We start from the raw sequence: 483373 nt of genomic DNA on the forward strand, positions 1-483373 counted from the left end.
TGGAAGAAAGTTGAGACATAAATTTGATTAGATAGATAGATAGATAGATAGATAGATAGATAGATAGATAGGTGGGGCTCGACAGAGGCAGTTGTTAATAATTTTATCTGTTTGAAGGTACTTGCAGGCAGAGGGCCAATTACTTCCCCCACCCATTGTTGAAATATAATCTTAATTAGCTTCCACACCTTTTCTCAGGTGGATGGTGTCAGATGCTTTTCCATAACTGTGTCTCTTGCACTTCTGTTAGACTCTTTTTCAGGATAAAGTGGCCAGAATTCCTCACCACTGCAAATATACCATACCATGCATGTCTCCCTGTTCCACTCCCCCCAGTAGCTCAAGAACAGTACAAAGGGTTGCAGTGTCAAAGGAGGACTGTCCTTTCTGCATGTGGTCTTTTTTGTTGTCATTTTTATGTTTCAATCAGAGCTTGGGAAAGTTACTTTTTTGGATTGTTACTCCCAGAATTCCCCAGGCTGGGATATTCTGAGAGTTTGGGTTCTGAAAAGCAATTTTCCCTGGTCTGAATAGACTGTCAAGAAGCAAACAAGACATTATAAATCATCCAGATCTTATGGAGGAATTCCATAGTTTAAGAGGTGTGCATGGGTGTGACCGATCACCACAAACATTCCACAAGGACCATGCTCAAGGTTCTTCTCTGCTGTTAAAGCTTTTGCGTTTTATATTCCTGGACCTTACTGAGGTCAACAAAATGACTAAGTGCAAATTTCCATCCTTGAAATGCATACAAACTGACCATTATAAATCTATTCAGGAGTCATCGTAGTTGACTTTTAAGACAATAGCTGCATCATGGACTAGGCAATTCAGGAAGATATAAATGGCAGCATTATAATAAGTGGACACCTATTCCTAGCATGATCTATGTTTTGTGAAAATTCATTATAATAAGTCTTGCAAAACCAAGCTTGTCAATGAATTTTTCATGTCCATGCACGCATGCATATATATATATATATATATATATATATATATATATATATATATATATCTCAAACATGATGGTAATCATACACCTTTAGGGCAACGCTGAGCACCAGCTGTTTCATAGATGATTTATAGGTTGCCATGCTCAAGGTTAATAATCAGGAGAAACAGGTTAGAGTATGCAATGTATTTATGTCAGGTTAGAAGTTCAATAGCAGGAACGGTACAATATTGGAAAGATGTATTTGGATTTAATTAATTGGATCAGTACTTTCTGGTCAACAAAATGCATTAAACATTTCAGAAAAGTAAAACTAAGGTAGAGTTAAGTATCCACTTTGGGTTTTGAGGTTTGACAGAGAGAAACTAGTCACACATTCCTCGTTTCTGTCCTCATGTTTGTTTCTTCATGCTGAATATAACAAAAACATTATTTCATTTTTTTTAAGGAAGTACAAAATCAGCATCCTCCTTCAGATAATTTTAGCTTTTTAGTGAATTTGTTTTCCTGGTCTCAAAGAAGATGTTCTCACAACTGATGCATTTTCAGGCACAAATAAATTTTGAAAAGCATGAAGACTTCTCAATATAAACAGTAATTTCATTCTATAGTACACATATGTAATAGAGACCTGTTGTTTTTTAATGTGGGGTATAACTATATGTGGTATAAGTGTAAATTATAGTATTTGGAATAATGGGATCATCTGGGGATGCACAGACTCCTTACAGTGAAGAGTGAAGCATCTGTAACTTGCCTTTTAAGGGAAATAATTGCCTCAAGAAAACTGCACTTATTGTTCAACTTGTGCTTTTTAAAGCTATTTTGTTTGAAGGAACATTAGTGATGACATATCTCATTTGTTTTGATTACTTTTATAACTCTACACCAAGGAACAGAAAAACAGGTAATATACATGTAGGAAATAATAAACTAAAGTAGCAAATATGCCATGTTGCATATTAAGTAACAATAATACCAATCCAGTTCTTTGAGTGAACTATTGAAGGGGCCAGGCTGGCTCCTTATATTTTGTAACTGAGGATGAAAGGCAAGATCATGTCCCTTTTCCCATTCCACTTACAGAAGCCAACTAGACTGGCAGGTAAACTTCACTATTTGTGATGTGACAGGATTCTTCCTCCCATGAGCAGCAGGCTAGTTTAAGGCAAGCAGAGCAGGTTTTCTGGAATACACTACTGTGCCTTCCAACAGAAGGGAACAGTCAGAAAACTGTCCTCACTACTAAGCCATCTTGAAGCAATCCACTCATTTTGCCTAATGGTAGCCAGCAGTATGGTGGTGAAAGAAACAGGCAGCCCCATGGTGATCTGACCAACTAGGCTGGTTCTGTATTCTCTAATAATGCCCCACATTTAAAAAATAAATAAAAACCCAACCCTTTCTTTTGGTTTTCACATTGCCAAAGGAATTCTCCTCTCCTCCAGGGGACTCATTGATGGCTCCTCCGGAGGAGATGGTGAGGGCTGCTGAAGATGGTATGGTAGCTGCTGCTCATTTATGGCAGCTGTGTGATTCTATTCCTTCTTGGGAGTGAACCAGGTGGATGGTAAGTAATAACTGATTTAATTTTAAAAAGAAGAAGTGAAGACCATGGTCTGAATTGTACTATCAGGCTAGGGGGAGAAACACCCTTCATAGTTTTCAACTATTTCCTCACAATGTGTAAATAGGTTGCTAGTGGAGACCAGTTTTCTAGAGCTGAAGTTGATTGTTTGGCTGGCTTTTATCTCAGTGAGCTGGAGCTTATGTCATTACTCATGTAGGCAGAATACAGAAAATGTTACTGTTATTGAAAGGAATGAAATATTGCCTCCCAACACAAATATCCTAATGCAGATGCGAAAATAGGGATTTCCTAGGATGTATGGAAGTGGCCTAAAGGCACCAGATCCCATTTGATTTTAGGAGCTAAGTAGGGAGTCCAGCAACAAATACCAGGTGCTGTGGGTTATATTTCAGAGGAAGAAACTGGCAAAAATACCCCTGAATATTTCTTGCCTATGAAACCCATGGGTTTGCCTTACGTCAACAGGTGACATGAAGGCACATACACACATGGAATTATACGTTTTAAAGTAAACATTTTAGGGCATGCTTGCAATTTCTATCAAAGTCTCTTATTTACTTGGTTTGCTTTCTGCCATGTTATGAACCTCACAAAGTCTTACTGTCTTCTGTTATAAATTGTTACAAAGCACAAAGTCAGAGGTTACTTTTAGAAGGAGTGTGTTTTATGTTTAATGTTTTAAATTATGCAGGCCCCTTTAGACCAGTGTTGGAAACCATCCAGCCCCCCCCCCCCATGAACTTTTTGGACTACAGCTCCCAGAAGCCTTTGCCATCATAGCTAGTGGTGAGAAATGATGAGTGCTATAGTCCAGCAACAGTTCCCACACCTACATTAGACACAAGAAAATTTGGAAGGTGACCCTACAAAAAGGATTCTCCTGTTCCCAGATTGCCAAGATTCATGCTTTTATAATTTCCACAACATTTCTGTATTACCTAGTTGCAAAAATATGTGTTCTAGAGTGGAAAGAAAATAAATTGGGGCACCCAATCACTTTCAAGAAATTAGTTCAGTCAGAGTAAGTGGAATTTGTTATTCCAACAGAAAGCTTCAACAGATGTGGTAGCAAGAAGCATCTGATTTCCAATATTGTTTGGACTTGAGGTATACTGGCCCACCCACACAACTAAGGTTAAGGACTTTGAGAATTGCGCACCATATTTTCCCTGATAGAGAAGTACACCAACACAATCTGTCACATAACATGGTCATGAGCTGTGTAGGGCTTTATAAGCCAAAAGCAACACAATGAACATGGATCAGTATCTAACTGGCAAACAGAACTGATTTTTCAACATAGGAATTATGGTAGATCTTAGTAAGCATCTTGACCGCCACATCCTGCACTAGCTACAACCTTCAAATCAATCCCTAGGGTGACCCCACAGAGAGCACATTATTCTATACCATCTTAGGTGACTACTACCATCACTACAATATTTGTATAATTTCAGTAGCTTGATAACAAAGTAATTGTTGTTAGCTGCCCTCGAGCTGGTTCCAACTCATGGAGGCCCCATAGATGAGATATCTCCAAGAATCCCTATTCTCCACTGCCCTGCCCAGATCCTGCAAGCCCTCCACAACCCCCCTGATTGAGCCTATCCATCTGATTTGTGGTCTTTCTCTCCTTCTTCTACCCTTTACCTTTCCTAGCATTCTTGTTTTTTCTACTGATCCATGCCTTCTCATTATGTGGCCAAAGTATGATAATCTCAACATGATCATCTTTGCTTCCAATGAGAGTCCTGGTCTGACCTGTTCAAGAACCCATTTGTTTGTCTTCTTGGCTGTCCATGGTATCCTATGTACTCTTCTCCAGCACCACATTTCAAATGAGTTGATTTTATAGTTTTTTGTGGGGTTTTTGGGCTATGTGGCCATGTTCTAGAAGTTGATTTTCTTTCTGTCTGCTTCCTTCACTATCCAACTCTCATATTCATATATAGTAATTGGGAATACAATGACCTGAATAATTCTGACTTTAGTGTTCAGTTATATGTCTTTGCTCTGCAGTATCTATTAAAGTTCTTTCATAGCTGCCCTTTCCTTTCCTAGTAATACAAAAGCAGTATTTTTTTTCTAGAGAGGCAATAATGGGGGGGTGGGTGGAAGAAGAACATGGGTGGATTTTTTCCTGTTAATGGTACAGGAATCTTGGTAAGGAAAAAATTGTTCAAAATTGTTCACCCATAAGTACTTGATAACCTCTTCAAGTCAAGCCAGTGAAAACCATGTGGAGTGGGGAGTGGGTGGGTTTAAGTGCCCCTGAGACTAGGTTGCAGGGGCTGAGATGCCAATGATTTAGCAAAATTGGAGCACCAAGACTCCAGTGTAGTTGAGTCTACTTAGGAATTATTAACCAGAAATGTACTAAATGATCAAGCACTAAGAAATATAAAAGCTAGTATCATTCAGTCCTCCCAGAAATAATAAAGACTGTCCGCATTCTCTCATCTATGCATTTAGGTGGGAGTAATTACACTAAGCACATGGCACATGTAAATGGACATTGTAATTGTAAGAGTCATCATATTTAAGGATTTCCATGATAATACACGATAAAAGTAATTTGCTGTCCCTCTTCAAGTACCGGCAAGTAGGCAAAATTAATAACAACCTACCTGCCTGCCAGAGTTGAGCCCTTCCCCTTAAAAACTGTACCAAGGTCCCTGTTGCAACTTTTACACATATCGCCCTAAAATCTTTATTTATTTTATTTATTTACCTAAAAATGTAAAATTACCATTTGGAGTCAGAACAGAGATAAACAGGAACAGGAGGAAAAAAAATAAAGGAATGGGTTACAGGATTGTATATTGTTCTCAAATATTGTTAAATGTTATTCTTCCACTATCACTCCTCCGTGTGCTAATGACATTTAGATAAAATTATAGGGAATGGGGAAAAAACTATGAATCAAATTCTTCTCCTAGGCCTTCTTGCCTTCGTGATGTGCCAGCTAAATCACCTGTTGAGCTCCCCTGGAGTAATGAATGTAGTCTGTCCTCTAAACAAATGGGAAGAGGAGATCCAACATAATAAAATCACTGGAGAGAGGGCATAGCCTAGGACATGAAGGAGATTTCATTCCCATAAATTGCCTCTCTATTACACTTTAAGTATATTCACAATGAGAATGTCCAAATAAGATGAGGAAAGGGGCTAATTCATTTTATAAGCAGGGCTTTAAATCTCAACATGTACCTGTGCTGCAAAATTAATTATGGTGGTGATAGATGAAAGGGGAAATTCACACCAATAATGAAAAGCCCCATATCCTGCTTTCTTAATCCCTCTAACAGATTTGGCAAGAAAGGAAAAGCAGTCATAAGTGTCAAATCAGATTTTTTTAAAAAACGATTTCTCCCTAGGGGTGGGTGCACTGGGTTCAAGGAGAAGCCAGATGTCAGGAAATGCAAAAAGCTTTCTGTAAACCAGGCAGATGGCCACTGGTTTCCACATGGAAACTGGCAAACCTTTAATGGTGTACTCATAGCCTGATGAGCACCTTCACTTTATCAGTTAAGGTAATTTCATACAGAGGTTTAGTCGCACACCAAAAACGAGAGCTTATTGGCCAGAGAATAAGTCCATTGAAATCATTGTTGTAGAATACCAGGAGGGAAAGTGGAGAAGAGGGAGCTGCTCAACAGGATGCCAGCCAAGGTCTTTAAACAGAAGTTGGATGGCCATCCCTGTGCAGTGCTTTAGTTGTGAATTCTAACAACTGGGGAGGAGCTCATGAAACAGTTTCATGACCTTGCAGCTGACTGGCTGTAAAGATGCTACTGGTGTGTTCTGGCTGTCCTTGAGCATTAAGTGAAGAAGGATCATTTTATCACCAGCTTGAAGCTGCTGCTCCTCCTTTTGATGTATGAGGGCAGCTAGAATGCACTTGGAAGCCTTCGCTGCTGTTATGCATCTGGGGCAAGGCATACACACAAGGAGGTACAGATACCTACTTTTACAATACTCCCCACCCCCCACTCCCAAATATGCTACTGCAACGGAGGGTTATGCCAGTGCATGCCATCAAGAGGATTCCAGCCAATAAATGTAAGAATTTATTTTACTGGTATAATGGTCAGCATTTTCTAGTAACTTTGAAAATTCTGACAGGAATTTTTCAAGTATAATACAATTGTTCTTTCTTTAAGAAGTAACATAAAGTAACTAAACCATAAAGCAAGAGGAACTAAAATGTTATTTTAGACATTGTTACAAGTAATGATAATTAATTACCCCTTAAATACTATCACAAGTAACTGACTGAAATTAATTACTTTAAAAAACTGTCCATGTTCTGAAATGGACACCAAATACATTGTAAAATATAAATGCAAGAAATGCTTTCCAGAAAATCTGTATGGGATGCACTCATCAGAGAACTGGATAAGTTGTAGCTTCCAATCAAGAATACACTTGGAGATGAACTGGTTGCTGTTATGTTATGGGCCCCTAAGAAATCAGTCACATGGAGGCAAGCATTGAATTCTATTTTGGGAGAAAGGTGAGAGATAAATCTAATAAATAAATAAACAAACAAATAAATATGATTTTCTGATGGGAATATGAGAAGGGCTTAATCCACTGTAATAGGGGCCCAGTGTGCTTTGAAATATTAATAGGGCTGCTGTCCATGCTGAATCTAGAACCCTTCAAAGGTGTCCTACAAAAGGAAACTACCTTTTCTTTAGCAATAAGCCGACATCATACTGATCTCTTCTGTCTTGCTCTTTGTGTATCTCATCAACCTTTTTCTACATTATTATCAATTTTATGTTATTTGTTTTTGTTACTACATGAAAATCCTATGTAGGAAGATGTGTGTGTGTGTGTGTGTGTGTGTGTGTGTATGTAAAAGTGTGTTCCATATGAGAAGAAATGTAACATAAATATTAAGAAAAATCTGACAAATCATTTAGGTAGCAGTTATCCAGTCCAAACACAGGCAATGAAGTAACCTTCTGTCTGATACATTCCTCCCTCTAAGAGAGAACTGAGGTTGTAGCTGTAATGGAAGAAATAAGAAACAAGAAGGTGGTTTATCAGCAAGCTTAGGTAAAAACCAATGTTTATTGAAGTACAAACATTTTTTAAAAGAAACCAAGGCTGCTTCCTGATGAATTTAAAAAACATCAACAACCAAGCCCTGGAAGCCCTGAATTTTGTACCTTTGCTTTCCAGTTTTATTTTTGAGATCCACATGACGTTCATTTCATCCCAAAGTATTTCCAGGGAGGTCCCAGAATTATCAAGGTCATTCCCACTCCCCAAATCAGTTTCAATCAACCCGCTATTTTTCAAAATAGAATGTATCTGTATTTGCTATGTTTGGACTATCTTGGAAGCAGTAAAGATGGTCACTGCCAGTAAACACAGTTGTTGTTTCTAGGACAGATTCTACACAGATCAAGCTAAAATGTGATCCTAATACTTAATTATTCTAATATTGCTAAAGCACTTTTGCACTTGGGCTATAATGCCTAAATAATAATAAAGGCTCAATAGAAATTGTTAAAAATAATTTTCAGAAATGTTGCATGAGACATATGGTCAGTGGGAGGGAGTAAAGGAAGGACATAAGGGGTGAGAGGTCCAGCCACCATCACAGGCTCACTTGGTGTGTGTGTGGGGGGGAGAGGCTGCATGCACACTGCATAAATAATCCAGTTTGATACCACTTTAACTTTTTACTGGGGTGTGCTATTTATTTCTATTTAAAACTTTTGTATGCTTTTAAAAATGATTTTATACTGTTTTAAATGCAATTATATTTGGTTTTTTAAATTATATTTGGTTGAAACAGACAACCCTTTACACTGCCTTCCAGGCAGCTTGGGAGCATGATGTTTACCTGTCACATGCTCCCAAGCCACCCAGAAGCTGCCTAGCCATTTTCACAGGGGCAGTGTCATGACGCTCAAGCAGTGTGGCATTTACACGCCACACACCACCAGAGCATCACGAAGCTGGCTTCCTGCTGCAGAGCAGGCAGAAAGCCAGCTTTTTGCTGCCCAAAAAATGAACAGCTCTTTGCCGCTCCTTTTTTGGGTAGCTTCAAGGCAGATTGGGGCCATGGCATGAGGTTGCCGTGGCCCCAATCCACCTTTGGAAGGGGTGGCTGTTTCACCTCATTGTTAGGTTTTAAGGAATTTTCTTCTGTGAACCACTTTGGGTCCAATTCCAGGAGAAAGATGACATATAAATGAAATAAATAAATAAATATGTGACTGGATGCAACTTGTGAATAAGCAGGCACAATCAGAACAAACATGAATGGGAAACTCTTGAAACTTCCAGATACATTTAAACCATCTGAGGGGCACCCTAATATGGTAATGCTACCTCCACAAAAAAACACTCCAATGAAAACTGCCAATGGGAGAAGAGAAATGCAGGGCAGTGTGAGCAAAAGGATGGAATTCAGAAGCTCAGTCAAGAAAAGCCTGACTAGTTGACATCCTAAAGAGGGGCACTCTTATTGTGGGGTGAAGGGATATGGCAATATTTTCTTGCCCACCCCACTTGTCTACTACTTCTTCTATGGTAAGGCCAGCATCTGGTCTAACATTCTGCAGGGTTTGAGTGCATTTACATATGGGTGGCTGAGACACTCACCCCTCTGCCTTTTCTGAGCTAGCCAGGGTGGTGTTGGAGTCTCCACAACTTGGGATGCTGAGAGACTACAACAACCACACTGAGGCTACACGGTCAGGAGCGTCTCAGGATCTCATGTCCACCATGACAACCATGGGTCTATCTCAGGTGGTATCTGGTTCCATGCATGCTCCTGAACATTCTCTAGACCTTGTTTTCTGTACAGGATGAGATGATGGTGATCTGAGAAAGGGGGAGCTTTCTACTGTTCTGTTGTCATGGTCTCATGGAGTGGAACTAAACAACCCCACTGGTTTTCTAAGGAGCTGGCAACAATGAAATGAGTGAAAGAGAGATCAGAGTGACTGTAGCAGAAAACACAGAGCAAGGCTGATAGAGAACAGGCTAAAATCTATCTCAAGGCCTATGGTGGGGCACTAAGGGTAGCAAAAAATGTTTTATGATCAAACTATATTGCATCTGCACAGAGCTCTTCAGTGGAGCTGTTTTGGATGTTTTCCAATCTGGCCCAAAGGAGAATTTAAACCATACCACAGCCCACTATGAAGAACTTTCCTACTGCTTGACAGATACACCCTGTCTTGGATGCCAGAGTAGATACAGGCCTGGTGGAGCTAACCTTGGCCCCTGCTTGTCCAATGTTGATGGATACTTTTCAGTTTGTGCAGCCTGAGGTTGTGGAAAGATCCTTAGAGAGGCAAGAGCCACCACGTGTATACCAATTTATTAAACAAACCAGAGGAGAACTGGTTAGGTGGTTAAGGGAGATTGTATCTTTACAACTAGGCAGGCTCCCAATATTCCTCTAAGGCCTCTTCTGAAAACAAATCTTCCCTGCATCCTACTATATGTAATGATGGGTCCAATTAGGGGAATTTTTAATTAGCTCAAATTGCAGAGAGGGAGGCCCCACGAAATCGCTTCCCAAATTTGTATACTAAGGGACGGAATTATCCTTAAGAAATGGTGCAGAGACAGGTTTCTTCAATTAAAGTCTAATTTTTATTAAAAGGGAAAAGTCACACAGCAACACACACACACACTCATTCAGGACTAGGAAATAAAGGTTTGGAACTGGGAATAGAACTGAGGCAAAACTAAGGGGTATACTTACTCCTGTAAGTCCAATTGGAATATGATGGGGATGGCATGAGCCACAGTCATAGAATGTACAGAGTACAGGAGGACAGAGTTTCCCACTGAAATACAGACTGGTCCAGTGAAGAGGCAATTCTGGGGGTTCTTACAGGCAAAATCTGGCCTCTGGCAAAGGTGCTTAATGGCGAGGACAAAATGTGTTTGGTTTTTGGGAACTGTTGGCACTGTCAATGCAGTTGGGTCTGACAACAGTCGGAAGAGGACAATAAGGGCAATGTGTGTCGTTAAGCTGATCACCGGCCATCAAGTGTGAGACTATTATCCAACATTTTGTATTGTATTAAGGTGATGGCTGTCCCATTTAGCAACTCCCAAACCTTCCTGTGGAGAATTTCAAAAGTGTTGTTTTTCAGGGGTCTTGTGAGGCTGACTCATCTGCCTAACTGACCCACTGCTTTGAGGATAATGGTGATTAGCCTGGCGGGTCAGTTTGGGGAACTCCACACACACACTCCAAAATTTATTAAAATCCAGTTATGCTAACATATACTAGATAATTATAGGGAGTCTCCAATATCTCCCCTCCCCCTTTTTTTTTTGTTTGAGCAAGGGACTGGACCATGTGGTGGCTTTGGAACTCCAGGGTTCCTGAATGTGATGGATTATATTTGATCTATTTCAGTCTGGTTTCAGGTTTGACTATGGGACAGAGAGAGCTTTGGTCACCTTGGTGGATGACTTAAGCTAGAAACAGAACAGGGAAAGTATGTCCCTGTTGGTTCTACTGGACCTCTCAATGGCTTTCAGCACCATGATATCCTTCTAGGTTACCTCACTGGGATGGGGCTTGGAAGTACTGTTCTGCATAGTCTCCATTCTTTCCTGAAAGGGGCACTCCGAGAGAGTAGTGATGGGGATTCCTGTTCAACTCCTTGGCCATTGGCTTGTGGAGTTCCTCAGGATTCTGTCATGTCCCATATACTATTAAACAACTACATGAAACCATTGGTAGAGGTTGTCCAGAGTTTTGGGATCAGATGTCACCAATATACTGATAATATCAAGCTCTCTTACTCATTTCCACTTAATTCCAACGAAGTTGTTCCTTTGGCAAACCAGTGCCTGACAGCTGTAATGGACTGAATAAAGGAGAAGAAATTGAAGCTTAATCCAGTCAAGACAGAGCTGCTCCTGGTTAGTGAAAAGACAGATCTGGGAATAGAGATTCAGCCTCAGTGTATGACAGATGAAACTCTCATCAAATTTGCAGATGACACCAAATTAGGAGGAGTAGCAAATATCCCAGAGGACAGGATCAAAATTCAAAATGATCTGAATAGACTAGAAAGCTGGGCCAAAGCTAACAAAATGAAATTCAACACAGAGAGGTGTAAGGTACTGCACTTAGGGCGGAAAAATGAAATGCACAGATATAGGATGGGGGACACCTGGCTGAATGAGACTACATGTGAAAGAGATCTAGGAGTCCAAGTAGAACACAAGTTGAACATGAGTCAACAGTGCGATGCGGCAGCTACAAAGGCCAATGCCATTCTAGGTTGCATCAATAGAGGTAAAGTGTCTAGATCAAAGGAAGTAATAGTGCCACTCTATTCTGCTTTGGTCTGGGCACCACAGTTCAAAAAGGATGTTGAGAGACTGGAGCGTGCCCAAAGGAGGGTGACTAAAATCTTGAAGGATCTGGAAACCATGTCCTATGAGGAATGTCTTAGGGAGCTGGGGATGTTTAGCCTGGAGAAGAGAAGTTTAAGAGGTGATATGATAGCCCTGTTTAAATATTTGAAGGGATGTCATATTGAGGAGGGAGCCAGCTTGTTTTCTGCTGCCCAGAGAACAGGACCCGGAACAATGGATGCAAGCTCCAGGAAAAGAGATTCCATTCCTTGGAGTGTGGTGGAGTCTCCTTCTTTGGAGGTCTTTAAGCAGAGGCTGGATGGCCATCTGTTGGGTTGACTTTGATTGATATTTCCTGCATGGCAGGGTGTTGGACTGGATGGCCCTTGTGGTCTCTTCCAACTCTACGATTCTATGATTCTTCAAGCAGTTAAGAAGCAAAACTAAAAGGTGACAAAGAAAGGGTGAGAACCCAGAATGCAACTGTTCACTAGCATGTGCTCAGGGACAAAAAAGAACTACTATAATAATCCATGCAGAAATATAGATGATGACAACAAAAAAGGAAACACAAGAGATCTCTTCCACAAGATCTGAGAAATTTAAACTCAGAGAATGGTATATGACCAACAGGAGCACACGTTGCATGACCAAGTAGAATTAAAAAGATGATGGATACAATATATGGAAGCATTATATAAAAGATGAAAGGATGAAAGATGCATACAAGAAAGAAAATTTGAAGATGAATCTACAATTTTAGAAAGTGAAGTGGAAGCAGCACTCAGGGTACTTATGAAAAATAAATCACCAGGAAGAGATGGTCTACCAACTTCAAGCTACAAAGTTGGAATCTACTCTAACTCTAGCTAAAATTTGATAACAAACAAAACACTAACCTACAGATTGGAAACATGCATCCCAATCTCTAAGAAAAAGGATGCCAGGGATTGCAGTAACCACAGGACCATTGTATTAATCTCCCATACAAGCAAGATGATGCTCAAAATTCTACAACAAAGACTGTTGCTATTTATGGAGTGAGAAATACCAGATCTCAGTCACTATGTTAGTCACTTTGAGTTCCATTTTTGGGAGAAAGGTAGGCTTCAGTTTTTGCAGCCTGAGCATGTGGAAAGATCCTTGGAGAGGCAAGAGCCATGACAGGCATAATAATAAGTTTAGCTTCATCTACTTGTTTCTGTGTGCATACACTTTTATATGCATGAATATAATATACATAGATATACATAACATTTGTACATCCACACATAAATTAACACAATTGCACTGAAGATAGTTACCAGTCTTGAAATTCACCTTGCGTGGTTCTTTTTTTTTAATCCACAATTTCAGGAAAAGAGCAACAGAGTGCTCTACCCAAGGGTGGCATAGCAACAAAAGGCACTCTTTTCTTCGATTCAGAACAGCAAAATTTACCAGGGTCACTGTGGGAAGGACAAGAAGCAATGAGTACATATTGTAACATGACAGATTTAAGACTTGATGTCAGGGGAAATTTACACTTTTAGCTATAAAAATGGCTAGAGATTAAAGCAAGTTACACTGAGCAACTAGGTGAATATTTTCATTGAAACATATCCTTGTAGATGATTGCAACAAAATACTGTACCTTCTGGTCCTTGATGAAAAACAACAGTGGCCAAGATCCAAATAGGTATTGACAGTGCAACCCTAAACAGATTACTCAAAAGTAATGTCCTTTGAGTTCATTTGGGCTTGCTCCCTAACAAGTGTTCAAAGGCTAGCAGAAGCTCTTTGAAATGAGACTATTTTCTTTAAACATCTGACTCTCCTGCCCTATGATTAGCTGCTTTTGACACTCCTCTCTGTTCACTTCCACATCAGAGCTCTTTAGAACAGCTAAAGTATTGCTTTTCTGTAATTACCTGGAAGTGAAATGAAACAGAGATCCATGAAGCACTTCTATCTTACCTTAAAATACTTTCCCCATGACCATGATCCTCTGTGTGTGCCTTCAAGTCGCCTGTAGATGGTGAGCTCATGAATTTCATTGGATTTTCTTAGGCAAGGAATATTGGTTTTGCTACTTCCTCCCTCTGAAACATAGTCTACACCATGTGATATTCATTCATCTCAACCAGGTACTAATCAGGACTGACCCTGCTTAGTTTCCAAGATCAGACAGGATTTGGTACCTTTATGATATTTACGCTTGCCGATAATATGTTGTTGTTGTTGTTGTTGTGTACCTTCAAGTCATTTCTAATTTATAGTGATCCTAAGGCAAACTGATCATGGGGTTTTCTTGGCAAGTCTCTTCAGAGGGGGTTTGCCATCCCCATCCTCTGAGGCTGAGAAAGTGTGACATGCCCAGAGTCAACCAGTGGGTTTCCATGGCAAAGCTGGGATTCATGCCCTGGTCTCCAGAATCATAGCCCAACTCTCAAACTACTAAACCATGCTGGCTCTCAATAGTAAATTTTACTCAACAGTAAAACTGATTCAGCAAAGGACTTCTCCAGTATTAATGAAAAGGTTTCTGGTCCTCTCTATATTAATACTTTCTGCAACTTGAAGTCATTTAATTGCCCCAATGTCAGTTTCTGTTTTTGTATGTGTGCAAAGAGATGTTAGTTGTTGTTACTGTATTGTTAACTGCCTTGAGTCAGCCCTGACCAATGGCGATCTTGTGGATGAGATATCTCCAAGACCCCTTAGCCTCTGTTGCTCTGCTTAGATCCTGCAGATTCAGGCACATTCTTTCTCTCTTTCTACTACCTTCTACCTTCTATCATTATTGTCTTTTCTAATGAGTCATGCCTTCTTGTGATGTGGCCAAAGTACGATAGCCTCAGTTTCATCATCTTGGCTTCCAGGGAGAATTCAAGCTCGATCTGCTCTAGAACCTATTTGTTTGTCTCTTTGGCTGTCCAGCACTTTTCTCCAGCACTACATCTCAAATGAGTTGATTTTCTTCCTGTCCACTTTCTTCACTGTTCAGTTCGCACATCTATAAATGGTGATGAAGAATATAATGGCTTGTACAGTTCTAACTTTAGCACTCAGTTGTATCTCTTTACACTTTTGGATCTTGTCTAGTTATTTCCCATTTCCATTTCCATTTCCATTCCTAGTCTTCTGATTCCTTGTCTGCAGTCTCTGTTCTGATCTATATTTGATCCAAGGTATAGGAAACCTTTGACTATTCCCATTCCCTCATTATATAGGTTAAATTAATATAGATCCTCTGTGATCATTATTTTTGTATGTTTAACAGTAAACCTGTCTTTGCACTTCCTTCTTTAACTTTCCTTAGTAATTGTTCCAAGTCTATAATGCATTCTGCTAGTAGTATGGTGTCATCTGCAAATCTTAGGCCCCATTCATACTGGCCTAAAAGACATGGAGGGAACTGGGATGATCCGGATGCCCCTCCCCCGAATCGCTCCGTTAGCAAGTGCCCACTACAAATTTGAAATCGAATGCATTTTGACAGAAATCGAATGCATTCTGTCTGCCGGCGAGGTGGCCTCTGTCAATCAAGCGATTGTCATGGTGACGTTTTGCAGGGCATCGGAAAGTGTCCTCCCCCTCCTCCCTTTTTTTAAAGAGCCAGGCACAGGGTTAATTTTTTTATAAACCTGTGGGCATTTGGGTCAGATCTGCCCCGTCCCAGGCAAAGGATGGAATTGTCATGCATTTTTTTATGCTTTTAAAAGCAACATTTGTAGCTTTCCCTTTGCTCCAAAAAATTGTTTAAAAATGTAACACTGATTGTAAGTGAGGTCTTTTGCAACATTGTAGCTTCCCCCTCTGCTGAACTGACCCCTTTCCTCCTGCTTACACTTTGCCATTGCCTTCCACTGAGGCTGAGAGAGAGTGACCTCATGGAATCAATTGCGAATAAATGGGAAATGCAGCGCAATAATAATAATAATAATAATAATAATAATAATAATAATAATCCAGGAGCAAGAGGAAATAGCAAGCACACAGACATGTCACCCCCCAAAAAATGCGCATAAATGGTCAAAAAATGCGCATAAATGCTTCTGCTGCATCCATTTCCCTACATCCCCCAGCCTTGGCAATCCTCCTCTTCCTCTTCCTCCTTCCTCCTCCTCCATCACTTTCTCCATCTCCCCCCCCACCCCCAGCCCTATGCAGCCCAGCCTCCCCTTTTGCCACCTGTCACCCTTAGCATCCACCCTTTGGGCTCTTTCCTCCTCTCTCTCCCCTCCGATGAGGGGCGGGAATGCTCTAACCCATGGAATCAATTGGGAATAAAGGGGAAATGCAGTGCAGGCATTCTGACTGTAGCATCCGCATATAACAGTAATAATAACAATAACAACAACAACAACAACAATAATAATAATAATAATAATAATAAATAATCCAGGAGCAAGAGGAAATAAAGCACAAGCAAGCACACAGACATGTCACCCCCCAAAAAATGCGCATAAATGGTCAAAAATGCACATAAATGGTTAAAAGAGGCTGCTTGAAAAGGGGGGGGTGTTGCTTTGATTGGGGGTTGGACTGGATGTCCCTTGGGGATCCCTTCCAGCCTTGGGATCATGAGGGAGAAGAGCAATGGGGAGGCTGCGGGAGCGGGAAGTAGACCACCCCCCCCTTTTCCCTCTGACACACACACACACACACACACAGAGAGAGAGAGAGAGAGAGGAATCTCTCTCCCTGCTTCAGCTGCTGGAGGTCTGCTGCTGCCTGGCCAGCGACCCTCCTCCTCCTCCTCCCGCCATCCCCTGGCTGCCAGGCTGGCTCTCAGGGGAGCCCCTCTCTGGGTGCCAGGCTCCAGGCTGGAAGCGGCTGCCTCCGTGGGCATACAATGTGCCCTCCTGGGGTTGGCCAAGTCCCCCAGCAAGAGAGGCGGCCTTGAATGGCCCCAGAGGGAGCAGGGGCCAGCAGGAGAGCAGGAGGAGGAAGAGGAGGAGGAGGAGGAGGAGGAGGAGGAGGAGGAGAGCATCCCCTTCCTCCCGGTGCCAGGAGCCCTGCCTGCTCCTTGCCCAGCAGCAGCCCTTCTTCTCAGGGCTCTTTCCTCCTCCCCCTCCCCTCCGATGAGGGGAGGAAATGCCTTGCCCTTTGCCCACCCTCTGACCTAAATCCCTCCCTCAATTTGCCTCGATCGTGATCGAGGCAAAGTTCTCATTCCCAGGACCCGGGGTTTTTAAAAAGAAACGGTATTTGCGCCGATTTCAAAAGACCCGCGCTAGGGGCCATTTAACACGGAACGGGTGTGCAAGCTCCGGATTCGCTTGTGTGAGATTCGGGGTGAGTAGGAACTTCACGTGATTGAATCGGTTTCAGAACCGATTTTTTTTGTAATGTGAATGGGCCCTTAGATTGCTGATGTTCCTTCCTCCTATCTTCACTTCTTCTTCTTCTTCTGAGTCTAAACCTGCTCTTTGTATGATACTTTCTGCATACAAGTTAAACAAATAGGGTGATAGAATGCAGCTTTATGTGACCCTTTTGCCAATTAGGAACCATTCTGTTTCTCCATATTCTGTTCTAACAATAGCCTTTTGTCTTAAGTACGGATTCCTCATTAGGAATAACAACTGTTCTGGCACTCCCATTTCTCTAAGAGCTTTCCATAGCTTTTTGTGATCTATACAGATATATAGGAAAAAGCTTTGCTATCATCTATAAAGCACATGCTGATTTTCTTCTGGAATTCTTTGATGAACTCCATGAGCAATTGTATGTTCACAGTGTGGTCCCTAGTGCCTTTTCCTTTCCTGAACGCCACTTGTGCCTTTGGAATTTCCCTCTCCATATATGATTGGAATCGATGCTGTAGAATTTTGAGCATAATTACTAGTTGTTGTTTTTTTACATTATCTCTTTATAGCACAAATTACCACACAAGATAAGAATACAAATTTAAATGGGAAAATATAAAAAATAAAAGATACAAAAATATTCAAAGTAAAATATGCAGAAATTTTTGTACATACAAAATATAATATAACATGGAAAAGATGAAATGAAATGAATAATGCAAACCCTCTGTCATCTGTGTGGGAACAGCAACTGGTGTTAAGTGGAAACTGAGAGCAAGTCAACTGAGGCAATTCAGAGGAAAGTGGGGAAACCATGATTTGAACTACCATCCCTGAAATTACCACCAATTAGGTCAGAAGGTCAATACAGAAAATATAAAATATAAAATACAAAGATTGCTCAACAATTTTTCCTCAGTTCTCCATGGCAGTTCCAGAAACTGATGGCAACCTGTGTTTCAAAAGAAGATGTTTTGTTATGCAAAGGGACTCACATCCAGACATGCATTTCCCCCTATATAATTCTTGGGAATCATAGAACTGACTTGGCATTTAGTATATTTGTATGGTATTCCCCACCCCCCACAAAATATCAGTCGAGGATGTTATCAGGAATAATATAATCAGGAACGTTTCAGGAAATATTATATCTGTCACTAGGGCTGCTTCTGATATCATAGGTGGCATCATAGCAAGCGGGGTATAAATAAATAAATATTATTCCCAGACCAAACTGGCCCCAAGGTTTGAAGGTGGCAAGGTGCTGGCAGTAGTGGGGGCAGTGGTGGTGGACCCAGGAAATGCCACAGGGTCAGTTGGGTAGTTTAGATAATATACCTGATGTCACTGCAGAGAAAAAGGTAGGTTGAGTTGTTCTGGGCCGGCTGTGGGGGCAGGAGGTGAGGAATGCATTCATACTTTTGCTCCTAGTGTAGATTAGCCCCCTGTCAATCCTAGGCATAAGGAGTTGGTATGTCAGAATTTTCATTAGGGAGGAACCCACACCAAAAAAATTAGTAATATTGAGGAACCACTTGTTAAGGAGAAACACTAGTCTGAACTTAAACTCTTTGTGGCTGGAACAAAGTTCAAAAGATGATAATGCTTGTCCACTCAACACATCCAAATAACAATCAGTCACCTTAAATGTCAAAATTGAATCTTGGCCTTATAAGAGACCTTTATTTTCTTTTTTGCCCTTTCTTTCAGAAAAACACATGATATACTATTAGCTGCATGCCACAAAGGTCAATGGATTAGGACTCGGCATCTCTGAAGAATTTGAGAAACCACTTAAATAGCTTATTGGTGTCCATAATTTCTACTTAGATAGGTTTCTGTTTAAAAAGTTTTCATTGGAACCAGACTAAGTCATAAAATTAAGTAGACAGTCATCAGTGTCACTTAAGTCACGACTAGACATAATTTCATTGTGTCTTTGCTAAGCAGGAGGCCTAAATACCCTAAAGGCACCAGATCCTGTCTGAGCTTGGAAGCTATGCAGGGTTACCTATGGTTAGTATTTGGATGGGAGACCACCAATGAATACCAGGTGTTATAGGCTATATTTCAGAGGAAGGAACTGGCAAAATCATGTCTGAATATTAGTCGAGTAACAAAATCTTATGAAATTCATAGGGTCACCATCAGCCAACAGCTGACTTACACACACACACAACCCTAAGCATGATTAAGTCTGGATCCAACCAAGTGGCAGAATTTAAAATGTTTCAGCAGTGCTCAGCTAATTTACTGAAACTACTCCCTTCTTCTACGTGACATTTCAATACAGATTACCATATTTTTGAGTGCTCAGAATCCATCCAGTCTTGAAATACATCCATGCTGTGTTTAGATAGAACAGAATCAGTGAGGGCTGTTTTTCTTCCTTAAGGGAAAGACGATTATTGTTTTATAAATCTTTGGGATAGTGAAATTATGAGGGAAATACTTTCGGTCTTCTCTTCCTCCCGAACAATGGAGTTTCCTGTTCAGCTGGACTGTTCCTTTCAAGCTTTCCATGATGACAGAATGACATCAAATGGATTGGGCTACCCATGATTTTTTTTCACTGATGGCAGGCGTCAAATTATACACATACGCTAGCAACATTTCTAGTAGATATGTTGACTTGAGCAGTGGTGAAGCCTGGGTACCAGAAGAGCTGAGTTATCATTGGTTCAGTTCATGGGGAGCATGACCTAGGAATAATTTTGTGGCCCCCAGGGTCAAAATTATTTTTGGGGAAAATTTGAGAAGGGGGTTGCTCATACATGCCTCCTACGGAGTGTGGGGGAAATTTTACTTGTGTTTATTCCTGTAACTTTACTTCTAGTGACTTCTGATTATTGTGTTTTAAAAAAGACCTCTCCTGGCCTAAAATTGCCCAAGGGGTCTACAAATGTTGGAAATATACTCCCAGGTGCCCAAGAAGGTTTTGGGGACATTTGTGGACAAAGAAAATTGTAGTGGGGGGTGCAGTGAAGGATTACAGTCCTCTAGGTTCTCCTAAGTGACTAATGTATCTCCCTTACTTAAGGGATAGCCTTAAGGAAGAGGCTCGTCCCTCCTTAACTGTCATCTTGGCCTGAGAGGGAGTGATCAGGCAGACCCAGCTCCACCAGGGATAGCCTGAAGGAAGAGGCTCCTCCCTCCTTAACTCTCATCTTCTGGCCTCCTATTCCCCTCCAGCTATGCTCTGACTGTGTGGGGGAGAGGCTTGCGTACCCTAATGAAGTTGTGAGCTATGCTGGCAGTGGTATAATAGCCACTGACAGGGCCTCCCATGCCAGACAGGTCACAACCAAAGGGTCTGACCAAGAGTGCCAAAGGGCAGGGTGGGCTCTCTAGCCTTATGGCAACCATTCTAGGAGAAGGAAAACTCTAATCCCAAACCTGGGCAGATGGTGCTCATCTGACCCTGTAAGGTGAACCATCTAAGAGAAGGAAACTCAAACCAAACCTACAACCTCGCTGCCACTGTCCATGCTTGTCAAGGCCTCAGCAGTCGAACCTTGGGTTTAAAGGGTGAGGCCAGTTCTGTGCACGCTGCGCTCCACCAGAAAAATCCATTGCACAGGCTGGAAGGATACATCCAACGTCATCAACGCGCTTGTAGAAAGCACGGATGGGTCCTTCCTGAATCTTCGTTTGTGAAGTAAAGCCACAACAACAACAAATTAAGGGAAAAGTTGTAGTCTTCTTTCTTCATCATTTTCTGAATCTTCCAGTGTTTTATTATACTCACTGTTTTGTTTGTACTTCAGTAACTGAGGAAAAATTGTATAGGATCAGAAAGTTGGTCACAGTGAAGTTGCAGGGCTGAAAAACATTTCATATTTGATGTTTCTGTGTTGCTGTCTATTGAACTTTGCAGTGTATTTATTTATTATTCCTTCCTTTAATGTCTATGTATGTTCAGCTTCAAACATGCACAAAAATGTCAGGAGGTTTAGTCCAAATTTTAAAGGTACAGTACCTATTTTGGGAACAAGCATTCAGCACCTTTGACAGCTCCTTTAAAGTTCAGGAGCAAAAGCTAAAGCCAGCAGCAGACAAAGCCTGAGCTGAAAGAAGGTGAGCCAACTCTTCTCCTTCTCTCGCTCCCACCCTTCCCTTCAACAAATGCTGTGAAGTACATGATACCTGATGAGCTTGCAAAGTGGATTGCAGTGCAGTGATGGTGTATAGTACTCTTATTTGGATGAGGAACTTGGACAAAGACGTGCTGCTGAAAAAAATGTATGCCCAAAGACATTGGTTAGCATTCAGCTTTTGTGTCTGTTTTGCTGCTCCTTAAAGACAGGAGAAGAATAGTGGTTCAGGAATATTCCACGTCTTTAGAAATCAACGTGTTTACAGTTACCAATGGTTCTGGTTTCCTCAAAAACACACATCCAGGGCAATTAATCAGAATAAATCAGTAAGTCAATTTTTTAAATAAATTCAGTAAAGTATGTAGAGCCGTAAGAGCAGAATTCAAAAACATAGCCATGTTAGCCTGGAAAAACAGTATGCAGTCTGGAAAAACAGTATATACAGTTAGTCTCAAAGGTTCTATGAGATTCCTTTCCATATTAGAGTCATAAGAGGACCTTTCCAGAAGAGGAGATTTTAGGATAGGCAAACTTATTATGCAGGACTGAAGACCTTATGCACATCAAGATTATTTATTCAATTGAGCTATTGAAGTTGTAACATCCTTGTCTGCATTTATGCTGAGCTGTCACACTCACAAGGAGACAGAACTTTGTGCTTTTAATCCTATAGAGTGAGGTCAGAATGATGTAGTGGTTTGAGTGCTGGACTATGATTAGAGACCAGGGATACAATCCACACTCAGCTAGTTACTCTCTCTCAGAGGAAGTCAAAGGCAAACCCCCTTTGAACAAATCTTACCAAGGAAGATTGCCTTTGGGTCACCATAAGATGCAAACGACTTGAAGGCATATAATATGAATGAATTCTATTACTTTTTGTAGGGTTCATGCACCAGTGGTAGTTTGATGGTAAAATCAGTTTGTTACAGATTGAACGTAATCCTGATAATTTCCAAAAGATCTAACATTAAAGGGACACTGTAGCTATACTACCTTTGAAGTTTGATATAACGAAGTTTGCAAAGTAGATTGCAATGCAGTCATGATGACTAATAATATTGCTGGGACAAGGAAGTTGGGACAATTTTTTGTTGTTTTAATCACATATGCCTAAATATACATGTTGGCATTCAGCTTTTGTGTCTGTTCTACCACTTATTAAAGACAGTCAGGACATACCCAACTTGACTATTATGCTAGTATACACAATCTCTCCTTCCCCTGGTCTCCTTCTCTGATCTTTCTAACCCGGAGCCCTCCAGATATGATGGACTAAAATCCCTATCATTGCTAGTCAGTTTGTTATAGGATTGAAAACAAATAATACAATCTAACAATGGGTTTGGGGCAGCTGCCCCAAACCCATTGTTCCATCATTTTTGACTTTCTAGGACTGCTGCTATGAATAAGGGAGAGGGGGACACTCTTCAATCCAGCCAAGAAATGGATTAAAAATATGCAAGGAGGATTGTAAGAGGCATTGTACTAACACAGAGATTCCCTGGCAGTGGGCATGGTGGGAAAAGATCCTAAAGGGTTGCCTAATACATATCTCCTTATTTCATGTTATCTTTGCTATTTTAACACGTGTAGAATGCATTTTAGTGCCTAAAGCTTCTTTGCCTAGATTTCCTGCTGACTGTCAGTAGGCAGGGAAAATGCAAGTACTTTGCTTGCATTGCATAGTGCATTGTGGTAGAGGGGTTGAGATGAATGACAGATAAATGACAGCTCTTCAGAAATCCTCAAGATGGCTTATAGCTGCTAAACGTCACAACAGTAAAAACACTCAAAAGAAACCATACTAAACAAAATAAAACAAATATGCAATATTATAATAAAATATGGATGCTAAACAACAGCCTACAACAGCTTCAGGCTTAACCTGGTGTCTTAATAGTATGGCTGTACACTTAGCATCCCAGTTTCCTTCAAAATATGAACCAACAATTCAGAGTTAGGCCGTTTGTACTGGATCAATCTGTACTCAAGCTATTTCAATTCAGACTCCACATATGAATTGAGATTTGGTATCCAGATCCAGATCGGCTTGAATGGGGAAACCCAAAATGTCTATAATTTTTTTTACACATTGGCATATCAATTTATCATGCCAATAGGTTGATCACACAAATTCATCACACAGACAAATTAACAAGAAAGACAAACTTTGTTATTCAGGATTTAGCCAAAATAGTTACACGTTCTTACTACTTACTGGTAATAAAGATGCCAGGTTAACTTTTCTAGGAAGAGAGTTCCAAAGAGGGAATGGCAACAGTAAGAAGGCTCTTTCTCCAGTATATAGATACTGAAGGCAAGGGTATCTAGAAAATTTCCTGCAAAGCTTTCACACAGGCTGTGCAGACTGCCCCTGCAGCTGCCTCCATCTTTGGCAGATTGGGGCTATGGCAACTGCATATTGCGGTCCCAATATAACCTTTCCAGGGCACGATAAGGAGCCACAAAAAGCGGCTCCTTTTTGTGTCCTGGAATGGGTGCTGTAGCTGCCGGCGCGTGGCTTTAAGGCTCTCCTTTGGCTGCATCATGTGGATGCAGTGTCACAGTGCTGTGACACTGTGCACCATATGGAGCAGTGTGCAGTGTCATGCCAACATGGGGGCAGAGTCAGGGCATGCATTGTATGGATGCCCAGCCCAACTGCACCCCCAAGCCGGCCTTAATGGCCAGTCTGCACAGCCCCTTAGTTATCAGGCAGATTCATATGGAATATGAAAGTCCTATAGAGGCTCCATAAAGGTAACCTCTTTGTTGCACAAGAAGATACAACCTGGTGAATTACACTCATCCCTCCACATTCTCTGGGGTTAGGGGCACAGGAAGGACCCCTGTGAATCTGGAAAAACAGCAAATAACAAAAACACTATGTTTTTACCTGAGTGAACACCTCTCTAGGAATCTCTAGGTCCTCAAGTGCAACCCTGTGGTCGACATCTGCCAAACATTGGCCATAGAGTTGTGCTGGAGGAGCTACAAATGGCTAGTGGAGTGTTTTCTCTAGGTTCTTCAGTGTTACTTTTGGTTACGCCATAGAGTTCCACTGGAGGACCTATATATTCCTAAAGAGAACATGTTTATAAAATCCGTGAATAATCAAATCCACAAAAGTCAAAGCAGCAAAAAAAAAAAAAAAAAAAGGGGGGGGGCTGTATTTCCAGGGAGGGGAAAAACAAAGGGGAAGAGAGATCCAAAGTTCCTTGCTTTCTCCTAGAGCTCTTCTACAACAGATTGTAGCTCCATGTAGCTATTGTCTAGGTAATAAGATGTGACTGGATGAGAATCTAGTGAGTAGGCAGGTGTAGACCATGGTAATAAGCTAAGTAAACCAGGTGATTGTATTAACTAATTAGAAAGGTATAATTGCCTTGTGGCTCCAGGTTTACTGGGTTGTGGGAGCTTTCATTGTATCCTGCTCTCGTGGTAAGATGATTTATGCATGCTGCTGAATCAAGATTTTGGACTGTGCTGAGCCATTCATATTGTTTTGTTTTGCTTCAGTTCTTTGAGACTTCTGTTAAGTAAAGTTTTTGTTAAATTCCTCAAACCTCTGCTGTAATTTTTGCTATAATACTCACACCCCAACAGCTATAGCTGCATTTTATGGGAGGAGGACAGTAGGGAGCCTGGAAAAAAACCTACATGTTTGATTAGTCAGACTACTAAAATCTTACTAACTGTATAAAAATGGATGACTCTACATATGAAGAAAATACTGCCCCCCCCCCAAAAAAAACCCTAGCTCTTAAAAGTTAACTGGAATGTGGAAAAGGTAGAAGAAATACCTTACTTCTTCTATGTCTTTTGGGGAAAGGAAACAGAGTAAGACTGCTGCCTTAGAGTTAAACTAGATGCTGTATTAAATGTGTATGTGTAACGAGCTGACTGCCGAACAGCCAATCGGAGGCCGGATGCCCTGAGCCAATCAGGTGCTCGATGAGGAGTTTGAACATTCTGCTTGGCTGTTGAGTTGTGAGTTAGGGTTTAGGATGCTGGTGGGAACAGTCAAGTCCAAGAGGGGACTGTGTTCTGGACGTTCCTGAGGGAATAGTTAGTTAGGGAACTGTTTGGTCCAGAGAGGGACCGTATTAGTTTTGGGGGAGTCTAGAAAAGAGAGACTCAGGGTAGCCAAACTCTAAAAGAGGGGTTTCAGTTATATTATATCGTGAGAGATATTGTTAGCCTTGGTGGCTGAGCTAGAAATACGAATTGCCCAAAAAGGGACAGGAAAGTCCTGATGTGGTTGAAGAGAATCTGGGGAAAGAGAAATAACAGTAGCCAAGTAAAGAATACGAATGTAACTAAGTAACACGTGCCTGAACTAACAGTTATATAATATCATTTAGTTCAAGGAATATATGTTCAAACCTTTTGTTCAATAAAGTTCATATTTTGGTTTACCTGAAGGCTTGTCAGGTGTATCTATTATATCCACGCTACTATATTAGATAATATGGTGAACCTGCCATCTAAGAAAGGGGGTTCGTTATATAAATTGGTTGGCAGCGGTGGGATAACAAAAGTCCCAGGAGCTTGCCATTATAGAAAAGGATTGTGGTTTGGGTATCCGTTACAGTATGCCTTCAGGTTTTGTTCTTGTTGTGTGCCTTCAAGTCATTTAGCAACTTATGGCAACCCTAAGGCAACCCTATCATGGTTTTTTTTTAAATAAGATTATGTTCAGAGGAGGTTTGCCATGCCTTCCTCTGAGGCTGAGAACATGTGACTTGCCCAAGGTCACCCAGTGGGTTTCCAGGACAGAGCAGGGATTTGAACCCTGGTCTTGAGAGTCATATTCCAATGCTCAAACCACTGCACCACACTGGCTTCAGGCTACTAGTGATCTCATGAATTTCATGACCCTGCTTAGCTTCCAAGATCAGATAGGATCTGGTGCCCTGAAAGTATTTAGCCCTCTCTAGCATGATTTATTTTCTTTTTTCTTGCAAACAAACACTCTAGAATGGGAGAATCATGCATTGATTGGGGGTTTTAAACCCTCCCTCAGAATTGGCCCCCTAAATCAAATATATATAATCATGGGAGTTAGAAAGAGGGAGTTTATTATTGCCTTGAGGTAGCTGAGTTTGGGGTTGTTATGGAAGGCAGACAGTTGTTAGATAATGGATTTGTGTTTTTGCATTTTTACTTTCATTCGTGAGATTTTGTCTCAGGTGTCAAAATAACACGGCCAACTTTGGATACCATGCACATTTGGGGTCGGGGGTGTTAGCAAGCTGGTCCTATTGACCAGAGTTGGGCTTCTGGGTATATTCTTCTTGTTTTAAGGATGATATGTGGTGCAATTCAAGACCATTTCCCACTCAGTCTTAGAATGTTTTAAGCTTGACAATAATATTTTAAGTCTTTGAAGATTCAGTGGCTTTTAGGAAGCCCTAAAGACTGCTGAATCTCAGAGGGAAGAACAAGAGACTGTGACTTCTGAGAATATAAGCAGGGAAGTGAGCAGAAAGCTCAGAACACAGGCTTCCTGAACTCGGTATTCCCAGCTCTACTGTTTATTTGGTTTTATGGTTACCCAGTGACAATGACACTGTCACTGCTAGTGACAGAGGAGTGCTCACATCTTCCCTGGAGTAAGCTGAAGTGCCACAGCTGGGGAGTCCCAAAGCTAGCATAGTACTCTGCTGCACTCTAAATGAGCAGCTCCTCACTTCCCAGGGGGAAGAATCAAACAATAAAAGGTTCAGCTTTCTGTGCAGTTCTGCACAAAGAGAGAGGACCTAAACAGTCAGAATGTCTCAAACAGCCTCTCCACGGAGCATGTTGGGAAGGCAGGACCTCGACTTTCAGATGTGGTTGTGGAACCTACTGATCTGATAGGATATACAATAGCAATACACAGTGCCACTGCTTCCCCATCCCCATTTCTTTGTCTGAATTCCTACCTTAAAATGTGTTCTCCTAGCAATACACAACAACAACAGATAGTTGATCTGTTTTTAATGTGCTTTCCTTAATGGGGAAATTTAATGATCAGTTAAAAGACTGGTTGATGACTCAAAGGTGACTCCTAAACTCACCACAGTTGTCCACTGCTAGGCTACATATATAAAAAAATTATTTTGGCACTTGGATCAGCCATGATTTCACCAGGTAGCCTTAGGCAAGCCAGTGCCTCTCAACTTCTGTTTGTCTGTTCATACAAAGATAAAAATAATGGTTTACCTTGCAGGGTTGCTGTAAGACTACTGAACTAAAATCAACTCTGGAACTACACAACATGGAACATTTCCAACATTTAGAAAGAGTAATATACCATTATCTGTTGTTGCTGATATAAAATCACTGTGGTTCTTGATGGGCTTCGTTTAAAGAGTGGTGGGCAACCTCTTGGCTGGATATCTGGCAAGAGTGCTCTGTTGCTGTCAGGCAGCCTATTGGCCAGCAAAGATGGTGGAGAAAGAAACGTGAGAGAGACCAGAACTTGGAAAAGTTATTTTTTGGAGTATAATTTTCAGAATCATAATATCTGACTGCTTCTGGGATCTGTAGTCCAACAAGTAACTTTTCAAAGCTCCACAAAGGATTAGGAAAGGGATGGCTCTACTGGTTTTGGTTTGAACTCTGCACTCCAGTGGCTTTATCCATCAGCATCCTTACTGCACCTCCCTCATACACACCAGAACAAGAAGGGAGAGGGTCTCTGTGTGTATGTATGTGTGTGTGAGTGAGTGTGGAGGAAATGGGGAAGGCATCAATATGCAGGGAGAAATTCTCTGTGAATAAGGGACCCTCTATTCTCATCCTCTCTTCAGGCGGCGGCTGCTGTTGCTGCGGTTGGCATGCAACAACAAAATGACTGTGGTTGTTGGGCCACGAAGCAGAGGAGGAGGAGGAGGCAGCCCTTTTCCTTCATAGTCCCCTAAGGCACCTATATGTGTGTGTTTGTGTGTTAGAGAAAAGTGTCGCCCTGCAAGACACTCAGAGTCCCTTACATTTTGTTGTTGCTGTTGTTCTTGTGTGCCTTCAAGTTGTTTCCAACGTCTGGCTGTCCCTGAGGCCACCCTATCCTGGGGTTTTCCTGGCAAGATTTATTCAGAGGAGGTTTACCTTTGCTTTACCCTGAGACTGAGAGAGTGTGACTTGCCCAAAGTCGCCTAGTGGGTTTACGTGGCTGAGCTGGGAATCAAACCCTGGTCTCCAGAGTCACAGTCCAACAACACTTAAACCGCTGCACCACCTTACACTCCTGAAGCCAAAGGGCTTGGAGGATAGAGAAAGGCAGGGTTATGGATCTCCTGCTGCCTCTTTGCTCCACTTTAAAAAGCAAAGTATCCTGTTCTCCTTTTGTGTCATGCCTTTTTAGACTATAAGCTTGAGGGCAGGGAACTGTCAAATTTACAATCTGTGAGATGTGAGCCTTTTTGGCTGAGGAGCGGGATATAAATACTCTGTTGCTGCTGCTGCTGACTGCCTTCAATTCATTTCTGACTGATGATGGCCCTACCATGGGGTTTTCTTCGCAAGTTTCTTCAGAGGAGGTTTGCCATTGCCATCCTCTGGGGCTGAGAATGTGTGACTTGCTCAAGGTCACCCACTCTAAATATGACTACTACTGTACTAATAATTAGAGTAACTTGCAGTGACATTTGCGAGGCAAACCCACACCCACCCACAAAGTTTTATCCCCCCCCCCCCAGAGCCTGTGATGTGCCATGACGCAGAGTGAGCAGGCGGCATTATTTTAGTCCACAGGTACCAACTGCTAAGTGAGGAACAGCTGACAGAACTAGGCTCTCTGGATACACACTCTTTCTGCCTTGTCCTCCTCTCCCTCCCTTCCCTCTCCTCTTTTTCTGAAGCACACACAAAACAAAGAAATCTCCCAGACCTTTCTGAGAGCACTCTTTCCTCCTCCTCTACCACCACCTCCTCCTCCCATACCCTCACAAATGGGATTTCGGGACTTGGTTTTCCAGTGTCTGGAAAACAAAACACAACAAAACCGCACTGTCTTCTACTTTCCAGCTCTCCCATTTTGCCTGGGAAGCTCTCTTGAATCTATTCTCTGCTTTAAAACAATCCAGGCCTCTGTCTCTCTCTTTTTCTCTGTTTGCAGGTCAACATTCTGCTTCTTTCATTCCATATAATGGCCATGTTTGTATCAGATAAGGTTTCTCTTATTCTCTTTCTGTGTGGGTGTCCCTCAACCACCCTCACTATCCCCACATTTATTTTTTTTCCCAACCCCAAGAAGATAATTAACCCTTCATAGGACACGGTTTCTTGCCACAAATCTCCACCCGGCAAAATGGGGGTTGCCGAGGGGAACAACGTGGCACAACAAACATTAGACAAAGCAGCTTGCTCCAGACACAACATCTGCAGAATGAGTCCATTTTTCTGTAACTCTAATCTCATAATTCATTGTTTGTGTGGTGTTGGTTACAGTAGCTGAAAGGGAGCGAACAGCAGGTCAATTTGGCAGCAATTCACATTTGAATCTGAAATGAGGTCCTTGCTCACCTTATGACAAGCAATTGAAATGTTGCCAAACAGGGAAGGGAAATGTGCCTTTAGAAAGTAAGGTAGTTGGGAGAAAACCATCTTCTGAATAGGAATGCTTAATTTATTCATGCTAGTATTAAACCTTAGCTTACTAAAGGGACATGTGCCCTTTGGAACAAAGCACAATCTGTCTTAAAATGATTAGGATTCTCACAAATTACTTGCTGTCACTGAAATGTGTGAATAGCGATTTTAGAGATGATTACGGTAATACATATTTTTCTTTCTGGGGGGGACTCTTTTTCCTTTTTTACATATGAACCTGCTTTTTTATATTAAAAAAATACTGTCTTTTGGAGAAGAAATTACTCCCATGGGGTGGGACATGCAGAATGAGCCTAGTTGTGCCCCTTGTTGCTTCTGGTGGCGTGTTTGTATATGGAATCCCTCAAGAGTAATGTGCCAGTGAATGAAATGGAGAGTGCCATTCCTTGGTTGCTTCCTCCACCTCTCATGCTTTGTCTGCTACTTCTGCATCAGTGTTTGACCTTGAGTTTGCTTTTGTTTGCTCTTCCAAGATCTTTCACTTCTGCATCTGCAATTAGAACACGACGACCAAGGAGGAGGAATATAGTAGTACAGTAGTTGTTGTTCAGGAAATAACCTCAGCATCTCTCTCATATAATAATAATGATGATAATAATAATAATAGTAATTATTATTATTTCACTGACTGCCAATTAGTTTCCAGGCAAAGTACAAAGTGTTGTTTATTACCTTTGGGTCCAGGTTACCTGCAGGATCACCTTCACCTGCTCTGTACACTCAGGTCCTCTCAGAAATGTTTGCTCCAACTGGCCAGGACTAGATTGGCAACAGTTTCCCACACTTTTTCATTGGCTACCCCCAGATTATGAAATGACCTGCCAGAGGAGATACGACAGCTGAAAATTCTGATGGTTTTAAAAATACTTAAGGACATATCTCTTCTGGCAGGCCTACCCAGTCATTTTTAAATCATGACTTTTATTAAGTGTATTTTAATGGTTTATTGTATTGTATTTTAACTGTTGGTTTTTTGTGTTTCCTTTTTAAATTGTGTTTTGTATTTTAACATGTTGCACCCTCAAGCCTTGAGGAGATACAGGAAAGAAATAAAATGTTATTATTATTCTCTTGTTGAGGCTCCAATTTTCCATTTTGACATCTAACTCTTAGGAGCCATTGTGTATAGTTCTAAAATAAATTGTGGAGCTTGGCTTGCCGGAAAATCACACCTTTCATCCTGTGGTGGTGGTGATGGTGGTGGTGGACCTGCATCTCTCATCAGCCTCAGCAGGACAGCTGATAATGGTCTAACAATATTTGGAGACCCACAAGCACCCTGTCTCTGTCCTATGCAACTGTGTAATGTGTTAAAACAGAAATCACTCCGTACATGCATAGGGTTGCCATATCCCGCCCCCCGCCGGGACAATCCCGGTTTGGGCGGTGCCGTCCCGGTCCGGTTTGGCGCCCAAACCGGGACGGCCCCGCCCACCGCGGCCACCTCCGCCGCCGCGGCGGCTCCAAGCCCTTTCTGAGGCCTGGGGCGAGGCCGGGGCGATCGCCGCCGGCCTCCTCCCCTCCTTCTTGGTCCCTGCGGGGGCCAAGAATGAGGCGAAGCCGCGGCGATCGCCGCCGGCCTCCTCCCCTCCTTCTTGGTCCCTGCGGGGGCCAAGAAGGAGGCGAAGCCGCGGCGATCGCCGCCGGCCTCCTCCCCTCCTTCCTGGTCCCTGCGGGGGCCAAGAAGGAGGCGAAGCCGCGGCGATCGTCGCCGGCCTCCTCCCCTCCTTCCTGGTCCCTGCGGGGGCCAAGAAGGAGGCGAAGCCGCGGCGATCGTCGCCGGCCTCCTACCCTCCTTCCTGGTCCCTGCGGGGGCCAAGAAGGAGGCGAAGCCGCGGCGATCGTCGCCGGCCTCCTCCCCTCCTTCCTGGTCCCTGCGGGGGCCAAGAAGGAGGCGAAGCCGCGGCGATCGTCGCCGGCCTCCTACCCTCCTTCCTGGTCCCTGCGGGGGCCAAGAAGGAGGCGAAGCCGCGGCGATCGTCGCCGGCCTCCTCCCCTCCTTCCTGGTCCCTGCGGGGGCCAAGAAGGAGGCGAAGCCGCGGCGATCGTCGCCGGCCTCCTCCCCTCCTTCCTGGTCCCTGCGGGGGCCAAGAAGGAGGCGAAGCCGCGGCGATCGTCGCCGGCCTCCTCCCCTCCTTCCTGGTCCCTGCGGGGGCCAAGAAGGAGGCGAAGCCGCGGCGATCGTCGCCGGCCTCCTCCCCTCCTTCCTGGTCCCTGCGGGGGCCAAGAAGGAGCCGAGGCCGGGGCGATCGCCACCGGCCTCCTCCCCTCCTTCCTGGTCCCTGCGGGGGCCAAGAAGGAGCCGAGGCCGCGGCGATCGCCGCCGGCCTCCTCCCCTCCTTCCTGGTCCCTGCGGGGGCCAAGAAGGAGCCGAGGCCGGGGCGATCGCCGCCGGCCTCCTCCCCTCCTTCTTGGTCCCTGCGGGGGCCAAGAAGGAGGCGAAGCCGCGGCGATCGTCGCCGGCCTCCTCCCCTCCTTCCTGGTCCCTGCGGGGGCCAAGAAGGAGGCGAGGCCGCGGCGATCGCCGCCGGCCTCCTCCCCTCCTTCCTGGTCCCTGCGGGGGCCAAGAAGGAGGCGAAGCCGCGGCGATCGTCGCCGGCCTCCTCCCCTCCTTCCTGGTCCCTGCGGGGGGCAAGAAGGAGCCGAGGCCGGGGCGATCGCCGCCGGCCTCCTCCCCTCCTTCCTGGTCCCTGCGGGGGCCAAGAAGGAGCCGAGGCCGGGGCGATCGCCGCCGGCCTCCTCCCCTCCTTCTTGGTCCCTGCGGGGGCCAAGAAGGAGGCGAAGCCGCGGCGATCGTCGCCGGCCTCCTCCCCTCCTTCCTGGTCCCTGAGGGTCCCAGGAACGAGGAGAGGCCCCGATCCTGGCCTCCGATCGTGGCGGGGCCCAGGCGGGGAGGGAAAGCCTCCTTAAGTGGAGGCTTTCCCTTGCCGCTTGGCCTCCGCTGCGATCGCGGTAAAATGTAGGACAGAATTTTCAAATGTAGGACACACTTTTTGTGTGTCCTACATTTGAAAATTTTGTCCTACATTTTCCCCGGTTTCGAGGTCCGGCACTATGGCAACCCTATACATGCACAAAGTTCCCATTGTTGTTGTTCAGGTTTAATACATGACTGAACTCTGTGATTTCAAAAGTGTCCAAAGCAAAACCTTAGGGTATCCTTGCTCAAATTTAGCCTTAGGAGAAGGCCCTTCCTTCTTGCCCTAGCTGAGTTGCACAGGAGGAACAGTGCATCTCCCCAGAGTGTTTCTCATTTTCATCGCCTCCTGGCATGGTAGAAACATAGGTTGCTGCTGTATCAAGAGCTCTGCTTTTGCAGTGCACAAGGCAGACATGCCATTGAAACAACCCCAGTCTCCTTTGCTCTCAAAAACTGTCTGGAACAATAGCCAGCCTTGTGCCTTTCTTGGAGACTCTGTGTCCCTGTCCTTGCAGCTGGTGCTTCTAGCTTGAGCGAACAAGGTCAGCTGAAAGCCTCTCTCCCCTTCATCCTCCCCCTTCAAGGGCTTCCCTATCCACTGGGGCCGCTATCAGTTACACGAAACATTTGGTTTCCAATGGACTGTTTGTGCTGGAAGGCACAGGTCCATTTGAGCAGCAGGCAGTGATCCTAGGCTGCTAAGGCTTGCCCTGTGCTAGCTGACAACAGTTTCGCCTACACAAAAAAGTACAATGGAGACAGATCATGCACAATGACAGGCTGCTGGCGGCTCCAGGGGATCCATAATTCATGATGTTTTTCTTACCAATCCGGTTTTGGATTTCACAGGCCGGCCAGTTTCCTACCCATTTGTTGCTTCCTTTCGTCCCTCTTTCAAGAGATTTAATTCTGTAACCCCAAACTCAGCAGTAGAAATGTCAGGTGGGCACAGACACAGACACACATAAAGACACATTAAATGACTGAAGTGGTGCAGCTTTGTAAGATGCAGGAGAGATTCCAAAAGTCAATCTTCTCTGTGCACTTATTATATAGAATAATCTGAGACATGCTCATTAGTTTGTTAGCTTCTTTACAAATGGGTGGTGGTGGCAGCAGCAGTAGCAAAAGCAAAGGAAGTAACTGGCTGTGCACCACCGCCTTGAACTGCAACTGAGTTCATCGGGTCATCTGGTAAAAGCAGGGATACTGGGCCTTTCAGCAATTGGCTGATTAAAGAGGTTAATCGGAGCTTTTATGGATTGTTCTTGCACAGATAAGAACCAAAACCTAATCCCTCATCCCCCCCCCCCCCCAACAATCATTTGCAATTGAAGGGTCACATCCTTGCCAGACAGAAAGTTGCCACAATTCAGATGCCACAATCTTGTTGTTTTTACTGTCGCCATTTTTTGTTTTTATACCTGTTAAATGACACAATTGCCTTTATTTTAGCAGTTCGGTGTTGAACAATTTTCTTTTTTTTGAACCGTTTGTGCCTCGGTGAGTTGATTTTTAAGGAGGAAGGCCAGCTCTAGTGTCACCATGTTGGGCTGGAAGAGACAGTTAAAGGGCCAAGCCTGGTATGTGTGTGTGTTGTGTGCCTTCAAGTTGTTTCTGACTTATGGCAACCTTAAAGTGAATCTATCATGGGGGCTTCTTGGCAAGATTTGTTCAGAGGGGGTTTGCCCTTGAGGCTGAGAGCATGTTACTTGCACAAGGTCACCATTGGGTTTTATGGCCAAGTGGAAATCAAACTCTGGTCTCCAGAGTTGTAGTCCATCACTGAAACCATCACTCATGCTGGCTCTCCTAGGATGCAAAATCATGAAGACAGTACTGATGTATGGGCTGATGGTTGGATTCAATATGCTCTCCTGTGCTCCTAGAATTAGATAGCCCTAAATCATATAAAAGTTTTGTTTTCTGGAACAATTTGGCTAAATCCTATGTACCTCTTAACCTTTTAGCAGTTCACAGCCCTGCCCCCATGTTCATCAAGGTTTGGAAAAGTTTGTTGTTTGGATTACACTTGGCTCCCCACATTTGCGGCTTTGACTTTTGCTGTTTTGATTATTTATGCTTTTAGTTAATATATTATTCTAGGAATCTCTAGGTCCTCCAGTGCAACTCTGCCAGAGGTTGCCATAGAGTTGTGCTGGAGAAGCTAGAAGGTCCTAGAGAAAATACTTCTCTATGCATTTTTAGGTCTGCCAGGATGATTCTATGCTCAACTTCTGGCAGATGTTGGCCACAGAGTTTCACTGGAGGACCTGGATATTCTTAAAGAGGTGTTCTCTTAGGTAAAAAGAATAGTGTTTTTTCTATTTGCAGTTTTTCCACATTCACAGGGGTATTTTACCCCTAACCCCAGCGAATGTGGAGAGACCACTGTATATGCAATGGCCATGCTGGTCAGGGAATCATAGTCCAAAAGGTAGATTTTCCAAGCTCTCATATTTGATAGGGGGGAAAAAAGGCTATGATGCCCTCTCCAGGGCCTCATGACCCTGGCAGTTGGCAAATGGGTATCTCACTAAAATATCTGGAAGGCAGCAAGCAAAAGACCTGTGCAGAAAAGGTTGATAAAGTGCCATCAGTTCCTATCATGTCACTGTCCCCTGCTGGAGGCTCTGCAGCAAATGAGACAGTTCCAGTTCCATTTTATAGTTTACAGAATGAGAGGAAGGCTGGGCTTCCTTTTCTACACAGTGGGGGATGGGCTATGGGCTCACCAACAGCTTTCCTCCCTGCAGATGGCTGGGTCATCTCTGTGGTTTAGAAATGCCCAAGTAAGGTTAAAATCACAGTCACTGTGGTTACAGATGACTGTGATTATTCACACAGTAAGTGATCCAATTATGGAAGTTCCCTCTCCCACCCATCCCACCTCCATTTCATCTGTTTAAAAGTACATCACAGGCCTACAGTAATTCAATTTCAAGAAGACAGAAATGGTTAAGGGAAAAAGGAAGGGATGAAGAAGGGAGGCTGAGGGGATGGAAGGGTTCCAAAGTGGTTTAAAGTCTTTGTGGTTTCATTTCCCAAATTCAGTATCTGAGCATATCTCTGAAGGTTTACACAAATGGAAACTGTCAAGTCATGTAAGGGGAGGCACTGTGGGCCTTAACAGACTGGTGTTATATGCCAGTCTTGGGCCAGAGTGGGGGCATGGTGTCCACATGACGCACACCCCAACACTGTGGTTTTTGTATAGTAGTCATCCAGCTTATACAGTGTCACAAAAGTGGTCCAAGAGAGGGAGATGGACTTAAGTACATATTTGGTAGCAGACATATGAGAGACACAATAAAGTCATAGCAAAGAAGGTAAGCATCATGATAGTAAGACAGAAATTTAAATAATCTATCTCCTGTCTGTTCTCAGGACTGGCAAGTGAGGACAGCATTTGAATCTAGTAATATGAAGATCAAAAATTGACACAACAGGATAGCAATATGTTTTAGGGGGATTATCACACAGTGTCTTACCGCTGCTGAATTTGGGATGCACAATGGTGTTATCGCATGGCCTTTCTCCTCAAAACTGCCATCTGGGTACAGCCCGGCTCCAATGCAGGACCCTGAACTCACTTCGGCAGTCATTTTTCATAGTTGGAAAGTTCCTGACTTTCAAAAATGGCCACCGAAGTGAGTTCAGGGACCCACATTGGAGCTGGGCTGTACCCAAATGGGAGTTTTGAAGAGAAAGGCTGTGCAATAACACCAGCATGCAGCCCGAATTTGGCAGCGGTAAGACACTTTATTTAGCTGTGTGATAATCCCCTTATTCTCATGTCTGTCCCATTTACACATGAAGGGATGGATGTGGAAGTGTGCCTGTTTTTTTATATTTGTATTTTTCAATTGTAAGGCACCTTGAAGTGCCATTTATGAGAAAATGGTAATAAACAGAATGAATGAATGAATGAATGAATGATACTATAAATCCCTGAGAAATTACAAATGATCTCAAAATGTGAGTTTTCCCCATCTCCTTCAATGACTGTCTGGTTCATGGTAGGGTGGATGGTAGAAGTTTGAATAGTACTACATCTGATACCACAGTCTGTCATCTCACACCAAAGTAAGTTTTGCACTATGTTCCCATGTAAGAACTGGTATATCTTCCACATTATATTCCATCCTACTGAGCTATCAGGTGGTTGCTACTGTTAGTTTTATGAGCTTCCTCCTGTAGTTTCTGCTTTTTCTTGTCCATGTAGTCCTCTTTGTTGCAGAAAGTTTGTGTTCCTCACATAGACAGGTATATTTAGCTATTACATGAAGAGTTCTGCTAAATTGTGTGGAAGCATTCTGCCCAGAATGGAAGAACTAGCTTATGAGTTATCTATCCAGAATGCTACACCCTGGACTACAAGGATCACACTCTGTTCTGTTTTGAATGTCACTCTTCCTTTCATTGTCTGCCTCTGGCAGTTTGCCTGACAAAAATGTGGATGTAAGCAGGCTGTTCCTGTGTCCATTGCCAGGGTATCCTAGCCTCAGGGTGGCTTTGAGCTTGTATTTGCAGGTGTCAGTTGCTACCATCCTCTCTATGGCTTGTGCAAGGAAGTCCATAACAATCTGGCTATGCAGAATGTGTGTAGAGGAATATTCACATGGGGATATTCTGCAGTCACTGTGGACTGGTACCTTATATGAATGATTAACATACCAGTGTTGTCAGTATGCAGTACTGTGAATGGCAGGGAGCAGCTAATATATTTTTATTCATTTATAGTTCATCTTTTCCCCAACTTGGAACTCAAGACAGCTGTGGATGCTGTGGGAATATCTGAGTTTCCACATATGCCTCTGCTTTGTACTAGTACAGTTTCACTTTCTGCTTTGGTGGTAGAAATCCATAGAATTGTAGCCATACCTGTCTTGGGTAACAATGGCGGCATCTGCACTGCAGAAATAATCCAGTTTGTCACTGCTTTAATGGTCATTGCTCAATGCTATGAAATTCTGGGATTTGTAGTTTTATGAGATATTTAGCCTTCTCTGTCAAAGAGCTCTGGTGTAACAACATACTACAAATCCCAGAATTTCATAACATTGAGCCATGACAGTTAAAGCAGGGTCAAATAGCATTATTTCTACAGTACAGATAAAACCATTGTGTTAGTAGCATCTGGACCATAAGGTCGGAATCTGGAAAAGTTGCTTTTGGGAACTACAGTTTTCCAGATCCCTAAGCCTGTATAACCACTGACCATGCCAGCTGGGGGATTTGAGAAGTGGTTGTAATTCAATAAATGTTTTTATTAATAAATTTATTTTTATTGCACAGGATGGCTGGGCCAATCTGTTTTCCATTAACCAACTTAACTGTAGTCAGGCAGTAGAATGGTTTTAATATACTTCAGAGTCTTCTGAGCCTCAGAAACAAAGAGGAATAACTTGGAGAATCCCTTGCATTCATCTAGGTTGGATATAGCCATTTGGAAAATGAGCAGCTGCAACACACCTGCTGCTCTCTCTTGGAACAGGTGAGTGGGGCAAGGCTGGAAGCTGGCTATGTCCCCACCCCCAACAAGAGAGTCTGGAGAGTAATGGCAGCTGATATAAGCCAAAGGAGGTACTGTTAGCCTTACTACTCACAGAGGAATAACAAGCTGCCACTTTTTTTTCTTCAGGAGAACCTTCAGACAGAATGATAAATCATCCTATTGCATACCACTAGTTCTCAATATTGGTTCATTTAATATTTTTGCATGTGTGCAAAAAAGGTCTTGTATTGCAGAATTTTGCTTTTAGGGCCACATTGCACCACACTATCATGAAGGCTAGAGGCCAGAGTATCAAAGCTGCTTGGCTTTTTCTTCTTGTTCCTTTGAAGAGCTGTGCAGTTGCAAGCTTAATGTCTTTAGGACAGAATGCCACGGGCTAAGACACTCTTCTTGACTTGCCATAAGGATTAAAATATCTGAATTAAATTTGAGGCCAAACAATGAAATCACAACTTTGCCCCCATGCCATGTTAGGCTGAGATTCACAACAGTGATCAGGTTTATGGCAGAGCTGTATATCTTTGGGAAACTCTCCAACAGAGACCCTCACAAATCAGGATGTGCAACTGTACAGTGATCAGCAATATCTCTGTGCTGTTGTTTCTAACAAAACTTGTTATTTCATGTTCCAACTCTCCCCCCTTTCATTTTCTCCTGTGCAGTCTTATTCAGCGGGGCTTGACAAAGTTCCTATAAAAACAGTTGGTTCTGTTTTGTGGGGGTGGGAGATCAGCTGAGGACAGCAAGAGATGGATGCTGAACTAGTGCCTGTGCCAGACCTGGAGAAGAGTAGAGCCACCTGTTAAAATTCCATTCCTGGGCTGAAGGCAGTGTTCAGGGTAATTCCCTTAATGCTTATGGCTTCTTTGCTCTGTAGATCTTACTAAATCATCCCTGCTAGTCAGGATTATGCCCTTGGGCACCTAAAAATCATTATAGAGTGCAATTTCAGTGCTATCAGGAAAGGATCCACATTGTCTGAAATGTGAAAATTCCTCAGGGAAGGCACCCCTGTACCCAATACATCAAGCCTGATCTTACAGTTTGTTAGCAAAACAATATTTTCTTCTTGGGAACAAATTGTATAAGCTATCTAGTGCCACGCTCTATTCCCCTCACCCCCATAGAGGAGAATTTCTTGTGGCTGTTTCAAAGCGAGAGAGGTGGAGGAGAACAATCTTTTGGAAACCTCTGTGAATACACAGTAGCACCACAGATGTATAGTTGGCTACTGGGAATATCTAACATATGCACACAAAGGGCTATATATTAAAATATTTTAAAATATTTTGCCAAATGTTATTATTATTATTATTATTATTATTATTGTTAAACTTTATTTCTAAAGCGCTGTAATTATACACAGCGCTGTACAAAATCGGTAAAATTAAAGAGTTGAATGTAAAATTAAAATGTTGAATATGTTAAATAGATTGTTTGTGTTAAATGTAAAAATATTGATGCTTCACTGCCCATGAGTGGGAGCCCAGGACTGCATTGTTGTTCCTGATCTCTTCAGGTGAAGTAAGAAGTGGGGAGCAAGCAGCGCAGGGCAACATGCTGGCCAGAACACTATTCTTTGCATGTGTCAGGTGGCACTGAGCAGCTGGCTGAGGCAGATACTGTTTCATGGGAACTTTTGGAATCCTTTCTGTGTTGGCCTAGCCCTCGCAAAACCCTCTCCCGCTCTCACTTTCTCCCCTGATGAGCTTGACTGCACGCTCTGGCAGAACAAGGCATATGGCAGGAAAGAATATTTGGGAACAATGAAAATGTTTTCTACTTGTATCATTAGCAGCATATCTGCTAACACTCAAGTCCCTAGCCACCCCTGGCTTTGAACCTTTCTTCCTTCGCAATTTCTGTCAAGATTATGTTCATGAGAACTCTGATTCCCTTCTTATTTTGTACCAGTTTTCTTCACTTTTACCAGGTTGACATTTTTGTTTTGTTTTGTTTTGTCTTGTTGCAATATTTGCTTAGACTCTGATGTGACTGAGACTCTGGTATTTCACTTCCAGTTTGTTCTCATCATGAGGTGGCTCCTAACCATCTAACAAATTGTATCATTTGTCCATAAAGTTGCCTGGAAAGAATGGATGGGACCAGGGATGTAGTGAGTCAATTTTCACAAGGGAGGAGAGCAGAGACTAAAAATTGGAGGTGCAGAAGAGTTTGAGCATCAGTCATGATAAAATCAGTTTCTGTGGGGGCAAAGTTTTCATAGGAAATGACAAAAATAACCCCCAATTAATGCATTTTGATTAGAAAGTATCTTGTGATGCTTCCAAAAAAGGAAATCATTTTACAATACAATATTTTCCACATACAAAATAGTTGTGTAAACAACAATGACAAGGAAGTAAATGCTCCTTATTTGGAACATCTAAAAGGGTGACCCCCAGCCTAAAAGAACTGAGAACTGGTTAATTTCGCTCTGAAAAAGGAGAAGCAATTTTGCCCTGTTTTCATTCCATCCTGTCAATTTGGGTCAATTTCCACTCCTTCATACATTCAACCCAGACGTGTTCTAAAGAGCATAATACTTTATCACAAAATTGCTTGTTTCATCTCATATGATCACATTCACTGAGGTCATCTGAAGAGGCTCTCTTTTGGGTTACTACTAGGTACAGATGCTGGGCTTGTATGATTAAAGACCAGTTCTTCTTCTTAAAGTTGACACAGATATGAAATATCATCAGCTATAAAATGCCCTTGCTCATGCTCATGTCATGCATCTAGCATGTATACATTTATGTTTTAAGTACTGGTTGTAGTACTTAAGAGTGTTGGTGTGGGACCTGGAAAATTCTGGCTTCTCTCCCACTTGAGCTGTGGTACTCATTGGGTGACCTTGTGCCAGTCACTCACTCTGAGCCTGATCTATCTCACAGGGTTGTTTGCTGGAAGTGTAGAAATGGGCAACCATGCTTGCTCCATAAGTCCCTATGAGTCCCTATGAGTCTACAGAGGGCAACATATGTAGAGGCAGGTGATTTGAGTTCCTGGTATACTCATTCTTTCTCATATTGCTCTATTTATCGAAAAGATAAGTAGTATGCTTTGGAGTAGTATCCAGTTGAAAAAACAGGTCTCTTCTGGCCAAATGCTCCACTACCTTGGTGCCATCATGGAAAAGTTATAGAAATGAAAGAGCTAGATAAATTAACGATGTTGATTAATGACAATAAAAATAAAGGAAAAAACCTCAAAGATTGGGAACCAATAGAAAAATATTGGTTTAAGAAATGTAACTTAAAGGAAAAATGGTTATAGAAATGGAGATTTGATATGAAGTTGAATAGTCTTGCTGGAAGGAATGGAGTTAAAACAAATGTCCTTTTTTTTGTTTGTTTTTTGTCTTCTTCTCTTTTTTCTTTTTTGATTACAAACTATGTTTGGATATTACAATTTAAAGAAGGGAAAGAGAAGGAAAAAAAGGGGAGAGGATAATGTGTGATTTCATATGTAGATATTTACTTGCTGTTTTAATAGAAAATGGTGGAAATTGTATAGAGGAAAACTCAATAAAGAAATTTAAAAAAAAGAAAAAAAAGAAAAGTTATAGTCCATCACAGCTATGGGGGAATATGGAGCTGGCTTTAGTAGACAGTCTCAAGAATGAGGCATCAATCTGCGTAGATACAGTTCCCATGCTTATTTGGTGCAAAACTATTTAGGAATTTAAGGGTAAAATATACTAATATGATCATTAAGATACAGGGAAGGAAACTGACCCTTTGTACTTCAAAAAAATATTCTGAAGCCCCAAACAACAACAAGATAGCAGTAAGCCAAGTGTGGGGAAACAGAGGTCCTGAAGCTTAATACAGCCCTCCTAGGGCTCCAGAAGAAACAAAGTTTTCTGGTCTTCAAAGAAGGCACATTTCTTATAATAAGGGCACCTGGTAAATGTATCCCCATCCCAAATGGCCTTCTCCATGACAGTGTTTGGTGATTCATGTCCCTGTAATGCCTCCTCCCCCATTCTAAAAGGTTTTGATGCCAAACATAAGGCTTAGATATCCTAGGTGCTTTACAGACCGCCCAAAAAGGGTGGTCTGCCGGCACCTCCGCTTCCACCACCGGGAATCCTCAGCCTCTAAACGGCGAGGCTTCCTGCCAGCCGAAAAAGAAGCCGCAAAAAGCCATGGAAATGACACTGTAAAGCACCAATGGCGCACTTGCGGTGTCATTTTTGCCGCACAATGTGGGGACGCTAAGCGTCCGCAATGTCAAGATGGCGCACATGGGCAGCCGCCATCTTGACGTTGCGGACGCTTAGTGTCCACACGTTGTGCGGTGAAAATGACGCTGCAAGTGTGCCATTGGTGCTTTACAGTGTCATTTCCATGGCTTTTTGCGGCTTCTTTTTCAGCCGGCAGGAAGCCTCGCCGTTTAGAGGCTGAGGGTTAGGGGGCGTCATAAGGCTAGAGGGTTAGGGGCATCTGGAAAGGATGCCCCTTTCTAACCCTAGTACGTGCCGAGCACGTACTTTCCGCCCGTGCGGAACGGGCCCTAGTTAGCTTAGTAAGAGCCATTGTGGTGTAGTAGTTTGAGTTCTGGATTAGGGCTTTAAGAAATCAGGATTTTAATCTATGTTCACTGACTGATCTTGGCCAAGTCCCAATTTCTCAGGTTTACAAGAAGGTAATAGCAATCCACCTCTGAATAAATCTAGCCAGTAAAACTCCTTAGGGTTTCCTTAAGTCCGAAACAACCTGAAAGCATACAACAACAAAATAAGAGTTTCATGCTAGTAGAGGGTCCTATCCTTTGTTCTTGGGTCAACCCATCACTAGAATACAGCCCCCAGGAACTCCACTAAGAGCCCCCCTTCCTGTAAAGATATTCTTTAACATATTATCACCAAATTAAGATAAGAACCATATGGGTCAGTTTCATCTTTTATAGAAGGATGGACAGTGAGTCCAGAACCAGCTAAAAGACCAATTGTCCACTCTTGCTTTAAATATCTGAGGCCATTCTTTTATTGATTCATGGGTAAAAAAAAATCTTGTCCTATACACACTGGCCTGCTATATTTCAGGTCAAGATGAAACAGATTGTGGATTTTACAGAAAGATCACTGAAAGCAGCTTTAATAACTGGGAAGTGGTATAGTTGGTATATGATATATGATGTATATTACCGTGTTTTCCGGCGTATAAGATGACTGGGCGTATAAGACGACCCCCAACTTTTCCAGTTAAAATATAGATTTTGGGATATACAGTCGGCCCTTCTTATAAATAATAAATAATAATAATAAAAACTTTATTTATATACCGCCCTTCGAAACATCAGGGCGGTTAACAACAATAACAATATACATCCAATATAGATTAAAAACAATGCAATTAAAACAATAAAAGAACTTGTGCCAAATCACAAACTACTAACAGAGGGGGGGGGAAGAGGGGGGCTCTCAGGGCAAAGAATCAGGGGTAAGCCTGCTTGAAGAAGAACATTTTCAGCCCCTTCTTAAATTGGACCAGGGAGGTTGCTGAACGGAGCTTAATGGGCAGCGATTTCCAGAGGGTAGGGGCCGAGGTGGAAAAGGCCCTTCTGGTGGTATTAACTAATCTAGCCTCCGGAACTCTTAACAAGTGCTGCCCGGTGGATCTGAGTGTGCAGGGCGGATTGTACGGAGAGAGGCGGTCCTTTAAGTACTCTGGGCCCAAGCCATTTAGGGCTTTATAGGTTATAACCAACACCTTGTATTGCACCCGGAAGCGAATAGGCAGCCAATGTAGGTCTTTTAAGACCGGTGTTATATGACTGGTCCTAGGTATGTTAGTGACCAGTCTTGCTGCCATATTTTGCACTAATTGCAGCTTCCGGGTATGGTACAAGGGTTGCCCCATGTAGAGCGAATTGCAGAAATCCAACCGAGAGGTTACCAGAGCGTGTACCACTGTTTCTAGGTCCCCCCGGCTCAGGTAGGGACGCAGCTGGCGTATCAGCCGAAGCTGATAGCAGGTGCTCCTGACCGTTGCATCCACCTGAGATGTAAGGTGGAGCGACGAGTCAAGGAGCACCCCCAGACTGCGTACAGAGTCCTTCACGGGAAGCGTGATCCCATTCAGGACAGGTGGAACCACCGCCATCCCTGGGCCAGGAGAACCTATCACGAGTACTTCCGTTTTCTCTGGATTCAAGCTGAGTCTGTTTTCCCTCATCCAGCCCATTACCGACTCCAGACAGGCCACGAAAGGAGAGATGCCATCCCCGGTCACTGCATCAGTCGGAGACATAGAGAAAATTATTTGGGTGTCATCAGCGTACTGATAACCCCGCGCCCCATGTCTCCGGATGATCTCTCCCAGCGGTTTCATGTAAATGTTAAAAAGCATGGGAGACAGAATGGCTCCTTGAGGGACCCCAGATGTTAGGGGTCTCTTGTCGGAGCACACGTCTCCCAGCTGCACCATCTGGAACCTCCCAGAGAGGTAGGACCGGAACCACTGGAGCGCAGTGCCCCCAACTCCCACCTCTGCCAGGCGCTCCAGAAGGATACCATGGTCTATGGTATCGAAAGCCGCTGAGATGTCTAAGAGCACCAACAGGGACACGCTTTCCCTGTCAATGCCCAGACGGAGGTCATCGACCAAGGCGACCATGGCAGTCTCAACCCTGTAGCCCGCCCGAAAGCTGGTTTGAAATGGGTCTAGATAATCCGTTTCATCCAGGATCGATTGTAGCTGGATCGCAACCGCCCTCTCGATCACCTTACCCAAAAATGGCAACAGCGATACAGGCCGATAATTATTATGCATCAGGGGGTCAAGGGAGGGCTTTTTTAATAAAGGTCTTACAGTGGCCAATTTTAGATTCGATGGAAATTGCCCCTCCCTGAGAGATGTATTGATGATCCGGTGTAACATTGAAGTTACCACCGGTCCCCCTGAGCCGCCAGCCATGAGGGACAGGGATCGAGAGAGCAGGTCGTCTTCCTAACACTCCCAAGGATTCTGTCCACATCCTCGGTACTTACAGACTCAAAGTGATCCAGTTTAACCAAGTCCACGGAAGCTCTGGACGCCTCTACTCTGGTTTCTGCTCTAATACTGGCATCCAGACCTTCGCTTATCTGAGAGATTTTATCCGCGAAGAAGTTGTTAAGTCGGTCACAGCAGGCCTTAGTAGGTTCAAGGATCTGGTTCGGGGCAGGAGGGAGCTGGGTTAGCTCCCTCACAACCCTGAACAACTCTGCCGGACGTGACTCCACGGACGCGACACGTGCACCATAGAACGAGTTCTTAGCTGCACGTATCGCCTCTCTGTAGTCCTTCAAGAGATGGTCTAGGAGAGTCTGGTTGGATAAGCGCTGGTGTTTCCGCCAGCGGTGCTCTAGTCGTCGCAGAACCCGCTTCCTTGCCCGGAGATCTTCCGTATACCAGGGCTTCCTTTTGGAAGCAGGTCTGAGAGGGCGCTTGGGAGCGATACTGTGTATAGCCCTGGAAAGATTGATATCCCAGATCTCAGTCAGGGCATCAACAGAGTCGCCGTCGGTTCCAACCGTATACCCCTCTAGGGCTTCTTGGAACCTTTTGGGTTCCATCAGCCTTCGAGGGTGGACCATTTTAATAGGTCCGCCACCCCCGGGGAGGATCTGGGTAGAAGCCTTGATTTTTGTCCTCCATACGTGGATTTGAGCATCCGCGGATGGCAAATCGGGAAATTGTCCCCAATGGCGGCGTGCGTGCACGTGCACTGCCATTGGGGACAACTTCCTTCTCCCTCCCCTCCTTCGCTTCCCTCCTCCCTTCTCTCCCTGCCTCCCTCCCTTTCCTTCCCCTTACTTACCTTTAAAGTTTCAGTGCACCTGCTTGGCCTCCGCCGTCGCCGCTGCGGGGCAAGCCGGGTGGCAGTGGCAGCGGCAGAAGCAAAGTCTTGGCTTCCTCGCTGCCGTGAAAGGGCGCAATGGCAGTGCTGGAGGCCTCTTGGCCCCCAACAGCACCACCACTGAGCCTTTCCTGCAGTGGCAGTGATGAGGCAGAGCCACCGTGGTGGAGGCCTTCAAGGCCTCTAGCGCCGGCATCCGGCCTCCTCCATGCCTCCACCGCCGCAGAAGGGCCAGATACCGGTGCTGGAGGCCAAGAGGGCCCCAGCACCGACACCAGCCCCTTCCGCGGCGGCAGTGGCTGCAAGGAGGCCGGATACCGGTACCGGAGGCCTTGAAGGCCTCTGGTGCTGTTGCCCTCCGTGCCTCCTCTTAAAAAAAAAAGACACGGAGGCGGTGAAGAGGAGGCGCGGAGGGCAACAGCGCCAGAGGCCTTCAAGGCCTCTGGCACCATCACCCGGCCTCCTCGCAGCCACTGTCGGCGCGGAAGGGGCTGGTGTCGGTGCTGGGGCCCTCTTGGCCTCCAGCACCGGTATCTGGCCCTTCCGCAGTGGCAGAGGCACGGAGGAGGCTGGATGCCGGCGCTAGAGGCCTTGAAGGCCTCCGCCGTGGTGGATCTGCCTCTTCACCGCCACCGTGGGAAAGGTCCGGTGGTGGTGCTGTTGGGGGCCAAGAGGCCTCCAGCACCGCCATCGCGCCCTTTCACGGCAGTGGCGAGGAAGCCAAGACTTGGCCTCCGCCGCCGCTGCTGCCACCCGGCTTGCCCTGCAGTGGCGGCGGCAGCGGCGGAGGCCATGCCGCCGTGCCAAGACTTCAAAGGTAAGTAAGGGGAAGGAAAGGGAGGGAGGCAGGGAGGGAACGGAGGAGGGAAGCGAGGGAGGGGAGGCGGGGGGCAGGAACTTTTGTCCCAATGCCAAATGGGACTTCAGCATACGCGGATTTTGGTATACCCGGGGGAGGGTCCGGAACGGATCCCCCGCGTATACCAAGGGCCCACTGTACTCGCCATATAAGACTACCCCTCTTCCAACACACACCAAATAAAATTTTTAAAAACATCAGATTTGATTTCAATATGGTAATTTTAATTCAAATGCTTATGACATGCAGATACTTAGCAGAAAAAATTGTTGTATACAAAGCCTGCTTGGATTGGTTAGCTCTCCCTGCCTGCCCAGCCCTCCCTATCTCTAAGACTATCAGAGTGGTATTGCAAACACGGCTTTTTTCCCCATACCCCGGGCGTCCCGGACGCCTGCAGCTTGCTCCGCCCTTCAGTTACATATGCGGTGACTGCAGATTCTCCAGGCCAGCTCAGATGTTTCAGCATCTGCCCTATAAGATGACACCCGGCGTATAAGATGACCCCCAAGTTTTGAGAAGATTTTCCTGGGTTAAAAAGTAGTCTTATACGCCAGAAAATACAGTATATTATTAACAAAGTACTTTCAATCAGAATCGTGCCTTGGGATTTGTGCCTCTTCCTTCCATTCTTTAGCAAAGTAAAGAGTGAGGCAAGCTATCATTTTTCAAATTGGGGATACATTATTTAAATATTTGCAGTTCCCCATATTTTGCACCACACCACACTTTCTGTGTATTAAACTCCTTTAACAAGAATAAAAATGAGTTATAGGTAGGTAGATGAGCTTATATTGCACATATGGATTTATACTAACAACCATAACAATGCACATGAATACAAATATTGACGATAGACTTGCATCCTTGCCTCTTTAATTAACTTCAGCATACCATTTTAAGTATAGAGACAGCAGCACCAAACTCTGTCCATGTTTTTATGGGAGCACACATGTTTTAGGATTTGTTACATCAGATATCTCTGCCTTTTGGAGCAAACTGGATTGCAGAAGAATCCCAACATGAAGCTTTAAATATTTTCCGTGTCAGCTCTGTTCGTGCCACCTTTTGTTTTCACTGCTCTTGTCTGCCTTCTCTTGAGCATCACTGTTCTATATTTCTATTGGTTGTGACTGAAGTAGCTTGAGGTCAATTATTTACACACACACACACACACACACACACACACACACACACACACACACGACAGTTGACAAAGAGTCTTGACTAAGAGGAAAGTGACATTGTCCCTTAAATGCCATACACAATTTCTTCCCCTCCACCCCACTCTCAATCCCACAGCTAAAGAAAGTCAATCCATTCTTCTCCATTTGCTTAAGGCCTTACATATCTGTGTCAGTGGATTCAGCATAATACACGTGTAACATATGGTAAGTGAGAAAAACATTACTGTTGCCAGAATGAAAGAGAACAAAATGAACTTGGCTGGAGCAGTTCACAGTAACAAGAAGTCTGGTTTAATAAGCAGGGATAACATTTGTTTCTTATACACTGTTACCTGGAAATTATCCACAAATTCTCCTCCCGTATTTCACAACCTTTTCATATTATATGGAGCCTGTTTCTTTGAGGAGAAGTGCAGCAGAATTTTGAACAGAAGAGCATTGAGGGCCCCCTCCCCCTCCAGCATCCTTTTCTTTGAGGCACACTGCTTAAAGCGACCACATCAAAAGCGACCGCATAGACTAGAGCCTACCATGCTCTGTGCTTCCCCTGAGACCAATGCAAGCTCTGATGGATCAAAATTGTTTCTCTGCCCCTCCCTTCCTCTTCAGACCCACAATTCAAAGCTGTAGGAGGTGATCCCTTGCTCCCAGCCTGTTGCCAGTCTCTTGACAAGGAGACTTGGCAGTGCATTGTACACACACACACACACACACACACACACACACACACACACACACACACTGCAATGCAGGACTACTTGCTAAGGGATAAGGTTTCAGGGATTGATCAGTGCTAGATTACTTTCCAATTATTCACATGAATTGCCCCAAATGTTGCTTTCATGTGCTTTGTGCCAGGATGGCCTGATGCATGACATTCACAAAAATCTTTCCCTTGTCCAAACGGAGGAAAACAAACACACAAAAATATGTGCTGCATAACCTAGAAACACTTCTTACATTAAAGTCTTCTGTTTCCTTTGTATGCATGGATTAGGAGAAGGCAGGTCATATTATTTCTGCATCATGTCCTTCTGCTAAGTGCTTTCTTTTGAGAAATCCATCACTGTAATATTTGGATTTCTTTTCTTTGTTTGTTTTCTTACTTCTCTGAGGTAGGGGTGTTTGTGTGCATGCACATGCTTCATGCATGTACATATACTTGTGTGAATGTGGTACATCAGTTGTATTGTAGATGTTAATCATACCCTCCTAAGCAAGGATCTTTTCTTTAGATCCCCGTAGAGGAGTTTAGATCCCCATAGTTTAGTTTAGATCCCTGTAGAGGAGGAAAAGAAAAAGAATAGAAAGAGGCAAGCTACAAAGTATTACGAGATTACTCTGTTGCATGCTTTAATCAGCCTATCAAACTCAAAAGTTTGTGAATAAAAGAAAAATGAAAACTCAACTAAAGGAGACATTTTTCCATACCCTGTCAGTGCATATTTCTAGGGCCAAAAGTCAAAAGTCTAGCTGATTTGGAATATCCTGAGGAGTGACTCTTTCATAGATAGCAAATAAGGAGGGAAAGGGTTGCTGTAATGTACAAGAAGGCTTTCTCTCTCACTAGAAGATCCATCCACACAAGTGCTGCATTTGAGTCCATTCCCCTATCAGTGCAGGAACCCACAGATATAGCATCTCTGACAGATGGTCATTCAGCCTCTATTTAAAAAGCTCTAGTGGCAGAGACAGAGTCTATAAGCTTTTCAGGCAGTCTGTTTCACTATTGAACACCTCTTGTTCATCAGGAAAGTCTTCCTAATGACTAGTTAGAATCTCTTATAATTTGATGTCATTGTTTTGGCTTTATTGGATACATTCCTTAGTATCCTCTGGTGCAACCAAAACATGTTTATTCTGTCTTTTAGTTAAAGCCATTCTAATATCTGAAAATAATGATTAAATTATATTTCATTCTTCTTCTCCAAGCTAATTTCTCTCTCCATATATGATTGCAATCTGTGTTGCAGAATTTTGAGCATAATTTTGCTTTCATGGCAAATCAATGCTATGATCCTATAGTTGTTGCAGTCTTTTGTGGTTTGGGATGTATATCAATCATTTCCAGTCCTTTGGCCACCATTTTGTTTTCCATAGTTTTTTGCATATTTTAGTTATCATTAGAGTTGATTCAGTGAGTGTGGATTTTAGCAGTTCAATTGGAATAACATATGTTCCTGATGGTAGAATTCAAAGATATTGCCATGATAGTCTAGAATCAGTATGTAGCACTTTTGAGACTAACTAAAAGAAAGAAAATGGCAGCATGAGCTTTTGTAGACTTCAGCCTACTTCCTCAAATGCATCTGAGGAAGTAGACTGAAGTCTACGAAAGCTCATGCTGACAATTTCTTTCTTTCAGTTAGTCTCAAAGGTGCTACAAGATATCTCTATATGTTCCTGGTGGTTTATTCTTTCCAGTATCTCTTATTGTGGCTTCCAACACACTCTCTAGGATTTGGTTCATCCTTGTATAATTCCACGTGTCGTTAATTTTTTCTTCTCTTTTATACAATTCTTCTGTGTGTTCCTTTCATCATCTTTTTATTTCTTCTTGATTTTGTATTTTGTTCCTCATCTGATCATAGAGCACCCCAGCCCTTGGTTTGAACTTTCCTTTGAGTGCCTGGATCCTGAGGAAGGGGCCTCTCATTCTTCCTTTTTTGTTATTGTCTTCTATTTCTCTATATTAGTTATTTTAATAATTTTCTTTATCCTTGCACACTAGTTGGACAGTTCATGATTCTGATTTTGTTCCTATCTCCCTTTTCTTTTGCTTCTCTTCTTTACTGCTTAAAGTGTTTCCTCTGTTGTCCAGTTTTCTTCTCTTTCTTTTTGGCTACTGTTGGTGTCTTTCTGCACTCTTCCTTGAATGTGTCCTTGACTTCTGACCATAGTACCACTGGTTCCTGGTTGATTATGCTTAAGAGCATAAATCTATTTGTTACACTGTTTGTAAATTCTGTGGGGATATTGTTCAGATAATATTTTGGTATTTGATTGTTTTTGTTTTCTTCTTCAGTTTTATTCTAATTTTTGATATGTGGTTTATGATCTGGTATAGTTTTGGCTGTGAGAATATTTTTTTAATTTCTGTCCCTCCTTTCTCCCAAAAAGGGACCCAAGGCAGCTCAGAATATAAAAACACACGGGCCCTTTCCAAATGGGCCTTTTAGTACGTACTGTGTACGTACTAGGGTTGCCCGGGGGCATCTCTTTCAGGCGCCCCCAATCCTAGTATGTACACAGTACGTACAAAATGGTGGTGCCCATTCTACATGGGTGCCACCATTAGGATGTCACAACCGCACTGCCTCCAAATGGAGCGGCGCAGATGTGATGTCCTGGTTCCCTTTCCGCGGTGCAGGAATGAGCTCAATTTTGGAGCTCCTTCCGAGTTTTGTGTTGGTGGTGCAGCCTTTACACGGCTGCGCCAGTGGCACAAAAGAGAAAGGGGCCAAGTGGCCCCTTTCTCTTTTTCCCCGCCACTGTTGGGGTGTCCTTGGGGCTTGAAGACCCAAGGACACCCCTTTCCAGGCTGCGGGAAGTGGCCTTTTGCTGCTGGAAAAACAGTGGATTGGGGCCTCAGGGTTGCCACTGTGGCAGCTGAGGCCCCGATCTGTCAGGGAAAGGGGCAGGTACAGGCCGCCCCAAAGGGATGGTCTGTAAACCGCCTTTAAAACAACATTTTAAAAAACATTCCTGGATTATTCCTTCATAGAATCTCTCAATTTCTTGTTCCTCTTCCTCTGTAGGTGGTGCATGTACTTGGATTATGGAGACCAGGCTCCAAATCCCCACCAAACCATGAAAATTCATTGGGTTACCTTTGGGAAGTCACACACTCTCAGCCTTAGAAGAAGAAAATTACAAACCTCCTCTGAATAAATCTGGCCAAGAAAATCCTAGGATAGGATCTCCACAAATCAAAGTGGACTTGAAGGTACATAACATCAAAGAAGCAATATGGAATCTTAGCCTATATTTATTTCGATTCCTGTCTCCCTGCTCAATTTTTTAAAAATCTTGTTCAGTTTGTGAAACTCCTGGTAAACCCATTTTTTTCTATTCACTGGGAGGTGCAACTCTTTTCTTTCCAGAAGTCCTTCTTCATGAAGTCTTCGACTATGGCTTAAGAAGTCCAAACTTTCCTGATCAAACCATGTCTGCATCCAGTAATTCACTTGCAGCTTTTCTCTCTCTCTTCCTGTGCCAAGACCTTCAACAGGAAAGAGTGATGAAACAAACACTTCTGCTCCAAGTTCCTTCCTCTTCCTATCCAAAGTGTCATAGTCCTGGTACATAGTACATTTGTATTGCAAATGTATAATTTGTTTCCAAATGAATCAAAAGGAAGTGATATTGGTCAGTGGGCTTGATGAGTCTTGCCAGGCTCTCTGTCATGTCTTGGAACCAGACAGAACCCCTCTTGGGACATCCTGGCTGGTCTACACTCTGCTGTCTTTGTCTTCCTCACCTACTACAATTACTACTACTACACATTTCCTCCTCTTCTGGAAAGTAATAATTTTTTTTGTAGAACTCTCAGTGACTATTTCTGGGCTCTCTGTTCTGTTGTGCAGAATCATTATCTCAGGGGAGAATCTGCAACTGATTGTGAAGCTCCAAAAACACAGCTTCATACCTGATAGTGCTGTGTACCCTATATTCTTTCAGCATTTGGTAATCTGCCTTTTCACAGAAACCATGAGAGCAGCTCTCTAGAGGTAGTGCCTGCTGCCAGTAGCTGTTTGCTTGCCACTTTGAGGACAAAGTTAGTCTTATTGGCTGTGATCTTGACCTGAATAATTCTGGTGAGGGGAGAGAGTCCAGATTGCTACCCAGGGACAAATTGTGGGATCTGTTTCCCCTTGATATCTCAGCTGCTTTCAACCATGGATTGTCTGTGTGAATTGAGTGCAGGAATCACTTGATAGAGTGGCTCCCTTCCTACCAACTAACATAGTTTTAGAAAATGTGTAGGTGGATTTCTGTTTGGCATCATGATAATGGTGCTGTTTTAGTATTGTGCTGATCTGTCTAGTAACTAGTGTAGATCATAACCACCAGCCACATCTACACACAGACATATATACAATGTGATACAACATATAACAGGAAACCTCTGGAGGTTATCAGGGTGATAAGAGGATTTGGAATAAGGTGTCAGCAATATGCTGATGACACTGATTTCTACTTCTTTAGGTCATCTGATTAAAATAAGATTGTGCAGGTGCTGAACCAGTGTCTGGATTTGATAACGGGTTGAATGAGGGACAATAAACTGGGGATGAAACCAGACAAGATGGAGCTCCTTTGGGTAGATTATTTTTGTTGTAATTGGGAACTGGTGGTCAACCTGTTCTAGACAGGGTTTCATTTTTATTGAAAGATGAACTCAATGATTCAGTCTTAATGTTATCTGAGGACCCATTGGCCTCAGTGGACAGATTACCTCTGATCAATGAAGTGTGACTTTCTGGCTATGACCTTTCTTGGATAAAGATAATCTGGTCACAGTTGTTCATGCTATCATGATATCCTGCTTGGGTTACTATAATGTGTTGCATGTGCGGCTGAAGTGGAAGATGACTTGGAAGCTTCAATGAGTGCAGAATACTGTGCTTAGAACTCAGTGGCATCACTAGGGTTGATGTCACCCCAGTGCGGTAACTCATGCTATCACCCTCAGGCTGTCTGGCAACCCCCAACCATGTCAATGGTCCTACAGGAGTAGATTGGGTTGCTGTGGAAGAGGAAGACTATAGTCTGTTAGCCACCAACTGCTGGTGGATCAGGACACCTGAAGGTACTGCCCATGTTACATGCTATTCCAGTCTGCTTGCCTTGCTCCCAGCTTCTGAAGGAGTCCAGACAATATTCAGCTAAAGGAATGACTTCCAGGTTTTTAACATGGCATTCTCACAGTGTCCCAGCTGTCTTCCTTGCTGCCTGTAGGTGGATGGACCTGGTCATCCCCAGGACCTTCACTTTTCAAGAGTCTTGGTCTACACATGGAGAGGCATTGCAGTCCCTTTCCACAAGTGTACCAGGTGGCCTGTAACATAGAAATGCCAGAATTATAACTGCTACAGATAGGAGGAAAAAAATCACATAAATTCTGAAAGAACTACACTGGCTGCCTGTTTGCTTCTGAGTGTAATTTAGGGTGGAAAAAGAGTATCCTTAATAGCTTAAGTGGCTTGGGAAGGAACTGATGTCCCTTTCTCAGCCTGTCCATGCCTTTCTCCAACTATCCTTGTTACAGTATATGGAAACAAAGCAAGGAGCCTTCTCTGGTGAAGCAACCTGACTGTAGAATACCCCCTCCCCCCAAAGAAGATACAATTAGTGCTGATATAATGACTTACATCCTAAACATACAAAAGTCAAAATAAATGTATAAAAATAAGTTTTTAAAAATAATTAAACAATTTATGAATTAAAACATTAAACCTTAAAAATATTAAAATGTGTTTAAAAATGTTATTTTGTTGTTGTTAACTGCCTTCAAGTTGATATTGACCCATGGTGACCCTGCTGATGAGACATCTCCAAGACTTTCTGTCTTCCACTGAAAACCTTTTAAAACTTTAAAAACTGTGTGGAACCACACTGAAAGTCCAACCCTTATCTCCCCATTCAAGAAATTGTGCACAGAGTCACAGTGAATGAGAGTTCAATTTGTTCTCTTTCATTTTTAAATTCAAATTCCTTTAGAGAAAAATCTTTAACTGAATCCAGTTGTTCAAAAAACAGTCACAAGCACAATCACTTTACTAGTAGAGGAGTGTATAACAGCAGGGAAAAAAATCTAGGTGCATTTACCCGAAAAACAACCCCACACTTACAATGCAATCCTATGTGCGTCTACTCAGACATAAGCCCCACTGGGTTCTCCAGGTCTTACTCTCAGGATTTTGGCCCTAAGAGTTTTAATAAAACTGGCCCCATGGATTTTTTTTTATAGTGAGAGGCTGGTTCTCTTATATGGCCTCTCAGCTGTGGGCAGTGGTCCTGCTGGATGAGATGGAGGGGAGGGAGCAGTGTGTGTGTGTGTGTGTGGGGGGGGACCAAACAAGTATCCAGGGAACAGGACCTGTGGAGTGAGAGGAATAGGCTGATGGGGGGCAGGGTGAGGGAGGAACTCTTAAATGGATTCCTTCAGATAAAAGAGCCCCAGCTACCTTTCTTTCTTATAATGGCCCCTGAGGCCAACGTCTTAAAGAGAGGAAACAAAAGAATTGTTTTACATCACACAAGTGGGGCAGAATGACAGTGGGTGGATGAGGCACTTGAGGAATACAGGCTGTGCCTGAGCGACTGAGCACAGAAGAGCGGGTGGCAGGCAGAGAGGCCATCGCCTCTGCTCCTGCAAAGAGGCTGTTGGGTGAAGGGGGAGGATGGGTGCCACTGGACCTCCAACTTCTACATTGCTGTGTGGCCTCTGCTATGAGACCTTTTAACACCTTCTTTGCCATTTGGGAGGGTGTGAGCCCCGACTGACTCCGTCATGTCCCTCTCTGCCCAATACAGTTATGTCCCCTTTCAAAACAGATGAATCTCTCTGCCACAGTAATGTTTTTGCCTACTCAGTGTTTCTTTAACATTGTTGCTGCTGCTTAATGACCATCACAAAATAACTAATTTGCCTCAAATCCTTCTGATGTATTAAAAAGTTCAGATTCTGAGGCATGCAAAAACACCTGGGTGTTCAATGATGTGTTATTTGTTTATTTTAAAGGACTTAGAAGGCAGCGGGTGTATTTGGCAGTGAAGCGAGGGATTCGCCCCATGCAGTGTGTTGTGTTGCTTCAAATGGCTTCATCTGTGCAGCTCAGCCTTTTGTCTCCACTGTCAGCTTTCAAGAGGTGGGTAGGGCAGGTGTGACAAGAGTGCAGAATAAGTGGAATCAGAGCAGCAAAGCAAGACTCTGAGAAGCCAATCTCTGACAACACGCACAAGGCAGAATCCTGCCGCTGCTGCTGCTGCTGCTGCTGCTGCTGCTGCTTCTTTTTCGAAATAAGCCTCACTCTGGTTCTCCTAAATTAAAGGCTTTTAAAACGGGGCTGGAGTTTGGCCTCCTTGGTTCTGTGCTTTCCATCTGTTTTTGATTAATGCAGGATTGAAATGTCAGTGACAGCTGTTCACACTGAATTGCATTTTTTTTTCCAAAGGAGGAAGTTCTAGCCCTTTAGAAAGCATAACATGAATGATCGTATTATATCAGCTCCAATAATCCACCCGGTACACTATTTCATTTAGAGCTGACATATTCTGATCCTGAAAGGAGCTTCTGTTTCTTTAAAAGTTTCATCCAAGGCAGACATTCACCAGGTGCAGTTTTTCTACCACAATGCCTGTATACAAACTTTATAATGTGGGTAGTGGATAGGGTCTGCAGCTGGCAAACCTGTGGCTAATGATATTTTATATTACCCTGTGCTCATACTGTTATGCATGTAGGTATTTCCTTTAAGATATCCCACTAAACCCCAAATCCTTTGGGTCACATACACAATCTGGCATTACACATGTGTAGATTCTTTCAAATTTGTGATTTTAAGTTCATTACTTTCAGCATCTCCTTGTACAACACCTCATCTCCCAGGCAGGGCAGGTTTTCATAGTGTCTGTTCCCACAAACATTTAGTAAGAGTTTAAGCATACTGGAGGTCTGGGAGGGTAGTGGCTACTCCTTTCTTTCTGGCTGTACCATAGCAGTTGCAAGCTGCCCAGCAGCTCCAACCTTCCTGACTCACTAAATGACACTAGATGGGTGTAATCTGGCACTGGGGAACTGCCTTCTGCAGAAGATGAAAACAATAACTCAGTGGAACTGCATGGGCTGAGCATTATGCTCTACCCACATGATGTAGGATTTTGGTCTGAGTCTGAAATGAGGCATGGTGATGTCAGGGGTGGGCTCAGAGGATTAAGTATCACATGCTCCCTACATACCTTTAGCCTAAGACCCAAATGGTGATCAAGATTTGGTTTCCTTTTCTGTGGCTCTCATACCATGGGTAGAATATTTCTTATTACCACTCAGTGTCACCTCCACAAACAGTTAGCAAGTGATGCATAAGTGATGCTCATCGATATGTAAATATGGGCTCTGGTTTTTTTAAATACGTCCCTCACTAACCCATGTTCCTTAGAAATTCACTTTCTGCATAAGCATCTGATGCATGTCTTTCTGTTAAGCCTCATTTTCAGTGCCAGCTCAGCAGTGGCAGACACATACATGTACACTACTATGCAAAGACACTCACATGGGTGTGACTGTGAAAATGACATATACCTGCATCCTAGGATGGTATCGTACAAGGTAGGGATGAGGAATGTGTATCCCTTCATATATGCTGACAAATACCAGAGGAGGGGTTTTGTTGTTGTTTTAAATAATTTCCTTGTCCTTTCACTGTTCTTGCTCCAAAACAAACAATTGCTAGTTGTTGTGTGCTCTGGTGCTTTTCCTTGAATGTATAGCCTTCCAGATTGTGTTGGACTGCAACATCCATCAGCCTGAGCCAGCACATTTACATTCCAGTAACAATTTCTTGGCCATGTGTTCCCAGCCTTGATATAGAAGCTACTGAAAACTTAAATCATTTTATGTGGCAAACAGGAATACAGGTCGGTGGGTTGAGGTTCTTCAATAACTAAAACACAGTTGTTCATTTGTTGCTCTACTTGACCAAAATAGAGCTCCACTTCTCTGTTGCCACTGGTGTAGTGTGATGTCAACTGGTATAGCCTCTGGCATAGAAACACAGGCATAGGGCAAGACGAGTGCCAAATTAACACACACACACACAATTTACAAGGAATCTGATATGAAATTGTGGAAGGGTTGATTTGCCACACGGGTGTTTTTTTCTGGTTTCCCTGGCATGATGGGTGAAGCACAACTCAAGCTGCTCTGATGATCATAACCCAGGGATAGCATTCTCTCAATCTATGGGACTCCCTTCTGTGTGTGTGTGTGTGTGTGTGTGTGTGTTTAAAGGACCCTACCATGCAAAGACAAAAACATTTTCTGAACTCTTTTAAGGTAAGGCAGCACACTGCTGTCATGTTCAACTGTTGCCTTCATCAGAGTGATAGGACTCATTGCAATGATGGGGAATTCACCTCAGCAAAGTGTGAATTTTATTCCTCCCCTTTGCAACTGTTTAAATGCTGATGAAGGCAGGGTACACACTGCCAGAAAGAGGTGCCTGGGAGCCGCCTCTCTTTTTTGCGTAGCCGCGCCGCCATAAACAGCTGGTGGCGGTGTGAGCACATCGCTGCCATGCAGCTCCATCTGGATGCGGCGCAGCAGTGATGTTGTAGCTGTGCGTGCCGTCTGGATGATGCTGCACAGCTATGACATCATGGCGATGTGATAGGGTTGCGGGGTGTGTGCACGCACCACCCCGAGGCATCCCTAGCACATCACCATGACGCCGCAAAGGGCCCGTCTGTACAGGGCCATAGAGTAAGTGTTTCTAAAAGGGAGGAGGTAGGAATGTAAACTGCAATCTTTTGCACATTTGCCTGAGAGTGAGCCCAACTAAAAAGGGTAGGAATTATTAGCATTCATACACTAGGTGGGCAGGGCTATTAAATGCCTAATACCTGTTGTTGAGGGTTAAACGGATAAAATCATGGAAGGCCCATGCAGGAAAACTGCATGTCAACATCTAACAGCACCCTTAACCCCCTTAAGCACTATGTGCTTTATAGTTTAAATTTTTAGCAGTTACAGTAGGTAATGTACACTATTAAATATACCATGAAACAGATTGTGGAAATATCAGTGGAACTTAACATGGTCAAAAGGCTTTGACATTTTATATTGCTTGGTTGTGAAAATGTTCTAAATGCAATGTTAAAGCTGCATCCAGCTTCCTCCCTCCCCCCTCTTCCAACCCCACTCCCAGTGTTAATAGTCATAATGGAGCTGAGATAGGGCTCTGCAGCAATGAGTACAAAGAAAGCTTCTCAGTTAGGCCACTGGACACAGACCAAAGAGGTAGTTTTTCCTAGCTGTCTAGTTTCCACACTGATTCTCACAGTGTGGTGCCTAAAGAGAGAAATGGAAGTCCTGGCGTGGATTCTAGGAATGGGATGGATGGAAAATGAACCAGAACAGTGGCTGATTTTTTAAACCATGCGTTGCTTATTTCAAACCAGTTTGGTAGGAAAAGCACTAAATAAACCATTAAAAAAAATAAGACCACCATGTCTGCAAACTGTTCTGACTAAGAAAGTCTGTTGTGTGTAAATGTCAGCTGTATCCATTGTACTTAATTTTAAAGATTATAGATTTGGGATTTGGGATGCCGAAAAAGCCTGCTTATGCAAGATGTTTCCTGTGTAAAAAAAATGTACACAGAGGGCAAAGGGGGCAAAGACCAGGGCACTGCTAAGAATACTTAAGTGCCTGATGGATTGTGTCCCTTTGTCAAGCTATAAATATTGTATGTAATACTAAAATCCAGGAAATACTGCATATGTGGTTTTTGTTCATCACTTCAATGAATATAATTTGAGCAGGAATCAAAGCAGAAATAAGACTGTACTCTGAGTAAATGACAGATAGCAGTAACTGGGCAAGATCCCACATCACAGTGTAAATATTCTCAGGCAGAGTTATGGTTTGCATTCCTTATACTGAATACCAACAAATGCACAACATTTGTGGATCAGTGGCTAGGGCACATGGCTGACAAATCCATAGAGGCATAGGCATAGAGGCCATGTGCATTCACATGTTACTCTGTGTGCTTTATGCACATATGCATTGGTCTCACATGCACAACTCTATGTATGCTGTCAGCTGGATACAACAGTTGTGCATAATCAGTCCACATGTGTAGCACAATCTACACCTGAATGTGCTGCTAACACAATATCAGCCATTGTACACAGGCCACTTTTTCCATCTGAAGCAGTTGCTTTAAAAGCCAATGTCTATGACATTGCCAATAGGATGGATAGTTTTCAATATCTTCAGCAGCTGTTCTGTATGGCATGTGTTCTGAAATGGCAACTTCTCTTACAAGGCCAAAGACCTTTTGTTGCTGTAAGGGAAAGACCAAATGGCATTTCCCCTTTTCATATTCAGGAATATTGCATTGAATCCTGCATCTTCTGATTGGGCAGCATCATCTACTAGCTCAACAGGCACAAGGCACATGTATGGTAGACCCACACCCCACCATACTACCAAACCACCTGAACTGTGATTTCAAAAGCTAAGCATGTTCGGGCTTCGTTCATGGAAGACCAACAGGGAATGACAGGTATCTTCATATAGGGCAAGGAAAGAATCCTGCCTGGAACCCTGGAGAGCTGCTGCATGTCAGAATTGACAATACTAATCTGAACTGCTAATCTGACTCAAAATAACTCAGCTTCCTATGATTTCTTAGGACTGTCCAAGAACAGAGGGCAGTGGTAGTAGGAGGATGCTGGGGATTATGCTGCTATCCCCCCTCCCCAAGATTCTGCTCCGTGGTTGATGCCTCAGTCTGCCTAATGGCAGGCTTGCCCTGTTTCACCACCTAATCATTCTCTTTTTGGCAGAAGAAATTTAACAACAGTTAAAAGTGTATGAGTCCACATAGTCTTTGGCAACAGTACCCAGCAGCGTCTGAAGGTTGGCTCCATTCCTAGCAACTACCTTACAGTGAGGCCTGCTGCATCTTCCACTGTAGCCAATGAAATATGACATGGCCTTCCCACCTTGCCATCTGCTCCCCTTGAATCATCCATTTTGTATGCCCTTCTTTTTGCCAAGGCTTCTGCTGGAAACTTTCATCTGGCTGCCACATCTTACATCAGTATCTGATATAGTTGCCCCTGGTGGTGACTTCTGGGTTTGTGCCACCCTGGCATCTCCTCTTTGTTCTTTCCCTTGGCTCTCTGTGCCTGTGATCACCTCATTATTATGTCATCTCTTTCCTTTCCTGACTCGGCAGGAATCGGCAACAACTTCCCCCTCCATCTGCTGCTGCAGAAGGTGCCTGGGTGGAACGCTGCCCTTCCCCCACTGTTTTTCTCCTCTTTCTCTCTCTCCGACATCTTCTACCCTCCACAACATTGTTAAAAGTCATCTGTCCTGTATTTTCCTCCTCTTTTCCGTCCTTTTCTTCACATCAGATTGGCTGATGGCATCTTTTTATGATGCAACCCCCCCCCCCTCAATACATAGCCCTTGTTTTGCTGGTATCTCAGCACATCAGCTTGGACATGTTTTGCCTCTCACTAGGGACCCCTAAGGCTGTTATTTTGCAGCCTCTTCATCTGCCCTTGACTTAGCCACAGCTGGCAGCCATAAGTCTAGTAAATCTTGGCCTGCTCAAAAGTCCTTTGTCCACAAAAATGTTAGTCTATTCTGCTGGGCCATGTTTCGTTTCCATGGACCTAACTACACCCAATGGCTTTCCCTTTTTGCCATTCCTTTGTAATCTCCTCCTTTGACTGAGCTTATCATATCAAGGAGGAAGGTAGCCTAATTGGATGAAGAAGGGAAATGCATCCTAAAACAATGTGCATTTGAGGGCTTGGGATGGTAGACAGAGGTTTCCTGTTTCAGGAGGAGGAAAGGAGTCTGCCATTTGTCACAGATGGAGAAGCATCCGGTTTCCCTCATGAATTTCACTACCACAGAAGCAGCTCCGGCTCAGTATGTGGCAGGTCATAAGAACACAAGCACAAGCAATAAGCTCCACGCTTGCAGTCTGGCTGCCTTATCTCACAAAGCCTGATCTCCCGTGACCCTCAGATTCCTGAAAGCACTGCAGTGAGATCTGCTAGCCAGGCCTCACTGGTGGACTGAGAGTGCCTTGGATCTCCTCAGATTTGCCAGTCCCCTAGGAAGGTATTTAAGGGGCATCACTCAAGGGAGAGCAATTTAATGAATTGGCCCTTTCCTGCTTCCACATTTTTATTTTATTGCCCTGGAGCCTGACTAATTCTCCTCCTGCTTTGAGTAAACGGGCTCATTCTGGAGCTTTTCCAAGCTTCTCAGGCAGCCCTTCCTGTCATTTTTAACCCTTTCAGTGCACTCTACTCACTGTGGTAGAAACAAATACCAGGACCAGGAAAGCTGGCTGTTATCATCTCCCATCAGCTAAAACCTGTTTTGTACTTGCACACAATGAATTCGAAAAGCAGTGGAGCGTGTTCCATTGCTTGTGCTACTGCACAGCTCTTAACCTGTAATTGGAAGCAGAATAACATATGGGAGGATGCTCTTCTTTTTTTTTTTCTTTTCCTTTTGCCTTTTATCTATTTTCATTTACTTTAAATTATTTTTATCCCAGTGTTAAGGCTAGAACTTTCTGGAGGTGAGGGAACATACTGAACAACATTAATTTTACTCAGGCATTAGAATCAGTGGGGTCGTTCCCACTCGCTTATACACCGGTTTACAAATCGAATCCAAGGTGTATCATTCCCACTCAATCCTGAATTAACTCTAGAACAGTTCTAGATTAACCCGCTATCGTTCTCACTGCGATTCGAATCTGATTCGAATCGTAACATTTAACCCGGATCAGAAGCCTATAAACCGGCGCAAAAAATAGTAGATTTTACCCCGGGTTATCCCTTGATCTGAGATAGGAATCGTGGTATTTAAATGGGAACGTTTCGGCGTCTGATTCGGGTTCCACAGGATGGGAGGAGCAGCACTCAAGGGGCTGGCCTGGGGGTGTAACCCTCTTTAGTTTCTTTCTGCATTGCCGGCGCCATTTTCTTCCATTCACATAATAGCCTTTCCTCCAGTGGATTGCAACCTCCCCTCTGCTCCTCATTCATAGACCGATGTGTGAGTAGAGCCATTGAACACCATTTTTAACTATTCTTTCTTTTTCACCTCTGCCTGAGCACCAGATGGGCTTTGGAGGACATCCCAGAGGTCAATGGGGCAGGCAAAGCAAATTTGGGGAACCGAGGCTCTTTCCAAAGGAACTATGGGATGGGTTTTGCAGGACATCCCCGTTTCATGGCTCCCAAGACAGCCCAGGGAGCAATTTTCCCCAAAGATTCTATCCCCATGGGGCGGCCAAAGTGAATTTGGGGAACCGAGGCTCTTTCCAGAGGAACTATGGGATGGTTGTGTTTGTGAGACATTTATCCTCCTCTGCCAGAGAGTGCTGGTGCCATAATAAACTACCATTCCCAGGATTCCCTAGCATTGAGTTATGGCAGTTAATATGGGGAGACACAGAAGAGGACGAATAAGCGCCTCCTGATTGGCTCTTAAAAAAAACACCACGAAATTTATAACAAATTAAAAACGGCCAGGTAGTGGGAACGCAGGTACAGGCTACATCGGTGTATGTTACTCCAAATTAATGTGATGTCATGATGACGTCGCTTTGATTGACAGCCAAAACAAGTGAATGTGAACGAAAAAGTAACAAACCCGGTTTAAATATACACCGATTCATCCTTGAATGGGAACAAAACAGGGTCAATTACAGCAAATTAAAATAAAACGTTACGTAAATGGGAATGATACAAATAAAGCGATTTGAAAAGCAGGATAACACTCGCTTTATTTTGAATCGCTTTAAAACGAACCGCTGTATTTAAATTAGTTTTAAATCGCAAGTGGGAACGCCCCCAGTGAAGGACAAGTGTGTCTAGATGTCAGTGGATGGCATCTTAGTTGATTCCTCACCACTAGTTATGTTGGCTAGGGCTGATGGGAGTTGCAGTCCAACAACCTCTGAAGACCCATATGTTTCTGTCCTAGTTTTAGATACTTTGTGATGCAGGGGGAAAGGAAGTACAAATCAGTAAGACTTCCTCCCCACCCTTGCCTATATTATCTAACATTACAAATTTGTCAAAGGTTGAGTTTGCATAACTGTTGCATAAATGTAGTTAACATAGACTCAAAGCATCTCAGTTAGAGTAGACTGATTAAATCAATTGTTGAATGGTGAATCAACACATAGGTAAATCACACTGAATCAATGGCTCTCCTCCTAGCCCTAGGATTTTAGTGTATAGTTTGGTATTTGTAAGCCTCCCATAGATACAACATTACATACAGCAGTTTATCCCACAGGCAAAAGTTACGGAAAAGTGACAGGAGAGAAGTGGGATGCTCCCATCACTATCACATGATCGGAGGAAGATTATCACACATGTTCTGCGACGTCGCGCTCAATCCATCCTTCTCCCGTTAGTGAAATGGAATGGTCCCATCACTTTTGTATTAATGGGAGTTTCCATTAATACAAAAGTAACAGGACCATTCCATTTCACTGACAGGAGAAGGATGGGATGAACGTGATGTCGCAAAACATCGTGTGATAATCTTCCTTCAATCACATGATAGCGACAGGAGCATTCCGCTTCTCTCCCATTACTTTTGTGATAATCTCCATGGTCCAAAGCAGAAATGTTTATCCCCATAATTGCAATGTTATACTAAGCAATGCACAATCTGGTTTCTCCATTGATACTGTGGTTTAGGTCCCCTGGCTTGTGTAGTGGCGTTCCTGTAATGGATGTTTGCTGGTGTGTGGGGAGGTGAGACTTGTGGGGGCAGAGCCAAAAGGGCATGCCCCATTCCCTCCCTGTATGCCATTTTACTCTTGAGTAAACCAACACATTGGATGGAGGGTGCCCAGAGCACACTCAGGTGTAAAATGGCTTGCAGGAGTGGGGGAGGGAAACTGCCCAGAGCACCCTCCCTCCCTCCCGCTTGTTGGTTTACTTGAGAGTAAACCAGCACACAGGAGGGAGGGGGTGTGCTTGGCTGGGTGTCACTCCCCTTCTGAGGTGTCACCCTGTGCAGTCTGAACCTCCCGCACCCCCCATGGAAGCCACTGTGCATGTGTCTCTTTTTCCATTTCTGTGAGTGCATGTTGGACTGATTTTAAGTCTGTAAAAGCTGCTCTGTTTTGGTACAAAAAGGTTATATTTCCAGGTGGGCAAAGAAGAAGGAATATTATCCAATGTGCATCCAGTTCCTGCAATCTCTGTTCCTTGAAGGGGAAATATTGTGTTAGTTGAGCATATGTACATGTGTACACATGTATGACATTACACATATGCATTATGCAGTGGCAGGGGTGTGGACAGTACCATCTCAAAGCCCAACTGCATATACATGTGTTCTGTTTGGCTGTTGTGCAGGCAGGCTGTCATGTGTACCATTTCTTTTGTGTTTGAAATGGTGCGGGTTGGACCCCATGCCCTGGGGGGCATCTGCCAATTTTTAAATACTTACTGCTAAAAATAATAAGCATTTCTCCTCTCTATCCACATTTCCTTTCTTTTACATTCACTTCTTTTGTGTGTGTGTCTCTTTGAAACAGGTCAATGGGCCTTTTGTGGCTAGAAGCTGAGAATTCTACAGCTGCTCTCCTGTGCAAAAAGAGGAAACATGCTTCCAGTTCAAATGGCAATGATTTTGGGAAGTGAAATTACCCCCCCCCCCCCAGTCTCCTTCAGGTGACTCATTCTGCACTTGCTGGATGGCTTGTGACTCACTGCATTGTTTGACATGTCAGAGTGATGGAAAATGATCTGCTTGAGCTCTGATCCCTGGAGACCACTTCCTGCCTTGCAGCTTCCCCACTGGGGAGGTTTGAGGGGCTGTGTATGTGTGTGTATGTGTGTGTGTGTGGATTATTCTTCTCTTTTCTCTTTTTCTCTTCAACGAAGTGGGTGGATGCAGATAGAGAAGATCTTATTGGAAGAAAGGAAGAGGGTCGAGGTCAATGGAATCCGTTCCCTCTAGCTGGCTGTGTCCTGTGCTGCTTCTGTGTGTGACTTTATCTGAATAGTAATTAGCTGGCAGGAAAAGGCGAGCAGCTGAAGAGACAGGATGTGGTTACTCTGCAAGATCTGGTGCTGATGGAAAGAAGAAGGACGAAGTGAAATGCAAGTCACACCTGCTCCAGAAAAGGCGGAGGGAGGAGGAGGAGAAGCTGAGAGCTTGAGAGAGGAAGAGGAATATACTAGGAGGGATTTGCCCAACTGCTCTGCTCCATCTCCCCTTGTTTTTATCATGACTCATCCCACCCTCCCCCAATAACTCTATGGTGTGATCCATGTGGAACTAGGTCATGTGAAGGGTTAGTGTGCATTCATTTCCCCAGCCACTCAGCATTCGGTAAAGCTCATGACTGATGGTGGCTGAATGTGCTTTGTACCCAGGAGGAGCTTTTGTCTTTTGGAAGAGAGGCACCTCGGAAGAGGCGTAAACTCTGAGGAATCTCTCTCTCATTCTCTCTCTAGACTGACCACAGCATGGCACAGTTATCAACTTGCTTATTAAAAGAAAAAGACAACCACACACATGTACATATACACTCAACAATACATGGTTGCTGCACTTTTAGTATCTGGTTGACAGGCAAATGCTTAGGGAGAGACACTTTCTCCATGACTGCATCTTCATTCTAGGAAACATTCACTTGGTAGATTTCAGCCTACCAGCCTGTTGTTAAGGTCCCAAGAGACTTATTAGAAAAAGAAAGATAAGGGACCAATCTTAAGTTCAGGAAGTGTGTGTGTGTGTGGGGGGGGGGGGGGGGGGATAGCAATTGCTTGGTCTTCCTGCAGTGTCATAACCTGAATAAATGAATGTGGTATCACAATAAAAGCATAGAGGACCAAGCACCTCAACAAATCCCAGTGTGATGTCAGAAAGCAACACCACAGTCTACTGGATGGTTTTCCAGATATGAGCTACAAATGGGAAATCTACAGATCTTGTTATAGATTTGGTCTTGGGAGCTCCAAGTATAACATTTTTGGAATCACTGGCAGTGCAATGTATTGTACACGACACTATCTTTGAAGAAGATCCAGAAGCATCCCTTGGTACAAAATGTGGAAGCTAGCCTGCTAACTGGTACACCAAGGCCATATTACTTTTACCACTAAAGACTACTGCTTTCCAGGTCCAATGCAAAATGTTGGCTTTGTCCTTTGAACAAGCCATTCACCCCTAAATGTCTTGAGGGCCTGGCTTTCTAAGGGAAACTCTGTGTTGTGAATCTGTTAGGTGTTAAAATCTTCAGGAGAGGCCCTCTTGAGAAGGCCTTCACCAGAAGAGGCCTCTAAAGAACAATAACTTATGCCATATGAATTCCATTATGATTATACCCATAGCAATGTGTAATCTGCAAACTGAAGAACAATGGTTATTCCAAGTATAGAAAACTGGTTGTGTTCTTGAATTAGCTGGCTTTCAGTATCTGCTTTGTTTCCAGCATTACTGTGGTTTTAATTGTATCTTAGGCATTTTACAGAGTGCCCAAAAAGGGCGCTTTGCTGGTGCCCGTGATTGCTGCGCCAGGGAACTGCAGCAGACAAACCGCGCGGTTCCCCGGTGCAGCAAAAAGAACCCGCAAAAAGCGGATTCTTTTTGTGGTGTGGTTATGACACCACAAAGTGCCAATGGCGCACTTGTGCCATCATTTCTGCACTGCGACTTGCAGACACTAAGCGTCTGCTACGTCAAAATGGAGGTGCCCATGTAGAATGGGCACCGCCATTTTGTACATGCTTGGCACGTACTAGGTTTAGGGGCGTCTGGAAAGGACGCCCCTTCCTAACCCTAGTATGTGCTGAGCATGTACTTTTGGGTGGTGTGTAACCCGCGTTAATTATATTGCAACAGGGAGCTCTGGTAGCACAGCGGTTAAATGTTGGTACTGCAGCCACAATATTGTGAGTTCAATCCCAGGGCTCCAGGTTGACTCAGGCCCGTTACAGACAGGCTCTTGAGGCGCCCCCATCACATGCTAGGGGTTGGCCGGGGACCTAGCATCTACACCGGCCTCACCCCTAGCACGTAACAGGGGCGTAATAATGGCAGCGCCCTATACACACAGGCGCCGCCATTATTACATACTGGACACATAGCGTCCGCACATCGCGCGGCACTTATGATGTCGCGAGTGCATCATTGGCGCCTCGCAGCATCATAACCGCGCCACGGGAAGAAGCACCATTTTGGGGCTTCTTTTTTGCTTCGTGCGGGAGCTGAGCAGTTTGGCTACTGCGGCTCCCTCGCGGAGCAGCCAGCAGCGCCGGCAGACCACCGCTTTTAAGCGGTCTGTAATGCGCCTCAGCCTTCCATCCTTTGTAGGTCGGTAAAATGAGAACCCAACTTGTTGAGGGCAATTGGCTTACAGATTGTAAACAGCTTAGAGAATTGCTGAGTTCACTATGAAGTGGTATAGAAATGTAAATACTATTGCTATGCTATCTGTTATAGTAGTAGTAGCAGTTGTTGTTATTGTGATTTATGGCGAGCATAATATGAGCCTATCATGGCATTTTCTTGACAAGATTTGTTCAGAGCAGGCAAGGTTGCCATTGCCTTTCTCTGAAACTGAGAGAGTGTGACTTGCCCATGTTGAGTTTCAATGGTTGAATATGGATTTGAAATCTGGTCTCCAGAGACCCAGTCCAGCACCCAAATATTGCACCACACTGGCTCTGTGTTTGTATCTGTAACACATCCTAATAGTCACTGGAAAAAGTGTGTGTATACATGATACCAGAGGGCTTCCTCTGATTTATTCAGTTATTAACTTGTAGATACAGTAAATGTCGATACCATAAATGAACTGACAAATAGCCTCTGGTGCCCAGCCATTTGACAAACTCCAACATTCAGAGGCTCCCACACAGTTTAATGGCCTCTATGGCAAAACTTCTCAAGTGAAGGCAAGCATATTCTTTGGTGCCAAAACATGAACTGGGCACTCAAGGCCCTCTCTCTGCAGTAAATAAAGTGTCATATATTAAGGTTAGTAACATTGCTCATGGTCACTTGTCTTGGAATACACACATGCTAGAATTTTGATGTGTAATATGTGTTTGCATATTTGCTCCCAGATTTAGTCCTCTTAATTTTTACCCCCAACCCATTAAATATTGCTAAGATGCCAGATCAACTACAGGAGGTAGTAGGCACAAATTCAGCTGTGGGAGACCACTTTTATCTTAGCTTCAGGCTGCACTGCCTGAATTTTAAGCTTGCATCCAGTTGTTGGCAACCTAGTGATAACTTACTGAGATCTAATAGTTTCTTACTTAGAAGTTTCTCTTTGAAATTAATTGGTTCTACCCACCTGCCCAAGTGCAAGTTCACTGTGATGACTGTTCAGATAGAAAGCCTTACTATATCTACAGCCATCTGGAAGTAAAAAAACAAAACAAAAAACCTCGCAAGGGTGACTTAATCTTGAGGGTGCCATTCCATTTATAAAATACAGAATTGTTTCTTGTTTTACTGGAATACTTCCTTCCACATGATTACCACAGCTGATTCACCTCTGCAACATCTCATGTTCATGTCTGCATTACTTTTACAAGATCATGTGAGTTTGGGGTTGTCATCTGCAAATCAATACTTTCCTTGCCCTTGTCTGTTAGACAGACAGGTGATCTCATGAATTTAGCTACAGACATCTAATGTCCTCTGATTTTATTTCACTTGCTTTTTGACCTGAGCATATATGTTTATAAGTATCACAACTATGAGTATTAGGAGCATCAGAAAGGAGCAAGCACCCTCCCTACATATTTATAGCGCTATGAATTCACTTTAACTGCCACGGTTCCATCTTAAGGAACCCTGGGATTTGCAGTTTAGGGAGGAGGAGTTAGAATTCTTAGCCAGAACATTTCAGTATCTCACCAAACTTCCAGCCCCAGAATTTCATAGGTTGTGTCCATGGCAATTAAAGTGGAATCATAGCACTATAGCTGTACAGTGTGAAATGCCCCTGTCCAAGTCAACTATGGACGTTATCAGCCAAGGGAAATTGGAAGTATAATCAAATGGCAATCTGAACGCAATCATAGGGTTTCACGTTATTGCGTAAGAGGTGATCACACACAATTTCGGGCAATGGCAAGCTATTTTCAGGCAATGGGAAGTCAGTTCGAATGCAATTCAAATTCATGTAAATTTGCTGAACTAGTGGATTCATGCGAATGCGTTCTGGCCCCACTTTCTTTTCATTCAAAATTAAGAGAAATTCCTCCTGTGTGATAAACTCCTACCTCATTCCTTTCCTCATTGCTGGGCCTTTGTATTTCCTTGGTGGAAAGACACATAAAAACTGGATCGTAAAGTAAAAGTTAACATACATTTTCAATGCTAAGCACATTTACTTAAATGTTAACTACATAAAAACAATAGGATTTACTCCAGAGGGGCTATATTTGGGACACACATGTCAATAAGTAATATATTATTAATTCCTTTGTCAGAAACTTAGTGCAGGTAATTGCCCTTCCATGCTGAAGTTTACTTTTCTTTTTCTTTGTTCACTCTCTCTTTCAATCATGCACACACACACACTGGAGGTGCATCTATAGAGTAGAAATAATGCAGTTTGACATCAGTTTAACTGCTATAGTTCCATCCTATGGAATCCTGGGATCTGTAGTTTTATAAGGTTTTTAGCTTCTCTACCAAAGAGTGCTGGTGCCTCACATAATCCCAGGAATCTGTAGGATGGAGACATGGCAGTCAAAGTTGTGTCAAACTATGGCGGGATACAGACTGCCCCTTTGGGGCGGCCTGCCCTTGCCCCTTTCCCTGATGGATCGGGGCCTCAGTTGCCACAGCGGCAGCCCCAGAGGCCCCGATCCACTGCTTTTCCATGCCATGGGGAAGTGGCAAAATGCCGCTTCCCTGCAGCCTGGAAAGGGGTGTCCTTGGGGCTTCATGCCCCATGGACACCCCGACAGTGACGGGGAAAGGGAGAAAGGGGCCGCTTGGGCCCTTTCTCTTTGTATCGCTGGTGCGGCTGTTTAAAGGCCGCACCAGTGATACACACGACCAAAGGAACTCCAAAATGTAGCTCCTTTTGGCGCCTCTGAAAGGGCGCCACAAGCGCCCTACAGCAGCGCCATGACGTAATGGCTGCGCCGTGCCGTTTGGACACGATGCGACTGTTACATCAAAATGGCAGCACCCATGTGAACAGGGCACCGCCATTTTGTATGTACTCCGTACGTACTAGGGTTGTGGGCGTCACCCTAGTATGTATGGAGTATGTATGAAATGGCCCATCTGTACAGGGCCTATATTATTTCTACAGTGTAGATTCCTTAATCGACACACCATTGATTACTTTGAGAACCAAACAAGTCCATGTGTCCCTTGGTGCTTCTGAAACTTGTGAAATCTTTATAAATGAAAAAAGAGGCTAATAATAGTTATGGCAAGTAATTTTTAAAAAAAACAGTGGAATACTGGGAGTGATTGTAATTGGAGCTATTCAGAATGAATAATGTCAGAGCTGTGGCTGTGCTCATGCAGGAAATAAGACAGTATGGAGTTTATCGCACCCAGACATGGGATGGGATTGGGCTGGAATGGGCGAAAACGGGTTTTATTGCACACAAAATTGCTGCTGTGCTGCCACTCGACCATTACCCATCTCTCAGCTGTGCTCTGCCAGCTGATTCTGGTGGTACAGAAACCTTCTCTGGTAGAAAAATAACTGGGAGAAGCATGGCTAGGAGATTGGTGATGGTCGAGTTTAAGCGCAGCAGCACATTTGTGTGCGTTAAGACAAGACAGTTGTATAAGGTTACAGCACAGGGGTGGAAATCATTAAGCTCACCAGATGCTGCTTGGTTGGAGCTCCCAGAATTTGACAGCATTGGCTATGCTGGATGACAGCTGCAGTCCAAGAAGATCTTGAGGACCTCATGTTCCCCACTCTTGTTATAACAGAATGAACAGGAGCTACTTGTTTGGTTGAAACCACTGCATCTGTTTTGTTAAGGTGACATAACAATTCCATTCTTTGTCATACAAGTGGCTTCCTTTTTGCTGAAAGTGTCTTTTCAGAGGACCAACTGAACTAAATTTTAGAGCAGGCATTACAGGGTATTATTGAAATCTGAGATTCTGGTGGATGTCACAATAGTATCCAGTTGCAAGAAGGCAACCATATTTTGGTAACGAGGCACATTGAACATTGTAAAATGGAAAACTCAGTCCAAGATCTAGAGCTAGATTCAAATCTGCACTCAGCCAAGAAAGCTCACTGAATGACCTTGGGCCAGTCACAATCTCTCAAACTAGCCTACCTCATAAGGTCACTGTGAAGATAAAATAGGGGCAAAGAAAGACTCATGTATGCTTTTGGAAACTCTGTGGAGAAAAGAATACACATTTAATGCACAGATAAACAAAATAGAATAAAAAACAGCAGAATAAATTATAAGCAAGATTCTTTAAAAATAAAAATCAGCAATGATTACTAGTCTGATAAAATTAAAAGAGAATGCTTAGTGCTAACACTGCTGCCTGTCAAGTGTCAGGTTAAAATATTTTTATCTGCCAGGACATTTGAAGTTGGATTAGTGTTCTGTGTTTCTGCAGTTACTGACAAATTGTTTCATTGTTGTTTTTTAAAAAAAATAATCGAGTCTTGCAGTTTGGTAATTGTGAGGATGAAGCAGGGGTTGAAAGACCATGCTTAAATGTGTAGAATTTGATCTTATGCAAAGACAGCAAACAGCAAGTGGGCTTTATTTATTTATTTATGGGATGTATATAATACTTGATCTAACAAAAGAATACTATATAAGTATGTAGAGAGATCTTATAGCACCTTTGAGACTAAATCATAGAATCATAGAGTTGGAAGAGACCAACATTCTGAACTTTCAGTCCAACCTCTGCCATGCAGGAACTCTCAATCAAAGCAGCCCCGACAGATGGCCATCAAGCCTCTGTTTAAAGACCTCCAAGGAAGGAGACTCCACCACTCTCTGAGGGAGTGTGTTCCACTGTTGAACAGCTCTTACTGTCAGGAAGTTGCTCCTAATATTGAGGTGGAATGTCTTATCCTGGAGCTTGCATCCATTGCTCCGGGTCCTGTTCTCTTGAGCAGCAGAAAACAAGCTTGCTCCCTCCTCGACATCCCTTCAAGTATTTAAACAGGGCTAACATATCACCTCTTAACCGTCTCTTCTCCAGGCTAAACATCCCCAGCTCCCTAAGTCATTCCTCATAGGGCATGGTTTCCAGAACTTTCACCATTTTATTCACCCTCCTTTGGACATGCTCTAATTTCTCAATGTCCTTTTTGAATTGCAGTGCCCAGAACTGGACACAGTATTCCAGGTGGGGTCTGACCAAAGCAGAATAGAGTGGCATTATTATTTCCCTTGATCTAGACACTATACCTTTATTGATGCAGCCTAAAATTGCATTGGCTTTTTTAACTACCGCTAAACTTGTGGTCTGCTTGGACTCCAAGATCCCTTTCACATGTAGTTTCATTCAGCCAGGTGTCCCCCATCCTGTATCTGTGCATTTCATTTTTCTGCCCTGAGTGCAGTACCTTACATTTCTCCCTGTTGAAATTCATTTTGTTAGCTTTGGCCCGGCTTTCAAGTCTATTCAGGTCATTTTGAATGTTGATCCTGTCCTCTGGGGTATTAGCTGTTCCTCCTAATTTGGTATCATCCACAAATTTGATAAGTATGCCCCCAATTCTGTCATCCAAGTCATTGATAAAGATGTTGAATAGCACTGGGCCCAGGACAGATCCCCGTGAGACCCCACTGGTCACTTCTCTCCAGGATGAAAAGGAGCCATTGTTGAGCACCCTTTGGGTTCGGCGAGTCAAGCAATTACAAATCCATGTAACAGTTACCTTTTCTAACCCTCCTCCAGTCTGCCAGGACTTCTCCTGTTCTCCAGGAGTTCTCAAAGATTATTGGAAATGGCTCCAATATTACATTTGCCAGTTCTTTTAATACCCTTGGATGTAGTTCATCTGGTCCTGGAGACTTATATTCATTTAGATTAACAAGGTATTCATGTACTATCTCTTTACTTATTCTGTGCTGAAATTCTCCTATTCTATCCTCTGCTCCATTATCATCAGGTTGAGCACACTTTTCCTTTTGTGAGAAGATTAAGCAAAGAAGGTGCTGAGTAATTCTGCCTTTTCTCTGTCCCCTGTTAGCATGATGTCATCTTCTCCACACAGTGGCCCTACCATTTCCATTGTCTTTGTTTCCTGATTCTACAGACTAACATGGCTATATCTTTGAATTCTATGGAATACTGTGTCCAGTTCTGGGCACCACAATTAAAAAAGGACATTGAGAAACTGGTGTGTGTCCAAAAGAGGGCGACTAAAATGGTGAAGGGTCTGGAAACCATGCCCTATGAGGAATGCCTTAGGGAGCTGGGTATGTTTAGCCTGGAGAAGAGATGGTTAAGAGGTGATATGATAGCCCAGTTTAAATATTTGAAGGGATGTCATATTGAGGAGGGAGCAAGCTTGTTTTCTGCTGCTCCAGAGACTAGGACCCGGAGCAATGGATGCAAGCTGCAGGAAAAGAGATTCCACCTCAACATTAGGAGGAACTTCCTGACAGTAAGGGCTGTTCGAAAGTGAAACACACTTCCTCGGAGTGTAGTGGAGTCTCCCTTCTTGGAGGTCTTCAAACGGAGGCTGGATGGCCATCTGTCAGGGATGCTTTGATTTGGATTTCCTGCATGGCAGGGGGTTGGACTGGATGGCCCTTGTGGTCTCTTCCAACTCTATGATTCTATGATTCTATGTGGCTTTCAGCTTATGCGTGACAAAGAGGAAATGGTGCATGTGTCTGTGGCATGCGCGCTGCACCGCACCATGTGCATGAGCCCCATTAGTTTCAATGGGGTTCAAGCACATGCGGAACTTGCCTTACGTGGCGGGGTTCAGAATGGATCCCCCACATAAGGCAAGGTGCACTGTATAATATTAGTATAGATTATATATTAGTATAGATATCTAAATATCTAAAATATAATCTAAAAAGTAAAGTACAGTCTAAAAGGCAATGCAAAATATTTTAAAGCATAGTTTTAAAATAATAAATAATTTGAAACACATAAATGGCCAATGCAAAAATGGAATGATAGGATGCAGTATGCTTATAAATTCAATGTACCTGTGTGAATGTGACTGCTACTACTCTTTTATCTATTTAACATTTATTTAATGTCAGCAGTAGGTCAGGGTCTGTTGAGAACATAGAAGTCTTTGCCTAGAGAACGTACACTTTGCTCCTGCTATTCCTACAATACAAGGATGACGTACATTTCCCCACACCAGCCTTGAAAATAATTACTAAGTACTCTGTCACCTGCTTTTCTTCTCTGACCTACTGTCATTCTCTTCCCCTAGTCCAGTGATTACCATGGCATTGAGTACTTCTCCCTCTTCTAGATTCAAAAACATTCTGTTTCCTGTCCAGGTGCAGTTTACTAATATGGTATGTATGCTGTGACAGTTGTTACCTGTCAATAGACAATAGGGAAGCCCGAGCCACATGCAAGTGTATTCACATGTTTTAGGAAAATAGATGTGACTAGACAGATGTTCGGACCATATTAAAAAGAGATATTTGCTTAGTGGGTTAGCGTATCCTGCTTACCCAGTGTTGTTAGGGTCTCCATATTTTCATATTTCATACCAGGAGCCAGCATGTTCCTAAGAGTGACAACCCAAGTGCATGATCCAGGCAATCAAAGCTAAATTGGTGTATTAATCACTCCTTCCTTCCCCCAAGCCCTCTGCATTTCCTCTTGCTTGATGAGACAAAAGGTCTGCTTGCACCTAAAGTAGTAAGCCAACTTCTCTGCCTGTCCCCTGGTGTGTTCCCAGCCACCTGTCCCATTCTTGCACCCTGGGGTTGTCCTGATCCAATGTTGTTTTTGTAATCCTAAAGTTAAAGCCATCAACCAGCTCAGAATCCCATTGTCAATTTCTGGGGAAGAACATCAAGTCTTTGTTTCCTTGCAAGATCACTTGAGGCTAGATTTCAGGTATAACTATTGGTCCCATAAACCTAGCCTCTGCATACACAGTATGCATACAGTTGTCTCAAGCTGCATTCCATGTATGTTCTGCGTCATCCTCAGACCTCAGTCTGAGCTGCTTCCACTTTCTGTGGTCTACTCTTTGGACAGTAAATATCGCTTTCCTTAAACTATCCTGTTTCTATATTTCCATTTTGGTCAGCTCTGACTGTTGTGCCTATTTGAATTGCTACCATGGGTGTGTGAGTCAAATGTGAAAAATATATTCACAGCATTTTTACCTCTGATTGTGGCCTTTTCTACTTGCAACTTGCTTTGCTTTTCTACTGGAAGTAGTATGTTTATTCTGCTGGACTGCCTGAGCTATCCCCATGTGCAATGAAAACAGCATTTAAACATTATGTAGAAAAAGCTCTTTTTGCCACGCGACACAAACCACAACTGTCTGGCAAGAACACACAAGCCAGAACCCGAAGGGAAACAAAGCATAGAGCCAGACTTGATCTTTGATCATATGTTGTGTAAAATTAACAGCACCAAACATGATGAGACTTAAATGCCAAATCTCTCATGAGGGTTTAGTAGTAAGACAACAATATGTCTTTAACCCTATTATTACTTAAATATAGTTACACCCCCCCCCCCCTTAAAAACACATTTTCCAAGGAACAGGTGGTTTCCTGTTAATACTGTTCATGAAAAGAGTTGAGAAAGAACTTTGTGGTATTTTGTTCCTCAAGAGGAGAAGCCACCAAAACCTCTGAGCTAATGAGTACAAGGCTGCAATTAACTCATTAGATACCAATTCTTCTTGGTCTTTGTGTACACTGCAAAGCACTTCAACAGGTAATAGCTACCATCCTGTTGGTTAGTTCCAACTTCAGTAGATGATAATACCACACTACACTGTTATAATGTGATTATTCCACTGTAACTGCTATGGCTGCCTCCTATGGAATCCTGAGATTTGCAGTTTAGGGAGAGGCATTTAGAATTCTCAGCCAGATAACTCTTCTTTATCACACTAGGGGGCAAACAGGATGTAAACAAAAGTTAAATGAGAGTTAAACAGGAAATGCCTGATGTTTATCACACAACATTTCCTGTTTAACTCTCGTTTAAATCCTGTTTGCCCCCTAACATGATAAAGCAGTTAGACCTCACTACAAACCTCATAATTCCACAGAAGGCAGCCATAGCAGTTAAAGTGGAATAATAGCACTATAACAGTGTAGTGTGATAGTGTCCTAGTTAATCAGTTGTTGACTGGTGATTCAATGCATAGGTAAATCCCATTGATTCAGGGGTGTCACTATCTGGTACAGGCTACACCAGGTGACACCCTAAGGAGGGGTGACACCACTGCTTTCCAAACATCTGCCTTTTGGCAAAAATGGGCTGTGGTGTTCACCTGCATCTCTTTAAAATGCTGATGAGATGGTGTGAGTGGGGCAAGTGTTAATAGAAAGAGAAAGGAAAGGCCCTATTTAAAAAAAAAAACACCATGAATTTTAAATTTATATTTTAAAGTCAAATTAAATTCTTTTACAATTTTCTTTCAAATATAACATCTTACCAAATTTTCACTTTAACCACATGAAACAATGTATATGTAAACATAGGCCCAATTTAAACGGGCGCTATGGGGCGCTATGAGGCGCTCCATCACGTGCGAGGGGCGGCGCTTTCAAACGCCCCTCGCCCCTTGCATGTGATGGGGGTGTAAAAATGGTGGTGCCCTATACACATGGGCACCACCATTTTGGCGTGACGGACGGCTAGCGTCTGCACGTCTCGATGCGGTTGTGACACCGCAAGTTGGCACCTTGCGGCATCACAACAGCGCCGCAAAAGAACCCGCTTTTTGTGGGTTCTTTTTGCTGCATGAGGGAGCCGCGCGGTTTGTCCGCTGTGGCTCCCTCACACAGCAAACTAGGGTGGCGGGAGCCCACCCTTTTTGGGTGGTCTATATCCCACCACAGTTAGGCTGTACATTTGATATTGTAGTTTAAAGGTATAATTTTAATTTTGCTAGTTGTTTATGTCACAATTATTTCCATTACATCTAGCGATATATGGGAATTACGATTTATGAGTAATATTAGTATAAAAAACATTTTTAAGGATTCTGTATGGTGTGGAATGCAGGGGGTAACACCATGAGTTACTGCAGTGGGTGATGCCATTGCATTGACTGAATGGGTCTATTCTAGTCAGACTAAGGAGCTTATCGTTCAACATTTTAAACTGGCTCCAGCCTCCTGAGCTGGAACTGGGACACAGGATGAAGGCGGGGATTATCGGAATCTAAATCACCACTGAACCGCTGGCCGCCATCATCCCGGATCCCAGCTGGATCCAAGTCGCTTTCCAACTTCTAAAAAGTGCTGGCGGAGTGCAGCTGGAACCTGGGCTGATGGTGGCCGGCGGTTTGGTGTTGATTTAGTGTGTGATAATCCCCCCTCCATCCTGCATCCCAGCTCCAGTCTGGGAGGCTGGAACCATTTTAAAATGCTGAGTGATAAGCTTCTAAGAATAGCATATAGACCAACATGGTCAATATGTGATACCTTTTTGTGTGTGCTTCTGATACATTGTAGTAGAGTGAAAAACAATGTTGAATTTTTGTGAGCCTCACTTTGTGCCCTCCTTCATAGTAGCACTGGAATGTGTAACATCTGGAGCAGAAGTATCCAGTAATTCATACCAATCTCCTTCTCTAGCACCTCAAGTTTATGCTTAAAAAGGCAACATTTTTTATACCAAAATTTGTTGTTGTCATGTACCTTTAAGTCAACTCCAACTTATGGTAACCCTATAATAAGGGTTTCTTGGCAAGATTTATTTAGAGGAAGTTTGCCATTGCCTTCCTCTTAGGCTGAGAAACCATGACTTTGCCAATGTCATCCAGTGGGTTTTCATGGTTGAGCTGGGATGTGAGCCCTGGGTTCTCCCAAAATCCTACTCCAGCATGCAAACTACTATTCCATGCTGGCTCTCCACTGTACGAAAATAGGGCCACTATTTATCATTAAATGAACAGAGCACTCCACATGCTTTCTTAGTACTTCTGTTCTCTTCCTGAGGGAGACAATTGTAAAAGTGTGTCTTTTGTTACATTGGAAAAATCCATTTGGCAAAAGGCATGCTTTTACAACTGTCTCTCTTTGGAAATAGAATGGAAGTGTTACAACAGCATGTGGAGAAGCAAGGAGTTAGCCAAGGAGCAAGACGCCTTAGGGTTGCCATTAGTAGGAAACAACTTGAATCTACACAATATGTATTAGGAAAGTGAGCAGTGGATAGAAAAGCTGGGACATTTTAAAGGTAGATAAAAAGTGGGACAACGGAGGATTAATCAGTACTGTCCCTGATAAATTGGACTGTTGAAAGTTATGGGTGTATATGCGTGTGCATGAGCATGTGTGTGAGAGAGATAGTCTTAGTGTTCTTTCAAGTAGTAGTTCTTAAAGTGCCCCAGTCAAATCCCCTTTCCAACTAATTTTGGCCATACTATTTAAAAGTTAGATTTGGTTTGTTTTGGTTTTCAGTTGCCCACAAAGAATGAAGACGTATTAGGAAATATATTAGCAAATTTTATATGAAAGGAAAATTTAAAGCTCAGTAGCATAACATTCTTCGCCTAAGCTTATTCCCCCTAGTGGGGGTTATAATTTCTACAAATTTCTTGCACTTATGTAAACATAGAGACACAAACAAACAACCAAAATCCTGTTTTTGAAAAAGCCTGGCTGGCATCTGGGCTGTATATGGGTTGCATTCGCCCAGCCATGGCTAAATGCGATAACACCCATTTTGAAAATTAAATGCGCCTTTATCCTGTTTGGGATAAGGCACTTTAAAGCCAAATCAATGCTCTAATCTCCTAGGTTTCCACATTTAATTTCTGCATGTGAAACAACAACAAGGTTATGGCCATTTTAGTTTCCCAGTGTAAATCAATGAAAGATCCAAAATGTATACATCTAGATTACACAGTTATAATACTTTGATACCACTTTAACTGCCATGGCTCCATCCTCTGGAATCCTGAAGTTGTAGTTTGTTGAGGTACTTAGAATTTTCCTCTAAAGATATTTACTGTTTCATTGAGCTACATCACTAGAGCTCTCTAGCAGAATCTTCTAAGTACCTCACCAAACTAAAAATTCTAAGATTTTATAGAATGGAGTGATGACAGTTACAGTGGTATCAAAATCCTATATTGCCATGATGTGGATACACATAATATTGAGATTTCTAAGGCTGGCTCATGCTCACCTGAAAAATGGTCAAAATTGTCCAACTAAGCCCAAAGGTTTGATGCATGTTGGTCAATTATTGGTTCCCATATTTTGTGTGTGTTTGGGGGGCGGGCAATGGAAGCAGAAGCCCTCTAAGCTCTGGGAGGGGAAGCTAGTGCAGCTCCTCCACAATCACTGGAAGTTGCCCATATCTGCAGTAATCCCTAGGGCCCACCTGGATATGTAGTCTTCCTGGTTTCCCATTTGGAAATGGCCCACCATTCTACCAAACCCCTCTTTGGCAGAGCAACTTAGTAGATCAGTATTTATTGATAGACTCAGATGAATCTACAAAGCCCCACTTGCCCCATTTACTTTCTTTGACAGATTGTCTATCAACTACTAAGTCATGAAAATAAGTCCCCAAACCAGGCAGGGATGGGTCTAAATGGATGAAATAATCCAGCATTACGTGGAATTGAGATGCCATCACCCACTAACATCTTTCCCAAGAATGGAAATGTCAATACTGAATGGAAGTTGTTCAAATTTTCCAGATTCAAGGTAAGTTTCTTTTAAAAGGGACATATGCTTACCCCCTTTGAAGCAGAATGACCACATGCAGCTGCCCTGCTACTCTGTGTTCTCCCCACTGCATTCTGTTGCTTATAATTCTGGCCCTCGATTTTCAGTTTCCCAGGCTACTGTGATACAGCCCTTCTATAACACGGGAACATATCCCATGTGCTTTGCAGGTTGCCTTGAAAGGGAAATGATGGAGGAGCCTTGAGGCAGGTTGAAACTGAAGACAGCTATGAAAAAGGAGATGAGTAGAGAGTCACTTGTGAGAGACGCTGAGTGGATGGAAAGAAAGGAAGAAGGCCAGGAATGAACTCTCCACAGATGAATATAATGTTACATTTAATAAGTACTGATAGTCACTTTGATTTCCTGACAACCTCAACTGCAGATTGGCTCCTTGAAATAGAGGGCAATACCCCATTGAAGAAGCACTTTAAAAAAACACTAGACAGAGCAGCCAGTGAAATGAAAAATGAACTGAAAACAAGCCTTGCATTTAAACAGTAATGCCCCTGGATATAGGGAAGCTTTTTGGAGTGTGCTGTCCTACCAAGTGGCTTCCACGTGCAGCAGACCTCTCTGGCTATAGTGCTGTTATTGCATTTGAAACTCTAGGCTACCCTGTTGCCTACTGTATGTGATAACTGCTCAGTTAGGGATCTGTCTCCTTTAAGAGAGCAGACAGGCTCCAAGGCTGCTGTGTTACTCCCACCGGTTTCCCTCCCCCCCTTCCTTCCTCTGAGTGCAGCACAACATCAGAACGCAGCTGTCAGTCAGTCTCCTCAGGGAGCAGTCTGTATGTTTACATGAATGATCATATGGTAACCTCTTCCAGCTCATGGGCAAGCCTTACGGTTACCTCATCTGCAGCCAAATTACCTCATCCATGTGAAATGTAGCAAGTGCAAGACAGGGAGCAAAGCGGACTGCTCTCCAGGGTATGGCTTCCTCATTAGGAGACAGTAGAGGAGCTGTCCTTTGCTGGACCACTCAGGAAACAAACTTGAGATCTGTTAGTCTTATAATTATCCCTACTCATGGGGCTCATCATAAATCAATGGGGTTTATTTCATGACAGGGAGAAGGGTGTGTTCTCTGTGCCTGTGAGGCTCTTGTCTCTGTGGATTTATATTTACCTTCTATGGAAGACTGCTGAGGCACATGATGGAGAACCCTTGCACCAGAGGCTCCTTTGAACCTCTTTAGAAAAGAAAGGGCAGGAGAGGAGGTTCAAGCAGGAGAGGAGGTTGTACAGTGGAGGTGTGGCTGGTCCACAGCCCCATTTATTTGGGTTGTGAAATTTCACATGTGGCAGTTTACCGTTTCACTTGCTGTCCCCCTCCTTCAAAAAGATTGCATGTGATGTCTAGGAATATAAAGTCAATTATCTTTGCCATAGGTGGCTGGGTTTATTAGCCCCTGTCAAGTTATTCACAATGTAAAGGACATGCTGACCTACAGTGGTCTCTTCCTTCCAATCAGCACTTATAAATGTAACAAGAGGATCTTCTGTATTGGTGCAGTTTTCACATTAACCCTTGGGTTGGCTTGCCAGATATTTACAATAGTGTTGCTTTTACAGGCCTTGTTCAGAAACACAACTCTGTTTATTGCTGCCATTTAAAAAACACACAGAGAGATGTAGTGGAGGGTGGTGGAAATGGAGGCATAAAAAAAAGGACTTCTAGAGTCTTCTGATCTTTGCAAATAAAAACTTGTATATATCAAATATTTGTTTCAGGTGATTTATCATTTCTGGTTTGAACACATTGGATGTTGACCTTATCTGCTATGGGGCAGCATAGTAAAAGGAAGATTAGAAATGCTTTTTCCTTTTCCCAACTCCTTATTTTTCTCAGATCATGATGATGTGTGTATCTCTTTCCGAATGGCAGAGAGTAAAGTGTCTCATGGCAGTAACTAATGCACATCTGGAGTGCTGCTGCATTCTAGAGCTGGTTATTGGGGTCCTAGGAGCAGCAGCCAGATTGGGAATGTGGTATCCATGGTGAACTTCCATATCTCACAATGCCAGGTGTGGCTGTGTGTTATTTCTTGGAAAGGCTTTCCTCAAGGGGAAAGAGAATCCAGGGGAGAGGTAATTAGGAGCTACCTTATACAACCAAGAGAGCTCCTGGAAGCCCAGAGACAGGAAATGGATGATGTGTGCAAAGGTTTTAGCCTTCTGGAAAGCAGCAATGTTTTCCCCCCTCTGCTGGAGCTGAAAGAAAGAAATACAAGGTTAGATTTTTGTTAAAAAAGAAAAGAAAAAGAAAAAAAGTGATAACACAAAACCCTAGGAAACACTAACATGTCTGTGTTGGAGAGCATCAGTGTAGGTCGCTCACTGTCTTGAAATAAGATCCATATATAGATCAATAGAGATGTGCGCCGAGGGGAAGTGTTTCTGATTGCTTCTTTACCATCTCAGTGTGGTACAGAGTAGCTGAAAGGGATACTTTCTCTGAGATGCTAAACTGGAGGCTAATTAATAAAGCAAGCCTTTTCCTGACAGCTTCTGGGGAGACATGTCCCCTTATCTATAATATTATATGCAATACTCCCAAGAAAGCAAGGTTAGTAGAGAGATATGAACCATCTGTTGAAGAAAAGCAATCACGCAGGCCTAGGGATTCTGGGTGTTTTAATCCAAAAAGTAACTTTCCCAAGCTGTGGTTTGAAGCATAGCATTTCTCTTGAGTGGTACCCAGACTGAATGCCTTTTTGTTATTACATGCACTTTTTAATCTTGTATGATGATAATCATAATTAAAAATAATATTGAATATGACAGGCAGTACCTCCCTGTATGAGACTATTTGGGCCCTGAGATCTTGAGAGGAGGCCTTTCTTTCAGTTCACACACTTTCGCAGGTACTATTGTCAGTAGATGAGACAGGAACTTTTCAGTGATTGCCCCTACATTCTAGAACTGCCTCCCTGGAGAGGCTAGAATGGCTCCTTCCTTCCAGCCCTTCTGTGGACATTTCCATTTGGACAGACTTTTAGAACTAAAGGTTGTTGAGGAAAGGGCTCTTAAGAGGGCACTGTATTTTTAAAAAATGTTTTTAACTGCTTTATAAATCATTGTAAGTGTATGTTTTAAATTGTTTTAATATTGATAACAGTTTAATTCTATTTTACTACTATCTTTTTGTATGTTTTTAACTATATTGTAATCATGTTAATTTGTAAACAGGCTTGAGTCCCAATCTGGAGAAAAGTGGGGCATAAATAAAAAGTTTTTTAAAAATAGAAAGGTGGATTATAAATAAAGGCCTGCATGCTGTTCAGTAGTTATGAGGTTTGAAGTATTGGACTATGACTTTGTAGACATGAGTTTGAATTCCTGCACAGCCATAGAAACCCACTGGATGACTTCAGCAGCCTCAGAAAAAGCCAACTCCCTGGGAGGGGGGGGGGCATGATAAGTTTGCTTTAGAGTCACCATAAGTCAGAAACTATTTGAAGACACACAGCAACAAGCTGGCTTTAGGATCTTGTAACCGCTGGAAATCCACTTTTATGATAATTAATGACTGAATGTGACCCCCAAATCCCATCTTTCCAGTCTGGCAGCACCTCAAATGAAGGGTTTCTAAAATGCTGCAGATCACAACATTGGGAAATGGTACCTGCTATATTCTCCTGATTGCAGAGCACACTGAGACAAACAGTTGCAGTAGGACCCCAACAGATCTCTCCAGCTGCCTGTTCTTGACACTCCCAAGAACCATGAGAGTGCTACAGACATAATTTCCCGCATCCTGATGTGGAGTTCATTGGAAACTCTTCAGTTGGTGTGTTGCCAGGCTGAAAAGGTGGGTTTGGGATGTGTGGATTTGGCAACATTCGATGTAGCTACAATGATGGAATTTTATCATCATATTTATTTCTGAAGATACAGGATCTCAGCCACTGATAATAATAATAATATTAACAATGACCACAATAATAATAATATGATCACTAATCAAAATACAAATAGATTCATTGAAAGGGAAATCGGAGCCTCATTCACCTTTTCAGGGCTACTGTGGCTAAGTGGAAAGAAATGTAAGTTGTGAATTATTAAGGGTGCATTCCCACTATGATTTAAAGCGAATCACTGATCGGGGTATATGACCGTCATTCCCATTTGAAACCAATTCCCATCCTACTTTGCTCAATTTCTGTGGCAATAAAGCTAGGCAAACGCAAAAATACTATTTTTTTCCAGACACTAGTTTTCTAGCAGTTCTTTTGAAAAGAATCAATCTTGAAGTGTGGTCAACAAGTGGGAATGATGGATCTGAATCACATCATTCTGGAGGGGAGGGACTAATGGCAGAGGGGTGTTTACCATCCCTCCTCAGGTTTTGGTAGATCCACCATCCCTCCCCCAGGCTGCCTTTGTGCTTGTGGTATGGCCTATGGGTGCATGATTTTTTAAAAAATATATAAAATTGATAGAAGATTCGATTCATTGGTTTTGCAACTACTTGCCTCACTGATTACAAGTAGCTGCAAAATCAATCAATTGAATATTCTATAAATTTATATATATATATATATATATATATATATATATATATAAAACCAAGCTGGGCTGCCCGGTTTGCTGCTTACATCACTGATGATGCACAGATGACTGACATGCATTTTGAAGCCGTGCAAAGTAGTGGGGATGACAATCATGCCAAAAAATAAGTGATTACAAGGGGATAATGAAAAGATCCACTTTCATAGTGGCTATGATGGGCCTTTTGGAATTAATTTACCAACATAGAGTGAAGGCAAATCGCACACCAGTTTAAATGTCAGTGGGAATGAGCAACTGTTCCAACCAACAAGACAAGCAGTACATAGAATTGGTTCTGTATGTTCACATTGCCTTAAAGGTACAGCCCCAAAAGCTAATCACATGCTCTGCCTATATAAGATGCTAGTTTGGTATCTTCCTGTTTGAAAGCAGCCTGGATGGCTTAAAAAAATTCTCTATGGTTTCTATTGGAAATGCAAGGGAATATTATTTAGGGTGTTGTTGGACATAAGACTTTAGACAAAACTTCAGCATGACTGAAAGTTTCATTTAAAACCAGCATCACAAAAGATTGCTCCTAAATTTGTGATGCTCTTAGTCCAGACAAGCAAGGCATAAAAACATGATCCTGGCATTTGTCAAGTTCTTTCAGATGAAACAAAGACTCAGGCACCCCACTCAGGATTATTGCTTTTCTACTGACATTGTCATAGGTCATAATCATATTCTTTGTACACAAATGCATACAGAAAGCCTTGAGATTACTTATATAAACATGCTTGTTAACAGTAGCTCTAACCAACATTAGCATAATCCCATAAATGGAAGATACGAATCGTCTTTGGTCAGTGAAAGACCAGTCCTAGAATCCTACCCTCCAACCCTGCCTGGCTTGGCAGAAAGAAGGGGTGCTTTTGTTTTTGTTCAGTATGAGATACTGGCTAGAAAGGTTTTAAAGAGATGTTTTCTTCAGTAATGGCCAATGGGTGCATCTGAATAACTTGCCAGGTTAACATCCTATGAATGTTACTAACTCAGAGGAAAAGTCCCTGGGGTTCAACATAACAAACCAGAAAATATATGCTAGTTTGCAGACTTCAAATGGCCATGTTTAAGGGCAAGAAAAATGCATTCGCAATTCCTATATGGAGATGCTACCTTTAGCCTTGTATCATGTCGTAGGCCCAGAGCTAACACCTCCAACAGCTATTTAGAAGCATGATAAAATAGCAATGCCTCCTGGTGTGGCAGAAATGGTCAATGGCTCCTATGGCAGTGGGACAGTAAATATATTCCATAGCCTCAGTTTTACAGGAGCTGTCCAAGATGCTGAACTAACTTTTGGTATAGTCATTTGAAGTTCAGGCTAAAACACAGAGGAGATTCATCTTGTTGACCTGGAGGCACCAGCCACTGCAGATACATGGTTAATATTTATCATGGAGCAAGACATGGATTCCCAATGTCAGTCATACCAGCTCACTGAGGGTGGTGGAAAGATCAAAGGAAGTGTTGAGGGAAACGGGGTTGGCAGGGGGGCAGTGAGCAATAAGGGGGCAGAAGGGAGGCTTTGGTCAAAGCATCAGCATTCAAGAAAGAGAAGGGGAACAAGCAGCCTTTAGAACCATTAGAAAACATGACGGTGATGGTGGGGAAAAGTGGCAGGAAAAAGGTACATTCACATTTGGGACCCTGCTACGCTTTGTGGTTTTGTTGGGACTTGGCCGTCAAGGAGATGCTGCACAGCTGGGCCTGCTTTTTTTCATCAGACAGGCCAGCAGAAAAAGTTGCAGAAGTAAAAATGTTTGTGTGTGGGAGACAATGACTCTGGGGAAGAAGGAGAAGGACTATCCAGGATTGATTTTTCAAGAGTCCTTTGCCTGTCTTGCCTGTCTTAGATTGAAAGTCTGGGGAGAAAAGTGGGAAGCTGGCTGCACTCCTGTGAAGAAGAATTAAAAGTCCTTCCTCATCAGGGAGAAGATTTTCCCTTTGTACTTGGTCAGCTTGGGAGCAGCAACTGAGCATCTGATTGAGCAGCGACCAAGATGCCACAAGGCTACCATGGGCAAGAGGCTTCTTAGTTGCTGCTCAGTCATTGCTCCCTTTGCATATGGTCACCCTTGGAGCAGCAACGAAGCAGTCATCCAAACGGTCTTCCTTGCCGATGCAGGGAGGGAGGAGCAGATCTGGATCACTGACACTGCTGCATTCACACATGAGAGGCTGAGGTGGTGGACATGGTGGTGAGCTGGCTGCTGCACAAACAGTAAACCTAATATCAAGAAATGGATGCGGGGGGGGGGGGGCACTAGGGTTATTGTCCAAATGAAAGGAAGGGGTAGCTCAAGAAATTTTTGGGAACTAGTGGAGTAAGAAAATCAACTGATTTGAGTTGAGATATTGGAGGAAGTTTCTATGGATACCATGGACTGCTAAAAAGATCAGTGAATGTGTTGAAGAGTAAATCACGCCTGAAACCAGGATGACTAAACTGAGACAGTTGTATGTAGGCACTATAATGAGAAGACCTGATTACAGATAGAATCATAGAATCATAGAGTTGGAAGAGACCACAAGGGCCATCCAGTCCAACCCCCTGCCATGCAGGAAATCCAAATCAAAGCATCCCCAACAGATGGCCATCTAGCCTCTGCTTAAAGACCTTCAAGGAAGGAGACTCCACAAGATGGATATGCTTATTCATTGAAGCTATAACCCTGAGTCTGCAAGACCTGAGCAGGCCTGTTGATGATAGAATGGCTTGGTGGTCTCATTCATAGGATCACCATATGCTGAAGTTGACTTGATGGCAGTTAACAACAACAATAAACCTTTAAAGTCATTAATACATAATTTCTGTTAATTTGCTTTGTCTATTGCTACTTCATTCTAGTCTCAGCCACTCCTCGGCTCTTTATTATTGATTATTTGGTGATCCCTTTAGCTGCTATTCCTTTACTTTGGTTATTCCTTTAGTTGCTAGCAGCCAATGTTTGACAAGTGGATTGCCCTGCCTCTTGATTCTAATGAGGGGAAATACACAGCATTTGTAGGGCTTTTTGATGAGTCCTCTACAAACCATTTTTCTTCCTTTTGCAAGGACACTAAAGGAAGCCTATCAAGGCCTCCTAATGAAGTCTTCTTACACACATCCTTCTCTATAATATCATTTGAATAATGCCATAGATTTTTTTTTCTGGTCATTGCTCCATGGTCAAGAGTGAATCCATGCCAGGAGATCAGTAGTGCAATTGTTTTGTTGCTTAGGGACCAGGAGTTTTCCTTAATTAAGGTTAAAGAAATAAATACATTTTCTTTTGTTTAAATAACTTTTTACTTGAAAACAAGTTCCTTCATTTTGCAGAAAAGAACATATGTAAAGTGCAGTAAATTTGCAGAAAAGTTTCACAGAAGTTTCTGCCTGTATTTGAAATTTCTGTAAATGGCATAGGACCTGAAAGCAACATTAGCTGCAAAATATGACAAATTAGCATCCAAGTTTATTAGCACTAGATTTCCAGACACTTACTTGGACATTATCAAAGTGGTGGATGATAGATGTAATTTGTGATTATCCTGGCTTGTGATAAAATGCAAGACTTAGATAAACCTCTGTTGGCACATTCTGAACAATGAATAGGAAGGCCATAAACTGTTGAAATACTAATCAAAAGCATGTAGTCAACTTCATTCCACAAACCACAGTGAAGATGTCACAATAACAATAAAATGCTCCATTACCGAGCAAAGCAATTAAATCAAACTAATTGAATTACAATTAACAATTATTTAATTTTTGAAGTACTAGTGGAGCATTATATTATCAGCAAGCTGTCTGTATGGTATTTTGACGGGATTATAAATGGTTATAATGATAGGGGGTGTCTCTGGCAGCCAAATCTCAAATATGTTTGCTTGGAAGAAAATCCCACTGAGTTCAGTGGGATTTCTTTGTACATACGTTTAGGACTGTAGTTTTAATCAGCCATGATGTTAAGACTCAGACTATAGGTTTAGCCCAGCCACCAAAGAGAGAAAGTAATGGATCGGTCCGATTTGCTGTTTGCTTGTCTTTTGTTGTTTGTTTGTTTTTATCTATTGTTTAAATTGTTATTTATCTTTTAACATGTTTTAAAGTATAAAATGTTTAATTCTATTTTAAGGGAGGGAGGGTTGGGAATATGATTTCTATAAAAAATTTAATGCTGTAAGCTGCCCCAATTGCCTGAGTGCAGATGGGGCGGGATATAAATATTATTATTATTATTATTATTATTATTATTATTATTATTTCTGGTTTCGTATTTGAAGGTCAGTGTGATGTACCAGTTAGAACATTATCCTTAGACAAGGACAAATGTTGGAACTAAGATGTTTTATATTTATTATGTCAAATTTATGGGGGTTTTTTGTTTAAAATTTAAAATGTAATTACTCTTTCCCATAGTGAAATTCAATGTATTTCCCTGACAACAATACAGTGCAAAGCATTTTATTTGCTACATTGTTTCTCCTCCTCACCACTGCTACTCACTGGAGTTTTTCACTCCATGGTGGGCAGTAGCAACTGTGGGTAAGGTGAAGTATAACAGGCTGTGAGGACTTTTTCACACGGGGAAAATTGCGAGGTTAAACTGGTGACAATGCAGGGTCATCCAGGGCATTAGGGACAATTTTGTAGTTGCTTTTCAGACAACACTGTGCACAAACTGGTCAGACTCCAGACGGAAAGTGAGGTGAATCAGGGAATAAGCATTTTCGCAAAACTATCGTATTTGTATTTCCATTTCATTTGCGAATTCGCTCTCTTCGCATAATCGCAGCAGTCTGCAAACCAAGCCCCCGATCCTCCCTGTTCCCAGATTTCCCAGGGTTCTTTGCTGTGCCAAGGAGAGGAAGAAAGCCTTGTTCTTAAAGGGATACACACACACAACACAGCCCTCTTTCCCTCGCGTGGCTGCTCTCCTCTTCTTGCAGCAGGGAACAGCTGGTGAGAGAAGGCAGAGGGAAAGGATGTTTTGGAATCCCTCCTGTACAGAAGGGAGATATGTAGGACATGTCCTGTAAAAGGAGGGCATCTGGGAGTTTCACCCTCGCTGGAATCAGGCAGCCAGCCACCTCCTCTTTCCCTCGTGTGTGTGTGTGAGTGTTTGTGGTTTTATGGGAGTTTGCAATCGGAAACCTCAGCCATCCTTCCTCTGAAACAGCTTCTGGGGAAAAGAGGATTTTCCTTCCCATTTCCCTTCTCTCTCAGGAGCATGTGTGTATATGCACTTGTGGAAATGACAGTTTGGAACATGTGCAAAAAAGTTATTTCCAAGCTAGTAACAGGGATTTGTCCTCATCCATCTGAAACCCAAATTGGTTGTCGACACACTTTCTTGCCTAAGTAACGTGCCTTGAAACCCCTTGTGTTCTGTGTGTGATAAGCATTAGCGAATTGGCTTGCTTTTCTGGGATGCCAACACTTTAACCAATTTCCAGGATGGAAGCGCATAGGTCCCCGTGTGATAACGTCCTAAGAAGAGAAAGGGGGCAAGATGGAGGGAGAAGAAGGAAGAGGAACCCTATGGTACCCTGCCTCATGATGTAAAGGTGCAGGTGGGCAAGAAAGACCTGCAGAATGAGAGAGGAGAACAACAATAGACAGAAGAGATGAAAGGTGAAAGTGGACTGGTTTTTTTTTTTTTCAACATCATCCTGCTCTCCCTCCCTTTTCTGCTCCCTTTTTTGGATAATATCAGCAGCTGAGGCATGAAGAGGGGCAGTTAATCCTCATTCTTTCTGCTTGCTACTCAGGTATTGCCTATTGTTTGTCCCCTCAGTTAAATATCAATATATTATTTTCCCATTCTGGTCTTCTGTAGATATTTTATTGGGAGTCAGGAGGTGGCTAGATAGTTGTTTTAGAAGCTGCTGGTTGTTCTTGAAGTGATCTATTAGTCCTTTTGGGGCATTTTACTTGGGTTGACATTTCTTTGTTATTGAATTTATATCAAATGTATGGTAGCTGGAGTGTTAGACTAGGTTTTGGCTCAGCTTCTATCTCAATGATGGTTTCTTCTTTCTCTTATACACTCACTCATTCCTTTTCATTGAGTGGGTGGGAAAGAATTGCCAACTGAGTAAAGAGTATTTGTGTGTTTTAAAAATATATGCATTTTTAACCATTCACATTTTTAAACTGTATGCATGTTTTATGTGCCTTTACAAATATGTACATTTCTGAAGTGACCTGTGGATTGTCCTTTAACAAGTCCTGGAAGATGCAAAATTGATTGTTTTAGCAAGAATCTCAGATCTACCACATTCCCCCCTCCCCAATATCTACAAGTAGATGATCCTGTTCCATCTTCTCATACCCTGAGGTAAGGCAGCCAGCTGCTGAAAGTTGTTGCTTTCTCTAGCCTCCGGAAAGCAATAACAGCTCTCTCTCCCCTGAGAAGCAAAAGATGCAGGATAACAGATTACACCAAGTACCAATTAGAGCAAATGTTTCTGCTAAAGTTGAGATGTTCTCTTACAGCAGTGCATCTCAAGTTATCTGCCATGATGGACTAGTATCTCCCATCCTCATTTGCCAGGGATTGATACCATAGTTCTGCCCACTGGATACAATTATTTCTTTCTTTCTGGAAAGTTTCCAAAGCTGATGGCTCATGGACCGGCACTAGTTTAAAGACCATGACTTACATTATAGGGACCTTTTAAAAAAAACCCACCTCTGAGAATTTCATGTTAACTCTAGAGTTCATGGATGTAGAGAAAAAGGCTTTTAAAAATACAGTTAGCAAGTCATGCGCTTTACTGATATTAGTGGCAACATAGGAAGCATTGGTACATCCAACTATGCAGTGTCACAAAAAGTGAATTTCTCAGATTAGTTATTGTTTGTCTTTTACCATATATGCATTGACCCAGTTTTTAAATAGCTTCTTATCTCTGGAGATAACAGAAGAAGCAGCAAGAAGCTTATGGGCCATATGGGAAGCCCCTATGGGATACATCTGGCCCAAAGGCCAAAGATTTTCCTTACATGGTCTATAGCAGATGACATCAGCTCTGCAGGAATTTAGACAGAGGACTTTCCTAGTCCACCTGGCAATCCTTCCATTCTAATTTTACTCCATATGAGAGCATTCTTTGCTTTTACTCTGATAGCATCCATTTTGAAACCACAACAGAAGAGAGGACCTAATTAAGAACATAAGAAGCCAAGTCATATGCCAAATAGCCGCCGCAGTAGTAGCTGTTGTGGTTTGGACTCAACATAGCTTACAAAGGTTAAATAGATGGGGTGTGTGTTTGTGTGTGTGTGTGTGTGCGCGCGCCTTCAAGTTGCCTAGGGAAACATCATTCAGTACTGTTGTTCTTTGCCTTCAAGTGATTTCTGATTTATGGCCACCGAAAGTGCACCTATCTGAACCAGAATTCCGAATGAAAGGATGACACCAGCAGAAGTAAAAGAGAGAGTCTGTTTAGTTTGAAGAGTTCTGTGCATGTCTTTCAAATATTGCCTCACTTATGCAAAGCTACGGGGCCAGAGAAAAATGATGGCATTATCCTAATGATAAGAATCATGCCCTCCTCCCATGAAAATTTCCTTCAAGCCTTAAATTCCTAGCATTACAGTAATATAAAACTTCTGTTGGGTATTTAGAAATACAGTTAGGCACCCAAAGAAAAGGGCCAGGTGAAGTTACCAAGACTACATCAGCACTGCAGAAATAATCCAGTTTGACACCAACTTCCATGGCTCAATGCTATGGAATCCCAGGATTTGTAGTTTGTTGTGGCATCAGAGCTCTCTGACAGAGAGGGGTAAATGTCTCACAAAACTACAGTTTACAGAATTCTATAGCACTTAGCTAAGGCGGTCTAAGTGGTTTTACTCAGAATTATTTCTGCAATGTGGATGCCTAAGACACTGTGAACACAGCAGAAATGTTTCCCTCTGCTTTCTTAGAAATTTGAGCAATGAATGAAAATCCCCTCCCCGCATTCTTATTTGGATAGACAGTTGCACCCTAGTACATCTAGGGGAGTGAGGAAATTTATGTATGAAGTGGCTGAGGTTTTAGTATGTCATCAAAGTGTTACATGCTTTAATTATCTGGATCCTTTCTGCTTGTTTTGCAATTCTGATCTGTGGGAAGAAATGTCTTCCCATATACAAAGCTGAACCAAAATGATTAGTTAATGTTAAAAAAACTGCATGTAAAAAAAGAAACAGACTGATGCTGCACAAAGCTGTTCAGCATACACATTTTTTGCTCTGTTGTGTGACTGAATAGTGTCCCCAAAAGAGACACACTGTAGCTTTATGAGAATTAATATTATTCAGGTTTCTTTGTACGAATGACTTCACAAACCAGAATACTGCACACTGATGGGGTGGCTCTGTTTGCTGAACTGAATCGTACACACAGTTGGAGACTCCAACTTTGCTGATGTCCAAGAATGCTATTTGCATGAAAAGAAGCAGAATCTTATGTGACAAGAAGAAACAGCATTTCCACATTTATCAGAGATTTCTTTCCCCTCTAGAGAACCAATTTTCTAAAACTCCCTTAGCCATAAAAGGGCAGAGCCCACACAGTTGTCAGGGTCATCTGCATGGCAAGAAATGACAAGGAGAATTCTAAGGATATCTCAGAAATGAGTTTGCCTATAAGAACATATAGCACATATGCTAAATTCCATTCTGAAGGACAGGTGATAGCATTCCAACTGCACAATAACTGTGTAGCCTTTGGCAGTGGTGGTTGGAAAGCAAAGTATAATGTCAGATTTAATAGGATGCAAACTGTAATGATGCATTGAGATTTTTCGTGAATTGAATTGGACAAGTATGCTATGGTGTTTGTGTTTTTTTTGTAAAAAATGTATTCAACTCTTTGGCTTATTGTTTTCAGATGCTCTTTCAGAGTGCGAATTTATAGAATAAATCAAATGGGTGGAATATTGGAAGAGAGCAGAATGGAGTAAAAATATGTCAAAATGGATCTTTAGCATTCAGGATGACAACATCTGTCAGTTTTGATTTTCCCCACATTTCAGTTTTTTAAACTTAAAGATCCTTAAGTACAAAAATGAACTGAAAAGAGTTTTTTCCCCAATTAGGCAAATGAGATAAGTACAGATGATCTCACTATGGAGAGGTATATGAAATATGTCCCATATACCTATTTAAAAATTAAGACTCTGTTAGAAAAAAGAGGCAGCAAACCTAATTAAGCCCCCATATGATTGGTTATGTATCTGTTTTGATTCTTGGACTCAAACCCAGACTTTTTACAGTTAACAACTCAACTGGCCCTTAATAGATGTTTGGTTCTTGTTTCTGCTATATTCATTTTTAAATGAATTTCATGTTCTTTCAGTCCTGGATATAAAGAAACATGCAAATTTGGGCAAATCCTTATCAGCTTACCACATCCTGGGGCTGTGAGCCACTGTGGCAAGCACAGAAACATGTCTTATGGTGGTACAATGCTAAGGTCCCTTAATATCAGAAAACAGGCCAAACTGGCAGTACTCCCAATTTCATATGGATCTTTCACACCAGCTCTATATATCCCCATTGGCTCCTGGCATTAGCATGAATCATAGAATAATAGCGCTGGAAGAGACCACAAGGGCCATCCAATCCAATCCTCTGTCATGCAGGAATACATAATCAAAGAACTCCCGACAAATGGTCATCCGGTCTCTGTTTAAAAACTTCCACAGAAGGAGACTCCACCACTCTCTGAGGCAACATATTCCAATGTTGAACAGTTGTTACCATCAAGAGGTATGCTTAGGTGAAATCGCTTCTCCTGTTGTTTGAATCCACTGCTCTTTATCTTAGGGGCTGGACAGACAAGGGGGAAAGGGGCAAACAGAGGCCGCCCCTTTATCCTCTGCATCGTTGCTGTGGCAACCACATGGCGCCGGCAACAATGCACTCCAAAAAGGAGCCACGAAATGTGGCTCTTTTCCATGCTGCTGTCAAGGTGCCATTAGTGCCCTGGAGTGGTGCGGTGATGTCTCTTGTGCACTGCGCTGTTTAGAGGCGACGTATGAGACACGTCATCGGCATGCATGTTATCTAAATGCATATGCACCCAAAATGACACTGGGAGAGCATGGAGTGTGTGGATGCTCTGTGCTCCCCAGCCCTAATTTTGGCTCCAGGCCACCCAAAGCTGTGGTCTGTACCAGGCCCTAGTGTCTGGAGCAGCAGAAAAAAGCTTGCTCCATCTTCAATATGACATCCCTTCACATATTTCAACATGGCTGTCTTGATACTCCATAACCTTCTCTTCTACAAGTTAAACATACCCAGTTCCCTAAGATGCTCCTCATAGGGCTTGGTTTTCTAACCCATGGATACCAAGGGAATAATGACAGAATTGGTGCACAGTACCTGTTAAAAAATTCCAGGATAGAGTGATTTTACTGTTTTCTGTATTTTGATACTATACTGCTGTGTTTTGATACTATACTTTGATTTTAATAGTTCAGTAATTTTATAGTAGTATAATGCATAGTTACTCATAATTTGCTCTCCAGTTATTTCTTTTCGTTTGTATATTTCTGCAGGAGAAAAAAAATGTAAGAGAATGAACAGAAATGCCAAAGTTGAACTAAAAGACATTTTCAAAGTCCTCTATTAACACTAAAATAAATGTATCTGGGAAGCTCATCTGTGGATGGTTCCAAATCCTGATTTTATAGGCGTCACTTCAGATAAATATGCAGGTCCATCATCAGTGAGATCTCCCACTCTGTGATTATTTTACTGTCACAATAGGATCCTTGTGTTTTGGACCATGCAAACCAATTGACACATTTGCAGATTATAAGCCTGAGGCTGTGGAAGAAACACCCAGGCCATTTGGATGAGAGTGCTGGTGGAATACACATGCCCACTGAAATGACTCATGTAATTTTTTCTTTATCCACTGTTTTTCCAGGGGGTGAATCTTCAAAGAGTATTGTTCAAACTGGATCCTAGATTGCATTTACAGGATTTCTCATGGGCTAGGATTGTGACTCCTGTCACCATTGCAAATGGAGGTAATAGTGGGGAACATTGTTGCAGTTAGCAACCTTTGCATATGTCCTTACTGACAGCTAGTTTGTATGTTTACAGATTTCTGGTTTGTTTCCTGTGCCTTGCATCGCTATAACCTGCAGCTTTCTTTTCTCCCCTCCTCTCTTTTCCATAAGACTCTGTTTTTGATTATGCACAAAAAGTTTCTTTAGTAATATCATCATCATCATCATCACCACCACCACCACCACCACCACCACCACCACCACCACCACCACCACCTGTTTACAAAGAAAACTGCTAAACCCTTGGGCGGGGGGGAGTGGCATTTGTGTGATCTTGATCCTTCTTGTTGTTCAGTATCTGCTTTGCCAATATTATTACAATGCCTATGAGATCCAGCACTCCCCCAAACCAAGATATGAACTCTCAGGATTGGATCTTTCATACTAGAAACAACTGCTATTGCCACACTGCAGAATTAATGCAGTTTGACACTGCTTTAACTGTCATGACTCCATCCTATGGAAACTTGGGATTTGTAATTTCTGGTGGCACCAGAGCTCTCTGACAGAGAAGGCTAAATATCTCACAAAACTACAAATCTCAGAATTCCTTAACATTGCATTATGGCAGTTAAAGTGGTGTCAAACTGCATTAATTCTGCAGCGTAGATGCAGCTGATGATTAGCTGTTTTTTCCATTGGCGTCAAAGCCAATGACAGAGAGAGGATGGAAGGAGTGTGAGAAAGGGCTGCAGTGAGGACTGGCTGACAACATCTCCATCATTTTTCTTCTACTGATGTCATGTTAGCTCCACAGCTGCCTGCCATGGTATGCCCTTCAATACTCAACAACAATTTAAAATGCTACAGTGGCTATATGAGAACTATCTAAAGAAGCTAGGGTTAGGTGTAGCTAAAGTAAATTAACTATTTGCATTTTTGAACACTGGGATCCTCCTGTTGCTATAGTTCTTGTGCTGTTGTTTTATTTAAATATAAATGACATTTCTGTTATCCAGGACTTTTTTTTGTCAATTCCTGGTACTAGTTGCGACATTTTATTTTCATTTCTGAGTAGGTTTCTTTCAAATTTCAAGAAAATGGAACAAAAGAAAACCTCTTTCATGCTTTTATCTTTTTTAATTTTTCTTAGAGTTGAAGTGTACCAGTGGATCAATGAAATGGCATTTCTGTTCTACAGCACTATAACTAATTTTAAAAATTCAAAACATAAGAACACTTCAGCACACTATGCTCCAGTTTGAAAAATCCTTTAGAAGTGCCCTCAAACAGATCTAAGATATCACTACAAACAGCCCCCCAAAAAGAGTGGAACGGGTGAGTGCAGTAGCAACAACTGGCAAACCTGAATATTGCAAGAACCCATGCTTCTTTAGATCAGTCTGGAAATGCTCACTAAATTAAACCTTTTAAAAAGTTGTTTGGAAATGACTGCAAATCCTCAAGACTAGGATATGGTGCTTGTAATTCTTCCTCTCCTATGCATGGCATACCTCCAAAGGAGCAAAGCTCTTGTGGATCCATCCCTTTGAATGTTAATTCAGTGCAGTAATAGCAGTCAGTTTTAAACCAGCCAGTGTGGATCTCTTTCTTGCTATCTGTCCCCTGTTCCATATTCTTTGCTAGCAGGGTGCATTTACCTCAATCAAACATTTGCCAAGCAGGACTTTCCTACCCACTATTGAAAAGGAGAATTCCTAAAGGCAGAAAGCATGGCAGCATGTGTATATCTTAGTATGGAAACAGGAAACATTAATACTTTTGAACTGAATCCATGTAATTGCAGTCTGGAAAGTGAAGAACTCTTTCATGGAGAGACTCCACTTTGTGCCAATCTGTTAGTAGGTAATCTATTGGGTTTAGCAGCATTGGACAACTGCTGTGAGGAAATAATGGTATGAACAGTCCTCTAGTGTTAGAAGAGCATTGTTGGACATAGCAGGTAGCTGCTAGATTTGTCTTTCTCTGCTGTGCAAGAAGAGCACTCACTGGATTTGCTGGGAAAAGCAGCAGCAAACCTGGGATTCCAGGATAACCACTTTTAAATATCTGTAGGGATGTCATAGAAATGGAGTGGTCAAGGGGACAGTAGTGTCGTTCACCCCAAATTAGTGAGTTCCATTGTGTTTCCATGAAAACCACAAAACACAGTGGAATTACGTCCCCTTAACATGTATAAAAAACAAAACAAAATGGGTATAAACACTACCCAGTGCAAAGGTCATCATTCAGAATCATGATGACACACTAAAGCATGGTTGCTGACTCTTACCTCATCCACACCTCCGGTTTTACTTCATGCCTTCATTTAGTCACACTCCCAATGAGTGCCCTCATCTGTTAGCATTTGAACACCACTGAGTCAATTCTCTCTCTTCCCAGCCTGATGCAATTTTTAGATGTCACCATCAGTTTGTGATGTGTGGGAAGAGAAGACAAATGTCAGTCAAAGTATCCCACCACCAACTACCATGAAAGGGAATGGCCTTTCAAAACCTGCAGACAATCTGTGAATGGTATCTTCCCACACCTCTAAGTATTTTTTAAAAATAAAATAAAAAAATCCTGTTCTCTTAAAGATTAATGAGAAACTTTGGCTAACAAACAACATTCCCACTCAGCCACCCATGCCCGTTCCTCTTGTTTTTCCATTTCCATGCCAGACTGTGGACAGTATAAAAGAAGCAGTGTTCTCTCATTCTCCTCTTTCTCCCCTCTCTGCCTAACCAAGCTTTAGGAGAAGCCCAGCTAATTATCGAAGGTTATGATGCCTGATAGATCATGCAACGGTTGTTTCAGGTGCACATGTCAAAAGATCAGGTGTGACTGGTGGGAGGAAGACCAGCCACAGCTGCAGTTCAGAGAGACCAGATGGCTTGCAAGGAATGGAGTTAGAAATCCAGGGAATTCTAATGATTAGAAGCTCTGAAACAGTCTTGGGATGCAGGCAAGCGAGGCATCCTGGGAAGTTTAGTAATTAGCATCTATGAGGCAATTGTAGGACATTCTTGCATGCAATACTTCATCCTGTACAATGAGACTAGAATGGACAAATGTGCTCTGTGTGCTGAAAACTGAAACCATCCTCCCAACAATTTCTGTTTCCAAAATGTGTTTGTTAAATCTGTGCTGATTAAAGTTAAATCAAAGGAGGATGCAGGGCACAGTCTTTCGTGTGCTCCATCTGTTCTAAGCAGTCCAAGTAACAATATGTTGCCTGCTGACAAGACAACTGGACTGAAAGAATGAAAATAAGATGGCTGACTCCCATGCACAATAGACACCTATTAAATTGGGGCACATGTGTGACAAAAATGTTAGACACAGCTTTTGGGTTGGACTCAGCATCAGGTGCCAGGTTTTGCAAGACAATGCAAAACATTAAGACCAACTGGCATTAGACCAAAGACTGAAAAAATACTTTTTGAACTATGATTCTCAGAACCTCCCATCCAGCTTCTTCCTACTGCTGACTGGAACATATTGGAGATTATAGCCCAAAGGGCGGGGGGAGAAAAACGAAAAGAAAAAAAGAAAAGAAAAAAATGGGGGGGGGGGGAGAGAAGCTATCCCAGTTATAATATAACTATGCTTCAGCTAAGAGATTCAGCCGAACTGGATTTTCCAGATGCTTTTGGGAAAGTACCTGACCATATGAGGCTGTGCTATTTCTGCTCTTTCTGTTGTTTGCAGGGCTAATAAGACTGCAGCACACAACGATGGAATGACCATATGACACCTTTCTTATTCCTGCAAATGCTTTTTTAAAAAAAGGCTTCACATGTGAAGTCCCGGTTTTGAATTCTGTTATTGCTTTGCCACACATCCCTGATTTTTTATTCTCTTAATCTGGTTCTGTCTACATAGTGCAGCAAATAGAACAATGAAGCCCAGTGTGCAGAGGGACTTACTACCCACTAGAGTACCATAGCACCTCACATTTACCGAGCCCACCATCAGAAACTGCTGATTTATGGAGAGGCACTTTGTATTCATCCAAATTGTACAAAGCCATCCAGATAACTACTGTAGTGGAATTGCCGGTTAAGTGTCCCTTAAATGTATTTTTCTGTTAACTCATATCCTAAGGGTGGTGGAATATTTTGCTGTTGTTGATTTAATGTCCTTTGTGGAACTGAAACAAAAGTTAACAAAAAGAAAAGAGATGGTGAGAACTTCTTTTTGGTTCATTTTTTAAATAAGAACTCTTGCATTCCCACTATGAAATAAAGTGACTTGCTGATCAGTTTAAATGACTGTTCCCATTTGAAACCAGTTCCTGCCGTACTTGATCGATTTCTGTTGTGATAAAGCAAGGCAAACACACACAAAAAAACAATTTTTTCAGACACTAGTTTCTTAGCAGTTCTTTTGAAAAGAATCAATCCTGAAGCATGTTCAACAAGTGGGAATGAAAGATCTGAATCACATCATTCTGGAGGGGAGGGACTAATGTTTACCATCCCTCCTCAGTTTTTGGGAGATCCAGCATTTCACACACACACCCATGCTACCCTTTGCTTGTGGTGTGACCTATGGGCGCAAGTTTTTAAAAAAAATAAAAAGAAGATTCAATTCATTGATTTTGCAACTACTTGCAATGACAAGTAGTTGCTAAACCAATGAATCGATTCTTTGACCAATTTATTTAAAAAACAACAATTGAACGCACTGTGCCTTGCCTTCCTCTTTCCGTTCTTCCTCCTCCTGCCTCGCCTTCCTCTTCCTCCCCTTCGTGCCGTACTGTCCCCAGAACGTTTAAAATTCTGAGTGCGATAAGGTCCTTCCTCTTTTCCTACTGCATTCTACCTTACCAAGCACTCTTGTTTTTGCTAGTGAGTCATGCCTTATCATGTTATGTCCAAAGTACAACAATCTCAGTTTAGTCATCTTGGTTTCTAGGGAGAGTTCAGGTTTGATTTATTCTAGGATCCATTTATTTGTTCTTTTGGCAGTCCAGAGTATCTACAAAGCTCTTCTTCAGCAACGCATTTCAAATGGACTGATTCTCTTCCTCTGAGCTTTTCTCTCTCTCCAGCTTTCACAGCCATATGTAAAAACTTGAAATACAATGGCATGCACAATCCTGACTTTTGAATTTAATTATATATCTATTAACTTGATAATCTTGTCTACTTCTTTTATAGCTGCTTTTCCACTAGTCTTCTGATTTCTTGATTGTAGTGCTCATTTTGATTAATAACTGAGCCAAATTATAGGATATTTTCACTATGTCAATGTCTTTGTTGTCTACTTTAAAGTTATGTACATCAGCTGTGGGCATTATTTGTTTTCTTAATGTTCATCTGTAAACTTGTCTTTGCACTTTCTTCCTTGACTTTCTTCTGTAGTCATTTCAAGTCTTTTCTATTTTCTGCTAGTACTGTAGTATGTTGTCACCTGCATATCTTAAATTGTTGATGTTTCTTCCTCCAATTTTCACACCTCCTCCCTCAGGGAATTATCCAGCTTTGCATATGATACTCTCAGCATACAAGTTAAACAGGTAAGATGATCACGTGCAGCCTTACCTGACCCCTTTGCCAATTGGAAACCATTCATTTTCTCCATAGTCTGTTTTAACAGTGACCTCTTATCTCAAGTACAGGCTATGCATTAGGATAATCAAATGTCATGGTACACCCATACCTTTAAGAGTGGTTTTTTTTTTTTGTGCACTCCATTATCCAATATATGTTTGCAAAATGACCCCTTGTGCCTCTTCCTCTTCTGAATCCAGCTTGGACATCTGGTATTTCCTGCTCCATATATGGCAAAAATCTTTGGTGTGGAGTTTTTAACATCACTTTGCTTGCAAAGAAGATTAATGTAGTAATCCTGTGGTTACTGCCCTTTCTTGGGGATTGGAATGTGTATCAACTGTTTCCAGTCTGTAGATAGTTCTTTTGTTTTCCATATTATGGAGGCTCCTCCCTCCATAACTGTCATCCTTCGGCCTGGGAGGGAGGCAATAGGCTGGCCCAGCTCCACCAGGGCTAGCCTGAATATAGAGGCTCCTCCCTCCATAACTGTCACCCTTCGGCTTGCAAGCGAGTGAATAGGCTGGCCCAGCTCCATCAGGGCTAGCCTGAAGAAGAATGAGCCCTCCCACTAGTCCATCTGCCTTGGTCCAGGCATCAGAGGGAGAGAAGAACCACTGGACTTCATCCCCTTCCCCACCACCATTCCCTTCTCCTTTTGTGTCATGTCTTTTAGATTGTAAGCCTGAGGGCAGGGAACCGTCTTATTAAAAATAATAATTGTATGCCGCTCTGAGAGCCATTAGGGCTGAAGGGCAGGGTATAAATAACATAAATAATAATAATATTTGTTGTCAGATTTTAGTTAGAATTTAATTGGAATTTATCCATATTGCTTGAAACAGCTCCACTGGTATGATATCTATTTCTGGTGACTTATTACTCCCAAATGCTTTGAGTGCAGCTTCCAATTCACTTTCTAAAAGTATGGGTTAATCTTCAAACGGTTTGTTCTTGAATTAATCTGCCATCTTTTCATTTCTTTTATATACTTCTACAATGTATTGTTTCCATTATCTTTTATTTCTTCTTGATCATACACTGCTAGTTGTACAGCTTTTCCACTCTTGGTTTAAGTTTCTTTTTGAATTCTTGGATCTTATGGAAGAGACCTCTTGTTCTCGTGGACGAGACTTCTTTTTTGCTGTCTTCTGATTCTTTGCATTAGTTGCTATAGTAGTCCTCTTTGTCCCTGCACACAAGTCACTGAACAATTGTGTTCAGGGTTATGAACCTATTTCTGTCACATTTAACTTTTACTGTTCATCTGTCCTTAACTTCTTGATGAGTTTCATATGTCATCCAGTAGAATTTTTTTTCTTTTTAGCTGCAGATATTGCCTTTTTCATTCTTCATTCACAATGTCCCTGACTTCAGTCCAAAGTTCTGCTGGCTCCTGGTCAATCAGGCTAATTTTTAACCTTATCTTTAGATTCTAAATAGAGGTACTTCAGGTTGTATTTTGATTTCCCCTTCTTTTGCTTTTCTTAATTGTTGATATCAGCAGTTCATGGTCTGTGCCACAATCTGCTCCTAGTCTTGTTTTTGAAAGGAAAATGGAGCTTCTCCATTTTCTGCTTTCAATGATATCAGTCTTCTGATTTCTATAATGGCCATCAGGTAATGTCCATGTATACCGTCGCCTGTTTAATTGTCTGAAGAATGTGTTTGTTATGAACAAATTGTTGGTTTCACAAACTTCAGCCAGTTCCTCTACAATTTCATTTCTTGATCCTAGGCCCAGTTCTCTTACAGTGTTTGGGTCTGCTCTTCATCCTACTTTTGCATTCCAATCACCTATGATTACCAACATGTCCTTGTTTGGAGTGCGATCGATTTCCTCAAGTACTCTAGCATAGAATCTTTCAGTTTATTCCTCTTCTGCTTCTGTAGTCGGAGTATAAACTTGAATTATGGTTATACTAATGGGTTTTCCCTGAATTGACAATGTTCAGTCAAACTTTGCATTATATCCTTCGATTGCTTTTACTACCTCTCTTCTGACTATTCCCCATTTCTTCTGAGATTTTCATTTCCTGAGTAAAGCACTGTGTTATTGAAAGTGTTCCATTCCTGTCCAATTTAGCTCACTCACCCTAAATACTACAATGTTTATACATGCCATTTCTTGTTTTGCATTGTCTAGTTTTCCCTGATTCATGATTCTCACATTCCATGTTCCTATAGCATGTATTGTTCAGCTTCAGACTTTTGTTTTACCTCTGAACATGTCAATAGCTGAACGTCCTTTTGGCTTGAGTCCAGTTACATCTTTAGATGCCGAACTACCCATACTTGTCTTCTGCTTTTCCCCAGTTACTCGCTGAATGCCTTCCTACCAGGAAATCTCATCTTCTGACACTATCTCTTGTTTGATTGTCTCATCATAGGGATTTCAAGGTAGAAGGCTTCAGGAGTGGTTTACCATTGTGCAGTACTGCCAAACATAACCTGTGGTGACAATGCTCTTGTTTCTGAGAGCTCCTCTGCCAGTGTCAACCTCCCTGCCCCCGCTGCTGCCTAGTAGATGTCTGGTATATTTAGTCTGGCTCCGTGGCAATTGCCTGTCTGACATGGGAGAACCTACTGGCAGAACTGCTGCCATCAGCATAGCCTCTTGCTTCACAAGAGCATGTAGTCCCATGACCAGGGAAAGGTAGTGTCATGGTGGGCATTTTTTATGCCACCTCTTTATTCCCTGACATGCTTCTCACCATTAACAGCTGTAATGTAATTTGTAATTTGGTCAATGCATGTAGATGAGAATTCAATTCAATTTAGTGTGCTTTTTTTAAATAAGATTTTTTTCTAAATTTTACATCAAGCAAGTTCTTATTTTAAAAAACCTGAAGTGGATGGAATTTAACTGTCCTAGTCTCTGGTAATACATGGTGAAATACAGTTTTCAGCCCTCACTCCAACATATACTCCCAGATCTTAGGACAGCTATTTTTTGGACCACGATTCCCAGATTTCCTCAGCCACCATGGCTAATACTTATGATGACTGCAGAATTAGGGAGATGTAGTTCAAAAAGGTGCTTTTTTCCCCACTCATACACTCCAGAATTTTAGTTATACCCAATTTACTGGTATGTGACAAGCCAATCCACAATGATCCATCTTGGCACAGTAGCATTCACATACATATACAGCATACATATATAAACACTCCCTTGCCTATATGGCTACAGCTGTAATTTAGCCTGCATTTAATCTGATGTTTGTTTGGGGTTGCTGGGCACTTCATCTGTTTCTTTGCACCAAGCATAAAGTCATGGAACAGAGCTCTTCAATTTGTTAGGTAGTATCAGCTGGAGGTTTTTTAATTATTGTTTTTGGTATAGCTTTTATTTATAGATCACAAGCCCCCCCCCCCCCCTCTCAAATATGCCTTAGCAATGTGTTTCTTCCAAATATATAGATGACTGGCTTGATTTCCTGAGGAGCAAAAACTTGCCAGAATCAGGCTCTGGAGAGGTTAATTGGATATCTTTAACCAGAAGAAATGCAAAAAATAAAATAAAATAAAAACCACACCATTTGGTTCTTTTATTTGGTGTAGGTGAAGTCGAGTTCACTGTTTATGGAATGCCAAGGTCAATGTAAAATTAGCATTCAACAGAATCCTAAAAAATTGCACAGGGGACCAGGTAGGTTGAAAACATCCCCCCCAAGACACTTGAAATGGAAGGGAATGCTTTGATCTTGAAAATCATCAGATTTACAACAGAAGAAAATTGATTCCTTTAATCCTCAGTAAGTGGGGGAGGAGGTAAGGTTAGCCCCGGTTACCCTTATTCAAAGGATACCTTTTATTTTAAATGGTAGATCCTTAGATTTGCATTGAAAATAAAGGACGTTCATTTTCTGAGAGTATTGATGTCAGTTTCCATGTACTCGGCATTGCAGTTCTGCAGCACCCTTTATTTTTGAACTTTGACCTAGGAACATCTCAGAGGAAAGTGAAGGAAGCAGGTCCATCAGAGCACCCAGCTGGGCTTTTCAAAGAGAGAAAGCCATGGAGCACAATGCTGTTTTTTCTTTGGAAGAACATCTTTCCTCCTCTACAAAATATCTTGGCAGCTGAAAGTCAGCACTGAGGAAAGTGTGGGAAAGAAAGAATGCAGTCTGTGACACACCTCCCTCTTTTCCTCCTCTCCCCTTTAACATTCCTCTTTGTTGCAGCCTATTTCAATAGGCACAACCAGTGTTTCCCATCCTAAACCAAATTCTGAGGCCACAGACCATTTGGGTAGCATGTTATTCAAATAACAGTCTTTCATGCAACAGCACTTCTAACGGAGCTGAGAAGTACAGCCCAGCTCTCTCTAGGATGTCGGTCCCACCACATTTATTTGAAGCCAGATTTAAGGTATTTACTTTTTTGTACTGTCAATTTTAGCACATCCTATTGCAGGGTGGGCAGAGTGTGGTCTCCAAGGAGGTTTTTGTGGCTCCTCCAGACTCCCAGATCATGATTTTTCTGCCACCTAGAATTTCCTCTCCAACAACACAATACATCTTTTAAAGAGGTTTCCAGTTCCCCTTCATTGTATAACATTTTATAACCCAGAGAACATGCAGGTGCAGCTGTGTTGGCCATTTAACAAACACAAACAAAAATCCATAAATGGTACCTTCATTGGCCAACTGAAATGCACAATAAACAGTCGGCCGTTCTTATACACGGATTTTTTAAACATGGATTCAAGCATCCATGGTTTGAAAATGTTCCAAAAAAGTATAAATTTCAAATATCAAATCTTGATTTTCCATTTTTTTTTATAAGGGACACCATTTTATTATGTCATTATATTTAATGTGACTTGAGCATACACGGATTTTGTTATACACGGGGGATCTGGGAACCAAACCCCAGCGTATAACAAGGGTACACTGTACTTGTTGCAAGCTTTCAAAGCTCCATGGGCTTCTTCATCAGACAAGATGTTACCAGTTTTTCAAAAACAGAAATAGACTTGTGACCACTTTTACTTTTGTAAAGAAAAAAAATGGGGGGCATTTTTGGTAGTCTGTGCTGTCCCAGAAGTCCTCAGGGGCAAAAGAATGGTCCTCAGACCCACCAGTGGTCCATCCATGCCCTAAGGTGTCTTACAGTATTTAATGATCTCCTGCTCTCCCTACAAGACTCCTCCAGGCAGGGCAAATATATCAGGAGATATTTATTTCTGTAGTTTTCTGTTATTTGTCGATGTGTCAGGAGTTTGCAATATTTGTTACTGTAGCTCTGTCCCTCTCTTTTGGTCAAATTCTGTTTGACCATTACTTATTTATGGTGCTACATAGTGGATTCTGGCCAGAACTACCCCCCCCCCCATAACCCCCTTACTGGTAAGTGGCTGCTGGAATCAATAGAGGCCAGGCCCCCTGTTGATTATAGCAATATAGCAATAGCAAGTACATTTCTGTGCCACTTATCAGTGCACTTAAACACTCCCTAATCAGTTTACGATGTGAAAGCTAATTGCCCCCAACAAGCTGGGTACTCGTTTTAGCAACCTTAGAAGGATGCCAGGCTAAGTCGACCTGAAGCCCCTGGCTGGTACTGAACTCACAATCTTGTGGTTTGTGAATGAGTGACTTCAGTACAGGCATTTAACAACTGCACCCCCAGGGCTCCTATTGATTGTGAAGAAGCCGCCTGACATTCTCACTTCTTCCTGTAAATGATCTCTAGCACAACAGGTAGAAAAAGAACCTCTTTCACAAACAACAGGATAACAATAGGGGAATGGACCTCCATTGATCCGAGTAGCTGCTTACTGGTAAGTGTATTTGGGGGACTTTCATTCTTCCTACATAGCCCCTAAACTAGGACTCCATAGGGCTCATGAAATACACAACAGTTATGAATACCTTGTCAGGGATGATGGGAGTTGTTGCTCTTCACCTCTGGCTCTAACTCACCACCTTGTTATGCAGCAGAGCTGACCAGCTTTGGTCAGTGGTTAATGCTTTTCTTCCAAGCAGCAGAGTTTCAGAGAATAGGCTGAAGACCCTGACAAACTCTCCAAGCCTTCTCACTCTTCTTCCTCAGATGTCTCTAAACTTCTCCAGGATTCTGCTGACACTTGTATCTTCACCCAAGACACCAGACAACTCAGTAGTCTTATATAAAAGATCTACTTTATTCTACTATATACAAATATTATAACAATCTCTACAAACTCCAAAATATCTCCAAACTACTCAACTATCCAAACTACCCACAAAATACATTGGCAAACATAGCAATTATTATAGCCATTGTCCAACACCACCCACTAGTCAGTTTCCACCCAGTGGGTGTGTACACTCATTTTGATTGGTTCACATAGTTCAACCCATACTTAAGAATTTCATCATTTCACCTTGTACACTTAATGAGTCTCAGGTGTTTTCAATTGTACATTCTATAATTCTGTCCTTGACATTACATTAGCTTTTTCACCTGTGTGGCTTCTTAATTGCTTTTGCTTAGTCATAGTGACTTTCACATACATGTTTTATTTCTTTCACTGTATGTCCCATGTTGCATTTTCCTTAACATACCTAACTATCGTATTTGTAACTACTCAACAGGATTCTGGCCTCTGTCCTCAAAATTTGAAAATCATGTTTCTGTTGTCTCAGACTATGTTCTAGCAATTTTCAGCTTCAGCTACATTTTATTCCCACCATCGTGGGTGTCTTCTTAATTCTGAGACATATTAGAACAACAACAACAACAACAACAACAACAAATCAGTGTACTTGCTCTATTTAATTTTGAAAAATTAGTTATAGACCAATTGTACACCAGTGAAACAGCACTTTTGCACTATGTTCTATAACTCTTAAGAATTTGAAAAACAAAACAAAAACAAATTCAGATTAAGAAAACTTACCCTTTATACTATAGGACCACCTTATCAAAACATCACAGTCTTTTTTAAACAAGTTTTGGAAGAGCCCTAGTGCAGACCGAAGAAATGGTCACCAACAGCCTCTTCCCCAAGAATGGAATGGATGGATGTGGAGGTGGCCATAACTGACAACACCAGTCAAAATCTGACAATATCCAGCATGAAAATTCATGCTTCTTTACAAGAATTTGGAAGAGCCCATGATCAAGGTACCCTAGTCTGTTACAATGCTAAAAGGACCTGAGCTGATACAGCCTCTCATTTGATTCCCATTGGTTGATGGTGACAGTAAACTATCTGCTATATCTGAGACCCTCCCCACAATTTGTATCTGAGATTGGATCTTGGTAACTGCACTTAGAACCTTAAGGGCATCTGGCTTTGGGATAGGAATCCCTGTTGTTGTTGCTGTTGTTGTTCAAGTCATTTTTGACCTAAGGTGAACCTATAATGAAGTTTTCTGGGGCTGAGAATGTGTGACTTTCCCAAGGTCACCAAGTGGATATCCATGACTGAGCTGGCAATCAAATCCTGACCTACAGTCATAGTACAACACTCAAGATGTGCTGGCTCCCATGAAATCCCTACCCCATTGTATTACCATGATAAAGGAAAATGGTCTTTGAAAAACCCCAGATGAGGATTAACTCCATTGCTGTTTCTCTAGAACAATATGAAGTTTCATAACCCAGTTTCTGCAGCCCCGTGTAGAGAAATGACCTTTCCAGCTGCCTTGATTTGGTTTATGTTTATGGTTCTATAGCAGCTTAAGCTGTACTATATGGATTAGTGTTTTGAGAGGAATAGCACCAAATAATAATCCAGTCTCTATCTGATCCTCTAGTAAAGACCTGGTACACTTTTATTTTAATTTATGAATGATTCTGCAATACCTGTTCTTCTTTATCAGAAGCAAGGTTATTTGTGATTATGAATAAAGGAGAATTGCATAAAGGGTTATGTTTTAGGCTGCAACAAAGAATTTTATTCATGTGTTCCCATGAATATGTGATGCATTTTTTCTAGCACACCTTTCCTTGTTTGAGTGTAACACTTTATTAACTACAGTCATATTCCATGGATGAAAGGGGACAGTGTTGATATCCCATAGACTGTGATTCAGCATGACCCAGCCCTTATAGTTTTGTTAACCACTGCATTGAACTTTTTTAGACAACATGATTACTGAGGATGCCAGATGGGTAGGTGAGCAGTAAGGGGATAATTTTTAGTAGCTTTTCCTGCCAAGAGAATTTTCAAAATATTTTTACCCAAAATTTAAAATAGCAAGAACTAATGACTAGAAGAACAACTTCATTAAAGCGCAAAGGTCAGTAGGTCTGTAGAAAAGAGGGTTTTGGCTTGCTATTCTGGTTAAGGAAAGTTGTTTATACCATAATTCTGACTTACCCAATTCTGGACCTCTGACCTTCTTTACATAAGATTCTCCTAGTGAATGGGCAGGAAAAAGAGAAGGCATAGGTAGCTCTCTTGAACATTTACAGTAGGTCATTTCCAAAATATTAAAGAGCTTATGCATTCAAAACACCACAGAAAATTTCCTCTACCAGCTACTGTGTTTGCTCTCCAGTGCTAGCCTGCTGTAGAGCCTATAAAGAAAGCTGCTAACAAAAAGGTTATTCAGAAGGTTGCTTGAATAAACCCAAAGGTAACAAGTATCCACTGAGCAGATGTCGTGAGACCAAGCTGCACTTTGGAAAACTGCCGAGATATTTTAAAGTAGCGCTTTCTCATTAACCTAAGCACAATGCTAAAAGTCCTTTAAAATAAAACTTTCCAGATGCCACCTGCATCTGAAATGCTAATAGGATGAATGCCAGTAAGCCCACTAATACTGGAAATGCTCTTAAGAAAACAGCTACAACTGATTGTACTGACACAAACAAATAAAAAACTAATTTATGTATTCCTGCAGCTGCATCTCCAGGCGAAGTAAAAGCAGGAGTCACGACCAACTCGCAGTTGACTAATGTTTCTTCCGTCTTTGCAGATTTGGACATTTAACTGTAATTAAGATTTATTGTCTGCAGACTTGCAGGTCAGACCAGGCATCACAGTGTGGATAACTTTTTGTTTACTAGTAAAAAGCCTATTAGGTGGAATCTTCAAATCTTCCAAGCATAACATGTCATTTCAGATCTTGACTGTACATTTCCAGCGGGAGTGCAAAGCACCCATCAAACATAGGAGAGGGTTAGGAAATGCATGTGTGTTGTTGCCTGAAGCAAAATATTCTGTTTTCCTCAAATACCTTGAATATCTGGATAAGTATTGCTAGAATCCAGGATCTGACCACAGTTAGTGAGATTCTGAGAAACTGAAGTAAACCATCAGAGGCCTCATTCCACTTACCATTTAAACCGGTTCTAATCCAACGCTCAAGGCACTACACCAACCTGGCTTTCTACTCAGATGTAACCTCACTCCCTCTATTGCAATGGTACATACTTGCTGGTAAGTGGCGATTAGGACTGGCATTTGAGAAGGAGAGATTGTTGTTGTTTCTTGTTGTGTACCTTCAAGTTGTTATCACAGGGCTTTCTAGTCATGTTTCTTGAAAGGGGGTTTGCCATGGCATCCCCTGAGGCTGAGAGAGTGTGACTAGCCCAAGGTCACCCATTGTGTTTATATGTCTGGTCTGGGATTCAAACACTAGTCTCCAGAGTTCCAGGCCAAAATTCAAGCTGCTGCACCATACTGCCTTGGAAGAAAGCCTTCCACTGTGGAAGGAAGGAAGGAAGGAAGGAAGGAAGGAAGGAAGGATGAATTGCTCCTTCTTTTCCCCCCCAGCAGCCTGGGCTCTACTTAAAAGTAAAGGCTGGGAAACTGAGGAGGAAGAGGAGGAGGAGGAAGGAGGGCAGGTGGAATTTCAGTGAAAAGAGAGGATCCTTTGTGGTGCTCCCCCCTCAAATATTTTCTCCTTGCTCTATTTGGAACTTCAACGGGACAATGAGAAATCACATTTCTGATTGATTAAATTATTTCAAAAACCACACACAGAAAAAAGATCCCCCTCCAACATGCAAGAGATCCCCCTCGAAAAGAAAAGCTAACAAAACCCTTTGCCTCTTACAGTGGAAACAGAAGGAATAGATCAGTTAAACATGGAAAATTAAAAAGCCACCATGCACGCAGGTAAACAAAGGGCAGTGCCCCCAAAATTGTGGATTTCAAGCAGCCGTTTAAAAATCTAAACCAGTGATCCTCAACCTCTGGCCCTCCAGATGTTTTTGACTTCATCTCTCAGATTCCCTCATCATTGGCCATGCTGGCAAAGGCTTCTGGATGCTGAAGTCCAAAACAGCTGGAGGATCAAATGCTAAGAACCTCTCATCTAAACCATATTCACTGTCCTGGCATTGAAATAAAGGTTCTTAGTATTAGAACAGCATTTTTTAAAAATATAATAAACTAAGTGGATGTCAAGAGGATCACCAATTTGGGTAGCTTTAAGAGGGGATCAGACAAATTCATGGAAGGTCTGGCTTCATCTAATTTTCACTAATTTGATATGTATATATCAGAGGTGCACATGTCCACACACATGCATGTATATTTTTCTTTTTGCGGTATGAAGTGACTCCGTTGCAAGTGTCAGATGTGTTTTTGAACACTTTGTTGTGTGGAGGAAACATTCTTTCTAACACTTCCTCCCACAATCTCACTTTAGCTTGAGGCATGCAAGGCTTTACTATACATATTTATTTACGGTGACTCATTTTTAAAACCAATTGCACAAGCCTACTAAGGTGGGGAGGTTCGAAGGTGACAACTGGGTTTATGATCCAGAAATGGAGATTTATTTCATTCACATCATATCAAATCACTTCAGGTTTTCTCATTTCTCTGTCTCTTAACTCAACATGCTGGACACCCCTTTCTTTTTCTTTTTTTACTTCTTTTTTTATTTACGGTAGCCTAATAAAACATAATGCTAATTAATAGCATCATATAAATGATAGTATTTCTCAGCTCTTTCTTTGTGAGCTAAAGAATTATGCTATTCAAAGTTAAGGAGATTATCGCATCCTTCTCCCGTGCTTAATTTGTGTTATTAGTGAGACCGGGGGAAAGATTATCACACTCCTTGCACTTATCTCGTTCTTCTACCATCTGTAAACAGTAATGGACCCATCATTGAGTATTAATGGGAATTTCCATTAATACCCAATGATGGTCCATTACTATTTACAGATGGTAGAAGAAAGGGATACGTCCATGGGAATGTGATAATCTTCTCTCTGATTGCACTAATAACATGAATTAAGCATGGAAGAAGGACACTTTCCTCCCATTTGATACTTGATTCTAATATGCTTCTTGAATGAGGAAAGGTGCATTCATGGAAGGAGTGGGTGTACAGTCTGAGTATTTCTTATCTAGAAACCTGAAGTCTGAAACACTTGAAAATCCAAAATTGTCCACATAGGTGGCTGAGACAGTGGTATCTTTGCTTTCTCATGGTTCAATGTACACAAATTTTTCTAATGCACACAGTTATTAAAAATATTGTGAATAAAATTTCTTTCCAGGCTATGTGCATGAGGTGTATATGAAACATCAAAGAAATTTGTGCTTAGACTTGAGTCCCATCTCCAAGATATCTCATTATGTATATGCAAATACCCCAAAACCTAGCTCCAGCCAACATCCAAAACACTTCTGGTCCCAAGCTCTCTGGATAAGGAAGACTCAGCTAGGTTGTGGAAGAGGGACTAACCCAGTTAACTGGGACTAACTAGGTTAAGTCTTTTCTCTCTCTTCAGAAAGTGGGCTTTTCATTCCTGTGAAACACAGATGAAAATATTGTTGGCTGAATTCATACTGAGTGTGGCTGACCAAAGTGATGATCATCATCTTGGATGATATAAAACCACATTAAAATAAATATGGGAGTCAAGATGTTCAATCATTACTGGTCATTACATCCTTTTTGGACTATTGTAATGCACTCTATCTGGGGCTGCCTTTGCAAACTGTTCAAAAACTTCAGCAGGTTCAAAATGCTGCAGCTAAAATGCTGACTGGGGCCAGTTACAGGGAGCATATAACTTCCTTGTTAAAACAGTTTAACTGGCTACTAGTATGTTTCCAGGCACAATTCAAAGTCCTGGCCATGACCTATAAAGGCCTATATGGCTTAGGTCCAGACTATTTGAGAGACCATATCTCTCCATAGGAACCTGCTAGAGCCCTAAAAACTTCTGGGGAAGGCTTTCTCTCAGTCCCCACACCACCACAGGTTCGCCTGGTGAGGACATAAGAGACAGCCTTCTCGGTGACTGCTTCCACTTTCTGGAAGTCACTTCTGTGGGAGGCTAGGTTGGCCTCCTCCCTCCTTACATTTTACCAGCAAGCAAAAACATTTCTATTTAAGCTGGCTTTTTAACATACAATCAAGACAGGATGGTTTTTATAAGGGGTGTATGTTTTTAGATATTTTTAAAACTTTTCTTTGTTTTTGAATTAATTTTATATGATTTTAATTATATGATTTTAATTGTTTTAAAATGTTTATTGTAATGTTTTTATAATGTTTTATCTTGTGAGCCATCTTGGGTCCCATTTTTTGGGAGAAAGGTGGCACAGAAGTGAAATAAATAAATAAATATTTTCTCCAGTAACATAAGCAGTAATTTTCTTCTTACTACTGTTGGAAAATGTGATATGGGAATTGCTGTTCACTCATGTCTTGCTTGTGGAGTTTCCATTGGCATCTGGCTGGATGCTATGGGAACAGAACCTGGACTGACAATTTTGATTGAACAGTGGAAGGAGTGTCTTGATAGTAAGAGCCATTTGGCAATGGAACCAGCTACCTAAAGAGGTAATGAAGTCTCTTTCTTTGGATGCCTTCACCTCTAGGATTCTGTGATTCTAGTTAGGGCTTTTGTCTGATCTAGCATCAGCCCTCTTGAATTCTTAAACTGAGAATAATATTTCAGGTGTTGCCTTCAGAGTACTGTGTACAAGGAGTCAATACACTTCTAATCTTTTATCAATGTCTTGTTTGATTTTACGGGAATGAATAAACCTTCTTTTTCATCCTGTGAGCATCAAGATCCTGAGGTGCATCTTTAATTTTCACATGATAAGCCCCTGTTGATAACACAAAATTGATTTTTTTTGCCAGCTATATGACCATGCTGTAGCTGAATATCATTTTTCTTTTTATCACTGTAGTTATGAAATAATCTGTGTCATCCTTCATAACTTCAAAACACACACAAATAACTTCCAATTCTTTTCTGAATTAACAATGCTTTTCAGCTAGGACTTTGTTTTTCAGGAACCTCAACCACACCAGGAGGTGCCTGTTTTAAATTTGGATTGAGCAACAACTTATAGCTTTTTGTGAGAAGGAAAAATCCCACACACAAATGATATGTTTGCTCCTCAAAGCAAACAGATCTTTGTGATGGGAAGCAAAGACCATCTGGATTTGCACTTGGCCTTACAGCTAAATTTAAATCAGCTGTCCTATTGCTGGCACTCCAATATATTGGGCCTCAGTGGTTTGGAAAAGTATTTTTTAAAACTACAATGCCCAGAATCCCTGAACTACAAGATGTGCAGTGGAAGCTGGGATGGGCCTTATCCTTGGAAAGCTACTTTTTAAAAAATTTTAAACTACTGCTCCCAGAATTTCTCACTTACATAGAGATTCTGGAAGATTTACTTCAAAAAAGTAACTTTCTGACCATTGGTTATCAGTGGGTCTGCAGATCCCATCCATATACACATGTGCTTCTCTTTCTTTCAGGACAGTCAGTGCTGTTTTGGAAAGTGTACCTAAATATTTAATTAACTGAAAAGGGAACCCCTGAGTTACCATAAGTCGATTTAACTCTGTACCTGAATTACTGTTTATATTTGAGTCCAGACCAAAGTGTGCTTTTAGTCCATTTCCCTTTCCTTGGTTCTTTGACCTTCCTCACTGGATAAGTATCTACTGACCTTTTGTTGTTGTATGCCTTCAAGTCATTTCAAACTTATGACAACCCTCAGGTGAACCTATCATGGGGTTTTCTTGGTACATTTCTTCAGAGGAGATTTGCATTGCCATCCTCTGAGACTGAGAGAGTGTGACTGGCCCAAGGTCACCAAGTGGGTTTATGTGTCTGAACCTGGATTGAAACCCTGGGCTCCAGAGTCCTAGTCCAATGCTCAAATCACTACAGCACACTGGCCTTCTGATACCTTGAATCTTGCAGCTTTATAGTGCCAGATATCATTTTCTTTTTGTTTTTTTCTCCTGCCACTGCCTTTCCCTAGAATGGAGCATTGGAATGTGACTCTTTAGTACCTGGACTATGACTTCTACCTGAAGTTTTCATTTTGCAGGCAGTGGCAAACCTATTTGGTTCTGAAATACTTTAGCTAGAAGGAGATCACATGCAGAAACAGGAAGAGTTTCCTTAATATTTAGTTGCATTCACTCTTGCTCCCTTTGGCTTTCAATCTGTTGAGTTCTGAGGTGGGGGGAGGGGGGTTGTCCTTTTCCAACAGTCTGAGCTGTGCAGACTGGCCATTAAGGCTGGCATGGGGGCAGAATCGGGACATGGCATCCACATAATGCACACACCGATTCCACCCCCGGGTCACCATGACTCTGCACACCATTCCACATGGTGTGTGGCATCACAGCACTCCTCTGCCACTGTGTCCACATGATGCAGCACCAGAGGAGTACCTTAAAGGTGCAGTGCCACTGCTATTGCACCCTTTCCAGGGCACAAAAAGGAGCTGCTTTTTGCAGCTCCTTTTTGCGTCCTGGAAAGGCCAGATGGGGGCCACAGCATGCGGTTGCCATGGCCCCGATCTGGCACAGGTGAAGGCAGTTGCAGGCCACCCCTTATGGGCAGTCTTCACAGCCCCTGAGTCTTCTTCCGATAGTGTGATTCAAACCAAATGCTAAGATTTCTAGAGTGCAAAAATATTCTCTAACGAAAGAGGCTAAAGTAGGCAGAGTGACAAGTTAGAACAGAAGGTGAATAAATGGCTGGAAGGAACAGTGATGCAGCTCCATGAGGAAAGAAGACTGTTGTCTAGTGCCTGTGGAAAACATTATTTCTGCAAAGAACTAAAGCTTGTTTTTGGTTTAGAGGCAGGGATTCCAGCCTGCTGCCAAACATAAGCCTTCCTGATGGCACAATAGTGGTGAAGTCAGTGAATAAGTACTAATAGCATAATGCAGGGAAAACTGCAACCACTTCTTTTGCATTAAGGCCTATCAGGCATCTGTTCTCCTCCCAGGAGGCAGTCCACAACTTCATATTGCATTAGGGAAGACTCCTGTTTCATATCACTGGATGGAGCAACTTGATGAAAATTTAATTGGGATGCAAAGAGGGAATCTAGAAGTATATATTGGATTCATTCTTTTTAGAAATTTGGCATTACCGAAGGGAATTGTCATAGTTGTTGTGCTCGCCTTTGATTTTTTTTTTTTTTTGGTGATAACACTAGTGATAACATCAGTTTTCTTTTTAGCAGAAAATTAACACCAGTGAGATTTCCATGTAATTCCACTATATATGGGCTTTCAAGTTTGCCTGCCTCATATGTGGAATTGTACTGCAAAAATGGTGCATACAGTTCCATTTGTGGGCTCCCTCTTTCCTTGACAATATTTTGAAATAATGCTCTGGCTGACTTCTAATAACATTACAAAACTTTACATGTGTGTATGTGTATATCTACGCAGAAGTAAGCTTCACTGAAGCTAATAGGGATTAGGGCAATGTGAAAAGAAATTCAGCTTTGAATAATGTGGTTTTGGAGTATGCATGTTACTAAGAGAAAGAAGCATTCCTCTTCTTCTAATTTTTTATTTCAGTGTATTTTAGGGAGTTCAGTGTTGTTAATTGTGATGCAATGGATGGTCTAGAGCCTGTGGTTTATATTACATTGGATGACAGCCAGTTAGGATGCCTCCAGATGTCACACTCATCATTGACGGTAGCATGCAGACAGGTACTTCCTCTTGTGTGAATTTTTATAGCTACCATCACTGACATGATAGAACAATAGCTTTTCCTCATGTGCTAGTCCTGCTGGTTGTCTGCTTTAGCAGACACTGGAAATTAGAATTTGTGGATTTGCTTCAGACCACTGTGATGAAACCCATCAAGTATGTAGCATGCACACTTGAGGTATGGCCAAGGTTCCCAATCACACAGAATGAACTCTGGCCAGGTACAGTTGGGCCAAAAGCAGCATAGCGTCACCGATACTAGGGTTCGGGAGTGCGCAGCAATCACACGCCCCTGAACCCTAGGACATATGGGTGCCGCCATGACCTTGCGGCCCTGCCCACACAGGACGCGTGTCCATGATGCAAGCACTGCACAGTGTCTGTATGTCACTGCGCTGCGTTTGTGTCACTGATGCGCCACAGTGTGGTAATGGCGCACTCGTGGCATTGGGCGTGTGCTCCTAAAAGAATCCTTTTTTGGATTCTTTTAGGTGCAGAGGGATGCCATGAGGTTTGGCTGCTGCAGTGTCCCTCGGGAGCAGAAAGGAGTGGCTGCAGACCACGGTCTTTCAGGGCGGTCTGTACCGCCCCTCTGTCTGCTCATACTGTATGCACATGCTAATATTCAAGTGAACCTACATATAGGTTGGGGATAAGAAATGCCACTGAAATCCCTACCCTTTGTACTGAATCACTTTACACAGTTTGCACTTCCTCATAGAATTTCTGTACCTCATATTTGTATCCTATATTACTATTCCATCTGAATTAAAGTTCAATTTCAAGACAAAATTAGATGGATGAACTCCTTTAGGAGAGAGATGAGAAAATGCAATTGTATCACTTCTCAGTCTCTGAACAGCTTTTGATATCATTGGCTACAGTATACACCTGGACAATCCCTATGAGTTGGGAGCACAGATTTAGAGGCAAGGTATCAATGTGCTAATGATTCCCAGCTCTGGCCTGGTACAAACGGGCACTTTGTGGCACCCTGGAGCCAAAATTAGGGCTTGAGAGTGTGGATTATCCGCACACTCCTGAGCCCTAGCGCACAACATCATGGTGGCCTCCCGTCCATATTTGTGGAGCTCTGTGAGGGTAACCAGGACCTCTGTGGTGACTATGTCCCTTCTGCCAGTGGAGGTTCTTGACCACCCTATTCTAGCTCTTGCCAGACATCAGGTGAGGAGAAAATTGTTTTTCCTAATATCCTCATCTGCTACAAATGCAGATCATTATACCATTACAATAAATGACTCGATTTTGGCATGAGAGAAGCATGGTTCCTTTGTAATAAGTAATAGAATGGGTTTTGTTTCATTTTGTTGAAAACAGCTTTATATTCCTCCTTCCCGCTCTGTGTACACTGGATGTATTGGTGTGACAGATATATCTTTTTTATGTTGGTCTAGTCTGGTGATGTCTAACCTCTTCTAGAATAAACCACCATGTCAATGTAAATATGCCAGTCACTAGATTCACACCAAACAGCTTTCACACCAAACACCAAACTCACTGCCAATCTGACAGTATTCTGACCTCTTCCCCATTCCTCCCCTGCCCCATTGCCCATCTTGGCTAGGTTAGTCATGTCTAGTTTCCTCTATTCACATTATGGCTACCCTTGTTGCTTTTGGGGTTGTATTTTGCTTCCTTCATGTTGTTGTTTTTCAGTCAAAGCTGTCATTTATCATGAGAACAAGAGCAGCCATGTGTGGATGGTTTTTTTCTTCCAAGAATTCCTTTTGGACAGTGGCCCAGTGCTAATGAAGGCCCTTCCCAAGTGCTAAAGAGCTGTTGCCAAAATCAGTTACAGTGAAAACAATAGGGGAGTGGTGCACAGACAGCAGATCCAGTGTGTGTGTGCGTGCAAGCATGTGTGTGAGAGACTTAGTGAGTGTGTGCCTCTGTGTGTAGAGAAGGAGGCCTAACAAAAAAAGAAAAAGAGGTTTGTTTGGTCTTTTTCTCTTAAGGAGTAGTGGGGTAGTGGAACAAAAAGGTTCAATTCCTCAATTTCTTCATGGTAGAATATTGGAAGGAAGTACCCAATGAAAGTGTGTTGAGTTTTTATACTGGATAAAGAAAAGTCCAGCTGCCATCTTTGATTGGGAGTGAGCTTTACTGGAAGAGTGGCACTTCCTTCTGAGAAAACATTCCTAGGATCTGGTTCCACATCCAATATATAATTGTTAAAAGGAGGAAGAGGAGGGCATTGAATCTATTTCTGATCTTTTGCTGGGTATGTTCCTTTGCCAACCTGTCTTAGTGGGATGCTATTCTCTTGTTGTTCTACACACTTCATTTTTATGTCAGCAATAATGAAGTAGATGATGAAGAGCTATATTAAGCCAAGAAAAATTTCACAGAGACAAATCGTTTAGATTCAGGACCCATTAAGTGTGATGCTCTATAGTTTTTGTCACAAATACTCATGTTTCTCTTCTGACACCTTAAATAATTATTTTTCTTTCTCTGAATATTTGGATTTTTTTAAAACAGTTGTACCTTGAATAAGTTGCCATTGTATTTCCTTGTATTCAGTTCCTTTTGTTGTTTGTCTGGTAATTGTTGTAGTTCCCTGCCCATGGGAAGAGGCAGTTAAGAAATTATTGTTGTTGTTGTTGTTGTTGTTGTTTTCTAGTTAACATATATGAGCGCATTTTTGTGGTGTATAACACAGGAAGATTTTTTTATGAAGATGGATTACATCAAGGGGAAGCCCTGGATGATATCATTATCTAAATAAGTATTCTTTACAAGAATATTGCGGAAAGGAAGGTTCTGCAAATTTGGACAGGGAACGGAGTGCCCATGCCAATTCTAGGGTTCCAGAGCATGCACCAACTGCATGCTCTGGAACCCTAGTCTGTATGGACTCCATAATCATGGCGGCCTCCTATCCACACGGCGGCCGCCATGATGATGTCGCCACCGCACAGCGTCCGGACATCACTTCCAAGAAGTGGCATCACGGCAGCACCCGTTCCCCTTTACGTTGTTGCAAAAAAGAAGCTGCTTAGAGTGGCTTCTTTTTGGCAGTGCTGCAACTTCAGTGAGGGGGAAAGACAGGCAGCATGGAGCCGCTCGTCTGTACCGAGCCTTTGATTCAGTAAGAGAACCAGTGTGGTGTAGTGGTTTGATTCTTGGACTGCTACTCTGCAGACCAGGGTTCAGTTCTCTACTCAGCAATTAAAACCACTGGGTAACTTCGAGCAAGTCACATGCTGCCAGTTTTAAGGGGAATGCAATGGCAAATCTCCTCTGAACAACTCTTGCAAAGAAAGTCCCATGATAGGGTCGCTTTAGGGTCACCATAAGTCAGAAACAACTTGAAGGCACACAACAACAACAAAAACCAAACTAAGTAGATATGCTCACTCCACTATTCTGAGTCCTGGTCCCTTTATACAATTTTCTCCTCTGAGTGCATGTATATGGGTGCGCGCGTGTGTGTGTGTGTGTGTGGGGAAACAGCAGTAACTTCATTTCCCTGTTATTATTCATCTGCAAAGAAGGCCTTTTTGTTTTTTATGAATCAAAATACCACGTTGTTATTGTGCTGCCGGCCGGATACATCTTCAGCTAGCTAGTTGAGTTTGTAGCTTTCAGTACCATCTACTGGTGACTTTTAGAATGGGCAATCACTCCTACTGTGGCTGCTGGAACATGTGCAGCTAAAGCGTAAATTTTATTTTCTTTCTCTGTACTGGATGGGTGTAGAACTGAATAAAGAATATCTTTAAACACATACAGGATAACACGATATTTCCACTGAGAAATGTTAGTTGTTGTGCCTTGTATAGACTGATTTTCCTATGGGGGGGGGGATCACATGGCTTCCAGATAAGTGGAACACCAGCATCTATCATGAAGACACTGAACCATGGCACAAAGGATATGCTGTTGAATTCTTGGATAAGTACATTTACATCCACACCTACTTTGTTGTTATTTGTGACCAAGATGACTTACACTTATGGTGACCTTATCAAGGGGAAACCTCCAAGAGCCTGCTCAGGTCTTGGAAACTCAGGGTCATAGCATCCTTGATTGAATCAATCTACCCATAAAACAGTCTCTCTCTTTTCTTACTGCCTTCCACTTTACCAATCATATTGCCTTTTCCAGTGAATCATACTGTCTAATTATATGTCCAAATTATGACAACTTCAGTTCAGTCATCTTTGGGATGGAACACACGAGCATAAAGAAGCAGCTCCCGGGCATGTTGGAGGCACATTGTTTATATGATGCACACCTTCAACTCAGTGGAAGCCACACCAAGGCCACACTCCATTTCTTTAGAGTGGAGCAAAAGGGAGCCAGGATAATCTGGCTCCTGGCAGTGTGGATTGGAGCCAGCAGTGGCAGCCCTATTTAGAGTTGGGCTGGGCCATCACCACGGTGCTAGCCCACTTGTGGCTGCTTGTCATTTCTAGGCCTTTGTTTCTAGTAAGAGTTCAGTTTCGATTTGCTCTTGGATGCATTCTTTTTTTTTTCTTTTTTTTTTTAGCAGTCCATGTTATCCATAGAATTCTTCTCTGGCACCAGATTTCAAATGATCACACACACTGCCAAAGTCCAAAACAATAAACCCAAAGCTCTTAATTTACATATTCTTACTAGAACCAATCCAGATCTCAAAAAACCCAAACTATTTCCAAACTATTTTTTACCAGAAACTGAAAGAACTATGGTTGCAATTACACATGATGGCCAGTTGTAGTTGTTGTGCCTTTGTCATTATGGTGACCCTAAGGATTTGTTCAGGGAGGGTTTGCCTTTGCCTTCCCCTGAAAGAGTATGACTTATTCAAGGTCACCCAGTTTATTTCCATAGCTGAACAGGTACTCCAGAGTTGTAGTGCAACATTCAAACTACTATATCTGATTTTAAAGACAAAATAAAATAAAATAAACAGATGTCAGAAAGTGCAGTGATGAGTGCAAGAATGGGTGGTGAGAAAAGGCAAGAGTACTGAAAACATTTTATTTGCTGTCACTTGTTTGTCTGCTTCCTCAGGTACTTTCCTATTAACAGAGGAGAAAGATTGGGTTATTGTCTTCTGATTATATATGGAATGCCTCTGACTCCGTCCTCAATAAGCACAACCAATTATCATTTTTATAAACAAATCAACAACCCTTTATCTGTTTTATACGGCTTCTAATTCCCGTTTAGTCATTATCTTTGCTTTTTTAAATAAAATTGTAACTTTGTAACCTATCCTGGATATTTTTGTTAAAGGGAGGGTTTTGAAAAAAAAAATCTATTAAATAAATGGATGTGAGATTAGAGAAGTGACTTTTAACCTTTTCTATGCCCCACACCCCTAGAAAATGTCTGATTAATGTTCGTACCCCCTACAAAAGTAATATCACATTTGAAGATGAAGAAGTCTAATTTCTAACTATTGAATCATAAATTGAGTCATATACAATACTGCGGGTGAACAAACTGAATTTTAAAAGAAGTGTTTAAGTCAGTGCATAAAATACAAATCTGAGCAATTAGATTCTAATTTGCTCAGAAACAATTGAGTGATGGCTTGTGACACAAGCCACTTGTTGTTGTGCCCCCTGTAATTCCATCTCCCACTCCTTTGGGGTGCAGGGATCCCAGGTTAGGAACCCCTGAATTAGAGGAAACCTCTTCCAACCCTGAGTGAATGTATTTGTGCAGGGAAACTTCTCTCATTTTTCATTTTATAAATCCAGTGACAGAAGAACATAGAAAGCTGCCTTACACTGAGTCAGGCTATGGGTCCATTTATTTCAGTGTTGCTTACATTGACAGGACTGGATGGCCCAACAGTCCAGACTTTCTCTTGTTTGAGGCAGGTTTCTCAACTTGTTCCCAATAGATGGTTGCATATACAACAGTCCCATCTCCCAGGAAATGAGGCAATACAAAACAAGTTACCAGTCCATTGGGAATCTACAAATGGGTGTCTTAGCCTTACTTCAAGCTTAATGGCATTAAACAGCAAAAACTGCCAACTTTTGCATATTTACTCAGATGTATTTCCGACTAACTGGGAGGATTTCAACCTATGTAGTTTTGCAATGTTGTCACCTATGAGACTCAGGGCAAAAATATGTTCCTCTATTGATATTTAAAGATCAAAGAGGAAGGAACTAAAATGGATTGACCTTGGCATCTTCCACCCCATTTGTGGAGGTTCGTTTGCTTGAGTATATAGCAAAGGACAGAAGAGCAAGATTCAACACTCACTTGGGCTGAGAAAAATCCTAATATGTAGTTCAAACACATGCAGTGGGCATTTTCTGCCCTGGACTGCCCATCTCACTTTCAAATGCGACATGAACCCTTCTATGCAATCAGCTCCTCTGTGCATGAACAGTCATCCCTCAGTCCTAAAGGCAACCATTTTGGGTGGTCCCAAATGGAACTTCTTAGTATGCAATTGCCAGAGGTGACTGGTGGCCTTCACATTAGCAGGGTGGCAAGTCCACTCTAGGTTTTAGTCCAGAATTTTTTACACCAAAGTGGTAAACCCATTTTGAGGCTATGTTCTTTAAATGTTAATGTTATAACATTAGATCCAGAGCAGGGTTAATCTCACTGGCATGGAAGCCACCATTTCCCATATAAGGTTCCATCCAGTATTACACAAGAGGACCTTGGCGTGTGAAAAAAAGACTTTCCCTCCTTCCCACCATCCCTAGTGTACCATTCAGGTGTTTTTTGGATGAGTTATTAACCCTCTGGAGAGGATTTGGGGGTGCACATGGTGCCTGCATGAGAGAGCAGGAATCTATTGCACCAGTGGAGTTCATTTCATTAGCAAACAAAAACTGGATAAAACCTAGGGAGTTTTACAGTCTGTCTCAGTATGTTAGAATGACAATAGATCAAGAAAGGATAGTTAAAAGTAGGGAAGAGTCATTACATGCCATTGAAGCCATCTTTTTAATATAAGTTAGATAATTCTGAGCAAAGTTTTTACAAGCCAGTTCTCGTGAGTCTTTAAAGGTGTTTTAGATTATGTTCATGGCAAAAGATTTCCCAAAGCTGATATTCAGAATTACACACACACACACACACACACGACCCACCAAGACAGCTGGTGAAAATTCACAAAAAGGAAGATCTACCGTGTCCCTGACATGGAGCCAGCCAATTTTGTTGTGTAGTGGAAGCTTCAATTCTTCTTTATTAAACCCTAAATGATTTAATCAAAATGATGTTTACTCAACACATCCAGGAAGCAATACTTTCATTACCAGGTGCCAATCTTTCCTGTGAGTTGAAGAAAGGCCATTTATTTTAGAGACAGGGGCTGCAAGTTTGAAAAGGTCTGACAGTGCCATTTCTGTAACCCTTAATATGTTGCTAGTGAGGATACTTTTTAAAAAATAATAATAAAAAGAATCTGAAAAGTAATTGTTGTCTTTTGGTAGCTAAAACAAATGTTCTGTTTAAAACAATTGACATTTGTTCATCAAAACAATGGAATGGTTGTTGAGCTGCCTATTTAATTCATATTCATTTTATTTATGCTGAGTAAATGAATACTTTCTTGCCCAGTTCTGTGCTGTATTTTGCTAAGGCAAGCTACTAGACATCTCATTCTCTTGGACCAGTGCTGCAGCCCTGACCTATACTGAAATAGCAATAGGAGTTGCCATCTGCACTGTTGTACCAGCACTCTAGCAAAGCACAATGGCATTAGCACAGCAGAGAATTGGCAGAAGTGGGGATAGTTTACACATGAGTGTATTATGCGCATTGCTGTGGATTTTCACACATTCACATCAACGGTTAATTGACTTCACTTTCCTGCACAAATTTGCATCAGGTAAAACCACAAAGCCTTTCCCTGCAGAGTTTAAGGAGTTTTTAGTCTTCACCCACAAAAAGCCTGGCTCACGTGCGGCTGGATTGCATTCTGTTCAAATGGAATGAGGAATATTTTAGCAAACATATATGATAACAAATATATTATCCCAATATTTTGCCACTGGCAACATTTTGCCATCCATTTCCTGGTCTCTCCCCCCTCCCCCAGGTAAGACAGTTTTTGTTTTGCAGTCTTTAAAGCATTAATATCTCCCTGGTGCATGTGTGGGTGAAGGCATCGGCCAAGGATCTGGAGGCCATTCTGCCCCATTTTCACCCCTCCCCTGAGCTTTCATTACCCATTGGTACAAATCTTGATTTGACCAGTTACGACCTCCTGGGATCACAAAAATATTATTTAGGACCTTAACAAGGTATGCTCCAATAATATTTAACAGAGAATTGTAACCCAAGGGGGCTTGGAAGGTACAATTGTCCATTTTTGGCCAAGAAGAGGCTTAATGAATTGCACAAAAATCCCTTTGGGGGCTGTTTGTTCCCACTCCTGTTGTAACATATGCAAGTTTCTTTGAACTGACATTATTAGCTTTAATTCATTTTTTACATACCTTGTTGCTTTATTCACCTCAGATTTTCTGTTTGTATTTTAATTTGTAATTGTTTTAATCATTCTTAGCAATAATGTAAGTAAATTTTGTATTAAAAATGGCTAAATGAGATATACCTGTCTGCCAGTGTTTAAAATCAGTTTTCAAAATTTTCATCACATCACCCTTGTAATCAATATGATAAAATGGTGGTTTGTCCAGTGCTATCCAGTGAAGTTTGTAGATTGGTTTAGTTTTGAGCCATGTCTCTTTGGGGATTTGAACTCCATAATTCCCAAGGGGGTTTCCCACATTCTATGAGGTGTGGACGTTTCCAAACTCCTCACTCATGTCAGAACAAACACCTGTTTTGCATCCCAGTTTCAGTTCTTGGCACCTCTAGATAGGACTGACAAAGCCCACTCACTGCCTGAAGCCATAAAAAGCTGCTGACATTCCAGGCAATACTGAACTAGAAAGACCAATGGTCCTGTTCAGAGCACCAAGCAATGTTTCTGCACAGAGGATTCCCACCAGTGTTTCTTTTTGAAATGTATAATGGTTATCAATATCTTCCAGGCCCAGGATCCCCTATTGTTTTGGAGATAGGGCAATCTATTGGCTGTTTCCTGCCACCCACTGTATGAAAAGAACCCCTTGTTCTCCTCTGTCACATGGAGCCATTTCAGATGTAATATTTATGCATATAAATGTTTCAGGAGAGCTCTGATTTATCAGCCATCCCCTCCTCTTTCTCTCTCTTATTCAAAGATTTCAACAGAGCAACAGATGGCCCTTGCAGGCTTTTTACTGTGACTGAAACGGTAGCAGCCCTGAGAAGTGGCTAAGGACATTGTGACTAAAAAATGAGTAACTCTTCCTCTGCAGCTTGTATGAATTGCCTTAAATAAATAAATAAGTGTGTGTGCATGTGTGTGCATGTTAAAAAGATAAACAAGTTTCTGAGTTTAAAACCCCATCTGCTTTATTTCCTATAATTTGCAAATCTTTTTTGGATATTCAGTCTTCAATGTATCCCTTTCTATTTCTAGTGAACAGAGGTTTTTTGGAGTTTTTTTTTTTAATTAAAAAACCTGTTTTTAAAGGACAGACTTCTTTATCTTAGGTGCTCCATTTTGAGAAAGATCTTCTCCCTGACCTTAAAATTTGACGAAAAACCTGCATGCTTGCTACTTTTTCAATGGGACTTAGATGGAGTAGCCGTCATAAACAGAGGACAGTTCTCTGTTTGAAAGTGCCCTCTAATTACAGAGCTGCCCCATCCAAAACCAGTCTATAGAACCCCAGGAAAGGAGAAAAGTATCCTTGAAGGTATCAATCACTATTTAGCATATGGACAGAACATGTATACAGGTCACTCAGCCACAACCCTCTTTGATGAGATTTGTTTCTATTTTAGATGATATCATTTATTTCTAAATTTGCCATTACATATAAAATTGCAAGTTCTGATTTTATGCTAACCCATGCCCTCTTTGGTCCTCTATTTTAGTGGTATAGTTTATTTTGGGAATCAGGAACATGTAAGCAGCAACTTTACTGTGCTGCAAATCTATTTCCCAGCTCTCAGTGGAACTTGGTAGTGGGAGATCCACTGACAGTATTTGGGGACTTCACAGTAGCAGTACTGCCTGGATTGCAAACACTGCTATGTCCCCCACTTCTACTGTTCTGGTTAGTGGCACCTGCCTAGAGCTGGTCTGGCAATTCAAACACTCTACTGATTTACTAAAATCAAGGGATATTGTGAGGTTTCAGTGGTTCCAGGATTCCATTGACTTGGAAGTGTAGTGCCCCTTGAGCAAGAGGAAGAATGTGCAGCACTGAGGCAGTCTACTCCTTCACTGGTCAGGTATCAAACTACCAAGCAGACAGGGATGTAGCCAAGGGGGGGAGTCTATGGGGTCTGGACCCCCTTCCGTTAGATACAATGAATGGTGTGTGCTGCTGTACCCAAGCCCCATTATAATGCTAGCACTTAGCCTGGAACCCCCCCCCCCCCCTTTCCCAAAATCCTGGCTATATCCCTGAGGCAGATGTTATCTGATGTATTTCTTTCTACTGTTCAAGTTGAGCAATGATTATGGACAGATGGAAGGGAGGAAGTTCACTCTCCTTTTTGCCTTCCTTATCTTCTGGCCAGGTTGAGACACTACTTTACCCACGCACAGAAATACAAATGAAATACTGTTCAGTTTACTGAAGTAATTTGGCCAAACCAACAGACATCAATTTTAGAATTTCATTGTCTCTTGCATGGAACTAGAATGCAAGGTAGAACTGGGAAAATGATGGCAGAAGGTGTAAATGAAATGGCTTAATTTAACTTTATTTCATTTTGATGCCCTTATGTAGGTGGCACGTTGGATCTTGGACTGCTCCAGATGTACTAGAATGACCTAATGAGGCCTGAATGGTACCAGGCAAGATTTCTCATCTTACAAAGAATGCTGATGGCAGTGTGTAGACTCCTTAGACATAATTTATAAAAGGCTCTTAGAAGAAATTGCCTTAGCTCTCTGCAGTGATGGGGTAGAGTTCAAAATAGCAGGTAATGGGACCAGTGTCTCTTTAAGAGTCCTTAAGGTTACTAATGGATATAGGTCATGGTGACAGTCTTAAATAAACCTTTTCTAATAAACAACTCATTTTGTGTTTTCATAAGATTACCATCAGTCCGAGGCTGCTTCTGTAGGACTAAAAATGCATGAAGGAAATGACTATGATAGGTCATATTTATCATACTGTCATGTACTAAGAAGGGGGGGGTGCTTTTTAAGGTGGCCCACATTGTTTTCCACATAAAAAGTACTGAGAATATACGTTAATAAGAATCCTGTGTTTTGCATTAAGTGCATCACTAGGTCAGGACAAGTCTCTATAAACTACTAGTTGTATCAAGAGAGACCCTGTCTTCCCTTCCAATTAATGCAGACATTCTTAATCAGAAGCCTGTTCCCAGGTTTCAGAAATTGAAAGAGGTACAAAAATGGCAGCAAGAATCCCATTCTGGTTTATGGGTAACACACATTCTATAGTACACAGAAATCTGGGGACAGCTATAACCCATTGAAATCAATTCATTGCTATCTCATTTAGTTTGTTGCTGTTAGTTGAACTGCCAAATAAATTCTGTCAATGAACCTCAATATTTAAATAATTTAAAGTATTGCCCAAGCACTTGCTATTTGCCAATGTTTTGGAATATCTCCAGCAGCAAGTTTTCATGGTAATTTTGTTGTTAAAATATATGTTTTTCAGTCATCAGAAGCTATTTTATTTTTATTTTTTTAAAAACACATCTCTAGTATTTTCATTTGATTCTGCACACTGCTATGGTGTTATCACTGTTTCTCTTCAGTAGGAGATGATTCTGCTCCCCACCCCCACATACACATTCCCCGTGTGAAATGAGGCATTGGAGGACACCAATAATGGGGAAAAATGACTTGTGCATGTGTCTATATGTGTATAAATGTGTGTGTGAGAGATCTAACACCAGGGAATACAACAGGGATATGAACCACAATAGTAGGTTACAGTCTAACTACTAAACAGATAGAGAGAGTTTTTAAAAAGTGATAAAAATGTTGTAAGGAATTAGGAGACAGGGGGACAGAAAGAGTGTGTGTGAAGTTTGCAGTGCATCTGGAAACACATCTGGAGGCAACATTGGAAGGGGTGAAAGGGGGCCAAAGACATCCACATCCAATATCAGAACCAACATCACAACCAAGATGCCCACAAATGCGATGTCACTTCTTTTTACTGAAACTTCTACAAAAAGACAGGAGAAACTGTAACATGAGAAAGTGAGATTAAATGATGCAGCACCACGAAACATACATCACCATTTGGGATTTAAGGCTATACCAATTGGAGTGAGTCCCATGTAATTGAATGAGACTTACCTCTGAGGATACCTGTGTAGGACTACGCTGTAAACATCATGTATATTCTCTATATTAGGGCTCATATCTTAATTTTGCCCATGCTAAATGATTCCCTTTCAAACAAGGTTATGTGGCTTCACCTTTTAACTTAATATTTCACATCTATTCTAAAATAGGGTATCAGCTGAATAATTTGTATCTTAACTTTTGCGAGTGAGGCTACTATGCTGCTGTAAGAACAAGAAAAAAAAAAACTTTGGAGATCCATTTTAGTCTTAGACTATGGTATTTAAATGATGGATTCATTAGCTGCTTTTGAACTTGGCCATTTTTATAATGTACCATGATCTTTGGTAACTTTCATCATTTGGTTCTTCATAGGTAAAAACAGCAGAGCTTGAAGCCCTTATTTCTGAAGTAATTACTGGAGATATACTGTAGAACTGTTGTGAAAGCAAACATTTCCCCTCATTGCTGGTCAAAATTTTTATCAATGAATCTGAGAGTGCTGTGTGTAGTCCCATTTTATTAGCCAAATAAATCCTATCAATGCACCTCAGTACTTAAATAAGTTAAAGTATTATCCAAGCACTTACTATTAGCCAAAGTTTTGGGATAGCTCATGGTAAATTTGCTGTTACAATATATGTTTTTCATTCATGAGAATAAAGACATGGCTCTATGATTTCTTTCTCCATATAATGATTTCCCAATGACTGTAAAATACAAGGTGACTTCTATAGCATTAAGGACGTTGGGTATTGATTAGACAAATGAGGTTGGCAAGGCCATGTGGATATATGGATATGTAGGCCAAGAGTACTGTCGAGAAGGAACAGGGAGAACAGATAACTGCAATGGTGTAATGTTCTCCTTCCCACAGTTCATAAATAATAATAATCATCATAATAAAAATGCTGCCAGGAGTTTAAGCATCCCGATAATGTGAATTGATTATTAACATTTCACTTCAAAGCTAGATTAATTAATGCTGAATTGTATGGCAGTTCTTATAGCAGTACTGTACATATAGTATCCCAATTAATACTAAATGAATTCATTACAAGAAGGATAATTACAACGAATGTTTAATGAATTAGTAATGACAGAGCATTTACTGTGTGTGTGTACATAAATATACATACATTCAATTTGGTGACTATTTACAATTGTCTCATTATGGTCTAGCACAACACAGGGGGTTCTTCTAGGCAGATCTGCTGAATTTCTCAAACTGGTTACTTTATCCCATTGGTTGCTCTTACCCATGTGGAGAACTTGGGCTTACAAAGTGCTCACAGTACCTGCTAAATGAAGCTGCATTTTTAACATTAGAGAAATGCAATTTTAAAAATTCTTGTAAAAATTCTTTTGATAATTGGATTCAACAGCACTTTGGCTTTGCTGTGAACTGCTATTGAGTTGGCTTCACCTCATGGTGACCCTGTGCATGAGACATCTTCAAGATTCCCTGTCCTCAACCTCTCTACTCATGTCCTGCAGACCTAGGCTTGTGTCTTCCCTGATCCTGTCTAGGCACCTGGCATGTGGGCTTTATCTCTTTCTACTGTCTTCCACCATTGCTAGCATCATTGCATTTTCTAATTATTCATTTTTCCTCATGATATGGCCAAAGTATGACAGTCTCAATTTAGCCAGTCTGGCTTCTAGGGAGAGTTTGAGCTTGATCTATTCCAGGATGCATTTGTTTAGCTGGCCATGGTATAATCAGAACTGTCCTTCATCACCACATCTCAAATGAGCTGATTTCAATTGGATTTTTTCACTGTCCAGCTCTCACATCTGTACATTGTGATGGAGAATAGAGTGGCTTGAACTATCCTCACTTTGTTGTTCAGTGTTATGTCCTTACACATTATGAATTTGTCCATTTCTTTCATAGTTGTCCTTCTCAGTCCTATTCTTCTTCTGATTTCTTGACTGCAGTCTCTGTTCTGATCAATATTTGACTGATGATATAGAAACTCTTTAATTATTTCAATTGTCTCATTGTCTATGGTGAATTCTTGTAGATCTTCTGTGGTCATTTTTTTTTAATGTTCAGCATTAATCCAGCCTTTCTTCCTTGACTTTCGTTCCAGGTCTTTCTTTGTTTCTGCAAGTAGTATTGTGTCATCTGCATATTTTAAGATCCAGAATCCAATTCCCTTTCCTCACTGAGCCTTCCATATGTCTCCAGTTCTGAAGGGTTGGGACATCCTCCATTCCCAGCTTTTGGCTGACACAGAAGGCTGCAGAGAAGAGGAGAAGAAAGTTTCACGGCAAGGTTAGACTTAGCCAACATAAGATATTAAAAAATTACACCAACATGTAAAAATGCAGATGTGTATTTCCACCTGCAAAGAACATAAAATTTCCATTAGAGAAATATTAAAGCATGCCATTGCACAACATGCTTAATATTTATCCGAGATAAAACAACAGATAAAGGGATCTTGTAACATCTTGAGACTAACTGAAAGGAAGAAGCTGGTAACATAAGCTATGTCTTTTTAATTCTACCAACAGATAGATGGTTTATCCTTAATTTCAATAAAACAAAACCATAGAAAATATCAGTCTTTTCCAAGTGAGAAGTGTAAAGCACAGTGTAGGATCCAGTAGCCATTCTTTCCATCAGTACTATGACCAAAGGCTCTTATTAGCAATCTTGGTTTTGTTCTCTATGAAATTAGACAGGAAGCACCATGTCATCAAGTAACATGTAACAACAGAGTAGAGCTAGTTTGGGCAATATACTTCTAAGGTGGTTTGCCACTGCTTGAGACAATCAAGAAACACCATCTAGAAGTAAACTGCAGAAACACTATATTTCTTTATTTGAGTTATTTATTGGCCTTTCTTTAAGTATGGCTTTTAGAATAGCTTATAAAAACAAAATAACAGTAAAATAATAAAATAAACCACAGCATGGCAGAACATTATGAATTTACACAATGGTGAAATGAAATAAAACTACAGAAACACATGAAGTCTTGTGCATTTTTCAAAACCTAGCACTGAAAAGAAGATACCAGGCACCAACCAAGCTGCCTTCATAAGTAAATTCAGTTTCAGAAGGTGAGATGCTGCAAGAGATAAAAAGCCACAGATTAGGAAGTTATTTCATAGAAGTATTTTATTATGCAACAAATTGCAAGCTCTATATATACTTTATGAAGATTTTCATACCTAACAGAATTGCTGGTAAAACGTTGCTGGATTGTTCAGGAAGCTTGCATCTGTAAGCCTGGCATGCTTCCTGAATGTCAGTGAATCGTGTTGGCTTCCTCTAGCGTCCCTCTAGCGTTACTGAATCCTTCAGGGAGAGTGGATTTCCTCTGAACGGAAACTTTGGATTCAGAGGAAATCCGCTGTCCCTGAACAATTCAGTAACACTAGAGGGGAGCCGATGATTCACTGATGTTCAGAAAACACGCCAAGCTTACAGACACGTGAGCTTCCTGAATGATCCAGCAATGTTTTATCAGTTATTCTGCCAGGCATGAAAATCTTCTACCTTAAACATTAGAGTCATAGAATCATAGAGTTGGAAGAGAAAACAAGGGCCATCCTGTTGAACTGCCTGCCATGCAGGAATACACAATAAAGTACTCCCATGGTCATCCAGCATCTGTTTAAAAAAACCTCCAAAGAAGGAGACTCCACCACTCTCCAAGGCAGTGTGTTCCACTATCAAACAGCTGCTACTATCAGGAAGGTCTTCCTAATGTTGAGGTGGAATGTCTTTTTCTGTAGTTTGAATCCATTGCTAGTCTCTGGAGCAGCAGAAAATAAGCTTGTTCTATTTTCAGTATAACATCCCTTCAAATATTTAAACATGGTTAGTATGTCACCCCTTAATGATCTCTTTTTCAGGTTAAACATACCTAACTCCCTAAGTCACTCCTCATACAGCATGGTTTCCAGACCATTCGCCTTTTTGCCCACCCTCCTATGAACACACTAGTATTAAAATAATTTGTTACATTACTTGTTATATTGCTTGTTACTTTGTATTATTTTTAAAAGAACCACTGTGAAATAGATAGGAAAATGGCTTAAAATTTGAAAAAAAATTACTCAGAATGCCCTTGAAGTGCATGGTCTCTGGCTAGCAAAGAAGCTTTGAAATATGCATGGCTCTTGTTGCAAGCCACAATCACAGCTTTAAATAAGTTTTTGATCAAAAATGTTGTGTTTGTCTTTTCTCTTGGAACAATAACACACACACACACACACACACACACACACACACAACATATTTATATATATATATTTAAAGGGCAGTCCACCTGCCTTGGTCCAGGCCTTGGAGGTAGAGAGGAACTGCAGGACCTCATCCCCTTCCCCACCACTACTCCCTTCTCCTTTTGTTTGATGTCTTTTTAGATTGTAAGCCTGAGGGCAGGGAACTGTCTAATTAAAAAGACTGTATGTACAGCGCTGTGTAAATTTTCAGTGCTTTATAAATAAAGGTTAATAATAATAATAATAATAATATAAACCTCATTGGTGTTTAGATAACCTGTGAACTATCCCTCCTCCTCCCCTCCCCTCCTGACAGGTTAGCATTGTACAGTACTTTTCTCTAATAGTCTACTATTTGGATCCCTTTGGTTATTGTATGCTGCAAAGTTTCCTGAAATAGAACAAGATTTATTAATTAATGTTGTTAGCCCCCCCCCCCCCCCGAGTGCTTTTTCCAGTGCAGCCTTCAGCTCTTTCTCTTGCATATCACTGGAACGAAACCACCCCACTCCCAATCGGGTTTGAAGTTTGTATGTATATATTTTCATATATCCATTCTCTGCAACATCGCAACAGTGCCAATATATGCACAATATCCCTGTCATCCCCCTCCTTGCTATTCTGTGCCATAATACTTAGAACGAAGAGGATTTACATCATGTGGACTGGTCCCTTGAAAGTCATATTTAGGCTGAAACTCAGTTTAAATGGTATAGTATTTTTCTAGATAAATTGGAAAAATATTTTAGAGAGACAGTTGGTGCTTCATGGTACATCACAGTACCCTCAGTAACCATATCTGTTAGAAAATCCTGGTTAAACTGGTTTGAATCTGGCTTTTATTTATAACGCAGATGCTTATTATGGTTGGAATCCTTCTTGGCCAATGTACTGTAATAGTTACACATACAGAATTATGCTACAACTGGCCATTCAACATCCCCAGACTTACTGTTAAACCACTACAACTCCTTACAGCTATTGTGTGACTAGTGAAGAGTGGACTGGAGATTGGAGAGGCACCTAATTATATTGTCAAATACAAAATGATTACATTTCCAAATGAGGTTTGCTGGGGTCATCAGGAGGTCTCAGCAGATGATATCACCATTTCACATCTGGCTACAGAGACATAGCCAGATAGATGCCTTTCTGATCTCCCTCTGATCCCCACCAACCACCAGCTCTGGGGGGCTATAGTCATTTAACAGTAAGTCTGGGGATATTGAATGGGCAGCTGTGAGGATACAGGCCCAGAGAGTTCAGGTATGCAACCAGTGGACACCAGCTGTGAAAGATTTGCCAGGTACTTCAAGGAAAATGTTCACATTCACTCAGAACATGACATCTATGGAGATATCCAGTGCACTGTGTGGTTAGTGTTCATGGTATTATTTCCAGTTACTGAGGCCTGATAATGTGGCCAAGATGCCTGAAGCAGTTTGGTTTAACACATGCAGTAAGTGTGATCTATGCACATCTTAGCTGATAACATCAATCAGTGTTGGATTGACCAGGAGGGTCGGGCGGGGGGGGGGGAATGCCTCGTTATGTGAAGGGTATGGACCCAGAGGTATTTTTGGACAAAATGCTTGAGAGTGTTGTGGCTGGACAACTTCAAGTGTTTTTGAAGGAATCAGACTATCTTGACTCATATCAGTCTGGTTTTAGGCCAGGATAAGGCACTGAAATGATCTTAGGGGCTCCCCAGACCGCCCTGAACCCTAGAATGGGCACTGGCATGCCACTTCCTGCAGGTATGTACCTCTAATTGAGGACTTACTTCAGGAGAAATAAGGAGAGTGCTACCCTGTTGAACTTCTTGGGCCTCTTGGTGGCTTTTGATAGTACTGGTCATGGTATCCTACTGTACCAGCTCTTTGGGATGGGAGTAAGAGGCACTGTTCTGTAGTGGCTCTGCTCCTATCTAGAGGCTAATAGTATTAGGGGAATCTAGTTCAGTCCCATGACTATCAAGCTATGGGTGCCACAATATTCCAGTTTATCCCCCATGTTGTTCAATATCTATATGAAGCCACTGGGGAAGGTTACAAGGAGGTTTGTAGTGGGTTGCCATCAGTATGCTGATGAGACTTCACTCTAGTTCTGCCTGTCATCAGAGTCACCTGGGGCTGTGCAGGTGCTGGACCAGTGCCTGGATGCTTAATGGGCTGGATGAAGGCCAATAAACTGAAACTGAATCCCAATAAAATGGATTCTTTTTTGATTGGTAGTTCTCAGCTCGGGGAAATGTGTAAACAGCCTGCCCTGGATGTGGCTGCACTCTCCATGAAGGAACAGGTACATAGCTTGGGAGTGTTCCTAGATCCACCCTTGTCACTGGAGGCCCAAGTGGACTCTATGGCATGGAGTGTTTGGCATCAGCTTAGACTGGTGCATGAGTTACAGCCTTTCTTGGACAGAGATAACCTACTCACAGTAGTCCATATATTGGTAACCTCCTTGTAAGACTGCTGTGATATGCTCCATATGAAGTAGACTCAGAAAATGCAGCAACTTAACTGCTGACAGGAGTACCATCTAGACAGCATATTATGCCAGTCTTTGGCTTTGGACTTAGTGAATGCCTAAGGCATACTTAGCAAATGCCTCTCCCCATATGTGCCTCCTTGAGATGAAGATCTGCTGGATGCCCTCTCCCATGTCACAACGATGAGATCAATACACTGTGCTGGACCATGGGAAAGCATCTTCTGAGCTGTGGTACTGCCAATTGTGGAATGCCTTCTTCTTGGAGACCTGACTGGCACAAACGTTCATGTCATTTAGATGCCAAGTTAAACTCGTGGGCCTCAATAACACATCCCTAATATGGCGCACATCCTTTTTTTAAAAACCAAACTTAGATCTGTATTTAACTTATTACTGCAGTTGAATTTCTTTTTACTTTATTTAATTACTTTATTGTTTTTAATTGTGTAACTTGTTTTAATGCTGTTTGTTAGTTTCCCTGGGATCATTGATATGGGGTGGGCAGATCGTTAATAAATATTTAAATAAATAAAATAAATACAGTAAGTCCATGTAGAGGGTCACCTTTGGTTATTGTAGAGATAGCAGGGGACTTCCAACCTCTCCAATGAGTAAAAAATGAGTAAAAAATGCCATATGAATGTGTATGGTGGACTGACATCTGCATGTGCCACTAACAGGATGCCAGCTTATCTTTACCCATGTAGTATAGTCCTATTTGATATTACTATCTTATTATGGGAAGAATGTAATAGTGGTCAATATTTTCTCCCCATATAAGCCCATATCACCTTCAAAATCTGCTCCAAAGGGCAGGTTTTCTGATAGTGTGGAGGTTGGGGATGGGGAAGCATTATACTAGCAGATATCCACCAGTGCTACACACACACACACACACACACACACACACACACACACACACGTGTATATCACTTATATTCAAATGTTTCTGGTTTGTGCTGAATTTGGCTCCACTGCTGGAGCATACTGTCAGCTGTGCCAACGTGTCTGGTAGGATCAGCCTTGCTTGAGTTCTGGATCCCAAACCTTACTGTATGTAGCAAATGTGAAACTTTTCAGTGCTTTACTATTTGAAGAGTGAAATGTTGAACAGCAGTAAAAATAAATAGATTTACGGTATCTAAATATGAAAATGGGCTTTCACTGTTGTCAGAAGACACAAACACATATATGTTGAATGTTCACAAATTCATGAGTGAGGCTTGTCACTAGACCCTTTGGAAGCAGCCTGTTCATTCCCATACTATGAACCCCTTGTGTAGAAACAAATGTGCCTATTTTTCTTTGTCCAGATTTCAAGGGCATGTAATACCACTCCATTCATTCTCCTTCTCCCTCCTCACAGAGTTTTCTTTGTGTTTTCTTATGTATCTGTATTTTTAGTGTTTAGCTTAACACTTCCTTATTCCCACTGATTGGAAATCAGTCTATGTAGCTGCCCTGTGTGGTGGGCCTGGGAAGCTCCGTCAACATATTCCAGGGAATTGAGAGAGGCCTATGGAGACAGCTTAGCCGTATAGTGGGAGGCTTCCTCCTTTTCACCAGCTGAAGTGAACAGAGGCCATTGAAAACTGAGGGGGCTATATGGAAAGATAAACACTGATCCCTCTATTTTCAGCTGTTAGCAAATAAATGGCATTGCTAATGATTATTTATAGAAAACTCATGCATATGGAAATGAATTTCAAGCCCACATTTCTGAAAGACCAATTTGCTTCCCAAATCAACATTAAAGTCAGTGTTTAAATTTCAGGGGGACATAAATAATGATTAGTAGTCGTATCCTAAGTGGATATAATTTCTGTTGTTCCAGTTTGCACCACTGTCAGAATCCAGCTGTGGGAGAAAGATAGGGTGCAGTTTTGGCACTCAGCTCTTTATTCTTTTCTCTCTTAGGTCAAAGTAAAGACGAAGTTATCCTGCCCCAAGTCTACTAAGCCACCCCAAATTTACAAGGGTGTGACAGAGAGCAGAATTTAGCCATCTGTCTCTTCTTTCTGTCAGGAAACCAACTTGCATCAATTGAAATCAAATCTTTTGTCTTCCAGTCTATTGCTGTGGCCGGCCGTTAATCTTGCTTCAGCCTCCCTATTGGGTGCTGCCCAAAGCATGCATTCCCCCTCCCCCTCTCATTCTTCCCCTTCCCCCATCACATCCTCCTGGTTGCAACCTCATCCACCCCCACCCCCCCACTTTCTCTCCTCTCCATTTCTCCAGGCCTGTAAAAGCATGTCTCACTCGGCCGATTGCTCCCTCATTTTATATTCATTAAAGCAGTTTTAAAAGTGCAGCCTTTTCAGTGAAACATTTTGCTGTGCATTTCTATCAGGACTTGATATCTCATTTGTTCAAAGTGCCACAGTTGCATTGTCTGGAACATTTAACCTTGTCTTAACAAAGGCTTTGCCTGCTATCCTGGACCTGGTTAGGCTTCTTCAGTCAGATTGAAGCAACCTAATTGCATGTGTAGGACTGCAGCCTTTTATTTCTGGACAGGGCAGTTTTCTAGTGCAACACTTGTGTATGGATTCATACTAGGGGTGGAAAGAATATTTGAAAATAGTCAAAAACAATGGTCAAATAATGATTTCCTCAAGTGTCAGGAAACCTTGATGAGATTAAACCTAGGCAAGTGAGAATCTCAGCAGTTCAAGCCTTATTCTGTATGAAAAATATACATGGTTGGGGGTAGAAAATAGATTTCTTGCATACAGCATTTTCTGCACAGGACAGCATTTCCTGCACAGAAAATAACATTTCTGCACACAAACAGAGACAGATAAAAGGGCACAAAAACCAAATGCACAGGTATATGATGGAGCAATATATAGTTTAGCAGTACTAGATAAGAAAAGGACCTTGGGATTATTACTGATCATAAGGTGAACATGACCCTACAGTGAGAGGATGTGACAAAGAAGGTGAATTCTATTTTACCCTGCATTAATAGAAAAAGTATAGTTTCCAAGTTGAGGGAAGTAATTGTCCCACTATATTTTGCACTGACACTCCTCATCAGGAGCTCTGTGTCCGATTTTGGGCACATCACTTTAAGAAGGACATACACAAATTGGAGAAGGTTCAGAGATGGACAACAAGAATGGTAAGAGGTATCGAGAATGAAACATGGGAAATGATTGAGGGAGCTGGGCATGTTCACCCTGGTGAAGGGAAGACTGAGGAGTAACACAATTGTCCTCTTTAAATGCGTCAAGGGCTGTGACAGAGAGAAGGTGGGGCAGGCCTGCTCTCTGCTGCCCCAGAGGGTAGGATCAGGTCTAATGGTCTGAAGGTACAAGAGAGTAGATTTTGATTCAACATTCGAAGGAACATCTTGACAGAAGGAGTGGTTTGACAATGGAACCAATTGCACAAAGAAGTGCTGGGGTCTCTTTCTATGGATGTCTTAAAAAGATGCTGGACAGCTACCTGGTGGGACTGCTTTAGCACTCAGCTGGGAGTTGAACTTGATGGCCCATGAGGGCCCTTCCAACTCTATGATTCTGATTCAAATAAGTTTCTTGTACAAAAACCCAGCTACACAGTTTGTTGTTGTTAGCTCGGTGTCATAAGAGCCCTGGTGGTGCAGTGGTTAAATGCTTGTACTGCAGCCATAATGTTGTGAGTTCAATCTCAGGACTCCAAAGTTTTTTCAGCCTTCCATCATTTTGTAGGTTGGTAAAATGATTACCCACCTTGTTGAGGGCAACTGGCTTACAGATTGTAAACTGCTAAGAGAGTTAGAAATGTAAATCCTATTCCTATTGCTATTGTTGTTATGTGCCTTCAAATCATTTCAGACTTATGGCAACCCTAAGGCAAATCTATTATGTTTTTTTATTTTTTTATTTTTGCAAGATTTGTTCAGAGGAGGTTTGCCATTGCCTTCCCCTGAGGCTGAGAGCATGTGACTTGCCCAAGGTCACCCAGTGAGTTTCATCGCTGAGCTGGGAGTTGTACCCTGGTCTCCAAAGTCAGAGTCCAACACTCAAACATTTCTACAACTATGAATCCTGCAGCCTAGATACTGTAGTCTATCAATACATCTGAGAAAGTGTATTAATCCACAAAAGATCATCCTAAAATATATTTGTCAGTCTTGAAGGCAACATTCCCCCCACCATTTTATTCTGAAGCAGACTACTATGGCTATTTCTTTAACAATTCTACAGTACTACTATTTAGGCTTGTTAAACTAGATGGTTAACAAAATTAGGGAGGCTGGAAAGTAACATAACGGTCCCAAAAACTGGGTAGTGGTTTTACGCCATGAGGTCTGTGGTTAATTCATTCCCAAGATGGAGAGTGAAGGTTTAATGAATCACTGATAGCAATGCAGGTGTTACAAGGTAACTAGTAATACCAGATAGCATGATGAGAAAATAGTGAGTTTCACCCTCTCTGAATATATAAAGCATTCAGACTATTTATTATAGTGCTTGAATCTTGATGCTGTTTAAGTCAAATTCTCTGAACATTTGACCTCCAGGCAGTGGCATCCCTGGGGTTGGTGTCACCCAGTGCGGAAACTTAAGGTGTCACCCCCCCCCCCCATTGACCTCCTCCAGTTTCACACCATACAGAATCCTTAGCAATGCTTTTTTGCACTAATGTTACTCATAAATCGGTATTCCCATATAGCATTGAGTGTATTGCTAATAGCTGTGACATAAACAACTAGCAAAATTAAAACTCTGCCTTCAAATTACAATATCATATACACAACCTAAATCTATTTACATACGCATAGTGAAGGTTTGATTAAAAGCATGCTAAAAGGCCCATGCTTTTTACAATTAATTTATTAGAGACTCCAATAAGTTTAAGACAGGTTGTATAGTTTTCTTTTAGCCTACAACAACCTTGTGTGGTATGTGAGGCTAAAAAAGAGTGATTGGCCCACTCCAGTGGGCTTTATGGTGCAATGGGACTTAAATCTTCAAAGTGAAGCCTTTATGGACAACACTATAATTAAAACAAGTTAACATGATGTAGTGCTTTGAGGAGTAGGACTTCTGGGGACTAGGGTTCAAATTCCCATTGAGCCATAGAAACCCATTTGGTGGATTTGGGCAAGTCACACACTGTTAGCCTAGGAGGAAGCTTAAACAAGCTTCATTTATATACCGCTTCATACCACCTAAGCAGTGTCTAAGTGGTTTACAACTGTAAGCTAATTTGCCCCCAACAATTTGGGTACTCATTTTAGTGACCTTGGAAGGATGCAAGCCTGAGTCAAGCTTGAGGCCTTTTGCTGGTCTTGAACTCGCAACCTTGTGGTTTTGAGTGAGTGGCTGCAGTACAGGCATTTAACCACTGCGCCACCAGGGTGGCAATGGCAAACCTCCTCTGAATAAATCTTGCCAAGAAAAATCATGTGATATGATCACTGTACACTGGAATTGACCTGAAGGCACACAACAAAACCATAATTAGGATACCGGTGAAGCTTCATCAAAAGCCTACTCAGTACTCTTACAATGTTGACATGCACCAAGGCTTTAATGAAAATGCAAAGAGGACTCTAGGCATATTATTCTTTGGACCCATTGCATTTTAATCTGGGCCTCAACCCTTCCCCTGGGCATGGCAGTGAGGGGAAGAATCACAGGTGAGAGCTCTGACTTGAAAAGGGTGTGTGTGTGTGTGTGTGTGTGTGTGTGTGTAGGTTCATAATAGCTTTGGGGGTGTCCTTTGAGAAATCCCTTCTAACATTCATGGGCTTTCAGCAGAGTTAAGTTAGTGGTATTGGATGGTGGCACCAATGTATTCATCAGCATTGGGCAGCTGCCATTTTAATTTTTATGAATGCTCTAGATGTAGAGAGCTTTGTGGGAAATTAAAAAAGCATCTATTCCATTCTACTCCCCTGAAGTACAGATTTTAAAGGAAGACCTGGAGATTGGCATTGAATGTGGTCCTTCTAGGAAGTTTGGACCTGTATGATAACCCAAAGCTGCTGGATGTTGGTGCTGTACCTATCACACTCCCAGGTCATATGTTTGTCTATTTAATATTTGGTGAACATAATTCAATATATGCTTTGCTCAGTCTTCTTGTTTGATCTACCTATCTTTAAGAAGAAGGTTGTATTCTAGAAAAGCTAACACTGAAATAAATTGCTTATTCTTAAAGGTCCTACAAGACTCCTTCCCCCCTTCCCCTTCATCCTCTTTTTTTAAATTGAGATAGATTAATACATCTATTGCTTTGAAAATCTCTTCAAAGAGTGGCCCTCTCACAGTATCATTATGAAACTTACCAGGAGAACTATCCAGCTTCACCTAGGTTAGAAGTTCCTTATCCACCATAGTGCTCTCTCCTTCCCACCACCTAGGTGTTTCCCTCTCCCTCCCACCTACTCAACCTGCTGCTATTTTTCTTTCCTTCCATAACCATGAACATGAATGTATGAAAAGGCTCAATGGGGTAATTTACTTGACATCAGCACAACATATAATGGAGGTTCTTTTTTCTTTGTCATTACATGGCCATATGTGCAAAAAACAGATACAGAGCCAGTTCTAATTAAGGATCAGAACCACTAATTCAAAGCCAAATTATAGAGGAATGCAAAGTGCTGTTTTTCCCTCTCAAGGATGGCTCCTGGCTTCACCCATTTCTATTATGTTTGTTTCCAGTCTTGCAAGTTTTTTTTCCTGGAGTCTCAGCTGCTCCAGATGTGGTCATTCATGCTATTTGCTTCCTGTCTTGCAAACTGCTGCTTTAGAGGCAGCCTTTCCCACTCTGACTGTTGCTGATCTGTGGTTTTTATTTGTTATTTCTGCAGCTCTCAGTAGTTGTGCTTGGGCAAGCTAGTTCCTTATAAATTACATCTTTTCAGAGAAGTAATTCTCCATAATGTGAATGAAGACTGCCACCTAGTGACTGGAGATGATACTGCAGTCTCCAGACACATTAAAATTAATTAATTCATTTGAAGAAACAAATGCATACCCCAATGATACCATTAGTATGCATGACAAGTTTCAGAACTCTGAGTTTCATGATCTTGGAGTGATGAAACACACACACATTTTTCTTTATTGGTATATATTTTCATCTAAATGCTGGATAGTAGTGTTGTTGTTGCTGTTGTGCTGTGTTGGTGGTAGTGTGCCTTCAAATCATTTCGGACTTATGGTAACCAAAAGGTGACCCTATCACAGTGTTTTCTGAAGCTGAGTGTGACTTGCCCAAGGTCACCCAGTGGGTTTTCATGGCCGAGCAGGGATTCAAACCCTGGTCTCCAAAATCATAGTCCAGCCACTATGACCTGCAGGTTCATATGCAGAATCAATTTTAAAAAATCTATTATAGCAAAAATAAGGACAGCTGTCAAGCCTTTTTGTTCTCTGCTACTTTCAAATAAAAAAAATATAACTGGATGTATAGAACATTTTTGTTTTTGTTTGTATCTTAAAATGTTTGAGAAAACTTTGCAATGTATACTGAAGAATCGGAGAGGAAATAACAAATTTCTGCCCCATAAATAACTTGCCACTGTCCATCTATAAACACCACCTGCTGACACTTTTCCATGGACAAACTTACTGATATTACTCTAGGGATAGAAAAGGAAACCAACAGTGGACAGGAATGGATTAAGCAAAATCTTCATTTAGGGAATTGTCAATTCCTTGGAGTAAGTGTGTGTGTAGATTGCTGTTCACTTCTGTGATAGTGAATACATACCAATTTTCATTTTGCACTTATTTCTGTTTGTATCTGTGTACATGCCTTTCTAAAAACTCCTAACAAGTAAGAGGTGCTGTACAAGAAGAACTTTCCACAACTGCTTTTAAATTGTGGTTTAATAAAACTGAATTAGGCCTAATTTGTTCTTTCAGTTCCTGCCTCCAGGTAGCTTTGTCAGGCAGAGGGTGTGTGTAGGCTGTAGGGTGGGATGATTCCTTGGGTGAGGCTTCAAAGATGCCTGGACTTGAAAAATTTACCTGTCCACAACGGAATCCAAGAGCAGTTTTTTAAAAAGTTGTTTAAAAGGTAAATAGTGCAGACTATTTCTAAAACAGGAAAAAGATATATGATAATTGTTTTTTAGAACTTGCCTTTACAGCAGGGATATGAGGCCCTTCAAATACTGGTGGATCATCCAGCTATAACCAACATAACCAATACTAAGGGATCATTAGAGAAGCAGTCCAATAATGCATAAATTAAATCAAAATAAAGCTTGGAAATTTTAATTTTTTTAAAAAATTACAACTCCCAGAATGCATTGGCTTGTATGGCTGTTCATGCTGGCTGGGGTTTTCTGGGTTATACAGTCTAAAAAAGGAAATTTTCCAAGTTCTGTCTTTTCTTCACATGAACGAAAGGAGGTTCCCACAGGACAATATTTGGGAAGGGCTTGCTATGCTTACAGACATCAAGACAACTCCCAAATGAGCCAGTCTAAAGATGAAAAATCTGTGAGAACTTGGGATATGGAAAGTCCCTGTCTCTGGTGTCCCTATATACACTTTTGTGGTTTCACACTCCTGGAGTGAGTAATAGGGAGGAGGCATCTTAGGTGTGACAGGAAGATTAATGCTTTATTTGTAAACCAGTAGCTACATGGAAACAAGCTGTTCCAGGTTTTTCTAACTTCCTGAAAAGCTTTAGGGCCAATGTTCATCCTAAGTACAATCACAGTGAAAAATACACAAAAAGATAAATATCTTACAGCTGATGGAGGGTAGCAAAAGGGCTTCAAGTCAATATTCACTTCTTCATTTAATATCAGGGGCAGAAATGAGAAAATAAATACACTTGATGTTACCAAGAGGCAAGTTCACAGAGCTTACATTCTGCTGCATCAGCATGTCAAAACTAGGGGCAAGCCTAGGGGATTGTGCAAGACGGAAGCACGTTGGACAAGTTTGACTTCAAAGGAAATTTTTATGAAAGCAATAAATAATTTCATTGGGACAATCTATAAATGGGAAAACAATGGAGTGGAAACATTTGCTCATATTTAGAGCCCAAAATGTCTGAATTAGGCAACCAGAGAAGCAGGAACCATGAACCATGGAGTGCCATTTGGGTCATAATGCACATGGCTTCAATACCTGAATGCCTGGGTAGATCCTACTGAGGTGGCAGAGATTTCAAAAAGTTCTTACTGTAGGTGGATGGGGGGAAAGACCTTCTTTCCTGTGGCACCCCAGTTAAGGAATACCTTCTTCTTTAAAGCCCATCTGGCACCAAAGCTTCTATCATTCTGATGTCCAGAAAAAATATGGCTGTTTACTAAAGCTTTTGGTAACTGCACATGTGAGTTGTTTTAACACCTTTTAATCTGTCCTGTTTACAGTGTTAAATGGTTTTAAATGGTTTTAGCTTAAAATTATTCTTACCGTTTTAAATTGTTTTACATTTATTTTATTGTACCCCACACAAACAATTTCTCTTAAGAGAAGTGTTTGTATGCAATAGAGTGTGGGTGTTTTTGATTCCATTTGGAGGTCTCATTCATTTTAATTGTTCCTTAAGGCTGGGCAAACTGAGCAGCAGGTATGTAGGAACCTTGAGCGAATTGTTCTCAGTGTCCTCCTTGCTTCAGCATCACAACCTCCCTTTCTCAGTGCACAACCCCTCTGCCCCAGCATGGTGGGCAGGCTATTGTACTGAGTGGTACTCCAGCTTGCACATGTGTTCTGTCTGTCATCACTGTATTAATGACACTGTTCTTCACCATTTTATTAATGACACTGTTCTTGAAACAAGAACTTGGGAGATGGAACTGGCATCATTAACTTGTTGGTGCTGAACCATAAACATGTGTGAACTAAAAATTCTGCTCATGGCACCACTGGTACACCAGACCCTAGACTAGGAAAATACATGCTGTAGGGGAAGAAAGCAATTTTGTGTTCTCAGGATCCACCATTACCTCACCTGCCTCTGTCTCCCACTAAAACGGTCAGTGTCTTAAAGTCCTGGTTTGCAAACTTTGAGTGGAAGAAGGTAAAGGGGCGCACTCAATATGGTTGAGAACACTACTCCATTAAATTAGTAATGTCAAGATTCAGCTGTGAGTCCAATTTGTAGCTATCCTTGGGATGGGGGAGAGGATACCATTTTATTCATTGCCCCAGAAAGCAGAAAGTTTTGGGCCTGGCTTATGATGGTGCTGCAGATCTATCTACATTCTTTTCTTCTTCTTCTTCTGTCATTAGATGTGGTAGAAGATATTGTCACTTTCTCAGTACTGAAGCATGGTTCACTTATCACATGCAGTCAGTTTCTGCATGTGAAATTGGAGAAGGTGACATTTTATCCTTCATCTTACAAAATATCTTGGGATATCCTTATCCTGAGTCACCTCTGCCTTCATTTTGGCATCACAAGATCACCAGTGAGTCAGCCAGAAAACAAGGTGGCATTGAAACAGGATGAAGAGGATGCTGAAAGCTGTAGGAGCTAATAAGATTTCCCAGGGACAGGGTATAAAACGAGAACAGTAAAGGACCCAAGACAGATCCCAGAGGGACTCCAACAGCTAATGAGACTGGGGTAGAAACCTGACCTCCTGTAACCACTGCAAAAGATCTTTTTGACAGGTAGGATATAAACCAATTTAAAACTGATCCTGCAAAACCCAGGTCTTAGAGTAAATCCACCAATAAATGGTGTCAAATACAGCAGAAAGATCCAAGAGGACTAGAATAGAATAAAGACCTATAGATTTAGCCATTAAAAGACTATCAGTGATCTTAATAAGAGCAGTCTCAGTCAAATGCAATGGGCGAAAGCCAGACTGAAAAGGATCCAGAATAGAATTAGCAGTAAGAAACTTCAAGCTGTAAAAATAAACATGTTCTAAAACCTTAGATAGAAAAGGAAGAAGTGAGATTGGCCGATAGCTCGAGAGAGAAAATTGATCAAGAGAAGGCTTTTCCAAGATTGGAGAAACTAGAGCATGCTTAAAGGCAGAAGGGAAGAAGCCATTAGAGATAGAAAGGTTGATAGTATAAAGAAGGGAAGGTAAAATAGAGGGGACAACAGAAATCAAAAGATGAGAAGGAAGTGGATTGAGAGAGCAGGTCATCAGTTTAGAAAAATTCAAGAGCTTAGATAATTCACCCAATGAAACAGAAGAAAAAACAGAGAATGTTCCAGTTATAGGTAACTGAGCTGCTGGAATAAAAGAAGAATGCAAGGAATCAAAGTTGGAATGGATTGTTTCAATCTTAGTAGCAAATTAATAGGCAAAACCAGTGGGTGAAAATAAGTGCAAAACCAATAGAGAAGAAAGTTTTAGTAGAGAATCGAATGTGGAGAAAAGACGCTGTGGCTGCTGGTCATTAGCCTCAGTCATAGACTTAGAATAATTCTGTTTTGCCAAGGAAATAGTGTGCAAAAAAGAAAAAGAAAAAAAGAACTAATTTAAAATGAATAAAATCAACCCATTCCATGCTCCTTTTCCACAACCATTTGACAGCTCGAGAATGAGAACAAAGAAACCAAATGATGGAAGTGAGCCAGGCTATGACTTATTAGAGGTCGTGCGGGGCAAAATTATCGAGGGTTGCTGATAAGGTAGAATTGAGTAAGGAGATTGGTGGATCCATGGATTCTCCAAGGTTTAAGGAAGATAAAGAAGAATCCAGAGCCTGGCCAAAAGTCACAGAATCAATGGAATGAAAATCACAAAAGCATCATTGGACAATTTGACAAGGAGGTGATTATGGGCGAGGGCAAAAGAGATGAAAGGATGATCAGACAACAGGAAATCCCTACCCATTTCACATTTTTTCATAAGAACGATATCAAGGCAATGACCAGAAGAATGAGTAGGTGCATTAATAATAACAATAATAATTTGTTTTATTTATATACCGCTATTCCAAAGATCATAGCGGTGAACAGCAAGTAAGCTAATTAGCAAGTAAGCTCAAAACAGCTAGACTCAATCAAGTCAATGTTAACCATCCAACATCAAAGAACAATATAATATAATCTCTACTGGTTTTGATCTTATTTGTCTGGCAGATCTTTTGCAGTGGTTGCAGGCGGTCAGACTTCTTCTCCTGTTCCCTTATCTGTTGGAGTTCCCCAGGGCTCTGTTCTGGGTCCCCTTCTGTTTTCTCTCTACACACTGTCCTTAGGAAAACTCATTAGCTCTTTTGGCTTTTCATACCATCTGTACGCCGATGACACCCAGTTGTACCTTTCCACCCCTGACCTTTCTCAAAGGCTTGAACAGCAAGTTTCATCATGTCTCACAGCTGTCTCACAGTGGATGCGCCATTGGCGTTTGAAGCTCAACATGTCCAAGACGGAGCTTCTTGTCTTTCCTCCTAAGCCCACCCTTCAACACTCCTTTTCTGTCTCTGTGGACAACATTTCTATTCAACCAGTCCAGCAAGCCCTCAGTCTTGGTTTTATCTTTGATTCTTCTCTGTCGTGTATTCCTCAGATCCAGACCACAGCCAAGGCTTGTAGATTATTTTTGTACAATATTGCTAAAATCCGACCTTATCTCTCCGCCTCTACTGCCAAGATCCTGGTCCATGTCCTAGTGATCTCACGACTGGATTACTGTAACGTCCTCCTGGCTGGGCTTCCTCTTCCTCACCTCCGTCCTTTAATCTCTGTCAAGCATTCAGCTGCACGCATTATCACATCCGCCCACCGCTGTGACCACATCTCTCCTGTGTTGGTATCCCTTCACTGGCTCCCCCTCCCTTTCCGCATTCAGTATAAGTTCCTGCTGTCAACGTTTAAAGCCCTCTATGGGCTGGCCCCTCCTTACTTATCAGACCTTCTTTCTCCTCACCTTCCCATTTGGGCCCTCCGTTCTGGTAGACAAGATCTGCTGTCCCAGCCGAAGATTTCCTCTGCCCCATCTTGGATTTGCCCCTTTTCACTCGCTGCCCCTCACTCCTGGAATCTTCTTTCCCCGCGAGCAAGAGCCACCACTTCTTTAACCAGCTTCAAAACAGAGTTGAAGACCATCCAGTTCAGAGAAGCATTCCCAGGCATTGCATAATTGTTGCTTGCTATTTGATGTTCTTTTGTTGCCTGTTTTATTGAACCATTTCCTGTATTGCTATGTATTTTTTATGTATTAGCCTACTAGCCTCACCACCTTTCCCTTCTCCTTTTATGTCATGTCTTTTTAGATTGTAAGCCTGAGGGCAGGGAACCGTCTAATTAAAAAGATTGTATGTACAGCGCTGTGTACATTTACAGCGCTTTATAAATAAAGGTTAATAATAATAATAATAATAATAATAAGCCACTAAATTAGGTCAATAGAAGGCCACCTCAAGAAACCAAGTTGCCTTCAAGTCTGTCATAATGGCTAATATGAATGATGTCAATAATCAATAAGATACAATATAATAACAGGTTACTTGGAAATTGTGAAATCAATCAATCAATCTGCTACAATCCCTCTTGTTGTTTGAAATAAGCTAGGGTTGTTGCAAAAGAGAAGAAAAGAAAGTCAGCTTTCTTCATCTACTATAAATGGTAAATCTAGCACCCAAGCTAATAGAAATCTGGGTGGGAGCAGTTTTAAAGCTTCTACCACCACCAGACACTCCCCCTGACTGCTGGGCTGATGGAAAGCCAGGTGGAAGCAATTTTAAAGCCAGACACTCCTCCTGACTGCTGGGCAGGCCTGCTCAGGTCTTGTAGACTCAGGGCCATGACTTCCTTGATTGACTTTATTCATCTGGAATAGGGTTTTCCTACTGCCTTCTACCTTATCAAACATTATATTATTTCCTAGTGAATCATGTCTTCTCATGGTATGTCCAAAGTATAAGAGTCTCTGTCTAGTCATTTTGGCTTCTAGTCCAGGCTTCATTTGCTCTTAAGATCTATTTATTTGTCAAATCCATGGTACGCAGAACTCTTCTCCAGCAACTTTTCAAATGAGTTGACATTCTTCCTATCAGCTTTATTCATTGTCCACTCTTCACAATATAAGTTAAAACAAAATACAGTTAAAACAATAGATGATACATTTAAAAAAACACAATAATAAATAAATAATAGAAAAGCATTAATTAATAACTTTGATTAGTGACTCCTATTAGTAGCTAGGCAGATCACTCTGTTTGTAACTTTTGTAAACTGGAGCTTTTAATAAACCATATACACAGGAATTTGTACTTTCTTAGTACACTAGTCCACATTCAGAGGGTTATATTTTATTTCAGAGTTGTCATTTCCTTTAATTCAGTTAATCTGGTAGAACATATAACCTATGACACTACAGCAATAAAATACAGGGATGTACCAAATCCTTCCCCCTCCCATTAGTTTTCATATCTCATTCTTCTAGCTGTTCAGGCTAAATTCTCCCTCCAGGTGCTGACAGCTGGTAATAGCCCTTAACTTCCTCTACTTCTGGTAAGTTATGGATGTTTTAATTGTAGACCTTGGCTTCTTTTAAACCACCAAAGGTCATGGGTCTCTCCTTCTTCCTCCTGGTTTATTAGAGTATTGAAGATAATGTTGTTTGTGGAGAATGAATCTAAATGGCTGTTCAGTGTCCTCTAAGACAAATGGACATTTATTGCATTCTTTATGACAACACTTCTGTCCAGCTCACTGGGAAGAAATGAAATGGAACTCTTATATTATATCCAAATGAGGCTCCAAATGGAAAAGTTACTCAGGGGAAGCTATTGTTCAAGTGATGTTGGTGGGAGAGGTCATTCTGAGCTCAGTATTTAATATCATGATTACTTATTTACTTATTTTAATAGATTTATATCCAGCCTCCCCCCTCCCAAAATGAAAGGAAAGGCAGATCACTGTAAGAATGAATAATATATGCTCTCCATGTTATTAATGTATTTGATTAAATTATTTTAGACTACCTTTTATAAGCAAGAGAACATCAATTTCACAACCAGGGACTGATGAAAGGTTATGGGCTCTGCTGGATCTGTCTTAAGACTGAATACATTGGCTTTGTCAAGGTATTCAACAAATGGAAAATCAACTGTTCCCATATTCAGTTCTTCCTGGGCATGGACCATCTTTACAGCTGTAAATAGCCTGGAGAGTTTTAGCAACCTACAGGTCACAGGGCAGGGGAGAGGAAAGGGAAGTGAAAAATGGGTAGGTAAATGTACTACTTCTATCAGCAACTCTGTACTTTAACATCTGATCTGGATCTGTTATATTTGGTCTTCCTGTCTACCCGCCTCATCCACTAGATATCTTGCTTCCATATTTGGAGCCCAAATGGAGTGGAAGACATCTTGGAACTGCTGGGTTATGAAGAGGAGCATAGAATAGCTTGTGCCATGTAGGAAGCTGGGGAATGGATTATGCTGCGTGCTTTATCTAGGAGCAGTTCTTGCCACTTAAGTTCAGGAACAGATGCCAACATTCTAAGTAATGTAAAATGCATTTTAGGATCAAATAATAAATCCAAAACTGGAGAGTACCAATACTGATCTTGTGACATGTGAAAACAATTGTAAGCATATTTTACACCACCCTTCATTCTTATTCCCAGGCTTATTCAGCCTTATTAAAAGAGGGGATGCAATTAAGATGTAAATACCTAGAAATAAATTAAAGAAAATCTATGAATCTATAAAAGCAGAATATAGTATGCATTTATTATGAGTATTTTTTAATATAATGAAACATATTTACTCTGAAAAATGGAGATATAGCTCATTTCTCCTATCCTTCCCTCTTGTTTGCATCTTGAGTTGATAATATATATATATTTTACATATCATGAAATTATTCCTGGAACACTTCATCTTGTGCCATCACCATGTCTGTTGTAAGAAGAAAATTTGACTACTAATTTTACAGTATCAAAGGTGTGTTACAGACTGCCCCTTTGGGGCGGCCTATAGGCACTCGTTTCCCTGGTGTATTGGGGCCTCAACTGCCAGAACGGCAGCCTCCAAGGCCCCGATTCACTGCTTTTCAGGCTGCGGGGAAGCGGCAAAAGTCCGCTTCCCCGTGGCCTGGAAAGGGGTGTCCTTGGGGCTTCAAGCCCCAAGGACACCTGGCGAGGGCGGGGAGGAGGAGAAAGGGGCAGCTTGGCCCCTTTCTCCTCTGCGTCGCTGGAGCAGCCATCTAAAGGCTGCACCCAGCAATGCAAAGCTGGAAGGAGCTCCAAAACGGAGCTCCTTCTGGGGCCGTGGAAAGGGCGCACTAGGCACCCTCGCGCGGCCCCACTACATCGAAACCGCGCGCCCCATTTGGAGGCGGTGCAGTCGTGATGTAGTCATGGCGGCGGCCGTGTGGAACGTCCGCCACCATTTTGTATGTGCTGAGCACGTACTAGGGTTGGGGGTGTGTGGAAGCGCCGCCACTTCCTAACCCTAGTACGTGCTCAGCACGTACTTAGAGGCCCGTCTGTAACGGGCCAAAGTGAAAATAGCTGTGTTGTATTTGCTCCTTAGTTATAACAGTATCAGATCAGATATAAAACTCCCAAGAAAGGGCCTTTTTGCATGGGATTGTATTTATGAACATTGATAGTGCCTGTTATAGTTTTTGATTGTGGACTGTCCATCCTGTTTATTCTAGAGGTGTTTGATAAAATAGGTTATGCTTGCATCTGTCAGTATCTAATGGCCAAAGTTATATTTACAACACAAGAATACTACCTGGAGCCTCATAACTTGCATTTTTATAACATGGTAGGAAAGCCTGAGGGTTAGCAAACAGGGAAATAGAATAAAGTAACCAAGAGACTACTTATGCTCAATAAAATGAAACAAGAGCATCACTTGAGTCTAGAGATCTTTCCCAAATGATATCTTTGCACTGACAAATAAAATAGGATGTGTCAGTTTTAAGCCATTCTAGTCTGACGTACAAACCTGCACTGATTTGTACTCAATAGACCAGAAACTAGATTCTGCAGGGAGTACTGCTAATGAGATGGTCAAGGATACAGTACTTGGAAAGCCCAGATTTTTCTAACTTTGAGTGACTTTCATCATCATGCTTCAGCAATGTCCTAAATTCTACACAAAACAACAAAACAATTTGACGGGGGGGGGGGGAATTCTCTAGTTTTTGTAGAAAGTACAAATGAAGGATTAAACAGATCTCAACCATTATATAGCTTTATATAGAGAGGCTACACAATTTTGACAGACCTTGAAAGTTATTTGCAACTAGGTCCTTTCCCCAATAACTGAATATGCAAATATCTTGGATACAGAAACAGAGGAAAATTTCCATCCCGGGTGGAACTCTCCTCTCCTCTCCTGCAGGACTCACTTGTTTCCCCACCTTCATGCCACAGCCAAGAATGGCCAGAGAGGGTAGGGGCAGCTAAAGCATCCAGCTATATCTCTATACACAGACACACAATAATGTCATCCTCTGGGACCTTCCGAGAAAGATTTGTTGTTTTGTGTCAACTAGGTGTAGAGCTGGATGCATCTCAGCATCACTGATTTCCCCCAGTCACTATATGGATGTGGGTATAATAGGAAGATGTGTCTTGAGCAGGCAGAGGCTGTTGTGCAATGGAAGTAGTGAACTCATCCCTTCGCGATGATCATAAAAAGACATTCACTAGCATTATGTTGGTGTACAGCACTAATAGAATGCCATTCATAATTAAATTACAGTATGCTTGTAATCTGAGGAGCCATAACAACACAAAACATATACTTTTGCAGTATAACAGTTTTATGGATGAATTTAAAAGCTTAAGAAAACAAGGAAACTTGGCAGAATGGGTCTCATGATTAGAATGTAGTAACAGAGGGATATTACCTATTTCAGAGAAATAGGCTAAACAGGAAAGGTGGACAAGTAATAATAATAATAAGAATACTGTTTATTTATAGCCCTCTTTTCCAAAAAATGATCAAAGCGGGGTACAGCATAAATGTAAGCAGTATACAATATAAAAACATACAATATAAAAACATCATAAAAACATCCCAGTAATAAAGCACAGTAAAATTCACAAAAATAAAACCAAAGAAACAAACTAGCTGGGTAAGCAACTGTATAACGGCGGAGAATAACAAATGTCAAGGCACATGGGGGAATGCTTGTTGAAAGAGATAGGTCTTAAGTTTCTTCCTGAACAGGTCAAGGGAGGTGACAGAGCAGAGCTCGTCAGGAAGGGAGTTCCAGGTCTGCGGGGCAGAAACAGAAAATGCCCTTTGGGAAGACGAGGTGTATCTCATCTTGGGAACCCTTAAGAATTGCTTCCCGACCGATCTGAGAGTGCATTATGTATCAAGGATGTATATACCTGCAATGATTTAAATCCATAATTTAAACCCTGGAAGCCAGGTAGAAAGCAACTGGGTAAAAATTAAGTGGGGGAGAAATAACAGTGACATCATTGTGGGGGTTTACAATAAACCCCAAGCCAGACTGAGTACTTGGATGATGCCTTCCTGGAATGGATGACCAAGCAATCAGAAAGGAGATATGTAGTTGTAATGGGAGATTCCAACTATTCTGATATTTGAACTCTGCCAAGAATATAAGGTCCAACAAATCCCTCATTTGCCTTGCAAGCAATTTTGTTGTCCAAAAGATGGAAGAGGCAACTAGGGGATCACCTGTTTTAGATCTGATCTGAATCCTAACCAACATTGATGACCTGGTTAATGGGGTGTAAGTGGTAGGATCCTTAGGTAGGAGTGACCCAGAGTTTGTTAAAAAGCAGAAGGAGGAAGTCAAGTGTAGTGAGACATGCAATCTAGATTAAGACAGCTGATTTCAGAAAATTTAAGGAAATGCTTGGAGTGATACCATGGTCAGGAATACTAAAAGACAAGGGAGTTTCTTAAATTGCGATATTGAGGGCCCAATTTCAAACAGTTTCATTGAGGAGGAAAAATGTGAAGCTAAGATGGATGTCTAAAGAACTTTAATCTGAGCTAAAATTTAAGAGGGGCGTGTACTAGAAATGGAACAAGGAGGAAATCACAAAAGAGAAATTCAGACAAATTGTTAACAAGTGTAGGGAGAAAATCAGAAAATCTAAAGTGAAGAACAAGCCCAGGCTTGCTAGAAAAGTTAAAACAATTTTAAAAAGCTTTTTTTGTTGTTATGTCCTAAAAATTACATCAGAAGGATGGAAAACCCACCCAAGGATGTTTTCAGTGCTGGAGTGGGCTTCAGAACTGAAAATCTCAATGGAACTGTAGGGAGCACATTAGATTTAGGCTACAGATATGTTTTTTTAAATTGCAACTATCAGGCTACATAATTACTTTTGGAAGCTTTGACTCTATAACAGTTATTACTTTAAAAAAGGAAACTCCCAAGCTGCCATATTTCAGGGGTGAGGGTGAGAACTTTCTTTAATATTTCTAGTGCAAATATCTTTTCTCCTTTCAATGAGAAGCAAAGTCATTACCAGTGCTCTGAAGAGCTTGGATGTTTGTCTCATATTTATGTTTCCACAGCAAGGCAGCCTTAGCTGCTGCAGTCTAAAGAAGTGTGAGCATCCTTTATTACTAACAGTGAACTATTTAACTTGCACACAACTATGCCTCTCGTGAGCATGCTAGAAGAAACAAGCTGGTCTTTGTCTTCTATCTGAAAGGAAGTTTGTATTGGCTAAATGCAAGTTAATCACACTGCTTCAGCCTTAGAATTCTTATTTTAATCTTAAAGTTAGCATTTAACTTGGATCCCAGTGAACTTTTAAGGAAAATAAAAATATAGAAGAGAATGGGGACCCCCCCACTTCCCAAGTAAAGCACTGGATTTGGACTGTTGTAACATCTGCTGCTGCTGTTTTTTCTGCAATGAGAATCAAAGCTTAATAATTGCACATCGCTTGATAACTCTTTAAAATCATACATAAAGGCTTCAGTCCTATTCAGAGATAAGATTGGGCTGATGGTCTTTCTATTTTTGTTTTTAGTAAAAACTAGACTTTACTATGTAAACCACACATCATTATGGGCCTATTTGTGTGCGCAGGACAAATAGCTATGGATGGAGAAGGCAAGAGGCACTTCTGCTTTAATTACATGAGGAATTCTACACTAATGTGTTTGGCACAGACTGGTGGGAAGAATTAGAAGATAAAAAGAACTTCAGTATTGGCCAGTGATGATGACAGTTATGTCGAAATGCATCTGGCCTTTGTTCTATTGTTGGCTTGTTTGGACCTATGGTCATTAATCTTTCACCAGTGAAAAGATTCATGACCAACAGACCATCACATCTATTGTGCCTTCAGTGCTTCATAACTGTATGGACTATGGATTTATTATATATGTATTATTGATTGTTTGTGTAGATCTACTGGAAATTAATCTTTTACATTTGTGTGCATGTGTGTGTGTGTGTGTGTGAGAGAGAGAGAGAGAGAGAGAGAGAGAGAGAGAGAGAGAGATATTTTACTGATTTATTTCTGGACTCTGTTTAGCTTCATAAGGCAATTTGGCTTTAGCTGCCCCACTCCAGGATGTCAGAGGACCACACAGGGCTCCTCAGCTGCCATCTTCATGCTTCTTCCTGCTTTGGGCCAGGAATCTGAGTTTCCAAATCCATTCTGTCATTCATTGGTTAGTCTTTATATCTGGATCTAAGTCTCATGCCATGCCAACTCAAAACAGCTGTAATAAAGTTTTGGCCAACTTTCTTCCAACAAGTGTTGGTTTCTTTTGTGTATGGCAGTTCCTCCCTGCTCATGAGACGTCAGGCACTAGTCCAAAATAGATCTTCTATGGTTTACAGTACCCCTTCTGTAAAATGTAATGAATGAAAAAGATGCCAATTTTTTCCCTTTAGGACAGCAAAGTGAGGGGTGGGGATCATGCTGAGAAAAAGTATACATTTTACAAACTTTACTTATGAACCATAGAAAACATCAAATGATACTACAAAAAAAGGAATAAAATTAACATCCTTATGAATCTATGACATCAAAGAGTTGTTTTATTTTATTTCTACAGTACTTTCAACAATATTTTCCTTTGAAAATATATCTTGGAGCTTAGAAGAGGGACCCCAGCCATCTCCTGTTCTTCATGGCTTTTGGTGTTTCTGTTTGTCATTGATTTTTAAAATGCAAGTTCAACACCAATAAGGAGAAAAATGATTGCTGTGAAGCAATGATAAAAGTAGGAATGGAAGGAGCTATAATAATATGTTATGCTGTTTCATAGGCATTGTGACTTACTGATGGGGGTAAGGCCTCCACAAAAGGCTTTGCAGATGACAATGCCACAATATGCATTGTGGGGAGGGATCTCACTCACTGTAAATAAATATGATAGAACTTTGCCTTTAGGGACTGCATGCTGTTTGCTAATGAGGACATGGTTAACAAGGGTAGATGTACATAGGTAGTCACAGATAAATAGACCAGGAAAGAATTTCTGGATGAATATACTGCTTGGACAAAGATATACTGAATTTTCTCTAAAATATTAGTATAGATTAGAAGGGAAGTTAAGGACTCAGCTCATAAAAATGGATGGTGATAATTCAAATGCAACACACGAAACAGAAATCTACAGGTAGGAGTTTACAGCCAGAGTCACTCAGGATACAAATATGAACATATGGAAACATGCAAGGCCTAGTTGACCTAGAAACACCCTACAACCAGGGCTTGTTTACTTGAATAGACTAATGGACATAGGGCTTATGGCCTCTCTTAGGACTAGCCCATTCAAAGTGCTTTTGTTTGGCATCTTAAACTTTTTATGATGGGCAATTAAGGAAGAAATGGGTGCAGGAGGATGTCATACCATTCAACTGTTCTAGTTTGACAGGAACAACCCCAGTTAATCCTCTGCTGCCACACTTTTTCATCTGCTTTTGCAATGTCCCTGTTTCTCTGTTCTCCTCCCACCTCTCCCATCATCACAAACTTATTTCAGTTGTTGTAAACTCAGTTCTAAGTTAGGGTTGCCATAATTGTCCACTATTACCAGGGACAAAATGTGGAACAAATTCTAGACCAAACTGTAGGACAACTGCAGGACAAAACTCAGCCCAAAATGTAGGACATTTAAGAAAAAATGGAGGACCTTAAATGTCCTACATTTTGTCCTTGGTAATAGTGGACAAGTACTTTGCACTCATGTAACTTATTAACGAAGCAAGACTTTTGACTGAATCTCTTGTGGCTTGACCACGTGTCTTTATTTTCATCTCTGCAATATTTGTGTTACAGTCACATAACATTTTCCTGTAGAAAGTTTTTATACGATAATTTATTCAAATGTCTCCACTGCTAACAGTTGCCTATCACTTAAGGCAAGCATCACAATATTTCTCTTTTCTTTATAAGAGAGTGCAAAAGAGAAACCCAGGAGGGTGGTGGGGGCAGCAGTTGAGAGCAGCATCTAGGCCAGATTAGGGAATGCAGCAATTGGAATCAATAGGTTGTTAACAACTGTGAGCAAGTACACATGCACAGAGACATTTCCTCCTTATCTTTAGGGTTGTTATGTCATTATTGTTTTCTGAGAAACAAAACTTGCTACATCAGGTGCAATCATCCCATGCAATTTAACAACTCTCCCTCTCTCTTTCTCAGCCTGACCTGTAAACACATACTACCACCTAGAGGGAATAAAAGGAATTGTCAGCAAAATATTCTATTCTCCCATGCTATTGTTATATTTGTTTTTCAGTTTTCCTGGGATTTTGCTTTGTCTCCACAGACAATAGACATATCATAAATATGATGAACTATGGCACTGGCTACAGCTAGTAAGATGGTATATTGTAAAAGTAATACTGACTAGTTCTCCACCCAGCCATGGTTCCCAGGTTGGCAAATGCCTAACACCAATATTTGAAAATGAAATTGGGTATCGTTCATGCCAGGAGAATGAAGAAGGGTATTTGTCTGTTGTCAGTTTGTACCAAAATATATAAAGTAAAATAAAAATTCCAGTCATGTATGAATATTTTCATATTTGTGTGTGACTTGTTCCGTTCATCAATATCAAGGAGGCTTAGGCTCTGAAACAACACCATTCCTGAGGCAAGCTACAGGACCCAATTAATCTTTAAGGGTGATAAACAATGCTAGGTCAACTTGTGGTACCTTAGTTTGAGTCACTGGCTGTGTCATTTGTTCTTTAGGCCTGGTTCTCATGTCTTATGAATCTTCTGCCTATGTTCCATCCAGATCTTGGAAAAGGTACTTTATGAACTGCTATCCCAAGATTCTGGTAGTTGTCATTCAAAGAAATTAATTTAGTGATCTTTGGTCCAATTCTGTCTTCTTTATCCCTTCTTGTAGCCCTCTTGCCTATGTCTTCTATAAAGTTTCTTCTTGCTTTAATCCTTGGACAAATTCTCCCATAAATTATTTCAACTCACCTTTAACTTCACTTCTTGCAGACTCAGCAAGGCTTTGTCTCTATTTTGTATCTGTTCTATAGTCTTAGTTCCTGCATTTCATTTCTCATAAGCAATTGACAGTGATCTTGACAGGCCTTTACTTGGGAAAAGGTGCAGTCATTTCAACAAATGTAGCTTGTCACATCACTGCATTGGGGAAAGACAAAGAATTATACTGAGGTGGAGGGCTTAATTCACCACCGGTGTGGACATAGTCCTACTCCTGACACTGTCAGGTGTTAGCATACCCTACATCCCCCATGCAGTATAGAGGCAGGCATGTTTTAAGAAGTCACAATGATTTTTGGAACACTAGGAAGTTTCCCATGGGAAAGGCATGTTGACTCAAAGAAACATGAAGAATCTAGGTAATACCAAAATAAAGGTTAACTGTTTTGCTGATAACTCTGTCTTCCCCCATCCAGGCTTTTTGCATATCCTCTAGCACTGGAGACAAAGTGAGCACATAACACTAGAGTACAGGCCAAAACAGATGGCTGTATAGGGGCAGCTTGACGCTGCCCCTTTGAGCGCTGGATCAAGGCTGTGGCATCAAGGCCCTGATCTAGCTTTTTTCCAGAGCAAAAAGAAGAGGCAAAATACTGCTCCTTTTTGTGCTGGAAAAAGGGTGCCTTTTCTGCCAGCATCACAGCTTTTTGGTGCTCCTGTAGCATGTGTCATCTAAATGCCATGCCTATGCAGCGTCGAAAAGCTTCCACCATGTAAACAGCTTTGTGGCTTCATTGTGGTTTACTGCTGACTGTGGGGCATGTGTTGTGCATACGCCATGCCCCCAAGCCATTAGGAAGCCAGATTTTTTTGCTGGTCTGTTAGACTGGATGGCCCTTGCGGTCTCTTCCAACTCTTTTATTCTATGATTCTATGAATTCAAATTTATCATCAATTCACCTGTAAGTAAGTAGAGCATAACTGATGAAAAGAAATTTAACATGTGTTATGGAAAAGTGACCTTTCAAAAATGGTCACACAAATCTCAAGGGAATTTTATCTGTGATTAATGTATCAAGCCACTGGGTGCCAATGTTGTCTCATATTTGATATGGTACACACTTTTCTCATGAACCTGAGACCTTCAAACTTAAACACATATTAAAATGTTTGGGAGAAGGCTCAAAGGAGATAATGACCAGTTTTTAAGGGTATTTATTTATTTTAAAAATCTGGAATTACAAAACCAGAAATATGATCAGCAAACCATTTTAAATATCAATTTTGTGCAGGCTTACATGAGAATAAGGTATTTAATGGAACACGCACACATCAGGGTTATGAGTCAGTAAAGCTATTTCTTGTTTGTGACTCATGGCAAACCACTATTTTAACTTTGGATCAAATAAGGGTCTGTTTCTGAAAAGGTTCATCAGTCATTTCCAGGAATTGGCTATTTCATTATTCCAGAGTAGGCACAATTCAGTGGATTTTAATATTGTTATACACTTTAGGCAATCACTAGTTTGAAATAATGCAAATATTGGTTTTCTGAGACTTACAGGCAAATAACAGTTGTCTATTTTAGGTGTTACTCATACTACTATGTTCTCTTCTCCAACTGTTGCCTCAAGCTAATTTTTTCAGAAGCTGTTGTCCCATTATACTATGTTTTTAAAAGGTACTCCAAATATGTAGCAAACAGGGAGAAGCAGGGAGCAAGACACTTAATGGGGAAAACACCACAGGGGAATATGTCAAGTGCTGACATCCCAACATGACCTTCTTTCACATTCACATTTTTAACATGCCTGAAATCCTAATTGTCCTCAGAGACAAAAAAGTAACTGTTGAATTAAGGAAAAAGGAAGGAGATTATGGTGAAGTCCAGAGAGGAAAGCACTCATTTGTAAGGGTGTAAGATTTGGGACTTTTTAGTTCTTTCTATGAAGAAGAAGATACCCTACAACCAGAATTTATACAACTCTGGTAGAAAAAATTCTCAGCAGTTGAGTGAATCTCCTGAAAAATGTTAATTCACCCATTAAAACACCCAGTTTGATATCCATCCATGAAGAAATCTACTTTTAGGTCAAATTTTCACTCTGTCCCTGGAATCGATGGTCTGAATCTGATCTACAGAGTTGTCCTTAACCTTAGACAAACTGAGGCAGCTGCTTCAAGTAACAGTTTGGGGGTGTCAGGAAAGCAAAAGAAATGCTTATTTTTCCAGTGTACTGTTGTATTTTCATTGTCAGAGCAGGGGAGAGGCACTTGAGAGATTTTCAAGCTCATGTGCCAGAACAATATGTCAGTCTCCAAGTACTTTATGCTTTGACTTGGGTGGGTGTAATTGCCATTTTCTGCTCATGTGCCAGAATAATATGACTGCCATTTCTTGCTCTATCTCAAGCCAAACAATGTGCTTGCCCACTGGAAAACAGAGGGAGAGGGATCTAGTTTTTACTTCTCTTCAGCATGCTAGCAACGAAATGCTAACATGGAGAAACATTTGAACACTGATAAACATTGCTGTTTTCACTTACTTTTTACTGTTTCCCTATTATCTTGTTTGCTTAGGCAGGGAAATAAACAAGCTGTAAAAGCTAATATGGTTTGCTATCCATGCTTCTTTAATGAGCTAATAATTTAGAAGCCAAACTTGCTATGGAACCACCAGATGTCACTATATTTCAGACAAAAATGTTACAGAGATTTGAATAAAACTTGTAAACCCAAATAATTAAGTACTATTTGTTCTTCTACAGTTTCATGTTATTTTATTAACTATGAATATATCAATAAATTGCATAGGATGTTCATATGTCTAACTTCAGTTTGTGCTTTATATCCATCAAAAAGTAATGTACATAATTATTTTTAAATAGATTCTAGGAGGCCACAAATCATTACATTTTACATCAGTGGATAGGTTTCTGGAGATAAAACAATATAAGAGCTGTGTTACCACATCTTTTGTGGAAGAAGCACATTCCCACCCGCTTTCTTTTCTGTTCATAATAATTTGCATTAATGTTTTCAAGCATATTATATGCAGCTTTGGCTGTCTGGTTCAATCAGCAGTATTTGCTGTTGTTAAGTGCCATCAAGTCAATTTCAACTTATACTGACCTTATGAATGAGAGACCTCCAAGTCACCCTGTTATCAACAGCCCTGTTCAGGTCTTACAGACTTAAAGTTGTGGCTTCCTTGATGGAAGATGCATCTACACTGTAGCAACAATGCAGTTTGACATCACTTTAAGTGCTGCAGCTTCAGCCTATGGAATTGTGGGATTTGTAGTTTTACAAGGTATTTAGCCTTCTCTGCCAAAAGTGGCTCACAAAACTACAAATCTGAGGATTATGTAGGATGGAGCTATGGCATTTAAAAAGGCAAAGGTAAAGGATGCATTTGACATGAATGACTACTCATAACTGACTGTAAGTAACCATCTCCATTACTAAGCTGAACAGTCAGCATTGTCTGAAGATGACTCCTGGGATCATGTGGCCAGCATGGCTGCATGGAATGTTATTACCTTCCCACCAAAGTGTTAACTATTTATCTACTTGCACTTTTATATACTTTTGAACTGCTGGGTTGGCAGAGGCTGGGGCTAGTGATGGAGCTCTTCCCATCACTTGGGCCTCAAACCGCCAAACTTCCAACCTTGTGATAGTCAGAACTGGCACCTTTGAAAAGAGTTGCTATAAATCAGAGTGGATTTGAAAGTATACGATAAATGCAGACACCATAGTGCCAACGGGCACCAGTTCATTAGTACAACACAATGGCTCCATTTGCTTGCCATATTGGGAAAGGGGACCGCATATGGGGAAGGAAGAGGTAGAGAGAATGAGTGGGAAGAATGGCATAGAGCAATGGTAGGTCCTAGGAAGGTCTGTGGAACAACTCAGTAGGGGAGAAATTGGGCATGTATTAATGAGAGAGAGATGGGAGAGGGAGTTTGATGATAGGATCCCAAAAGAGAAATTAGTAAGAATGGATCTTGTGTGCTGGGGGTCTTGTTTTTCCTTGACAATTTCATTAATATATTTTAATCTTTTAAAATTATTGTTATTATTTGTTATTATAAATTGATTTTATTGTAAGTTGCTCTGAGATCTTTTAATATTGGGAGGGATATTAATAGTTTAATAAATAAATAAAATGAATAAATTCATGTGTGTGTGTCTGTGCAAAAGAGAAAGAGAAAAAGAAAAAGAAAAAGAGAGCTTTGAGAAGTGATCCCAAATGGGAGAAAACTGAATTCAAAGAGTCAGGGGCTTTCCCAGCAGATAATGATCACCAATTAGCAGACACTAATTTCTTTTGCATTAGCCTCCCAGCCTGAGGCCTGCCATCAGCACAGAACAATACACATGCAAATCACTCCTGCATTCCCAGGCTCACACAGTATATATACACCCACTTTTCCAGGCAAGCATTCTCTGAAGATGCCAGCCACAGATGCTGGCGAAACGTCAGGAAGAAATTCTTCTAGAACATGGCCACATAGCCCAAATAACCCACTATGGCCACATAGCCCAAAAAACTATGGATGCCAGCCATGAAAGCCTTCGACTTCACACTCAAAGAAAAGAGTTTGTATATTGAGGCTCAATCTCCACTTCTGCTTAATATTTCAGTTTTGGAACTAGTTGCTTGCTCCGTCTCACCAGTTTGGTGTTCTGTGAAGTTGTTTTTTTGCATCTGGCTACACCTACCATAGCAGTTACACTGGTCCTGGAGGATTGGGGATTATTGCCTTCATCCTTTATTTTATCTTTTATCTGTGTCTTCAAGTTGTTTCTGGGTTTTGGTGGCCTTATGGTGAGCCTATCATGTCGTTTTCATAGCAAGGTTTGTTAAAAGCAGGTTTGCCATTACTTTCCTCTAAGGGTGAGAGAGTGTGACTTCCACAAGGTCATATTATACTGTTCTTGAATAAAGCTTATCTGCACAAATCCTCAGAGCTAATTTAAATGGCTTTGACAAAGGCAAGCAGAACAATTCTCACAGAACTATACCAGTTCAGAAAGCACTCAGAAATTTAGGGTGCCTGGTAGAAATATTCAACAGTGCTAGCGTGGTTTTGTTTAACTAACATTTTATATCATAATACAAATATTTTGCACTGTCATAGTCTTGAGTTTCTTATATTTAAAACTGATTTTATTCTAAGCTGCCCTGAGATCTTTGGATAAAAGGTGGGAAATAAATATTTTAATATAAATAAACAGCTTAAAATAACTGCTGATTCTCTGTAGTGACACACATTTACTCAAACAATGTGCAAATTGTGTAAGTTAGACTTATAAATTTGCAATTATTTCCTGTTTGCATTTGTGATTGTGATGTTGTTGCCACTATTGTAAATGCCCCTAAAATCCACTTTAAAATCCAGCCAACCTTACTGGCAGTTGTTAGTGGGAGATTGCCAGTGAGCTATGGTACAACAAGAAGTTGTAGTGGGACTCCACAGGGTCCTGATTCTGCTCCTCATGCCACAGCTTGTTAGTGGAAGCAGGTAGGGACATCATCTTTTAGTGCACCATTCACCAGAACCATAGAATTCCATCCCTTGGTGCAGTTGGCTGGATTTTAAGGTCAGTTTGAGGGGGCAGATTGGGAGATGGATTGTAGCCAAAACATTGAGTGTTATTTCATTACAAAAGGAACCCAAGATGCAGCAAAAGAGAAGCAGCTTACTGATGAGTAAACACTTCCATTCTATTCCTGAGTGAGATGGTCATAAAAGTGTCCCTTTTGTCATGCTGGAAAAATCTGTTTGGCAAAAGGCATTGTTTTACAACCGTCTTCCTCTGAAGAGAGAATGGAAGTGCCTCATCATGTGTGTGTGTGTTTATGGGGGTAAGTAGAAAATCACTTCTGTCTTGCTGCTTTTCCTCTTACTTTTGTAATGCAACAAGGCTCATTGTGGCTTCATGTCTGCTGCAGGATCTTGCTGCTGATTATATAAAAATATTGGAAGTTGCAGGAAGTAATGAAGGAAGAAGAGGAAGTTAAGTACACCTTTTTCTTTCAGCACTGTAGCTCCTAGCCTGTGAGGATACTGAAACAACTGCTCCAATGGAACCATTGATACGCTGACCCTGGCTCTCTACTCTCTGGAGATTATCGCATATTGTTCTCAGAACGTTCTGCATCATAACGTGATGGGAACGTTCCTGGAACGGATGTTACCGCATTGAGTAAACTGGAACGTGATGAGAACGTTATTGGAGTGCATTTTACCGCACAGCACTTCCTTTTTCTTGAAACCGTTCCCAGAACATTTTCCATCTGTTCTCTCATTCCTCCATCTCCTGATTGGCTGAAAGAATGACAGGCAGGGAGGCAGGCAGGTGAGCGACTGCAGTGAGGGAAGGTGTGTGTGTGTGTGTGTGTGTGAGAGAGAGAGGGGGGGGAAAGAAGGAGGGAGGGAAGGAAGGAAAAAGGGAGGAAAGGTGGGACAAGGGAGAGAAGAGGAAAGGAGGGAAAGAGAGAGAAAGAGAGAGGGAAAGAGGGGACCAGGGCAGAGAGCAAGGGGGAGAGGGTCTGGCTCTTTGCTGTGGAATTCTGGGAGTTGTTTGCTTGCTTTTGTGTGGTGCTCCAAACAGAGGAGCTTTTGTGGGTTCCCTCCTTGAGGGAAGGAGGAGCTCCACGGAGGTCACTTCAAGCCGAGGGAAGGCAAGTTGCTAGGGAGGGGACTGGGCCAAGGGCAGAGCCCCGGCAGCCATTGCAGCTCTTTAAACCGGTTAGAAAAGAAGAGTCCTCTGCTGTCATCCCAATTCCCCTTTTTGGCAGCTTGTCACCCTTTTGCCTCCTGTGTGTGTGTGCATGTAATGTGTGCCTTCAGGTTGTGAGCTTCCCTCCCCGCTTTAACTCTTGTCTGGCTCTTTGCTATGGAATTCTGGGAGTTGTTTGCTTGCTTTTGTGTGGTGCTCCAAACAGAGGAGCTTTTGTGGGTTCCCTCCTGGAGGGAAGGAGGAGAAGGTCCTGGGCATCCCTGCCATCCCTGCTTCCTGCATGACAGCACAGGAGCCCCGCTGGACATGACACCAGAGGCCCCCCCGCAGAAGCAGCCAGACCCTCTCCTTCTTGCTCTCTGCCCTGGTTTCCTCTTTCCCTCTCTCTTTCTCTCTCTTTCCCTCCTTTCCTCTTCTCTCTCTTGTCCCACCTTTCCTCCCTTTTTCCTTCCCTCCCTCCCTCCTTCTTTCCCCCCTCACACACACACACACACCTTCCCTCACTGCAGTCACTCGCCTGCCTGCCTCCCTGCCTGTCATTCTTTCAGCCAATCAGGAGATGGAGGAATGAGAGAACAGATTTGAGAACAGATAAGAATACCGCACAGACCTCTGTTGGAACATTCTCATCACGTTACAGCTCGCTGGGAACACATCTAATCTGTACCCTCCCTGGAACACATGTGGAACACATTTGGAACCCGATGGGAACCCGATGGGAACACATACGTGCGGTATACTCAAATGTGTTCCGTTCCCATCGGGTTCTCAGAACGTTCTGAGAACACAGTGCGGTATTCTTCTCTGTGTCATGAATCAGTTAAAGGTACAGTATACAGAACCAATTTGGTATAGGGTTTGAGCACTGGACTACAACTCAGGAGACCAGGTTTGGATTTGTAGCTTGACCATGGAAACCCTCTGAATGACCTTGGGTGTGTTACACACTTTCAGCCCCAGAAAACCTATGATAGATTAGCCTTAGCATTACCATAAGTCAGAAATGGCTTGAAGGTACACAATAACAACAACAAACACATTGTCCAAGATCATATTTTAATGACGTGAACCAAGAGCGAAAGTTTATTACCCCCTTCTGCATGACTTCTGGGCCTAATTGGCAAAAAAGAGAAACCTGGTTAAGCTACTTGATGGTGTTTTATCAAGAAAGTCTCTCCACTTGTACAAAAACTTTTTATGTAAGAGTAATTTTCTCTATTTATCAATACAAAAAATAAAAGTGAAAAAAAAAACAACCCTATTTACACAGGGGCAGCAGTGCTGCATGTATCACTAAATGTCAGAAGACCAGTGCCTCATGCATCATTGTAGATAGCAAAAACTAAGGGTACCATCCTATAGCCTTTACACTGGGGACACTTTGCTTCAGGCATCACTTTTCATTAAGGAAACTTGGCCTCATGCATCATTTTGCAGAAAGTATGCCTAGTATAATAAATCATTTAACCTTAGGGAACACAGGCATGCTTTACACAAAAGAAAAGCTGTCTTGTGCTTCTGCTGATATCTAGGAAAAAGAAACCATCCGTATTATTTCACACAGAAGAAAAAAGCACTCTAGGCATGATCCAGTTGGTTTTAAAAGTTGAATAAAGAGAACATCTAATTTCCATTTTCCTTTTGCAGAGAAATTTGGAACACTTGATTTTACAAATGAAGAGATCTTTATTTTATGTAAAATATTATTTTCCTTTTTCGCTTTCTGCTTTCAGAGGGGGAGTGGAAATGTTGGCACAACACACAAGAAGCTGTTCATTCATGAACAGCACAGGTGTCTTTGAGGTTTAATCCATCAATAACATAATCCTACCCACTGTATACTAAGAGTAAGCTAGAATTAAATTGGTCATTACAATGAAAAGTCATTGCTTTAATTTAAAATTTATATTAAAGGGAATTCATTTTTAAATTTTTCAAACGCAACTCAATATATATAGACTGGTTTGTAGACTATGTAAACAGATAGTCAAGTCCTGTTTTAGACACAGGTGTTAACATTATGATTTCAAATAAAGTCAAATATTCTGGACAATCTGCTTCATTTCTTTTTTGTGCCTGTAATTTTCACCATGGATCTGGTCAAAAATCCTTAGGAAAAATGGAAACGATTACCATAGGACAAAATGATAGATAGTTCATGAGAACATTCTAAATACCCATTTATTTTTGTTACTTTCCTGTGATTTTATGATGTAGTGGCTCTTGATTACGCTCATGTTGCTCAACTACAAGGCATTTTTTTGTTTTTTTAAAAATTAAAGCGAAGATTGTTTATTGTCATAATTCCTCTGTCATAAGATTATGGAGGCCCTTTTCTGCTCTGAAATAATTTACACACCACTAGGTCACATATATAAAATTATACATGTGATTACATAAGCTGATAGATATAATCATGTGTTCCAGCATTAGGTTTCTTGCTTGCAAAGGTCTCAAATGGAACTAGGTGCTATTTCTTTTGATAACATGTGATGCATAAAGTTGGTTCTCCTAATGCATTGATTTATAGGGATATTTTCCCACCACTGCTGGCTTTGGACCCATTCCCATTTTCATTTCCCTCATAAGTATATGAATATATTACATTTTATTGAGAAGAACATCCACAGCTCATCCACAGTAGAGCAGGGTAACTTTCTTTAGGGCTGGCCCTAACATTAAGCAGAGTGAGGCAACCATTTCAGATGGCAAATTGTGTGGGGTTGTAGCCTCCTAGGAGTATCTCTGGCTATTTCTCTGTGTTGGTGTACAGGGCTGCATATGCCACATCCCTTCCAGATCAGTCCCTTAAAGGCTTAGGAGCCCTGAACTCTACCTCACTACTAGTGTCAAAGTAGGATTCAACTACCTGTCCAGTCCACCTGTACTGGACAAAATTAGGAGAACCACCGTAACCTCAGACAGCACTGTTTCGTGGTTTGGTCTTGACATTTCTTCCATGCCTTCCAACTGTCCCATCTCAGCTCATGTCAGTTGCTGCAGACTGATTGCAAAGTGCAAAAGTAATCTGCACTCAAAGATCTCAGCAGTGATGAAATGAGAGGAGAGGGATCATGCAAAAGCAAACTGCTGCAGCCTCTCATGGCTTGCATGATCTACCTCAATAATTTGTGCAATTTTGACAACAACAACAACAACAACAACAACAAAATGTTCCTCCTAATGTTGAAGTGGAATCTCTTTCCCTGCAGTTTGTGTCTATTGCTCCGGGTCCTAGTCCCTGGAGCAGCAGAAAACAAGCTTACTCCCTCCTCAATATGACATCCCTTCAAGTATTTAAGCAGGACTATCATATCACCTCTTAACCTTCTCTTCTCCAGACTAAACATGCCCAGCTCCCTAAGGTGTTCCTCATAGGGCATGGTTTCAAGACCCTCCACCATTTTAGTTGCTCTCCTTTGGACACACTCCAGTTTCACAATGTCCTTTTTGAATTGTGGTGCCCAGAACTGGACACAGTATTCCAGGTGGGGCCTGACCAAAGCAGAATATAGTGGCACTATTACTTCCCTTGATCTAGAAACTATACTTCTATTGTTGCAGCCTAAAATCACATTGGCCTTTTTAGCTGCCGCATCACACTGTTGATTCATGTTCAACTTGTGGTCTACTTGGACTCCTAGATCCCTTTCACATGTAGTCTTGTTCAGCCAGGTGTCCCCCATCCTATATCTATGCATTTTGTTTTTCTGCCCTAAGTGCAATTTCTCTGTATTGAATTTCATTTTGTTAGCTTTGGCCCAGCTTTCTCGTCTATTCAGGTCATTTTGAATTTTGATCCCTCTTCTCCTGTGGCTCAGATAATGCATTCATCACACTTTGAGGTGAAGTGGCTTAGTGCTACTATGAAAGAAAAGGGAGGTCAATGAGCAACAGGCTGGAGTTAAAGCTCCCTCCTAGTGGAAAGAACATTTTAAAATATTTGAATATGGTCAAAAATGTGTTTCTTAAATGCGGTGAAACTCTGATGAGAGTCCTAGACTGATAAGAATCTTCACAGTTTTGGACTTATTCTATCCAAATTCACCCCCTTACTTCTTTTTTTCTTTTTCTTACAGGTCAAAGGACTGCTTGGAGAGAAACACAGCTTCTTACAAATGATTCCCTGTGCTTCTCAATAGATAAGTTAGACAAGCAAGAGAAACTCTCTTGTGTGGGCCTCTTGCTAATCCACCTAGAACCTGGGAGTTTGCAACTCATTCTACCACAGACAAATAGGAATCATATGTCTTTCTTTCCACATAGAATATTCTCAAGCTGATCTAAATGTTTTCCCCTACCATTGTGAAAACTGGAAGAAGAGCAGTAAACACCACTTCGCCCTACATTCTACCCTGCCAGCAGGAGCTCAACAGGATGAAAAAAGAATTCACTATTCTGGTTTAGATGAAGAAAGGAGTACTTTTCTATAATCACTTTCCCAATAAGTGACCATGGCTGTTCTTTCACCATACTACCTTCATTTTGTAAGTGAAAGAAGAAAGGCTGTGCTCTCTTGGGACTCATTTTAGGATAAAAACCCTCCTCTGAAGTGCTAGGTGCTGTGAAGATTCCTTCCCAACAGCCCCCTTAAAATCTCAGGATCCAGAAATTGCCAGGCTCTGCTCTGCTATTGTGATTCTTCTGGTGAGACTGCATTTGCCAGTTAGATCATTGTAAACAACACTTAGCTGTAAGTTACAGCTCTTGGCATTTTATGGCTGGAAGATGCTACAGATTACTGTTCTGTTGAGTTCAAACAACATTCAGCCAGGAATGGGCCCATGACTCCTGCTTATGGGCTGTTGAAATTGCTTTTCTGGGAGTAGAAAGTGAAACCAAGGCATTGTACAGTTGGAATAACCACAAAAGTTATCTAGTTCCACCCTCTGCCTGTGAGATGAGCTCAAAACTTGGGGAAGAGCTGCTTAGTTACTTGTGCAACTGGTGTCACACATGACATAAAAATGTGAGACTGTGGGAGCTCTGAGAACTTTAAAAGTCCCATTATCCCTACAGGAACATTTGTCTTCACCTAAGCTCTGGAATCTTCTTCCTAGAGAGACTGGCTTCCTCCTTACAGTCATTCCATCACCAGGTGAAAAACCTTTTATTCTTTTTTTGAAAAATATTTTTATTAATTTATAGATTCACATTATACCCAAAATATACCAACACATAAAAACAAAAATAATTAAACAAACATTTAGATATCCACAACACAGTACTTTACATTACCTTACACCATGTACATTGAACATTATACCATTAAAAAAAACCTTCCTAATCTCTACATTCTGAATGTTTCTTCATAATTTATTCACTTTTACTTCTATTTCATATTGTATTACTACTCTATCTTATCTTCCTGAAACTTTTCAAAAAAAGAAAAACTTTTAAATCTGACAAGTCTTCAGGAAATAGCTAAGGCTGCATCTGCACTGCAGATATAATGCAGTTTGACTCTGATTTAAATAACATGGCTCAGTGTTGTGCAATTCTAGGATTTGTAGTTTGTGACATCAGAGCTCTCTGACAAAGAAGGCCAAATATCTCACAAAACTACAAATCCAAGATTTCCATAGCATTGAGCTACAGCAGTAAAAGTGGTATTGAACTGCATTAATTCTGCAGTGTACATGCAGACTAAAAAGGCTTTGCTTGGAGTGTTGTACAATTATTTGTCCTTTGTTTTTAAACTGAAAAGTTTTTTTTATTTTTTATTAAATTTTATTAAAACACAACAATATAAATGCAAAGACAAACATTAACAACAAATGAATACAACAGACAAACCAATCATACAAATCACACAAAAAAGAGAATAAGAGGAAACCCCATTGAAGATACTCACCCTATCTTTAAACCTTCAACTAAACTTCCTTTCCTAATCTTTTCTTACTTCTTACTCCTTACTCTCCCCACCACCACTTCTTTAACTATCATAAAAACTAATACCAACCTACACTAACTTTCTACACTTTCTACTTTCTTCATCTAATCTTAATCTTCTTCTTCCTCGTTTCCTCTTCTTGATAATCTTCCAAGCTCGTTCTACCAATCCCAAACATAATTGCAAACATACAACATAAAAAGATGACTTCCTATCACCAGTATCTGTTCTGTTTTTGGCAGATATGCCTTTCTTAAATTGCAAAAATGTAACAAGGTGGACCCATCTACCCTAAATTAAATAAGACTATTAACTTATTCGTAAATCGTAATGCATTGTATAAACATTAGTTATAGACAGAGAAAGTGCTTAAATATACCTCTCAAACATAACATGTAGCGATATTACCCCATTTAGATTCCAAAAATTTATAAAATCCATCCCAGTCATCGTTCTTCTTGGTTTTAGGATTATCCTTCAAAATTTGAGTCAATTTATCCATTTCAGTGCCTTCATAGATCTTAAATAACCATTCCTCCAGTGTGGGGTTGGACTGACTTTTCCAGTACTGCGCGTAGCAAATTCTTGCTATTGTCACCAAATAGTACAACAATTTACCCTCCCTCCCCTTGATTTCTTCTTCGAAGATTACTAACAAAAAACATTCCGGATTGTGTTTAATTACCTTACCCATGATTAAATTAATTTGGTTATTAATCATACTCCAATATTCTTTAGCGAATTTACATGACCACCAACAGTGGTAAAAGGTTCCAACTTCGGTCTTACACTTCCAACATTTATTGTTAGAATTTTTGGACATTTTTGCCAATTTTACCGGGGTTAGGTACCATCTGAAAAACATTTTGTAAAAGTTTTCACGTAGATTCTGGGAGACCGTAAATTTGAAATTGTTTTTCCAAGTTTTTCCCCACTGATTTAGATTAATAGAGTGCCCAATGTTGTTAGCCCATGTGATCATCTGTTGCTTCACAACTTCTTCTTCCAGATCCCAGCTTAATAGCAGTTTGTAAATCTTCCCTATCACATTTTTGGTATTTTCTACCATACACTGAATTAGTTCCGATTTATCTCGAGATGGGGCAAATCCAAATTCTTTTTTATCAACTTTGAATTGTTCTTGTAATTGCTTATAGACAAACCAGTTTATGTTCCACCCTTCATTGTTTAATTGGTCTTTGGTTTTCAAACACAAGTCAGATTTACTACTATCAATAATATCTCTATACCTAATCCAATCTCCTTCCTTATTCATTTCCTTTCTGTGGAAGGCTTCTTGTGGGGAGGTCCAACCCGGTATATTCGGAATTGTTCTCATTTTATATCTATTCCAAACCTTAATTAGTGAACCTCTTATACAGTGAAGAGCAAAGGATCTATTTTGTTCCCCTTTCCCATATATCAGATAGGCATGCCACCCGAAGGGTATTCCGTCCGCTTCTACATCTAGCAAATTATTATTCTCTAACAGAATCCAATCCTTAGTCCATAAAAGGCAACACGCTTCATAATATAACTTTAAGTTTGGCAAATTTAAACCACCTCTTTCTTTAGCATCTTGTAGTAGTTTTAGTTTGATTCTTGGTTTTCCCCCCTTCCAAACAAATTTTGACAAATCTTTCTCCCATTCAAGAAAACATTTGTTGATGATTTTAATGGGCATAGTTTGAAATAAATATAGCATTTTTGGCAGAACCATCATTTTTATAGTCGCTATCCTTCCCATCATGGAAATCTGCAGTTTATTCCAATTAATTAAATCATTTTTTATTTCCTTCCATAATTTACCATAGTTATTAGCAAATAGATCCGATAGATTATTAGAGATTTTGAGCCCTAGATAGTTGATTGTTTTTACAATTGGAATTCCCGATAATTCCTCTATTTTCCTTTGTTCGTCCTTGTTTAGATTTTTTGTCAAGATTCCTGATTTACTTTTATTTAATTTGCAACCCGACAACTCCCCAAATATATCTAGTAATTCGACTATATTTTCAATACTTTCATCTGGATTTCCACTAAGTAGAATAATGTCATCCGCAAAGGCTCTTATCTTATAATTATTCTTTTTTATCTTTAGCCCCTCAATTTCTTTAGTTCCTAAAAATTTTTTAATCAAAATTTCAATCACCATTAAGAATAACAGTGGGGATAGTGGGCATCCTTGCCTTGTACCTCTTTGGATCTCGATAGGTTTTGTCTTATCACCATTAATTTTAATTTGGGCTTTTTGATCGCTGTAAATCTTTTTTATCCAATTCAAAAAATTATCTCCCACGTTAAATTTGATCAAGATTTTTAATAGGGTGTCCCAATTGACGGAATCAAAGGCTTTTTCCAGGTCAAGAGAAAGGAGTCCCATTTTTTTATCATAATGTTTGTCGTAAAACTCCAATATGTCTAATAACCACCTCGTATTATCCCTTATAAATCTTTGGGGTAAGAATCCTCTTTGTTCACTCCCAATCGTGTCCTTCAAACAATTTTTTAACCTTTTTGAAAGAATGGTTGCAAAAATTTTATAATCACAGTTCAGGAGGGAAATTGGTCTAAAATTTGAGGGATTTTCCAGATCTTTATTTTCTTTAGGAATTAATATTATTTCTGCTTCTTTCCATGATGGGGGTATATTCCCTGATGGTATCTCATTCATTATGTTGCGAAGGGTTTCAACTACTTCATCTTTAAATATCTTGTAAAATAAATTTGTTAGGCCATCGTTCCCCGGGGCTTTCCCTAATTTAGAAGATGAAATAGCTTCTTCAATCTCAGAACTCGTTATTGGTTGGTTCAAATTTTGTTTCATATCTTCAGAAAGCGGTTGAATACCACAATTATGAAGGTAGACTTCCAGTTTCCCATTGTCAATTGTTTTTCCTGTATATAAATTTTGGAAGAATTCCCTAAAAGCTTCTTTTATTTCTTCCTGTTTTGTCAATAAAGTACTACCTTTCCTAATCTTACAAATTGTCTTTTTCTTTCTTTCTTTTCTTAATCTATAAGATAACCATTTCCCTATTTTGTTTGCATGCTCGAAGTGATTTTGTTTGACTAATTTTAGTTTTTTCCCTATTTCTTCAGTCGTAATCGATTCTAGTTGTTTTCGTAAAACCTTAATTTCATTTACAATTTGTTTATTACCTGGGCATTTAGCTAATAATTCTTCCTTTTCTTTCAATACCTTGTTCAATAAGCTAGTCTTTTGGTTCTTTTCTTTCTGAAATCTAATGTTCTGTTGTGTGAAAAACCCTCTGAAAACAGCTTTGGCCGCATCCCAGACAATTGGTAGGTTAACCCCTTTGTTTATGTTTTCGTTAAAGTAGTTTCTCATCATTGTTTTAGCTTCTTTAACAATGCTCGCATCTTTTAACAGTTCCTCATTTAGGTATCAATTAGAGTTTCTATGTGTCTCTTTGATTTTTAGTACTATTGGATTATGATCTGACAGGTTTCTATTCAAAATTTCCATTTTCTTCACCTAATTTATTAAGGAATTGGATATGAAAAACATATCGATTCTTGATAGTGAATCGTGCCTTTCAGAATAAAAGGTGTAATTTCTCTGATTTTCATGTAAATGTCTCCAAATTTCTATTAGATTCCAGTCTTCCATGAAGTCAAAAAAGGATTGGGGTAATTTCCCTTGCTTTTCTTTTATTTTTTTCTTTGAGCATCTGTCCAACTGGGGATTCATCACTCCATTAAAATCCCCCATCATAATCACATTTGTATATGCTAAATCGTCTACTTTTCTTTTTAATTTTTTAAAGAATTTGCTCTTGCCTTCTTGTGGGCCATAGATTCCCAGCATCAAGGTTTTCACACCGTTCCAAATTACTTCGACCCCCAAGTAGTGCCCCTCCGGGTCGCACAAAATTAATTTTGATTCTAGGTAATTTTTAACATAAATGATTAATCAACGTTTAGCTTTGCTAATCGAACATAAGTATTCACTCCCTAGTTTCAAATTCTTAGCTAACCTGGAATCCTTTTTCCTTGTTTCAGAGAAACAAGTCATGCCAGACAAACCTAATCTCTTTCTTTGATAAAATTACCAGCTTGGTAGATGAAGGGAATGCTGTGGATATAGTATATCTTGATTTCAGTAAGGCCTTTGACAAGGTTTCCCATGACATTCTTGCAAACAAGCTTGTAAAATGTGGGCTAGACAAAGGAACTGTTAAATGGATCTGTAATTGGTTGACCGACTGAACCCAAAGGGTGCTCAACAATGGCTCCTTTTCATCCTGGAGAGAAGTGACCAGTGGGGTCCCACAGGGCTCTGTCCTGGGCCCAGTGCTATTCAACATCTTTATCAATGACCTGGATGACAGAATTGGGAGCATACTTATCAAATTTGCAGATGACACCAAATTAGGAGGAATAGCTAATACCCCAGAGGACAGGATCAAGATTCAAAATGACCTGAATAGACTAGAAAGCTGGGCCAAAGCTAACAAAATGAAATTCAACACAGAGAAATGTAAGGTATTGCACTTAGGGCGGAAAAATAAAATGCACAGATATAGGATGGGTGACACCTGGCTGAATGAAACTACGTGTGAAAGGGATCTAGGAGTCCAAGTAGACCACAAGTTGAACATGAGTGAACAGTGTGATGCGGCAGCTAAAAAGGCCAATGCTATTTTAGGCTGCATCAATAGAAGTATAGTGTCTAGATCAAGAGAAGTAATAGTGCCACTGTATTCTGCTCTGGTCAGGCCCCACCTAGAATATTGTGTCCAGTTCTGGGCACCACAATTCAGAAAGGACATTGAGAAACTGGAGCGTGTCCAAAGGAGGGCGACAAAAATGGTGAAGGGTCTGGAAACCATGCCCTATGAGGAACGACTTAGGGAGCTGGGGATGTTTAGCCTGGAGAAAAGAAGGTTAAGAGGTGATATGATAGCCCTGTTTAAATATTTGAAAGGATGTCATATTGAAGAGGGAGCAAGCTTGTTCTCTGCTGCTCCAGAGAACAGGACCCGGAACAATGGATGCAAGCTACAGGAAAAGAGATTCCACCTGAACATTAGGAGGAACTTCCTGACAGTAAGGGCTGTTCGACAGTGGAATGCACTCCCTCGGAGGGTGATAGAGTCTCCTTCCTTGGAGGTCTTTAAACAGAGGCTGGATGGCCATCTGTCAGGGATGCTTTGAATTGGATTTCCTGCATGGCAGGGGGTTGGACTGGATGGCCCTAGTGGTCTCTTCCAACTCTACGATTCTATAATTCTATAATTCTATAATTAAACGGGTTTCTTGGAGACATATAATGTCAGCTTTCTGTTTTTCTAAAAAATGTGAAACTCTTTTCCTTTTTGGGGGGGAATTTAGCCCCTTAATATTTAAAGATAAGATTTTCATAATTGGATAATTTCTTTATCTTGAGAGTAAGGTGAAAAAGGTATCAGAGAGTTCCCCAATGGTAAGGAAGAGATAGATGGTAAATGTATACTTCCTTTAAAAATAAAACAATAATTCACTATATGATAATATCAGAACTTTATTCAGTTTGTAGCTTAATAACAGAGAAATTTAGCAGTTTAAAATTTAGTTACAGTCCAATCAGATTTAATAAAAATCCCAAAGGCAAAATTATTATGGGTTATAAAACGAGATTCCAGAAAGATATGAAGGCTTTCACACATAAATGACTGGGCAATCGGTGATGCTTACATGAGAGATAAAGGTGATTAATGGGTTAACGAGATAGTAAGTCACTACAAATAGAAGTTGTAGAACTTAATGAGAGAAAACAACTTACGTTTTTAAACTGAAAAGTTTTAATCCTATAGACAATTCAATGCAATTTGAAATACCATTTTCCATGCATTTTTATCTACATATATTTTTACTTTTATTTGTTTTTATCGTGAAAGCTACCCAGCTTTTGGGGAAAGGTATGGTATAAGTAAAGTACTGCTCGATACAGCCCTGATCATTATTCAACTTTCACTTGGAGAAACTGACTGTCTCACTTAATTTGATGTCACTTCCATTGCATTTGATCAATCAATCAATCACTCAATCAAAATGAAATGTTATTAAAAAGAAAGCTCCCACTTTCAGAATTAGCTGTTTTTCATCAACCTGTCCTGCCCCTGAAGAGAGAAGGAAACTCAGAAGAAAAATATGCATAATATTAAAACAGACCTAAGCATTTTAACAACTTTAAAAATCCTAAAACCTCTGAGTATCAGTGTTGCAAGCATCTGTTTTTAAAAAGAAAACAGACAGTTTAATTTATGAGAGAACAGAAAATGTCCTCTGTTTCACCCTCATCCCTTGGGGCTCTTTTCAAGGACACAGCAGAAGGAAGACCATACTTATATCACTGACAAAAGGCTCTAGGGGCGTGAAAATGTCAGACCAGATTCCCTTTTCCTTTCCAGAACTGTAAATTATCCTGCACTGATTCTAGTTTTCTTCCTCCACTAATATCTTCTTTATCAGAATTAATTCAGCTCTACACTCCACTGAAAGAAAAGCAGCTTATATATTTATCGAAAGCTGCTATGCACTGACGTAATATTAAGTAAACTGCATTCACTGCCAACAAAACAGAACCCAGGGTTGTAATAATAGAAAAAAGAATACAAAGATTACAATAAAGCATCCCAGAGTACAAATAATTGCACAACCTCCAATCCCAGGAAGAAACTCTATCTCCAAATAGTTTAAATTAAGGCACAACAGACAATCAGTACACATGATATTTTGTAGCTATCTTCAGTTGCAACTACTTCTGATTTATTTGAGGAAGGATTCAAGCACACATATACTTTGTTTGGCATTGCTCTAACAGTTATGATTTGATCATAAGCATTGTTTTGTGAAGTGAATCTTTTGAAAAGACAAATCCAGCTTCCTTCACCACCCAAGGCTCCATTCCAGGTTACGTCAGTGGCTGCTGGTCATGAAATGTTTTTGACATTATTTGGCACCAGTTCCAGTTTCCTTTAGGCATCAAGGTCTTAATCCAGCATAGGACTAGAATGAAAACCTTTACTATCATATTTTTGCTGGATTACACCATTGCATGAACAGTTAAAGTGGTTCAGTTGCACAAGTGGTTGGCAGGTGGTGGCAAAAAAGTGACACAGTTTCTTGTCCAAACACTCACACAGCTGTTTCTTAATGCAAATATTACTAACCATCTGTATAACCATCTGTTGTGGAACTGTCTCTACAATTTCTTGCACGTGCACATTAAACATCCATTTGTGCTATAAAAAGTGTATTGGATACCACCCTTATACTAAATCTGAACATTCTTAACTGTTAGCACAACCATCCTTATGCTAGGGTATTTACATCACTGGACAGATTCCTCTGTTCTGACATTTTAGACAGACCATTGCACAGATTCCTCTGTTCTGACATTCTGTTTGATTTGTTGTTATTTGCCGTCAATTCATTTTTTACTTATGGTGACCCTATGAATGAGAGACTGCTGTGAGCACAACTCATTAACAGCCCTGCTAAGATCTTACAAATACAAAGATGTGGCTTCCCTGATCGAACCAATCCATCTGTATTGTGTTCTCCTTCCCCCTACTGCCTTCCACTTTACAAAACATCACCATATTTTCCAGTGAATCATGTTGTTACATGATATGTCCAAAGTACAATGGCTTCAGTTCAGTGATTTTGGCATCTGAGGAGAGCTCAAACTTAATTTATTCTAAGACCCACAGTTGCGTTTTGCTCGGTCTACCAGTGTTTTGATTGTGCTTCTTTTTTGTCCTGGGTGATGGTTGGAGTTCTTGTGGAGGTATCGGTTTGTATGGGTGGGTTTTTGGTATAATGTGTGACCCAAACGCTGGTTCGGTTTGCGGATGACTAGGACATCCAAGAATGGCAGTGTTCCTTCCTTTTCTTTTTCCACAGTGAATTGGATGTTGGGGTGGATTTGTTCAGATGGTTCAGGAATACAGCCAGGTCTTCTTCTCCATGGCTCCACATGTTGGAACCAAGTTGTGGACTATTTCGGTGCTGTTTCCAGGGCTTGCTTTTCAAAGTGTTCCATGTAAAAGTTTGCTGTCAACCAACTTTTGGGTCACACAGTATACCAAAAACCCACACATACAGACCGATACCTGCACAAGAACTCCAGCCATCACCCAGGACAAAAAAGAAGCGCAATCAAAACACTGGTAGACCGGGCAAAAGGCATCTGTGAACCCCACTTCTTGGAAGATGAACTGAAGCACTTGGACCGGGCTCTACAGGCCAATGGTTATTCCAACTCAGACATCAGGAGAGGTCCAAGGCCCAGGAAAACCCAGAGAAGTGAAGACAAGCAGCCACCAAAAGGAAAAGTATTTTTTACCATACATCAAAGGAGTCACTGACAGAATAGGCAAAGCAGTGAGGAAGCACAACCTTCAAATGGTTTACAAACCCATGAAGAAAATCCAACAAATGCTTTGCTCAGCCAAGGACCAGAGAGACCCTCTCACAGCCACAGGAGTTTACCGCATACCATGCAGCTGTAGACAAGTCTACATAGGGACCACCAAATGCAGTGTGCAAACAAGAATCAAGGAACACGAGAGGCACTGCAGACTGGGCCAGCCAGAAAAATCAGCAGTAGCAGAACATGCCACAAACCATCCTGGGCATAAAATACTGTTTGAAAACACCCATGTTCTGGACCATGCTAACCACTACCATGTCAGGATGCACAGGGAAGCCATTGAAATCCCCAAACATCTGGATAATTTCAACGAGAAAGAAGAAACTCTTAAAGTGAACAAAATTTGACTACCAGTCCTGAAGAATAGCAAAATGAGGACTCAGCAAATGCAGATGGGAAACCATTCAGAGTCAGGGGTTTTCCCAGCAGATAATGATCACCAATTAGCAGACACTAATCCTCTTTTGCATTAGCTTCCCAGGCTGAGGCCTGCCATCAGCAACAGAACAATACACATGCAAATCACTCCTGCATTCCCAGGCTCACATATACACCCAACTTTTTCCAGGCAAGCATTCTCTGAAGTTGCCAGCCACAGATGCTGATGAAACGTCAGGAAGAAACTCTTCTTGAACATGGCCACATAGCCCGAAAAACCCACAAAAAACTATGGACGCCAGCCATGAAAGCCTTCGACTTCACAAGCCAATGTTGGTTTTCAATAATATAGTTACTTTTATTATTTTTTGAAACAGAATGGGGCTGGGGGATGATGAATCATGGAAACTGAAAACTTTAAAACACTTAATCTAATGCATTTCACTGGAACAACTCTTGGGTTAGTGGTAATTCCACAACCCTGCGGGACTAGTAAGAAGCAAGAATTTATCCCCTCAGCAGCTAAAAGAACTAGGCCTTGAATAAAGAAAAGCAGCTGGGAAATGTAACATTTATTGGCTTTTTAGCATAATCTCTAATTTAATACATTAACAGCTTAATTAATATCATTTTTGGAATCAAGATCATTCTAAATTTCCAGTTAAATCAATTGCTTTGGTTAAAAAATAAGCTTAATTAAGTTGCTCATTTTTGTTACATAACACTCAAGTGAACTGATAATTTAATTGAGTTTAATTAGTTAATTTCTATCACTGGTTTGATGTCATGTATATTCTCTCTCTCTCTCTCTTTCTCTCTTTCTCCATCCATTCTCTGTATTGTTGCACCAGTTTCCTAGGTTTGCAATTTCCTGTTTCGGTTCAGGTACAAGCATGTTGGAAGTAACAGTTGCATGAGGGCATCTTTCTCCTCTATTATGTTTTGTACCTTTTGCATATTCAGCAAGTATTTGTAATTTGCTGAAATAGGATACTGGACAGGTGGTGAAGCAAAGATTGTGACTGGCTACAAACAAAAATTTACTGAAGTCACACCAAAAAAAAGGGGGGAAAAAGAAGAATGAAAGGCTTTGAAAGGCTCTTGAATCACTGTAGCAGCAGTTTCATCTTGGATTTATGTTTGTTGCATTGTTTATATTCAGATTTATTGGTCTCTTCTTGCTGCTATAAAAGAAAACGTTGCAAAGTAACATACTGAGTAATAATAATGCAATAAAATAAACTGATTAAATAAAAAGTGAGTCAAAGGAAATAAAAAAGATAACATGAAACTATAACAAAAAGGGAATTAAATAGCACAAAACAAGAGCAAAATTAACAGTACTCTAAGCAAAACCAAACTAATCAGTGGAGGCAATTTAAATAACACAAAGGTCATAAAATAATAATGCAAAAGACATATAGAAAAGAAACAGCCATTGAGCACTGAGGCATGAATGGAGAAAAAGTTATGCATGTGGGAAGCATGCATGCTTTAATTCTTACCCTATATCCCCATGTGTACTGGCCCTGCTTTCTCCAGCCCTGAGCCACCCATATTCAGTGGGAAAGTCTAAATGTGTCTTCTATGTACATGTGGCCTTTATGTCAGCAAGAACAGCTGCATGATCTGGTATCCTGAAAAGTGAAAGTTTCCTGATAGTGTTGGTAGTATTATTGTTGATGTTGGACATTTATATCACCCCCTTTTTACCAATGAACTCAAGGCAGGGTACATGGCTATCCTCCTCCACTTTATCAGTGTGATGTAGGTCAGTCAGAGAGGACAGTGAGTGTCCATGGTCCAGTATTCTGGTCTCATAGGACTCATTAAAGTCTTGAACCTGGATCTCCCACATCCCTGTCCAACAGTTGCACTACACAAAAATAACCCACAAAAAGCTTGAGCCTTTGAGGGCAATCAGTTGGAAAACTCAAGTCTCTTTTGTAAGGGCAAACAACCATCCTAATCAATCCCAGGTTTGCACTATAAGCAAGCATCTGTATGCCCTGAGTTGTCAATCATGGGCAGTCTTTTGCTGTTGTTATTGTTTGGTTTCATTTTTCTTTAGCAATTGTCATGATGATCCTTCCCTTTAATAGAATTTCTTGTTCAATCTCCATGGAATTTAATGGTTCACTACCATGGTTCAACATAGTTGGTGCCAAGTCAAGAGTAGGATAAATTGTGTCAATATGGAGAGCCCCTGGACTAGAGTGCAAGCCTTCCAGGGTGATGCCAATTGAAGAGTTATTTACTGTGGTCAAAGCCTGCAAGCATCTCTCCTTACCCACATGCATAGATATGAGAAGTGTGCAAGCAGGTTTGCAACAAAGGAAAAATCACTCCCCCATCTGTTGTCATCCTTCATGTCTTTTTCTAGCCTGAAACTGCCATGCTGAAATATCAAACAAGGTCACTAATACAAACTAACTCTTTCTTTATTCCAGTGGACAGATGTTAATATTTGGTCATGTTGCTAACAAGGATTCTAAAACTGATTTGTATGCTGGCAGAGGCCCAATGCACTATAAATATGTAACTCTTTAAGGTGTCATAAAATCCATTGTTGTCATGTAGTACTTGCTGTCATAACAGACATGCAAGCTAGAGGAAAATTCAAATTTCTTAGAAACAAAGAAGGGATCTGAATGGTATCCACACAATAGAAGTGTATCTTTAAGAAAGATGTATAGATCCTCTGCTGCAACTTTCCCCATCCTGATACATTTTAGCTGTTTTGGGTTACAATTATTATTCAAAGCTTGGATGTTACCTTTAAAGAAGGTATGATTTCATACACTGAAAAGTAGTTACCTCCTACTATAGTTAGATTTTAAAATGTAGCCATCTACTTTTCAAAAACTAAAATAGTAACTTTATAGTCTAGCATTCTGCTAGTGTTGTTGTTGTTGCTGCTGCTGCTGCAGAGGTCAGAATTCTCTACTGACCTTGTACAGCAACCAGACTCCCCCAACTCATATTTTACCCCTTAACACAACCATTTATTGGACAACTGGGTACACACCTATGATATCACCCTCCAGGATTGCTGGAGGATCCTCAGGAAGTCCTGGGGGATGCCTTGTCACTGTGCAACTATAGGATCGTGGCTGGTTGCTTCACAGATTCATCTTGCTCTCTACCTGTCACTAAATGGCTATGTTGAGGGTATAACATGGATTTTGGGATGGATTGATAGAAAGGAAACATGGCACAATTTCACCTCTGGGATCCCAGTCATAGTTCCTTTTTCTTTAAAATCTGACTGCTACAAGCACAAAACATCTCCTCTCAATTAGTGATCATCATCTTAGGGCCTGCAATAGTTTGCAGGGCAACAGCATGAGTAGTCTACTGGAACTATGTGATATACCTCTTGCACCTTATAGTGAGACTGCACACCCAGTAGTTATAGAAGTAACTTGAACATGACAAAAGATGTGACATTATCCCTTATTAAGTCACAGTTTTAATGTAATACAGTTATGCATTTGTTATTTGTGGAAGAAACTAATTATGGTAACTAGTTATTGTAACTAATCACTTCAAAGCTCTGTTCCTGACAACCCCAGCTAGCATGGCCATGGCAGCTAGTGATAATGGGTTCAGGATCAGGATCTTGATCTATTGGAGGAAATGAAGATGAAAATGAGCTGAAGTAGCCTTACAAATACAGTTGGCCCTCCGTATCCACAATTTCTTAATTCACTTTCAACAATCCACTACCTGAAAATATTCAAAAAATAATATAATTTCCAAAAGCAAACTTTGTTTTTGCTGTTTTATATAAAGGACACCATTCCACTATGCCACTGTATTTAATGGAACTTGAGCATCCACACATTTTGGTATCCACTGGGGTCCTGGCACCAAATACCAAGGGATATCAAGGACCCACTGTAGAGGAATCACTATAGGTTTGAAATCATGTGTCCTTCTGGGCAGAACTCACTCTTATGGGACAATCCTCTTGATCAGAAGGGCAGAAACCAAAAAGGATTCCAGATCTCCACCTGCTGGGTGGGACTTCTCATTTCAGCACAAAGCACTGCAACGTCTAAGGCCTTCTGTATATTCTGGTGCTCTCAGATCCTGCACCTAGATCTCCTTGTAACAGCTGGACTTGTTACAATGTTCCCAAACTACACTTCCCTTTCGGGAACCCCATATGAGGAAGGGTCCTACATTTTGGATGCAACTTAGAGCTATCTGGGAGTAAAAACAAAGCCTTCCCTTAGCACTTATGAATTTGAGGATAGGGTGGAAATCATTGAATTGACACCAGAACTATTGCAGATTCCCTCTGGTTTGTATTTTTGTTGGCTGTAAACTTAAATAAATACAATTGTTACTCAGACTTCCAAATTGGGTGCCACATGCTTCTTGGATAGTAGGAACTTAAGAAAGAAAGAAAGAAAGAAAGAAAGAAAGAAAGAAAGAAAGAAAGAAAGAAAGAAAGATCCCTAGCTACTAAGCCTGGCTCTGAGTGCAATCCAAGGGTTACAATAAGAAGGGGGTGAGAACAGTCAAAGAGATTGAGAAATAGAATGAAAATTATATGGGATGATGCAAATAGAGCAACATAAGGGCATCCAAATTGAAAACAGCAGTGAAAGTTCCTTCTCCCATATGGAGCAAAGACATGAAGCAAATATATTATCTTCTTGGAGTATTCAAACCATTCCTGTAAAGACCAAAGCAACATCTATGATTCAAGAGGCAGATGTCTATAAATGAGTGCAGCATGTCAAGCATACTTTGAGTAGTTCCAAAATGACTTTGAGTAGTTCCAAAAAGACTCTAAGTACTGTATTTCTCCACAGGAGTCTGCTAAGGGGATTTGAGATATTTCCATGGATGGATAAACAGATGCAGCTCAACCAGTCACAGAAGACAAAAACAAAAGCATTATGGGACATCATAGTTTGTGCAGTCCTTGAAAAAGTCAGTACAGTGAGTCATGTTTCAACAAAGACATAATAAGATCCAAATAAGATTTGGTAAGAGATTGATAATTTTTTACTTAAAATGAAGTTTTCAAAGTTTTTCATTAGATATACCCACCATCATGTTTTATCTCTTTCTAGAGGTTTGCATTTGTGACTTTGTTGTAATTTTTTTTCTTCCTATTTTTTTCTCTTGGAAATCTTATGCTGAAGAAATTTTGAAAATTTGTAAAGAGGAAAACTGAGGGCAGAGGAAATGGCAGAAGAGACATAAAAGGTTTAGCACAATGGGACTGATTTTGACATTAAAGAGAGATTAACGTGCATTTAAAGCATCCCACAAATGAAGCAGAAATAGTGAGTAATACACAAATGATTATCACATGCAATTGCGCAAATAAAATGATATCGGAAATGCATTGTCACTGAAATACCGAAATGTGCATGAATGCTTCTTTGTGACCACTTTAATGGTGGGTTTTGTGAGATGTTGTGTGAAATCATTACACATAATCATCTGATTTTCCCGGGATATTTATGGGATAAGCTCTCAGTCTCCTTCATGTGATAAACTCCATAGTTCCATCTCACTCAGCAGATGGGGTGAGCTTCAATGGGAGGAGAAAGGGGAGGTCCCAGTTCTTATTTTTTTTAAAAATATATATTTATTTTTATTACTATTTTAACATTTTCTTTAAAAATCACATCTCATCAAATATTCATTTTAACCACATGGAACTATGTATGTAAATACATCTAGGCTGTACATATGATATTATAATTTAACGGTATAATTTTAATTTTACTAGTTGTTTATGCCACAAGTATTACCATCACATTCAGTGATGTACAGGAATTACAATTTATGAGTAACATTAGTACAAAAAAACATTTCTAAGGATTCTGTATGGTGTAGTATGGGAGGTCAATATGGGGGGAGACACCATAAGTTACCAAACCGGGTGATGCCAACCCTAGTGATGGGGAGGAGTGGGAACATCAAGCACATGAGGAGGAGTGGGAACATCAAGAAGGTGCTTTGCAATTGAAAGGGGTATGAACCACTGTCAATCCCAGTGGCTGGTTAATGTTAAGTAGGGTTTAGGGTACTTTCAAAGTCCCTACATAGCCCTGAAATGTAGCAGTTGCAAATGTGTAACTAGATTACGCATTTACAATTGCCCAAAAGGATTCCAGCCATTACTACTACTACTACTACTACTACTACTATTACTACTGTTGTTGTTAGCTGCTCTTGAGTCAATTCCAACTCATGGCAACCTCGTAGATGAGACATCTCCAAGAATCCCTATCCTCCACTGCTCTGCCCAGATCCTGTGGTCTTCCTCTCTTTCTTCTACCTCTACCTTTCCTAGCATTATTTTTTTTCTAGTGATCTGTGCCTTCTCATGATATGGCCAAAGTACGATAGTCTCAACTTGATCATCTTTGCTTCCAAGGAAAGCTATGGTCTGATCTGTTTAAGAACCCATTTGTTTTTCTTCTTGGCTGTCCATGGTATCTAGCACCAATGAGTTGATTTTCTTTCTGTCTGCTTCCTTCGCTATCCAGCTCTCATATCCATACATCGTAATTGGGAATACAATGGCCTGAATGATTCAGACTTTAGTGCTGAGTTGTATGTGTCTTTGCTCTTCAATATCTTTTCCAGGTCTTTCATAGCTGCTCTTCTCATTCCTAGTCTTCTTATTTCTTGACTGCAGGTTTCCATTCTGGTCAATGTTTGATCCTAGATATGGGGATTCTTTAACTATTTCAATTTCCTCATTGTCTAGATTGAATTTGTGTATTTCTTCTGTGGTCATTATTTTTGTTTTCTTTATGTTCAGCATCAGACCTGCCTTTGCACTTTCATCTTTGACCTTCCTTATTAACTGTTCCAATTCTTGAATGTCTTCTGCTAATATTATGGTGTTGCCTGCATATCTTAGGTTGCTAATGTTGCTTCCTCCTATCTTCATTTCTCCTTTTTCTGATTCTAATTCTGCTTTTCTTATGATATTTTCAACATATAAGTTAAACATGTAAGGTGATAGGATGCAGCCTTGCCTGACCACTTTGCATATTGGGAACCACTCTGTCTCCCTAAATTCTGTTTGACGGTGGCCTCTTGTCCTTGTAACAGATTCCTCATCATGACTATCAGATGTAGTGGCACACCCTTGTCATTGAGTGCATTCCATAGCTCTTCATGATCTATACAATCAAATGCTTTGCTGTAATCTATAAAACACATGCTGATTCTTTTTTGGAATTCTTTGGTGTGCTCTTTAACCCTTGCATGTTTGCATTGTGGTCCCTAGTGCCCTTTCCTTTTCTGGATCCTGGTTGCAACTCTGGAATTTCTCTCTCCATGTATGGTTGGAGTCTATGCTGCAGAATTTTGAGCATTATTTTGCTTGCATATGAGATTAGTGCTATTGTCCTATAGTTGCTGCAGTCTTTTGTATCTCCTTTCTTGTGGATTGGTACGTATATCAAGCATTTCCAGTCCGCTGACCACTGCTTTGTTTTCCTTCTATGTTGGAATATTTCAGTTAGCACTAAAGTTGCATCTGTCTGTAGGGACTGTAGCAGTTCAATTACGATATCATCTGTCCCTGGTGATTTATTTTTTCCCATTTCCTTTATTGCAGATTCCATTTCACTTCTTAGAATTTGGCGTTCATCTTCATATTGCTCCTCATTCCAAATATCATTCATTCCCTCATCTCTTTTGTATAACTTCTGTATATTGCTTCCAGCATATTTTTATTTCTTCTTGTTCCTGTATAATGTTACTTTTTTTCTCCATAGAGCACCCCTGCCCTTGGTTTGAACTTGGCTTTAATTTCTTGGATCTTTTGATAGAGGTCTCTCATTTTTCCTTTTTGTTGTTTTCTACTATTTCTCTGCATTGATCAGAGAAATCCTTATCCCTGCGTATCAGACGTTGGACAGTTGTGTTCATATTTCTGGCTTTGTTCCCATCTTCCTTTGCTTTTGTTTTTCTTCTTTCTTTTATTGCATGAAGTGTTTCATTTGTCATCCATTGTTTCTTATCTTTCTTTTTCACCACTGTTAGAGTTTTTTGCATTCATCCTTAATTATGTCTTTGTCTACTGTCCACAGTTCTTCAGGTTCCTGGTTGATTATACTTAATAATTCAAATCTATTTCTTACATTGTCTTTGAATTCATCTGAAATGTTATTCAGGTCATATTTTGGTATAATGATGGTGTTCATTTTCTTCTTCAGTTTAATTCTGATTTTTGTTATGAGCAGTTCACGGTCTGTGCCACAGTCAGCTTCTGGTCTAGTTTTGGCCACAAAGATAGAGCTTCTCCATCTTCCACTTCCAATTATGTAGTCTATCTGGGGTTTTTGTTTACCATCTGGTAATGTCCAGGTGTATAGTCTCCTGTCTGGTTTTATGAAGCAGGTATTTGCAAAGAACAGATTGTTGGCCTCACAGAATTCTATCAGACACTCCCCTGCTTTGTTTCTTGTTCCTAATCCAAATCTTCCTAATGTTTTTGATTCTTCTTTGTTGCCAACTTTAGCATTCAAGACTCCAATGATTAGTTTGAAATCTTCTGATGGTATGTTCTCAATTTCTTCCTGGTCTGCATAATAGAATCTCTCAATTTTCTCTTCATCTACATCTCTGGTTGATGTATATACCTAGATTATTGTGATGTTTATAGGTTTACCCTGAAGTTTTATTGATAATATATGGTCTGACTTTGAGTTGTATCCTTTCAGCGCTCTAGCTATATCTTTCCTTACAATGAAAGCCAGTCCATATCTTCTTGCTTTTTCATTTCTTGAATAGATTACTGTATAGTTGTGTGAGTTCCTGTCCATTTTAACTCACTCACTCCTAATATTGCCATATTCATGTGTTCCATTTCTTTCCTTACCATCCCCCATACACACTGGCCTTAAAAGCCAGGTTGGGGGTGGAGTCAGGGTGTAGCATCTACAAGACACATGCCCCAGCTCCGCTCCCAGGGTGGCATGATGCTGTGTGCTGCACCACACAATGTATGGCATTATGGTGCTCCTCTAGCTCTGTGTCCACACGATGCAGTGCTGAAGCAGCACCATAAAGGTGCACTGCCATAGCTATCGCACCCTTTCTAGGGCGCAAAAAGGAGCCACTTTTTGCGACTCCTTTTTATGCCCTGGAAAGGCTGGATTGGGGCCGTGGTGTCTGGTTGCTGTGGTCCTGATCCAATGAAAATAAGGTGCCTGCAGGCCATCACTTAGGGGCGGTCTGCACAGCCCCTATGTCTAGTTTTACCTGACTCATGCTTCTCACGTTCCATGTTCCAATTATACGTATAGTGTTGCTTCTAACTGTGCTTGTTTTATTGGACATGTTTTCTGTCTGTCCTCCCCTTCTCTTAGCAGGCTCAGGAGACCAGGCACATAGCAGCCTACCCTCCCCCTGAGACCAGAAGGGTGCTGCAATACAAAGGAACAAAGAAGCAGGCTTGGGAGACCAGGTACATCAGAGCGTCCTCTCCCTCTGAGACCAGAAAGGCAAGGGACAAAGAGGGAGGCTTCAACACTACAGCCCAGGAACACCAGAGCCCTCCCCAACAAGAAGACCAGAAGGCCTCTGATGCTGCCAATGGGGACAAAGTGGGAGGTGGGGAGGAGATGGGGAGGGTGGGGGAAAGATCTAGGAATGTAAAAAAGAGGGAGGAATTGAAGGAGGGAAAACATCAAGGAACGTAAATAGCAAAGGGAACAGAGAATTGAGGGAGGGAAGAAGGGATTAACAGGCATAAAATATAGGAACAGCTACTGGACTGCAGCAGTTGTGTTGGATGACACTGAAATCAGCTCTCACAGAGAGAATGGTAGTGTCACCATAGCTGACATTTGTCAGCACTGCACGGAAGGAAGCAAAAGTGTCCTTCTTTAGAAGACCATTCAACTATTACTACTACCACCACCACTATATTTCTATCTACACTTTCACCACAATTTGGGACTCAAGTTGCCTTACATCACTTAAAATAAACACAGTTAAAATTTTATATTATACAAAAGGAAGTAACTACCAAAGGAAGTGAAACTGGCTCCACCTCTTCTGACCTACTGGTGGGCAGGTAGAACAATGCTGTTTCCCATGGCCTTTAATGTTTGAAATTGCTTCCTTTTAATAGCTTTAAAATTAGTATTGTTTTTGACTGTTTTTAAAAGCCGTATTTTAATGTCTTTTTACATTTAAACATTTATAGTGTTTTAATTTCTTTCATTTGTCCATTGCCTCAAGAGCCATCCTGGGCTGGAAGGCAATATAGAAATATTTTAAATAGGCAAATAAATAAACAAATAGCAATTAAATTGTCAGATAGCTCAGAATGAAGCACTGTGGATTTACTACCCCACTGACCTGGAAGCCACCAGCTGCTGCTGTGTTTAAGCTCTGCAGCCCATAAAGCTATAAGCCCATGTGCCTGGTATTTAATTTTTTTTTTTTTTTAAAAACTGCTATAATGTGATTGCTAATCATGCCATTATCATTATGTGTAACTTGGCCATCAGTCACTCTTACCAGCAGGAAATGGCGGATTAAAATATTTGGAACAAACATATTCAAAATATATCAGGGACACAAAGTCATTAGGGTCACACATTCACAATAGAAATTATGTTGCATCTTCATGTATCCCTTACATTCACGTCTAAAGGCAAGATCTTCTACTAAGGCATCATGCAGTGATAGGAAGGTCAGGTGTATGTGAGTCAGTGTTTATGTACGTTTATATAACAGTCATCTGTCAGGGATGTTGAAACTGCTGGTTACCTGCACTGAGCAGGATGGTGGCCTAGATGAGCTACAGTGTTCCTCCCAGTATTATAACTGAATGATATGTGTGTATCTTGGAAGAAGTAAACTGGCCTGAATTTCCATGCTAGGTTGGTATTTCACTTGCATGGTGAAGTGACTGAGCAATGCACTGTCATTAAGCCTGAAGTCCCTTCGGACTTCAAACATGCTCTCATTTCCCCAATTCTGAAAAAACCTTCTCTCGACCCCTCCTCTTTGTCTAGCTATCGTCCGATTTCTCTTCTTCCCTTTCTTTCTAAGGTTTTGGAACGGGTTGTTTATTCTCGCTGTCTTGAGTTTCTTGAAGCCAACTCCATGCTTGATCTCTTTCAGTCTGGTTTCCGCCCAAGGCATTCCACAGAGACAGCTCTCACTAAGATCTCAAATGACCTTTTACGGGCGAAGGCTAATGGCCTTTACTCTGTTCTCATCCTTCTCGATTTGTCTGCAGCCTTTGACACCGTTGATCACTGTCTCCTAGTTGACATACTCTCTGACCTTGGGTTCTCAGACTCTGTTCTCGACTGGTTTAGATCTTATTTGTCTGGCAGATCTTTTGCAGTGGTTGCAGGTGGTCAGACTTCGCCCTCTGTTCCCTTATCTGTTGGAGTTCCCCAGGGCTCTGTTCTGGGTTCCCTTCTGTTTTCTCTCTACACACTGTCCTTAGGTAAACTCATTAGTTCTTTTGGTTTTTCCTACCATCTGTACGCCGATGACACCCAGTTGTATCTTTCCACCCCCGACCTTTCTCCAAGGCTTGAACAGCAAGTTTCATCTTGTCTTGCAGCTGTCTCGCAGTGGATGTGCCATCGGCGTTTGAAGCTCAACATGTCCAAGACAGAGCTTCTTGTCTTTCCTCCTAAGCCCACCCTTCAACACTCCTTTTCTGTCTCTGTGGACAACATTTCTATTCAACCAGTCCAGCAAGCCCGCAGTCTTGTTTTTATCTTTGATTCTTCTCTGTCGTGTATCCCTCAGATCCAGACCACAGCCAAGGCTTGTAGATTCTTTTTATACAATATTGCCAAAATCCGACCATATCTCTCTGCCTCTACTGCCAAGATCCTGGTCCATGCCCTAGTGGTCTCACGACTCGATTACTGTAACGTCCTCCTGGCTGGGCTTCCTCTTTCTCACCTCCGTCCTTTAATTTCTGTCCAGCATTCAGCTGCACGCATTATCACATCCGCCCACCGCTCTGACCACATCTCTCCTGTGTTGGCATCCCTTCACTGGCTCCCCCTTCCTTTTCGTATTCAGTATAAGCTCCTGCTGTCCACGTTTAAAGCCCTCCATGGGCTGGCCCCTCCTTACTTATCAGACCTTCTTTCTCCTCATCTTCCCACCAGGGCCCTCCATTCTGGTAGTCAAGGTCTGCTGTCCCAGCCCAGGATTTCCTCTGCCCCATCTCGGATTCACCCCTTTTCACTCGCTGCCCCTCACTCCTGGAACCTTCTTCCCCCACAAACAAGAGCCATCTCTTCTTTAACCAGCTTCAAAATGGAGCTGAAGACCATCCTGTTCAGAGAAGCATTCCCAGGCATTGCATAATTGTCACTTGCTTTTTGTTGTTCTTTTGTTGTCTGTTTTATTGAATCATTTCCTGTATTGCTATGTATTTTATATGTATTATCCTACTAGAGAGGCCCCTTACCCACCTCCACTCCCTTTGTGTCGTGTCTTTTTAGATTGTAAGCCTGAGGGCAGGGAACCGTCCAATTAAAAAGATTGTATGTACAGCGCTGTGTAAATTTACAGCGCTTTATAAATAAAGGTTAATAATAATAATAATAATAATAATAAACTACAGAGGGCAAATCAGTAGTGCAACCTTTTGACTGTATAAAGTGTAGTAAGAAACGGTTTATATTAGACTTTTGTTTTAAGATTTGTTTCACTACAACTACAACAGAAAGAAGAAGGAAATGGTAGGGCCACTGCATGGAGAAGATGGCAAAATGCTAATAGGAGACAGAGAAAAAGCAGAATTACTCAATACCTTCTTTGCCTCGGTGTTCTCAGAAAAGGCAAAGCGTGCTCTGTTATAGAATATAGCCTGAAATAAAATGTCCAGATGTGGAGATAGTGACAAAGGTAACTATGGGTCACTGGAGCCTGATAACCAATGAATTGGTTGAATTGGTTGCAGCTGGTACAGGACATGTGATGTATCTGCAAAGTCATCATGTGCCGGAAATCACGGTGAAGTGTTGAAAAACTAATGTAAATATGCTTGGTCATCTTGGTTGGGGGACAACAATTAAGGTGACACAGCAGGAAGAAGCTGAGCTTAGTGGCCACATGACAAAAGTGTATATAAAGCCTAAGCCTCATTGTACAGTGTGGGTTTGTTAGTTGTCAATGGTGGATGTGTATCTTTGGAATTTGGCTTCTGTATATAGCAACTGGAAGATTGAAGAGCCTCTTTGAAGAGACACTTGTTTCAGTGTGCTTTCTCAGCATCTGGAGGAAAGGAGGAGATTCCAGATCAGTCACACAGCTCTGTGACAGTCTGCTTGGTGGTTCTTCTGGCAAGAAGCTTCTGCGTAAATCCACGCAGACTGTGCACTCAGCACATTCCAACATGCTCAACCTGAGGAAAATGGAGCAGAGAACAGAATAGGGGGAATTCAGCAGAGAATAAGTAAAGAGATAGTACAGGAATATCTGGTTAATCTAAATGAATATAAGTCTCCAAGACCTGATGAACAACATCCAAGAGTATTAAAAGAGCGGGCAAAAGAGCAGATAATTAAACAGAGAGTCTGTGAACATCTAGAAGGCAATTCCATAATCACAAAAAGTGAACACGGGTTTCAGAGAAACAAGTCATGCCAGACAAATCTGATCCCTTTTTTTTTGATAAAATTACCAGCTTGGTAGATGAAGGGAATGCTGTGGATATAGTATATCTTGATTTCAGTAAGAACTTTGACAAGGTTCCCCATGACATTCTTGCAAACAAGCTTGTAAAATGTGGGCTAGACAAGGTAACTGTTACATGGATTTGTACTTGGTTGACTGGCCGAACCCAAAGGGTGCTCAACAATGGTTCCTTTTCATCCTGGAGAGAAGTGACCAGTGGGGTCCCACAGGGTTCTGTCCTGGGCCCAGTGCTATTCAACATCTTTATCAATGACTTGGATGACAGAATTAGAGGCATACTTATCAAATTGGCAGATGACACCAAATTAGGAGGAGTAGCAAATACCCCAGAGGACAGGATCAAAATTCGAAATGACCAGAATAGACTAGAAAGCTGGGCCAAAGCTAACAAAATGAACTTCAACACGGAGCAATGTAAGGTACTGCACTTAGGGCCGAAAAATGAAATGCACAGATATAGGATGGGGGACACCTGACTGAATGAAACTACGTGTGAAAGGGATCTAGGAGTCCAAGTAGACCACAAGTTGAACATGAGACAACAGTACAATCCGGCAGCTAAAAAAGCCAATGCAATTTTAGGTTGCATCAATAAAAGTATAGTGTTTAGATCAAGGGAAGTAATAGTGCCACCCTATTCTGCTTTGGTCAGGCCTCACCTGGAATACTGTGTCTAGTTCTGGGCACCACAATTCAAAAAGGACATTGAGAAACTGGAGTGTGTCCAAAGGAGGGCGACTAAAATGGTGAAAGTCCTGGAAACCATGCCCTATGAGGAATGACTTAGGGAGCTAGGGATGTTTAGCCTCGAGAAGAGAGGGTTGAGAGGTGATATGACAGCCCTGTTTAAATATTTGAAGGGAGCAAGCTTGTTTTCTGCTGCTCCAGAGAACAGGACCCGGAACAATGGATGCAAGCTACAGGAAAAGAGATTCCATCTCAACATTAGGAAGAACTTCCTGACAGTAAGGGCTGTTTGACAGTGGAACAAACTCCCTCGAAGTGTAGTGGAGTCTCCTTCTCTGAAGGTCTTTAAACAGAGGCTGGATGGCCATCTGTTGGGTATGCTTTGACTGAGAGTTCCTGCATGGCAAGAGGTTGGAGTGGTTGGCCCTTGCAGTCTCATCCAACTCTATGATTCTAAAAAACAAACAAAAACAAAATCAAGGATAGCTATTTTTTTTAACTACAGCTCCCATGCTGTTGAAAAATTCAGGGAGTTGTAAACTTTTTCCAAGCTGTGACCTTTTACAGATACTATAGTTTGTGTGTATACAGTATGTGTGTTCATGGTAGGGTGTTTGTTTTTTTTTGTGGTATTTTTGCACAAACTGTTGCTTCATACATCCACTTTTTCAAGATCATCCCTAGGTCCTAGAGAAAGTGTTTGACTCAGCTGTTTGTTCTCCATCTCTCTGTTGTACAAGTTTCACTGGGAACTTTACGTCATGGTAAATTTTCAAGAACAACAGCACTTCTAAAACACTGCTTTTGACATTTTTGTTTCCCCTGCCTGCTCTTTCCTCTAGACAGAACAATTGTCATTTTCAGAACAAACTGTCTAAGCCTGAATTCAATGACTTTCCTTTCCTGAGGTAGTTGACACTGCTCAGGAGGTATTTATTTGTCAAAAATTCTCTCTCTGCACAGTCACCAAGCATCCTGGCTCTGCCTGACACAAAGTAAAGGATATTGGTTCTCCAGGAACATGGATAATGGGCAAAAATGATATTGCATATGAATAAAGGCATAGAATAACAATGCTTTCTATAGAAAAAAAGGGTTTTCAAGGAATTACCAATCCTTCAGAATCTCAGCCAACCACTAGCAGTTACACTAATATAGTTCCTGATTGGAAAGTAATACTGAGAAGAGATAACATCTGCCATATAATGTGGGTGGAAATACTATTTGAAAATAGTACAAGAAAAATATTTGAAAAATGTGCATTTAAAGTGTTGAGAAACCCTGATGGAAGAATCCTGAATTTATGAGAATATTCTCAGATCGATCATGTATAAGTCTAGAAACTTTAGTCAAAAATTGAACTCAGAAACCTGGAATGATTTATCCACAGGTCAATGTAAATTCCTATATATATATGACCCATCCCCCTTCAGAGAGTGGTGAAAGGCGAGAGCTTAGTCATTCCCAGGAGCACCTAAAAGAAACACCAATCCTCTCTACTCTTTCTACTACAGCACCGCTGCTCACCTTTTTGAATGTTTGGGAAAATGGAGGCGGTGGCAGTTCTTTGGACTTCCCCTCAAAGGAGTGCAGGGAAGAATCAGGCTGTCAGAGGGTGGATGATGGGGAGGAGTCGGGTTGGGGTTGTGCACAGGAAGATGGTGGACAAGAGGACCCTGGAGAAACCCCAACGGAAGGGAAGGTCACTAAAACAGGAGGCTCAGCTGTGACAGTTGTGGGCCTAGGGGAGGAGTCCGGAGCGCGTGCTAGAAAAGGGGAAGGGGAAGGCAAGAAGGGGGAGGAGGAGCCAAGGAAGACATCAGAGTAGGCGACTGGATATGAGAAGGAGATTGCATTAGGGTTTCGAGACGCTTGGACGGCCAACATAGCCCAATGACACCTGCGAGGGAGGCGGGGAGGTAGTGGCAGTGAAGGGCTATGAGAACACTGCACAGAGGGCTTCTTCACTCACCGTGTCCACCCCACTACTTTGTAAGCCAATGAAGGGCCCTATCAGGCACATCCGGTAATTGGACCCAGACCCCGTTTGTGCTGGGACATTTGAGGGCAGTGTTGCCCTGTGGGGCGTCACCCAGGGCCACAGGTGTGAATCAAGTCGGAGTTGGAAGAAGAACTGAAAACCCAGAAGAACCGAAAACCTAGAGTTAGACCCCGTGACACAGGCTTTGAAGTATTTGAATAAGATACTTGTTTCTATCTGTCAACTTTTCTGTGTTAAAATCTGACAAAGTTTTCACATTAAAATTAAAGTCTATAATCACTGTTAAAATAGTCACCATTTTCTTTGCTTTGCTTTTTCATCCTTTTTGACATGTGCACATTTTCTTAGCCCTGTCCACACATGGTTGCCTCCTCCACATATTGCACAACTTCTCTTTACTGTGGTTTCCTCCTCATCCACCCAATCTTTGAGATGAGCACAGTTATGCCAGGCTACTAGAATTTTGTAAATTCTTTGGCATAATTTTGTTTTGCTTTATCCTTTACACCCATTGTTACATGCCCCTAAGTGCATGCCCTCGACTTATACATGAGGTTGACTCATAGTTGAGTATATACGGTATTCTGTGCAAAATTTCCACATATTTTATGCATAATAAATCTTGTTTCCCACAAAACAAAACAAAACCTTGGGTTTTGTGCAACCCCACTTCCCATTCCCAACATGTTCCAATTTTGCACAGAATAAGTGTTCAACTACAACATTTTCTGCACAGGAAAGCAGCACTTTCTTTTCAAGGAATAAAATAATCATACTGCTCATTTTGCACAAGACAAATAGTCTTCAAAACTTGCACAGCTGTCAAAAGCTTTTCTCACAGCAGCATGACTATTGCTAAAAATACACATTGTTTCCTTCAAGAACACTTTGTTTATCTGTGTTTGCTTGTTTGTCTTTGTGATTTCTACACTTTTCTCCTAAACTTTGATCCAAAAACAGCAAAGATTTCCGCAAAAATTACATTCCTACTGTGAAGATGACTCTACTTGCCCATATCTCATTCTCAAATTATAAAAAAACCAAAACTGCAATTCCATTCCACAGTATGGGTGCATGTAAGCAAACACACACACACACACACACACACACACACACACACACAGAGAGAGAGAGAGAGTTCTCAGGGTTCTTCCCCACTTAAAATTAGGGTGGACTCAGTCCCATGTAGGCCATGATGATAGTTGGTGGTTACAAACATTTTGGGATAAAGTATCATCACTGAGGAGCATAAAACATCATGAAATGTGAACAAAAATATTAAATCCAAAGGCATGTCTATGCATTTTACTGTGGACGTCCCAACCTGGATGGCTTTTAAAAGAGATTAAACCAATGGGTTATTCATGAAGAATAATGCTGTCAATAGTGGCTATGCATTACTTCTAGTATCAGAGGAAGCAGGCCTCTCAGTTGCTAGGGAACACTAGCAGTAGGGGGTAGTTGAACTCATGTCTTGCTTGTGGTCTTCCCAGAGGCATCTGGTTGCTGAATTTGAGGACAAAATGCTGAACCAGACAAGCCTTCAATAAGAACATGACTCCTTCTTTGTCAGATGGATGTTTTCCCCTTTCGTTTTAATGAGGAATATTTTCACAGCCTTCTGATAAATCTTGATTTGGCAGTAGAGTTTTGGCTAAATAAATATTTGTCTTTGACCAGTTTCATAACTGAATCTGTCAGAACAATAATTTGTGTGCAAAATAAAACTGAGGGTTGATTTGTGTGTGGCCGCCCACCATAGCATTTACATTTTAAGATGAAGTTCCTCCCCTTGAATTAATCAAGGATGTAAGACTGGAATAATACAGCAATGAATCTAGTCTTTAGTGCACATTCCTTCCAGCTGCTTTAAATTGTAAATTACAACAGCTTCCACCCTACAAAAATAATTGATTAATGTTCTTGGACAACTGTTGCCTGCTAAGCAGTCTTGACATAATTATGAAAGGAAAATTGATCTTTTTCATGATAAGTGGATTAATGAATAGTGGAAATAATTGGCTTCCTACTTGAAAGGGCTGCACTCATTTTGAAATTTGATGCAACATGTACTCATTTAGTAGACATTTGAGTCCACTGCTGAAAAGTACTAAAAATGTCCAGCATACAATTGAAGGAGAAGCATTCAATTTTTTTAAAAAAATTAAGCCCCTCAAGTTGCACAATGTGAATTGCTTATTGGAAGTTCAGTCTTGATTGTTTACTACCTTGATTACTGCATCCTAAAAGAGAAGTAGCTATTCAAGACCTAAAAGGATGTGTATTACTAGCACCGGATCTGTTATTACAGCTAATGGATTCATAGTGGTAGAAGACACTCTGCTGGCCATCTAGACTAGGGGTGGGCAACTGTGGCAAATCCAGGGCCACGTTTATGCCTAGGATCCCTTGTGGGCTGCTTGTACTACTGAAAAATAAAACACCCCAACTCATGGCCAGAAGTTGATTTCTGGTTCTCTCATATATATATATATATATATATATATATATATATATATATATAATGTTTTAACAATACGGGGAGCCTAGTTACCTATTTAAAAGCTAAGTTGCTGACCTATATGCTGCTAACAACAGTTATTTGCTCCCATTTCCCCCCAGAAAATGATTGTCCTGGGTATTCTGAAGGTGCTGAGGGCCACAAAAATATTCACAGCTGTACTTTGCTCTTTCTTGAACTAGACAAATTCTCTGCCAGTAACAGATCTGCAGCAAAAGCTTGCTGATAGGTGGCCATCCCTTTCCTGCTTTACAACCTCCAGGGAAGGAGAGCCCACAATCTATTCAGATAGTCTGTTCCTCTTGCTATCAGAAAGTTCAGCTTTTGTTATAAGGAAGTTCCTTTCTTGTAATCTGAATCCATTTGTTCAGGACCTATCCTCTGCAGCAGCAGAAAACAAACTGGCTCCTTCTTCCATCTGACAGCCCTTCAGATATTTAAATATGGATGTCATATCATCTCTCTCTGTTCTCTTTTCCAGGCTAAACATGCTCAGCATTCTCAGTCATTCCTCATAGTTTCCAGATCCTTTACCACTTTGCTTAGATGTTTTACCTTTAAGCATCTGGTAAGCTACGATGGAAACAGAATGCTGACCAGAGAGGCCTTTAGGGCTGATATAGCATAGGTCTTCTTATGTTCTTAGAGTATCAGTTCATCTATCTCTGTTTCTGTTGTGTGAGAGTGGGGTGAACATAGACTTAGAAGAACTAACAGAGGAGACACAAGGCCTGGGTCCCATCCTTGATACAGCCATCTATCTGAGACCACTAAGCCAGCCAAATGTGACAGCCTCAGCTCCAGACCAGAACCAGTAATGCCCAACACTGGGAGCTATCTACACCTGACACTCTTGAACCTAAGGCCTCCATGCTGATGACAATCATAGCACTTCCTGAGGCTGGCTTCAGCACTGGTCCAGGCCAACCTCCTCCAGAAGCTCCATGATCCAAAAGCAAGTATGTGAATGCCAGCAGCATACTCAACAGGAGCTCCTAGAGAAGTGCCAAGATTCAGGCCAGAGAGCAGTCCTTTTAAGGCTTCTGCTTGGTGGGAATGTGGCAGAGTTTGGACAAAGTAATCTGTACTATAAGAGTGCCCAATTTAGCTTAAACCATCATTGGAAAAAGATGCATACATGTGCTGTTCTTCATGCTATACCCTCTTGCTTCCTGCCACATGGACTCCTACCATGAGCTCAAACATGAATGTCAGTCAGATATTTCCAACTTTTAGCCATTGTTCTTTATTGACATTAAAAGTATAGTAGTGGCAATTAGATGACATATGGAACAACAGCATCCTGGAAATCCTGAAATACATAAATAAACTATCTTTCTTATCAAACAATGCAAAGCACACATGTCTGTCATTTTTTAAAATAGCTAACACTAACTGAGTTTACCAACTTTACTAAAACATCTGTTAGTAAAGTTAGAAGCAATGGCCTGAATTCTATATTAGCTACCCTCCAAACCTGATGTAAACTTCATTCATGCTCTGATCACCAGTAGAATGTACTGTACCTCCTTCTCCCTATGCAGTTTATGCCTGGTAAAATAGGTTGGGTGGGGTTTACGATCTTGGCAATAGTGTCACAATCATAACTCAGTACCAATAATGAATGTAGAACAGTTACTTAGATTGTTGTAGTTGTAGTTGTGTGCCTTCAAGTTGTTTCTGACTTATGGCAACCCTAAGGCAAATCTATTATGCAGTTTTCTTGGCAAGATTTGTTAAGAAGAAGTTTGCCATTGCCTTCCCATGAGGCTGAGAAAGTGTGATTAGCCCAAGATCACCCAGTGGGTTTCATGGCCAAGCATGAAAGTCCAGAGTCATAGTCCAGTGTTCAAACCACTATGTTACACTAGCTCTTACTTAGATCTGTAACTATTCCATATTTATGGTCATTACTTAGTCATGACTGTGACACTACTCCCACAGTCATAACTCTCCCCCATCCTTCTTTATTGGGCATCAGCTGCAGAGGAGAAGGAGATCCATTCTGCCAGGAACTAGAGCATGGATGAATAACATTTCTGTCTTGTTTGGGAGGATTGGGTAAGGACAGGTTACTAAGGCCCAGAACACACTGCATAAATAATCCAGTTTGAGACTGCTTTAACTGCTCTAGTTTAATGCTGGGGAATCCTGGGAATTGAAGTTTATTGTGACATTAGAGCTCTCTGACATAGAAGGTTACACGTCTCACAAAACTACAGTTCCCAGCGTTCCCTAGCATTGAGCCAGGGCAGTTAAAATGGTCTCAAATTTGATTATTTCTGTCCCATGCTGTTTATGAATTAAAACATCTCTCTTTATATAAAATTGAATAAATATGGCATATGAATTAAAATCCACAGACACCTAATACCTTCCAGTGATCACAGCCTCTTGTGACAACTGCTAGGCAGGCAGGCAGACTGATAAAGTAATCCAGCAGGGGGGAAAATCACAACCTGCAAGAACAAGCCAACAATGAGGATAGTTGAAAAATAATGCAGTAGAGGCATATAAGCATAGAGACTGGTGTAATTAGAGGATTCCCAGAAATATGCTGTTATTGGGTTTTCTCATTTCTTTTGCTCTGCTTTATGTATTAAGGGAGCAACCTGAGCTGTAAAGCAAATTAGTCTATAAAATTCTTATTGAAGAGCTGGCATGTGAGCCAACAAAGTATATTTAACAAAGCCCCAGGCTGTGCTTGTATTTGTTTCTTGCTTTCAGTAGCCCATTGCAAGAGGAATTAGGAAGAATGGTTACATGACAGATTATGGCACCTGTACCAGGTGCAAGTTGGTAGCTCTGTTGGATGAAAAGGTCCAGGAGCTGGAGGTCCAGCTATGTATATTTTAGCATATTAGGGAGCAAGAGGCTTTCTTGGACAAAACAGAACAGACTGTCCTGGATGGGGAACACACATGGGATGTTTCTGGTGAGCAGGTTAGTTCTCAGACACAAGAGATAAACATTTGCAGGAATGTGACACATAGAAGTAGGAAAACTAGGAATCATTACGCGAGCTTGCAGCTACAAAATCAGTTTGAATCTCTTACTTATCAGAGATTATGAGAAAGAGCTGCAGGGCCAGTCCTCAGGGAATGTGCTTGAGACCTTGGTAGAATCAGCACAGGGAATGACCACCGTTAAGCCTCAGAGGAGGCATGTGGTAGTGATGTGGGACTCCTTGCTGAGGGGCACAGAAGAAGTGGCCTTGGGTAAAAAATCTGTGACCCAGAAATTTACTGGCCCTTACTCCATCCTTTTAGTCCACATGGGTACCAAAGACATTGCAAGGCACAGCCTTCAGAACATCATAAGGGATTATGAGGCTCTGGATAGGAATCTGAAAGACCTGGATGCACAGGTTGTCATTTCATCTCTTCTCCAAGCTGAAGGGCACAATCCAGGAAGGGAGAGGAAAACAGCAGATGTGAACAACTGGTTCCACAAATGGTGCCACCAAGAACAATTTGGATCCTTGGGCCATGGCCTGCAGTTTCAGAGGAGGGACGTCTAGTAAGGAATGGGTTGCACTGCACACCAGTTGACAGATTTCCCCCCCAAACATTCAAAATGACATTAATAGGTTAGGAAGCTTAATGGATTAGAAAGCTAGGCCAAAACTAACAAAATGCATTTCCACAGGGAGAAATGTAGGATACTACATTTAGATATAAAAAAGGAAATGCATATATATAGGATGGGGGACACCTGGCTTGACATGTGAAAGGGATCTAGGAGTCCAAGGAGACCACTAGTTGATTGTGTGAGGTGGCAACTAAAAAAGCCAATGTGATTTTAGGTTGCATCAATAGAAGTATAGTGTCTAGATCAAGGGAAGTAACAATACCACTCTATTCTGCTTTGGTAAGGCCTCACCTGGAATACTGCATCCAGTTTTGGATACCACAATTCAAAAAGGATGTTGAAAAGCTGGAGCATCTCCAGAGGAGGGTGATCAAAATGGTGAAAGATCTGGAAACTATGCCTGATGAGATATGGCTTAGGGAGCTGGGTATACAGTGCGGCCGCATCATACGTGGGTGCGCCATATGCGGCTTCCAGCATATACTGGAAGCCACACTGGAAAAAAGCCTCCCACACCCCGTGGCATGCTGTGGGCATGAGCCCCATTACTTCTTATGGAGCTTGAGTTTACACATTTTTTCTATTACGTTTGGGAGGGGGGGGGGTCCAGAAAGTAAGAGAAGGGCCCACTGTATTTAGCCTGAAGAAGAGAGGTTAAAATGAGATATGATAGTTCTGTTTAAATATTTGAAAGGACATCATACTGAAGATGGTGCAACTTTGTTTTCTGCTACTTCAAAGAATATTATCCAGAGCAATGGATTCACACTACAAGGAAAGAGATTCCACTTCAACATTAGGAAGAACTTGTAGACGGTAAGAGCTGTTTGACAGTGGAATATGCTTCTTCAGAGTGTGGTGGTCTCCTCCTTTGGAGGTTTTTAAAAAGAGGCTGGATGGCCATCTGTCAGGTGCTTTGATTGTGTATTCCTGCATTGCAGGGGGTTGGACTGGATGGCCTTTGAAGTCTCTTCCAACTCTAAATTTAGGTGGAATCTCTTTTCCTGTAGTTTGAATACATGGCTCCTTGTCCTAGTCTGTGGAGCTGTGGAAAACAAGTCTGTTCCCTTTTTGATATGACATCCCTTCAAATTCAACAACAACAACAACAACATTTATTTATACCCCGCCTCTCTGCGGAACCCAACTGGGGTAGCTTACAGGTTAAAACATTCACTCCCAAATCCCAATAACCCCCTCTCATGTCCTCTCTTAACCTTCTTTTCATCAGGCTAAACATTCCCACCTCCTTAAGCTGCTCCTCACAGGGCATGGATTCTAGACCTTTCATCATTTTTGTCACCCTCCTCTGGAAATGTTCCAGCTTGCCAACACCCTTCTTGAACTGAGGTACCCAGAACTGGACACAATATTCCAGGTGAGGCCTGACCAAAGCAGAATACAGCAGTACTATCACTTCCCTTGATCTAGGCACTGTATTCTTGTTGATGCAACTAAGAATCGTGTTGGCTTTCTTGGCTGCTGCACCACACTGCTGAATTATGTTCAGCTTGTTGTCTACTAAGATGCCTAGATCCATTACACATGAACTGTTTTCTAGCTGTGTGTGTCCCATCTGACTATTCCATGTTTTCTACCCAAGTCTAGTACCTTACTACAGAGTGGTAGTGAAACACCCCATCACTATGCCATGCTGGCTCTGACCCTACATGCCTCAGGTCATTTTTGCCTACATGAGTCTGTTTTGGTATCTTGACATCTTGAGGAGAGGCCCTTATCTCTATCCCACCACCATTGGGGCTGGGGTGGGAAATAGGATAGAGACTTGTTGGTGAATGCCCCCAGGCTCTGTGACTCCCTTATAAGATTGGTTAGATTGGCTCCTTTCTTGTTGTTCATCTAGCAGTAGGTGAAGACTTTTTGTTTGTTTGTTTGTTTGTTTGTTTCAACAGGCCTTTGAGAATTAACTGTTTTTTATGGGGAAGATAGTTTAATATTGTGCTGTACTGTCCTTATTGTTCCTCTTCAATGGATATGTTATAAAATTGCTTTTAATTCTACTAATATTTTAACCTTTATATGTTTTAAGTGATATGAGTTTTTATTTGAAACCATGTAAGGGTAACTGTGTTGGCCATTTAATAAATACAAACAAAATACATCAGTAAAGGTATCACTGACAGATCTGAGTTTTTATTTGTATCTGTTTTAATTTTTGTTGGCAGCCTTGAGCTGCTGAGGAAAATGTAGGCAATGAGTGAATAAATAAACAATGATAGTTCATTTAAAATTCAGATTGAACCACCATGTAGATTCACTTCTTCATTCATACGGAAGTCATCAGCTGCTATAGGGCTAACATTGGGTTAAGATTACAATAATTATAGGGACTTGAGGAAAGGTGAACCCAATGAAAACCTCAATTGTGGAAAGGCAGATCTTTCTGTTGCTGCCAGAAAGAGTGCCTTAAAAACTAGAGACCAGGGTTCAGAAGGCCAAAGAGCTATGTGTATGTGTATGTACCCTCAAGTTGCCTTTTCTTGGGGAGGGAATACTCAGAGATGGTTTGCTTCTTCCTTATTCTGTGATATAGCCTACAGCACCTGATATTAATTGGTAGTCTCACATCCAAGTACTAACCAGGGCTGACCCTGCTTAGCTTCCAAGGTTGGATGGGATCTGGTGCCTTCAGGGTATTTTCAACAGGTGGCAGCCAGAACCTCTATCATAAACTCCTACTGCTTTTAGGCCTCCTGTTACAATGGCTTCTTTAGTAGCTAGTTTGCTTGTTTATCTGTCTGTAATTAAAAAGCTGACTGATTTAGAAAGACATAAAGCTGCTTGTGCCACTGAACTGTCACTTTGGGAGCAAAGAGGCAGCAACACTTGTAAAATGACTAGTGAGAAAGAGGACTCAAGACAGTGGCGTCCCTACGCCTGGTATTACATGGGGGTGGGGTGGGGGAGGGCGCTGCAGTGATCAGAAAGGTGCACTCAGCCCTCTCCTTTGCCACAGTGGTGGAGATCTCCTTGTGAGAGGTCTGCACCACTGTGACAAGCCAAAAGGGGTGTGCAGCTCTCTTCTTTGCTGCGGTGGTGGCAGTCTCCTCATGGGGAGGCCTCTGCCGCTGCAGCCAGTCAGGGGAACCAAAACATGTGCCACTCCTAGTCTAAGGTCTCACTCAGTGCAGGCCACAGCCCTACACCTGTGTAGTGATGCCACCAATTCTAGAGAGAATGCCTGCCCTTTTTTTCCTGTTTCTTTTTTTGGTCTATGTATTTAGTTCTTTGTCTTTGTCTAGGAGAGGAGCATGCATGTATCTCCAGCCTCATAATGGCTTACATCCACACAGGAGAGCCATCTTTTAGAGGTTGTATTCTTGTACTGAAGTGTTGGTCATCTTCTTTTGACTATCTCTTTTCCTATCACAAGATGGATTTCCTGAAACAGTGTAAGTAAATTTGCAATGTAATATAAGTATTTCTACACATTTTACACATTCTGAGTTCTTTCTCCTGTTTCTACCACACATGCATATACTGCACTGGCTGTGCTGCAGTCTGCTTGATATAGACACCAAATATCCCTACAAGTCTCTAGCCTCCATTCCATATAGAGAGATATCTTCCACTGTGTGAATTAGTGGTACTGCCAATCAGAGCTCTAGATAATTTCAATCAGTTTCCTTTTGGCAATTTAGTTAAACCCAGTGTGTGGTATTATGTTAGGAGAAAAGGAAGATGAATGCACATCATAATGACTGAATCAATATGTTCTTGAAATGAAAATGGTGGTAGCCTGAGCACTAGAGGGACTTCATAGCTTCAGCTTGTAAAACATGGAAATTATGGAGCATAATGTGACCATTGCTGCTTTGTTGGCCACTCTAAGGCTGTGATCCTAAATGCATTTCTATGGCAGTTAATATAATCCACATAATTGGGCTTTGGTTTTGTTTTAGATGGATAAGCTTGCACATCTTTTGACATTTCATGATTAGAATGAATGGCTTTTTGAAAAGAATTCAGTTCCATTAATATGCTGCTGCTGCTGCATATTCACACAGGCAACACACAGTCTATGTCTTGCCGCTAATTTGTATTTGGGGCAATAACTAGAAAGTCATTCCAGTATCTTGCTGTCCCCTCTACTTTCTGTCCAATGCAATGTTAACATAAGCTGCTATTGTGGTGGTTTCATTTCTCCCTAGAGGTGGGTAAATAAAATAAATCATTCCTCAGAAGGGGTAAATCAGTGCAGCTCTATCGATTTTCTATGATTCACATGTTAAGAACTGGTGCCAGAGTGATTGTATTCAGCATACAGGCTGTTCAACCGCAATTATACAAACTGCAGGTTTTTCTGAATAGGGTCATGTCCTCCATCTGTTTATTTCAGTGGCACAATTCCCCATGTAATGCAGCTCTTCAAACAGAAGAAATTATTTAGTGTCCCCAGTGGCTTTCAGATAAATTGACATTATTTTGCATGTATGTTTATATACGCATGCACAAGATCTTTGTATAATGAGCCCCATGCATTTGTGATCTTCCTATCCAACTCATCACAGATTTCTTTTCACAAGACACAAACTATTTTAAGAGACATTACTTAAAAACCTCTCAATCATGCAGCACATTTAGAATGCTTTTTTAAAAAAAGTAACAGCAGATATATGGTCAGGGGAAACCTCTCAATCATAGAGCACATTTGGAATGCTTTTTTAAAAAGTAACAGCAGATATATACTGTCAGGCAAAAGTGTTACAGCTCTCTTGGGTTTATAGGAGGTCACATGTTGGTGATTGTGACTTGTCCTTGGAAAGCTGTCTATAGCTTTTCTCAGGTTTTAGCACTCTGTAGACTCTGTAGAAGAGGAGTCCACAGAGAGAATCATATGATTCTTTCCAGCCATAGCTAAAGTCACCTCTATCAGAGAAACCATAGTAGTATCACCACACCAAACTACAGATCGCAGGATTGCAAAAGATGGCACCATGGCAGGTAAAGTGAAGTATAAGTGTTATAATTGTACAGTGTGGAAACACCATAGTAGTCTTTACTAAACCCTTATTCATTTATAGATGGATTTTGTTTCAGTTTGGTTTTGGTAAGATTTTACCAACATACACATTTGTTTCATATACAGGACAGAAAGAATTTGGTTTTTAAAAAATGAATATGGAAAAAGCTGAAGCTATCAGATCTGCCTATCCAGTCCTATGGCTATGAGTGCTTAAGTCCAGGTTTAGATTCCTGTATTAGTGCTGAAGGAGGGTTGCTTCATCTTTTTTCACTGAGGGTTTCTTCTTAACTAACCCATTATTTGGGGAAGACAGTTACAATACCCTTCCCATAAATAGAAGAATCTGTGGAAAATAAAATGATAAAATGATAAACAGTGATGTAATGGATAATAAAGAAACAGATCAGAAAAGGAACAGGTGAATAAGTGAAATGATTAATCAGAAAAGTGACAAACATATATATGAGATAGGCCCTGAACTGGAAAGATCAGGAACTCAAGTCAAGATTAAGTTTATTTAGTGCTATGAGAGAAAAATGGGTGTGGATAAGGGAGGATGAAGGTGAAAGAAATAGGTGGGAAAGTATGCAGTAAGTGAGAAGGTGAGAGAAAACGATGTTGAAAAAGAAGTAGAAGAGAAGAAGAGAAGGATGTGAAAGGATGCAGGAATGGATGGAGAAGTGAGGAGGAGTAAAGAGGGTTAAGGAAGGAGCAAAACTGGGAAAGGAGGTATAAGGACTGATGGGGGAGAGTGTGAGATGAGAGATGTGATATGAGAATTGATATTAGAAGGTTATTATATTGTGATGTTTAGGATAGGATGTTTAAGATGACCATGGGGCTGTGCAGACTGTCCCTGAAGGGGCAGCCTGCAGCCACCTCCATGTTCCCCAGATCTGGCCTTTGCATGGTGCAAAAAGAAGCTACAATAAGTGGCTCCTTTTTGCGCCCTGCAAACGGTGCAAGAGCTGTCGTACCATGGCTTTACAGTGCTCTTTGGCGCTGCATCATGTGGAGTGCCATGACGCTGCATGCTGTGTGGTGCAGTGTGTGGCGTCACGCCAGCCTGGGGGTGGCATGCGTCATATGGGCACCACAACCTGACTCCGTCCCCAACCTGGCTTTTCCTGCCAGTCTGCACAGCACCTATGTAGATGTTTGTATTGAATTTGTATTCATGTTCATGTTTTAATGTGTGTGAATAATTCTTGAATAAAAATATGTTAAAAAATAAAGTCAGGATGAAAAAAAAAGGAACCCATCATTTATGGCAGGCAAGCATGTTCAACCTGATCCTCCTGACATTGGAAATTTTTGTTATCAACCTTACATGGTTATTGTGAGGATAAAGTGGGAAGAAGGAAAGCCATGGGCACTGCCTTGAGCTTGCAGGAAATATGAGGGATAAATAAATAAATAAGTAAGTGATTAAATAAATAAATAAATAATACCAAATTTAGTTGGTGCAAATGGGGAACTTTGTTTCAGAAAATCTGAATCCAGGAGAAAGTAAACAAGTGGATTTCCCCATCTTTATTTTAATTTAAGGATTAAATATAGGTCTTCTAGTCTTAATCCTTCTCATTGCTGCCACCCGAGGCTGAGAAGATATGTTGAGCTATTGGGAATCAGCTTCCATCAGAGTTTGTAAAAATTACTTTTTGGAGTACAGCTCCCAAAATCCCCTAGCTAACATACCTATTAAACTGTTCCAACCAGTTGCATACACTCCAACTGTCCCAGTTTGTCAGGGACAGTCCTGACTACCTTTGTTGTTCCACTTTTTCAAATGCATTTAAAATGTCCCAAGTTCTCTCTCATCTTCTCATTTCCTCACTTTGTCCACATCTTTCTTTAGCTTTTGCAAACTGAGTTCAAATCTTGCCAAGGATAGGATGTTTAAGATGACCATGGGTAGTTTGCACTCAGTGAATTCAGCTTGGGGGGGGGGGGGGGGAGAGAAGAAGGAAAAATATTGCCCTAAACTGTAGACTCAGGGGAATGGAAACTGTTGTCCACTCCCCTAGTTTATGTGTTTTTCCTTTTGTCATCTTGACTACAATCTGATGTTGCTTGACCACATGTGTTCTGGTTTTCATGTGTGAAATGTTGGAGGTATGCAGTTATCAAACTTCCAGGGGTTATTTACAGACTGTATAGATCAACAGAAGACAGTGACAAGGAACAAATGAAATACATAAAAACACTACCTTACAGTTTGGTCACACAGCTTTACCAGTTTGGAAAACTCAACATCCATTGCTACTTCTGACCTAGCTGTCTCTCTGATGTGATCAGCATATTGTCAGTGAGTGACATATATACACATAGATGCAGCTGGGTGCATTTAAGTCCCTTTTTGGAGGAGGCATAGAGGACTATTCTCTTGCCCTTCTTCTCTGTCTCAAAATTTCCCATGTCTGGCAGCTGTCAAGGCTTGTGATGGGCTAGTCTAGTTACCAGTGGGAAGGAGGAAGGTGATTTAGACACTTGCTGTTCCTGGGATGGGATTTTTAATCTGATAATACACTCTCATTTCTCTCCCTGACCCCAATCTTAATGATGCTGTATCCCCACAACTGAAATGATAACACTCCCACTGCTAAGGTATGCCTGACCACATATTTCCTACAATTACAAAATGTTAAATCTGTAGGGTGCTGTATTATTTCATTGCTGGGGGAGTCCCCCCCCCCCCCAGTGGTAAAAAATGACCAATCTATCATGGGTCCTGTAACCAGGGGCCCTTTCACACTACACAGTTATAGCGCTATGGTTCCATTTTACTTGCCATGACATGTTATGGATCCTGGGATTTGAATTTTTATAGAGATGTATGTAGAATTCTCAGCTAGAGAGCCATAATGCCTCACCAGACAGTTAAAATAAAACCATAGTGCACAACTCACAACAGTATACAGTATTAGAAAATCCTATCCATCTGCTGACTTCAGCTTCTGTGAGAATTGACACCAAACTGAAAGAGAACAGGGAAGAACGATGACAGCTGATGTCATTTCCCCTTCTTTCCAAAAAGTCCCAGAGCTTTTATTCTGCAATGCCTGACTCCACTACATCACTATTTGTACTTAGCAGGAAGCAGCAGCAGAGGCAAGGACTACCTCAGTCAGCTCTACACAAGCTGGCCATTGCTGGCTGACCTATTGCCTTGCCTTGTTATTGTTATGTTCCTTCATGTTTCTTCTGACTTGTGTGTGTATGTGCCTTCAAGTCAGCTGTCAACTTACAGCAAACCCATGAATTTCATAAGATGTTCTTAGGCAAGGAATTCACAGAGGTGGTTTTGCCAGTTCCTTCCTCTGAAATAAAGCCTACAGCACCTGGTATTCATTGGTGGTTTCCCATCCAAGTACTAACCAGAGCTGAACCTGCTTTGTTTTCAAGATGATCCAGGATCTGGTGCCTTTACAATGGCGAGCCTATCAGGCAGTTTTCTTGGCAAGATTTATTCCGAGAGGCTTGCCTCTGTTGTCCTGTTAAACTGACAGAGTGGGACTCGTCCAAGGTCACTCAGCTGGTTTCTGCAGCTGAGTGGGGAATCATATCCTATTCTCCTAGTCCAACCCTCAAGCCAGTTCACCATTCTGGCTTCCTGTTCCCTCAGCACAGACTGCAAATATCCTTACTCAGTAAGTCTGGATAAATTAGGCTATTTCTGATCAGTGCCACTTTTACATCTGGTTTTTTATCATTGGAAAATCCATTCCATTCTTTTTTCACATTCATCTGCATAAAATCTGTCTCTGGTTTTACTATACCGCTGCCTGTTAACACCATGAAAACTAGGAAATGTATTCTGGCATTCTGCTTTGGTGAAGCAGATTCCACTACATCAGATGTGTTGACAGGGATATATACATGGAGGCCTAGGAAGGAAAAAAGAAGTAAACACAGGGGTCAACTATCATTAAACATGAAAAGCACTTCCTCTAGCAGTTTGACTAAAGTTTAAAGGAATGCCAAACAAACAACCCCCACAGTGGCTATTCACATCACCATTACACAGCAGGATAAAGCTTTCTGCAATGATGACATTGATGCTAGTCCACAAAACCTGTACTATAATAAATGTGTTGATTTGCTGTAGCTTTTGCTTTTAACAGATTAACCTGGTTTTTTCTCCTCCTAGATAGGCTAGCGTATGGGATCAGGGTATCACAGAATAAATCTGAACCATATCGATTCTCCCTGTACAAAAGATTTGAAACGAGCATTTTGCTCTCCAGATAAAGCTTTGACTTCTGATCTCCTAAGACTAGTATCTTGATAATAGCAATGTCTTTCTCTCTGGACTTTTATTTTCCCACATCTATTCTAGGCTCTTCATGGGCAATTTGTGTTTTTGCTAGTGGTTGCCAGAGTGAAAACTCAACGAGGCTCCTGTACCTTTAATGATTGTTTAAAAGAGGGAATTTTAGCAGGTGTTGCTTGTTAGCACTGGTTATGCTGGGCAAGATTTAAAATTTAAGACGTGGTGTCTTGGTAGAATTTAGAGTAAGCACAGGATGGACAATGGTTTGGGGTGGGTATATTTAATCTCAGTGGAAGGCTCTGTTTGAGAACCCACAGGACACTGGAGGGCTGACACTTCCATTTTCATCCTTCCCAAATTCTGGCTGTCATTTTTTTGCTTTGTCCCCCCTAATGAACAATACTCACAACATGGAGTCAAAGGCTTTCATGGCCGGCATCCATAGGTCTTTTGTGGGGGTTTTGGGCTTTGTGGCCATGTTCTAGAAGAGTTTAATCCTGACATTTCGCCAGGATCTATGGCTGGCTTCTTCTCTGAAGATGCCAGCCACAGATGCTGGTGAAATGTCAGGAAGAAACTCTTCTAGAACATGGCCACATAGCCTGAAAGCCCTACAAAAAACAATAGTCACAACACTTCTGATTTGTAGGAGGGGAGCTATTGGTAATTTTGCTGTGTTTGCACTCTATGTGACCTATCCAAGGCCTAGAAAAGGTTTATTTCTAAACAGGAAGAGATTAAATGATCACCTAGTCTAGGCTTAATATGGTTTCAAAGGATCTCAGACATAGCAAAAGGGCCAAAAACATTCCCCCAGTGGTTTGGGTGGCCCTATTGGCCTTATAAAGGGCAAAACAAAATGTAGTGGGGCCAGAGACATTTATTTGGCCCAAAAACATCCTTGGGGGCTGTGTGAGGCCCATAGGCTGCACATTTCCCTCCATATTATAAATATTGTATGTACATTTAGTGAGAGGAAAATAAACAAGTTGAATTGTTTGGAAGAAATGGAAGAATCACCTGCTGTGTTTTTAAACCACATCACCAGGACATGCCATTACAAACCTTTTTCATGATATGTGACTATTTTCCCCTGCCACATATTAATGGAAAATAGATGGTTAGAATGTATTGTAAAACTGGGTAGAATGTGACAGTATGTTTAACTTTACTGAAGAGCAATCAATTCCAAAAACACTGGTAAATATCTTTTTAAATCTGAACCTTCAAGTGAGCTAATTGGAAAGGAAATACTGTAACTGCATATGACAACTGTAGATTAGGGAAGAAGAATTCTCTGGTTAATTCATAATTTTTGTTCCTTTAAGAGCCATCACTTCTTTAACCAGCTTCAAAATGGAGTTGAAGACCATTCTGTTCAGGGCAGCGTTCCCAGGCATTGCATAATTGTCACTTGCTATTTGATGTTCTTTTGTTGTCTGTTTTATTGAATCATTTCCTGTATTGCTATGTATTTTATATGTATTATCCTACTAGAGATGCCCCTTCCCCACCACCACTCCCTTTGTGTCTTGTCTTTCTAGATTGTAAGCCTGAGGGCAGGGAACCGTCCAATTAAAAAGATTGTATGTACAGTGCTGTGTACATTTACAGCGCTTTATAAATAAAGGTTAATAATAATAATAATAATAATAATAATAATAATAATAATAATAATATCATGTAGTTCATGAATGAGCAATGAAAGATCTTGTTGTTTGTTTGTTTGTTGTGTGCATTTCTGATTTGTGTTGACCCTAAGGTAAACTTATCACAGTGTTTTCTTGGCAGAATTTGTTCAGAGTATGTATGCTCTTGCCTTCTTCTGAGATTCAGAGAACGTGACTTGCACAGGGTCATCCAGTGGGCTTCCAGGGCCAAGTAGAGATTTCAGCCCTGGTCTCCCAGTGTCTTAATTCAACATTCAAATCACTACACTACTGTGATTCTACTAGGCTAGTAGATTTCTATTAACTGCTATATTTCTCCCACAAATTTTATCCCCATCTATCTTAAAATGATAGGCCTCATCTAATATGAATGCACTAAGAAGAGGGATTTCACTAAGTGGAGAGGCATTCTTTTACCTATACCTGTGCCTAGCAGAGTAAGTGCTATTTCTGCTCATACAAAGGCTCCTACATTGTAGAACTTCTATACATGCAGCTTGCCAAACTGCAAATGCTTCATGTTATCTATAAATGACACCAAAATAATTTGTTGCTGTTCTCTAACCTGTTGACCTCCAGTTGTTTTGCGCTACAGTTTCTATGACTTTCAGCCATCATGGCAATGATCAGAAATGATGGGATCTGCATTCTAAAAAATCTGGATAGCATCAAGTTGGGAAAGAAAGGCCTACATCCAAAAATACATGTTTATGCTCTTTGGCCACAGCTTTAGATGTTCTGTGGCACAGAACAGATATTATTATGCTTTATTTATATAGTGCTGTAGATTTGCACAGTGCTGTACATACAAACAATAAAATAGATACGAGTAAACCTGCCCATGGCGTACAATCTAAAAAATAGTAGCATAATACATATAAATAATACATAACAATACAGGAAAGGGTTCAATAAAACAGGCAATAAATTAAAAACATCAAATAGCAAATAATAGTCATGCAATGCCTGGGAACACTTCTCTGAACAGGATGGTCTTCAACTAGTTTTGAAACTAGTTAAAGAAGTGATGACCCTTGCTTGTGGGGGAAGGAGGTTCCAGGAGTGAGGGGCAGCAAGTGAAAAGGGGCGAATCTGGACGGGGCAGAGAAAATCCTGGGCTGAGACAGCAGAGATGAAAAAACTGTCAAAGCCCAGATATAGAAAACTTCATTGGCTGAGCTAGCAGAGTGAAGAAAATTCCTCATCACTGGCTATGCTAGATAGGAGTTGTGGGAGATATAATCCAACATTATCTGGATGGCTACATTTGCCAACTCTTGCTCTGTAGTCTTGACTTAAATCAACATTTAGGGTCCCCTCCCCCTCCCCCAATATCACAGGAGAAAACCCTATGGTCCTCCAGTTGTTGATTCTTATTTTCCTCAATTTAATTCTAATGATGGGCATTGCCATCCAGAAACAGTTGGAATGCCACACTTTTATCCATTCCTATTGTAGAGTTCTCAGTGGTGAATTCTAGTTGTACAAATTCTAAGTGGTCAGAAAGCTTCCCTTGTGGCAAAATCTGGTAGCTTCAAAATATCCAAATATGTTGCTTCGTTTCTGTTGTACTTTGCTGTACAGCCAACAAAGCTGCCCTTGAATATGTTTCCTGGATTTGAAGATAGCAAATGTTGACACAACAGAAGAAACTGTGGAAGCAATGGACTGGGACTTACTTCTATGAGATTTTTACCTCTGACAAAGGTAAAACTCTTTCATTGGACTACAATTAAGTTTTCCACATACAGCACCTAAACGTTTTTCCAGATGTAACAGTACATCGACTCCCTGAAAAATTCAATGAACTCTATGAAAAGAGCAGTTAGCTTCACACAGGACATGGATAGCTGGATATCAAGGGAAGCTACTTTTCTGTTGCTAATGGAGTTGAAATTATATTATCTGTCTTTTCTTACCCTTTTACCCTGGTCCTCATATGGTCAAGAAAGATGCTTGCATTGAATTCCCTCAGTGCTGCCTTAACTGACAACAAAGTAACATCTGAGGCAGGATATCTTTGACTCTAAAATCTTCACCTTTTTTCTCCTGTACGATTTTTAACATCTTTGCCTGATGAAGAAGCCAAGGGATCTTGCAGCACCTCTGAGACTAACTGAAAGAAAGAAAATGGTAGTGTGAGCTTTTGTAGACTTGAGCATACTTTGTCACATGCATGTGATAAAGAAGGCAGTGAAGCTTTGAAAGATTGCATGATGCTTTTTCTGCATTTTGGTTGGCCAATAAAGGCATATCTCTTTTGTGGATTGTGGGTTTTATGCATTTTGCTACCCAATGTGGCTACCCTTGAACTTGCACCCTTCAAGACCCATTGATGGCATCTTGTCCAGAATTTGTATAATTGTCTGCTTTCATATATGCATGCACAGGTGAGGAAATTGATAACTCATGCCCCCACCTCCCATTTTGCAACTGGAAGACCTGTAGGCTCCTGAGCAGAAAAAGAAAGGAACTCTATGAAGACTGTGGGTCTGGGCTTTTGGCTCCCCCTCCCCACAAGTAAATGTATAGGATCCTAAGCAGAAAAAGAAAGGAACTCTATGAAGACTGTGAGTCTGAGGTTTTTGGCTCCCCTCCCACACAAAGTAAAGGTATATAGGGGAATGGAGTTGGGTTTTCCTTTCCCATGTTTATATCTGCAAATTGTGCATTTCATGAGCTCAGCACAGGATGCAGCAGGCAATTCTTTCTCCCTATGCCGTTCCCTGTGTGTATATCTATCACACAGGAAGGATCTCCTTGCCATGGGTTCGAAAAGGGTGCATCCCAGTTCCAGGACCAGGCTGAAAGAGGGAAGGCATTTAGGACCCGGGGGAGAAGAGGGATGGTGTGGCCAAGGCGCGTGCACCCACCCCAAAATGCCCAGCCCTGTGGAGCCTAGGCTCACTCCTTGCCAGCTCTTCCCTAAGATCGGAGGCTGAGGCATACAGGCAGCATCCCTCCCACCACCCACCCATCTTGGAAGCAAGGATTCCTGCAGAGAGCCTCACCCAAGGATGCGCTGCCTAGGGCTCTGAAGGTATTTGGGATGGTGTCTTTTGTGTGTGTTTGCCAAGGCTTCCCTCCTGCTCTCTTCCTCCCCCCCCCGCCCCCGCTTTGATTTTTGTTGCAATGCCATGGCTGCGGCGTTTCAGCACCATCCACCCTGGACAGCTCCCCCTGCAAGCCAGCTCCACTCCCCATCCCTTCCTTCGCCTGGTTTCTCCCTTAGAATTTTGCTCCCCCCATATTTGCTCAGGCTGAGCCTCTTGCAATACTCAGGGGGAAAAGGAGGGGGAAATTTAAGAAAGCAATGGGAAGGGATCCCTACCAACCCTCAAGGGTCCCAGATAAGGCACAAGTTGGGGGGAAAGGGGGCTTCAGATGAAGGTTGTGATTTGGAGAAAGCAACGCCTGGCTGATGGCTTTGGAGGGGAAAAGGGAGGGAAGGCCAGTGCTGGTCCCCCCCCTCCATTAGAGAAATGGGGCAGTTGTAAAGATCAGGAGGTCAGTGCTACTACAAAAAAATTTGCTCTCAGCCTCCTCCAGGATGTGATGGAGAAAACAAATAGGGTCAATCGAATTTGCTTCTCAATGGGAGATCAGTGGGATAAGGGAGGAGGGAGGATGAAGGACTTCCACCCTTTTGCTTCCCTCCTGTTTGCTTTACTGCAGAAAGTAAGCCATTGTTTATGGTTTTCTCCCCCACCCCCACCTTGTGCGGTGCTTAGTAGAGTTAAGGGGCATGCATTTAGCACCCATCCAGGCATGTATGCCCCAAATTCATTGAAATAGTCTATTGTCATGGTTTTACAATACAGTCCCAGTAATGCAAATCCTTCCTAGTGGCCTGTGCCAAGGGACCACTATTCAACTGGGGTGAAATTGGGATGGGGTGGGGAAGAGAATAATATTAAAGTTACAGGACAGATGGCTGGTCTTTGTTCATAAGTAGTCAGTGATTGCTTTATATTGGAAAGAAAAGAACAGATGAGAAAGAGAGAGAGAGAGAGAGAGAGAGATTTCTTGGGCTTTCATCATATAATCAGAGGATAATACAGATTGTCCTGGTGCATTAAAAGTTAGTGCATTGCCAACAAGTAAAATGACGTTATATAATAGCATGATGTCATGCACCAAACAGCAAAGGTATGAGTTCACTCTTCCAGCTGGTAGCAGGTTTTGTTGTCACTTAAAACACAAGCTTAGCCAATTTCCCTGCAACCATCTAACTTGCACATTAGTGGATTTGTATCATTTCATGTTTTAAAGATAATTAATGATTTTTGTCATCTTTGCTGATAATCCTCCCATTCTTGTTGACTCATCTCCACTGTGTGATCCTCACAGAGGATTTTTAGAAACCAAAAAGAAAGAGCTTTCTGATCATCTTAAGCAAATGTTATGTATAATAATAACAGTCTGTTTCCATTTTTCACAGAGATTTTGCCCAGCAATCTTTGCTTATATGTGTTGTCTAATCAAGTATTGAGTTCAATAACTAGAAACTGCAGAATTGGGCCTGCAAGGCAATGTTTTACAGAGCAATATATATTTGCAGACAGGTTTGATACATAGTATTAAACCATCTGTTTAATTTAGCTCAGTAGATTGCCACAAAGCAAGGAAACCTTTGTTTCTTTTCAATACGTATCTGAGAGCTATACTAAAATCAGCAGTCATTATTTTTAAGAAAATAATTTCTAATAGTTTTTAAGTATATAATTTCTTATATGAAGCACAGAAGTGTCTTTATTTGTACATATGCAACTATAAAGCAGCATTCTGCCACAACAAGTACACATTCTTCAGGGAGAAGAAGGGATGGTGGAGGAAATGCAAGTGCAATTTGCCGAAAGCACATGGTAATTCTTAACATTTACAGGTAGATCCTAGAAATGGTTGTGTCATAAGTTTCATGTTTGACACATACAACTGTGCATGAGTAAATACTGTCCTCTATCAGTAAAAAACAGAGGTTGGGTTGTTGGCCTTGAGATTTACCGGTATCTGCTGAAATGTTTGTACCATGCCTCTTTCCAGACTTCTATTGCTGGCTATGATAAATGCCATAATTCATCAGCTGATCACTAAAATATGGGTGAAAACTGGCCATAAGCCACTTGTGTTGCTTTGAGTTTTATGGGCATCAGAATTTTCTGGCATTTCTTTTGGGTCTTCTTCAAGGATTTCTAATGCTTACCCTAGCATACAGTTACATATAAATACACATCTTCATGGTTGGGTAGCATGTAAATTCAAAGAAAATGAGATTGAAGTTGCACTCAGTATTACGGAATTCCTATTAATTAAAGTCCAATTTCTCTACAAACATTTTTTAAAAAATGTTGAGATCTAGAGCATGCCAGATCCAAAGTCACTCCTTTCCTGAAAGAATGACATAATTGGGATGGCACAGGACCTGTGGGTGCATGAGTGCAAAGTAATGGTTCCTCCCCAATTCATATTTCCTTTGGGAAGTAATTAAGGAGGGTATTTTGTCAACAGTTTCTGCCACACATGCCTAATAGACATGAAATGAATATAGTTTAAATGTTATTTATTACATTAATATTCTATCAGTATGAACATACACTGTAATACTGAGTCATTCTACAGTACTGTCTGGTTTCCTATGGTGCCCACACATTTCCCTTCTGGCATCACTGCAACATCCTGTTAAACAGCCACACATAGTTGGTGCTGCTTGCAGATGCAATTTCACTAACAGGACATTGTTACCAGGAGACACCTCCTATTACAGTAGTTGGGAATTATAATAGTAGTAACTGTAGTGAATCGTCATTGAAAACTATGCCATCCAACATATCTCAGTTTGCTGTTATTGTTGTGTGCCTTTAAGTCAACTCCAACGTATGGTGACCCTGTCATAGAGATTTCTTGGCAAATCCAGCACACAACCCATTATCCCACACGGGTTCAAAACATTTCTGTATTTGGGTACAATACCTAGGTATATCCTAATTGTTAAATTCATAGACATTCATAATTTTGTGATTTTAAACTTTAAAAGCTTTTAAACATATTTTGTTTGTACAGTCTCCAGAGTAAAAAACACAAAATAAATTAAGGGAGGCAGAGAGGGGGAGAGAGGGAGGGAGAATAGTTTTAAGTCATCAAATAATTCTGATATGTTCATTTTTTTTAATACAGCAAGTATACATGCATTTGGGAGTCAGGTATCAGAACTCATGACAAAAAATTTTCTAAGCAAACAAAACAGCATTTATGGCAAAGTGAAAATATTTATCACCTTCATTGCTTGTATTTTTAAATGATGTTAGTGGATGTCCACCTTGAAGATGTATAGACAGAAAGCTAAGCATAAGTTACACATGATTGTTCTAAAGTTATTTAGAAGAGCTCACCCTACTGATGGAATTACTTCTTTTGGGGGGGATCAGAAGAAAGATGATCATCTTTTCCCTGCAAGAGAAAGGAGAGGAGGAGAAAGGAAGTCCTATCATGCTAGCAGGCATTGATTAATGTGACAATGAGTTAAATCACTCTATTGTTGTAAGCTTGTGCTCCTCCTCTTCTAAACAGTCTCATTTCTCAGTGTTTATTAGCATCTGGCTGCACTCTTTTCTTTTGAAAATAAAATTTTAAAAGTGTGCATGGACGTGCATGTGTACACACACAATTATTACAATCAAGAGAGATTGTTAATACATTTAGAAATTAATTGTCCAAAACCTAGGTCAAACTACAGAGAAAATAGTATTCCTGATTCATAGTATTCACATTATTGATAGTATTCATAGCAGTCATAGTTCTGTGTGGGACACTGTGTGTGATACCATAACTAGTAGACCTGGTCCCAGTTATACAAACCCTTGTTACATCTATACTGAACTAATGTAATGCACTCTGTGTTGCATGGTCTTTGGATATCATTTTGGAATTTTTGCTGCTGCAGAATACAGAAAGTTAATCCTTGTTGTGATAGTCAGATATGTTACACTAATCTTGTACTAGCCAGGGCGCTGTATGAATACTGGATTAGGAGCCAGGAGAACAGGGTCCAAATCCCCACTTGACCATGGAAAGTGACTGGATGACCTTCTGCAAGTCAAACTCTCAGAGGAAAGCAATGGCAACCCCTCCTGAACAAATCTTGGCAAAGAAAGTCACCATAAACTAGAGACAACTTGAAGGCACTTAACAACATTGCCAATGTAATTTTGGGTCCGATTCAAAGTTCTAATGTTGACCTTTATCTAAATGGTTTGAATTCAGTTTATTTGAAGGATTTCCAGTACCCGTAGGCATCTTCAGATGTTTTATAATCAAACTCAGAGGCCCTGTTTATTGATCTGCCACCAAGACCAGTAAGCCTGACAGCCAATAGAGACGGGGCTTTTTCAGTGTTGACCCCTGTCCTATGGACTTGTCTCACATGAAATTTATTGCAGGTCCCATGTGTGGCTTCTTTCCATGAGAATGACAGTGGATCAGGGGAGTACTTGGTCTCAGAACCTCCGTCTCCACTTTCTTCACATGGAAAGTGATGTATCTGAAGAAGAGAGATGGATGTTTCTGTGGAGGCTTCCCGCATGAGGATCAAGGATCTTGCTTGTGTGGAATGACCTCCACACATACAGGATCCTCTTCCTGTCTAAATGTATCATTTTTGTGTAAGGAAAGCAACAACAGGGGGGGAATTCTTATGTGGGAAAAAAAAGTGAGGAAACACCTGAACACTACTGCTCAGATTGCCTCCCTGTGAGAAGTGTCAATACATAGACTGTCATTCTGGGAAGAGGCTGCATCTGTAGGACGTTTCAGTTCAAATTCAACAAATGCACAGTGAGTTCATAAACCAGCTGGTAATGCCTGCTGAGATGGAATGAGACTACTATTTCTCCAAATAGCTCCACCAAACTGACATTGTCCATATCTCAACACCTACATGCCATTTAGTTTCTAGAAACATTAGAATAATATATTATCCATGTGCTACAGCCCCTCTCTTAATCTGTGATGTTTCATTTGACTTATCTTGAAATGTCTCAATTTGTTCTTCTGTAGGGAAATGGGTATTAAAAAACAAAAAATAGACTCAACCTTAGTGTACTACCAAGATTTTCTTTTAAAAGTTTGCTATAAACTGCAATCAGCTTATAGTTTAATTTTGTAATATGTATTGTATTCAGAGGTAAGTTCCATTGAGTCAAGTGATGTTTTCCTCCAGATAAACTGGTAGAAGATAACATCCTTAATTGGTAGATTAATCAACAAAGCTCGAGTTGGTTAGCTGCTGAGGCCCAATTTTAATTGATATATATGAAAATTAAAGACAATTTTGTTTATTTGGGGTGACTATGTGGGTCCGGTCCACACACATGATTGGGGAGTTCGATTACACAAAGCCTACAAGCATACAGTTTTTGTGTGTGCTCAGCCATTCTCACTGTCCAGTTAACATGCAGAGATTAGGGGCAGGTCTGGTAGTGTGATCCAGTTCCTGCTCCACAGTCCATGTATGGAAAAGAGATGGAGATTATAGAACCATCATAGAAACCACCACTGTGCTATCTATAACCTGTAAATCTAGTCTTGTTTGGGAGGGGGAACTGGGAGTTTCCTCCAGAAAACTGATGATCCCACTCTCCTATTCCCAAGTGTGAACAAGGTCTATATAGCTCAGCTCTAGGTTAGGTGAAATACCATATTCTCCCATGTGAACCAACCTCAGATTTGAGATTTTCAGGGGAGGCCTCCTCTTGATACCACCACCCTCGCTGATACATCTAGAAATATAGAAGAGGAGCCTCTAGCAGGCTCTGATACGTTCTTCCTGAAGAAGGTAGACTGCCTCCCTCCATGGTGTTTTTTTCTGGCAGCAGGCAAAGATTTTCTTAAGTCAATAAGACTTTGGGAATCGACTTTTTATCGGGGCTAGGGCTGTTCTGGCTGTTTTTTATTCTTGCTTTATAATGCAAGTATTTTAGATTATCCATTAATTAAATATATTGTTTATCCATGGATTTTGTGATCCCAAGTTTAATTATATTCTAATTTTTGCACGTTAGTATTGACAAGAGCCTGAGTCTCAGGGTTACAGAAAGGTCAGAATACTACTATTACTACTACTAATGCTAATAACCTTAGGAGATTGTTGAGGACTATGTAGCTGGCAAAACTTTGAAGTTCATAATGTACTCTCTTTATCTCTATCTGGGCTCTCACCAAACAAAAGCGACTTCTACTTCATTCAGTATCCCAAAAAGTACATACACTGAAGTACTGGTAATATGCCATTACAAAACATGAATCGATTAATTGATTAGTCTGATAAAGGCAGATGCTTCATCAGCTTAATTAGTTAAATGGTTAACAGCCACACAAAAAGCCCGTTAAATGTTTACAATCAACATAGCAAAGTTTCTATTGCATACCAACACTAAAAAGTCAGAAGTAACACATTCACACAGATGAGTGAATGTGCAATACCAAGCTAGCTGTCCATCTATTCGCTCCTTGGATTGCAACATTAGACATTCATTGTTACTTCCGATTGCATGAGTATGTGTATGTGGTATGTGTCTTCAAGTCATTTCCAACTTATGTCAACCCTTAGGCAAACCTATCATGAAATTTTCTTGGCAAGATTTTTTCTGAGGAGGTTTGCCATTACCTTCCCTGAGGCTGAGAATGTATGACTTGGCCAAGGTCACCCAGTGGGTTTCACAGCTGAGCTAGGAATTGAATCACTATACCATGCTGGCTGTTTATATATTAGTCCAACAGCTGAAAGTCATGGCTTTGAAATATATGGGTTACTATTTTAAAATAGCTAAGAATCAATCCAGTCTACCAGTGGCACAGTGCCTATATACAGTGGGATCCTTGCTAAGCAGAAGAGAGCCCACTTTCCCTTCTCTTTCCTTCTCCAGCATGTGAGAATGGATAAGTAGGGTACCAGGCTGTTCCAGAGAATAGGAGACTTGTGGACATTTTCTCTGTTTATATACAGAACTTCATCCTCTGCTCCAGGGATGGGAGGTGTGTAGCTGTTCATGTGCTATTGGACTGCAGTTTCCATTATCCCTCACCATTGGTTAGCGATGAGTGATGACAGCTAAAAATGGTGAGAACTGGAGTCTAACAACATTTCCTTTTCTCCATAATTTGATGCCTCTTATGGTATCTACTCATAAATGCTTGTGCTATGGTGTCCATACCCTTTCTAACTCATAACCACAATAATGCTCTTGTCATGTTGTCTACTCATGGACTCTTATGTCTGTACAATTGGCAGAATGAGAGATATCAGTATCTATTTTGTCTTATGGGAATTATTCCATGCACGGCCCCTGGGAACTGAGTGGACCAGAATGAAACCATTGAAATACAATATGCATTCTCAGAAGGCATTTATATGAGCAACAACAAACTAAGCATGAGGGGCATGTTTACAAATGAAAGCACTATGGCAGGCAACTCTTCAGTGGCTAGGTAAGCATATCTCAATGGAGCAATAGTAGTTAACACCTAGTAATACTTTCAGGAAACAGCCCTGCTGTTCAAAGCAATATTGATTATTCTGGTTGCCTACATATTGCTTTAAAGCCAGATGTTAGTATGAAAGAAGGCTTGTAAAAATGAATTATGCACCAGCATGTACAATAGAACGAGCTGTTTCCCCCCTAATAGCATTATGGTGTAGTTACTAAATTTTATACATGTAAGGTGGGCTGTTTCAGAATAACTGTAAACCTGAACAGCCCTGTCTCGAAATATATTTCACAGAAGTCAATATCATTCAGTTGCTCAGACATTGTATCATTTAGTGATACACTGGTACATATCAATCTGGTATTTGGCAGTCTCAGAAAAGAAAATGATTTACACAACCTTAGATATACACAGTTATCACCTCTTCTACTGCATTGTAGAAACTCTCATCTTCCCCATTTCCAGCGCTGGACTATATATCTCCTGTCACTTGGCAGATGTGCATGTCAGAGATCTTCTAAATGACAAAAGCACTTTCATTACAGCAAGACAAAGCTGACTGATGAAATAATCCAATATGGGCATGATTTCATTAAACTGCAGCTAATGCAATATTTAAAATAAGGTCCCCAACATTTTTCTCCCTGTTGGGAAGGACAAGATACTGGCAACAAATTCATGAATCATAGAGTTGGAAAGGATTATAAAAGCCCCTGCAATGCATGAACACAGAACTGGAACACTCCCAAGGGATGTTTAAAGATCTCTAATTAACCGCAGATTTCCAATGAAGGAGAGACCACTACCATCCAAGACAGCTCAAACAGCTCATAAGAGTATTCATAAAGGACATGTATACTGGCAATGGAATAGCATCCCCCACCACTCCTGAATGTGACAGGCCAGTTTAGGACATGCCATGCAAAACACACAGCACAGGGAAATGGCCAGGGAACTCAGGAGGAACAGCCAAAGATCTGCTGTTCCTCAGCATTTGCCACCTGAGACACAGACTGCATCACTCTTCCTAATGATAAGGCTGGCTGGTTCTATAATCCAGTTTTAGAATTTATTTATTTATTTATTTCCCACTCTTTTCCCAGGACTGGGACTCAGAGCGGCTATTAGGACTCATCTTCCATTACTCATTTTACACACGGCTTAAAAAAGCCCACCATTATGTATCTGTTGTCATTGCTATTGTACAATAAAGGGAAAGGAAGTGTAAGGGTAAAGGAATCGTCCGAGTAAATAAAAGATATCAGCCAATAGTATTCCTGCAATAACATCACTCTCTCAACTGGCACTGTGAACTTCAATGACCCATCTGAGAGCTAGGATGCACTTTGAGACACGGGTTTCAGCATGGTTATGCCAGTGTTACTATTTGCTATAATAAATGCATATGATATGCTATGAAAGAGAAACCTGACATGCACCAGGGAGATGCATTCAAAAGCTATGACTGGACATAGTTCTATGTTTTTTTAAAAAAACTTTTTTAAAAAATGGTTTTTAAAGTAAATTTATTATTAAAACAGCCCCTACATCAGGAATTATATCATTCAGTAAAAAAGAGAAATGCATCACATATAGTCTTAAAATTAGTAATTTTTCTAAAAACTGACCATAACAAAGGTATAAACCATGATATGCCCTGCTTTTTTCATATAGGGACAGAGAATACACCACCCCACAAATTTGTGTGGGACCTCAGAAGACAAACAATATCAGAATGATTGTTGGCAAAGTCAAAATATGAAAACCAAATACCATTAAAATTATCTGATAATTTCCATTTTAAGAATTTTTACTTGTGTGGTTAATTTTTCCATAAGCAAAATGCTCCAGATACATGTACACCACTGATCTAATGACAACCCTTTCCATTTTGAGATTATTTCTAATCTTGCTGCTAGACATAGGAATGCAGTAAGATCTTTGTGTGACAATTGTTTATGCAATTTGAGATATAAAAGAGCAGGAACTTTTCAAGTATGATATTGAATAGTAACAGGTGGAGAATGAATATCTCCTGGACAAATTATAGCTTTCTGAGAGCTATACAGTGGACATACAGCTTTTTTTTAAATGTGTCAGATATGTTCATCTCTGCACAAACTTTAAATAAGTAAGTCCATTTGAATTTGTTCAATGCTTTTTCAATATAAAAGGATGTGATTACAAAATATCTGTTTTTAGAACCATAATGAATGACATTGAAAAGGTGTCTGACTGGATCTTTAATATAGGTCATCTTTAAGGAATTCAAATTGATCTGGAACAATATGATAATTAATTATTTTACTTAGTTGTTTGGCTAATATTGCTGTGAATATTTTATTATGCTGGTTTAACAGGGAAATAGGATGGGAAGATTCAACCATCTCCAGGTCTTGTCAGGTTTCAAGATCACTACAATTTTGGATATCTTCCAAGAATTCAGAAGAGGCAAGGCCTCCATAATAGAACTTAACAATGAGCACATAAAGGGCATTAATTCATTTTCAAAACTTGTATTTAAAAAAACTCCCAAGACCAACTTAAGGAGACTTCCAATTTTTTAGATTATAGATAATTTGCATTATTTCTTCAGTGGTTACAGTATTTCCTGAAACAAGAATTCCTTCAGATAGTTTTTTTTTATGTCAATATCATTTAGGAAAGAGTTAGTACTGAATTCATTAAGGAAGGAAAGTGAACATGCGAAAATGTAAGAAAATGATCTAAAAACTAGGGGGGATGACACTCTCAAAATGTTTGGCTCTACAAAGTAGAGAGAAAAGGTAAAACACTGATGCAAAAAGGACTGCTGCTACCAGTTGTCACTTCCCCGTTGTAATTTTCATGTAATCCTGTACTCTCATTATGCTGCAGAAGTAACACATTAAAGATAACATTGTTACCTACAATGTGATATTTCCTAGGTTTGGAGATGCTAGCCCTCTTCTACATTTTCTTGATATTTGCTGTTAATCTGGCTTCACCTTGAGGTGGCACCTCCCCCTTTGGCCATGCGGTCACTGGTAGATTTTCAAAGTCAAAGAAATTTAATGTCCATTTGCAATTCAAAGAAGATGTTTCCTTGGGATCCAGCATGTCTCCTTCCTTTGTGAAGCCACAGGCTCCTATGTAGGAAGAGAACACTGAATTTCTCAAGAAGTCTTCATATTTTGCATCAGAAAAATAAATGTATCCTAGTTCCATGTGAGCTGCACTGCACTCCCCCCCCCCTTCTATGTGCATGAATGCATGTATGGACCTGAACATTTGTTTCAGCATAGAGTACCAATCCCTTTTGCTCCCTGCCCTGAAATGATTTGAGAAATTCTTGTGAGTGATGGCATTCAGTGAGTGTAAAGGAGTCCCTGTGTATGCTGATTGCTGGATCAGCTTCCTGTGTGTCTGCAAAGGAAAGTCCCCTACTTCACTTAGGTTTAGATCCAGGCCTAATTCCCACTTACCTCTTGATTCGATTCCTGAACTGATTCCTGAAACTGGTTCAGCAAACAGAGTAGTTTCCACTATGTTTGCACCAGTTTCAAGAATCGGTGCAGGAAGCAACAGCCGTGGCTTCCCCGCTATGCCTTCCTTCGTCCTTCCTACCATACCGGGGGCAGAGGAGAGGCCAGGGAAGCTGCTGCCACTAGGAACCAAGGCAGATTTGAATCCAATTCAAACCCGCCTGGTTCCCACTTGGGCTGAATTGATTTCCAAATGAATCGATTCAACCCCAAAGCACCCCATTTTACCAGAGTCTTTTTGACGTGGCTTAAATGGGTAAAAATGGGTAAAAACCATGCCTCCCCCTTTCTGAATTGCTTCAATAATTCGAATTAAGTGGGAACCATGATGGTTTAAATTGGATCATTTGGAATCACGATCCGGTTTAAACCATAGTGGGAAAAAGGCCCCAGACTATCTGACAGACCGCTATGAGCCTGCTCAGAGGTGCCCAGGAGAGGCCCGTCTGTCAGTCCCACCACCTTCACTGGTACAGTTTGTGGAAATATGAGATGTTGGCAATCTCTCCCAAGGGAGGTTAGAATGGTTCTTTCTTTGTATCCTTTCATCAGCAGATAAAGGCATTATTATTATTATTATTATTATTCATACAGACTTTTAGAATTTAACACTTTTACCAGAAACAATATACTGTATTGTTTTTGAATTGTATTGTTTATTGATAGCCTTTAGGGCTGAAGGGCGGGGTATAATTACCATAAATAAAATAAAATAAAATAAAATAAAATAATAAACTTTTTCAAATCTTTTTAAAAGAGTGTATGTTTTTAATATGGTTAATGGTTAAGACAGCCAGCAGGTTTTAGTGGTTCAAGTGTTGGACTACAACTCTGGATATTTTGATTCCCTGCTCGAGCATAAAGCCCCACTGGGTGCCATGGGCAAGTCACATTCTCTAAACCTCATAAGACTGCAACAAAAACACCCTCTGAAGAAACTTGCCAAGAATACTCTATGATACGTTCACCTTAAGGTCACTGTAAGTTTAAAAAACAACAACTTGGAGGCACACAACAACAATAGTTTAATTCAGTTTTAATGTTGACCTTTTAATGATCTTTTTCTTGTGTATGATGCCTTCTTGGGAAAAGGTGGGATATAAAAGATGACGATGACAATGATCATCACTGTAATCTTTTCTCCTGTGAGCTATGTGATGGGCTCACAAAGAAGCTTGTTTCTTTGTGACAATCAGGATAGATGAATGAGTACAAATGATCACAGAAAATTACTCCTGTGTAGATGTGCCTTAATCTTCTCCAGTTAAACTATTAACTTTACAGTAGAGAAGACAATGCATTGTAAACAGTGGTTATGTACTGTGATCCCCTAGCATAAAGACCTTAAATAGTGCCAGTAGGTTGCTGATGGCATGGGGTTCTTTGCTCAGTTCTGAAATGAACAAGAGGATGAAATAATAATGGTAGCACTGAATGATACTCTGATTCATGCACGTACTGTGTCACCTTGAAGTGGATGAAGCCATTAAATGAAAGTTATATCCTCAGTGAAAAATACTTCTAGAGAGGGAATTATAGCTTTAAAAATAACTACAAATCCTCCTGATGTGAATGGCATTTTTGAAGGAGTGCTAAACTGATGAGAGAATGCTAAACTGATGACAGATAAAATGAAGACTTGCAAAACATGCCTTTGCTTAAAATAAATACTAATCAGATGGGAATGGTGACTTTGAATCTTTGGAATGTTGCAAAAACAGTTGTTGTTTAGCGTTACAAGAAGGTCATATACCAGATCAAGGAATGGAGCAGAAACTTGGAGTGGAGTGGAGTCGGGTGGAGGTCAAAAGGGATTTTCACCTAGGGGCCTTTCTCGCTCAACACAATGAACAGTTATAGCACTATGGTTCTATTTTAATTGTCAGGGCAACCTCCTGGGGTTTGTAGTTTGATAGGGCTCTGGAACTCTGTTGCTGAAAAGTCTAAGTACCTCTCCCTGAGATGACAATCCCAGAATTTCATAGGATGGAACCCGGAACGTAGCCAGGATTTTGGGAAGGTAGGGTCCAGACTAAGTGCCACCATATATTTTGTGATTAGATTAGGTTTGGTTGATATTATTTTTACATTAATTAACGGAAGGGCAGGGTCTGGACCCCACAGACCCCCCCTGGCTACATCACTGTAACCATGGCTGTTAGATAAGAAACATAGTGCTACAACTGTGTAGTGTGAACAGTCACCAATTTCAGATTTGGCAATATAGCCATTGTACCAGACTGAATCTTACCAGAGTTTCTTTTGTGATTATGGCTATTGACAAAGAAGTCCAACTGCTGGTTGTGCAATGACTTGTATTTTGGTCAGTGAAATTTGTACAGGTAACTGTGGTCTTGTCAGGAATGGAGTTTCATTTAAAGAGAAAGGGACAGCCATTATTATTACCCTTGGAGCTTATTGCATTTTTAAATAAGCCACCTTACCTCTTCCATTTTTAAAGTCAAATATGGGATGCAGCTGGGTATTATCACACAGAAAATGCCACTGATGCTGATGCTTCCCGACTTTGAAAATCAGCAATCTGAGCATGGCATCTAGCCAGGTTTTAGGCAGGATTCAGGTGGGCGGCAGCAGCAGCATCATTTTCTGTGTGATAATACCCAGCTGCATCCCACATTCGACTTTAAAATGGAAGAGGTAAGTTGGCTTATTTAAAAATGCAATAAACTATCTTGTCTCTTTAGGCTACCTAAAAGGGATCTTCCTTTCTTTGTCTAGAAATGTCTTGATCAAACTCTCAGTGTCTTCCATTATTTTTTCCATCCTAATTAAGTAAGGAATTGTAATATAATGGAATAGTAATATAATGTTAAATCTATGCAATAGCAGTGTTGCTAAATGCTCAGTTCAATTATAAATTCACCAAGCTGTTTTCACAATGCTTCTCTTCCACAATGAATATATATAGTGATGGCATTATACTAAGTACTGTACCATTCTAAAATTGTTGATTTTTTTTTGTCTTTAAATTTTAATCATATCTGCATTAGCAATAAAAAGACAAAATAAAATGCTTGGAAATGAGCTGATTACAGTCATACATTTAAAAAAACCCTGTGTTTGTTTTTCAGAGAACAATGCTAAAAGAAATGTATTTCCTTGGATGGAGATGAAGGTATATTAATCAAGTGTGAGAGCTCCATTTGTGAATATGCAGGGCAATGCAACAGTTAACTGCCCTTGAATGGATGTTAGCTGAATGGGATCAACATTTCATGTAATTAATTTTCTGAAATTAAGGATTTGGAAAAGACTTTTGTAAAGATGACCCATTTACATGCTGGACTCAGTCCAGAGACTATAGAGAAAGCCCGTCTGGAACTCAATGAAAACCCAGATGTTTTACACCAGGATATCCAACAAGTCAGGGACATGATCATCACAAGGCCTGACATTGGATTTTTACGTACAGATGATGCCTTCATCTTGAGATTTCTTCGAGCCAGAAAGTTTCACCAAACAGATGCCTTCAGGTTACTGGCTCAATACTTCCAGTACCGTCAATTGAATCTAGATATGTTCAAAAATTTCAAGGCTGATGATCCAGGCATCAAGCGAGCCCTGATTGATGGATTCCCAGGAGTGCTGGAAAATCGTGATCATTATGGCAGGAAGATACTTCTGCTCTTTGCAGCCAACTGGGATCAGAGTAGGTAAATGTAGATAGTGTATCTTCTTTTATCTTCTTTTGGTCCACCATTCATTAACTTATCATTAAGAGCAATATTTTTGGCAACACAGTTATTTTGTATTTTGAATCATATTTAAATCCTGAATTGATTTCTCCACTTGATTGATTTGAAAGGCAAAGTTGTATACAAATAATTGATTTTATCTTTTCTTCAAATGTTTGGTTCCTTTCCCCCTATACATACTACAGACTTTAACAAAATATTTGTAGGAAATTCCTCAGTGCCTATTATGTCACACAGCTGGTCATATCGTGTATGTGATATAATCACTGGAGATACAGTAACAATACTGTAGTTTTCAAACCGGTGAGGAAATAAAAACCATTCACAACTGTTCAGAGAATGCCATGTGACTATTTCTAAACTGAATAATATGAAGAGTCAGGGAAAATGCTTCTTTGCTCATGACCATTCTTTCCATACCAGCTGGTGCCCATAAATTTTTGCTTTATTAACCCAAGAGCTGTAAACGTCAGACACTTACCTGGTCTGCAGGAAAGTGTAAAGAGAGTTGGATTTAAAGGGCAAAGGATTATGGTTAAATGAGATTGCCAACCCCCTCCCCCACAAAACACCATAACAAAATCCTATAAAGATTTTTTTAAATGATATTGATCAAATTAAACTATGGTTCTAATTTTGGAAATGTGATCAAGAACACATTTTGTTAAAATGAGAGACTATTTTAAAATGTTGCCTATGTTCACACATTTTGGTGATAATCCCTGGCATTTAATACAAATAGTTGCTAAAAGGAGTTTACACAGAAAAATCTAGAGACACGTTTCAAGATGGTCAAAAGATGGTTATTTTATTAGAAATAAAACTGAGCACCTTGAAACTTGTTTCAGGTTTCTTCTACAGATTCCATTGGAGGCTCTCCAGGTTGTATTTTCTTTTTAATGATTTAGAGGTTGTTGCCAAGCAATAATTGACATTCTGTTTCAGAGTTCTGCATGCATATTCTTGTGGCTATTGCAAGGTATCAATAATGGTAACATTGTTTTGCAAAATGTACTTACTATCGTTTATTCCTTCATGTTACTATTAAATAAAGAACTGCCAAGATTGCTGCGGTTTGCAGCAAAAGCTTAGACTTTATACGTGATAGACTGAAGTCATTAGTTCAGAGCAATTGCACTTTGCTTAAAACAATTACATTTTTCAGTCCATGGTATTAATAACTTTCTTGTGAATAGGGAAAAAGTGAAAGCTCTAATGAACATAATACTTTGAAGCAATGACATGTGAAGTGTTGCAACTGGATATTGTGGGAAATGAATGCATTTGGTTCAGTCATGCTACACCAATCTCTCTGTTCAGTTGCATGATTTAAGAAGTCATAATTAAAAGGATGCAATAGGAAACAGAAGAATATGGAAAAGGTACAAGATGCAGAGCATGGAAAACATTGACTTTTGGACTACAAATCCCAAAAAGCCCCAAGCTAACATTACCAAATAATTTTTCCTGAGCTGTTCTTATATCCTTCTCTGTCTAGAAGGTCTAGACTGGTTATATGTTGGTAGACTCCTACAATAGATGTTCCAGTCCTGCTCTGTCTTTTTATGGGAGAGGTAGAATGGCAAGATAGAGGGCCCCTTCTGCTCCCTCCTGCCAGACAACAATGATGAAGCAAGTATCCTGAGAAGCCATGAGATAGAAGTAGCAAGGAGAGAAAAGATGAAGAGGTCTTTGAAGCCAAATCTTTCTATAACCTGATACTTCAAAGATTTCCCCACATGATGTAGTCCAGTGATGGCAAAACTTTTAGAGACCAAGTGCCCAAACTCAGTAGCATTCCTGCACCGGGTATCACCCGGTGCCAGGGGAGGACTCCCAGGGGCAGGATTTCCATGAAAGAAACCCAAGGCACACTGTCTCAGCCTCAGGCTAGCAATAGCAACCCTCCCCCTGACAAAACTTGCCAAGAAAACTTCATGATAGTTTCACCTTAGGGTCACCAGGATGATTTGAAGGCGGCACGCACGCACGCGCGCACACACATAAGACACAAACTCTCAGCCTCAGGCTAGCAATAGTGAATCCCCCCTCTGATGAAATGGCACACCACCACCACTTCTTTCTCCTCCTCTTCCTCTTGCCTCCTCCTCCTCCCCTGTCCCTCCCTCCCTCCCTCCCTCCCTCCCTCCCCACACCAGCAGCAGGTGAGTCGCTGGAGGCAAGGGGCACCTCTGCCGCCACTTTCTCTTCCTCCTGCTTTTTTCCCTCCCTCCCTCCCAGCTCTCACCGGCAGTGAGCAGGAGGGTGGGTGAGTGGCTTGCAGCATGGGACTACCACCATCACTGCCACTTCCTCTTCCTTCTACTCTTCTCTCTCTTCCTCTTCCTCTTCTTCCCTCCTGGCTATCACCAGCAGTGGGCAGGCGGGCGGCTGGAGGCATGGAGCCACTGCTTCCTCTTCCTCCTCCTCTTCCTCCCTCCCTCCTAGCTCTTACCAATGGGCAGGCAGCTGGTGGTATGGAACCACCAGCTCTGCCACCACTTTCTTCTCCCCCTCCTCTCCCTCCCTCTTTCACTGGTGGCCTCACATGCCAACAGAGGGTCTTTGTGTGCCACGCTTGCCATGAGTTTGACATGGTGGTCTAGTCCATCAGAATATAGAAGAAACCCTTAAGCACCCTCCTCCATGTTATTTTATTACAAACCTCATTGTTCTGTGAAATGAACAAAGTCACACACTATCCAATCTGTTCAATGTGGTCATTTTGCTTTTCTTCATTTCTTGCAATTGAAAATATCTCCAAGAAGAAGGCTTAGCTTCTATACCTGGAGTGTGCAGGAAGAGCTGCTTGAATCTGCATATTTGTGTTCTGTTTTACACTTTATAAATATTAGAAGATTTTTCTGTGAGTGACTACTCAGCTGGAGGAAAAAGTATGCTGCTGATCAATACTAAATAGACCTAACAAGCTATATGTGGGGGCATTCCTAAAGGCAGATGTTATAAAACTATTTCTTGTAACAATCCTATGGTGACTTCCAGCTCTTAAGACTCATTGAGGATTCTCCCCCCACACACACTTTTAATATAACTATTACTATAACCATTACATTTTGTAATATAATAACACCCTCCAGTTACACTTGTTGCAGTGCAAGTTTTAGCACTTATAGCCAGCATAAGAGATGGTGAGGAAAACATCTGGCAGGCCACATGATTTCCATACATGGTGGAACAAGGAGAACAAGGATTAAGGAGGACAGCCACTGGCACATGCCCTGTTTCTACTTGATAGAGATTAACATTCCACAAATTGTAGTTTATTGTGGCACCAGTGCTATCGCTGATAGGGAAGGCTAAATGTCTCCAGAACTACAGGTCCCAGAATTCTGTAGCACTGTGTCAGGGGAGTTAAAGCAGTCTCAAACTAGATTATTTTTGCAGTGTGTTTTGGACCTAAGTAAACTTGGTTCATTGCCGTTTAGAACAATCAGTTGTGTCCTTTGCTTGATGGTTCATCTATAAATAGCTTAGTTCACCTATAAATTACACTAGGTGTTACTCGTGTGGAGTGTAGCTGCAGATGAATAAATTATTAAAGATATTTGTGTTTGACAGAAGTTGTTTCAATTACATCCTAGGAGACCATTAATAACACAATAACATGCAATAAGATATCTCTAATGATAAAGCATTAATTTGATACTTCTGCTTCCTATTTAAGGCATCACAGCACTATATTTGTGTCCATTGGCTAAAATTATTTCTTTGGTTTTGGAAAACACCCAGGGTCTGGCAGCTGAGGTCTCATGGACCAGCAACAATCTGTGGGCCACTACTTTGAATAGCACTGGCTTACAATTTCCTTCCTCCTCCTCTCTCTTGTATGTTTCTTTCTTTCTTTATCAAAAACAATTTCCTTTGCTACAACCACCTTAAAGAAAAGAGGATTGATGTGTAATCTTCAACATTTAGGTGATCTCGCTTATACAAACACTCAAGGAAGATTTCTTACTATTTGCCAACCATTAGCTCCCATTAAGAAAACATCTACCAGTCAGTCTGGGCCATTAAGTAATTTGTTTGACATCATTTCACTGGCAGCCATAACACTATATTTGAAACTGGTCTGACAGGCTGGACAATTCACATCCATATACCCTTCTTGAAAAAGAGTATATATTAGGCTGGGAGAAATCCATATGATGCTTATATTCTTGCAATAATATTACATAAAATTGTTTTAGAGTTTTGTATTGTAATCTATCCAGGTGAATCTATCATGGGGTTTTCTGGGGCTGAGAGTGTGTGAACCCCACCCAGTGGGGTTCCATAGGCAAGCCAGGAATCACACCCAGACCTCCAGAGTTGTAGTCCAGTGCTCAAACCACTACACCATGCTAGCTCTTATTTGCAGTTTTTCTGCTAAAAACAATTAGGGAAATTCTCTGGTACACTCCCCTAATTATTTTTTAGAAGAAAAACTACAAATATCAAGATTTCTTAGGACGAAGTCATGGCAGTTGAAGTGGCTTCACAGTAAAATTATATAATAATAGAATCGTAGAATTGAAAGAGACTTCAAGGGCCATCAAGTCCAATCCATACCATGCAGGAATACACAATCAAAGCTCCCCCAACAGATGGCCATCCAGCCTCTGTATAAAAACTTCCAAAGAAGGAGACTATAGCACACTACAAGGCAGCATATTCCACTGTCAAACAGCTCATACTGTCAGGAGTAGAAAATTAGTAAAGGATTGTAATCTTAATTGGACACTCATTCTTCTGAGATCCTATTAAGAATATTTCAAACTTGCAGTTCTTGATGAGGTGAAAACATATCTTTGACAGCATAGTTGCTGTAACCTTTTAGCAACTCTTTTCAGGCATGCCATAATATAAAATAAACAGATACAAAAATCAGTAGCAATCAAATCTTCAAGTGCTATTATAAAAGGTTCAACACATTGTTGTGTTCAGGTCAAGAACAGGGGAAATGTAATCAGGTGTTACTAGATTTGCTCCATTTTACCAAGGTGCACCCCTTGATTCCAAATCACAGTCTTTTAAATTAAACCTTCTGACAGGCTCATTCCTTTCATTGCAATTGAAGGGTGTTCATCCTTTCTTTCAAGCTTCTTACCTGCAGTTTGGCCTGATTGTACAAAATATAGATTCCAAACAACAAATCCTCAGCAAGTCATAGAGCACTATAAGTGGCACCAAATCGAAGGGGAAAAAGTAACCAACAGCAATCATTTAATACCATTAAGACAAAACGATCCATGAGGGAATAATTTTCTCCCTTTGTCCAAACTGTATCCTATTTTATATTATTCTTACAGCATAACATGCATGCAAAATTATATTCACAGCACTACTTCTGATCGCTTATGTTTAAAACAAATCATTATACAATGACACAATAATACAACAGGTCTACTAGGTATACACTGTGGATTTGGCACAGCTTTGCAGGGCTGACGTACTTGACTTGTGGTACATCCTGACAGAATTCTCTAGCAATGTATCAGACTAGAAAACAGTAAGCGTACGGACCATATGTACTGAATGTTACTTCTACAAAAGTTGAAGTTCACACTACAAAAACTTATGATCACAGTCCTTACTGCCATAGAGGCAGAGATGTTGGACATGCTGAAACACTAAGAAAATCTTCTCTTTTGTGAAACTTCAAAGGACAGATTTGCTGATATTCAATGTGGGTCATATTTGAGGGTGAGACTGAACCATGGAGTGCTTTCTGTCTCCCCTTCCTTGGCTGAATTATCTGGTTGAACCTTACCTATATACCTTATGCTAAAGATAAACCTATTTAAAGGTGCATCTACACCAGGTGCTTAATCTGGGGCTTGTCCAGAGCATAACGTCCTGGACTACCCTTGGAAAGATAACATATCCTATGATGAATCTGGTGTGACACCATGTTTTTGTGCACATGGACCAGCTGGGCCAACACCACATCAGGCCTGCTGACCTGTAGCCACTGTAGCCTTGCTGGCCAAGCAGCTCCCTGTGAAAGCCTGACCATCATTGTCACTTTTGCTCCATCACCATCAGAATGGAGTGCCCCACCATGTGATCATCAAAAGGGGTTACTCTATCCCCTCTTTGTCAATTGCACAGGTACCTCTTTCTGACCTCAGCAGAAGCAAAGACACACTACATGGAGCTCCTGCCCACGAGGAAGTGCCAGTGGTGGCTGCTCTAAAAACAGGCCACCACCTTTCCCTGCATTACTTAGTGTGGGGAAGGAGGATGGCATGGCTCTTGGCATGTGGATGACTAGATCAGATTGAACTGGACCATATCTAGCTGTCAAAACACACAATGAATCCAAGATTACTCGGGGGTTTCTGGGAAACGCCAGCGTTTTTCCTGATTTTGCTTAGCATGGGGCAATGTTAGGATAAGGGCAAGAAAACACAGGCCCTGTACAGATGTGCCCTTTGCGGTGTGTCCATGATGTGCTAGGATTGCCTCCGGGCAGCACATGCACACGTCCTGCAATCCTAGCACGTTGTGCATGCGCCGCTGTTACGCAGCGCCATACAGACGGTGCACATAATGATGACATCACAGCTGCGCCACCTCCAAATGGCTCTGCACTGCCTCCAAATGGCACTGCGCAGCTGCAATGTAACCATGCCGTCTCTGGCGCTTTGTGGCGCTACAAAAAGTATCCGCTTTTTGGAGCTTTTTTCCTGCTGCGCAGCAGCACCGTACAATTTGTATGTTGCGGCGCTCCTGCGCAACAAAGAGAGGCACCTTCCTGGAGCCTTTTTCTGGTGGTCTGTACCCCACCACAGATCCTCCTTATAAGTCTCCGTATACTGTGTGCACCGCCAGGGTGAGTGCGGTGTTTTTCACCCATGTTGACAAGCCCTAAGAGTTATAATTTGATCAATCATGGGATTTTCTCATCACATAGGATTAACTGGTTATTTTTTCAGTCATGTTCTCCACAGAAAATATTAGTATAGATATCAGGACAGATACTGGAGTATTTTGCGTGTAATTCCTAAGCTTAACTCTTTTGTAGTTTTTTGTGGGTTTTTAGGGCCATGTGGCCATGTTCTAGAAGAGTTTCTTCCTGACGTTTCGCCAGCATCTGTGGCTGGCATCTTCAGAGAATGCTTGCCTGGAAAAAAGTGAGTGTGTATATACTGTGAGCCTGGGAATGCAGGAGTGATTTGCATGTGTATTGTTCTGTGCTGATGGCTGGCCTCAGGCTGGGAGGCTAATACAAAAGAGGATTAGTGTCTGCTAATGATAGATAATGATTGGTGATCATTATCTGCTGGGAAAGCCCCTGACTCCGAGTGGTTTCCCATTTGCATTTGCTGAGTCCTCATTTTGCTATTCTTCAGGACTGATAGCCAAATTTTGTTCACTTTAAGAGTTTCTTCTTTCCGGTTGAAATTATCCAGATGTTTGTGGGTTTCAATGGCTTTCCTGTGCATCCTGACATGGTAGTGGTTGGCATGGTCCAGAATTTTAGTGTTTTCAAACAGTATTTTATGCACAGGATGGTTTGTGGCATGTTCTGCTACTGCTGATTTTTCTGGCTGGCCCAGTCTGCAGTGTCTCTTGTGTTCCTTGATTCTTGTTTGTCAGGGGCTTTCCCAGCAGATAATGAAACTAGTTGAAACTAGAAGTGATACCTTCTAGTCTCTTCTGACTGTATGAGAGTAAGTCATAACAAGGAAAACATGAAAGCCCAAGTCTAAGTACATTTCCATAGCATGAATCCATAGTTTACCTTTGCCCATAGACAGTGCCAGATTGTGAGTATGTCAGAGAGACAAGAAATGTACTCCAGTTTTTAATCCAAACTTTAAAGGGAGGTGTTGAATTGTATCTGCAAAATAGATCAAGCACTTTCGGTCTTTCTTTAAAGTTCATACTGAAACCCAGAGGAGATTCACTGCCCTACTGAGGTTGGACTCACTGGCTGCCACTGCCCACACTGCTATAAACACAGGTAAGCACATTAGGTGTAATTTCAGAGCTTGAAAGTAACTGTGTACAAATAATTTTGAGTTCCTTTGTCCAATAACTAAGCTACAGTAAGACTGTCAGATAGAGAAGTATAATTTCCTTTTGTAGTTTAACTATTTTTGTTACTTTTGTAGTTATGCAAATGTAGCTTCCCACTTTTACTTAATATCATGGAAGAAATATCACACGATTTAATCACTAGTTTGTCTTATTCTGTTGTATGCAGATTTTCCAAAAGTAACTATGTTAGCTACTTTTAATGACAGGAAAGTACAGAGATACTTATAAAAATAATAGCCAAGATAACTAGTTTTCAGATATCGGTAAATAACTGTATTTAAAGGGACAAGAGTATTGTCAATCCGACAATGCAAAATTAGATATCAGCAGAAGTTGAACTGTCTTAGAAGATTTATTTCTCTTTCTCCCTCATTCAGTCTTCCTCAGAATTTTTAACAAATTAAAATATGCAGTTAACAGAGTAAGATTATTTCAAAAAAAAGTTCATATATTAATCAAATACAAGTATACAAAATACAAAGAAGACATTCAAATTATCAGTGATGGAAGCACAATCTTATATACAGGAACTATTGTTTCCTCATATTGTACAATTTGAGCATCACTGGGATCTGAATTACTTTTAACTTTTCAATAAACTTTAAACAAATCATTTTTCCCCAGCTAAGCAATTAAGAATTGTGTTCAGTGTACAAGCATGGTCAAAAAAGTTAATAAGATATGAGGCTGAATGAACAATAAAGAATACAATACATGAAAAAGATAAGATAGGAGCAAATATGCATGCTGATGTTTTATTATCTCTTTTAATTTCATTTTTTATTGTCTGATCTGGAGGGGAGGGAGATACAGAAATAGGCAGAAGAGGTCGCATGAACAAATTAGCTACAAATAGATGGAACTGAAAATATGTGGAAACAATATAGGAAGGTTAAAAGGAGGGGAGGAAGTGTTTAACTTAGAATATAGAGATAAGTTAAACATAGAATTAGAGAACTTCTGATCACTGTCTTCATTGTGAAAAAGATTAGCCAATAATACATTATTTATTAATTTATAACTTATTAACATGGTTATATCTGTTTCCAAGATCTCAGGCAGACTACAATAAAATCAGTTTAATGGTTTAAAATAGTTTTTAACAAACCTAAAAAAGAAGAAGATAGCATTGGCTTAAACATTAGAAACAATCATGTCACTGGGCAAGATTCTGTGGTGCAGCCCACACTGAGTGACACCCCAGAAGAGGGGTGACAATCAGTCATCCTCCCCTCATGCTGTCCTGTCCCATCTTTTCCGCATGAAGGGATGGCACCGAGGAAGGCCATGGGCACTCCCCTCCAAGAGATCATGTTTTAGTTAGATATATAATTGTGACAGTATTGGCCTTGTCCAGCTAACTTGATGAGATGGGTATTGTATGTTCCCCTTTACAGACATTCTGATCAATGTGTGGACATTAAGGATAGGCTTCTAAAACAGAGAATACTCTGGTCCAGGTGGCATGGTCAGCTTCCCATCATCATAAACAGAATGTACATATGGAGGCAACCCTCTGTGGAACTCCCTGTGTTCAGGCATGTGCAACTGGACACATTTTGTGCATTAGGAAAAGAAAATGTCACAATAAGAAATAATTTATTGCCATTTTTATGCACCTCTGGGCTATTTTAGACTCTCCCCCGACAAAAATGGGAACAGGATGTCACTTTCAGTCATTTCTTGTTAAAAAAAATCTCTCTCTTCTGCCTGAAATAGTTCAGGGCCTGCCTAAAAACATGGCAAAAATGCTTCCATGCTCCGTAAGGTGCTGGAGGGGTGGGGTTAGGCATTTAGAGGCTAAAATTATTTTTATGTAAGGTAAAAACTGGGACACCTGTGGCCAAGAAACTGGATTGTTGTCAAAATAACAACTGTAAAAGATGAAGAACACACAAAGTAGGAGAAGCTGTAACAGTTTGCTTTTGCCTGAGTTGACAGGGAAGGAGAAGTTTCCAGCCCCTTCACTTTGTCTCCCTACTAAGTTGAATGCCTGCTACTAGTGCCTGCCGCACCTTCATGGATTTCAGCCATTGGTCCCTTTGAAGATTTGGGTGGAAAATACTGCCCTTATGGCTGCTCCATGTATCAGCTGTGTCTCTTCTGCTCTCTTCCAGCTTGGATAAGGCTCCACACAAAGGGGAAAGAAGTCCTGAGATTTTACCTGCCCATTTTCTCCTGGAACTCCAACAGCCGCTTTCTGTTTTCCCTCAGGACTTTTTAGAAATAACTTCTTAACAATGGTTTTCTTAGTACTAGCAGAAGCTGTTGGCTCCCATATCAGTAGAGTGATGATTCTGCTCCAGACATTAGTTTGAACCTTAAAAGAGCTATCCAAGGTGCTGAATCTTATACCTAAAATAAGTTCAAACTAAAGTAAGGTAGTGCCTTTAAACTTTGGATTCAAAGCTTCAACAGATTGACTGCTCCCACTAACATGGGAACCATCAGTTGCCACTGTTTAATACCTTAATTCCTGCATGCACTGAAGATTGGGGTTTACTAGCTAGTTATACAATATTCAATAAAATGATGTTAGAGCTGACAACTTTTGCATATCGGTGCTCACTGCTGGCTAGTTTGCATACTTGCATACTTTTGTTTGTTTGCTTTTTCACACCCATTTTCTACCTTCATCACTCTAACCTGCAGCGATTTTCTCCATCTTCCTTCTCTCCCCTCCACAAGACCACACATTTCGTTATGGACAAGTAATTTGTAACTAAACTACTTTTACAAGTTTTACAAAGAAGACTAAGCTTGTTTCTTTTCACTGCTAGAACCTGTGGGAGAGTGTGGAACTGATGGTTGTTCAGTTTCTGCCTTGTCAACTGTGCTTGAAAGTTCCCTGGTAACTCACATATTTCCCAATAGTTATGCCCACCGCCTTTATTTTATCATGCATTGTTGAAAGTATGCTTCCATGAACATACACTTCTTATTTTAACTAGATGGCTAGTGGCTGCTTCGACCAATTGGACAGGGGTTAAGTTGCTGAATCTGACTTGTTTCTAGCCTAGTTCAAAGATTACTAGAAAGTACTATTTATTTTCTCTATTTCACATAATGCTGAACAGATCAATTTATTCTGTCCCTGTCAGAAAGTACTTTAAGATGTCTAAAAGTAACACTTTGAAATGGCTTCAGTATAACTAAAGAAACTGTGGCGCGTTACAGACCGCCGAAAAGTGGCAGCCTGCCAGATTGGGGCCTCAGCGGCTAGAGCAGCAGCCGCTGAGGCCCCGATCCGCCGCTTTCCAGGCCGCGAGGAAGGGGCAAAAGGCCCAGCGACACAAACCTGGAAGGAGCTCCGAAATGGAGCTCTTTTCAGGGCTGCAGAAAGGGCGCACTAAGCGCCCTCACGCGGCCCCACTCTGTAACAACTGCGCCGCCTCATTTGGAGATGGCGCGGTCGTGACGTAGTCACGGCGGCGGCCATGTTGAACGGCCGCCGCCATTTTGTACGTGCTGAGCACGTACTAGGGTTGGGGGGTGCGGAAGCGCCGCCGCTTCCTAACCCTAGTACGTGCTCAGCGCGTATTTAGAGGCCCGTCTGTAACGGGCCTCAGTATTAGAGAACAACAAATTGTGTCTGGGACCTATTAATTTAATGCCGGCATGCTTTGCAGATATATGAGCAGGTTCTACCCCAAAGCTGTGGAAAGCAGGGCTGGTCTAAATTTAAATAAAGATGTTTGAGGATGAATTATGCTCAGTTCTATGAAATTCAGAAAGTTCTTATTGTTCAATTGTTTTCTGACATAGTCACATGACTTGGGTGGCACTCTTCTTGAAACCATTTTTCTTCTTTTTCTTTGCCTTTGCAATATTGGGATTCTCACAGCCTCATTGGCCGTTAATCCTGATGGATATGACCAGTGCAATATTATCACTGATGTATTATCATTTCAAGTGCAATGATGCCATGGATGCTTGTAAACAAAATCACATGGCTCATTTCAGCCAAGTAGATTAAAAAGCATCTTGGATAAACGAGGCTCAGATTAGGCAAAAAACAAAAACAAAACAAAAACAAAAAAACAAAAAACAAAAAAAGAGAGAGAGAGAGAGAGAGGAAAAGGCTCTAAAAAGAGAAGCAAATGGGCATCAAGCAGCACTGGAATAATACAAAAATTAGAATTTAGTTTGCAGAGCATAGAACATTAGTGTCGATCAAAATGAGTACATCAAATGCCATCCATACCTCAGCAATGGTAGGATGATGTTCTGGGCTACCACTGTTCAGTTATGATTGGCTCTGCCACATGCCTATATTCATTCCACTTAAAAGTAACTTCTGAAGCTCTGCAAGCAATCTGGCCGTTGCACTAAATGTTTTGCTTTTTAAGTGAGTTTTGAACTTTGAGGATATCTGACAGAATTGGGAGCATACTTATCAAATTTGCAGATGACACCAAATTAGGAGGAGTAGCTAACACCCCAGAGGACAGGATCAAAATTCAAAATGATCTGAATATGCTAGAAAGTTGGGACACAGCTAACAAAATGAACTTCAACAGGGAGAAATGTAAGGTACTGCACTTAGGGCAGAAAAATAAAATGCACAGATATAGGATGGGGGACACCTGGCTTAAAGAGACAACATGTGAAAGGGATCTAGGAGTCCAAGTAGACCACAAGTTGAACATGAGTCAACAGTGCGATGCGGCAGCTAACAAGGCCAATGCGATTTTAGGCTGCTTCAGTAATAGTATCTAGATCAAGGAAGTAATAGTGCCACTCTATTCTGCTTTGGTCAGGTCCCACCTGGAATACTGTGTCTAGTTCTAAGCACCACAATTTAAAAAGGGCATTGAGAAACTGGAGCCATGTGTCCAAAGGAGGGCAGCCAAAATGGTGAAGGGTCTGGAAACCATGAAGCCCTATGAGGAGAGACTTAGGGAGCTGGGGATGTTGAGCCTGGAGAAGAGAAGGTTAAGAGGCTATATAGCCCTGTTTAAATACTTGAAGGGATGTCATACTGAGGAGGGAGTTAACTTGTTTTCAGCTGCTCCAGAGACTAGGACCCGGAGCAATGGATGCAAGCTCCAGGAAAAGAGATTCCACCTCAACATTAGGAAGAACTTCCTGACAGTAAGGGCTGTCTGACAGTGGAACACACTCCCTTGGAGGTCTTTAAGTAGAGGCTGGATGCCCATCTGTCAGGGATGCTTTGATTGAGAGTTCCTGCATGGCAGGGGGTTGGACTGGATGGCCTTTGCAGTCTCTTCCAACTCTATGATTCTATGATTCTATGGCCCACAGCCTTATAGAAGAAAAATCACAGGGATTAAGAAGCTAGCAGTTTCAGAAGAAAATCTGGGTCTATTGAGCCAGAATTGCAAAAACAGGGAATAATAGAGCACTTCTGGTGATTCCTTCTTTGTGTGGGAGGAGAAGTTTTATGACTTGAGAAGCATTTGATAGATTTAGTTTTGCTTTTTCTGACTATCTAGTGTGTGTGTGTTTCAAGTTGACTGTCAATTTATGGTAACCCCATGAATTTCATAGGTTTTTCTTAGGTGGCTTTGCCATGAATGTAACTCCTGTAAAATCATACATTTAACATGCTTCTCTCTCTCACACACACACACACACACACACGCACACACACACACACAACTGCAGTGTGACCAGGAGTCAAAGAACTAAATTAAATACACTGAAATAATATTTATTTTATTTTACCACCTTGCTGGAGTCTCCCCCCCCCCCCCGCCTTAGTTATTTTCATTTTTGATAATAAGAACTGTACAACTCTTCTTCCTTTGCAGCCAAGTATACATCTTAAATTGCATCAGTAGAAACTACCATCAAATCCAAGTACTGAGTTTTCAAAATCGCAGGGCTTAATTGGTTTGACTTAGGCCCTGTACTGACCAGTGAAAAGCGCCAGCCTGCGGGCAGCGCAAGGGCTGAGTGTCTGCACCCTCCAAGCCCTACCATCGCTGCCAGGGTGTCATTGTGGCATGCGCCAGTCCATGATGATGCACATCTGGTGCAGCACCCAAACAGTGCAGTGTGGAAGGAGAATCATCAATGGCATGTCGGTGCACCTATGACACCACTTCCAGGGAGCAAGAAGGAGCCACTTTCCATGGCTTCTTTTTGCTCCCTCCACAGCCCACAGCATGAAGTTGCTGTGGCCCCAATCCTGGGCAAAAAGGGGCAGCGTTGAGCTGGCCGTCTATACAGCCCCTTTAGCTTTGTAATTCATTTTCAGAATGGGGCTTCTACATATGCTTGAGTTGGGCACCTAATCCTCCTTTTCAATTCTGAAAATATTCCTGCTATTTGATATGGTTCAAATATTGCCATATTTTCACCATTTGTGTGTACATGCTTCAAACTATGTTTATTCTACCACAGTTTTTTACATATTTTTGTGGGGTTTTTTGTGTGTTTTGTGACCTTAGGCAACTCATACAATTTTGAATTACTGAGGACATTGACCACCATAAGAACTCTATCCCCACTGAATTTTTTCTTTAGTCCCTAGCACTGGAGTCACTTAAAAGTTTGGTTGATCATTTAGATATAATCACTGGAATCTTGTATGACCTGTTATGTTACATAACTTTGTGTACACCTATCTAAATACCAGCGGTGCTAAAAAACCCTTTACTAAATTGTGAAGATGCATAATGGGCAACCAGAAGAGCATCCAGGATGTATTGGTCCTGATGTGCACCAGAGACTTTGCCGTCTTTGCTATGTAACAATGGCCCGTTACAGACGGGCAAAAAGTACATGCTGCACATGTACTAGGGTTAGAAAGGAGTGTCCTTTCCGGATGCCAATAACCCTAGTACACGCTCAGCACGTACAAAATGGCGGCACCCATTCTACATGGGCACCGCCATTTTGATGTAGCAGATGCATAGTGTCCACATGTCTCGGCACCATTTTGATGGTGCAAGTGCACCATTGGTGCTTTGTGCTGCCATAATGGCATTGCAAAAAGAAGCCGCTTTTTGCGGCTTCTTTTTGCTGCGCTGAGGAGTCACGTGGTTTGGCCACTGGGGCTCCTCGGTGCAGCAAATGACGGCGCCGGCAGACCGCCCTTTTTGGTCTGTAAAGCGCCAATGTAATACCAGCTCTCTATGGGAATTACGCAACTGGACTATTCTAGTTTCCACATGTGTAAATTCACTTACCAAGATGTAAGTAATCAATAAAGAGAGCCAGTGTGATGAGGCATAATGGGTTACAAGTGTGATGTAATGGTTTGAGCATTGGACTAGGATTCTGGAGACCAGGGTTCAAATCTTATGGAAACCCCCTGGGTGACCTTAGGCAAGTCATACTCTTTCAGCCTCAGAGGAAGGCAAAGACAAACCCTGTCTGAGTAATCCTGTCAAGAAAACCCCATGAAGAAGAAGAAGAAAGTTTTTTGGTGTTTTTTGGGGGGGCTAGAAGACATTTCGAACAAGATTCTGGCCATAGTTTAGGCATTCAAAGAAAAGGGCCAGGCAAATTAACCAAGAGAATGAGAACATTACAAATATATAAGGTCTAGGTGTGAATGTTTCTCAGGGTCTCACACTTTCCAGGGCTAGAAGTAGGGTAACTGGAAGAAAATATCATGGGGGCCAGATGTCTTACGGGGAGCAATGCCCTCATTTCTCTCTGGCACACAAACATACACACTGTAGCTGTTTCACTATAGGCTGAATTTATCTAATTTCGTATAATTTCAAAAGCCAAGCAGGTTGGCCCTGGTTAGTGCTTGGAAAGGAGAATATCAGGGATCTGCAGGTAGGGCTAGGAAAGAATCCTTTCTGCAGCAAAGGCAGTCACTCCTCATCATACTTGACAATAGTGGACGTGATAAACAGCTGCCCTGACTCAGTTTATTTATTTATTTATTTATTTATTTATTTATTTATTTATTTATGGGATTTATACGCCACCCTTCAGCTCTAAAGGCTATCAGAGCGGTTTACAATTATTATTTTTAATTATAGGTTGGCTTCTTCTGTTTATACCAGTGATAGAAATTATGTGGCCCTCCAGATAGTGTTGGACTGTAACTCTCAATATTCCTCAGTATCAGCTATACCTGCACAGGGCGCCAGGACTTATAATCCAATAGCAACATCTGGAGGACTGTATGCTATATTCTGTATTCTGCCCCTGCTATATTATATTGCTTTTGTCATTGATATAGAACCAGTTCTTTCTCCTATCTGTTTTGTTTCCAGATTGTATGACGAATGTCCTTTTTTTTCTTGTTACAATTGATGGTTGTGGTTGTCGCCTCATGTTGAATGCATGTCAGGCCACTAAAGTTCTCTTTTAAGACTTTCTTCATTTGTGAATATTGTTCCCACTTTATCATATAGGTTTTGATTTCCTCTCATTCCAAATCTCTCTTCAACAGTAATCTGTAGATTTTTGCTATCTTTATTTTTACCCTGGGATCATATTATTGTATCCAACTCATTTTGTGTCACTTCAAGTCCTTCAGCTTTTAAATCTTCTGCAAATGTCCTCTTGATTTGTAAGTAGCTATACCACTGAATTTTGTAATCTTTTTGCTCAAACTCCTTGTGAGTAACCGTAGTAATGTTACTAGATTCATCTTTTAAAAGTATGTTATTCTATGTCATCCATTCTTGTTTCATTTTCCACCTTCCAAAGAAGGCTTCTTGTATTCTAATCCATAAAGATATTTTTTCATAAAATTTGGACTTGCACCAGATTTTTAAGAGGGCCTTCCTTTCAAAACTGAATATGATTTTAGGTTCAGATCCTTCTTTTTTGTCTCAGCAAGCTGCCACAGCACAGCAAAGCAATTTTCACTAATCCGTGTGAACACAGATTGCTCCTTAGTTTTCATATTTAGCCATATTTCTCAATTATTTCTCTGCTTTTAAAAAATAAATAAATAAGGGAGACCACAAGACTGCAGATTTGACCATACCTGAGGCTGAGTCAATGGCAATGAAAAACACAGCATCCATTATTGAAGACTGTTAATAAAGGAGTTGAAAATAAAATGGTTAGTGTAATAATGTCTCTATATAAACCAAAGGTGGGTATATTGCAGTACTCACTATCAGCCCCCAAGCCACCAGCCATTGAAATAAAACTGAAAAATATGCTTTGAACCCCCTAGGGGACATGAAGAACAATTGCACTATGTTATCTCCACCCCCCCCCCCCAAAAAAAAAAAAAATCTCTTTTAGGTCTAAATCACATCAGGAGGACTCCCAGAACAATGCAATTGCTTCTTATAGTACCTTCAGGGCACATTGAGCCTTTTCCAAATTATTTTTTTAAATTTGTGGGCAGCTTAAAGGGAGGTGCATATTCCAAGTTCCAGACCCTGAGAAGCTGATCTCTCTAAATACAGTCAGCCCTCATATCCACAGATTTTTTTAACCACAGATTGAAGCATCCATAGCCTGAAAATATTTTAAATATATATCAGGGATGTAGCGGGGGGGGGGGGGGGGTCCGAGGGCCCAAACCCCATTATAATGGTGGCACTTAGTCTGGACCCCCCTTCCTAAAATCCTGGCTACGTCTCTGTATATATAAATGCCAAAAAGCAAACCTTGACTTTGCCATTTTTATAAGGGACATCATTTTACTATGCCATTGCGTTTAATGGGACTTGAGCATCCATGGATTTTGTTATCCCGGAACCTAACTCCAGTGGATACCGAGGTCCCACTGTGTTAACCAACATCATGGTTGTATTCTGGAAATCTCATCTCAAAAAGAATATTGTAGAATTTGAAAAGGTATAGAAAAGACATAACAACAGTATCAAGAGCTTAAAACATTTCTTCTCTGCTGAAAAGAGCAAGCATTTGAGTTCATTTAATTTAGAAAAAGAGAGCAAAGATAAGAAAACATACTAGTGCTGTGGAACAAAGAGAATAGAGGCACATCATTTTTTTCAGTCACTCTCACAACACTATAAATCTGGGTCACCAAATGAAACTGCTTGGCAATAGATTCAGGTCAAACTAAAAAAAGTAGTTTATCACACAGTGAGTAACATACTCACACATGTAATTCATTGAAGCAAAAAGTGGTGATGGCCACTGTTTCAAAGCTTTCAAAGGGGAGTAGAGAAATTTATGTGGGGCAGATAGAGGTGACTTCCATGTCAGTGGGACGGATGTAGTACCAGGATGTTTTGATTAGCATGGACAAGAAAATAATCTCCCACAAACCCTCAGGCTGTGTTGTTCCTTCTAAACTTAGCTGTAGTCATCACAGTAGTGGGAGGGTGGGGGGTTGGTGGAGAGAGAAGACAGGTTTCCCAACTATACACACTTTTGCACACTGTGTGATGCCAAGTATTTTGGGCTGGCTTGTTACTGAATGTTTAATTAAGACTCGCTTGCTTTTTAAAAAATACAGACCCATTTCTTGCATGCAACAGAAACAGAAAGTCTCAACAATAAAAAGTCTTAGGATATCTCTAAATTAAGAAACTTGGTTGAAAAATATTCATGGATATTTATTTATTTATTTATTTATGCATGCATGCATTTCACGTGATTTGTAGAAAATTACAATGATTTCTTTGTCTCATTTATTCCCTCTTCAGGAATTCTTTTGTAGACATTTTACGGGCTATTCTGTTGTCCTTAGAAGTTCTAATTGAAGATCAAGAACTTCAGATAAATGGCTTCATTCTAATTATAGACTGGAGTAATTTCTCCTTCAAGCAAGCCTCCAAATTAACACCATCTATCCTCCGACTGGCCATTGAAGGGTTACAGGTATGTCAGCATATGATTCTCTAGGAAATAATTTATGTTTGATGAAGGGAATAGTGTTTCTCAGCATGCAGAACAGAAAAGAAAAAATATTTGCATATCTGAGCTTTAATTCATCAGAATTTCCACTGTTTGTTTATTCCCTGTTTTCATTGCAGTGGTGAGCCTCTTCTTACCACAGGGCCTGTATGACTTACTGCAGCAATTAAGAATAATGTTTAGAGATTTGAAATTTAATCCACATGAGACTTCCTGGGGATTAAAAACTTGCAACATCTGTCTGATGAAACACATGCCACCCACACAGTCTATGCATGCATGCTGCACAGAGGAAAAATAAGCATCCAGAGACACAGCTGAGCATCAGTCAGTCATGTCTGAAATGCCAAAGGGCCAACTGGTTATTTTTTTCCCCAAAAAAGAAACTAATGTGAACAATTAGAACTGCTAAAGACACAATACTCATGTCTGTGCTAGACAATTTATGAGCAGACTTTCCTAGAATACTGCAGTGCGCTTGCATGGTTTGGACCTAATCTCAGATTCTGTCATTGATGTGTGTGTGTGTGTATATAGTAGAGTGGTGTTATATTGTACATTAAAAACAACCCCTTTTCCTCTTCTGACAAAACCTTTGCTCTCCTCAAACTGGATTGGATTACTGGGAAACTCTCCAGGGCTATTTTTTTAGATGGTATGGAAGGTTGTAGCAGGGAGGGAAGTTCAAGAGTTCTAAGAAAGATTTACTCGTAAGTGCTTTGAAATGTTTGCGCAACCCACCTCGTTTCTGATATATCAGAAATAAATCCCATTGAAATCAATTATGGCTTATTTCCAAATGAACATACAAGATTTCAGTCTAAGTGAGAATTATTTGAAACAGCAGTGGCTGGTGGCTTCCACATCAGTGAGGCAGGGAATCCAATCTGGATTTTAGTCCTGGTGATTAACTTGTTCCAGGTCTGCCATTCAGCACTTTGAATAATTTCTTAAAGTTTGGTAAATCAAAGAAGAGGGTAAACAGATGGTGGCTATGTGCTTAAAAAGCCTGATGACTGTGAATACACTTTAGGTCTTCTTCAGAGGTCTATTTAAAAATCTCCAAAAAGACAACACATCCTGCAATATGTTTCCTTTTTCTTCATGGATTTGCTGCTCTCTGGGTTTGGTTTGGTTTTTGTCCTTTAAAATGTGGTCTAAAATCCAAATTCACTGCACCAGTGATGTGGAATGTCCCAGCTGCCACTGTTTGGACGGATTTCTCAAGCCTTTCCCTCTGCATTGTTGAAAGAAGGTCAGCTTGACATATTCCCTGAACACTTGAGCTGTCTGTTTGTAGCAGCTGCTGTGATGTAAGGTAAAGTGGAGTATTCTCTGAACTGTCAAGGAGAACTTTGAAAGGAGACCAGGGCTCTATTGTTTACATTTAAAATATAGGAGTTGGAACAAACTTTGTAAATGTCAAGAAAAGGCCCATGTTGGCTATCTGTCTGCCATTTCCCCCCAAACTGAGATGGAATGAAGGGAAAGGGGAGGATGCACGTTTTGTTATTGTACTGATTTTCTAGCAGTTCAGATAAATTATCTGGAGAGCCCTAACTGCTGGTCCTAGAAATGAAAATATGTGAAATATAATTTGAAGTTTAAACAAGATACAACTTTAATTATTTATCTGCAACAGCTGCCATAGTAGTTACTACCTATCATTTTTCCCTTGTGCAGATGGTTACTAAGCCTTGATGAACCAGTGGATAACTTGCCAGGCATATTGTCAGTGACATATGCAGGTGCACCTGGGGCTTGCAGCAGTATATGTATTTTTTCAGACCTCCTTCAGTACCTCCTTCTGCAATGCCACAACCTGGTACTAGAAACAGCCAGGAGGCTCTGCCCACAGGCCAACTGCAGGGACTTGCCCAGTCTTATCCTTGCTGCTCTTGAGCAGCAAGGGCAAATGGAGCAGCCTTCTTCCCTCTGTACTCAGGAGCACCAGAATGAGCCTTGATGCATAACAAAAGACAGCAGCTGGAGGCTGGAACTGCCCCTGACATCTCCCCCAACAGATGTTTTGCTGACTTGTGGAAGCATCCAGGAAGAAGAAACAGCCTCTGCCACCTCCACCAGTATGCTGTCAGAAACTTAACACTCTGCCAGTGTGATGTAGAACCCTGTCCTGCCCATCACTGGTTCTTTTGCATGGACAAGACCACTCAATACTTTCTTGCAGTTATATCCACTGTTCATCACTTGGGAAAGTTACCTTTTTCACAACAACACAGAGAATCCTCCTAGCCAGTAGAAAGATACTAAGAATTGTACTCCAAAAATTAAAAATTCCAAGCTCTGTTACTACTTTCAGCTCATCAAGGTTCATACAGCTTTAGCGAATGCTATAACAGAGGCAGTTGACACCACCATAATGTTTGCCAAAGCTGATAGCCTCTTCTGCAGTAATCTGGCAGGGCCCCTGGAGTCTCCTGCTCCATTTGTTCCAAGTCAACCCTACCATTAGACAGGTTGAAAATATGCCATAGGTGGCATATTCTGTAGTACTGCAGCACTGACCCTTAGCTATTCTCTCTGTTGGAGGAAAGCAAAATGTGTTCCCCAGAACCAATTCCACATCTTCTGAACTAGCCTCCTGCCCTCTAGTACTATGCACTAGGTGTGCTATAATTCTGTTGATATAAACACCGTGTGTTCCCCTCTCTTTTCTTGCTTACAATAAATACAATTTCATTGTGTTTCTTATATTATTATAACCAAGAGCATACTAAATACACATCCCAACTTTCCTTGTGCTGTTTTCCCTTTTCTGTTTTATCACTTTCTTCTCCAAATCCATAAATGGACAAGCCATTTTATCCATAAGAAAAAGCCCTTTCTGGGAAATCAAGGACACAATAGTATAGGAACTGACTACAAGGGAATAGTTAATATAAAAGAATAAATGGGATGCAATTAATGAGGCCCAAGCCAAATTAATAACTGCAGTGAAAATTAATTTAATTAATATATAAATCTAATGCTTCTGTCCTATTATAAGTTCCTTTATGAATATTAATAAGGTTCTTGAGGTCGTTAAACACAAAGAACAATAAAGAATTACTTGTGGTTTGGAAGAAACTGCAAGCAATAATTTGGATGGTTTCACAAGGGCATTTGTTAATGATATTATATCTGAGAATAAGTTGGAAGTCCATTTTCAGACATGCAAAACTTTCTTTTTAACTTGCAGAGTTGATTGCATCTTAATTTAGAATGTGATACTTGATCCATGGGCACATATATTGGAAAATGTAGTGAGTGCCTTTCTGGGAATTATAGGCAAGAATTATGATCCCTGTATTTTGTATTTTCAAACCAAGAAATATGAGGTTCTGACCTAAAACAGCATCTTTAATCTAGGAGAATCATCTGTTAAATCTGTTTAGCAGGGGTTCTCAGCCACCTGTTCAGGTATACACTTCTGTAATCCTATGGACCATAGTTCCTAGTGACAATAATAATTCCAAACATGTGCCAAAACTGTGCTGTAATAATAGAAATGTAGAAAAGGCTCATGTAAGTACTAACTAATGGAAAAGGCTGCACACTAAGCTTCCACTTTATTTGTTGGCCTTGTTTTGATTCACTCCAGCCTGCCTTCTGCTGAGGATAAACTCTGCCCATTCTCTGTATTAAGGGCAATTGGATAAGTGAATGGATGAAATCTTGTGGCACACATCCTCTGATGGAAAAGTTTCTATCAACAGAACCTCCTACCAAATGCTCCTGAAGGCTCAGAAATCTTCTAGTACTGGTTTTGGGTTGAGGGTGGGGGCTTCAGGGCAGGGAAAAATGTTCTATTGTGTTGGTGCTGCAGTGCCAGTTTGGCACTGGATCAGGGACGTAGCCAGGATATTGGGAAGGGGGGGGGGCGTCCAGACAAAGTGCCACCATTATAATGGGGCTTGGGCACGGTGGTGCAGCAGCAGGCACCATTCATTGTATCTAAAGGAAGGGGGGGTCCGGATCCCATGGACCCCCCCTTGACTATGTCCCTAGATCTAGGCTGTTTACTCCCAGTGGAGTTGTTGTTGTTGTTATTGTTGTTGTGTGCCTCCAAGTCATTTCTGACTTATGGCAATCCTAAGGCAAACCTATCATGGGGTTTCCTTGGCAGGTTTTCTTCAGAAGGGGTTTGCCATTGCCATCCTCTGGGATTCAGACAGTGTGATTTGCCCAGTGAGTTTCCATAGCCAAGTCCGGATTTGAACCCTGGTCTCCCAGTGTCCTAGTCTAATACTCAACCATTATGTCACACTGGCCCAGTGGAGAGATACAGCAAAACCACTTGCTATTAGAGGAGGAATACCCAGAACAGTGACTTGTGAGGGCAGGTAGCTCTTATTCTTAGGCATACATAATCTATATATGTAGAGGAATGAGGTGGTAGAGTTGTCTTTATTTTTCACACTGTGGTGAGAGAGCCAACATGTTCTCTTTTATCAGTCAGACTGCAATAGAAAACCAGCGATCAGTGATTAAAAGTAACACGTCTGCTGGTCTTGTTTTCTGTTTGCATGGAGCTCTTTTTACATAGGAGAGCAAATAAAAATATGGTCTCCCTGCAGTCTGAAGTGGTACAGCCCATTCTGCCAGCTCACTTTCACCTAATTCTCCAGCATGTGAAATATCCTGATGTCCACAGCCTTCAAAGTAAATTTAAAGGTGTAAGAAATATGTCTCAGATTTTAATTTGGGGGCAGAGGGGGACCAACATTTGTACTTCATCTCTCAGCAGTTTGTGAAAAACTGCTTCAGAGAAGCTGCAAAAGTGCTGAATTTTCTAAATGATACAAAAACCGCAGTCACATGTCTGTTTCCCCGAAAGGCAGCACTTCACAACGTAGAATAGTGGGTGCCATTTATATCTCATATAACATCTGAATTATGCAAATAGTCTTCACAGAAATGTTTTAAATATTAATAAGCTTCCTGCCAGGAGACAGTACTTGAAGGAAATCTATGGTAGTTAAGCTTTGCCAAAGGCACAGGAAAACATGCTGCTCTGTGTATTTTATTGCTGTAGCTGTCACATTCTCAACATAAAATCTCAGTGCTCAGTGTTATCTTTCAAACACTTCTTTCTAAATGGTTGTCACTTTCAAAGGGAATCCCTTTAGATCAAGTGTCAGAACAGGTAGGACATTTGAATGTTGAAAAGCTGCAATTTTTAGAAGACAATATCAAAAAATACATACAAGTATTGTAATTTAAAAATTACTAGATTATTCATCCCCACTAAGAGCTGTTAATAATCTTTGAGCTTCTGATAGTGAAACCATACCAAACAGTGCATCACCCTAGAAGAAGGACAGACACACATGCAGAGATACAAAACTTGCAAAAGTTACCTTTTTGGCTTACAAACCACAGAATTCCCTAGTCATCATAGCTAGTGCTGTACAAGATAACAGTGATATGGTTGTGAGAAAAGGCTGTTTTGTATCATCAACCAGTGGCTTGTAACATATAATTATTATTTTTTAAAAAAATAACAACATTGGAAAGTTACTTTTAATATCTGCAATTGAAGTAGTAAGTACTTTGGGGGTCTTGATTCTAGAATTGTAACATATGTAGAAAAATCCCCAGGCTCTCAATATAACTCTAATTACACAGGTATCAGTCTCTGAATCAAAAAGTTATTAAACTCCTTCTACACCCAGAACTAGAGCCAGTGTGGTATAGTGGTTTGGAGTATTGGATTGTAACTCTGGAGCCTAGGGTTTGAATCCCTGCTTCAACAGGGAAACACATTGGGTGACCTCCAGTAAGTCACACTCCCGCCTCCTCAGTGGAAGGCAAAGGTAAACCCCCTCTGAACAAATTTTGCCAATTAAATAAATCAATAAATCCCGTGATAGGTTCGCCATAGGGTCTCTGTAAGTAAAAATTATTTGAAGGCACACAAACACAAAACACCCCCAACTACAGGCAGAAATTTAAGAGCAAAAACAAAACAAAACTATCTGACCAACATCTTGCTATCTCAAGAGGTGAGTTAGGTAACTGTACAATTGCATGCATGATTTACATCCAGTTACTCTTCTGGGATAAAGATATCTTCTTTGACAATGGCCAGACAACTTTTTTTTTGCCAGCTCTGCAGATCTTATCACTGATTTCTATTAATACACAAAAGAATAGTTTTCCTATGTCATATTTCCAATTTAATTGTTACATAGCATATTGAATAGACTCTGACTCTTTTATTTATCTTGCCCATCTTTGCCAAAGAATAATGAAATCTGATCAGCAGTGTGGGCAGAAAAAAGCACCTAGGATTCACCTTACAGTACTCAACATGCTTTGTAGGACTTGAGCATGCCTAGTAGTGTGTCTTATCTGACAAAGTAAGGAAAATGACATTATTCTGGAGAATATGGATAATGATGGAGATAAAAAGAGAAACAACTATTTGGGGCAAAAGAGATGGGTGGTGGATGTGTGTGAGATATATCACAAAAAGCAAAATGAAGTGGGGAACTGAAGGAGACAGAAATATCATTCAAGAACATGCATTAGGGATTTACAGGGCAAACCCTAACTGGCCAAGTAGTTAAAGGATCACTTGAACCAGAGAGGAGATGTGATGAACTGATCAAGGGCTATCCAGAGACTAGAATCCATCAGCAGTGTGTTGAACAGAGACAATGGTTTCCTGGTGCACTACACACATTTCAACACTATCTAAACCCCCTTCCTCATGAGGTTGCTCTTGACCAGTTCATCACATCTCCTCTTTGGTTTCCTCACTACATTCCAATACTCATTCATATGGCAATCTACTCTCCTTGACTTTAGGCAACATCTTTCCTCCTATATCTGTCACCCAATCACCACTGTTAAAATTGAACTTGTCTCTCATCTCCATATCCAGGACGTTTTGAATTTGAATTGACATTCTCACACATAGCCACTTACAATGGACCCTTGTTATACGTGAGGGTTTGGTTCCAAGATCCCCCATGTATATCAAAATCCATGGATGCTCAAGTCCCATTAAATATAATGACATAGCAAAATGGTGTCCCTTATAAAAATTGAAAAATCAAGGTTTGATATTTGAAATTTATACTTTTTTTGAACATTTTCAAACCATGGATGCATGAATCCATGTATAAAAAATCCGTGTATAAGAAAGGCCGACTGTGTATAGGTCTGTCTCTGGACTCTCCACCCCACCTCATGCATCTGAGTAAGCAAGACTACAAAAGCTCATGCTACCAACCTCTTTCTTTCAGTTAGTCTGAAAGTTGGTTGCAAAGGGATTCCTTTGCTTCCAGCTTTAATCTTTAATTAAGCTGCAGTACAAAAAGCAAAGAGGACTGGTATTCCACCCCACTAGTGATGGGCTATGTGGGGAGTAGGAATGTTGTGGAATTATGCTGCAGTGTTTACTTGTGGTGCCAAATTAAGGCACAAGAAGGTTTTGTTGATGTGCTGATGTCTTTATTTTCTGGGTTAGCATGGGAAGGATGCTGATTTATGAACTGAGTTTTCTTACTTTAGGCATTATGTGACCAAACTTGTTAAGTTTAGAGGCAAATCTCTAACTATAATATAGGGTTATGTTCTTATTTGAGAAATGAAACCATCGCTTGACTCAGAACTTTAGAATTATGTCATTAGAGATGAGATGAAATTCTAATGGGATTTTGGCAGCAGACGTTCACATAGCATTTCTCACATTTTGCTCTTATCAGTTAGCAGCTTAGTTAACATTATTGTCATTGAATAAGAGGAGCTTAGAGTTTATGATTGTTAAACTAAGGATTATGTTGAAACGTACATTTTTCTTCAAGCTAGATGTAGTTATTTTTTGTTTGCTCATAAATCCCTCATAGCCTGAATTTCATTTCAGGCATAGAACTCTAATATTTTAAATAGCTTTCAATAATTTGCCTATCTTGGTCTTTGACTGCATAAAAAAACAAACAAAAAAACCCCAAAGAGGGCTGGTAACACCCAATGGAAGGGATGTAGAGAAGAAACTAAACCTCAAGGTGCTGAAAAAGATAATTTCAATCTTGTCATTAGCCCAATGTATTTCAGCCTAGCAATATTCAATGGACTTCTTCAGGGGCTGTTAAAAGATAAAAGAAAGAATGGGACAATACATAAACAACAAAAATCATTACAGGAGACACATTACATCTGCCAACAGTAGTTAATCTTTCTATTAGGACTGGCAGCTTACAAAAACTACAGGTTTCGGGGACGTTTGTCTTTTGTACCTGGTTCCCAACATGTTGCTATCCAAGTAAGATTATATTTAATTTGTTTTTTAGAAACGCTACATTATATCAATATTTTAAAAAGCCTATACACATAAATTTACATTTAAGTTTTGATTGCTTTTAAATACCATAAATTTATATTGGTCCAGGACAGATGGGCCCTAAGCAGTGTGCCGCCACTGATACTAGGGTTCTGGAGTGTGCAGCAACTGTAGGCTCTGGAACCCTAGTCTGTAAGGGTGGCGGCATCATGGTGGCATCCCATCCACACGGGCGCCACCATGACATAAGGGACATGCAGCATACAGACATTGCTGGGTGTCGTTAACATCACAAGTGTGCCAATGGTTTCACAGGTTCTTTTTACTCTGGAGGGACGCCGCGTGGCTTGGCTGCTGTGGTGTCCCTCCGGAGTTTAAACGGGCGCTTCTAGCCCACCGCTTCAGGGCAGTTTGTTTTGCCCTTCCAATACATTTAATATAAATGTCAACATGTGCTGGGCTTTTTACAAAATGTAAAACTTAAAATGTTCATTAAACGTTTTAAGAAATAATGTAGACCCATCAATAATCACATGAAGACTTGTTTACTCTTTTGCCTGTGGATCCTAATGCGTGCTTTCCAATTCCTGCTTGAGGTTTTCCCAAGTGGAGAAATCACATCAGGAAAGACAGAGAAAGAGACAGAGAGATCACATCTCCTGCTGTGTCTTCTGCAGCAGGCTTGTCCACTGAGGAAAGCAGGTTCTACTTGCTCATTGCCTGCCTCTAACAAAGGGAACACTTTCCAGCCACACCAAAACTTCCAGATTCCAGTTTCTTCCTCCCCCTCCATGCACCCTAAGCAGGCTAAGGAACCCTCTGCTTTCCAACAGCACTTTCTCCTCTCCCCTATCCCAGATAAAGGAAAACCAGTTCAGTCATCTTTTCCTTCTATTCATTCAAAACTTCAAACCAAAATTCCCAATAGCTTTAGTCTCTCACCTCCTCATTCCCTCACCTTTCTTTCCTTGCTTTCCTGCCTTACTCAATTGCACAGGCATGCTGAGTGAGACAACCACTTCTTTATTTCTGGAGAAATAAATGTGAATGTCATAAACTTGGGCAACATACATTGAGACTCACTTGTATAACGTAAGGTACAAGGGAAAGTGTTTAGAGTTCTGTCTAACTTACTTGGCCCCTTTTTTAAAAATAAATATTTTATTTGTTTTATAAAAATATTATAAACAACAACAACAAAAAACAAAGGCCTTGAAGAGTCATATAAAAACTGTGCAGAATTACAACCTGAGTAGAGGTAGTATCAGTAACCAAGTTTCTAAAATTGTCACTCAAGTTTTGCTGGTTGGTGGGTTCAGAGTTAGAGTGTCCTTCCAAAGGGTAATCTGGTGGTCAGAAGGTCCGATATCAATGGAGTTGTTGTTAATGTGGTCAATAAGAATTGACCAGTCTTCAAAAAAGGTGTATGGTTTCCTTTGACCATTATAGAGTCCCAAACCTTTGTCCACCAGTCAGCTATCTGTACATTCCCTGTTTTCTAGTTTCTTGTGCTTACATTTCTAGCCACTGCAATAAGAAATGTGATGAGCTTGCGATGTTTTAACTGATTGTTTTCTTTACAGTAGATGGACAACAACAAAAGGCCTGGACAAAAAGTTACATTTTGTTTTACAATAGAATAAATTTGAGCTAGTATAACATTCCAAAAGTTTTTGATTTTAGGACAGTTCAGCCACATGTGCTCAAAGGAGCCAACAGCATCACAGCCTCTCCAGCATTTTGGTGAGGCATTCTTTATTATCTGAGATAATTTTACAGGCATTAGGTACCATTTATAATTAATTTTAGGGTTGCCTCTTTTGATAATGCTGATCTTGATTTATATTTAGGCAAGGTCCAAATGCATTCCCATGTGGCTTCAGAGATATCTAAATTCAGGTCTGATTGCCACATTATCCTGGCCAGTTGATTGCTGCCATAAATGGATTGTATTAATTTTTTGTGAATGACAGCTGTCTCTCCTTTGCAACCACACCCCTTTTCCATGCAGAGGACCTTTTCCAAGATATTCCAGTCCATTACAATTTCCTTCTCTCCCTCAACCCTCATTTGCTGTGTGTTTTGATACCCACTTCTCCAATAGTCAGTCTGTATTCTGACTGGGCATACTCACTTATCATTGTTCTGTTTCAGTTTGCCTCCCTCAGAAAGCTGGTTTGGGTTTTTTGTTTGTTTGTTTGTATTTCCAACCTTGAGCTTCCTTAAGCTGTTGTTACAACCCTCTAGTGAGGTGATGGTGCTTTTTAGTGATTGCTAGCTAGCCTGTTGTAGAACAGTACACAAATGTGGCCCTCCACATTTGCAACTTTAACTTTTGTACATTTTATTATTTGCAGTTTTGATTAATATGTTCTCTCTAGGATTCTCTATGTCCTCCAGTGCTACTCTGCCAGCAGTTGACCATAGAGTTGTGGTGGGGAACCTAGGAGTTCCTAGAGGAAACATTTCTCTAGGCATTTGTAGGTCCTCCAGCATGATTCTGTGATCAACTTCTGGCAGATATTGACCACTGAGGTGCACCTGGAGATTCCTAGAGAGGTGTTCTCTCAGGTAAAAAAAAAAATAGTGTGTTTTAGGTGGTATCCAGACCGGCGCAAAGCGCCGGCCTGGATACATAGTAGGGTTGCCTCAGGGCATCCTTTCCAGACACCCTGCAACTCTAGTATGTGGCCACGGCATTGTAATGGCAGTGCCCTTTCTACATGGGCACCACCATTACGACGTCATGGCCGTGCCGCAGCCAAATGGCGCGGCAAAGACATGACATCCTGGTGCCACTGCAGGGCGCTTGTGGTGCCCTTTCAGTGGCACCAGAAGGAGCTCTGTTTCAGAGCTCCTTCGGCCTCATGTATCACTGGCATGGCCTTTAAATGGCTGCACCAGCGATACAGAGAGAAAGGTCCCCACCACTGTCGGGGTGTCCTTGGGGCATGAAGCCCCAAGGACACCCCTTTCCAGGCCACAGGGAAGTGGCTTTTTACTGCTTCCCCGAGGCCAGGAAAAGCTGTGGATCAGGGCCTCTGGGGCTGCCACTGTGGCAGCTGAGGCCCCAATCCATCAGGGAAAGGGGCAGGTGCAGGCCACCCCAAAGGGGCGGTCTGTATGCCACCTTTATTTGTGTTTTTTTCCACATTCACTCCTAATCCCAGTGAATGTGGAGGGACAACTGTAATTACAAGTATTAATTGAAAGACAGAATACATCTTCAAGATGCTGGCATACTGATTATATCTCACAAGAGAAATCAGGGCTTTCTCAGTGATGGCTCCCCAGTTATGGAATTCCTTTCCATTAAAGATCCAGTCCTTCCCCACATGGTTATTTTTCAAGCAAACAATTCTACAAATTGTACAAACGTGCAGGTAATAAACAAGAGTTTATTGGCCACTGCCACTGCTGTTCAAGCTGAATTAAAAACTGTTGAGCAGGAAGAGTTCCTTAAGGTCATTTGGTCCAACCTGCAGCCAACACAGGAATCCACAAGTAAAACATGCTTGACAGGTGACTGCCCAACCTCTGTTTAAAAAACCTCCAACAAATGAAAGTTCATCATCTTCTGAGGTTGTGCACTCTACTGTCAAATACTGGCCTCAAGGAATTTCTTCCAAATTATATGTATATACTAGATATTCAGATATTTGGAATTTGGAATGAGACCAGTTCAAACCTGCTTACAGTGCAACTGTCCTCAGGGTGACTTATACACCTAATAGTTTGACAAGTTATTTTTATGGCTTTGGTTAAAATGCATTGGCCCTAATGCTACCATCAACAACACAAGAAGTGTTTTAAATAGAGCAGAAATTGTGTGGCTCAGCATTTTCAGGCTATTAGTCCAGTATCTAAGTATACTCAGAACCTCAGCAACTCTTGTACAGCATGGAAACTCAGACCTTAGTCTGGTCTGAGTTTCCATGCTGTACAAGATTTGCTGAGGTTCTGAGTAAAAAGGAGGATGCAGAACTTAGTCTGGTTCTGCGTCCTCCTTTTTCTCATTATGATACCATCAGAGTTTGGAAACATTGCTTTTTTTTTTTTAAAGGTTATCCAGTATCCCTCTCTGGCCATGTTGGCTGTAAAAGCCTTAGAGTCAGAGTCCAAAATAGTAACTTTTCCAAGCTCTCAATATCATGAATGTCTCATTTCATCTCAGATTCATAAACTCTGTGACACTGCTTTTGGGATGGGATTGCCTTTTCTTTATAATATATTATTGGGTGACAACAGAGTTGCTTGGCTCTGTCATTTGTTCTAAATGGATAATAGCTTGTTTTACTATTGATCCTGTAAGTATAGATCTGTGTAGAGAGCCACAGGATATTTCTCATGCACTGCACTCTTTCTTTTCACTTGATTATGTTGACTGATGATACAATGGGGCTGATTCTGAACTTGTTGAGGTTTTTCTTTTAAATGGGCAATGTGATAGTTTCCATCTAAGTAAGAAAAAAAAGGAAAGTATAGGTGTGATCTGCAAAGTAAATACTAAATGTACAAAATAATCTCAACCTTAGCTTTAACCTAACCCTGACCTTCTATAATATCATAATATTTTAAGTGAAAAAATTCACCATGATTGTCCCATGACTCTAATGTAAGTTTACCTAGATGTTTGTCACATTAAACATAGCAAGACTCCAAGGAAATGCATAGTTCTGTTCTTATGGTGGGTGTAATGGCTGAATCTTGAAATTCCTACTGACCAAAGACAGCTAATTCAGATTTCTGTCACAAACAAGAGCCATCCATCTTTTTTTTTTTTTAAGCTTGATTCTACCCCACCCAAGCTAAAGCAATCTGGGCCATAATATGGCATAAGCAAAAAGCAGGTGCTTTGCAGAATGGAGATAAAGTCCAGAATAGTTCTCCATAGCTAATATGGGAAACCAGGTACTTTTTCTAATGGGTGAATATTTCAACAGGTATTTCAGCCCAATAAGGAAATGGATCTTGTATCATTTCTTGCTATGGTAAATCAGAAGTTGTGTTAATAAAAATTTGAACCTACATAGCTCTAGTCAATTTTATAAATATCTATTTTTTCAATGGAGCTTTGCTTTTAAGAGCCTTGAATCCTAGGCAGAACCTGGGAAAGTTGCTTATTTGCACTCGAACTCCCAGGTCCCCAGCCATAATGCTGGCTAGAACCTGCAGTCCTAAAAGTATCTGATTTAGCTCTGATCTTATCTAATAGATAAGAATGTGCAGGGGAGCCAGTAGTATTTTGCCAGCAGTGAGGTGAGTGTGAGTGAGTGAAGGGGAAAAGGTAAAAATAATTTACATCCAACTCTGCAATTGTTGAAATTGGAGAATGGTTTATTTTTGAACTAAGCCTTTTTAAGGATTCCTTAAAATATACACACACACAATGAAGATGGGGACATATTTTCTGGTTTCAGATTGTCCTTCTTCATATTATTACCATATATACTTAGCTGTAAGTTGACCTCATGTATAAGTCAAGGGCAGGTTTGGGGGCCAAAATTATGGATTTTGATAAGGCCCATGTATAAGTTGAGGATAGAACTTAGAGACATATAACAATGGATCTAAAGGCTGAAACAAAGGAAAACAAAATGAAAGAACTTACAAAATTCCAGCAGGCACAACTGTTTCTGCTCTAAAGGCTGGGTGGATCAGAGAGTAGAGGGAGGCTAGTGCTTCCAGGACAGATTACACTCTTGCCTTTCAGTAGGGGATGGTTCCTTTTTTCATCAAAGTAGAGTACTTACATTGACAAGTGGGTAAGTCAGGTTTTGAGGGGTCAGTTCTTTGACTAAAATTTCTAGATTTATACAGTAATGCTTTAACCTGCTTTTTAGTCTGCTTTCTTCTCCAAGGCTCAAGACAGCTGCTGAGAGAGAGAGAGAGAGAGAGAGAGAGAGAGAGAGAGAATGTTGTAATGGGTAGAGTTTTGAGCTGGAACTAGGCGATACAGATTCCAGCCTCCACTGAGACATGGAATTCACTGGGTGACCTTGGACCAATCAATCACTTTCTGACCTTCCCAAACTTGTTATAAGTATCCTGTGCTTAGAAGCAGCAAGTGCCAGGAAAGTCAGGCTCTGGTAAGGATGGGCAGTCAAAGAAGAGTCAGGACAAGGAGAAGTGCAGTAGCGAGGTCTCAAATATTCCAGGGTTGTTTTTGGGAAGCAAGCAGTCAGGCAAAATGAAAGCTAAGGAAATAGAAAAAGAAATGATACACCTCATAGCTAGTCCAAGGAGTCAGGAATTCAAGAAAACCAAACACATGAATGTCAGTCCATTGTCTGCAATGATGGTTCTCTCTGTTGTAGGAAGATTTATAGCTACTTTACCTTAAGTAGGTGGCTGATTTTTTGGTGTCTAGTAGTTAAGCCTGTGCATGAGGTAACCTCTGATCCCTGTCTTGTTGTTGTGAAAAGAAAAAAAGGTCTCTCCTCAGCATCCACTTGCTCTAGGTGAAATGAGGGCTTCTTATCCAGAGAGCCTGAATTGTCCACATTTGCTCTCGATTGTCCAGGCTTTGGGAGATGGCTGGACCTGTAGGCCCTCCTGGTCTGACACTTCTGTATTGGATTCCAGGGCAAGTTATGATGGTATGGATAAAGTGGGGAAGAGGACAACGATATACAGTACTTTGCCTTGAGCTTATTGGAGGAAAGGAAGAGTATATATGTAATTAATTAACAAAATAAATACCTTAATTTGAAGCTGTCTAGACTGTAGTCCTGTACCATCACACCTGGAAATGTGTTGTTAACTGCCACCAACTTTGACCTATGGTGACCCTATGAATGAAAGACCTCCAAGTCATCCTATCCTGAACAGCCCTGCTCAGGTCTTGCAGACTCATGGCCATGGCTTCCTTGATTGAGGTTATCCATCTGGAATGTGGTCTTCTTTTTTTCTTGCTGCCTTCTACCTTACGAAGTATTATTGTCTTTTCTAGTGAGTCATGTCTTCTCATGATTTGGCCAATGTACTAGTCTTCAAGGGAATAAGACTCATGAAAATAAATAGGACTTAATTCAGATTAGATATACAGTACACAGTGTTGTGCTGTTGTGTTAATTCAGACTGCTTTGCATTAAATGTAAAGCAAACATTGGAGTTTATCACATAGGATGGATCCTGTACAAAACCGAGATTTTAAAAATCCAGAAAAAAACCTGCAAAAGTGGGTTGATTTTTAGACACGTCAGCGATAACGCAACATTAACCTGAATGGAAAGTTGCCAAATCCTGCTCCTTTTTACCTTTGGGATTTTCCGAAAATAAAAATGAGCGGGATTTGTCTACTTTCCATTCTGGTTAATGTCGCATTAATGCTCACTAACCCTTACATTGTGTGAAAATCAACCTGCTTTTGTGGGTCTTGTCTACTTTCTGTTCAGGTTAACCCCTGATGTCATCTGAAAATCTACCCACTTTTCTGGTTTTCCCCCCAGTTTAAATTCAATTTCTGCACGGGATCTGTCCTATGTGATAAACTCCATTGTCTGATTATCTGTAGTATATAGGGTTGTCAGAGTGGAAACTGGAGAGTGCTCCTGTATTTTTAATGGTTGTGCAGAAGAAGGAATTTTAGTAAATATTGCTTATAGGCTGGTTGTGTAACAAGCAACACCTGCTGAAATTCCCTTGTCCAAACAACCATTAAAGCTACAGGAGCCCTCTCCAGTTTTCATTCTGGCATCCCTAGTGTTACCTGCTGAATTTGACTTTGGTGATTTGCCCGTCCACACAGTTATCTCTTGTGAACTTCAGGTAATACATGATCAATCTTCAATTTTACTTCCATTTCAATGGATGATTATGATACTCTTCCCAAGTCTGAAACACAATGTAGGAGGCATTTATAATACGCTTTCCTCATACTGCAGTTGTTTCCCTAGAGACAGAGATCAAAAAAAGAAACAAAAGAAAAGGAGTTAAGTTTTCAAGAGCATCTGCTCTTCTCTTTTCACCAAGGTACTCCAAAGACAATGGAGTGATGGATGCATTAGAGCCCCTTAATATTGCAGTGAGATATGTACAAAATAGAAAGGGTATCTCATTATTAAGATGTACTCAAAAGGCTTTCCAATGTGTGGGTGGCAAAGAGCAGTCTGCAAGTGTTTTGCTGTGATGGTGGTGCCTTGAAAAGTGACTGCCAAAATAGCAGCATAATCAGCCTTGTTTCTCCCTTCTGGAATATTTTTTTATCATATTGATGCAATTTAAAAATAGGGCAGTAGCTGCATAATGACAAACTCCACCATGAAACAAAATAAATAAATAAAATAAAATGTACCTGGGGAAAATGAAGTGTTCAATGTGGCAACAAGCTGCTGTGAATTTCTGTAGCAATACCTTAGTTTCTTGTCTTATAGGTGATCTGACAGCTGTGAAATAAGTCTACCAAAACGACTGCTGTTCAAAAATGCATAGTAGCTTGCTCTGTAGGGCAGTTGCAACTACTGACCCCCATGTCTCTGCAGTGGTGAATTTGCTCCAGGTTTTAGTTCAGATTTAAAAGGGGTTGCCCATGTCCAAGTTGTTGAACCTATTTTGGAAACAGGATTTAGCACCTTTAAAGTATAGACTAAAAGGCAGAGCAGATTTGCCTTCCCATGCACTCAGCCATCAGCTATCACTATTGGAGGGCTGGGAATCCCTCCTTTTCTCTAAAGCAGAGAAAGAAAGTGGGGGAAAACCACCACTGGAACATTAAATTGCACAAGGTATTTCCCCCCAAAACAAGTTCATCTTATTCATTGCAATTCTATTTCCAAACCAAAAAATAATTTTAAAAAGTGTTGGGGAGGAATGAGTCACTCTGCTCAATTGCATCAGCTTCATGCTTCTTTGACTGCACACAGCTACTTTAGTGAAGGATTAAGGTCACCGCATATGGTTGCCAATAGCCCCTAAGTGATTCAGGGACCAAACAACCAGAAAGTATCTATTTCATACTTATCAGTTTTCATTTCATTCACTCCACTTTATTTTTGCCTACAACTCCTAAAGCTCAGCAAAAATGCTTGTTTCTTTGACTGATAGCTTTGTTTATCCATTGCAATGCAAATAGGAATATTATTCCATAATATGGGGAGGTTGTAGTGAAGAAATGCAGACAGCATCTTGAATGTGTAAAAGGAAATCAGGGATCAAGAAGGTGCATACAGCTTGATGGAGAAATTGACACATCTGATTAGAAGGAAACCTATAAATGGTTTCTTGAAATAATGGGTATTCTTTATAGAATATGTACAACAGAGGCAGGGGGGTACAATGGTAATAAGTTTTAGTAGCTGATCTTAAAACAGACAAAGGCAAGAATTGCCTGTTAGTTGAAAGCTAAGATCTCAATTTGCGGTTTAGAAAAGTTAAGATAGATTTTATTTAATTGCTTAGCCTTAATGATAAGAGGAAATATGGAAGGTTAAATTAACTGCTGCAGAAGAGAGACGGAATTCTTTTACTGTGTTTATTTTGAGTATGTTTATTGTATGTATGTTAGTATGTATTTAGAGATGTTTGTAGATGTAAATATTAATTGGATGTGGTCCCCCCCCCACACACACACCCCTCTTTTCTGTGTTAGTGTGTATCCATTTTTGGTTTTAACAAAGTTTCATTAAAATTATTTTTTTAAAAGAAAATGCATACTTAGCCCTTTATTATTGAAATAGTAATAATAATAGGATTCCAGAGAACAGTGACCAAGTCCGGAGCAGATGAGTGTGAAAGAGTGGTCCGAGTCCACTCTAGCCAGAAGTGGATCCAAACCATACTAACTTTATGACCCTCTCCAAAAGCAGGCCGTGGTTGCTGGGGCCAGATTATCCTGGTTCCTTCTTGCTTCAGTCCAAAGGACCAAAATCTGGCCTTGGCATGGCTTCCAGCCACTTTGGAGTTGTGCATTGTCTAATTAGCATGCCTCCCAAGTGGCTGTAAGCCACTTCTTTCTGCCCATGTATTTCTCCCCTTAGATGATCAAACGTCTGGAAACCAGGCCTTATGAAGAACAACTTAAGGAATAGAAGACTGAGAGGTGACACGATAGCTATCTTTAAATATCTGAAGGGATGTCATGTAGAAAATGGAGCAAGCTTGTTTGCTTTTCCTCCAGAGACAAATGGATTGAAATTACAAGAAAAGAGATTCCACCTAAACATTAGGAAGAAACCTTTTTACTGTAGGAGTTGTTTTACAATGGATTAGATTGCCTCAGATAGTGGTGGACTCTCTGTCTTTGGAGGTCTTTAAATGGAGGTTGAATGGGCATCTTGTGCTAATTGTGCATTCTTGCGTGGTAGAGATTGAACTGGATAGGCCTCATGATTCCTTCCACTCTAAGGTTCTATAATTCTATTATTCAGTTTTAGCTGTGGTTTCTATTTCTGTTTAATTGATATTTATAAATGATAAAAAGCTCTCTCTATATACATGTATAAATATTTTAAATGTCAGTGAAATGTAAACATAGGAACATGGGAATAAGCAAATAATTTATATTTAATTCTTGCTTCTTGCCTCAGGAACATTTTGATTACTTTGTGAACTATGTCTGAGCTTCTATATTTATAAATACACACATACCTTCTATTTATATAATTCATTTGATATAATTGAAACAATCCATCAAATGGGGTTGGACCCAAACAACAACATGCTCTCATTCTGCCATCTGGCAGAAGTCCACCTAGCCCTGAAGATCTCCCATAGGTGATTCTAATGCATTGCATAGATAAACAAATATAATAAATAGAACTCCACATGTGATCCATCATTGCAATGACAACTTTCCTACGCAATTTATTATCTTCACTGTGAATTATTGGCACTATGTAGATCAATGACATTTATGTATTCCTTGGATCTTAATATGAAGGCATAGTTGCATTAATAAAAAAATGCGGGAGACATTGGGTCAGAACAAACTATTCCATTTGTCCCTGAGGTTGTTTGGCATTTACAGTGCACAACTGCATGAAAATTCAGATATTGATTTATGACAGAGGAAACAAAATGGAGCAAAACTAACAGTAGAGGACAGAGGAACATGGAGACTGAAAGATGTGAAGAATTCAAGCAAAGGTTTAGTTCAGCATACTCCCCAAGACATGTATGGTCTCACCTATGACTTCTAGTTCATGTATACATTATTGCTAGTGGAGATGCAAGATTTTCAGAAGTTTTGCAGTCATGATGGGGCAAAAATTGGGGAGGGGGAGGGAATGATACTGGCATCTCTTACAGACTAAAATTCTCTTTGTTACTTTAGGAAAATCAAATGTGTTATGTACCATTTTGTCTGGCATGAAATTATCAGGTTTGGTTTATTAAAATAATAGTTTATTCATACAATAAATATGAATGCTTTTCAAACTAATACATATTCATTATATATGAAGCTACAAAATCCTGAATGTAAGGAATGTCTGGTTTTATCAGTTTATTGAGAGTACACCCCCACCCTAAAATCAGTATTATTAAGCAAAGAACATTATTTTGTCTCCTCTAATTTTCCACAGTGTCAACCAGGCATAAAGCATTCATATCCATAAAAAGAAATGAGAAAAGGAAACTAAGACTAGGAGCCAGAGTTACCTAATGCTACGCATTATCTTATATATGTCTTCCCATGAGATAGTTTTTACAAATAACGTGGTGGAAGAGGAGGGATAAATATAAGAACAAATTGTCTTAATCATTTTATTCATCATTCTAAAGTGAAATATTCCAGAATCCATTTTTTTTCCTTCCAATTTTTCAAATTTTTGACAGCCTCCCAGGTGAGCCACCTTACTGTTCCTGAGCCCTGGTCCATGTCCAACACCTTGAAAAACTAGGTTGGTGGGAAGACACATTAGGACTGTATAGCAGTGCCTGCTTAGGGAACTCCCTGCTAAGGGATGTTAGACCAGTTCCATCTTTTCTGAGCTTCCAGCCAGCAACTGAAATGGTGATGTTCCATTTCAATTCCTGTCTGGTTAATATCTTTTTAAAATCTCTCTTTTAATTGGAGGAAAGTTAACCGCTGTATCCCTAGTTCTTACTTCTGAGCCATTTCCAGAGTTTGAAATTCAATTCCTTCTTTCGTTTTAAGCCATAGATGTTTATATGTAATCCGTTTTTCTTCTTTCCTTCGGTTTTATAGAAGGCTTCCTGGGGGGAGGTCCAGCTTGGGATTTTCAAATAAAATGAGCTCTTATATTTATGCCATATCTTTAATAAAGATTTGCTGATCACATGTTTATTGAAATGAAGGATGTAGATAAGATTCCATCCAGGGGTGAAAAGCATATTGTATCAAGAATTTATAAAATTCTATTAAACATTGAATTAAATGAAGAAATGGTAAAGGCATGATAAAGTGGATGAGGGATATAGGGGAACAAATACCCCTTAATTAATGGGAGAAAGTGTGGAAAAAAACCTTAAAAGTTCACTCAAAGTGCTCACTTGATAGAAAATTACTATAAATTACTTTACAGGTGGCTTTTAACACCTGCAAAACTGGCATGGATGAAAAATGGAACTAATGGAAATAAATGTTGGAGATGTGGGGAAAACGATGCCAATTACTTTCACATGTGGTGGTCATGCATAGAGGTAACTGAGTTTTGAAAAGCAATACACACAAAAATTCAGGATATCTTCCAAATAAATTTTGCGAGAACCCCCAAATTATTTTTATTAAACATTATGGAAGAATTAGAAGGGAAAATAAATCAAGACCAAATAGGCATTACATTATATATGATCACAGCAGCCCGTTTGACGGTTGCAAGGTACTGGAAAGGGGGAAATCCTTAAATGTTTGAGGTCTGGATATTAAAAGTAAATGACCTAATGATAATGGATAAACTAACAATGATGATTAATGGCAAATCGGAGCAACCATTCCAAAGCAAATGAGAAAAAATTAGTAAAATCTGGGACCAGTGATAAGAAGGGGGAAAGAATCTTATAAAAACACGAATTACTGTTAGCAATATGAACATAGGGACAATTGTGAACGAAATGAAAGTTAGCAGATATTTATAGGAGAGCATAAATACAATTACACATTAAAAATAAAACCCCAATCAAGGCTAGGGCAATTTGGGAGAGGGCAAAATCAGTCTCCCCTGATACAGTTATTCAGTTTTATTCTATGATTGTAATATTAATTTTGTTTTCTACTCTTCCTTGTCGAAGCCTTTGAATGATATCTGAGTACTGAGGAACAAAAAAAGAAAAAAAAAAAGATGGAAACTTTGAAAATTATAAGAATGTTGTATTTTAATAAATAAAATGTTTTTTTTTTTAAATGGTGATGTTCCATGTGGCCTTTGGTCCCTGAAACTGCTCCAGCTGTTGCAACTGATGGGCTTTACATTATTTTTATGGATCATATTTAGTTTGTTTTTAAACATTATTTTTATCTATGTTTTGTTTTAAGTGCTTTCATTCAGTGTGTATCATCATGGCAAGAAGCAATACAGAAATGCTTCAGACAAACAAACAAACAAACATAAAATGTTTGTCCTCAGCTGGGCTCTATGATATGCTCAGTTATCTTATCTGGAGGATGAGCACTTGAGGAGACAAGTGATAAGAGGTAAACAGTAGTCATAAAGACAGTTCAGCATTTACTCACCCTCACCTACTTACCTCTTATGTTGTTTTACTTTATTTATTTAGAATATGGTAGGCTCACATACTACAAAAAGTCATATTACGCGGCTGGACCTATATGTGAAGACCCCCTTTTCTGCGCCACAGGAGTATTAGTGCCAGAGCATCTCAACCAGCCCATGTCTGATGCAGTCATAGAATTTGTCTACATCAAAGGGCCAGATGTGGAAGTCAGCCTTCTGCCAGAGGGTAGCCAGGACCAGTATGCCAGTGGCTTTGGAGCGGGCATAGCAGGAATGTAGGTCATGCTGAGTGTTGAGCAGGGACAGCAGTCAGGAAAGATCATTGCAAGTGATCTTGGACAGGTGGACACTGTTGAGGTTGGAGATGACAATGGTTGGGAATGTAAAGTGGGGTGCCACAACCTCAACCAACTTAGAGAGGTGCAGGAAGGCCAGGAAGTAGTGTAGCCACTCTGACAATGCCAGCAGCCCCACTGCCCTAGAAAAAAATAGTGCCTACAGGAGGTGCCAAAAGGATGAGGCTCCCTGCCCCTCACTGCTACCACATGTCATGCCCACCCTACAGTGTTACTCAGCCCAAGCAGCAAGGAGGCACCAGTGAAGACAAATAGGAACAAACAATGGAGATGCCCACCCACTGCCACCTTCATACCTCAGTGGGCAGTCCCATACATTCTACCAGTGCAACCTGGCTAGGGGGTTGTGGTGGTCCTTGAGTTCTCTTTGGAGCTGGGTGAGTCATCCACACTGTTCACCAGTCCATCCTTCTCCTCAGTCCAACCCCTCCCCCCTTTGCTGTGGTCACTGGGCAAGGGAGGGAAGTAAGCTTCACTGGCTCCATGGGTGGTTTGGTGGGCATCATGGTAGCAGTGGCTCTGGAGCAAGCCTGCAGCACAGAATGGGAGGTGTGCACAGTGCTAATGGCCTCTGTCTGTCTCTCCACCCTTTCACTTGATTGTTCCACCCACTGGGCCCTCACTACCTCCCAAAACGCAAGTGGCAGCAGTGCGTTCACATGATTGCTTCCCTCCCCTCCCTGCCCCAGGTTCCAGATTATATGCAAGCATTATATTATGTGATGGATTCCTCATGTAACATGTATGCCATCTGTATTTTTCCCCTGCCCTCCACCCGAAAGGGCTTCCAGAGTGGCTTACCGTTAGTTGATTTGACAGCTCCCTGCCCTCAGGCTTACAATCCAAATACGACATGATGCACAATAAGGATGGAATAAGTTAAAGTTGTTTTTTGTTTTGTTTTTTTGTTTTTGTTTGCCCTGTTATGAAGGGGTGTCATACTGAGGATGGAGCAAGCTTGTTTTCTGCTACTCCAGAGAATACGACCCTCAACAATGGATGCAATCTACAGGAAAAGAGATTCTACCTAAACATTTGGAGGAACTTCCTGACAGTAAGAGCTGTTCAACAGGGGAACGCTCTCCCTCAGAGAGTGGTGGAGTCTCCTTCTTTGGATGTTTTTAAACAGAGGCTGGATGGCCATCTTATCAGGATATGCAGGTTAGCATAGTAAGTTATGACTGGATGACAGTGTAGCAAATGGCAGGTGTAACAAGGATAAGGTAAGCCTGCAATTAGTAGTTAAGAGAGCAATTGGCCATTTGGCCAGGTGGCTATGAGAGCCAATCTGAAGACTACAGTGCACCCTTTTTTACACTGGGGATCTGTTCCGGACACCCCCACATAAAAAAAGCGTATGCTCGTGCCCCATTGAAAGTAATGGGGCTTGTGCATGCAGCGACGGTGTGCCTCAGGCGTGCGCCCCCCGTTCATATAAATGGGACACGCCGCCCCTTACACCCTGTGCGCTGCCTCGCGGCTCCCTCACAGAAAGCCGCGTATAGTGCTTCTGCGTATAACGCAGGTGCACTGTATAACTGCTTTGGAAGTCTTTTGGGAGTTTGGGAGCATACTAGGCTATGTTGGTTCTTCATGATGGTACATGCTGCTGGGATTGGTAATGCTGTTTATATTGAGTTAGTATGCTGATGTACTAGAAACTATGGCATGTTACAGACCGCTGAAAAGCAGCGGTCTGCCTGCGCCATCATTAACGGCAGCGAGAAGCCCCAGCAGCCAAACCGCAAGGCTTCCCACCGCCGCTAAGAAGAAGCACCAAAATGGCGCTTCTTCTTGCGCCGCAGAAATGATGCAGCGAGGAGCCAATGGCGCACTCACCGCGTCATTTCTGCGGTGTGACATCTGGACACTATGTGGCCGCGATGTTAACATGGCGGCCCCCGTCTGTATAGGGTGCCGCCATTTTGTACGCACAAGGGTTAGGGGCATGAAGAAGTCACGCCCCTTCCTAATCCTAGTATGTGCTCTGTGCGTACTATATGCCCATCTGTAATGCTATATTAATTTTTGCTCTTTTGTACTGAGCCATTCTACTATGTTTTTGCTGCAAGTATTTTATGACTCTGCTGAGTAAAGCTATTTTTGTTAACCTACCTCCAAGACTCTGCTGTTATTTTTACCTCAAAATCCCCCAACACATCTGTCAGGGGTATTTTGATTGTGAGTTCCTGCATGGTAGGAGGTTGGACTGGATGGCCCTTGTGATCGCTTCCATCTCTATGGTTCTAAGTTCAGTGGTTTCTGATTGCTTTCCTTCACCCTTAAAGGCCACAGCAATGGCAGCTAGAAGATGGAGGGAGGGGTTGTCAGCTGCCACCAGGGCCCAAATATGATGGTGGTGTATCTGTCTGCATTTTCTTTCTGAGAGGCCAACTGGCATATGACAGGAATGGTTCTCATCAGCTGCTGGAGCCAGGCACTTGAGAGATTTTTTTGCTTGTCTGTTAAACATATAAAGCCAATGCAATAATATTTAGCTTGACCTTGATGTCCATTAATAAGGGGGTGTCAAGTTTACATACATAATATTTGATAATAAAGGGGTGTGGATAGCACAGACCAGTCATGGTGAGCTTTTCCTTGCAGATGTTTCAAGCCCAGTTATAAATATGGAAATCTTCAGTGGAGAGGGGCACATTGTCCTTCGAGTATCAAAAAACAAGTCAAGCCCCTTGTGGATGACACTGAATTATGATATGAGGATAGAACACAGCATGATATCTCTGCCTCTCAGAAGGGTCAGAAAGTCTTGCAAGTATTTCCCCTTCTTTATCAAAGAATCCAGGATACTGCTTATTATTAATACAGGGAAGTGTTTGAATTTCTTTGTCACATTGCTTCTGTGTCTCTGGCTGTACCAATTCAATAGATCTCTTTTCAGTTATACAAAGCATCAAGGTTCACCTTGGCTCTGAGTTAACAAAAAACAGACAAAACCCCTACTACCAATATCCATATACAGTCGGTCCTTCATATCCACTGATTTTTTATTCCTGGATTTAAGCATCCACGGCTTGAAAATATTTTTTAAAAAGTAAGAATACCAAATAGCAAACCTTGATTTTGCCATTTTATAAGGGACACCATTGTATTTAATGGGACTGCAGCATCCATAGATTTTGATATCCATGAGGGGTCCTGGAACCAAAACCTAGAGGATAACAAAGGCCCATAATATAATATCTTTGTGAGGCTAACTGAAAGATTCTTTTTTTTAAAAAAAAAAAAATTATGTGCAAATATTCAGGATCTCCAGATCATCTTGCCATCAGGCAAGATGTTACAAAAAGTGAGAAGATGGATTGACTTAATACTGAAGTCCTAATACTAATACTAATTTGAGTCTTGCTCAAATTAAAGCTTTTAGCAAAGATATTGTAAAATGAACCTACATGCATAGATCCCAATCGATCACATGCATGGGCTCCTTGTTGCTACAATATCTACTTCTATAAACTTTTTTTACACATCTGTGTCTGATTTATGCCTGCTTTCAACTGTCCTTCCTGCTTTCCTTCCTGGGGGAACACCATATCTAGGCACTCCAAATGTGTAGATCTTATGTGCATGTTTTGAACTGTATGCATTACTTGAACCAAAACCATTGTGGTATAGTGGTTTGAGTGTTGGACTAGAACTCTGGTAGAGCAGGGTTCAAATTCCTACTCAGCCATGGAAACCTACCATGTGACCTTGAGCAAGTCACATTCTCTCAGCCTCAGAGGAGGGCAATGGCACCCCCAATAAATCTTACCAGAGAAATCCCATGATAAATTCACCTTAGGGGTTCCATAAGCTGGAAATGACTTGAAGGCATGCAATAACAACATTGTTTGAAACAAACCTATCAACTTCCTATTACAGCTTGTTTTAGCAATATTTTGTGTACATTTTTCTGAGCACAGTTTTCTGTGTTGTGAATTTGGGGTGTGTGTGTATTTGCAGTTGTCCATCATTGGGAGGATTGTATGTAGAGAGATCTTGTAGCACCTTTGAGACTAACTGAAAGCAACTGGGAGGACTGTATTCATCTCATAGAGAGTTTGGGAAGTATGGCCTGAGATATGGTTGTTGAATCTCAGAATGAAATCAGACTCCCCACACATCCTAAATTGTTACCTAAGTGGGAGTATATATAGAGTATATAAACTGGACATTAGGCAATGTAAAATTATATATGCAGCATGCTTCTCGACCACACATCCCCCAGGTGTGTTGAACTGCAACTCCCATCTTCCCTTGCCAGCATAGACAAAGAACATTCTGGCTTGTGATGATGGGAGTTGTAGTTCAGTATATCTGGAGAGCAACATGTTGATAAAAAGAGGAATAGAAAATCTGCTATACTGCATACACCATTCAGTCAGCATGGGCATGTATGTGTATATGCCTTCAAATTGCCAGTCAACCTATGGTGACCCCATGAATTTCCTAGGCTTATTTAAGGCAAGGAATACTCAGACATGGTCTTGTTAGTTACTTCCTTTGAACTATAGCCTACAGCAGGGATTCCCAACCTATTTGAATTATTGGTGGTCTCCCATTTAAATACTAACTAGGGCTAACCCTGTTTAGCATCTAAGATCAGACAGGATTGAGCATCTTTAGTGTATTTAAGCCCCAGCATGGACATGACTAATATTCCAATAGTGGCCACTCTGAGATGAATAGGGGTGGAAAGCCAATAGACATAAAGAGGGCCAATTACTTTTCTTTAAAAAGCTAATCTCTGCTAGAATTTCCCAAGACTAAATGCCACAATATCAGTTTTACTAATGAACTCCAATCTGGCAGCTACATGCTGAAAGCTTCAGTACCTTTGAAGTGTTTAGCTAGAATATGGCATATGGTACAGGATTCCCTGCAATATTCATAATGATGTAGTGGTAAATTCTTAACTGTTGGCACTGATCAGGATAGTTACGCTCCCAAGGAAAACTGGAAAGATGAGTTAATCCTATCTGCCAGTGTTCTGTGTATATATGTGTGTCTATATGTATGTGTCTGTCTGTCTCTCTCTCTCTCTCTCTCTCTCTCTCTCTCTCTCTCTCTCTCTCTCTCACACACACAATTTGCATTACGACCACCATAGGATTTTGCTAAGACTCTTGGAGGGAACAGAGAAACATGAGATGGAACAAGAGTGATGGCATAATAAAAATAAATAAATCTAAAATCCTAGAATGTAGAAATGGGCATTCCCAAGAGTCAAACCATTTGCTAGCGCAGAATACTCACAGCTAAATCATGACAGATAGGGGCCATCAAACCTCTGTCTAAAAACTTCCAGTGAAGGACAGTCCATCACCTTATGAAACAGCTTGTTCCTCTGTTAATTCCTGCCCCTGCTCCATCAAAGAGGGGCCTGCATTGCAGCATAGGAGAGGCCAGCACCACCACTTCCAGGTGTGGCTGAGCAGCTAGAAGCCTAGAAGGAAGTCTTGCAATGGCTGGGATTCCAGGACATTGTGATACTTCACTCCATAATCTCAGCCCAACATTTCAGAACAAGTCTAACATTGCAAGACCAAATCTTTATGGGATTTTAGTAGGCCAGTACTGGGCCTCTGACTTCCTGGTCAGCCATTTTTTGCCAGATCCTCTATAAAATCTACCACACTCTGCATTGTTCTGAATGCAGCCAGTCCTGTTCCCCAATCTGCTGCTGGTTTCCATGTTGGGGCCAGGAAAAGAAAACATTGTGATATTGCAGCATGGTTCTTTTCTCTAACCTTCCCTGGCATTTCCCCCTTGTCTATAGTCTAAAGGAACTGGTTTACTGCTATTCCTATAGATGTGAGAGTGGGGAGCCTGGAGGAATCAGAATGACTGGCTGGGGGCACTTTGGACAACAACCACTTTGGACAACAACCAAAGCCATGCTCCTTAGGACTGGAGTGTAGCTTTGGGGTGGCTTCCAGCCTCTTAGGACGCATGCATCATTTAAACAGCATACCTCCAAAGTGACCCAAAGCAGCTTTATTTTGGCTTGTCTGTTTGGGCCCTCATCTCCCTGACACAACCAGGTGTTAGCCAGGGAAGGGTGGTGACATCTGAGGCTATCTTCAGATAGATGGCACATGATGAGAGGCATGATGTGGGACTTTTTGATGGTCTCTGGGGATCCCAGTGGATTATATCATAATTATGTATTTGACTATCCAAATACATTCATTCCGAATACATACAATTTATATGTATAATTTGCAGGAATTTGCAGGAACTAGACAGAGCAGAGGAGGACAGGGAGTCTTGGAGATTTTTCATCCACAAGGTCACCATGGGTCAAGATTGACTCAAGGGCAGTTAATAAGAACAACAAATCAGAATATAGCCACAACATTTTTAGCTACCTTGCACACTCCTCCAGCCAGTACATGATCATATCGGGGGGTGGATGAGGAGCAGAATAAAAGTTAGTCTCTGGAGGTAGGAGATGGGAGATATCCTGAACAGAAGTCAGAAAGGGCCCAAAGAAGCAAGTAGGCAATGCTGAACAGTTAGTCCAGTCCAGGTCAGTCACAAACTGCCTGATAATTCTAAATACCCCTCCTTAAAACTGCCAATACCAGAATGCAACAGGAGGCAGCTAGAGCAGTCAAAGTGGAATAGTAGCACTATAAGAGTATAGTGTGATAAACATCAGAAACACCAGATAGTAGAGCCAGCAAATAAGTCAATTGTCAGCACATAGGCTAGAAGTGAACAGGTGATATATATATATATATATATATATATATATAGGCAGTTCCTTCAAGGCATCTCTCCCTTCCACTTTCACTAAAGGATAATGTTGTGGTACCATCTATGTCTATGCTCTCTGCCAGCTCTGCAGATTCCCAGATTCCTGGCACTCTGCCCTTTTCTCCTTCTCAGCTAGGTCATCCACAAGGTGAGTTATGATGTCTTTTGGCTCTGCATTAGATTTGGATTCATCCAGGAGGTGAATTATGATAGGAAACTCCTTGCATAATCTCAGGGATAGCATTTCTCACTGGATCTGGTGCTTACCATAGCGGTCTCTTTACTGAGGTTTCCCAATTTTTGAGTAACTCTTTTGTTTTGTTTTCTTTCTCTTGTATCATTGGATATTCTTTCCACTTCTAAACCCAATCTTGAGCTTTTCCCACATCAGAATATGCCTTTGTCATCTGCCCTGTCTAGTCAGAAATTTGTCTGTGTTGTGTTGCTTTCTATATCTTCCTCTTCCATTCATGGAACATAATGTGATCTGGTTGATCTATGCCATTGTATTGGGATAATATTAAGACCCTCCACTTTTACTCAAAATATCACAGTCTGGCCTATCTCTCTGGGCACAAATTGTTCTTACTGTTAGGAATCTTGAACTAAATCTATTTATTTGTGTTTTTCTAATTTCTACCAAGAAATCAAGCTTGTATCATTGTTCATGTGGTAGCCCTTCAGATATTTGAATATAGGTATCATATCAACTCAGCAATATCTTCACCAGGCTAAAAATAAGCAACTCCTTCCGCCATTTATCATACATTTTCATTGTCATTCTCTGGACATGTCACAGCTTATTGTTTTCCTTCTTAAACTGTGGTTCCTATGCCTGAATACAGCACACCAAGTGAAGTCTGACCAAAACATAATGGAGTGTTACTATTATTTTGATCTGGTCACTGTAATTCTATTGAGGCACACTAGAATTACATTGGCCTGTTTTCCCCCCTTGCTGGATCACACTCTTGACTTGCATTTAGCCATACTCTCACATTCAGTGCTGGACATGATCTTGTTAACTGGCCCCATTACAACACTGAATATTGAAATCAGAGAAGAGCTGAAAATTTTCAGAAGAAATTTATCAGCATGAATTTATAAAGAGAAAGTCTTCATGAACTACAATACATACATCATTTTTTCCTCCACCACTGTTAATTCATTTCAGTTGCCTACTGTTGCTGGCTATGCTTTAAAATATATCTTTCCATTTTGATTTTGTTCCAGGTAGGATGCAATGGCAAACCTCTTCTGAACAAATCTTGCCAAGAACGCCCCACAATAAGGTTGCAATAAGTCAGAAACAACTTGAAGGTACACAGCAGCAGCAACAACAACAATGGATGCATTGCTTGATAATTCTGTCTTCGCTGTAGTAGCATCCATTTTGAAACCACATCACACTGAGGACAAAATTAAGAAACTCCTGTACTAAGACTGGTCCATCTAGCTTAGTACATCCAATAATTGTGTAAATTTGGCTGGGACATTTCCAGTGACTCCTCTGTTGTCCCACTTTTTCAGATGTATTCAAAATGTCCCAGTTTCTCTTTTCCCCTCCCACTTTCCACCTTATGTCTCTGCTTACTTCAGTTGCTGCAAACTGAGTTCAGTGTGCAAGGATGTTGTTCAGAAAGAGGAGAGGAGAGATAGAATCTTGCCCTACCCAATAGGCTGAAGCAAAAGCAAACTATTGTAACATCTCCTAGCTTGTGCATTGTTTCTCATTAACAGCTTTTGCCATCTTGAGCACACTCTAGTGTTGCTTGGCAAGGAATGTCCTAGTTTTCATAGATGAAATGTTGGTGGGTATGACATAGAACTGCCAACACCAACTGCCAGTTGCTGTCATTCATTTGTTCATTCATTTACCCACTTAGTGGGGTGAAAACATATGTATCTGTATGCAGAACTTTAAATGTCCTCATCTAGGAAGCACAACATAGCCAGCTTTTTAGACATATGCTCCTTGGCATTCATAGGTAGGATATCTTCCAAATGTTTGCTACATGAAATGATGATACAGGAACAGACATTTCTCCAGCCATCATAACATTTGTAGGTGCCCCAGTTTTGTGACAACAGGTTTAGTTCACTGAGGAAGGAGATGTAGGTCAGATGAATTTCTATTTAACTCAGATCAATTTTGCCCACAAGTATGTAGTTTAATTAATTCTTTATAACTGACCACCACTTAAGCCTCATTCTGCCCATCACTACTGTATAATTTGTGTGCATAAACAAAAAAGGGAAAGGAATTCTCATAGTTGGCATTTATGAATTAAAGGCAACTGCCACTAGGACTTCATTTATTGTGTTCTGTTTTGCTTTACTTATCCATATTAACCAAAGCTGAGGGGCATTTATTCTGTCTGTGACATTTTGAATGAAATCCCTGGGTGCACACTTTCTTGTGCTTAAAAGATTTGATGTGCAGATACTGCCAGAGTCACTGTCATGAAAATATGCAATAGAAATGCTCTAGAAATGGCACCAATTCCTTTGGCTCAGGAGAACAATGCACTATAAAAGAGAATGGCAAATGTCCAGAGATATATCTTAAATGCAGCTTTTGCTGTTATTCTTCTGGCTGCATTCAAAATTTGACCTGATCACCTTTATTCTCTCCCACAATCCCAACCATTTGATAGCCTTGGATTCTGGATTGGGGAAAGTCTAACTGCATGTTATGTTGAATACTTGGCATTTAGCTCCATTTGTTGAGTTGGGGGGGAAAAATTAGCGTGAGGGTCTTCATCTGGATCAAGATGACCACTTGCAAGAAGGAGGTGTGTGATCCTTCCTTCCTCCATCATGAGCTCAAAGAGCTTTTCTTCCAACTCCAGCTTCCAGGGATGGAAAAGCATCTCCCACAGCAAGGAGAAAACTACCATAATTATTTGCCTATGTAAATAATTGAGAATTGCATCCTTACAAATAGAAATTTTGCTTCTTATCCTTAACTGATACACGGGCTAATATTTGTTGGCATCATAGCAGGAGGGAGGAGGCTTACAGGGAGTCCTGATCCAGATTAAAGGCCTTGTGCTTATTTTAAGTTGTCAAAAATATATTAGATGATATACTTATAATATATTCATTCACTGTACATTGTCCATGTTGGGACAATATTTCCTGTTTGGAGACTTTTTGCTTCTCTCAATACTTCTTCTTTTTGTGTGTGTGTAAAACCTACTGTAGTGAAATGTTCTGGAGAACTCCAAAGCTTTCAACATTATGTGAAATTTTGACTGGTCCAAAGGTCCAATTTGTTTTTAAAACTGAACCAGGATTGCTTTTTGAGTTGGAGTCATGTGTCAGATTACTTGTTGTTGTGTGCCTTCAAGGAATTTTGGACTTCTGAAGACCCAAAGAGGAACCTATAACAGTGTTTTCTTGACAAGTTTTCAGTGCGGGTTTCCCATTGTCATCCTTTGATGGTACCAGTTTGGTACCATGGATAACGAATCATGTTTGGTGCTTCTTTGATCAAGTGTGTGGACTTGATTAGAACACAGAAAAATGTATTATTGCTATATTCCAACTTTTTTCCAACTAGACAAAACTTTTAAATTATAGCATACCTTATATTAGCAACCACAGATACTGGTTGCTTAATTTGTTTATTCCATACAATTTCCCTCTGAACAGAACACAAAGTATAACATAGCTATATTACCAGATCTTTCCTTTTCACATGAATGCTTTTTCTATTTGTCCTAAGCAATTCACAGTACAAGATGACAGACCAAACAAGGAGAAAATTAGAACAAAATTGGCTCCAGGGTTGTTGCTATCCCCAGGACATTCTGACTGGGCCTAGACATGTAGCTTTTCTGAGATAATTATCTGCTGCTGCCCCAATGATTTTAAGTGAACAATGAGAAGCTAATAGGTCACAATGACCCTGAAGCTTACTGGCTTGCAGACATCATAGTGTCAGAATTAAAAACAGCCAGCAATCTTTAGCCTAGCAATAGCATTCATTCCATGACATGATCTAGCATATGGATCAGCATCAAGATGACAGCCCAGTGATTTTCAGCTGTGTTGAACTACAACTCCTATTGTTTCTTGCCGGCCTGACCTTTGAGATGGCATTTTAGGATTACACAAAATTGCAGTCTAAGATGTTTGAAAGGTGTTCACTATAGAGGAAGCTGCACCATTCAGGCATTTTTAACCATGCAAACAAGGGGACCACTCCCTTTCCATGAAATTTAAATCCCTGGTTTTCCAGGTTTTAGCCTGTAAAGAGACACAAAGGAGTCTCTCCATTGTAGGTATTTGCCCCCACATGTGTTGAAAAGAGTAATGGAGGAGGTGAAGTGAGCATGCTCACTCTGTATGCTGCCCTTCCTCCACATGTAGAGGGCAAGAGAAATGGCAGTGGACAAGGTGGGACTATTATACTCCTACTCTGCAAAGGTTCCCTCTGCCCTGACTTCAAACATCTCAAAAGAACCTGGGGAGATGACCCTTGCCATATCCAGCTGCATCTGCTTGATTTCTAACAAGACACACAACAATCAGTTATTTCTGTATAACACACAATTCCTGTTGCACAACTGAAATTTCATTGACACTTACAAGTGAACAGAGCTCCACAAAGGAATTAAGTATATTTGAATTGTTGTCTACCATATAGGGATTTTTTTGGGGGGAGGGGGTGTATCTGTTTTGAATGCTTGGAATGAACTAGGCTATTTATGTAAGAACATGGTATTCCTGTTAACATGAATAATCGTATGGATTTTCACCCATGTCCAGGGACATATGTATGCATCTGAGCTCTGTCCTGAAAGTTCATGAAAGGATACATGAAGAAGATCCAGCCTTGATTGTGAAAACATGGCTGGGAAAAGAAAGCCTTCTAGAGTTTGGTGCAGGGGTGAGAAAACTAGTGGCTTCCATGTCTTTATGATGGTGAATCTAAGATAGGCTCCAGTCAGAACTTTATATAACCTATCCAAAATATTGTGCCTATTCTGGTTACACACTTTGGATAGCTTCTTTAAAATTTAGACTGATAGCCAGAAATGGATTCATTGCCCCATGGACATGGGAGGCACCAGCTGGCATTGGGAGAACTTCCAGCCCCTAACATGTATACAGGTACCAATGTCCTAGTCAGATTTAAGCCCCATTATAGTGCACTGGGAAGGGATGAAGACTAATGTAAAACAACCAAGGGAAGGAAATACCTGGATTTAATTTTCATCAAGGCATCTTGAATTAATGTTAGTGGAACTTGCTTCAGTCTTGCATATTATGCTTGGTGTGTTAGAAAATAACAAAGTGAAGGTAGCTCAATAGTTTTAAACATCAGTATTTCTCATGAATAAAGAGGCAGATAAATATGATTCATTTAGGTACACCATAAAATGAATAATGTTGTTGTTGTTGTTATTTTGCAAATGCAAATTAATTTTTTGCAAGCAAGTCATTGCCTTTATTAGATCCTTTTGTCAACAGCAAAATAAACAGCTTCGTTATTATAAATAATTTTGGGAAAACATGGAGAGTATAAAATAAAAATGGTGGGTACTTTTGGCCAAAAGAGCTTTTAAAAGCAAGAGCCAGAGGTTGCGTTACTTTATTATTTTTTATTATTTTAGTGAAAAAATGTTTTTTAAAGGAACAAACACTTTCTTTGTGGGGAGAGACAGGAAGACCTACAGTATGGGAGCAAATGGAATGATTTTTCCACTAGAACATTAAGTATTATTATTCATTTTTTTGACTTTTTTTGCTAATCAAACATTATTTTTTGTCCAGATATGCTTTTTATGTACAGAATGTGTATTTTCTCCCCAAAACAACTTTTTGTGTGCATAAAGCAGCATATTTTGCATAAAATACAGTTTCTTGTGCAAAAGTGTTGCTTTTTGCCCAGCAAACATGTTTTCAGGATAAAACTTCCACCAAAAAGGCCTCCTTTTTGTACAGTTTTTAAAACAAAAATCTCAAAGCGCAGTTATCAAACTGCACAGAAACCCTTATCTCTTTGTACAGCAAAGGAGAAACAGTTTAAGTTATTTATTCTTACATGCAATAATGATATAAGTAAAGATTTACTTGCCTACTGGTTAGTCAATCCTTGTTTTAAAAGGGGGAGGAGGACATGGATGACCTTAATATTTGTTAAGACTTAAAAATTGAAAGTTAATAACTTCTGATAGCATGACACCCTTTCAATTTAAATTTTTTCCTGGATTAATAATTCCAGATTCTATATACTGAACACAGCTGTGATAGTCTAACAAACCATTCCAGAGTGTCAGACTCAAAATCACTTCATAATGGTTTCTTCATATATCACTTCATATTTGAATTAGCACCCATCATTTTTATTTTATACTTCTTGTGTGTACACACACACAAACTGAGGCATGTATTATGATGTTTATGTAATCATACATACCATAGGCCAGGATGGTATAGTGGTTTGAGCATTGGACTACAGCTCTAGAGTTGAGGGTTTAATTCCCCATTCAGCCATGGAATCCTATGGAGTAACTTTAGGTGAGTCACATACTCTTAGTCTCCCCCAAAACCCATGACTGAGTTGCCTAAGACTAAAAGGCACACAACAAAACAGACAGACATGCACATATAACCACACATACACAAACACACATTGTAAAAGGTAACTTTTTATTATTATTATTAACCTTTATTTATGAAGCGCTGTAAATTTACACAGCGCTGTACATACAATCTTTTTAATTAGACGGTTCCCTGCCCTCGGGCTTACAATCTAAAAAGACATGACACAAAAGGAGAAGGGAGTGGTGGCGGGGAAGGGGAAGGGGATGAAGTCCAGCAGTTCCTGTCAACCTCCGAGGCCTGGACCAAGGCAGATGGACTGGAGGGAGGGCTCGGCTTCATAATGGATGGTTAATCTTCTTCCAGGGAAAATACATACTCTCAAGTAGGATAATACATATACAGTACATAGCAATACAGGAAATGGTTCGATAAACAGGCACCAAAAGAACATCAAATAGTAAGCGACAATTATGCAATGCCTGGGAAGGCTTCTTTGAACAGGATGGTTTTCAACTCCGTTTTGAAGCTGGTTAAAGAAGTGATAAAGAAGTTTTACACATTATAGCCAATAAAGATATCACCCTTTATTGTGGATTTTGGATTTTGCTTTAGGACTTTATTGCATGGAGAAATACTCAAAATAGATTTGGGATTGCAAGCTCAAAAGCAAGTATTACCACACGTAAAATTGCTGCCGCCACCACCATTTTTACAAAGTGGCTGGCTGAGCGAGGCTGGGGCCCATGATGTAGTTGCCTGGTGGCAGTGGTGGTAATTTTACGTGCGGTAATACCCACTTTTGAGTTTGCAATCCCAAATCCATTTCAAGTCTTTTTCTCTATGCAATAAGTTCCCTACTTTGGTCTATGGCCAACACAGTTACCCTTGAATATATTTCTCAGCTTTATTCTAGTTAAGCTTTTAATGCAGGCATTTAACTTAAATTTAAATGGACATTTTACACAAATGTAATAATAAATCTCCCTCATCTAATCTAAATGAAATTGAATTGGCTTATTATTGATTAACTAAATGCATTCATTCTTTTCTTATAACTTTCTTATCTTAGGAGGAGAATGAGGCCACACTTATTTGGTTCTATGTCCACATTTCCTGCTACCCCTCACACAACAATCATGTTTTTGGGATAACTCATGGAGAGGACAGCCTTTGAGTCAGGGATATGGAAATATTTCACAGGAAGGAGCAGGGGTACTTTTCCATCTTTCTCTTGCCCAGTTCACTTTCACATTACACAGTTATAATACTTTGATTCCAGTTTTACTACCATAGCTGCATCATATGAAATCCTGGGGTTGGCAGTTTGGTGATGAGGCACAAGAGCTCTGTGGCTCAGGATTCAAAACTGTTACACACAAAGGTGTAAGGCTTGGAGAACAATACCAGATCAGTGAAAGGGCTGGAATGCTTCTGTGCTGTGTACAATCTGGTGCACCATTTACCATCAATAAAGCATATGCAGTAGCAGTAACAGGTGTTGGTGTTAGGCACTGAAAGAATTCTTGGGGACGGCTGAAACTACACCCAGTTGTGGATCAAGATACACATCCAAATGAGTATTTGGGTATGCAGAATAAAATGTGTTCTACTCAAATTCCTAGCACAGAAAAACAAAATATTGTGTGTGTGTGTGGGGGGGGGGGGGCAAGATAAAATGAGATAATGTAAAGCATGAACATCTTTCATTTGGAGGTTTTCCTTGATCTCAGTAAAGAAGAAGTGTTCCCCCAAAAGAAGAAGTGTCAATTTTTCCTGCAGGGATCCAGCCTACTAATAACCAGAATATATTACATTTGCTTTGCTGTATCATGGTTCACCAAAACACAGCATAGATCTCTGTCCCAATACTTTATACTGTCTGGAACAATAAAAATACTGCAGTGGTAAAAATCAAGTTGCCTAAATTTGGGGAATTTGTTTATGAACGTGCAGGTGGCAAGGTCATAGATGGCTTACATTGCAGATCTACATCTGTGTGGATTCAGCTGCAGAATATGAGACAGAAGCAAGTGTGTGGTGTGTGTGTGTGTAATTTTACTTTTGCACTGTCTAAATTGGTCAGATTGGTTTTATTGTACACCACCCTGAGATTTGTAGATAGAGGATAGGATATAAATATTGAATAAATAAAGAAATAAAATCCTGCAATTCACCGAGTCAGAAATTGTCCCACTCTAGTACAAGAGGGCTAAAACCCAATGTTGAAGTGTTCCTTGTTTTTCCTTTTATGGACTGTAGCAGAAAGGATCAAGTTTCCATCCACACATAGTGACATTCTCATTGTGATTAGTTTTTCTTGCAGATCCTGTTTCTTTATTTCTTTAAAAAAAAAACACACTCAAAAACAAACTAGACATTTAATAAAATGTGTAATTTGGGCCTGCAGTTTTGGTAGAGTTATATTGCCACAAGAGATTCATCCTTCCAGACTTGTTCAGTGAAAAGGTAGCACTTTGGTGAGAGACCATTTTAAGATGTTCCTTTCTTTTAATTGATTCCCCACATTCTCAAAGGTGTACTCTCTTGTTTTGAATGTGTTTTGCATTTGCTAATAAAGATGCACTAGACGTCTGTGATCTGTTTCCACAAGGAAAGCAAATGTGTTTCTGGAGGATGTGTGCAGAAGGAGTAACACTGACACGTAATGTGGTCCTGCTGCTCACACTAACAAAAAGAATCTTGGGGAAATTGGAAAACAAATGAGTCAAAGGAGCAGCAAAGTTCCCAGCTGCTGGATTAGTAAAATAACAAATGACTGCTTTGCAACAGCTTTCTTCCCCCTTCCCCTTCTTCAGCATTAATTCTTTATTTTTCTATTGGGAGACAACAAGCTTATCAACCCACATCTGAGAAAGATGGGAAGAGGAGCTGGAGCACACTGAAGGTTGGGCAGTTCACACTAGAAGCTCATGTATTTCATGCAGATGAAACAAAACATGTCCTGCTTTAAAGGAGCCTTCTTAATGCAGCCTAAACCCCTGTGGCATCATCGTCCCAGAACTCCATGCCAAAACATTCATTTCTAAAAATAATATCTGGGTAGGCTGAGATTTTATCTCACAAAAAATTGCATTTGAAGTCTGATCAACAGACCCAACAGATCTTTTATTCTAGTTTATTGTATTTTTTTATGTATGTTTTCCTGCTCTAGCAGCTAATGTGGCAGATTACAGTCTATGGTGTTGTGGTGTTCAGCAGTTATAAGGGTGTGGGTTGTTTAAAATATTAATTATTGGATGGGGCAGTGCATAAATTCCAAGAAATGCATGTAAATAAAAGTACTATAAAATCAGCCTCCACATTTCTTGTCCTGACCTGGAGGACAGGAGGGACAGAAATTTCAAAGTATTTCAAAATGGAACAAAGCTGTAGTTCCTACTAGATTATCTTTTGCCACTCATTCTTAGTCTGACCTACCTCATGGGATCATCGTGAAAGAAAAAGTAAGGAGGAGGAAAAGAGGATGCATGCAACTTTGAGTTTATGTAAAGGTGGGATATAAATGCAGTTAATTAATTAATATGCATGTTATTAATAAATAAATTAAACAAATACATTTTATTTCCCAATTTTGCATTGCCTTTGTGATATTCAGGGAGTCTTTCAACAGCTCAAAGGCAATAAAGATTCCACCACAATCTTTATGACAATGGTTTCTAGATTTTTCACCATTTTGCTTGCCAAATTCTGGACACACTTTAGCTTGTCAATGAGGCTCAACAGACCGCCCCAAAAGGGCAGGCTGGACACCTGTTTTTGCTCCTGAAGGAGGCCATAGCAGCCAAACCACATGGTCTCCCTCTGCACCAAAAAGAATCTGCTAAAAGCAGGTTCTTTTTGTTGTGCACAGTAGATGCCATGAGTGCACCACTGGCACACTGTAATGCATCAGTGACGCAAGTGTGGCACAACAACGTGCAGATGCTGTGCTTGTGTCATGATGGCGGCCCCATGTAGACGGTGCTGTAAAGTACTAGGGTTTGTGAGCGTGTGGTCACTCCACTCTCCCGAACCCTAGTTTTGGCCCCAGGGTGGCACAAAGTGCCGGTCTGTACCAGGCCAATATCCCTCTTGAACTGTGGTGCCCAGACCTGTACACAGTATTCTAGGTGAGGTCTGACCATAGCAGAATAGAGTGGTACTCTTCCATCAATCTAGGCACTGCACTCCTATTGTTATAGCCTAGAATCTCATTGGCTTTTTTAGCTGCCACATCACACTGTTGATTCATGTTTAACTTGTGGTTTACTTGGACTTCTAGATTCCTTTTGCAGGTACTATTGTCAAGTTAGGTCTCAACATCCTATATCTGAGCCTTTAACTTTTTCTGTTATGGTCATTTTGGATTCTGATCCTGTTCTCTGGTGTATTAACTATCCCTCCTAATTTGGTGTCATCTGCAAATTTAATAAGCATGTCATCTGTTCTTAAGGGAGCAATATGTAGCAATAGCAGCTTCATTTATATAGTGCTTCAAACCACACTAAGCAGTCTTTAAGCAATTTACAACAATAAGCTAATTGCCCCCAACGATCTGGGTACTCATTTAGCAACCTTGGAAGGATGCTAGGCTGAGTTGACCCTGAACTCCTGGGCTGGGATTGAACTCACAACCTTGTGGTTTGTGATTGAGTGGCTGCAGTACCGGCATTTACCTACTGCACCACCAGGGCTCCTATGTAGCAGGCAAAACTAATCTCAGAAAACTAAAGGGGCAGCTTGCAGATTAAAACTCATGTTATCCTAAACCTCGGTAGATAGGGCTGATTAATATTTATGTGAAGAACTATTGTTCTATCCAAAGGCTGACCTCTACACAATCTTATGGCAGCTTCCTAGAATTCTGCAATCATGGTGCATCAGAGCCTCAAACTAACTGGTCAAAGTAATTATTTACATTTGGTTCCAAGCCATTTCTCCTCCCCCAGAGGTAACTGGCCATCCTTATGGTTAAGCGTTTTCTTCAAAGGTATTGTATAGTCTTGTTGTTCATAAATAATCCAAATAGATACTTCTGGAAAACCATTAAAATACTAGAAGTCACTGGCCCAGGGTACCAAAAAATTCCTAAGTACTGAGGTAACATGCAACCTCTAACTATAAAAGTACTAAAACTGTTGTGGTTACACTTCAAAAAGAGTAACATTATCTCATGTTTTGCTTTAGTTACTGTAAATTCAAAATAATTATTACTAGCCAGTTATTCGCAACAATTTCCAGCCAAGCCTTGGGGGCAATAACATTTTTCAGCCTCTGAAATCATTATGAGATGGAGTACTGCTTGAAGCTAGAGCTAGATTTGTAAGAGACTCATCCCAGAAGGTTACAGTTCTCCATGAAATTTTTTCCAAGGGAAAATAGCTTCTGATAACCAGGCAACCTATCTTCTGCTGCTCTGTTCTCTTGACAGTGGTTCATTGGCCAGAAATATATATATATTGGCAATACAAATTGTCTCCCTCAAAGTGGTCAGGCTCAACTATTAAGTGGTGCACATACTCAGGGCATGCTATTTTGTGTTACTGACCTCCATACCTTTATACATATTGCATGTGTCTCTTTCGTACAGTTTGTAGATGCATGTGGCTATTGTTTGTCCCAACAAGAGTAGAACCATTGAACCAGTCAGTTTTACTTTAGTATCAGTCCACCATGCAACAATTGTTCTCCTCTGTGAATAACCAACATGATTCTAACCATTTGTTTTCCATGTGAATCAAACTATGGACAAACTACTATTACTCCCCTCTCCCTCATTTGATTTAAAATTTTGTTGGGCCACCAGGATGGGGGACTGCCAAGGAAAACCAGATGCCAAAGGCTTTCAGGGGAATGCCATGGCAAACCAACTCTGAGTATTCCTTGTCCAAGAAAATACTATAAAATTCATGGACTTACCATACTTTGACAAGAAAATTGAAGGCACATGCACACACACCAAGCAGAGGGTGGATGACATTTCCCCAAGGTTGTCAACTAAGCATCCCTTCTCTCAGCAATTAGGGGATGCAATTCTAATTTTTTCTAAGTTTAATAATCTAAAATGGACTCTCAGTGAAACTGTGCTGATTTATAGCTGCTGGGTCATGAACATCACCCTGTGTCTGCCAGCAACAGATCTCACAGTAATATTTCTGCCACCCTCTCTATTCTCCTTGGCATTAACAGTGAGGATAGGCATAAAGAATGGTACACTTTATAAACCTTTTCTACCAAGGATGGGGAACCTGTGGGGCCCCATATGTAGGTCCTAAAATCCTTTACTATTGGCCAGGATTGGAAGTATAGGACAACAACCTCTGGAGAACCACAAGTTCCTCAGCCCTGTTTTAAACTACCACTTCTCCAACTGCACACTTCCCTTGCATATGCAATCCCTCCTTTGTCTTTGCTATCATCTTGACATGCAATTTTTTTCCATAGACAGTTCTTCTTTTTTTCGTAGCTTTTAGAAAAACCCACCCTAAGGCCTTACCTATTGTTCAGGGATCTCAAAGAAGTTTTCTTTGTAGGTCTAATTGGATCATATACTGCTGCCTTTGCCTCTTTGCTGCTTTACAAACATAAAGGAACCCAGTCAGTTCCTTGACATTTCTGTGAATCTAATGTGGATATTAAATGGAATTTGTGATATAGAATGACCCCAGAAGTCACTCCAGAAACCTGCTGTTCTTCTATACATGCCATTCCGCTTACCTGAAATAGGATGTCGTGGTAGGGAGAAATGCTTCTACCTGCATGCTAATTTGCTGGCTATTTTGCACAAAACCTCAAATGCAAGCCCTTGTCTGCGTCAGTTTCCATGGTGCTGTCACGCTGCTCCCTTTCGACAGCTTCACTTATCAACATTTTCCACCCGTCCTCTTCTGCATAATGTGCAGTTCATTCACCCAGAAAGTTCAACTATTGTAATGATGGCTTGGGATGGGAGGCAGGGAAGGAGGGGACAAGGCATGGGGTGAAGAGGTGAGCCGTGCTCAGGGAGGTGTGTGGGAACTTGGTTCTGTAACACAATGGGGAATTAGAAGACATGCAGCCTCCCACAGCCTTGGTGTGTTTTATGGGAAAAGATGTGTTCTCTCTCTCTCTCTCTCTCTCATACACACACACACACACACAGAGTCAGAATTACAATTGTGCAAGCCAAGAATGATTTACATTGAGCATCCTTAGACCTAAATCCATCCAGAGAATCTCTCTCTCTCTCTCTCTCTCTCTCTCTCTCTGTGTGTGTGTGTGTGTGTGTGTGTGTGTGTAGCAAAGGAGTCTCTCCTCCTCTCCGTCTCATAATGCATCAGTTTACAGGCAAAGCTTTTCCTCTGGCTGACTCTACCCTGCCGCCTGTCCATCTATCTGGCTGTCTTTGTTAGTTAATTGGCTTCTGTTTCTCTCTTCTCCCCAGGACAGCTTTCCTGCGCGCTTTGGGGGAGTCCATTTTGTGAATCAGCCTTGGTACATCCATGCCCTGTACACACTCATCAAGCCTTTCCTCAAAGACAAGACAAGAAAAAGGGTAATTGGAGAATGAAACAAGCCTGTGATGCAGCATGGCCACACTGGCATAAGTAGATTTCTGCTTCCATCCCTTCCCTCTTTGTCTCTTGGTGGTTTCATTTGCATGGCCTCAGAATAATAGCAAGGGTTGAAAGCTCAGCAGAAGTTCGACAGCAGTCCACATTTAATCAACATATCAATGGGAGAGTGGTTTTCAGAAACCCAGCAAGGTACTGAAAAATTTGTCAACATGTACAACCAAAAGATATCATTTTCTCACATAAAAACATATTGATGAATTGGATATAGCATTACCAGCACTAATACAGAAAATGACCAGAGGAAAATTGTACAGTAATTGTTTCAAAAATATCTATTCTCTCCCCTTTTACAGACATTTTTAACCTTGTTCAAAATTTATCATTTTGCTTCTTTGGCAGATTGTCTCTCTTGTAAAGAAATGAGTGGGTTAGAATCAACAATGCCACTGAAATATTTTAGATACAGATCAGAATTTGACTGTAGCAAAAAGCCTGAGATATTAATCTCTACAATATATAATTTTTTTTTAAAAAAAAATCATAGTTTGCATATTGTGAATAATAAATTACCATAATCTGAACCAAACTAAAACTTCTGAGTAGCATTCAGGTACATACAATACATATCCTCAGGTGTGTGTGTGTGTGTGTGTGTGTGTGTGTGTGTGTGTGTGAGTGCGAGTGTGTGTGTGTGTGTGAGTGTGAGTGTGTAAACATGCCTAAGTATTATTGCAGGTGAAACCTTAAACTACCATAGCACCTTGTACAGCTTCATTTGAATATCCCTTTATTCTTCGTTTCAATGTGGGACACTATGCAGACAACACAAATAAAGTTGAGGATTTCTCCTCTCTTTCTCCCCATTCAGCTTTCTAAAACATCTTATCTGATGAAGAGATAAGAAGATCTCAAAAGCTTGCACCTATTTTTGTGGTCTGTAAATTAAATACACTATGAGGCATGCAATCTATGGTTGGTCCCAGCTGGAACAGACTCATCGAATCAGTGTTTGATTTAGGCTGCATCTACACTGCAGACTTAATGCAGTTTGACACTGCTTTTACTCCCATGGCTCCGTACTATGGAATTCTGGGATTTGTAGTTTTGTGAGACATTTAGCATTCTCTGTCAGAGAGCTCTGGTGCCATAACAAACTATAAATTCCAGGATTCCATAAGTCAAGATGGCAAAAGTTATTAACGAATTAAGCTGAGGATTAAGTGGAGGGTGGAAAGAGAAGCTGGGATATTTTACAAGCAACTGAAAAAGTGGGGTGACAACAGATTATATGAGACTGTTCCTGACTAATTGGGATAGAGTTGAGGTCATTCAATAGGATTGAAGCCTAATACAGATTTTGAAATATCAAACAAGAGACATAGAATTAATAGATGTGTAAGAGAACTGTTTTCCTTCCATATATTTCCTTTGTTTTCTCTCTCTCATAAGATTTTTCTTCATGGTAACAATCTGAATAGTCTTCACCAGCTTATACACCCTGACTGCCTGCCCTCAGAATTTGGAGGGACGCTTCCTCCTTATGACATGGGCACTTGGGCTCGGACATTACTTGGTCCAGACTACAGTGATGAAAATGACTACACTCACACATCCTACAATACCATGCATGTGACACATTCATCTTCCACCCTGGAGAGAGAATGCTCACCCAAACTCATGAAAAGGTAAGAAAAGAGAAATAAAATTATGTCAGAGCAACAATTTAAAAATCATTTTCTCTGCTTTAAAATGAGCAGTAGCCAATAATGCTAAAGTGGAAAGGAAAGGATACTTCACCTTAGAAAGAGATGAGTGTGTGCAAAATGAAAGGGCAACATTTGTAGTAAATGCAGTTTCTTGCCAGATGTTTGTGAGCAAAACAAGTTGAAAGTTAAGAGGAATATATATTAAAAGGTAGGGAATGTATCACAGTGGAATGTGGTTTCATGATGCATTGTATAGGGCTGTTACTGTTCCTGATCACAGCTAATGATAGTTGATTTCAGTCACACTTGTTAGGCAGAGTGAAAAATTATCTGTCTATAATGGACTCTGGAAAATGAACTCTGCAAGCACCACTGGTCTTCAAATTAAAGCATAAAATCATGGGGTTTTATGTGTTGTTGTTCCAGCACTATCTAAGCTATTCAAGGTACCTATACAAGGCTGATACACTGGATCCAAATCCCCTGGCAGGAACCAATGTCAACAATGATGCCTTTTGCTCACATATTTCCCTGGCCTCTGTTAGTGTATTTGTTGCTGCGGAGTGCCTTCAAGTCATCTCTGACTTATGATGACCCTAAGGTGAATCTATCAAGGGAGTTTTCTGTGGCTGAGAGTGTGACTCTTTAAGGGGTCATTTGGAATCATCAACAAAAGACCATCTTCACTGAATAGAAAGATGCATGTTAGATAATTATTTTCAGACAGAGTTTGAAAAAAATTGTTACAAATAATGTGTAGATTTAAATCATTTTTCTCAGCCAGGGTATATCTATAGTAATCTGATATTCTAAACATAATGCTAATGAGTTTTTGTCATATTCATTTACTTTGCCCTCTGCCTAAGAGCCTTCAAACTGACTATTCTGCCTACTTTCTAATAGAAACTTGAGGGATGAGGCATTCCAAGCCAGGACTGGAAAAATAAATCAGGATTGAAAAGCTGGTGTGGTGGTTAAAAGCTGGGAGCTGGGTTTAAATTCTGCTTAGCTATGCTGTGTTTTGGACTTCATCTTGAGTCATCATTCAAGACTTTCATACATGCCATTTATTTGGGGGAGTCTCATCTTGTACTTGGCACCTTCTTGGAAGTTCACTGCCACATTTCTTGTGTTCTGTACAACTTCAAAGTATGGTTTTATTAATATGATATCAATAACTTTTATCAATATCAGTATCAAGCATATCAATAACTTTTGTATCTGCTTACTACAGATTAAAATGCTGCCTCTTACTTCCTTTAAACCCAGTGCCTGTCTGTTTGTTGTTGTATGCTTTCAAGTTGTTTCCACCTTATGACAATATCCTAACTTTACAGTTTATTCCATAACAGTTTTCACAAAAAAATATGAATATAATCATGATCTGAATCTCTCTGGTTCAGATTTAAAGAGGAAAAAATCAATAGGCTGCAATCATACATACATTTGTCTGGGAATAAACCCAGGAGGCTATCGAATGAACTTTAAAAGAGGATCAGGCATCCCAGGCTGCAGCCGGGATACAGAATGGTGGCGGGAATTATCGCATGCTAAATCACTGCCTAATCGCCACCTGCCATCAGCCTGAGTCCAAGCCAGGTCCCAGCCACATTCTGCCAGCACTTTTTTAAAGTCGGAAGCTTTCTGGCTTCTAAAAAGTGCTGGCGGAGTGCGGCTAGGACCCAGCCTAATGGCAGGTGGTGATTAAGTGGCAATTTAGCATGTGATAATCCCTGCCTCCATCCCATGTCATGGCTGCAGCCCAGGACATTTCATCCGGTTTTAAAGTTCATGCAATAAACTCCCCAGTTAAATTCAGTGGTTTCAGACTTTTGAGTGGTAATCACACCTAATATTGTTTTGTTGATCCTGTTATCATCTTTTCATGGATAAATAGAATTACATTTGAATGATAGATAATTCTGTAGTTAAATAATAATACAAGGGCCTGAACAGGCAGGCCAAAATAAAGCTGCTTTGGGTCACTTTGGAGATATGCTATTTAAATGATGCATGCATTCTAAGAGGCTGGAAGCTGCACCAAAGCCACATTTTGCTCCTAAGGACTGGAGCACAGCTTTGGCACAGTTTCTGACTTCTTAAGATGTCTGTGTCATTTAAACAGCATAACTCCAAAGTGACCCAAAGCACCTTTATTTTGGCCTGTCTGTTCGGGCCCCAAGATATAATACATGGGGGATATACTTGATTGTATCATAAGGTTATTCTCTCCACAACTCTATTCAAAATAAACATAGGCCTGGCATGATATAAATTATAAAATATTATAACAGTTAAATACTTAGTGTAATAAAATAGACACAGGTGTACACTTTTATACACATAGTACTGTACTGTTCAAAGATATAGATATGTTAGTCTGGAAAGTCAGTATGCAAAGGAAACTTGTAGGACCTTTGAGACTAAATGAAAGCTAGAAGTTAATAGCATGAGCTTTCATAGACTTGAGCTTACTTTCTCAGATTCATGAGGAAGTAGGCTCAAGTCTATAAAAGCTCATGATACCAACTTCTTTCTTTAATTTAATCTCAAAGGTGCTACAGTATCCCTTTGCATACAGTGCTCTACTGTACTGTGTTTCTGGTGATAAACAAAAATGTAAATATGCTAATCGCAAATCACAGAGGCAGAGACACTTCAATGTTTTGTTAAGTCTATGAGGAATTAGTGAGTGAAGTCTGTCATAGGAGCACCAAACACATCTTGCAGCTATTGGTGAAAGAATACACCACATTTTGAGTCTGTCTTAGGGATAGCTTTCCACTTCAAGAACTGCATGCTTGTTACTATGACAACTTTATTTTTCTCTGTGTATGCTATATAGGCGAAGAAGGCAAAAGGAAACTATATATGTCAGAAAAATGAAAACTGCACTATGGAAGTAATGATAGAACCAAGTTGAACTTAGATCTATCTCATTCAATTAAATTAAGAAAAATAAATTGGAGGGAATGGGGAAATAAGAGCATTGAAAAATAATCAGGGTAGAGTTGGTATTTTTGATGTGAATACAGCATTTTTTAAGAGATAGAATGTGGTAAATTGAAGACACCTTTCAAGCAGTAAAGAATGAAGGAAATCAAGAAATATAGAATTAGAATAACCCCAATAAATAATAAAGTAACATAATTTAATAAGAATTAAATGAGGCTGGCAGTATTTTTCTGCCCTATTTCAGAGTCCCCAAATTCTCACAGGAAAAGTCAATCTGACATGCTAGAATGGGTGAAAGACAAGACAGATCAGTTGTGAGACTCTAATATGATGCGGAATGGCACAGTACCTTTCTCAGCTTTGATTCCCCAGATGTCATTGGACTACAGCTTCCATAATGCATAACCAAATACCATCCTGTTTGGGGGTGATGCGAGTTGTACGGCAACACTAATAAGATCAGTGAGATTGGGAAAAGCTGAAAGGATTCTTCAATTTAAAGCTCTTAAATGTATCAGAATCCCACCCATATACTGACTGATGACCTTATAAGGTGCACTGAAGGAGGCTGTAGTATGCCATCTTTAGGATTAAATTCCAGGACCCTGAACTATGTGGGAACTACTACCCTATTTCTAATAGCCACTTTGAGAGCATGCTGCTTGAGAGTGTCATGGCTAGGCAAATTCAAATATTCTTGAAAGAAATGGAGTGTTCAGACTTTTTTCAATTTTGGCTCAAGCCAGGTTATGATATTGAAATGGTCTTTGTTGTTCTAAATGACAAAGTATTCTAGGAAAAGTGCTATCTATCAAATTTCCCAAGTTTCTCTGTGTCTTTTGATACAACTGATTATGGTATTTTAACTGGACCAACTCTGTAGAACAGTGGTTGCCAAACTTTGGTTGTTCAGATGTTTTGGACTTCAGCTTCCAGAATTCCACTGCAGAAGGAACTGTGTTACAATTCTTCCATTCCTATCTATATGCAAAGAGATTGTGCTGTGGGAAGGAAGCCGCCCAATAAGACAACAACACAGAATTGGAGGGAAAGCCCACAACTTTATTAACAAACAGCACAAAGGGTAGGGTTGGCTCTAAGCATAAGGTCTGGATCTGGAAACATCAGTTGATTGATGTAAGGTTGCTGGGTCACGACCAAACATCGGGATGTCATAGGGGCAATGGAAACAACCTCTCGTATATATCCAACGGGTCAGTCTCATATTCCAATAAGCCCCTAGTCACCGGGAGATGTTCACTCGATGTGGCCCCCACAATGGCCACACCGCCTGCCCTCAGCACTCCTGGGTCCAATGGACTTCCGATCCAGTGCTACGGAGCCCTGGAAACATGCCCACCAGATCCAGGACCTATGCTGCTGCCCTAAAACAAAGTTGTGACAAAAACACCTTAGCCAAGGGTGGGAGTTTGGGAGAGCTGAGCTAAAATGGCACACGACATGGTCTTAAATAATCCCACCCACCAATAGAGGACCTGGAAAGAGCAAAAGCACCACCTCCCAGGCTCCTTCCACAAATAGGCTGCACTCAGGGGGCCGAGCTAACCAATCATGGCCTCTTCCCTTTTGCAATGCAAGCTGGGATATGTAATCCCAGCAACTGGTGCTAAAGAGCAGCCTTTTCCGCCCCAACAGCCAATGGCGGGCTTTCCCGCTGGCCCAAAGGCTGCTGGGGCAGTTGTGGAGACTAGGGCACCTTCTGCCCCAGCAACAACGCCAGCCCGTAAAGTCAGGCGGCATCATTTGCAGCACCTTTGAGACTAACTGAAAGATAGAATTTGGTAGCATGAGCTTTCATACACGTGTGCCTACAGATGCATGAGGAAGTAAGCTCAAGTCTACAAAGGCTCATGCTATTAACTTCTTTCTTTCAGTTTGTTTCAAAGGTGCTATAAGATCCCTTTGCATACTGATTTTCCAAACTTAAAACAGCTATGTCTTTGACTTCTATCTATAGGGCTTTCAGAGAGTGGAATCTCCTGTTCAGTCTGGGGTGCCACAGGATACCCTCTTATCCTCCATGCTGTTTAATATCTATATAAAGCTGCTGGTGGAGGCCATTAGGAATTTGGGAGTTGGCTGTCCTCATTATGCTGGTGACATTAAACTCAACTTCTCCTTGACATCGGAGTTGACTGTGGCTTTGCAGGTGCTGGACCAACGCCTGGCTGCTGTAATGAGCTGAGTAAAGGCCCATAAACTATTCCAATAGGAGAGTAGCTTTGTTGATTAGTGATTTCAGGTCTGAGAAATGGGTGAACAGCCTGTCCTGGATGGGTTTGCACTGCTTGGATGGTAGCAAGGGTTGGATCTATCTTTGCCACTGGAAGCCTGGGAAGGGGAGGGGGGACTCAATGGCTGAGAATATTTGGACTGGTCTGCCAGCTGCACTATTTCCTGGCCTGGGATAACCTAGCCAATATTGCTCATGCACAGGTACCCTCCAGATTAGAATACTGTAGTGCACTCCATCTGGGGCTATCCCCAAGATTATCAGAAGCTGCAATTAGTTCAAAATGCAGCAACTAAATCAATGACCCGAGTGTGCCATTTAGACATCATATAGCACTGGTCTTAAAGAAATGGCATTATCTGCCAATTCAAGATGTTTCTTATTACATTCAAAATCTAAATGACTTTGGATCTTGATACTAGGTGGACTGTGTTGCTTTTTATATACCTGCTCAAGGATTGAGCTCTGCTAGGGAGGACTCATTTGTCCCTCACTGGTGGGAACAGCACAGTGTGGAAGGACATAGGAGATGATTATGGGACCCTAATTGTGTAATTCCTTCTATTTGGAAGTCCAGTCACTTCCAACACTGCCTTTATTTTGATGCCAAGAAAAAACATGGCCTTTAAAAAAAAAACCTAAATACCAAAATTGAATTTTTTGATTAAAATGCTTTTACTCTGTTTAAATTATTTTTCATGTTTAAAATTTTAAATTGTTTTATACTGTTAACTTTTATTATTTGTGTACTGCCCTGAGATCCTAGGATATAGGGCAGGGTATAAATATTTTTGTATATTTTAAGAGGTAAGTATTATTATCTACATGTTATACTCATGTAAACAGAGGTTTGTTTTCAGAGACTTGGGAGAGAAAACTAGTTTTGAGCTCTGGAAGATACCTTTAGTAGTAGGCACCAGACTCCCTTTGGGAGTGGTGGTCTGATACAGTGCCATAGCTTTACTACTCACAGTAATATTTGGAAATAAAACTAAATTTTACAAAGATGCACATCTCTGGTGATTTCTCCTTCCAAAGGAAGCTAAGTTTTGCATTATTAGGGGAGGAAATGAAGCCATATGTGGCTATGATGTATATCATTAAAATGACAAAACAATCCAAACACTACTTTAAGGGTGGGTTCAATTTCATAAGAGCATAATGAGAGTGCAACCAGCATGTTTCTCTTTGCAGTCTTTTACACCCTCCCTGTTTCTCTTCCTTTGTGTTATTAACCACCTTATTTACTAAAAGGGAGGGAGTTAGGGAGGGAAAAAACCAACCATGACAATCCTGTGGGGTTTCCTCCTCTGGCCAAGCTTTGTGCTTTTCAAGCTGGCACACTGTAACCAATCAATCAGGCCACACTGCAAAAGATCTATTCACTTAGCTCTCACCTCCCATCTGCTCATTTCCCTCTAATTCTATGCCCACTGTATCAATTCTTCCAGGCTGTTATCTTCAATTGATTCATTCCAATTAGAAAAATTAGTAACAGGTAAAAACGCGGACTTGTAACATACAGCCATTGATTTTCTTGTCAGTAACATTTGGAAGGTTTTCTATTTCCCCAATAGCATTCTGCGATTTTTGATGCTTTTGGTTTGGAAGTCAGAAATGTCAACTATTAGCATCAAACTAAACAATATGTCATTTTGTTAAAAGAGGTGCACCAAGATGCCTGTTATAGCAGAGATTGTCTTCACCTATGGATTGATCATGTGGTCTTTCAACTTGAGCTCAATTTTCATGTAAATGCTAAGGCATGTACTGTGGGACCTTGCTATCTGTTGGGGTTTGGCTCCAGGATCCCCCGTGGATAACAAAATCTGTGGGTGCTCAAGTCCCATTTAATATAATGGAAATGGAACAAGACTTCATTAAATACAATGGCAAAGCAAAACGGTGTCCCTTAAATTAAATGGGAAAAAAAGTTTGCTATTTGGATTTTATACTGTTTTTGAATATTTTCAAGTTGTGGATACTTGAGTCTGTGGATAAAAAATCCGTGGATAAGGAAGGCCGACTGTATTACTTGTGGGGGGAGGAAATGGTTAATACTATGAGATATGTATGCCTTTTAACAGCTAGACCAAAACCCTGCATTGTCAGATGTAGCTATGACCATGGAGCTACTTCAACCAATGCCACCTCCCAGAAAGTCTGCCTCTTAAGCCAGGCAGCATGCCAAACAAAGAGTTTTCAAGGTATTGCAGATTAGGGCATTGGAAAATGATGACTGCAGTGCTCTTCCAGTCACAGGGCACATTGAGATGAGCACCTGGAGAGATGCCTTACCTGCTTACCTCAATGTCTCCTGCAACCTAGAAGAGGTAGATTTTTTTATCATGTTCAATAATTAATAACCATAAACTTGAATCCCAGAAGTAATGAAATCTTAAATTTGGTTTATGTGCTTATAAATATTGAGGAGGATGCCTGCCCTAGTTTTTAATGGTAGGGAATATATATTCTCCATAACACTAGAATAGCTGGCAGTGTACAAGGGAGTACTGTAGAACTTAGTAATATAGGTAAATTACTGGTGAATGTAGTAGACATCACATCACATCTGAAAACCTTCTTTCAGAGAAGGTTCTTGGATTTATTGAAAAGAAATAGATGTTTAAAGTGTTTTTGACCAGAATGTTTCTTTCAATCTAAAAATGTGGTTTATGTACAAACTATTTTGAGTGTGTGTATGCTGGAACCTTGAGAGATTGGTGAAGGTTCAAAGTGACATTGGGAAATTGGTGGAGGTCCATATTGCTGGAGCACTGTGGCACACCAGATTCAGCGCATGGGCTACAGATGCCATATTTGCTCCAAGGAGTCAGTTCTTGGTCTTTTGCTAGGTATCCTTAGAAAAAGAATGATTCAGTTGAACTAGCTTGCAGGACAATCTTGCCATTTTGCCAAGAAAGTGATTGTGTAGTATCTTATAATTTTAACCTGATGGTTTTACCATATATATCTTATTTCCTTTGGTCAGGTATGAGCAATATGCAGCCCTTGCAATCCCATCATTTTGGAATCCATGGTGTCATCCCTCTTGCTACATAACTGGCCAATACTCTCCTTCTGAAATCCTGCAGGCCTTCCTTCAGTTCTGCCCATTTCTTTAGTGACATTCCTCTCCTCCTCCTCTTGTATTAAATGAGACTTATATTTCTTAGAACTTCTATGAGTGTAATTATCTTTACGTTCTGTAAAAGATAGAGAGAAAATGGCTTCTGTCACTTTGGTTGCCAATGAATCTTTGAGAAGGATGTGGACCTCAAAGGATTGCAGTGAGGTCAACATGCCATGATAACATGACAAAGTGGTCATCCTGCTTTGACAGAGCTACATGTAATAGTATCTTCATCTTACTTTCTGTTCCATTATGTGTTTCCAGTTCAGCTGGAAATAGAATGGGACTTTAACTTACTTCTCTTATAAATTGTCTTCAGAGAAGCTAAATGTGGTCATAGTTCATAGTATGAAGGGCATATGGAACTGCAGGGTTGGCAGCTTTGATAGGCGAAGGATATGCTTCAGGATACAATCCCTTACCACTGTCATGTCCTTTTAACATTCGGCAGAAAATCCATCTTTAACCACAAAAAGCCAGTTTTTCCAGTCACAGAAAAGTCCATTTTTTCTGATCACAGAAAATGCTGTTTTCACATAAAGCAAGGGGGAACAGAGGTGGTGCACATTGTTTTAAAGGAGAAGTATGCTTCTCAGATACTTTTTGGAGGTTCTTGGAGGTTTTTTTGATTCTCCATTACTCTTGAAAATAAAGAAGGGAGAAGTGGAAAGAAAGAGTGACTGGCAGGGAGAGAGAATGGCAGCAGAGGCAAACAATGGGCACCAGAAACACCGGGCAGAGGGAACATATTGTCATACACTGTGGTTCAGGTTTACTTTGACCAAAAAGAGTCCTCCAAAAAGAAAAGAGTCTACTTTTCTTACTGAAGGGAGTATTTGACCTTCAGGAAAAAAATTTTGCATCTGTGTAGAACTTGTTTGCTAATCCCAAACCTTTTTAGATCAGTGGATTCAAGAAGAGAACATTTTTCCAAATCAGTGTTCCAGTTTAACTTGTCTATTTTTGCACTGCATTGCTGTTGAAGTAACTGCTGGTGATTTTTATGAGGAACATAATTTGTACTTTTTAAATCTAGCTAAGGCATTCAACATGAATGAATCACTACCTAATATTAAATCTGATATGTATGGTAAATTCCACAGTGGATTTGGAACACGGTGTTCAGTTATTGCTTTAAAGATTACCTGAAATCTAAAGCAGCATGTTTAAAATATTACAGTATTCAGGTTTTACAATTATTCAATGTTACATTTCTTTGGTGACTCAGGCTGGTTCAAATGGGAGAGGGGGCTGGAATAATGTATATTTATCAATAGACTTTTCCTTTTGATAAACCTCGAAAGTCAAATCTTCAAACTCCAATTGGACATGAGAGGAGTTTAGAAAGCAGTTTGGAGGCTCTAAAAATTGAGAGAAACAAATCTAATTTATATGTGGACATAATGATAGATGTTTAAAACACTTCTATACATCCAGACTCATCAATCACAAAAATGCAGCTTTTCTTTCCTGACATCTCAAAATAAGTCAATATTTCAACTGTGTTATGAAAATGTAACCATAACATGTCAAGTCTGTGGACTCTTGAAATACCTACATAGGTTCCTAAAGGGGACTCTTGTGCCACAGTGCTTTACAGATACAATCAAACAGAGCACACAGAATGCTGAAAATAGACATTAGAATGGAATAGAACAAATCATCAAATAATTTTGAGGTGAGTTAGTTGTAGAGCTCTGAGGGGGGGGGGGGAACGTACCTTTTGGACTATGGGCCTTTGACAGTACACATCCTATGGAGCCCTGGGAGTTGCAGTTTAGAGAAGGGTACTTAGAATTCTCTGCCAAAGAGCTCAAGTGCCTCAGCAGACTACAGACCCCAGGATTCCATAGGACACAGCCATAGCAGTTAAAGTGGCATCATGGTTTTATAATGGCATAGTATTAAACTATAGTATGCTGTATGGGCCCATGTTACTTGGGGATTTTGGAAGTTAGACCAAAGAAATAACTTTTCTAAGCTTGAGTCCATTGCACCATTAACAATGAACAGTTTATCAACATATTAGAGATGCAGCATTGGATGTCATGAACTTGACTTTAGTCTACAAAAATATATACAACAATAAATATATTAGTCTTGTTAGTGCAAAAAGTCTGGGTTTTTTCCATATAAAATAAAATATGCCAATAAAATTAGCCATTTTAATTACATAGCATGTTCATATCCAGAGGCAAAACCTTTTCCTTCATCAGATGCTGATGGGCATCCTACTCAACTAGTTGAAACTGGCTTTGCTCTCATTTGGCAATGCAGTTCTTATGTTCCTAAATATCAAAAATTTTGCCACTGCAGCAACATGATATAGGGCATATTTCACTGAAGCAGAAGTGAGAACTGTATAACTCTTCAGGTGCTCTTGGGTTGCAGCTACCATCAGCCATAACCAGCATAGCCAATGGTGAAAAATGCTCAGAGCTGTAGTTCAACTGCACTTGGAGAGCTACACAGTTCCCTACAGAAGTATCATAAATCGATACATAATAATTTTTTAAAGAAATTACTCATTCCATTGACTCTTCATAGTGCTAGGGTTGTCACCCCAGGGAAAAGGGAGTGGTATCCCAAAAAGGTTTGGGAGACTACTGTACTATATTTAGGCACGGAAAAAACATGAAAGACCCAGATATAGCATGGGTGACACCTAACTTGGTAACAGTACATGTGAAAGGAGTATAAGAGTCTTAGTAGGCCACAACCTGAACATGCATCAATAGTGTGCTGTGGCATCTAAAATAACCAATGCAGTTCTAGGTTACATCAATAAGAGCGTAGTGTCTAGGTCGAGGGAAGCAATAGTATCACTCTATTCTGCTTTGGTCAGACCTCACTTGGAATACTGTGTACAGTTCTGGGCACCAAAATTCAAGAAGGACATTGACAAGCTGATACAAAAGACATTTAAACTGCAGGCTTCCATTATGGCTTTCTCCTGTAGAGGCTTTCCATCGTAATGAGATAATATATAAAGATCAATGGATAAAATATGCTGATATCCTTAAGCTAGATCTAGACAACAAGATAAAGATGAAATATAGGGAAGAATTGAGACTAGAAGGGCAGGAGATATCATGGTTTCCCCATTTTCAACTGGTAGGAAGATTTAAAAAGAATAACAAGGATCTAGGTTTTGAAACACAGCAGTCTGACCCAGAAAAAAATTTACTAAAAGAAAAAGACAAAATAATAACTAAACTGTACAAAAAGATTCTAGAATTAGATATGCAAGAAGAAGTAGTGAAGAACTGCATGATTAAATGGTCCCAGGACATAGGGGAAAACATAGATCTTGAAGAATGGCAATTAAACTGGGAGAAAAGAATTAAATACACATTATCTGCAGAAGTGAGAGAGAACTACTATAAGGTGCAGTTTCGATGGTACCTGACCCCGGATAAGCTTAACAAAATTTACCCGAACTATGATAACGGATGTTGGAAATGTTGTAAAGATAAAGGTTCAGTGTTTCATATGTGGTGGTCATATGATAAGGTACAGAAATATTGGAGACAATACAATAAATGAGATCTTACATGTAAAATTAAATATGTCACCCAAAATATTTATTTTGGGTATGTTGGAAGAAAAGGTGGAAAGATCTTATGGAAAGATTATATTTTATATGATTTCGGTGGTTAGAATTATTCTAGCCAAAAAATGGAAAGATAGAAATATACCAGATATAGAAGAATGGAAAGAAAAATCAAAGAGTACATGATAAATGATAAGCTAACAATGCTTTTGAGAGGGATATCGAAATAAAAATTTGAGAAAGATTGGGAAAAATTGAAGAAGTATCTGAACTAGGCTGGAAAATGTTAGAGTGAGAGAGGAAGTTTATTTCTTTGCATGTTAAAAAAAAGACAAGCTGGAGCACATCCAGAAGAAGCTGACTAAAAAGCTGAAAGGTCTGGAAACCATGACAAGCATCTTAGGGAGCTGTAGGTATGTTTACCCTGGGGAACAGAAGGTTAAGAGGTGACATTACAGCCATGTTTAAATATTTGAAAGAGTGTCATGTTGAGGATGGAGCACACTTGTTTTCTGCTGCTCCAGAGACTAGGACCTGGAGCAATGGATTTGAACCACAGGGGAAGAATTCCCACCTAATCCAGCAGTTCTCAAACTGTGGGGCACAAGAGGTGCTCAAGTGTGTGTGTGTGTGTGTGTATGGGGGGGGGGGGTGAGACTGGGAAGCTCTGATCCCTCCTCCTCCTTCTCTTTCCAAACTTTTTTAATGTGTAAAACTTTCACAAGTGTTGAGTTAAATATTGAATTTACTTAAATACAGCACACCTGTGCCATACGTGGGCGCGCCATACGCGGCCTTGAGCATACGCGCTCAAGCCGTGGGGCGCACGCGGGGCAGAAGGGGCGGCGCGTTCCATTCAATTGAATGGGCGCATGCGCCTGTTGTGCCCTGCGCGCGCCTGCGTGGCTGCGCCGCCGTGCACAAGCCCCATTGTTTCCAATGGGGCTCGAGCATAGGCGGAATTCGCCTTACGCGGAGGGATCCGGAACAGATCCCCCGCGTAAGGCGAGGACGGACTGTAAAACTATTCTAATTTGAACAATAATTTCCTTATAAAATGTTAAAATATGAATATACATGAACATGTGAATGAAAATATGTCCACCAAATAAACAAAATATTTTTAGTCATATATTACATTGAGTGGGGTATGGCAATATCCACATGGAGTTGTCAGCGGGGGTCCCAAGAGTAAAAGGTTTGAGTACCATTGAATGAAACATTAGGAAGAACTTCTTATCAGTAAGAGCTGTTTCACAGTGGAATACACTGCCTCTGAGTGTGGTCGAGCCTCCTTCTTTGGTGGTTTTTAAACAGAGGTTGGATGGCCATTTGTCAGGAGTGTTTTGTGTATTCTTGCTTGGCAGGGGATTAGATTGGATGGCCCTTGTGGTCTCTTCCCACTCTATATCTATGTCAATGAATTTGGTGCATTTTAATGATACAATAGTTCTGTTGCTTAAGGTAGATGCTTCACTCTGTCTGTAGGACCAGCAGGATATCAATGCCCAGGGAGCACAATTGGGACTTAGAAGTGTGGCTCAAGACACTGCTGCCACCTATGGAGAAAGGGCCCCACCAGAAGCTGGTTTGCCTAGGCTCCCCTTTATCTATCTTTGGTAGATTGCCACACATGTATGGGTTGTCTGAGTCTGCTTATAAATGTTGGACTTGGAGATCATTTCACAACCTATTACTATATAAGTACAAAAATCACAGTTTTCCCACTAAAGAAGCCTTAAAGTCTAACAAAGTTGGGAAGCTTTTGTTCTCTTGAGTTTATTATGAGAATTTCACTTCAGGGAATTAAATTAAACATTTGAAAGACATAGACTAGCAGTTACATCTTTCTCCTCTTACTCAAAAGTAAGAATGGAACACCAATTTTAGTTACGACTCTAACACTTCAGGAGGACTTTTAATTCTTTGCTTCCCACTGGAAGCCTAGTATGTTGTTGCATTGTCAAAAATGTCTGTTGAACCAAAGTCCCAGAAGTTCAGTATGCACACGCACACCTGCCCCTGTCTGCACTGGACCAAGAGTTTAATGCATTTAAAGCTCTCCCACTCACTATACTAGACTGATCTGTGTCAGACTCACATTCTTCCTTCTGAGAAAGGTGTGATATATAACTGCTAACTATGCTTTAATGTAATGCCACACTTGATCTTAGAAAAGGCAAATGGAAGAAATACATTTCTTAATGCCAAAGCAATGTTAACAGCTATGTTTTCTTGTAGGTCTCAGTCAGTGGTGGAGCCTGGAATGCTGAAACACGAGGAACAGAATGAGAACACCCAGCCACTGCTCGCTCTAGACTGAGTCTGAATTCATTGTGACACACAAATGCATCATCAGACTTTAATGGTACAAAAAGCCCATGAAGCAAAAGACAAGTTTAATACACATCAACACACATTCAGCTTGAAAGCCAAGCTCTCCATCTTTGCAGAGCAAGCAATGATCATCACCAGCCATATGTCCATGTGGCCAAAGCCAAAGAGGAGATTCCTCATGGCCCAGAGTTCTAACCTAATAAGTCTGATTGTAAAAGAGAATTCTTTCTTTTCCCCCTTTCCTTTCATGATGTATTAATATTAAGAATGGTTGACATTTGAGGGGGGGCACTACTTTCTGTGATCACATACTCAAGATGCATCCTTTGAGGTTTTCCAGTATTGCTTAAAGCAGGGTTTGTTAAAAGATAGATGGAGTGTGGGAAGGAAAGGGAAATGAAGTGGAAGGTATCTTGAATTTATTATTGTAACCACAGGCTTCACTGACTGCAGGGAAGCCCTAGTGGCTGAGGAGCATGGGATTCTGTTGGCAGCATATCTGGAATGCACCAGGTTGGGGAAGGCTAAATTACATCTTAATACAATTCCCTCCATCCATTTTCTCTACTTCCCTGGGTTTCTTTTTTGTATAAATATAGAAATAATGCTAGGTAATCACCAGTAGAAATTTGTTCAGTTCTACAGTATGTGAACTTATCACCTTAGCTCTTTCTAGGGATCATTTATTTCAGTGCAGTGGGGTGGGGTGGGGCAGCAATTCTTAACTTTTGAAAGACCTCATGACCTGTCTGCTCAATGTGATGAGCAGATTGGGAAACAGACACAGCCAATTTGGAAAGCAGTTATTTAATTTTAACAATATGGATTGTCCTCTATGCCTACCACCCCACAGGCAACTGCAAACTGCAGTAGGTGGAATAGCTATGGTAATGGCGATAAAGGCAAAAAGGAGGAGCTGGAACTCAGTGGAGAAACTTATTGGTGATTAATCTTCCACTCCAAGTCCTTTCATTTAGGTCAGTCCAGCAAATGAAAGCTCAGCAGAGCTGTTTAACCACCTTCTCTCCTGCAATCAGTTAAAGGTGTAGCCAGAGGGCTAGGCTGACTGCAGATACAGAATATGCTTATAATGGAAAGGGAAAACTTGGGATGAATTATTCAATATTCCTCCATTAGAAGGAACTGTGGAAGAAGAAAAGGGGGAAAATGTACAACTGAAATGCCAAAGATCAGTTTGCTATTCCTCTCTTTGCTCGATTTGCAAAAACAAAGCCCATTCCTACACTGAAATGAAAATAGCTAATACTGTAATAATAAAAAAGATTCCACTGTTATGAAATTGTTTTTGCTGTGGCTTTATTTTCCTCGAATAGGTGGAAACATATTAGTTAACATTCTCAATTAGCTAGAAACATGTTAGTCACATTTTACAGCTGTATGTAACAGTTATTTGCCAAACCTTAGTCAAACAGTACATTTAAGCCTTAAGCAGAGAGTGGTTAACTTGTTGTCTTAAGGATGGCTATTTAACTTGTAGCTGATGTTCAGAAGCAACAAGATCACTCATTTAGCCATACTCATTTGTAATGAATCAAACCATAATGTGTTACTGTCATCTTTTTAGAAGTATTTTCCAGGAACTGTTAAAATCTTGTTTAGAGCTAAGGATGTTGCTTGTACAGAGCTTCTGCAAAGACAATATAATTTAGCTATAGTTTCTATTGTCCCTGATGGCCAAATAAATATTGAACTTAGTCTCTCTTGTATAAAAGAAGTTCTATAAAACCAGTAACATTTAAGACAAGACTTTGGCTTTTCTCAGTGAAATACAGGGTCTCCAATTATATTGTTTACTGTGGTCTATTACTTATGCTGGTCAAAACCTGCTTTATTTGCTAACCCTTTGTTGCAGGGGCCAACAATTAAAGCTGCTCATGATTCATAAGAGAAAGAAATGAGTTTTTAACGAATGTGTCTGTTGTAGGAAAAGGTATGCTGTATTTAACCTTCACTTCTACTACCATGGACTTTATACTCTCTTGAAATGATGACCAAATGCATTGTAAATCTTGAGAAAGGTTGCAACAAGTATTAAAATCTTAGCTAAAGATCTGTGTAATTTATTTTCAAAGTAAAAAAATATTTTCATAAGTATTATGGGAAAACATCCATTGACATCCAACTTAGCAATTTCAACTCAAACAATAAATCTTAAATTGCAGTAATCCTATATCCTGAATGATCTGACCAAAATAAAAAGAAAGTTCTTCCTTTAAGGAATCCAGCTTTTGCCAAGGTTTGAGTGAGGTTCCTTGCAGATGTCTTTTAAAAGTGTTCCCTTCCATTAGCATTTTCATACAGAAATGTGGCAGAATTATAAGAAGAAAAGTCAAGGTTGAGTCATATACACACAGTACATATTTGTAAGCAGTTTTGCAAGGGTTTTATATAAGGCTTGGTTATTCCAGCAGCCACAGCTCATGGAGACAAGCACTTTGGTTCTTTGATTCCACTGAAAAATCTATAAGCAATCTTAGTGTTAAAGCTGTTAACATACAGATAGAAAATTCACAGTGCCACATTGAAGGCACCCGAATTTGATGCATGATATTCAACAGAACATAATGGACAGCAATATACTGGTAGGTGCACATTTAGTGTGATTTCTGTTTGCCAGTCACACATCTCTGCTACTTGGAAGACTTGTTTTCATGCAAATATTAAACCAATTAGTGTTACAGGAAAATGTAGCCTGGGGTTTTTCCAAATGCAACAGCAAACACTTATTCAGGTTTTCAGTTTGCACTTTAAAAAGAGAGCTATTTATATGCATTCTGCATTGGGACTGTTTCCATTTGAATATATTTTCAAAATTCCTTGATTCAATCATGATGAAATACAAACCATCAGATTTTCTGATAGTAGTAGAAGCTAATAGTTAATATTTTTTTCTCTTAGTATTATCTTAGTACAGTGCGCCCTTGCTTTATGCGGGGGATCCGTTCTGGATTCCCCCACATAAAGCAAATACCGCCTATGCTTGAGCCCCATTTAAATTAATGGGCCTCGTGCACGCGGTGGTGTGATGATGCGGCAGCGCGTGCACACCACATGTGCACACCCATTTCATCCCTATGAGATGCTCTGCCCCTTCTCCCCACGTGGCTTTCAGTGTATGCTGAAAGCCGCATAAAGCGCATTCGTGTATGACATGGGCGCATTGTATCTATTTTCTCAATCTAAATGTACAGTTCTACAAAACTCATCCAATGCCTAATTTGGCATATATCTCTTCATGAGATCATTAACTATTATACACATTTTGATCATGAACAGGGAATTGCTCATAGGAATCAGCTATATTTTTAGACATAAATTTTAAAAAATCTATCCCAATTTGCTGGAATGCCTGATCTCATTTGCTAGGTCCCAGTCCACCACTCCTAAGTAGAAACTGAAAGATCTGGTACTTTTCATACCACAAAACATTTGCTGCATTTTGGAAATGTTATTTTTTGGTATTATAACTCCTAGAATTTTCTGGAGATGTTGGCTGAGGATCCTGGGAGTTCTGTTTCCCAACAGAACCTTTCTAGGCTCTGAAGTGTGAATAGGCAGAGTCTGGCAGTCACTGTCTGACTACAAGTGCACCAGAAAAAGTCACTGCCTGTTGGTAATATGAACGTTTGTTCTTCCACCATTTTTTTCTGTGGCTCCCTACAAGAAGCATGTGGTTGTCACTTCACACACGCTGGGTAAATTCCAGTAGTTTACATTCATGTAAAATCAAAAATTGGCCACAGTTAAGAACATAATAGAAATGTCATGACAAACCATTTTTGGAGCAAAATGGCTCCAAAACTTACTCCATCACAGAACAGCCCCTTAATCAGTGTTTGTGTAATTCCTATTGAAATGAAAGGCTTTTTACTGCATAGAAAACTTGAAGGCAAAAGCTATATATAATTGAAAGTCTCCATGCCACTCAGTACGGCTTTAATGACAGTGTTAGAAATAAACACAGGTATTAATTGTTTATTGCTATTATTGTGTGCTTTTAAGTCATTTCTGACATATGAACCCTAAAGTGACCTTATCACAGAGATTTCTGGGGCTGAGAGTGTGTGACTCACCCAAGGTCATCCAGTGTGTTTTCCAAGTGGGGAATTGAACCCTGATTTCTAGAGTTGTAGTCCAACACTCAAACCATTCCACCACACTGGCTCTTACACATATCAGTGCTAGGTTATAAACACTCTTAACCAGGAACTGAAGAAAGGAAATTGGCATTTTTCATCCCAATTGGAAGGAGAAAGCCATAGTCAGTACACTGGAGAGCTGCTTGTGAAGGTTCGTTCTTGTTAACATTGTAGGAGATGCTATTTTTACAAAAGAAATTCAAGGAAAATTACAAAAGTGGTTCATAAAGAGCAAAACAAATGTCTATATCGTTGTGGTAGAAAAATACCCTTTCTAAAAAACACAATATAAAACCATTCACTCACACTATCTACAGTTCACACTTTAAGTCCACTGTTTTAAATTTAGACACTGTACTACAAATTTCCACTGCATGTCCTAAATGCATACAGGTGTGCTTGCAAGGATAGATATGTCAGGCACAATCCACTGTGCACTGCTGCTACATAACCCTTCCTTGTCAGGAAATCTTTGTCCTTTATGTTTGAAGAACTACCTTTAGTATAGTGCCCAGACAACTAGAACACCAAAAGTTTGCCTAACAGGCATAACAGGCATAACAAAAGACTGACACTTGCATACATATTAGTCTGAAGCATGGCATGAGACACTCTTTGGCTGATAAAATACAGAGATCTGTACTTGCAGCATGAACACAGAATTATAAAGATCAGTGCTGTAATGGTAATGGTATAATACACAGAAGAGGAAGCTTTAAAATCCATATATGGATTTCTTCATTCAGTTCACTTTCACTTTTGGTTTACCATGGTGCTTTTCCCAGCAAAAAATCTGGACCTCAAAAAAACGAAAGCTTCAAACTTCATGCTTAAATGGCTGGAAGGGTGCGCCGCTGTTGTGGTGTTAACTCTGGATGCCAAACATCCACAATGAATATCAGGCGATAAGCCTGAGCATCTTGCCACACCTCATGTTCAAAAGAGTCGTCAAAGATGAGAACCTTTCCTTCTTCCCAGAACCTGAAAGACAAAACAAGTCATTTTTATTTGCTGCCTCTAGGGTTGGAGCAAGGAAAATGTGGCCTAGAGGACACAGTGAATGCAGTGATTTTATTCCACACCCACCCTTCAACTCCAACCACCACCACCACCACCACCACCCCAGCAGGAAAAACACAGCTGCAAATGGGCTAAAAAATGAAACTGAAGTGCTATTGTAGCAGCTCCAGTTTTATTATGAAGCAGCAAGGGAGGAGGAGAAAAATGGTCTCCACCATGGTGCAGGAACTCAGTCCTTTCTTAAGGACTCAAAGCAGAAAGGTTTATCTAACCACGGCACCATTCTGGAAGAAAAATATATGTTGGTTATTACACTGCCCTGAAATGAGCAGCCTCATTCTGAAGTACCACAGTACTTCAGCCCTGCATCATCCTGTTGGTTTGGGAAGAAAGAATGATCATGCAACAAGTACAGACCTATAATAAAATGTGCAGTAGAATTACAGTTTGTACCAATGCAGAATCTTTGACAGAGCAAGTAACAACTGATGGCTGAAGGATGCTTTTCTGATGGGAAAAAATATATAAAGCTACATCTGATGGGATTTCTTATTCATTAAACATTATTTATTTCCCCCCATTTCCAGGTATTGTATCACAGAGTTTCTCAAGATGTGGCCACCCAGGTGTCTGGTGGATAGGCTGCAGTACAGTTTAGAAAACCATGGTGTTTTACAGATACTAGACAGTGGTTATTACAATTTTCATTTGAGCTGCCCAGGTAAGGTTTCTGCAGCAGAAGCAACAAGTCTTGCTGCACTTTAAAGACTACAATGTTTGATTGGCCATAAGCCCATGATTCCCATGAATCTGGATAAATAGGCTGATTATTAAATCAGACATGTACTCAGATTTGTAGAGTAAGAACAACAAATTTATTAACTGATCCTGAAACAAGCCCCCCCCCCCAAATTTTCAAAACTACTCTGCCCCTTCCAAAAGTCTGGAAATCACTGGGTCCACACACACACTGAGATAAAACAAAAGAAACAACCAATATTAATATGGGGAGAACAGTAAGTAAGAGAAATTTAATTTTCTAAAACAAGTTAATTAAGTCATTTCTGTGAGGAAGACTAAGAAACCCAATCATCCATTTTGACAAATATTGGAGAAAATAAAGTGGTACCAGATAACAATGTAACCTGTTAAGATTAGTATATGTGAACGCAAGAAATAAAAACCACAACAAAAAACAAACAAAAAAGGGACTGCAATTAACATGATCTGTCAATGGATGAATGTTCTTTCCGAATCAGGAAAAAGTAATATGGGAATTCTTAATTTTTGCAGAATATATGCTTCTTTGTTATTGAACAATATAATCAACTAATGTATTTTTGAAACTAATGTAGGCCTGAATATCTTTCCCCCCATGATATATTAGATCTGTTATTATCAGTTTATTTTGTTGAAGAGAAATGCTATTGTGTTTCAAGCTAGCAATTTGCATTGCAGTTATAAATTCTCTTTTCTTCATGAAGTCGAAGGCTTTCATGGCCGGCATCCATGTTTTTTTGTGAGTTTTTCGGGCTATGTGGCCATGTTCTAGAAGATTTTCTTCCTGACGTTTCGCCAGCATCAGTGGCTGGCATCTTCAGAGAACCACATCAAAAAACAAAAAACAAACAAAAAAGGGATTGCAATTGACATGAACTGTCAATGGATGAATGTTCTTTCTGAATCAGGAAAAAGTAATATGGGAATTCTCAATCTCTGAAGATGCCAGCCACAGATGCTGGCGAAACGTCAGGAAGAAAATCTTCTAGAACATGGCCACATAGCCCGAAAAACCCACAAAAAAAATCTCTTTTTTTCATTCAACTTAGCTCAATAAAATCAAGGAAACTTCCCCAGTTCTCAAAATATTATCTTAGGGCCGAAGCAGACGGCTCAGAAGGAGTGATTTCTGGCCACTCCTTTGGTGATTGCTCCTGGTCTGTGGTGACTGGCCAGCTCGCCCCTGAAGCGGACTGCAGCTATGGTCCCAAACAGGCCACTGGCAGGAGTGGATTAAATTAGCTCCTTTTGCTGGTGGCTTTGGGTCCACAGAAGCCTATAAAGCTAATTTAATGCTAAGAGGCTAGAGACATTGCTTCAGGGGCTGCTTCCAGAGCGTCTCTCATCTAAACTACGTCCCCAAAGGGGCCAGAAGCTGCTCTGTTTGGTCCATTTGTTTGGGCCTTAATTCTTGGGTACAAATTGGTAAGCAACAAAATTTGATCTTAACAAGTAGCATCAGGGAGTAGTATAACATTTCACAGCCATTTATTGTTTTCCAAAAAGGTCCTTTTGCACTTTTAAAAGAATCAGTAGTTCATTAAAATATTTTAATCAAAATCAAGGAGTAAAATCATACTGTTCTTGGATGGTTAGGATAAATATTTAAGTAATGTCTCTAGCCTCTTAGCATTAAATTAGGCCTCTAGGCTTCTATGGAATCATAAAAACACAGTCTTGTGCTTCCATACCAGATAATTATCTTTATAATAAACTTGATATTGTGCTCTCATTATGATAATCCACTATTTCCTGCATCAGAGCTTTGTAAAGATACTTTTTGGATGTAAAACTTTGATTCTGGACATTTCAGGATTACATTATTAGAACCAGAGTTTTGTGCCAAAAAGTAACTTTACCAAGGTCTGAGCAGCTGATGCTATACCAAGGTTCCCAACAGGTGGCCTAAGGTTTGGGGTTACTATTTGGCAGGTGGATTGGACAATGCCTGAATCCATTGCCCGAGATTCTCAGACCTGTAAGCAATAAAGTTCTGCCTATTTGAATTACAGTAACATGTGTGTTTGTGTTACTGGGTTCACTGCCTAAAGCCCTCTCTTTGTCTCTGATTTGGCAACAGAAGCTAAACTTGCTCACTTTTGCATTTCTATATTAAATAATTCTACAAACTGTTTTCAGATAGTAAACTGCTGATCTTTTAAATCAATCACAGAATTATAGAGTTGGAAGAGACCGCACGGGCCATCCAGTCCAACCCCCTGCCATGCAGGAAATCCAAATCAAAGCATCCCCGACAGATGGCCATCCAGCCTCCGTTTGAAGAGTCACTGGACAGCACTGTCCTCTCCTGTCCACCTCCCAGTATTCTCAAGCCTCCCTGGAGAAGTCCTTCTAAGCAGCTGCAGATACTGACTAAAGTGAATTCAAAGGTACAATAGCAGAGGAATGCTGTAGCTGCTTGAGCCGAAATAGTGGATCCTAGGGAGGGCTGAGAATTTAGACGAAATCTGTTTTGCAATTCTCTGGGTCCACACTGAGGCTCAACCATGCTGCAAATTTCCATAAATATTGAGGAGGCGGGAACATATGCCCTTCCTCATATTGTTGAACTACAGCTCCTAGTACGTCTCACCATTGGCACTGTTGGGAAAGCACTGATGAGAGTTGTGGTCCAACAAAATCTAGAGGATCAAGCATTTCACAGTCCTGCTTTAGGAGCATCCTGAAAATCTCTTTATCCCTCCATGATTAGCAGCTACTTTGAAAGTTAAGTTCAGATTCTTTTACCAAAACCCTCAATTCCCAATTCAAGTATTACTTTACTAAAGCACAGATCAATTAGCAAGTGCAGCAATCACTCGTCTCGACATAGTACTTGCCCTAATTTTACAGCAATGGCTGGATGCAATAGCATAGTCTCTACAATTAATCTCTGATGAGAACAAAACTGAGCTTTAAATGCTGCAGACACAAAGACTTAAAGAACTGAAGGAAATTCAGGAGAGAGCAATAAAACAGAAGAAGCAATTAAAAGAAAGGATTTAAGGAAATAATACCACAGTTCTTGGCTTGGGCATTTCATTTGAGACGCATTATCTTAACGACAGGGGACCTTTGGTCCCCCAATTGTTTTGGAGTAGAGTGCCTATAATCCCTGACCATCAGCCATGACGATTGGGGTTGCCAGGAATTGAAGTCCAAAACTTCTGGAAGGCCAAAGATTCTGCTAACCTGCCTTAAAACACGCCTGCTTTCAAATAAGCTCATAGTGTTGCATAATTTGGTTGATAATTTGGCTAAAGTAAAATACTGTATAGTGAAAAACAATATAGTACTATAATGATCAAGAATAAAAGACAGCTATTTAAACTATTATTTATGTATTTATTTCAATGCATTTGCATGCTGCCTTTCTCCTAGAAAGGGACCCAAGGGGACTTATGGGTGAAAAGCATTTTAAAAACGTTACAATAAAAATTTAAAAGCAATTCAACTAACCTAAAAACTGTATAAATTACACACACAAATGCACACCATTACACACACACACACACACACACACACACACTAGTAAAATGGCTACACATCATGATGTGAGGTTGCACAGTCTTTAACCCAATACACTGCTATACTGAAGTGCACAGGAAAGCCAAAGAAGTGCAATATCACAACAGCAATGACACACTACTGTATCACAGTCCAATATTTTTTGCACAAGAATGATACAGTATTTCACTAGCCACTGAAGCACTTTTTAAAAATGTAAAAACATTGTAATATTTTCTAGTTTTCAGTTTTCTGATTGTAGGCTCTAATATGTCTTATTGTTCAGAACAACTCAAGTGATACTCCAAGAGTCTGGTTTTGAATTTAAAGGTACTAAAAGAAGCACTTTTATAGTGATAAGAGAAACTACTAAATTCCAGTGATAATTTTTTAAGGTAAAGAGGAATTGATCCAATCTAATCTGACCAAATTCCTGAATAACCTGCAGTTTTCAGAGACATATGAACAATTCACACACTCATCAGTAGAGAAATTTCTACAAAAAGTTCTAGAAAAACAACAACATAGGATTTAATTTTGGCATCTAAAATACTATAAAAATGATTAGTCATAATCTTTTGTGGAAAGCATGCCGCTTTATCAGATGCATTGAGTACTGCTACAGATTAGCTGGGAGGATAGTTGTCTGGGTGGAGGATGTCGTCAGTAGGGTGATAATTACATCAATAGGTAGTGATAATTAACAAACAGTAATTCAGTAGTAACAGACATCTTACAGTACATTAGTTAAGCCCTGTAGCCCTGTTAAAAGCCTGTTTCCTCATGCAAGCAATAGAGGAGAAATGAACCCATGCATCTGTTCCCCACTGGACTGTCTCTCTGAACTTTGAGACACCTTGGAGAGTATCACATGGGGACTGGATAGAGTCGGGAGTGAAACAGATCACTCTCCCATCCTTATCCCATCTTTATCACAATTGTGTGAAAATGTTTCAGAGACGTTGTGCTTTGTCCTGTCATTTAAGTGGAATTGTATTAACGTGAACTCCCGTTAATACAAAATGACAGGATAATTCCACTTCAATGATGGGACAATAACAGGATAAGCATGACTGTATGACATTGGCAGGTTTTAATGGTGAATTGATGATGTCTCTAAAGTGCCATGTAAATTTATGGCACTATATAAATAAACACAACAACAACAACAACAATGTCTTTCCCACTATCACGGTCAATTGTGGTTCAATGATGGGACAATTACTGGATTAGTGCAATGTCATCTGAAAATCTTTTTGTGATCATGCGATAAGGACGGGAAAGGGATGAGACAAGGATGTCTTTTTCCCCATGTAATAATCTCCCTTGTTCTGAGAGATGAAATTGTTCCTCTGTTGGTTTTATAACATTGCAATTTCTGATGTCAAATCTGTGTACATTTATTCCAAAAATGGATAAAGCTTGGCCTGTGGTCCACATTCATCCCAGATAGGTTTTCTGAATGTTGTGAAGCCCTCTTTTTTGTTGCTTCGACTCATGGCAACTCCATGAACGAAAGACCTCCAAGTCACCCTGTCCTCAACAGCTCTGCTCAAGTCTTGCAGATTTAGGATTGTGTCTATCCATATGGAGTGCAGTCTTCTTTTTTTCCTACTACCCTCCACTTTACCAACCACTATTATCTTTTCTACTGAGTCATGTCTTTTCATGATATAGCCAAAGTACAACAGCCTCAATTTAGTCATCTTGTATTATAGGGAGATGATTTAGGCCTGATTTGCTCTAAGACCCATTTATTTGTCTTTTTAGCCATCCACAGTATCCACAGAACTCTTCTCCAGCACCACAACTCAAATGAGTTGATTTTCTTCCTTTCAGCTTTGTTCACTGTCCAGCTTTCACAATCATACATAAAAATGGGGAATAGGATGGCACAGACCATCCTAATTTTAATATTCAAGGATATACCCTAGTCTTCTGATTTGTTGGCTGCAGTCTCCACTCTGGTTAATGACTGAACCAAGGTATGGAAAATCTCGAACTATTTCATTGTCTTCACTGTCTACTTTAAAGTTATCTGTAGTCGTTATTTTTGTTTCCTTAAGCCCCCTACCTGCAATATATTGACAAATCCCCCCCATATTTTCTGCTCCTAGAAATCCCAAGAAATTTTACAATAAACCCACCCACCCAAAAATCAAAGCCAGAAGTGTTTTGCTTTAATAATTTGGTTTAGTTTAGTTTGCATTTCCATGGGTAATACAGTGCGCCCGCATCATACATGGGCACATTATATGCTATGAAAGCAGTGTTGCTTCTTCTGGCGCTGTGCGCTGGAAGAAACAATGGTGTGTGCACCTGTGGTTCATGTGCACTGTGTGTAATGGGGCTCGAGCATATGCGTTTTTTGTTTTATGCGGGGGTGTGTGTGTGTCCAGAATGGATCCCCAACATAAAACAAGGGCACACTGTATGAACTATGATGGCCCTGAATAGGGAAAACACGTTCCTGGGTTTCTGGAATGTTTGGCCCTGGTTCATTGTTTTCCAATGAGACTGGCCTATTGGCTGTATGTCAAATACACAAGGACATTGCTGGTATTTGATAGTATATATTACACTGAGGGTGAGCAGGTATATGAACCCATGATATTGTGGCTAGTATTATTAGTTCTTGCAAGAGAGTTATCACAGTTGTTTCAAGAATATAGCTGGCATCTCTTTGATTCCTATGTCTGCACTGATCAGAGGATACACTTACAATATTCATCCTGCAATGCAGTTTATGTTATTATTTGCCAACATTTTGCATTTTACATAAGGAAAACAGGCATATCTGTAACAAATTTCTCCCAGCTATTAAAATTCAACAAATGGCAAAATTATAAACAAGAAGATGAGTAGATCTGTAACAATACACTATAATGAATTTAGGGGTTTACAAAAGGTCTCATGCTGACTATTCTAGATTTTCTATTTCTCAGCAGTAGCCTTCATGCAAACACACAACTATATTAAGGTACTACCAGAGGAGAGATAATTGCTCATTCATTCATGGGCCAGTGTAATACTGCCAATTATTAAAGCAATCAGGAGTGGCTGCAGGGCGTTTTTTGCTCTCTCCTGTCATCCCCACTCTTGTAACTGCAAATTGACCAGGCAGAGTTTGTAGCAACCATTGTTACAGCAGCTACTTTCAGTACAATTAGAACTGGTTAGGTTCCTCCTTAACTTGGACTGTGTAGCAGTAAGTCTGGTTAGCCTTAGCAGTAGTTCATGTCACTGTCTATTTAACTCTATTGGATTCTGACATGGCTCAACCCATTGGAAGAAATCTCTGCTCTAGAAAAGAGAGAATAGGCAGAGGTTGCATGTGATGTGATTCTGTAGCCTGCTCTAAATTCCTAACATATTAATTTAATGCCCTGTTGTTAAGATGCTGACTCTGACGGTCGCAAGGTTGGCAAGACAGCAGTTCAAGGCCCAAGCACCACGTGATGGACTGAGTTCCTGTCACTAGTCCCAGCTTCTGCTTACCTAGGAGTTCGAAAACATGTAAAAGTGCAAGTAGATCAATAGGTTCCACATCAGTGGGAAGATAAGAGTATTCCATGCAGTCATGCTGGCCACATGACCATGGAGCTGTCTCTGACATTGCTGGCTCCCTTGGCTAAGCAACAGAGATGAGCACTGCCCTCTACAGTTGGACATGACTAGACAATCATGGTTTTTATTTCTACTATAATTAGTGCTCAAGGTGACTAACAACAAGATAGAAGAACACAAATAAAATAACAGCACTGTAATTAAAACATTTAAACTCATCAAACAAAACTGCATCTTAATACAAACATCAAACAAGAAACATCAATAAGAAAATGGGGTAGAGGTGAAACAATACCATCCAATTAAAGTCTGCTTCAGCACCTTGGACACCACAAGCCTGTCTCTGTGTCCTTGTCTCCCAGCACAGAATTCACTTGTCCTCCCTTCAAGGGAGTTCTAGAGAATTTTTACCTAAAATTAAGTGATCAGCAGGACTGCAGAATGCCACAAAGGTTTCAGTTCACATTAAGATGCATTCGAGATCAACTGAAAGTGGTAAGTACCTGTTCACTTTGAACTAATATGATATAACCACATAACTGATCAGAAAAGTTGTCTAAATGGTACTGACTCCCTTTCCTCCCCATCTCTTAACACATAACAGTCACTGGAAGGGGGAGGGATAAACTCTACATTTCGTTATCAGTTCTCTGAGCAACCCAGTTCCACCTAGGAATGTAAATCCTTGACAGTTTATCCTCACATATGAAGATGAATGCTTATAGCAGTCTTCTCCCTGCTGTGAGAGAAAATATTCTTCTGCAGTGTTTTCCCCACATTCAAACATTCCAAAGTGTTGTGCATGAATTGTATTGCAGAAAAAAATAGGTGGATTTATTTTTTGCGTAATTCCTCCAGCACCATTTGAGGCATTCAAATACTAGAAGAAAATGTCATAAAATTTTCAATGGTCTATTATTTCCTGATGGAATTTCCCATTTCTTGGGAAACCTGTATTTCAAATTTGGAGTGAATACTTATGAATATTCTGTCCATCCCTAGTTTGAACAGCTTTTGTAATGTTTGAAGCAACTATTTTTGTTGATAATTAGAGATGATGGAATGGCTGCCAGACTAACATTTGTGGAACTATGGGGTCATGCAGATGGAACAAAAGGAGCAGCCAGAGCCTACTCCCATCCCGATCAGCAAGGGACCATGGCAACTGCATGGGCCTGGACCTGATCTGGGCTATGCTGTGGTCCCAAACGGGATGTCAGCAAAAGCAGATTTTTCTGCTCCTTTTACAACTGGTTTTCCCTAGCCGGCTGGAAGCCACTCTTTCCTGCCCATCTGTTTTGGGCCTATATTTACCTGATGTATACACTGGCAAGAGCCCAAAAGTCTGGCCAAAGCAGTAGCAACCACATGAGAAACTGATGATTTTTTTTTTTTTTTTTTTTTTTTTTTTTTTTTGCCTATTTTCTGATAACCTAGAAAACATCTCTTCATGGCCTGTTACAAAAATGATGGTTACCCCCAGCTGCTGCCTGTTTCTACAAGATGAAGATTAGAATGCCATAACAGCCTTGGTGGGACTTGCAGACTGCACAGCAGTATTGTGACTGGTTTAGGCAGTTTTCTCATACTCTTAAGGCCGCCTTGAGCTGCAGTCCTATATTTGTCTATCTCAGAGTAAGTCCAATGGCTCTTAATTTTGAGAAGGCATACACAGGTTTGCTTGTACTTCTAGATTCCAAAGAAGTTGCCAAATGAATATTACACTTCTTAAAGCTTAAGCTGAAAAAAAAATCTAGGTTTTAGATAACAGATGTGGCCAAGGATACCTGTTTAACATAATTATACCATTAACAGTACAACCCCCGAAAATCTTTCTATAGAGGGCTGAGCATGAATAGTTTTTACTCTTACTATTAACAAATTTGAAAAAAGAAGGTAAAATAAATTTAAGCTTGGAAAAATAATAAACAATGGAAACAGAAAAGGAGAGTTTCATCCATCTCTAATATTTTTAAATAATGTAAACTATGCTACTGGTATATTTGGAAGGTTGGGACTTTGATGTTCTTGTAAATGAATAGTGGTGCTGATTTTAGGGAATAATCCCATGAAAAGTGTGTTTCCCATGATACGAAAATCCTAAAGGCACATACAATATGATATTGATGTGAAATGTCTCTGAATTGATAGACTCTGACAGATTGATTTGTTGTCTCATATTTATGAATAACTGAAAACTACAAGTGAGCTTTGCATCTGGAAGTTGTGAAAAGAAGAGATGAATGAATGAATGAATGAATGAATGAAACTTTATTTATATACTGCCGTTCCTTCAATCACGGCGGTTTACAACATAATAAAAATACAGATGTACCAACGACAATCCCCCATATTAAAACAGTACAATACATCATCTAAAACATCGCAATACATCATTTAAAATCCATCATTCAATCATATAATTAAAACCAGTAAAAAGCAATAAACAATTCCAATCAACAATTCAGACAATACACAGGAGAGAATATCAATTAGGACATGAGGGGGAAAGCTTGGCGGAAGAGGTGAGTCTTGAGATTTTTCTTAAAGGACTCAAGGGAGGGGGCCAAGTGGAGCTCGTCAGGGAGAGAGTTCCAAGTCCGCGGAGCCGAAACAGAAAAAGCCCTATGCGCAGACGCTGCGTATCTCACCTTAGGAACTCTCAAAAGTTGTCTCCCGCCTGACCTGAGAGTGCGGGGCGGATTATATGGGGAGAGGCGATCCTCCAAGTACTCTGGGCCCAAGCCATTTAGGGCTTTATAGGTAACGACCAACACCTTGTATTGTGCCCGGAAGTGAATTGGCAGCCAATGGCAGGTTTTTCAATATAGGTGTTATGTGGCTGGCCCTGGAGCTGCCAGTGACCAGCCTTGCTGCCATATTCTGAACCAACTGTAGCTTCTGAGTATGGTACAAGGGTTGCCCCATGTAGAGCGCATTACAGAAATCAAGTCGAGAGGTTACCAGTGCGTGTACCACTGTTTCAAGGTCCCCCGACCCAGGTAGGGTCGCAGCTGGCATATCAGCCGAAGCTGATAACAGGCGCCTCTAACTGTCGCATCCACCTGAGGAGTCAGGTGGAGCGACGAGTCCAGAAGCACGCCCAGACTGCGAACTGTGTCCTTCAAGGGGAGTGTGACCCCGTTCAGGACAGGTGGACAAATATCCTTCCCGGGACCGGGGGAGCCTATTACAAGTACTTCCGTTTTCCCTGGATTCAGGTTGAGTCTATTTTCCCTCATCCAGCCCATTACTGACTCCAGACAGGCAGTGAGTGGAGAGATGCCGTCCTTAGTCACTGCATCAGTCGGAGACACAGAGAAGACTATTTGGGTGTCATCAGCGTACTGATAACACCGCGCCCCGTGTCTCCAGATGATCTCTCTCAGCGGCTTCATGTAAATGTTAAACAGCATAGGGGACAAGATCGCTCCCTGAGGGACCCCAGATGTAAGGGCCCTCTTATCGGAACGACAGTCCCCCAGCTCCACCATCTGGAATCTGCCTGAGAGGTAGGAGCGGAACCACTGCAAAGCAGTGCCCCCAATACCCAACTCCCCCAGGCGATCCAGAAGGATACCATGGTCGATGGTATCAAAGGCCGCAGAGATGTCCAAGAGCACTAACAGGGACACGCTACCCCTGTCCATGCCCAGACGGAGATCATCGACTAAGGCGACCATGGCAGTCTCAACCCCATAGCCTGCCCGGAAGCCAGTTTGAAATGGGTCCAGATAATCCGTATCCTCCAAGACCCTCTGTAGCTGGAAGGCAACCGCTCTCTCGATCACCTTCCCTAAAAATGGCAGCAGTGAAACCGGCCAATAATTATTTCGAATTAGGGGGTCAAGGGAGGGCTTTTTTAATAAAGGTTTTACAATGGCCGTTTTTAAACTAGATGGCAAAGGGCCCTCCCTGAGAGAAGAACTGACAATATGGCGCAACATCTCAGTTATCGCCGTCCCCCCTTGAACTGCCAGCCATGAAGGACAGGGATCGAGAGAGCAAGTTGTCTTCCTAACACTGCTGAGGATCTTGTCTACATCCTCGGTACTTACAGACTCAAAATGATCCAGTATAACTGGGTCCACGGAAGCACTGGACGCCTCTACTCTTGGTTCTGAACCAATAACAGCGTCAAGATCAGCTCTTAGCCGAGAGATTTTATCCGCGAAGAAGTTGTTAAACTCGTCACAGCAGGCTTTTGATGGCTCCAATAGCGGGTTCAGGGGGGGAGCCAATTGAGTGAGCTCTCTCACAACCCTGAACAGCTCTGCCGGATGCGACTCCGCGGACGCAATACGTGCAGCATAGAACGAATTCTTGGGTGCACCTATTGCCACTCCATAGGCCTTCAAATGAGACTCTAGGAGTGTCTTGTCGGCTAAGTCCTGGTGTGTCCGCCATTTGCGCTCTAGTCGTTGCGCAGCCCGCTTCCTTGCCCTGAGGTCTTCCGTATACCAGGGCTTTTTATTGGAAGCAGGCCGGAAAGGACACTTGGGAGTGATACTGTGTATAGCCCTGGAGAGATCAGTATCCCAGGTGTTAGTCAGGGCATCAACAGAATCGCCGTCAGTTCCAATCAAATAACCCTCTAGGACTTCCTGGAACCTTTTGGGTTCCATCAACCTTTGAGGGTGGACCATTCTAATTGGTCCGGCACCCCCAGGGGGGGATCTGGGTAGTAGCCTTGACACTAGCCTCGACCAAGAAATGATCCGTCCATGACAGGGGAGAGATATTAGTTACCTCTGCCCACGGAGACTCCATGTCCGTACAGAAGACATCATCGAGTGTATTACCGGCAGAATGCGTGGTCCCTGTGACCAGTTGGGACAGGCCCATGGCAGTCATGGTAGCCATGAATTCCCGAGCCACACCAGTTAGAACATGACCGGCCTCAAAGGGGATGTTGAGGTCTCCCAGGACAAGAAGCCTGGGGGACTCCATCACCAGCTCCGAGACCAGCTGTGTCAGCTCAGCCAGGGAGTCAGTTAGCGCACGGGGTGGCCTGTAGACCAACAGAATCCCTAACCTGTCCTTGGCCTTCAGGGTCAGGTATATACACTCGATATAGTCTGTCTGGCGGACATAGTTCCTGGTCAAGGAAAGGGTGTTCTTATAGATCAAGGCAACTCCCCCCCCCGCCCACTTACCCTGATCTGGTCCTTAACTGAGTACCCGGCAGGGAGGGCCTGTGCCCACACCGCTTCACTCTCAGGCCCAAGCCAGGTCTCAGTAATGCAAGCCAGGTCACAGTTCTTATCCTCCACAAGATCATATATTATGTGGGACTTGTTCTTAACAGACCTGGCATTGCACAGGAGCAGAGACAGGGTTTGTGGTACAGTTGGACTGACCCTCAGACCTCTTTGGCTAGGAGAGTGGATGGAAGGTGGGATAGATATTACACATCGATCCCGCCTTCCCTTACCATATGACTCCACTCTCCTACCGCTATATCTCCCCTTGCCCCACACTACTCCAATGGGAGCCCCACTTAACAAAGCCTCACCTCACTCTCCCTCACCGAACCAATTGCAAACCATGTCCAGCAATCTCCTGACAATACTAGCTACACACCCTGCATTATAATAAACGTTGTCAACCAGGCAATATTTTATTCATCTGTTGTGCCTTAATCAAATTCTGATGGGGTTGCTGGGGCTTTACCATTAAAAGAATGGATGTGCTCCCCTTCTACCAGGTTATATCTTTGCTTTCTTTCTGTGGAGTTTGTTTCTTTGGCTCCTGTACCAACTATCATTATATTTGGCTCCCCTCATGATACACCCTGGAAGATAGGTACAAAAAATGATACCTTGTTTCTTGTGCACAGCGGATCCTGCAGCCTTCATTGGGAATCACCAAGCCTAAATGCATCCTCAGCCGACAGTTAGTAGGCCCAGTGTGAGGCCAGACATGAGTTCCTGGATGCATGACAGAATATTTGATCTGCAGAGAGAGGAACAGTTGGGTTTTTTTTTTTTTTAAAAATAAGATCAGTTATTCTAGCCTTCATGGAGTAAAGAACTATGTTCAAATCAATCCAAGATCATAACCCAACTCTACCATGTCTTCCTATATTAGCGTCCCAGCTTGGCTTTTCAACCCTTGTAGTCATGATTTCTTCCCTCCCTCTGTGACCAGGATTTTGTTTAGCTGCAATTTGTTGTTATCTGGAGAGATAGACTATGGTTAACAGTAACTGTAGTTAATTTCATACAAACTGTGGTTTCTGAAGCTAAATCACAGTTTATTAATCTAAATTCTAGGTCCTGACAATGAAACCAATTGCAGTTAACTGAGTAGGAAACACTGGTTGAGCCCCAACTGTGTACTTCAGCATCCAGTGACAGTGGAAACAGAACTTCAATCCACTACTCATGCTGCAGTTTTCCCATGGCATCAATACCCTGATCAAGAGAGTTTGCCAGACTTCCAGAAGAGGTTTCTAAGGTACAAGGGGGACTGCAGGAGCAAGGGAGATACAATGGGCTTTAGTGAAAAAAATAATTGGGTCCTGGTCTAAAGACCATGTGACTAGAATCTCTGCTCAGTTTTCTTTTAAAGTGCTATCAGTTGATAGTTAAATTCTTCCCTTTTGTGGTTCTTTATTTTTAGGCCAGATCTGAACTACATGGATTTTCAGACAAGAAAGTTTACCTTCCCCTTGCTGATATTATTGATATTATTATCTCTGTTTCCTTCCCCAGTGAAAAACACACCTTTCTCCCCTTTCTCTGAAATAGAATCTGGATCTCATTTTCTATTTTACCCAACCTTTAACAGGAATTTTCTCCTTTTTAACACTTGTATTGTTTAATCTCTTTTTAACTGGTTTTTATTTTGGGTTTTTATAATTGGGGGTCGGGTCGGGATATGCTATTCCTGTTTAATCATGATTGTAATTGTAATTGTTTGATGTTTTAATACCTATTGTAATCCGCCTTGATTCCCTATCGGGAAAAGGCAGAATAGAAATAAATCATCTTCTTCTTCTTCTTCTTCTTATTATTATTATTAATGTGAGCACAAGCAGTTATGTCTGCTGGATTTTTGGAAGTTCTTTGGCATTGTTTTCCTTTGCTTCATCCTTTAGATCCTTTGTTACATGCCCCTAAGTTTTACCCTCAACTTATCCACATGTCAAAATCCATACTTTTGGCCCCCAAACCTACCTTCGATGTACATGAGGTCAACTTATAGTAGAGTTTATACGGTAAATTCATTATGTCTCTTCACAGTGAGGGGCAATTATTTATATTGCCTCCTATTTGTATTTAGGAGTAAAAGAACCTGATGGATGCATAGGTACACTGACTCCAGAGCACCCTATCTCAAAGTACATTTATGTTTTCGAGAATCCTGAGCTGTACATAAAAACTGACACTAGTATTTCACCTTTTTCTGGTAAATTCTATTCTGACCCAGTTTATAAAATCCCAACAGAGGTAAAATGGATTTACATCAGCATCTTTATGCTGTAAACTGAACCATATCTGTTGAATTGCTCACCTTTTTAAAAATAGTATCAGTTGTTACTTATTTTGACAGCCTGTATGATAAGCTTTATTATTCTTAGTACATTTCTTGTTCTATTTACTTAATTTTATTTTAATCCTGTCTTTCACCCAGTATGAAAGCCAAGGCAATTTACAAGGAATAAAACATAGTACTGTTAAAATCAATCATAAACAGATGAAAAAAAAACCAATAAAAATAATATTGTTAACAACATATTAAAAACAGCAGTGATTTAAAAACAGTTTAAAAACAGAAAAATATAAAAGATGAGATAAATTCAGCAACTGTTCCCATTAAAACCGTTCTGATAATCTGATTAGTTTTTTCCTCCTCCTCCTCCTTTTTCTCTACTGTATGTGTCTCACTTACAGTAATTTATTGGGCTGGTTTGCTACTGTATGTGTCTTACATGTTTTAGCTTTCTAAAAATGTGGCCCACATGTTTGTTTGATTGTTACTTACCTTGTACAATATATCCTTTAATAACAAAAACTAAATAAAAAAACCTGTCTAAACATAAAGGTTGTCTGTCTACTGGCACAAGGAGAGCAGAGAGGAGGCTAGCTTAGCCTCCCATACAGGGTGTTGCACTGCTTGGAGCAAAAAAGTAACATTTTATAACCCCTAACATCAGCCCCTTTTCCCTTTGGTATTAGTTAATTTTGCTGATTTCCACTGCTCGGAGCAGCCATCAAGAAGGTCTTCTCCCATTTCCAAATATGGGTATGATAGTGGTAGGGCTGAGAGAATGATCTCTCCCAGAAGATCTCAGAACTTGGGCAGGCTCATGTGAAGAGACAGATGCACTCTTTCAGTTAGTCAGGACCCAAGCTATAGGTTGATAATACTCCCATTTTACACTTCCAGATTTGAATCTTAAAGGGAGACTGAGGTGCTATACAGACTACCCAAAAAGGGTGGTCTGCCGACTTCTTGCTTTGTTGTGTGAAGGAGCCGCAGTGGACAATGGTGCACTTGTGACATCTTTATGACGCCGGGACGTGTGGACTCTCAGCGTCCATCATGTCAAAATAGTGGCACCCATGTAGACAGGATGCCGCCATTTTGCCGCCGCCAGTTCGTACTAGGCTAACCCTATTACGTACTAGGGTTAGGGAGTGTCCGAATGGTGCGCGCTCCCTAACCCTACTGCTGCCGCCGCCATGCTACATTTTGCTGGTCTGTATCCTGCCTGAGAATGCCCATTAGTACCTGTCCTCTTCTGCATCCAGTGGCCTCTGGGAATCGTTCTAAAAAGGCACATGTTTTGGGAACGCTGTTACAGGCATTTTCATTTTTTCTTCCTAGAGCAAAGTAGAGTGTGAAAATAATAAATTAAGTATTGCTAATTTGAATTCTACATACAAAATGCTAATCAACCTTCAAATTTTCCAGTCATTCAGCAGATTTGAAAAATGCTACCTCAGTAAGATTTATTAGAAGATAGGTGTTATGAGCATGGATGCAAAAGGCCACTTGGTGACCTGCCCTTGGCACTTCAAAGAATAGTCCTAGTATCAATGGTACTAAAAGCAGGACAGGGTTGGTTTTTGCCTCTCTCCCTTCCTCCAGTATTAGTTCCACCTGTTTCACAGTTAGCAGCAATTCAGTAAAAAACAACCTTAATGTAAAACTTTTTTCTGCCATGGGTCATATTCCTTCAGATTTAATTGATCATCTTAAATTGGTGGTAGGTAGGTTTGATGCCAGGGATAGGCCAGGTCTAAGTAAATAGTAGGAGGGCAACTCCTCTCTCTCTCTTCCTCCCATTGGCCTTTTCTTCTCTACCCTCTTCTCTCCCTCCTGCTTTCTTCTCTCTCTCTCTTCCTCCATGTTTAACAGACTACTGGAAAAATGACTGCTTATTCTTGCTAAAGGTCTCAGGGATCTTGCAAAAGACATTACATATTGTTTTGTTTTATAACATGCATTTCTCCTGCTGCAAGCCTGAAGGGGTCTTAAAACATAGATTCAAGAAGAATAGGGCAAGGGTTGTCATGAGCATGTGGAATGGGCCTAGACAGAAATTGTTAGCCAAATTAATCATGTACTGTATGGAATTAACAAAAGAGGTGACTGGGAAGAGTCAGGTCCTACAAATACATTACTTTTTACATTATATCTTTCCAAATAGCACATTATCTAGCTGTGCCATGTCGGTTTTCCAAGGAAAATTATTATTATTATTATTATTATTATTATTATTATTATTATTAACCTTTATTTATAAAGCGCTGTAAATTTACACAGCTCTGTACATACAATCTTTTAGTTAGACGGTTCCCTGCCCTCAGGCTTACAATCTAAGAAGACACGACACAAAAGGAGAAGGGAGTGGTGGTGGGGAATGGGATCAGGTCCAGCAGTTCTCCACCTCCGAGGCCTGGACCAAGGCAGATGGACTGGAGGAAGTGTTTGGCTTCTTAATTAATGGTTAAAAGGAGGCTTCCTGGGTCAGAGAGGGGCTAGCCTCTGGGAATGCTTCTCTAAACAATATAGTCTTTAACTCAAGTTTTGAAACTGGATAGAGAAGTGATGAGGTGTGCATGTGGGGGAAGAAGGTTTCAGGAGTAAGGGGCAGCAAGCGAGAAGGGATGAATTCGGGAGGGGGCAGTGGTAGTCCTACACTGTGACAGGAGACCTTGACTACAAGAGTGGAGGGTGCGAGTAGGAATGTAAGGAGAAAGAAGGTCAGATAAGTAAGGAGCGGCCAAACCATGGAGGGCTTTGAAAGTCAATAATAAAAGCTTGTACCGGATGCGGAAGGGGAAGGGGAGCCAATGGAGGGAGGATAAAAGAGGTGAAACATGGTCAAAGCAGTGAGCGGATGTGACAATACGGGCAGCTGAATACTGGACAGAGATTAAAGGATGGAGGTGTGAAAGAGGAAGCCCTGTCAGAAGGAGGTTACAATAATCTAGTCGCGAAACCACTAGGGCATGGACTAGAGTCTTGGCAGTAGAGGCTGAGAGGAATGGACGGATCTTGGCAATGTTGTAGAGAAAGAATCTACAGGCCTTGGCGGTGGCCTGGATCTGGGGAATAAATGACAGAGAAGAGTCAAAAATGAAGCCAAGACTGCGGGCTTGATGAACCGGTTGAACAGAAGTGTCGTCGACAGAAACTGAAAATGAATAGTGAAGGGTGGGTTTAGGTGGAAAGACATTGCAACCAGCTTTCTAGCTCACATCCTCCAAAATTTTCCAGTTGAAAACTGGAACACCATGGCCCAGCAACGTGGTGGGTGACAAAATTATTAATGGGAAAGAACACACAAGCCAGGAGAGGCTGCAACATTTTGCTTTTGTCTGAGCTTACTGGGAATGGCATATTCCCACCCTCTATTCTCCCATACCCCTTGCTGAGTAAATTTAATGCAAACTACTTTTGCACTTTGAACTCAGTTTGCAGCAACTGAAGTTAGATGATGAAAAGAGGGGGAGAGAGGGAAACTGGGGCATTTTAAAAGCAGATGAAAAAGTGGGATAAGAGGAGATTAATCAGGACTATTGCTGCCTATCACGACAGATGTTTGAACTGGGAGAGATGATACCATTGCCAGTGTCGTATAATGCAGTATTTCCCAGGCTATCTGAAATCAGAGACTGGAATTTTCCCCCTCAGGGATTATTACCATATTTGTGACTAAAATTGTTTCTTTGTATCCTGGAAACTCTTTACGGATCAGCAGCCAAAGACTTGTAGACTGGCACCAGTCCAGGAATCACCACTTTTTGGTAGCATTGGTGTATTGGATACATTAGCGAATTAGGACCAATCTGAACTAAAAATTGCATTCAGCTATAAGGTACCCAAGGTGATTTTCGAACAATTAATGTTACACAGACGCATGGCTTTTTGAACCTCATCTCTCTCACACAAAGTTGTGAATTAAAATGTATAAATGTAATATAATGGATGAAAAATGCTAAATTGATCTCACTTGATACTGATGAAATGTTCACAGTTTACAGTGTACAAGTACAGTGGACCCTTGTTATACACTGGGGTTTGGTTCCAAGATCCCCCGTGTATAACAAAATCCGTGGATGCTCAAGTCCCATTAAATATAATGACATAGCAAAATGGTGTCCCTTATAAAAAATGGAAAATCAAGGTTTGATATTTGAAATGTATGCTTTTTTTGAACATGTTGAAACCATGTATGCTTGAATCCGTGTATAAAAAATCCATGTATAAGAAGGGCCGACTGTACTTTAATTTTAGAATGATTTTATGAACCACTAGGGGAAATTCTGTTGTAAAACAGAAGTTCACTAAGTGAAATTAGTGCTTTAGTATAGCAACTCTTCTTGTCCTATCCCAAAAGTATGAAGCTGTTAGATTTCACTGGTAGCCTACACTAGCATCTTTACCTCTCATTAATTCCAAATGACAGAGTTGCATCTGGTTTGTAACATGAAGATACCTCTTCTTTGCCAGCTTACTTTGCCTTAGGCTAGTTTATAAATGTTCATTGTTCATTTTGTGAGCTTTAAAACAGGCATAAGCCTTTCACAAGAAGAAAAATACATACATTCTACAAATACCTGTAAGGAAAAAAAAATCTGTATAAAGTATGTGAATTTGCTTTCTTAAAATGCTTATAGTTTCACATTGAAGCCACCAAAACAGTAAGTAACCCAAAGGCCATTTGGTCCTGACAGTCTAATCTTTGAAGTGAATGAGGTAATCCTTCCAAAGCTCAATATGTAACCAAATATCTTTGGGTTTGTCAAGCTGAGTACATTACAATACAGTTTAATTGATGGCTGCTTTTATTTTGCCCTTTTTTTCTGTCTGATTGTTCTATGTGTTTTGGAAATTTTGCTTTGTTTATATAGTTTTAGATCCTATTTGTAACTGAATGGACAGAACAGAGTTCACTTTCATAGAATGGGGCCTGGTGGGAATGGTGTAAGAACCTGTTTGGGAAGTGAGTGGAAATACCCCACCACCACCATGTACACACACATTGACAAGCAATTAGAATCAAAACCATTACATTTGATTATATTGTGGCTATATCTTTTAGTTAACCCACCATGGATAGATGGTGTACAATAGATTAGCCAGGGCCTTTTTACTACATAGTTATAGCACCATGATTCCACTTTAACTGCCATGGCTGCATCCTAAGGAATACTGAGGTTAGTTTTGCAAGACACAACATCTCTTTGTCTGAGAATTCTAAACATGCCTCCCTCAACTGCTAATCCCAGAATTCCAAATGATGGAGTCATGGTAGTTAAAATGGAATCATAGCACTATAATTGTGTAGTGTGAAATGACCCCAGGTTTAATAAACAAGCAAATAAATAAAATTGGAAAGGTCCTAAACCCATCAAGCTTTGTATAATATGAACCCACAGAGAGGATCTTCCCCAAAGATCCCCAAAACCTAGAGCTGCCACTGATTCTAGTAAACTCTCTGACTTTGTTGAATTCTATCCTTGCTTCACAGAAACAACTTACTGTGCATTAAGACCATTGCTTCCTTTTATTAAAAACTGCAGCATGGAAACAAAGTGACAGGAGTGAGAAAGAGGGGCAGGTGCTTCCATACCTTGCTGCCACAGAGTGAACTGGCTCCAGTCACCTTTTTCCCGCAAGTTCTCATCTTCAGGCAGAAAGAGACCCTTTCCTCTATCCATCACAGCAAGTCCTTCATCCCGAATCATTTTCCAGTTTCTTTCTAAGGACTGACAAGACCAAAATGTCAAAAACAAAACAAAACAAACCAACAAGCAATATCCCCAAACCCATGCATCCTTCCAGTAGTACTTAGACAGCATTCTCATTTTTGCCTTAATAATTAATGCAGCAGCTGAAAAGCATTTATCATCATTAATCAGGTTCTCTTTTCTTATTTTCTACCCAGTTAAGGATTTATTCATTTTTTAGAAAACAAAACTATGAAACACTCTGTATAGTTTCTCAGTTTCACATACTTTGTATCATAACAATTTCAATAATCCCACACCATCTACCTGAGCAGCCTCCACTTTAATTTGCTTTCGATTTGCTTAAGGGGAGTTCAGCAGATCATTTTATACTATAAGCTAACAAGAGTATTGATCTTCACAGTCATAGCACACAAGTATTTTCAAGACCAAGCAAGTTACCAGAGCACTGAGAATTCAGACTGAATTGAGCATGGAAAATATAACATGGAAAAACAGCACAATGTACATATGGCTTAATTTGTAACAATGTGCTATATAGAGAGAGCATTCCTTCTTACCCCGAATGTAAGTATATAAGATTTAATATATCCCCTTTCAATATATATGCAAAATTCATATTCAAAAGTATCATAAACAACTGAATAAGGACTGGTGAAAGCACAATAATACTGATTTTCTCCTGATTTTATTGTGGACTGTCAATTATAGATACTATGAATATAATCTGAATTGTGTGTTCATTGAAACCTGGTAGACTCCAGGAAAATGATGTTTAAAAATATAATGTATGTATCAGTGATGATAAAGATCAGCTTTCAAATGACTTTGTTGCTGTTAAGTGCCTTCAAGTTAACTCCAGTTTATTGTGACCCTGTCACTGGATTTTCTTGGCAAGGAAGTTTTCCACTGCCTTCTTCTAAGGCTGAGGGAATATTAATTTACCCATGGTTACCCAGTGTAGGTTTCCATGATTGAGTGAATAATCAAAGTCTAGTCTCTCAAGTCCTAATCCAACACTCAAACTACTACACCATGTTGGCTCTCTTCTCAACTGATGAGCTGACTGGTGTTGTTATTCTTTATAAAGTCTATCATAATCTATAAAGCATCCTGTTGTTGGAGTTATCTTTTTGTTTGTTTTGAAAAATCAATAAGAACTATTAATAGCAAATACAAGAAAACAACAATAACAAAACCATTAAAAAAGTGGTGGTGATTAGTACCACATTAAGATGCTTTCTGAAATTAAAATCAAATGTTTACAAAGCTTATCAGTGAAAAATACCTTATTCTTAGAATACATAGTCAGTTCTCCATGGAAGACCTTAAAGACTAGATAGATTTGTATGGGCTGAAATGTTTGCATAGGTTTGCTGGGGTAAGATAAGGAGTGGGTAACACAGAACTTAGTTTTGTATACAGAGATAGGAATATTATTAGAAAAGGGTTAATGCAATTCATCCTACTGGAACTACTTGAGTAAATAGTTTGAATTGTAATTCCCTAACCCGAAGGTAGTAACAAAAAATCAGAAACAGCTTTTCATAAAAGAGCTGGGCCTTGAGTAAAGAACTGTGAAATGTAAATTTGTTGGCTCCTTAGCATGCTCTCTTAATTAATTAATAACTTAATTAATAACTTAATTCTGGAAGTAAGTTCATGCTACAATTCCAGTTTAAGCCAATTACTTCAGTTAAAAATAAGTTTAATTAAGTTGCCCCTTTCTGTTAGAAAATTTCCAACTTGATTGATAAATTAATTTATTTTACTTAGTTAGTTCCTATCACTTTATTCCAACATAACTGAATTATTCTGCACAGTATGTTAGGCTATTCATCTGGCTCTACAAGCGTTCAAGGACATTCAAGCAAAATGTATGTGATCTTAGCTGCAATCCCAGGTACAAAATAATTCTATGAGAAAGAGATTCACTTGCTGCCTAAAATTAAATCTAGAAACTGTCAGTTCACCTGTATTTGCCTTTTTATAGTAGATATACCATCTCAGAGCTTAAGGGAACTATCCAAGTCATTAAGAAGCAAATATTTGCATTAGCCAGAAATAATTTAGAAAAGATGGGTCACACAGTATATGCAAGTTCTCAACTTTATGGATCCACTGAGATGAGAGTAGTCCAAGCTGGAATAGTTTCAAAGGTCAAAGTATCTTTCCACCCCTGACCTTTCTCCAAGGCTTGAACAGCAAGTCTCGTCTTGCCTCACAGCCATCTCGCAGTGGATGCGCCATCGGCGTTTGAAGCTCAACATGTCCAAGACGGAGCTTCTTGTCTTTCCTCCTAAGCCCACCCTTCAACACTCCTTTTCTGTCTCTGTGGACAACATTTCTATTCAACCAGTCCAGCAAGCCCGCAGTCTTGGTTTTATCTTTGATTCTTCTCTGTCGTGAATCCCTCAGATCCAGACCACAGCCAAGGCTTGTAGATTCTTTTTATACAATATTGCCAAAATCCGACCATATCTCTCCGCCTCTACTGCCAAGATCCTGGTCCATGCCCTAGTGGTCTCACGACTTGATTACTGTAACGTCCTCCTGACTGGGTTTCCTCTTTCTCACCTCTGTCCTTTAATTTCTGTCCAGCATTCAGCTGCACGCATTATCACTTCCACCCACCGCTGTGACCATATCTCTCCTGTGTTGGCATCCTTTCTCTGGCTCCCCCTCCCTTTCCACAATCAGTATAAGCTCCTGCTGTCGACGTTTAAAGCCCTCCATGGACTGGCCCCTCCTTACTTATCAGACCTTCTTTCTCCTCACCTTCCCACCAGGGCCCTCCATTCTGGTAGTCAAGGTCTGCTGTCCCAGCCCAGGATTTCCTCTGCCCCATCTTGGATTCGCCCCTTTTCACTCGCTGCCCCTCACTCCTGGAACCTTCTTTCCCCGCGAGAAAGAGACATCACTTCTTTAACCAGCTTCAAAACGGAGTTGAAGACCATCCTGTTCAGGGCAGCGTTCCGAGGCATTGCATAATTGTCACTTGCTATTTTATGTTCTTTTGTTGTCTGTTTTATTGAATCATTTCCTGTATTGCTATGTATTTTATATGTATTATCCTACTAGAGAGGCCCCTTCCCCACCTCCACTCCCTTTGTGTCGTGTCTTTTTAGATTGTAAGCCTGAGGGCAGGGAACCATCCAATTAAAAAGATTGTATGTACAGCGCTGTGTAAATTTACAGCACTTTATAAATAAAGGTTAATAATAATAATAATAATAATAATAATAATAATAATAATAATCAGTCCATGGATCAAAAGAAAAGCAGAATTCTACTGGACTTTACTGAAAGGAGCATGGGGCTCTTGCAGCAGATAGGGGCTGTATTCCTGTTGATGAACTTTGCATCAAAATTATTCCCCCATTAGCATTGGAATTATAGGGTTCTTGTCTGCCTTCTTTTGCCCCCGCTACAAAATTTTAAACAGGAGCAACTGCTAGCATAATGCACTAACTTGTCAGACTCCCACTGTTAATACTTCCCTATCCATATTGGTCTCCCAACTAACTGCACAGCAGATAAGGGCAACAGTAAATCCAATACAATCTGCACTCTAGTCTAAGGGGAGTGTAGATTGTCCTGTACTACTTTTTTCTAGACATTTTTTCCAGATTTTTCTTTTGGGGAAAAAGCATCAGGCTGGAAACAGGAGTAATTCCTACAGTGATGTGATCTCAACAAATGTTTGAGAATTAATAATTCACTTTTAGTCATTTCATGATTTTCCTTTCTTCTTCCTCCAATTCCTTACCTGTGTATGCAGTACAGGGCATGTAGCAAATGGCAGGAGTGAGCAAACTGTACCCTGTAGTCCATATGTGCCTCTGAATTTCACTTTTGCAGCTCCTGGATCAATATTTCATCAATATTTCAAAGTTCTCCCAACACCCCCATTATTTTTTTAAAAAGTCTGATTTTGGGGTGTTTTGCCACATACACACATATACAGAAAAGCGATAAAACTTGCACAACACACACAGCTCCACAAAGAAAGCCCCCAGAACACCCCTAAATACTTCTTTCTTTCTTTCTTTCTTTCTTTCTTTCTTTCTTTCTTTTTTTTCATCAGAGTACTTTCATAATGGTGACAGGAAATAATGCAACATCACTTCCTGATCCAATTTTGGGAAGGATTCCAGCAAAGATAAAGTATTTGTCAACACTGTCAGGCAGTTGTGGCCCCTGGTGGGGTCAGGGTGTGTATGGGGTGGGGGGCTGGCCATTGCAGAATTGCCTATTCTAGTAAATGGCCTGTCTTATAGAAATTCCTTAAAGAAAGGATAATGAGATTTCTAGCCCACATCCATACCTAAAGCAGACAGTACTTGTTATCTTCACATTCTTCTAGACAAAGCTTTCCATAGATCCTCCATTGTCCTTACTTGTGTTGTTAATTGGCAATATGTCAACTTTTACTTATGATGACCCTATGAATGACAGACCTCAAGTCACCCTATCACCAACAGCCCTGCTCCAGTCTTGCATGTGGCTTCCTTAACTGAATCTATCCATCTGTAAACTTAACAACACAGATGTGTTTCACACAACCTGTGATGTGAATGCCCAAAGATCAGTTGTCACCACCCTTAGATTTTTCATCTCCAAAGGAGGCTCACAAATTCCATCTGTGGTAAAAGTATTCCAGGGCAAAGTAATACTGCAAGTTCTCTGTCATTCCCAACTCTGTATTTATAAAGATTTTTAACCTCTACAAATGGTACAAGCCAAATTTTTGCATGTTGTTTTTGGAGTTCTATCTTGCCTTCAAAACATTCTGCTCAGAATGGAATCTGGAGCAGCTCTACTTTAGGCACGTGCTTGGCTCTATGCATTCAGTTACTGCCTTAAACTCAATTTTACCTTTCCCTGTGCCTTACAGACAAATTTTGCTAAATGTGGTTGAGGTATATTAAGGAGAAGCTGCAGAAATATGCATTCTCTGCTTTAGCCCTACTGAGCTTGGGATTCTCCACAGCTACATTAAAGATGGATCTGGGCTTGTAGCTCTGCAGGATGACAGAGCCAGAATCTAACATTATCCTGTAGCAGGCAACCACATCAAGAATTTTATTCAAGCTTTGTTGTTGTTGCTGTTGTGTACCTTCAAGCTGTTTCCAACTTATGCAATCTTAAAACAAACTATCATCTGGTTTTCTTGGCAAGATTTATTTAGCGAGGATTTGCCTTCACCTTCCTCTGAGGCTAAGAGATGTGATCTGCTTAAGGTCAACCACAGGGTTTCATGGCTGAGTGGGAATTCTAACCCTGGTCTCCAGAGTTGTAGTCCAACACTCGAACCTTGCACCAAACTGGCTGCTGACTAACTTTGTTGTTTGTTATTGACTGCCCCTGAGTCAGCCCAGAATCATGGTAATCCTGTGGATGAGACATCTCCAAGACACCCTATCCTACACTGTTGTGCTTAGGTCCTGCAGATTCAGGCCTGTGACCTCCCTGATTGAATCTAGCCATCTAGCATGTGGTTTTACTCTTTTCCTGCTACCTTCTACCTTCCCTACCATTATTATCTTTTCTAATCATGCCTTCTCATGATGTGGCCAAAAGTAAGACAGCCTCAGTTTCATCATTTTGGTTTGATCTGATCAGGCTTGATTTGTTCTAGGATTCATTTATTTGTCCTTTTGACCATCCACAGTATCCTCAGCACTCTTCTCCAGCACAACCTCAAATGACATGTTTTTCTTTCTGTTGGCTTTTTTCACTATCCAGCTCTCTCATCTGTACATGATAATGGGGAATATAACGGCTTGGACACTGTAATGCTTGGTGGTATATCTTTACACTTTAGGAATGGAAAGCCTTCTCTGTATAAAACATGCCAAGGAAGCCCTATGATAGGTCACCATCAATCTTGAATACACATAATAAAAATAAAGAGCATAATTCACCCACATAGGGACAAGTTTTACTTGGTCTACTGAGGGTCCTCGTTACCCAGAGCATAGCCCATACATGGCTCTTCTTATGAAAAGTGTTGTACTGGATTTCATTTACAGTAGCTCATTTGCAGCTGAGGGAGGAGGCAAAGAAGGTCCAAGTTCATCTCTCCAGAACACATTCCAAATATTTCCAAGAAGAAAACCATGTTAGTCTGTTTCAGCATAAAAAGGAAAGGGAGCAGGGGGAAGAAGGGATCTTCTTGCATCTGATGAGGTGGAGCTGAGTCCACAAAAAATGTGTTAAAATATATCAGTCTCAGAGGGACTGCTAGATCTCTCATCATCATTTTTCTTCTTATTTTCCAACTGTCAGAATACATTCCTAAATACTGTCCCTTGAGAATTAAAGAACAATTCACAGAGCTCCATAACTGTCAAGGTACACACAACATGGCCTCATAGCCCGAAAAACCCACAAAAAACTATGGATGCCAACCGTGAAAGCTTTCGACTTCACATTACACACAATTTGATACACAAACATCTGATACAACTGAAAAACCAAGTTTGGGACATCTGAAAATTAAAAGAGACCACTGATTAAAGAGCCATAAATATGCCCCAGCGTACCATTGCTACTAGTTCAGTCAGTCCCTACATGTAGACTCCAATACTGGATTTAAATGCAGCTGAGAGCAGGTGACCATGTGTGTGTGTTGGGGGATCCCAAGAATGGCCAACACGTCCACTATTATACCTCTTTGTCTCTCTAAAGTAAAGCACCTGTACCTTGATCTACACATGAACTGGACAGACCCATGTTTAAAAACAGGCTATCACTTCAGTATGGTTTCCCCTTTTAGTACTAATCTCTAAACTGGCTTCAGTATTGAATGGAACAGATTTTAGTATGGCCAGTGCATTTCCCATCAAGTGGATAATATCATAACATGTTTGTCCATCTTAAAAAAACATGGTTTAGGCCCCCTTCCAGCAAACTGCAAAATGATGAAGTAAACCATTCACAAATTTGAAGAGCATGAAAAAAATCAGCTTGCTCAGATTTTTCAGTCGTAAATGTAAAAAGAATAGGAGCCCAAAATGCCTTTGAAAGTAATGAAAGTAATGAAACAGCTGTCTTTATTAAACTTGTTACCACTCTCCCGAGAACGTTAGGGCATGTATTGCTTGCAGCAAAAATACAGCTCATTATTAGGATTTACTTTTTTCAAATATTGAAATATTTTTACAGAGCATTAACATGATAATTGTGAAGGCTATAAATGTTTTTTCCCCTCCTGAAATGTCTGCACACCTAATATTTTTAATTCTTTAGGCAAACCTCCAACTGTGTTAGCTACCTTGGGCACCTAAAACATAACACCAATTAAAACAAAATATATATCTACACCAGCAGAGGTGTTTGCTGCTGTGAATACAAAGCAGCAAGGATAAAACCAATTGCCAGTAGCACTCAAGGAATATGTTATTCTAACCCCCATGGTACTATATTGCTGCTTTGCTTCATTATCACGTTTCATAAATCTCATTTAACTTTCTCTTTTTTTTCAAAACAGCAAACATTAGTTAGACTGATTACAAACCTATGGTTGCATGTGGAAAATATAGCTTTTTGGCTTCTTGTATATCATCTTACTAAATTATAATCAAAATATCTGAAGCCCAGTTTCTTCCCTGTCCCCAAACATTTATCTGTGGTGGGAAATGGATGCATTATGTGACTCAGCTTTCCCCACAGAGAAACAATTTTAGTGCAAACAACTCAATTGGCAGTTACAAACATGGTGGTAGAAGCAAGTCATGTATCAGCAGTGGAGGCCCATCTATATGAATACATTGGCTATGGTAAAACACAGTGCAAGTTCAATTTACAGTGTAAGTTTATCTGACTTTGTGAAAAATATGTCCACATTTAAAAATGTCTAAGTATCACCCTGTATTGCATCTTGTTTTCTGCCTGTTTTGTATGTAACACAAAGCATCTGGGTCTCAGTATTAGAAAGAGTATGTCCACAAAAAGCTAATTTATGCCATATGGGAAGAGAGGAGTGAAAATAGACTCTTTAAAGTGTCCTCGCCTGAAACGATGTTTAACAAATAAACAGAATGTCTCCGTGAAGACTGTCTCCTTCCTTGGATTGTTGGACTTTCACAAATATTTTGGTGGACATTTGACAGACTGTAAAGATTAAAAGCCCCATGGCTATGAAAGAGCTCTGTTTCTCATAAACACTTTTCTAGATCTGTATGATTGTGTGTGTATGTATCGGGGTGTGGGAGGGATTGTCTTCCAGACACAGCAGCCAATGAATCTACTGGTCATAAACACAGTTACTGAAGGTGCATGTCACTGATGCCAGCCACTTCTGTAGTGTCACTAGGTGCCATCATGACGTATCTCCTTATAAGCAAATGCAAACAGTAACTCTCTCAGAAAACATTCAGTTTAACCCCTAGTCATCTCTTCTATTATTAAAATTAAGTTGGGAAGAACATTGTAAGTTATTTAAAAGGGGAAGAAGCACATCCAATGCAACCAATACTGAGAGGTATACGGACAATAAATAAAATAAAAATAAACAAAAAGCCAAAAATGCATAAAAGAAAGAAAGAAAGAGTAGCTATGGGAAGTACTCACTGGAAACCAGCCTTTCTTCAGTCAGATATCATGGTTCAGATTAATTCAAATTGTTATTCCAACTAGAGTAGATCCAATCTAATCAATACAAACTTGGTAAGTCCAGTTGACACTAACAATTATTACAGCATATTTTGGAAAGGGTGGTGAATAGGGTTCTCTGACACTCACTGATACACATCCCCTTCCTCCTCCTCACTGAGTGGGCTATCAGGAAAAGAAGACCTTGCCACGAACCAGTATTTTAACTCTGGACTTTTCACAAGGGAGCCAAACTGCATTAAATCATGATTAAATTGTGCTAATCATGCGATCAGGGGGAAGATTATCACACCCCTGCGCACTTCTCCCATCATATTCTGTGCATAATCAGTAATGGACACGTCATTGGGTAATAATGGACACTCACGTTATTACCCAATGATGCATCCATTACTGTTTAAGCATGGGACACGAACGGGAGAAGCGCGCAGGGGTGTTATAACCTTCCCCCCGATCTCGCTATTAGCACAATTTAATCATGATTTAATGATGCTTGCTTCCTCCATGTAAAAGAGCTCTCTGTCCACACATCTACTTGGTACAGGGACGTAGCCAAGGGGGGGGGGTGGTTCTTGCGGTCCGGACCCCCCCCTTCCATTAGAAAAATGAATGGTGTGTGCTGCTGCACCGCAGCACCCAAGCCCCATTATAATGGTGGCACTTAGTCTGGACCCCCTTCCTAAAATCCTAGCTACATCCCTGCTTGGTAAATGTCATTACAGGACTTAATCACAAAACCCACAATATTACAGGTACTTTCATTTCCTCATCCTCTAATGTGATATATGCCATTCTCTGTCAGCACTCTACATTGAGAAATCAGGCCAGTCTATGCATCTGAGTATACATGGATATAAATCAGACATTAAGAATAGGAATTCACAAAAACTAGTTGCAAAACATTTCAATCTTCCTATGCTTTCCATCTCAGATCTCAGACCAGAAGTCCTTGACGAAACAGAACAAACAGAAAACTACAAAGGAAGATTGTAAAGAGAAGCAGCAGAATTGGGTATCCACAAGCTCCAGTCGATCAACAATGGGCTGAACAGAGTTTTATGCCACACTATACATATCATGACACTAGATAACACCCCAGCCTCATGAGGGCTCTCTTGCCCATTTATGACTTCTCCTGTCTGGGTCCCAGCCAGCATCATACTACATTCCAATAACTGCCTTCATCTTTCACATGTTTATCTATTAACTTTGGCTTTCGGCAATATCTTTCCTCCAACCTTTGTCCACCTTATCACCATACCCACAGGTTTTGCATTTCTGTTTCTATTCACACACAACCTGCTCATTCATAGATATAGATGTCTGTCCCTAGGTATTTCACACCATTCATCTGATGAAGTCTAGAAAAGCTTACCAGCTTCTTTCAGTTATTCTCAAAGGTGCTACCAGATTTCTTTTCATGAAGGAGAAGGTAGGTCACTCTGGTCAGAGATCTAAACTGTGCACTTGGGCCAAAGGTTATGTGTGCCCCTGCTCCATTCTAACCCGTATGAGAAAGAATTCTGTCCTAAGTGATTTCCATTGAAGCCAATCAACAACTTCCATAAGAATACTTTAAAAGCACACATAAGCTTTTAATTGTATAAACTTAGCCCAAGCTCCCCCACTTTTGACAGAAAATCCTTACCAGAAAGTTGAAGACTTCAGACAAAAAGAAAGAAGAACCAGACTTCTATCCAAGAGAACATTATACATGCTCAGAAGTAAAGGTATATTATTCAGGGGAAAAACAATTATTAATATCATATTTTGCCTAGAAAACTCTATTCAAACTAAAGGAGGACATTACTGTTTTATTAGCACACCAAATTAAAAATGTTATACTAGTATACTAAGAATACTAAGTTAAAAACCAATTAAACCAAATAAATAGCAACCCCTGACACCACTGCCATGATTTGCCCTTAGACATAAAATAGAAACAGAAATCCTACCAACTGACATTTTGAAAAGCAATACTTACTTCAAATATTCATTTTAATAATAGACACTACACTGTAATTTAAGAACAGCAGAGATTACTGATTATAAATAATTTACTTGTCTAAATTGAAGGCTACATATACTGATGAGTTCCTTCAGTTTAGTTGATTTTTGTATTTATTCAGATGCCCTCACTTTGCCTACCTTATGCAATTAAATGCCCCAGTGAAATTCTAAGAGTTATGAGACCACAAGGGAAAATGGATTGTCCTATCAGGCACTAATTACAACATTCAGCAATTTAAGGCTTGCCTCCTAGTAATTAGTGTGAATTACTGAGTTATCATGGCCATCTTCAACTGATGAACTCAAATAGCATGTACTCTTTTGTGTTCACTACTTAACATACTTCACAGTCCATTTCTTCCAAAACATGGCTGTAAAACAATATGAACTTGGGTCGAACAACTATCGGTGTAAGTCTTAAATTATTTGTCCTTACATGAACAAGCCCACTGAATCAGTAAGAAATTGTTAAGCCCCCACATAGGTAAGTTCTATTGATTCAGCAGGTCTGCTTTAACTGGGACAAACAAGTGGATTGTGGCAGAAGTTTTTGTAATGATTACAAGGAGAAGCAGAAGAAGTTTCACACAATGGACTCTGGTGATGGTCACAAGGAATGTAAAGGCTCACAGTTCTATCTGGTACTGTCTTATAAATCTTACATTGAAGTAGAGAGAATTTTTCCTCACATTTTATTGTAAATCTATCTAATTTGCACTTTGTCAGAGCACTGTTTCCTTTTGGTATTCACAATTCCCCAAATTTGGTCCTCTAAATCAAACAGTGCATACAGAATTGAAAATAAAATAATATTCATGAAAATAACTTAAGAACTTGCATTATATTAATGTAAATAATTTTTAAAATGTATTAGCAAAATTATTTTTTAAAATCATATATTGGGAGAACTATAGAAAATTGATCTGTTCAACTTCAACTGTTGAACTTTTTAAAGTTAAATACATTTTCATGAATTTTCAAAAACAAAGTAATCACAAACTGATGTAGAAATGGGACAAGACAAACAGGACTGGTAAAATAAGAAACTGCAAATGACAGATTCATGAATTTCTACTCAAAATTATGTCCCACTAATTGGAAGCTGACTTATATTGAATAAGTCCCTTGAAGCCACTGATCACTACTACACTCAGAAAGGAGAGATGTAATACTGATGGGTGACTTCAACTATCCTGATATTTGCTGGATGTCAAACTCAGCCAAAACCTCAAGGTCTAGCAAATTCCTCACTTGCCTGGAAGACAATTTCATTGTCCAAAAGGGGGAAGAGGCAACAAGAGAGTCAGCCATTTTAGATCTGATCCTAACCAACAACGGTGACCTGGTTAATGGGGTGCAAATGGTGGGATCCTTATGTGGGAGAGACCATGTTCTCTTGGAGTTTGTTAAACAATGGAAAGGAGAAACCAGTCATAGTCAGACATGCATTCTAGACTTTAGGAAAGCTGATTTCAGTAAACTTAGGGAAATACTGGTGGTGATCATGTGGTCAGGAATACTAAAAGAGAAGGGAGTGCAAGGAAGATGGGAGTTTCTCAAAAGGAAGATACTGAAGGCACAATTTTAAACAGTTCCAATCAGGAGGAAAAATGGGAGATATCTGAAGAAAACAAGATGGATGACTAAAGTACTTTCAATGGAGCTAAGTTTTAAATGGAGCATGTATAAGAAATGGAAAAAGGGGGAAATCACCAAAGAAGAATTCAAACAAATAGTGAGCACATGTAGGGGTAAAGTCAGAAAAGCTAAAGTGCAGAATGAACTCAGGCTTGCTAGACAGGTTAAAAACAATAAAAAGGGCTTTTTTGGATATGTCCGCAGCAAAAGGAAGAAGAAAAAAATAGTAGGGCCACTACATGGAGAACATGGCAAAATGCAAACAGGGGACAGAGAAAAGGCAGAATAACTTAACACCTTCTTTGCCTCAGTCTTCTCACAAGAGGAAAAGGGTTCTCAACCTGAGGAAAATGGAGCAGAGGACACAATAGGGGAAATCCAGCACAGAATAAGTAAAGAGGCAGTACAAGAATATCTTGTTAATCTAAATGAATGTAAGTCTCCATGACCACATAAATTACAACCAAGGGTATTAAAAGAGCTGGCAAATGTAATCTCAGAGCCATTGGCAATAATCTTTGAGAAATCCTGGAAAACAGGAGACGCCCCAGCAGACTGGAGGAGGACAAATGTCTCCATCTTCAAAAAGGGGGAAAAAGAGGATCCAAACAATTATCGTCCAGTTAGTCTGACATCAGTACCAGAAAAGATTCTAGAGCAGATCGTTAAGCAGAAAGTCTGTGAACATTTAAAAGGAAATGTCATAATCACAAAAAGTCAACATGGGTTTCTGAAAAATAAGTCATGCCAGTCTAATCTGATATCTTTTTTTTATAAAATAACCAGCTTGGTAGATAAAGGGAATGCTGTGGATATTGCATATCTTGATTTCACTAAGGCCTTTGACAAGGTTCCCCATGACATTCTTGTAAACAAGCTAATAAAATGTGGGTTAGAAAATGCAACTGTTAAATGGGTTTGTAACTGGTGGATCAGCTGAACCCAAAGGATGCTAAACAATGGCTCCTCTTTATCCTGGAGAGAAGTGACCAGTGGGGTGCCACAGGGTTCTGTCCTGGGCCCAGTGCTATTCAACATCTTTATTGACTTAGATGAAAGAATAGAGGGCATGCTTATCAAATTTGCCGATGACACACAAATTAGGAGGAATAGTTAATACCCCAGAGGACAGGATCAAAATTCAAAATGACCTTAATAGATTAGAAAGCTGTGCCAAACCTAACAAAATTAATTTCAACACAGAGAAATGTAAGGCACTGCACTTAGGGCAAAAAAATGAAATGCATTGATAAAGGATAGGGAACACATGTCTGAATGAGACTACGTGTGAAAGGGATCTAGGAGTCCTAGCAGACCACAAATTCAACATGAGTGAACGGTATGATGTGGCAGCTAAAAAGGCCCATGCAAATCTAGGCTGCATCAATAGAAGGATAGTGTCTAGATCAAGGGAAGTAATACTGTCACTCAATTCTGCTTTGGTCAGGCCTCTTCTGAAATACTGCTTCCAGTTCTGGGCACCACAATTCAAAAAGGATGTTAAGAAACTGGAGCGTGTCCAGAGGAGGGTGACCAAAATAGTGAAAAGTTTGGAAACCATGCCCTATGTAGAGAGATTTAGGGAGATGGGTATGTTTAGCCTGGAGAAGAGAAGGTTAAGAGGTGATACGATTGCCTTGTTAAAATACTTGAAGGGATGCCACATTGAAGATGGAGCAAACTTATTTTCTGCTGCCCTAGAGAATAGGACCAGAACAATGGATGCAAGCTACAGGAAAAGAGATTCCACCTCAACATTAGAAGGAACTTCCTGACAGTGAGAGGTGTTCGACAGTGGAATACACTCCCTTGGAGCGTGGTGGAGTCTCCTTCTTTGGAGGTCTTTAAGCAGAGGCTGGATGACCATCTGTCAGGGATGCTTTGATTGTAAGTTCCTGCATGGCAGGAGGTTGTATTGGATGGCCCTTGTGGTTTCTTCCAATTGTATGATTTTATGATTCTATGATTCCATCTAGTCCTATAGTGTCAATGGTGACTGACACAGCTCTGGAGCTATGTTACCTTATCTGACTCTGACCCTATTTAGATTTTTAAACTGGGGATTCCTATTGGAAGGGAGGCGGTAAGTACAGTGGTCCCTTGGTTTACTTGGGTCCTTTCTGGAACCCCCAGCGTAAGCCAACAACTGTGCATGCTCAAGTCCCATTCAATTGAATGGGGCTGGTGTTCGTGGTGCGGGAGAGCACATGCGCAGTGGGTGCGCGCACCGTTCTTTCTCCCGTCTCGCAGCTTCCGTGTAAGCAGGAAGCCGTGTATGGGGCGCCCGCCCATAGTGTGGGTGCACTGTACTGTGCAAAAGGAAATTTCCAGTACCTGTTTTAGAACATTTTTTTTCTCTTGCTGGGCAATAGACGCCAGATGGTGCCAGGAGTGTCCTCATGTTCAATACATGGCTGAGAGTCAGAACTCTGCCTGACATCATCTGGCAACCATTTCACAGCTGGTGAAGGAGGAGGAGCCATCATCCACCTGGACCTCCTGTTTAAGTACATCAGAGAAGTTTTCTGCTCCACCAGCACTGAATAGAATCTTGTCCAAGATCAGATGAGATTGGGTGCGTTCAGAGTGGTACAGAGTTCAATTGGGCTTATTCCCTCAGATAAGCATAGACAGGATTCCAGTGTTAGAATCTATTTAGGATAAAAACTAAATAGTAAAGGGAATGCTAGTGCTCACCTTGACCAGTTCTGTATAGCCTGTTTCCTTTGCTGTCCACCAGGGCTGGGCCTTTAAACCTTTGACATTGTATAGAGAGCGCTGCCAGACAGATGCAAAGTGCCCCCGTTGATGTCCAAGTTCATACCATTTATATGCCTAGAAGATTGAAATATATCAGTAATTAGTTTGCATCAGTTATACCTCAGAAAAAAGGATAACAGATTAATTACAACTATAGTAATCTAGCAATTTCTTCATGGATTGTAATGATGTATGAAAAGTAAAGATTCAAGTGATCTCTAGAGCATAGATTTACAGAGTTTGAAGGGCTCCCATAGGCTAACCACCCCCTCCACCTGCTCAGTGCAGGATATCAAGCTAGAGTATCACTGACAATGCCATAATCACAAAAAGTCAACACGGGTTTCAGAGAAAGAAGTCATGCCAGACAAATCTAATCGCTTTTTTTCATAAAATTATCAGCTTGTTAGATGAAGGGAATGCTGTGGATATAGTATATCTTGATTTCAGTAAGGCTTTTGACAGGGTTCCCCATGACATTCTTGCAAACAAGCTAGTGAAATGTGGGCTAGACAATGTAATTGTTACATGGATTTGTAACTGGTTGGCCGGCCAAACCCAAAAGGTGCTCAATAATGGCTCCTTTTCATCCTGGAGAGAAGTGACCAGTGGGGTCCCACAGGGTTCTGTTCTGGGCCCAGTGCTGTTCAACATCTTTATCAATGACTTGGATGCCAGAATTTAGGGTATACTTATCAGATTTGCAGATGACACCAAATCAGGAGGAGTAGCTAATACCCCTGAGGACAGGATCAAACTTCAGAAAGCTGGGTCAAAGCTAACAAAATGAATTTCAACACAGAGAAATGTAAGGTACTGCACTTAGGATGGAAAAATGAAATGAACAAATATAGGATAGGTGACACCTGGCTGAATGAGACGACATGTGAAAGGGATCTGGAAGTCCAAGTAGACCACAAATTGAACATGAGTCAACAGTGCGATGCAGCAGCTAAAAAGGCCAATGCGATTTTAGGCTGCATCAATAGAAGTATAGTGTCTAGATCAAGGGAAGTAACAATGCCGCTCTATTCTACTCTGCTCAGGCCCCACCTGGAATATTGTGTCCAGTTCTGGGCACCACAATTTAAAAAGGATGTTGAGAAACTGGAGCGTGTCCAAAGGAGGGCGACCAAAATGGCGAAGGGTCTGGAAACCATGTCCTATGAGGAATGACTTAGGGAGCTAGGGATGTTTAGCCTGGAGAAGAGAAGGTTAAGAGGTGGTATGATAGTTCTGTTTAAATACTTGAAGGGATGTCATATTGAGGAGGGAGCAAGCTTGTTTTCTGATGCTCCAGAGAACAGGACCCAGAACAATGGATGCAAGCTCCAGGAAAAGAGATTCCACCTCAACATTACGAGGAACTTCCTGACAGTAAGGGCTGTTGGACAGTGGAACAAACTCCCTCGAAGTGTAGTGGAGTCTCCTTCCTTGAAGGTTTTTAAACAGAGGCTGGATGGCCATTTGTCGGGTATGCTTTGATTGAGAGTTCCTGCATGGCAGGGGGTTGGACTGGATGGCCCTTCTGGTCTCTTCTAACTCTATGATTATATGATTCTGTGATTTTATGATCTAATTATCTGTAATGAGGCACTTCCTTTTTGTTTGTTGACAGTATAAGGAAGCCACATTTCACTGTTGTAATGAGTAACTTTTCCTTGTTACACTTGACAGATACTTTTGAAATGGTATTTTAAACAACTTTGAATAGATATTCATTCATAGGCATTTGAATAGATATTTATGCCACTCTCTTATCCATACTAGGGATTTTTTTTAAAAAAAAGTTAACAAAAGAGGGGTAATTAAATCACTTTTAAACATGAGAAAAAGTAATGACAATGAACTACATTCAGAGTAGAATGAATTACTTTTAAAAAGTAAGTTTCTAAGTTCTGTTCCAGCATTATGCTAGTGTTACCAGTAGAATTTTATTCTTCCTCTTCAGAGCCCTCCACTGTCCAAAAACCTGCTCCAGAGGGTTTTCCCATCACACAGAGCAGGTTTTATGATATAAAAGGGCTGCAAAGAGGGTGGATCACCACCATCCCAATTCTACCATCCCAATTCTGCTCACAGACACTGCACCCAGACAGATTCTGGACAGTGAACCTTGGGATCCTAGCTTCTGTTTACACATTGTTGTGTTGTTGTGTGCCTTTAAGTCATTCCTGACTTATATCAATCCTAAGATGAACCTATTGCAGGGTTTACTTGGCAAGATTTGTTTAGAAGGGATTTGCCATTGCTTTTTTCTGAGGCTGAAAGAATGTGACTTGCCCAAATTCACCCATTGGGTTTTCATAGCCCAGCATGGATTCCCAGTCTCCAAAGTTGTAGTTCAGCACTCAAGCTCTGGCTTTCCCATTTACACCTGCTGGTTCAAAACTAATAGTAAACATGAAACCTTTCCTGCTTGGAGCCCTTCAGAGGAAATTATTAATGTACTTCCATTTTTTCCAGCCCAGAGGCTAAAAAGTCCCAGTAAATCCCAACTTAAAGATACACTTTAAATTACCTGAGATGATAAAGCATTTTTATTACCCAATCTAGGGGGTTGGGGAAGCCACATTATTTGGGACATTTCATCTAAGAAACTCAAGATAGTTTATAGCAGTTATAATAAGAATGTAAAGGACCTTTTTGCTGTTGCCCCATTTTTTCTCAGAGCTCCAGCTGCTTAATACCTTCTGCATCAAGTATTTCGCTTTGTGCCTCATTAGAATTATACACACTAGGCAAGAAGCCAACATATGACAAGCATGAAGCAAAGGTGAACTTGAATCTTTGTGTGTGTCATTCTTCCTGGTTCCTCCCTGCAAGACATGGCTATTTTAAGAACATCACTTGGAACTGAAGGCCATCCCATAAATCCAAAGGAGACCTGAGATGCCTTGTTCATGAAATAACAATGTGTTGATATAATACTTGGGAGTATTTTTGGTGTTTGCAAATTTGTGCAGAGATCTACTGGGTTCCATTGATTTTTGGCAGGTCAGGCAAAAAATAGTAATAGGATGCATCTAATGCATGAACGATAATCATAATATATTTATTTCATTTCATTTCTCCCCACCACAGCCTCCAGGACTCCCTCAGTACTCCTGAAGATTAGGTAACCCTCAGAACAATATTGGATTTGAGACTGTGGGGTGTATGGAAGGAGGAGATCATGGAATATTGGACAGAGACCACTTGCACAGGGAAGAAGAGAATTTCCATTGCTTTAGTGTTGCAATTATCACATTGCAATCCAAAATCTTCTTAGTTTGTTCCTGAATAAAATTCACTTGGGTCCTTGATGGTGTTATAAATAGGATTTTTAAAAAAATCTTTAAATGAAGTAAATGGAAATAGCTGCATTGTAGGAAACTGCTTTAATTGCCTCTAAGCTACAAATAACTTAAGGCAAGTTCCCCTTTATCCCAGTGTGTATTGACTTTTTTTGTTTGTGATGTACTTGTGTTGGTTAGTGAATAGCTGTAGTTTCTGTATGGTACAAGGGATTTATTGCATTGGGGATAAAACTGTAAGGAACAGGGGTAGTATCCAATTTCAATTAATTTAGTTTATGAGTTAATGAACTATAGTTTTGTATAGATCAGATGTGAGGAACCTTTGGCCTTCTACTCACAGCCTCCATGAAGCATAAATCTTTAGGCTGCAGTGAACTGTTGAGTAAAAGAAAGGTGCTATTTTGGTGAATACGAAGGGCCAAGCATTGAATCTCACTGTCAATATTAATCCAGAACCACCCTTCCTTACTCAGTTGGAGTAAACACTGGAATCAGCTTCTGTTACCTTGCTGGTCAACAGCAATATCTTTTATTGTTACCAGCCCACAAAAAGAATGCTGGAAACAGTCTTTAAAACTAAAAAGAATGCATGGAGGAAGAGCAAGGAATGCTAAACAAGAATCTGAATCAAAGTTAAGAAGATGTTCCAGTCTGACAGGAACTCTAAACCACTTGTCATCATTTTGAGAAATCTTGGAGAGTGGGTAAGGTGCCAGAAGACTGGAGACGGGTAAACACTGTCTCTTGCTTCTAAGCAGACAAAAAAAAAAAAAATAGTCCAGGAAACTACAGAACAGGCTGACCTCAATACCAGGAAAAAGATTGTAAAGGAGTCTGTTTACAAGAATCTAGATGACAATGCAGTGATTAGCAGGAGCCATATCTTCTTCTGAGCAGGTCACTAGATTATGGGAATGTTGTAAATATATTTTATTTGGATTTCAGCACAGCATTTGATAATGCTATCAAATGCTATTTTTTGATAGCACAATACTTTTCTTAGCAATTTCAATAAATGCAAAATAGATGGGAACACTTTCAGATGGATCCATAATTGGTTGAAAACCTATGTTGAAAGAGTCATCATCAACGGTTGTTCTTCAGACTGCAAGGAAGTCTCAGGTGGTATACTGCAGAGTCCTGTCCTGGAGCCAACATTCTTCAATACTTTTTATCAGTGACTTAGATGATGGATTAGAGAAAATCCTTATCAATTTTGTGGATGATACAAAGCTGAGAGCAGTAGCTAACACATTGCTAGATAGGAACAGAATTCAAATGGACTTCGATAAATTAGAAAACCAAATGCACACTTACAGGATTTGGGATACACATCTTAAGAGCAGTGCATGTCAAAAAGACCTTGGGGTTATTAATAATTATAAGTTTAACATGACCCAGTGCCATGATGCTGCATGAAAAGAGGAAAATAATGTTTTAAAGAACTGCAGTTTCCAAGCCAAGGGAAGTAATAGTACCATTATATTCTACACTAGTCAGGCCTCATCTGGAGTACTGTGTTCAATTCTGGACACATCATTTTAGGAATGGCATAGCAGGTTCAAAGAATGGCAACAAGAATGATAAGAGGTATGGGGAATGAAACATACAGGGGAAGGTTGAGGGGGTTGAACAAGTTCAGCCTCAAGAAGGGAAGACTGACAGGTAACACAATTGCCCTCTTTAAATATCTAAAGGGCTGTCACAGAGAGGAGAGGATGGGTTTGATCTCTACTGCCCCAGAGGGAAGTACCACATCTAATGGTTTTAAGTTACAGGAGAGTAGATTTCTATTGAATATTAGAAGGAAATTCTGGGCAGTAAGAGCTGTCCAATAATGGAACCAATTGCCTAGAGGAGTGGCCAGCTACCTATAGAATCATAGAGTTGGAAGAGACCGCAAGGGCCATCCAGTCCAACCCCCTGCCATGCAGGAAATCTAAATCAAAGCATCCCCGGCAGATGCCCATCTAGCCTCTGTTTAATAACCTCTAAGGAAGGCGATTCCACAACACTCCGAGGGAGTGTGTTCCATCAGCCCTTACTGTCAGGAAGTTTCCAAACCCTTCACCATTTTGGTTGCCCTCCTTTGGACACACTCCAGTTTTTCAATGTCCTTTTTGAATTGTGGCGCCCAGAACTGGACACAATATTCCAGGTGAGGCCTGATCAAAGCAGAATATAGTGCCACTATTACTTCTCTTGATCTAGACACTATACTTTTATTAATGCAGCTTAAAATCGCATTGGCCTTTTTAGCTGCTGCATCACACTGTTGACTCATGTTCAACTTGTGGTCTACTTGGACTCCTAGATACCTTTCACATGTAGTCTCATTCAGCCAGGTGTCCCCCATCTTATATCTAGTGCATATTATTTTTCCACCCTAAGTGTAGAATCTTACATTTCTCCATATTGAATTTCATTTTGTTAACTTTGGCCCAACTTTCTAGTCTATTCAGGTCATTTTGAATTTTGATACTGTCCTATGGAGTAATAGCTATTCCTCCTAATTTGTTGTCATCTGCAAATTTGATAAGTATGCCCCCAATTCTGTCATCCAAGTCATTGATAAAGATGTTGAATAACACTGGCCCAGGACGGAGCCCTGTGGCACCCCACTAGTCACTTGAAAAGATGAAAAGGAGCCATTGTTGAGCACCCTTTGGGTTTGGCCAGTCAACCAATTACAAACCCATGTAACAGTTATGTTGTCTAGCCCATATTTTACAAGCTTGTTTGTAGAATGTCATGGGGAACCCTGTCAAAGACCTTAGAGAAATCAAGATATACTATATCCACAGCATTCCCTTTATCTACCAAGTTGGTAATTTTATCAAAGAAAGAGATAAGATTTGTCTGGCATGACTTGTTTCTCTGAAACCCATGTTGACTTTTTGTGATTATGGAATTGCCATTTAAATGTTCACAGACTTTCTGCTTAACGATCTGCTCTAGAATCTTTTCTGGTACTGATGTCAGACTAACTGGACGATAATTGTTTGGATCCTCTTTTTCCCCCTTTTTGAAGATGGAGACATTTGTCCTCCTCCAGTCTGCTGGGACGTCTCCTGTTTTCCAGGATTTCTCAAAGATTATTGCCAATGGCTCTGACATTACATTTGCCAGCTCTTTTAATACCCTTGGTTGTAATTTATGTGGTCATGGAGACTTACATTCATTTAGATTAACAAGATATTCTTGTACTGCCTCTTTACTTATTCTGTGCTGGATTTCCCCTATTGTGTCCTCTGCTCCATTTTCCTCAGGTTGAGAACCCTTTTCCTCTTGTGAGAAGACTGAGGCAAAGAAGGTGTTAAGTTATTCTGCCTTTTCTCTGTCCCCTGTTTGCATTTTGCCATGTTCTCCATGTAGTGGCCCTACTATTTCTTTCTTCTTCCTTTTGCTGCGGACATATCCAAAAAAGCCCTTTTTATTGTTTTTAACCTGTCTAGCAAGCCTGAGTTCATTCTGCACTTTAGCTTTTCTGACTTTACCCCTACACGTGCTCACTATTTGTTTGAATTCCTTTTTCATGATTTCCCCCTTTTTCCATTTCTTATACATGTTCCATTTAAAACTTAGCTCGGTTGAAAGTTCCTTAGTGATCCATCCTTGTTTTTTGAGACACCTCCCATTTTTCTTCCTCACTGGAACTGTTTGAAATTGTGCCTTCAGTATCTCCCTTTTGAGAAACTCCCACTCGTCCTGAGCTACCTTCACTTTTAGTATTTCTGACCACGGGATCACCCTCAGCCTCAAAATTAGGTTACTTGTAGTTTATTACTTCCAAGCTCTGTGTTGGATTTATGGTAGACATAATGAGTGGCAGTGATTTAGGCTGGCAACAAACCTAAGTGTTGTTTTTGTGCATTCAACAGAAACACAGTAGTAAGATGCTGAGTGATAGAGCTCAGTTTACATCTATTTACCTTTTGCCTGTTAGGCAACGGTTATAGGCTTACCTTACTACCCACACTATCAAAAAGGTAGCAGAGCCCTTTGGATGTTGGTGCCCACTTTAAATTCATCCTGTTATACCTAAATATACTGAACTTACAGTCCTTTTTCAGTACTTTATAGGGAAGACAGGATTTTAAAAGGGAATTACTATAATCCATAGTGCATTTTACCTGGCGGTATAAAGGCACTCTTTTGTAAAACTGCTCCTATCCAAACTTTTCAAAACCTGAGCCCTTAAGTCCTAACTAGAGCTATAGATGATGAATGTGCACCATCAGTGATCATAATTACAAATGCTTATGTATTGATTTTTTAGCTCTCATTAAATCTTGAATTTCAGCATTCCCAGCAACATTTTTTCTTCAAGGTGACATGATAGATTCAGCAGTATACTTTTCTGTTACATTTTTACAAACCTATTTTTTGCTCACACTAACTTTGTTCATTTTTGCCCACAGAAATTTTTATCTACTATCCATGGATTCATTTATGACATAGGCATCATAAATTACATGAAAAATTAAGCTGGTGACTTAGACCTCAACATCGCCACATGTGCAGCTTTTCTTTTAATGAAGACCTGTGGATCAACTTTTACAAAGGATGTAAAGCATCAATTGTTTCATCCTCACATGTATAGATGAATAGTTACAGTAGTTTTTTCCCCTGGTGCAGGAGGAAAAATAAATATTTCTCCAAGGTATGTTCTTCATATTTGAACATCCTAAAGTGTTGTGGAGAAATTATTCTGTGGAGCCGGGGGGGGGGGGGGGGCACCTTTTTTGAAAAGAAAAATCATGTGTTTTTCTATGCAGAACAATTCTTTCAAATATTTTCGAACATGAAGCAGCAGGAGAAAATTCCACAAAACTCTCAATATCTATTATTTTTCCTGTTTTTCATCATGGTAATGAACACTTCCAATCCCCCCCCCCCCATCCTGTCCCCTAACTACCCACTGCTGCTCTTCCCAATCACCAGCCGAAGGAGATGCCAAAGAAAAAGTTACTGCTGAAAATGAAAGGTGGTTCACACAGCTCACCCTCCTGTCCCATCAGATTGGGTCTGTGGCATGAGAGTTTTTATGCTTTGCTCTACAGTTGTCCTGATCCACCTCAATTCCTTCTATTGATGTCGAAAATGAACTACTTGCCCCACCATGTCAGTATCTTATTAAAATGAAAAATTCAACCACATAAAGGCTATATGTTGTATAAAGTTTGGCTATGAGGCTGATCCCCACCTCCACTCCATATTTGAAATGGCTGACACACATCTGCAATGCCCCATCCCCAGAATGATAATTTTAGCAGCTGTTTAGCATCTGGCAAAAAGAAGAACCACATTTCTCCCAAAAAACATGAAAAGCAAAGACATTTGTCAGGTCAACACTTTAAATAGAATGTCCCCACATCCTATGTCCCATCTTGCCATTAGCTGCTGTTATCTTGCACTAAGTTGCTTGGAAACCCCTTGCAGATATAGGCAATGGAATCTCTTCTAATTAAAGGTAGAGCTTTTCTGGAATCAACATGGTTCTTTCTGTGGTTGTGAACCTGCCATCACTATAGTACTTGCTGGGTAATTTTCTTAGCTAGGTCTTCTCGGTTTGGCTTAAGACGTACTACTGTACTTTGTCCTGAAAACAATTACAGTGGGCCCCTGGTATCTGCTGGGGTTTGGTTCCAGGATGCCCCCATGGATACCAAAATCCATGGATGCTCAAGCCCCATTGAATACAATGGCATAGTAAAATGATGTCTCTTATATAAAATGCAAAATCAAGGTTTGCTTTTTGAAATTTATATGTTTTTTTAAAAAATATTTTCAAATTGGATGGATCCATGGATAAAGAATCCGTGGATACAAAAGGCCAACTGTAGCTTCTCAGGCAGAGTACAGTCAGCCCACCTTACAGGCAGGCTTGCCTTCTGCAGCTTTGAATTCATGCGGAAGGCAAGCCCAGGCAGAAATAATGGGGCACGTAGTTGCATCATGTGCTGCTGCGAGCATGCACCCCATTATTTGTTTTGACTTTTGTGGATCTGATTATTTACGGTTTTGATTAGTATGTTATCTCTAGGAATCTTTAGGTCCCCCAGTGCAACTCTGCCAGAAATTGACCATAGAATTGTGCTGGAGAATCTAGAAGTTCCTAAACAAAACACTTCTCTAGGCATCTGTAAGTCCTCCAGAATAATTCTGTGATCAAAGTCTGGCAGATGTTGATCACAGAGTTGCACTGGGGGACCTGGAGATTCCTAGAGAAGTGCTCTGTTAGGTAAAAAGAATATTATTATCGTTGTTGTTGTTGGTTTTTCCACATTCATGGGGGTCCTTCACCCTTAACCTCAGTGAATGTGGGGGGACTACTGTATTTCTAGATTTCTTTGAATCTGTCTTTCATCCTATTCTCTCCCAAAATGTTTCAAATTTGTCTCTTTTTTGTGTTCTATATATTCCCAGCTGTACATACTGGAGCCTGTACATGGCTCCTCCATGCCCCCACCCCTTTCAGATAAGCCTCAAAGAATCTCTGATAGGTACTACCTCACTGTTTCCAACACGTTGCATGGCATCTCCCAAATGAAAGTAAAAGCGACCATCATCAGTACCAGGGTCTCCAGATTCCAGACCTTCCTAGAGGAAGGAGAAAAGGTGCAGTCAGTTGATAGTTACTTCTAATTAGGTTCCATAGTTTTCAGTGTAAACTCTTTTTTTTAAAAAAGAGTGGGAACTACAAAAATGCTCCAATTAGTACTCAGACAGGGCAGTTAAAGTGGTGTCCAACTGGATTATTCCTGCAGTGTTTTGGACCTATGTATATTTTTTCTGGTCCTGTTCTCAGGCAGGATGGATGGATACAGATGAAATGGTAAGCCAGGAAACAGTAGGACTTCTGACTTATTGGATATGATCAGGGTGCACACTGCTAACATGCAGTGGGAGGAACCTAACAGGAGTGGGCAGCCATTAAGGAACTGTACCTGATCCATTTTCCAGGCTCATGGGCCACACACACATCTGTTTACTTTATTGATACTCCATCTTTCTACCAATATGGGACTCAAAGTATATAGTATAGGTTAAAACAAAACACAACTAAAATAATATTTAATTCAGAGGTACAACAATAATTTAAAAGGCAATCTTACCATTAAAAAAAGTCTGTTATGGGCTCTTCAAAATATCGGTCCAACACTAAAATAGCATTAAGTGGGGAATCATGCTTGGCTTCTAGGGTACAATTCTCTATTTGGGGACTGAACATGTTTGGCGGGGTTGGTTCTTTGGAACTTCACAGGCCATGTGGCTTGTAAGCCCTATACTGTCCATCTAGCAATGTTTTAAATCAAGGGTGCTCACTCCCTGGTTTGGTTGGTTTGGTTATAGTATTATCTGAACATGGACTCTTGGTTTATTTTTCTCCCAGTCAGCTAAAGAAAGAATCCATGCTTTGCCCTAGGTTTGTTTCTGGAAAGTGCCATGGTTTGTGTAGCCACTCTCCCACTGCAAGTAGAAACAATCAGGCAAAGTGAGCCAGCATATTACTAATAACAGATAAGTCATGGATCCTGTGGTCCCCTGGCATATTTTATCATGCATCTATAGCCAATGTGTAATCTGTTATTTATCATTCCTTCTTCCTCTCTTGCAGTCTCTACTACAAAGTGCCAACTTTTCTGTCACTAGAAAGTCACTGGGAGATGCTCCCCCCCCACACCAAATGTTTTCATGAGATGACCTTATGAAATAACCTTTGCAGAGCAACTATTTTAACATGAAACACACTTTCAAAAATAAAATCTCAAAAATTATTATGTGAACTGTCAGTAGCAGAGTAAGCAGGAAGCAAGAGGCATTGATAAACAACTAAAACATGTCCCATGTTGGAACAGAGAGTTTGATATTTATGTGGGGATACAGAATCATGGAATGGAAGGGGCCCTATGGCTCATCAATGTATGATCTTCACCAACACTGGCTATAGATCAATTCTGATTTTTGAGAACATTTAATGTTATATAGATACATTTTTGACTCTGTACATAGCATTGGTTATTCCTTTGACTCTAATTTGTGCCTTCCAAAAGTAAAAAATCAGCAAGATCCAAATGTACTTTCAAATAGGGAATGCTTTCTTCAATCTTGTTTTCTGCCTTCAAAATGAAGCCATAATGCACTTTAGCAAAACCATCATTTGGAGCCAGGTCCAGAACCTGTGGGAGAGCAAAATAAATCATTAGTTTTACCTCTTTAGTGATTCTGACCATACATTTATGGTATTTAAAGACACCTAGCAATACATTAGCAACTCTGCTGGATCACACCCAGGTAGTACTTCAGATTTCTTTGTCCTGTGGAACACGTTTATTTGAAATTCATAATAAAATGTGGGCAGGCAGACATCAGGCTTTATATTATTCTTCAACATCTAGGAACGCCTATATTTGCAGTCAGGTATAAAATAGTAATTTCAGAGATAGTGGCAGGAGTGGTAGTGGATGTGTGTGTTGTTTTTAGATTTAAGACTGCATATTCACCCCCAGAATTTGTTTTTAATATCTATTTTGTATGCTCATTGACACACAGAAATCCAGTCCTGTGTCTTACAGCAGGAAACAACTGAAAAAACAAGAATCCTCATGGTCTACTGCTAATCATGCAGAAGTCTACTACCTGCCTTGAATCCCATTTTGGGAGAAATGCAGGGTAAAAATCCAATAAATAAATAAATAAATAAATAAATAAATAAATACTGAACTATCTTCTTCCACTGCTGTCATAAAATACTGAGTGGGGTTTTTAAAAGTCCGAGGCTGGTCTTGTCAGAAATTTAAATTTAAACCTGCGTGAAAATATTTATTAGCACATGCAGGTATTACAGTTGTGTCTGAACTAACACTATTTCATTGTAGTTAGGGATGTCAGTGTATTCCTGATAACACATCATGATCCAGGCTGCTATTTTTTATATAGATGTATTGTTGAAGTATTTTTTGTTGTTGCTGAAAGATTTTAGTATGTTCATTTGAATGCACTAACTGTACCAAACATGAAGGAGACAGCCTGATCAGGCATATTCTAACCAACAGACTATTTCACCCTAGTCATTCATACTTCAAAAATGGCTTCCCCAAGTTGGCATTTGCTCCCTTTCCTTGTAACATTTATGGGCACTTCTCCCATGTTGTGAGGCCATCAAAATAGACATACTGTATATACTCTTGTATAAGTCAATGCCATGTATAAGTCAAGGGCAGGTTTTGGGGCCAAAATCAGGGATTTTGATGTGACCTCCAGATAAGTCGAGGGTATAATTTGAGTCTCAGTACCTTTCCTTCCCCTCCACAGCCTGGCTGTCCCTTTGGGAGACAGCTGAGCTGGGAAGGAAGCTTCACTCGCTCTTCCTCTTCCTCCTCTGTAGCTCGTCTGTCCCTTTGGAGGACACAGAAACTGGGGAGAAGAAGGGAGAAAGCGTTTGTTCCCAGGATTCCCCCCCCCCCCCATCCCAGTGTCCTCCAGCCTCTACAGGACACAGGGGCTAGGGAAAGGAAGGGAGCAAGTGTTTGCTCCCAGGATTCCCCTGATCCCCATGTCCTCCAGCCTCTGCAGGGCACAGGGACTGGGGAAAGGAAGGGAGCAAGCGTTTGCTCTCAGGATTCCTCTGATCCCAGTGTCCTACAGCCTCTGCAGGACACAGGGACTGGGGAAAGGAAGAGAGCAAGCATTTGCACCATGGGCTTTCCCCAGCCTGGGTGTCCTTTCGGCAGACAGCCAGGCTGCAGAAGAAGCTTGAGGGGCAAGCCTATTACCGTATTGCCCAGTATATAACTCTACCCAGGGTTTTTTGGGTCACTTTTTGGGCAAAAATTTCTTGTGTATATACGGTATGCTTATCCCTGCTTCACATAAATGGCTGCCCCGATGGAGGGACATAACTTGTTGATTTGAGCTATGTGATCTTGAATGTTATGAAAATAGGCAGGGAGGCATGGGACTCAAGAAATCTATTATTAAAGCATTTATATATGGCCTCTTAGCACACCAGGGCCCCTGAGACAATGCACAATGGATAAAAACATTAAAAACAAGACACAGATTAACACTTTTAAAAACAAACTGAACAATCCCTTCCAAATATTATAAAACCAATTTAAAAAGCCAGAACAGTTTAAAAATCCCATAGGCTGTGTGAAACACACTGTCTTAGCTGTCCACCAGAAGCTAAGAACAGATGGAGCTAGTCTACTGTCCTTTGGCAGATTGTTCCACAGTTAAGGTACTGCTACAGAGAGAGCCCTGTTATGGATACACACCAACATAGCTTTGCAAGTCTTGGAACAGGGCTTTCTCTGATGATCTCAGATTTTGGAGATACTCATATGGGAGGAGGCAGTCTTTACGATTTCCTGGCATTAAGTCATCTAGGGCTTTGTAGGACAAAATCAGCACCTTGGATTGAACTTGGCAGAGTTAGGATCTGTACAATGGCTTAAATCCAACACTGTGCTAGTGGAGGCTTGTGTGGATAACAAGATTTTGGCCCCTTGCCTTCCCCATACAACTTCCTTGAGCCACCAAAAGATCAATTCCTAAAGATTCCCCAGCCACTGGTTCTAAGGATAAACATGGCACTGTGAAAGTGAGGAAGAATTGGTCCCTCTTAGAAGCAGTTTCATTGGTGGAACGATAGTGCTGGATCCATGCCAATAGATTTTATCAAATAAATGGCCTTTGCCCACACAACTGAGCAATAGGGAGTGGAAGACAGAATTCTTCCTTGCCGCCATGTCTCTTTCAGCCATTAAACATTAATAAATGCATAGATCAGAACTAACCTGAGAATTCATTCAGAACAGTAGCCTGTCAGTGGTATAAAGTAGAAGAGAGAAAAATGTATATTGAGATTTCTTATACTATAGAGGAATTAAAAAGTCAATATCTGTTGCTCTTTGAAAACAAAAGTGGCTTTGATATATACTGTTTAGATATATATTTACAAATACTCTGTTTAATGTGCCTCAGGTCCAGACTACAAGATTCAAAATGAAAATATCTAATAAGGGGGAATAAATGAAATCCTATCCCTTTTTGGCGCTACCTTCAAATGTAATATAATGGAGGATCTAATGAAATAGTTCCCCATTATGGGACATTTCCCATCAGGTAGAATACCTGTAGATTTGATTTGAATTTCAGTATTTAGGTTTACTGCTGAATTTTGGTCACCAGGATATGGATGGGGCAAGAAGTAAGAAGAAGGCGGGTTACAGACCCGCCCCTTTCCCCGGTGTATCGGGGCCTCAGCTGCCAGAACGGCAACCGCTGAGGCCCCGATCCGCCCCTTTTCAGGCTGCGGGGAAGCAGCAAAACGCCGCTTCCCCGCAGCATGAAAAGGGGTGTCCTTGGGGCTTCAAGCCCCAAGGACACCCCGTGGCGGCGGGGAGGAGGGAAAAGGGGCCGCTTGGCCCCTTTCTCTCTTGCTTCACTGGGCGCAGCCATCTGAAGGCTGTGCCCAGCAACGCAAAGCGGCGCCGCAAACCAGGAAGGAGCTCCAAAATGGAGCTCCTTCCTGGTCCGCGCTAAGGGCGCACTAGGTGCCCTGGCACGGAGCGAGGACGTCACGTCTGCGCCGCCCCGTATAGAGGCGGCGCGGCCGTGATGTCCTCATGGCGGTGGCCGTCTGGAACGGCCGCCGTCATTTTTTATATGCGGAGCGCGTATTGGGGTTAGGGAGGTGCGGAAGCACCGCACCTCCCTAACCCTAGTACGCGCTCCGCGCGTACTTTAATGGCGGTGTGTAACCCGCCGAAGGGTGACAGTATTTAGATAATCTGTGAAAGCAGTGGTTTCTTAAAGGTTGTTTTTCCTGCTGTTCTTGCTGCTACCACCTTTATTTTTTAAAAAAATTTCCGTACTTCTCCTTTGTCAGTGGAGTCCAGAAGAGAGAAGAAAAAGAGAAGAGAAAAAATAATAATTACTTATTTCTCATTGTGCAGCTATAGTATCATAGATCTTCAGGCAAATTACAAGGGCAACTGATCCTCAGATCTATTGTTCCTTGACAAGCTTTACACAGTAATATATTTAATGTAATATATTTATATTTAATCCTAGCACATTATAATGATAAACTTGATTGGATTAGGTTAAGGAAGTGTTTGATTGCTCCCACCTAAGCATTCCTTGTAAGTTTTAAAATCTATTGTAATAATTTCCAATATTACTAGCAAATGCCATTTTTAATACCTAAAATTAATATTAAAGCCAGCATGGTGCAGTGGTTTGAGAATTGGACTGTAACTCTGAAGTTCAAAATTCTACTCCACACTCAGCCATGGAAATGACCTTGGGCTAGTCACACTCTCTCAGCCTCAGAGGAAGGCAAAGACAAACCCCCTCTGAACAAATCTTGCCAGGAAACCCCCATGAGAGGTTCCCCTTAGAGTCTTCATAAGTTGGAAATGACTTGAAGGTTCACATAACAACAACAATAAAATGAGATGAATAAATGAGTTGAATAAACATTTTAACAATTTAAGCCTATATCTCAACTCATAAACTTGCCCAGAAGAGGAGGCAGTCTATTAATGGACATTTTCAATACTGCTGCAGCCACCTCCACACTCTGCTGCTGCCTACTACCTCTGCTCCCCAGGAAGCCCTGGCTGTTGGGCATTCCAGTTGCTTATTGTTGCTGGACTGTGTAAGATGCAAAATCTCAGTGATCCCTCAGAAGGAAAACAGTGTTGCTTCTGTTTCCTTTCCAGGCATCTAATCAATGTGCTAGTTAGTGTAATTTGGCATAATTAGTGGATTGCTATTCTATTCCTCTTTGCTGGTTTGCTGTTGCCTAGAACAATACTGTTCTAATCCCATTCTCTCCACTCTTTTGTCAGTATGTTCTTTTGAAATTATTTATTTGCATTTTGATTGTGACTGTTCGCAAACTACCCACCATATTTATGAGCATAAAAAGCTCTTATTTCTTTTCACACAGACCTTTTTCACCCATCAATATATTCATCTATGCATTTATGTTGCCTTTGCTTGTATATGATTGTGAATTTCCCCCCATCTCTCTCTCTCTCCTTTGCATGCTTGCAGTGACATTACATGGCAAAATCCAGCTTGCTATGTAGCACTATGACACCATTCTCTTAGTATACAGTCACATTTGACTAGAACTGTGTATGTGAATGTTGCAGGAAGTATTGCCTTCACTCTCAATTGGATTAATTTATCTTCAGTGGCATTGTGACATAGCCACACTTGACTCACATTCTACACACATGTTCCCTATCTGACTGATAGAGGAAGAAGAAAGGGAAGCAATATATTAAAAGCAATATATTAGAAGGAAACCTATAAACAAAGAAATGGATGATGTACATAGCTCATTTATACTTTAGGATAACTGAGAAGACATTAATTTCAGCTGGTGAAAACACAATAATCTATATATTATCTAGATTTAATTAATTTCACTGGATTATAATTTCAAAGTCATATGGTTCTTAGGTTTATGAAGTCTTGCATAAGCAGTAGTATATTTGTTTTGTGTTATTTTAAGGAAATATTTATCTGTATTTAATGGAAGCTCACCTCCTCATAAACTCTCTTGGCATTGTTGTTGTCTCCAATTAAAAGGTAACCAACTCCAAGATTATTCTTGAATGAAGTATCATTGGGAAATAGATTAACCAGTTTTTGTAATGTAACCAGTGAGCCTCTCATGTGACCTAAATTGATTGGACAAAATCAACAGCAACTTGGGATATAGTACCAATAAAATTGGCTTACATTATTAAAGCATAGTATTGAATGTGTATTAATAAACACTGACACTGCAGAACGTGAATGTATGTAAAAAGGTGAATATTTTGTTCTTTGATTGCTTTTACTACTGGCTTTAAAAGCAGGCTCAGAAAAAAACATGCTAATAGGATATATCATACAATCTTATGGAGACCTCTTGTGGGCAATCATAGCATTTTCCTACCACAGTTCATTAAGAAAATGATACTTCCTCAGTAGGTTCATAGCACTGAATAGATATGTCCAAATAAGGGTTAAATAGGCTTTTATATATGTCTGCGGCAATGTGCAGCTGAATAAATTTAACCTATAAAATATTATTCTTTATTTTTAACACAGTATGCAATTGTTGCCTGTGTTTAGTATTTCTTCTCTTCAATTGGATAGGGCATTACACACAAAGACTTGAGTCTGCAAACTTCTAATGATATATTCCAATATAGCATAATGTGGAGAAAAATCCCTCCTATGTTTCAAATGCATCATATTGTCTGCTGCTGTGTTTTTCAGGCTTCTGGGAGCTGTACACAAATTTTCCTTTGCCCAAAATTACTTGCTAGACTTGCCCATTATAGGACATGTTTACTTCTCAGAGTATGTAAGAAAAAGAACCATAAGGCCATAAGGGAAGGGGATATAGCTCAGTGACACATTTACAAAGAGCAAACTGATGTAAACTGTGATGGCCCACTACTGATTGCTATATATCAACCATCTTATATTGAAAAATAAAATAGAAAACATTATAAGCATTAATGTCAGATTTATACACAAATAATTCAAAAAAATATTCAAACAATTGAGAGAATATTTTGAGAATATTCTATATCAAAATTTGCAAAGCAGAATTTTTAGGAGTAAGTAGTTTTCAAGTGTGCACAACTTCCCCTACTAACTTAACCCTATCAGTGTCTGGGTGTATTTATACACAGATAAGTACAAATTTGAACTTACCAAGAAACTGCTGCCTGTCTGCCCGTCGTTTCAGGGCTAGTTTTATCAGATCATCAGGAATGTTAGGTAAACTAGCTACCTCCCCATAAGTATTGATAGATCGCTGTAGAATTTCATTGCTTCTCTTTTTCTCAGCCAAGTCATCCTCACTCTGGGAATGAAACCAAATTAACAATAGTCAAATGACCACCAATAGTCAGTTTTTTGATGGTCTAAAAACAAAAATTACACTCCCATAATCTGTTGCCAGCATAGCCAGTGGAAAGGGATCATAGGAGTTTTAAGCCAACAGCACTGTAAAATTCCACACTTTCTCCATCACAGTTCTACACAAATTTAATTCACTGATGGCCATTTGGATGTGATATTAATATTTAATTGGAAACCATATTTGAAAATATGAGCTGTAGTCCAAGTGAAAATCAGTTGGTATGAGATGGAAGAAGTAACATTACATAAAACAAAACAACTAGTTAGGAGGTAAAATTGCCACAACATTATTATCATTACAGCTGTGTAATTTATTGCCTGGCAATAAAGCACAGAGTCCATGATCAAATCCAAAGACTTAATAACTCAGCCCAACTTCCTGACCCAACGCAGGAGGCAGCCAAGGGAATGGTAGAAGAGGAAGCTACTTGGATTCATTGCCGATATGTGGTTTCCTGCTATGTGGGGTGAGGCAGGTGATACCCCTGGGCATTGCCTTACATGCCTCCTGCATATCTCCTACATGGGGAATGAATGGTTTAAGGTCCAACTCTTTCCTAAAAGGCAGCTCAAGCTGAGCTCTGGCTCATCTAAACGTAAACCTCCTAGGCAGACCTGATTGAAGCCTGGATCTTTAACATCCAGTGCCTGGGCAGTAACCCTCTTGCCCACATCTGATGCACCTGTTGATTGGCTGCTTCTTCCCAGTCCTGTGAAACTTCACTGTGTACCAATATGGTGGTTGAATGCTGGACTAGGAATCTAAAAGACCAGGCTTCAAAATCCCCACTCGGCCATGAAAACCCATTGGATGACCATGGGTAAGTCCTACTTTCTCAGCTCCAGAGAAATGCAATGGCAAACCCCCTCTGAACAAATATTGATTGATCCCCACCTTTGGATTGCCATAAATCTGAACTGACTTGAAGGCAAGAATCAGCAGCAAAAGTAATGGTTTATTGGGTCAAAGGTTCTCCTAGGTGGTTTAGAAATTAAGATGTCAAAACCATAACATATAAAATACAAAGACACAGCCATGTTACTCTGGAGAATCCATATGCAGCTGAGGAAGTAGACTCAAGTTTGTAACAGCCCATGCTATCAACTTCTTCCTTTCAGTTAGTCTCAAAGGTGCTACAAGATTCCTTTGCATATAAAATGCAGTTAATTAAAACAAGAAAAAAATAGACGTAACAATTAAAAAGCCACTCTTAAATGGTATGTCTACATTCAAATAAAGCAGCCTGGAACATCCAGGTCCTTGAGGCCATCTTAAAAATAGTCAGGGAGAGAGTCATACACACATTCTATAAGGATAGGGTCACAAAAGAAAACTCCCTAACATTTGTGTGTCTCAGTTTGATAGATCAATGCTGAGCAGTGCCAAAAGGTCTGAGGCAATACATTTCTCAACCCTCTGTATCTCCATAGATCACACATCTGGTTTCTGATATTTAAAATCGTGGGGATTGGGGAATGAAACAAGCTATGAGGGCATATTTGGTTTTATCCAAGAATTGTGGCTCTGGGGCTTGGTTCTTTGTTTAAAAAGACATTTTGGAGAATTGGGTAGGGACCCCTGTGGGCTACAGAATTTCTGCTCTGGTAATAGTTACCAGCAGGCAATGGTGGCTGGTGGCCTCCATAACAGTGGGGTGGTGAATCACTCTGGATTTACTTCAAACATTAAAAGATTTATACAAGGTGTTGTATCTGTTATGGATATAGGGTTCAGTCCTTTGGCTAGCACTTTTGAATTCTGGATGAAAATTGGAGCAAATTCACCATCACATTGACATGGAAGCCATTCTCAGCAAGGACATGAACCAGGCTTTTGTGTCTCGTCTTAGAGCCTGGGCTGGAAAAAAGAAGCGGGAAGCAATGCAGCTAGTAATATATGTTGTCATTTCAGTCCCAGGATTCAATTAGAGCCTCTGATCATATCAGACCATTAAGGACTATTTACTTAACAGCTTGTGGCTTTTACAGCTCAGGGAGGAATGTCCCAGCCATATTAAATAAAAATACTTTTTTGCAAGAATGTCAGCACCTTAAGTCCTTATTATCCACCATTTTTTAGCCAGTAGCTTGCCAATCTCCACCTTGGTTTCACTAAGTTGACAGTGTATGCACCTCCTGATGCTGCACATTTTCTCAAGCTTGAGCATCTGGCAGTCAGTCAACAAACAGGACATACAATCAAGATAATTAAAAAAAAAAACATTCCAGGGCCAGATTATTGCATAGTTAGAAATGGCTTTCTGTTCTGCATATACTCAGTTTAGCAGAGTCCACCGACCCAAAAACAAAACACCACTATAACCAATGTAAATGTTTATGCAAACATGGGCTGGATCTCGACTGCCTTTTCCATGAAGGTCTTTTTCCATTAATAAAACTGACAGATCTAGCAGAGGCTCCTCAATGAAAGAGGGATGTAGGAAGTTAATTCAACAGTATTGCACTACTATCTTGAGTTTCACTTTGCCAGTCCTGTTTAATGGAATTTATTTCCTCATTCATTTATTATCCACTTCAGACTTCATCCATTCATTACATTTATATCCCAATATGCAAGCTTAGAAAGGACATGTTGTGTGGGATGACAGAGAATTACAGTAATAGAGAATGTCCCTGATAGATCGGGACAGTTGGAGGTATGCCCCAAACACCCTCTAGGGCCCATTTTAGGCCCAGGGGAGTACTTTTTAGCAACAGAAAGTGACCAGAGGTCACTTCCTGTTCACTTCCTTGGAAGCTCTCCTGGGCTTGAAATGATACAGAAGGGACAAAAAACTGTCATTCCCCACCCCAGAGGGTATTTGGCGGCTTTTGGATCAAAGAATGATTTTGGAGACTGCTTGTGGCTCACAGGCTGCCATTTATACATTCCTGATCTAGGCACTCAACAGATCTAAGACTGTTTATCTAAAGCAAGGAGGGAAGCATGCAGTAGGAGGACTTGGCTTTTAACTACCATGCTTATAAACATAAAACCACCCAATGCTTTTGTAATAAGAGACTGTTCCTAGTATGTTTAAACTTTAGAATTATATTTGTATCCTAGAATAAATCTTGTCTCTTGATTACTCTGATAGACATGTATAGTTTTGCTTTCCATGTATATACATCTTTAATTTTTTACCTGTGCTTTTCCGTATCTTGCTCGTGGACTTTGGGGATACTTGCTTACTAATGTTTCAAATGCCTTCAAAGCTTCTTCCACTTTCCCCTGAAATTATTTGAAGTAATTTTCAATATAAAAAAGAACAGAAAAATAATCCGCATCCTCCTCTTCAGTTTCATAATCTGCTCAGTGTTGTTGTCATTAAATCACTGTTGAGAATTCATTAGTTGGTAACCTTAAACCATCAGTTAATTTACTTTTGACTTCTGTGGGAAATGGAGTAGACATAGAAAACTTATATTGCAGTAGAAACTTGAGGGAGGAGGAAGAATCTTTTGTAGTTAGGAAACACATAAATGCACTTTAAAACCCCCACAATGCATTATTTTTTAGAAAGAATATAGATTCAGATATATATTATTAAATTGGTGCTTTAAAGGCTGCAGGTCATGCAAGAGACCTGGGAGCGGGGGGGGGGGGGGGATAAAGTATTATAATCCTTTCCATTATGAAATGTTTTAACTAAGCATTTCATATAACACTGGAATAGTTTCAAATTTGTTCTTAAAGTGCACAAGAAAAAAATTCCCAATAAACATGTAATTTCTAATTGCTATACAGTGGGCCCTTGATATCCACTGGGATTTGGTTCCAGGACCCACTGTGGACACTCATTACCGATTATATACAATATGGTAGTAAAACTGTGTCCCTTATTATAAAATGGCAAAATCAAGGCTTGCTTTGGGAATTTTTTTAAAAAAATATTTCAAGCTGTGGGTGGTTGAACCCATGGATGCAGAATCCATGGATATGTGGGGCCAACAGTAGTAACAGAATAACATGTCATTTATGCTAGTGTCTCAAAACATTTTCTTGCAGGCTAGTATTAGATATCAGTTACACAATGAACCATGTGTTCCAGAGATTATTAAGTATCCCATGCTGAAGCCACAGTAAACAAAATGAGTGCGAATACTAGAAATAGACAATCCTGTAACACTGGTCACATTGGTCAACTGCTGACATGATGAATGATGAAAGATATTTTTAATGACTCTCTTATATCATGTTGCAATCTTGTCTTGTTTTATCATTGCCTATCCCCGGGCATTTTCTCACAGCCCCACTTTCCTAAGCAAATTATTACTCTGACTTTACTGATATCAAAGTCAGAAGCACCTTGGTACTGTATTTATGTATTTGAAACATGTTATTCTATTGCCTCCCTACCCACCAAGGGCCCTGAGGCAATGTACTCAACATGAAGAACATCTGGGGAAGGCAGCGAAGGGACGCTTTTAGGAATTACTGTGACTATTTCAAACCAAGGATATTGTTGAAATAATTCGTTAGGAAGCAGTATGCAAACAAGAGAAATGGAATAATACAAGTCCCAGGGATTGCATGACTAAATTCAATTTTAGTTCTACATACAGTACATAGTAAAATGAATGAATGCATTAGTTGCAACTAACTTGAATCCCACTGATTTCACTGGGTGCACTCCAAGTAACAATAAAATTGGATTTAGCCTAGTGAAAGTTTTTACTTTACTTGTGCACCCTTGGACATTCAGCTTGACTAGATGTATGGTTTAGCACAAGGTAAGAGTGGGCAAACAGCTATCCTCAAGATATTTTGAATAATACTTTCCATGATTCCTGACTATTAGCTATGCTACATGGGGATTTCTGGGAGATGACGTCTGAAACATATGGAGGAAATCAAATTAAACATGCTGTTTAGCCCATCTTATGCCACAGTTAAAAATTAATATAGTAATGTGCTTTATTTTTGGAGTAGAGCCCAATATTTATGTGTGGTGAGCATATGACATGTTTTATCAGCAGTTTTGAAAGAATTGACTTGCTGTCATCCCTTACATTGTTGTCACCAGCTAGTATCCTCTGAGGGTATGAGTGCCCATAATTTTGTTGTTGATCCTTCTCCTGTCTTTACAGAGATGTAAAGCTCAGTTTAACTGAGTTTAAAATTTACCTTTTTACGCAGCTTCTCTGCAGCATCAAGCTCAGTCTTAATGCCTTTATCAAATTTATTGAGCATTTTTGGTTTCTTCTTCTTAGCTAGAAAAAGATTTAAAAAGAAACACAAGATTTACTCTGAGTAAACTGTAATATGTTTAGGAAATTCTACAGAAGATACACAGGAATCTGTTTTGATAAAGGCAATTTTTTTTCATATTTTGGGAAAGATATATTCCATTGTTAGTAATTTTAGTTAACAGTTCTTTTCAATGCTTCCCTTTCCCTGTAAATGGAAATAATTTTTTTTCTCACACTTGCTTAATCCTCCTATATGGTCAATATTCCAAAAGACCATGGGGATAAAAATATAACATAAATAATAATAATAATTATTATTATTATTATTATTATTATTATTATTATTATTATAGTTTTTTGTGGGTTTTTCGGGCAATGTGGCTGTGTTCTGGAAGAGTTTATTCCTGCCATTTTGCCAGCATCTGTGGCTGTCATCTTCAGAGAATGCTGACATGGAAGTGAGTAGCATATATATACTGTGGGTCACACAGAATATATATCCCACTCACTTTCATGCCAGCATTCTCTGAAGATGCCAGCCACATATGCTGGTAAAATGTCAGGAATAAACTCTTCCAGAACATGGCCACATAGCCCAAAAAACTCACAAAAAACTATGGATGACAGCCATGAAAAACTTCAACTTCACAATTATTATTATGGCTTACATTAAAAAATGAACTCAGATGTTTCTATGACAGGTAATAAGGTAAACTCTGTACAGCATTTTTATGATAGAATGTGTGACATCCAAGTATAGTATATAGTTGAGTATCCCTTTTTCAAAATGCTTTGGAAAAAAGTGTTGTCTAGTTGATTTCCTCCCCATCCCAAATTTTGGAATGCAAGTAGTGTAGTATGTACCTATATTGTATTTGAGATGCTGAAGGAAGACACTAGGCTAGAGAGAGAAACATAAGGATCTGTGAAATGGAGGGAATTCAAAGCATAGTGCTTGATGCAATTCTATACCTCCCATTGTTTCACAGATCCTCTTGTTTCTCTCCCTGTGTCTCTGTCCAGCCTAAAATCTCTCATCTCTCTCTCCAACCTTCTGTATTTCCCCAGCCTCACAAATACAGTATCTAATACTCTATTTATGTATTCCAAAATATTGCAAAATTGAAATGTCAAAGCATCATATCAGCATCCAAAGAGTTTTGAATATTGAAGCATTTCAGATTTCTTGATAAAGAATACTCAACCTGTATTTGTACAAGTGTAACGTTTTATTTTTATGTAGAGAGATCATGTAGCACCTTTGAGACTTACTGACGGGATGTCTCTACATACTGCTACAAAATTCCACAGACTAACACGGCTATATCTTTGAATCTTATTTGTATGGTGAACAATAGCCAAGGTTTACATCTTGAAGTTACGGGGGGGGGGGGGGGGAAGAAAGGTAAAGTTTTTGCACTTATAAAATCACACAATACTGTGACTAGTGAAAGTAGTTGTAATAGCTTTTAGCCATCCAAAAGTTCTATTCCCAGTCAAGAGCTGCTGACAACTCACAGTAGTTTCTGAAACCACCACACTCATTTCTAGGATTCTTCATAGTGGCAGTGTAGGCTGTAGAAGATTAAAAGTATTGTACATCAAACAGGGGAGAATCTCTATGTCTGATTTTTAAGGATTTGGCTAAATATGTGGACAATACAGAATGATGATTATTACCATAACATGATGAATTGTGTCTTTGAAAGGGGCTGCTTCAAAAGGATTGCCTTTGAAAAATGTTCAGAAACTTTAGTTGACCCAAAGAGCTGTGTGCAGATTGTTAGCTGTGCCTGCATACAGAGGGCATACAACTGCCTTACTATAAAAGCTCCACTGGGTGCCACTCTGTGTCTAGAACAATTCAACGTGTGTAGGTTAAGCCCTTAAGCCCTATATAGCTTGGGTTCAGGTTGTTTGAAGGACTGTATCTCCTTATATATGAGAGCTAGTGTGGGGGAGTGATTTAACTCTGATCTCCAGAGTCTATGACTCTGGAGATCAGGGTTCAAATCTCTGCTCAGTTATGGAAACCCACTGGCTGGCCTTGGGCAAGTCATACTCTCTCAACCTCAGAGGAAGGCAAGAAAACCTGTGATAGATTCATCTTAAGGTTATCATAAATTGGTAGGCTCACATCTCCTTATATGAGCCAAGCAATCTCCTTATATGAGTCTGTTCATCTAATATCTTTGTGAGATGCCCTTCTCTCTGTCCCACTATGTTCCCAGGAACATCTGACTGGAACAAGGAAGAATCCCTTCTTGATGGCTCTTTCAGATTCTAGAATTTCCTCTGGGAAGGGTAGGGTGTTCCCTTCCCCCTTGATGTCCTGCCACCTGCAAGTGAAAAGTTTCCTATTCGATTAGAGTTTTAGAAATTGATGTTGATGGACATTTAGTAGTGTGTTGTTTTGTCCCACTACAGAATATTAATAATAATACTGTCCCTCACAGCAACTACTGCTGTGTTAATAATATTCTGTCTATTAAAGAAAGTTAACTGTTTTTAACTTTGTATATAGTTTAATTATTGTAAACATGACAGATAAATAGATAGATAGATGATAGCTATTGTTGCATGATTTTAGATTTCTGGTTTTAATCATTTACATAATAATTTAACAATTTTCCCAGTATTGGGAGAAAAGAAGGATACAAATGAATAAAATAAATATAATAATAACTTAAATAACTTATATAGGTGGGTTACAAACTGCCGCTTTGCGGCGGTCTCCCGGCGCTGCTTTTTGCTCTGCGAGGGAGTCGCAGCAGCCAAACCGTGCGACTCCCTCGCGGAGCAAAAAAGGAGCTCCAAAATGGAGCTCCTTCTTGCGGCACAGCTATGACGCCACGAAGCCCCACTGGCGCACTCGCGGCGTCATAGCCGCCGCAACACGTGCGGAAGTACAGCGTCCGCTACGTAAAAATGGCGGTGGCCATCTGGAACGGCCGCCATCATTTTTTACGTGCAGAGTGTGTATTAGGGTTAGGGAGGTGCGGAAGCACCGCACCTCCCTAACCCTAGTACGCGCTCCGCGCGTACTTTAATGGCGGTGTGTAACCCGCCATAAACTTATATAAAACACAAATTTGCAAAAGAAAATTCAATTCAATTTATCTCTTTTTCCAAGACTGGAAACGAATGTTTTCACGGGCTCCTTCCAAGAACACACATATGCTAAAGGACATTGTGTTGGCAATCCACCATATGGTACTGTGTTCTTGAACTAACATGGAAATGACAGGACCTTGCATATGCCAGTGCTATGGAAATAGGCACTGCACTTGGACACAATCACATGCCAGAATCTTTTTTTTTTTTTTTAAATCTGGCTAACACAGACAAATTCTGGCTAATCTCTTCTTCTCCCAGCAGGAAGGGCTAAACAAACCACAGGCCCTCAGTTCTGTGGTTTCTTGTGTAAACCCACAAGAACCTGACTTTCTAGCTTGTCTCTTTCCTGACAAACTAGAGAAATAATCTAGGATATGTTGTAGAATTAATTCTCTGACTTTCTGGGAAGGAAACAAACTAGAAAACTGGTTTTGTCCTGCATTCCCACATTACTATAAACAAATCTTAGAACAAAGACCGGCAGGCAATAGGTATGACCACACTGTTCATTCGTAAAAGCCGCACATCCCTGCAATGGCATCACTGAAGGGTGCGGGGGATGCAGAGATTGCTCTTCTGGGACCGGAAGCTGCTGTGAGACTACCTAAGGCTGCTCTGAGCCACCGGCAAAAGGAAGTGTGAAAAAACAATCCTTGCTGGCAGCTTGTTTGGGACCGCAGTGGCAGCCTGCTTCAGCCCCGGGCTAATCACAGGCTGATCGCAGTTGAAGCAGCCAGACGCTGCTCCAAGCTACCTGTCTGTTTCACCCCAATATCATTCACACTTTCCATCTTTTGACTACCAAAAATTTCTCCTGACCTTTGTCTAACTTGGAACAATTTCTGTTTTCTCCAGCAGTTTCCCAAGTTTTATTTAATATTGATCAAGAGGGCCCTACAACCATCCAGAGATGCTTTCTGGAGAGGTGGAGGTAGAACAAGAAAAAGATAGTTTCTTCCAGAAAGTTCCTGAAACAAATCTATCCTATATTCCAAGCTAAGAATTTGCTCAGCAATATGGAATTCTTGCACTATATACCAGTTTTTGAACTTTCTTAAAACATAATTTACTATGTGCCAATAAATGATACAGTCTGTAATTTTGATGTAATATAGTCCATATATATATTAACCAAAATGTTAAAGCACAAATAAAGAAGATAATATAATCTCCTCAACCACCCTTTAATTTACAGGACACTTGGAGATTTAGGCTGAGCATTGCCAACATTTTTTAAAGGTCAGCTCATCTTTTCTTTTTTAAAAAAGTTTTCCCCTCTTGAATCTTTAGTAATTGGGCCTCTGTATGATGTTTTTCTCCTACTAAATTTACAAGAACATATGCGCAGAGAGCATGGCCTACCTCCTCCCAAATGAATATATCCTTGGAAAAAGAGAGTGCAGGAGGCCAGAATATCTGTCAGAAAATCAGAAGCACTGCCTTCACCAGAAAGGCAGGAGGCTTTGAAAACTACATGGCCCCAAAAGAAAGAACGATTTCAGGTAAAAATGACACTACCAATAATAATAATAATAATAAATTTTATTTGTATGCCGCCCTTCCTTCGATCAGGGCGGCTCACAACAGTAAAAACAGACAATTTTAAAATACAGATCGATAAAAGTTACCATAAAAATACAATAAAAACATCCAATACCCCATAAACAGCTTAAATCCAACAGATAGAAAAAAAAAATCAAAAGAAAACCCCATGACCCAACCTCATGGCCACGAAAAGAGGAGGGAGGCCCGCAGGATAACTATTCGGGGAATGCCTGTTGAAACAGGAAGGTTTTTAAGTCCTTCCTGAATTGGGCCAGGGTGGTAGACGAGCGGAGCTCTATGGGCAGCTCATTCCAAAGGGCTGGGGCAGCTGTGGAAAACGTCCTCCGCGAAGTGGAGGCTAACCTAGCCCCAGGCACCTTCAGTAGCTGCTGCCCAGTCGATCTGAGGGTGCGAGGCGGAATATACGGGGAGAGGCGGTCCTTTAGGTATCCTGGGCCCAAGCCATTTAGGGCTTTATAGGTAATTACCAACGCCTTATATTGAGCTCGGAAACGGATGGGCAGCCAATGGAGGTCCTTTAAGACCGGTGTTATATGGCTGGTCCTGGAAGCGCCAGTGACCAGCCGAGCAGCCATGTTCTGCACCATCTGCAGTTTCCGAGTTTGGTATAAGGGTTGCCCCATGTAGAGTACGTTGCAGAAATCCAATCTCGAAGTTACCAGAGCGTGTACAACAGTTTCTAGGTCCCTCTGGGCCAGGTATGGGCGCAGCTGGCGAATCAGCCGAAGCTGATAACAGGTGCTCCTGACCGTCGCATTCACCTGAGCAGTCAGGTGAAGCGACGAATCAAGGAGCACCCCCAGACTGCGCACGGAGTCCTTCACAGGGAGCGTGACCCCGTTCAGGACAGGTGGAACCACCGCCATTCCCGGACCAGAAGAACCTACCACAAGTACCTCCGTTTTCTCTGGATTCAGCTTGAGTCGGTTTTCCCTCATCCAGCCCATTACTGACTCTAGACAGGCCACGAGAGAAGAGACGCCATCCCCAGTCACTGCATCAGTCGGAGACATAGAGAAGATTATTTGGGTGTCATCAGCGTACTGATAACCCCGCGCCCCATGTCTCCGGATGATCTCTCCCAGCGGTTTCATGTAAATGTTAAATAGCATGGGAGACAGAATGGCTCCTTGAGGGACCCCAGTTTTAAGGGGCCTCTCGTCGGAGCACACGTCTCCCAGCTGCACCATCTGGGACCTCCCAGAGAGGTAGGAGCGGAACCACTGGAGCGCAGTGCCCCCAATTCCCACCTCTGCCAGGCGTCCCAGAAGGATACCATGGTCTATGGTATCGAAAGCCGCTGAGATGTCCAAGAGCACCAACAGGGACACGCTTCCCCTGTCGATGCCCAGACGGAGATCATCGACCAAGGCGACCATGGCCGTCTCAACCCCGTAACCCAAGCCCAGTACTTTTAGGTTAGTTAACGTAAGCCCTACAAGACTTTCCCCTTTTCCCCATTACAGGTTTTCCCATGACTTTACAAATGTAAGCTTTCTTATGGGATTGGTAGAGAGAGTTTCAAGATTCAATATGAGAGTTTGAAGCCCAAATCCTTATTTATATAGATTTAAAAAACTCCTAGGTTTATATGCCAAAATTCTTAGTACTGCAGTAGTTCTGATATTCACTGCCTTCGCTAAATCTTCTTCACTTGTTTTGACAATCCCTCACTTCTTCAAGGGCAATAGTTCTGTAAGTGCTCGATAGAGCTTTCTCATTTGACAAGAAAATGAATAATACCAAAGGGAAAGATTATTTGATAAATTAGTATAATCACTGAAATAACAACCTACAAAAGTAAATTCATTTTAAATGAAATTAATAACACCATTTTTCATTCACACTTCATAGTGAAGTGGCCTCCATACTTACAAATGCAAGATAAGTTTCTAGTATATTTATCTCTACACCTATCTTAAGAAAACTTATAGCAGCATTTAAATTACCAGACTTGAACTCATATGAACTAATCCTAGAATCATACAGTTGGAAGACACCACAAGGGCCACCCAGTCCAACCCCCTACCATGCAGGAAATCCCAATTAAAGCATGCCCGACAGATGGCCATCCAATCTCTGTCACACCTAGTTTGGCCCAATAACATATAGGGTTTGATGTTAAGGTCCAGAATTTGTGCAGCAGTACAAATCTATCTCAAGTACCAATGCAACAACACTAGATTCTTGTATGACATATTTTCAATAACTTACCTTTCTCTTTCTGCTGAGTTTCTTTCTCTTGACCTGGAATATGTAAAAAAAGGTTTGATCATCATGACCCTTTTTTTTAAAAAAAAAAAGCTGAAGCAATAATGTTGTTGTTGTGTTATGGCAACCTTAAGGCGACCTTATCACAGGTAAGTTAAAGAGCTTGTATCTATTTGTGCTTCATCATGGCACTTTTGAAAGAAAACCCCTCAGTGTCCAAATACTACACAATTTAGTTATATCATTCAGAAAGTAAAATACAAACATGCCGATCATTCCCAAAAAATTGAGAACAGAAGTTCATATTGATCACATTTCAGTCCACTTCATGTATCTGATGAAGAAGGCTTTTGCCTATACAGTATACACCTGCATCAGAAGTAACTACTTGGTTTCTAAGGTGCCACAACAATTTTTCATTATTGTTATACTTTAAAACTAGTTATTTTCTGAAAGAGACTGGTTGCTTCTATGTGTAAACATTTCAGACCAAAGTTGCTTATAATGCACTAATTATCCAGCAAGTGTTTCCTTATCTGATGCATTAAAACTCTATGCGGTCATGTACACTATGAATTCCCTTCCCAATGCATTGCTGCTTCTTACAGTATGTGGAATAAGATATGTAGTCATGGCCTTGTCAAAAGCATGTGCAGTCCAACGACGTCCATAAAGAAACTACTCAAGCAGTTGCCATAATTCATCACTTTCAACAATGGGAGCTACCCTCCTGAGGCAAAAAGCAATTTTGAAGAACTGTTTTTTGTTGTGACCCTGTTGGGCAGGGAGAGGGAATTAGACAGGTCCCCCCTCCCACTGCCTTTGTACTCTTGTTTTAGCTCTTTAGCAGCTACTATTTCCGGTTTTAAATATATATATATATATAAGTTAGTTCACAAACAAAGGGTAAATTGGAACTGCTGAGATCTGAGAATGTCTACATGGTGCTCAGCACTGTTTGGCATGCATACTTCCTTCTTGACTCTCTTGACTCATTATAGTGAGTAGGGAGGGAAAGGTTCCACTGGATCTAGAAGACCGCCAACTCCTTATTTGAAGGAAGAACAAATACCAGCCTCTTCAAAAGAGGCAGTAATCAGGCACCTTCTGAACAAATCTAAACTGAGTCCAAAAGATGAAGACAAGCAATAGGCTAGTTGCCAACAACTCCATCCTGGGTATGGTGCTCAAGCATGTTGTCAAGGACCAACCCCAGATTCTCTTGGATGAACCCATTTTCCTCTTGGATGAAAGCTTCATTACAGCCCACTTTTAGGGCTGGATCTGGAGTAGAGACTGCCTTGGTCTCTCTATGGAATGGCCAGTGTTGAGAGAGAGATAGGAGAGGGTAACCCTGCTGGTTCTTTTGGCCCTGTCAGTGACTTTTGATATCATTGACCATGATAGCTGGATAGCCTGTCTGATCCTGATGGGGAACATTGTTTTTTTTAATTATTATTTTATTAATACATTCTAAAACAAAACATGACAACAAACAGTACACCAAAACAACAATAAATACAGGCAATAACCCAGATAAGGCCCTGAAAATTATAGCTAAAAGGTGTATTCAGGGATCCTGAAAGACATCTTTCCATAAAAATTTAGCTAAAATTGGGGGATGTCTAGAGACTAGATCTTGCTGGATATATTCAATAAATGGGTGCCAAATCTTATGAAAGGTCAATCCAGAGTGTAAGCCTCTCGCTCTGTTGTTATCTGCCATTTTCTCCATTAACCACAAGTCCCAGAGTCTAGTCCACTATCCTGAAATATTCAATTTTCCAGTTTTCCAGTTCTTGGCTATCTCAAACCTGGCAACAGCCAGAAGCAAACTAATAAGTTCTTTATGCTGCAGGGCTTCATTTTCATTCATAAAAATGGAGAACAGGAGCAGGAGTGGTGATAATTGTATACTTTGTTTAGTGATCTTGGAGATCAATAGTAAAATTTCTGTCCAATACTCATGCACTAAGGGACAATCCAGCCACATATGTACAAAGGTTCCCCTACCTTCACAACCCCTCCAGTATTTTGTAATAGCATTGGTAGACATACGAGCCAATTTGATTGGAGTGAGGTATCATTGATGGACCAACTTGATAGTATTCTCTTTAATGGCAATGGACCTAGTTTTAAATGGTAAATGAGTCCATATATTTTCCCAGGTCTTACTATCAATTGAAAGGGAAAGTTCTGCTTCCCATCCTGTCTTATGAAGCGTTGAGTTCGCAAATGTTTCTTCTAGCAGATAATTATATATGCATGCTATTTGGCCTTTAGAATATATAGCCAGAGAGACACACGTTTTCAAAAAAAGTAAGTGGGCGAGGAAATTCCTGTTATCTGAAGCAGTTTCTTTAAGAATAATTGTATCTGTATTATTTGATACCAGTTCTGAGGACCAGGGCCCAGAACACAGATTAGTTGCTCCATTGTGATAGTCGTCCCATTGTGGAACAGGTCCCTAACTGTATACAGGCCATAAACCTCCCAACCTGCGAAACTGGGCTCTGGAAAAGAGGGTAAGAAAAGGCCATGAACGGGAAGGGTAGGGAGCCAAGCGATGCCTGCATTTCTTCCACAAAACCAAGACAGTGAGCAAAAAAGGGTTATTACAAATTTTAGTGAATTTATATATAGATTCCGAAAAAAACTGATCAAAGATAGAGAGGATGCAGTGTTAACTTCAATGTCTACCCAATTGATCAGACTATTTTTCCTAATCAACTGGGTGATCTGACTTAGCTGAGAAGCTTCAAAGTAAAGATCAAGTTTCAGAAGTGACAACACTCCATATCCAGTTTTAAAATGCTTGACCGCTTTTGAGAAGCGTGGGTGTTTCCCATTAAAAACTTGGTAGTCCACTAACTTGTTCCAGCATTTAAAGTATGAGTTTGGTGGTCTCAAGGGAATCGTTTGAAAAAGAAACAATAGTTTTGGCAAAATGAAAGATTTAACTAAAGCAACATTGCCCAAAAGGGAGAAATAAAGTGACCTCCAATGGGCCAGTTTTGATTTAATCCACTTAGTGATTGGATTATAATTGCGAAAGATAAATTGAGAGATATCTCTTTGAATGATGACCCCTAGATACTTTAGACCTGAGGGGGTGGGGGGGGACATTGTTTTATGATGATTCTCCTCCTGCTTAGGCAGCCAATTCGAATGTGATCTGGTGAAGTAGCATTAGGCCAACAGCTGGACTTTGTGGTTATGTGCTACTATTTATGCTCTTAAGGCAGCAGTTCTCAACTATTGTGCCTCTAGATTCTTGAAATTTCTATTCCCAGAATTCCTGAACGATGAGCATACTGACTGGGACTTATTGGAATTGAAGTCAAAAATATCTGGAGGTCCAAAGGTTGAGAACCACTGTCTTAAGGTGATGTTATAGGATTATTACTGAGCCCTATGACAGTAGTACTTCGTGGCTCTATTCTATATCCCATGCTTTTAAACATCTATATGAAATTATTGGATCAGGCTCTCCATGGATGTGTGTAGAGGTGTCACCAGCATCAATGGCACTCAGCTGCAGCTCTTCCTTTCATCTAATACATGTGAGGCACTTGATGCTCTGACCAGCTGCTTGGTAAGGGTAGTGGATAGGATGAGAGCCAATGAATTGAAACTCAAGCCAGACAAAATGTAGATACTCTCTGTGGGTGGTTTGTCTGTCTGGTTAAGCCTGTTCTTGAGGGAGCTACACTTCCCATAAATGTTCAGATCCATAGTCTATAAGTGTTCCAACACTGACACTGGAAGGACAGATTGTAGATACACCAACGATAATCTAATGTGGACACAAATAACCTTGCAACTGGTACTTATATTCTCCCACTTGGATTATTGCTGAGATGCCTTTGAAAATGATCTGGAAACTTTAATCCAAAACAAGACCACGGCACTAGATGATTTCAACTTGTTATGCTAGGTTTTTGAAATCTACATTGGCTGAGTGTGTGTCCAAGTCCAATTCAAAATACTGGTTTTAGCTCAGTAAAGCCCTAAAAAACTTGGGGGCAGGATATTTGAAGGAGGGTTTACTTCCAAACCTATCTATCAGAGGCATTCACCCAAGTGTTCCTGCCAAATAAGATTAGATGGGGAGGTGCAAGAGATAGGGCCTTTTTTTTAGTGCTGGCACTCCATCTCTAAAAGCTCTTCTGTGTGCCTGATGACTATGGAGCAAAACAGACAGGCAAAAAGAGGTGCTTTCAGGCTAACTTGAAGGTATGGTGTTTAGATGACACATGCCTTGAAGCCAGCAGGAAAGTGCCCTCTAGGTGCCTTATGCATAGAAAAGCCATTTCAAAAAGAAGCAGCTTTTTTATGCTTCTTCTTGGCTTGAAGCCATATCATGTGGTCACGATGTGAGCACTCCAGCTGCCTTGGGAGCCGGCAGTGCGGTTGGTGGGGTTTCAACGTGGCTTCAGAAAAGGCAGCTTCAAGCCACTTTTTCCTGCCCATCTGTTTCGCCCCTACATTATAAATTTTGGTGTGCCAGGGAACAACCTTCTAATCTCACTTGTTTTTTGTTTTTGTTTTTTGCTACAACAGGCATATTACTGATTTTAATTAATACTATATACTAACATGTTTTATTCTCTGCTGTTGGTTTTATCTTTGCATCTTATATTGGGAGAAAAGCAGGATGAATAAAATCAAAATCAATCAATATTTGTTCTGTATTCTGCTCTTTTTATTGTTTTATTTTATTAAACTATTTTATTTTAATCGATTGTACACCACCTAGAAAACTTCGGTTAGAGGTCAATTTAAAATCTATTTTTATTTAATGTTTTTATACACTCTCTCTCTCTCTCTTAAATAAACAAATAAAATGTTTAAGAAACATACAGCTTGACTGTTAAAAGACTTCCTTCTTTTCACCAACAGTCACTTCTCAAGTGGCTATTTAGAAGAAAACTTTTTACATTTGAAACATGTAACATTTGATTTGTGATTTTCCAAACTGCATATTAGCTAATCCAGCACCTTGACCTGGTAGGTGTGCACAACAATATATAGCCATTATCTAAGGTATCGTGTGAACCAAATTCTGTTAATCTGCTAGAGCAAAGGGAAGGGGTTTTATGACATTTAACAGACCCCTTCCCTTTGCAGTAGATATATTATGTTGTATCACTTATTAGTCTTCAAAGTAATGCAAGACTTGATATATGTACAGAAGATATATTGTTCCCTTATGCTAAAACCCAATTTCAGTTCTACTTGACTATAATGCACTTCAAGCTTACACTGACAGTAATATAGCTGGCATAATCACCTTTCATGATAGTTCATGAATAGGGATGTGACAGTTTGTATTCCTTTTTTTTAAAAAAAAAATGGGGAGTCTACTAAATAGAAGGAACATACAGGTAGTTATGAGATTCTTGGCATTTCAGGACTTTTTCAGTAAAATTTGTTTGCACAAAATATACAAGCTTATTTCTGCATATAAAATGTGGGGTTTTTTTTTTTGCCAAAAACTTGTCTTTTGTACCCAAACTGCTATTTTTGTAGAGGAAAAAGTGTATTTTATGTAAAATACCTTTTCTCTCCATAAAATATTTATTTTTTGTACAGAGAAAATATACCACATATACTCAACTATAAGTTGATCTCATGTATAAGTCGAGGGCAGCTTTTGGGGCCAAAATTAATAATTTTTATATGACCCATGGATAGGTCGAGGGTAAAACTCTCAGTACCCTTCTTCCCCCTCCTTTGCAGCCCTCAGGAGACATCCAGCCTGGGGAGGAAGCTTGACAGGCAAGCATCTGCCCTTCCTCCCCCTCCACAGCCTGGATGTCTCAGCTGAGCTGGGGATGAAGCTCAAGGAGCCAATACTGGCCTTCCATTCTCCTCCCCACCCTGCTTGTCTCCCGTGGGGCAGCCAGGCTGGGAACGAAGCTCAGGGAGCTAGTGCTGGCCATCCATCCTCCTCTCCACCCTGGCTGTCTCCCATGGGGCAGCCAGGCAAAGGACTAGTCATGGGACAAGTGCTTGCCCTTCTTCTACAGCCTTGCTGCCCCCTTGGGAGACAACCGGGCTGGGGAGGAGGCTTGATATCATACCGAACCATGTACAAGTCAGCCTAGATTTTTTGGGTCAATTTTTTAACAAACTTTTTTCTATTTATAGATGAATATATATGGCAAACATTTCCTATGCAAGCAAATTTTCCCCAAAGAAATAATTTGGGAATAGCTGTGAAGATCTTGTATTTCCATGGATTTAGGAGAAAATAATTGAAATTGCTCTTTCTTGCATGTGGAACAAATGAAGATTTATACCCCCTAAGCTGGAGATAGCTCACAACAAATCCGAGTCTGAGACTAATCTGTCTCTTTCTAAGATTATAATGAAAGCTATCCCTAAAACATTTCTGACTGTTTCAACTCTTATCCGTACAACAGTTTAACTCAAGTTGTTGAACTAAAACAAAATCCAGACTCAGTTCAAAATGTTGCCTTACTACATATATTGTGAAACTATACTAAAGAGAATAGTAGCATGCTCGTGTTTAATAGTTCAAGGGTCCTTAAGGTCATACTTGAAAGCCAGTAAACTCCTTTGTTGATATCAAGGAGAAAACAATTCCTAAAAATGCATACACAGACAGACAGTAAGCTATTTTGAACCAGCCCTAGTCCAGATAATAAAATCACCAGATAATAAAAATGGAAGATGATAAAAATGAAACAGAACAACTGTTGAAAAGATATATAATATCAGTAGTTCAGAGAATAATGAGTCCACCAGTGGAAAAGTTTCTTCTGTACTTTATTGCTGCAAACATTAACACAGAAGAAAAGGTACATCTTTTTAAAATCCCCTTCACCTTGCCTCTCATGGCACAGTTGTGTAAACATGAAAATCATATAATTATAAGATTTTTTTAAAAAAATGATCACAGTTAATAATCCTCTTGTTCCAGCATTCTAAAAATATATTGTCATAATTATACAAAATTAATTTTAATTAGCCAAACACATTCTTATTTAATCCCACTTCCTTAATATATATGGCTTTATAAAAAGTATTGCTTTGTCACTTAGATATATGCAATATTTCACTCCATGAAAAATAATGCTTTGTCTCACACTGCCTTGACACACTATTTCCTGACACATATAAATTCTTATTTGCCATGATTCCTCCTACATAGGCCACCTATTTCTTCTGCTGGCCCAACACAAGTGTCAGCATATGCACACTGAACAAGGAGGGGAAATAGGGCCTTATTGTGACATAGGTGGCTTCCCATACCCCTGAGCTCAGGTGCCCATGTGGGAAAGCAACTTCCCTATGGAAACCTAGGGCACACTGTTCATGCACATTCACACTATATAAATGGCTAAATATCCTAGATCCCACATTTTAAAAATGCATTGCACATACTGCATTTTTCAACACTATTTCAATTTAAAAAAATCAGTTAAGTCCAAGCACTGATTACAGTTCACAAGTCACATATTCCACTATAGTTTTAGTGAATTTCCATTGACTCTAGTGGTACTAAATTGTTTCTTACTGATATCACATTTAAACTGAGATTGTCATATAGTTTTTCTAGGCAACAGCATCATTAAGCAAACTATTCCTGAGCCATAAGAAGCTAAAATAACTAAAGTAATGTGGCCCTAAGATTGATTAGCACCATGCAACAGTTATCTAACACATCACCTCAGTTAAAGTTTACTTTCATTCATAAGGGTGGCGGAAGAATTTCATTAATAAATACTGATTTATAACAAGCAATTTTTGGTAACGCATATAAATTAAGACCAACCAGTCAAATTCTGGAAGCCTGAAATCATTGCCTCTAATGTAATCCTAATTCACTTTAAAGGACCTATTAATGAAAAAGTTGTAGCAAAATATTTATGTGCTACAATCCTTTATTTAGTAAAGTCCTACTGAAATTGCAGCTGAGATATCATCAAATGAAAGGGCAAAATAAAAACAAAAAATGTCATTAAGACCATACTGATATCAGATAGATGTTTCCCAATCTAAATACATCTAAATACATCCAGTTTCCTATTTAATTCTTCAGTGTTTACTTCAGTCTAGTTTCAAATGTTCCTCATGTGAAGAACCAACCAAAACAAACAATTTGAAAACAACCCCCCCCCCCAAAAAAAAAAAAACCCTTTGGCAATCTTGTTTGCTTGTGTCTAAGATTAAGGTACTTCCTTTACCTACAGACAATTTAAAATAATTACATACAAAATCAGTATGTATTGGTCCAAGCCAAAATTTCACAGCTGTTTTACTAGTGTATCCCATAATAAATTTAAATATACCAAATTGTTATTCTGATTACATTTTAAAACTATGCTAACTGTATTTATTTCCAAGTTTTACTGTATCCACAGATATATATATATTAAAATCTCAAATCATTTACTACTACATTATAAATACCAAATGCTACAAAAAGATAGAAAGGTATACTGGGGTTCTAAATATATGCTAAAGGTAAACTAGAATGTTAACTAAGCACTTTACATTTTTCAGATTTTAGGCAGTTTCACAAGTGACTTTTTTTTTAAAAAAATCTATTGTATCTATAAAATGAATGAAAAAATCTATATTGTATATTTAAGTTTTTTAAAGCCTGCTTTTGCTCTCTGCACCATATTGATAACATTTATAAGACATGCATTCCAGATGGAAAGGTCTCATAGCATCACTTGTGAAATGCTTTTTAGTGTTCTTGCTCCCTAATTTTATGAACTGTTTGATTAATTATGTCAGAAAGAGTCTATAACAAACATCTGTTCCCATTGTGTAGAATATGGTTTAGGCTGGTCCTCTTGTTGTTGGGACATTCTTTTTGAAGCTTTAAGTATCTGAAAAAATAAGGGGAGATCTAAATTAGAGGACCAACCATGACACAAATTCTTTTAAAAATAATATTCAACTTTGGAACATTGTATTTAATTTGGCTGTATCGAAATTTTGTTACAACTGAACAGTTACACACAAAGATGCTATCTATGTAGGAAGAGAGGCAAGAACAGACCTTATAAAACAGGCCTTTGGAGTTGAAACTGACCACGAGAACTGAAATCTCCTCTTTCCCCATCACTCTTTCTCTCTTTCGCTCATGCACACAGACACACAAATAAATACACCATAAAAGGTCTAGGAACCGTGTTGGCACTCTAGATGTTGAACTGAAACCCCAGCAACCCCAGCTTACACAACCAATTGTGAGGAATGCTGAGAGTGGCAGTTAATTAGTTTCCTGGAGCTTGGAATGATTCCTAACATGCATTACAAAAACATCTGTCATTATGATGGGAAATATGTATGTAGAGCGTGAACTCTACATTGAAGACCTATGTCAACAAGGGTTGGGTGTAGCAGTGTTAAAGAGGGTAAGAGCAGATTTTGCATAATTTTCTCCAGCTGCAGCGTTTCCTGCATTAGGGTAAATGGCAACTATTTGTTTTTATTAAAGTAAGCAAAGGAGAGAAAATGGAAATACCACTGGGTGGAGGACTAAGCCTGTTTTTTGCCCCCAGTGCAACAGCAGAGAAGCTCTGATTCTTTGTCTAAAAAATTCTGCTCTGGGTTCTGTTTCTTGGGACTGCTACGGTAATACAATGTTGGGGGCTGGCTTTCATATATATATTTGGAGAGGAAATGTTATATTGAAAATAGAAAAGTATAAGAATCTGTATATACATTTTTCAACTTATTACTGATCATTGAAGTTAGCAATCTAATGAGCGGTAGAAAAATATACCAAGAAATAGAGGCAAACAAGTAGGATCAGAAATAATAGAAGTATAAAGTTAAGGAAACAGTGTTCAGATTCCCCCATCTTCCCTATCATGTCTAATTCTTTATATTAAGGAAGTCCTCTGACAGTGTTGTGACAACTATGTCAACAGCCAAAACAAAAACAAAAAATCTCAAAAACAGTAAGCAGTGCATGGTGGGAGAAGACTGAACAGGCTATGTCATTATAAGGGCATGGACAGCATATGAAAACTGCTATCCAACCAAGGGTCAAAGAAAAACATGCTTTATCAGCCAGTGACCATCAGCAAATGAAATCAGAGAGAAAGAACCTGTTTCACACAATTGTGCAACCAAAGAATAGGAAACTGTGACCTGTGTTATTATTCAGTTGAGATCCTGTGTCCTTTCTTGCAGTGCTCAGAGGGTTTTCCATACTAGCTCATTTTCACTGGACACTTCCAGTTCAAAATGTAAGAGCCTTGTGAGGTTAGAGCAAAGGCCTACCTTGTCCAACATTCTTGTCCCACAGTGGCCTCCAATAATACCAACCAAAATACCAGTGGGAAACCTTCAAGCAGGACATGAACATAACAGCATTCCCTAGCACATGTCCTGTTCCCATTGTCTGTGGGTACACATATAATACTACATACCCAAGAGGCACCTATGTCTTGACTCCTTCTCCAATCTCCTGAGAACCTTCTTCTCTCTCAAGCATAATTTAGCACACTGTCAGACCACTAAGTGACATAAATATCTTATTTGGTTCCTGAACAATGCCATGTATGACACTTCACATAAAACAACAATTCCTCCCCTTAATTTAGAAAACATACTATTTATTCTTAGTTTATTTCCAAAGTCAGGGTGATCAAAAAATTGGGGGTGGAACCCATCTTACAGTATTTTACAAACTAATAAGCAACTAAAGAAAGCACAACCCCAAATACAAAACTATCTTAAGTATTATATGTCCTTTGAACACCCTCCAAGTGCTATATTTGGGGTGGGAATCATGCAACCCTTCAAATATTGTTGGACTGCAGCTCCTAGCAGTTATAGCCAATCTAGCTGATGGTGAGGACTGCTGCAGTTTAACAAAATCTGGCCAGTCCTATGTTATATAAATAGTTATATTACTCATAAAAGAGAACTACACATGAGCCTCTGTGGGATACTTTAGAACTACTTTATTCTTATAAAATGCATTTAAACACACATATGCATCTTCTGCCTCTTGTAAAGAATAGCTTTCTCATGTGGTCAGGAGATATTGTGGTAAAGTTTAAACTAGCTGATCTATTGAAGATAATCCATGTTCTCATTCCAGAAGCTTAAAACCATCTCCCTTATGCTTACTGATGTAAACTATTCATCTTTGATCCAGAAAAGCTACATAGAATTTGAGATTATAGGCAAAAACAAATCTAATTTACTCCTGCAGTCAAAGAGGCAATCAACTTCTTAACTTGAATAAAGGTGAACTGAAAAATAAATAAAGGTGTTCAACCCTATCTAAAGATTAAGGCACATATAAGTCTCATAATGAATCCGCATCTAATGTTCAACATCCTTCTCCTCTAACTATAGAATATCAGATAAACCAGTAGATTATTCCTAGAGTCGTTATAATAATATGTAATCTCCTTGGGTACATATACAGGTTGAGTGTCCCTTATCCAAAATGCTTGGGACCAGAGTATTATGGATTTTTGAGGGTTTGGGGTTTTGTTTTGTTTTTTGGATTTCAGCATATTTGCACATATATAATAAGATACCTTGGAGATGGAACCCATGTCTAAACATGAAATCCATTTATGTTACATATACATCTTATACACATAGCCTGAAGTAATTTTATACAAAATATTTTTAATAATTTTGATTATGAAACAATGTTTGTGTATATGGATCCCTCAGAAAGCAAAGGTGTCACTATCTCAGACAGCCATGTAGACAATGTGGATTTTGGAATTCCCTATAAGGGAGAGTCAATCTGTATAGAGATATTGTTCTTTTGGATAATATAGAGTCATTAAGATTATAGATTACATATAGGTCACTCACAACCATTGATAATCACTACTATCGTATGTGTAGTTTAGAAATGGGAGACTTCTGGTTCCAAGCATTTTGCTAGACCACACTTTTCATCAGTCCTAATAACTGGTGATATTGCTTGGATGGGAGTTGAAGTCTAATAATATCCGGAGAATCATTCCTGTTAGAGACGATAGTGGACTAGATGAGGGTAAGATAAGCCTGACTGATTCCTGTCACAGTGTAGGACTACCACTGCCCCCTCCCGAATTCGTCCCTTTTTGCTTGCTGCCACTTACTCCTGGAACCTTCTTCCCCCACATGCACACCTCATCAGTTCTCTACCCAGTTTCAAAACTGAATTAAAGACTATATTGTTTAGAGAAGCATTCCCAGAGGTGAGCCCCTCTCTGACCCAGGAAGCCTCCTTCTAACCATCCATCAAGAAGCCAAGCCCTTCCTCCAGTCCATCTGCCTTGGTCCAGGCCTCGGAGGTGGAGAAGATCTGCTGGACCTGATCCTGTTCCCCACCACCACTCCCTTCTCCTTTTGTTTTGTGTCTTTTAGATTGTAAGCCTGAGGGCAGGGAACTGTCTGATTAAAAATAATATTGTAAGCCACCCTGAGAGCCATTAGGGCTGAAGGGCGGGATATAAATACCTAAATAAATAAATAAATAAATAAATAAATAAATAAATAAAATCAGGCTGCTTTTTCATGTCAGAATATCTATGAACAGTGCTCTATAATTCACATGTAATAAAAATTGTTTAAAATTACTGTTTTTTGCTCTCTCTGTTCAATATAAGCATATTTTATATTTGTGCCCTTTGGTTTTTCTATCTACTTGGAAGCTAGTATGTAACCTTCTTTGGCAAGAACAAAGTTATTTTTTCAGTTAGTTACATCCTTACATCCCCTTCCTTTCATTTTCAAGTCTTTTCTTAAGACAAAGTTATTTAAGCAAATTTTTTCTTGAGCCATTTTAAAATCATCATATCTGCAAATCTGACATTATTTGATGCTCCTCTAGTCTATCATTTCTCAGCATCATTAACTGATTCACAAGTGTTCACTATATAATAATCATTTGCTGATTACTGACCTTTGCTTTCCACACACTGGTCCTTCTAATCTAATGTTAAACCCCGAAGAGAGGGATTTATATGATCTCAACTATGTCTATTAAACTTTTTTTAAAATATGATAGCTGGAATCCGGTTGGGACATTGTATGTAAAATAGAAGGCTGCTGTTACCTAACAACATAAAAGAGCCAGCAAAGGGCTCTAGGCAAATTGGGACTGATGCACTATGGTCCTAATGTGCATTGGGTACTCTTGCTGGTGTCCTGATACACATTGCTGCAATTCAGTAACTGAGCCCTGAACAGACAGGCCAAAATAAAGCTGATTTGGATCACTTTAGAGGTATGCTGTTTAAATGACACAAACATCTTAAGAGGGCAGAAGGTTTGTCAAAGCTGCGCTCCAGCCCTTAGAACTGTAGCGTGGCTTTGGTGCGGCTTCTGACCTCTTAGGACACATGCATCATTTAAATAGAACTCTTTGACCCGAAGCAGCTTCATTTGGGCTGTCTGTTCAGGCCCTAAGTTTCTTAGTGTCATTGTAATTTAGTCAAGTGCATTGAAATTTACCTTGACTGAATAGCCATACAGGATTCTGGCCTGTGTTTTCTAAGCAAACAGCCTACAGAGGCTAATTTTTTTAAGAGTTCTGCTCATACAAAGTCACAACTAAGTTCTTCTTCCCATTTTTGAATTTACTTTCTTCAAAGCTAGAATAATATAATAACATAAGGAATTGCACTTTACTCCAGTGCCTTTCAGATGCTCCAAAGAGAAGTGCTGAAATATAAGCCTGTGGTTAAAAGGAACTTGAAGAAAAGACTTCAAGCAATGTGTTATAGGACCCTCAATTCCATATGTAAGGTTCCTTGCTCAATGACTTTTTCTGCTCCTATTTGAGGTGACGGCTGGATTGGGGCCATCTGTTTCACCTCTAAGCTTGTTCCCATCACATCTTGTAACATCATATAATCTCTGAAAGTGACCCAGTATGATGGAATGGTTTGAGCACTGTACTTCAACTCTGTAAACAACTCTGGAGACCAGGATTTGAATCTCAGCCACAGAAACCACTGAAACCCATTGGGTGACCTTAGGCAAATTACACTCTCTCAGCCTCAGAGGGAGGCAAAGCCAACTCTCCCCAAAACAAATCTTCCCAAGAAAACCCTGTGATAGGCTTGCTTTAAGGTTACCCTAAGCTGGAAACAACTTTAAGGCACACAGCAACAACAACAAGAACAACAACCTCTGAATTATGTGTTAAACATATGCTTAATCTGTCCTGAATTTACAGTCCATCAAGTGGATTCAGTTACAGAATGTGCACATTTTATCCTTTATGATAACTGACAAGAGACAGGAAAAAAAAAAGAAGAGATTTCTCAGGTGCACAGGAAAAAAGTTCACTGGACCAGTCATTTTAACTAAAGCCTTCAGAAGAACTGAAAAAAAAACCCTGTAAACCCAGCATCACAGTTATGCTTTCTGCCATGCATGTTTTTCAATGATCAGCCATCATTAAACTTTTTTCTTGCATAAGTGATCTTCCTGTGTTTTATTTTTCATTTCCACACCAAACTGCAGAAGCACTTTACTATATAACAGGAATTTTGGCAGCTTAAATCCAAAAAGAGTTGGAGGGCCAAAGTTTGGGAGCAACTGACTTAGAGTGAGAAATCAGTTGACATAGTATTAAAACACATGTCACATCCCAGTCTATTTTCTGTCCTAATTCAAATCAAAAAAGGAAAAGAGAAACAAAACTCTGTTTGCTTGAACATACTTTTAACATGAGAGAGATATTATAGAAATTTGCTTTGATATTTTTCAGTTTTTTTTCTCAAAGGAAGACTTCCTAAAACCTACAGTTATGTGTGCCTACAGGGACAGCACTGAGCATTTAAGATTTTGCCAAATAATTGAAGCTTCTATTTTTTCTCTCTAGATTTAGGTCAAATTTAATGCATTTTTGACTGAAATACTTTAAAGAAAAACAAATAAAGTATCTGAAAATTTGCTTACCAACAGACTCATCATTTGAATATTCTTCTACTTGAACAGGAACTTCTGTAATTCAAAGATTTACAGCCATTTATTATTAGGCAATTTCATAGACATTTCAACAACATTTTCTTGGCATGCTTACTAAGATTTGAATTCACAACCAGAACTGACACAGTATAAAATGATTACCCTTTGACACAGAGGAGAAAGACATACTAGCAGTGAGGCTTAACTGTGATTATATGATTAAACCTGACAGATCATGTCTGATTGTGCATTTATTTCATAACCAACATCTTCCTTGGAAGGAACATTTGCTTCATAGATGTGGGTAACCTGCCAGCCTGTAAACACCCTAACCATTCTGCTAGACTACTGACCATAGCAATGGGTAAGCCCGAAGAAAGGGGAGGGGAACCTATGACCCTCCAAATTTCTTGTACTACAATTTCCACCTTCTTTATCAATGCTAATAAGCACACATGAGAGCTGAAAGCCAATGATACTAGAATTTCACATGAACCACTATGTGCACTTCAGTTTCTGGAAAAGGTACTTATAAAGCATGTTTACTAATGCCATATTGTTATATAAATGATTAAAGAACCATAAAGATTGCTCAACTTGATAAGCAATTTTGATTGCACCCAAGAATGAATATTAATATATAAAGCTACAGTAGTTTAGCAAACTAGTACATAACACTAGTAGTTTATGTAGAAAACTGGTTTACAAACCTGTTTCATGAGGCTGAGCAGCTGCACGGTCTTCTGTAGGTTCACTATCATCTACTGTGAACAAGTTGTACAAATATATTATTCTACAATGGCATATACATTTTTTAAAATTATTAATATTCCCAATAATTTTAAGTTAACAAGACAGACAATATAACATCACACACCACATTTCTGAAACCATGATGAACAGTTTGCATTTTGAAAAGCTGAAATTCTCAATTAAGCAGTAATTTTATAATGTGTAAGCATGAAATGCTGCCCTTAGGTTGTCCACATCTATGCTACAGAACAGGACTGTAAATGATAAGACTATAAAGTGAAGAATTCAGCAAGTGAAAAGTAACTATTTATTAAAAGATTTGCAAAGAATAACTCTGGAGTAATGCAAATGATTCCCTACAGTTCTGGATAGTTTCTGGAACTCAAAAATACAGAAAAAAGCTTTGTACCAATACTCAGGTCTTTCATTAATTTTTCTAGTTCCCTACAACTTGCAAAGATCTGAACTCCCCATTCATTTTTTCCTAGATACATAAATCATACATAGATACATAAATGTGTTTAAAAAGTTTTAAGGCAACTTAAAATTTATCAACATTAAGATACATATTTTGGTATTTTGTTGGCATGTACTATATTAAGGATATCTTATCTAAAAATCCACCATGCACATCCTCCAATTATCCAAGTAACAAGAAAACAAATCTGTATTATCTAGATACCTTTAGAGCTTGCAAAAGGATACAGCTAGACTAAGAAAATATTTCATGAACACATGAAAAAGGCACACATAATCAGCTACAAAAAAATCATACACAATCTTACACAATAACCTTTCTCTCAATTAGTCTCAAAAGTGCTAGAAAATACTTTTCCATATATAAATTTACACAGTTAAACCTCTTTGGAGTACATCACTTAAGTATTCACTTTATTCTAACGTTGCTCATATTATAAATTGACAAAAAGTGTTCAATGAAAAATTGCCTCAATTAAAGTTTTACATTTATTGACAATTTCACTTGTATCATATTTCCTATCTCAGAGAATTTATGCACAAATACCTGATTCAATATATTCAGTAAAAGAATCTGAAGCTGAAGGTTTGTCTATTGAAGAGAAAAAAGTTATTGCAAAAAATTAGATCATATGCTTTGCTTAGAGCAGCAACTGAATTAAAGAAAGAGATCCTGGAAATCCCAGGAAGAACATTTCAACGGCAGTTTCTCTCAAGAGTTCTGAGGGAGGCAATATCAATGCTGTCAATCTCACTTGGCACAGAGAACATAAGAAGACATGAGACAGTGTGAAAAAGTTCCCTGTTCACATCCCCCACCACCATGATGCTACTCTAACAGTGGTCTGAGGAAGAATATTAAAAGAAATTACTGATTTGACTTCAGTGGTGTATGGGCTTTTATAACACTTCCCTGTTAACAGAGTTGCCATTATTCGGTACTATATTTAGACAACCTCTCCCAGCAGTTTCTTGCATTTATTAAACAGCATGGGAGACAAAACAGAACCCAAAGACCAAAACAAAGTACAGTGCACCCTTGCCTTACAAGGGAATCTGTTCCAGACACACACACACCCAGATGTAAGGCAAATTCCGTGAATTATTAAGCCCTGTTCATTCATTTGCTACTCATACAAAATTCAAAATATTCCAGAATAAAAGGTTCAAATCATCATGTCAGGGCTCAAACAACTTTTGGATTTAGGAGCATTTAGGATTTCAGATTTCCAGACAAGGGAAATTCAACCTGTATTAAAAGGGCACAAGTAACTTGTTCACTCTATATATTCCAAATTGCAATCACATGTAATACTGATATGAATGGATGATAATTTCACTATCAGTTTGTGGAAAGTAACTAGGTAACATTTGGATTTTGAACCTTTGGCACTAAAACGTCTTTGTCTAGCCCTGCCTCATACCATGCATATGTCAGTAAGTAAGATGATTGTACTGGAACTACTTTGTCAATATTTCTCTGTTAGTGTCAGTTCTAGCGCCTCAAAAATAAAAGATGACTAATTCTCTCTGTGTGCCAATGAATAAAAAATGAAAATTTGAATATGGGACATTTTCTACACTATTTGAATGCATATTAGCAATTTTCAATAAATAGGAATGAACAGCTTTTTAAAAACTGACATTCACATATTTGTTCAATGAAAAACAAATCTCTTAGGTTTTAGAAAAACAAAGCTAACAAAATCAAAAGAAAACTTACAGAAATAAGTTATTTAGAAGAATGTATTTTAAGATGCAGTTGGGGGCACATCATAAGAAGAACCCTAAGGTGAAAAGTATTTTATAATTTCCATCTATTCAAAAAATGCAGCTGAGGACCATGCATACATAGCGATACTGCTGTGTAAAAAGTATTGAAGGCTAAAAAGAATCAGCCCAGGTTAGTACATTTGGATGGGAGACTACCAAAGAATATCAGGTCCTGGGGGCTATGTTTCAGAGGAAGGCCATGCAAAACTACCTCTGAGGGGGTAGCCATAGGTAAGTGGATGTAGATCATTACATGTAATACTTGTACACATGTATTGATTCACTTTGTATACCCATAAGAATTATCACGATTCTTCCAGTTTCCTAGGATGTGTATATAGTACATAACATGCAGCAAAAATATCACATTTATAATATACACATAAGATTTCACACTATTTCCTACATGACAGTGCTCTCTGTACAATGTTTTGCACATTTCCAGTGGACCTGAGAAGCCAATACTGCAATTGCAACTGAACAGAACATCCACATTCAATCTACTAGTAAGTAATCCAGTAATAAGCATACTTCTTTCTTCTAGCTAAAACAAATACTGTATTTTCACCTTGTTTATTTTCATAATGATGTTCAGTGAAAGGTTCACCATCTGAAAAGAGAACATTATAATTTAGTTTAAAAAAAAAACAGATGAAGAAAAGAAGGAATTTAGATCCCATGCCTATACAAATTAATGGAAACAGACTGAGGCACTGGGCAGATGGACCAGAAACGCATGACCTCAGCCTGTGCTTTCCTGGCCTGGGTGCTAACTCAGGTCAGTTCCCCAAGCTGGCTTAGGGACCCACTACAACTGTGCGCTCCTTACCTTCCCCCTGCATCTCCGCTAACGAGCAGCCCCCCTCCCATCACCACATCTAATATGAAAATGGGGCACACAGACACATGGGTACAGCCAAGTGATGAAGGAGTAAGCATGCATGAGATGTCTATACATCCGGGGGCTTGCCATGCAGTTTCCAGGAAACTCAGTGGCAAACCAGGTGTCAAACTGACCCACATTAAGGGCATTTGACTCTGTGATCAGGCCAGAACCATCTGATCCGTGTCTGGTCTGGCAGGATCTGGCCTATCCTTGTCCTGGGGTTTTGGCCTACATTGTCCAACTGGACAACGCTGTGTGGACAGAGTTGAATGTGTTAACTGTCCAGTTTCACATAAAGATATAACTGGAACTCATGGCATGGGAAAAAAAGGCTGGAATGGATTGTCTCACAGAAATCAGATTTTCCTCATGAAAACAAACAAACACCCCAACACCCATGACTAGTTATCAGGGTTCTGTTAACACATTTATATGTAATATGTATATATGCAGCTAAATTTTTAAAGTAGGGTAGGCCTTGGGGCCACTTATAGTGCCAATGCTGTTTGGATGGGTTCTGGCTTTCAGCAGACTGCTCTTTCCCTAATCAAAAAAGGCGACTTGGCTTTTTTGGAAACTTGTAGCAATGGCACTTCAACAGCCCACCCTAGTAGTGCTGATTATTAAAATAAAATAAAATCTGTTTTTGAAAATGATCATTAAGGTTGTTGTGTTCCTCCCACAACAAAGGACAAAGGAACAGGAATGTAAACAATTCGTGCAGTATATTTCATAGTAGATCACAATCAATTTACCTGTATCCTGAATCTCAATAAAGTCTTCATTTTCTAATTCTAAAAAAAATGCATAATTTTGAATTTTAAAACTGAGGAGACACATGGGATATGAACAATAAAGGGAATCAACAAAATCATTTTTGGTTAAAAGCAAGTAAAAATACGTGCTTAAAGCAGAATTATTGTTAGTTTGACAGTGTAACAAACTCCCTTGGAGTGTAGTGGAATCTCCTTCCTTAGAGGTTTTTAAACAGAGGCTGGATGGCTTTAATTGTGTGTTCCTGAATGGCAGGGGTTGGACTGGATGACCCTTGCAGTCTCTTCCAACTCTACAATTCTATGATTCTATTATTCTAGTATACAACCATGCCATGTAAAGCAGTTGCCTTAAATTTTATGACAGTCCATGAGTATAATAAATTACTGATTGATTGTTGTCTTATGGCTATTATAGTTGGCCCACAACATTAAAAAAAGTAACCAACTCTGCAGTGGTATACCATATATAGGAAGACTACACAAGTGAGTTGCAAAATGCTATTCCATCACTAGTGTTGAAGTAAAATTTAAATATCAGTCCAGTTAACTTTTATAAACAGACCCGAAGTGAAAAAGATATTCTTCCTTTTTAACTTATGCAACAAAATGTCTTCAGCCAGCTAACATCGGAATTATCATAGGAAAGCACTTATGAACAATTCTGTATGCATCTGAAGAGGTCAAGGAAAGATACTGTATTTCAAACATTATTTTCAAATATTACGTATTACTAATCATTGTCATAATGTAGTGTTGCATTTAAAAAAAACATACCACGTTCATCCACATAGTCATGATGCTCTGTATCTTCTGGAAAAAAATTAGGCAACAAAAAAAAAAAAAGCAGAATGTTAAGGTACCTAAGAAATTACTGTTATCTACTCTTCCCTATAAGCCATATATTATCACTTGTTAACTACTAAGTAGATAAACCAAGACGCGTAGATGGAAAGTTCAGTAAGTAGCCCATACCGCTAGATTAGAATGAAATAGGTCCACTTAGGCTTGATAAAGCGTGGGGAATCTCAGGCCTAGGGTTGCAGTATTTGTAGACCATGTACTATGAATGTTTAGATTATGTAAAATTCTGTATAAGGGAAGCTATAAAGATATAAATGTAATTTGTACTTGTTTGTTATTTTGTTGTCGGGGGAGAGTTGGGGTTTGTTATATATCTTATTATGTTATGTTTGATTATTATGCCATGTCATGTTATTTTAACATATGTCATTTGATATTGATAGTTGTTCTGCTGTCAGGAAGTGCCAGGGATTGCCATTTAAATTATTATGCTATGTATTGTGCTATGTATTTTGTACTCTGTATTCTTTATTTTTTATTTTTTGTATAATTACTTTATTGTTATAATATTGCTGTGATGTTTTTGATGGAAGGTGTATTTTGTATTTTTGATGCCTTTGTTTTGTAATCCGTCTTGATTCTGCAAGGAAAAGGCAAAATATAAATAAATCATATTATTATTATAAACTATAGTAAGACTTCTGCACAATACCTGTGTTATGCTCCAGAGTATCTTCTAGAGTTAGTTCTGTTTCATCTATGAGAAAGAGAGAGAAAAAATCACTACACTATTATGTCAGAATCCTGATGCAGGCAATTAACTTATTGCAAGGGAGGGAGGAGGGGATCATAAATACACTAGTTTTTTTCTCTGTGCACCGGATGTCACATTTGCATTTCAAATAAGCTCATGATGTTGAGGTCCAAGACATGCAGTTTGTACATTTCCAAATCTGTGATCTACTGTGTAACTGACTGTTGGTATCCAGTATCAATGGGACAGACATGTCACAGGAGCATAGTGTACACCAATATGATTCCTTCCCTCTTGCACAGAATTCAGTAGATCCCTTCAGTATAGGGCTAACAAGCCACAGCAGTCACACAGTACATTGCATGCAGATTATATATATATATATATATGTCTTTCCAATCTGAGAATTCAGTTTTCTTACTATCCCTGGAATACTGGGTATCCAACACTACTTGATATCCAAAACTACTGCAAACTATGCAATTCCATAAGACAGACACAATTGTACAATTATCATTTAAGAATACTTCAGTTACATTCCTTATATAAGAAGAGCTAAGGCAACATGCATGTTTTAGACATTAATGCCTATCAGAGGGAAGTAGCGAACAGAGTGCTGAACTGAAAAGATATGGGTTTAGCTCCATATTCCACCTCAGTGTTTACCAGAGCCTAATGCCCATCACCATCTTTTAACCAAGCCTCTTTCACAAGAATGTTGTAAGAATATTTCTGACTGGTGTCATTTTATGCTATTTTGAGCTCCTCAAGAGAAAGCAAGTGATATAATGCACACATTATTCAGAAAATACAGAAATGCCAGTATACAGAAAATTTGAAAATACAACTTAATTATGCATATATTGATATGTAGACAATTTTAAACTACATGGAGCTAAATTTAAGTTATCTAGTTTATCACAGATGTAGTTGGGATGTTGATAGATTCAAACCCATTTCTTTCTCAGCATACTAAAGCAGTAATTTCTAAAATTATTCCAGTGCAACAGAGAACTTAGTAATAAAGAACAGTCTTTGCTCATCACCACTTAAACAAGACACATGCTTAGGCCATCTGACTCTAAAAAGCCATTTCCTCTTCTCATTAGCTCTAATTAAAACCTATTCTTAACAGATTTTTAAAAGTCATATGCAGCAACCACTTACAAAGACTAATCACACACCTTCCACTTGCTTCATATTATAGCAATTATGCTGCCTGTTACAAGCCATCACAAAAATAATTTCAATTTGTCAGTCCTAGGGAGCTCTCAGTGTCATATTATAGTAAACACTACTACTCACTGTTCTGGGAAGCATTGTCAGGTAAGCCAGCTATCTTGAGAAGGAGACAACACTTCTAATCTTTTATATGTCCAATTAAACTCAATGTACTTTATTAACCTAACAAAAAGTATTCCTACCAAGAAAAGCTGCAAGTAGTATATACTATACTACTATGGTCTCAAATACATTATTCTTTTAGTGCTTCATTTTATATATGTTTTTTCCTAACAGGAATTCATATGCCATTTCAGAGATAAGCTAGTTATCAATACTGCCTATATGCCTGTTTTTTTACTATTAAGACATTACAAATTATTGTCTTTCATCATCTCAAACAGGTGTCTAATCAAGAGTCATGCTGAAAGTATTAAAAACGTGTTACTACAGTGAATCACTATATATTAACAACAATTCCAGATGCAAAGTGATCCTAAATATCATCAGGACACAAAACAAAACAGAAAATAAACATTGCAAACTACAACGATATAATGATAACAAAAATTCACAACAAGAAATATAACAGAGCAAGAACTGTTCCTAATCTATGCTGCATATTACTGAGAAACCACAAAGTGTTCAAGTGTGATATAATGAACAAGCTTAGTATTGTGGTGCAATCATAATGTTTTATAAGTATAGTTTATGAAAGTGCACTGTAATAAGTATGCACAGAGTTGTAGTGTAACCACAATGTTTACACCATAATCCTATTCATGTTTACTTACAGTTTATGTCTCATTGTACGCTTTGGGGTTTACTCTCAGTAAATGTACACAGGACCACATCCTTAGATTCAGACATTTTAAGAAGCAAGGCATAACAATCTATTTTTTTAAAAAATTATATTTTAAAAAAATTATCACTTCATATGCTCTTTTGACAATTTAATATATTGTTTTAACTGTGTTATATGTTTAATTTGTTGTTGTCTCATCTCAATTCATAAGGAGAAGCAGGTAAGAAAAAGCAACAGCAAGTACATTTCTATACTACTTACCTATCTACTAAGAGGTTTACAAAGTGTAAACATTATTATTGCTTTTCTTTTATCACAATCACAAAGAGCATTGAGCAATCTGAACTATTTAGAACACATGCCCAAACATATAACACTAAAAGCTTCCCTGAAATTTTGGAACACAGAATGCTGGCATCAAAAGAGGGTTACAGTGCGGGAGACACTTAAGAGAGTCCTGTGTTTGACTCTTGTAATGAAGAATTGGTGGGATAGTGGCCATCATTTACACAAAGACCCATTGTGCTGCCATCAGAGAAAAGTGGTTGGGTGGGTGACTCTCACCTTGACAAGGGCCCTTCGTTTAGATGACTTAGCTGTGACCTTTGAAATCAGGACACACACACCTTTCTCCAATTACCTCTCCATAGCACGTTTTTACATATAAAATTTTTGGGAGTTTCTCATATAAATACTTTTCTTTGTTGAATAGGAATGTACAACAATAATCAACCAAAAGATATTTTCCCCCAGCTTGGCACCAACCAGCCACACACCCACTATCAAATATGGTTCTGTACAGATTGTACATCAATCAAGCCTTTACTGTGAACAAAGTTATGCCTGCTGGAATTCTGTAAATTCTTTGGCATTGTTTCCCTTTGCATCCTTTAGATCCTTTGTTACATGATCCTAAATCTCACCCTCGACTTATCCATAGGTCATATCAAAATCCATTATTTGGGCCCCCAAACCTGCCCTCGACTTATACATGAGGACAACTTATAGTCAAGTATATATGGTATACATCAAAGGCAGGGTACCTCTTTCAGCCTGAGAACCAAATTCAATTTTAGAGAAGTGCTGTTGAGGGGTGGGGGCAAAACTCCAAGGGTGCTAACCAAATATTTTATCATAAAGCTCTCAATGCTAGTTACAGTTCCGGATCACCCCACGTAAGGTGAATTCCGCCTATGCTTGAGCCTCGTACTCTCAAAGCCACGTATAACACGAGCACACTGTATTAAGTATTACTACGCATTAGGAAAGGCACTTTGAGCCGACAGAATGACAAGGAGCCATTAAAAAACTGAGACCCCACCAACAAATGGTATCACAGGTGAGTGGCGACCCCTAGATAATTGATTCAACCCCAGTGGTTCAACTTGAAGTTTCTAAGCCTTGATATATAGTGTGTGATTATTTATAAGAGCAGTAACATTAGAACAACCTACAGAGGGAAAAAATATAACTTTCTTGATAAATCTTCTTTGTTTACTTTTAAAACAGGACTGTTGCATTCCCAGTTATTTTAAACATACAGAAACACAGACACTGACTTTATGTTCACAACCATTACTTTTACATAAATAATGATCAGACAGACCTGGACTTTCTGGCTGATCCATGACTTCTTCCATATGTGTATGATATTCATATGTAACTGCAAATCAAGAATTTCACATTATAGCCCAAGAGGTCATTAATACCAATGTCAGAGCGGGAGGAATTTTATGTTTACAACTACCATAACACATGCAAAGCTTAATAATTACTGTAATTTTCTCTCCAATACAGAAGAAAACTATTTTTGTAGAATATTCCCTTTCTATTAGAGCAGCCTGTTCGGGGGGGAGAGTATCAATTTGCACAGGAAGACACATGAGATTTTGGTGCAAAAAGAAAAATCCATCTGTCTTTCTGCAATTAAAATCCAGTGGAATGCTTTGGAACATTTCAATACTGGAAGAATACTGCATGGAAATCTTGCTGCTCTATTATTATTCCCAACACCATTTTCCAAATCTCTGGAAACCTATTTTTTAAATGGTAAATGAGAAATTCCATCCATGCTGATACAATTAAAGAAAGTGGTAGGAAATGCAAGCTGTAAGAAAGGAAATACAACTGTAAGAGAGAATACTCAGCTCTGTGAATGATGGGCATGAATCAGTATGAATCAAGTACAAAATGTTTTGCTCTTATCAGTGGTCATAAACAGGTTTGAATTAGAATTCATTCTTGATTCTTCATAATCTTCCTTCTTATCTTTTAAAACATTTAATTTTCTCTCTCTTTCAGCCCTTGAAATGTGCAAGTATCCCTGCCTACTTACACCTATTTATCTGGACACAGACTGCAAAGAGGCCATTCTACTTACATTCACACAAAATTGTGACCTACAAATGTATTGCAGAGATGATATTTTATCTTTTTGTTCCCCACTGGACTTTAGGCAGGCTCATTTCCATTTAAGGTAATTTACCACAACCACTTCAACTGTTATATCAATCTCCATGGTGCATTATTGTTGGTGTTACAGGAAGAGCCAGTGCATGAAATCATTCTGCTCCATACTAGAATAGTTTGGGTAAGTCAACTCTGCCTCATCAGTATTTCCTTAGCCATGAATTAAACTGAACAGAATTTGCATTTCAAATAGAAAATGGAAATGGAATATTTGGTACAATCCAATTTATTTTAAGTAGTGGCCACTAGTTGAAATGCAACACTGTAAATCATACTTTCAGAGCCAGTGTGGCGTAGTGGTTTGAATGTTGGAGTACAAATCTGGTGATAGAGTTCAATTCCCAGCTCGGCCATGAAACCAACTGGGTGATCTTGGGCAAGTTACATGCTCTCAGCCTCAGGTGAAGGCAATAGCAAACCTCTTCTGAATAAACCTTGCCAGGAAAACCCCATGATAGGTTTGCCTTAGGGTAGCCATAAGTCAGAAACTGACTGGAAGGCAACAACACATAACTATCATATTTCATATATGCCCTCCAAATATTGTCAATAACTCTCTTCAGCTCTAGCCAGGATGACCAAGGGTCATGATTGTAGTTTGATGATATCCGAAGAGGCAAAGGGTCCCCAGTCCTGTCTTAAACAATACATTAAGTTCATCTTTTCTTCATATGAAATTCACCATTTAGTCTGTTCCATACAAACTGGAGGCATGTGGGGGTCAGTTAACACATGCAAGTTCATCATTTGATGATATATCATTTTACAAAATCTCAAGCTATTATAAAAATGAGACACACCATGAGCATCATCTGCTTCAGGCTCTTCTGGCTGATAGTCACTTGCAGGTTCTGGGGGAGAAAAGGTGTGATTTTAATGCACATGGTAGCTGAAAATGCTGGCAAATTTCAAAAGAATCTATCACTTTATAGACATAGAGGCCTGTCGTGGACAGAATCCTTAGACAAACATTTAAGCTTTGAATTGTAATGTTTAATTTTAACATTACTATTAGTAGTACTCAAAATATTTAACACTTGTAATACTTCAGATACCTTCCTGGATAGATTCATGTGCTTCTAGTACTTCTGGAATTTTATCTTCCAATTCTTCAACATAAACCTCTTCTAAAGTGGGAACTTCAGGTATTTTGTTACTCTCCATGTCCTCCTGAATGTTTGTTTCTTCATATATATTTTCTTCATCCATATTACTTGTTTGTTCTTCTAATATTGGAAAATATGAGAAACGTTAGAAATTGAACATCCTGCAAAGTAGTTTCATTTGCATCACACAGTTATTTCTAAGAAAGGAGTTTATCACACGAAGGTGATTGGGAGTTTATCCCGTAAATAGAAGCACAAGAAAATTGCGTAATTACGCGAAACAATTTCACACGACACCACACAAAAAGTGCCATTAAAGTGGTCACAAAGAAGCATTAATGTGCATCTTTTTAATTTCGGGATTTGAGCGACAATGCATTTCCAATATTACTTTATTTGCGCAATTGCATGTGATAATCATTCGCGCAATTACTAGCCATTTTCGCTTTATTTGTGGGATGCTTTAAATGTGCTTTAATCTCTCTTTATTGGCAAAATTAGCCCCATTGTGATAAACTCCAAAGAGAGATCATGGGTGCAATTCAGCCAGACTAAACTTTTAAAACCTGTACATTTCAACTTGGTTCTTTCACTGAATGAATGGATTTTAAAATGCTTAAGTTTCATGGAACTGAATGAAGAAGTTACCATTATCGTGTATAGTCAGCCCTCAGTATTCTGCATCCATGGATTCCACCATTCATGTCTTGAAAATATCCCCCCCCCCACACACACACAAACAAGTACAAAAACAATAATTACCAAAAGCAAACCTTGATTTTGCCATTTTGTATGAGGTATATCATTTTACTATTTGATGATCTTTTCTTCCCTATTTTATTGAATCATTTCCTGTATTGCTATGTATTTTATATGTATTATCCTACTAGAGATGCCCCCTCCCCACCCCCACTCCCTTTGTGTCGTGTCTTTTTAGATTGTAAGCCTGAGGGCAGGGATCCGTCCAATTAAAAAGATTGTATGTACAGCGCTGTGTAAATTTACAGCGCTTTATAAATAAAGGTAATAATAATAATAATAATAATAATAATAATAATAATAATAATAAATACTATGCCACTGTATATAACAGGGCTTGAGCATCCACAGATTTTGGTATCTATGGGGATACTAGATCCCAGTGAATGCCAAGAGCCCAGTATAATAATATCATAAGGTAGTATAACTGCAGAAATGGGTGACAGTACAGGGGTGTTCTTAACCTCTACAATCATTCTTCCACTTTAAAAAGGAGCAATTATTCTTAATACAGTGGGCTCTTGGTATTCACTGGGATTTGGTTCTATGACCTCCCCCCTATGGATACCAAGATCCATGGATGTCAAGTCCCTATATGCAATGGGGTACTACAATGGTGCCCCTTACATAAAATGGCAAAATCATTGTTTTATTTTGTTTTTTAATATATATTTTTATTGATAATCACATAAATATAAAATAAATTTGGTCTTACACTTTTTTTAAATCTCTGAATCACACTTAAAATTATATTGTTGATTCACCAATATGACTTCCTTATGTACTTCTTTTCTCCATACAGCATTCTCCCCAATGCCTGTATCATTTACCTAGCTTACATCATTTTTCATATCTTATTCCCATATCATCTTTCACAACTAAATAAAATAAAAAATGGTTCTTGAATTCTCTTTTACATGTTCCAGTCTAACTTTCTAAACAATAATTACTGTATATACTCATGTACAAGTCTAGAAATTTTAGTCAAAACACTGACCGCAAAAACCTGAGTTGACTTATCTACATGTCAATGTAAGTACTGTACTTTAACTCTTATAAAAAATGGAACCAGCCCCTGGTGAAAGACAAGAGTGTAATCTGTCCTGATAGCACTGATGCTGTCTACTCTCTCATCCATCAAGCCTGCTACGTCTGCTAGGATTTTGTAAATACTTTGCCACTGTGTTTCTTTTATTTATCCTTGGTTACATGCTCCCAAGTTTTACCCTCAACTTAACGACAGGTCATAGCAAAATCCATAATTTTGGCCTGAAAACTTGCCATCATCTTATACATAAGGTTGAATTATAGTTAAGTATATACAGTATATTCATTCCCCTATACTTTCAATAGAATCCATGAATAGATACTTCCCTTGATTCCCTTGTCTTTCTTCACATGTTGATTATCTTCCCAGAGACATCCTGACCTCCTAGATATTAGCTTATATGATTTTCCCTAACATATAATTGTCTTTAACCAAGTTTCCTCTCTGCCACTATTCATGACTCTAATTCTGAAACAGATCTTTATCTATATACCGTATTTCCTTTCAATACTCTATGATTGGTAGCCAATCTTTATCAACTTTCTGCCATGGTTTATTGTTCAACATAAAAGTTAATCTGTCCATCTCTCTTAGCTCGTTGATTTTACATAACCATTCTTGCATCGATGGTTGGTCCTCTGATTTCCACTTTTTTGTTAATGTCAGTCTCGCTGCAGTCACTAGGTACAGTGTTACTCTCCAGTGTTTAACTCCATCTTCTTTTTTTAGGATTGATGTCATGTTAAATAAATAGAGCTCTGATAGTATTGGGAATTGTATCTTAAATATTTTCTGTATCATTATATGAACTTTTAACCAGTAAGTTTTTATCAGTTCTTCTCTGTATGCCTATAAGACAGCATTGAAAACCCATCTTTTCCGCTTAGCATACCCTCCTGACTCTTTATAGAGAAAGTTATCCTCTAATTGAAGCATATCCCAAGAAGCTTAACTTGTGATTGTGAGATTTTAAACTGTTTTTATATGATGTTTTATGGAAGTGTATTTGTGATTGTACTTTGTATCATAGTATGTTGAGATGTATATCTTTTCTGAACTTGTAAACCACTTTGATCTCCCAGGAAAAGCGGTATAGAAAAAAAGATTTTATTTTATTATTTTTTAATTTTTATTTTATTTTAGGGCGAGACCACTACATATAATATAGAGTTCCAATTTCTTTATGACATCGCCAGCACTTATCATTCCCAGTTTTATATATCTTGTCTAACTTTCATTTTGTATAATACTATCTATTAAAATTTTTAATATAATTCTCTTTTAGGTCTTGCGAAGCTGTAAATTTATTTGTTCTTTTCCATGAATTTCCCCAGTCCTCAAATGATAGTGAATGGCCAAAGTCTTGAGTTGATCTTATCATAGTTCTTAACTGTCTATTCTTCTCACTCCCTTCATAATAATAACTTATATATTTTACATATCTTGTTTTTGTCTTGATCTCCTAAATAAAATTTCCAACTCTGTTCAGTTCTCTTCAAACCCTTCCTTTACTAAATCCTCTTTGAATTTCATTCTGATTTGCAGATAGCTATACCACTGAATTTTAATATTGAAACTTTCCAGTTCTTCTTTCAATCTTCTATTCTCCCCTCCTTGTCTTTTTCTATTAAGTCTTTATATGTTAACCAGTCTTTATCATAGTCCCATCTCCCCCCAAAAAAGAGATACACAAGGGAATTTTAAAGAAAAAATTATTCTTCTTAATGTGCACTCATATTCTTAATTGGGCTCTCCTAATGCAGTGATTTTGAAATTCTCTATTAACTGAAACATTATTATACCAAATAAAAGTGTGCCACCTGAATCTTATATTGTGTCCTTCCAAATTCAACAAATTCCTATTCTTTAATTTCACGTAGTCCTTAATCTGCATGCCCAAAAGTATAATCTGAAATCCAATAATGCACAACCTCCTCTATCCTTAAAAACCTTTAGTGAATCCCATTTTATTCTCACTTTTCTTCCTTTCCATCAGAATTTCTTCAATTCTCTGTTCCATTTTGTAAAGATTTTATCATTCAGAATAACTGTGAGATTTAGGAACAAAAACATAATCTTGGGGAAATTCTCCCTAACAAAAATAAATTCAGCTTAATCCACCTCTGCAGATTTTCTTATATCTTTTTCCAAACTGTTTTATAATTATTTTCATACAGATTAGGATTTTTATTAGTTAGTCAAACAGTCCTTAATTTATGCTCATATTTATTCTAGTTCCTCTTATTTTCCCATGATATCTAGTTGAAATAGCTAGAATGTCTAAAGTAAGGATAAATAAAAGAGGCGACAAGGGGCAAGCTTGTCTTGTGCCCTTACTTATTCTAAAATCTGTTGTTCTTTCTCCATTATCAACTGTGTAGACTGTTCTAAAAATATTTTCAAGCTGTGAATGGTTGAATCCACAGAAGCAGAATTCATAGATACAGAGGGCCAACTGGAATTATAATAGAATGTGCAGTAACATACGCAAAGAGCTACTAATTTCTTTTATGACTCAAAATCACTGTTCATTCTTCAAAAAGTGAAACATTCCAAAGTTTCAAAAAGCTTCATTGACAAATTCATACCAAGTTGTGAGTCAAGAACTTCATGTAGCAAAGACTCGATTTCATCTTCAGGTTCTACTTCATCAGCAATCCTACGTTCTGTGTTAGGTTAGAGAAGACAGCAAAGATGAGTCAAATGAACAGACTGATCATGAATGCTGAAAATCACAACACAAATAGATGTGAAAAGTTGAGAACTTTTAACCTTCTGTTGACAAACTGTTGAACTGATAGCACTGAGGGAGAAGTCATAAAAGAATTGTGCCCCAACTATTCCAGAAGATATAAACTGCCATGTAGTATTTCAGCCTGCCATTGATGACAGCAGTAAAAGAGACATGTGATACTACAGTCAGTGCAAAATCAGATAAGCTATTTTGTATGTCCTCCTCATGCAGTTCTGAAAGCAGATAAGCCCAGACTATGACTTATTTAGTTAGTTATTTAGTTATTATCATTTTCAGAACAACTGGAAAACTCCTTCTTGAATACCCTAAAGTGGGATTAACAACCACTCACCAAAGAGCGTTTACGGCCATGGTCCCCACGCATTGGAATAACCTCCTGGAAGAGATTCGACTCATCCCTACTTTGGACACCTTTAAGAAGGCATTGAAAACTTACCTCTCCCGACAAGCATACCCCCCTGACTCTCTATAAAGGAAACAACTCTCAAATAGGAATCTACCTCAGGATGTTAAATTGTGAATGGTAATTGTATGTTTTAGATAACATTTTATTTTTATTTAAATAATTGTATTAGAATTTACTATGTACTGTTGAAGTGATACTGACTGTAATCTCGCCTCGATCTGTTGGGAGAGGCGGGAAAATATAAATAAAATTTATTATTATTATTATTATTATTATTATTGCCTTCCAGCCCACAAGGGCCTCTAAGGTGAGCCAGAATAATAAAAGCATTTAAAATAGTACAGATAGAGCTTTCTTTAGAAAATTAAAACCATTAAAATAATTTTTAAAACTTTTTAAAACATCTAAAAACAATCCTTAATTATGATTTTAAAAGAATTTAAACAGGAAAGTTTCAAACCTCAAAGACATTACGGAACAACATTGTTTTAGCTGCTCAGTATTCTGTATAAGTAGGATACTCAAACAGTATATGCTATGGATGCAAGTTCAAACCATCTGTGCTATGGATGCAAGTTCTATTAGTCTATGCTATGGTGATTTCCTGGGACAAAAAGGAATAGATGATAACCTAATTCTTTTAGAGTTCAGAAAGTGTCTGTGTCTTTGCTGACTATATATATTTCACCTACAGCTAGTGAGTCCACTCCACTACTTATCACATACACATAGATCTATTGTTATTGAAAAATATGGAACACAAATCCATATAATGTGATCTTAAATTGCAACCAAGGGAAAACACTTGATATAAAATGCTATTTGTAAGCTAACCTAAGTAAAATGATTTACATACAGCTGAATGAAAAATAGCCAATGCACAAATATTTTGATAATGAACATTTGGGGGGCTTGAATTGAAATGGAACATGCATACTGCAAGACATCTGCCATCAGAACATTTCTTAAAGTTGCAGAAGTAGCATGCATCTAATGACCTACTCTATTACAAAAAATATCTATTTGTACTTGTACAGCGCCACCCTTGCTGCTTTCATACGATCACAGCATATGGTGGGGATGTGGCCATGGCTGTTTTTGAGCTCTCCCCACCATATGCGGCAACCGCAGATTCTCCGATCCAGCTCAGAAGTTTCAACACCAGCCCTATAAGACGACACCCGGCGTATAAGATGACCCCCAACTTTTGAGAAGATTTTCCTGGGTTAAAAAGCAGTCTTATACACCAGAAAATACAGTATTGTTGTTTATGTATTCTCTGTTTTCTTTCTTTTATCAGCCCCTGAAGAAGGTCATTAAATAAATGCATTGGGATAATTGCAATAATAAAATCTTTTTCTGCAGCCTGAAACTTTGGCCTGTTACAGACAGCCAAAATAAAGCTGCTTCGAGTCACAGTGGAAGTATGGTGTTTCAATGATGCATGTGTCCTAAGAGTACAGAAGCCGCACCAAAGCCACGCTCCAGTCCTTAGGGCTGGAGCGTGGCTTTGGTGCGACTTCTGGACTCTTAGGACGCATGCATCATTGAAACAACATACCTCCACTGTGACTTGAAGCAGCTTTATTTTGGCTGTCTGTAACAGGCCACTGTCTCTTCTCTACATCCCTTCTATTGGGTGTTACAGTCCTCTTTGCTTTTTAAAAAAATAGCCTAATAAACTAAGGAGAGAAGCATAGAACACTTGGAAACAATTAGAACTCAACACATGCATTTCATTCACTTTTACCTTTTAAAAATCACCCATAAAATTCCTTAAAAGCAAATGAAAATAAGCTACAGAAAATGCTGTAGAAATATTAATGGTGCTCCTGAGAGGAAGAAGGCAGATAAACATTTTGGAAACATGAAAACGTTCTGAGCTTCCTGAGCTAAGCAGAGAAGTCATTGTGTATTTTAAAGGAAAGTCTGGCCTGTTACAGACTGCCAAAATAAAGCTGCTTCAAGTCTCTTTGGAGGTATGCTATTTAAATGATGTATGCATCCTAAGAATCCGGAAGCTACACCAAAGCTGCACTCCGGTGCTTAGGAATGGAGTGTGGCTTTGGTGCGACCTCCGGACTCTTAGGACCCATGCATCATTTAAATAGCATACCTCCAAAGAGACCCGAAGCAGCTTTATTTTGGCAGTCTGTAACAGGCCTAAGTCTTCTTTCCCTGGAGTTTGTTTGTTTGTTTTTATTTATATACCGCTATTCCAAAGATCATAGCGGTGAACAGCAAGTAAGCTAATTAGCAAGTAAGCTAATTTGCCCCCAACAGTCTGGGTACTCATTTTAGCGACCTCGGAAGGATGCAAGCCTGAGTCGAGCTTTGAAAACATGCACATTCACTAAGTTCACATGAAAAACCATGAGCCTGAAGTCAAAATCCTTGGATTTAGATGATATTTTCAAGTTTATTTACTCCTATATGAGATAGTATTGCTCCAGAGTGTGGAGTGGAGGCAGGTTTTGCCTCTATTCTAAACTCGGTTGCTATGAGGTCAGCCTCACAGAGGTGTTGCAAATGCTGGCACGATTTGTTTTAATACTTGGTTCAGAAAGCACATGATTGATTGTTTTGTAAACTATAGGACTGCTACAAGGAAACCCATTTAGGAAATGGGTTTAAACCCCTCATAGCAATGAAAGCAGTTTTGAGTGCAAAAAGCTGTGAGCAGGTGCCCAATTTGGCACATTTCAGTCAGCACAACTTAAGGGCTGCCATTCTATTTACTTAGAAATAAGACTGTTTGAATTCAGTAGGGCTTACTTTGAAATAAACCAGAATATGGTTAGGGTGTGCAATTGCCAATACATTTAATTCTCTCACTGATTTACTGGTTAACAGGACAGCAGGTATCCAAAACTGACAAAACTCAAAGTTGTTCTGTTCCCTTATTCTATTAAGTCAAATAAGTGATCTTGGTATGAGTTTGTCTGCAGGTTAATCTTCCATCTTCCAAAATTAACTGGTTTGTCAACTAGACCTCGATCTTTAAATTCCATCTCTAGTTCTCCATTCCATGAACCCCATTAGCCAGTAATGTAGAATCAATTTTGTTTTAACATAATGCACACTGATACTTTAGTAAGCATAAATCTTAAATTCTAATGGAAGGGAACTATATTATGACAAAAGTTAGAAACTTTTTACAAGCTTAGAATGTTTTAGTTGCTACAGGCAGATGTGAAGGTTTACACCACTATGAAAGTGGGGTATATTCTTCTGTTACCTTATTTATGAAAATACTTACCTGCTCTTGTGTGTGTCTCTTTTGCAGGCTGGATCACTTCCTCTGCATCTTTCAAAACCGGCTGTTCTTGGACAGATCTTTCTTTAAGTCCTGTATTTTTTTAGTTATAAAGTTAACTTTAGCCTTTAGGATACAAGAATTTGGTTCTGTCAGGTATCATTGAGAGACCAGAAATCTAAAGGTCACTAGAAAGTAAGCACTAGAATTTCTTGGTGAATAAACCATTAGGCATTACCAGCTTCCATTTAAGTCCCAAATTATATTTCAAATTCATAGTATTCTTTTAAAATAAATTTTGAGAGTGTTATGACTCAGTTGTTGGAAAGGAAACTGCTTTTTGATATACATGAACCGGCTTTGTTTCAATCTGACTTTATGCAATTTTGAAAATCCTAAACGTGCTTTGCAAATGAATACAACTTCAGAGAAATATTTCTGCACAAAGCCAGTAGATACTTGTACTGTATTTGCTTCTGACTTAAATGTTTTGATATTCAGTGATTCCCAACGGCAACAGATAGTACTCCTAGAATTAGGTCCCATTTTTGAATTATGATTAATTTATTTATTACAGGTGCAATGGAAGCAGCCAAAGTAACAGAAGCACCAACTCTATCAACTGCATTGCCTTCTTCCCATGCTTCATCATTCTGTTTCATTAATTTTTTACACCTGTCTAGCATTCCATTCATTCTGCAAGTTTTAATGGACCCTCTTTATCAGCAGATGATCTGTGGATCTGACCATCCGGAGATTGCCATGCCCAATATTACTGAATGGTGGTGCATGTGCACGAATGTGCTAACACAACGATGAGCACATCACCACCATTGAACAATATGGGGCAGAACCATCCATGTTTTTTGTCATCTATTGGGTAGTGGGGGGGGGGGGGACCAAACCCCTGCAGGTGATAAAGGTCTATTGAATTCTCATTGATGAAGCAATTTGGATAGATAAAGCCAACTTTAGCTGACCATTAATTGCTAGAAATAAACTTAAGCTATGTTTAGCTTTAGTGCCAGAAGCTGGTGCCAGGGATTTGGGTACAAAGGTCCATTTTCTTCCTCCAACCTTAGAGCTGGCTGTAGTGAAAAGAAGTGAGGTGATGCTTCTCTGATGAAAATATTATTTCCAAGTCAAACTAGCTGGTGGGCAGTGAAAGGAAAAGTGTCCCTTTCAAATGTTAGTTTCTAGATTAGGAGAAGGAAGGTATAACATTTATGATCAGCAGCCTCCCCTTGCTCAAACTGATGTTATTTTTCTCTTACACACTTTCTAAAACAGAGCCAACACGAATATTATACATTACTAAGTGGTATACAATTCTGGATTATGTGATAGCAAAGACAAGGAGGAGGGGATTCATGCTTTGAATGTTCCTAATCAGGCAATCCTGGCATGCAAAACATAAGGAGAAGACTATACTAAACATATTTCTTTATTGTTTAATTTAATAAAGGAAAATATGCAGTAATATTGTTGTTCTTACTGGGCCAAAACCTAATTGTTAGCTTCGACTAGAGTAGACTTGGGGAATTAATACAAGTTACATATGTGTTGACTTTATCATACAACAATTGGACTTGCGCATATGTAGACAACAATGGGACCTGAGCATCCGCAGATTCTGGTATCCGCCGGGGTGTGTGTGTGTCCGGGAATGGATTCTTCTGTGGTTACTGAGGGCCAACTGTACTCCAGATAAGGTCTGACCAGCACAGAATATAGCAGGGCTATTATTTCCTTCTACTTGAAAGCTATGCTTCTATTAATGCAAGCTAAAATGGAACAGTATTTACCTTCTTTGCTATAACATCACACTGCTGGCTCATGTTCAATTTATAATCAACAATAATCCCAAGGTCCTTTTCGCACTGAGCCAATTACACCAAACTTATACTTGTGCATTTGGTTTTTATGGCCTCAATGTACAATTTAGAAGTTAACACTGAATTTCATTTTAATTTCTGCCCAGTTTTCTAGTTTATAGAGGTCCCTTTCAATTGTTTCTATCTTTCAATGTATTAACCACGCTCCCCAGTTTCATGTCATCTGTAAATTTGGAAAAAATTCCTTCCACCCCATCACTGAAGTAGTTGCTAAATATGTTGAAGAGTAATGGCCCTAGGATTGAGGCATTTCACTTGAGACCTCCTTCCAATTGTGCAGCCACTGATGACAACTCTTTGGGCATAGTTTGCCAACCAATCTGACAGGGTTCCCATGTTTACACACATAATCCATCTGATAATCAAAAGAACATTATCAAATGCTTTGCTGAAAGCCAGATAAATGACATCCATAGCATTCGCACAATCTATTAAAATAGTTACCTGTTTGGGGAAAATATAAGATTAGTTTGGCAGGATTTGTTCTTGACAAACCCATGCTGGCACTTACTGATCACTGCACTGCAGACAGACTCCTTTATAACCCAGTCTAATATTTTTCCTGGTATTGTCATACTGACTAGTCTGTAGTTTCCTGGATCTTGTTTTTTTATCTTTTTTGAACAGAGGGACAATGTTTGACTTTCTCCAGTCCTTTGGCACCACACTCATTCTCCAGTATTTCTCAGAAATGACGACAAGGGGTTCAGAGTATGTCAGCAAGCTCCTTCAGTACTTTAGGGCACAGTGCATGTGGCCTACAGATTTAGGCCCGTTACAGACGGGCATAAAGTACGTCCTGGGGACGTACTAGGGTTAGGGAAAGTGCGTGCCTTACACACGCACCTAACCCTAGTACGTCCCCAGGACGTACAAAATGACGGCGCCATATACACATAGGCGCCGCCATTACGACATGAATGCGCCGCCTCCAAACCGGTGGGGAAAGGAGTGCCTACAGGCCGCCCCAAATGGGCAGTCTGTAACGCGTCACAGGCTCATTTAAGTTAGCTAAGTGATTACTGACAAACTTCCTATCAATCTTGATTTGAAATCCAGATCCTTTGTTGCATGGAAGTACAGCACGCCCTTCCCTTATGCGGGGATCCATTCCAGACCCACCCACCCACCCCCCGAGTAAGGGAAGTACAGCGTATGGTGGAGCTCCATTGAAAACAATGGGGCTTGTGCCCACAGCGCAATGCACACACCATTGCCTTTTCCAGTGTGTGGTTTTCATCATATGCTGAAAGCTGCGTATGGCGTGCCTGCATATGAAGTGGCCATACTGTACACAGTTGTTTTTGAGGGGAAAACTGAAGCAAAATAGATATTGAGTAGTTCTGCCTTTTCATTGTGATCTGTAAGAATTTTGCCATTCTTACTGAACTTATTGAGTAACCCCACTGTCTTCTTGGTAATTCTCCTGCCTCAAATGTAAAAACACTTTTCTGTCACTCTCTGCTTACCTAACCAGTCTAAACTTATTCCGAGCTTTAGCTTTCCTTGTACATACAATTCCTGCAAGCTTGAGCTACACATCTGTACTCGTCCTTGGTGATTTGTCCATCCTTCCATACTCCTTTCTCCGCTCACCCATTTCCTCCTGCAGCCACACTAGCTTTTTCAGATGTTTCCCATTTCTCTTCTTTTTAGGGACAGTTCGTGATTGTGCTTTTTGTAACTCTTTCTTTTAGACCTCCCACCCTTGATCATAGGCTTTTTCCTTTAGTATGTTTAGCCATGGGATTCCAAACAGTAATTTCCTGAATTGTTAAAATCAGCATTGCTGAAATCCAAGTTTCATGTTTGATTATACCGTTTTCCCCCCGTTCAACAATTGCAAATTCTAACATTGCACGGTCCCTCTCCCTTCTTGATGTATATTAGTTTCTACAGACTACTATGAATTTAACTTCCTGCAAGCAAGGCCCAACAAAACAGATGGGCCAAATAGTGCGACTTCCAACCGCTTCAGAGAGGTGGCATTTAGACAATGCACACCCCCAAAGCAGCCGAAAGCTGCCTAAAGCAGCCTGAAGCCTCCAGCAAAAGGAGTAGATTTAATCAGCTCCTGCCAGCAGCTCATTTGGGACTGTGGCAGTGGCCTGTTTCAGGAGCAGGCCATTTGGTTGCCGCAGTCCTGGCACTTGAGCAGCCAGAGGCTGCTCTTTCCAAGCCGTCTGCTTCAGCCCCAAAGAGAAAAAGAAACCCTGCCTTTATATTAATATGCCTGAATCCAAAGGATTTGGAAAAAAACAGGAGAAATCAACAAGAATATAAAGTTTTTTTTAAAATTCCTTTTTAAAAATCTTCTAACTTTGGAATCTCTTGTTTTTATTTTCATGTTACAAATTATGATTAATCACCTACATCTGGGTACTACTTGTGATAAGATATTTAGAGCAAAGACAGAGATCATGTGCTTTCAAAACATTGCATCTCACACACTTCACCAAAAACATTTTGTGTTTTTCTGTATTCCACACCTTCTCCCTTAATGTGGTCTTCTTTGACTGTTTTCTCATAGTGATTTTCTTGTAAAAGCAACTCTAATAGGCCATATACCATTTCAAATATCTATTTCAAAATAATCACCCTGTTCAATGAGTCATTAGTAGTAGTGCACTGAATTATCTATGCAAAGGGAAACAAAAATAGTAGTTTTGTAAAATACAAATAAGGACAGCACAAAGTCTTGCATATACATTGTTCACTGTCTCACTTTCATTGTCATATTTTTTCTTTCATGAATTTACTTTATGAGTAGACAGAACAACTTTGTTTTATTACACTTTCATGAGCAAAATCATGAAATATCCCTTTATAGCAAATCTACAATAAAAATGGATAACTAGTCTCACATTTCTTGATTTTCCCCTCAAATGTCTCAGTCCAATGTTAACCAAACATTGTTCTACATTCAATCAAACTCAAATCTTTCAGTGTTTTTCTTTATTTGTGTTTTAATCTTGACATAGTGAGTACCAAAAGATGATCTCATTATATAAATGATGGCAGTACAATTAAGAATGTACAAAACATGATCAAACACTATGTACAAACTAGAATTTCATAGTAGTCTTTTTTATTGCATGTTTACAGATTTGTACAGTACTAAGGCTGATTCTTCAATCTTGCTTACTCTAACAAGCTTTAAATTGCCTTAGTGTTCTTTTGAATATTTATTTTTTCTCTTGCAATCAGGTTTTCCTGAAGCAATGTTCAACTAAGAAACACAGTATCATTTAACTTTTTTTCTCTTCTCTTCTTCCTTTTCTGAACGATCAGGTGATTTAGAAAGGCTTTTAGCTACCTTTTTTATTTCCTTATCTTTGCCACTAGATGATTCTTTTATCTCTTTATTTTTAACATTTTTGTCTAACCCTGATCTCTCCTTTTCAACTCTTCTGTCTCGCTTAACTTTATCAGATTCTTTCTTTGATTTATCATCAGCAACTTTCTTATCTTTTCTGTCCAAATCTTCAGCTTTTTTCTTGGTTTTCTTCTTTTCTTCATCTTTAGCTTCCTTCTTTGGTTCTTGCTTTTCTTTCACTTTCTTCACTGGCTCTTTGATCTCTTTTACTTTTTTCATATTTATCAATTTAAAAGGGGAGGGGAAATGTTCATTAAAGAATATACATTAAGAAAGTAGATTTTAGTAAACCAAGCACATACTTCCATTCCACTACGGAATGCAAACACATATTTATACTTCAAAAGTACTTGTCCACACAATATAATTAGTGGTGGAACAACTGAATTAAATGTGAGCATAGCTTATACTCCTTAAAAAAAAACAATCAAGAAAGATCTTTTGGTAACCGCTGGAATGATTTCAATACCAATTTTAAAACTTTCCCTACTGTAACTTTTACATTAAAATCTTGACTATGTCAATTCTTCATCTTTAATTACAATGCTTTACAAGTGAGGTACCTATGAAAAATGTGTGGAAACCACTGCTCATATGGAATGAGAACATAACAGATTATCAACTACAGACCTATCAAGTGGCCTATATCAGAAATGTGGGAGGAAATTCTTTGGTTTTTTTAAAATAGAAAGTACTGCTTTTGAATTATAAAGTTCCAAATAGCTTGGGACCAGAGTATGTGAAGAAAAACCTCCCAATAAGACTACTTATGATGCTCTCACCCATCTAATAAGGTACCAGAAACAGAGCTTTTGGTTGGTTTTTAGGTCCTGTTGAGCTAGATTTTTCTAAAACCTGCTTTATAATCTGTTAAAAGTTGTTTCTTTGAATGTTTCCCAAATTCTGGGTAGCATTCAAACTTAGTCTCATAAGAGTGTGCATGCTTGTTCTTTCTTTCTCTCTCTCTCTCTCTTATATACACAAACACACAGCATTTTGGGGTTACAATAATTATTCCCTTGATTTTCTGATGTATTTCCATGGGAGAGTAATGTTGAAGAAGAGGACTACAAAATTTTACGCTTCTTTCATTCCAGTACCAAAACATCTTCATGAAAACTCACAATGAATTAATTACATATGTTTTAAAATGTATTTCAGCTGCAATGCAAATCAAACCTAAATCCAACCAAACATTGTCATGCAAAAAGCATAAACACACACATGCATTTCTAGTCAGGAATTGGGGCCTTACTAGACTTTATAAGGAAATCACTGGTGAGAAATGGAGGTGAAGAACTGGCAGGCAGACTAGGGTTTAACTTTTCTCCTAAAAACATAACCTTTATTTCTCATTTACACCTGCAGCTCATTCAACCACACTCCTCAATGTAATTGAACCCAGGTGAATGAAAGACAAAATGAAAGAGGCATTCTGGGGGCAAATGCTTGATGCCCAGACAGTGGAGTCTCTATCACAGGTAACACATAGAATCATAGAGTTGGAAGAGACCACAAGGGCCATCCAGTCCAACCCCCTGCCATGCAGGAACTCTCAATCAAAGCATCCCTGACAGATGTCCATCCAGCCTCTGTTTAAAGACCTCCAAGGAGGGAGATTACATCACACTCTGAGGGAGTGTGTTATACTGTTAAACAGCCCTTACAGTCAAGAAGTTCCTCCTAACGTTGAGGTGGAATCAATGGATGTAGCTTGCATCCATTGTTTCGGGTCCTGTTCTCTGGAACAGCAGAAAACAAGCTTGTTCCCTCCTCAATATGACATCCCTTCAAATATCACCTCTCAACCTTCTCTTCTCCAGGCTAAACATCCCCAGCTCACTAAGCCATTCCTCATAGGGCATGGTTAAGACCCTTCACCATTTTGGTGGCCCTCCCAGTTGGCCTCTCCCTCCAAGCATTCACATTCAGCAAGATATCTTCTCACTCCTCTCAGACAATTCTCCCCACACATAAATCCTTCTCCTGGCAACCAGTTTCAGAAATGAATAGCTAAAAGTATTTTTGAAGGATAGTTGCAGATAAATGCGTTCAGTTATTACACCTTTAAAGATTTTTCATTCCATGGATTAAAATATATTCGAGATGGGTTTGCTAATGTTGGGCACCAAGCATTCAATATATTATTTATATTATCTGACATAGCATAGGAAATATCCATTTAAAAAGAAACCTCAGATAACTAGTATTGTTAAATACCTTGTAACAACAGGAATTCCATATGAACATAAAAAAGAAAAACATTCTACCTATATTATTTACTTAGTGAAAGCCGTATAGCATTTTTTATTGGCCATGTTTATCCAGAGGACTGAACTATTTGCACAAATGAACAAATTCTAATTCTGTAGTGAGGAGCTGATATGCAGACCTAAGGAAAAGCAGCTAGAACTCTGCCAGTCTGATATCTGATAAGGCCTAGAGACTGGATTTAGAATTCTGATCTTCCTATTTTTACTAGATTACATACACAGAGAGGGAAGGGGAGGATGAGAAAGAGAAAAGAGCCACAGCTGCTATTTCAGGGAAAGGAAATGCATGCACTGCATCCACTTACACATAGGACCTCCAATCCAGTAGAAATGTATGCATAGATGCCCATTGCCATACGTATGCAATCGCTTAATTGAACTGGGAGGAAAGTTCTTAAAAATAATTAAGTCAAGCATTATCCTAACCTACTGGCTGATATTTCATGTTCAATAAATTTCAGTTGAATATGCCACATTCCTGTAGGCACAAATAACATCCAGAATTAGTAAATGGCATTTACTAAGACGGCAAAAGACATGCATTTCAAGCATTAACAATCAGTGTGCTATGAAAGTCACTAAGGCTCAAGACAGCAATGTACCTTTGACTTTAGCTTTTCTCTTGATAACCCCTCCAGGTGACTGTCCTATTTTTTATGAGATGCAAATAGCATACAGGCATTATTTTGAGTATTTAGGAGTTATACATACTAAATGAAACATTAGACTTACCAGTTTGAAACAGCAAGATTTCATCAGACCTTAAAAGTACCAGACCGCTAACTCTATAAACAACACAGAGAGAAGAAAACCTGCTCCTTCCTTTGAGCAGGGGGATTGGAGCAAGCTAACTGGATAAAGAGACAGAAGGGTAGGATGGAGAAAGAAAAGCAGAGAAAAAGAAAAAGCTCCACCATACAGGGAAAGAAAAATTATCTGTATGATTGGGGAAAAAATTCTAGTTTAGAAAGCAGAGAGAAAAAGCACCTAAGAAAGAGAAAGAGCACCAAGTTGGGTGAAAGAAAGGCCATGTAACTTCATGTCTTTTGATCATGCCCAAATACCCTTTAGGGGACAGTAGGCATTTTCACTCATGATTGGAAGGAAGGCCTTTCTGGGCCACTTTAAGCCCAGGATATGCTTTTTAAAAACAACAGGAAGTGAGCAGAAGTCTCTTGCTGGTCACTTCGTGTTTTGAAAAAGTCCTCTCCAGTGGGCCCAGGGAAGCCCCAAAATTGGTGTTAATGCCTTCCACACCCCCTAAGGGGCATTTGGGAGTCTTGGGGCCCACAAAAACAGCCCCACAGGAGGGTGTGGGTTGTGGGCTGCAATTTGCCTGACCTAATTTAGGTGGATGTGACAGAAAGAATACTAAAGTGGTGACTACATTATTTCTAACTTGTGCAAAGTGAATATGGCTGCATCCATACTGTAGAAATACTCCAGTTTGAGACCTCTTTAACTTCCATGGCTCATGTGAGACAATTATCCTTCTCTGTCAGAGAGCTCTAGTGACACAACAAATTCCCAGAATTCCATAGCTTTGAGCTGTGGCAGTTAAAATGGTGTCAATTTGGATTATTTCTGCAGTGCAGATGGAGTTTACTTTTGTTTATCTAATTAATGGATCTTAAGAATATGAAAATGTCCAGAAAGGCAAACTTATAAAATGCTGAAAATAAAAACACCGTCAGAGACAGTTCTCTCCCAAAATGTAGTTATCAGTCAGACGAGCATTTAACTGATCTAGATACATTATGAAACAGGAATGCTTCTACAAAACTCATTCCAAAGCATGTGAGCACTACAGATTCCATACAAACAAAAATAACTAATTAACTTTAAAATAGTATTTGTTCTAAAGGAAACTGTAATATTACAACTATTAAGCATTATCATACAGCCATATACTGTAAATGGAAGGACAAGTACAGTTCTACGAGACTTTTACGGGTGACTATTTAGCCTCTGAACGGTTTCCGACAAAGGAAAAGGCACCCTCTCATGTGTCAGTCCTTTTCACTTGTACTACCAAGAAGTACTTTCTAATACTTTAATTTTTAAAATGTATTTTTTGCAATGTGAATCTACTAGTTTGGCTCCCTTTGGAGCAACAGTGAACAACATTTCAAAAATATGAAGATGACTTATCAGGTCACCTCTTGTGAGTTCTCCTGGATAAATTTCCAGTCTTATTACTCTTTTCCTCAATGGACTGGAGTTCCTGGTCATTCATCACCTTCAGTGATTAATTCAGGAAAATTCTAGTTTACTTCTATCTTTATACTGTGCTGCCCATAAATGAATACAGTAAGGTCTCAAAAGAGAAGAACAGAGTGGTACCATTACTTCTCAAGAACTGGACACTTTATTTCTGTTGTTGCAACCTAGAACAGCATTCACCTTTTTTGGCCACTCTATCCTTGGAGAATGTTCAGGCTAAAACCAACCACATGTACTAATGTCAAAGCCCATTCTACACTTATGCAGCAGATTCTTCTAACTTAAATGCAATCAGTACTTGAAATTCATTTTGTTAGTTTTGGATTAGTTCTTTATCCTGTTGGGATCATCCTGAAACATAGAATGAAAGAGTTGGAAGAGACCACAATGGCCATCCAGTCCAACCCCCTGCCATGCAGGAACTCACAATCAAAATGTCCCTGACAGATGGCCATCCAAGCTCTGCTTAAAGAGCTCCAAAGAAGGAGACTCCATGTATTACCAATGCTGTCCAGTCAGATGTCATCAGCAAATATGAGTACTTCCATTCTATTCCCTTTTCCAAGTAATTTACAAAAATGTCAGATGGCACTGGCCCAAGATATAAGAAGTTATAAGAAGCTGTTGATGGACACTATTTGGGAACAGTTCATGAACTAGCTTCAAATCCACCTAAAGGTTAGGTGGTATATCTAGATCCATTGGTCAATCTCTACCCAGTATAACTATAGACAAATAGACATTTTAATTATAACAGTACAGAATTTCAAATAACCTTTAAAATATTTTAAAAATATTTTAAATGCACATACTTTAAAATATTATCAGTAAACTTTCAAACACTTTTGCAACTAGTTTGAGTTACACAGGAAGCTCTGTTCTATAAGCAGGTAAATAATACTGGAAATCAAAGGCAGTTTGAAAAACAGTACGACATGTGAATATGGTTTTTAAAGAAAAAACCTTCAGATCTCAAGCCTTTGGGACACCTATATTAGATCCTTTTGGGTTTTAGTTTGGATGTCAATTAATAATCCAATAAAAGAGTGATTATAAATATTATATATTAATTAACCTATATGTTTCATTTATTTTAAACTAAAACACAATATAGTGTTTTCCACTGCTGCATTTTTAATCTTTGTTTTCTTTTTTCTTTTAAAACAATCATTCTTAATATTTAACAGCTCAAAAGGCAAAGTTTAATGTTTTTCACAGTACAGTGGTACCCCGGGATACGAATGCGCCGCCTTACGAAATTCCCGGGTTACGAAAAAAAATTATTTAAAAAAACTGTTCCGCGTTACGAAAGTTTTTTCGGGTTACGAAAAAACTTTTGGTGCTTTTCGGCGCTATTTCGCACCAAATCGCGGCTTTTCCCCATTAGCGCCTATGGCAATTCGGCTTGCGAAAGCCTTCCGGGTTACGAAAAGGGCAGCGGAACGAATTAATTTCGTAACCCGGGGGACCACTGTACATAGACTACTGTACTATTAAAGTTTTGCCTTAAAATTTTGAAAACTTCAGTATTAAAAACTGATAATATAAAATATAAAACATATAATATTCAAACTGAAATAAATCCCATTGCTGAACAATTACTGCTGATAGATAATGTGTACTGTACAAATTTCATCTTACGCCACATATTTGTTTGCTACAGGTAGATCCAGCTTTGTTACAAATAACCAAATCCACTTCTACAAAGAATTACAGAATGACTCCACAGTGTGCATATTGAAACAATCCATTATATTAGCATAGCTTATAGCTGAATCTGTTTTAAAAACTTTGACATGACTTGTAAAGAGATATTATGTTCCCTTCCAAGAGTTAATTTAATACATATCCCAAGCTAGGGACAACAAGCTCACCACGGACAATATCATATTCCCTCAGAATTGTTAAATATTGCAGGACCAGGATCTGGTCTTTAGATACCAGTATCTGGTATCAAAAGTCAAGTTGTGAATAATCGTCATTTTAAATTGTTAATATACCCATTTGCTTTTCCAAACTACATACAGTATAGTTTTTGTGGGTTTTTCGGGCTATGTGGCCATGTTCTAGAACATGGCCACATAGCCCGAAAAACTCACAAAAATTATGGATGCCGGCCATGAAAGCCTTCGACTTTACATACAGTATGTTCACATTGTGCATGACAGGAGAGTGGAGCTGTGTGAAATGGTCCCTCCCTTTCTCTGAGACTCCACCATATTCCATATCAAAAGAGGGTTTACATTAACTAAAGAGGATTTATATTATCTAAACAAGCATCTTGAACACAGGTAATCAGAACTTATTCTTTTAACAGACAAATGCATATCAAAAATCAGTTTCTTTAGTCCACTGTTTGCTCAAAACACTACAATTTCCAAGATATTTCCAAATATTTTAAGACACAAAGCATACTGTATCTACCAACAAATCAAGTTCTAGTTCATTCTGCAACAATTGCATCCAACAGTCAAGTCTAGTTCTGTAAGAAAGAAATATATGCTCTGCATCAGACACAGCTGAAGGTGGTCACAGAAATCCAGGGTTCAACTTGTGCATTTGGTTTGAACAAATAACATAAAACATGCATTTTTGGCAAATCATGTGTACAATAGCACCACAATGAGTCAAACAGACATTTGTGCAAAATATAAATTGCTTTGCAGTATCATATGCTCAGCATTATGAAGTAAGCCCATGACTAAGGCTGGGTATTTCCTCAGCAGTGTGCATGCATTGCAAGCACCAGATTTGACTCCCACACACACACACACACCATCTTTAACAACAACATCTTCTACAGACACCAATTCCAGAAGGGTAAGTTGGTGCACAGAAACCTAGATGTGGAAATTGCTTAACTGGGGCACTTGTATAACAGTCACCTCAATATGAGATGAGGTAGGAACATAGATGGGGAGGAAATCAATCAAACCCAAATCAACCATTGCCTTTAGAAGAGTTTGTATGATTATCTTTAATTAGCTTGACATTACAGGAGAAATACATATTTACAGATTCTCACTTTCATAAAATGGCCATTAAGCTATTACAAACAAAACTACCTTTGACATGTCTTTAGCATAAGAAGAAAATAAGAATTAAATCTGTTTCAAAATATGCAATAAGGATCACATACTTTTTCCTTCTAATAGTAAATGGGTTAAACTAATTTAATTTTTAATAACTAATTTCAATAGTATGTTCAATAAAGTCTGCAAAAGCATCTAAGAAAACAGAAAATTAAGGAATAATCACTGGTAGGAAAATCAAATAGGTTCAATAATTTTTAAAATTTAATCCTATAGAGGCAGAATCTTAAAATCTAAAATATAAATATATACACAATATATTAGTCATGCCATAATGTTCTACAGCCAATTAACATTTTGTTAGAAATGTTAACTATTTGAGGGTTAATAATACAAATTACTATCATAGTGCTTGTACAGGTTAGTGCTAAGAATGCACAAACTGAAGCAAAGCCATACAGAACCCAATCACATTATTGAAGACACTTTTACCTTTCTATTAACAAATGTGTTATTTCAGTCTCTCAAATGCACGATTCTAAAAAGCTTTTTGAGAAATGAATCTATATTATATGGCAGGCATGTCCATTGGGGAGGGGAGGTTACCCCATTCATCCCAGAACCCTGTTGCTCTGATAATTTCATGGACATTTCCAAAAGTCAATGATCACTGTCCCTAAAGTGAAGTCACTGGTTTTGTAAATCCACAATAACGCAAGTCTTTTTTCCTTGAACCCCTTCATTCTGTGACGTACCATCAACATCATCTGCTGCATCGCTTTCTTCTTCTTCTATTATTTCAAAAGGAGTCATTACATCATAGAGAAATGAGAGGAAACCATAAAACCAATCAGAACTTTCCTCTGCTAAAATATTAAGGACCTCCTCAAGTGAATCAATATTTTCATTATTGCCATCTTTGGTCAGGCCTACACAACAATAAAGGAAAGAGAAAGAGAGAGAGAAAGCAGCAGTTAGGTGGAAAAAAAGAAGCTGACATAGAAGATTTTCAGAGACCCTTCATCATGATTAGGATACAAAGTGTAAAAACAATACTGATGAGAAAATTAGTAAAAAGAAATTTGAAGGTAGCAAAGCAACATAGTTTCTTGTTAAGAAGTGAAAGAAATATATAGACAAAACACATATTTACACTACCAACTTGCTAGGCTTTTTTGTCACCAGAGGGAACAGCTTAGGAGAGTGTTACAACTGTGAATCCACCAGTGCTGTAAACTAAGTACTGCACTATCCTTAGAACCATCTCTATAGCAGCTTGTTCTTTTGGTGACTATTTTTATTTGATTTTTAAAACACACACACACATTTGTACCTATGATCTCCAAACACCTACAGCTAAGATGACTGTACATACATATATGATTCGTACATATAATTTTCTGAACATGAAAATTTAAAACTTCTCAATCATCTTCTGTTTTTGCTGCAAAGAGCAACACAGCTATGGGGGGGGGGCTGAATCTTCAGGAGAAAAAAAATCAGTTCACATAATGATCACACGGGGGGGGGGGGGGGAATGTAATTTTAAGAAATATGCCAACAATATACATACATAGTAATTGCTCCCAATGTGACAATGTGTCATATACTATCCTCTCTCAGCAAAGTCCATTTCCATTCTATGTAGGACAGATGGGCTCAACAGAAAAGAACATATGCACATTAACACTGACATCAGAAACACGGTTATTCAAAAGCCACTTCACTGTCACTGACATTAAAGAATCTTATTTGAAGGAACAAATTTTTAAGGGAAAATGCTGAGTTACAACTGATAAGGAAGTTCCAATCTATCACTATGTTTGAAGTAAACTTGAACACCACTTGTACTAAATGGCTTATCAGCAATAGTTTTCTGACTAGATAGTATTAATAATGTAACTGTCACTGCTGGTACCTTCTGCATTTCATTTCCCTCCAATTTCACTGGCTATAGTCACAACCCAGTTACTTGTGCTGAAACTCTGGATGATGCTTCATACATCTGATGATGTGGGCTAGAGTTCATGAAAATTACATTTGTATGTGTGTTAGTCTTTAGATTATACAGTATGTTTTGTTGTTTTTATTAACCAATTAAGTTTGAAATCAGCCTTTAGCTATGCCATTAAATTATTTATTTAAAATATGTCAATAACTTTAGAGGAAAATTCCCCCAAGGTAGTTTATAGCCCAAGAATTTATCATTTAAGGTAGAGACAACTGTACATATCATTAAAAGCAGCTCAGAATAACCAGATTTTAAATGCCCATCAGGCAGAGAGCCAAATCATATAAATGCAATTTGAGAATAAATTTGTCACAGATAAGGGTTATGCAGCTAAGAAGAGGAAAAATGTAATATTTTCCTCTTGAAATACAGTTCCAAATATTTCTTCTAGCACATTGTGCAAGAAGCATCAATAGCTGGGGATGTTTTAGTGGAGCAAGATGCAAAGGATTAGATATGAAAAAATTTAAATTCAATATTGTTTTGACTACTTCATTTTAAAGGTATGCATTGTGAACCCATCCAATATACTAACTAGCCCTTTAACATATAAAGTGTCAGTATTTTTTTTAAAAAGTAGTCCAGACAACTAGATTTGTATCCAGTTGTGGCCATTCTGTTGATCAAAGGTGTCTGTGAGTAGAACAGGGAGGTGAAATTTCCTCTGCAGCCCCCCTGGAATCCTAGATCTGTTCCAAGGACTTCTCCAACTATGGGGAAAATCTTGGGATGGGGGTACAGATGGGCTGCAGTGGGAAGGGAATATCATCTCTGCTCAGTGGATGAAAAACTGTCAGTACGATGTTTGAAAATGGATATAACCCATAACTTTTAATGCTAATAAGAAAAATGTTACCTGTAGAAATAATTCTTAATTATTCTTTCATTGTATGAAATTTAATTACTCCCCCCATTAAGATGACACTATTGAAAAAGCATGTACAGTTGTCCCTCCACATTCACAGGGGTTAAGAGCAAAGGATCACCACGAATGTCAAAACATCACAAATAACCCCTCCCCTCCCAGTTACAGGCCGGCAAGGGGGTTAGAGGCTGAGTGCACATTAGCCTCTCTTCTCTCTCTCTCCCTGTAACTGGATCAGCTGGGCCGGTTACAGGGCGGCAGGGAGGGGTTGAAGAGAAGCATGCATGGCCTTCTCTCTCCCTTGGTCGATGCCTCAGAGAGTTTGCCTGAGCTCTCTGAGAGATTGTAAGGAAGCCAGGGGAACTCACGTACGCTGCTCAGTCTCGCACCATCTGCAATGCCCCAGAGAGCTCAGGCAAGCTCTCTGAGGCATTGGAAGGAAGCCAGGGACTCACTTTCCCTTCCTCTGGCTGCTGCCATCCTGGAAAGACTTGGAAGCAAGCTGTCTCAGGCATCGAAAGAGGGGGGAAAGAAGCGTGTGCGTGAGTCCCCTGCCTTCTTTTTGATGCCTTAGGAATCACATGCGCTTCTCTCACCCTCTTTTGATGTCTTAGGCCCGTTACAGACGGGCCTTTCAGTACGGAGTAAGTCCGTACTAGGGTTAGGAAGGTGCGGTGTTTCCGCACCCCCTAACCCTAGTACGGACTGAGTCCGTACAAAATGGCGGCGCCCCATCTACATCGGGGCCGCCATGACGACGTCACGACCGCGCCGCCTCTATACGGGGCGGTGCGGACGTGACATCGTCACTCCACGCGAGGGCGCTTAGTGCGCCCTTTGTGCGGAGCAGGAAGGAGCTCTGTTTCGGAGCTCCTTCCTGGTTTGCGGCGCTGCTTTGCGTTGCTGGGCGCAGCCTTCAGACGGCTGCGCCCAGCAACGCAAGGGAGAAAGGGGCCAAGCGGCCTCTTTCTCCTCCTCCCCGCCGCCGTGGGGTGTCCTTGGGGCTTGAAGCCCCAAGGACACCCCTTTCCAGGCTGCGGGGAAGCGGCCTTTTGCTGCTTCCCCGCGGCCTGGAAAGCGGCGGATCAGGGCCTCAGTGGCTGCCGTTCTGGCCGCTGAGGCTCCGATACCCCGGGGAAAGGGGCGGGTACAGGCCGCCGCTTTTCGGCGGTCTGTAATGCACCTTAGAGAGCTTGCCCAAGGTATGGAGGAGGGGTATCTGAGGCATGGAGGAGGGGGAGAGCATTGCGTGCACCCTTTACAGATGCTCCCTTCCTCTTGAACTTCCCCCCAACCTAAAAGGAAAAGTCTGGCAGGGAGGAAGGGGGTGTGAATGACACTCACAAATAATCAAATTCACAAAATGTGAAAGTTGCGAATATGGGGGGACAACTATATATCCATGTAAAAGCAAAGAAAACATAGGCCTCAAGCAGACAGGCAGTTTGGTGCAGCCTCTGGCTGCTCCAGCCATGAGCAAGCCGTGATCAGACACCACGATACCAAAGCTGGCCACTCCCATGCCCGTGAGCAGGCCACTGGCAACAAGTGGATTTTGGATGCTCCTTTTGCGACTGGCTTTTCCTGGCTGAGTGCACTCTCCATGCAGCTTCCAGCCACTCTGGGAGTGTGCAACTTGTGCACATCCCACCCCCAGAACATCCGGAAGCTGCACTTTACTGCCTGCCTGTTTCGGGCCATAGTTAACTATAACATAACCATCAAACAATCTGCAAACTTGCTAAAAAGATAATGTGGCAATGTAATGACGGTAAAAAAAAGTTGTAGTACTCTCACAAACAACAGAATACAGAAATACAAGCAAAAATACATAAAACATTCAAGTCCTAGAAATAAATACTGCCATTAAAATGCCATAGTTCGATGCTCCTGATAGAGAAAACTAGTACAGGGGTGAGCAGGCTTTAGATCTACTTTACTTTTATTTGAACTTTGACATTCACCAAGCAGAGCCAGGTGGAAAATAGAGATTTGAGGAAGTCAAAATATGCAAAGAATCAAGAGGCAAAGAGGATACTCCTCAGCACATGCTCAGCCTGAAAATTTGTAATCAGCAACAAAATCAAGCTTATGAGTCTTGCCACATTAAAAAGAATTCTGGTTTTCTCACATACCTCTGAGGTTGGGGATTTTCTGTAGGAGGAAGTAAGTTAATTTAGAGGTGCAGCTGCTGTTATGAGAAAACTAGAAGCTGTTCCCAGAGGTTTAAAAAGTAGATTTCAAACTATTTTTCTGCTAGCTCCTGACATTAGATATATGTTTTATCTGTATTTAACTTTTCTCTGATTGTTAAACAGTTTTATAGAGGGTATTTTAAATTGTTTTAAAACTTTTTTGTAAATGTTTTTAATTTGTTGTTCTGGAAGCTAACTTTGCCTCCAAAATCTGCCCTTGACTGAGTATATGTTGAGTATATATGGTAGTGCTTAGCATTCAAGCCCTTCTCTCCTCATAACTCAACTAAAAATATTAGAGAAGCAACACCATGAACAATCAGCAACTGACTTGAAATACTCATACTCACCAGCCAGTTTGCTATGAAAAGAAGGATGAACTAGGCAGGATACACCCACAGAGAAAACAGGAATATTTAGGGTTAAAAGAGCTAGCTAACATTTCCACTAATGTATTAAAGCCAATTTTATACTCATCCCTGCACCATTTTACAAAGTTACAACACCCAACCTCTTTGTGAATGAATGGTATGTTTTAGTGTATGGAAGCACACACAAAACAAGATTTCAGGGAAACAAGCTCCTTTAAGCCAATTTCCTTTAAGAGTCACCTACATCTGCTGCTAACACTACAGAATCACACCACAACATCATAGTATGCCCAAGGCAAAGATGGGGCAGTTATATTCAAAAGAGAAAAGATCAGAAGTAGACAGCTGATCCTTTAATACTATAATATGTGGGTCAAATCGTATTAAATTATAGGCTTCTAGGGTTGCCATATTCAAAGGGTTAAGTCAAAGATGTAAATTTCAGGCCTTGAAGGACTTGGAACACACTTTCTTATAAAGTGTTAGCAAAATCATAGATCCTTTCAATCTGGATTTGGCCCTCTGCACTGTACAGAGATTTCTTTCAAAAATTACAGAAGCTTTGCTTCTGGCAAAGTCAAAAGGCATACTCAGTTCTCATTCTCCTTGATCTCTCTGCAGCTTTTGACACAGTTGATTATGATCTTTTGTTAGATTTGATTCAAAACCTAGGATTTACTGATTTAGTTCTTAGTTGGTTCAGATCATATCTTTCAAATCGGTCATTTGCTGTGGTAGCCAGAGGTCAGGTATCTTCTCCTTTTCCCCTCTTCGGATATTGAACAATGTTACATCATGACTCTCAGCTAATCTCATCATGGATGCTTCATCGGCATCTAAAACTTAATGTGGCTAAGACAGAACTACTAATCTTTCCTCCAAAAACTACTTTATAATATATATTTTCTATCATGGTCAATCATGTTCCCATTTATCCTGAGAAGGAAGCATGGAGCCTTGGCTTTATTTTTTTATTCTTCTTGGTCCTTCGCTTTTCAGATTCAGGCTGTAGGCAGGTCATGCCGATTTTTTTCTTTACAGTATTGCTAAAATTACACCTTTTCTATCATCTTCTTCTTCTAAGAACTTAGTTCATGCCCTAGTTATCTCCCACCTTGACTACTGCCATCTTCTTTTGATGGGACTTCCATGGTTCCACCTTAGTCCTCTGATTTCCATTCAACATTCTGCTGCTAAGATTATCTTTTTAGCTCGTCATTTTGATCATGTCACCCCACTTGAGGCATCTCTTCACTGACTATCCATTCCTTTTAGGATTCAGTACAGGCTTCTCTTAATGTTTAAAGATGTGTAACACCTAGCTCCCCCTTATCTGTCAGTCCTTATTTTATCTCACCATCCTGTTCAAGATTTGCAGTCCAGGAGCTAAGGGCTTCTTACCAAGCCAAGGGTTTCTTCTTCCTTGGCTCAGCTTCATCCTTTTTCACCTGCTGCATCGTATTTCTGGAACTGCCTCCCTGAACATATGCAAACTATTTCTTCTCTTGGTAGTTTTAATTTTGAATTAAAGACTTTCTTGTTCTCTAAAGCATTTGGAACTATATTTTAATATTGTTTTATAATTTTATATTTGATTATATGTATTATTTGTTTTTACAGTTTGTATTTTAATTACATAACATATTTTATGACTTTTAGATGGTATGTCATAGCTAGGTTACATGTTGGTTTTGATTATGCCTCTAAAATGCAATGCAAATTTATGGTGCTATATAAATATTAATAAAAATAATAATAACAATAAAAGGAAGTAAGGAATGGTGGCAGCAGTGGTCATTCAGGTGGCAATAGTCATTCACTTCTGAATATATAGCAAATAAAGTAATTTTTTTCTCTACCCAGAAATCTTCTGACATGGACATTTTATCAGAGGAAATAATATGGAGTAATTACTGGAGGAAATGGGGTTCTGAAAGATCCTTGTTTCACTAATTCTTCTGAACGCTCCCTTAATTTTGCTGTAGAACAGGAATTGGGAAAAACTGTGGCTCAGGGACCATAATCAGCAACTACCCTTGCAATGATTTCAACTCAAATGCCCCTACAACACCTACGGTAGGTAACATGCAATACAATTTAACCTTGTTTTCATTGGAACCCTGTACCATTTCAGTCCCACAAGAAGCTCCTTTTTTGAAGAGGAAGTGGCACAAAAGCCAATGTTAGGATCATTTCCTATTGTTAAAAAAAAGACCTCCCTTGGGCCTAAATCAGTCCGGTGAAATTGCAAGGGAAGAAAATCTGGGGTGCAATGTGGCTGCAGTAGCAGTTCTCCAAGGTCCCTAGGGGACTGAAGCAAACTTCTAAACAAATGCTTTAGAATTTAGCTAAAAGTAGTGAGAAAGTAAGTGATGTTGAATTGTTTTGATTCCCAGTAACTCAAGCACTGAGATTTAATTGTAATAAATTCTACATGTTTGAGAGAATACATGTTAAGCTGATTTAGAACTTGTAACCAGTGCTTTTCCATTTTGCTTTTATACAAGTGCATTGAAAAGAAATACTGTTGTTATTATCATTAATTCACTTATATCCCACCCTTCCCCAGAACTGGGAATCACTTTTGCCTACAAATATTGAAATAACATTGTAGATGAGAACACAACTTTGAAAATACAGCTGATTCTTCTACAACTATATATTTTTCAATTTTAGATCATTTCACCAACACCATATGTTACTGTAAAAATTAGTAGGTATCATTACAATGTCTGTTTTAATGTTATAAGATAATGAAACATTTTATGATAGAGTTTAGACATGAGTACTTGCCTAGCAAAACCTTGGCATCTTCCACATCAAAATCTCCATCACCATCAGCATCGTAGATCCCAAGTTTTCCTAGAGCAGAGGAGAAAATTAATTTGACAATATGCTTCAAAATTCATCTGCTAAATGTGTGATGGACTTCTGCAGAAATCATATTTCTTTCAACATTTTAGATAAGGTCTCATTCTAAATACAAATGCAAGCCTATTACTAGTTTTTAAGATTTTCCCTTCCCAAATAAACAGGTCTTCTTAACATGCTCTTACAATTTTTAAACTCTTCCATATTACTAGGTCAGTATCTCAATGCCTGCTTGTAGCATTTAAAATTTTACAATTTTGTGAAGTTGGAGGCTTATTCCTGATGTCTTGCCTGCAACCCACAAAATACTATTTATAATTTTGTATCCAAAATATCTACATAATTTAAATGGCAACAGCTGTAATCCTGTTCATCCACATCAACTATTTTTTATAGTCTCAAACAGGAACAGGACTACACACAGAAACTAAGAAATAGTATTTTTTTAAAAAAAATATATCTTATTTTATGGTGCTTTTTGGTTGTTAATGCAATTACACATCTAATACCAGAAGATGCAAAACTATACAGCAGGCTCTTGGTATCTGCTGGGGTTAGGTTCCAGGACCCCCTGTGGATACCAAATCCATGGATGCTCAATGGTGTAATAAAATGGTGTGTTTTGTATAAAATTGCAAAATCAAGGTTTGCTTTTTGGCTTTTTAAAAATATATACGTATATCTTCAAGCCGTGGATGGTTGAATCTGTGGATGCAGAATCCATGGATATGGAGGGCCAACTATATATGTAGCAAGGCAAATATTTGATTGCAGGAATAATGCATTCAGAAGAAATGCAATGTGGAGATACATGCAATGTGGAAAACATTCCTGCACCTACAAAAAATTGTGAACTACTGCCCTAGAACACCAACAGAGCCATAACCCAATCACTCAAAGAAAGTTCAGGAAGAACTGGGCTTGAAGAAGCATGCCAAGCTGAAAGAACTGTAGACTGTTACTGCAGACCAATGAAAAGTGTTGAAATTTGGGGACAGTGTTTAAACTGAGTTTTCTGCTGTGAAGCCACAACCATGCTAAGAAGCTGAAACATACACCTACTTAAGAGTTATTCAGTATGAAATTAAAGACCCTTAATATTTCAAATATGACAATTTTGCTTTAACCCAAGACATATAAAAAGAAACTATCTAAAAATGTAATTAAAAATATGGGCAGCAATTCAATTAATTTTCCCAAGTTACAGTGAATAAACCAGGAAAGCAGGATCCCTATTTTATCTCCAAAGAGTGAGCAGACAGACAAAAGTAGCTGTAAGCCAAAGTTTCTCAGATAGCTTGGTAACAAATTAAGGTTTCAGATCTAAATTTTGAAAATTGGGGAGAGAGGATAAGAAATAAATCATGACTATTAGTGTTAGTATATGCTGACTGTAACCTCCAGGTTGGACTTTTGCAATGTGTGTATGCTGTTCAGAAACGTCAGTTAGTTCAAAACATGGCAGACAGATTGATTACTGGGACATCCAGGAGTGATCACATTACACCAACATCAAAATCACTCCAATGGTGGCAAGTTAGTTTCCAGGCAAGGTACAAAGTGTTGGTTATTACCATTAAAACCCTACATGGTTTGGGCCCAGGTTACCTTCAAGGTCACCTTCTATCATATAATCTACCCTGAATGCTCTGGTCCTCTGGTGAACATTTACTCCTGTCAGCCAGGACTAGGTTGTCAACTGTAAGCCAGGGAACTTTTTCTTTAGCTGCCCCTAGACTGTGTAATGACCTACCGGAAGAGATTCACAACAGCTGAATATGCTGTCTGAATTCAAAAGAGCATTGAAAACCAATCACTTCATGCAGGCTGATCCAAATGATTTTTAAATTGTAAATTTTAAAGCAGGGGTAGGCAACCTGCGGCCCGGCAAGGCCTTGGGACCGGCCCCAGCCTGGTCCTGCCGCCAATTGCCGCCGGGGCCTTTGGCATCTCGCGCGAGGGGCATGGTGGGGCAATTGTCTATAGAAGCGTTAGAAACATGCATTTATCTTAACATTTTTTTAAAAATCAGCAAATTTTTTCGTATGTCCTCCTTTTTTATTTTAAAAGTGTCCTCCATTTGAAAATTTTGTCCTACATTTGTCCCGGTTTATTTATTTATTTAATTTTTTTAAAAAATTATTTAATTATTTATTTTTTGGCTTCGGCCCCCCAGTTGTCTGAGGGACAGAAACCCGGCCCCCGGCTCAAAAGGGTTGCCTACCTCTGTTTTAAAGGATGAATTTTATATGTAGATTGTTTGAATATAAGCACATCTTATTTGTCTTTTTAAATTGATGTGTGTTTTAATTGAGGTGTGTTAACTGATGTTGTTCATTTGTTAATTGCTGTTGTCCCCTGCCCTGATCCATTGGGAGAGGTAAGAAATTAATAATAATAATAATAATAATAATAATAATAATAATAATAATAATTGTTATTATATCTTACTAATTTATAAAGGAAACTTAATTATAATTTTCCTTCTCAAAAGAAAAGCTAAGAAAATTATTTTAGTGACAACATTTAAGTCATAAAATTGTTTTTACACAATTTAAAATCTGTAACTGTAAACCTCTGCAATGAAAAGTCATATAGGACATCTGTGCCCAAATTTTACCACGTGATACCTCCTCTTCTTAAACCTACTTTGCTAGACCTGATATTGGAAACTTGATGCACTTTACTTATATACTTTGGATTCTTTCACAGCTCCATATCCACTTTAGCCAGAATGGCATGAGAAAACCAGAAATCTGACATTTCCTCTTGTCTACCTTATCCCTAAGATGTCTACAGATAAAATGTATAAGATTAGGCCATTTCTGTCTAATCTTGGCATCTAGGAACAAAACAGCCAAAGCAAAACAACCCACAACAGCTTCAAATAGAGAAAGGCAAAGAACGATATACATGCCAAGAGTTACTGGTACCTAAAAAGGCTCTCCAGACCCAAGAGTATATGAAGAAGCAACCTAACGCAAATGAACTTCCCAAAGAAAGGAAGGAAGGAGAAATGCAGAACTCATCTTCTTTAGCTCTACGCAACCACCTTTTCATTACTCCCAAATAGGAACCAAAAGTAGGAGACTAGCATTAACTGTGACAAGGAATAAACTATTTCAAACTAGATGTAGGTTAATCTTTCTTTTACTTGTTGAATTGTTTAATATAATTTTAGCCATACTGCTTATACAGATAGGTTGAGTACCTTTTATCCAAATATCCAAAATACTTCAAAATCCATAATTGTCTACATGGGTAATTGAGATAGTGACACATTTGCTTTCAGATCAGTGTATATACATTTTGTTTCATAAACAAAATAATTTAAAAATATTGTATACAAAATTGCCTTCCAACTATGTATGTAACATACATACATACACACAGACATACATACATACATATATAATATAAATGAATTTTGTGTTTAGACTTGGGTCCCATCTCCAAGGTATCTCCTTATATGTGTGTGTGTGTGTGTGTGCAAGTATTTGAAAATCTGAAAAAAGATGGAATCCAAAACATTTCTGTTCCCAAGCATTTCTGATAAGGCAGTAGTACTCCAACCTTTTACCCTCGGGACCTCCTTTTAGAGCTATAAGTGGACGTCATCCTACTCAACACAGTATGTGAATAAAAATATTTTGTTTATTTAGTGTTTTCATTCGCACATTCTTGTATATTTAACGTTTTATAAGGAAATAACATTGATCAAATTAAAAGTTTTATTTAAGTAAATGCAATATTTAACTCAACACATGTGTAAATTTCACACATAAAAAGTTTTGGAAGAGATGGAACAGAAGGGAATAGGACCTCTAAGTCTTACACTCTCCTTGAGCAACTCTTGCCCCCTCCTAGGATCCTAACCCACTATCCAAAAACTACTGGGATAAGAGATACTCAACCTGTACAGTTTCACATTTTTCAGGTTTGTGATGTAAGCCACCTTGAGACCTCTGGATAGAGGGTGGGATATAAATATTATAATAAATAAATAAATGAACCCAAATTGAAGGATAAGTTAGAAGAAATGAAAAATAAATGGCTATAATAGAATTTCAGATTAAAGTGTCAACTCCAGAGTGTCAACAGTCAGCTAGTATTAAAAATATCTTCTCAAACTTAGGGAATAAAGAAAAGATGGTATTAAAATAAAATTTTATACTGGAAGCTAATGCAGTAGAAGTATATTTTATTTCTCTGGAATCCTACCTTGGAGTACCTCTGACAAGTTATAACGGAAGTCCTTTGCTTTGGCTGCATGCATAGTAAAAATACAGAAACCATTATTCACATCATTAGAACCCAGACAGATTAGCCAACTAGATTCTCCTCCCCTTTATTTACAACCTTATCTTCATCCCAATTGCTTTTCTGGTTATTACAGTTACAAATATATGCAGTACACATGTGTCTTTCTCTCAATCTCCAGACTTTGTTTATTCATTGCTCTTACAAGTGTAATTTTTGCCAATAAATAATGAATTGGCAGCAATGGAAGTAGAATTTTAAAACTGTAAACATATGATACTTGGGAAAATTACATTTCACATTTATTTGATTTTAGATACTGATTGTTGGAACTCTTACCTAGTACTTCCTCATAATCAACAAGCTCAAACCAAACCACCGCGACTGAAGTCCAGACTCCAAGCAGTGCAATTACCATAAACCATGTAAAAAAAGAACTTCCAGAAATGCCTTCTTTCTTGCCATTCTTGTTTCCTCCGTGTTTTGTCTCTGTAAAATAAAGAAAGTGAATTACTACTAGAAAATATGATTATAGTTATGAACTTTGCAAATATAAAATTTATGAAAACAAAATTAAGTATAAGGAGTAAAGTTTCACAATCTGTTTATTTTTAAATGTTGACCCATGACTAAAGGTTGATTGATTGAATCAAAGTAACTGAACATAGCCAAGAAAAAGAAAGAAAGAAAGAAAGAAATATTTGGTTCATTCTGTAACTCACAACTTGAATTTTAGCCACCTACAGAATAAATAATTTTTCCTCCCCAGCTCCTTGCAGCCCACAAAAATCTATTCTTTCAGAGTAGGAACAAGAAGATGGTATGTGCTGAAAGTAGATGCTACATCACAAATCAGTATAAGTCAGCCTTATTCTCTAAGATAGATAGGCAAAGTGCATTCAATGAGGTGCATATATTCCAAGGCTGTTTTTGCATCCAACAGACTGCCCTAGAGTACCCTTAATGTCCTTCCACTTCAATTTGTTTTATACATACAGATAGACTCACACACTCCTACTCTTTGGGAAAGTTCTACTCCTGGAAGCTTCCAAGAACAGTCTATCTGCATTTGGTTGGTACAGAGGGACTCCACCCCAAGCACTAAAATTAAGCCAGAAGTTATTAAATTAAACCAATTTCAGTTTTATGATTATATTATTGCATTGTTGTTGTTGAATAGATATTTTGGAACATTTCTGGCCAAACTGTGACCCAATGAAGGTCTCCGAACCTGAAAATTATCCCCGCAAAGTTTCCCATTGTGGCCTAAAATACACATGCAATAAAGCTGTACACCTGCAAAATTGTTGTTGTATGCCTTGAAGTCATTTCCAACTTGTAGCAACTCTAAGACAAACCTATCACTGGGTTTTCTTGCTACAATTTGGTAATAGGGAGTTTGTCTTTGCCTTGCTCTGAGGCTGAGAGTAAATGATTTACCCAAGGTCACCCAGTGGGATTCATGGCCACAGTGACTCTCCTACACCTGCAAAAGCACTAAGCAAAATTGTGTTGTTTTTTTTTAAAAGAGCTCTGTCTAAAACTGCAAGCAGTGTCCAGAACTTTGCAATAGGGCAAATTAGTTGATGCATGACTGGGAAACCACAAGTATTTCCCTTTCTTGGCTATATCTTAAAGTTTTTCCCTTTCTTTCTGTTTGACTATTACCATATATATTCAACTATAAGCTGACCTCATGTATAAGTCAAGGACAGGTTTGGGGGCCAAAATTAAGAATTTTGATATAACCCATGGATACGTCAAGGGTAAACTTTAGGGGCAAGTAATAAAGAATTATTCAAAAAGAATGGTGCAAAACTGAATAAGAACAGCTTTATTTTTGAACAATTCTTTTAAAATCACCTTACATCTCCCTAGGGGATTTATCCAGTGTTATTTAGGTTGATGATGATGATTTCACTAATAATTGGGAATAGATGGGGAGGAGAGAAAATTGAATGGTAGTACATACAGTCCTTAACATTTATTTCACACTGTATGGGCTGAAATTGACGGCCCAGATGGGGTGGCGTGAAGCCCCCCCCGGATGGATTTGGGTCCTGGCAGCCATATGCCACATCCCCAAACTGTTATGGCGCCGACTGAAAAAGAAGCGGTTTTCAACCACTCTTTTGACAGCTCTTCTGCAGCCCCATGGTGGCTTCCTGGCATGTTGGGGCCTTGCAGCCTGTAACCGGCACACCCCCAAGATGCCCAGAGGCCAGCGTGGGCAGCCAGGCAGGTGGAATCCATCTTCCAGGTGGCTTCAAAGCATGCGGCATCAAAACGCCATGCTCTGAAGGTGCCCAGACAGTGTCGCAAAGGGGCAGTCTGTTTCACACCTATTTTATACAGAATTGACTAAACTTATGAGAAAGAGCTGAATGTTGCCAGATAGTCGGAATGCATGAAAATAAAATGCTTGAAAGGATGTCATACTAACAGTAGTATGATGTTTAGTCAAAATCAGTTCACAAATGCGCAATTATAAAGCAAAAAATTAAATTTGTTTGCATAGCATAATACTAATGAGTTACAATAATATAAACTGGATCCTTGTTATTGCAAATCAGTTTTTTTGGGTTGCTAAGGAGGCTGGAATTCTTCCCCAACTGCTCAGATCAACCGGCTCAGGGTTACAGTTGCAGCTTTTTCATGACCGTTGGGTAGTGTGATCCATCAGAGAAGCATCTAGCTATCATTCACAAGGATCTCCAGATTATTCCTGGAGGTCCCTGTGATAGGAAGGTAGTTGAACATGTCTGCCACCTCTACTGGCTCCCCACCAGCCAAGAAATCACCATGTTGCAGGGCTGCAGCTATGAAAAGGTGAGGTTGGGTTGGATGGGAGATACATTACAGTGGGCCCTTGGTATCTGCTGGGACTTGAATCCAAGACCTCCCCCTCCAGGGATACCAAAATCTGTGGATGCATGTCCCATTATATACAATGGCATAATAAAATTGGAATCCCTTATATAAAATAGCAAAATCAAGGTTCAATTTTAAATAATATTTTGAAGCTATGGATGGTTGAATAATGGATAAGGAGGGTGGACTGTATAGCCATCATAACTGTCTCCCCATACAGGATCTCAGCCATTTATTTGTCTAGGATTACGGTAAACTGAAGCAATTTATATGGGGTATACACTGTGTCTTTGTGTTGGTCTCATTTCATAATGTTTCAAGTGTGCTGAGTCTTCAAGTCAAGCTTGTCAGTCTAGAAATTTTAGTAAAACAACAGATCCAAAAAACTTGAGTCAACCTATCCATGGGTCAATGTAAGTTCTATACTTTAGCTCTTATTTAAAAATGAACCATCCCCTGGTGAATGTCAATAGTCTAATCTGTTCTGGAAACACTGACCCCCCCTCTACTTACTCATCCAGCTAGGCTTTAGGGCAGGGGTAGGCAACCTGCGGCCCGCGGGCCGGATGTGGCCCGGCGAGGCCTTGGGACCGGCCCCAGCCCGGTCCTGCTGCCGATTGCCGCCGGGACCTTTGGCCTCTCGCGCACAGGGGCAAGGGGGGCAATTTCTATAGACGCCTCAGAAACATGCATTTATATTAATATTTTTTTAAAAATCAGCAATTTTTTTTGCGTGTCCTCCACTTTTTTTAAAAAAGTGTCCACCATTTGAAAATGTTGTCCTACATTTGTCCCGGTTTATTTATTTATTTAATTTTTTTAAAAAAAAATATTTAATTATTTATTTTTTGGCTTCGGCCCCCCAGTTGTCTGAAGGACAGCAACCCGGCCCCCGGCTCAAAAAGGTTGCCTACCCCTGCTTTAGGGTAAGCAAATACCTTTTTGTTTATTTTAATTCAATCTGTAATTAAACAGCCATTTCATTCTGACTACTGACTAAACCTGGGGTTTAAGGTAAGTGCCTCAAACAACTGATTCTGGAATGTCATGAAAAGTCGGCATGTTGTTAAATAGTTATTATCACTGTATTTTAATTTCTAGGGAGAAGTATTTTGTTGTTACGGCTTGAATGCCTGGGGAAGGAAGAAAATAGCTCCCTCTTCATCTATCCAGCTTTTAGGATGAGCACAGTTATGGCTATTGGAATTTTGTAAGTGCTTTGGTATCGCCTTTGCTTCATACTTTACATCTTTTATTCCATGCCCCTACATTTTACTCTTGACTTATCCATGGGCCATATTAAAATCCTAATTTTTGCCCCCAAAACCTACCCTTCACTTATACATAACTTTGACATATAATCAAGTATGTACATAAATTATTGTTTTAAAGTTATGGATTCAACTGTAACTGATATACATTTTCAGGGAAAATAAGGACAGGTGTCCACTATCCATGTTTATTTTAAAGACCATTTTAAAATATGCTTTCATTTCCATTGCTGAGACATAAAGAGGCAGTATTCCTTCAATATTCAACCAAGTCTCACTTACTGTACATATTAAAAGAGAAATCTTTAATGGCACAGTGTTTGTCATTTAATATGTATCTATTGTCTCCTCCCTCCATAACTGTCATCTTTTGGCCTGTGGGGGGAGATTAGGCTGGCCTAGCTCCATCAGGGCTAGCCTGAAGAAAGAGGCTCCTCCCTCCATAACTGTCATCCTTTGGCCTATGAGGGAGAGAATAGGCTGGCCCAGCTCCATCAGAGCTAGCCTGAAGGAAGAGGCTCCTCCCTCCATAACTGTCATCTTTAGGCCTATGAGGGAGAGAATAGGCTGGCCCAGCTCCATCAGGGCTAGCCTGAAGGAAGGGGCTCCTCCCTCCATAACTGTCATCTTTCAGCCTGTGAGGGAGAGAATAGGCTGGCCCAGCTCCATCAGGGCTAGCCTGAAGGAAGAGGCTCCTCCCTCCATAACTGTCATCTTTCGGCCTATGAGGGAGAGAATAGGCCTGCCCAGCTCCATCAGGGCTAGCCTGAAGGAAGAGGCTCCTCCCTCCATAACTGTCATCTTTCGGCCTATGAGGGAGAGAATAGGCTGCTCCAGCTCCATCAGGGCTAGCCTGAAGGAAGAGGCTCCTCCCTCCATAACTGTCATCTTTTGGCCTGTGAGGGAGAGAATAGGCTGGCCCAGTTCCATCAGGGCTAGCCTGAAGAAGAAGAGCCCTCCCTCTGGTCCATCTGCCTTGGTCCAGGCCTCAGAGGGAGAGAAGAATGCTGGACCTGATCCCCTCCCCCCCTCACCATTTCCTTCTCCTTTTGTGTTGTGTCTTTTTAGATTGTAAGCCTGAGGGCAGGGAACCGTCTATTATCCCTTCTGTTGTAAGCCACCCGGATTCCCAGTGATTGGGCGACATATAAATAAATCCTATTATTATTATTATTATTATTATTATTATTATTATTATTATTGTCAATTATGTCTGGCATTAAATTGCATCATTAAGATTATATTTTGAAAGATTAACACATTTTTAAAATTATGTGTTGGTCTGATATGTATTTTGTGTTGTTGTTGTATGCCTTTAAGTTTTTTTCCAACTTATGGCCACTTGGAGGGATTCTCTTTTGCCTTTCTCTAAAGCTGAGACAGTGTGACTTGCCCAAGATCACCCAATCGGTTTCTATGGATAAATCCAGATTTGAACCTTGGTTTCTAGAGTTGTGGTCCAATGCTGAAAGCCACTATACCACACTCTGTATTTTTTACACTATCCAATTTAAATATCTTAAGGACATGACAGAATTTAACTTCACTCTACAAACCAGACTCTACTTTTTAATTTTTGGACTATGAATGAAAAGTTTCAGCTGCTAAATGCCAAAGTTTATGCTTTCAAGATTATAAAATCAGTTTACTGTCTTGTTCAATTTCAATAAAGCTTTCAATATAGCTTGATTACTAATAATGAAGACTGTGTAATGCTTCACCTACCCCGATCTTCCCTGAAAATCTGTAACCTTTGAATCAGTTAGTTGAATCAGTAACTCAGAATCAATAATTAGTTATTAAATGTGCCTAAATGATGAAGGATGTAATTTTATGCACCCATTTGAAAGTAAACAACATTAACTCAACTAGGACTAATGTCTGAGTAAACATGTATAGGGTTGCAATCTAACTATAGGGATATAGTTAGTTACTGCTATATTGTTAGTTAGTACTATATTACTACTAAGTTGGATATTGAATAGTTACTACTCATACAAAGACTAATAAATGTTTTAAAGATACTAAAAAATATCTAGGGTACATTCATAGAGTGGCTTCTGATTTTTAACACTACTGACTTTCTACGATTCAAGTCAGTGAATAGTTTTGTGTAGTAAGCCAAGCACTGGTCCCTTAAAGCCATAACAAGGTAAACCTTTGATTTAATTTAGCTTTTAAAGCAATAACCCAGTGAAGTGAGATGAGTTAGTACTACTCCATTAGTACCCACATCAAAATAGTTTGTTATGTACTTTCCATTATAAGAATGAAAGAAACCGCAATTTAAAATCCTTTAAGGCAATCATACAATGAGGTGCAATGAATGAGTATTGCCCCATTAGTATCCACATCTAAATACTTTGGTATATACTTCCAGTTATAAGAAGTCACCATTTAAAACCTACCAGGCAAACAAAATCAAAATGTTCCATTTCCAGAACAATCAAAGAGCCAGAAAAGTTTGAATGCTAAATTACTGAGAATAAAATCTGTTAACCTTGGTTACAAAATAGCATCAGTTTGTCTGATAACTGGAGCCAATACACTTTGCTCATTTGCAAGATCACAAGTATGTACGTAATTGCAATTTAATGGGGTCCCAATTTCTTTTATTTTCATCACTGATTGCTACCTGTTACTTAGGCTTTAATCTAAAAGTCATTAGAACTCTACAACTTTCATTAAGTAATACAACATTTAACATAGCCTTTACTATTCATTATGGGAGGTATGTACAGAATATTTGATAATATAGTTGCTTATATTTTCATATACTAGCCTGTCTCAAAGTAATGGGGATATAATCTTGCACACTATGAGATACAGCAAGCTCATGGATATTTAAGTGACAGTACAGTGTGAAAATGACTTGTCAAATAGCCATAAATAGTTTCCCCTGAGATTCAGTTAAAACTGAAAACTGAATTTCACAAAAAAATGCTATAATCTTAGCAGATGTTTATTTTTGGATTTGTGAAGCCACTGCTGCTATGCACAAGAAATCTACTCAAGAGAAATCCAATTGCCTCCTAGAAGAGGAATTTCTGTTGTGCAAGCTTTACTCCCAGATTTCTTCCTTCATCTATATCAATTAGAATGTTAACTTTTGTCTTTTAGGTTTATGATTTCACATTTAACAATTACGGAATCACCTGGGAGCCAGAGGTATATACTGTACTGATGTACAATTTACTGATTTAAACACTTTCTAGAGAGCTAGACCATAGCTGAAGCCCTCCAGACAAACAGAGCCAGCAATGCAAAAGTAGGTCAGTTTCCAAATGTGGTAAGCTTTTGCTTTTGCCTATCACAAGTATACATAGAAATAATAACCACATAAAATGCAACCAAGCAGCTTTAAAACCACATAAAACATTACATTGAACTAGTTTTTGACATCTTTTAAGGGGTTTCTAAACTTTTGCTATATTATTAATGTTAAATTTACTATTAAAGGATTTCTATTCTTTTTATCCATTTAAAAAGGGGAGAAACTGCAATCCATTTTCAAATTCTTACTATCAAATGTAAGATTATCTTATTTCAAAGGATCACACAAACTAGAAACAAAAAATACCAAGTTTTAAGATATTTAACAATTAATGCTTCTATTCAGTTTTCAGATTAAAGTCACATTATACAATATGTTTGCAGTTTTGTTGCCAGCATGAATCATAAACAGGTTGATTTCTCCAAACTGCCAGAACTATACCTGAATCATCAGCCATGGTATCAGTGTCTTTTATCCATATACAAAGTAGATCTGAGTATAAAAACCAGAGTCCAAGATAGAATCAGCTAAAAATCACCCTCATGTAAGCCTCGCATCAGCAGCGAAGAAAGTTTCTTACGGCCAACTCAGCTAAAACCCGAAATCGGACCCTGCCACAAACTCTGCTCAAAAGCTATTTTTAGAGTAATCATCTGCAAGCCAAATGCTTTTAAGTACCCATATGGAAACCCAGTGCTGACGACAATCAAATTTGCCCCCTCCTTCTAACAATGCATCCTGGGTAGTTGGTCCTTTCCATCTCATTTAATCTCTAAACAGCAACATACCAGAGAAGCAAAACAGAATGGATTAAAAAAAAATGATTGCAGGAAAGCATGCCTCAGCAACTAAATTCTAAGAGCATTAGACCTTCTGTACAAATTCAAACAAAAGTCAGCATACAAAGCTTGTCTGTGCAATCTGAGCAGCAGCCAAGTACATTTACATGATGCTGACACGCAACTCTCACATGGCTTTAGAGTTCTGCATGTGTTACTTTTCTATAAACTGATCAGCAATGGATACAATACAATTTAGAAATATAGTAGGATATTAACAAGTCATTCTGAAGTCACTGAAAATCTGCTTTAGTGGTCTCAATACATGCCAGAACTCAGAATCAGTTAAAACACCAGTCACCACTATAAAAGTTCAAAACAGAAACAGGCTTAATTTTATTTCACTCCATGATAAGATGTACAGATATCATTATCAATCTTTATTTTGAAAGCAAGAAAGATAGAAGTTTATCGCACAGGCCCTGAAATGGGCCTGTTTCATTCTAAAAGGGAACGTGATGGGGATGGGAGGCAGCAAAGAGCACATCTTACCGCACAGGGAGAACGCTGCCGCCGTCACTGAACATTCCCATTGTGTTCCAGATGCATCCCAGTGGGAGCAATTTTCAGGAACGCTTGAGAAGAGTTCCTGAAAATCGCCCACTGGGGAACACATCCGGAATGCGATAGGAACATTCCAGTGCATAGCAGGCCCCTTTTCATCACAACTTTTCAATGAGGTCAAAGGTTTCTACCTTTGATTCATTTCTCCAGACAACAATTTTCCACAAGTACCTATGTCAACTTTAGTAAATTTTAGATAGGGAGTAGTGTCCTTTTTTAGTTGCATTAATTTCCTTCTGGCTTTCATACCAACAACACCATTCTTGTTCAGTCTCTTTCTGGTCACTTACTCCGACTTTTTATTCAGTCTTTTTCCAACCACTTTCCCTGATCACTTTGGCATTCACATCAGGCCATGTGAGAATTAACTACAGATCCTTGGATGTTAGTCTGATATTAAATGTACCTTCCTGGATCACACTCCGGTTTACCCTTAGAAAGAGTGAATCTGCACAGAGTGACTGTGATATTGAACCTTCTCCATCCATTCATTTTTCCATCTGTCTCACAGTGTTTTGGCAGAACCCTACATCCACAGAAATGTTTTTGGAACCTTTCCTAGACTGCTGATTGCTGTTCTGAAATCTGTAAGATGTCTTTTGATCACTGCATAGCATGCTTCCACACAACCATATGGCAAAGATAAATCTCACATTTCTAATCCTTTTGTGAGGTGGGGGACTCCTAAACTCACCCCTGAAAAGCTACTTTATTTCTTATGTACATAATTCTGATTATTCCCTTTGAGTTGATGCAACCAGACTTTCATCATTTACTTTTGCATCTACCATGACTTACATGTACCCACTGTTTTATTTCACAAGACACAGAAGTGATTAATATAAAACCTATTTGATATTTAGAAAAAGAATGTCTTTTGATTAATTAAGACCACCATAGCCAAACAGTGTCATTTCTGGAATTATCATTAGTATTCACAAACTTCTTCTTGCCACTACATGAAGGTGCTAGCCTTCCATCATATTTATTAATGTTGTACAGCTGGCTCTCTGTATCCACAGATTCTTTATCCATGGATTCAACTATCCACAGCTTGAAAATATTATATATTTAAATTCCAAAAAGCAAACTTTGATTTTGCCATTTTATATAAGGGACACCATTTTATTTACATTGTATTTAATACGACTGGAGTATCCATGGATTTTGGTATCCATAACTGGTCCTCGAAACCAAACCCCAGCAGATACCAAGTGCCCACTGTATTTTAAAGTACTTTTTTTAAGTGTTTATATTGATATTTTCATTTAAACTCCTTTGTGTGTGTGTGTGTGTGTGTGTGTGTGTCATGTTTTATCAACCATTTTGTATCCTAATCTTGGTAAAAAGAAAATAAATAGCAATGGCAAAATGTGAGGGTGGTGTGTGTAACAAAGAAATAGAAATGGGGCACCTAAGGAACACTTTCCACTTAATTATCCATGTGTATGAATCCTGAGAACACAAAGAAACACATTAAAAGGTTAAAGAGGGGTCACTGCACCTCACAATGCAAATAACAGTTTACATATACAATAGAAAGTAAAATAAAATTGATTAGGAAGGAGAATTGAAGGGAATCATAATGATGCCCAGAAAAACTCCACCAGTTTTCATGCAGTCCATTGTCCAACAGGTGGGAAGTAGAACCTTTCCAGCTCTAAAGGGCCTGATTATCCAAAAGGACCATCAAGTGCTTGAAGGCTATGAAAAATCACTCATTTTTTCTTCCTTTCTCTTTGTTTTCAATTATTTCTTAATCCCAGTTCTGCAATAGCTTGCCAACTCTTCTTGTGAGGATTTTCAGAAGCTTTTCTATTTTTCCCCCATGATAAAGTAGTCAGATTAGGCTACCAAGTAAGAAGACATATGATCTATCTCAGAGATAGAAAGAAAGAGAGGGAAAAAAGAGAGATATCCATCATAAAAACTTCTAACATTCTAAAAATAATCTATTCTTTAAAGTATAGGATTAACAATTAATCAGCATTAATCAGAGGAGTTAAGCCACACTGAATAATGTTATTGGTTAATTAACTCATCATTTTCAAGCTTTGCCAAGACTAGTATTTGTAAATAAACCGTAACTGTATTTTTTTCTTAAATGAATAACTGCCTCTTTTTTTTTCTTTTTCTCTTTGTTCTTTTCCAAGGGCTTTCCATCAAGACATTCTGGAAATCTTTTCTTTTTTTATTTTCCCCCTAACTTCTTTCTAAGAGCCATTAAGATTACATCCTGGCTACTTAACCTTTGTTGTTGAGGTCCAGTCCAAAATTTTCAAAAGCTGGTTTGGATTCAGATGGACTTTAAGGGAGAAGTGTCTCAGTGATAAATATAATATAAAGTCTCTTCAATGTTTCACCATACAATACGCTACAGTCCAGCATATGGGCAAGCAATTCAAAAGTGACAGCCTGCCTGGATTTATGTAAAATATGGTACAGTACGTTTCCAATAAAAAAGTGCCTCAAAAATTTTCTCCCCAGGAAGCTTTAGCATTTATTTAGCAGACAAATTTCAATCACCATTACAGTACAGTAAGAGAGGCAACAAACCAGCTTCCATGAAGAAGAAAAGGTTTAAAATAGACTACTAGAAGAAAGTCATTTAGAACAGGTCACTCAAACTGCTAAAGCACTAAGCACTTTCCAATGCACAAAATTTTAATCTCTGGTGGTCTGTGGTACACAAGACAGTACAGCATGCATCACGAAAGAAACAAAAATCATTTTCATAACTGAATGAATGAAGTAGATTGTACTTCATTGCATCATTAAATGCAGAAGGGCCATAGGCAACAATAAGGGTCACAAAGGAGCCAATTCACTCGATTTATTGAATTCCATTGCTTATGAAGATAAACTACACCAGTTATTAACAGATGTGTAGTTCCTTCAAATCAGAGTTTCGCAACCTGTTACTGTTAAGTTCCATGTGGCCTGCAGAGTCCTGACTACTATTCTTCACTTCCAGCTGACTAGGAATCTGCTCAATACTGGTGAATAGATCTGGTGTGTCTAGAGAAAAGATAATTATTAGTTAGTGATTAAGTGAGTAAGTCCTAGAGGTACCCATGTGCACCCCAAAGCTAGGGCTTTGAGAGGGATTGTGCATGCAGTTTGGCAGAAATGGCTTGAGAAGGCAGCCTCATTTTCAGAGATATGTTGACTGGAACCTTGCATTCCCATTCCCAGATAACAGCAGAAAAAAACTGGGAACAGACATTATGGGGACTCAAGTCTTCAGAATCTCATCTGGCTGTGCTTAGTCCTCACAGCCCTGTTAGACAATGCAGCATTCAACCTGACACCATACATTATGCAGCATTTCTTCACTTGCACCATAAAGTTCCAGATGCTGCAAATCTGGTGTAAAAATGAATAATTGGTGAAAACTAGGCACTCCACCAATTATCATGCAATCCAACAGAGTACATCTGGGGCATTCTGGAGCAAAAATCAAAAATTCAATAATACTGTATCTTTGATCACTGGGGGACAGACAGTACTGTGCCCATCCCTAGATTGCTTGTGGGAGAGAAGTGCCCTCTAGTGGATATTTTGATTGATTGATTGATTGATTGATTGAAATTTTATTTATATACCGCCGTTCCTATGATCACGGCGGTTTACAAACAGAATAAGATACAATACGATACAGGTTATAAATATAATACAATAAAAATCAGAGTTTAAAAATCAAAATTAACAGCTAAAGTCCTTCATAAAAAAAAATCGTATACTACTATATATCATTAAAATCCATCATTAATCAATCAAAATAATAAAACAATATAAATAAAAATAAATAAAAATTTTATTTATATACCGCCCTTCCTCAGATCAGGGCGGTTTACAACATTTTAAAAACATAGCACGCCATTAAAAACATTACAGTAAAAGAACAGAAAAGCCCCGAGTTAGCCAGTCCTCTTGCCAGTGAGGAGGAAGGAGGTCCGTAGGACAACTTAGTCGGGGAATGCGTTGCCAAAAAGGAAGGTCTTCAGGTCCTTTTTGAATTGGGCCAGGGAGGTGGCCGAGCGGAGCTCTATGGGCAGCGTGTTCCAAAGGGCCGGGGCGGCGATGGAAAATGTCTTCCTGGTGGTGGAGACAAGCCTGGCCCCGGGAACCCTAAGTAGTTGCTGCCCGGATGTTCTGAGGGTGCGGGACGGAATATATGGGGAGAGGCGGTCCTTCAGGTATCCTGGGCCCAAGCCATTTAGGGCTTTATAGGTCATCACCAACACCTTATATTGCGCCCGGAAGTGGATCGGCAGCCAATGCAGATCTTTTAGCACCGGTGTAATGTGGCTGGCCCTGGAAGTACCAGTGACCAGCCTGGCTGCCATGTTTTGTATCATTTGTAGCTTCCGGGTTTGGTATAAGGGTTGCCCCATGTAGAGTGCATTGCAGTCCAGTCTCGAGGTTACCAGAGCATGTACCACAGGTATGGGCGCAGCTGGCGAATAAGCCGAAGCTGATGACAGGTGCTCTTGACCGTCGCATTCACCTGAGCAGTCAGGTGAAGGGACGAGTCAAGAAGCACCCCCAGACTGCGCACGGAGTCCTTCACAGGGAGCGTGACCCCGTTCAGGACAGGTGGAACCACCGCCATTCCTGGACCAGGGGAACCTATCACGAGTACCTCCGTTTTCTCTGGATTCAGCTTGAGTCGGTTTTCCCTCATCCAGCCCATTACCGACTCCAGACAGGCCACGAGAGGAGAGACGCCATCCTCAGTCACTGCATCAGTCGGAGACATAGAGAAGATTATTTGGGTGTCATCAGCGTACTGATAACCCCGCGCCCCATGTCTCCGGATGATCTCTCCCAGCGGTTTCATGTAAATGTTAAATAGCATGGGAGACAGAATGGCTCCTTGAGGGACCCCAGTTTTAAGAGCCCTCTCATCGGAGCACACGTCTCCCAGCTGCACCATCTGGGACCTCCCGGAGAGGTAGGACCGGAACCACTGGAGTGCAGTGCCCCCGATACCCACCTCTGCCAGGCGCCCCAGAAGGATACCATGGTCTATGGTATCGAAAGCCGCTGAGATGTCCAAGAGCACCAACAGGGACACGCTTCCCCTGTCGATGCCCAGACGGAGATCATCGACCAAGGCGACCATAGCCGTCTCAACCCCGTAACCCGCCCGAAAGCCAGTTTGAAATGGGTCCAGATAATCCGTTTCATCCAAGACCGCCTGAAGCTGGAGTGCAACCGCCCTCTCGATCACCTTCCCCAAGAATGGCAGCAGTGAAACTGGCCAATAATTATTATGTACCAGGGGGTCGAGGGAGGGCTTTTTTAATAAAGGTTTTACAATGGCCAATTTTAACTCAGATGGAAATTGCCCTTCCCTCAGAGATGTATTAATAATCCGTCGCAGCAACAAAGTTACTGCCGGTCCCCCCTGCGCTGCTAACCATGAGGGACAGGGATCGAGAGAGCAGGTTGTCTTCCGAACACTTCCGAGGATCTTGTCCACATCATCGGTACTTACTAACTCAAACCGATCCAGTTTAACAAAGTCCACGGAGGCTCTGGATGCCTCTACCCTAGGTTCTGCCTGAATGTCAGCGTTAAGACCTTCGCTTATCCGAGAAGTTTTATCCGCGAAGAAGTTGTTAAATTGGTCACAGCAGGCCTTAGAAGGTTCAAGGATCTGGTTCAGGGCAGGAGGGAGCTGAGTTAGCTCCCTGACTACCCTGAACAACTCTGCTGGCCGCGACTCCGCGGACGCGATATGAGCACCATAGAACGAGTTCTTTGCTGCTCGTATCGCCTCTCCGTAGTCCTCTAACCGTTGGGCTAGGAGAGTCTTGTCGTCTAAGCGAAGGTGTTTCCGCCAACGGTACTCTAGCCGTCGCAGCTCCCGCTTCCTTGCCCGGAGATCTTCCGTATACCAGGGCTTACGTTTGGAAGCGGGTCTGAGAGGGCGCTTGGGAGCGATACTGTGTATAGCCCTCGAAAGACCGGTATTCCAAATACCAGTCAGGGCATCAACAGAGTCGCCGTCACTTCCAACCATGTGTCCCTCTAGGGCTTCCTGGAACCTTTTGGGTTCCATTAGCCTTCGAGGGTGGACCATCCTAATAGGTCCACCACCCCCGGGAGGGATCTGGGTAGAGACCTTGATGTTCGCCTCAACCAGGAAATGATCCGTCCATGGCAGGGGGGAAATATTAGTTATTTCCACCCACGGATTTTCCGCATCAGAACAAAAGACCAAATCGAGAGTATTACCCGCACAATGCGTAGGACCCAATATCAGCTGGGACAGGCCCATGGCCGCCATGGTATCCATGAATTCGCGAGCCGCACCGGGTGGAACATAGCTGGCCGTGAGGGAGATGTTGAAGTCGCCCAGGACAAGTAGCCTGGGCGTCTCCAGCATCAGTTCAGCGACCAGCTGTGTCAGCTCGTTAAGGGAGTCCGTTAGCGCACGGGGTGGCCGATACACCAACAGAATCCCTAGACTGTCCCTCGCCTTTAGGGTCAGGTAAATACACTCGATATAGGACGTCTGTCGGATGTGGTTCCTGGTGAGGGAGACGGTGTTCCTATGTATCAAGGCCACACACACACCCCGCCCACCTAACCTGGGCTGGTCCTTCACCGAGAACCCGGCAGGCAGGGCCTGAGCCCACACAGCGTCCCCTTCAGGCCCAAGCCAGGTCTCGGTAATGCAAGCCAGATCGCAACTTCGGTCCTCCAACAGATCGTGGAGGATGTGGGTCTTGTTGTTAATCGATCTGGCGTTGCACAGGAGCAGCGACAGGGTTTGTGGCACGGTTGGAGTGACCCTCAGGTCCCTTGGGTTGGGAGAGGGACAGGAAGGGGAGATAGATATGAAGCATCGATCTCGCCTTCCCCTGGAACGCAAGTCCCTCCTCCCACCGCCATACCTCCCCCTGCCCCACACAACCTCAATGGGAGCTCCGCTCAAGGTGATGTTATCCCCTTCCTCCCCAGCCCATACATCCCCCGCGTCCATAACCTCCCCCCACCCTACACCAACAAATTAAAGAGCAGAGGTTAGCCACCACAGGCATCCTCTGCTCTAAGCTAACCCACAACCTCCCAAGCCCAGCAAAGACTGCGCAGCTGCGCAATTGCGGAGTCCCACTGCGGTGCTCCTTCAGTCCGTGGGCGGCACTCCCGGGGCGGTGCGCAGATGCGCACTTCCGACACCCCGGGAGGAGGCCGCCCAGCAGAGGCGCGGCTCTGGCTGCGGAGTCCGGCGAGGAGGCAAAGGGGGCGTGACAGGAAGGTCCGGCGTCCGGCTTTTAAGCTCGTCGCTCTCACCTGGCGAGCGCTCTCCCTGTCTTCCCCCCAGGAGTCTTTTAAAGGGCCCGCTCCCCGGCTGCCGCCAAAGGCCAAAGCAGCCAACACAAAGAGTCCCGCTGCGGTGCTCCTTCAGTCCGTGGGCGGCACTCCCGGGGCGGTGCACAGATGCGCACCTCCGACACCCCGGGAGGAGGCCGCCCGGCAGAGGCAGGAGCAAAACAGTCAGGACATGTGAGGGAAGGCTTGACGAAATAAATGAGTCTTAAGGTTTCTCTTAAATGACTCCAGGGAGGGGGCTAAGCGGAGCTCCTCAGGGAGAGCGTTCCAAGACTGCGGGGCCACCACAGAAAAAGCCCTTTGCGCAGTCGCTGCGTATCTTGTCTTGGGAACACTCAAAAGTTTTTCCCCACGAGATCTGAGAGTGTGGGGCTGATTGTATGGGGAGAGTCGGTCCTTCAAGCACTCTGGGCCCAAGCCATTTAGGGCTTTATAGGTAACAACCAACACCTTGTATTGTGCCCAGAAGCGAATTGGCAGCCAGTGCAGATCTGCTAGTACAGGTGTTATGTGGCTGGCCCTGGAGCTACCAGTGACCAGTCTGGCAGCCATATTTTGAACCAACTGCAGCTTCCGAGTTTGGTACAAGGGTTGCCCCATGTAGAGCGCATTACAGAAATCGAGTCGAGAGGTTACCAGTGCGTGTACTACTGTTTCAAGGTCCCCCCGGTCCAGGTAGGGACGCAGCTGGCGTATCAGCCGAAGCTGATAACAGGTGCTCCTAACTGTCGCATCCACCTGAGGAGTCAGGTGAAGCAAGGAGTCAAGAAGCACCCCCAAACTGCGAACTGAGTCCTTCACAGGGAGCGTGACCCCATTCAGGACTGGTGGACAAACCTCCTTCCCAGGACCAGGAGAACCTATCACAAGTACTTCCGTTTTCTCTGGATTCAGGCTGAGTCTGTTTTCCCTCATCCAGCCCATTACCGACTCCAGACAGGCATTGAGCGGAGAGATGCCATCCTTAGTCACTGCATCAGTCGAAGACATAGAGAAGACTATTTGGGTGTCATCAGCGTATTGATAACATCGCGCCCCGTGTCTCCGGATGATCTCTCCCAGTGGCTTCATGTAAATGTTAAATAGCATAGGGGTCAAAATCGCTCCCTGAGGGACCCCAGATGTAAGGGCCCTCCTATCGGAGCGACAGTCCCCCAGCTCCACCATCTGGAATCTGCCTGAGAAGTAGGAACGGAACCACTGCAAAGCAGTGCCTCCGATGCCCAACTCCCCCAGGCGATCCAGAAGGATACCATGGTCGATGGTATCGAAGGCCGCAGAGATGTCCAAGAGCACTAACAGGGACACGCTACCCCTGTCCATACCCAGACGGAGGTCATCGACTAAGGCGACCATGGCAGTCTCAACCCCAAAGCCCGTCCGGAAGCCGGTTTGAAATGGGTCCAGATAATCCGTATCTTCCAAGACCCTCTGTAGCTGGGAGGCAACCGCTCTCTCGATCACCTTCCCTAAAAATGGCAGCAGAGATACAGGCCGATAATTGTTTCGAATTAGGGGGTCAAGGGAGGGCTTCTTTAGTAAAGGTTTTACGATGGCCGTTTTGAGATTAGATGGAAAAAGGCCCTCCCTGAAGGATGAATTGATAATACGACGCAACATTTCTGTTGTCGCTGTTCCCCCTTGAACTGCCAGCCATGAAGGACAGGGATCGAGAGAGCAGGTCGTCTTCCTAACGCTACTAAGGATCCTGTCCACATCCTCGGTACTAACAGACTCAAACTGATCCAGTACAACTGAGTCCACGGAAGCTCTGGACGCCTCTACTCTCGATTCTGAACTAATAACAGCGTCGAGATCGGCTCTTAGCCGAGAGATTTTATCCGCGAAGAAGTTGTTAAACTCGTCACAGCAGGCTTTAGATGATACCAATAGTGGGTTCAGGGGGGGAGCCGATTGAGTAAGCTCTCTCACAACCCTGAATAGCTCTGCCGGACGCGATTCCGCGGATGCAATTCGTGCAGCATAGAACGAATTCTTAGCTGCACCAATTGCCACTCCATAATCCTTCAAAAGAGACTCGAGGAGTGTCTTGTCGGATAAGCGCCGATGTCTCCGCCATTTTCGCTCTAGTCGTTGCACAGCCCGCTTCATTGCCCTGAGATCTTCCGTATACCAGGGCTTTTTATTGGAAGCAGGCCGGAAAGGACACTTGGGAGCGATACTGTGTATAGCCCTGGAGAGATCAGTATCCCAGGTGTTAGTCAGGGCATCAACAGAATCGCCGTCAGCTCCAATCAGATAGCCCTCTAAGGCTTCCTGGAACCTATTGGGTTCCATCAGCCTTCGAGGGTGGACCATTCTAATAGGTCCGCCACCCCCGGGGGGGATCTGGACAGTAGCCTTGATACTAGCCTCAACCAGGAAATGATCTGTCCATGACAGGGTAGAGATATTGGTTACCTCAGCCCACGGAGACTCCATGTCTGTACAGAAGACAACATCGAGTGTCCTACCAGCGGAATGTGTGGGCCCTGTGACCAGTTGGGACAGGCCCATGGCAGTCATGGTAGCCGCACCCGTTGGAACGACACCAGCCTCAGAGGGGATGTTGAGGTCCCCCAGGACAAGAAGCCTAGGGGACTCCAACACCAGCTCCAAGACCAGCTGTGTCAGCTCGGCCAGGGAGTCTGTTAACGCACGGGGTGGCCTGTATACCAACAGAATCCCTATACTGTCCCTGGCCTTTAGGGTCAGGTATAAACATTCGATATTGTCTGTCCGGCGGACATGGTTTCTGGTCAAGGAAAGGGTGTTCTTATAGATCAAGGCAACTCCTCCCCCCCCGCCCACTTGCCCTGATCTGATTCTTCACTGAGTACCGGGCAGGGAGGGCCTGTGCCCACACCGCTTCGCTCTCAGGCCCAAGCCAGGTCTCAGTAATGCAAGCCAGGTCGCAGTTCTTATCCTCCACGAGATCATATATTATGTGGGACTTGTTCTTAACTGACCTGGCATTGCACAGGAGCAGAGAGAGGGTTTGTGGTATAGTTGGGCTGACCCTCAGACCTCTTTGGCTAGAAGAGTGGATGGAAGGTGAGATAGATATTACACATCGATCCCGCCTTCCCTTACGACATAACTCCACTCTCCTACCGCTATATCTCCCCTTGCCCCACACTACTCCAATGGGAGCCCCACTTGACACAGTCGCACCCCCCTCTCCCTCACCAAGCCGATTACAAGCCATGTCCAACAAACTCCAGTTGGAGCTCTCCTGCCTCTCTCTCCCCTTCCAGATGGTGGCTGAAGGGAGGGCTGGTCCTCTTTGAGGAAGGCAGTTGGAGCTCTCCTGCCTCTCTCTCCCCTTCCAGATGGTGGCTGAAAGGAGGGCTGGTCCTCTTTGAGGAAGGCAGTTGGAGCTCTCCTGCCTCTCTCTCCCCTTCCAGATGGTGGCTGAAGGGAGGGCTGGTCCCTTTTTTTTTTTTTTTTTTTTTTTTTTGGAGCATTTCAGTACAGTTTCCCCCCCAAAATATTTTACAAAAATTGTTTTTTTACAGGAGGGCAGGGGACCTCAAAAGGTGGTAGAAATGCTATCCATCCACCCCCAAGTGCATTTGGGTGTATTCTAGAATAAAAATGGAGGCCCTGGGGGCAGCCCTTTGCCCACCCTTCAGTTAGGAGATTGCTTGTGGGAGACGTCAACTAGTTAAGAAAACAATAGGGAGAAATTAAATTTAAAGCAACTGCCTGAGACAAAATGGAAATTATTAAAAAATATATTTAATGCCAACAATTACCAGTACAGAGCAGGACAGTATCATTCACAGATGGCTAACAGACTAAGGGCCAAAATAGACTGCCCTAAAGGGTCGGCTTGATGCTGCCTCTTTGATCGCTGAATTGGGGCCGCAACAACTACATGCTGTGGCCCTGATCCAGTGTTTTTCTGGCCCAAAAAGAAATGGCAAAATGTAGCTCTTTTTTGCAACCGAAAAAACCTGCCCTTTCCACCGCCATGGCTTTTCGGTGCTCTAAACACTGCACTGCCGGAGCACTGAAAAGATGCCCCCTGTGTGGGCAGCACGGTGGTGTGACACCAGCTTTGGGGGCGCTGGTGGTACATGCATTGTCCATATGCCATACCCCCACACCACCAGGAAGCCAGCATATTGTGCCGGTCTGTACCAACCCTAAGATCCATGGGCGGGGGGGGGGGGGGGCATAAAAGACATATAGGTGATTGACTGGCACTACATAATGCCAAAATGAGGCTGGGAAATCCAAGATATTCTTTAGGACAGTGGGCCTAAATGGGAGGATATAAAATGGACCAACTGCTCTCAGAGATCTTGCTGCTTCCATTTCTTTTATATCTTGTTTCCTACCATGACTATGAGTTGAATTGAAAGAGGAATGCAAAAAATAGCTCCCTCCCCCCCAGAAACAATTTACCTAACCCAGGAAGCTTCCACTTACTGTAAACCCAGTGATATGGCACACTAAAACAACAGGTGCTGAGGGCAAAAGAAACCTCAAGACTTTAGAATGAGGAGAAAGGAAAAAATGTGTTGACTGCAGGTGGCCCATAGCTCTCTCATATCTTCCTGTCTGTCTATCAGTTTCTCTCTGTGTGTAGGGTTGTCATATCCCGCCGGGGGGCGGGACAATCCCGGTTTGGGAGGGGCCAACCCGGTCCCGGTCTGGTTTGGCGCCCAAACCGGGACGGCCCCGCCCACCGCGGCCACCTCAGCCCCCGCGGCGGCTCCAAGGCCTTGCTGAGGCCTGGGAAGGCTCTCCGCGGTTGGAGCTCCAGCCGCGGAGACGCTCCCTCCCGGGCCCCAGCGAGGCCTTCGAGGCGGCTCCGCAGTCGGAGCTCCGGCCGCGGGGTCCTCAAGGCCTCCACGAGGCCAGGGAGGAGGAGGAGGCCGCTTCCCACCGTGGCGATTGCCGCGATGAGGAGCGGCCCCTGCCTCTTTCCCGGCCTGGGAGCCTGCTGAGGCTTCCTCCCAGGCCGGGAGGAGGAGCAGGCCGCTTCCCCTTGCGGCGATCGCCGCGATGAGGAACAGCCTCCGCCACTTTCCCGGCCTGGGAGCCGGCCTAGGCTTCCTCTCAGGCCGGGAGGAGGAGGAGGAAGCCTGGCACCGCGGCGATCGCCGCGATGCCAGGCTTCCCCTCGCCCTTCTCGGCCTGGGAGCCGGCCTAGGCTCCCTCCCAGGCCGGGAGGAGGAGGAGGAAGCCTGGCACCGCGGCGATCGCCACGATGCCAGGCTTCCCCCCGCCCTTCTCGGCCTGGGAGCCGGCCTAGGCTCCCTCCCAGGCCGGGAGGAGGAGGAGGAAGCCTGGCACCGCGGCGATCGCCGCGATGCCAGGCTTCCCCCCGCCCTTCTCGGCCTGGGAGCCGGCCTAGGCTCCCTCCCAGGCCGGGAGGAGGAGGAGGAGGAAGCCTGGCACCGCGGCGATCGCCGCGATGCCAGGCTTCCCCCCGCCCTTCTCGGCCTGGGAGCCGGCCTAGGCACCCTCCCAGGCCGGGAGGAGGAGGAGGAGGACGCCTGGCACCGCGGCGATCGCCGCGATGCCAGGCTTCCCCTCGCCCTTCTCGGCCTGGGAGCCGGCCTAGGCTCCCTCCCAGGCCGGGAGGAGGAGGAGGAGGACAAGGTTTAAAAATCTAGGACTTTTTTTTTTAATTTCCTAGCCAGGAAATTAAAAACAAAATGTCCTACATTTTCAAACCTTGTCCTACATTTGTCCCGGTTTCGAGGTCCTCCATTATGGCAACCCTATCTGTGTGTGTATATGTTTGTGTGTACGGGTGTGGCTGATTTTTCAACCTAAATAGTTCCCAAAACACCCAATCTTCTACAAAAATGTAACAGTTTTGGTCAAAAATACTGGGCCCTTTTCCAGACCTAAACTGAAATTGGTCAATTTAGGAGTGATTCTGCAACCTCTTTCAGTGACTTGCGGAACAGATGCTTGAACTGAGGAGACAGGGAAAAGCACTTAGGACAGAAAATCATAATGTTCTTCCAATAGCATACTTTGCATTCATTATTATTCTTAGTCCATTAATGCATGCAAGAGTCTTATTTCAAAATAGTCGTATGTGGTAAGAGTCATGTCTGATCAGATGATTAAAGAATGTTTCCAAATGTAACCCTAAGGGGTAAAAGGATAAGTTGCATAAACAGCTTTTGGTTTTGGTTTTTGTCCAAATAAGTATGCTCAATCTGGTCAAAGCTCTTATTGCCCTATTTCTACTACAGCACTATAATTATTTAGCATGTCAGCAGTTTGCAAAGACAGAATTATTTATTTTAATGAGATAGGCGCAAATCATTGCTACCAGCAAAAGTGTTGTCACTGGTCAAGACCAGGACACAATATAAAGCACAGATGGTTTATCTGTATCCCCTAGGTTAAAGAAAGCAAATGCAGGCTGATTAAAACGCTTCCAGTGCATAAATGCAATAAGGGTGCAAAAGAGAGTGAAAGCATAAGGCAGACAGCACAATTGGCACACTGGCAAGATAGCAGGTTGAATGAGGAAGAAACAGCCTAAGTAGTAAGACTTGGAAGGTACTGGAGGGAGGTTAAATGTGTATATTTTGTAGAACAGAAAATTACAGTCAGGGAAAGAGGGGCAAGGGGATTTCAGGAGCAGATAAAGGCAGATTTTTAATCCCAGCCCTTCTATAGCCTTCCCTGCTTTGCTAAAATGATTAGCCATATGATGGCATGGGCCTCTTCCTGAGAATGCGATTTTCTGACCTGACAGAAAGGCAGCTTACATCTTATTTCAATTAACACTTCTTATTTAGAGCACTATTATACTGTTAGTATCACCATTTTAGAACCATATTCATTAGTATTTTTATTTAATTACGAGCACTTAAAAATAGAACCAGTCTACAATAATTGTAAGTATTATGCATGGGGAAAGCTGTCATACAGCTGCAGCAACACAGGTTAAACAGAATAATTCTTTTCTTGTCCCCAGGGCTGGAAAAATCATGTATACTTCACCATCATGTGTCTCCAGTTATGTTATACATTTACTCAGTTTTGTTCACAGCTTGAGTCTCAAACAGTAATGCTGTTGTGTATGATTTTAAAAAGATTTTCCAGCCTTGGTTTTAATTTCAAAGAAAGTTTCCATGCAGTGTATCAGTCTATAAGTCTGGTTACCAAAAATAACAACAAAAATCGGTCACCACACTCTTATCACACTTTACCAGTTGATGATGTTCATCAGGAAACAATACCTTGGTACAACGAAAACATCACTGCACAAATACCCTATAATGAAGAATCCAATAAACCATTAGTTTAAGATGTGTCATATTTTGTTTTTACATTTCAAAATAAGAAAATCAGATACTTTAGTATTTGTTCCTAACTGAAAAACCAATCACTGAGCTTTCCCAACATAATTTATATAGGAAATAGCAAGGAAGATACAGCTATTCTCCTGTATTACATCTTCTTATGCTAAAGCTATAGGGCAGGTTTAATGGCACACTTGTTCCAGTAGAAGAGCAAATTCCAGAAGAACTAGGAAAGCAGATGTGTCCCAAAAGTGAAACTGGAATGCTGGGGAATTCTCCAGAGCTGTTTTTGGGTGACACAGAGGGATGCAGTGGGGTGAGAGCATGAAAATTTCTAAAATTCTTCCAGTGGATTTAGTCCATGTATAGTAAAACAACACCTGCCTTCAGCATACATAGTAAGAAATCTTGGTCTGAATCTTGTGTTAGGAAAGTATATTATGAGAACTGAGGTGGAATACATTGCAGACAGGCATGTCTGATGTACTTCACTAGTAAGACTTTAGCTTTCCTGATCATATTACAGTGCCACAATCTAACATCCACTACCGTATTTCACTTTAGAAGGCAACCAACTTTTGTAAAATTACCACTCGCCTATAATATTTTCAGTCAAATTCATCATCTGGCAACCTGTGTAGATATTACACATAGCTGTGTGCAAAGCTTTACAGGCTGAGTCATAAAAACTTGAAGATAGGAGAATGTTTCTATAAAAACAGAATATTATATAATATCATACAAACAGAATATCATATGTGAGGAAGTAGACCTAGTCTAAAAAGCTTATATGACAATGTTTTTCACACAGTTAGTTTCAAAGGTGCTATGTCATCCCTCTGCATATTTATATTCCAGACTTATGCAGCTATGTCTCTAGCATACAAATGTGAGAGAATGCCAAGTTCAAATTCAAGTCCAAATTATAGGTGTGCCTTCATGCAAATAAAATTTACAACATAGGATGGATTACAAAGACCTCTTATCAATTCCCACACAATAATCCCTTATTCTTGGCTGTATACTAATAGCATAACATTTATTTAGCACACACCCACATGAACTGTGCCCCAAAGTAAAGTTCAATCAATTCCACCCTAATCTAATAAACTATTACAAGTCCTTGATATCTGCTGGGGTTTGGTTCCAGGAACCCCCACCCCACCCTGGGATAGCAAAACCCATGGATGTTCACCCCATTAAATACAATGGATAGCAAAATGGTGTCCCTTATATAAAATGGCAAAATGAAGGGGGGGTTGGAACTTACCATATAGACTCAACTATAAGTCGACCTCATGTATAAGTCAAGGGCAGGTTTTGGTACCAAAATTATGGATTTTGATTTGACTCATGAATAAGCCAAAGGTAAAACTTAGAGACTTGTAACAAAGGATATAAACGATGAAGCTAAGGAAAACAAAGGCAAAGAATTTACAAAGTTCTGGCAGGCATAACCATTTGTGCATTCAAAAAGGTCAGAAGTGGAGTTATGGTGGGCAGAGTAGAAAGGGTTAGTGCTTCTTTTAGATGCTCCCTGACATGGGCTAAGCTCTTTCCTTTCGCCACTCTAGTCAAAGAAAGAGTGGTTCTTTTTTTGGCCCATGGATAAGTCAACCCAGTTTTTTGGAGTCAATTCTTTTACTAAAATTTCTAGACTTATACATGAGTATATACAGTATATATTTGGGGGTTATTTTCAAACTGAGGATGCTTCAATCCATGGATACGGAGGGCTGACTGTATACTAAAAAATAATGAAGTAGAATAAAGGTATCTCCAGAATGTTTTGCTTCTGTATGTCTGTTTTACAGCATTTTTATAAGAGAGAGATGAACATGGAAAGCATCTGCACACTGTAGGAAGAGGTTACTGGTTGCTACCTGCTGTCTGTTCCTATTTCACCAGTGGGGATCCCTGCTCTTTGAACGATTAATGCCCTTACTCAGCAGGTAAAACTACCCCTTTGGCTCATCTACTTTGCCCACTTGGGATACAGAAATAGGTACAGTAGGCCCTTTGTTTACGCAGGGGATCTGTTCTGGACACCTCCCTCGCATATGGGAAAAACCGTGGGATGTCAAGTCCTGTTGATTTTAGTGACAGCGTGCTCTGGCGTGCATGCCATTTTGTCTCCCCCGAGCTTGCCGTCCATGTAAGCTCAAGACCGGGCTACTACCTCCTTAGCTCATCCACCTTGCCTGCCCAAAAAAGAGAGTGGGCCCACAATTTACAGGTTCATCACCAAGAGGGATGACATCAAATGGGAGACCCACACTTTCTGGGAGCAATTTCAGAACTGCACAGTTTGAAAGCCTGTCTCTTTACTGGACACAGGGAAATGTTTATTACCTGCTTTTAATATCTGCCTGCTTGCACAATGTATATTGTTCAGATGTTTAAAAGCAACAGTTTTGCCTACCCAATCAAGGTAATGTATGTTCCCAAAAGAAGGGGGCAGGTGAAGAGAACCAGGGAGGAGCTATCAGAGTTGCAGAAAGAGATAAAAGGTGAGGAGAGAGTTATATATCATGGGAGGAAGAAACATAACATGGTGTTGCTGCTAAATTCAACAACTATCCAGGATTTTATTCTGGGTGAGCACATCTACCCAACTTGTATTACAGAGAGGGTAGTTGAATGAAGCAGGGGTTAATTTCTCTTAGGGGCTGTCCACACAGCCCAAAAGGTCCATGTTCCCTCTGGCTTTGTGTTCTCCTGATAACACAGGCTAATACCCTGGGGCCAGGATTAGGCTGGATCCAGGCAGACTAAAGATGGATCGAGGGGCTCTAGCCCAATCCTGGGGCAAATGGCCTTAATCTGAGTCAAACTGAACTGACTGCTCAGACAGCCCCACATGCTCCTTTCTCCAACAGGTGTTGCCACTAGTGAGTAGACCCCCCCATCGCCTCATAAGAAGAGGAAACGGGGTTCCTGGCCACATGACTGCAAACAGGTAATCTGCACAAGCCTGGGAAACAATCTGGGTTAGCACCCAGGCCAGGAAAACATGGGTCAGGCCCATGCTTTCCTAGCTCATTTCCTCAGCCCCTTAGTTTTATCTATCAGGTTTCTCTGTGTAGCAACAGACAAGTCCTAGGGAGTGAGAAAGTGGAATTGCAGTGAACTGTTATGATACCATCCTCTTTCCAGATATCCTATCCCACAGTCTACCAGGCTTGAGTGTGTCTATATGAAGGTCACCAGACAGAATAGGAGCTGTGTTGCTGAAACATCCATCCATTGCTGTTGATATCCTCTCAGCTTGGAGTTCTGGGGGTTCTTCAAAAACCTTGCTGAAACTAACCTGTTGGGAGTACCTCAGAATTTCATGGCAGTTATGATAACAGTGAATCTGTCCCAAGTGATACGAAGACCCACTCATGCTAGTCTGCATCTTGTTTTCTGTGCTGAATGGATGACAATCTGCATATGGAAGAACTTGCTGTAATTCCATTATCATGGACAGATCACTACCTGATTGGGGTTAGACTTTCTTGAACCTCACTAAGAACCTCTGCAGGGTCAGGACCAATTGCCTGATCCAACCAAAAGTCTGGAAAATCCAGATAATTTCCTAACAGCTTTCAGGTATTTTCCTGTCACCTCAGTTGGTAATTCTGTTAAAAAGCCTGGTTGAGTCCTGGAATGTAAAAAATGGCCAGAACAGGGGCATGATTGTGAGGTGCAGCCAAACCAGTCCCTTGGTTTTCCAGACAGCTGGCAATGATGAAACAAGTAAGATGGAGTTAAAGCAATGTTGGCAGATGATTTGGAGGTTGTCTGATCAAACACAAGCTAGAGCCTATCTGAAGGCCTAATCCCTGACAGTGTGGGCAGCAAAGAAATTATTATTTTCTGCCACCATCACATCTGCAAGCAGCCATCCAACAGAGCTGTGTCAAGTGCACAGGTTTCTAATACATGCACACCACTCAACAGCTCATTGTGAAGAATTTGCACAGCATTTTGCAGATAAAACCAATCAGATCCATTCCAACTTGGACACTACAGTTCTGATTGTCCTATCTGTACAATGTGAGGATGTGGACAGATTCCTTGGAGAATTGAGAGCCATCATATGGCTGTTAGATCCTTGCCCTTCTTGCCTTATTAAGAGGGCCAGGGGGCCAAGTGAGTGAACTCAGTGCTTCATTACAGCAAGGCAGGGTGCCAACATGCTAAAAGAAGCAGTTGAAAGAGCCTTCCTTGAATCTCTCTCTAATGAATAACTCTAATGGCCAATGACCAATGTTCCAATTTTTGGCAAGGAATACAATATGCAGTGGCCTCACAGCTCCAGGCTTTCCTGGATGAAACAGATTTATAGATCCATTTCAGACTAGTTTTAGGCCTGTTATACAGATGTAGTTGTTTGAAGGATGGCCTTCACTGGTGACCGAACGGGGGGAGTGTATCCATGTTGGTTCTACTGGATCCTTCAGTAACTTTAAATACTATCAACAATTGTATCAAGCCTGGGATGAGACTTGAAAGCACTGCTTTATAGAAGCTCCATTTCTTCTGGAGTGATGAGCCTAAAAGATGGTGCTTTGGGATTCCTGTTTAATTCCGTGGCCACTGGCCTGTGGAATTCTTCAGGACTTGGTTGTGTCCACCATTCTATTCATGTATTCAACACTGACATGAAACTGCTAGGAAAGGTTTAGAGTTTTGTATTTGGTGCCACCATTATGCTGATGACACCCATCTCTGTTTTTCCATTCTACCAAAATCCAAGGAAGCAGTCTGGGTTTTAATCCAACGGCTAACATTGGTGATAGATATGATGAGGGTAAATAAACCAAGCTTAATCAAGACAACACAAAGGTGCTCCTCTGATCAGTATAAATGTAGATCAAGGAATGAGGATACAGCCTGTGTTGGACATTCCCCTCAAAGACACAAGTATATGGTTTATGTATACACCTGGACTCAGCCTTGAGCCTAGAGGCTCAGGTTTCTGCAGTGGCCAGGAGTGTTTTTGCACACAAAAACTAGTGTGCCAATTGTTTCCTAGTAAATGATATGTGCTTTTTGCTGTTGTTGTGTGCCTTCAAGTCCTTTCCAACTTATGGTGACCCTAAGGCATCTCTATCATAGGGTTTTATTGACATGATTTGTTCAAGGATTTGCCTTTGCCTTCTCTGAGACTGAAAGAGTATGACTTGCACAACATCACTCATTGGATTTCCACAGTTGAGTGGGGATTTGAGCCCTGGTCTCTACAGTCATAATCCAATGCTGAAACCACTACACCATGCTGGCTTTACTACATCTTTCTTAGTTGCATCCTATTTGGATTACTGCAACATACTATACTCAGAGCTGCCTTTGAAGAGTGTCTAGCCAAAGTGTTAACTGAGGCTGGTTACAGGCACTACAAGTGCTCCACTGACTAGAGTTGTGCTTTCTGGTACAAGTGCCGGTTATGACTTATAAAGCCCTTTATGGCTTAAGCCCAGGCTACCTGACAAACCATAACTTCACATGATTCTGCTTAGGCCCTAAGACTCTCAGGAGATGCTCCTCTCTGTTTCACCATGGTTACAGGGAAGACTCATGGGGACAGAAGTCAGGGACTTCTCAGTGTCCAGCCTAAATTCTTCAACTCTCTTCATTCACACTTTTCTTTCAGCTCTACTACAAAAAGTATAAAAACCTAGGCATGCATTACTACTACCATAAACGCCCGAAACTGGAAAGAAGACGGCACTGCCATATGTTCCTTCTTCTTCCTGGAAGATTAAAATGGGGAACATTCTCCCCACCCCCCGCCACACACACACACACACACACACACACACACACACACACACAGGGTTAACAACCTCTTCTCTTTTAAGTGTTAGCCACTACATTCCAGCAGCCATTCCCCCAACAATGACTCAATGACTCTTCAGTATACTTCTTCCCACATTATCAATTACAAAAAAAAAGCATTGCCAAACAATTCATTTACCTACATCAGGGAAGGGCAACCGCACTTGGTCCGGAGGGCAATTTTCTGCTTCTACAACCCTCTCAGAGCTGCCCCCAAATGCCAGAAAACCCCCAAAATGTCCAGACATCCAATTCTGGTTTTGACAAAAAAAAAGTTGCTGTTATGTTGTTTTGTTTTAAGCAGTGAGGTTGTAACCTATGGAACACCTGGGGGGGATTGGAGGCACGTTGCTACAGTGGCTCTGGTCATACCTCTCAGGCAGGTTCCAGATGGCGGTGCTTGGGGATAGTAGCACCTCAAAAAAGGAGCTGTTATATGGCATTCCACAAAGTGCCATTCTATCCCACAAAGTGCCATTCTATCCCCCAATGCTTTTTAACATTTACATGAAACATCTGGGAGAGATCATCTGGAGACATGGGGCAGGGTGTTATCAATACACTGATGACACCCAAATAAATGCCTTCCAAAATTGCCTCAGCTAAAGACAGTGTGTCTCCTCTGAATGAATGCCGGGAGGAGGTAATGGGCTGGATGAAGATAAACAAATTGAAACTGAATCCAGACAAAACAGAGGTGCTTGCCATCAAGGGTCCTAATCTAGGAACGGAGGTGTGTCAACAGTTCTGGATGCGACTACACTACCCCTGTGCTCACAGCTTGAGAGTGCTTCTGAATCTGTCTCTCCAAATGTCAGCCCAGGTAGATGCAACGGTCAGCTGCACCCCTTCCTAGATCTGGAGGACCTAAAGATAGTGGTGGTAAATCAAAGTTGGACTTCTGCAATGTGCATTACATTACGCTACATTTATGCCAAGTTCAAAAATTGAGTTGGTTCATAATATGGCTGCCAGATTGGTTACAGGAACATCCAGTACTGAACATATTACACCCATACTCAAGTCACTCCATTGGCTGCCAATTAGTTTCCCGGCAAAGTACAAAGTGTTTGTTTTGACCTTGCTTTGGGTCCAGGTTATCTACAGGATCGCCTTCTCCCATACAATCTGCCCCAAACACTGAGGTCCTCTGGGGGGCAGTTGCTACAGCCTGCAAGAACCCTTCTCATCGGCTGCCCCAAGACTATGGAATAAACAGCCGGAAGAGATCTGACAGCTAAACCAGCTGTCAGAATATAAAACACATTTTAAACATGAATTTTATATTTAATTATTGTCCTACGTATTGTAATATAAATATTGCGTAGAGATACAGCTTAATATGTGTATTTTATGTAATGATTGTGTTTTAACTGTTCTGTAACCCGCTTCAAGTTATGAGGAGAGGTAGATAAGAAATAAGTAAAGGTGAATGGTCATTTCTGGAGGCTTTCAAACTATTTGCCCGTTTCTTTGGCCATTAAAGGGGCAGTTCAGAGAATGTGGTGTTGAGTGCCACAAAAACAGCTTTGCCTATCTCAATCTACATCCTGTTGTTAATTCAACTAGGATAATATATTGTCCTTTGTCAATCAATTTACAAAACCCTGAAGTCCTCTGGCCTATTAAACACACAGTGCATTACCAACAGCAAATTAGAACACAGAGGAAGGAAGTTACAGGAAGGCTGAAGAAGAGACAGGCAAAGTACACATCATCCTGAATGGCTTGTTTGCCATCAAATCCTGCAAGACCTGACTCATACTATTCTTCATGTTAGAATAAATATATGTTAAGACTACCAGTTGTACACATACTTAGAAACAAATTCAATTGAACTCAGCTGAATTTACTTTGAAGCAAGCAAAGATATGACAAGACTGACATTTTAAGTGATTTCACTTGGAAACAAGTGGCACTGAAACCTTTGGGACTCACTAAGCCTGAGGCTGAAGTTCCCCCAAAGCTGAAAATACATTCTTTTATGTAAAAGCTGAATAGGGAAGAAAGCTGATAGGGGGGAAAAACTCAAATGATTCAAAAAGTGGTTCTATAGAAAAGCTCTATAGACAAGGGCACTGCCATTGCTACGTCACCACCGCGCCGCCTCTAAACGTGACGTACTAGAGCACCTGGGGCGCTCTTTCGGCGGCACAGGAAGGAGCTCCATTTCAGAGCTCCTTCCAGGATTTGCGTCGCTGGCGCAGCCTCTACACGGCTGCGCCAGCAATGCAAATGAGAAAGGGGCCGAGCGGCCCCTTTCTCTTGGTCCCCGCCGCCATCGGGTGTCCTTGGGGCATGAAGCCCCAAGGACACCCCTTTCCAGGCTGCAGGGAAGTGGCCTTTTGCCACTTCCCCGCGGCCTGGAAAGCGGCGGATCGGGGCCTCAGAGGCTGCCGCTGTGGCAGCTGAGGCCCCAATCCGGCAGAGAAAGGGCCAGTTACAGGCCGCCCCAAACGGGTGGTCTGTAACGCACCATAGGCTCTAGTCATGCCTCCAGAGCATCTTTGATGCTCTTGAGACATATATTTAATTGAGATTATATTAGACTTTCTATGTATTAGTTTAGGAGGGGAAATAGAGTGCTACAGCTTTAAGAAAGACAAGGATTGTGGGAAATCCCAGGGTCTTATTCTGTCTCCCTCTAGCTAGTTTCAGTTGTGTAGTAAGGTGCGTTACAGACTGCCGAAAAGCGGCGGCCTGCACCTGCCCCTTTCCCCGCCAGATCGGGGCCTCAGTGGCCAGAGCGGCAGCCGCTGAGGCCCCGATCCGCCGCTTTCCAGGCCGCGGGGAAGCAGCAAAAGGCCACTTCCGTGAGGCCTGGAAAGGCGTGTCCTTGGGGCTTCAAGCCCCAAGGACACCCCGCGGTGGCGGGGAGGAGGAGATGGCTGCATTGCTGGGTGCAGCCATCTAAAGGTTGTGCCAGCGACACAAGACCAGGAAGGAGCTCCATTTCGGAGCTCCTTCCTCTGCCGACGAAAGGGCGCACTAAGCGCCCTCGCGCGGCAGGACAGCATCATGTCTGCGCCGCCTCGTTTGGAGGCGGTGCGTTCATGACGCCATCATGGCGGCCCCCATGTAGATGGGGCGCCGCCATCTTGTACGTCCTCAGGATGTATTAGGCTTGGGGGCATCAAGAAGTGACGCCCCTTTTTAAACCTAGGACGTCCTGAGGACGTCCCTTATGGCGGTCTGTAACGCGCCTAAGATTTCAGCCAAGTCAGACCTGGAGAGAGTATTTTCCTTTGACAAAGATAAGTCCACAGAAAAAGAAAGATAAGTCCACAGAAGAAGAAACATAAAGTCCACAGAAGAAAGATAAAACTCACCAAGAAAGAAGAGCAAGGTATTTAAGAAGGACTATTGAGGAAAAGGAGATCAGTTTCATGTTTTGTGTTTATAACCAGTAAAGCTTTTGAAAACTTAAGAAATTTGTGGACAAGTCTTTTGTTCAGGCTGTGTTCCTAGGAGCCAGAGGCCTTACTACACCCAAAGTCCATAGCATCGCTCTTGGGACAAAACAGGCTTGCTAAATAGGCAAATAAAGGATCATTAAATAGGCAAATAAATGTATCTTAAAGCAGATCAAGCTTGTATTCACAAAATGACTACTGTATATACTCATGTATAAGTCAAGAAATTTAGGTCAAAAAACTGACCCAAAAAAACTGAGTCGACTTATCCATGGATAATGTAGGTACTGTACTTTAACTTTCATTTAAGAAAGGAACCATCCCCTGGTGAAAGGCAAGTGTGTCATCTGCCCTAAAATCACTGAACCCCCTCTATTTTCTCATTCTTCCAGCTTTAAGTATGAGCACAAAGTTATGACTGCTGGGATTTTCTAAGTTCTTTGGCATTATTTTCCTTTGCTTCATCCTTTACATCCTTTGTTAAATGATGCTAAGTTTTACCCCCGACTTATCCATAGGTCATATGAAAATCTATAATTTTGGTTCCAAAACCTGCCCTTGATTTATAGATGAGGTCGACTTATAGTTGAGTATATACGGTACATTGAATCTATCACACAATGGACTTATGAGACAATATGACTTACTGGAAAAGACAATAATGATCAGTAAAGTCCAAAGCAGTAGGAAAAGAGAAAGCCTGTATTATAGGTGGATTAATTTAATCAAGGAAGCCATGGCCCTGAGTCTGCAAGACCTGAACAGAGCTGTTAACAACAGGTATCTTTCAGGCCTTTCCTTTATAAGGTAACTGTATATCAAAGGTGACTTTATAGCATATAACACCAACAAAGTTGCCAAGCAGCTTTTCAAACTTTAGATCAAAATCTCTGAAAGTGAATGCAGCTACTTATGCATCTGATCTCATATAAACCCTTATTATTGAGAAAGCTCTCCCTTACTGTGTCCCTTCTGTAATTTCTACAGGAACATATGTTTCCTGCTGCTAAAATGCCAGTGAAGAGGAAAAGGGGGAGTGGGCTGATTCACATATAAGCTGCAGATGTAAACCATCTTGGCCTGTCTCGTTCTCTTTTTGTGGGCAGTTGACACGTAAACACTTTGGAAGAGATGTATGAGACACCAAACAGAGCAAAAATACCTTACTGGCAAGTCAATGGATATATATCTTGCTGGCCTGTCAAGAGATATTTTACACTTACATATGAATCCAAGTAAGACTTTTTTTAATGTCTGATTATTATTATTATTATTATTATTATTATTATTCCTTTTGGATAGATCCTTACCCCTGCACCTGGTCAAAGAAGTATGCCAATGCCCTCCCTGCAACCTCCAAATTATGCTACTGCGAAGCCAGTCATTTACCAATTCCTAGAAATTTTGTTCCACAATCATTTCTCCTCATTCGATGATGTACAAATATATATTTTTCTACCTATTACCACATTATGCCTCAGCTACATTGTTTTGCACAATTCTTAACAAAACCCTTACCTCTAACAAGAAATAAAACAGAACAGTAGATGAAACAAACAAAAAACCTCAGAACCAGCAATCATCTTTTTTGAGCTACATCACCTCAAAGAACAACTACCCGGGGTAAGCATCTTAAAAAAGTTCATTGTCTGAAACTGGTATTATAACCTGCATGTCAAATTACCTAAAATCAATAGAACTTCCAAGTTAACATTTTAATGATTGAGTTGCACCAGACAACTGTTGGAACCAAAACTTTACTGTGAGTTTATGCAAGAATATTTTTAGAAGTGCTTGTTCCATAGCAGAAATGGTATTTACAATGCTTTAACAGTCTTCTTCACTGTGCCCTGTTTCATGTGGGTGGACACACATTTTAAAAAGCAAACACTTGGCAGCAGTCCACTTTAAAATAGATGATCTACATAGGATGTTCCCTGGTGATACATATTTGGTAAAAAAAACAATATTGTCTATTTTTGTAAATACATGATACAATTCTGAAACAAAATTGTAATCACTAGAAGAATCTAATAGGCAAAATTTTGAAAAACTGAGAAACTTTTCATTCAAGTACCTAAAATACAGAATAAAATCAGAATTTGATCTGGATTAGATATAAGTAGTTGTGGGGCAGACATTAATGGTAAACCATGTTTACTAAGAACAAACCTAGTGATCCCATGGTTTCATACACTGCTCTCTCCTTCAGCACATCCATAAGAAAATCAGAAGACCCATTCTTCTTTTAGATTAATCACAGTTTACTACATCACGAAAACTGAAAGATTTTGGCTAATTTTAACTATGGCTAAGAAAAGAAAGCCACTTTCATACGTACTCAGCTGACTGAATAAGTGCAACACAATAATCTATAGCTTAACATAAATTTAACTTTTTGTAGCCATGTAAGGGCAGGAGCAGGTGAGGTTTACTCTCATAAATTTACAGCGCCTTATAAATAAAGGTTAATAATAATAATAATAATAATAATAATAATAGCACTAATCTAAAGGTTACGACAGCCTTTCCCTACCTGATGCCCTCTAGGTATATCGGACTTGAATTCCTCCTGGCCAAACTTGCTGGGGGTTGATTGAAGCTGTAGTCCAACACATCTGAAGGGCATCACGATAGGGAAAGCAGGTTTATCGCTTCAACTGTATCCACTTACATTTGGGCTTACTGTATATACTCATGTATACGTCTAGAAATTTTAGTCAAAAAATTGACCCCAAAATCCTGAGTCAACTGATCCACAGGTCAACGTACATACTTTCCTCTTACAAAAAGTGGAACCATCCTGAAAAATAAGAGTGTAATCTGTTCCGGAAGCAGTTATTCCCATCCACCCCAATTTTCTCATCCATCCAGCCTTTAGTATGAGTACAAGCAGTTATGCCCGCAGGAATTTTGTTAGATTTGTTTTCTTTTGCTTCATCATTTAGATCAGAAGTCCCCAAATTGTGCCTTTTAAGGGATTTTGGACTTCAGCTCCCAGAATCCCAGACTACTGGCCAACATGGCTGAGGCTTCTGGGAGTTGAAGTCCAAAATCATGTAAAGGGCACAGTTTGGGAACCACTGCTTTAGATCCTTGGTTACATGCCCCTAGGTACCCCTGACTTATCCAAGGATCATATCAAAATCCATAATATTAACCCCAAAATCAGCCCTCAACCATTACATGACTTACAGCCAAGTATTTACAGTAATTTAGATATCCACACAGAATAATCCTCCAGAAAAGTTAGCATTTGCTTGTCCTCAAGTGTCCCTGAGACAACCACAACCAGGCTGCATACAGGACAGACCTGGGTTCTCTGTAAAGCACTAACAATTGAACTAAAACCAGCGGGGGAAGGTGAATGAGGAATAGAAATGATAAGTGAGAACTCAAAACATGTTACTTAATACTTACTCAACAGCTGATATGTATCCATTCTTTCATAACACGCAAGTCAACATCAAAAGATGAACACACTTTGGCAAAGTAACCCTTTGGCAACAGACTGCCCCACTAAACTCTGCAGTAAAAAAGAAAACAGGAGGGATGGAGGGGAAGAAAAAAAGAAATGTGGCAGCACCTTTAATACTAACTGCTTTTTATTTTAGCATGAGCATTTAGCATTATATTTTGTGGATATAAACCCACTTCCTCAGATGCAGTAGTGAGATATAAACCCACGTCTGAAGAAGTGGACTTATGTCCACAAAAGCCATGCAAAAACAATAATCAGTTCGTCTTAATGGTGCTACCGCATTTCTTTTCCCCCCCTCTCCCTCCCTGCCTCCTTTTTATCCTGCAAGAGGGCTACCTCTTTGAATCTTGCAGTGTTGTAAGTGCACAGAGGATTGCCAAATGACTGTGGGCCCTCTCCACAACTTTTCATGCGAGGATGCCATTATATACAACCACGGGGCTGGCTCCGCACCCTTTCGCTTCTAGCCTTAATCTCCCAGCAAAGAGGCGTGACCCCTGTGTGTACACAGTGGGAGGAAGAAGAAGTGAAGCAAAGCTCCTCTTGGCTGGTTTGGGGCATGTGTGTGTTGTGTGTACTCAAGGAGGAGGAGGCGAGCCAAAAAGGGATTATCACAGAGTGGAGGTGAAGGAGGACCTGCAGGGCAGGCAACAACCATGGCTTCCATTTTGCCTCCTAGGGATGGGCTTCAGGGTGCCAGTCTCAAAAAGTGAGGCAGAGGATGCCCAAGTTCCCCCTTCCACAGGTGGATGTCCGCCTTTTCCAGGGCATGTCCTATCTTTCAACCTTCTGTCCAGGAGGAGTTCCAAAACATCCTCCATTTTGTGTCTGAGTTCCGAAACCCACCGCAGAAATAATCCAGTTTGAGACCGCTTTAACTGCCCTGGCTCAGTGCCAGGGAACCCTGGCAGTTGTAGTTTATTGTGGCACCAGAGCTCTCTCTGACAGAGAAGGGTCAGTGTCTCAGAACTACAGTTCCCAGAATTCCCTAGCATTGAGTCAGGGCAGTTAAAGTGGTTTCAAACTGGATTATTTCTGCAGTGTGTTTTGGACCTAAGAAGCATGGATTTATGAGTGTTTTTTAGCTTTTATTAGGTCGTGTCCTACATTGTACAGTGCCTTGTCCTCCTTCAGTGGTAAGAGCAAGGTGACCAGATGTCTTCATTTCCCAGGACATGCCCTACATTTCGGCCTTCTGTTCAGAAGCAATTTCAACATGTCCTCCATTTTGAGCAGGACTAAACAGCATAAATTTGCATTTCTATGCGTGTTTCTACTTTTATTTGGTCAGGTCCTCCATCTTCCTTGAATGTGCTACATTTCAACCTCCTCTCCAGGAGGAATTCCAAAATGTCCTCCATTTTGAGCAGAGCTAAGCAGCATGGATTTATATTAATATGAGTGTGTGATTCTTAGTTTTTATTTGGCCGTGGCCTCCAATTGTCTCAAACGTCCTCCCTTTCCAACCTCCTGTCCAGGAGGAATTCCAGAACACCCTCCATTTTGAGCATGGACTCACACTTCTATGGGTATTTTGTAGCTTTCAGTTGGTCATGTCCTCCATTTTGAGCATGCATTTGCACTTGTATATGAGTGGCTTTACCTTTCAGTTGGTCATGTCCTCCATGAATGTTTCTACTATTTAGTTGGTCATGTCCTCCATTTTTCCTCGAGTGCCCTACATTCCAAGCTAGTGTCCAGCAGAGATTGCAGCACGTCCTCCATTTTGAGCATGAACGTACACTTCTACGAGTGGCTTTGGCTTTCAGTTGCTCGCGTCCTCCATTCTGAGCATGGATTTGCACTTCTATGAGTGTTTTTACCTTTGAATTGGCCGTGTCCTCCATTTCCCCCCTCCATTGTCCTCCTTGGCGGCGAGGGTCCCCCTGTGGTCCCCATCCCAGCCACCCTCTATGCCTGGGGCCCGCTGCTACTGACCTCTCCTGGCTCCAGGGCCGGGGCTGCTGCTTTTGGGGCTCTTGCGAGGGGCCATGATGTCGCCTCCTGTCAGGTCGCGCAGCCAGAGACTCGGAACGCAAAGAGGGGGCGGGACGGGGCGGGGCGCGCTCGCGACGGCGAAGGGGGCGTGGCCGGAGCGAGGGCCGCCCAATGGGAAGCGGCTCCTCCCCGGCGCGCGCTCACCACCCCCTCCCACCACCACCACGCCAACGGCTTTTGGAAAGGGGCGGGGCTACAGCCGGCCAATCGGAGAAAGAGTCTAAGTGGCTAGTCTCTTATTGGTCGAGGGCGCGCGAAAGGGAACGCCCTTCCGACGACGTTTCTCTTCTAGGTCTGTATGTAGTATATATGTATGTGTGCGAGAGGGTCTTCTTCTTGGGTTGGAACGTGGCAGTGCTTGAAGGAGGCGGGGCCGTTGGCGGAGCGTGACGTAGAGAGTGACGTGAGAGTGACGTAGAGCGCGCTTGAAAGAAGGCTTCCCTCAAGTTGAATGGAAGTGAATCCTCCTTCATCGTCAACGTCATTCATCTTCCTCCCGCCTTTTCATTCATCATCACAGGGGCAGACAGGGTGGCACAGGCCCTCCATTTCAGCCTCCTCTCCATGTCGAGCAGGACTAAAGTGACCAGAGGTCCTCCTTTTTTTTCAGGACAAGTCCTCCATTTCAACCTCTTCTCCAAGAGGCATTCCAAAATGTCCTCCATTTTGAGCATGGCTGAGGTGACTAGAGGCCCTCCTGTTTTTCCAGGACATGTCCTCCATTTCAGCCTTCGGAAAATGTCCTTCATTTTGAGCATGACCAGGGTAACCAGAAGCCCACCTTTTCCAGGACAAGTCCTCCATTTCAACCTCTTCTCCGGGAGACATTGCAAAATGTCCTCCATTTTGAGCATGGCTGAGGTGACTAGAGGCCCTCCTGTTTTTCCAGGACATGTCCTCCATTTCAGCCTTCGGAAAATGTCCTTCATTTTGAGCATGACCAGGGTAACCAGAAGCCCACCTTTTCCAGGACAAGTCCTCCATTTCAACCTCTTCTCCGGGACACATTGCAAAATGTCCTCCATTTTGAGCATGGCTGAGGTGACTAGAGGCCCTCCTGTTTTTCCAGGACATGTCCTCCATTTCAGCCTTCGGAAAATGTCCTTCATTTTGAGCATGACCAGGGTAACCAGAAGCCCACCTTTTCCAGGACAAGTCCTCCATTTCAACCTCTTCTCCGGGACACATTGCAAAATGTCCTCCATTTTGAGCATGGCTGAGGTGACTAGAGGCCCTCCTGTTTTTCCAGGACATGTCCTCCATTTCAGCCTTCGGAAAATGTCCTTCATTTTGAGCATGACCAGGGTAACCAGAAGCCCACCTTTTCCAGGACAAGTCCTCCATTTCAACCTCTTCTCCGGGACACATTGCAAAATGTCCTCCATTTTGAGCATGGCTGAGGTGATTAGACATCCTCACATGTCTTTACATTTCAGCCTCTTCTCCAGGAGGAATTCCAAAATGTCCTCCATGTTGAGCAGGACCAGGAATCATGAATTTATATTTGTGTGAGTGTTTTTAGCTATTATTTGGTGGCGTTCTACATTTTTCCCCAGTGTCCAATATCTGTGGTGCCTTGTCCCTTTTTGCGGTGAGGACGGGGTGAACAGAGGACCTCCTTCTCCAAGACACGTCCTTCATTGAAGGCTTCTGCCCAGGAGGCATTCTGAAACCACCTCCATTTTAAGCAGGAGAATCCCGAAAGTAAAAAGCAGCCGATTTTGTCCGCTTTCCGTGTGGGTTAACGTCGGATTCATGCTCAACGCCCCGACACTGTATGAAAACGATCCCACTTTTGCGGGATTTGTCCACTTTCTGCGCACATTAATGCCTGACGTCATGTGAAAATAATCCCGCTTTTGCAGGATTTTCCCATTTTAAATCCTGTTTCTGCACAAGATAAACTCCGTGTGATAAACTCCTTAGTAATTGCTGCAGATATCAGATGTGTTCCACTAGTAATATGGTATCATCCACATATCTAAAACTGTTGATGTTCCTACCTCCTATCTTCACTCCTCTTCCTTCTACATCTAATCCTGCTTTTCTTATAACATTTTCTTCATACAGGTTGAACATACAGGATGATAGAAGGCAGCCTTTTCTGACCACCACAACCTGCCAATTGGAAACCCTTCTGTTTCTCCATATTTTGTTCTAAGAGTAGCCTCTTGTCCTAGGTACAGATTTTTCATCCGGTCTATCAGATGTATTGGCACTCCTGTGACCTTAAGAGCCTATGCTGCCACATAGAGAGAAAGCAAGAGCGTTTGCTCAGCGCTCTTTGGAATGTCCTTTGGGCTGTGTATGCAGCGGGAGGAATTCCTGTTGAAGGAAGAGTGAGCCAACAAAAGCTGCTCCATAGAAGAAGAAAAGCCACTGCCTCCTTACTTGCTTTGATTCACTGAAGGGTTTGAAGACTAGGCAGTTTGGACCCAGTCCTTAG

At 40.5% G+C, this 483373-nt stretch overlaps 2 protein-coding genes across 3 annotated transcripts; one reads left to right on the forward strand and one right to left on the reverse strand.

The window, feature by feature from the left end:
* The first annotated feature begins 218021 nt into the window (after positions 1 to 218021).
* On the forward strand, positions 218022 to 311503 carry LOC149317362 (clavesin-1). The gene is made up of 6 exons (XM_089517367.1): positions 218022 to 218195; positions 232254 to 232835; positions 251495 to 251669; positions 294732 to 294842; positions 296314 to 296549; positions 310707 to 311503. Exons 2-6 carry the CDS (start codon positions 232447 to 232449, stop codon positions 310786 to 310788), a joined length of 993 nt encoding a protein of 330 aa, XP_089373493.1. The 5' UTR covers positions 218022 to 218195; positions 232254 to 232446; the 3' UTR covers positions 310789 to 311503.
* A 446-nt stretch (positions 311504 to 311949) lies between these two features.
* LOC149317363 (aspartyl/asparaginyl beta-hydroxylase-like) lies at positions 311950 to 480961 on the reverse strand. 2 transcript variants are annotated; one of them, XM_089517369.1, is made up of 29 exons: positions 480868 to 480961; positions 443097 to 443246; positions 442719 to 442763; positions 438420 to 438488; positions 430940 to 431113; positions 417389 to 417478; positions 413557 to 413634; positions 409111 to 409287; positions 408856 to 408906; positions 407193 to 407249; positions 403519 to 403563; positions 402780 to 402815; positions 401985 to 402023; positions 400912 to 400953; positions 399118 to 399162; positions 398051 to 398104; positions 397332 to 397376; positions 382413 to 382445; positions 375451 to 375536; positions 373468 to 373554; positions 370113 to 370263; positions 368946 to 369082; positions 363458 to 363556; positions 361887 to 361976; positions 352012 to 352149; positions 336930 to 337065; positions 332576 to 332667; positions 329658 to 329791; positions 311950 to 315943 (listed from the first exon to the last, which is right to left on the reverse strand). In XM_089517369.1, exons 1-29 carry the CDS (start codon positions 480920 to 480922, stop codon positions 315793 to 315795), a joined length of 2586 nt encoding a protein of 861 aa, XP_089373495.1. In that variant the 5' UTR covers positions 480923 to 480961; the 3' UTR covers positions 311950 to 315792. The 2 variants fall into 2 exon arrangements, with proteins under 2 accessions (XP_089373495.1, XP_089373494.1); XM_089517368.1 differs by lacking the exons at positions 311950 to 315943; positions 329658 to 329791; positions 332576 to 332667; ... (20 more) ...; positions 417389 to 417478; positions 480868 to 480961 and adding an exon at positions 450615 to 450859 and having other exon boundaries at positions 430314 to 431113.
* Between the last annotated feature and the right edge of the window lie 2412 nt (positions 480962 to 483373).

This window comes from Sceloporus occidentalis, unplaced genomic scaffold (genome assembly GCF_023333645.1).
Source record: "Sceloporus occidentalis isolate IW3139 unplaced genomic scaffold, rSceOcc1.0.p SCAF_3, whole genome shotgun sequence".
NCBI classification, from domain to species: domain Eukaryota; kingdom Metazoa; phylum Chordata; class Lepidosauria; order Squamata; family Phrynosomatidae; genus Sceloporus; species Sceloporus occidentalis.

Bases quoted from the DNA above. Each gene is read 5' to 3' on its own strand.
- LOC149317362 (XM_089517367.1), top strand. From the start codon at position 232,447: ATGACCCATTTACATGCTGGACTCAGTCCAGAGACTATAGAGAAAGCC. The intron at 232,836-251,494 runs GTAAATGTAGAT...TTCCCTCTTCAG, and splicing joins GCCAACTGGGATCAGAGTAG to GAATTCTTTTGTAGACATTT. The intron at 294,843-296,313 runs GTAATTGGAGAA...CTCTCTCATAAG, and splicing joins AAGACAAGACAAGAAAAAGG to ATTTTTCTTCATGGTAACAA.
- LOC149317363 (XM_089517369.1), bottom strand. From the start codon at position 480,922: ATGGCCCCTCGCAAGAGCCCCAAAAGCAGCAGCCCCGGCCCTGGAGCC. The intron at 399,163-400,911 runs GTGAAAATACAG...TCTCTTCAATAG, and splicing joins TCATTATGAAAATAAACAAG to ACAAACCTTCAGCTTCAGAT. The intron at 329,792-332,575 runs GTACTAATGGGC...CTCTCTCTGCAG, and splicing joins CTGGATGCAGAAGAGGACAG to ATCAAATATTCTGTCATGCA.